This window comes from Sciurus vulgaris (genome assembly GCF_902686455.1).
Source record: "Sciurus vulgaris genome assembly, chromosome: 11".
NCBI lineage: Eukaryota > Metazoa > Chordata > Mammalia > Rodentia > Sciuridae > Sciurus > Sciurus vulgaris.
The window spans coordinates 38787809-39351291 of record NC_136472.1 but is presented as its reverse complement, the minus strand read 5'-3'; the positions used below and the strand labels follow the sequence as shown (position 1 = coordinate 39351291).

Genomic DNA, 563483 nt, shown 5'->3' with positions numbered 1-563483 from the left:
TTTCCATCCTCCGCCCCATAGTGGATCCCCAGGGATACTCTACCACTGAGCTACACATCCAGCTCATTTTCTTGAGACAGGGTCGAGTTAAATTGCCCAGGCTGGCCTTGAATTTCTTACACTCCTGCCCCAGCCTCACAAATTGCTGGGATTACGGGAGTGTGCTGCTGAACCAGCTACACTTGCCTTTTTCACTTAGTATATCATGTAAAATTCGGGATGAAATAATGAAAATCTTTATTTTCATTAATTTTTTGTTTGTTTTGTTTTTTACAGTTGCATACTACTACTATGGTTGTACCATAGGACTACCCAATCCTGGACGGCATAGTAGCGTCCCCCTGTAATCCTAGCAATTTAGGAGGCTGAGGCAGGAGGATCGCGAATTTGAGGCCAACCTGGGCAAGTTAGCAAGCCCTTGGTAACTTAGTGAGTCCCTATCTCAAAAACTAAAAAGGACTGGTGATGTAGCTTGGTAAAGCACCCCTGAGTTCGGTCCCTGGTTCACAAATTAACCAACCCTGTAAATAGAGATATTGTGTTATTTCTGATATTTTGCTGTCGACTGAGAATAAAATTAATGAAAAACAAAGAAAAATCTTACTTATTTGGTGCTAATTAGGATTGCAATTCAGGAAAACACAGACTGTAGCAATCCTGAAAATGTGCTCCAAGGTTTTACAAAATTGGTTAAACTGTTTTGTTATGAAAGGGGATGGATGCCCTCTCAGATTCTGGGTGGTTTGGAGGAAGGAGTATGTTGTGTAGAAGTCAGCAGAGGTTAACAGTGTTGGTTTGGCCAAATCCAAAGATCAGCTCACAACTGGAGAGTGAGAGTACTTGCAGTCCACTTAAAAAGGTCTCAGGACATGTCTGACATCTAACAGTGGCCTCCTGATTCCCTTTTTTTTTTTTTTTTAGGTTGAAAAAAAAAGGGGGGTATATTTAGAATTAGACAGCTGGACTCTGTTTAGATGATCCCAATTTTGTTGGCAACATCCAAAGCATCATAATCAGGAGCCAGTCGAACGTACGCCTTCTTCTCTCCATCAGGCCTAATCAGGGTGTTAACCTTGGCCACATCAATGTCATAGAGCTTCTTTACAGCTTGTTTGATCTGGTGTTTGTTGGCCTTGACATCCACAATGAACACAAGTGTGTTGTTGTCTTCAATCTTCTTCATGGCTGACTCAGTGGTCAGGGGGAACTTAATGATGGCATAGTGGTCAAGCTTGTTTCTCCTGGGGGCGCTCTTCCGAGGATATTTGGGCTGCCTCCGGAGCCGCAACGTCTTGGGTCGCCGGAAGGTTGGTGATGTGCGGATCTTCTTCTTTTTATGGCTGTGGACACCCTTCAGCACTGCCTTCTTGGCCTTCAAAGCTTTTGCTTTTGCTTCAGCTTTGGGAGGGGCAGGAGCTTCCTTCTTAGCTTTCGGCGCCATCTTGTGAAAAGGCCTGATTCCCTTTTAAGTGCCCTAAACCTATACTACTTCACTTCCACAAATAATCTTGTACATGTGTTGTACTATAACTGTGGGTGTGTATCTTCAGGGTGCATTCCTAGAAATAAGATTGCTAGGTCAAAAGGTAAATACATGTAGATTTTATGATATTCTTTTGCATGGAACTTCCAATATGGTGCCATTTTCCCCTCCCAAATCAGTGTAATTATTTTTTTCTGACAGCTTCCTCAATGGTATGTTGTCAAATTTGGATTTTTGCCAATCTGATAGGTAAAGAGAGGAATCCCAGTGTAGCTTAATTCACATTCCTTTTTATTACAAGTGAAACAGACTTTCTTTTTTTTAAACAGTTCCAGGGATTGTACCCAGGGACTTGCTCATGCTGGGCAAGTGCTTTACCACTGATCTATATACCCAGCCCACATCTTTTTACATGTTTAAGAGCCGTTTTCTTTCTTTAATTCTGAACTGTCTGTTCATATTTTTTGCTCATTTTTCTGTTACATTTTGGTCTCTCTTGTTAATGTAAAACAATGACTCTGTTTTAAAGGAAATAAGAAGATAGTTTATGCTGAGCCAAATATAAGTGATCCAGGAACATGGATTCCAGTTACCCTGAATGACATGTTCCACCATGAAAAAGCTTTTATAGTCATAAAACAAAAAGTCATAAATAAATACATTTACCAATTACATTGGTGATAGAGTCAGGTACGTGCACTGTAGCAAAGTGGAGAAATCTCTTCTACAGGTTTCAGATGTTATATACCATTCTTAGCTTTGGGCTTAGCTAGAGGTCTGTTAGGCTTAGCACTATATTCTGAGATGTTTACATAATAGAATATTATGCCAAATACAAAAGCTAAAGTAAATAACTATTAAAGGATCTAAAAGAGCCCACCATAATTTTGGCTCTGGACATACATTTCATCTCTCTACCATTGTGATGTTCTGTCAGCTAAAGTCAAGCAGTGTACAAGATCTTTAATGCAGATGCAACTTCTTCACAGAAGTTCAGTTCACACTATTAAAGGATTAACTTGGAGTGTTATTAAGGTTGCCAATATTTTATCCTTATTTATTGTTTATCATTTAATTATGATAAAGGTTTGGGGGCAGTAGATAGGTTATTTTTGTCATAAAAATAATTTTTTTCAAATATATTTTTTAGTTGTAGGTGGACACAATATCTATTTATTTATGTGGTGCTGTGGATTGAACTCAGTGCCTTGCACGTGCGAGGCAAGTGCTCTACCACTGAGCCACAGCCCCAGCCCCATAAAAATAATTTAAAAAAAATAATTTAAAAAAATTGTGTGACTTTATACATAGCTCAATGGTAAAATCTTGCCTAGTATGTGCAAGTCTCTGGGTTTGATTCCAGCACCACCAAAAAAAATAAGGTTTTTTTGTAGATTGGGCCTTGAATCCAGGGCCTTAGCTAATGTTAGGCAAGTGCTCTACCTCTGACCTACATCCCTAGTCTCCCAGCCCTTTTTATTTTAATTGATACCAGGATCTCACTTAGTTTCTCAGACTGAAGTGGTTGGGATTTCAGGCATGCCCCACATCCAGCTTTAAAAAAAAAAAAAAAAAGTACTAGAATTTATTAACTTGTATTTATTTACTTATTATTTATTGGTACTGGGGATTGAACCAAGGGATGCTTGGCCAGTGAGTTACAACCCCAGCTCTTTTTATTATTTATTTGAGATAGGGTTTGGTTTCACTAAGTTGTTGATGCTGACCTCAAACTTTGGATCCTCCTGCCTTAGCCTCTCAGGTTGCTGGGATTCCAGGCACATGCCACCATGCCCAGTGAATTTATCAAACTTGAATCCAAGATAAAATAAATTTTCCATCCCAGGTCATAAAGAAACTCACCCATGATTTTAGTACTCCTATGGTTTTAATTTTTTCCACTTAGATAGGATTACCATCATTAACAAATAAAAATATAAGATGTCCAATTAAATTTGAATTTCAGATAAACAACAAATGCTTTTTTTTTTTTTTTTTTGTATAAGTATGTCCTAATAGAAAACCCTACATGTGAATCTATAACCCACATAGGTTTTATTCTGATGAATAGTAGAAGGTATTGTCACTGGAGGTCTGAGGAGTTCCCAGAGAGGAGGACCAGGACTCAGGATGAGTGGGGTCCTTGGCATGTGTGACAGAAAGGAATTTCAGCATGTGTCAGAGAAACAGGAAAGTATATTTAGGAAAAAGGCAAAATATTCAAGGGAGCATGTGGTCTGTCTCTAGAGGGCAAACCTTTTGGGGTAAAGCAAAGAATACACATTCAAGGGAGAGTGTGGGTCATCTCCTAAGGGAGAAATAGCAACAAGTCAGTGTGGGTGTCAATATTTACAGAGGAATGGTTCCTAGGGACTGCCCTCGAGGTGAAGTCAGGGCAGAGTTACACAATTTCAGGCCAGTTTTCCCTACACTTGTGCATTGCCCTTTTGTTGCTTTTTGCAGGTAAGTGTATGGGTCAAGGGCAAGGGCTGGGTTGCTCAAGAATTGTAGGGGTTCATGGGTGTTTTCTGCATTTCAATAGTTTGTGGACACTTCTCTTGAGACTCAGTCTATCTTTCCTTTTCAGTATCCCCAAATTCCTGTCTCAGTAGGAGTGTAATTTTATCTTCTTCCAAATATAAATGTCAACTCCAAAAACTTGTTTGTAATGAATGAGTAGTTTAAATTAATGGTTGAGCAAGTAACCTTTGTCCCTAAATGCTGCACTGTGCATTTCCAAAAATATGAACATTTTCCTAGCTAGCCAACACAACACTAGCATCCAGTACAAACTTTTCCAATAATCCTAAAATTTCCTTCACAGCTGGTTCGTTTAAACCAACAACCAACCCAGAACAACACCTTGCATTTGGCTTTTGTGTCCCTTTGTCTTAATCTAGGACAGTTCCTTTTTTCACTGATTTGCTGAAGAGACCAAATAAGGTTTGTTTTGTTTTGTACTTGAATTGACCCTAGAGGCACAGTACCATCCCCATTCTAAAAGACAACTGATTTGAACCAGGAGTTTTGGTGCACGCCTGTCATCCCAGTGACTTGGGAGGCTGAGGTAGGAAGATGGCAAGTTGCAGCCATCCATCTTGGTATTTGTTTCCTATTGATATCATCTGTGAGTGTAACCATGGTCTACTTGATGCTTTGGTTATACCCCTTGATGCTCTACCACTGTGACTTATTTTAAAACAGACCTATTTCTCTTCCTCTCTCTCCTCCTCCTTAATCTTGGGGAAACAGTATTACCTTTCTCATCCTAGGTAGAGTTATTTGTCCCTGAACGCACACCCACCACAGTAACAAAGTAACTCAGACTTCAGGATGACACCAGAAGAGCTCAGAAATGTCTGTCTCCCAAAATAACAAGTGAATTACAACTCCTGACAAGAGAATGTGTAACTAAAATCTCAGTCCTTGTCCTTGATGCCAATCCAATAAGGAAGACAAAGTTTTGAGAAAAAGGAAAAAAGAAGTTTTCTTGCTTTGTTAGCAAAGGGGAAACATGGGGGTCAACTGTCCCAGAGCCTGTGATTCTCCCTGTCAAGGGGAAAAGGGGGTTTTTAAAGGTGGTTCAGAGAAATTAGATGAGGAAGGCGAAGATCAGAGAGGAGATCAGGGAAAGATGGTTGAGGAAAAAGAAAAAAACATGTAAGTTTGAAAGCAACAAGGAATATATTCAAAGCATAAAGTGAACCCCTGTTACATTTCCCCACTGTTAATTTCTAGCTTCCATCTCTATAGAAAGTGGGTGACAACATCCGCAAGTTGCTTCCTGCTGAAAAGGGATGAGGAAGGGGGACTTCAGAATGGAAGCATTTTACTTCTTGTTGTCTCTTCTAGATTTTTGTTGCACAGTTGCAAAGGGTAGAACAGCACAGAGCAGTAAATGGAAAGACACATACACAGGGCAATGATGAACAGGTTAGTCAGAATGAGATAGAGAAGTACTAGTAAAATTGATTTAATATCACTTGCTATCCAAGAGAAGAGGCTAGAGAACCAATCAGTTAGGCGTGTCCTCATCCCATCCAAAAGGGATGTGTAGTGGTCAAGGGTCTGCTGTAGCCAGGTTGCTTGTTGCCTGATCTTTTCAATACTGGTCTCTACGTGTGAGGAGGTGTTAATATAAATGCAGCAAGATGTATTAGCTATAGCACAAATTCCCCCTTGCTCATCTAATGCCATGCACTTATCTAGAACTACCTTGGGCAAGGAGTCCAGGGAAGTCTAAATTTGAGATGGACAAGGCCGTCTCTCTGGCCAAGGTGATCAAAGTTTTTGACACATTTCGGAGGACCCAATGGTGTGCCCCAATTTCCTATGAGGGTAATAAGGTGTAGCCAAAAAAAAGTATTCATTGCCATCAGGAATTCCACCAGGGAGGTCCTGGGCCAGTCAGTAAAAAACTTTAGGGAGCTTGCCCAGTGAGCTGATTCCTTTAAGGGATGAATTGAAAATGGTGTCGCTAAATTCCCTAGAAAACATTGTGAAGTTTCTGCGGCATTCGGTAGTCCAAGGATAGTTATTAATTTTACAGATGAACACATGTCCTGCAGGGACACAGAAAACCATTGTTTCTTTAAAGAAATCCAGTAGGTCCCCAATAAGGAAATAATCCCCAACTTTAAATCCTGTGCATTCCATCCAAGAATGGTCTGGGAAGGAGTAATCAGTTACTGCTGTAATCTTCTCTGCAGGAAATTGGACAATATTTTGTACACACTGTTAGTTTTTCTTGTTTTGGGGGAGTTCTCATTTTGAGATATTCTGGAATCGTATTCCCCTATGGACCAGGTAAGTGGTGTTAGATACAATAAGGGAAAGAGTGAGACGAGGAATGTTGAAGACGATCTCAGCTGGGTAATATATTACTCGAACACAATATGTATTGGTGTAGGCTCTGAGGTCCCATATTGGCCTCCGGTCTCCATCCAGGATCTGAGTAAAGTTTGTAACTGGATGTAAAAAGGGGTCACCATGGTCCATAGAGGGTGGGGCTCTTGGAAGGCAGATCCAGCAGTCAACTGCCTGAGTGGAGGTAGCCAAGGTCTGTGCTATTCTAACCAAACTGTTGTTCTCCCAAACTAGCGAGGGAATGGGAACAAAGTCAGTAAAAGCATTAACCCTCTCATTATGTTTTCTTTTTTTAAAATTTTTTTAGTTGTTGATGAATCTTTATTTTATTTACTTATTTATATATATGGTACTGAGAATCAAACCCGGTGCCTCATACATGCCAGGCAAGTGCTGTACCACTGAGCCACAACCCCAACCCTCATTATGCTTTCTTAAACAAGTATTTTAGATCCCCTAAGAGTTCTGATGTCCACACAGGGGAGGCAACTTCCTGCAAGTCTCTTGGACACTTTTTCACTTTAGTATGATGAACCCAGGGTTTATTCCAGCACGTTTCAGGGATGCGTGGGTCATCAGAAGTACATCATAAGGTTCCATCCACTTTTCTCCCCATCGTTGCTCCTGTGCCTGGTCTTTCTAAGTCTTAAATGGCACCTGGTCTCCAGACTGGAAGAGATGAAGAGGTGATTTCAAACTTGGCAGGGAACTGAAAGAAGCATACTCATGCACAGTGGTTAATATTTGACTGATCTATTATACATAGTGTTTTAGCCTAGTTTCTCCTGCTATCGCTATATCCTCCCCTTTCCCTTGGGGTGCCAGGAAGGGTTTCCCATACAGTACTTCATAGGGACTCAATTTAAGCCTATATCTGAGGGCCTCCCGTAACTGGTGAAGAGCAAATGGCAACACTTTATCCCACTGCAGATGGATTTTTTGGCATAATTTAGCCAATTTTTTTTAAAGGTATGATTCATTTTTTCTGTTTTTCCTGAAGACTGGGGTCTCCAGAATGCCTGTTGCTTCCACTGGATATCCAATGCTTTGCTCACTTGTTGGGTCACTTCAGCAATGAAAGATGGTCCATTGTCACTTTGCATGTAGGAGGAGAGACAGTATCTTGGGATCAACTCCTTCAAGAGAGCTCCAGTTACTTCCAAAGCCTTTTCTGTTCTGGTAGGATATGCCTCCACCCACCCAGAGAAGGTGTCAAATATCTGAAGTTTCCTGTGATATGGGACATTTGGGTAAAATCTGTTTGCCAGTCATCAAAAAGCTGTGTTCCTCTTAAAATAGGATGTGCTTCGGTCTTGGGATTGTTATGGGCACATAACACACAGTTCTGAGTCACCTGCTGAATGGTTTTTAGGAGGTGTGGTCCCCACAAATGGGGCTTAATAAAATTCACCAAGGCATCCCTCCCATAATGTCTACTCCCATCTATGTGTTTCACCAAGGGCCAGACCAGTGTTTCAGGAAGAAGGTTGAGTCATGGGAATTTTGTCTCCACCTGGCAGTACTATCCCAGGAATCACAATCCCACTCCTTGGCCCATTTTTCATCTTCCTCAGCATAAACAGGCTTGTATTGGTCCAGTTCAAGCTGAGGTATCAGAACCCCAATAAGTGGTTTACTCTTTGCAGCCCTTTGGGCTGCCCTATGGCAGCTTGATTTCCCCTGGCTACATGCGTGTCTACCTTCTGGTGACCAGGACAATGCATGATTGCCACCTGTTTGGGTTCAACCACTGCCTATATTAATGCCAATATTTCAAGAACATGTTTAATGTACTTGTTTTCAGCAGTGAGGAGCCCTCTTTCTTTTCAAAAAACCCCATATGCATGTACTATCATGAAAGTGTATTTGGAGTCGGTATTAAAGTTTGCCTTTTTTCTTTTTGACAGGCTGAGAGTTACCTTGTCAGAGCAATTAGCTCTGCTTTCTGGGCCTATGTTCCCAGCAGTAAAGCCTTAACTTCCAGTACCCGTTGTTCTGTGACCACGTGTATCCAGCTACTTGCTGGCCATTGTCCATGCAGCTGCTCCCATCTGTGAAGAGGTCCCAGTCTGGCTCTGTGATAGACGGATCAGACAGGTCCAATCTGCTAGAGTAGACAGCTTCTAAAATTTCTGGACAATTATGTTGTGTGGTCCCATTATCATCAAATGGAAACAGCGTGGACACAACTTTAAGGTGTTTGGGGTTGTCTAGTAGGATGGCCTGATATCTCCCAACCTCCCAGCAGTCAGCCAGTAGCTACCCTTCTGTTCTAGTAGGACCAAGACTTAGTGTGGGACAAACACAGTGATAGGTTGTCCTAGAGTGAAATTTTCAGCCTCTTGTAGCAAATCGCAAGTGGCAGCTACTGCCCGTAGGCAAGGGGGCCATCCTATTGCTGTGTGATCAAGCTGTTTTGATAAATAGGCCACTGGTCGTGGTATATCTCCCAGTGTCTGTAAGAGAACTTCAAGGGCTGAACCTTGTTTCTCATGCACATATAATCTGAGTTCCTTTTGTAAATCAGGAAGTCCCAAGGCAGGGGCTGTCATGAGGCTCTGTTTTAACTTCTCAAAAGCAGCTTGGCATTCTGGGGTCCAAATCAAAGGTTCTATTTCTGTTCCTTTTAATGCCTCATACAAGAGTTTTGCTATTAGTCCAAAGTTAGGGATCCAGATACAGCAGAATCCTGCCATTCCCAGGAACCTACGTAACTGCCTCTGGTTTCTGGGTTCCCTAAGGTTTAAGATTGCCTTTCAGTCTGGCATCAAACTTTGGGTTCCTGGGCTAATCTGAAATCCCAGGTAAGTGACTTGTTGTTTGCAAATTTGGGCCTTTTTAGTGGATACTTTATGTCTGCATAAGGCTAGATGGTTTAGAGCAGCAATAGTATTTGAAAAACAATGTTCACAGTCTGGGCTAGCTATAAATAGGTCATTTATGCATTACAAGAGGATGCCCTGATCCAGTTGTAACCCTCCCAAGTCTTTTGCCAGGCACTCATTAAACAGAGTAGGAGAGTTTTTAAATCCCTGAGGTAGGACAGTCCAGCAATTCTGGGTAGTTACTTTGGTATTTGAGTCTTGCCATTCAAAAACAAATAGTAATAAGGACTTTCTTTCCAGAGGGATGCAAAAGAATGCATTCTTTAAATCCAGCACTGTGAACCAGCCATAGTTACCTGGCATTGTAGTCAACAGGGTATATGGATGAGGTACTGCAGAATGAATGTCCTGAATAATATTATTTATAGCTCATAACTCTTGCACAAGTTGGTACTTATCAGTGTGAGGTTTCTTAATGGTCAGGATGGGTGTATTCTGGGGGGACTGACAAGGCAGAATCAACCCTCGTTTTAAAAACTTAACTAGAAGTGGCTGAATTCCTATTAGTGCCTCTCTTCTAAGGGGGTGCTTTTTTTGAAGCACGTTACTCCCTCCTTAAGCAAGATCTTGACAGGAATGACACTGATGGCCCTCCCTGGCAATCCATGGGCCCATACAGTTTTCTTACTTTTCCAGTGAACTCCAGTGGGATGGGTTTAGTTTCCTTTTCCTGTTAGCAAGAAAAGCTGGAGCCAGAATGCATTTTCAGGAGGTACTTGAAGTTGTTGCTTTGCAGGTGAGAATGTTATCTGTGCACTTAATTTACATAACGAATCTCCTCCCAGGAGAGGGATTGGGCAATCTGGCAGGTACAAAAAACTGTGCTTTAATTTTTTTTCCTCCCAGTGTATACTCAAGGGACTGGAGCAATGGATGATGCTTAGCATGGCCTGTCACTACAACTATTGCCAGCGTATTAGTGCTTAAGGAGGTCAATTTAGAATTTACAACAGAATAACTGGCACCAGTGTCCACCTGTAAGTCAGTCGGTTGGGTGCCCAATGTCAATTATACCTGGGGCTCTTTGGGGGCTATTGGTATATAGGCCTCCAACAAGGCCTAGAGCCCCGGGCCTGTCACTCATAACTGAGCCTTGGTTTCAGGAAACCATTTTTTCCCCCAGGGGAGTGATTTGGACCTGGAGACCTTCATTTCCTTGGACAATGCTTTTTTTTGATGTCCTTCCTCCTTAGAGTAGGCATGCTGGTTTTGCTTTAATGGACAGTGTTCATTCCTGTCCCTTCCTTTGAATTTTCTTATGGCTCCCTTTGCAGAGGTTGCCAATAAAACACGTACTGATTTCTGTTTCTGTTCCTCTCGGGAATTGAATACCTTAAAGGCAATATCAACCAGCTGTACAGAGTTCATACCAATTGCTTCTTCCACCTGCTGAAGTTTCCTCCTTATGTCTTGGGCACTTTGCCCAATGAAAATCATATTGACTATGGGAAGGTTTTCAGGGGCTTCTGGATCTACATCTGTTTATTTCCTATAAACTCGCTCTAAAGATTCTGAGGGGTTCTCACTGATCTTTTACTGTAATTCCTGAATCTTACTTAAACTTTTTTTCCCTGTTGTGCTGGGGATTGAACCCAGGGCCTTAGTGTATGCAAGACAAGCACTCTACCAACTCAGCTATATCCCCAGCCTTTATTTAAACTTTTTTGCTTGGGTACTATCCTCCTGAGTCCCACCGAAAGACATTTCTGATAATGATTAATCATTGCACTGTCTGCCACCACATCCAGGTCCCTATTGGGCTCCCTTTTAGGAATAGCTTCTGCTGATGCAGCAGTGTAATTGGGATCCTTATTTTGGACTCTGAGCTTCTTCCCTTGCCCTATCTACCACTAGTCACCCATCAGCCATGAATAATATATTAAACAGAGTAAGTGGCAAAAATGGTAGTAAATAACTCAGCCATTTTCTGTGAGCTTCTTCAATAGGTTGGGTTCAAATTTTTCCAATTCATCAAGTCAGAGGTTGAGAAGGGACTGTGTAAGCCCAGTAATACCCCACCGGTTGCCCCTATGCATTTATGCCGATGGGTTATTGCCTTAGGGGAAATTGACCTGCCCCAAAAACAGTTGCTTCCTGTGCTGGTGGGTTTTAGTTAGTGAGACTGTCCCTGACCCCAAGTTATAGCCCTGTGATACCAACAGTGGAACTGCCTCTTCCTCCACCTTCTCTTCATGTGAATGGCTCCCTAGCAGGAGCCAAAGGTGATGCCAGACCAGACTGGTCAGGCACCAGGTTAGAATTAGAATTGAAGAGGTTCGTTATATTTAAATTTATGAAATCCTCCTCAACTTTCTCTACCAATTTTCTGCTATCCCCACACGCTAAAGGCTGTGCCTTTTTCTGAACCATCAACTTAGTCCCTGGACCTTCAAGTTCCTCATTGTGCAGCAATATAAAAGCTTGCACATATGGGATTTCTTCCCATTTTCCTGACCTCTGGCAGAACAGTTCCACCTGCAAGATCATATGGTAATTCAGAGTACCAATGTCCACCTTTCTTCCCCATTCAGAACATACATTGGCCATACTTGGTTATAGTAAAACCCCATCTTTTTCTTAGTCATAAGTTTATAGCTATACATGGCCCACTCAGCCAAGTTCTTTCCCAAGAGACCATCATGGAAATTAACCCAGTGTTACCCATGTCTTAAAGGGGCCAGTAATGGCTATAAACAATCAACACAGACAATGGAGGGTTCCCAAACCCAAGGCCAACAAACAGATGAAAACCTAGAGCAGACCAGAAGGGAGTAAAATCCCTAAGTTTTGGAGTCACACTTAGCCAAGAATCGTATACCAACAGCGCCACAGTTATCCCCATGAAGAGGGACCAGATATTCCCACAAAGAGGAACCTGTTTGTGGAATCAAGGGTCTCAGTGTGCACACTGGGGGACTGTCCAGATGGCCATGGGTGTCGCAATTTTATGGTGCTCAGTTTCCTTTTTCTCAAAGTAGAGCAACTTGTACAGTTCAGGAAGAGAAGGTGAGAGTTCCCCAAGCAAAAAGCTTCAGCAGTTGCTGGAATGGGCCCTCAGTCCTTCCTTTTACTCACAGGAACAGCTCCTCTGGTTAGGACTGAGGCAAACTCACACTATCTCCCAATTTCTCCACCGTTTGGCTCTCAACAAACTCACAGCCCCCTTGTATCCTCAGCATAGAAGTGGGTGCTGCTTGGAGTGCCAGACCTGCCCAAGAAAGCTGGAGCAGGAACTCCTCTCAGGTCCCTTCTTGGTCACCAAATTTGCAACCGAAAAACTTGGTCCTTGTCCTTGATACCTATCCAATAACAAAGACAAGGTTTTGAGAAGAAGGAAAAAGAAATTTAATTGCTTTGCTAGCAAAACAGAAAACACAGGGGACTCCTGTCCTAGAGCCTGTGATTCTCCCCATCAAGGGGAGCAGGGGTTTTTAAAGAGTTGATTCAGAGAAATGAGATTAGAGAGGACACATCAGGAAGGAAAATCAAGGAAGAGAAGGTCAGGGAAAAGAAGTTTGGGTGTTAAGCGTTCTCAGAGGCCCAGTGTTGAAGGCTTGTACTGGCCTGGGTTGCTGTTGTAATATTTATTTATTTATTTACTTATATTTGTGATACTGGGGATTGAACCCAGGGCCTTGTGCTTGGGAGGCAAGCACTCTGCCAACTGAGCTATATCCCCAGCCCAAGAAGTTTGGTAAAAAGAAAAAAGCATAAGTTTTAAAGCAATAAGGAATATAGTCAAACATAAAGTGAGCCCCTGTTACAAATGTAGAATGTAGCCTTTGAATCACCTCTTTAAAAGTTCCCTGTTCCCCCTAATGAGCAGAATCATAGGCTTGGGACAGGAATCCTCTGTGTTTGTTTGCAAAACCATAAAACTTCTTCCTTTTCCTCAAAACCATGTCCTGATTATTGGATTGCATGGGGGACAAGGACTGAGCTTTTGGTAACATGAGTTCCTTGTAATGGTGTGGGTAGATTCCAATGAGTAAGATAAGATTTACAACTGGATTAGGGTGGAGACGGTCTGACTCTAACATTTGTACTGCCATATTCTTTTCTCTTACAACCAGGAAATAGTCTATATGGTGTTCTTTGTGTCACAAATACCAGAGTGCCACACAAACATGTGCTGAGAAGTGGCTTGGCAAGGCAAGCTATTTCTGCACCAGGGTGTGCTACGGAACAGAGTCTGGCAAGAAGTCACACTTTAGGTTCAAGAGTACCTAAAAGGCATTCTTTCAGCAAAAACCCCAAGGCAATAAAGCATTACTGTCATTCCTCATGTTGAGTACTAGATCTCTAGACTTGTTCATCCTACTTTTTATTCTTTGACCTACATCTCACCATTCCTCCTCTGCCCAGCTGGATCTCCTGTTTTACATGTTACTGTATCATTCCTGCCAACACACACACAATTTTTGTTAGTACTGGAGATTGAACCCACAGGTTTGTTTTTTTTTTTTTTTTCCTTACGGTGCTGGGAATCGAACCCAGGGCCTTGTGCTTGCAAGGCAAGCGCTCTACCAACTGAGCTATCTCCCCAGCTCGAACCCAGAGGCTTTTTACCACTGAGCTAAAGGGATGCTGTTCCACGGAGCTATATCCCCAGCACCCCCCATTTTTTTTAGGCAGAGACTTACTGAATTGCCCAGACTGGCCTTGAATTTCTGATCCTCCTGCTTCATCCTGCCAAGTGGCTGGGTTACAGGTGTGCACCATGGCCTGGCTTTGTTGGTTTTTCAAACAGGAGAAAAGACAACACAGTTGTATACTTGTTAGGAGCCATCGCTGTTGGCTGTAATCCCAGTGATACAGGAGGCTGAGGCAGGAGGGTGGCAAATTCAAGCCAGCCTCAGCCATTTAGCCAGACCCTCAGCAATTTGGGAGACCCTATCTCAAAATAATATAAAAAGGACTGAGACAGTTGCTTGGTGGTAAAACCACACCTGTATTCAATATCCGGTCCCTAAGTAAATAAGAGGAAGCCAAAGAGAGAAAGGTAAGTCAGAGGTCTAGGCAAAGGATAATTTGTAATGATTGTGCATGGTTGGCTAAGGAGGGAAAATGAGGACACAAAAGGCTGACGAAAAGCAGGATCACATGATTTTGAGGACCTGTGCCACCTAAAGTTTGTTATTACTGCTACCGGGAATCAAACCCCAGGACACTCCCCCACTGAGCTAGCTATATCTCCAGTCCTTTTAAATTTTGTTTTTAAACAGAGTCTTGCCCAGGCTGACCTTGGATTTGCAATCCTCCTGCCTCAGCTTCCTGAGTTGCTGGAATTACAGGCATACATCACGGTGCCCAGCTCACACTATTTTTTCATATGTCCTCTGTTCTAAGTGTGCAGTTTTGAAGAAAGTAAGGCTATTTTAGGAAAGGAAAGATTTTATTATAGTGGAAATGTGTGTATATGCCAAATTCTTGCCCTCCACCTTTTTTTTTTTTTTAATATGGACTGCTTCATGAATTATCATGTCATCCTGGTGCAGGGCCATGCTAATCTTCTCTGTATCATTTCTATTTAGTATATATGCTGCCAAAGTGAACACCCATCTTTTTAAAAAATTATTTAATTAATTAATTTATTTATTCTTATGTGGTGCTGAGGATAGAACTCAGTGCCTCATACGTGTTAGGTGAGCGCTATACCAGTGAGCCACAACCCCAGTCCACCCTCCACCTTTAATCCAGTTTTTTCAGCATCTGATTTACTATGAATATGTATTTGGAAGCCAAACACGGCTCCTTAAACAATACAGCACTATTAACACATGTATTGCAATATTTTTATTACTGTGATTTTACCAGTTGCAATGTTTTCATGAATCCACCAGGTGGCAGACAAACATAATTTCCACATAATGATTCAACAAACTAAGAACATTGCTTCCTTACAGAAAATAAATTAGAAATGTTAACATAAAAGACTGGGTGTATATTTGATATAATGTACATACTGGCTATAAATACATCAAGCATATCTGACCTTCTCATCCCCACAGTAAAAATGTATTTGCTATATGGTTAAAGAAATTTTTACAGTTCACATGAGAATTTTTTTAGAAACAAACTGCCGAAAAATCATTGTAATTAGGCAGTCGGAAAAATATATGCCCCATGCTATCTATTGTCCTAAACACTTAGAAATGTATCTTCTGGCCATGAAAGCTAGCTTGGAATCTGAAAAGCAAAATCGATGATGCATCACTGATAAAACAAAATTCCTGTTACCTGTTACTCAACTGACTGGATTTTTAAAATTCTTTGAAGATCTACAATTATTTCTAAGTTAAAACTCATAGTCAAAACTGGACATAAAATACTGGATGTATATTTGATATAATCTACACACTTACTATAAATACATCAAGCATATCTGACCTTCTCATCCCCACAGTTAATGCTTCTTCTTTTTATATTTTGATTTATTTTACAGAAAAGGTTAACAGGCATATGATTTCAGCTATGTAGAGGGATGGGCAAATATTTTTAAAGATTGTGTAAGAGGGTCACAGATATATCTGGGATTTTATTTTTAAATTATTAGCACTTCCAAGTAATGAATTCTCCACATACATGAAGAAAATGACTGGGATGACTCTTGACTCATCTTGAATGAGAACGTTGATTTTATTTATTTTTTTAATTTTCATCTTTTACCCACTTCCTAAATTTAATCTGCTTCCCTTGCTTGATTTAAAATGATTTGAAATTAAATAACTTGCCTGGTGCAGGCATGGTGGCACATGCCTGTCATGCCAGTAATCAGAGGTTTAGGTAGAAGATCACAAATTTGAGACCAGTTTCCTTGATAGTGAGGCCCTAAGCAATTTAGTGAGACCCTGTCTCAAAATAAAAATAAATAAATAAAAAGGACTAGGGATGTAGCTCAGTGGTATAGTGCCACTAGGTTAAATCCCCAGTACCATTAAAAAATGTTTTAATTAATTAAATAAATAACTTGCCTGGTATAGTGTTGCATGCCTATAATCCCAGCAATTTGGGAGCCCGAGGCAGGAGGATCACAAGTTAGAGGCCAGTTTTAGCAATGTAATGAGACCTCTAACAACTTAGTGAGACTCTCTCTCAAAAATAAGTAAATAAATAAAAGGACTGGAGATGTTGCTCAGTGGTAAAGCACCCCTGGGTTCCATCTCCAGTATCATAAAAAAAAAAAAAATTAGAGATAAACAGTTTTAAAGCACCTGGGCATTATTAAATTATATTTATTATTCTAAATATTTCAAAAACTTAATTATTTTTGGTACCAGAGATTGAACCCAGGGGCACTTTACCAATGAGCTACACTCCCAGCCCTTTTATTTTTTATTTTGAGACAGGGTCTCATTAAATTCTCAAGGCTAGCCTTTAACTTGGGATCCTCCTGTTTCAGCCTCCCAAGTAATTTGAATTACAGGTGAAAGCCACCATGCCTGGCACTAGCCTCTGTCTTTAAAAAAAAAAAGTGCTGGGGGTGTATGTAGCCTGTTGGTATAGTGTCCCTGAGTTCAATTCCCAGAACTATAAACAAACAAACAAAACAAACTAATCATGTTCTTACAGTTCACATACACGTTCTTACAGCCCACCTTATTTTTCCTGAAGACTGAAAAGTCATTAAAAAAAAATACATATATACTCAGTGCCTCACATGTGCTAAGTGAGTGCTCTACCACTGAGCCCCAACCTCAGCCCCCAAAAGTCATTTTTAAAAACAGATTTTACCAGTTTCAGAATAATAATGAGTATTTTAGAATTTTGCTTCTACTAGTTTTACTGTTTGTTATCCTTTGTCATAAGAATTATATAAAGAATTATTCATTTTCTGAGAGAAAAAAATCTATGATCCCCATAAATTTACATTATTTAAAATGCCATGTCTGTTTTCAGTGCATGAATTTAACCTACAAAGGGCTCTCAGTAAAATATGTGTGCCCCATAATCTTGCTGTAATAATACTCGTCACAGTAGCACAATACTATTACTATACTCTGCATGGTGACTTCTATCCAAAGACACTTCTAAATTCCTTGCATGAGGCAAGACGTACTTAGGCCTCTGATGGTCATTTCATTGTTTACTTGTATCAGTACATGGAGGATGGAATGTGCTATCCCTGGCACGAAGAGTTCTTCTGGAAATTTAGAGAGAATAAAATGTCTTCATACTTCAGTGACTAAAGAGAAAACACTTGTGGAAAAGAGAGAAAGCGAGTTCTAAGAAGTATGTATTTATTATCTCTGTGCCAGTTTGTTGGAACTCTTCGTCAGTGAGGTCATACTTTTTGTCCGAATGTGGCTCATTTATCTCTGCTAGCTTCCTTAATCATAGCATGGACCCCTAACCCCAACCAATCACTTGACAGATGTCTTTTCCTGGGCAAAGAGCATTAAAAAGGAATTTAAAAATCTGTTTGAAATCACCACTATAATTGGAAAGCAATTTAAAACTCTTGTTCAATTAAAATGAATTAATAGTTACCATTTTCATTTAGATACTAGTTAATAGTATATTCAAAGGCACTGCCTATAAACAGAGACAAAACAACTAACTAGGTAAACAACTAACTTATCCATCTTAATGGTGATGGTACTTTCCAAATGTATTTCGTGGTGTGTCAATCAATATACAAACAGAACCTTACTTTATTTATTTTTGGCATTGGAACCCAGGTAAACTTTATAACTGAGTTACATTCCCAGTCCTTTTAATTTTTTTTTTTTTTTTTTTTTTAATTTTAAGACAAAGTCTTGCTAAGTAGTGTAGGGCCTCCCTAAGTTGCTGAGGCTGGCTTTGAACTTGCAATCCTCCTACCTCTGCCTCCTGAGTTGCTGGGATTACAGGCATGTGCCATCATGCCTGATGATATAGCTTAACTAAAATACAGAAACTAGCAGGGCACAGTGGCATGTCAGTAATCCCAGGTACTTTGGGAGGCTAAAGGAGGAGGATTGCAAGTTCAAAGCCAGCCTAGGAAATTAAGTAAGACCGTCTCAAAATAGAAATAGGGCAGGCGTGGGGCAGTTGGGGTCATAGCTCAGTAGCAGAGCCCTTACCTAGCATATGTGAGGCACTGGGTTTGATCCTCAGTGCCACATAAAAATAAATAAATAAAATAAAGTTTTGTGTCCATCTATGACTAAAAAGAGAGAGAGAGAGATTAAAAAAAAAGGGCTGGGGATGGTAGGAAGCCACATTTACCCCAGTACTGCTAAATGTGTAAATAAAATTAAAAATAAATAAATAAAAGAAAGGAATCAGGGCTGAGATATAGCTCAGTGACAGAGCATTTGCCTAGCATGCTCAATCCCTGGGTTGAATCCCTAGCATCATTAAAAAAAGAAAAAGAAAAAATCCATTAGTGGCGTGAGGTAACATATTCCTGTAATCCCAGTGACTTGGGAGGCTAAGGCAGGAGGACCACAAGTTCAAAGCCAGCCTCAGCAACTTAGTGATGCCCTAAGCAACTTAGTGAGACCCTGTCTCAAAATAAAAAATAAAAAGGGCTGAGGATTTGGCTCAGTGGTTAAGTGCCCCTGGGGTCCATCCCTGGTACCAAACCAAACAAAACTAAAAGAGTCAAGTAAATCAGTGTATAACTTGCATAAATGACAAACAAACATGGACTATTCTGATAAAAATTCATTTTTGGATCAAGTTTTTGTGTTGGTGAATATCAACATTCAAGAAGTGAGGTACAGGCCTGGAGTTGTTGGGGGCTCAGTGGTAAAGCGCTTGCCTAGCTTGTGTGAGGTACTGGGTTCAATCTTCAGAACCACATAAAAATAAGTAGATAAAATAAGGGTTAACATAAAAGAAGTGAGGTACAAGAAGAAGCGTTACTGTATGAGTCTTGCCTATAAGATGATTTACCGTACCACTCTGGAAATCTAAGCCTTGTGATGGGTGAAAAGTTTTGGGATAGTCTCGACAGTCCCCTTATTCCTTCTTGTACCAGGGACCATTACTGCGGTCTCTTTAGAGAGAAGTTGTTTCTTTTGGCATAGTGGAAATTCCATATGCTTGATCTCTTGTTATGGCTGAAGATATAAATAGAATTATTTAAAAGCTTCATCTTTAAATATTTAACACACAAACCTTAACTGAGGTCCTACTCTGTACTTTGAATCTTCTCTATATGAAAGATAAATGACATACAGTCTCTGACTTCTGGAAACTAATAGATTTTTTAATTGAAAAAAATTTTTGTAGTTGTTGATGGACAGAATGCCTTTATTTTATTTGTTTATTTTTAATGTGATGCTAAGGATTGAACCCAGTGCATCACACAGGCTAGGCAAGTGCACTGCCACTGAGCTATAGCCCCAGCCTATAGAATCTAGTAGATTTAAATGCCTCCAAAGTGCTGGCTAGTTGTAACTCTGTTAGTGACATTATAGTTTTAGTGCTAAATTCCTTTTAAAAATATAAATTCTTGCCAGGCGCCCTGGCACACGCCTGTAATCCCAGGATCTCGGGAGGCTGAGGCAGGAGGATGCAAAGTTCAAAGCCAGCCCCAGCAAAAGTAAGGCACTAAGCAACTCAGTGAGACCTGTCTCTAAATAAAATACAAAATAGGGCTGGGAAGGTTGCTCAGTGGTCAAGTGACCCTGAATTTAATCCCTGGTACCCACCCCCACACACACAAAAAAAATTCTAGACTTACCTTCATACAGGTATTTGAACATTAGGATGCAACTATGAAAATGATAGCAGTAAGCTTGATGACAATATTAGACTTATTAAATATGAAGCTGTCTGTTGTTCACAGATTTGATCCATGTCAAATTAACCTTTCAAAGCAATTACAATCAAAACAACAGCAGGTTTTTTGAGGGTATTGATGATTGATTCTAAAATTTATGTGGGGGAAAAAATGACACAATTGAAGTTCTTGCTTATACTACTTAATTTCAAAACCTAGAAAAGGCTGGAGATACGTCTCAATGATACAGTGTTTACCTGGAATGAGACCCTGGGTTTGATGCCCTAGCACTGCACAAAAAACAAAAACAAAAACAAAGAAACAACCCTAGTAGGACAGTCTGATATTGGCAAAAGCATAGACAGAAAGACAAGTGGGGCCGAATGGAATCTAGAAATAGACTCGCACAAGTACAGCCAAATGACTTTGTTGTTGTTGTTTTTCCAGTACTGGGAATTGAACCCAGGGGTGCTTTAGCACTGACCTACACATTAGCCCTTTTGTATTTTGACACAGCATCTTACTAAGTTGCCTAGATTGCCTTGAACTTGTGATCCTCCTGTTTCAGTCTCTTGAGTAGCTGGACTATAGGCATGCAACACTTAACTGATTTTTTTTTTTTTTAATCTAAGATTAGACAAAGCAGTTTTGGATATGATGCTAAAGATTATATTTAATATCAAAAGGAAAGTACTAATAAATTGGACTTCAACAAATTTTTTTAAAAATTTTGTTCTTTGGAAGATATCATTAATAAATCAAAAGATAGTCAGGCATGGTAGCACACACCTGTAATCCCAGCAGCTCAGCAGGCTGAGGCAGGAGAATCACAAGTTTGAGACCAGCCTCAGCAATTTAGGGAATCCCTAAACAACTTAATGAGAACTTGACTCAAAATTGAAAAAAGAAAAAAAAAAAAAAAAATTAAGAGGAGTGGGGAGTAATTCAGCAGTAAAGCACCAATACCAAAATAAATAAGTAAAAACAAAACAAAACAAAACAAAAAACTGCTGGGGATGTAGTTCAGTGTAAGAGCACATGAAGCATGAGGTCCTAGATTCAATCCCCAGTACCTACTCCCCACACACAGAAAAAAGAAAAAAGAAAAGATAAACCTGAGAAAGGAGTTATATCCAGAATACATAAAGAACTCTCAAATTTTAATAATAGGGACACAAACAACTCAATGTAATGATAGGCTAAAAATTGAAACAGACACTTCATTAGAAAGAAACATCTTGCAAATAAGCACATAAAAAGGTGCTCAATATCATTAATGATCAAGAAAAGGCAAATTAAAAGCAGAATTTGATTACACATCTTTTAGAATGAAACAAAACGAAGATACCTGAGAGTACCAATCGCAAGTGAGGGTGCTCAGTAGCTGGAACTCATATGCGGCTGGTGGAATGCAGAGGCGCACGGACCCCTCGGAAGACAGTTTGGCAGTCTCAAGCAAACTTAAATATGCACACCGTGATGGTCGATTCTAGGGATCAACTCAACTGGGTTAAGGAAAATCTTGAAACATGGAAAAGCATTATTTTTAGAGTGTCTTTGACGGTGTTTCTAGAGGAGGTATGTGTGTCTGAGGGGACTGGAAAGTCCCGCCATGTTGAATGGGCACCATCTGATTGGTTGGGGGCCCAGAAAGAACAAATACAGAAGGCGAATTGGTCTCTCCCCTGCTAAGAGCTGGGGTACTCATCTCCTGCTTTAGACTTCAGAGGTCCAGGCTCTCTGGCCGTCGGACTCCAGGATTCATACCAGCAGTTGACTTCCTGGATTCTCAGACTTTTGGTTTTGAACTGAGAGTTATATCATTGGTTTCCCTGGTTCTGAGGTCTTTGAACTTGGACTGAGTCAACCTTTCTGCATCCCAGGGTCTCCTACCTGCAGATGACTTTTTGGGACTTCTCAGTCACCATAAACGCAGGAGCCAATTCCCTAGTAAATCCCCTCACGTACATTTGCACACATACCCTCTTGACTGTCTGGAGCACTGGAATACATACAACTACTATATGATACTGTGATTCCACTCGTAAGTATTTATCCAGGATAAATATAAATGTATGCTCACATAAAAACCCATATGCATATTCAGGAGGGCAGAGCAGGAGGATCACAAGTGTGAGACCAGACTGGGTAACTTAGCAAGAGCCTGTCTCAAAATAAAATAAAAAGGGCTGGGAACTTACCTCAGTGGTAGAGTGTTTGCCTAAGAATGTACAAGCCTCTGGGTTCAATCTCAAGTACCATCGAAGTGGGGGAAAACACACACACATGTTTATGGCAGCCTTATTAATAATCTTTAAAAACTGAAAAATGAACCAAATGTTCTTCAACTGATGTTGAATAAACAAACTGTGGCACATCTCTATATAATGAAATACCATTCAGCAATGAAAACATTATCCCTCTCTTGGGACCCTCCTTGGGAGCTCTGCTTTCTTTCTATTACTCTAATAAATCCTGTTACTTTGCTCTCAAAAAAAAAAAAAAAAAAAAAAAAAAAAAAAAACAACAACAAAAAAACAACCTGTTACATATGGAATAATGCTGATGAATCTCAAGTGCATTGTATCAGTGAAAGAAATCCCAATCAAAAGACTACATATTTGTTGATTCCATTTATGTGATATTCTGAGCTAGCATGGTGATGCATGCCTGTAATCCCAGTGGCTTGGAAGGCTGAGGTAGGAAGATCACAAGTTTGAGGCCAGCCTTGGCAATTTAGGGAGGGCCTGAGCAACTTAGCAAGACTGGGACTCACCACCACCACCAACATCAACAAAAGATATTCTGGAAAGGGGAAATCTATAGGGCCGTAGACCAAATTAGTAGTTAAAAGTGGAGGGAGAGTTTCCTTACAGAGGGGTAGTGTGAGGAAGGTTTGGGAGGGTATATATATATATATATATATATATATATTTTTTTTTTTTTTTTTTTTTTTTTTTTTTTTTGCAACTGGGGATTGAACCTAGGGGTGCTTTACTACAGAGCCCTTTTTATTTTGAGACTAAGTCACAGAGGCAGTCCTCAAACTTGCAGTCCTCCTGCCTCAGCCTCCAGAGTTTCTAGGATACCAGGCATGCACCACCATGCCTGACTCTAGCTATCTTTATTGTGGTGTTCACACCGTTCTAAGCATTTGTCAAACTCATAGAGCCATGCACCAAAAAAGACTGAACACATAAACTTAAAAATATAAAGGTACAGAATGTCCATTGACAGATGAATGGAAAAAGAAAATGTGTTATATAAATACAATGGAATATTATGCAACCTTTAAAAAAGAAGGAATTTCTGTCACATGCTATAACATGACAGAATATAATAAGTGGAGGACACTTATTATGCTAAGTGTAATAAGCCAATCACAAAAGGACAAAATACTGTATGATTCTAGTCAAATAAAATATCTAAAATAGTAAAAAAAAATCATAAGAACAGAAAATAGAAAGGTTATTGTCTAGGATTGAGGGGAGTAGAGAATTACTATTTAATGAGTATAGTTTCCATTTTGCAAGATGGAAAAGCTCTAAATTTATTGCACAACAATGTGAATGTACTTAACACCATGTAACTGTACACTAAAAATGGTTAAATTGTACTTTTGTGTGGGAGGGTACTAGGATTGAATTCAGAGGTACTTTACCACTAAGAATCCACAGTCCTTTTTATTCCAAGACAGTCACCAAGTGGCTGAGGTTGGCTTGGAGTCTTCAATCTTCCTGCCTCAGCCTCCTGAGTTGCTGAGATTACAGGCATGTGCCACTATGCACAGCTGTTAAGTAATATTTTTAATGTTTTTTTTTTTTTAATTTATTGCAGTAAAAAAAAAGAAGAAAGAGCTTACTGAAAGAAGTTAGAAATGGTTATTAATAGAAGTGTGGGCAGGGGGTGTGTGGGCAGGGGGTAAGAGAACAACATAGTTTGAAGCACACAGGGACTAGTGTCCCCAGCCAGAAGGGTGGTAAGAGGTTGGATCCAACACCAGAATCTGGCATGGTATCCGGGAAGGGACATTCAATAGAAGCTGTTCCCACGGGTAAAAGAATCTAGCCATTGCCCAACCTTTTGATGAGAACCAAGTCAGAGCCCAGGAGCCAGAATAATGCAATCCCTAGAGGTCAGCAAGGCAGAGCAGTGGATCATGTCCCTAGTAAGGCAAACAGAAAATAACCTGCCTAGCCTAACCATCGTATCAATAAGGTTTCTTTACATATTTTTGTCTATTTTCTTCCCAAGACTTGTAAATTTCTTTCCTTTGGGGGGTGGGTACTGGGCATGGAACCTAGGGCCTCATGCATAGACAAGCACTCTACCACTGAATCACATCCCCAGCCCCACCCAGCATCCTTCACCCCACCCCTCCCCCCAGTATTGGAGATAGAACCCAGTACCATTCTTCTCCCCACCCCTCCCCCCAGCATTGGAGATTGAACCCAGTATTGGAGATTGTTCCCCATTTTGTGAAAATGTGAGACAGGGTCTACCTAAATTGCCCAGACTGGCCTTGAAATTGTGATCCTCCTGCTTCAGCCTTCCAGGTAGCTGGGATTACAGGCATGTATCATCACATCAGGCTCAAGTTTTTTTTTTTAATTATAAAAATGTTCAAACACAGACAAGTTGAAAGAATAATGTGATGCCATTCTACCCTCCCCCCAGACTTCACAACTGTAAATATGTTGCCATACTTCCTCTTACTCTCTATAGTGCACATACACAATTCATTTTTGCTAATCTTTTTAACATTGAAGTTGATGAGAATTAGCTATAATTCCATATCATCTCATATGCAATTCATATTCAGATTTCACCTATTGTTCCAATAAGGCGTATTTTATATTTTCTTTGAACAAAAAAATCAACACACTCTTTTTTTTTAACTTCTTGGCATTTCATTTATCAAAAATTCTAGGACGGTTGTCTTTTGAGGTGCCTACGTTCTAGATTTGTTTTATTTCCTCTTGGTGTCATTTAATTTGTACTCCATTCTTATTTCTCTCAAGATGGAACTCTAGAGAGTGGATTATAAACACTTGATAGATGATGTTGTATACTTTGTGTTGCAACCCATCATGAGGCACATAATAAGAGGTCATCCCATGTTCAGGACTGAGTTTGATCACTTGACTGAAGAAATCTGCTCAGAATTTAAGTCCCAGGGAAGTCAGACACTGTCTACAAAGCAACAACCATTATTATATTAAATAAATTAAAGAGAAAGCTAGAATACATATCTGGATAAATTAAACATACAGTCTATAAACTATGAAAGAGGAAATTTGGAGGATAGAATGAGATGTTCTAAAATATATCTAATTGGAATTTTAGAAGGAGATAAAAAATTTGAGATAAATTTCTAAATTTTCCGTTTTTTTTTTTGTTTTTTTTTCTTTTTTTGGTGTGGTCCTAGGGATTAAACCCAGTAGTGCTCTACCATTGAGCTACATCCTCAGCCCTTCTTATTTTTGTTTTTAGGGAGGGTCTCACTAAGTCACCCAGGATGACCTTGAATTTGTGATCCTCCTGCTTCGACCTCCAGAGTAGGTGAGAATATAGGCATGTGCCACTGAACTTAGCTGAGAATTTCTATTTTTAAAAAGTATTTTTTAGTACGTATGCCACTGAAAGCTCATGTGTGAGACAATGCAGGAAGGTTCAGAGGAGAAATGATTGGGTTGTGAGAATCTTAACACAATCAGTGAATTAATCCCCTAATAGGAATTACCTGAGTAGAAACTGAAGTGGTAGGGTGTGGCTGGAGGAGGTAGAACTTGGGGGTCTGGCTGTGGGGTATATATTTTGTATCTAGAGAGTAGAAACTCTCTTTTTGCTTTTTGATCATGATGTGAGCTGCTTCCCTCTGCCATACTCTTCCGCCATGTTGTTCTGCCTCACCTCCAGCCCCAAGGAATGGAACCCTCCTTCTGTGGACTAAGACCTCTGAAACCATGAGCCTTCAAATAAACTTTTCTTCCTTTAAAGTTGTTCTGGTCAGATCTTTTAGTCACAGCAGTGAAATAGCTGACTAAAACACTTTTTTTTTTTTTGTACCAGGGATTGAACCCAGGGGTGCTTAACCACTGAGCCACATCCCCAGTCCTTTTTATATTTTATTTAGAGACAGGGTCTCACTGAGTTGCTTAGGGTCTCATTAAATTGCTGAGGCTAGCTTTGAACTCGCAATCCTCCTGCTTCCACCTCCCAAGCTGCTGTAACTGGCAATATTTTACTTTTGAGCAAAAGTCCAGGACTAAAATATTGGGCACAGTTGCATCACAATTAGCATTGTGGAAATCAGAGTTAATGTATTCCAATTGTGTTCCATTTGTGTACAATGTGTCAAAATGCATTCTGTTGTCATGTATAACTAATTAGGACAAATAAAAATATTAATGTACTCTAAAGTTCTTGTATTGCTTAGGAGAATAAGTATATTGATTAATTCTGGACTTTGTTGAGAAGATAAGTTAAAATAGTTAAGGCCATCACTAAAATAAGAGGTAAAGAAAATATAAACTGGCTGGATGTGGTGGCACAGGCCTATAACTCAGCTACCTTGGTTGGTGGAAGCAGAAGGATTAAAAGTTTCAGGCCAGACTGGGCAACTTAGTGAGACCATGCTCAAAATTAAAAAAAAAAAAATGTGATGGAGGTGCACTAAGGATGTAAGTTAGCGATAGAATGTCCTGGGTTTGATCTCTGGTACTAGAAAAAACATAAAAAAGCAAACAAATAAAAACAAAGAAAAAAAAAAGGAGAAGAAAGTAAAGAAGTGCTGAAAAATTTGTAGGTACACAGGATCCAGCTTGAAGCTTCGACTTGTCAAATGTGGGTCAGTTTGAGATCAAAAAGTAAATAAATAATAACTGGAATGGATATGATCCACTCATTGATTAGCAAAAAGAATCTATGAATACATGTTATCACAAAACAGAAAATCACTTTTTTGTAATCCTCAAAGTAATAGTTGATCTCTATAATAATAATCATTTGATACTAAAACTTAGTTGGCTATGGTGACATACACCTATAAACCCCACTACTCAGGAGGTTGAAGCCTGAGGATCTCGAATTCAAGTCCAGCCTGGGCAATTTAGAGAGACCCTGTCTCAAAATAAAAAATGAAAGGGTTAGCCGGCCCATCGGCCTACACCTCTAATCCCAGAAACTCAGGAGGCTGAGGCAGGAGGATCCCAAGTTTGAGGGGCAGTCTTAGCAATTTAGCGAGATCCTCAGCATCTTAGCAAGATGGCGTCTCAAAATAAAAAATAAAATGGACTGGGGATGTGGTAAAGCACCTCTGGGGTCAATCCCCAGAACTAAGAATAAAATAAAATAGAGTAAAAATGAAATAAAATGACTAAGGATGTAACTCCGTGGCAGAGCACTTGCCAGCATGCCTGAGGCCCTGGATTCAATCTCTAGTACTGTAATTATAATAATAAAATAAATATTAAAATATTATGTGGAAAACTATTAGGAAAGAGGATACTTGTCCAGTCCCAACTTATCCAAATACTTCTGAATTACAAAGGAAAAGGACATCTTTATGTTAGAGGAAGCCAGGAGGAACTTAGCTAAATGAACGAAGTTAAAACCAAAAATGAAGTAAATTGACATGACATAATTCTGTGTTGAGATCACCAAAACTCTCCTTAGGTTTGATGATTCACTAGAAGGATCACTAAGGCTCAATAAAGCTATCACACACACGGCTACCATATATTATGAAGAAAGACCACAGATTAAGATCAGGAATGTGAGATCAGCATGGGTTAGACATGGAAGAAACCAGGTGCCAGCTTCCAGCTGTCCTCTTCCCGTGGAGTCATGTAGACAGTGCTTAATTCTTCTAGCAACTACATGGGACATGTGTGAAGTGCTGTCAGTCAAAGAAGTTGACCCAAGCCTTGGTGTTTTATTGGGAGTGAGTCACATAGGCATGTGTACTCATGTGACTGACCTTAGCTATACAAGCTCTAGTATAGTTAGAACCTCAGGCATATTAAAACAGATGTTGGGCTAGGAACATGGCTTGATGGTAGAGTTCTTGCCTGGCATGTGCAAGACTCTGTGTCCGATCCCCAGCACCCAAAAAAAAAAAAAAAAAAAAAAAAAAATGGTGTTTACTGTAAGTGGAATCATTAGCATACCCTATCTGATCAAACTGATATGGTATGGCCCAATGTCTAAGGCATACAAAAGCATTCTTATCTAGCAGAATATTTCAAGAACTCAGAGGTTATCGCCCAGGAGCAGGTCAAAATCCAATCCTTTCTTTGGACCATGCAGTTTCAATAACCCAAACTCAGTTGAATTAACCCTTTAGAGTACTCCCACTGATTGGAAAAGGGTTCAAATCAACAATATAGTATGCTGCCAAAAAACTACTTCTATAGCTAATCATGAGGAAAACATCAGACACACCTGGACGAATTGGCATTTGGCAAAATAACCACCCTGCCTTTAAAAAACGTCAATATTATGAATGAAAAATAAAAGGGGGGTGGCCAGGGAATATAGTTCAGTGGTAGAGTACTTGCCTAGCATGTGTGAGGCCCTGGGTTCAATCCCCAGCACTGCAACAAAAAAGCAGGGCTAGCCAGGTATGGTGGCACATGCCTGTAATCCCAGAGACTCAGGAGGCTGAGCCAGGAGGCTCACAAATTTGAAGCTAGCCTCAGCAACTTAGGGAGGCCCTAAGAAACCTAGCAAGACCCTGTCTCAAAAAAGAATAAATAAATAAATAAAAAGGGCTGGGGATGTGGCTCAGTGGTAAAGCACTCCTGGGTTCAATCCCTAGTTTAAAAAAAAAAAAAAAAAGCAGGGTTATTTTAGGTTAAAGGATCTCCTTTGTACTTTCTGCTTCTTTGATTTTTTCAGTGCTGGGGATCAACCCCAGGGCCTTGGGACTGCTTAGGCTAGTGCTCCACCTGCATTTTCTATGATTTTGCCTACTTTAGAAACTTCATAAGAGTGGACTTACAAAGTATTTGTCCTTTGGTGAAAGGATTATTTTACTTAGAAAAAGTTTTATCAATGTTTAGTCTGTGATAGGACTTTTCTCCTTTAACCTAGAACATTTCCTCATCTTTTTTTTTTCTTTCATATGTTGGATCATTCATAGGATTCTGCATCATATTCCATTTTACTTATGTATCACATTTTCTTTTTCATCTTTGACTAATATTTGTGTTGCTTTCCTGTCTTGGCTATTGTGAATGATGACAGGATGAACATTAACATGCAAATATATCTCTTCAAGATTCTGTTTTCAGTTATTTTGGATATATACCCAGAATTAGAATGGCTGGATCATATGATAGTTCTATTTTTAATAGAATCTCCATACTATTCCCCATATGGCTGCACAATTTTACATTCAAGTACAGAAGGGTTCCAATTTTTCTGTATCCTTGACAACACTTATTATTTCTTTCATTTTCTTTTTTAACCCAGGGGCATTTGACCACTAAGTTATACCCCCAGCCCTTTTATATTTTTATTTTGATACAGGGTTTCACTAAGTTACTGAGGCTGGCCTCATACTTGCCATCCTCCTGTCTTAGCCTCCCAAGTCAACTGGAATTACAGGCATGTGCCACCACATCCAGCTTCTTCTGCTTTTCATTTTTCTTTTTCTTTCTTTCTTTTTTTTTAATACTGGTCATTCTCATGAATGTGAGATGATACTTGTGGCTTTGATTTTTCATTTTTCTGATGATTAACAATGTTTTTATATGCTTATTGCCCAATTAAAAAAATCTTTGGAGAAATGTCTATTCAAGTCCTTTGCCCATTTCAGAAATAGATTTTTTAAATATTTAATAATTTATTTATTTTGATTCATTGTAAACAAATGGTGTGCAACTTGTTTCTCTGGTTGTACATGAAGTAGAGTCACACCATTTGTGTAATCATACATGTACATAGGGTAATGGTGTTTGTCTCATTCTGTTATTTTTCCTTCCCCCCACCCCTCCCACCCCTCTTTTTCCTCTATACAATTCATCCTTCCTCCATTCTGTTTTTTTTTTTTTTTTTAAATTGTTATTGTTGTTGAGGTGTAAGAGTTCCTTATAAATTCTGGTAATAAACCAATTACCATACATAAAATGTGTGAACATGTTCTTTTTTTATGGGTTGTTTCTTCTCTCTGTTAATTGCATTCTTTAATACATAGAAGTTTTAAATTTTGGCCCGGTGTGGTAGAACACACCTATAATCCTAGCTACTCATGAGGTAGAGGCAGGAGGATTGAAACTTCTAGGTCAGCCTGGGCAGTTTAGCCAGGCCTTGTCTCAAAATTTTAAAAATGGCATGGGGCTGGGAATTCAGATCAGTGGTAGAGCACCCCTGGGTTCAATCCCCAGTACCACACAAAGAAAAAAAAAAATGTTAAGTTTCCTGGAGACCCCTTTGTCTATTTTTTCTTTTGTTGCTCATGTCTTTGGTTTTATATCCAAGAAATTATTGCCAGATCCAATATTCTGAAGATTTTCCCTATGTTTTCATCTAGGAGTTTTATAGTTTCAGATCTTGTGTTTAGGTTGGGATTTTTTTGGCAAGGAGGGGAATGGAACCCAGGGTGTTTAACCACTGAGCCACATCCCCTGCCCTTTTTATTTTTTATTTGGAGACAGTCTTAAAATTCCTCAGTCTGAGCTTGAGCTTATGATCTGTCTGTCTCAGCCTCCAGAGCAACTAGGATTACAGGTGTGCACCACCATGACTGTCTACTATTTTTTTTTTTTTTTTTTTTTGTATTGGGGATTGAACCCAGGGGTGCTTTACTACTCCCTGGCTCTTTTAAAAAAAAAAATTTTTTTTTTCATTTTGTGACAGGGTCTCACTAAATTGCTGAGTCTGGCCTGGAATTTGCAATCCTCTTGCCTCAGCCTCTTGAGTCATTGGGATTATAGGCATCTGTCATTTCACCTGGCTGGCAAACGTCTTTATATAATATATTAATATGTAGGTCATGTGGGGTTTTTTTGCTTGTTTGATTTTCCAATTTAACTTAAAAAATATTTTTATTAGCCGTTAATGAACCTTTATTTATTTGTTTGTATGTGGTGCTGAGAATTGAACCCAGTGCGTCACACATGCTAGACAAGTGCTCTACCACTGAGCCACAACCTCGGTCCTCCCTCCCAATTTAACTTTATAAGAAAAGTTATCTCGTTTCGATTATTTAAAAGTTAATTATGTGTGAATATTCTCTGTAAATATATTTATTATTGGTACTTGGGATTGAGCACAGGGGCACTTAACCACTAAGTCACATGCCCAGCCCTTTTTATACTTTTGAGACTGGATCTCACTGAGTTGCTTAGGGCCTCACTAAATTGCTGAGGCTGGCTTTGAGCTTGCAATCCTTCTGCTTCAGCTTCCCAAACCACTGGGATTACAGGCATGTGCCACCACACCAGCTCTGTAAATATATTTCAGTACTTCAGTGACAAGTACATTCTCATTCACTTAATAAATGTGTAAAAAGCAAGAGAGCCATCCTAGTGGCACACATGTATAATCTCAGCTACTTGGGAGTCTGAGGCAGGAGGATCACAAGTTCAAAGCCAGCATGGGCGACTTAGTGCCCATGAGGCACCGTCTTAAAACATAGAATGGCTGAGGGTATTGTTCAGTGGTGGCATACTTGCCTAACATGTGCAAGGCCTGAGTTCAATTCCCAGTACTGGTGTGGGGGTCAGGGGAAGCAAAAAAGTTTTTTTTCTGAGCAACTCTAATGGGTTAGAGTTCTGTTAATCAGTAAGCACTGACATGTGAATGTCATTTAGAGAAAAAGAGCAATAATAAAAGGAAGACAGTCAGTTATTAGTTAATTTGCTTTCCAAAGCTAAAGTTATTAGAAGAGGGGTCTTAGCCGGGGCACACTTGTAATCCAGTGGCTCTGGAGGCTGAGGCAGGAGGATTGAGAGTTCAAAGCCAGCCTTGGTGACTTAGGGAGACCATCAGCAACTCTTCAGGACCCTCTCTCAAAATAAAATATTAAAAAGAGCTGGGGATGTAGCTCAGTGGTTCAGCACCTCTGGATTCAATACTCAGTACCAAAATAAATAAATAAAAATAATAATATAAAAAAAGAGGGATGTTTCTTGGAAAAGCAACATTGAAGACAACCTCATATGCTACACGTGGTACTAATTATTCCTCCAGAGAAAAATAGAAGAATGTCTTCAGTAATATGATAGTGGAAGACAGAACAAAACAAACAGCACTTGGATTAATTTAATTAGGGTCCAGTTGAATTTAAGAATATAGTGTCCTACACATGTACAAACATAGAACAGTAGCAGATTTAGGGAAGCACTATTAGGCTGCACCTGTTGGAGTCCTCAGTGAATCCAGTCCTTGTTTAAAGCTACCAGTTGGAGCTGGCAGTTGTTGGAGGGATTAAATTATTTAAAGCCTTCAGCTGGCTGGTGTAGGCAAGCAGTAGCTTAGAAAACACTTAATCTATATTTTAAAATCTGTTCCTAAGTTTGCTTTGCTTAGGCTGTAAGACTGCATGCACTACCCACCTGCTACATTCTGGAATCTTTTAAATTTATCCAAGAGGAAAAAAAGTCCCTTAAGGAATAGCTCTCTATACTTTAATATACTTCCTTTTTACCACAATCTATTGTGTGATACATAAATCATAATTCGCTAAGCATCTAAAAAAGTACTGTTTAAATTTATTTCAAAAGAAAATGACCAAGCTACTTGTTTCCACAACCATATTTTAAATTTTGATTTTTAATTATAGTTGGAGGGACTTGGGATAACAAACAATACATGGATCCATTCAAACAGAATCATTTTAAAAAGGCAGTCAGTTCCATTTGTATTAAGTAATTTGGTAGCACACTGCAATATATTTAACTTCTCTTGGGAAAACTAGAACGATTAATAAACTTCACCATGCCTTGAAGTAACCTAACACAGAATTTGGATAAGAGCTTCTGGATAATTCTGACGCAGAGGATTGATTAGGCAAATCTACTTACATGTAATTAACAATTACCCAGAGACCCGGTGTGTTTTTTTTCACTGGTAAAATCTGCAAATAGAGTATCTGTCTCCCCTACTGGAAACTTTCAGCCTGATATTTATGTTAATCATTTCTTATAATTTATTAGTTGCATGAGAGATTGAAGTAATCTATTTGCAAAATAAAGAACTATGTTTTTGACATAAATGTACTGCCTAAAGTTCTTTCTTGGTTGCCTCTAAAAATGATAAAACTTTTTTTCCCCCCCAAGTTGTGACATACAAAAATAACTGTGATGGCCATATATTCTTATTTTCCTAGAATTTACATGTAGAATTTTATTTTATTTTGGTACTAGGGATGGAATTGAGGGGCACTTTACCATTGATACATATGCCCAGCCCTTTATAATTTTTATTAAGGGACAGGATCTTGCTAAGTGGTTTAGAACCTCACTAAGTAGCTAAGAACTTGTGATCCTCCTGTCTCAGCACCCCAAGTCACTGGGATTATAGGCATGGACCATCACACTTGCTCTATATGTAGAATTTTTGAAATAAATAAATAAAACCCTACAAAATAGGTATAAAGTTTTGAAATGTAAAATTCTTAACTTTTTCTAAGTTGCAAGGTATTATATTTATAAGCCTGACAAAATTTATCATCTCTTTTCTTTTCCTAAAATTTCATTGTTTTATTTTTAGAACCTTATTTTTGTCATGAATAAGATGAAGACAGGCCAGGCATGGCAGTACATGCCTATAACCCTAGTGACCAGGAGGCTGGGGTAGGAGAATTGCAAGATCTAGGCCAGTCTGAAGAATATAACAAGACTCTGTCTCAAAATTTAAATGTCTAAACAAATAAAAAGGGCTGAGGATGTGGCTCAGTGGTAGAGTGCCCTGAGTTAAATGCCCAGCTCCAGTAGAAAAATAAATAAATAAATAAATAAATAAATAAATAAATAAATAAGATAAAGACAAACATTTTAGATAAGTAGCAGGAAAAGAAAATAAATTTAGACTGGTCATGTTGGTGCACAGTTGCAATTCCAGTGACTGAGGAGACTGAGGCAGGAGGATCACAAGTTCGAAGCCAGCCTCAACAATTTAGTGAAGCTCTCAAGCATCTTAGGGAGACCTGTCTCAAAATAAAAGGGAAAAAGGCTGGGGGATGTAGTTCAGTGGTGAAGTGCTCCTGGGTTCAACCCCCAGTACCAAAAACAAAAACATCCAGAAAATAAGTTTAGGACAACTGCCTCTTAAATAGAGAAAATAATGGTTGAGCTATTCTAGTGCAATCTCTCATTTGGCTGCAAATATATCCTCAAAGAAAAGTAGAATGTGATTTTACATTAAATGACAGCGGCCTTTGGAGAGTTAATTTGAACGACTCAAACCAAATGACCCAAACTTTCACACCAGCTACATGGATTGTACTTTGTATTGAATTATTTTGTACAATCGGGCAGAATTTCAACTTGATTGCTGTTGAATTGTTTCTATCACCGGGCATCATCTCAGAACCCAATGGGCGAGGCTAAAGAGCACGGGCTCTGTTCCCTCGTCTGGGCCACGTCCCTCAGTCACTTTCTGCTTGGAGCTGGCTCTGGAGGCATCCAGCATTCATTTTTCTGTTCCTCACAGCTGTCGCCACCTGCTCGATTTCCTGGAGTTCCTCCTCCACCTCGTCCTACCCAAGACTGGTTCTGGTGTGATCCAGTTTGCACAACTCCCCCCATCCCTCCCTGCCTGTCACTGAAAATAAGGATGGAGGCTGTTTACACACCGAGGGACCAGAGTATTGAGACCTTCTACACACAGCTGTCTCTGCCATTGTCAGAAACAGATCCTTTGTGGGAGACCCATCCACCCTCATGTGCCTGATTTCCCCTTAGGATCTGTAAAGAATAGAACCGGATGGAGTAGAAAAGGAGGAACGAAGGGGAGGGAGGAGGGGAGGCATAGGGAAAGGCAGTGGGATGAATCGGACCTAATTTTCCTAAGTACGTAGATGAATATATCACAGTGGATCTCACCATCATGTACATCCACAAGACTCTAATTAGAAAAAAAAATATATAAGTAAATAGCAGGAAGATCAATAGAGTATAGGGAAGGGAAGGGAAGAGTATAGCACAGGGAAGGGAAGAGAGGAAGATAAGGGAAAGTACTGAGGACTGAATTAGAAAAATTATATTCCATCCGTTTACATTTATGTCAAAATTAATTCTATTGTCCTGTATAACTAAAAAGAACCAGTAAAGTGCAAAAAAGGAGAATAAAACTGGTATATTCATTTACCTTTTCTCCTAGTATTTGCTCTTCAGCTAGTACCACTTCCCTTAGAGTGATTGCTCACTGCATACACAATGATTGCAGCTTGAAACAGAATAACAATTAAATCCTGGGCTGCTGCAACCAGGGGGGCTGTTGAATTGTGTCAAAATGGAGTATGCACTCTTCACTTGGCAACTCTGAGCTGCTGTATCCTCATTTAAAATCACCAGCCTGGCCTCTGTGATCATCTGAATTATTTTATGTGTGGTACTGGGGATTGAACCCTGGGGAACTCTAGCACTGAGCTGTAATGGCAGGCCTTTTTATTTTGAGATATATTCTCACCAAGTTGCCCAGGCTAGCCTCGAACGTGCAGGGCCCCTGCCTTAGCCTCCCAAGTAGCTAGGGTCACAGGCATGTGCCACCATGCCTGGCTGGCATTTGAGTTTTCTCCTTTTGCCTTAGACATTGCTTGGCTGAATCAAGTCAAGCAAGTTCATGAATTACATGTGCACTATTAAAAGGGCACTACCTAAAGTCAGCAGTAGCCAGTTTGAACCTTGGCTTTCCCATGAATTAGAAGGTCATGTGTGGCACTCTCTCTAAATGAGCTCTTCTAAGTCTTCTCGTCACACCACTCTACAGACTGCTGGTAAGCTTTTGTGGCCAACACATAAACTCTCATGCAGATGAAGATTCCAGATCTGTTTAGTAGACTTTGAATCATCTCACATATTAACTCTCCTCCAGTCCCAAATTTGATTGAATCTGTACCTTAGATTTCTGTTTCCTTATTTGGATGTAATTATCAGGACTCTCATTCTGTTCTCTTCCCCTCCACCCCTCTTGGAACTGATCTGGGGACTCTCTGGAACGCTGTCTCTGGAAATTTCCTTTGAACCAACAGGGAAATTAGATTAAGCTCCTTCAAGGATTGAGGCTATGTTGTATCTCACTTATCCACAGTCACTTTGGTGACGAATTCTGCTTTAGGATAGCAAAACAAAACCAGGAGCAGTGGTGCACTCCTGCAAGAGGTCAGCCTGGGCATTAAGTGACACCCTAACTCAGAATTTAAAAACCTGGGGATATAGCTCAGTGGTAGAGCACTTGCCTAGCCTGTAGGAGGCCCTGAGTTCAATTCCCAGTACTGCAAAAAAGAAAACACACCAAAGGAAAGGAATTAACGGACACCTGTAGAGTATTCATCCCCAAACAGCTGAATTCACTTTCTTCTCAGCCGCTCTTGAAGCGGCACTGATAGAGCTTATCTTTTAGGTCACAAAGCAGCTCTTAGCAAATGCAAAAATAATTTATATAATCCCTTGCATCTTATCAGATCATAATGGAATGAAATTAGAAATAAACATAAAAAATCTACAGAAACTACATAAATACATGGAGATTGAACAATACACTGTTGAACGATGAATGGCTAGTAGAATAAATTAAGGGAGAAATTAAATTCTTTGAATCAAGCAAGAATAGTGCTATAACATACTAGAACCTCTGAAACATTATGAAGATAGTTCTAAGAGGAAAATTTCTTTTTTTCTTTTTTTGGTGGTGCCAGGAATTGAACCCAGGGCCTTGTGTATGCAAAGCAAGCACTCTACCAACTGAGCTATTCCCCAGCCCCCAAAGAGGAAAGTTTATACTTATGAGTGCCTACAGAAGAAAATCAGAAAGATCCCAAATAGATCACTTAATGATGCATCTCAAGGTCCTAGGAAAACAAGAACAAACCAGTTCCAAAACCAGCAGAAGGAAGGAGATAATTAAGATCAGAACCAAAATAAATAGAGAATTAAAAAAGCAATACAAAGTATCCATGAAATGAAGAGTTGATTGTTTAAAAAAGATAAACACATATGGTAAACTCAGCCAAACTAACCAAAAGAAAAATAGAGAAGACCCAAATTAATAAAGTTAGGGATGGAAAAAGAGAAATTGCTACAGATATCATAGAAATCCAGAGGATCATCTATTTTGAAACTTATACTCCAATAAATTGGAAAGCCCAAAAGAAATGAATGCATTTCTAAATGCCTATGACCTGGCCAAATTGAATCAAGAGACTATAGAAAAATCTAAACAGACCAATACCAAGCAATGAAGTAGAAGCAGTAAGAAAAAGACTTCCAACAAAGAAAAACCCAGGATCAGAGGGATCAGCTGAATTCTATCAGACTTTTAAAGAGAACGAATACCAATGTTCCTAAAATTATTCCATAAAATGGAAAGGGGTGGAACACTTTCAAATTCATTCTATGAAGCCAATATCATCCTGATACACAAATCAGATAAGAACAAATCAAGGAAAGAAAAGTACAGACCAATAGCCCTCATGAACTTAGATGAAAAAATCCTTAACAGAATACTAGCAAATCATATTCAACAACACATTAAAAAGATTCTACATAACGACCAACTTGGCTTCATTTCAAAGATGCAAAGATGGCTTAACATACACAAATTGATAAATGTAATTCATCACATAAATAGAACTAAATGACATGGTTGAGCTTGTCTAGTGTGATACCTCATTTGGCTGCAAATGTATCTTCACAGAGAAGTGGAATATGATTTTATGTTAAAAGATGGCAGCCTTTCGAGAGTTAATTTGGAAAAGTCAAACCAAATGACCTAACATTTTCACCAGCTACGTGGATTTTCTGCATAAGCAGAATCAAGGAAAAAAAAAATCATATGATCATCTCAATAGATGCAGAGAAAGCCTTTGGCAAAATCCAGCACTATTCATGCTTAAAAAAACACTGCAGAAACTCAGGTTAGGAGGAACTTACCTCAACATCATAAAGGCTCTGTGTGACAAATCCAAAGTCAATATCATGCTGAGTGGAGAAAAACTAAAAGCGTTTCCTGTAAAATCAGGAACAAGACATGGCCATCTACTCTCACCCCTCCTATTCAATATAGTACTAGAAATTCTAGCCAGAGCAATTAGGCAAGAGAAAGAAACAAAAGGGACAAAAATAGAAAAGGAAGAGGTCAAATTATCACTGTTTGCAGATGATATGGGCCTATACTTAGAAGATCCAAAAAAGCTCTCCACCAGAAGACTGCTAGAGCTAATAAACAAATTCAGCAAAGAGGCAAGATACAAGATCAACATACAAAAATCAACAGTTTCCTATACAACTGCAATGAACCTACTGAGAAAGAAATCACTAAAACAATCCTATTCGCAATAGCCTAAAAACAACAACAGAAAAAACTAGGAATAAATCTAACCAAGAAGGTGAAAAGCCTTTACAATGAGTATTATAAAACACTGGAGAAAGAAATTGAAGAAGACACTAGAAGATGGAAAGACCTCCTATGTTCATGAACAGGCAGAATTAATATTGATAAAAATGATCATATTACCAAACACAATATACAGATTTAATGCAATTCCTATCAAAATACCGATGATATTCTTCACAGTACTAGAAAAAATAGTCTTAAAATTCATTAGAAAGAATACGAATGGATAAAGAAACTGTGGTATACATACACAATGGAATATTATTCAGTCATAAAGAAGAATAAAATTATTGCGTTTGCAGGTAAATGGATGGAGTTGGAGAATATCATGCTAAGTGAGATAAGCCAATCCCAAAAAACCAAAGGCTGAATGATTTCTCTGATAAGTGGATGATGATACATAATTGGGGGGGTGGGGAAGGAGGGAGGGTAAGGGAAGAATGGATTGTGTAGATGGAAATGAAGGGTGAAAGGGGGGGAAGGAAAGATAATAGAATGAGACAAACATCATTATCCTATGTATATGTATGATTACACAAACGGTATGACTCTATTTTGTGTACAACCAGAGAAATGAAAAGTTGTACCCCATGTGTGTACAATGAATCAAAAAATAATTAAAATTTTTTAAATAAAAAAGAATAAAAGACCTAGAATAGCTAAAGCAAATCTAAGCCAAAAAAAGCAATGCTTGAGGTGTCACAGTTCCTGACTTCAAATTATACTGCAGAGCTATCGTAACAAAACTACATGGCGCTGGCACAAAAGCAGACAAAATGGAGTAAATAGAAGACACAAAGACAAACTCACACAGATACAGTCATCTGATCCTTGACAAAGGATCTAAAAACATTCAGTGGAGAGAAGATAGCCTTTTTAACAAATGGTGCTGGGAAAACTGGTTATCTATATGTAGAAGAATGAGACTAGATCCCTACCTCCGACCTTGCACAATTTCAACTTGAAATGATCAAACACCTAAGAATTAGACTAGAAACTTTGCAACTCAAAGAAGAAAATATAGGATCAATACTCCAACACATAGATGCAGGCAACATCTTCCTAAATAGAACTCCTAAAGCTCAAGACTAATAAATGGAATAGCATCAATTTAAAAAGTTTCTGCAGAGCAGAGGGAAAAAATTAAGAATGTGAAGACAGAATCTACAGAATGGGGGGAAAAAAACCTTTGTTAGTCACTCTTTTGATAGAGGATTAATATCCAGAAATCTATAAAGAACTCTAATACATAAAGAGCTCACCGAAAGCAAATAATCCTATTTATACATGGACAGATAAACTAAATACTTCTCAAAAAAAGAAATTCAAATGGCCAACAAATATAAAATATGTTCAATATCTTTAGGGAAATGCAAATCAAAACTACACTGAGATTTCTTCTCACTGCAGTAAGAAAGGCAGCCATCAATAATACAAACAATAATAAGCTGGGCGTGGTGTTGCATACCTGTAATCCCAGTGACTTGAAGTCAGCCTCAGTGAAAGCAAGATACTAAGCAACTCAGTGAGACCCTGTCTCTAAATACAAAAAATAGGGGTCAGGATGTGGCTGAGTGGTTGAGTGCCCCTGAGTTTAATCCCTGGTAACCCCCCCCCCCAAAAAAAAAAGAAAAGAATACAAACAGTAATAAATGCTGGAGAGGATGTGGGGAAAAGGGGACACCTTTACAATGTTGGTGGGATTGTAAATTAATACAACTACTATGGAAATCATTTACAGAGTTTCCTCCAAAGACTAGGAATGGAACCACTATATATCCCAACTCTACCACTCCTTAAATTTATCCTAAAGAATTAAAGTCATCATACTATGACAATATATGCACACACATATTTACAACTGCATAATTTATAACCAAATTATGAAATCAGCCTACATGTCATTAAAGATAAATAGATTAAGAAAATGTGAGATATATATATATATACACATATATATAGTTTTATACAGTCATAACGAAGAATGAAAGTATAACATTTATAGGAAAACGGATGAAACTTGAGAGGATTATGTTAAACAAAATAAGCAAAACTCAGAAAGCCAAGGGTCATGTGTTTTCTCTCATACATGGAAATGAGAGGAAAAAAAAAAAAAAGGGGGGGGGGGGATAAGTGGAGGATCTCATGAAAACTAAAGCGAGATCAGTAGAGAAGAGGAAAGAGACCAGGGGAGAGAAAGGGGAAATGCTGGGGGACAATATGCATCAAATTATATTGTTAAATGAGATACACGTACAAATATGTAACAACAAATTCCAGTATTATGTACAATTATAATGCACCAATGAAAATATGGGGAAAAACAGAAAACATGCCATAGGTCTTCATCCTTACAATGATTCATAGACTATACTCAGTCTACAGGGGACAGCATGGTGTGGTGACTATGATCACAGACTCTGGAACCAGATTTCCTGTGTTCAAGTTTTTGCTCTGTCGCTTTGTAGCTGTGTGACCTTGGCCACACTAACTTCTCCAGGCCTCAGTTTCCTCATCTGCAATTTGGACATAATGGCAGTACTTATTCCGAGGCTGTTATAAGGATACTTAGAACAGGTTCTGACACATAACAAACACCAAAATAATTGTCGAACAGGCAACAAGTGATTTTTTTTTTTTTTTTTTTTCAGAACTAGGAATTGAACCTATGGACACTTTACCATTAGCCTACATTCCCAGCCCTTTTTATTTTTTATTTTGAGACAGGCTCTTGCTAAATTGCTGGAATGGCCTCCAAGTTGCAATTCTCCTGCCTCAGCCCTTTGGGTAGCTGAGATTTATAGGCATGTGCCACCACACCCAGCACATAAAGTGAATTTTAAAATAGCAGATCTATCTCCACCCTCTTTGGTATCAAAAGATTATCATTTGAAACAAGTGAAAAATATTTTCCTGTGGCACAGTCAGAGTTCCTGAATGGATTTAACTTAATTATAATTGCTTTTGTTAAAATTGATAACTGTCAGTTTCAATTTTCCATCACTAATGATAATCATCTAGTGAATAATTAAATGTGATGTGGATTGGTTTGAAATTTAGCAATAAGGGTCCTTTTCTTAAATACAAAATTTCTCTAAAATGAAAATATCTTTTGCATGAAATACTTATAAAATGTGTTAAGTACAGTGGAAGCATTAAAATATTTTATACCTTTTTATACATTAGTGCTTACAGATAGAGACTTAACATCCTAAAAGAGGAGAGTTAAAATAAATCATTGTACATCCTTAAAATGGCCCACTATGCAGCTGTTTAAAAGAATGCAGTAAATTTATATATATCCACATGCAAGAACCACCCAGCTGTAATATCATAAAAAAGGAAAGTCTATGGGGCACAGTGGCGCATGCCTCTAATCCCAGCAATTTGGGAGCTGAGGCAGGAAGATTATAAATTCTAGACCAGTCTCAGCAAGTTAGCAAGGACTTAAGCAACTTAGTGAGACCCTGTCTCAAAATAAAAATAAAAACAGCTGGAGATGTGACTCAGTGGTAAAGTGCCTCTGGGTTCAATCTCCAGGACCTACAAAAAAAAAAAAAAAAAAAAAAAAGGAAAGTATAAAACAGTATAGCTGGTGTTCATATATATGCTTTTGGGACAATTCTATTAAATGGTTAAATGGATCAAACTCAAAATATGGTATAAGTAATGCTGGGTGCAGTGGGACACACCTATAATCCCAACAACTCCAGGGACTAATGCAGGGGTTCAAGACCACTCTGGGCAACAGAGCAAAACCCTAACCAAAAGAAAAAATATGTATGGTATATATGGTTTAAGTAAAACACAACTTCATTTTACTGTCCCTTTAAAACTCCAAGGAGCTGGGCATGGTGGTGCACACCTGTAATCCCAGCAATTTGGGAGACTGAGACAGGAAGTTTCCCAGTTCAAGATTAGCCTCAGAAATTTATCCAGGCCCTAAGAAACTTAGTGAGACCCTGTCGCAAAAAAATTAAAAAAAAAAAAAAGGGCTGGGGACGTGACTACTCAGTGGTAAATTATCCCTGTGTTCAATCTCCAGTACCCACCTCCCCAATTTTTTCTTTTTAAAAACTTCAAAGAATTGTGTAGGTGCCCCATAACTGATCACTTAGGTAATGAAAAGTCCTTGAAACACTTTTGCTACCAATAATAGTTTCATTTCTGTTGTCACATTGGCCAGATGAGTGACATGATTGAAACTCCAAAACCCTGTAGAAGTTAGATTTTACTCTGTTCTTCCAGCTCAGCGTGAGGAAGGGGCAGGCTGGGAGACTGCTGATTTCTCTCTCTTTGGTCTTCTACTGTCTCTCTCCTGCTGCCCTAAGCAAATTTGGCTCTTCCAGGGTTGAAAATAAGAGGGAGAAGTAAAGGAAAGATTTTGCTTGATTGACAATCAGGTAATTCTTCCAGGATTTTTTGTTTGTTTGTTTGTTTTTTGTTTTTTTGTTCGTTTGTTTGTTTTGGTACTGGGGATTGAACCAGGGCATGCTTTACCACTGAGCTACATCCCCAGTCCTTTTAATATTTTATTTTGAGACAGGGTCTTGCTAAGTTGTTTAGGGTCTGGCTAAGTTGCTGGATTTGGCCTCAAACTTGTGATTCTCCTACCTCAGCCTCCCTAGTCACACCCAGGTCTTTGGGGGCATCCTATAAGCTCCAAAATAACTCTTGTTCTTTTTCTCAGATATCCTCCAACTAGGAACTTCCAATTGCAATTCCTGGGATGCTTTTCTCTGGCAGACCACTTACACCCCTAGTCTTCAGAATTTGGGTGTCCACTGGTTTACCACAAAATCATTTTATTGGGGTCTCATGACCCACCAGGCAGCCCAAACTGGAAATGTCCTGTTTGTTCGGTTTCATTTTTCTGTACTGGGGATTGAACCCAGAGGTGCTTTACTACTAAACCACATCCCTAGCCCTTTTTACTTTTATTTTTTTTATTTTGAGACTGAGTCTTTCTAAATTGCTTAGGGCCTTGCTAAGTTGCTGATGCATGAGTGGAAATTGAAATCCTCCTGCCTCAGCCTCCCATGTCGCTTGGATTACCAGCATTGCCACTGTGTCTGGCTCCAACATGTCCTCTTAAAGCTCCTTTCAGGTTGGCTTTTGCTCATGAGTGCAGCTCACTCCCATGAAAACTTGGTCCTTTCCATTCCCTATTTCTTCAGGTCTCAAGTCAGAGCTTATCACCTTAGATTTCACAGTGTCCCTCAAACCTTGGAGGATGTTATTCAGACCAGGTCTAGAGGAAGTGTTTTTGAAGACTTCTTCAGGGTTTGAAGTAGGTAAGGGGAAATAACTTACCTTAAAGGGATAGAGCAAAATACAAAGGAATGATATAATCTTCTCCACAGACAATCCCCCTCTTCTAGCCACTTCAATGTCAAGCTTTTACCCGCAAAAGATGGGTTAAGGTTCTCAAAGCCAGTTTTGGATTCTGGCCACCATAAGTCCTGTGTGAAAAGTAACCACTCTCTGAATGTAAGGGTATGTATTATCTATTGTTTCCCATCAATTTTTTTTTTTCTGTACAAGGATTGAACCCAAAGGCACTCTACCACTGAGTCACATCCTCAGCCCTTTTTACTCTTTTTCCCCTTTTTCCTTTTTATTTTGAGGCTGTGTCTCTCTAAGTTGCTGAAGGTCTTGCTAAATTGCTGAAGCTCGACTCAGACTTGCCATCCTCCGGCCTCAGTCTCCAGAGTCACTGGGATTCCAGGTGTGTGCCACCATAGCTGGCTGTCCTCAACTTTTGAGGCAGCAGAAGAAACTAAGACAGAGTCTTAGATATCCAATTTAACTCATTTCCAGAGAATACCTCTTCAAGGACACCCAAGAAAGGGACACCTTTCACTTAGCAACCTCTTATTCCTTTTAAATTTTGTACCCTGTGCCTTTGTTACCTATTCCCTATATATAATGATCTTGTCCCAAGAAGCTTTCTCTTGTATAGTAAGAGCAAAAACAAATGCAGAAAAATATGTCTGTTTTAAAAACAAATTTTTGAAGAATAATTTTTTTTTAAAAAAAGTAAACTTATAACTCAAGGCCCAAAGTGAAGAATTAATGGAGTTACATATATTTCCAAACCAAGAAGAAGTCACTTTGCCTTTAGTGCCTCACAGATCTTAGTTCTGTTTCTTTTTTTTTTTTTTTTTTTCCCTTAATTACATCAATTATATTGTCTGTATTTTATTCAGACTGCTTAGGTCAGTCTTTGTGGTACCACCAAACTGACCAATTTTGTTTGATTCATCTTTTTGGGGAGGGGTACCTGGGATTGAACTCAGGATACTTGACCCCTGAACCACATCCCCAGCCCTATTTTGTATTTATTTATTAGCATCTCACCGAGTTGCTTAGCACCTCGCTTTTGCTGAGGCTGGTTTTGAACTTGAGATCCTCCTGCCTCAGCCTCCCGAGCCACTGGGATTACAGGTGTGTGCCACCATGCCTGGCTGTTTAAATCACTGTCACGAGCAGTAAGAGAGAAATCAAGTTTGGTTCCAACAAGTGGATTTTATTTATGCAATGCACACTCAGCTTAACATTCCTAATAACAGTAAGTCACAAATACATTGAAGATTCACTCCCTTGTTCACCTAGAGTCCAATCCCCATGGACTTACTCAATGCAACGTCTCTTAGCCAAGAAGTCAGTCAGCAAGACTGAGGGGATTCTTCTCAGCCGTAGCTTCTCTCAGCTCCTCAGATGTCTTTGGATGTCCTCGGGTGTCCGATGAGCTGGAGGCTGGGTGGCAGTTGTCGCTGCAGGAGAGGTGGTCAGTCGTCTGGCCTCAGTGACAACGGTAGATCAGCAATCAGCGATGGTGGACAGCAGCCAGGGCAGCCAAGAAGAGACAGAGCGACATGGCGTCCTCTGGTCACGGTGCTGCTGACAGTTTGCTCCAAAAGTCCAGGGGTTTAAGTAGTGATTTTCAGCCCAGTCATGCTCTGGTCTTCATTGATAAAGACCAGAACACGAGTAGACTAGGGGCCACCACTCAAATCATAGATAAAGGTATGAAATCATATCGGCATTGTTCAGTAGTGTCATCCTGCCACACAGCAAGTTTGTCACCAGGCACCTTTATGATTTTAGTTTTACAAGTCCAGGCAAGTACCAAATACAGCTTATTATACTACATAACACACAGCTGTAGCAATTCCTATTATTTCCTTGTCTCATTACAGTCATCTTTACTTAAACCCTGCTTAATGTGGTTTTGAGTCATGGAAGCACAAAATTGGGAGGACACTGAAAAATCAGTATGTGAGGGACTCTCCCTGAGGTCAAGGATGATGGAGCCAAGGTCCTCAGGAGTCGTCACCAGCAGGCACCCAGGAAGCCTTCGGCAGAGCGGGGCAACCTGCCTTCTGTGTGTGTGTGTTGTTTTCTCTTTTACTTTCAAAGCAAGTGTTGAGGATAAACAAGAGCATCCTGTGTATTACGTAATCCAGTGACAGCCTTTGTTCCTGCCTTGTGCTCTTCTTACGATAGGACTCAGTGCACTTCTTTATTTCTCAAAAGAAAATCTGGTGCTGGGGATATAGCTCAGTTGGTAGAGTGCATGCCTTGTGTGCACACAGCCGTGGGTTCAATCCCCAGCACAGGGGGAAAAAAAATCCATCCTATAAGGCCTCAGAAGAAGATTTTTATAGAGAAGATGGATAGGAGGGTTTCATCATGTAACAAAAGAAAGCAAAATTTAATAAAAATTGCTATTAAACAGTGCTATTCTCCCTCAAGTTCATCCCCAGATACCAGCTACCCCTTCTTCATTTCAACCCTTTGATCAGGCAGCCTTCTGAGACCTGCCTGCTTACAATCTGCCTTCCAGTCCCTAGGATCCATACTCCTAAATCTCTCCTTTTTCTCCTGCAGAACGTTTCAGCTGTCTCCTGGTTTCTTCAAATTTTCCTGGTTTCTTCATACCTGAAATTGTGTTTGCCAAAGTATTTCACTTCCATTATAAGAAAGTAAGTAATGGCCAGGGATGGTGGAGTCTGAGACAAGAGGACTGCAAGCTTGAGGCCAGCCTGGGCAACTTAGCGAGGCCCTAAGCAACTTAGTGAAACCCTGTCTCAAAATAAAAAATAAATAGAGCTGGGTATGTAGTTTAGTGGTAAAGTATCCTTGGGTTCATTCCCCAGAACCCCCCAAAAAAAAAAAAAGTAATAAACAAAACACAAAAAATCTACCTGGGACTAAGGGTATAGCTCAGAGGCACAGCCTATGCTTAGTTAGCATGCAGGAGGCCCTGGGTCCAATTGGCACCAAAACAAACAAACAACAAAACTTCCATATCTCAACATAAATTTTTTTTCTATCACACAACAAGAAAGCAGCTGTAAGTAAGCACAGAATTCAGGTTTACACAGCTGAGGACATTTTGTGTCACAAAACCCCAATATTAGAGCTAGAAAGGCCCTGATTTGACTGGGCATGGTGGTGCACATTGGTAATCCCAGTGGCTTGGGAGGCTGAGGCAAGAGGATTGCACATTCAAAGCCACCCTCAGCAACTTAGGAAGGCCCTACGCAATTTAGTGAGATCCTGTCTCAAAATAAAATATAAAAAGGGCTGGGGATGTGGCTCAGGAGTTAAGCACCCCAGAACCAAATAAATAAATAAATAAATATCCTGATATAATAAATAAGATAAAAGGAAGATTGTTAGTTACCCTCCACAGTCTGTTTCCACTGTGTCCACAGTAATAGATTTATGGTTTGGTGTGGCCTCATCACTAGATTCTCACTAATGGAATGGGATCAGGGGTGATTTGTGCAACTTCCAAATTATGTGCTTCAAAGGAAGTTGCTTGTTGATTTCTTCTCTTTTTCACTTCTCATGAGCAGGAATCAGATTTGATAGCAACACAATTGGACTTTTCAGACAAAAACAATACCATTGCATCTTGCTATTCTAACTATGGTCCTTGGGTCAGTAGCACCAGCATCAATTGCCTCGGGCCTATAAGAAGGGCAGAATCAACGCGGCATGGTGGTGTATTCCTGTTATCCCAGCGACTGGGAGGCCAAGATAAGAGGACTGTAAATATGAGGACAGCCTTGGCAATTTAGTGAGACTGTCTCAAAATAAAACATGCAAGGGGTCAGGAATAAAGCTTCAGTGGTAGAACATCCTTATTCACTCTGTCTTCCTTTTTTTCTTTTCCCTTCCCCATCCTTCCCTCCCTCCCTCTTTCTTTCCTTCCTTCCTTCTTTTTCTTTCTTTCTTCCTTTCTTTCTTTTATTCTTCCTTTTCCTTTCTCTTGCTCTCTCTTTCTTTCTTTCTCATTTTTCTCTCTTCCTTTCTTTTTCTTTCTTTCTCTCTCTTGCTTTCTTTTCCTTCCTTCCTTCCTTCCTTCCTTCCTTCCTTCCTTCCTTCCTTCCTTCCTTCCTTCCTTCCTCCCTCTCTTCTCTTTCTTCTCTCCTCCTCTCTCTCTCTCTCTCTCTCTCTCTCTCTCTCTCTCTCTCTCTCTCTCTGACTCTCCAGTACTAGACATTGAAACCAGGGGCACTCTCCACTAAACTATATCCCCAGCCCTTTTAAATTTTGAGGTAGTGTCTTCCTAAGTTGCTGAGGCTGGCCTCAAACTTTTGATCTTCCTGTCTCAGCCTCCTGAGATTACAGATGCACACTACCATGCCTGGCTTCCAATTTTCCTTTAATTTTGGGAAAATACACATAACATGAATCTTACCATCTTACCTATTTTTTGTGTGTTTGGTGCTAGAAATTGAACCCAGGGCCTTGACAGGCTAAGCACATGCTCTACCACTGAGCTATATCCCCAGCCCCATGCTGACATTTTTAACAAAAGTTCAGTGGTACTAAGTACCTTCCTATGATTGTGAAGATTGTGAAACCGTCACCACCAACCGTCTTCAGAACTCTTCATCTTGTAAAACTGACACTTGAAACCCTACACCACTAAACAACTGCCTGCCCCCAGCCCCCGGCCACTACCATTCCACTTTCTACTTTTGGACTGTTGGGAGACGGAAACAAACCTCTAACTTAAGTAGTGCTCAGATTCTTCTTTAGAACTGAAGCACTCATTTCCTCAGCTGTTGAGAGTGTTGGCAGATGACAGCCCTTGCTGAGTCCCTCTCCAGAAACCACCCTTGGCTGAAGAGTGATACCTCACTCAAGGTCTTTCCAAGGACATCCAGTTCACATCCAGTGGATGCAAGGGTCACCGCTGGGACTGTTCCCCTTGCTGCAACTTGGGGTGACTCTAAAAGACCATTCCAACTACAGAGCTCTGCAGTTATTGTGATTCCTTCGCTCCTCTGTGCTATTGATTTGGTAAATACTCTTTTTAAACAATTTTTGGTACTGTGGACTGAACCCAGGGGTGTGTTACCACGGAGCTACATCCTCAGTCCTTTTCATTTTTTATTCTGAGACACTGTCTCACTAAATTGCTGGGGGCCTCACTAAATTGCGGAGGCTGGCCTCAAACTTGTGATCCTCCCAACTTAGCCTCCTGAGTCACTGGGATTACAGATGTGCATTGCCACACCCAGAAGAATACTCTTCACTAGACCCTTATTTGGTATCCTTGGTATAAAAATGAGAGCAATCATGGTGAGGAAGGTTACACCTCTAAAACTACTCCGTTCCCACCTTCCCCTACTCCCAATCCCAGCTGGCTCAGACAATAAGTCAACAATATACTATATTGTGGGGGTAATGACAAATTAGTGCCATTCTTATGAGACCTAAAGGATTCAATAGTGGTGGCTCCCACAATATCTTCATTTCTAAGAAAAAACTTCCAACATGGCTGTATTGTTTCGCATTCCCTCCAGCAATATTTTTTTGTAATTAAAAAATATTTAGTGATAGATGGACACAAAACCTTTATTTTATTTATTTATGTGGTGCTGAAGATCGAATCTGGTGCCTCAGGCATGCAAGGCAAGCACTCTACCACTGAGCCACAACCCCAGCCCTTCCCAGCAATATTTAAGAGTTCCAGTTTATCAGTTTTTTTTTTTCTTCTCTTTTAGCCATTCTAACGCGTATTGCTGTATCTCATCAAAGTTTTTAGTTGCATTTCCTTAATGGCTAATGATGTTGAACATTTTTTTCATGTGCTTAGTCTTCATTTTAAAGATCTTCTCTGGTAAATGATCTGTTCAATATTTTGGCACATTTAAAAATAAACTTGGATCGTTTTCTTATTGTTAAATTTTAAGAGTTCTTTGTGTATTTTGGATGAATCCTCCTTCAGATATATGTTCTGCAAATATTTGCCCCCAATGTGTGACTTGCCTTTTCATTCTTTAACTGTGTCCATTGCAGAGCACAAGTTTTTATTTTAATAAAATTCAGTTTAACTGCTAGAGTGGTGCACACCTGTAATCCTAGCTACTTGGAAGTCTAAGGCAAGAGGGTCACAAGTTACAGCCCGATCTGGGCAACTTAGAGAGACCCTCTCTCAAAATAAAATGTTGAAATGCTGGGCTGGGGATGTAGCTTAGTTGTAGACTCTTACAATCTTCTATTGATTGTGTTTTTGGTTTGGGGTCTAAAATCTTATCACCATACAAAGTTTACTTAGAAAACATAGTAATATTTTCTTCTAAAAGTTTTCTAGTTTTTCATTTTACATTAGTTTTATGATCCATTTTTTTTTCTCTTGGTATTGAGGATTAAATTCAGGGATGTTTTACCACTGAACTACATGCCCAACATCAAAAGTTGTAAGGGGCGGTGGCACATGCCTATAATTCCAGTTACTCCGGAGGCTGAGGCAGAGGGATGGCAAGTTCAAGGCCAGCCTGGACAACTTAGAGAGACTCTATCTCGAAATAGAAAATAAAAGGGTCTGGGGATGTAGCTCAGTGGTAAAGTGCCCCTGGGTTTGATCCTCAATACCATATAGACAAAAAGAAAATGTTGAGAGTGACCCAGGATGATTCTTTGATGTGGACAGCATCTCCAATCTCTGTCCATTAAATCTCAGTAGCACTTCCAATCATGACATTTACAATGCTCCTAGATACCAAAATGCCTCTGGAGAAGTTCTACCTGATTTGAGAACCACAGCTTGAAAAAGAAATGCTATTATTATGTATGATTTTATTGTATCAGGTCAGGGGCATTCAAAACTTCCCGTAAATGGTTCTTTTAAGTCTCTACAATAAGAGTTTTGCACCATTTATCACCATTTTACAAATGAGGAGACAGGCTCAGGGAGACTAAACCACTAGTCCCAGGTCACCACAGTGAGTGAGCAGCAGTTATGAACAGCTCTGGCTCTAGGTCTTACCCCATTGAGCTCCCTCCCCCCTGCCCCCCTCCCCCCACTGAGACTGCACTGGAAAACTATGACTCTCTGGTTCAGGGCATGGACAGTGAAATTACTGGAACTTCAGCTCCCACCCTCACCTCCATCCCCTGGAAATGCCTGTGTCCTGGCTTTGGAGTTGATGAGCTGCCTTCCTGGTGGTACTTAGGCGCCTCAGTCCCTCCCTGCGCCCCACGCACCCACCCTTCCTGCCTCATTTCCATGCTCGGGGCTGCTTTTCAGGAAAACAAGCTAAACTCTGCTTCCAGTTTCCTGCAGGGCTTCAAAGGGGCAGCAGTTGTTTTATTTGACTTGGTTTTTATTCCAGATTACTATTCCTGGTAGCCAGGCAAGGTGACTCACACCTGTGATCCAAGAGACTGAGGCAGAGGGATGGCAGGTTTGAGACCAGACTCAACAATTTAGCAAGGTCCTAAGCAATTTAGACCCTGTTTCAAAATTTAAAAAATTAAAAAGGTCTGGGCATGTGGCTTGGTGGTTAAGCATTCCTCGGTTTAATCTCTGGTACAAAAACAAAAACAAACAAAAACCCGGATTACTCTCCCTGGAGTCTGAAGCAGGTCCTCAAGGGTGCCTGGAAGTCTATCATCTCTCACTCAACAGCATCTCTCCCTTCCATACCCCAACCCAGCTAGCATGCTCTGCTTCTCTTTTCCGCTCTAAGCATGTCCCTACTTCAGCTGTTGGTCTGTATGGGAATGTAAAAGGGGCACCATTATTCACCAACTCCTTAGGGGATCTCGGGTCTGGTGACCTAGCATTATGGTTCTCAGGCTGGAGTTGGCTGGCCCCTTACCAGTCATATCCCTAGACATATGGGGTGATGTGATGGAGAAGGGACAGAAAAATAGGACATACCTTCTGGGACCCTAAATGTTTCCATATGGTCAGTGAAAATCACTTAAAATGTCTGAATTTCATAACAAATATGGAGGTGTCATTGAATAGAATAGAAAATATTCAAGAATGGTTGGGACAAAGTTGTGACTTAGATTCCTAGCTCTTGAATGATCTGTGTGTGGCCAATTCTTTCTCCTTTCCCTTTGCATCTCATCCCTTCCTCAGACCATCAGAGTTTTACATTCACTTTCTTCTCACTTCTGAATGCAGCTCAGCATTGACCCATGACATCTAAGTGATTATTATTATTTTTTTTAATGAGATTGAACTCAGGGGCACTAGTCCACTGAGTCACACCAGTTCTATTTTTTGTATTTTTTTAAATTTAGAGACAGGATCTTGCTGAGATGCTTAGCGCCTCCTCGCTGTTGCTGAGGCTGGCTTTGAACTTGCAATCCTCCTATCTCAGCCCCCCAAGTCACTGGGATTACAGGCATGCATTATCACGCCTGGTGATGACTATCAGGTTTTTATGGTAACATAAACCTCCTCCAACTCCTCTACCCCCTGCCAACACACACAGCCTCAGCAATTTAGTGAGACTCTGTCTCAAAAAATAAAAAGGGCCAAGGATGTGGCTCAGGGGTTAAGTGCCCCTGGGTTCAATACCTGCCCTTCCAGAATTTAAAAAAAAAAAAGTTACTATATTCCTTATTATACTGAGCTTGTACTTATTTTATATGCTCTTGCTTTACTTTTTCTCCCATGGTTCTTGCCTAGAGTTGTTATAGTAATATAGCATAATGGCTATGAAATATTCCTTCTGGAATATTCCTAGTTCTATAAAATGGCAACAGTGTAGTTAAATTTCTTCATCAGGCACTGAAAAAAAAAAAAAAAAAAAAGAACTCTACCCTCATGGAGCTTGCATTTTATCAGAAGGACAAAGTAATACAAAATAGATTTAATAAATTATATAGTACTTAGAAGATGATTGCTGTGGGAGAAAATTGAGCAAGGAAGATCTGGTGTATTGGGAAGGGTGAAAACATGCTTCAGTATTATAAGGATGGTCAGGGTAGCATTATTCAAAAGGTGACGTGAACAAAGACTTAAAGAAAATGAAAGAGTGAGTCATGTGGACATATGAGGGAGAGGATTGCAGTTGCAGGAACAGCTAGGTCCTAAGGCAAAGGTACTGAAGCAGGAGAATGATTGACAGTTTTATGGGAAAGTAAAGATGCTAATGTTGCAGGGTGAGGTGACAGAAAGGGAAAAGAGTGTACTACAGAGAAGTCAAGGGGGCACAAATGATGTAGAGAATTGTTGGCCACTGTTAGGGATTTGGGTTTCATTCTGAGTACGATGGGAAGTCCTTGGAGAGTTTTGAGCAGGGATCTGACTTACGCTTTTGCTGCTGTTGTTTGGTTGGTGCTGAGCTAGAACCCAGAGTCTTGCTCATGCTAAGCACAACTCTCCCACTGAGCTACACCCCGAGTCCTAACTTAGGTTTTAAAAGGACCCCTCAATGTTTTCCACATGCTGTGAAAAGGCTAGAGGAGGGGTAAAAGTTGAAGCAGGGAAATCATTTAGGTGTCTAATCATCTGAGCAAGGCAAAATGGTTTGGACCAGGATGCTAGCAACAGAGATGATTAAAAAGTGCTCAAACTTTGGATGTATTTTCAAGGAGAATCAGCAGGATGTCCTGATGGGTTTAAGGTACGATTCCCAGGCTTTGGGCTTGAGGAATGGGAAGAATGGAGTTGGCAGTAACTGAGATGGGGGAAACGGTGGGTAGAGCAGGTTTGGGGAGAAAGATCTGAAGTTCTGTTTTTTATGTGTTAAGTTGGAGGTGCCTGTAAGACATTCAAGAAGAGATGCTGATGAAGTAGCTGATTCTAGGGTTTCATACAGCACATAAACTTAGGATATAAATTGGATGAAAAAAACTTTAATTCAAGGCCTGAAAAATGGTAGATGCTCAATAATGTGAACTGCAATGATGAAGATGGAGGTCGGGTGCTTTTTAATCACCCACCTCTGAGGGTACTCTCACTCCCAATTTAACCTGTCCTAGGAGGGAGTGAATCTTCTTAACCTTTTATTATTTATTTATTTATTTATTTTAGGTACTGGGGATTGAACCTAGTGGGACTTTACCACTTAGCTATATTCACAGCCTACTCCACCCTGCCTTTTTAAAAATTGCCAATGCTATCTATATTTCAAGTTGTTATGATGGGATATTGGGAAAAAAATTTCAATGAGCAATAATTACACCTTGGATAAGCTTCATTGGCTATGATACTGCCACTATGATAAGCTGATCCCCAACCCTTTAAAAATTTTGTTTAAAAGAGATTTTCTAAATTGCTTAGGGCCTTGCTAGATTTATAAGGTTGGCCTTGAACTTGGAATGCTTCTGTCCTCAGCCTCCTGAGTGGCCGAGATCACAGACATGCACCAACATGTCTGTCTTTCTTTTTTATTTTTGAGACAGGGTCACACTAAATAGCCAAAGCTGCCCTCGAACTTGTGATCCTCCTGCCTCAGCCTCCTAAGTCACTGGGATTACAGGCACGTGCCACCATACCCAGTCTTATCCCTTTAATTCAGCTAAAATGAAGATGGATTTTCCACTGTTCCACATTGATTTGTATTTATAGTATAAACAGTGATAGTACAACAGTAGAGGGAAATTTAAAAAAGAAAAGCTCCATGACATATCTAGCCATTCTTATTTTTCCATGTGTTCTCCCCTTTGTCTCATCTTAAAAACACAGCTTAAAATAGTTGATTCATGATACATGTATGCCCATGTATCCTGGTTACTTCAAGTAACATTGTCTCATAAGTATTTTCCAAGTTACTACATAGTTTCCATGATTATAATTTTTAGTGGTTGTAAATAATCCATATTTACTTGTCCCTATTACTATTGTTGCTTATTTAGGTTGCTTTTGAACATATCACTATTATAGCTAGGGCTGCAATCTCATGCATTAACAATTTTTTTCCTAGGATACATTGCCAAGGGCAGGCTTACTAGGTCAAAGGGCATGAATGCTTTTCTAATTCTCAATACATAATGCCAAACTGTGGAAAGGTTTGTGTCAACCTTTATGCCAAAGGTTGGATCTTTTTGTAAGAAAAAAAGTAAGATTAAACATGTTAAACTAGAGTCATTTGCAATAGATTCACTAATACCACTTAAATGAAACTACGCTGAGTTGTTTTTTTTTTTTTTGATACCAGGGATTGAACCCAGGGGCGCTTATCCACTGAGCCACAGTCACATCCCCAGCCATTTCCCCCCCACTCCCTGTCCCCAACCTTTTTTATTTTTTATTTTGAGACAGGATCTCACTAAAGTGCTGGGGCTGGCTTTGAACTTGCAATCCTCCTGCCTCAGTCTCCTGAGCTGCTGGGATTGCAGGAGTGTACCACCACACCCAGTTCAGAACTTTTTAAAAATAATCTACGGAGCTCATTTTTGGAACATTTTTGAGCTTTGGGTTAAAATTAGCCTAAGTTAATACTTACGGCTAGGTATGGTGAATGCTCTTATATAATCTTTTGTTGCCTGTACTGTGAGTTGATTTAAAGAACTAATTTTTTAAATACCTGTATTTCCCTTTTTATATCCTTACTCTTTTGTTCAAATATTCTAATTTGGTATCTCCAACCCTTTTATTGTACCAGGTGGGTAATTAATGATTTAATCTGGTCCTACCCCACTTGCTCTGGCCAAGGTTAGCTATTCAAAGACATTTAAAATGTTGAATTAAGGTTTCGGTGATTAACTGAGTGCCTAATCTCCTTCCTCTTTAAGGGTAAAAAGAGGCAGGTCCATGATGGGATGTTGATGTAGAAAGTGACAAATGGGTTCAGACTAGACTCCTTATACCTGAAGGTAACACTGTAAAAGCAGGCACAGTACAGGTGAATACATCTGTTAATTTAGGCCACGATAATATCCCAGTTAACATGACCAAAGGAAAAATAGTTTTCCTTTCCCTTCTTATCCTTTCCTGATCAATTCAATCGTAATGTTATTAGGTGGGACTGAGCAAGGGAGGCATCTTCTGGCTGGGTTCAGGGGAGCTGAGACTGATCAAGGTGGGTGTGAATCCTGAGCAACGGGAAGGCACAGTTGTGCGTATGTCGCGGGTGGCAGGGAAACCGGTTACCTACAGAGACTGAAAATAGTGAAGACTGCAAGGAGAATGAGAAAATGGTTTCTTGCGATTAGAAAAGGGAGGAAAAAAATCTAGAAAGAAAGTAAACTGAAATAAATCCTGTTGTTTTGGAATCAGAAGCACCAATGTGGACTCATGTTTTTTGACATTCAGAAAGTTCCAAGTTACAATGGTTTGACTTAAGTTTTTGACTTCAATTTTTATTTTTTTAAATATTTTTTTTAGTTGTCAATGGATCTTTTTTATTTTATTTATTTATATGTGGTGCTGAGTATCGAATCCAGGGCCTCACACTTGCCAGGCAAGTGCTCTACCACTGAGCAACAACTTCAGCCCCATAACTTCAATTTATAAGTTTAAAGATGGTAGTGTAAGTCAGGCATGGTGGCACAGGCCTGTCATCCCAACTGTTCAAGAGGCTGAGGCAAAAGGATCACAAGTTCAAGACCTACCTGGGCAATTTGGGGAAACTCTCAAAAATAAAATAAAAAGGACTGGGTATGTAGCTCAGTGATAGAGTGCTTGCCTAGCTTGGCCTAAGTACCTGGGTTCAAGTCCCAGTACTCAAAAAAAAAAAAAAAAAAAAAAAAAAAGTGCAAAATCATTATGCATCAAGCAGAAACTATAATTTAAATCTTTAAAATTTTGAATTTTTATCTTTTTCCAGGCTAGTAATATGCTCTACAATACTCTCGTGATGGTAGGCAGAGGCAATGAGCTGCAATTCTCGACCATCATAGGGGTAACTCATAGTCTGTTGATAAAGCAATGGTGATTGGTAGGTTCAATGTATTAAATGCATTTTTGACACATGATGTATTTTTTTTAATTGGGATGAATTCCATAGTAAGTCAAGGAATATCTGTAATATTTATTCTGGAATTAGATCAGATAGTGACAGTGGTAATGCAAAATGAAATGAAAACACTGAAAGCCACTGAGTTATGCATTTTTAAATGGTAAATTTGTCAGGCACAGTGGTGTATGTCTGTAGGTACCAGATACTAGGGATGCTGAGCTGGGGTATCACTGGAGCTTAGGAGTTGGAAGCCAGCCGGGGCAACATATCGAAACTCTGCCTCAAAAATAAATAGGTGAGGGGCTGGGATGTGGCTCAGTGGTAGAGCGCTTGCCTGGTATATGTGAGGCACAGGGTTCGATCCTCAGCACCACATATAAATAAATGAATAAAATAAAGGTCTATCAACATCTAAAAAATATTTAAAAATAAATAAATAGGTGAATTTTATGTTATGTGTATTGTATATCAGTACTCATCATATATATATACAAAGAAAAAATATATATACATATATATACACACACATATATATACACACACATATATATACATAAATACACATACATACAGGCATGCATATATTTCTCAACTCTGTACAAGATGAGACTGTATTAGAAAATAATACTAATTTTATAGAATGCAATAATTCTTATTTTATTAGAAAGTAGGCCAGGTATAGTGGCACATGCCCAAAATCCCAGCAACTCTGGAGGCTATGGCAGGAGGATCACAAGCCTCAGCAATTTAGCAAGACCTTAAGCAACTTAGAGAGACCCTGTCCCAAAATAAAAAAATAAAAAGGGTTGGGGATATGACTAAGGGATTAAGAGCCCCTGGGTTCGATCCCCTGTACCAAATAAATAAATAAATAAATAAATACTCAAAGAACGCTGAGGACGTGTCAGAGGATGCAAAAGCCAGTTCAAAGGCCTTCCATGGCCAAACCTAAAGCAACATCAACATCAAAATTAACAGCAAAAGTAACAGATCACAGCCCTCTGAATACAATAGAAAACCCTAAGTTTACACTGATGTAAATCATGAAATGGAAAGTTTGATGAAGAATGGGATATTCACTAGGTTTCCATGAAACACCTGGCAGATAACACTTTAATCATATGATCAAGTTAACAGCAGTAATGGGACAAATTGAAATCAGGTGCCACTGAGCAAAGTGCATTGGGAAGAAAACAGCATTACTACTGCGATGTTGCTGTAGAGGGAGGAGGGCATCCACATGGAAGATGACCTGGTAAGGAACATCAGAACCCAAGTGTGGTGAAGAAGTCATCCCCACAAGGTGTCAGGATCCAACTGGGCAAGGAGGACATCCACTCATGCAGGTAGCCTGGTCCAGGGCATCAGAGAGCAAAGAAGATGAAAAAAAGCACTCTAAGGTGGAATATTAGAGCCCTCACAGGCTGAGAATGTTGTCCATGTAAGGTGGGCAGCCCCATGCTGAAATCCAAAGACAAAATCTTGAAAGAAGCTGGGAGAGAGGGATCATTTTACCAAAAAACTAGAGTGGACTTTTCATCAGAATTATGTCAGCAAGAAAAATGGAGTGAAGCCAACCAACTTAGAATTCTATATTCATTGAAATTATCCTTTAAAAGTGATAGGGATGGCCAGGCGCAGTGGCACCTGCCTGTAATCCCAGCAACTCTGGAGGCTGAGGCAGGAGGATGCGAAGTTCAAAGCCAGCCTCAGCAAAAATGAGGTGCTAAGCAACTCGGTGAGACCCTGTCTCTAAATAAAATACAAAATAGGGCTGGGGATGTGGCTCAGTGGTTAAGTGCTCCTGGGTTCAATCCCAGGGCCACCCAGCCTAGTGATTTTAAAAGACTTTAAAGAGTCATTTTACATCTTAGCTCCCACTGTAAGATCTGTCCATTTAGAATAAATCAGACATAACTTTCCTATGTTCATATATGAATTCACGACTAGTGTAACTCCACATCATGTACAAACACAAGAATGAGAAGTTATACTCCATGTATGTATAATATGTAAAAATATATTCTTTTGTCATGTATAACTCAAAAGAACAAAACAAAAGAAAAAGCTTAAGCAATGCTGCTATAGATGTTTATGTGTTAAATACTGGCCTAATTACTTAAAGAAAACAAAACACAATGCCAGACCTTTCTGGGGGTTAAAAAAAAAAAAAAAAAAAAAGCTGTCTATTACTTCTGTCTCCAGAGCCAGTTTTGAAAGAGCCCTGCTAGGCTTCTCACAGCTAAGTTTAGTTTCCAATTTGTTTTTCTTTTATTTGTTTACTTTCTCTAAGCTTTCCTCATAGGTGTTTGGAAATTTTTAAGGAATTTATTCAATAGAACTGACTTACTTGCATTGTGTTCATGTAAACAGAGGAGTAAAGCAATGGGTAAATATTTAGCAAAAACCCAAAAATGAACATGTACACCCATGGGAAGGGTTTCTGTTACAAATATGAAGTTTAAATAAAAAACTAAACTTTTTGGGGGGTAGTGCTAGGGATTGAACCTGCCTTGGGCATGCTAGGCAAGTACACTATCACTGATCTACACCTCCAGTCCAAAAGCCTGAACTTTTCTTATAACTTCCTATAAATCTGTAAGAGTTTAAAAATTATTGAGGGAAGTATTTCACACTGAATTTTGCATTAATGCTCAATTCGAATTTTAAGTTGCCCTCAGTTTTCTTGAGTAGAGATTGCCCTCCATTCTAGTGAGAAGTCTAACTTTCTGAACCTTCACAGGACCTGATTTCTGGTCTCATTTATTTTCACTGGTCTATAGTGACTACCACGTAAGACATAACATTCAACATTAATAAATGTAGCAACGCATATATACATTTAGGGAAAAAGAAAATCCCCTACAACATGGGTGGTACCTGTTGAAAAGGGGAACTTGGATTTGGGGAATTTTTTTTTTTTTTTTTTTTAACACACACAAAACTAGGTTTTAGGCTTCTTTTTTTTTTTTTTTTTTTTTTTTATATACTTTTTTTTAGTTGTGGATGGACACATACCTTTATTTTATTTATTTTTATGTGGTGCTAAGGATCAAACCCAGTGCCTCACATGTGCTAGGGGAATGCTCTACCACTGAGCCACAATCCCAACCCAGTTTTAGGCTTCTTTTTGATACCCAAAGTGCCTAGCAGTTTAGTGTTTGGCTCACGAAAGTGTACTTGTTGACTTTAAGAAAACTCAACTCTGATATGTGTCCTTAGAGGCTATATTTCCCGGTCTTGATTCCCTGAGGCTCATATAAAAATAGACCATGACCAAAAAGTGTTACAGAAACAAACTTCTGGAAATATGAAATACTGGGTCATGCTTTTTAACCTTTTCCACCAATAACCACAGTAAAACTATATACATAGAATTGCAATTTCATCTTTTTAAACATTTTCACTAATACTCTGGTAGCAAGGAATCAGTGTGGGCATTTAATTTTATGGAGTTCAAAGATAGTTATTTCTCTCTCACTTTTAGTGCATTCTTTCAAAAAAATTCCAGAGTCCAGGGTTTGATAAATACAAGTGTTTATTATTTTTCTTCTTTTTTTAAAAATTTTTTTGGTATTTTTGAGGACTGGAGATGGAGCCCAGGGGAATTTCACCATTAAACTACATCCCCAGTTGTTTTAGTTTTTATTTTAAAATAGGTCCTGCTAAATCATCTCGGATGCTCAAGTTGTTGATGCTCCTGCCTCAGCCTCCTAAATTGCTGGGATTTCAGGTATGTGTCACTATGCCAGACTGATAAATATAAAGCTTTCAAAAGCCAGGCATAGTGACACATGCCTATAATCCCAGCAACTTGGAAGGCTGAGACAGGAACGTGGAGAGTTCAAAGCCAGACTTAGCAACTTAGTGAGGCCCTAAGCAACTTAGTGATACCCTGTGTCAAAATAAAACATAAAATGGACTGGGGATGGGGCTCAGTGGTTAAGCACCCCTGGGTTCAATCCCCTGGTTTAAAAAAAAAATTTTTTTTTGGATGGGCATGGTGTTTCACATCTATATAATCACAGCTACTTGGAGACTGAGGCAGGAGGATCACAAGTTTGAGGCCACCTGGACAACTTAGCAAGACCCTTTCTCAAAATAATTTTTTTACCAAAAGGGCTGGGAATATAGCTAAGTGACAGAACTCTCCTTGTTCAATCCCAGGTACTGGCAACCCACCCAACACAAGACGTTTGTAGGCATAGCATTCTTTGGAATCAATGGGCACTGATTTAGGGGATATTGCATTTGCATTTGTATTCATTATTCAAAGATGTGATTCTTCAAAGTCTTCCAGTTTGAGTAAATGTAATTTTCATTCAGAATAGAACAAAGCATTATTTATTTGTTTTCTTTCCAATATTTCTATTTCCATGGTATTGTGGCCAAAGACTGGGCTTTGACTTCAGATCACCTTGTTTCAAGCTGTGCCTGTTTGCTCACTTCTAAATAGGAGTTGTTTGGGGGCTGGGAGTGTTGCTCAGCAATAGAGTGACTAGCATGTGCAAAGTGCTGGGTCCCATCCCCAGCACCACAATAAATAAATTAATAAAAAGCAATCCTTAACTCTGTGAAGTGGTAGGGAGGAACTTAATAATTCTTAGCACAGTATCCCTGACACAAAACAGATATTGCTAAAAGGGGCCTAACTTGTATTAAACTTTAGTTGAGGTACAAGGAAAAATGGTTCTAGTTTCCAAATAGTTTATAGGCATGCGCCACCATGCCAGCTACGGATAGCATCTGTATGTTCAGAATGAATTCAGAAGAGGAAGAAATCTTTTAGATTCAAGTCCATGGAAGGAATTTTATGGGGAAATAGACCTTATACTGAACTTTAAAAAATGAGTTATGATGATTTTGTATAATAGAAGCAACTTCGATCAAAACTTTTTTATTTAAAGGTTTCATGGGAGTCTTTCATGTAAAGTTATTTTCATTATTTTTGTATGATATTTATATTTAAGATTCTTAATTTCTTCATAAATGAAAATTTTTAATGAGAAAAATCAATTATATAGAATACTTAACTCAGTTATTTCAGCTCTAACAAACTAATTTACTAGCTATTCATGACTTCTTAGCATGGATAGGCCTTTCTTCATTCATCTTTATGGAAAACTTGTCTATTATACACTTAAGGAAAGTATAATTGATTCTAGTACTAGGCTTTGCAGCAAAATTACAGGTATTCATAATAAATGAAGGTACTGTTAGAAAATTGTTTAGTTTTCAGTAGGTACCAACATACTTCAAAATACATTATAATTTCAAATAATGGCTTGGACACCCAACATTGAAAAAGACTTCTTAACAACCATTTAGGCTGATTTCAGTCTGGGTTTTTTTTTGGGGGGGGGGGGTGGCGGGAGGGAAGGCAGTGGTGGTGGTGGTGGTAGTGGTGGTGGTGGGTTAACCAGGAATTGAACCCAGGTAGCACTTAACTACTGAGCCGCATCCGTAGCCTTTTTTTATATTTCATTTTGAGACAGGATCTCACTAAGTTGCTTAGGGTCTCACTAAGTTGCTGAGGCTGGCTTTGAACCTGTATCCTCCTGCCTCAGCCTCCTGAGCTGCTGGGGATGTGTCTCAATGGTTTAAGTGCCCCTGGGTTCAATCGCCAGTACCAAACAAACAAACAAACAAACAACAACAACAAAAACCCAGCTTTTAAAAAATACTTTCCCCTATTTAAATTTTTCATTGAGGCCAGGCATGGTGGTGCATGGAAATTCTAGCAACTCAGGAGACTGAAGCAGGAGTTACTGCAGGCTTGAGGTCAGTCTCAGCAACTTAGTGGGACCCTAAGCAACTTAGCAAGACTGAGCAACTGTCTCAAAATGGAAAATAAAGGTGACTGGGGATGTGGCTCAGTGGTTGAACACCTCTGGGCTCAATCCCTGGTTCCAAAAATCAAATAACATAAAGTAAATTCTTCATTGAATTTGTACAACACTTCCGCCATTCAGAATGCCCAAGACTTACTACTGTGCTGACAGTACTAACTCTTCTAACTTGTTTCCTCTCTAAGCATGCCTCATACTTCTTGGCTCATCAAAACTCACCTGTCTCTTGTACTATTCCTTTAGGGTCTTGCTAAGCAAATGTTATCTAAGTGAATAGAAAAACTGTAATGGGAAATCAACAACTGCTTCCCTTCAGTATGCTACTGAAAAGACTGTCTATCACTAGGACTATTCAAAACATTGAAAACCAAGAAACGATGTTCTTGGAAAATTCTTTTTCCAAATCTCCACTCTGATAAGCTGTTTTACATCTGGTGAATGATGGGAGTGAAAATCACTTTTATAAAGTATCTATAATGAGATGTGAAAAAGAACAACCTAGGCAAAAATTAGATCTGTTAAAATGTGTTTATGGCTTAGAAATCTATTGTTAATTTGTACAACATGTTCTGATGACAGAACGACTTCCTAAATTTGAACTTGAAGTTCACATAGAGAGAAGCAATCTGACACCTCTGTTGCAACCAGCCTATTTTCAACAGTCAGAAAAACAAACTGAAATAAAACTTATCTCTAAGTTTTTGGTAGGGTACAATCAAAAGGATGATGTCACTTTTCCTTTCTCGTGCTTTTAAAGCTCTATGAGGCCATTTTCCGGGAGATGTGTACGTCAGTTATAACGAACATGACAGGCAGATAGATCTCTTAGGGACAGCTCAATGTCTGAAAATTTTCAGTTTCTGATAAGAGCTGGAAATGTCTATTTTAAGTGGAGACTTGGTAAGCAGCCCTCACAAATGTTTCCCTAATTCAGTTTATTTACTGCTGATTTCTATATTTTGTTTTTTGAATTGACTCTATATTTGATTGAATGTTGAATTAAAAACCAATAAATAAAAAAGCCATCTTTGTAGATTTCTTCCACATTTTAAAAAACAATAATAAATATTTTGAGTTTACAGTAAACACTTATTTCAACAAATTAGCTTGTTGTCTGAAATGGGAATATGCTTTTGCTAATAAGATGTCTTGGATTTATTGCTTTTGTGATGAAAAATGATACAGTGTTTTAGGTGTATTCTGCCAAGGAAAGGACTACCGAGTAATGCTACGATGGAATAGACTGAGAAATGACCTTTCAAATTGCAAATGTTTACAAGTAGTATACTTTTAATAAATTAAGTGGCAAAAGGGGAACAAATATATGACTGTAATTGTATAAGCTCCAAAATTTGCAAGGTCAAGACAAGAAAATAAAAAACAAATGAGTAAGGATTATGTGTTTGAGATCAGTGAATTTAAATGTATTATAAGGATAGTGAATGTTTTGGTACTAGGAATTGAAACCAGGGGCATTCAACCACTGAGCTACAACCCCAGCCCTTTTTATGCTTTATTTTGAAGACGGGGTCTCTCCAAGTTACTCTGGGCCTCCCTAATTTGCTGAACCTGACTTTGAGCTTGTGAACCTCCTACCTTAGCCTCCCAAGCCGCTGGGATTACAGGTATGTGCAACCAGGCCTGGCTTTTGAACTGGTTTTCTATTGATGAACATTTGGGTTATTTCTAACCTTTGTTATTACAAGCAATGGTACAGAGAATATACTTGCATATATTATTTCATGACTGTAAGAGTTTACCTGTAGGAAAATATCTTTGCACATTTTTTAATCAAGGTGGTCTTTTCCTAATGATTTGCAGGAACTCTATATTTATATTTAAAAAGTTAACCTTTTATGTACGAATTTCTAGTTTTTAAAAGTTCATATTAAAAGTTATTTGGGCCGGGTGTGGTGGCACATACCTGTAATCCCAGCAGATGGGGAGGCTGAGGCAGGAGGGTCGCAAGTTCAAAGCTACTCTCACCAAAAGCGAGACACTAAGCAACTCAGTGAGACCCTATCTCTAAATAAAATACAAGATAGGGCTGGGGATGTGGTTCAGTGGAAGAGTGCCCCAAGAGTTCAATCCCTGGTACAAAAAAATAAAATAAAATAAAATAATAGTTTTTTAAGCTGGGTGTGGTGGTTTAGGCCTGTAATCCCAGTGACTTCCAAGCCAAGGTAGGAGAATTGCAAGTTCAAAGCCAGCCTCAGCAATTTAGTGAGGCCCTACCTAAGCAACCTAGGAAGGTCTTGTCTCAAAATAAAATATAAAAAAGGGTTGGGGATGTGGTTCAGTAGTTAAGGGCCTCTGGGTTCAATTCCCAGTACCAAAAAACAAAGTTTTTTGACATTTTTCTATATTGAACCTTCAATTTCTTTAAGAAAAATTTTTTTTTTTTTTTTTAGTTGTCAATGGACTTTATTTATTTATATGTGGTGCTGTAAATCAAACCCAGTGCCTCACACATGCTAGGCAAGTGTTCTACGACTGAGCCACAACCCCAGCCCTCCATTTTTTTTTTCCCCTTAATTTCCATTTCTTATTATGGATGTATACAGTATGAGAGGGAATTGTGTAGTTCTAAGGCGAAGATTATAAATTGAAGTTTATTTGATAATCTTTTTTACAATAGCATGAATCTGTAAGGACATATTAACATTTTTATGATGGTACTATGAAATAAAATAATCATTTTAATATTTGTCCACTACATGAACAAACTGTTCTACTTGATATTTTATTGTTAGTGATATATTTCCCTAGATTGTCAGCCTTTGTTACATCAAGAACTTGAAAACATAGAAACGAAGTGAAACAGAAGCGAATTTGGGCCTTTTGTAACCTAATTCCAAGGAACAGATGCAGAGTTGTAATACAACCAGTATTTCAGGAGCAAATAAAATTATTCTGCATCATTTGATAAGAAGTTAAATCCTACTGACCTATAGATACTTTTGTTGGCATTACAACAGTTGTGATCTGCAAAATCTTAAAGGAAACTTTGTTGTAGCAAACTAAATAATATCCGAGGAGTTTAGCTTTAGTTTTGATCACGTGACTAGGGATTAAAAAAATAAAAAATAAAAACCCTTCTTCGTTCAGTGTTTACAAATTAATTTCCTTTTCTTTTCAGAATATTTTTTCATTTTGAACAGAAAAGAATAGCAAAAATGTCGTGTGCCACCATCCTGTGATGCCAGTTTTGGAAAAACTCTTTAAAGAACATTAACCTTTAGAAAGATATTTATCTACTTGCAAGGAACATAACCCCCAAGAGATTTTCTGGACTGTGTCCTAATTTGTTGGATTTTTATCAAATTTCCTGCCTATGCGCCTGCACTCACACTTTATTAGTCATAATTCTTCTTTAGAAAAGGCTTGTTTTAAAAAGAAGCATAACAACTGTGATATCTTAGAATTTATAAATATCTAGTCTAGGATTTCCTTAAGCTAGTCATCTGTTTCCTCATTTCAAAAGATGAAACAGTGTTGGACTGTGTTTTAGAAATGACGGATTTGTTTTGCAAATGCAGGAAAAGCAAAACTTCCTAATTTGCTTAGATTGGTGCCCACATAATTTGAAATTATATCATCTCTAGATAGGTACTGGTGTGAACAATAGGAATGAGCATGCTTTGAACATGTTTGTTCATCCATGCACGTGGATGCCTCTGTACACAGAAATACAATTATTCACTGTGTACATGTATATTGAAATGTCACACCATCACCCATAAGTACGTGCAATTAATATGTGTCAATCAAAATAAAAATATAGGTAAAAAAGAAAAATATTAACAGGCAGAGATAAAAAATGAGAATGAGCAGGTTGTATGTGTGTGCATACACGTAGGTGCTCATGTGTATAAGTAATGTGATGTAGGTCTTAGCAGGAAATCCATATGAAAGTCAATTCATTTTTTTTTTTTAAACTGGGGATTGAATTATCCAGAGGTGCTTCACCACTGAGCTATATCCCCAATCCTTTTTATTCTTTATTTTGAGATAGTGTCTTACTGAGTTGCTGTGGGTCTTGCTAAGTTACCCAGGCTGCCTTCCAACTTGTGATCTTCCTGCCTCAGCTTCCTGAGTCACTGGGATTATGGGTGTGTGCCACCACGCCCAGCTTAATTCATTCTTTAAATATTTGTGACTGCCCCTGCGTAAGGATGACACGCCAATTTGTGAAGCATTCCATATTTTTTCAGATTAAAAAAAATTTGTGACCAACAGAGGACTGAACTAAAGTGAACATACCTGATTTTGTTAAAATACATATCCTCTTTTGATCATTGATTAACTTACTTTAAGGGAACTTAAAAGGAAAAGGAATATTTCTGTTCTTTAAATCTCAGGGTTAAGAATCATTGAATTAGTATTTTTTTACAGCAGCATAGTGTTTCCTAAATTTTTTTCTTCTTCTATGTGGTACTGGGGCTCAAACTCAGGGCCTCCTGCATACAAGGCAAACATTCTTTCACTGAGCCCCTAAAATGGTATTTTAAGATGGAGTATGCATGACTTTAGTCTTTTAGATACTCAATAGTTGCTTATTATTATTATTTTTTTTTCCAGTACTAGGGATTGAACACAGGAGTGTGTTACCACTGAGTGACATCCCAGCACCACCCGCCTTTTGGGTATTGGAGATTGAACTCAAGGATGCTTTGCCATTGAGCTACCTCCCTAGCCCTTTATTAAAAAAGAAAGAAAGGAGAAAGGAAGGAAAGCGGGAAGGAAGGAAGGAAGAAAGGAAGAAGGAAAAGAAGGTAGTTTTTTTGAGGCAGGATCTCACTAAAGCTGCTGAGGGTCTTGCTAAGTTGCTGAGGCTGACTTTGAACCTGCAATCCTGACTCAGCCTACTGGGTTGCTGGAATTACAGGTATGCATTAGAGTGCCTGGCAATGATCTCTTTTTATGGATGAAGAAACCAAGGTACAGTATTGGTACAGTACACATGGACAGTCATGAGAATATCGTTTGGCTCATCTTAGTCTTTGAATTTTGAAGCCGTGTGCGATGGTGCGCACCTGTAATCTCAGCAGTTTAGGAGGCTGACGCAGGAAGATTGTGAGTTCAAAGTCAGCCTCAGCAACTCAGCAAGAACCTAAGCAACTCAGCAAGTCCCTGTCTCTAAATAAAATATAAAAAAGCGCTGGGGATGTGTCTCAGTGGTAAAATGCCCCTGCATACAATCCCTGATACCAATTTAAAAAAAATTAGTATATAATGATTAAGCAATTAAAATCAATATTTTTTGAATCTAAATGATTTATGTAAATGCTATTGTTCTGTCATATCAATAAAACTACATTAAATATAATTATATCAGCTCATTATATAACTTACATTTTAATGAACTAACCCATGTGTAAACAAGTTAAATTTTCCATTGCATAGCTTTGAGATATTCGGATTTTATGAAAAGAATAAATTGTCTTCCTCATTTTCAATGAAATTCCTTTGTCTGACTGCAGACCAAAAATGACTTTTATACTATAATTTTCAGCCTGCTGATTAAAGAAGGATGCTTGTTTAGGTTTTCATGCACATTTAATTTAATTTTATTGCAACTTAAACTAATTGCATTTTACATAGTAAAACTCATCATTTTTATTTTTTGCTTTCACATTTGATTGCTTTCCCCCATAATCTTGTAGGCCCTTTAATGATTCCTCTCTCTTACATTTTTTTCTTTGTGGAAAATATGTTCTTTTCCTATTAAAAAAGGAAAAAGTATTGTTACATTAATCCCAGTAGCAATGTTAGCAATAAAATAGGAATAATACTTTCTCTTATTTTGAAGCTGTGAGCAGGTATCTGTGCTACAGTAAACACACACACACACACACACACACACACACACACACACACACACAAGATAAAAATTCTGAGCGGCATTTGGTGTTTTAAGAAACAAACCAAGACTGGGTATGTGGCTCAGGGGTCTGGTGCTTGTCTAGCATGTGAGAGGCACTAGGTTCAATCCCCTGCACTGCAAAAACCAAAACAAAATACCATGATGCTGTCCAGTATTAATAACCTGCATACATACTAATATGCATAATCATTGTGCTATATATAATTCAAACATATGCATAGTAAGCAGTTGAACTAGATAGCCAGACTTTTATTTACTGAAGGCAAATTGGGATCAACTGAGGATAGGGAAAGGTGAACTTGGTCTGAGCAGAAATTTCATTTAATATTTGATTATTAACTGAGAGCAACCCAGACAGTTGGGACTTTAAATTTTCTGATTGAGGCATAACCCCAGGATGAACTAGAATTCTGTATTTAGAGTAAGACAATTCTCTTCATTTGGGGAAAACTTCCCCCTTCAAAGTTGAACATAAACTATGGTATAGATACAAAATTGAATGCAGGAAAGGTGAGGAGTGAGGACTGAGCTTGAGAGTGAATAATTCCTACTCTCTGTAAAGAAGAGGAAGAAAGGCAGAAGCCAAAAAGGAAAATCTGAAGGGGTGGCAAGTATTTTGTTTTATAGCTCAGATATTCCCCTTTTCTCTCCCACTTTTGGGGCTGATCTCCAACAGGGCATAGATCAGCGGTGAGACCCTGAATATCTTCTCCTATTAACTTGAAATTAGACATGCGTGCATGTGTGTGTGTGTGTGTGTGTGTGTGTGTGTGTGTGTGTATGTGTGTATTGGGGTACTGGGCCTTTTGCATGGTAGAGAGACAAACACCCTACTACTGAGACTGAGCTATACTACTAGCCCCAAATTAGACTTTATTTAACATTCAGATTCAGTTCACTCTTACATTGAGATTGCCATATCAGGTTTACATGTTATCTCATTTAATCCTCACCTTCATTTGCCAGGTATTATGTCAAATTCAAACATGAGGAAAAACTAGGCTATGGCTATCTCAGTGGTAGAACTTGCCTAGCACATGTGAGGCCCTGGGTTTTATCCCTAGCACTGTAAAACTTACAAGTTAAAAATGAGAAAAAAAATGTCAGGCACAGTGGCACATGTCTGTCATCCCAGCAACTTGGGAGGCTGAGCCAGAAGGATTGCAAGTTGGAGACCAACCTTAGCAACTTAGCAAGGCCCTATGCAACTGAGCAAGACTGTCTCAAAATAGGAAATAAAAAGGGCTGGGGATATGGTTCAGTGTTTACACACCATGGACTCAATCACTGGTATCCCCCCAAAAAGAGAGAGGTAGGGGGAGATGCATCGGAGGTTACGTAATGTGTCCCAAGTCATGCGGTCTCCTGATTCCTGGTTGATCTTGCTCCATTTCCTGAGAGGGACAGAGGAGAAGAAAAGAAGTCTGTTTCAACAGGGCTGCTATGTGGGAGCAGGCACCGTTCACACGGTAGAAACACAGGTCTGTATACTTATTAGGATGCTTTTCTGACAGATGGCAGAAAAGTGTGTTGCCTTCACAAAATTGGCATATTTGGACAATTTTCTGACAGATGGAAGCAAAGCCTAATGAGAAGTGCCTTTTTCTTATTCCAGTGAAGGCTTTGTTTGGGCTATTGGTTTCTTTGGCTATTTTAAAACATAAAATAAAAGTGTGTTTTAAATAGCATGCTTTTTCCTAAGATTAAATTTTAATTTACTTGGAGAATGAGTTATTTTTATCAAAAATTCATTTCAGCCAGGCCCAGTGGTGCATACCTATGATTCCAGCAACTTGGGAGGCTGAGGCAGGACAACTGCAAGGTTGAGGCCGGCCTCTGCAATTTAGTAAGACCCTCGGCAACTTAGTGAGACACTGTCTCAATAAAAAATAAAAAGGGGTTGGGGATGTAGCTCAGTGGTAAAGTGGTAAAACCTCCCGTACCCAAGCAAAGAGTCATTTCAGTATTCAGGATCTCTGCAAACCAGGTAGAAATGAGTGTTGCATGTTGTGTTGGTGGGGGTGGGGATTGCTTCTGGTACCCAGAATATAGTTTGAAGGAGGTGTCTTTGAGCAGAGGGAGAAAACTAGATGTGTCGCGAAAATGTAACATAAGGGGTATCACTAGGAAAAGCACCAGGAAGAAAGAAGAGCACCAATCTAAACCTCACAAATGTGCATAGACCCTTCCTGTTTGTTTGAAAGTCTTAAAGGCACAGCTGTCCCCAAGGTTCATCCACACTAGCTCCATCTACGTAGGCACCCCAGGACAGTGCCCTATCCCGGTGCTCTAGAAAGCTGGATTGATGGATCCACGGGGTAGGTGATGATGTTATGGACAAATTTTCACGCAAAGAATTTCTCCTTAAGTGCCTGACATTTAACTAACCCAGAAGGAACCCAGTTAGCAGGCAGGGATTTTGTTGTAGTTGGTCGTCATTGTTATATGGCTATGCATGACTGAACATGCCACTTCTGTTAGGTGAGAACAGCTTGTTCTGGATGGTCCTGGTACTTCCTCATACATCTTGCTGTGGCACGGGGACTTAGAAAGAAAGAATGGGTGATTTATTACTGGAGATAGGCAGTCAACATTGGATATGGGCAGACCAGGGTTGCTTCCCTAGTAAAGAGAGGGAAGAAGGAATTTGTGAATAAATCAGGCAGCTCCTATTTGGGGTATACAGACAGTTATTTCAGTCATTTTGCTGTTATAAATGGGATGCGTAAAGCAAGAGATTTGGAACTATATGGTCTTGGGTAAAGAGATGTATTTGAGCCTCTGTTCTCACTTAACTGAATCTCTGTTTTCTCATCTGTAAAAGAAGATGGGATCAGATGTACTTGGCCACTCTCAATTCAGTGTTTGTCATATCCATGTTTTGATGCTAAGATTTGTCAGGAACACAGTCCTCAATTTTAACTTTTCCTAAGGGGAATGATAATCTCTTTTATGACTACAAGTTTTATAAAAATATCAAAAATGTATTTAGTGGAAATCTGTAATTTGGGGGTCTGTCTTGATCTGTTTAAGGCCAGACAGCTAATATATATTGTAAATTTGGACAAGATTTTTTTTTTTTTTTTTTTTTAACACCGAGGATTGAACCCAGGGATGCTTAACCAGCCCTTTTTATATTTTTATATATGGGGATGTGAGCCACATCCCCAGCCCTTTTTATTTTTTTTTATTTAGAGACAGGGTCTTGCTGAGTTGCTTAGCACCTCACTGTTGCTGAGGTTGGCTTTGAACTTGTGATCCTCCTGCCTCAGTCTCTGAGATTACAGGCCGGCACCACTACACCTGGCTTGGACAAGGTTCTTAATCTCTCTGTGTTTAACTTCCTCATATACAAAATGAATATAGTGATAATTATCCACGAGTTATTTAATAAAATCACTCAGAGCAGTGCTTGATTTATGGTAGGAACTAAAAAATATTGTGGGGTGAATGAGCACATCACTTAGGAATGGGATTTCCAATCAAAGCTTTTTGGAAGAGTGAACATTTAGCTTTGGGAGATTTTTTTGTTTTTGTTTTTGTTTTTTATTCTTTTTGCAGTACTGGGGATCAAATCCAGGGCCTTGTGCATGCTAGGCAAGCACTCTACCACCGAGTCACATTCCGAGCCTTGAACATTTAACTTTGAAGGATGTATATGATTTCAAGGGATTAGAGGGACACACACACACACTGTGAATTGAACATAGGGCCTCAAGCATGCTAAGCATGCAATTTAGTACTGAGTGATGCATCCATCCCCAAGAGGGCAATATTGATGGCAGAAATGGCCTGGGCACGGACAAATAAAGATTAAAGTTCAGGAGAAAGAAAAGAAAACTTTGGTGGGGTCATAGGGAATATAAGAAAAATGACTAGGGGGGCAAGTATGGAGGAAGGAAGTACTGTATAGAGGGTAAAGAGGGGTGGGAGGGGTGGGGGGAAGGGAAAAAATAACAGAATGAATCAAACAACATTACCCTATGTAAATTTATGATTACACAAATGGTATGCCTTTACGCCATGTACAAACAGAGAAACAACATGTATCCCATTTGTTTACAATAAAAAAAAAATGAAAAAAAAAAAAAAAGAAAAATGACTAAAAGGACTTTGTGGGGTCCAACTGTAATATACCTCAGTAGTCAAGCCAAGAAACACATTTTTAGAATGTGAAAAAATAAAAGACGTGTGAGCAAGGAAATGTCAATATCAAGCCAGGTGCAGTGGCACATTCCTGGAATCCCAGTGACTACTGGGGAGGCTGAGGCAGGAGGATTGTACTTGGAGGCCAACCTCTGCAATTTAGCAAGACTGAGTCACACACACACAAAAAAGGTGTGGGGGGTGTGGGGGTGGGGGGGCTGGGGATATAGCTGAGTGTTAAAGCTCCCCTGGGTTCAATCCCTGGTATCAAGAAAATATATAAATAAATAAAATAAATGAAGTGCTCCAAGAGGTGAACCATGAAAAATTTATGACTACTTACAGTAGCATATAATTAATATACACAAGTTAGTTACTGTACTTATATTTGTGTGTATGTGTGTGTGTGTGGTGCTGGGGATAGAACCCAGGGTCTGGATGCAAGTGCTCTACCACTGGGCTATGTCCCCAGCCAATATATACATGTATATATGTTATTGTATCAGGCTGCTTATCCAAAACAATGTATATAATATAATATGTTATGGGTAATTTAGGTAATTTCCAGGGATGAATTTGACTGTGTAAGATTTTTGCCTTGTGCTGACAGTGGTATCTAACTCACAGATTGAGATTATGAACTTCCATTTAGTATGAGATTATTTTCAGTGGGAACAGTTTTTTGCCTGCTGTGTGTGTGTGGGGGGGAGCTATTCAAACCCAGGGCCTCATGCATGATTGGCAAGTGTCTACCACTGAACTACAAGCCCAGCCCTTTCTTTAATTTTTTTTTTTTCCAGGTCAGGATCTGGCTAATAGCCCAGTCTGTCTCAGCCTCCACGCTGTGCATATTTGCGTGTTTTTGAAAGATGAGAAACAGATCTTTGACTGCAAAGAGTTAACTGAGTGGACTTCTTAGTGATGCAAATGTGGGCAGGAGAAAGGTACTTCTGAAGGTTTTTTGGTTTTGTTTTTTTCCGTCTCCACTGCCCCTCCCTGAGGCCCAGGTGCATAGAGCTGCTCTCCAGGAAGAAGGCAGATTATTTGCATAAGGCAGCCAGGACCTCCCAGTGGGAAGAGACAGAACACAGAGCCCCTGGTGAACTTTCCCCCCTTGATTTGTAATTAGGGAGCTCTTCAGTGGATAGTTACCTCTTACTCCCTCAAGGTCTAATGGCAGGAAAAAAATGCCTAGGGTCTGGTATGCTTCTGTGTACGAGGGGGCACAAACCCCAAACCCAATTTTCTTGAGGAAGGATGAATGTGAGCTAGTGACTCAGGCTCTGACAAAGTTCCAAGGGTTTTCCTGAAACTGCAATGGTTTGGACAGAAGCTTCAGCATCATCAGCTAAGGCTGAGGAGAGTCGTTTCTCTATATGGACACTTTTATGCGATCCAGCAAGCGATGGACACAAGGCAAGTGCAAAGACGTCTGGGCCCCATTGGACAGAGTAATTTGGGGGATGGGAAAGACCTGAGAGAGGCAAAGAGGTCATGGATTTCATGTGTCAGTAATCTCAAATGACTGACTGTTTGCAGTTGAGTTTATGGAGGGCTTCTAACCACCTACGTAGAAAATTAATTCTTTCATCTTATGAGTATTTATTGAGTCCTTATATATCTGACTCTGTTCTGGTATATAAGATCAAACCAATAAAACAGACAAAAATTCATTGACGGGGGGAGGGGAGAAGACAAAATACATATTATAGTATCCCCACCCCACTTTCTTTGGTACGGTGGATTAAACCCAGGGATATTCTACCACTGAGGTACAATCCCCACACCTTTTAATTTTTTTCTTTTGAGACAGTATTTCACTGAGTTACTAAGGTTGGCCTCTATCTTGGCAATCCTCCTGCCTGAGCCTCCGGAGTCACTAGGATTAAAGGCATGAGCCACCATGTCCAGCCTAGGCGAGGGTCTTAAACACCACTTTAGACCACTTTGTGGGTTTTCACTTTTACTCTGAATGACACTGACAGTCCTTGCAAGCAATATTTGAATTAACAGAAAAATAGGAAGAAGAAACACATGGTTTCTTCTATCTTCTGCATCTCATCTCTCTTTGGGGTCATTCCTACACATCCTTTAGATCTGAATTTTCATTCATTCATTACTCACTTGGCTTCTGTAGTTACAGAGGTCTGTGCTTAGAAGGTCCTTGAGCATGGTTTAATGCTCTGCTGTCACAATCTTCTAATCCTCAATAATTTTTGAACAGGGAGCCCTACTTTCTTACTTTGCTTTGGGCCTTGGAGGTGGTAGGTCCTGTTGCTCATCTACTATGTACCACTGCCATGGTGCTGGGGATACAATGGAGTCAAACAAACAAAATGTGCTGTTTTTATAGAACTTTCAGTTTAGTGGAAGAGGTAGATGTTAATCAAATAATCAGACAATAAATGTAAAATTATAAATTAGATGAATGCCATAAGGGAAAGCTATATGGGAATTTGGCTTGGGGATATTGAGATTCTTCTCCAAGGAAGTATTTAGTTGACTCCTGAAGAATAAGAAGTGAACCAGATTTCCTATGGCTTTTTTACCACCCATCTCATTAGATCTTCCTGTTCTATTCTCTCATTGCACCCTGTATGTTCTTATAATATGTTAATACTGTAGTTACTTGTATAATAGCCAACTTTCCTGAGACAGCATAGATCCACAGAGTGTCTCCCTTTTTGCCATTGTATCCTCAAAGCATAACACAGTCCCTGGTACATAGCGAATATTTAATGATTTTTGTTGTTGTTGTTGTTGTTTTTGAGATGGGGTCTCACCATGTTTCCCAGGCTGTTCTTAACTCCCGGGCTCAAGTGATCCTCCTGCCTCAGCCTCTCTAGTAACTGGAACTCTGTAGGTGTGTGTCATTGGGCCCCACATTCAATAATATTTTTAAAGGAAAAGATTATTAATTTAACTTTTTCCTAGTAACCTGCATTTTAAAAGAACTTAGCACTATGAGAAATTTTCCTTTTCTGAAAAACAAACTTCATAAAATGGCTTCATCAGAGTTTTGAATAATTACCTGGATGTTCCTGTTCAGAATGGATTCCAGGAGGAAGAGATTAGAGGTAGAGATTAGGCTAGGACACAATAGGTATACAGTGGAGGAGGGCTTGAATCAATAGTGTTTATTTACTTATGTAGCAACATTTACTAATCAGGCATTGTATTCAGCACTAGTAATTTGATAATTAAAAAAAGATTGCAGAAAGTCCTCCTGGAATTCATCGGATAGTGAGAACTAATATACTGTATAGGGATAAAAAGAAAAAAAAAAATCTTCCCAGTTTCAGCCTCTTCATAAATGTAGCAATGACCACATGTGGAGAATGGAAGCTTTCCATTAGAGGTGGCCTAGAAAAATGTTGGCAAAAATTCTGAAAATTTTAAGTTCTGGTAGAATATTTTCCATGTTTTCAGGATAGATCTCTCTATTATTGTAACTTTCTCCTTTAAGTAACGATTTTATCCTTTCTTTGGTTCTTTTGAGTATTGCTTTAAAAAAAATCAAAAGTAACTAAACACTAAGTGGAAAGAAATGGATCCTCTATTGTTATCATTATGAAAAGTCAATGCCTGGTTTTTCTATTTTGAAAGACTTTTTTCACCTGGTTGAAGAAAACCCATCCCTCATTTGAAAATGTTATTCCCAGTGGCCTTTCTAAGCCTTTTTCTTTTAAAGGCTTTCTCCAAAAACCCTTCTCTCCCCTTTGAAAAGCAGCAGGAAATAAATATGTAGTACTGTATGTGCAGCAAGTTGTCACTCCCTTTGCCCTGCCCCAGATACTGCAATAGAAAATGTCTGGGGATAAACACATCTATGGTAAACTCAATCCACAGGAAGGAAAGAAGCAAAGAAGGACACTTCCATTCCAGAGAGAAAGGTGCTTGGGTTCCCCAAAGGTTAGACATTAATTCAGAACATAAGGAACCAGAAGAAACAGGTGCCAATGAATATTGACTCTGAAGGATAGGTGTTTAGAAGGTCAGGTCTTTCCCAGGGAAAAGTTGGAGACAGGGAGCAGAGACCAGAGGCTTGCTTTATAACCTTGGTCACGTCCCCTAAACTTTGAACCCCTATCTTAGCGTAGGAATTTGGACTTAGGATCGCTACGGTTTTTCATCTCTAAAATTCCATGGTTCTATGATTACGTGGGTTGAAATGGACCATTCTGTTGATTTCCTAGTCTCCAGGAGCGAGGAAACTAGCCTCTGGGGGTGGAACTAACTCGATGGAGAATTATCCACTTAGAGGTGGGCCAACTTGACAGTGTTGGGGTTTTGGACTGCAGAGGTGCTTTTGGAAAATTTCCAAGGGGGCCTTTCCCTCATTCTTCAATCTGGATTGACAGTTCCTTTGACACTTTGGGTTGGGGGAGTGGGAAGGACCTCTGAAAAGATCGGGATTGTTCTTTTGACCAAGCATTTCTCCTTTTCTTATTTTCCAACCCTTAAACAAAACAAAACAAAACCCTGCCAAGAAACAGATCCAAGGGATAGAAAGGGGAATTATGATTACGGAATCTGGAAAGGCCTGTAAAATCCTGCTTCCGCGTTTCAGTCCTCTCTTTGGGTGTTGGGATCTTTTCCGGAACCTGTATTTTTGGCCGAGTGGGCTTTGAGTGAGGTTCAGAACCGCAGAGCGGAGCTGGCGGATGATTGTTTTGCCGGAGGGATGGCGTGAGGGAGCTGAGGACTGGACCGCACCGGCAGCCCGGCGGGCTCCGAGCAACAAGGGCGCGGCTGCGGGCGGACCCCGGGGAGGGGCTTCGCCGAGGCGCCGCGGCCCGAGCCAAGTGGGGCCGCCCGGGCTCGGCGCGCAGCGCGGCCGGGCGGGCGGTGGCGCTGCGGAGGCGGCGGCCGAGATCGGCGGGCGCGGAGGAGGGGCCCGAGATTGGGGCGGCCGGCGGCAGCTGCCTCGGTGACGACTGCCGGCAGCGCGGCGCCCCGAGGAGACCGAGCCGCGGGCCCCGCCGTCGCCGCCTCTCCCGCTGTCTTCCTTTTCCTCCTCTCGCAGCCCCCGGGGCGTCAGGAATGGGCCCCAACCGCCGTGGGCCCCGCATCCCGCGCCACCCGTAGGCCCAGTTGCCGGAGGCCGGCCGGCCGGCTTCTCACTCTCCCTGGCCCCAGTCTAACCGTCCCCACTCCAGATCCCCGGGAAGGAAGATGAGGGAGACGGGCCCGGCGCTCAGCAGCCAGAGCAGCAGCAGCAGCCGCGGTCGGGGGAGGGTGTTTCGCGGTTTCCTCTCAGCCGCCAGGACAAGATGGCAGCGGCCGCGGAGAGGGGCTGAGCCCGGGCTTGGTGGTGCCGCCTGCTGAAGCGCCTGGCTCCTTGTTCCCGGCACGGCCCCGCGACCACCCCGGACATGCTCAGGGCTGCGGCCGCCCGAAGAGGGGAGAGCGCGGGCCTCTAGGAAGGTAAGGGAGTTGTGCGAGGCACCGCGCCTGGGGTGGGGGGATCGGATCTGTTCGGGGGCCTGCGCCTCGGTGGCCAGCGGACCCGCCAGCCGGACCCCGGCGGGCCCAGATCTCCTCGGAGCGGCCCGCCCCCGTCGCGGGTAAGTGTCCCCATCTGCATCCCCAGCGCTCTCGCACTCCGGGTTTCCGCCCCAGCTCCCGCCGTGTGGCCCAGCCCCGGCGGCTCCTCGGAGGCCGGCGCCACGCCAGGCCTGAGGCTGCCGGACGCGGGGGCCGCGCGTGGTTCCTGCACGCGGTGGCGCAGCCTCCGGGAAGCCGCCTTGGCCGGGCCGGGCGGACCCGGCCTCCTCTTGCCAAGGTTGCGCAACGGCTCTTCCCAGCAACCGAAGTTTTGTTTAACCCCACAGGGGGGCCGCTCTCGCCCTGCGCAGCCCTAGGCCGTAACTACGGAGACCTCTTTCCTTTCATTAGGAGAACAAACACAAACACGCGCACGCACGCCACCGAAGTGCCCCAGCCAGTGGCTGTGCCCGGGGCTCTGTGGCCCCGTCACCGGCGTCGCGGAACCGCGGCTTTGGAGGGTGTCAACTCTGGGGACGTGCGTGCGTGTGATTGTTGGGGAGGAGAAATGTGATCCGCGGCTCTGCGTCCCCAGCGGCGGCGGGAGGAAGGCGTGGCGGCCGCGCGGCGGGGCTGTTGCCGGCTTCTCTCGTTACGGTGGCGGCCGCCCGCTTTCCTTCGCCGCACTGGGAGAACTCGCGGAAAGACTTGGGATGAGAATGTCTGTTTTCCTGTCGGGGGGGAGACGGCTGTTTTAAAATGGTACGTGGCTCTCGGGAAAGCCTGTTTCCCGGTCTTATCTGTGCTTGAGGAATTGCGCTAAAGGGTGTGTGCGTGAATTACCTTGGACCTGTTACAGAGTAGTCACAACACGTTCAGTCCTTGAACCGTGTTTTCACAACCCCTTGCTGGCCTGCTAGGGAATTTATTTTTCCACCTGTCAGTTCGCTGCTTATAAGGAGCTTCTATTTGCAACAGCAGAGCTTCCCCCCAGATTTCAGATTATCGTCCGGTTTACAGGCAAAGCTCATGGTTGGTTCTATTGTCAACTTTGTTTTGTTGTCTCTGGCGCAGGGCTGGAAAAGTTAGCCGGTAAACCAGGCTGTGCTTAGGCGTACCTTCGAGTTGTTTGGAGATCGGCCGATTTATTTATTTATTTTTCTATTTTAAGTATTCCTTAGCCGTAGTTTCTAAAGTGGGAGTACTTATATTCCAACCATTTCAGTTAACATCCAGATTTTGATTGCTGGGTGCTTTAACATTTTTTAAGAGGGTCCCTTTCTGATCAGATTTTTGGTGAAAACTTTTCATCAGGATTGAGGGGGGCTTTGTTTATTTCCCAAGAAAAATCTTTTAATCTTCCATTCACATTTAATATTTCAGAAGCTGGGCAAATCTCACCATATGTTTGATAAGTCTAGATTCTGCTTATGTTTGCAAGTGCAGTGCTAATTTTATACAATGAGCAATGATAAGGTTTAGATAGGTCATGATTAAGCTTAGTATTTTAAGAAAACATGACCGATCTTTAAAACTGTTTTTATAGTTTAATTGATTATTTTATGCCTTCATGCCACTTACTAGTAATTGAAATTTGACCCACCAGAGTTTTTTTTAGTTAGCAAGGTATTTCTTGGTATATTCATGGCTGCATTCATAATGTATAGGGAACTTGTATTTATGAAATACAATGCTTAACCTGTGTGAGCTTTGTTTTTCTTAGATTTAAAAATTCTTTATATGTGTGTTAAGGTAAAGATGTGCAGAAATATTTGATTTTTGGGTGTTCCATTGTGTTTTGGATTTATGGAAAAATTTGTTCCTTGGGTCCTTCCTACTTCCTACTCCCCACTTTCTTCTAAGAAAAAAATATTTGTGGAGAACTGTAGATTAAAAAACTGTTTTAAACAGGTAAGGTGAGCTCGAAGTCTAGAACAGAGCTGGCCATTAAAGGTTTCAAATTTATATTTGGACATTGCTGACTACAGTAGCTAAACATACATATTAGGCAAGCAGATCATAACACAGTGAGACAGTCCTAGTTTATTGTCATAATACTTTTTCCATTGAACTAGTCATTATCTTGTTTATAAACCAGTCATTGGCTTCTGGGCATGGGGTTTTAAAGTCACATTAAAGTGGATGGTTTGTATGAGATAATTCTTGTAAACATGCTTGAAAAGAAGCTGTAGATCATATTATTTTAATTTTTTGGATGGTCTGTCATAGGATACCATAAAATAAGGGGGCAAATTACAGAGATAGGTTGCTGTAGCAAGTATGGCATTGACACATAGACTTTACAAATAATGCAAAGTATTGAAAAATTATTGTTATTTTTTGGTATGGGAATTGAACCCATGGGTGCTTTTCCACTGAGGTATATACCCAACCCTTTTTATTTTTATTTTATATTATTTTATTTATTTATTTTTGTACCAGAGATTAAACCCAGGGGCACTTAACAATGAGCCACATCCCCAGATCTTTTTATTTTTTGTTTTGAGACAGGGTCTCCTTAAGTTGCTTAGGGCCTTGCTAAGTTACTGAAGCTGTCCTTGAACTTGTGATCCTCCTACCTCAGCCTCCAGAGCCACTGAGATTACAAGTGTGCACCACCATGCTCAGCCCTTTTTACTTTTTTTGCGACTTTAAGAAGCATCAGCTATTAAATGAAGTTTTTGATTGAACTTTTGTTTGAAATATTTGATTCCTGAACACTGAAGGCATAGGAAGGAGGAAGGGAAAAATGTTAACTCCAGAATGCGGAAATATTGTTACTCAAACATGATTCATATTCATTTAATGGCATACTCGTTTGAATGTTATTTTCCATTTGAATGTTAAAATGATTCTGGTTACTGTTGAAGTTACCTTTGTCAGGTAAGAGGAGTTAGCTTACTAAATACTGTTCTCATTGCAGTAGTTCAGCAAGTATGATAGGTAGACTAGGGTTACACTATTGATGGTTAATTCAAAGGCATAGAAATGTATTTGCCATTGCGACTTCACATGCATTTAGATGTGAAAAGACCTCATGGCAACATTTAGATTTAAGGATGTTCTAAGAACTTGAAAGTCTCTATATTTAAAATATCCTATCGCAAGTTGTAATTCATGCATCCTAGTAGAGGACTAGAATAACTTGATATATGATTTTATTGTTGCTGCCAAAATAAATATTCCTGTTTAAAATTTGTGGGTTGCAGCTGTCCTAGTTGCTTAATGTTCGTAGTTGAGACTTCCAATATGGTATTTAACTTGGAAGTTACTTCTGAAGGCTACTAAAACTTTGTTAAAATGGAAGACTGTATCAACTGTTTATTTGTATTTTAAAGTTACTCTCCTTCCTCCGCACCTTAACTGGGATGTAGTATTATTTCTCTTTGTGGGTATAGAGGAACCTTTTGCTAGAAACTTTGTCATGGCAAATTTTATATGATACAAATGTAATTCAAAAGAATTTTCTTAAATGCCCTTACTGATTCTGGATCCAGCTGTTTAAAAGACATATCTTATTGGGCATGGTGGCGCATGCCTGTAATCCCAAGGGCTCCAGAGGCCGAATCAGGAGTATTGGCAAGTTCGAGGCTAGCCTCAGCAACTTACTAAGGCCCTAAGCAACTTAGACCCTGTCTCAAAACAAAACAAAACAAAAAAAAATAAAAAAATAAAAAGGACTAGGGATGTAGTTCAGTGGTAAAGCACCCTGAGTTAAATCCCCAGTAGCAAAAAGGAGGAAAAAAAAAACATATCTTGCCTAGTCCCTTTAAACACTTAACATAACTTGAATAAGGATATTTTTTTTTTTTGTTTTTTTTTTTTTTTTTTTTTTTTTTTTTTCTTTCTTGGTACCAGGGATTGAACTCCGGGGCACTCAACCACTGAGTCATATCCTCAACCCTATTTTATATTTTATTTAGAGACAGGATCTCACTGAGTTGCTTATTAGCACCTTGCTTTTGCTGAGGCTGGCTTTGAATTAGAAATCCTCCAACCTCAGCCTCCCCAGCCTCTGGGATTATAGGCATGTACCACCAGGCTTGGCCGAATAAGGAAAGTTTTGAATCAGTGGAGATTTAGGGTAGTCAGAGCATGTGTGACCAACTTAAGAAGTATATAGAGTTTACTTCTTTTGGTTGAGTTGGGACAGTTAAGAGTGATTTTGGGGAAAACAGTATTAGTATGCTGCTATTACAGCTTTGTCATAGCTGTCTTTTGGATCTTACTCATTCTGGGACAAAAGTAGAATAGATATTTGGAGAATATATGTTGTAAATTTTATATAAGTGCTTGTCAAATTAGACTTTATTTTAGGGGATCAGGCTGCTCTCAGTTGATACTTGGGCCATATGTCCCTAAACAAAGGCAACATATTGCCTTGATTCTGAGACACCACTGTTACGTTAGGGACCAAGAGCCTCTGCTTTTGCTACTTGTGAGGAAATTAAAAGTGATGAGTATTGACAAGATTGTATTTTTAGGGTGGCTTCTATGATTTGGGGACACTAAGAAGATTTGCCTCTCCCCCTCCTTTCCCCCCCAGAGATTGAACCCAAGGGTACTTTTACTGCTGAGCTACATCCCTGGCCTCCTCCACCACCACTTTTTTTTTTAAATCTTGTGACAGTCTTATTAAATTGCCCAGGCTGGCCTCAAATTTGTAGTCCTCCTGCCTCAGCCTCCCAAGTCACTGGGATTACAGGCATGTGTCACCATGCCTGGCTAACTTTGTCTTATTGGGTGGTTAATGCCAAGTCAGTACTTTAGAAAGCTCTATTTTTCCAATAAAGTTTTTTTTTTTAATCCCCCCCCTTTTTATTTTCCTTCAGTAGTGGGATGAATCTGGGGCCTCATGTGTGCTTGGCAAGTGCATTACCAATGAGCTATGTCTTCAACCTAATTTTTATTTTGAGACAGGGTCTTACTAAGTTGCCTAGGCTGGCCTTGAACTTTTGATCCTCCTGCCTCAGCATCCCAAGTTACTATTGCAGCCACCTGCCACTCCATCTAACAGAAAGTTTTTGAAATGAGATAAACCAAGGACAGTACTTTTGATCTTAAATATATTTTGTTAACTCAAACCACATGATTTCTCTAATTTTCTAAAATGAAAATTTTCACTCCCTTTGGAGACTGAGTGGGAGGGAGGAGGTGAGGCAGGTAAGAAACGGGAAGCTGGGGGGAAAGAGTTAGGTATAATTGGATTTGGGAGACCAAATCTGTTGTGACTTAAGTGTCTGTTGTTGGAGATCAGAGTTCACATAGTTAATAAAGACAGAAAAAATTGTGATAGCTTCAGGGAAAGACCAAGAATAAGCTGGGGATACCTGCTCAATGGTCAATCTTGTGAAGTAGCTTAATTTTTTAAATCCTTTTCCCTTCTCTGCCACCTTCTTTGTCTTTTATTTCTTGAGTCTAAAACACTTTCCCTTAATGTAGAACTTAAAGGTGATAAACTTTCCATATAACTTGAAAAAAATCTTACAGACCTAACCTGAAATCAGAAGCATGCAAAGCATACAATTGAATATTGCAATTAAAAGAGTTTTGCCTTATAGGATTCATTTTTAGTTTTTGAAGATCCTTAAGAGTAAAACTAAACAGCTGGGTGTGGTGGCACTCATCTGTAATCCCAGTGACTCTGGAGACTTGGGCAGAAGGGTTGCAAGTGCCATTCCAGCCTCAGCAATTTAGGGAGGCCTTGTCTCAAAATGAAAAATTAAAAGGACTGGGAATGTTGCTCAGTGGTAAAGCACCTCTGGGTTCAATCCTCAGTACCAGTAACCAAAAATCCATACCCAAACCCAAACCCAAACAAACAAATAAACAAAAAACTAATTTATATTTAATACTACATCAGTCTAGGTTTTTCAAACTATGGATTTAAACTCAGACTTTTGATACCTGTCACACAGTCCATTTTACCTTCTGAGATAAACATCCCCCTGCTTTTTTGTTGTTGTTGTTGTTGGTGGTGGTGGTGGGCATGAAATCAGGGGTTGGCACATACATGCCAAGCATACCCTCTACCCTTCTACCCTCTACCCTCTACACTTCCAGCTCAAACATTTCTTTTTGTTAAATGACTAGATTTCCAGATTCATTTTCACCTTTCATTTTCTTTTCTGTTAGCCCTTAAAAAAATAAAAATAGGATTGCCCTTAGAAGTTAGAGATTTAATTTTGGGAAAAAGAATAAAGGGACGCGTACTATGCTTTAAAAAAATTTTTTTTTTAGTTGTTGATGGACCTTTATTTTGTTTATTTTTCTGTGATGCTAAGGATTGAACCCAGTGTCTCACACATGCTAGGCAAGTGCTCTACCACTGAGCCCTAGCGCCAGCCCAGTATTTGCTCTTTTGAGCTATAACTTTTGTCTTTAGACAAAGATCTAAGTTGTGATAGAGTGATTCTTTAGTGTTACCTTTTGGTCTCGTTGAAAGTAAGGGAATGTCAGAGTTGGTCACATTTAACCTTTCATCCCTCCATAATTGATAACGCTAGAGAACATATTCTAATTGGAAAAAAATTGTTTAGATATGGTAGGCATTAAAATAATCAGATCAATAGAGTTGTGTCACTCCCCTTTTAAACATTTTATAGCTATTTATTATAAATTAGCTTTGATTATATATGGATTGCCAAGAAAATCCTTTTAAAGTCTGATTGAAACTTGGTTGTATTTAAGTAGTCAGATATTCTACCTTAAAAATTAACAGAAGTGCTTGATTTGCTAAAAAACATGTTTATTAACTTCAAATTCTTTAAGTCCCCCCCTACTTTGTTGCAAATTATTAGTAAATTTATTCAAAATATTTTAGATATTTTAAAAACAAAATTATAAATTTTGAAACACAGGAATTAACTTGCTTATAAAAAGTTTCCTGTCCTATGAAGCTGTTATATGAAGGCCCAAACATATCATTTTTGTATGTTTCAATTGTGTTTTGTCTATTTTATCATACAAGGAGATTCTTGTAAGTTTGGTAAACTATATGACTTTAGATATATAATACTACAGTTTTAAATAGTTAATAAGTTAGAGTGATGACATTGAAAATTGAACCTGATTTCCAGGGACAGAGCTTCCAAAATATGATTTATATTAGTAATTCTGAGGGCTTTAAGTATATGATTTATTACAACTTCTATTGAGAAATTATATAGGGTTTGGTGACATAAAATCACAATGAAAATTATAGCCCATGGCTAGATGCTGTGCTTCCCTATATTCTTAAAATGACACAAATCATGTTCTGGGCCAACTGTAATCAGACAATTTTGGTGGAGACAGTATTAGATACTGTTGCAGTGTATCATTGTTATTTTATTTTTTTCCCCTGTAGTATATTAATAGTAGTTTTTTATTTTAATATAAAATTAGATAAAAATAATATTGGGTTAAAATATTAGATTTGAATTCATTTAGTATGCTTTAAATAGTTTTTGTAACTGGATTATAGACTAGCTACAAAAAAGGAAATTTTATTACAGCAGATACAACAATGATAAAATATTAAATTTTTTTTTTTTTTTTTTTTAGTGCATTGTAGTAATACGGAAGACATTTTCTCCATTTTGATTCCCAGTATTTCCTGTTTCCTCTTCTCCTTCTTCCCCTTGATGCCTTTCCTCTAGTGTTGGTTTTCCTTCTATTTATTTATGTTTTAATTGGTGCATTATAGTTATATATACAAGTGGAATTCATTGTGATGTAGTCACGTATGCATATACCTTAATTTGGTCAATTTTATCCCCCCATTTCCTCACTTTTCCCATCCCTCCGCTTCCATCCCCTTCCTTGACTCCACTGCTCGCCCTTCTGTAAACTATTTTTATGAAAACCAATTTTTTGGTACTGAGGATTGAACCCAGGGTGCTTAACCATTGGACCACATCCCCAGCCCTTTTTATTTTTCATTTTGAGATAGGGTCTAAGTTGCTTAAGGCCTTGCTAAGTTGCTAAGGCTGGCCTTGAACTTGTGATCTTCCTGCCTAAGCCTCCTTAGTCACTGGGATTACAGGTGTATGCCTCCGTTCCTGGCTGAAAATTATTTTATCTAGTACATGTTCTGTCCTCAGTAGGCAAAATCAAACAATTAGACTATCAAACTAGTGAGCTTTGAGAAAAAAGTTTATAACAAAAATAAAATTGATAAAGTTTTTGTCTTTTTTTTTTCCTTCCTAGTACTGGGGATCTTACCCAGGGCCTTACACATGCTGGGAAAGCATTCTACCACTGAGCTACATCTTTTTTTATTTATTTATTTTTTTTGTAAACAAATGGGGTACAACTTGTTCCTCTGTTTATACATGAAGTAGAGGCATACCATTTGTGTAATCATACATTTACGCAGGGTAATGGTGTTTGATTCATTTTTTTTTTTTTTTTTTTCCTTCTCCCTCACCCCTCCCACCTACATCTTTTTTATTTTATATTTTGAGACAAGGGCTGGCTCTGGTGCCCAGGCTGGCCTCAAAATCGTGATTCTTCTGGTTTAATCTTGTGAGTTGCTGGAGTTACAGGCCTGTGTCACTGTGCACGGCCAGTAGTCTAATTGTCTTATAGAAATATACTATGTTAATTTAAATCGGGAGATTTTTAGATCTGGTTAATAATCCAGTTTTCTTGTTCTCTCATGTTTTTTCTATTGTTTCTGGACATACCTAGTTCTCATATTGCTTGAGAAAATTGTGTTAGGTTTGCCTTTTCTAACTCTATTTTCTTCCTCCTACATTTGGAATGCAGTGTCCTCTAAATTTTATTTCCATGCCAACCTGGGGAAGGAAGATAAAAAGTAAAACATTTTGGAGATACCTTTAAGATTGTTGAAATTACAAGCTGTAACTTACTTGAAACCAATATAAGAAAGGGATGTTAATATTGCACTTCATTTGTGTAAATTAAAAATAGTCTTTTTGTTTTTTTTGCAGTGCTGGTTATCCACTCCAGGGCCTGCTACATCCTAGGCAAATACTCTACCACTGAGTTATACATCCAGCCTGGTTTATCATGGGGCTCTTAAAAGTGAAAGTATACGCAGGGCATATATTATGTTGTGTTACCTCTACTATAATTGTGTAAAATCTACATAATGAAACTTGACAATTTGGTGATATTTTGATATTTTTATACATATTTTTGTATATATGTATTTAAAATTGCTTTCTGTGTGGAAGCTCACTTAGGATGTTTGGGACTGTAACAATTGTTGCCAATGACTTTGAATAGAAAATTCTTGGAGTGTTTGACTTGCCAGTTGCCCTAAGCCTAGTGTGGCATATCTAAAAGTATGTCTACTGGCTCATTTTTTTCTTTTTTTGAAATAGGATCTAACCATGGTTGTCTGCGCTGGCCTTGAACTCCTGGGCTGAAGGGATCCTCTTGCCTCAGCTTCTTGAGTAGCTGAGACTACAGGCACATACCACCACTCCTGGCTTTCTAGTAGTTATTATTTAACTTGAAAAATCTCTTTAAAGCATTTCATTTCACTGCTGATGGTATATCTAGCCTGAAATTGGTTCCTGTTAATTAGAATAGAAGAAGATGAACTACCTTACTTCATGATCTATTAGAAGTTACAGACCATTATTGGGAAAGCTACATTTAAAAGATTTGGGAAAGTATCTAAATTGTTCCTTCAGATCAGTAACTATGGTCTACAGGTTTTATATCCTCTCAAGTGCATAATAGCTATTGGGGAATCAACTATGTTGTTATAAAAGCAGTGAAATAACTGACATGCCTATTCCACTTACTTACCTTACTCAAAGTATGACGTCTTTATTGCCTAGTTTTACAGGTATCTGACCAAATATTTGTAAATGTGTCATCTACACATTTTATTTCTCAAAGCCATGCTGTTTCCTGTGGAGAGGTCAGTGTGCATGAGCTTCCTCCAGCTTTCCAACTTGCTGTCTCTGAATGTAATGCAAACAGTATACACAAGTGTGCTTTTATTCCTTTCCCAAGAAAAGAAATGGGTCTTTGTCCCTTTACGATGACTCCTTATTCTCTATGTGTGTTCAATCCTAGATCGTGTTTTCCATATTGTTAGTTCGTTTCAGAACATCAAGTACCCCCTTTCTTTGACTCTTTCTCTTTAACCTTGTAACACGCTCAGCTTTCTGGAATCTTAAGCAGCCATTTCCAAGTGGGTCTCCCCAAGTCTGTGTATCTATTTCCTTTTTCTGTTTCTTTCAGATTTCTGCAACATTTGTCCATGTAGTTCTGTTCATGCTGTTCTAGTAAAATTACTCCCATTAAGATGCCCAGTAGTTTTGTGTGTGTGAAGATAAGTTCTTTTTAAAGTTTGTTCTAATTAGTCCGGTAGTGTTGTTTGTTTGTTCTTCTGGGTTTTATTTTGAGGTGCTGGGGATTGAACCCAGGGCCTTGTACATGCAAGGCGAGCACTCCACCAGCTGAGCTATATCCCTAGTCCTAGTCCAGTAGTTTTATTCACTCCTTGAGAAGATTGATTCTATTGTATCTCCTACTCAATTTTGAGTGTCCAACCCATATTTTGAACTGTGGAATGATTGTTTTTTTCCCCACAGTATCTCAAATTGAGTTTTTATTTTATTTCCAAATTTGTTCCTTTTTCCCCACATTTGGCATCCTCATTCTGTTGCAGTTTGATTTTGAAACTTTAAATCTGAAAATATTTGTATCTTGTGGGTGTATTAATAAGAACTGTACAACTGCACTTTGCAAAGCACCATTTGGTAGTAGTTGTCATTATCAAGTCTCCTTTCTGGGAATGCTATACTAAGAAAATTAAAAATGTACAAAAACTGTTTATGTGAAAATGTTCTTTGCAACTCAAATAAATCATGAAAAAGTTGGAAAAACAACAACATAGCAAATGATATGTACATAGTAAAATGGTACACTGTTATATAAAATAGTAATTAAGAGACCCTGTGAAAGAACGAATGGGGATGTCAGGCTATACATGTAATTTTGATTGTTTAATAAAATGTGCATTAAAATGACTGGAAGGAAATAGGGTCTTTTCCCTGAACATTTTAAATTTTATAATCATCAATTTAAAGATGATTGCTCTACTGAAATTCAGCCTCTATCTGGTGTGGATAATTTGTGCTTTTCCTGATTTCATAGTAAAACATTTTTAAAATTCATATTACTGTACCCATTCATTTTAATAGTCAGTGTTAGTCAGGCTTAGTGATAATTTTTAGTTTCCATGGTTCTATGAATAAGTAATATTTTCAATATTACTGTGGTAAACTTTGCTATACAATAACTTCTTGGCATGCATCACACACAATTAATAGGTAATCATTATTTTTGTTTCTAAAATTCTGTGTAAATGCCTGAAAAATGGCCTGAGGTCAATTTTGGCGCATAGGAAACTTAGTTATTCGAGAATCAGTTTCTCATCAGTAAGCTGTGACTACTTTGTAGCCATTTTCAGTCAACTGATAAAATGCATTTTTCTTTATTTTATTCCTTGGTACCCTGAATAGCCTTGTTTTTGGGTTTAAAGTGTGTTAGTTATAAGTTATACATGTAACTTTGAAATGAAATTTTAATATCTCTTTTTTACTTGTTATCGGTATGTATTTAGAAATCTCTTCAGGCAGATAAGTCTGAAGAAGTAAGTTTTATAAGTTCTGACGGTGTAATTTTTAGTACCATATATTGACATGTGACTTTTTACAATTAATTGTAAAAGAAAAATCTTAGTTTTTCTATGAAACATGCAGTGAAAGAAAGATGTTTATGTGACTGTTTCTAAGTCCATATCAGTTTGTAGTTTTAATGTACAACTTATACAAGCAATGCAACAATGTGCCACTTAATGATTAGAGGAAGCCAGAGCCAAACAGAAGCAGATCTAATAGTTTTCTAAGAATTCAGTGTGCATTCTTGGAGGTACTAAGAAGCTGCTTGTTTTCTTTCCTCTTTAAGACTTTGTAAATTATATTGTTCTTCTATAGCTTGTTCTGGCTTTCTTAAGAAGACATATTATAGATCTCTACCCTGTCCTCTTCTTCAAATTTAGTCATGAAAATAAGACAAATAAAGATATTCTCATTTCTGTTCCTCTTGCTGTTTGGCTTGATACCACAGGGACGTCTGAAGCCATTGATGAAAGGCCATCTTCAGTTGACAAGACAACATGTGAAAAACCTGGGTAGTGGTGTACACCTGTAATCCCAGCTATTGGAGTGGGGGTGAGGGGTTGAGGCAGGAAGATCACAAGTTCAAGGCCAGCCTCAGCAATTCATTGAGACACTGTCTCAAAATACAAAATAAAAAGAACTGGGTTGTAGTTCAATGGTAGAGTGCCCTAGTACTGAAGAAGAAGAAGAAAAGATACTTGGGACAGTTAAACTTTGAAACTTAAAAAAGAAGACAAGCCTATAATCCTAGTGACTCAGGAGGCTGAGGCCAGAGGATTGCAAGTTCAAAGTCAGCCTCAGCAATTTATTGAAACCCTAAGCAACTTAGCAAAGCCCCATTTCTAAATGAAAAATAAATAAATAAATAAAAAGGGTTGGGGATGTAGCTCAGTGATAAAACACCCCTGGGTTCAATCCTCAGTACCAAAAGGAAAAAACAAAAACAAAGAGTTTCTACATTAGAAAGGTTTTGGAAGGTACTTCATTGAATTCCTTAAAGAGAGCACTTAAATAAAGTACTATTCTGACAACATAAATCCAGGTAGAAAAAAATACTTTGAATTTAGCAGTGTAAAACACAGTAAGACCATATAGGATATTAATTTGGAAAGTATAAATTAAAATTACAGTTAAAATTTGAAAAGTCCTCAGATATCTTTAGTAAAGCTTTTGAAAAAAACAAGTACCATAATCAAGCTTATGCTGTAAATGTTGGTCTTTTTAGCTCATACAAATGAAAAACTTAGATGTATGTGAGAAAGGGGGATCCCAGCCACTGTGTCACTTCACTGGTTTTATAGAATTTTACTTCTTGTGATGTACATTACTCTGGAATTATAATTCTCTTTCAGATATGAATGTAGAGTGTTATAGTATGGGAAGTACAAAATGGAAATCTATAGAAGGTGGTTTAGGTTAGCCCATAATTTAGGAAAATTTTGTAAAACTTGACCTTGATTCTATAAATGTTCATTCAGAGCTTTGAATCATTCTCTCTTACAAAGTCTTATTGGTCAGCAGAATTTTTTCTTTTACTATTGTGTTAGCTGTGGGCATTTGATCAGATTATTCATGTAGGATTTGACTTCATCTGTTGATTTATTTCAGAGATAGATTAGGTGGGGAGATCTTAGTAAAGATCATTTGGACTTGGCCTTCTTAATCTTTAATGTTTTGTATTTATGTTTGTCTGAAAGTTACATATTTTTTTTTAAAAAAACTTTTTAAAAAAATGTTTTTTAGTTGTCAGTGGATTTTTCTTTTATTTATTTACTTACATGTGGTGCTGAGAATTGAACCCAGGTCCTCATACATGTAAGGCAAACACTCTACCACTGTGCTACAACCCATATATTTAAAAATAAAAGTGTTGTGGTTTTCTTTCGGCAGATTTTCTTATCAAGCAGAAAAACAAGCAGTTGGCTCTCTATTAAGAGAGTTGTTCATAACCCAAACTTATATATAACTGTATACTTTTTTAAACAACCCACTAGTAGATATTAGCCATTGTATGAAGAATTTAAGTAAAAAGTTTTCTTCTGAACATGTTTTATAAACTAAATTGTAATAGTTGCTGTGAAGAAAGAGTTTCAGGTGAGCATTTTATCTTCTTGTCTTTTTGTATTTCCATTTCTGATTTTTTATTTTGTATGGCTTTGAAAAGATCTAGGGAATTATCCATCTTAGTAAGAATAATCCATTTTCTAGACTTGATAAAGTATGGATTTGTCCTGGTAGGGTGATTTCTAGCACCTTTGAAATGTCCAGCAGGTCATTTTCTGTTCCAAAAGTTGGAACGTTTTGCTAAGTCAGATGAAGCTTGTTATTTAACATGCTGATTTGTGTTATAGTCAACACATTCTCTAGATGCTTTGTTCACAATACTGCTGGAAAATACCCAAGACTTTAGTGTTTTTTCAAATAAATGTTTTGTAGGCACCTCGGATAGTAGGCCCAGTTTATGAAGTTTTTATAATTTGTGGTGGTTCATTTATGTGAAATAGTTCAGTGTTATTTCCTGGATAGAATACTGGTGAAAGAATTTGTTAATAATAGATATTTAAAATAGTGACAATTGATCGATGAAGTGTTAAACTCATGTACTCTTTACACCAACAACTTATTTTCTCATATATCCTGCCTTTTATTTCTAAGAAGACATGTTTTGTCTTTCACAAATATGCATTTAAAGCAAATTAATAAATGCAGTTGTACTTTCTATTGTCTAAATATTACTAGTTGTGTAGTTCTACTTTCTAATTTCTATTATTAGAGCCCTGTACAGACTAGTGTTCTGTCTTTTCAAAAATGAAAAGGCTTTTTTATTGTCAAAAATTTATTGGATCACGTAATGAAATTTTACTTTTAGTCTATTGATCGAGGAAATTATAGTCTGATCAAAAGCTTCAAAAACTATTATGAATTAAGTAGTACTTGTAAATAAAAAAAATTGCTGCATATGAACACTCTTTTTTTCTTTTTCAACCAAATCTGGCTAATAATCCCAGGGATTTGTATTCCTGACAATTCTAGATTTTAGGTACTCTGAGCCATGCCTAAGATATTCAACAGTTGTTTCACAAATAAATGACCCTCAAATAGCAACCTCATTCCAAAAGATATTGTTGTCTTATCACTCATATTCTTGACATCTGACAAAGAATTGCTTTCATATAACTCATCATTTGACAAAAATTATGAACTACAGAAAAGTTGCAAGAATAGTAAAGAATTCATGTACATCTTTCAATTAGATTCTTCAAATGTTAACATTTTATCCCTCTTGTCTTTACCTTTTCTCTTGATATGAATCTTTTTTACCTTTTTTTTTTTTTTCTGAACTTTTTGAGTAAACTGCAGCCATACTGTCCCTTTAACCCTAATTATTTCCTAAAAGCAAAGACAGTTTAGTTAGGAATCTTTAGTTTTTTTGTGATCTGAAAAGTTCTTCAGACTTTGTATTGCTTTGATATCTTCATTTGAAGAATTCTGTTAGTTAATCTAGAGTAGACCTCACTTTGGATAGAGTAGTTTTTTTTGTATTTAGGAATACCAGATGAATGTGTTCATTTTTGTGGTCCATACAAGAATAGGCTAGGCTGGTTTGCCCATTGTAATTTTTGGGCCCCTGTTCTGTCTAATAAAAATTTACATAATAGGAGATGCATCAAGTGAATATGTTGTTACTAGTAATTTTAACTTTGATCACTTGGTTAGGGTGTTGTATGTTGAAATTATGCGTCAAGAACTGTAAAGGGTCTTGCCAGTAAAAAGTTAGCCTTGGATGTTGGGAGAAGATAGGAGACTCCTGGGTCAGAGATAAAGGACTTCCTTACTCATGGCTGTAGCAGTAGCCAGTGTGTCAGTCTTTTTGTGTTGGTTTCCTGACTTACTTTCCACAGTGTTATGTGAACAAAACCAGGTGACTCCTGCACAAAATGAGTTGCATTATTGGAGAGGAATCCAAAGCTTAGGAAACTTGCATCTTTTGTCAGGGATCATAAGCTTGCCTGACCTTTGCCAAAGTAGAGGGAGAGGGGTATTATCTTTATCATACCGGATATTAAACAGTATGCCTTTGCTTAGGAGAAAGACACAGTCTTTATGATCTAAGCATTTGCTATACAAATATCCTTAAGAAGAGACTCTAAAAGAAAGGCAAAGTGCGAAAAAACATGAGAGACCCATAGAAATTGTCACCTAACAGCAGTATCCTGTTATTTCTCAAACTTTGACACACTAGGTTTTCTTTTTTTCTTTTTTTTTTTCTTCTATTTTTTGAGACAGGATCTCCCTAAATTACTGAGACTGTCTTCAAACTTATGATGTTCCTACCTTAGCCTCCTCAGTCACTGAGATTATAGGCATGCGCCACCCTGCCTGGTTCACACATCAATTTTTACATTCATTGGTAATACTTGTTTGAATTATGATTGATTGTTGCCAGGTGGTGAATTTTAAAATTTCATTATTCCTTTACATTTTCTTTCTCTTGATTTATTTACCATGTCTCATACCTGCCTCTTCCTAGGATAACTTCCCAAGTGAACTATCTAAATGCAGACCTTTAAAAAAAAAAGACATTTAAGGGAACTCAGGTTAAGTCACAAGGTACCTCAAACTTAGCATTTCTGAAATTGTGGTCAGTTTTTCCTCTCCATTCTCTTTTTCTTTTTGTATTTCCTGTCATCATCATTTGGCTACCAGTTTTTGAAAGCCAGAAACAGTTGTGTCAATTCTTCCCTTTGTTCAGAGTACTTTGGTTTTTTCCTCCTAGTTACCTATTGATAACCAGTACTCTTGATTGCAGTCCCTTAGTTCTGCCTAGGTTCAGGCTCTAACTATTATCTGGACTATTCTAGAAGTCTTTCTACTGTTGTCCCCAGTGTTGTTCCTTTCTGTTTTATCCTTTGCAGTTTGCCTGAGGAATCACTCTAAGACAAAAATGTGAGTATATTGGTTTTCTTTTTGAAACCCTTCAGAGGCACCACATTCCCCGCACTGCCTTAGAATGAAAGACACGGTTCTTCAGCTTTGTCCTCCTTTTAACCTCTTTTTAAGGCTGTCCTTTTCAGTGATTGACTTTTTTCCAGCTGCCCCTTCATTAGCAAATTGTTGTAGCGCAGAGGTTGGCAAACTTTCTTAAAAGGCTAGAGAAAAAATTTTAGGCTTTGCAAACTGTAGGTCCCTGTTTTGTCTCCTCCCCACCCCCAATACTGGGGATCAAACCAGGATCTTGCACATGTTGGGCAAGTGCTTTACCACTGATTTGCATCCCCAGCCCTTTTTATCTTATTTTGAGATGGGTCTCAAAATAGTTGTCCAGGCTAACCTTGAAGTTGTGATCTTCCTCCTTCAGCCTTCTAAGTAGTTTGAATTATAGACATGTGTCACCACTGTACCAGCTACTTTTTTCTTTTAAATGACCCTTTATAGGATTCATTCCCTAGTACTGCAAGCAAACAAACAAACAAACAAACAAACAAACAAACAAACAAAAAAACCAACAAAAAACCCAAACCTTTTACAAATGTAAAAACCTTCTTAGTTTGTGGGCCCTATGAAAATAGGCTGTGCTTGTTTTGACTAATGCAATTTTTGGACCCCTGTTCTAGCCAAAGATGTCATTTTTTCCCCCAAATTTTTTCTGGCCTTGCAGAGACTGTTAATTTTTTACTACATGGAATATCCTGTTACTTCTACATAGAAGGCTTTTCCCATCAGTATTTAAAACTTAGCTCATAGGTTAACTGCTTACTGAGTCCTTTCATGCTCCTTTAGGGTGTATGTCAATCATCCCTTTTTCTTTGCTCTTTGTGCCTTCTGGATCCTAACGTTTGTGCCTTCATTAGTGTTGTAGTTTTGTGTGTACATGTGTTTGCCTCTTGCTGAAAGGAGCTTATTGATGAAAAATTTTTGTTTTTAGAGCTTCTTGTTCCTTTCTTCACTTGATTTGAAAATTTTGAAAAATTGAAAAAAATTGAACAAAATAGGGTATAACTGGATATATTAATAAAATATCTATTATAATTGATTTTGATAACAACAAAATTATCTAAAAAGGTTATTCATATCCTTGTAAGTTCTTTTTCTCTCTTCATTTAAAAATTAATGTAATTTCAGTATGTGAAACTATAGCAATAGAACCAATTCCTACAAAGCTTGCATCCAGTTTGCAAAATGAAAGTGATAATAGTTGAAGTCCCTCACTTTCCCTTTCTTCCTGGCAACTTATTTCTATGCATGTTTCTATACTTCTGCCTGATACTTAATATACCTGGAAACAGTACAGTCAGTCCTCCATATCTGCAAATTTTGCATCTGTGTATTCATCTGCCAGTTTAACCAACGAGGGGTCAAAAATATTTAGAAAAAAATTGCATCTGTACTAAACATGTAGACGCTTTTTCTTGTCATTATACCCTAAACAATATAATATAACCATTATTTACAAAGCATTTATATTGTATTCAGTATTATAAGTAATTTAGAGATAATTTAAAGTAAACAGGAGGATGTGTATAAGTTATATGCAAATAATGTGCCATTTTACATAATTGAGCATCCACTGGATTTTGGGTATTCTTGAGGTATTCTGGAACTGATCCCCCTTGTTTCCTGAGGGATGATTTTGTAATTATGTGTCCTTTTAATAAAAGGTATTTTATGATATACTCTCTTCTGTAACTTGTTTTTTGTTCACTATGTTTTAAAAAATATTTTTATTAGTTGTTGGTGAATATTTATTTATTTGTATGTGGTGCTGAGAATCGAACCCAGTGCCTTACAACATGCTAGGCAAGCACTCTAGCACTGAGCCACAATTCCAGCCCCTATTCCGTATGTTTTGAGATTTAAGAAAATGAAAATGTAAGATCAACATCCATGTCTATACACATAACTTCCATTCATTCTACTGCACTTTATCAGTTCTACCATGCACACCCAATTTTATCATTTTTGAAATTGGCATGCATCTTAAAATCAGTGATGTCTTATTATTATAATTATTATTTTCTTATGGTACATATGATGATTGTGTTATAAGCCACACTTGTATTATATACTTGGTACTATATGAATAAGATACAATATCTAGCTGGGCATGTGGCCTACACCTGTAATCCCAAGTGACTTGGGAGACTGAGACAGGAGGATTGCAAGTTCCAGGCCAGCCTCAGCAATTTATCAAGGCCCTAAGTAACTTAGTGAGTCCCTGCCTCAAAATAAAAAGACCTAAAAATAAAAAAGGACTTGGAATGTAGCCAAGTAAAGTGCCTCTGGGTTAAATTCCCTGTACAAAACAGAAAAAAAAAAAAAAAAAAAAAATACAATATTCAGTCATTTTCTGACAATTTGGTTATTTCAACCTTTTTTTTTTTTTTAAATCACACACTGTGCTGCAGGAACACTATTTTACCTGTTTCCTTATACTTATTTGTGAGTGTTTCTCTAGGCAGGAGATATGCCTGGGAGGATTGCTACATTATAGAATATGCTTGTCTTCAGCCTGGCTCTCTGAAGTGATCATACTTTTCCCCTAGTATTTAAGAGTTGCTGTTGCTGCACTCTTCATCAGCACTGGTTATTGTTGTTTTTGCTAGTCGAATGGCTATAAAAATGGCTTCTTGCTGTGTTTTTATTTAGGATTTCCTCATTCCTAGTGAGACTGGGTATTTTTTATTTTTGTCTTTTGGTTTGTATGTCCTTTGTGAATCACCTGTTCATACATACGTGTTTATTTTTGTGCTGATGGGATTTGGGGCCTCTTGCATGCTAGACAAGTGTTCTGACAGTCCCTCACCTGTTCATATCTTTTATGAATTTTTCTACCACATTTTGCCAAATACAATAACCTTTACATCTTTTGTCAGTTATATGTGTTGCAAATATATTCTTCATGTCTATGGCTTACTTATTTATTATTATTTTTTAATATTTTTATTTATAGATGGACACAATACCTTAATTTTGTTTGTTTATTTATTTATTTTTATGTGGTGCTGAGGATTGAACCCAGTGCCTCACACATGGTAGGCAAGCGCTCTACTGCTGAGCCATAACCCCAGCCCTCTATGACTTATCTTTGTTTCTAATGTAATTTGATGAATGGAGGTTTTAATTTTTTCCACATTTTTTATTGGTGTATTATAGTTGTACATGAAGGTGGGATTTGTTGTCACATATTAATACATGCATACAATATAACAATATAATTTGGCTAATTTGTCTCCCCAGCACTTTCTCCTCTTTTCCCTCTTCCCACTCACTGGTCCCTTTCTCTATTCTACTTATCTCCTTTTGATTTTCATGAACCGCCCCCCCCCCCTCTTCTTTTCCTTTTTCCTCTTTAGCTTCCACATAGAGAGAAAACATATGACCCTTGACCTTCTGAGTTTCGCTTATTTCAGTTAACATACTATTCTCAAGTCCATCCATTTTCCTGCCAATGACATAATATCTTTTTGTGGCTGAATACAACTCCATTGTATATATAAACCACATTTTCTTTATTCATTCATCAGTCAATGAATACCTAGGCTGATAGTTTTAAATTTTAATAAAGTCAAATTTGTCAATTTTTCCCTCTTATAGTTTGTGCCTTTTTTGTCTTATTTGAAGAAAACCTCTTCTTTCAAGGGTTGATGATTAACTTGTTAAAAAATGTGGCATGAATTTTAAACTGAAAGGGATAAGAATATAAATCGTGTAGGTTGATCAGGATGCACGTAATATTGTGAGACATTTAGAGATTCAGATTTTTCTGGTCTTTACTTTTTGGAATGGAAAGGTGGAAATATCTGAAATTGGTATAGAGTTTACCCCCTCTTTTATATTTCCTCTTGAAGGAAATTCTAGCCCTTCAGTTGGAGAATAATTAGAACATGTGGGTGTGAAACTATTGAAATATAACAAGGGACAAATATAACTTTATAAAATTCTCATGATAAATTCACAGGTGGTCATTCTGTAATTATAATTTAGGGCATTATTAACTGGAGGAATCTAGGTTGCTTGCTTTCTTTTTCTCTTCTCTTTTTTTCAGTGAAGTACTTCTCTCTTTTTGGGCAGGGTAGGGTAAAGTGGGTAACCATACTGAAGTTAAATGAATATTTACTAGTTCAGTCCATACAATATATAAAGTAGTTATAACTACTTTTTTTTTCTTCAAATACTGGACATTGAACCTAGGAACACTCTTATCACTGTACTAAATCCCCATCCCTTTACTTCATCTTATTTTATTTGTAACTTAGTGGTAGAGCACTTACATAGCATACATGAGGCCCTGTGTTCAGTCCTTAGTATAGTGAAAAGAAAAAGAGAAAGTCTCAAATGTTGATGAGGATGTAGAGAAGTCTGAACCTTTGTGCATTGCTTGTGGGAATATAAAATGGTAGAGCCTCTGTGGAAAATGGTATAGTGGTAACTCCAAAAAATTAACATAGATGCCAGGCATGGTGATGTATACTTGTAGTCCCAGATGCTCAGTAGGTGAGGCAGGAGTATTACAAGTTTAAGGCCAGCCTGGGCAACTTAAAAGACCGTGTCTCAAAATAAGAAATAGAAAAAGAAATGTGGGAATGTAGCTTAGTGATAGAATATTGGCATAGTATGTGTGAGGTCCTGGCATTAGTATCCCTAGTACTAAAAAAAAATTAAAATAGAATTACCATATGATCCAGCAGTTGTACTTCTGGGTATAAAAGCAAAAGAATTGAAAGAAGTATCTCAAAAGAGATATCTGTATATCCATGTTCATAGTAAATAATCAAAAGATAGAAGCAACCCAAGTGTTGCTTACTGATGGATGAATGAATAAATAAAATGTGCCACATACACACAAGGAGTATTGTTCAGTCATAAAAGGAAGAAAAATTCTGTGACATAAAATTCAGTGACATGGTACAACATGTATGAATCTTTTTTTTTTTTTTTTGGTACCGGGATTGAGCTCAGGGGTACTCTACCACTGAGTCACATCCCCAGCTCTATTTAGTATTTTATTTAGAGACAGGATCTCACTGAGTTGCTTAGTGCCTGGTTTTGCTGAGGCTGACTTTGAACTCTTGATCCTCCTGTCTCAGCCTCCCAAGCTGCTGGGATTACAGGTGTGCACAACTATACTCAGCTGCTACATGAATGAATCTTGAGGACATTAAGCTAAGTCACAAAAAGGTAGATATTATGTGAGTCTGCTTATATGAAGTGTAACTAGAATAGCCATACCACAGAGCAGAAAATAAATGGTGATTGTTGCAGTTTATAGAGAAGGGAGGATAGGAAATTATTAGTATTATTTTTTTGGTACCAGGGATTGAGCCTAGGGGCCTTAACCACTGAGTCACATCCCTAGCCCTTTTTATTTTTTGTCTTGAGACAGGGTCTCATTAAATTGCTTAGGGCCTCACCTTATGTTGCTGAGGCTGGCTTTGAACTTGCAATCCTCCTGTCTCAACCTCTGGAGCTGCTGGGATTACAGGCATGCACCCTAAGCCTGGCTGGGAATTATTTTTTAAATGGATATATAGTTTCAGTATTGAAAGAGGAAAAATGTTTGCATGGTGTTGATGATTGTACAACATTATGAATGTATTTATTGCTACTGAATAGTATAATTAAAAATGGTTAATATGGCAAATTTTATATTTTACTACAATTAAAAAAATTTAAAAAATGGAGTTTTAAATAAGGAGAAGAAAATTGGGTAAGTATAATACAAAGCATTATAGTCTTTTGTTAAATCTATTTTTTATGACAGTGAACACTTAATAGAATTGTGCATAAGTTTGGCAGAAAACAATTTAGAAATTTCCTACTATCAAATAAATTGGATATGTTAGCAAAGTAGTTCCATCTCTGTTCCCTCCCTTCCCTTTCAGAAGGCCTGATAACTATGTGTAATAATAATTAAAAAAGGACAAAAACACATATCAGTATGGTTAGCAGTGATAAGACCCATGACTGTGGGTGTTGATATTGGTTATATTGTATTTGGTAATTGTAAAATAATGAACACTTTTTATAGGGTTTAGATGGGTCTTAAGTTATGAGAGGAATGGAAGAGGAGTGCCTGTCTTTGTTCGTTTAGTTTGCTCTCACAAAATCCCTGGGTAATTTATAATGGTCATAAACTTACTGCTCATAGGTCTGGAGCTGGGAAGTCCCACGGTCAAGGCATCAACAAGTGCAGTGTCTGGTGAGGGTTTGGCTGTCTGCTTTAAAGATGGCTCCTTCTAGCTGCAATTTCACATGGCCAAAGGAGAGATTTTATCTGACTGAAAGGGCAAACAGGCTCCCTCCAATCGTTTTTTGTAAGGGCATGCATCCCATTCATGAGGAGGGATCCCTCATGACCTAATTACCACCAAAGTTCCCACTTAATACCATCATCTTGAGGGCCGAGTTTCAAAATCCAAATTTTGGGGAGGACACAAACATTGGGTACATAGCAGGTTAAAGTACCTGAATGATTAAGTCCGAGGAATGGAAGCTTAATGATTGCTCTAATGGAGTGTTCACTATCCTGTGAGTAATATTTTATAGGCAGTTCTAGCTTACAAAGGGATAGTATTTCAAAACTTAGTCAATTGATAAGAACAGATGACAAAGTCATGAATAATATAGCTGCTCAGGGTAACATAGTATATATTGCAATGAAAAATAATAGGAAATAGTATTGTGCCAAAGCAGTGTTTTGGACTTCACGGGCTGTAGTAACTCCTGGGTATACAGCAGTGTAAAATTCATAAACACTGGGTGTAAGATAGTCTTAATCAGGTCATTAGTTTATCTGATGGAGGGTAGGAGGAGAAGGGAAGAACTTAATACCTGCATGTGGCAGGGTCTTGAAGTCGTCAAGTTAATTAGTAATTTGTAGTTCTTTTCTTGTAGTCTGTCTCCAGCACCACTACCTCCACCTTCTGATATGCTCTCTGTATATTATGTGATATTCCTGCCTGTATTTATTTATTTATTTTCTGCAGTCCTCTTTGAAATAAGTCTCACATAGTACAGTGAATTATTTGGTGAGTGATTATGACTTTTCCTTAGCTTCCTTTTGTTGACCCAGATTGGAGCATTGGGTTGATTGTTTGCCTTCTAACTTCATGTGTTGGGAAAGAAAAGGATTCTGAAATAACAGCACTTTCTCTAATTGCTCTAGGTCAATTACTTGGACCTCACTTGTTCAAGTAACACATTCATTTAACATGGCATCCATTGTCCTAGAGTGGTGTGCATTAATCCTGTTCCCTAGGACTTCATTCTTTTTTTTTTTTTTCAGACCTGAGGACTGTATTGGTGGGACTTCCTTATGCCAAGGGGTTTTGTACAGACTAGGTTCTTGGTTCTCAAATTTTAGTGTGAATCAAATGGCCATGGGAGCTTGAATACTTAAACAGATGCCTGAACCACACCACAGACCTACTGCATTAGAATCTTTCTGGGTAGAGTTTTCATTGTTTAATTGTTTGTTTGTTTATTAATGAAAAAATGTAAACATATTCAAATATAGACGCTATGTTATTATGAACACCTATGTATCCATTGTCAAACTTCTGTAATTAACTATTTGTGGTTAATCTCATTTTATCCATATCCCTGTCCACTTTCTCCTGTATTATTTTGAAGCAAATCTCAGATTATTAATCTTTTTTTCATTATGAAACATATGTATTTTAATAGATTCCTAGATGACTAAAAAACTATAGGGGCAGGTAATATATGTATGTGGTAAAAAATTAAAGGTAGGGACTGGGGATGTAGCTCAGTAGTAGAGTACTTGCCTAGCATGCACGAAGCCCTGGATTCCAGCACTGCACAAAAACCTCCCCCTGCAGAAAAAGGTGTACTGTGAAAAGCAGATCTTTTCATTGCTCTGGTATTCTTGTTATTCTCCTCTAAGGCAAAGAAACTCATAATTTCCTTTATCTACATATATTCAATGCTTATGAAAATATATATATGTATATAATTAAATATGTGGTAATATCTACTGTAAAGTACACATTTGTCTGAATCTTGGTTCTTTTATATAACCCAGGGGCACTCTATCACTGAGCTGTATCTCCAGTCTTTTTTATTTTTTACTTTGAGACAGGGTCTTGCTAAGTTGCCTAGACTGGCCTTGAACTTGCAATCTTCGACTCAGCCTCTGGAGTTGCTGGGATTACTGGGGCATGCCACCACATCTGGCTGGTTTTTTTTTTTTTTTTAAGGCTATAAAGCAACCTATTTATTACACTGGATTCTGTGGGTCATGACTTCAGGCAGGCACTGTGGGCATATCTTGTCATTCCTCTCTGGTGTGGGGAGATGACTCCATGTCTGAGACCAGAACCAGTTGGAGGCTCATTACTTATGCTTTCACATTGACTTGGGGGGACCAAATAAGCTGCCCCAAGAACTTACATGTGGCTTCTCCTAACAGTCTGGGCTTCCTTAGAGCATAGTGGTCTCAGGGTGGTCAGATTTGTTACGTGGAAGCTCAGGGCTACAAACACTCATGTTTTAAGCAACATGGCAGATGTTATTTGCTAATATAGCCTTGGAAATCAGTACTACCTCTCTTGGAGTTGTTAGTCAAACACAAGTCCAGCCAAAATCATGGGAGGTATGGCGATCTGAATTATACAACTGAGTGGCAAAGAATTTGTGGGCAGTTTTTAAATCACCAGAGAAGGAAATCTAGAAATGAACTCACCTTTCCTTTGAGAAATAAAGAAACAGGCCAAGAAAGCATCCAGAATGTTTTTAAGGCACACACAGCACGTGGAGAGGATGATGGAAGGCAGGGCTTTGGGCTCAACATTAGCTGTAGTCCTATGAACTGAACCTTGGTCAGAGAAGCAGGTTGTGCCCACTAGCTAGTGCCATAACTACACGACTAACAAACCTCCCCTAAGTGCCGTCTGCTACAGCAGCCATTGTTGCCACTCATGTCTATGGGCTGTGGGGCAACTGAAGATGGCTGATCTCTGGGCTGTGGCTGGGGCCACTGAGACAGCTGTAAATAAGGGAACGTCAGGGTTTTTTGAAGACAGAGGCAGAGATTGGAGTGATGCCACTACAAGCCAAGGAATACCAAAACTGCCAGCAACCACCACAAGTTTTGGCCCCACATGGTCACAACTTCTTCTCAGGGGATCCTCCTGGCCACATGGGGAACTTTAGAATTCCTACTTCTTTTCCTCCTATTAACAGATTCTCTCTTCCATTGGACCTTGAGAGACACCAGGGTTCTGAATTAGGTGTGCGCTAATGATGCCATCAGGAACCTTGACTCTTTCCATCCTTGGGCTGTTAGGCCTGTGCGCTAGATTAGCTTCTGGTTTCCCACTTCATGGTTCCAAGATGGCTCTCCAGTAATCGTAATTCTGACCACTGCATTCAAGGAAAGAAGAAAAGGACCCCTTTCATACTTTTTGAAGACTGGTTTATCCATGTTTCAAGATTTATTCAGCCAGTGCTTTCTTGGTGGATATTTTGGTTATTTAGAATATTGCATTGTAGTGAATATTATGAATATATGATTTGCTCGAATTTCTAGTTCAGAAGATAAGTCCGTTTGGATTTTTGTTAAATATTGCCTAACTGCATTTTTATCATCTATTGTAGCTCAGTGGTAGAGCACTTGTCGAGTATGTGTGAGGACCTGGGGATTAGGTTTGATCCCTAGCACTGCAAAAAAGAAAAAAAATTAAAATTTATCAATCCATCATCAGAAATGCAGGGTTCTTCTAGACTTCTCATGTTTCTCCTATTTATATTCATACTTTTCTTTAAATTTACAAGTATGAGTGTATGTATTTGTTTTTTCACTAAGAATTGAACCCAGGGCCTCACACATGCTAGGCAAGTGTTGTACCACTAGGCTGTACCCCTTTATAATAGCTATTTTATATGCACATTTATAATAGCTATTTTAAAATTTTTATCTTTAGTCAGGCATGGTGGTACATGCCTGTAATTCCAGCAATGGGGAGGCTGAGACAGGAAGATTGCAAGTTTGAGGTCAGCCTCAGCAACTTAGACCCTATCTTTAAATAAAAAAAATAAATAGGACTGGGGATGTAGCTTAGTAGTAGAGTGCCCTGGGTTCAATCCCAAGTACTGAAGAAAAATAAAATGAAATAAAAATAAAAAAAGTTTTCTCTGTGAGTTTCATCATCTACCTTTCTGCATCTGTAGGCATGGGTTTTATAAGTGGTTTGGAAATTTAGGAGATGCCAGACCCAGTAGTGCATAGCTATAATCACAGCAATTCAGGAGGCTGAGGCAGGAAAATTGAAGTTTCAGGACTACCTCAGCAACTTTGTGCGATTCTGTCTCAAAGTAAAAACTAAAAAAAGTACTAGAGATGTAGCTCAGTGGTAAAGTGCCCTTTGGTTCAGTCTCCAATACCAATAAAAAAATACAAAAAGAAGGGCTGGGACTGTAACTCATTGGTAGAGTGCTTGCCTTGCATGGGTGAGGACTGGGTTTGATCCTCAGCACCACATAAAATTAAAGATATTTTGTCCACATACAACTAAAAAAAAAATTCTAAAAAATGTAAAAAGAAAGAAAAAAATACCAGGGGGGAAACCATAGCAGTTTTCAATGATTGAGGATAAGGTTAGGGAACTTAACTGAAGTGCATTAATGGATGAGTTTGTTCTATTAAGAGTTTTCAGCGTGGTATGGTGATGCATACCTGTAATCCCTGTGATTTGGGAGGCTGAGGCAGGAGGATTGCATGTTGGAGGTCAGCCTCAGCAATGTAGTGAAACCCAGTCTCAAAATTAAGAAAAAAAAAGAAAAGTCTAGAAATGTGCCTCAATAGTTAAGCACCCTTGGGTTCAATCTTTAGTACCAAAAAACAAAAGACAGAATACCCAGAAAACAAATGATTTTCAGCGTGGTTTTGTTTCATTAAAAGAATCATGAATGAGTAGAGTTTTGAAATGGAGTAGATAACGATGTCTTATGAAAATGATGAAATTTGGGAGACTGAGGAAGGAGGATTGCAAGTTGGAGGTTAGCCTGGGCAATTTAGTGAGACTCTGTCTCAAAAATAAAAAATATAAAAAATAAAAATGACTGGGAAATATCTCAGTGGTAGAGCACCCCTGGATTCAGTTCCCAGCACTGCAAAAAGGAGGGGGAAAAAAAAAAAAAAAAAAAAAAAAAGAAAATATATAAAATGGCTTGGAACTTTAGAATTTCGAAGAGTTTTGTTTTTTGGTAGTGGGGAATGAACCAACAGGTACTTTACCACTGAGCTACATCTCCAGAACTTCTTTATTTTTTATTTTGAGACAGGGTCTTTTGCTAAGATGCTGAGGGTTTTGTTAAGTCATTGAGGCTTACCTTAAACTTGTGATCCTTCTGTCTCAGGCTCCTAAGTTGCTGAGATAATAGGTACGTGCTTTGGCTGAACTTAAGGATTTTAATTTGCAATTTTCTCTTAACACAATTAACATCAACTCTTAATTGTAGCCAATTTTTTTTTTTTTTCTTTACCAAGGCCAGGTCAATTTAGGAATATAATAGTGAATAAGAAACTGAGGTGTTGGAACGTGGTTTAAATATATGCTCTTATCTCAATTGTAGTGTTCTTTCTTTTTCCTTTTACCACACCTTGGCTGTGTGATGTTGGGCCAGTAACCCAGTTCCTGTGAGCTTTAGTTTTAACAGAAAATTGGAAAGATATTTCTATGATTAAATAAAAAAATTTAAAAAATTTTAATTAAAAACCTTTATTTTTATTTATTTATATGCGGTGCTGAGAATTGAACCCAGTGCCTGCACATGTTAGGCAAGTGCTCTACCACTGAGCCACAACCCCAGCCCTAAATAAAATATTTTACAAAATTAAATATTAAATTAAATATTATTGAAGTAAAGCATTTATTTAACTGATGCATAGTAAGTGCTCTGTAGGTGATAACTGTTATTTTTAATATTATAGATATTACAAATTAATTTTTTATAGTTTTAAGTTAGCTTTTTTTGTTTATACATGACAGTATAGGTATTACAATATGATGGTAATATGTTGTTTCTGAGTTAAGAGAGTTGATGATTGTGATTTGTTAAAATAATGGAAGACTACACAGTTAACAGTATATATATCTATGTATATACACACATACATATACATATTGTATATATATACACACATACATATACATATTGTGTGTATATATATATATATATATATACACACACACACACACACACACACACACACACACACACACATGTCGAGACAGGGTCTTGATAGTTTAGGGCCTTGCTAAGTTGCCGAAGCTGGCATTGAATTTGTGATCCTCCTGCCTTAGCCTCCTGAGTTGCTGGATTTACAGGCGTGTGCCACTGCACCTGGCTTTGATAACAGATTTTTAAATTGTGGAGAATGAAGGTATTTTGAAGTTAATCGAACCATGCCAAATTTATTGAACATTGACAACATATCCTGGGCACTTTGATTCATACCTAATGTGAAGACAGATGTGTGCATTGACAGTTACAGTGTAATAAAGGCATGAGAAGAATGTGGAGACTTCTATGAGAGCTAAGTGCCCAGCTCTGCCTTGGAGTATGAATAGTGTATGTGTGTGTGTGTCTCAGAACAGACTTTAGCAAGAAGGTGTCACGTTTACTTCAGTCTGAATCTAAAGGAGATTGCTTAGTGTTCAAGGGTAGATTGCAGACAGACATAAATAAAGAGAGCATCATACTAAGTTCCTATATTTGGCTTATGTGCTTATTTTTATAATTGATTATTTGCATAAGGATTTTACCATTGGGAAATTCCAAGATAATTTTTTTCCAAATATGGAGTATTACTTAAAAGTGCTGATTTTATCAAATGTCTTTTTTGACTTATTGTGTGCTAGACCAATTAGTAGATGATGGATTGAATACCTATATAATAATAAGATCTTTTTAGTTTGTGGTTTTGAGGATTTATTATTGAGTGTATGTGTTTTGAGTTCATGTACACAGGCCAGCAGTTCCTGGATTGATTTCATATTATATAAATTCTACTTTGGTAAAATAAAGTCATACAGAAGAAAATCTTGTATGTCACTAAAATGTTTTTAATATATATGTTAAGTTGGAATCAACTATTTGCAAACTCATTATGCACTTCGTAGTTGTGTAGTTAGAATGTTTGGTATTTTATCCTCATTAACTTCACATCCTTTCTGGATGCAGAGATAAAGTGTCGTTTAGTTTCTGGGAACTTTGGAATGGTTTTAAGTAACTTGTTTTTCAAATATAAGTGAACTAATGACTATAATTTGGAGGAAGTTTAAAGGAATATCCATATAATAAAATACAAATTGAGAAAAGAGGCAACATGAAGGTAAATGGGTAGAAAGTCATTAAGTTATCTTTGTAGTATAATGACAACTTAAGATCAAAGGATAATATACTTAGCATATAGGAAATAAGATTACCTATTCAGGAAATGTGCATCTTTTTTTAGTTAAAATCCTTGCCAAGATATGTTTTAAAACCATGCATGGTTTCTTCCTGAGGCAATTCTTGAGCTTTAGGTTTAATGAATATGACTATAAACTATATTAATGTAATGTGTATTTTCTATCCTTGTCTGATTCATGAATTTTAATTGCATTACTTTTGCCATGCGTGTACAGTTTAGCGATCTACACTTTATTGGGGGGAGATGTGGTTGGCATAGCTTCTATGAAATATCTTGGCCATTGTGTCTACTCAGAGCTTCTTGAGTAAATAAGTGCACTTGAGTCTTTGTCTAATAAGCCTTTTTGTGCAATGCCTCAAATAACTGCAGTGCTAATGAACTATAATGGAGATATTAAAGGTCTTTATCTTTTTCAAGGGGAAAAATTCTTATTAGAACTTTATAATGATAATTTTAAAATCAAGTTATGGAGTTGACAATGAAAAGTTTTCTTCCTGATATTTAAATTAAAAAAAAAAAAACAAAACCTTTGTTGTTAATGTTGCTTTTCTTCTTTTGTAGGTATGGCCTCACAAGTCTTGGTCTACCCACCATATGTTTATCAAACTCAGTCAAGTGCCTTTTGTAGTGTGAAGAAACTCAAGGTAGAGCCAAGCAGTTGTGTTTTCCAGGAAAGAAGTTATCCACGGACCTATGTGAATGGTAGAAACTTTGGAAATTCTCATCCTCCCACAAAGGGTAGTGCTTTTCAGACAAAGATACCATTTAATAGACCCCGAGGACAGAACTTTTCGTTGCAGACTAGTGCTGTTGTTTTAAAAAATACTGCAGGTGCTACAAAGGTTATAGCAGCTCAAGCTCAGCAAGCTCGAGTGGAGGCACCTCAGATTGGGGCGTGGCGAAACAGGTTACATTTCCTAGAAGGCCCCCAGCGATGTGGATTGAAGCGCAAGAGTGAGGAATTGGATAGTCATAGCAGCGCAATGCAGATTGTCGATGAATTGACCATACTTCCTGCAATGTTGCAAACCAACATGGGAAATCCAGTGACAGTTGTGACAACGACCACAGGATCAAAACAGAATTGTACCACCGGAGAAGGCGACTATCAGTTAGTACAGCATGAAGTCTTATGCTCCATGAAAAATACGTATGAAGTCCTTGATTTTCTCGGCCGAGGCACTTTTGGCCAGGTAGTTAAATGCTGGAAAAGAGGGACAAATGAAATTGTAGCAATCAAAATTTTGAAGAATCACCCTTCTTATGCACGTCAAGGTCAAATAGAAGTGAGCATATTAGCAAGACTCAGTACTGAAAATGCTGATGAATATAACTTCGTACGAGCTTATGAATGCTTTCAGCACCGTAACCACACTTGCTTAGTCTTTGAGATGCTGGAACAAAACTTGTATGACTTTCTGAAACAAAATAAATTCAGTCCTCTGCCACTAAAAGTGATTCGGCCCATTCTTCAGCAAGTGGCCACTGCACTGAAAAAATTGAAAAGTCTTGGTTTAATCCATGCTGACCTCAAACCAGAGAATATTATGTTGGTGGATCCTGTTCGGCAGCCATACAAGGTTAAAGTAATAGACTTTGGGTCGGCCAGTCATGTTTCAAAGACTGTTTGTTCAACATACCTACAATCTCGGTACTACAGGTAGGTGACAATGTTGAATTTCTGCTAAGTGAAGTTTTTGAGTGTATTTGGTGAAAGGCTCCTTCAGTTAAATAAGGAAATCAAGGCAAGAGCAGTTAAAGTTTGAGGTTTTAAAGATATTTGAAAAATTGAGACATAGAATCTGCTTCAGGAGAATAGAAAAAACTCCACTAGTTCCTTGCTCAAGAGATATGACTGTTTTCACTATAGCCAGAAATGATATGATTAATGATGATCAAACAGAAGTCTTTAATGTTAAAATATTTTTAGTAATTTTTGTATCTATCTTTGGGCATTTCAACACTTGAGAGAAATAGTTTAAAGCTGTAACCACATGTAACTGAATATTTAGAAAAATTAAAAGAATTCAAAAAGTTAGTTATTTTGAGGGCTGGGGTTGTGGCTCAGTGGTAGAGAGTTCACCTAGCACATGTCAGGCCCTGGGTTCAATCCTCAGCAACACATAAAAATAAAGGTATTGTGTCCACCTACATCTAAAAAAAAAAAAATATATATATACACACACACACACACACACACACACACACACACACAAAAGAAGTTTGGTAGAATTCACTGGTGAACTTTGAAAAAATAAAGTTATTCTGTTAATGATTTTAAGATTCAAATACATTTCCATGGCTGTCATGAATATTTTTTCTGCATATATGCTATGAGTAATGCTATTTTTGTGTTGGTGCTATGTGGGGGGTAGAATTTAAAGAAGAAAACAATTTCCATGTAAATATTAATAGAGGCTCCAATGCCATGAATAATGTAACAGTAGCCTGAGGTACAGTAGTCTAAGGGACTAACTAAAGGTTTGCCAGGATTCAAAATACCAAAAATTCCTTCATGAGTGTGAAAATGTTTTTTAATTCATAATTGTATAGTTTTAAGTTATTTTCATTTTGGCCTAAACAAATTTATGGTCTTGGATGGTCTCTAGAGCCCCGTGATCTCCAGTATAAGGGGGCGGATGTAGGAGCAATATTTGTGACAATATCGGTCATTTAAAAGTTACTAAATAGACAAACACACGAAGCTAATTTTGGTCCAACACACAGGGTATTTTCTGGTATTGCATCTGCCTTTATACTCTTTCTGATTACCTTGAGTAACCTTCTTGCAAGTATATGCTGTAGTGTAGAGGGCAGAGTAAAGGAGAAATTAATTAGCTGCTATAAAAGCAAACTCTAAATGTTTGCTCTTCCATTAGTGGTTTTTCAGAAAGAATTCCACATTTAACTTGGTTACAGTTAAGTTTATTAAAATATGTTTTAGGAATTAGCAATATAGCCTGATCTGTAGTTAGTGTATTCTGTATTGTATGGTTTTTAGTATTAGAGTGCTAGACATTATTCTTAAAACTTTTTAGATAGTTTAAAAGGTAATTCACCGTTGTAGCATTGTAGCAGATATTATTTAGTTTTACAATTAGATTTGCTTGATCTGTGATGCTCCTGACAGTCTGTTTTCAACTTAATGAGACGTAAGATTAACTTTTAGTTAATTTTTTTCTGGAAAATTATCATAAATCATATTTAATAGCATGAAAATAGTGCTTTTTTTTCTTTTTCCCCTTTCCTTTGTGTCACTATGGATTGTGTCTTAAGAGCAGTCAACTAGCATGTTATATAAACTCTCAGCCCAGCTGCTTGAGCCCTATATTTAGTTCACTTGTTAGTAAATGATTTCACTTTATTTAGGTCCTGCTTTATTCTGTGTTAGACCTAGTGTCCTTTTCTGTGTTTGAAATCTTTTGGATGAGAGTTAAAAGAAAAAAAAAAAAAATCCTTATTTATTTTTTATACTTGAGAATGTCTGTTGGTTTGTTCAATGTTTCAAGAGAGTAAAGGAAATCCTTTAAAAAGCAATTTAAATGCTAAATATTTTATGATACCAGTTTCTAGCATTAGGCCTTTGCACAAATATTAGCTTCTGTGTTGAGGATGAAAAAAAGCTATGAGTAACTGCCAAGTACAATTAGCCATTTCTAGTTTGTGTTTATATATAAATTTCAGGTAAATTATTTACCAAACTCTGAGAAGCTATACAACAGCTACTTTACACTAACAGGTCCTATGTTTAGAATTTAAAACAAAATGAAGTTTGTATTTGTAAACAAAGACTAGTGCAAACATTTTGGTTTGTTGCCTGGATAAAAAATTGAAAATAAACTTTACTTTAGATCTGAGAGTTAGAAGAGTTAGTATTAGGGTAGATTGGTGAAAATGTGTGGTCTTTAATAGGCACTATTTTGATGTCTGGTATAATTTTGCATGGAAATAGCAAATAACTATTACTTTATTTGTTTGTACCTTTTATTTTTAATCCTGCCATTTCTCTTGTAGCTTATGACTAGATTACTTACAAATATGATTAGATAATAAGCAGAAGTGTCTTATACTTGATTTTTCACTTTTTTCCATTAGACCTTTATGGTTATATATAGTTGCTGAGTTCACTCTTTATTAAAAAGATGTTGTAATTTTAAGTGAAATCAGGAGGAGGAAATGTGTCAAATTAAATATTTTCAAGTTAAGCACATTAGGAACATGATTTCTAAGGTAGATGATTTGTGTTTAAACACACAGGTTCATGATGTGTTATTCTATTTCTTTGAACTCTGCAACACAAACGTAGTAGGGATATCTTAAAATAGACAGGGGACAGTGGCCAGAAATTGTTGACTACTATAGATGGTGAGGCTGTCTAGCTCTTGCAGTGATAGAAGCCAGAAGTACATGCTAAGGGCATTGATTTGCTCAAGGTCAGCATGTTCTAAATTCAGCTGCTTGAGCATGGTTTCTGTCAAGAACACATAGGCTCTTGAATGCATAAAAGGTTTTAGCAGCAGAAGGTGGTGTATTTATGAGGTGTGGTGGCAACATTCAGGTCATGATTTTTTTTTTTTTTTTAAATATAGTTTTAGCTTGTGGTTCTGAGTCATTTTCAGAGCACAGAGGCAGGAAAGTGGGTTGTAAAGTAACCTGTATAGCAGTTATATTCTTTGCTGCATTACAAATTTAGCATTAATTGCTATTGAACGAAAAAGTGTTTCTAGGGGTTGGGTATAAATCAGTGGTAGAGTGCTTGCCTAGCATGGACAAGGCCCTGGGTTTGATTCCCTGCACTTCAGGGAAGAAGGAAAAAAAAAAAACAAAAAAACCCCCAAAAAAACTTCTGTTATGCATGTAATAGTTACAAAAAGGTATGGAATGGTGAAAAATTAATTTACACTTTACCACTTCTTGTTTCGGGCATACCCGTTTCTCATTCTTTCTTAGACCATGAAGTGTCAAAGGCAAAGTTCCTGTAACAAAATTAAGGTACATAGATAGACCCCAAAGGACAATATTTTATGTAGAGTACTTTATAATAGAACACTGTGTATGCATACTTTTTCATTTTTTCAAAGTGCTTTTTCTTAAATTTCTTTTTTTTTTTTTTTTTCTCGTGGTACTAGGGATATGAACCCCGGCCCTTGTGCATGCTAGGCAAGCACTCTACAAAATGAGCCATATCCTCACCTTTCCCTTAAATTTCTTAAGTTTACTTCTAATTTCTCATCTTTATAGGTTAAAAATTTTAAAAAGAAACTTTATCCTTAAAATCATAATTACAGCACATATTAAGTGCACAAATTAATAAGTTTTACTGTGACATTTTCATACATATATTGTTCTTTGGTAAACAGCTTTTTAAAATAAAATACATTTTTTATTTGTTCATATTAGTTGTACATGATCATAGAATGTATTTTGACATATTATACATGTATGAAGTATAATTTCTCATTCTTCTGGTTGTACATGATGTAGAATTACGTTGGTTGTGTAATCATGTATGCATGTAGGATAATGTCCCATTCATTCTACTGTCTTTCCTATTCCTATTCCTATTCCCCCTCCCTTCCCTTCATTCCCCTTTGTCTAATCCAAAGTACTTCTATTCTTTGCCATCCCCACACTGTGAGTTAGCATGTGCATATCAGAGAAGATGTTAGGTCTTTGGTTGGTAAACAGCTTTATTGAGACATAATTAACATGCCTTGAACTTCATTCATTTAAAGTATACAGATCAGTGGCCTTTGATATATTCACAGTTGTGCATCAGTGAATACTATGTTAGAACATTTATATTACCCCCTAAATAAACCTCTGGACCCTTGAGCCATTGTTTACTAATTTTCTCATCCTCCTAGTCCTAGGCAACTACTAATCTGTTCTACATTCTCTGTCTGGGTAGTTTTGCCTGTTCCAGACATGTCATATAAATGTAGCCATATAATATGTAGTCCTTTTTGATAGGCCTTTGCCCACCTAGTGTAATGTTTTCAAAGTTCATCCGTGTTGTAGCATATATCAATAGTCTATTTCTTTTATTGCCAAATAATATTCCATTGTTTAGACATATAACATTTTATATATTCATTCATTGATAATTGGAGATCTCTTAAAATGATGTCAGAGAGCCAAGGCATGGTGGTGCTTGCCTGAAAACCAGTGATTTAGGAGACTGATATCAGAGGATTGTTAAGTACCAGGTCATCCTGTGTAGTTTAGTGAGACCGTGTCTCAGAAAAAGGGGATGGGGCGAACTGTGAACTTGGTTCAGTGGTACTGTGCTTGCATAGTATGTACAATTCCCTAGATTTAATCCACAGTACCAAAAAAAATTTTTTGTTATCAGATAAAAAATACAAAAATGGAAACTGTAAGATGGTCCATGATTAAGTCTTTCAAAATATTTAGTGCCTCTAAAGTGTGAAGAAATATGGTGCTGGGTGGTGCTTTCACATTGAAGAGCACAAAATAGTCCCTGCCTACAATCTAATGGGTAGGTAAGCACTAAAAAGAAGTAAAGTACTCTGAATAGGGAAAGAGATGAACAAAGGGGGCTGAAACTTTTTGTTGATGCTTTTTGTTTTTTTGAAAAAGTATTACTTTGAGTTAATTTTAGACATATAGACTGTCGTAAAAATAGTACAATTCCTATATACCCTTCACCCCGATTCTCCATGGGTTTTAAATCATAACATTTTACCACTCTAGCTTTTCTACTCATTCTTTCTCTGTGCACATACACACATATATTTTCTTACATTGTTTGAAAGTAAGTTTTAGACACAAAGCGCTTTTATCTCCAAATACTTAAATGTGCCTTTCCTAAACTAAGGACATTCTCTTGCATAACCCTAGTACAATTATCAATATCATCATCCGTTTACATCAATATTATTGATTTAATGAACTATTCAAAATACTGTTGATTTGAGGAAATTAAAATCAATTCAATATTGTTAGCTATTTAAGAGACTTCATTCTGATTTTTCCAACTGTCTCATTAATTGCATTTTTCTAGCCCAGAATTCAAACCCGGATCACACATTACATGGTTTTTCATGTCTCTGTAGTGTGTCTTCTGATGTGGAACAGTTCCTTGTCTGTCTTTGCTTTTGTGACTCGGACACTCCTAAAGAGTGCTGGCCATTATTTTGTAGATGGTTCCTCAGTGTGGGTTCTCTGTTTCTCATGATTAGTTTCAGATTTTGGGCAAGATCTCATAGAAGTGATATGTCCTCATGTTTGATTGGCATGTGATATCAACTTTGATCACTTGGTTGAGGCAAGGTTTTTCATTTTTATAAAGTTATTGTTTTTTTTCCTTTGTAATTAATCAGCATTTTGTGGAGGGATAATATTGTTTCTTGTCCTATTTTCACTGGACAGTTTTTGAGATTGTTGGCGAATTTGACCTTAAATAAATATAATTGGGGGTTGCTGAATGATGTTTTTCCTAATTCCATCATTCCCCTATTAGGAATTGTTCTATAAGGAAGAACTTTTTTTTTTTTTTTTTTTTTTTTTAACTTTGTTTATATCAGTTTGGATTCATGGGTTCATATTTTATTGAATGTGTTATAATCTATTTCTTGTTATTCTTTGTTTTGTTGCATGAATTATCCCAGATTGTCTAGTGAGAGACCCTTCATACTTGTTTCTGTGCCCCTGGGTGTGGCTCCACTGTTCCTTAAATGCTTACGTACTTAATTTCTGACACTACAAGATGTTCTGACTTGCCTTGTACTCTTTCTGCCCCAGCCCTAGGATTGACCACTTCTCCAAGCAACTCCCCACTTTTAAAAAAAAAAATTTTTAAAAAATTAATTCTTTGTCATTCAATTTTATTTCCAAACAGAAATCCCTACATAAACAGAGCCAGTCTATGTTAAGTTATTTGATGGGGTTAATTTTTTAAAAAATATGAAATGCTTCATGAATTTTCATGTAATTTTTTCATCCTTGCACAGGGGCCACACTGCTGTTTTCTGTATATGCACTGCTGTTTCTGGTATATGTGCTGCCTAAGGGAGCATGCTCTTCTTCCTTTTATTGGGAATGGTTGTTTAGAAAATAAGAACTGGATGCTAATGCCAAGTGTGCTTATGGTATTAGAGTATGACTGCATTTTCAGCTCGAGGTGTAAAGCTAGAAAATATATGTGTGTTTATTGTTGTATGTTTGTATTTCTTTATTTGTATATTAAAACCGTGAATTCATGCTGATCTGTCCAAATTTGACACCTTAGAGTTCATTCTGTTTTCTTCTTTTTTTAATAATCCCATTTCTGATGCTGAGAAGCAGGCTGTCATTATCCACAATGTTATTTGTTCAATTCTAGAATACATTTAAAGTAGTTTTGGAGTTGTTCACCCTTACCCCTAATTTACTATCCCAAGTATAACATTTACAATTCTTTTATTCTTTGGTGGTAGATTTGGAGTATGAAGTCAAAATACTGTGCCAAAAAAAAAAAAAAAAAAAAAAACAAACTAGAATACACAAAACACTGTGTTCTAAAGTTGCTTACCTTAGCTCCTTTCTAAATGTCCTCTCCCCTACCTTCATTTCCATGTTATTTATTTGAAATACAGTTAAGTTCATTTGTTTCTGGTTGAATACCATTTTGGGTCCCGTTGTGTCCTTGTTGGTTGGTTGATTCAGCAATAACATGGTTCTAAAAATCAGAACTATACAAAAAGTTTGTCTCATACGTGTTACCACTCTCCCCCATCCTTTCCACTTTATTCCCATACAGCTGTTTTTGTAACTGTTACCATTACTTTCTGACTTGTGTTGTGTATGTTTTAGAACAAATCAGCAAATAAATATATTATTTTAAAAAATTCTCTTTCTTCCAAGAAATATAATGTATTATGGATACATGTTTGCACTTGACTATACTTAAACAGTGTTTGCTGGAAGTTACTTCATGTCAGTTGACAGATCATTCTCATTCTATATTTTACTTCTGCATAGTGCTTCTTCGTGTGGATTATATTTTATTCAGCCACTTTCCTAATCATCAACTTAGTTTTTTGCAAACAATGGGCAAGATTAAGTTTGTGTATATATGTATTTTTTTTTTCCTTCTCTCTCTCTCTCTCTTTTGGATAGTAGCTAGCCTGATAGATGTGAGGTGATATGTTATTGTGGTTTTTATTTGCATTTTCCTGATGATAGTGATGTTGAACATCTTTTTTTAAGCTTGTGGGCCACTTGAATATCATCTTTGGAGAAAAGTCAAGTCCTTCGTGCTTTTTAAAATTGGGTTATTTGATTTTTTGTTGTTTTGTTGGAGTTCTGTATGTATTCTGAATATGAACTCCTTATTAGATACAGGATTCACAAATATTTTCTCCTATTCTATAGGTTGCCTTTATATTCTTTTGTTTGTTTCTTTTGCAAACATGACTTTTTAAATTTGATATAGTCCCATTTTTCTATTTCTGCTTTTGTTGTGCTTTTGGTGTCATATGAAAGAAATAATTGCTAAATCTGTTGTCATGAATCTTTCTCTCTTTAGTTATTTTTTATATATGCTGTGAGATAAGGACCCAACTTTATTCTTTCACCTATGAATATGCTATTTTCCAAACACCAGTTATTAAAAAGATTGTCCTTTCTCCCGTGAGTAGTCTTGGCATGTTTGTCAAGGATTATTTATCCATATATGCAACAATTTCTTTCTGGCCTCTTTATCCTATTGTTTTGGTCTATTTGTCTGTCTTTATTATAGTATCATACTGTTCTGATCACTGTAGTTTTGTAATATACTTTGAAATCAAGAAGTTTGAGTTCTCTAAACCTTTCTTTCCTTTTCAAAATTGTTTTGGCTATTTGGGTTCCCTTAATGTTTTCTATTATGTCTTCATCTTGTTCCCCCTTAAAACTTTGATCTCACAGTTAAGAACTTTAATGGTAAAACTATCTTTTAAGATGTGTCAGAATTTTAAGAATGGAGATTGACTAATGAATGTGGTCAATAAGAATTGTGTTTTGTCTATGTTATTATTATTTATCTTCCCTTTTCAGCTTTGTGGTACAGTTTTACCCGGAGCTTCCCTTGTTTAATAATACTTTGAAGCATGCTTTTTGCTGAGGAGCAAGAAGAACCCATCTCTTTCAACCTTCAAGACTTATCTTAGGTATTATCTCCTTGGTGGAATCTTTCCTGACTCCTGTATCACTGTGCTGGGCCATACCTGTACCTAGCACAGTAGTGGATCTGCCTGTGTAATAGGCACGCGCTGAGCCATAATGGAGTGCTTGTCCTCCTTGTGAATGACTGGAACGTGGACTCACAGAATTTTAAAACTGGAAAGAACTTCTGATGTTTTCTAATGTAACTTCTACTCAGGCATGGATTATTTTTATAGAAAGCCAACATTATTTGTCCAGCCTCATCTTGAACTCTTTTTGGTAATTACAAGTGCTTCCTTCTGAAACTTGAGTCCTGCTTATATCCATGGGTATGTAAGGTATGTGGGATAAGTATGATCTTGTTTTGAAATATTTTTAATTGTAGATGAACACAATACCTTTATTTTGTTTATTTAATTTTTTAATGTGGTGCTGAGGATTAAACCCAGTGCCTCACAAATAAGTGCTCTACCACTGAGCCACAATCCCACCCTGGTAGATCTTTTCTGATGTCAATTTTATATGATTTCAATTTTGAAGAAATAAACACTTTTTTTTTGGCGAAACACATATATTATGGAATCAAACATAAAAGTTCATTGGCCCCCTTATATCTCTAGACTTTGCTAGAGAGGTGGGGTTATGAGTTTAGTCTTCAGTTAGACTATATTGGTGGTAAAGCTTATGAATTATATTAAGCAACTCATTTGTTTGTATTGTTTAAAAATTTCCTTTTAGTATCTATAAAATGAACAAATCCCCAGCTTCTTTCACGTAAAATAAACTGGTTTACTTGTAGATTAGATGCATATGTTTTATTTGAGAAAACATAAATGTATCTCATTTGAAAATCTGAAAGTATTAGAACCTTGCTTATAATGTTGTCCTGAGTTCTGTGCCATGAAATATATCTCTTCAAGATCTCTTCAGTACTTAAGGGACTACATGCTTTAGAAAGAGGGATGAAGAGGGCTGAGGTGGCTAGCATGTGTGAGGCACTGGGTTTGAGTCTCAGCACTACTTCTAAATAAAATAAAAGTCCATTGACAACTTAAAAAAAATTTTTTTTAAATTAAAAAAAAGAGGGAGAAAGAATGGGTTAAAGTTGGTACTGTTACTCTCCTCTTCCATTATAGGTGTGATGTTAAGTTATAAGATGGTAAGTAATATATAATGTTCAATAATACTAGTCAGGAATAGGGGAATAGGGCAAAAACATTGTTTATATTTAGCTTTTTTTTGTGTGTGTAGTGTTGGGGATTGAACCCCAGGGTGCATTATGACTGAGCTACATCTCCAGCCCCCCTTTTATTTATTTTTTTAATTTTTGAGACCGAGTCTCCCTAAGTTGCCCAGGCTAGCCTCAAACTTTCCATCCTCCTGCCTCAGCCTTCTAAGTTAGTGGGATTACATGCCTGGCACAAAAACACCCTTTTTTTTTTTTTTTTTTAAATTTGTTTTGGATTGTCAATGGACCTTTATTTTATTTATTTATATGCTGTGCTGAGAATCAAACCCAGTGCCTCACACATGCTAGGCAAGTGTTCTTCTACTGAGCTACAACCCCAGCCCCACAAAAGCACTTTTAAAAAACTTGGTCATAAACATAAAGTGGTATTAATTCTATACATGGTAACTGTAAAATATATAATAATTTTAATGCCATGCAAACTAGGTTGGTCCATCTTTTATATCCAGTTTGAAAGACCATATTCTAAAATTGTAAGTATCTGTTAAATAGTTATTCAGAGGCTTAATGAAGACTTTTTATTGACTTATTTTTATTTTTAAAATTTTTAATTTAGTTTTTAGCTTTTTAAATTTGTTCTAAGTAGTTACACATGACAATAGAATGCATTTTGACTCATCATACATAAATGGAGTACAACTTCTCATTCTTCTGATTGTACTTGATGTAGAGTTACACAGGTCATGTAATCATATATGGACATAGGGTAATAATGTCCAATGCATTCTACTATCATTCCTACCCACACGATCCCTTCCTCTTCCTTCACTCCCCTCTGCCTAATCAAAAGTACCTCTATTCTTCCCTCTACCTCTTTATTGTGAATTAGCACCGCATATCAGAGAAGATATTAGGCCTTTGGTTCTTCGGGTTCTTTGGGACAGGCTTATTTTGCTTAGCATAATATTCTCAGTTCCATCCATTTAGTTTAGCTATTGTGAATTGAGCTGTTATAAACATCGATGTGGCTGTGTCAGTGTAGTATGCTGATGTTAAGTCCTTTGGGTATAAATAAACCTAGGAGTGAGATGACTGGGTCAAATGGTGGTTCCATTCCAAGTTTTCTGAGGATCTCCATTCTGCTTTCCATAGTGGTTGTACCAATATGCAGTTCCACCAGCAAGGTATGAGTGTACCTTTCCCCCACATCCTCTGCAACTTTTATTGTTCTCTGTGTTCTTGAATATTGCCATTCTGACTGGAGTGAGGTGGAATCTCAGTGTGGTTTTGATTTGCATTTCTCTAATTGCTAGAATGTTGAATATTTTTTCATAGATTTGTTGATTGATTTTATATCTTCTCTGAAGTGCTTTTTCAGTCCCTTGCCCATTTATTGATTGGGTTATTTGGTTATTTTTGGTGTTAAGTTTTTTTAGTTCTTTATGTACCCTGGAGATTACTGCTCTGAGGTACGTGTGCTACAGATTTTCTCCCTTTATGTTGGCTCTCTTGAAAACTTTTTGATGACTTTTAATTCTATTGAATAAAAGCCTTTAATTTCAAAGTTTTTCAGTATTTTCCTTGGGCTATACCTAGCCTTGTTTAAAGGTGCATATAGCCTTCTGAATGTACTATGACAATAGAATGTAATGATACCATGAATCAGGTGTCACTCTAGACTTCATACACTTCTAACCATTTGTGCCTGTTCCCTTTCTGAGTCTTCAGCATCTTCCCAGGAATGGAATTCAGCTCCCCAAATGTTAATAACAGTAAGTGTGCTACCATGGAAGAGTGCCAGTTCATTGGCCAGTGAATAATTTAGGTTTCAGCTGGTGTGGAGAGATTGTATTACTTAGGAGAGAGAATCAATAGCACTAAACTTTGACATTAAAAAGAATAAATATTTCCTTTGTGAGGAAACACTGAATTGCAAAAAAATTATATTTCATTTATCTAAATGCCAGTTTAATTAAAAATTATTCAATGTAATATTTTTTAAATTATGAAAGTAATGGAGGCTTGCTGTTAGGGGGAAAAAAAAACCCTATAATAATAGAGAAGGGTATGAAGTAAAACAGGAACAATTTATCTTGTATCATGGCTCCATTTTATAATTAAAAAAAAAATGTTTAACTTTTTTTTTGTTGTTTATTTTTTTACACGGTGCTGAGGATCAAACCCAGTGCCTCACACGTGCTAGGCAAGCGCTCTACCACCGAGCCACATCCCCAGCTCCCACCATTTTGTAATTTTATAAAATGTATTTTGTACTTTATTTAACCAGGCTTCTATGATATAGATTTAGTTTTTCAGTAATGCCACAGAGAACTTTCTTATGTGACTTTGGATAGTTACAGGGATACTCAAGGAGAATCGTTAAGTCAAAGAATGTGTACATTTTGCTGATAGACAATACCTTGCTTCCTTCCAGAAATGTGCTATTCCAGTTTATAATCTCATCAATAGCATGTGAAAATGTCCTTCTCATTCTTGTTATCATAAGAAATTTTCTATTTTTTTCAGATGATTGGGCTTGAATAGGGAAAAAAGAAAATTAATCTTGAATTTTAATTTTTTTTTACCAGTTTTCTCTGCGTTAACATTTTTTAAGGTCTGTATTCTCTGTCATGTCATAGTGGTAGATTTTTTTTTTTTTTTTAATGCAGAGGTTGAGAACATAAAGATAAACAGAATTCATGAAAGAATGGCATTGATTGTGTACTTAGAGTCCCAGCCACTATGCTAGAAAATTTATATAATTATCTTTTACCCTTATAATAACTATATAAGTAGTAATACTGTCTTCATTTTACTGATAGGGAAGTTGAGATTCAGATACATTAAGCAGCTTTTCTAGTGGAGTAAATGTTTTAGTCAACTTTTTCACTGCTGTGACTAAAAGGACCCAACCAGAACAACTGTAGAAAAGGAAAGGTTTTTGGGGGGGACTCAAGGTTTCAGATGTCTTAGTCCATAGAAGGCAGGCTCCATTCCTTGGGGCTTGAGGTGAGGCTGAACGTTATGACAGGAGAATGTGGCCGAGGGAAACAGCTCACATGATGATCAGGAAGCAGAGAGAGACTCACTTGCTGTATACAAATATATACCCAAAGCCACAACCCAATTCCCACCTCCTCTAGCCATACCCTACCACTTCAGTTACCACTCAGTTAATTTCTATCAGGGGATTAATTCACTGATTGGGTCAAGACTCTTACAACCCAATCATTTCTCCTCTGAACTTTCTTGCGTTGTTTCACATGTGAGCTTTTGGGGGACACCTCACATCCTAACTATAACAGTAAGTATTGTCATTTTAGCAATATTAAAGTCCTCTACGCCATGAACGTGAAATGTCTTTCCTTTAATTAGGTCTTTTAAAATTTCTTTCAGTAATGTTTATAGTTTTCAGTCAAAAGCTCTATTACCACCTTGGTTATAGTTAGTCCTAAATATTTTATTATTTTGAAGCTATCTACAAGTGAAATTGCTTTCTTAATTTTCTTCTGGATCATTTATTTTACTAGTATGTAGACATACAAGTGACTTTGGTAAGGTGATTTTGTATCCTGCAACTTCACTGACAACATACAGACCAGTATGTGACTTTATGTCCTCAACTGAGAACTGTCAATTCTTTGCTTCTTCTTTACCTTAAATTCCTAAAATGAATGTACTTTCATCAAATATCACAAACTAATTATGTCTTAGAAACCTAATTGCAGTGCATCAAGATTATGGCATGCCCTTGACGTGCCATTTACAACTGGAAAAGGTAACAAGATTAGCTAAAAAAAGGGATTTCAATACTTTAAACATGTGAAAATAGTCTTTCTGTGCTTAGATAGCATTTGTTAATTTTCAGTACGTTTGACAATAAATTCCTTATAACATGAGTCTTTGTGCTGACATCAGGAGTCTCTGGTTTGTCCACTCTTGCTGTGATAGGAAGTGATTTTATTTTGTAACAAAATACTCTGGCATTGTGAATTGGGGTGTGTGTGTGTGTGTGTGTGTGTGTGTGTGTGTGTGTGTGTGTGTGTGTTTTCCCTCCCTCAAGGCTGAATGAGTCATCAGTAGTTCCTAAAGATAAAACATTTGTATTAAGGCCATCATAATACAGAAGCAAATAATTTTAAAACTGTAAGATACTTTCGAAAATATTTTTCATAGACTTTTAGCCTAATTTACATTATAGAAAATGCAACTGAAACCCACAATACTCAAGTGGAAACTGCTGTATCAACATTTATAAATAACACTTTTACTTAATTTATATCTATACATATGTATGATGCATTTGCTTTTGAGTCATAGTAAAATAAAAATTTCCTTTGAAATATATATAGATGTAGTTTCTGCATAAATGGCAAAGTATTATTTCAGAAATAGGCAATTCATGATTGTAAAAGTCACCTGAAAACAGGATAGCATTTTCAAATAAAATACTTGTGGAAGAAATAAATTCATAGAATTTATGTTTGAATAATATGGTGGTGAAGCTATGTAACATGATAGAAGTATGTGTTTAAATTTTTAAAAAGAGTGTTTGCTCTAAATTGCTTTAAAAAATTTTTTTTTGGTAGTTGTAGATTGACACCATGCCTTTATTGTATTTGTTTATTTTTATGTGGTGTTAAGGATCAAACCCAGTGCCTCACACATGCTAGGCAAGGACTCTGCCACTGACATACAGCCCCAGCTCCTCTAAATTGCTTTTCATTAGTATATAACTCCTTCAAACAGCATGGATTTGAATTTGTAGCCAAGTTCTAACACTATAATAATTTGGATATGACACTATTCATTTTAAGGACTTGTAAGAAAACTTTGTGCTTTGTAGTGATTCATGAGGCATTAAATATTCTGTTTCAAACAGGGATAGAATTTAAGTCATAAAACAAATGAAACAATATACTCAAGTCTGATGGTGCTTAAATAATGACAAGTAACTAATTATGTTGCCATATTTATTCACATGTTCATAATTCTGGTTCTCCCACCTATGGTGTCACCTGAAGTAAGTTGTATAATCATTCTGAGCCTCAATTTACTCATCTGTAAAATGATGGTGATAATAACTACCTCAAAGGTTGTTGTGAAGGTTAAATCCATGTAAAGCATGTAATACAGTCTTGGGGACATTGCGTACGTTTCATAAGTAGAAGCTATAAAAGAAGAGTGGCAGGGTTTAAAAGAATATTATACAGATAGCCAGGTGTGGTGGTGCATGTCTATAATCCCAGCAACTTGGGAGACTGAGGCAGGAGGATTGCTAGTTTGAGACCGGCTTCAGTATAATATTAGCAAGATCCTAAGCAAATGAGTGAGACCCTGTCTCAAAATAAAAATCAAAAGAGCTGAGGATGTAGCTCAGTGGTTAAGTGCCCCTGGTTCAATCCCCAGGGAGCGCCCGCCAACAATGATATGATCATAAGGAGTATCTCATAGTTGTTCCCTGACTGCTTATTTTGGAATATGTCCTGCTGCTATTCTTCTCAGCAGAATATTTGACAGCTTGAGGAACATTGAATTTGTGTGACTAATGATTAATGCACCCATTTTTGGAGTACAAGATAATTAGTTTATAGACACAGGTACTAAGCAGATAGTTTGATAAATTTTCACAATGTGAACATGCTCACCTACTACCCATGCCAAGTTTACTGACTACATTCTATTTTATGAAGTGTTTTCTGCTTGTTTTTCTGTGCTTGGTTGTCTTATTTTTGTTGATATGTGTATTATTTTTAAATAGGAAACCTTTGGGGTAATGTACCCTTTGTGACTTGTTTTTTCACTTTTTAAAAATCTTAGATGAATATATGATCTTAATTTCAATACTGTTAAATGTAGTTTTATTTTTTTTTTTCATTTTATTTTTTTATTTTATTTGTAGTTTTATTTTTGAAAAGTATTCTTTACGATTGCATTTGATGATTTTAAGAAATATTGACCTACTCTAAGATAACTTAGATAGTTTCCTTTGAAAAACTTTATTTACCTTTCAAATTTGGAGCTGCTGTTCATCTGGAATTGATTTTTCTGTGAGGTATGAGGTAGGGATCAAGATGCATTATTCCCATGTGGATATCCCTTAACTGAGCTTCATTTATTATTTATTCTGCTGCTTGGTGGTAACGAATTTGTCTATTCATTTGTCTGTTCTGCCAGTATCAAGTGTTACCATAGTTGATAGTGTAATTCCTCCTGCTTGTTGTTTCTAGATGAATTTTAAGTTCTGTCAATTTCTGCAAAATACACTTCCATTTTCAAGTATATTTTCTCTGAAGTATGTGTTGGGAATTATTTTCTTTCAGCAAGGATGCTATTTTCCTCTGGCTTCCATTATTTTTATGGAAAAAGTTCTTTGATGAAAATGTGTTTTCCCCACCTCTGCGTTTAAGGATTTTTCTTTGTCTTCTGTTTAAGCAATAGACTTTTAATGCGCCTAGATGCGTGTGTGTGTGTGTGTGTGTGTGTATGTGTGTGTGTGAATGATGGGAAGTGGTATTTTCTGCTTGGAGTTTATAGAACCTGTTGAATCTATGACATAATAGTTTTTATATCATTTTTAGAACATTGTCTAAAGACAATTTTTAGGCACTGTCAGGCAGTGTCTCTGCAGGTATTTCTTTGAACCCATTTTCTTTCTCCTTTCCTTCTGAGAGAAGTTCTATATATAGGAGACTTTAAAAATGATTTTCTATGTTTGTGATGACTTCCTCAACCCTTGCCCTTTTTAATATTTTCCTTCTCTATTTCTTTGTTTAATATATTTATTTTCCAATTGACCTTTTATAAAATTCCTTGCTACACCAGTATTTTACTGTGAAACTTAAAAAACAAAAAATTTGAAAGTCACCATGCATATACCTCTTACTGAGATTCAACAGTTAATATTTTGCTACATTTCCCTCTATTTATCAGTCCATCTTTATCTTATAAGGCAATTCAGAATGTCATAGATATCAATATACTGCTCCAATAAATACTTCAGCATGTTTATCATAAAATAGAGTTTTTGTGGTTCATTGTTTATGGTATGAATATGATTTATTCCTTCTGGAACTCATGTTGAAATTCAATCCCCATTATGTGATATTAAGAAGTGGGACCAGGGGCTGGGGAGATAGCTCAGTTGGTAGAGTGCTTGCCTTGCATGCACAAGGCCCTGGGTTCAATCCCCAGCACTGAAAAAAAAAAAAAAAAAAAAAAAAAAGGAAGTGGGATCAGGGATGGTGTGTAGCTCAGTGGCAAAGTACTTGCCTACCATGTGAAAAAGTCCCTGTGTTCTGCCAAAAAGAGAAAGAGAAGAAAAAAGTGGAACCAGGTAGAACCTTTAAGAGTAACTAGGCTCTGTCTTTATGAATGGGTTAGTCCACGCCCTAGGGTGTAGCCCTTTGAGATTTCAGTTGAAGAAGTTGGGATATCTGCCAAGGCCCCTGGTGGCAGGTTATGTACTGTAAACTGGTTTCTCAGACCATTGGGAGCTGCAGGCTGTAGGCCACTGCTTTGTGTTTAGCCCCTATGCCTCACTATGAATTGCAAGTTACCTTAAAGAAATGTAAGACTCACTTTCTCTTTGTACTGGGACTTGATTTCTTCAATTCCTGACTGTCTCATCTCTTCTCTGATGACTTCTTTCACTTAGGCTTTCTTCTTTTTTTGATAGATTTTGTTTTTTACATCAGTTTTAGGTTTATATCAAAATTGAATGGGAGGTATAGAGAATTCCTGAATACCCACTACTATTTCTGCACACTTAAAACAACTTGACGGTACTACACCGCAGGGTACATATGTTAACAAGTGATGAGTCTTTATTGATACATTACCATCACCCAAGTTTATACACACAGCTATTTGTGTGGGTTTATTAGCCAGCTTTTATAGTTGTTTAGTATTCTTCCATTTTCCTTATTCAGCAGGATATAATTCAGTATATTTGAAAGCTTTTCGATGGGTTCTGACAATTTTTTAGGAATGTTACTTGTTGGGATTAGTGGTTCTGGTAGTAAATTATGCACAGTGATGTTGGTTGCAGGGGTTTATTTTCCATGATCCCTTAAATCCCGTGGGTCTAGATTCAGAAGTTGCTTAATGTTGTTGACTCTTTTGTAGTTATCAAATATGTGAGAATTTCATTTAAAATATGTATTAAAATTGAATGTATTTTGGGGGACATTGTGTCTAATGAATATTTTGTGCTTATTGAATACTTCCTAAAGAGTATTTAAGTTTGTAAAATATTCTACCAGGAACTGGATGAAATATAAAAACAGTTGAGAATCCCTGATCTTAGGGGAACTTCTACCTTTCTTAATAGAGGAGATAAAGCACACATGTAAATATTGTCAGAATTGTTTGTAGAAGGCACATTTTATTTCTTGTAAGGTTTTCAATTTAAGCCCACGTTTTTGTCATGGCACTATCATTTATTCACTGTGGGGAAATCACTCAAGCACTCTTAATTTTAGATGCTTTTTGGGTTAAGGAATATTGATTATGTGCCAAGTGCTTTATTTGGTTTTAGTGTCATAGTAATCTCAAAAGGAAGTGTATCCCAGTCTTAATCCATTTGGTTTTGCTATAACAAAATCTTTGAAGCTCTTTATAAGTAAAGAGGTTTATTTGTCTTATAATTCTGATGGTTGAAAATGTCTAGACATCATAGAACCAGCCTTCCTGCAGAAACCCCCTTCAGAAACAAGGTAGAAAGGGAACTAGATTTTGCAGAAGGGGCATATATGGAGCCAGAGACTAGGAGGACTGGGGTTGATCTTTTTATAACAATCTATTCTTGGAGAAAGAATCCACTCCTACACCCAAGCCATTCCTGCAGACCAGCATCAATCCATTCATGAAGGTGGACCTCCTAAGGCTAATATCTACTCCACCAGGCTTCATCTCTTAAATATTCATTCCCCCACCTCAGCCCTGCCACATTGGGGATCAAACTTTCAGTACATGAATCTTTGAATGCAGAGTCTATCCAAACTGTAGTAGTCCTTCATTGATTAGTGAATTGAGGCTGTAATGAAGTACATCATTTGTTTAAGGTCTAGAGATTGTGAGTAACTGCCAGAGTTGGGCTTGGAATTCAGATCTCTATGACTCTAAAGTCAGTATTTATTTGACTGTACCAGCATATAACATTCTTTTCTGAGAAAAATTAAAATGTGCTCTTCAAAATTAATCATAGGCAAGTTTTCTGATATGCACATTTAAAAATTATAGGATGATAGTGTCACTCCTCTGATCTTCCTACTAAAAATAGATAAACTGAATCTTGTTGTGAGGAGGTATTAGAGAAGCACAAATTGAGTCACATTCTATAAAGCAGCTGGTCTGTATCTTCAAAAATGACAGTGTCATGAAAACCAGAGAAATAGCGAGGAGCTATTCCAGACAAGCAGAACTAAAAAGACACGGGGCTGGGATTTATTTATTTATTTAAAAATAAATCTGTTGTTTACTCTAAAGGAAAACATTATTGGGACAATTGGGAAATTTTGAATAATAATATTGTACTAATGTTAATTTCCTGATTTTCACAAATATACTATAGCTATATAAGAGACTCTTTGTGTTTAGGAAGTACAGGCTGATTAAAGCATTTAGATGTACAGTTGTATGTTGTCTGCCACTTAAATCTCAAGTGGTTCAGAAAAATTATATTCGTTGTATGTACATAAAAAAGAGAAGAATGTAAACAGAAAAATGTGTTAACATTTGGGAAACCTGGTTCAGGGTGTTTGAATACTTAGTACTATTTTTGCAGCTTTTGTGTGAGTTTAAAGCTATGTCATCATAAATAATAATGACGGAAAAAATAAAAGGAAAATACAGATATATTAGTTTTGCTGTTAAGTAAAATTTGCTTTTAAGAAACTGTATGTGGTGGTACACACCTATGATCCCAGATGCTTGGGAGGCTGAGGCCAGTCTGAGCAAGCAATTTAGTGAGACCCTTTCTGAAAATAAAAAATAAAAGGGGTGAATTCAAGAGAGAAAGAGAGAGAGAAAGAAATATGGTATGCTATATGAAATTATATTAAGAAATCACCCAATGAATCAGTGTCTAATCTTCCATGTGCTCATCAAGGAATAGGCATGTGTTCTTATGATTAAATAATGTACTTTATGATAATACATTTGATAGTTTATAAAATAAAAATTATTTCTGTACATTATTGTGAAAGTCTTGATTCATTTGCTAATAAGCCCCAATACTTACCAGCAGACCTTTAAAAGTTAATTTCATGCTTTAGTTTCCTCATCTCTAAAGAGGGATAATACAGTGTTTACCTCAGAGGTTTTTTGTTAGGATTGAATGAAGTAATCGGCATAAAACTTAATTTTTTTAGTGTTGGAGATTGAACCCAGGGTTTTACACATGCTAACCAAGTGTTCTACAAGTGAACTACTACAACTTTTAGTTTCTTTATAAAACATTTAACAAAGAATCAGACCCCTCATAACTTATCAATTCACATTTTTTTGGTCAATAATGATCATAAAGTTAGAAAATCAATCATTTGTTATGGTTAAATATGTTTTCTTCCTTTTAGAATAGATATTTAGATGATGAGGTTTTGTTGGTGTTTTTGATGATATTTTATAATTTAAAATATCTCAGTGAAATAAATTTAAGAAAGTGTGTTGTTCTTTATTTCCCGCCTAATCATATATAAAATAAGGATAATTACATTTTTCTTATTCTCTCATAGAGCAAAATATAAGGGTTGTAAAATACAAATGCATGTATTAATACAATGCACGTATTAATTAATTAATGCATGTTTGAGTTGTGATAGACATTAATTTTTCTACATTCAATAGAATATAAACCAGGATGAAAAGAACAGACACTTTTGGCCTCTAGCTGGGTATGTTTTTCTTTTATTTTCCAGATACTTTTCATATTATCTTTTGAAAATAGCCCTTTAGCTTTACTCTCTGGATGTTTAATATTCTCTTGCAGCTGTTACTAGTAGATAAAATGAAGCTAATAGTGCTGTCTATAAATGAAATGCATTTCTGACTAAGAGTTTTATAAAACATTAACTACTAATCTGTCATAGATGGGTACTTTATCTTATTTGATATTAGGTTCTAAACTATGTATTTGGTATATTGGTCATGGATACTAAATCTTTGCTATCATTTGTTCTTTTCAATACCCCCCACCTTGCCCCAGAACTGGTGATTGAACCCCTGGGAACTTTATCACTGAGCTAGGCCCCCAAACCCTTTTTTTGCTTGTTTGTTTATTTGTTACTGGGAATTATACCTGGGGACATTTTTATCACTGAGCTACATTCCCAGACCCTTTTTATAAAATTTTTTTATTTCCAGCAGGGTCACATCAGGTTGCTTAGTGCCTTGCTAAGTTGCTGAGGCTGATCTCAAAATTGCATCCTCCTGTCTCAGCCTCTTGAGTCACTGAGATTATAGTCATCTTATTATTTTTTATTTTGAGACAAAGTCTGTTTCCCAGACTGGCCTTTAATTGGCTATCTTCCTGTTGTAACCTCTCAAGTCACTGGGATTACAGGCGTGCACCACTGCACCTGGCTTCAGGTTTTAAATTTAATGGGCTTTGAAAATATTTATTATTGCTGTTCTCTGTACTTGGTGCTTTGATCTGGATCATTGTCCTGCATAGTTATAACATTAAGTGGCCTTGCACTAAGGATATTTTTAATTGTGATATTTTTAACCTGCGATACAAACTACATTTGAATGAGGATCTAAGAGCCTGTACTTTGATTATATTTCAAAATGTTATTGGATAGTTGCAGCTACAATCATAAAAGCAATTTCATGACTGTCTGGTATCTGTATTGATATTATTTCCTATGGCAACAATTTTCTCATTATATCAAAAACATTCCTAACCTGAAAACATTGTAGAAGTGGTTAATCATCTATTTTGACATCTATTTGCTTTTTTAAGAATGTTGAGAATTTTGTTGGTTGTTTTTAAAAAAAAGCACCATTCTGAGGGATATTCAAAAGAGTGCCAGAAATAAACTCACTAGTGGTATTTTAGCGATCATTCTACTGTAGAAGTTCCAGCTATAGAAAATGTTTTTTCATAAATTTCAGTTGTGTTATGATTTGGACAGGCTCTCTGAGGTCCTCTAGCGTAGGTTCTCCTGATGTATTTGGAGTCTAAGTCTCTTTTGTGGTGTGCCCTACCAGGGGTAGAGCCTGTATGGGACTCTTCCAGTATGCCTTCTCTCCTAAGGCAACACATTCCCCCTTTATTGCCTCTTGTCTTTTTATTAGAAAATTGTTCCTTGTAATAAATGGAAATAAAAAGGATTCACTTATATCTAATTTGATGATAATGATAATAGGAAAAATGTGAAATTTGTACAAAATCCAAACATGGATTCACTTAACATCTAATTTGATAATAGGAAAGCTGTGAAATTTGTACAATATCTAGGTTACCGACAATTTTAAGCTTGAGCTTTTATTATGTAGTAGGAGATGCTTGTTTAGGAACAAATATTGTGGAAATGTATACCTTTTGATCCTCCTTGCCAGGTTGATTTCACATTGGTAGTAGCTGAAAAAACTTGAATTTCTATTCCACCCTCTATTTTTCTGTGTTTGTAAAATCCACATTTTTCTGTTCCTGTACTTATAAGCATATTAGGTCTTTTCTGTCTTTTGCCATGTACAGGACTTTAATTTGCAAGGATTTATTGAAGTTGAATTGGTATTTATGAGTAATCACCCCTATTACTAGTAGATAGTCACATCCACTGTTGAGCCCATTTCTCTGTAAAAGGATGTTACAGTTCTCTTTAGGAACACAGTGTTTCCCACAGTCAGAGCCTTTTTTTTTTTTAACTGAAAGGTGTCCAAAAGATGTCTATATTTTTAATGTGAAAGGTACTTTTTATGGTTGAGCTGAGTAACTGCTTCAAGATCATGAAGAGGGATCAGTAAAATGTCAGCTAGAGTTCTCTTAATATATTTATTGCTTTTCCACTAGTTTTAGTTTAGTTTTTGCTTTGCTGTGCCGCACTGGAGATCAAACTCAGGACCTCATTAGAAGATGCTTTTCTTCTAAGCTACATCTGTAGGTCCTTTTGGTTAGTTTTAGAATCTGTTTTAAAAGAAGACATTAATGATAAACATAGCATTGGAATGGGAGAACTTTCAGTAAGATTAAAGTCCAATAGTTTTAGTAATCCTAGAAGTTATTTATTTCAGTGTATACTAGTGAAAAGCATTAAAAGCATGGATTCCGAAGGCATAAAAATCAGATTCGAGTCCCAAGTGCTCTTCCTACTGTGTGACTTTAGGAAAGTTGCTTACTCCTGTGTCTATTAAAAAGAATTATATGAATATCAAATGAACTAATTTATAAAACCCTTAGAACATTACCTGCTTCATAGTGTTATGTTTCATGTAATTACTGGTGTATATTTTTAGAAGGGTTTATGACACCAAAAGTTCTCTCTTTGTGTCCTACTTCCCTTTCCTCCTCCCATCTTCTTTCTCTTTCTTTTTATACTTCTTTGTCTTTTGATTGTCCAAGCAAGCTAAGCTAAGGACCAGTTAATCATACAAGGCCTATTACAGATGGTTTCTCATGTTGTGGAACTGTTAGAAACAGAGATCAGTATTTTCCTGTTCTGTAAAAAATAAAATGAGAGCATAATTTCATTGAACAGCTAAAAATGACTTCTGGGTCATTTTCTAGGTTTTCTGTTTGACTTCCTGTGTTTTTCTGAGTCAAATGTTTTTATAATTGGAGGTGGTATGATATAAAGAGGATTAGGAAACAGTTTTTTAAATCTTAGTCCCTTTACTGTCTGGGAAACTTTGGGCAGTGCATATGTTATCTATTGCTGTGTGACAAACTTCAAATCTTAGTTGCTTTAAAAACTATTTGTTATTTCTCATGATTCTGTGGATTGGCTATACTCAACCCAGGGATTCTTCTGTTTTATGTCCAACATTTTACTTACCTTGATTTTATCTTGAGGCAGAAGAACAATACAATATGTTGTTTTTAGAACATTTTCTTTAAACAAGATAATGCATTAAATGTTATTTCCACAGTGGTGGGCCTGTTGTTAAAGCTCAGTGAATGGTATTTGTTTTTATTATGTAGTCATAAAATACTTCAGTTGTCTTTAAACGTGAAGTGGCTAGCATATAACAGTCCCTTGGTTTGATACCTGTTGAGTGCATACATTTGATTGAACAAAAATCATATTATCTTTCCTGAATGAATGAATGAATGTATGCTAGCAGCTTTTGTAAGCAAATAATGAATAAGGGCTTATGATGTGTCAGGCAGTGTTCTAGGTGCTGGGGTTAGAGCATTGAAAAAATTACAAAAGTTCTTGCTCCTATGGAATTGATACTATAGTAGGGCCTGAGGATAAGAGATAGTAAGCAAGTGTGTTTATCAGTTGATAAAAAGTTATGAAGAACAGTAAAGCGGGGATAAAGGTGAAGTGCAAGTGCCATGCCTTGGTGAGGGCTTTTTCTTCTATTTAAGGTTATCTGGGAAGGCCTTTGTCATACAATGACCTTTAAGTCGAAAAACAAACGCAAGTGGAGGGATCAAGTCTTGCCGCCTACCTGGAACTGTCTTCCCCACGTATCTTTAAGTATAATGGTTTTAAGAACCGAGGTGTGAAAGAGGAATAAGGTCAGCATAGCTGGATTAGAGAAAGCAGGTGGGAGAATAAGAGACATCAGATATACTTAAGGACTGGACGGTATAGCTAAAGACTGGACCTCGTGCCTTTGTGGGGAATTAGACTTTTACCAAGACACAAGCTACTGGGGATTTTGAGAAGAGGAGTGATATGGTTGATTTGTGTATAAAATGAACCACTCATACTGCTAGATGGAGAATAGATGATAGAGAACACAGACAAACAAAACTCATAGGAAGTTCTAGCATTAATCCAAATAAGATAATGATGGCTTGGATTAGGGTAGTAGTGGTAACGGGGGAGCAAAGTAGTCAAATCTGGATCTATTTTGAAGATGGTCAAGGTGATTTGCTGGTGGATATGGGGAGTAAAGAGAAGAGGCATACTTCTCCCAGGTTTGGGTCTGAAATACTAAAAGAGTAGATTTATTTATTTATTACTGAGATGGGGAAGGCTGGGGGCAGGTGGATTTGGGGGGACTCAGTTCTTTTTGAATACATTCAGTTTGAGATGCCTAAGGAGATATTCAAGAGGTATTGAATAGACAGTTTGATACACAAGTCCAGGAGAGGCCTCAGTTGGAGGTGCACATTCAGGAGTCTTTAGAATAAAGGTGTCATTTAAAACTCTGATTGGTTGAGACCACTTAGGGAAGGTGAGAGAAGAAAGATTTTCAAAGTCTGAGCCTTGGTACCCAGAATTTAAAAGTTGGGAAAATGAGGACTGGCTTGTAGCTTAGTGGTAGAGTGCTTGCCTAGCATGGTTGAAACCCTGGATTTGATTCCCAGCATTGGAGGGAAGAAAAAAGTGGGAAATGATATGGCACTAGTGAAGGAATCTGAAAAGGGAATGCTAGTGAGGTAAGAAGAACAAAGAGTTCTCCTGGTGTCCTGGGAGCCAAGTGCAGGTAGTTTTTAAAGGAGAGCATAGGCAGCTGTATTCAATAGTGCAAGTCTAGTAAATGGAAGACGTAGGTGTCAGTGCAGTAATTGATGGTGCCCTGAAGAGGAACAGTACTTTGGTGAAATGAACAAGTTCAAGATGAGTCCAATTGGAGACAGCTTTCAAGAAGGATTACAGTAAAGGGAAATAGAAAGGGGTGGAACCTCAAGGAAGATATGTAATCAAGAGAATTTCTTTTTTCTTTCAAGATGGGAGCTATAAAATTGTCATGTAGAGAGGGAGATAATGGTGGTGAGAGAGAGTGGAAATTGGTGGAGTGATGTACTTCAATAAGTGAGCCTGGGGGCCTTATCTTGCCAGCAGCAGCCCACTGACAGATGCAGGTGGGTCAGTGGATGTGGTGAGAATGTAGAAACTGTCTTTCAGATTACATCTATTTATTTCAATGAAGTAGGATGCAAGGACAATAGTCAGAAGTGAGGATGGAAGGAAGGTGGAGGTTTGAGAAGAAAGGAGCATGACTTAGGACAGTGGAAGTATGAATAATAGGTTAAGGAAATGCACATACTACTTTTTTTTGTATATTTTAGTTGTTGATGGACCTTTATTTTATTTAGGTACCAAGAATTGAATGCTAGGCAAACACTCTACAGCTGAGCCACAACCCCAGCCCACTACATTTTATACACATTCTTTTATTTTGTTCTTTAGATAATCTTTTGAATATGTAAGTTTAGTAAAATTCCATTTTAAAAATGAAAATCCTAAGGCTCAGGTAAATTACATGCTACTGGGGGGACAGCTGTGTACTTACTCAGGAGTGTTATAAATCTAGCTCTATGTGGATGATTTTCATTATGTGAAATCAGTGCTTCCTTACAGGCTCCAATATTTATCTTGCCAGAGCTTTTCTAAAATATATTTCCAAATTTTAATACCACCATAGCCTAAAGATCTTATGAAAGTCAAAGGAATGTACCCATGACCTATGTTCTTTTGTATTGGATTGCTAGAATATGATGGCCACAAGGTTCTCTGTGTTTTCTTCTAGTGATTTAGATGTTTGAAGAACAAATAGCACAAGATTAGCTCAATTGTAAAGCCTGTTTTATTGAACAAAACAGAAAAATCTATAGTTCCTTTAAAGACTAGTAGCTGCTCTCCACTTTTGGATATATATTCATAAAGGGCATTTTCTTCCTCTGTTGGCCAGTTCCGAGACAGTAGTTGTTCTTGGCATAAACTCTTCTTTGACCTTCTTCAGTCTGAGGGTATATCGTTGTTGTTCAGTAGCCTTTCTTGGTTAACTTTTTATTTTTGAAAGTAGCTAAAAAGTGGAAACAGACAAATGTTTATCACCTGATCAGTAGATAAATAAAATGTATGGACAATGGTTATTGTTAGGCAATAAAAACAAATGTGTGGTAATGATACATGCGACAACATTGCTGAACATTGAAAACATTATGCCAAGTGAAAGAAGCCAGTCACAAAAGACCATTAATAGTAAATGTCCAGAATAGGCAAATTCAGAGAGAAGGTATAGTTGTGGTGACTTAGAGAGAGGGTAGTTTGGGAAAACTGGAGAGTGACTACTAATGGATATAGGTCTTTTTGCTGGGATGGGGGTGAATTCTAATGGATATAGGGGTTTTTTTGGAGGGAGGTCATGAAAATGTTCTAAAATTGGGTGATGATTGTACAGTTCTGTGAATACATAAAAGACCATTGGAGAGTGCCATTTTTAAATGGGTGAATTGGGTAATATGAATTATCTTAATAAGTCTGTTATTTTAAATATTTCTTCCAGACCTACCTCTAGAGAAGACTTCTGATTTTAGTAGTTTTACTTATTGAGTTTATCTTTTACAAGTTGATGCAGCATTTCTCTTTCATCTTTTTTGGTGGGGTTCTGGGGGCAGTACTGGGGATTAAACCTAAGGCCTTGAGCATGCTAGGCAAGTGCTGTACCATTGAGCTACATCCCCAGCCCTTTTTATTTTTTATTTTGAGACCTGGTCTGGCTGTGTTGCTTAGGGCCTTGATAAGCTGCTGAGGCTATCTTCAAACTTGTGATTCTCCTGCCTCAGTCCTGAGCCTCTAAGATTACACCCACTATTTTCTTTTTTTTTATATATATATATATTTTTTTTTTTTATTGTAAACAAATGGGATACATGTTGTTTCTCTGTTTGTACATGGCGTAAAGGCATACCGTTTGTGTAATCATAAATTTACATAGAGTAATGTTGTTTGATTCATTCTGTTATTTTTTCCCTTCCCCCCACCCCTCCCACCCCTCTTTTCCTCTATACAGTCCTTCCTTCCTTCATACTTGGCCCCCTCCCTAACCCTAACTCTAACCCTAACACTAACCCTTCCCTCCCCCCATTATGTGTCGTCATCCACTTATTAGCGATATCATTCGTCCTTTGGCTTTTTGAGATTGGCTTATCTCACTTAGCATGATATTCTCCAATTTCATCCATTTGCCTGCAAATGCCATAATTTTATCATTCTTTATGGCTGAGTAATATTCCATTGTATATCCACTATTTTCTTAATGAGAATGAACAGCACACAAGTTCTTTAGTTGAGTGGCATTTGAAATGATAGATAACTTAAGGAATCTCTATTATAAGAAATATAGTTATTCTTAGAAATATGTTGAGATCCTCAGCCTAGACATCCCTATTTCTAACAGGGTTGGGTTTCTTCTGCCAGTTACTGGAAACATAAGTAAACAAGTATTCCAAAAATGGAATAAACAAATGAAGTGTTCCTTGATGATCTTTTCTCTGTGCCTCTTATTTCACTGTTTTTATTGAAGCATCTACTGTAAACGTTTTCTCCTAATAGTCTAGCACAAGTCTCACAAACCATCCAGAGGCCTGCTTACCCATTTACAAGGTTTTTATTTCAAGTTAGCAAATTTAAGTCTTAACCTGTGTTATATATCGGTGTTTTAGGACTTTAGAGAAGCAGCCAAAATGTGCTCATAATGAATACTGTTAAATTTGGATAAAAATATAAAACAAGAAAGTGAAACATAGCATTTAGACATATAGAGCCTTTGTGCCTTTGATTTATAAACCACGTGGGTTTGTGGGTTTCACACTTGCCTTCTAATTGTGTTGTTATTTATAGAGTGAGAGACATCAGGCTTAGTTGTATTCCCCATGAATAGGCATGTTTATTGTGTACCTCGTCTATTTCCAGAACACAAATGATGTCCATTCCCTGCCATATCTTCAGCACTGCCCATTATAGATGCTCAGAAGGGAGTTAAGGTAGATGATACAACAGTGGAAGATCTTCCTGTAGGATTAGAAAAGAAGATCTATTTTAAGAGTGCCCCACTACTCAGGATCTCTTCTGTGGTCACTTTTATACAAAAGTATATTTAGCCCAGAGGAAAAATCTGAGAGCCAGTAAGAATGGAACCAACAAACTAAGCTTTATTTACTACTGATGAATGTGTTATTAAACTACGCATAGTTTAATTTTTAAAGTTTATTGTCTGTTAAACTATCTTGTAGAACTCTCAAATCTCTGGAAGTTATCCAGAATGTAAGTGCTTTCAGTTATTGTTTCTGAACTTTTAACCTATGATATATGTAGAAAATATATGGCATGCTATGATTAAAGAATTGCATCACATTTGTGTGGAACTTGGCAAAGAAATTTATTGTTTTGTTTATGATATGCATTATAAAACAAAATACAAATGTTTTTGGGAAACTAGATGTGGCAGCCATGGAATGTGCTACTCAGATCCCTCATCCTGAGAACCTCCTGCCTAGGGCAGCTGACCAGGCTTTGGTGCTCAGGTGAAGAGCCACACTTCCTTGGCCTTCTCAGCCAAAGACCCACATGGTCAGAGTGCTACAACTGGACTATTCTTGCTAGCTAGGGGCTCTTCCAACAGATTATTTTTGCTTAGGGACTCCCCATTGGCCCGACCTTTCTTGTCACTGCACTGCTGTTGAAGGTTCTCTCTCTCTCGCTCTCTTTTTTTTTTTAATATATATTTTTTTAGTTGTAGATGGACACAATACCTTTACTTTATTTTTATATGGTGCTGAGGATTGAACCCAGTACCTCACACATGCTAGGCGAGTGCTCTACCACTGAACCACAATCCCAGCCCCTGCAGGTTCTCTTTACTCATTTCTTTGCTTGTCTTCTTCTGTAGGTCTGAGGGCTCTGATTACCTATTCTTAATTCCTCTCCCCACATCTGTTGCAGGCATCTCCTCAACAGATTTTTGGCACATCTAATTTGCTTCTCAGAGGAGCTTAACTGATGCAGTAATAGAGAATGAGTTTGTATAACAGTTCCAGTTAAAATTCACACATATTTTAAAATAAGAAACTTCTCAGAGTGTAACTTTTATTTCTCAGATTTTATAGTCGAAGTGACTATATGCAAATCCTGCTTAAGATTTTATAATGATATCTCTATACTCTTGTCACTGTCAGAAACTTGGCTCATTCATTAGATGGTAGTAAATGACATAAGGAATTCACTGGTTTTGGTCTGATTGACAGCAACTCGTTTCTTAGTCTTAATTAGAACTCAAATAATTTCTTTCTAAGTTGCATATCATTCTCTTACTTTTCTTTCATTGCCAAATACCATATTGAAAATTTCTATGTTAACAAATTTCAAATTTGATGGAGAAATTTTCATGTTACATGTTTCAAAGTAACCATAAAGCTTTTATATGCATTGGGGTAGTACGTCTTAATAATTCTTGAGGATTTAGATTAGTACCTGATTACAAATCAGCAGTAAATTCTTAACGCCATTCTTTTGGAACTGCCCTTTTGTTTTGTATCTTTTTAAATCTAAGTTGGTATGTGTTCTTTATGAGTGCTTATATCCAGTTCTTTTTCTTTCTGCCTAGACTTGTGTTTTCAAGACTTACTTCAAACCTGATGTCACTCTGATGCTTCCACTGTGTAACTCAGACTGTGTTGGAGTGATTATTTGAGAAACATTTGCTGAGTGCATTTTCTGTGTTAGATTCTGAGTATTGAAATAGCAAAAAAAAAAAAGTGGGGGAGGGATAAGACTTCTCTCTTCTCTAGCTTCTTTTATACAATATTGCAAATATATAGGCTTGATAGCTTAGTATGTCTTTTTTTTTTCTCCTATAATATGTTTCAGCACACTCAGTTACATCTGAGCATAATTCATGTGTATACATCCACACAGTACTTATTTTGTTGAAAGAATGAAAGCCTCTTAAAAACAATTATATTTTGAAGATCTTTTATAGCAATGCCCCATGGCTCTTGTTTTCAGTAGATAATTGTGGATTAATTAAAGGTCTACTGAATCTTAACTATTAAGTATAGCCAGAGAGCCAGGAGTACAAGATTTACTGTGCAGATCCCAAATCTGTGATAGAAAATGATGTGTTCCTTTATTCTGTTATATTATAGGGAAGAAATGGGGTGATCTTCCCCTTGGTCTAATTTATTGAGTTCATGGTATTGATTTTTAACTTTAGTTGCTGTATGTTGAAACCACCCTGTGACTCCAAGATGTCTGACTTAATTGGTGTAGGGTGTAACCAGGACCAAATGATTATAATGTGCAGCTAAGCTTGAGAACCATTGTCTTAAGAGCTCTGCATGGTGGCGGATACCTGTGATCCAGAGTCCAGAGGCCAAGGCAAGAAGAAAAGTTTGAGACCAGCCTCAGCAATGTAGTGAGACCCAGTCTCAAAATAAAACATATAAAAGGGACTTAATTCAGTGGTAAAGTGCCCCTGTATTCAATCCCTGGTACAAAACATTAAAAAACAAAACAAAACAAAACAAAACAAAAAAAACAAAACAAAACCGTAAACAACAACAACAAAACCTGTTACCTTAGAAGATAATGACAACCAGAAGTCTCAGTTAAGAAATCAACAACGTTTATTCTTCTTAACTAATATATATATGTATGTACTGAGGGCTCCTGGGAATCATCTTAATAGTAATGAAAATCCATAGCTCTCTGATCACCATTTGAGCATACCAATCTCCTTTAAAAGAAACTCCAGGTATCCTCAGAGAAATGGTGGCTTCTAGGACCTTAACAGGGGAAGAACAACATGAACCTAGACTATCTTATTGTGCCAGAAAGCAAGGAAATAATCAGAGAATGTGGGAACATGTCAAAAGCATATAAAACTTTAAAGGAGTTTCAAGCAGTTAAACCTGGGAATAATTATTAATGGATTTATAACCTACTGAATGAAACAGGAGTCTGTTAATCTGTACTCATAAAGGTAAATAAATGAATAAAAAGTTTAATAAGGAGTGGATTAATTTCAAACTGAAACCCCACAAATAGTTAATTACAAAGAGAAAAGGAAGAACTCAGTAGTGAATAAAACTAGCAGATACCATGTTAATTAAGTGATCACAGTGAAAATTATTAGTGATGGAATGTATTTGTTACCTTTTCATCTCTGTGATAAAATACCTGAGAAAAACTGAAAGAAGGAAAGATTTATTTTGGCTCATAGTTTCAGAGGTTCAGTTTCACAGTTGGCCGACTCCACTGCTGTGGGTCTATGGTAAGGCAGAACATCATGATGAAGAGGGCAGAGTGGAGCAGAACTGTTCACTTTATAGTAGCTCAGAAACAGAGGGAGATAGGGGAGAGGAGAAGAGGGATAGAAGAAGGGGCAGGGGAAAAGGTAGAGTCTCCAAGGGTATGATCTCAAGGACTCATATCCTTTAACTAGTAGGTTCTACCTATTACAGTTTCCATCACCTCCCAGTAGTCCATTCAGCCACCACTACATCAATGACTACGTCAATGATGTTCCCCAAAGCCCTGCCTTTGAACATTGCTGCACCAGGAATCAAGCCTTCAACACATAAGACTAAGGAGGACATTCCAGATGATGGAACATATTAAAATTGTGTGCCAAATGATAAAGTATAATGAGAAAATAAATTTCTGTGATGTTTCTTTCACAGATTTATAGCCTGAATCTAATTATGAGGATACATTAAGTAAAACCACATTCAAGGACATTTCTCTAAGTAACAGGCCTGTAATATTTTTTGTCAAGGTCATGGAATCAAGGAAAGACTGAGGAAACATTCCATATTGAAAAAAATCTCAAAGGGATATGACAGTTAAATGTTAGTGCATGATTGATGCTGAGTTGGATCCTTTTGCTAAAAAGGACATTATTAGTATAATCAGTCAAGTTTGAATGGAGTCTGAGGCTTAGATGGTTAGAGATATATCAATTTTCATTTCCTGATGTTTGTGATTATGTATCAGATATGTAGGGGGATATTTATATATGTAGGAAAGACAAAGCAACCAGTAATGTGACCAACTATTTTCAGGTGGTTTTGAGGGAAATATTTGTTTACCATTCTTGCAACTTCTTTATAATGTCAAGGTTGTTTTAAACTTAATTGCACACACTTGCAGACATACATACGAACAAATCCAGAATAACTGTGATGTTTATGACTTCCTTTGCAATTATACAGCTGTACATGAGACTTCTCCTGGTAAAGCCATATGAAGTAATGACATAATTTATCTGGGAATGATATTTCATGGAGTACATTATCCAACTAATCAAAGTTCTTTAAGTAATACAATGCTTTTAATGTTTTTGTCTTATACTTTTCTACTTTTCAGAAGAGAATACATTGAACATGGTTTTGTGGATGATCAGTGACCCCAATCATTTGAATATTTATTACTGTTGTGTTCTGAAGTAGTATTTAGGTCTAGATTCATTTTTAGCCTTTGGGCTTTTTGTTTTGTATCCTTTGTTCTTATCTCTCACTGTCAGGTGTTTGGTCATGTTAATGTCACAGTGCAAGTATTTAATAGTTTGCCAGTTTTCTTTCTTGTGTGTTATTTCTATTATTCTGTAGTCTGAAAAACAAGATCTATATTTTTCCCTTACTTTTAAAGTGTTATGATAACGAAGCTCTCTATATGTGTAAAGGATTCGTGAAGAACTTTCATCATAGTGATTGATATACTCGCGGTACCCTTTTCAGCTTAATTCAGGATTAAGTTTAGGCTTCCAGGAGTTCCAAAAGAGCAAAGTTACCGTAAGTGGAAGGTGATTCTTCTGCCATTTGATAACATTTCTTAGAATATCAGGTGAAATCAAATAATCTTAAATGAAAACTACCCTGATTGATTTTTTTTTTTTTTTCCCTAGAGCTCCAGAGATAATATTGGGGTTGCCATTTTGTGAAGCCATAGACATGTGGTCATTGGGATGTGTGATTGCAGAATTATTCCTTGGATGGCCGCTCTATCCAGGAGCCTTGGAATATGATCAGGTAACAGAACTATCATAGCATCCTAGTAGAACTGTTGAAAGAATAATAATAGACAGAGGAGTGTGTGGACACAAGTATACAAATCATGTGAAAATTTTTGTCAATTGGCAAAACCTGTGATATTATAGAATTTAAGTTCAAGGTCTTAACATTGGTTCTTGATTTTTTGTAATGTTGAAGTAATATTTCTTAAAGAAGTTACAATCCACAGGTCCAAAACCAGTGTTTTAAAATTCTTTTGAGAATCTTTTATATCTCATTTTATACTGTAGTTGTATAAAGAGCCAGATTGTGCCCATTTAAATAATTGTGCTTTACTTTCATGACAAACTTTCGTTATACTTTTTATGTCTTCTTTATTGGGGAGAAAGTCAATTCTTATTTTAATGAGAAACGTGAGTCAAAATGAACAGTCATAATTTTTTGGGTAATATTATGTTGGATAATTGTAATTTTTATTTAGATGATATGGTATTTAACTTTTAAGCAAGAAAAATAGAATATAGAACATTTTTAAAGCACATATGATATAATCATATAATATGTTGTTCCTTAATTCTGATTTCTAAGGCTTGGTTTTCTATATTAAATGGAATATGAGAGGTAATTAATTTGAGTGACTTAAATGTTCCTGAGATGACTTTAAAAATCATTTCCCCCCCTTAGTTTGTGTGTGTGGGGGTGCTGGGGATTGAACCCAGGGCCTTGTGCATGCTAGGCAAGCACTCTACCAACTGAGGTATATCCCTAGCCCTTAAATATCACTTACTCTTGATTAGTGTATTTGAATTAGATATGAGCATTGACTTTTATCATCTTCCAGTGACTTTCAACCTATGAATTTTCTCTTTAGGTCAGATTTTCTATAGTCTCTGCCTTCGATCCCTCCTCTATGTGTAGAAGACCTCTTAAAAGAATGTTTCTGTAAAATAATTTCCATATAGTCTCTCTTCTTTTAGCTTTTTACCCAGCTTCTAACTTTGATGCAGACGTTAGACTATTGCTAGTTCTGAAAGAGCTGGTAGTCTAATCAGAAAGTCCCATCATCCCTTGGAAGTGCTGAGGAACCAGTCAACTGCTACTTTTGGCTTTGTGGATTATTGTTCCTGGCATGCTTTGTACTCTGGAATGGGACACCATCTAGTGGCAATTTCAAGTTGATTTGCTGTTATACTCTGGTTTTGGACTTCACACATCTATTCTTGGACAACTGATATTAGTACTTAAAAGGACCCCAGAGATAAAGGAGAAAAAACTGAGGTCCCACAAAGTGAATTGACTCGTCAAGTCACAACGCTAGTTTTAAAGACAAAGTCATGACCAGAACCCAAGTTTTCTAAATTTTATTATTGATGGTTAAACAAAAGAAAGGAAAAGAAAACAACAATAACAATTCCCCCAAAACACAAAACAAAACAAAAAAAACCTGGAACAGGTGTTATCTGATGTAGATTAACAATATTTTCAGAATGTATGTTTCTTGCTTCTGAAGAGTTTGAAAAAAGTAATTTAGCATCATTAGTTTCATTGTTTTCAATTCAGTGTTTCAAAAAAAGTTATTTTCTTTTAAAATATTAAATGTACATGAATAGTAGTGTAGGTTTAGGCTACTTGCTTTGGGTAGTCAGTCTTAGATTTCGTTTTTTTTTTAAACATTTTATGGTGCTGGGGATTGAACCCAAGGCCTTGTGCTTGACAAGCAAGCACTCTACCAACTGAGCTATCTCCCCCTGCCCCTCAGTCTTAGATTTTAATACTTCTTTTCAAGTATGATGTTTGCTCAGTAGGCCTTACTAAATGTTTACATTCAAGATAAGATAACTTTCCTCTCCTCTTAATTTATTTTTTTTAAATTAAAGAACAACTTAAAAAATCCTAAATTAGTTTGGGATTCTCATGCTCTCTTGCATCCATGAAAATGTTTGTAGGGGCAGGGAGTATAGCTCTGTGGTAGAATGCCTGCTTAGTATGTGCAGGACACTAGGTTCAATTCCCAGTCAAAATTTTTTTTTCACATTTATATTTCTTTTTTGGTGGGGTGCTTGGGTTTGAACACAGGGCTTTGTGCATGCTAGTCAGGCCTTTACCACTGAGCTACACCCCCAACTCTTACATAAGTTTTTTGAACTATTTAATGTATTTGATTTTCATAGACTTTCCCTGTTTCCTTAGATTTTGATTACCTAATTTAGGATGTATAGGAGCACCAGTGGTGTATACCTTTCTGCTATCTGTTCCCTATTCTAGTAATCAGTTTCCTTGATATAAACTGGACCCTCAAAATAGAATATTGGTACTTTTAAAAAATTATGCTTATTATTTTTGCCATACGTGGCAGTGCAGTGGGCAATAGTAATATTACTGATGATTACTGATGGAACTCTTTTATGTACCAGGAATTATTGTTAACACTTTACATGAATTTTTTTAATTTTAAAAAATTTGTTCTTTTTAAATATACATAACAGTAGAGTGTATTTTGACATATTATACATATGTGGAGTGTAACTTATTCTAAAATTAGGATCCCATTCTCATGATTGAATAAGATGTGGAGTTTCACGGGTGGTGTATTCATATATGAACATAGGAAAGTTATGTCTGATTCATTCTGCTGTCTTTCCTATTCTCATCCCCCCTGCATGAACTCATTTAATGCTCATAACAACTTTATGAGGTACATGCTATTACCTCTTTTACAGATGAGGAAATTAGGTTATGGGAAAGTTAAACAACTTGCCCAAGAATTGAACATAGACAGTGTGAATCCAGAAGCTAGTACAGTGGATCACCTCCGTACTACCTCATGACTCCCAAAGCAATATGGGGGAAGGATTAACAGTAAAAGCGTCTAACCAAACCCTGCTCTATTCTATCCCCCTTCTGTGGTCCTGGTCCTCTGGAATTTAGTCCCACCCCACAGATACCAGTTTAGGACTTGAGGGTTTCACAGGCTTTGTGTTAGTTTCTCAAATCCCTCAGCCTCCCTTTGTGTTCTATTCCCAGGTTTTCTTGGCAAGGAACTGGTAGCCCATGGCTTTTTTTTTTTTTTTTTTTTTAAGTTACTGGGATTGATTGAACCCAGGGATACTCTACCACTGAACTATATCCCGAGTCCTGTTTAAATTTTTATTTTGAGACACAGTCACAATAAGTGTTCAGGCTGTCCTCAAACTTGTGATCCTCTTGCTTCAGCCTACTGAGTAGCTGGGATTCTAGGTGTGCACCACCCTTCTTGACATCTCTCCCCTTTTAAACCTCTCTTTATTCTATAGTCCCAGTTGTGAGTGAAAGAACCAATATCAGAGGGCCTGTTGTGTACCAGGCACTGTTATGGGTGTTGGGGATATGTATGTAAATGAAATCCCTCCCTGCTTTGGAACTTAGTTTCTAATGGAGAATGGGGTCAAAAAGTAGAAAGTAAATGTATGGCACAGCAGATGGTGAAAAGCATAGTGGGGACAAATATATCCAGGAGCATGGGGCTACTGAGAAGGGCAGCTTGCTTTTGTTTATTGGCTTGGAGGGCATTGTGAATAAGGTGACATTTGAGCACATTGCTGAAGGAAGTGAGAAAACCATATGGACACCTGGGAGAAGTATTCCAAACAGAACAATCAGGCTCTGAGGCTGAAGGTTTTTAGTGTACTCCCTGGGAGAGCTTGTCTATAACTGCTCCTTTTCCCCTACAGACACAACTATGCATAGGCCAGGCACTCCAGACTCCCTTAGTAGTAATCCATCTGGTCTCTCAGACTAAATCCCTCTGGAATGTACTTCTTATTCTCTCTCCCCATCCAGTCTGTCATTTCAGATCCCTTTATGTCTCCTACAGCCTTATCTCCTTACTTAGACATTACTTTAAAAACCTAAGTTGTGACTTGGGAGTCTGAGGCAAAAGTATCATAAATTTGAGGCCAGCCTGGGAAACTTACTGAGAGTCTGTCTCAAAATTAAAAAAAAAAAAAAATTTTTTTTTAAAAGGGCTGGGGATGTAGTTCAGTGGTAGAGACCCTAGTTTCAGTCCCCAAGTACTTAGCAGAGGGGAGGGGTGGCACAGGACAGTTGTCAGTTTCTTGCTTGACTTTCTCCAGTGATTTTCCATTATCACCTCCTGGAACAAAATTGAAACTTCTTAACTTGTTGATAAGACTTTTGCCTGCTAATTCACTTTTATCTCTTAACAATTTTTCCCTTAATGAACCTCTGTACTTCCAGGCTTTGAATGTTTATTCTCTCTCGATTTTCCATATTTATGTGTATTATAATTTTAGCATAGGATTTTGTGAAGGATCTTTGACTATAGTTATTTTAGGTATGCCTTCTCTGTCTTTGCATAAAGCATACACTTATTATGGTACTTTAAACACTGTACTATAATTGTTTCCTTGTATATTTCCCACTAGACTATGAATTTATTGAGGGCAAGATAATACCTTTTCATTCCTGACCCAACATCTAGCATAGTGACCGAGGTAAGTGTTCAAATAATGTCTATTGCATGAAAGAATAAACTGTGGTTTTGTTTTAAATTATTTTTCAGATTCGATATATTTCTCAGACTCAAGGTTTACCAGGAGAACAGTTGTTAAATGTGGGTACGAAATCCACAAGATTTTTTTGCAGAGAAACAGATATGTCTCATTCTGGTTGGAGATTAAAGGTAATTTGAAAAAAATAATATTTAGAAAAACAGTTTTCTAAATTGCCTCATTATGCACAAATAATCTCTTCTATGCCTATTTTAATTTTATTGCAGTCTATCCTTTTAAATTTTGCTTTTTTAAAAAATCCTTCTCTAAGAAGGAAGTTCTTTCAGAATAATATAGCTCATTCTCTAGTCTGACAATATAATTAACTCATCTTCAATTTTTTTTTGTATGTATGTATGTATGTAGGTATGTATTTATTTATTTTTGGTGTGGTATGGGGGAATTGAACTTTTCTACTGATCTATGTCCCCAGCCCATTTTATTTATTTATTTTTTATTTATTTATTTTTTGAGACACAGTCTCACTAAGTTGCACAGGCTGGCCTTGAACCTTGCTGTCTTTCTGCCTCAGCCTCCTGAGTTGCTGGGATTATAGGTGTGTGCTGCTGTGCCTGGCTTTAATGATTTTTTTTTTTAACAATTATATGCATAATTACATTTGTGTTGTGTGCTTATCTTTTCTACTCAGTTCTATATTATTAAACTTTATAGGACAGGAATTGAATCTTACCACTTAGTGCTTATCCAAGTTTGCTAGTCTGGGGGGTCATTAAATCCTCAATGATTAACTTTATAGTTAGCTTTTTTAAAGGAGTTGTTATACGTGGAATATTTTTCTTTGCCTAAACCAAGGCATTCTTCTTTATTTACCTTTTTGTACTTTTAAAAAATATGTTTTTGGTTTTACTCTCTTGAAACTGCCACTTGCCTTAGGATACTTGATGTATTAGACTAAAAGTGCCAGGATTAAATAAATAGAAATTCGCAAATGGTGGGTAATAATACTTTATTTTTCTCTTTGCTGTATGTAATAAGACACTGGAAGAACATGAGGCTGAGACAGGAATGAAGTCTAAAGAAGCCAGAAAGTACATATTCAACAGTCTGGATGATATAGCGCACGTGAGTATCACAGTCACATTTGTTAATCTTATAAACTTAAAATGGGAGTCTTGAATGCCAAGGGTGCCAAAATATGTTACTCTCTTTCTTTCTTTTTTTGGTACTGGGGAATTGTGCTTAGCTACTGAGCCACATTCCCAGCCCTTTTTATTTTTTTATTTTATTTGTTTTGAGACAGAGTCTTGTTAAGTTGCTTAGGGCCTTGCTAAATTGCCAAGGCTGGCCTTGAACTTGCAATCGTCCCAGTGATTCTCCTGTTTCAGCTTCCTGAGCCCCTGGGATTACAGGAGTACACCATTGTCTCCAGCTTGTTACTTGTTTTCTAAATAACTATAGAGTACTTACTGTATTTGTTTTTCAAATGAAATTGATTCTAAAAATTTTCAAACTTTCAGAGCTAAATTGCATTTGTCTTTATCAGTTTTTATATTTACTTATCTTGTTACTTAGTAGAAAGTATTTTCTTTAAAAGGAAAAATCCTAGAAAGCAGACTTGTTTTTCCTACATTAGATATGGTTATTTGTTTATCCCCTGCTTTGAATCTTGTTTGGTACCTTGAAATATTTTAAAATTTGTTAATTTCAGTTGTTCTTATTTGTTTCAAAATCATTGTAGTTTCCTATTTTTCTGTATTTTTTTTAAAAGCTATGATGTTTTAACATCCCCTATCTTCTATGACTTGTGTTTATTTGATGGCTTGAAATTTTGATTTCTTAGGTGAACACAGTGATGGATTTGGAAGGAAGTGATCTTTTGGCTGAGAAAGCGGATAGAAGAGAATTTGTTAGTCTGTTGAAGAAAATGTTGCTGATTGATGCAGACTTAAGAATTACTCCAGTTGAGACGCTGAACCATCCTTTTGTTAATATGAAACATCTTTTAGATTTCCCTCATAGCAACCAGTATGTCTGCTTATAATGTTTTATATTGGTTCTTAAAAAATAATATAGGTCTATAGAAAATCAATGTGTTAGAAAAATGATTTTCCTTCATTACATATATGTAAACTAAGTCAAAAAGAGCTAACTTAGCCAAGTTCACATATGCTAGTTAGTGGCAGAGTAGAGATAGAATAAATTTGAATTGCAGTCCTATGTTTTTTTCTCCCAAAGTACCATACTGAAAATAAGAGCAAGTGGTTTTGGTTTTACATGACATGTTTACCTTAGCAACCTGTGATATGTGAAAGGAAATATTAATAGTTTCCTCTACCAAGACACATTTCAGTTTTTACAGATCTTAGATCCTGTGTTCTTTCGAGTCGTACAAACTCCATTTTCCATTCCCTTCACACCTTTTGCTCCGCTGCATTCTAGAAGAAAAGTTTTTTGATAGATTTGTAGAGAATAATATATGTTCAAAACCTGAAGGTCTTATCAGAGTTTCTGTAGTCAAATCTTACAAATTTTTTTGAGTCCTGGACTTCCTTTTTGTGGGAGGGGAATAAAGTAAATAACTTAAAACAGTTCATTTACTATTTTAAAATGACTTAACAAAGAAGGCATAGGAATAAACCACTATTCATTATTGTGAGTTGTCCTTAAAACCAGTTTTTTTTTTTTTTTTTTTTGCGGTGCTGGGGATTGAACCCAGGTCCTTGTGCATGCGAGGCAAACACTCTACCAACTGAGCTAATCCCCAGCCCCTGATATTCTTATGAAGCCCTATTACAGTACCCCCAAATACTTCCGCATGTAACCACATACTTGGTAACACTAATTTATTAGTGTGGAGAAACAGAAATTTTAGGAAAAACTATTTAGGATAAAGGTCAAAAAATGTTATATGCTAGCCATAGAATACACACCATTGCTTTACTGTCTTAAAATGTTGCAGGTAATAATAATACTTTTCCTTGATTTCAAATTCATTTTTTTTCTTGTAGGATTTCCTCTTAAAATGAATATTGGAAATAGGTAGATTAAGTGCAAATCATAGAATTTTATTCTTTTCTAAATATTTTTTATTTTGTTAATAATTTAAACTACTATAAGTACTTAATATATCTTTAATATTTTCTTTTGCAGTGTGAAGTCCTGTTTTCATATTATGGATATTTGTAAGTCCCACCCACATTCATGTGACCCAAATAATCACAACAAAACTCCACTTTTAAGACCAGTTGCTTCAAGTAGTACTGCTACTCTGACAGCAAATTTTACTAAAATTGGAACATTAAGAAGTCAGGTAAGAATTTACAGTAATTAATAATGTATACTCTTTTTTTAAATATATTTTTTAAGATGTTTATAGACCTTTATTGTATTCATTTATTTATTTGTGGTGCTGAGACTCAAACCCAGTGCCTCACACATGCTAGGCAAGTGCTCTATTACTGAGCCACAACACCAGCCCAATAATGTATTCTCTTTAAGAAGTGTTTTTTTGCTTTTGAGGTAGACAAAAGTTTCATGTTGACATGTAAAGTTACAGTGCTGGGAGGACTTGGTATGGCTTTTCTATTTAATCCAAAATTTCAGGCTAACAATTGGAATGAATCTATTCAAACTCATTTTTTTTACTTTCCTCATTCATTCTCTCCATATCTTTCACTTGCTCTTCAATGTCAAAAGTAGAGTTCAAAAAATCGGTTTTTAAACTTAATTCAGTTGGGTCAATTTGTTTTTGTTTTCATGTTCTGGATCCATTTTTATTGTAGAATTGTGATTTTTAAGAAATGTGTGTGGATTCTCTCTGTATAGCATGTGTAGCAGTTGAAACACTGCCCTGTGTGATGTGCCATACATTGTTGTTTCAGGCATTAACCACGTCTGCTCACTCTGTTGTGCACCATGGAATACCCCTGCAGGCGGGAACTGCACAGTTTGGTTGTGGTGATGCTTTTCAGCAGACGTTGATTATTTGTCCTCCAGCTATTCAAGGTATTCTTTCATTTAAATTGTACTTGCTAGGCATGGTAGTACATGCATTTAACCCCAGCAACTCAGTAAGCTGAGGAAGGAGGATTACAAGTTCAAGGCCAGCCTCAACACCTTAGTAAGACCCTATCTCAGAGTAAAAAAATAAAATAAAAAAGACTGGAGATGTAGCTCAGTGGTAGTACATCCCTGGGGTCAATCCTTAGTTACCAACCCCTCACAACAAAGTATTTTGAATTTAGGCATGCATTATTTTGTAAAAAGTTTAGTATCTGTTCATTAAATATATTAACTATTTTAGTGCTACCTTTTAATTTAATTTAAGCTGTTTAATAGCTTTTAGACCAGTGACACTTATTTCATGATTGAAGCTCCTCTGCAGTCATTAGCAAAATGAATCACATGACAGATGTATTTCCTGTAGTGTTAACCATGATAAAATACCTTAATAGAAATAAATAAGCTTGGAAAGCTATGGATTTTCCTATACTGGATATCACTGCTTTAGATGTTATCTCTCTTCATTAATGAACATTAAAGTGACTGAGAGCTCAGTCTGTTAATATTTTAGTTAAAGGAGTTCTGTCCCAAAATGTTACATTCTTATTCTTTACCCATAGTTTAGGTAAAAGATAAATTATGATTAAATTGGATTATGTTCCCTTTAAAACCCTGTAAAGATAGCAAACTACATGTTTAAGCTGGATGGGTGGCAAAATACCTTTGTAGAGATCATCAGTTCTCAAATTGGGAAATCTCTTAGTGTTTCTTATAGGGCAGTAGCAGCAAACCTTTCAACTGGAATAATCAGGATAAAATCTTACTTCCTAGATTCTTTCTTGCAATTTTGTTTTTGGTAGATTTTAATGTATATTTATATCTTAAAGCAAAAGATTGATTACAAAGGGACCCGATATGACTATGTACAACTTGGTGTTAATGCTGTGTAATGTAAATGAAAATGGTTGGTACTAAGTCAGAACACTATGTATATAATTCTTTTTCTGCTATTTATTGTTTTATTGTAGACAAGTATGTTTGCTTATTTCAGTCTTAGTAAAAGGAAACAGACTGAATAGATAATGTCTTGATTTCTATCTCCGAAATTTTTGACTTTGAAGGTTATTTGAATTTTTAAATTTCATTTAAGCATTTGAGCACTTCTGAGAAATTTTGGTGTCTCTCATATGACCTAACAAAGCACCAAGAACGTGTTTGTTGACTCGATTGTGTTAACATGTAAAAACAGGTCAAATCTTTAGCTACTGTTCTGCTTGGTAGCTTTCCTCTCAGCTTTTTAATTTGCATGCACACCTTGCTTAACAACAGAAATACACTCTGAGAAATGTGTTATTAGGTGATGATAGAGTGTCCTTAACACAAACTAAGATGGCTACCATGTCACTAGGCAATATAATCTTAAGGGAACACATTGCATATGTGGTCTTTCATTGACCTACATGTTAATTTGAGTTGTGTGATCATATGAGCTTTTCATGTAAGGTCTCAGTTAGGAGGTTGTAGCACTGAAAGCATTTTTTAAAATGACAAGTGGTTAATTCTCAAGATGAAATTGGGATCTAGTGGTGGCCTTGAGTATCTGTGGCAGTGACCAAAGGCTCATCTCTGGTAATAAAAATGCCTACATTATCAAGTCATTAGCACTCTGAAAAGATGCTGTTGTGTTTTTCTCCAGCCATTTACCATAAGAATTTCAAATATATAGAAAATGAAAAAAATAATGTCTTATATTTTAGATTCAACAAGCATTAATATTTTACTATATTCACATAATCTATATATGTACATATATCATTTGAAAGTGAGTGTAGTGGACATTATGGTTTTTCACTTAGGTAAGTTTATAATCTATGTTAGCAAGTAGGTTCTTTGGTTCTGGTAACCTGTCCCATGTACCAGAGTCAGTTTGAGGGTCACCCACCCACACAGTGGTATATTCCGTGAAGATTTGGAATAGCAGTTTTTTTTTTTTCTTCAGAGCTTATCTTTTATGTATAGCAAAAAGAGACTTATCAAATACATTTCTAAACAGGATTGAGCAACAGTCTTAAAACATTTCAATGAGATTAGACCATTCCTTCATCTCTTTATATGGCTTGTAATTGATAAAGAAGTTAGTAACTCTTCTGTACTTGTGGTCGCAAGTGTGTGAGTGGTTTATAATGTATTTGCCTTAAAAGCGAACAGTTTCCCTTAAATCAGTCTCAGCATCACTGTAGAAAATCTCAGTATTGGATTTCATATCCCTCCTTCTTGATGATGTGTCAGTCCATCTGTAAGAAACATTTTGAAGTAATTACTGTGCAGTTGTAGGGCAGTAATTTTGATACTATCCTAGTTTGTGCTTTAAAGTAAGTTTTATGCCTATCTCTTTCACTTAAATTTTTTAATTTTACATTAGGGTCATGGTGTATAGGTAATTTATTTATACTATAAATATAATATGTAGATACTTGTACATAGATTCTGTAAGACTGTGCTTATTTAAAAAAATACTTTAGTATATAAGACGTACCCAAACCTTTATTTAAAAAATCTGAGTATAAGCTATATGTTTTAAACAAGCATTTAAAATTATTTAGTAACCTAAAAAGTTAGCCATTCCTCCTTTCTGGATGAAACCTACCATTTTAGAGTGAAATTCATTTCAGCAAAATCTCCTCTTGTACTAAAACAATCTTCGTAAGCTTTTAATGCCCCACTTTAATCATTAAAGCAAATCTACCAAAGATTAAGTTTAAGCTAATTTAATAACTGTCTAAAAAGTTGAGATTGTAACCCATTGCTATTGAATTTGACCAAAAATTAAATCTCATGAAGAGAGACGGTATAAGGGAATTCTTTTCACTTATAGCATTGTTAATAGAGAGTACCTAAGGGCAATTTGATTTTTGTTTGAGTTTGAGAGTTTTGTTCTTGTCAAAGTAAATTCTGCTGTTTTATTTTTTCCCTTGAAATTATCTATTACCCTGATATAATTTCACTGCTTATGTGTGCTTATATTCCATTTCTTAGAGAATTTGCTTATCACAACATACTTTTTGGAAGGGGCAAGATCAGTTAGGGAAAAAAAATTCTCTTTTGTAAAACTTAATTCATACCTAGCTGGTTAGGAGCACAGAAAGTAAAATACGTTGGCAGTAAGATTAAAGTCACTGTGAAGAAAATCAACAGAACAGTATTAACATTCTCCTTAGGATTAGCACTCATATTTGTGCAATAAAAATTTTAAGTTTGTTTTTCAGTAGGAAAAGAAAACAATTGTATTCTTTCTTTTATGACTGGAGAGATGCGGAAAGACACCCAACATCCCTTTATCCAAAAACTGACAATATTTTACAGCCATGCACTATATACTTCAGTCATTGAAGGGCTGCATATTTGACAGTGGTTCCTTAAGGTCATGTTGTCTGGGGCTGGGGAATGTAGCTCAGTGGTAGAGTGCTTACCAAGCCAGCATGAGGCCCTGGGTTCAGTCCCCAGTACTGGGGTGGTGAGTGGGGGTTGAGGAGGAGATTGCATTGCCAGAGGATTTGATAGTCATCTTCCTTTGTATTTGTATAACTATGCTGTTCACATAATTGAGTAAGATTGCCTAACGACACATTTCTTGCAAGGTATCCCATATTGGAAGTGACTGCTACAATAGTCTGGAATTATTATATAGTGAATTTATTCTAGTTAATTGTTTTCTGACCCTGGTTGATATCCCTAGAGTCGTTAGTTAAAGCTCTACGTTGGGGTATCATACTTCTACTTTCTTGTCTCAAAGTAAGTTTTATAAGACAATATTTAGAAGGCACTTTGCAATACATTGAACAGAAATACTACCATTAATGGGATTAACATTGCCGGCAAGCCTACTTTTAATTTTTCAAGTGGATAATTAGGTAAATGTATTTTTTTAATGTAAACATATTTGTTCTCGAGTTCCAGCAAAACTCTGCTGGAGCGCTTGTCCTTTAAGCCATATTGGGCAAAGTTTTGTTATGTCATCAAATTAGGCAGAATAGGTTATTTTCTGCTTTTCCTTCATGTATATGCCGTTCAGAAATTAGGAAATCCCTGAATTCCATCCCCTTCGCAAACCATTGTGTCAATTGAAGTGTGAAATGCACTGTATCACCCTTTTGGTGTCAAGTGTGTCAGATCCTGCCATAGCTGCATAGTTAAAAGTTTGTATGAAAAGAACATTTACCTACCAAGGTTGTCAGGATGTTAAGTACCTTCACCTTTCCTGGGCCTTTATTACAGTGGGAGAACTGTCTGGAAAAAAAAAAAAAAAAAAAAAGTACAATAGCAAACTTCAAAAGGAAATGGAAATTTCAAGAAAAATAAATTACTCAGCTTTGTGTAGCATTTGCAAAACAAAGAGTAGCTTTATAACAGTTTTTGGACTGATGTGCCACAAAGTATATAGAAAGTACGTTTCTTTGCTAGAGTGATGAACGTTTTACATAGGAAATGGTTTTAAAGTCCCAGACTTACTTCTTTACATTTAGAATAATTTTATAAATTAAATCAGAGGAGACATTTTTTCTCTTACTGAATTCTGTGTCACAGGTATTCCTGCAGCACATGGTAAACCCACCAGTTATTCAATAAGGGTGGACAATACAGTTCCACTTGTAACTCAGGCCCCAGCTGTGCAGCCACTACAGATCCGACCAGGAGTTCTCTCTCAGGTTGGTCATAATTCATTGTATTTTTGCATGTGAGCTATCCTTCTTACACATAAATAGATACTGATCTATTTGTTTTATTATTGGCCTATGCTGTTGGGTCACTTTCAATCCTTTTTGTAGGTTATTGCCTTTAACTTTTATAAATGTTATGTGTGACTTTAATACATTTTGAGTTTGAGGTGTATGATCTGTAACTCAGTGGCTTTTGTTTGATGGTTCTGTTTTGACACAGCAGACGTGGTCTGGTAGAACACAGCAGATGCTGGTACCTGCCTGGCAGCAGGTAACACCCATGGCTCCTGCTACCGCTACACTAACTTCTGAGGGTGTGGCTGCTTCACAAAGGCTTGGAGACTGGGGGTAAGTTCAAAATAAAAGTACTCCATTGTGAATAGTCTGCAAAATAGATTTCTGTAAACCGGTTCAATTTTTTCGAACTTTCTCTCTAGGAAAATGATTTCACACAGCAATCATTACAACTCAGTGATGCCGCAGCCTCTTTTAACCAATCAGATAACTTTATCAGCCCCTCAGCCAATTAGTGTGGGCATTGCACACGTTGTCTGGCCTCAGCCTGCCACTACCAAGAAAAACAAATTGTGTCAGAACAGGTTGGTATTTGTACTTCAATTTTCCTCTGCATTTTGAGATTTAGTCTTTAAAATGAATTTTGCATGTACACTAAAGGGTCACTCTGTTATATTCAAAATGACCTCTTTGATAGCCTTGTTACAAACACTAAGCGAGCTCCCTTCTCAATTTCTCAGAGGTATTTTGGTAAAACTAATGGAATGGGAGCCAGGAAGAGAGGAAATAAATGCTTTCTGTTGGTAAGATTGTCTTTATTGCCCTTTTGATTTATTATCTACCTATAATGTAGTAATTGTAGACATTCAAATATAACATTTACCCAATATGGCCACTAAATGTATGTAAATGCAATCTGTACACTAATATTTTTAGAGATATTTTATATTTCACAAAAACTCGTGATATCTTAGTGTGTTATATACACAAACTTGAATAAATGAAGGTTTGCATTGTTCAGTTTAACAGGATATCTTAGAGAAATGTCATTTCCTATTTTGACTTTGGAGATTACAAATTATTCCTTTGGTTGCAGGAGTAATTCATTGCAGAATACCAGTATCCCACATTCAGCATTTATTTCTCCAAAGATAATAAATGGAAAAGATGTTGAGGAAGTAAGTTGTGTAGAAACACAGGACAATCATAACTCAGAAGTAGAGGCAAGAGATTGCTGTGAAGCGTCTGTCAGACAGGACTCTGATTCATCAGTTTCAGAAAAGCAGCGGCAAACCATCATCATTGCTGACTCCCCGAGTCCTGCAGTGAGTGTGATCACTATCAGCAGTGACACTGATGAGGAAGAGACTTCGCCAAGACATTCACTCAGAGAGTAAGTGCCCAGCGCAGCATCCTTAAAGAGTGGTGGTGGCGCCCCCTGGAGTGCCGAAAACCTCTGTGATTTAGTCCTTGTTAAGTGTCCTTTGGAATAAAACCTTCAAAGAGATAATCAGGTTCTAGACCCGGGAATGTGCTACATCATATTTGGCATGATTACTATGGTATTTCTGAGCTTTGAAGTTTGGTTCATATAGTTCATTCTTAAGTTTTCCCATCCTTACATTAAAAATGTAAATTTTGGAAACTTTGAGAGTATCTTCTCCTTTTTTACCCCTATTTCCCCCTTTCCTCTTTCACTAGATGTAAAGGTAATCTAGATTGTGAAGCTTGCCAGAGCACTTTGAATATTGATCGGATGTGTTCATTAAGTAGTCCTGATAGTACTCTGAGCACCAGCTCCTCAGGGCAGTCCAGCCCATCCCCTTGCAAGAGACCGAACAGGTAAAAGAATTCCAATAATAGTATGTAATAAATATTAAATCTACTAAAAAGTTGATAATTTCTTTTGTTGTTATGTAAGTTAAAAGCATCCATCAATTTACCATAGTGAATTTTCTCTTGAACATGCTTTTTTAACTAGATCATTTTTTTGTGGATTTGGGTTTTTAGTAGTCATTTTTTCATCATTATCAAACAACTCCAAATGAAAAATCGAATTCCTATGAAATGATTTTTAATAGTATGCTAATTTTCAGTCCTTTGAGTATAAACCAAGGAGTGGGATAACTGGGTCAAAAGGTGAGTATGAAAAATGGTGGAATGAAACAGATATCATTACCCTATGTACATGTATGATTACACAAATGGAATGAATCTACATCATGTACAACCATAGAAATGAAATGATGTACCCCGTTTGTGTACAATGAATCAAAATACAGTCTATAAAAAATAAATAATTTTAAAAAATCATCTGTTTTTGAAAGGATTAAAAAAATAAGGGCCACCTTCTCAACTTGAGCTCCACAGATTACTGTTGTGATAAATTCCAAATAAAACTTCTAACAAAATGAAAAAGGACATTTTTGCATAATGGATTACTGACTGGCTGCTATAGAGCTGCTCTGTGATTTTTTTTTTTCCTATCATTGATGATGTGTTTGCATGGTTTTGTCCGTATTTCCTTTCTTAGCCTTCCTGTTCTCTGGGGACACATACTGCCACTAAGACAGTAAACTTCTCATAACCAGCATGATCTACTAGCATCTTAAGAGATAAGCCACAAGAACTTTGATGAAATACATTTGATTTTAGCTTGTAGAAATTTTTTTTATTGACAATACTTTAAAAAGTTTTAAGAGTTCATTTTGTACATTTTGTCTTCTCTTTTTGCTTAGTCAGGAAACATGGCTTTAAATACTTATAGACAAAGCTCCGTGGAAGTTGCAAAGTCTTTTTAATACTCTCCTTGTAAATTACTTAAAGTGGATTGGAAGTTGGTTTGTTCATGCTTATACATTAATATACACACATAAAATGTGCATAAATCTATAAATATGCATATAAGATGAAAAATAAAATATACATATAAAAACAGATGCTTGAGATTGTTAAGTATGAATGAGTGATTAAAATAGACACTAATGTAGAAATTCCAAACAGTGAGATCTTGTCAGGGCCTGACAACAATCAGCAGGAGAGGAGAAATTTGAGACTCTGGCTAGGCCTGCAGAGAGATCAGGAAGACTTTCAGAAAGGCACATTTCTGGGGCTGGGGATATAGCTCAGTTGATAGAGTGCTGGCCTTGCAAGCATGAGGCCCTGGGTTCAATCCCCAGCACCAAAAAAAAAAAAAAAAAAAAAAAGGCACAATTCTGAAATATCCAAGTCACATGCTTGTGCATTTGTACATTTCATTTAAATTACCCAGAACAATACTTTTGTCTAGATGAAATTATGTAGATCTTATAAAGGAGAATTTTATGAAGTACTACTAAGGATCAAGTAGGAAGAAAAAAGAGAAAAATACCAAAAGGACATTCCTGAAGCAGGATGGAATTAGGTTTAGTAATTGAATAAAGAATGAATTTGAGGGTCTAAAATTCTGTGAAAACATGATGTGTTGGTAAAGGAGAAATGAGTAATTATATAAAATAACTGAGTAAGTTCACTGGAGCCTGGATATTACTCAGTATCAGATTTAATGTTAAAAATGTTACTCATAAAACTGCTTTCTTGTAGTATGTCAGATGAAGAACAAGAAAGTGGTTGCGATACTGTTGATGGCTCTCCAACGTCAGACTCTTCGGGGCATGACAGTCCATTTGCAGAGAGCAGTTTTGTGGAGGACACTCATCAAAACACAGATCTGGTAACTTCTGCTGACACAGAAAACAAGCCAGCTGTCTGTACTGTTGTGGTGCCACCAATGGCAATAGAAAATGGATTAAATGCCGATGAGCATATGGCAAATACAGGTAAACTGAGTCCTCCTGTCTCTCTTATCATCCTTTAAAAGCTCTTAATTTGTTAGGATCATCAGAAAATAAGATTGCCAAAAGTCATCTCTGTATTTCTACCTTGCCCTTGCCCTGTGTATTGTACAGAAGAAGTCTCTTCTGATATTGGCCAATGCTCAGAAACCATAAGCTCCCTTATTTAAATACATACATACATACATATATATATTTATTTATTTATTTATTTTTTATACTGGGGATTAAACTCAAGGGTGCTGTACTACGTTCCCAGCCCTTTTTATTTTTTGATATAGGATCGCACTATTTGCTGAGGCTGGCTTTGAATTTGTTTCCTGCCTGCCTCAGCCTCCTGAGTTGCCGAGATTATAGTCATGCGCCGCCACATCCCAGCTCTCTTTTCTTTTTATTTAATTTTAAGATTCTTCAGGCACTATTGTGTTAAATACATAAAGACTTTTCTAATTTTTATTAGGGGAGGAAAATCACCAACTCTAATACTTTGTTTGTTGCCAGATTCTACCTGCCAGCCATTAATAAAAGGACGATCTGCCCCTGGAAGATTAAACCAGCCTTCCACAGTGGGTAATCGTCAGCAAAAATTGACATCAGCATTCCAGCAGCAGCATTTGAACTTCAGCCAAGTAAGTTTATATGTTAATTCGTAAAGGTGTTTACAGCCCCCACTGCTTAGAGGAACAAGAGCTCAGAAACTGTAAGCAGTCTTAATACATTTCCCCCTTTTCATTATCCAAGTGACTAAAGTGTAGCCTGCCTACCAGGATAATTAACAGATTTATCCATAGAATTTATATTCCTCTTTTAATAGGGTAAGTTGTCAGACAATTTGGGGAGGTAGGTGGGGAATGCTGGGAATTGAACATACTAGACAAGCTTTCTACCACTGAACTATATCTGTAGCCCTCTTAGACAAATTTTTAGTATTTGTTGTCTCAGATCCTTTAAATCAGAACATATGCACATAGATTCATGGCTGTATTTCTTACATGTTAGTAGAGATGATCATCTGACCTTTGGGGATATTCCCATCTCTTGGACACTGTGCTCAGCATTGTGTTTCAGTTGGGAAGAGAAAAACAATCAGATATTGGGAGTCAGCCTGGATTCAAATATTAGTTTTGCCACATACTATGTATATATTACCTTGTCCAGGTTTCTTGAGCAAGTCTGGACCACAGTTAACAGGAATTAATATTTATATCATGGGATTGTCCTGGAACTTAATAAAATGTTAGCTTTATATATAGTAAGTACTCCAGTGATAGCTGTTAGTAGTGCTAGGAACAGTAACTAGCAGCTTAGGGGTGAGGTTAATGCTGTAATAATATATGGTAATAAATATTACGGTGCATGTGTGTGTATCTCAATTGGTTTTTTTCTTTTGTCTGCTCATCTTAATGCAAGCTAACGTTCTGAGAGATCTACTATGAGTTATTTTAGTCACAGTTCCTTCTTTCTTTCCTTTGATCTTATAAAATGTTTTTTGAAGCTTTTGGTTTTCTTTTTAATATTTCCTTTTTTTAGTCGTAGATGGACACGATACCTTTATTTTGTTTATTTTTATGTGATGCTGAAGATTGAACCAAGTGCCTCATATGTGCTTAGGCAAGTTCTCTACCACTTAGCCACAACCCCAGACCCTAAAATGTTATTAATAATTTTTTTTTCTTTGCGGTTAGGTTCAGCACTTTGGATCTGGGCATCAAGAGTGGAATGGAAATTTTGGGCATCGAAGACAGCAAGCTTATATCCCTACTAGTGTTACCAGTAATCCATTCACTCTTTCTCACGGAAGTCCTAACCATACAGCAGTACATGCCCACCTGGCTGGAAATACGCACCTTGGAGGACAGCCTACTCTGCTTCCATACCCATCATCAGCTACCCTCAGTAGTGCTGCACCAGTGGCCCACCTCTTAGCCTCTCCATGTACCTCAAGACCTATGTTACAGCATCCAACTTACAATATCTCCCATCCCAGTGGCATAGTTCACCAAGTCCCAATGGGCATAAATCCCCGTCTGTTACCATCCCCAACCATTCATCAGACTCAATACAAACCAATCTTCCCACCACATTCTTACATTGCAGCATCACCTGCATATACTGGATTTCCATTGAGTCCAACAAAACTCAGCCAGTATCCATATATGTGAAAAAAACAAAAACAGTATATTGAGGAAGCTCAATGATACAAACATATGATTAAAAATAAAAACATGGTATTTAATAAAAATTAGCCATGGCACAAGAAAATTATTTTTGAATCATGTAGACTTGGGTGCAATTTAAACAACTTTGAGCTTTAAAAATCTCACTTTTAATGTGTTTTGCACATTTGGTATAACTTGTCTTTGGTCATGTTATCTTCTTATGTAGTAACTCTAGACAGGTGACTTATGGGAGCAGAAGTCCAGTTTTGCTCCTGCTATTTTTTATAAAATTGCCTTCTAACTAGTGCAAGACACGTCCACATTTGGGAAGCCATTCTGTGTACAGACTTAGAGCAACAGATGCACATATGTCAGAATTACAGCATACAAGTGAATTGTATTATCTGTGTCTTAGTGTATAAATGTTGGGTCACTTAACCTGAGAAATTGAGCTATTGTTCTTTACATTTGCATGTGTCTTTTGCATGGGCAAAATGTTGCCTAGACTTTGCTCTTAATGTTGTTCTAATAATCTCAGCTGCATTGTAAACCGTTCCCACACATAGTGCCTTAAATATTTGAGGTTGTTAATGTTATTACATATCTATAAATGTTGAGGACTGCAGCACTTAAAATTCAGACCTGCTCTTTAGTTTTCTTTCAATAGAGTAATGTTCATTTTTGGTTTTGTGTGGTATGATTTCAGATAGTAGCTGTTTTTTTCCTTATTAAGAGGGCAGCATGTTTGCTATAGCTGAATTCTGCTGTCTGATTTTTCAGAATGATCTAGCTTCAAGAAAAGCAAGCAGTTAGTAGTGCTTAAGAAAAATTGATACAGTACCTAATGGATAGTTGATAACTGTCACAGCACAGCATTTTATATACTGTTAAGTGAAACTGCAATACAATCTAAGTTTATTTTGGAAGTGTTTGCTGTATAATTGGACTTAATAAAATGTTTAGAGGTGCAGTAGGCATGACATTGAGTAGATAATGAAAGAAAATGCAAAATGCTCATTGATTCATGACGTGGTTTCATCTTAGCTTGGGCAAACCATGCAGTATTTAATAAATAGTAGCAGAATATTTACTATTGAAGCTTGAAAAGATGTGAGTTCTTTGTGTGCAATTTTTCATTTATGCATGTGAGAGGGTTTTTGTTTTTTTGGTTATTTTTTATAGTATTTTTACATTGTAGTACTTGTTTTGCTTGTTGGTGGTGTTGCTTATTTAATACATTCCGTCAGGGACAGAAATTACATGCTTTTTTTCCTAGGAAGTGTGTCTTGGGTTCCCTCCCCCCTTTTTTCCCCTTGGTGGTGATGGTGGTGATGTTTAAATGAAGTTGCTTTTACAGCACCAAAGACTTAATCATCCATTTCCTATATAAAAGGTAGCTACTTTTTGCATAGACCTCAAGTATATTGTAGTGTAGAGGTGGAATTTAAGGAAAGGTATTAAACTGAGGCTGTGTTTTAGCTTACAGACAAGTAATAAATTGTATCATTTATCTTGAATGTATCATAGATAAGCTGCTATATAACGATTGCCACTTCAGATAGCTGTGAAATTAGGTGATTAACTAGTTGTTATTTAGCCTTCTAATTTCTGTATAAGTCTAATTACATGAAATAGAAGTTGGGGTTTTGATTTTTTACTTTGCTTTTCTGTTTGAAGTGTCATTGTAACTACTGTATTGTAAATGATGGAAAATAATTGCATATGTTATTTTGGGGTGTGTTATTTGCATCAGTATTTTATCTCTATTAATGTTTGTGCTCATCACTGCATATAAAAAACTTGGATGTATCAATGTAACTTAATTTTTTATTTTCATACTGGCATTGTAGACACTTGAGAAAGCTGTATCTTGCAGGCTTGACTTAACTTTTTTTCCTTAAAAATCTGGAACATAATCTTAAAGCATTTACTGGAATAAACAGTACGAAGCATTTGAGTATAAAACTCCAAATGTTTTGGATTTACAGCGTTTCTTTAATAAATGAATTGCATACCACTAGTACAGCTTTAGGACAGCGTTGGTGATAAGCTAATAATGGATCAACTTTTCTTTACTCCATTAATACAAGCAGTGTTTTATTTAATAATCATCAATGAAATAAATGTGCCTGAAATTGATTTTAAAAATTACAGTATTAGATCATAAAATAAAAACCAGCAGTACATTTTTAGTCACACTGAAAATGAAGGACTTAATTTTCCCCACAAGTTTCAGTGTTTTTAGTAATCAATTCTATGCATTTTATATAAATAGAAATATATATATATATAATACACTTAAAAAGGAGTAGACTAAGATTAATTTAAAAGATTATTTACAGATGACACGTTTATGGAGTCACTATTTAAGTAAATTTGCTGCCCTCCACAGCCTTCTAATTTTATTTATATGGTCCAGCAGATTACTGGTATCTGCTCACTTCTTGGAAAAGAATCAATGCTGGCAACGGATGTTTCAGAAACACCAAGTGCAAAAGATTGATTATATCACAAAAGGTACAAAACCAGTGCAGTTTTCTTTTTGTGCAGGACTGTGTTTACTACGCTGAAATGGTGTATCTTCTGTTATTTAAGTTCCAAGACTCAGGTAGTCTTGTTAACAATTGACTGTAAATGGTAAAGACCGACATTTTCATACTGCAAGAATAATATTGTTAAAGGCATATCGCAGTTAAGTTACGCTGCTCTTAATTGCAATCATGGGCTTTTTTAAAAGTGTTTAAACATTTCAAAATCCTGCTAAAGTCTAAATTTAGCATACTGACAAAGAATCTGGATTTATACCCTATTTAAAACCATTTTTAACAGTTTTCTTTGGTTTAATGCTTTCTTAAATAAAACACTGCATGATTTCCAGGTTGCATATTTGCATACTATTTTAATTTGCAAATTATTTTTTAACAAATATCCTGATATATAATGTTTTTTTCTTTCAGGATGTTTAATTAAACATTACTATGTTAGCAAAACTTTTTCATTTTTTAAATCTTTACTACTAATTTTAAACTTGGTTTGTGTTAAGTGAAAGTTAAATCATACACTGCAAGGTGTAGGAAGATTTGTTTTAATGAACCCAATGATATAGATTTGATTACTAAGTTTGAACTGTTAACTGTTTAACAATTTTAGACTTGTGGCTTTCTTTCTTTGATTTGTTTGTTTTTGCTTTTAATTCTATGCTACACTAGTTTGCCATGTAGCAATTGCACTGTGCAATATTACAATAAGGACTGGGAAAATTTTTATGGATGTAATGTCTATTACAGTTTGCGATAGTATTTCTCTCTAGTTCTCAGTGATTTAAATGTGACCAAGCCTTCTGTACTTTGTCACAAAAAGCGGGTTTTCCAGGTGACTATTTTGGTGAGTGTCAAAATAAGAATTTATGGTGTATTACTGTTGATTCACTTTGAATTAAAATATATATATTGCAGCAAACAGTTTGTTGACTTTTTTTCCACTCTAATACTGCTTTACAGGGTAGAGAAGTGAGAGGTTAGCAGTACTAAGTACCTAATTTACTTCATCTCATTTAACTCAAAGCCACCTTGTGAGATAGTATTCATATATTTGTTATATGAGGGCACAAGCACAAAATGTTTTGGTCCCATCCCCAAAGTCACACTTTGAGTATGAATGTCAGATGAACCAGGCATTCTAACCAGAACTAATCTACTTCTCACTGTTTTTTTGAAACTGAAGTCTGAGTTGATGTGCCAGAAGTACCTAGAACCACAGGTTGGCCATGGCTTGAAATTTAGGTTTTCTCAAGTACTTTTTTATTTTTTTTATTTGTTCTATTTAGTTATACATGGCAGCAGAATGCATTTCGATCCCTTGTACATAAATGGAGTACAACTTTTCATTTCTCTGTTTGTACACAGTGTAGAGTCACACCATTCGTGCGATCATCCATGTATATAGGGCAGTGATGTCCACCATCTTTCCCATGCCCTGCCCCTCCCGTCCCCTCATTCCCCTTTGCCAAATCCAAAGTTCCCCTATTCCCGCCCTCTCCCCTCCCCCCCAACCCCCCCACCCCGTTATGTGTCAGCATCCACTTATAGAGAAAACATTTGGCCTTTGGTTTTTTGGAATTGGCTTATCTTGCTTAGCATGATAGTCTCAGGTTCTATCCATTTACCTGCAAATGCCATAATTTTATTCTTTTTTAAAGGCTGAATAATATTCTATTGTGTATATATACCACAGTTTCTTTATCCATTCATCTATTGAAGGGCACCTAGGTTAGTTCCACAGTTTAGTTACTGTTGATTGAGTTACTATAAACATTGATGTGGCTGCGTCACTGTAGTATGCTGATTTTAAGTCCTTTGGGTATAAACTGAGGAGTGGGATAGCTGGGTCAAAAATGGTGGTCCCATTCCAAGTTTTCTAAGAAATCTCCATACTGCTTTCCAGAGTGGTTGCACCAATTTGCAATCCCACCAGCAATGTATGAGTGTACCTTTTCCCCCATATCCTCACCAATTGTTTTAGTTGGAGTGAGAAGAAATCTTAGGTTGTTTTGTTTTGTTTTGTTTTGTTTGTTTGTTTGTTTTTTTCAGCGCTGGGAATTAAACCCAGGGCCTTGTGCATTTCTCTAATTATTAGAGATGTTGAACATTTTTTTCATATATTTGTTAATCAATTGCCTATCTTCTGTGAAGTGCCTGCTCCATTTCTTAGTCCATTTATTGATTTGTGTTTTTTGTGTTTTTGGTGTTAAGTTTTCTGAATTCTTTATAAATTCTGGAGATTAGTGTTCTATCTGAAGTGTATGTGTAAAGATTTTCTCCCACTCTGTAGGCTTTCTCTTCATGTTATTGTTTCCTTTGCTGAGAAAAAGCTTTTTAGTTTGAATCCATCCCATTTATTGATTCTTGATTTTATTTCTTGCACATTGGGAGTCTTGTTAAGGACGTCTGGTCCTAAACTGACATGATGAAGATTTGGGCCTACTTTTTCATCTATTTGGTGCAGGGTCTCTGGTCTAATTCCAAGGTCCTTGATTTCTCCAAGTATTTTTGAGGGAAATATTTCTCTTTATTATGCATAACCAAAGAAAAGGAAATTCTCACAAAAATTAAAAATATGAAATATTAGACTTCAAAAGAATATAGTTGTAGTAGACAAGTTTATATCCTAAATACCACCTCGCTTTCGCTTTTTTCCCCTCTAACTTTAGGGAATCACCAACAGGAAAGGTTTTGGGAAAGCGTTCCACCAGAAGTCACCAGTGATTAAGAGTTTTTGTTTTTTGATGCTGGGGATAGAACTGAGGGTCTTATGCATGCTAAATCAAAACACAACAGTGAGAATACATGTTTTTTCTCTCTTGGTAAGCTTTTAGTTGAAATATAACATTTACGAACTTCTTTCAGCACTTTATTTGTAAGATGCTTCCATCTTGTGTGTAGTTTTTTCACATTTATACTCATTGCTGTGCAGTTGTGCAACTGTGTGCATGTACCACAATTTATCTGTGTTTTGTTGATGGTCATTTGAATAGTTGCCACTTTTTAAATCTATTATGGATAGTGTGGCTATGAATGTTGTCCATATCTTTGCATGAACATACATATGTATGCATTTCCTTTGTATATATGTAGGTATGGCATTGTTAGATCATAAGGTACATGTGTTTCACTTTCACTTCGTTCGATTCTGCCAAATAATACTCCAAAGTGCTTGAAATAATTTACACTGAGCAGTGTCTGAGCATTCTATTTGCCACATAGCCTCACACACACATATATTTTTTACTTCTTTTAGTCATTGTGAATGTGAATTCTTCAAGATGCTAATGAACATTTTCATTTAGACCAATGCACTGATCGTACACCTAGATGAAAACTTAATTTTTCAACTTACTTACTCGAAAGTAAATTGGCCAATTGGAAATGCAAAGGCGTATCCAGCTATTGATTGATTGGTTGTGACTGAACTCAGGGGTGCTTTACCATAGAACTACATCCCCAGCCCTTTTCTATTTTGAGATGGTCTTGCTAAGTTGCTGAGGCTGGCCTCAAACTTTCGATCTTGCCTCAGCCTCCAAGATTGCTGGGATTGCAGGCATGCACCACCACACCTGGTAGTATCCAGTTAATTAAATAGACCAAAAATATAAAACATTATTTCTAAAGGTGATAATAGGATGAAAAAAAAAAAAAAAAAAAAAAAAACTCTTTGAACGACACATTTAAACCAGCCGGTAAATAAAATTTTGCTCATTCAAACACCATGTTAGGAAAATGAAAGGCCAAGTCACAGGCTGGAAGAAAATGTTCATAATATAAACCTCTTAACAAAGACTGGCATTCATCCTCTCAAGTGGACCAGTTTAACAACAGCCTGTCTGATCTTCCAGCTTTCGCTCACTCTGCAACATTCTCCCTGTGGGATAGCCAGACTGATCTTAAAACATACAGATTAAGTCATGATCTTTGCTCACTTAGTATCTTCCCACAGCGTCTCAAAATATATGGAATTATGTCTACACTCCTTTCTTTGACAAAAGGCTACACAGTCACCTTATAGTTGCATTTTCTAACTCCTGTCCCCATGCACACACTGCTCTGAAAATATTGGCCAGCTTCCTGTTTTGCTGATATTAAAAACTCTTCCTTGAGTTTAAGTCTTTGTACTTGCTGCTTTTTCCGCTGCAGGGTAGATTAGCATTCTTAAGTGAACCTTTCTGAGGTATTCTCTGACATGGCCTCTCCTGTCACTTTATCACTCTACTCTTGTTTTCTTCACCTGCCCTACCTGAACTTAATTTAGCTGTTTAATCATTCTCTCCTCCCATAAGATCCGTAAGAGCAAAAGGATCTTCTGTTTTGTCCACTGATAAATGTCCAGCATATAGAGCTCAAGACACAGACACTTCATAAATATTTCAAGTACTCCATGACTTACCTCTGATGCGCCGGGCACTGTCCTAGTGCCTGTATTTTAAAATCAGTGGCTATCCCATGGAAAGTAGTTGCAGGGTGGATGGAAGCTGGAAGACCAAATAGGCCTTCGTTAAAGTGGCCCACACGCGAGATGAATGAATACCAGTCTTTGTTTAAGAGGCTTGTTTGTATTATGAACATTTTCTTTCAGTCTGTGACTTGTCCTTTCATTTTCCTAACATGGTTGTTTGAATGAGCAAAATTTTGAATTTGAGTGAAGTTCATCTTATCAATATTTCTTTTTATGGTTTGTGCTTTGTGTGTGTGTGTGTGTGTGTGTGTCCTAAGACATTTTGCCTATTGCAAAGTTGCAAAGTCATTCTGTAGTTTAGTGTTTACTATTTTTGCTTTTATTAGGTCTGTGGTCCATTCCGTCAGCTTTTGTGCCAATCTTTTATTGTTTCATCTTATTGAGAATCTACACAAATCTAATTAGAATTATGGTTATTTGGAATAGAAAAATAAGGTGTTAATGTTTCACAATATGCCATCATAAAAATAATAGATTATTATAACATGCTTGGAAAATTCGGAAAAACTTTTTCAAAAAGTCAGAAAAGTTTTCAGATAGTTAAAATAATATACAGGTAGGCAAATGTAGATTCTGATATTTTATACTTTATAACAAGCAGTTTGCATGTTTTATAAATTTCAGAAATATTTGAATGACAAAGTGCTCAATTTAAAAGTGATCTTTATTCCCATTGCTCGTTTCTTCAGTGATGATAAAAAATTCCAAGAACTCACTTTTTTATCCTATGTAGATTTTCTATACCTTCAGCAATTTTTCTTCCTTCCTTCCTTCCTTCTTCCTTCCTTCCTTCCTTCCTTCCTTCCTTCCTTCCTCTCTTTTTGCAGTGCTGAGGATTGGAACAAGGGCCTTTTACGTGCCAGTCAAGTGCTGTATCACTAAGCTACACCCCAAACCGTAGGTAATTTTTCATTAAATAAAATACTACATCAAACACACATGGGACCACCTAGATTCATCAGCTTACATGCTTCATTTACTTTATACATTTGTATGTACTTTTCTAATGCAACCATATATGGATAATCATGCTTCTCCCTCAAACACTTCAGCATGCATCTGAAGAATAATGACATTCTTCATCTAACCATGAAACCTTATAACATTTAGCAAAATTAACAATACTGTAACATTTGTCTTAATTTTCAGTCTGTACTCGAATTTCCCATGTTGTTCTGAGAATATCATTTATACTCTTTCCCCTACTCCAGGAGCCAGTCAAGATTCACTGACTGCATTTGGTCAGGTGTGTCTCTTGACTACTTTTATTTCAGAACAGTCCCCCATCTTTTTTCTTAATGACATTTTTGAAGGAGTCAAGCTAGAATATTGTGCATTCTGGATTTGTCTGGTATTTTCTTCATGCAAACAAGCTCTGTATTTTCTGTAAAGCTGAGCTGGGTCTCCTGCCTTGATGAGACTGAACATTCATTTACAAGGACAGGAGTTGAGTCCTTATTGCATCAAGTTGGGAAGCACATGATGTCAAGTTGTACACTCTCAGGGATGACACTTGGTTACTGGTGAATCTCAGTGACATCGGCGGGCCAATTTAGATAGCATCGATAACATTTTACTCAGTGTTTTTAGCATCCATTGAGGTCTGAATTGATTGTTACATTGGAGGTTGCCAAGTGGTGATCTTCAATTGTATCATTGTACATTCATGACCTTGTGTCATCTTAACAACAGGCTTCTGGCTTTCTTCCTGTGCGGGAGTTCTCTCTCCTTTTGCTCTCTTTCTGTTATTACTATAGAGTCCTGAATTTTGTTTTATTTAATAAGTTAAAGTTACTAATTATTTTCACAACTTGAAGTTTTTGTTTTTCTTTTTTCTGGTATTTGGGTTGAACCCAAGGGCACTTTACCCCTGAGCTACATCCCCAGTCCTTTAATTTTTTAAATTTTGAGACAGAGTATCACTAAGTTGCCCAGGCTGGACTGGAACTTGGAATCCTCCTGCCTCAGCCTCCCACGTTGCTGGGATTACAGGTGCGTGTGGTCATTCTCAGCACAACTTGAATTCTTTTCACACCACCTACTTAGTCTGAATGTTTCCTTGTTTCTGGCCCAATAAGGTGTCTGAGGCTCCTCTTACGCATTTCTTTCCTCAATTCTGGAATTAACCATTTCTCCAAAGAACCCAGGTCAAAGGATGTAGTTTGAGTCATTTTTATGAGTTACATACAAAGGTAATTCTTTGCTCTTGTATTAGTGTCCAGTTATGGTGTCCTGGGTATTGCTGACTGAGATTTGGTATAGTTTTGTTGTTGTTGTTTTTTATTAAAAAAAATTTAACATTTAGGTGTAGATGGACATAATACCTTTTTAAAATTTATTTATTTTTGTGAGGTGCTGAGGATCAAACCCAGTGCCTCACAAATGGCTAAGCAAGTGCTCCACTGCTGAGCTACGACCCCAACCCTAGTTTTTTTATTTTTTATTTTTTGTAGTTGTCAATGGACAGCATGCCTTTATTTTGTTTATTTTTTTTTATGTGGTGCTGAGGATCGAACCCAGTGCCTCACAAGTGCTAGGCAAGTGCTCTGCCTCTGAGCTGCAGCCCCAGCCCCCTCTTGGTTTAGTTTTAATCCCATATTGCCATTGCCTAAGCTCATATGATTCCCATATCTGTGGGAAGATGTTGCTTGCCCAGCCACTTACCGTGCACTCCTGTGAATATTACTGATCTAGACCTCCTCTTGACTCCAGAGGGTAATTACAAAGCCAGCATGAATGGGGGAGGGGTGAATGGCAGTTTTAGAGGGCATGCATGGAGGAAGTAATCTAATAAATGTATTGTTTAGTACCGTGCACTTGTTTCCAATGAATGCCAAATAAACGTGTACCCCAGGGTTTGAGGACGTTACTTTCTAAAATTTTTTTTTTTCCTTCGGTACTGGAGATTGTACCTAGGGGCACTCTACCACTGAGCTACATCCCAGGCCCTTACTTTTATTTTAAGAGAGGTTCTTGCTAAGTTGCCCAGGCTGACTTGAAACTTGCAATCCTCCTGCCTCAGGAGTCCCTGGGATTACAGGCATGCACCACTGCACCTGCCTATTTGGTAAACCTTGGTGATATTTGCAAGGATGATGAACTTGAACCAGTTGATGAGCGTGGAAACTGAGCTGCATCACCACAATAACTCCCTTATCCCTTTTTGATCATTTTCACCATGTTTCTTAGGATTTCCTACCTGCTCTTCTATTTCTCTTGTGTAGATTGTCTTTTTGACATTTTGCTCTGTCTGATCACAGGACGTACTAAAGCACTTGTTAAAAAATGAATAAAATCAGGCTTCATATGTTGAATGGAATTTAGGAGGACCAAATTATATCATCTGCCTTGCTATTAGTGTGATTTTTTTAAAGCTTTTAGTATTATATGATTTTTAATGTGCTGGGGATTGAACCCAGGGCCTTGTGCATGTGAGTCAAGCACTCTACCAACTAAGCTGTATCCCCAGCCCAGGTAGTATGATTTTTGAGCAAGTTTGGGCTTCATTTGACTCATTGGTAAATCAGAGAGCTTGAGGTTGCAAACTCAGCCATAACAGCGAGGCAGACCAGGCTACAACATAACAAAGTGGAGCTGACCCAGTGGGGACACTGGCAGAGTGGAGAGAGAGCCCCCTGCAAGGGAATCGGGAAGTGCACATAGAATGGCAGATTCAATATGCATCAACTTCTAGGTTTAAAAAAAAAATAGTGGCTATTAATTCAAAGTTTTAAAAATTAAAATATTTAAATACAGTGTATACCAAACAAGTGTCTTAATAGACCTGAGCTGGTCTGTGAATGTCTCATTTGCTAGATCCTGAGTTCCCTTTATGTTTTGACATTTGTTAATTCTGTTCAGTACCCTTCTGCTCTCTTGTATTCTGGCCAGCAGGGGGAGAGAGAGTCCTCTAATACTTTTTCTTACAAGTTTGGTTACCTAGAAACTTTGAGGAAAATAACAAAGCAGAAACATGGACAGTGGGCTGGGATTGTTGCTCAGTGGCAGAGCACTTGCCTAGCATGTGCGAGTCACTGGGTTTGATCCTCAGCAACGCATATAAGTAAATAAATAAAATAGGGGCATTCTGTCCATCTATGACCACAAAAGAAAACTTAAGGAAAAAAAAAAAAAAAAAAAAGAAAAAGAAAGAAAGAAAGAAAGAAAGAAAGAAAGAAAGAAAGAAAAATAATATGGGCAGTGTAAGTTATATTCTATGGAGTTTGATAATATAATGAGAAGTTTCTAGTTTTTATATTTTGAAAAGCAAAAGTTTTCCAAGCCTCAGAAATTGCAGAAAATTCTTTTGGGTACCAGGGATTGAACTCAGGGGCACTCGGCCACTGAACCACATTCACAGCCCTAGTTTGTATTTTATTTAGAATCAGGGTCTCTCTGAGTTGCTTAGTGCCTGGTTTTGCTGGGGCTGGCTTTGAACTTGTGATCCTTCTGCCTCAGCTCCTGAGCCGCTGGGATTATAGGTGTGCTCCACAGTGCCCAGTCAGAAAAGTCTTAAATTACTACATAGACTGATTGATTTATGATGGAATCAAAGGAAGACATCCATTCATCTAACCATTCCTCTACTGCCAGGTAGTTAAAATGTGTAGATCATTTTTTATCTCCAGTAAGAAAAATAAAACATAGGATTTGACAACTTTGGGAAGGGAGGCGTAAGGTAAGAGGAAAAGAGTAACAGTTATTCAACACCTTGATTGTACCAGACAGAGCCTTTGATTTACCTTATACCCTTCCTGTGCCAAAATCTCTCTCTCTCTCTCTCTCTCTCTCTCTCTCTCTCTCTCTCTTTCTCTTGGTAGTTTTAAAAAACTTTACACAAGAAGGAAAAGGCTTAGAGATACTCAGTAGTTGATTTATGGAATACACAGGACAAAAAAAAAGTAATGTTGAAATTTTGGCCCTGTGAATGTTCAACCTTATTATAGTCTCTGAATCCAGTGCTGGTCTAGGGGCTATCCCAACAGGGATGGGGAGGGAGGGCTGTATGCATATGTACTCACATGTTTGTTATAAATTATATTCATATAGAGAATAAGGTAGCATATTACTTAGAAATGAAAGTAGAGTATTTGATGTTTTATTTCAAATTCCATATTCTCATAGAATGTCAAAGGAAATTGAGCTTTACCAAACTCTTGTATCTATAAGCAACCTAAAGTTATAATTCAACAACAATTTGACAAAATCAGGTAAATGTTTGATTACTACCCCATTTAACAAAGTTGCTCATGTTGCTGATGAACAGGTATAGTCCTGAGATAAATCTTCACTGTCATTGCCCTTTACATTTATGACCAAAGTGAAGCAACAGAGACTTATTGAAAGTTCACTTGTTCATCAATGACATGAATGAATTCTTTGCTCAATCTGATGATAGTGTTCAAATATTGGAAGCACATGCTTTCCTTCAATTTTTCCTGTTTGTAATATATAGCTACTGATAAACACTTTTAAATTTAATTTGCAGTAACATTTTTCTTCATCATTTTAAGTCTAGACAATCAATAAAACCCTAAATCAAGCCCTGATTTGTAGTGTTTGCCAGTTTCCAGGGTGTAAAAACTCCCATGATGTACAATTTCAGGCTATCTGGGTGTTGTCAGTGAACGTAGAGTTGGAAAAAGAGGTGCACCATCATACAAAATACATCAGACATAAATAACTGCTAGAGCAAACGGATAGCAGTAAAATGAGTGTGCTAACTAGAAAGTGATTAGTTTGAGCACAAGCAGGTCTCACTTTGGACAGTAGTGTGAAATCATAAAGTGACTGCCAGCCGAAGCCCTTCAAAGTTATTATAATCAATAGAAAAAAATTACAATTGTTCTATGATCTCTAACATTTTCATTAAGCAATGGCTCTTATTGTTGGTCATAAGTGTAGAGGGAAATGAAAAAAATAGTAAAGTTGATTTTATATGTTATGCTTATTTAAAACATTAGAAATATTGAGAATTATTATTTTTTAAAAAAACTTATAGTTTAAACATCATATTCTTCTCATCATAACACTTGAGATGCATATAACTTGAGCATCCTTTTTTATACTTTGGCAAAGTATACTTTGTCATACTTTTTTCTAAGTTTGGATCATCTCCTTTGTGCTTTGAATGTCATGAAACAGCTCTGGGAATTCTTCTAATGGGAATTTGTTTTTTCAGGATCACTTCCTCTCTGGGGTATCTCTATCCTTTTTGTCAGAACCACTTTGCTCATTTACATTGACAGGCAGGCCTCCCCTGAGCTCCTCTGCCTGCATCTGTGCAGTCTCCTCAACAGCACGCATGTCCACTTTCCCACCATCAGCTATTACTTCTATAAATCCATTCACGCTTGGGTCCAATTTCACTGCCAGCTTTATCACTTTTCATGTCTTTCTTGCACTTTCACCTTGGTTGACCACTTCTCTCTCTTTGTTATCTGTTTTTGTAAAATGTTATGTGAGCTTGTCACTGGAAGATAAGAAAGTAACACAGCCACACGCTTTGCTGTCGGCGTGAACTGAATGACATATAAGTGATGATCAGTCTTTAAAAGACTGTTCATGAAGCATGTCTATTATTAGTGATGTGTGGCCTGCAGGCTAGTAGTCAAGTTTGTGCTTTGTGCAATCATTCATAGTTACTATGCTGTGGTAACTAAAATTTGAGTTGTAGGCAGACTGATATTATTTCACCAAATTGGTTCGTATTGGAACCATGTAAAGTGAGGGCTGCCCGTATTAACTATTGTTTCAAATATAATTTAATGGTAGCTTTATGCAGTTTGATTTAAAAATAATGACTCTGTTTAACAACTGGTTCAAAAACATTCCTGAAAATGTAGTAATTGGCTCTCCCAAGCTGGTGCAAGCCAGATCTAGCCCATTATTGCAAAACCCCATCAAGCACTTAGTACTTCCCAATTATGTTAATGGAGGCTACGACTTAAGTTCACAGAGATACTGGCATCCTCCCAAGGATGATGTTCTTTAAACACTTCTGAAAACCTAGTCAAATAATCTAAAGGATTACAATAAGTCTACAACCTCATTGTTCAGCTTCTTATTATACATGAAGAGGATATTTGAAAATTCAATAACTATTTTGGCAGGGGGCACCAGGGATTGGACCCAGGGGTGCTTAACCACTGAGCCATATCCCCAAACCCTTTTTATGTTTTATTTTGAGATAGGGCCATTCTAAGTTGCTGAGGCTGGCTTTGAATTTGCAATCCTCCTGCCTCAGCCTCCCTAGTTCCTGAGATTACAAGTGTGCACCATCATACTTGGCTCAAAAATTCAATAACTTGTAATTAATTAATTAATTAGTTTTTTGCAGTACTGGGAATTGAACCCAGGGCCTTGAGATTGCAAGGCAAGCACTCTACAAACTGAGCTATATCCCCTGCCCCAGTAACTTTTATTTTAAAATACAACATTTATCTTTACTATGTGTGCCCTAGTTTTATTTCTTTTCATTAATAGCTGATAGAATCTATTAGTCAGCTTTTTCCTAGGTTATGTTACCAAGACAAATACCCACCAAAGTCTGAGTTGCTAAAACCAACATGGGCTTATCTATTGCTCTTATATGTTAGTCCCAAATTAGTGGCAGCTCTGTTCCTGGTGACGGGTCATTTATACTCCATGGGGCTTATTCATTTTAGGATTCTGATTGAGGAATCATAACTATTGGACATGCCTTCCTAATGGAAGAGGGAAAAGAGGCAGATTTGGACCTTGCAGTGGTTCTTAAGGCTTGTGAATGGAACTAGCCCACTGTCACTTCTGTCACATACCATAAGCCCAAAATACCAAGCCTAACATCAGTGGGAGGAAGAATGATCAGGGCAGGATACACGGGGTAGCAGTGGAGAAATATAATCATCTTACATGCAAGTGAAGAGTAGAAGAAAAGTGCTTTTCGTTCTTGTAAGGATATAGGAATAGCTTCTCAAAAACTTCTAACTCAAGAATTTTTTAAAAAATTCTTTTACTGAGATAAGGTGCATGTCCTCTATTTACTCAAAGTGTGGTCTGTTGATCAACATGAACATCACTTGGGAGTTTGTTAGAAATGCAGTCCCTGGGTGACCCCAGATCTCCTGAATCAGAATCTTCATTTTCAACAACACACTCATGTAATCTGGGTGCATGTGAACTTGGCCTGGTGGACATTGCCTCTAGCTATTTAGCTCTTGTTTTCTTTCCCTTAAAGCTACTTCTCCTGTATTCCCAGATACATAGTCCCCGTCCTCTCTCCTATGCTCTCTTCCGCCTCCTTGGCCTCATTAGTTACCCCGCCAGAGCCAATGTTGTTCCTGCCTCCTCGCCATCCTCATCAGTTCAAACCCAGGAACTTGTCTAAACTTAACTCACCTCCTTGCTTCTAGTCCACTTGCCAGGTGATCTTTATGGAAGTCAATTCTGATCAAGATCATAGCAATGGAGGCGACAGAAGCTTTGGGCCATGCAGTGGGTACAAGTAAATATACCATCTAAGCAAAAGCAGAGGTCTGCACACCACACCAGCTTCAACAAAAGTCCTTAACCGTTTTCTCCAAAGCTCAGAAATCTTGACTGTCATGGTGGTGTACACATGTAATCCCAGTGACCAGGAAAGCTGAGGCAGAAGAATGACCAGTTTGAGGCCAACCTGGGAAATTTAGTGAGACCCTCCTCAAACTAAAAAGGAGGGTGTTGGGGGTATAGCTCAGTGATAGAGTACCCAGTACCAGGGGGGGAAAAAAAAAGACCCACAACTACAACAAAACACCCAAAACTCAACCAACTATCACTTTCAGGTCAATGTCCAAATCTCTTAGGAGCATACCAACTTCTTTATGATGTCCCTCAGCTGCTTCTTACTATACAGCTGTGTTAGCAACTTGGTCTCACTTAAAGATACCTGTGGACTTATCATTCTGCATGTTTGCATGACTGAAATGACCTTTTTCTTGCCCTCATGGTGTCTGCTTGTCATGTCCCAGGTCAAGTGTCACCTCCTCTGCAAGCCTTCTCTAACCCAGGAAGAGATTTACTATCTCCTTCCTTATGCCATTTTTATCTGCGGCATAAATTCTTAATAATTTTATGTCCCCCAGGCTTTATCCTGAGACCCTTGAGGAAATGCAGTTTGTCTAATTCATCTTCATAACCCCATGAGCAGAGAGTTGAACATATGAAGGAATGAATGGAAGAAGATTGAAATAATGGCTCAAGTCAGGCATTGTGAAGAAATATGATAGATGTGTTTGGGTTAATACACAAAAAGTATCTGCTGTCCAGCACATAACAGGTGCTGGAGAATGGAAGATGTTTTAGTGTCTATGTTGCCTCTAGAGAGGAATGATTTCATCTAGTCTGAAGGGGCATCCATTGGCCCACCTAATTAAATAGAAGTGTTTTTGCGAATGAAAAGGGGCCTTGGTAGTTCAAGGGAATGACATTTATTGCTAGTGTGCCAATATGTGTTGTTTATAATATACATCTTACAGACCTTTAAAAATGATAGACCTTTAAAGCAAAAATTTAATTATAAATTTTTTTTCCTTTTATGTGCTTAAGATTTTATATGACAATAATATCTAAGATTTATTGAGTACCTTGTGCCAGGTTCAATTTTTGATTTTAGAACAGTTTTCTTAAGACATGATTTATATAATATAGAATTCACTAACTTTAAGTATACCATTGGATGAATTGTAGTATATTTACAGAGTTGTATAATCATCACTACAATTTAATTTTAGACCATTTCTATCACCCTCAAAAGAAACATTTTGCCCATTTAGTCACTCCCCATTTTTTATTTTACTTCCAAAAATATACATATATTTTAATTCAGGTATAATTTATATGTTCACTCCTCATTTTTGCCCCAGACAACCACTGATAATCTATTTTTGGTCTCTTTGGGTTTGCCTTTTTTTTTTTTTCCTGGACATTTCATATAAATGTAATTATATAATATGTAGCTTTATGTGATTGGATTCTTTTACTTGGCATAATATTTTCAAGATATATCAGTGTTGTAGCATGTATCAGTACCTTGTTCCTTTTAATTGAGGAATAATATTCAGTTGTACCAAATTTATTTACCTTTTTACCAGTTGAGGGATATTTGCATTATTTCCACTTTTGGCTGTTCTGAATAATGCCTCTACAAATACTTGTGTAGAAATGTTTGTGAGAACATAATATTGTTTGTTTTTTTTTTTTTTTTAATCTTGGGTAAATTTGACATCTTGGTTAGATATCTCTGGATTTCTGGAAGGGATACTGAGATACAGAGTTTGAAACTTTTTTTAAGGTTATCAATTATTAAGTGATGGAGTTAGGGCTTGAACTCAGATTGGAAATCACTAGGATTTTCAATAACCAGTCCTGGTGCCCAGCCTACAGAGCCTGACTGAAAGACTAAATGCAGTGAAGTAGGAACAGGAGGGTGAAGAGATATGGTAAAAATGAGGTAGCCTCATAGTACCGAAGGCTGGACTATACCCCTGCTCTGAATGAGCCCCAGAAGCAGCAGGAACATTAACCAGAGATATTGGCCCTTGATCATTTAAAAAACGACAACAAAACCAAAACCAAAAACTCTCTCCTCCTACTGGAGGATTTAGAGGATTTAGAGGATAATTAACTAGAACCTGGGGGAGTTGAAATGTCATCAACGGAAGTCAAGTTCAAGTCAACAAATGCTGAGTTGCTAGGTGGCGGTGGGCTCCTCCAAGAAGACTGAGATGAGCCTTACCCACTTGGAGACTGGCAGCTGGTCCAAGTGGGTGCTGTCGCCGTTTTGCTGGACCTTTTGGCCTGAGCCTGGAGCAAACGTGGGAAACTATTTTTAGAGAAACAGGTTGACATATAAGGGAAACCAGGAAGCTGAAGGTTAGAGATGTGGCTCAGTGTAGGGTGCTGGCCTGGGTAGCTCCCTCTCCCATGGGAAGTCAGAATGACCTACATGTCCACAATAACCTTCACTGACTCACCCTTCTGTAGCCCAATCTACTTGGGGGCCAGAGCGATTTTCCTGAAACATGCATTCACAATTCCTCTACTCAGAACTTTCCCATAGCTCTCTACTGCCCTCTGACATTAACTCAACTGGGTCTTTTAGCTAGGGTGGTTCTGGTCTTCAGGGTACCCACATGGCTAGGTTAAACACTTTTCTCAGGTCCTGGATAGTGAGACGCTGGAAGGGCCCCATAAATGCTCCATCCCAGTTATATCTGGTGTTTTCTTTGAGGCACTGGAAACAAGGAAAACCATATTTAAATTTCATTTAAAAGTTCTTCTACTTTTTAAAATAAGGACTCTATAAGATGCCTGAAATATAGCCCATGATGCTTTAGACCACCATGTGTTTTAAAGACACATTTTACTTCCTCAGCATGGCATATGTCTCTTGCTTGCCTCTCCAGCCCCCTCTTAGCACTGTCCTCTACATGAGCCCACAGCATCCTGTGGGCAGATGAGCAACTATGTGTTTACTCCTCTTTTCCATTTGACTGTTAGAATCGAGCTCAGTGAGTGCAGGGGCAAGGTCTCCCTCACTATAGGAACCCTAGAGCTCAGGACAGACCCAGTAACATGCAAGCAGGAGTTCATTATAGAGCTTCAAGGAGTCAGTATGAGATTAGGACTAGAAGAGAAAGATGTGCTCATTGCAAAAAGAATGATAGTAGAGGCCCAGAAATCTCCCCCTCTACGGTAATGGCAGAAATTTCAAGGGCTGGCCTGAAACCCCTGTCCAGAGATTGACCTATTCCCTTCTCCCTGACAAAGAAATGCTTTGCACCAGATACTGACTTTTTAAAAAGCTATGTAACAAGGAACTTGCACACAGGGAAATTCCCCAAGTCCTAGTTAAGCAGACTAAAATGAACAAAGGATTTATGATTTAAGAGAGTTGCAACTGTCATATAATATATAAGACTGAGTGATTACTGTATGTCAAGTACACTTCTAAGTGATTGACATGTATGAATTCAATCCTTAAAACAACCCAATGAGGGAGTTGCTCCAATCATTCCACTTTTATAGATGGGCTTTACAGAGATTATGTGATTTGCCCAATGTTATATGGCTAGTAGACAGTAGAGCCTAAATTTAAATCTACATAGTTTTTATTGTGTACATTCACTCACTCTTCTCTCAAGGACTCCTCTCTCGAGGATCTCATTGAGCTTCTTGCTCCAGCAGAAAACCCTTCAGAATTGTTCCTAACTGGATGAGGATAAGCAACAACCTCCAGACAGCATCTCTGGTTCTTTGTATCTGCCTACAGCTTAGCTCTCCTGCCTCAAACCAGGATATTCCCAAGGCCCCTCTTCCTACTCTCACTAGATACTTCCCTTCCCTTCAAAAGGCTGCAAACTGTCATGTCTGTACCTGGTTATTTGCTGTGTCTGGAAAGCTTCAACTTTTAATGTTTTCTTCTTTACCTTGCCTCCTCTTCTAGGCAGAAATAGCCCTTCTCTACAGACCCACAGTGATGAACGACCTGCCCAGATCTCTAGTGCACACTTACCATGTTGCTCTACAGTTACTGATGTGTGTGCCTGTTCCATTTTACTGGTCTGTGGGCTTTTTGAGGAAAAGGATGGTGTCTGGTCTTGGGGCCAGCCGATCAGGGGGACAAATTTCCCCGATCAGAAATTTCCAACATTCAGAAACTGAAAAGCAATTTATATCTTGTCTAAGTCTGGCAAAAAAAAAAAAAAAAAAAAAAAAGGAATGTCACATTTCCAAACCAGATAAAAACTTTATGAGATATATGCTTGTTATCTCTCAGCCCCATGACTATTGCCCCCCAAACTTCTCTCCTCTCTGCATCTCATGGAGAACCTGGCTGTGATTGAATCTGGTCTTTCTTGCTTCACCCACAGACTTCTCTTCCAGATCTTTTCTAACTCTTAGGCCATCAACTATGTTCCTTTCACGTGAACCAGGTCAGCTGGTGTTGCTGGTTACGGCTGTGGCTGTTAGAGGGTTCATGTTCTCCCTTCGTTATCTCCACTTTTGTGTCCTCAGCCCTTAAATGAGAGCCTGCTATAGAATTGGTGTTCCTGAGGGTCCCTTCTCCATTTCCCTCCCTTTGAGGAAAAGCCCATATATGTCCCAGTTCTCCCATAAATTGGCTTCAATGTCTTTCCTCTTTCTGCCTTCTATTTTCCCTCTAATGTGAGTTGTGGGCTTCAAACAAGCAGCCCCACTCCAAGTGTGTGTGTGTGTTACTTTTTGTACCAGGAATTGAATCCAGGGATGCTTAACCATTGAGCCACACCCCCGGTTCTTTCTTTCTTTTTTATTTTTATTTTTTATTTTGAGACAGGTTCTTGCTAGGTTGCTTAGGGCCTCAGTAAGTTGCTGAGGCTGACTTCGAACTTGTAGTCCTCTACAGTAGCTGGGTGACAGGTGTGCCTCAAGCCCTCAATGCCTGGCAAGCCTGTGTTTTTCTCCCTTACTTCCCACCTCTGCTCAGCGTGCTTCTTCTCTCCGTGGTCCTGGGTGCTTACAATGTCCAAACCCTGTGTCTGTCCTTCTGACTTTGGACTGCTTGCCACCATTACCCCCATCTCCTTCTATCTGGGATCACTACTTGATATTCCTTTTTTCCGAATCACTGCCATGAACTGACTTTCTCAATAGTTTCTCAGACCAATTTTGTGGCTTGCTTTATTGCCTCAACTAGACTGCAAGTTTCTTACAACAAACCCAAACAGTAGAACTAATTTCATCAGAGGGTGTGATTAAGTAATAACCTCAACAAGGCAGGTTGAGGATCCCTTTTCCAAAATGCTTGGTACCCAAAGTGTTTCAGAGTTTTTTGTTTTTTAAGTATTTGTGAAAACTTTACTGGTTAAAGTATCTCTAAACTGAAATTTTGAAATCTTAAGTGTTCCCAAATCTGAAATTTTTGAGCACTGACATGACACTACAAGAAGTTACTTCAACAAATCTGAGACCCATCATAGAACACATCTGATTTCTGAAAAGATAACATAAAAATGTCTTAGATGAAATGTTATTTCTATCTTATCAATGCATAATAAATGAGATTAAACACTTTTCCAGACCTACTGGCCCACTTGCTGAGCCTTGAACACACCAGGTCAGCTCTGCCTCAGGTTTTTTGCCCTCACTGGTTTCTTTATCTGGAATGCTCTTCTGGCATGGCTTGTCCACTCACCACCTTCAGGTCTTTCCTCAAATGTCACCTTCTCAGCACCGATTTCACCTTATTTAACATTGCAACATCCTCCCTGATTTTTATTTTTTTTACACTGATTTTCCTCTGTAGTATTTATCCCTGTTTGATATTCTATTACTTAAAGGGCTTTTGTTCATGGCTGTTGGCCCGGTGTCTGGAACAGGGCCTGGCAAATAACAGGCATTACTGTTGGATGAATAAATATTGTTGGGTGAACAGAGCTTGAACTTCACCAGGTTGCGGGTGGTGGTGGGGCATGTTTTTCCTTATTGCTTTTATTCCTTGTGCCTAACATAGCAGCTGGCAAACAGTGGGTGCTCAATAAATATTTATTGCCTGAAGGATGTATGAGGTGCCTGTGAATTAGGTAACTTGTGGTAAGAGCAGGAGAGCAATTAAACTCACTCTGACAGTGTGTCCCACAGGGTAGTGACTGCCCCAACTCTCTTGTTTTGGGGAGGGACTTCTTGGAAGACTTCTCCCTGGTTTTCCTAATGCCCCATTGCACTGCTTTGCACGTTGTACAGTTGCACCAAATATGTCTAATCTGTAGGCCACAGCCGCTTCAGCTCCTCCGGGGTAAAACCGGCATGCAGGTGTTCACCCGTCCCTCAGAGAAGTAGTGAACCAACAGCACAAAGCGTTCCTGCCCTTCTACAAAGAGCCGTTCCAAAATTCAAGCTGAAGAGCTTTCTGGCCGCTTCAGCATGTTGACCATGGCCATATATACCCCCATTCCCGGGTCAGACGACCTCTCCTGCCGACCTTCCTTCTGTATGGGTGACTGAAAGAGAAACGAGACGGAGTAAACCCCCAATGCGGACCTCCACGGTGCGGGAAGCGCCGGAAGGGGTCCGGTTCTGGACCTGGGGCTCGGCAGGGCGCGCGGGAGCGGGGCGCGCGCGGTGGTTCCGCGCGGGGATGCGCGCGCGCGCCTGCCTCGCCTCTCTCGCCCGCTCCGGTGCTACGTGCTTTCTTTGTCAATGAGGCGCAGCTCTGAGCTGCAGTAGCACTCGCGGCCCGAGAGCTGGAGCCGGAGCTGGTCCCCGAACCCAGCGAACCAGCGAGAGAGGAGAGAGCGGGGCGGAGAGGCGGCCACCGGCGGCGGGAGGGAGGGACCGGAGCGCACCCCGCGGCCGCCAGCCCGGGATCCTCACAGCCTCGCCCCGTCGGTCTGTCGGAGTCGGCCCGGGGGAGGGGGCCCCGGGCGGCGCCCGTCCCACCCTCGCTGCCCGGGGCGCGCCGGCGTGCGGCGACAGGCACCGTGGGAATCCCGGCCCGCGCCAGCCGCTGCTCCATGCGGCCCCGACCCCTGCGCGGGTGAAGCCGCGGCTCCGCGGAGCCCGCCACGGTAGAGGCAGGACGAGTGAGCAAGTCTCGGCGCCCGGCGCCCCCTCCCTCCCGCGCCCGGGCAATGGCCGGAGATGCCCGGTGAAGACCAGGGCGCCGAGGGCTGGGCTCCCCGGCGTGGTGTGGAGCGAGGCAGCGGCCTGGATGTGTGAAGGGTCCTCATGGCTCTGCAGGAGGCGAAGCCCCGGGGTCCGAGGGAAACCGGGCCGGCGGCGCAGGGGCCCAGGGGCCGGCCCCGGGCGCATGGGCTCGGCCAGGCCGGCTGGGCAGCCGCGCGCTGCCCGGGCGTGAGGAGCCCCGGAGTCGGTGGGTCCCAGGATGCGCCGCCGCCGCCGCTGCCGCCGCTGCTACTGGGACTCCTGCTGCTGGCGGCCCTTCCAGAGCATTGCCGGGCGGACCCGGGTAAGCACTTGGCCGAGGAGCTGGGCTGCCCGTCGGGGCCAGCACCTGACCGGGTGGCGGTGGATGGAGAGGTCTTTGCGGCACCGGTGCTGGGATTTTCTCCGCCCTTTGCTGCTGCAACAGCGGCGGAACAGTCAGAAATCTGTCTCCCGGGAAGGCACCGTTGGGCGGGGAGGGAAAAAAGAGGCGCATTCCTATCTTCTTTCTGGACAAGTTGCATATCCTGCCTAGTGGTCCCGCAGGCACGCTTCAGTTAGAATAAAGACATGGTGTGTTTAGGACACCTTCAAAGGGATGTGTTTTAGTAGGACACGTTTCGCGAGTGGGGACGGTCACTATATTTTGGATTTACTGTTGAGAGTGTCCACTTTGTCTTCACTGCATGGAATGGCTAGAGAGTTTTGAGCAATTCTCATGTCGGTTTCCCCCAAATCATTCTCCCCTCTGTGTGGATAGTGGATCCTTTTTCTTTTGGGAAGCAGGTACCTATCATAATTGATTGCAGCTGGCAAAGGAATTCAGTCATTGTTCAAGTATATAACCCACTATTTGCAGGAGGCTAGTTAAAAACAATCATGCGTGGCTTTTTAGGCTTCCTTTAGATAATCACTAAGAAATAGATTTCTGTAATTTCTTGGACATTTTTGTGAAATCTGTTGTAACTGGGTGGAATTATTCTGCAAAAGTGCTTCAAAACTTATACTGTGTAGTCAACAATTGTCTTTGAGATAAGAATGATTACTGTGGCACTTGTAAAGGGCAGGCTATTGTGTTTGTGAAAGAATTCTGGGCTCTTGGTACATTCAATTAATCAAGGAATATAGCTCCCACGTCAGGGAATTCATTCCTGTAGTTTCGTAGATTATAGCAAGGGCTAATGAGGACCTCTTTTTTCTATGTGTGCCCCTCCCCCAAACTAGATTAGGATTCCTAATGAAGAAGGAGCTCACACACACCGGTTTAGATAAGAGGGTTTCAGGTTAAAAATATTACTGGTCTTCAGCAGCTTATTTAAAAGCCCACTTTCCTTGAATCACTTAAAGGGTCACTGCCGCGAGGTGGTTAAGGAATTTTCTATTGTGATTATAGTGGTTACAAAGTTCAGTTGTCAATCTGCTGAAGAATTTTAGCCCTCCCTGTTTACTGCCTGTAGCTGTTTTCAGTGTGTGTGTTTGACACAATAGTTGAAGAACAAGTCCTGAGTAAGGCACATATAAATGCCTTGGTATCCATTGGCTCAGAAATAGGCAGTTTTTGCTTCAAATGTATCAGATCCTTGTTAGTTTTGTAAATTGTGTATCAGATATTCTCTTTTGCATGTTGTTCATTTGAGTGTAGATACCAAAAACTGTTCAGCCATCTGTAATATGTGAAATTTGGCTTTCATGTATTGTTCCTATTCAGTGTGGTATCAGACGATTTCCTCTGATGGCTTTTTCATTTCTGATCTCCCTTCCAACCTTTGTACTTAGACCCTTCTGAACCTCTGTGACTTTGCTTGGCTCTTCTTTCAGACAGCCAGAGTCTGACTTAGGGGACTTCTGATCTATATCTTTTGGTTTTAGCCCTGGTGTCCTTTTTCTTTTCTCTTTTAGGGCAGTGGTCATGGGGACACAGGGCTAAGAAAGACACTTTGATCATAATGATGGTTAAAACTCATTAAAGGGATGTTGTTCTCTCAAGTCCTTCATCTTTTCCCTTCCCATTGGAGTGATTTGTTGCTTCCTCTGTACTTTTTGGGTGCCCTTTTTGCTGTGGTCCTTGATGCTCAGTCTTCTGTGGTACAGCCCACCTGTGGATTCACTGCTGCCTCTGAGTTCCATTGTTTCCTGTGCGTTTGCTGCTAATTTCATGACTGGTTTCTCAGTGGAAGAGTTAAACCCTGGGTTCCCTGTCCAACCTCCTCCCTCTTTCATTTGTTCTCCTGTTTTCCACTTGCAGCAGCTTCACCCCAGGGTGACTGAGTCCTGGGCCTCACACAGGCATCCCCAGGGGTTTTGGGAAGGAGACAATATTAGGAGGAAGGCAAAACAGTTGACACTTGCCTGGGACCTTTGACTATCAATAAAGATCCTAGTCTGGAACTTTTTCTGATGGATAGCTGTGGTTCAGAACTGTCCTTTACTGCAGAATGTCTGATGCTGAGTTGTATGAGAAGCCAAAGCTGTGACAATTAAGGTCCTACCTAAAGAGCTAGCTCGATATGGGCATGTCATTTGCAGTGTCCTCATCATTTGCATCATTGTTCCTCCCTCCCTCCCTCCTTTCTTCCTTCCTTCCTTCCTTCCTTCCTTCCTTCCTTCCTTCCTTCCTTCCTTCCTTCCTTCCTTCCTTCCTCTTTTGGTGATACCAGGAATTGGACCCAGGGGTGCTCTATCCAGCTAGATTCCCAACCTTTTTGATTTTGTATTTCCAGACCATCTTGCTAAGTTGCCCAGGCTGGCCTGGAACTTGCATTCCTCTTGCCTCAGCTTCCCAAGTGGCTGGAATTACAAGTGTGTGTCACTGTGCCTGGCTTGTTCCTTGTTTTCTAAGCAAGGCTAAGCCAGACACTTGTCTTGGTTGAAAAGTGGGCAAAAAATAGATTTGTTTACGGAAAATAATGTTGCAGTTGTTTAGCACCTTTGTGTCCTGGGGCCCCTACAGTGTGTTCCCTGCTTCCACCCACACCCCCACCTACAGCCTCTTTGACCTTAATATCACAAGGAAGTAGAGGTCCTTCTCTTTCCCACACAAAGAATAAGCTGCTGTCATGTTCAGTGTCCTCCTTTAGACTGCCTCTCCTAACTCCCATCTCTGTGGAACCCTTGCTTGCAGGCCGTAGCTTCTATTTTGGATGGAGGAGAAGTTTCTTTTTGGCAGGGAATGCTGACGCCCTCTATTCTCTCCTGCCATCCGGGCCTCAGGCAAAATGGTAAAGTTCAAATTTCACTTTCCAATCTTCTTAACTACTAACCAATTTGCTACATCCTGATTCCTCCTTGTTTCCCTATTGCACTTGTTAAATTTTACAGCTTTCTTGTATCATGGCCCCTAACTGCTTCTGTTAGATTTTAGAATATTATTTCATTTAAATAATTCACAATAAGTTGTGAATGTCTGCTTGATTTGAGGAATGTATTTGCATTTTGAAAGAAAGTTTTTTTTTTTTTTTTTTAAGAAGAGTTTGTTGATACTAGGAAATCTCTTAATTTATACAATATGTGGGGAAAGCAACATTTGCTCTGTGATGTCTTTGTCTTTCTTGCCCTCCTTGTACACATCATCAGCTGGGCTTCCCATTCCACAGATGCTGCACTTGTTCGTTCATTCATTAGTTCAATATGTTTTGAATACATCAATCTTCAGAGGAACAGAAAAGAAAATCTCCCATTCTTCTGACAATCAGAAACTGCCCTGAGCTTTCAAAACTCTACTGTGCATACAGATCACTGAAGATTCTGTAAAAATTCAGGCTTTGATTCTATAAGTCTGGGGTGATTCTGCATTTCTCACAAGTAACTGAGTGATGCTGGTTGATGGGTCCTTTTTCAGTAGAATTGAAAATAAGTAAGTGTACGTCTGGAAGTGGTAAGTTCTCCGAAGAAGAACAAATCTGGGGGCGGGCACCCTCATCCGTGCACCTGTTTATATAGGGTAGTGAGGGGAGGCTTCAATGATGAGATGACATTTGGGTGGAGATCAAACTGGTTATCTTGGGAACAAATATTGCAGGCTGAGGGATAAGTACATGCAAAGGCTTGAGGCGGTTGAGGGACAGCAGGAGGACAGTGTAGAACTGAACGAAGAAGGAGAGAGTGTCAGGAAATGATACTGAAGAGGAGCAAGGGCTGAGTCATGCGGGACGTAGTGTCTGTGGAGAAGACTTTGGTATTTCATTCCGAATGAGGTAGTAAACCATAGGAACATCTAAGCAAGAGGAGACATAATCTGATTTTAGTTTTAAAGAATCACCTTGGCTATGGTGGGAGAGAGACTGTAAGGCCAAGCAGGATGCAGGGAGACCAGGTCGGAGGCTAGTGTTGAAATCCAGTCTGCAGGTGAAGATGACTGAGACAGGTTGTAGCAGGAGAGGTGGTAGAAGTGGTTAGATTTTGGAAATCTTTTGAAGATAGAGGAGATAGTGTTATCTGTTTGAGTAAAAGAGTGGGAGAGGAAGAGAGGAACCAATATGGTTCCCAGGGTTTTTGGCTCAAGAAACTAGAAAGAAGTTATCATCAATTGAGATGGCAGGGTTGCAGTTGGCTCAGTTTTGGGGTAGGAAATACAGAGTTCATTTGGGGCATGTAAAACTTGAAATGTTTATCTAAGCAAAGATGTCAGGTAACCAGTTGAACAAAGCAGTCTGGATTTGCAAGGAGGTATCATGTATAGAGAGATAAATGTGGGAGCCATCCTCAGGGAGCTGGGTAAGGAGACTGGAAAAAAAGTTTAGAGAAGAGGGGAGATCTGGAGTAAGCCCCCAAGCACTGCAGCATTTGTGGGTTCAGGGAGAGGCAGGACCAGCAAAAGAGCAGAGAAAAGACCAGAGAGAGGTAGGAAGAGAAGAAAGTGTATTCAGTGCAGTGAAGAAAGCATTTGAAGAGCAGAGAGCAATCAGCTTCCCAGATGCTGCTAAGACTGGGGCTAGTTAGGGACTAGCAAGGCACATTGGTTCTGCAGACGTGAAGGTGTTTGGTGTCCCTAAGAGAGATGCAGACACAAGTCTCATTGCAGTGAGTTCAAGAGAGAAAGGAAAAAGAGAAGTCCAGAGAACAAGGGTTGGGGATATAGCTCAGTTGGTAGAGTGCTTGCCTTGCAATCACAAGGCCCTGGGTTCAATCCCTAGCACCACAAAAAAGGGGGAAAAAAAAAAAAAAAAAAAAAAAAAGTCCAGAGAACAAATAGGACAGCCCTATTAGGGTTTTTTTCTACTGAGAAAAATAGAGTAATAGGGAAAATGGATCTGCAGAGTGTTTTTTTTCTTTAAGTATTTTTTTTAGTTGTAGTCGGACATACTACCTTTATTTTATTCATTTTTATGTGGTGTTGAGGATTGAACCCAGTGCCTCACTCATGCCAGGCAAGCACTTCTACCACTGAGCCACAACCCTAGCCTCCATGAGGGTTTAAGATGGGGGGAAATGATTATATATATTCATACTTTTTAATTATTTTTTTAACATTAATAACATATAGCAAGAATGTTTGCGTAGTATTTTTTCCCTGAAGATACTTGCAAAATTTCCCAAATCTTTCCCATCCCTACTCCCCACCCTGTATAAAGTAAAGATGATTTGGGAACACTGTGCTTTCCATATTGATGTAAAATAGAAGTTAGGTATCCCTCCCTGCTGCACATCCACATTGCTTTGGAAACTCTGAGAGCCTGAAATTGGGATGCTGAGCAGAGAGCCTCTCAGAAGCCCACTTATCACAAGTCTTAAATTACTAGAATATGATCTGAGAACATGCCAGAAGAATGTGCACGCTTCCTTTTTCATTTTCATTAACCTTCAAGCTCATATTGTGGTTTTCTTTCTTTCCTTTTTTTTTAAACAAACAAGAACTCTACTCTTCTCTAGACAAAAATGAATAGTTGGAATGACCCTAAAACATTTCGTTGCTTGACAACATATTAGAGGGGATTTTGAAACACACAGAGGGACACATTATTCTAGGTTATGGGATGGCTGCCACGAATGGTGACTCTTTGAGGACTTCAGGACCCAAGGAGCGGTCAGCAATCTGGGTGTCGTAGATCTCAGTTGTCGTAGCTGGTGGGAAGGTGGCGAATGAGTCACGTTAATTTGGCAGATTTGCTATGCACCTGGCATCTGCCAGGCTCTTTGCTAGATGCCAGGCATTTATGGAGGACAAGCCCAGCCTGGCCGCTGCCCTCAAGCAGTCAGTAACCCAGGACTAGAAACCCTTGCCCAGGTGGGTGGAGTGGCAGGGGGGTGCAGTACCTCCATGAAGCAGGCTGGGTAGGGAACTGCGGCAAGACAGGAAGTGCCCACACTTTCTAAAAAGGTGGCTTCTGGTTGGCTGCAGCCTGGAAGGAATTGGAGCTCAGCGTTATAGTTCTGAATTCTCAAGAAAACTTGCATCTTTATTTAGAATCTCCTTGTTTTCAGAGCTCCTGGGTTAATTTTGGCGTTGGAAATGTCATGTTATACAAAGAAAACACACCCGTGAGCCATCAAGTTTTTAAAAATCAGATTTATTGAGGTATAACTCACATACATTAAGACCTGCCTTTTTCAGGTGTGCTGTAGGATGAGTTTTGACAGAAGTATACCTCATGGATCCCTCACCTGTATCCAGATGTAGAACATTTCTACCACCCTGACAGTTACCTCCTGCCCCTCTGTAGTCAGTCTCCCCACCCAGTATCAAGTCTTTGGCAACCACTATTCTATTTTCTATGCCTGAAGGTTTGCCTTTTCCAGAAGGTTGTATTAATGCCATTGTTCAGTAGGTAACTTTTGTGTCCAGCTTCTTTCACTTGGCATCATGCTCTTGAGCATCATCCATGTTGTTGCCTAGATCTCCAGATCTATCCTTTTAATGGCCAAGTAATATTTCTTTGCACCACAGTTGGCTTATCCATTCACCATATGGAATGTTTCCAGTTTGAGGTATAAATATCTTTGCATGGGCAGTTTGTTTGTTTGTTTGAGTAAATACCTAGGAGTGGGATTGCTGGATCCTATTTTAGGTTCATGTTTAACCTTATAAGAATTTGCCAAACTCTTCCAAATTGGCTGTAGAGTTTTTTCCTTTGATTTTAAAATCTGTTCTAATTAGTTATACATGACAGCAGAATGCTTTTTGACACATTGTACGCAAATGGAGCACAACTTCCCTTTCCTTAGGCTGTACAATGTGCAGTCTCACCGTAGTGTAATCATACGTGCATATAGGGTAATAATGTCCATCTCATTCCACTGCCCTTCCCATCTCCACACCCCTGCCCCTCTCCTCACTCCCCTCTGCACAATCCAAAGTTATGGCAATAGAATTTTGCATCCCTAGTATCAATGTACAAGAGTTTTAGTTGCTTTCTGATCTTCACTGGTGCTTGGTAGTGTCGGCATTTTTTTTTTTTTTTTCCGATCCTTTTATCTCAAATTTCAGCATTCTAATAGTTTTTTAGCTGTATCTCATTATGATTTTATATTTCTCTTATTACTAATGATGTCATTTTGGCATATATTTTCACATTCTTCCTTGCCATCTAAACTTTGAAGTATAGTAGTTAAGTATACTTTGAAGTCTGTTAAAATCTTTTGCCCATTTAAAAAATTGGATCTTTTTTTGGTTGTTATTTTGAATTTTCTTTATATCTTCTGGATACAAGTTCTTTTTCAGAAATGTGTTTTGCAAATATTTTCTCCTAGCCTGTGGATTTTATTAGTAGTATTTTTCAAAGAATAGAAGCTTTCTGTTTTGATTAGCTTTACTTTATCAACTTTTTAATTTAAGTATCATTTTTTTTTTCTCTTTTGGTATCCTAGCATAGAAATTTTTGCCTAACCCAATGTCACAAACATCTGTGATTTCTTCTGGAAGTTTTATATTTTATTTTTTATGTAAAGGTCTATCATCCATTTCATATAATATATTGTTCAAGGTAAGAGTCAAGGTTAATTTTTTTCATGTGATGTTTAATTGCTCTAGTATCATTTATTGAAAAGACTATCCTTGCTCCATTGACTTACCTTGGCACCATATATGCGTGGGTTTATTTCTGGCTCTAGTTTGTTCCATTGATCTATACTTTTCCTGTTAAGTAGTATGACCCTGTCTTGATTTTTCTAACTCAGACTTCTGAACTTCAACATCATTGACATTTTGGACTTCAAAATTCCTTGTTGTGTGGGCTATACTGTGCATTGTAGGACATTTCTTGCCTCTACCTAATAAATACCAATAGCTCCCCACTTCCCCACTGTGACAATCAAAAAATGTCTCCAGACATTGATAAATGTTTCCTGGAGAGTAAAATTACTGCTCAACTGAGTTCCACTATTCTAACTTTGTAGCAAGTCTTGAAGTCAGGTAGTGTAAGTACTCTTTGTCCACTCTTCTTTTTCAAAAAATTTTGTTGGCTCTTCTAGGTCTTATGCTTTTCCATATAGATTTCAGTATTTTCTTATTCACCTCTATTAAAAAGTCATGCTGGATTTTCTTTTGTTGTTCTTGGAATTTCATTGGATCTAGACCAATTGGGGAGGACTGATATCTTAATAATACTAAATTTTTGGATCTGTGAACATCTCTTTCCATGTATTTAGATATTCTTTTCTTCCATTAATGTTTTATGGAATTCAGCATATAAATTTGTACATGTGTATTTCACGTGTTTCAAAACTTTGGTAAATAGTACTTTAAATTTTTATATTGTATAAAATATGATTTTAAAAAACATTTACCTTATATCACATGACTCTTCCTAATTCACTTTAGTTCTAGCAGCTTTTTGTAAAATTGGGATTTTTCTAAGTAGAACACCATGTTATCTGTGATTAAAGACAGTTTTGTTTGTTTCTTTCAAATCTATACTCCTTTCATTTCCTTTTCTTGCTTTATTGCATTGGCTAAAACTTCCACTACATTGTTGAATATAAATGGGGAAGGTGGACATCCTTGTCTTGATCCCAGTCTTGGGGGAAACATTCAGTTTTTCACTATTAGTAAGATGTCAGCTATAATTTTGTTTTTGTTTTTGTTTTGTGGAGGTCTTTTATCAGATTGAGAAAGTTCCCTTCTACATCTAGTGTACTGTGAATTTTTGCCATGCATGGGAATTGCATTTTGTCAAATGTTTTCTCAGTATCTTGAGACAATCACAAGATTTCTTTTCTTTAGTCTGTAAAAAGACAACTTAACCTATTTTAGAATGTTAAACCAAGCTATATTCTTGGGATAAACTCCAGCTTAGTCATGATGAATATTTCAGCTGAACTTGACTTTCTAATATTTTCTGGTAGGAATTTTTAAAGTCTATGTTCATGTAAGATATTGGCCTAAACTCTATTTTGTTGGGAAGTTTGTTACAGTTTTATATGAGGGTAATGCAGGACTATAAACAGTAGGGAAGAATTTGTGTGGAATTGGTATTACTTCTCCTTTAAGGTCTGTGGTCTCTCAGGGTTTCTGTAGTTAAAATTAAAAATATTAGGTACCTCTAGTACTTTTCTTTATTCTCAGGGCTACAAGGTGCCACAGAGGTTTGGTTCAAGGTCTAGAAAGAACAGTTGGGATGAGAAGAAATTGCTTGGGACATGTTCAGGAGGCTGAGGTCACTGTTGGCTGATTGTTATTTATCAATTCACTTCACTTTTCAGGGCTTCAGTTTTCTCCCCTGTGAATAAGAGCCTCAAGATTCTCCCATTTCCCCCTGCCCTTTGCTGTGTGATCGTGAGCTATGAGCGGATACTTTGGTGGGATTGCCCACTGTGTGTCTTACCTCTTCCTACATCCACGCCATACACATGTAAAATGTTTAACATGCACTAAGCATGCACTTTATTGAATTTGAACGATATTCAAGTGAAACGCAGAAGACCCTGTTGGCCTCATTGCTGTTCCCTAGAGTTGTACTGTCAAGTAAGTGTGCTGGGTCCTTCCAGACCTCTTTTCTTACAAATATTTATACCCATATCTATAGCCTCACTTATTTTTTCTAATATATATAGGGTGTAATATTTAATACCTTACATTTTTCACTTGACAGTGTATGGTGGCTCTCTTTCCAGGATAGCTAAATCTTGTCATAAGAGAATTTGAACTTCTGGAAACATGGAAAAACCTTTTGCTACAAAGAGATTAGCTTTAAACTCACAGCTCAGATTCAAACCTAGAATTAAAACATCTCCTAGACTGACTATTCCTTCCATTTTCACTACTCTCTGACTTCTTTCCCTAGAAGAAGCTCCTGCAGATGTTTATGGGAATTCATGGATCTTTTTAAACACCACATAGAGGGGGGTAAGCACCATGTTTGAACCAGCTAATGTAGATGTAAATAAGGCCAAGTGCTGCCTCTGGCATAGCCCAAGGTCACTGCTGCACCTGCCTCTGTCCAGTCAGGCGAGGCCTTGTCTAATGTGTCCTAACCACGAGAGGGGAATTTGATTTATATATGTTCAGTCTATTCTTAGCTTGAGAAAACAGCTTCCTGATGCCAGAAACACAAAATGGCTTTGGTATTTATGCAGTATCAGTAGACAGGAAGGTCTAGAATATTTCTGACTTTACTCTTTCCATGTGGAATGTGGAATTAAGGGCCTCAAATGAAATTAGGGCTCCCACACCTCTGTTCTGGGTAATGAATGCTGCGACTCTGGCACGTGTCTTTTTATTTACCAGATGTCAATAGCAAACTCAGGAAGACTGAAGAAAAAAATGAGAATTCTGAGAAGAAAATGTGTTGAAATTAATAGTGCAGCTTATAAGTCCTTGTCCAAAAGAGCTGAGCAAAAATATCTCCAGACCTACCTACTTCATTATCAGGTAATGAGTCTTTGTTTTGAAAGGAATAGGAGGATCTGGATCAGGAGCATTATTTTGAATATAATTAAACTGGATGAAAGTATATTAAAAAATCAGCACCACAGAGCTGTCTTCGGAAGTTTCCTGTTATTAACTTATTAATATTGGAGATGAACACATGAAGCAAGCTGGCGATCTTACAGATCCTGAACCTTTTTTTTTTCAATGGAATGGGGAAAATGTCTTGTGTCTTATTCAGCAATAAAAGTATCTTAAGCATTTTTCCATTTTTTGTGGCTAATGAAATATATTTACTTTTCCTTACAGGCATGTAAGGAAATATCCCCAGTGTTTGGTGTAACACTTCACAGTTGTTGAAGCTTCCAGTCTCTCTCTTCTCATTTGAGTCTCATGCCACTTCTAAGAGAGGGCTGAGGAAGTGATTTGCTAAAGGTTGCATGGTGGTCCTGGAATTTTTTTCCTCATTATTCTCTTATTCAGGGACAGATGGTTACCTATACAAACTAGCTCAAGTATAGGCCTCCAGGCCACAGGGGAATCTCTTGTGATATATTCAGAATAGGAATGAAATATAACTGGGCCATGTGGATACTATAATTAATTGACAGAGATAATAGCTAACACTTTCGAGTATTTACTGTCTGTATTAGCTCATTTAATTCTCACAGTGACCCTATGAAGTGAGTTCAGTTTTTTATCCCCCTGCTTGAGATGAAGAGATAGAGGCACAGTCTGACTTAATAGTAACTCACCCAGTGTCACACAGTGTCATGGCTTAGATGTGAGGTGTCCCCACAAGCTCATGTGTGAAACATTGCAAGAAAGTTCAGAGGTGAAATGATTTGATTATGATATCATAACCTAGTCAGTGAATTAATCCACTGATATAGATGAACTAGGTGGTAACTACAGGAAGGTAGGGTGGAATTGGAGGAGGTAGGTCCCTGGGGGTATGCCTTTAGGATTTGTATTTTGTCCCTGATGAACAGAGCTCTCTCTCTCTGCTTCCTGCTTGCCAAGTCCTGAGCTGCTTTCCTCCTCCATACCCTTCTACCATGATGTTATGCCACACCTCAGACCCAGAGCAGTGGAATTAATTGTCTATAGAATGAGACCTCGGAAACTTTTCCTCTTCTAAGATTGTTTTGGTCAGGTCTTTGGTCATAGCAATGAAAAAGTTGACTAAAACACGCAGATAAGTATTGGAGACAGAATTTAAAACTAGGTCATTCGATTCACGTTCCTCATTCTGCTTCATTGTACTCTGTGTCTCATGGGTCCTGTCCATCTTCCTAAAGCTGGGTCCATATTTCTGCCTCTTTCTGTGGACTGGCTTTCTCTAATGACCCACATAACAGGTTCCCCATAACTAAATCTTGCGTGGGACCTTTGCTCACTGCAGCCAGAGTTGGCAGGACTTTTCAGTTTGAGTGCCCACCATCCAGCGTCTGTTCTGGTTCCACATTCCTACAGGAGAATCAGGCCAATGGAGATAGAGATCTCCCCCCTTATCTGATCAGCAGAGGCCAGAGAAGAAGGAGCACATGGTACAAAAAAGACCATCTTAGCTCAACTCCTCCTTCAACCTTCAAGAGGTTAGTTTTAAATAAGATAGTATGAATGGGACAAACTTCCCAAACTTTGTCCCCTCCCTCATAGCAATAAAAAATAGGCTCATGTGTTGGTTTCTTTTGTTGCCTTTAAGGAAAACAACAGCAAGTGGCCAGATTTGTAGGGTCAGCTAATTTCATGGTATAAATATTCCCATGATGCCTGATTTCAAGCTACCAGTGCAGCAGTGGCGCTGGGAAGCAGGGTGTCCAATTGGCTCAGCAGTGATGTGGTCAGGCCCTAGCCCAGTGATGCTTCTATCACAGATGGGCTGGATGCAGGGCAGCTTGCACAGGAAGTGCACCATGACACCAAGGAGTTAACAGGCCCATCAACCAGGTGGGTTTATAATGATATCAGAGGGAACAAGGTCTCCAGGTAGGGGGGGTGGAGGCAGCCCAAAATAGCTTGAGGTGTATAGTTCTAAGTGTGTAATCCTATAGTCCCACAGAAACGCTTTCTAAAAAATTGCAATTTCCTTTGACTGGAATGTCTCCCTTGTGACGTATAATTAACCCTTTCACTGACTCTCAGATGCCAGACCTCATTTTCTTAGACTGGCATTGGTAGTTTTTTCTGGCTCTGGAAGGTGTAATTTTTCCTTGCGCGCAGACGTAAGCACCTCCTCCTCACTTGGTGTCTTCAGGAGCAGGCTCCTTTCTCCTACCTTTCAAACCAGAGATATGAAAGCCACAGGCTGGCCTATTAGACACCTTTCAGTTGAATACACACTGTTGGCCTCAATTGCAGGCTTTTATTTATGATCATGAGGCCATCTCTCAGTTCACATAATTGTGCTGAAAGCCAAGACAGTCTCATGGCTACCACCTCTGACAACGCGTCAGACGCCGTCAGAGCTCAGGGCCTGCGTGGCTGGCTCTTATCCTCTTGCACAGCTGGCAAGGAGACTGCAAGTCTTGGCTTCCAAGGCCAGTTACCATTCCATCGATGTTCAACATCTTTCCTTCTGATGTGGTGGCCGCTGACCCTGGCCAGGTCTCACAAACAGTGGTGTTGGCCACTGGGAGACAGAGTGGGAACGTGTCAGCCGTGTGGCTCTGTCTCTCCTTAGATGGGGAACTCCACATGTCCTACTGATGGAAGGTCAGAGTCTTTACCTATAAAAATAGCACAATTAATTTAGCCTTTTAATTTCCCTTGAGATAGACCAAGAGAAAAATGTTACAAGATTCTTCTTTTATGTTTTAGTGAAGATTTTGTCCTAGTTTGTGGATATGTTGACTTCTGAATAAAAGATCTAACATTTGTGAAATGATACTAATATGTTGGTCACTGGATGGAGGATTTTGTCTTGTTTAATCCCCATGAAAACACTGTTAGATGGCTCTTGCCCGTTTTGCATGGAAGAAGCTCAGACTGAGGATTTTGGAGAATCTGACTTGCCTGAGGGCACCTTGCTGTTAAGTGGCACAGCTTGGATTTGAAAGTCGATCTGACCAGTGTAAGTATGTTTGCCATTGTCCACAAAGTTCTCACCCTCAGTTCATCTTAATTTTTGATGTATTCAAAAAGAGTTGCAGACCTCAATACCCTTTACCCCTCAATTCTTAGCATGTGTGCCATTCATTAGGGTTTGACATTTATGTTTTTAATTTCATTCATTTATTTTGATATTGGAGATTGAACCCTGAGGCTTTTTACCACGGAACTATATCACTAGACCTTTATTATTATTACTATTATTATTATTATTATTATTTAATTTTGAAGTTGGGTTTTCCTGAGTTACTGAGGCTGGCCTTGAACTTGTGATCCTCCTGCCTCAGCCTCCCTAGTTGCTGGGATTACAGGCATGTGCCATCACACCTGGCTCAATCTTTATTTATGGTTTCTTTTTGAGATAAATTTCAAATACTGAAAGACAAAAATCTTATAAAAACGTGTATATACATGTGTGTGTGTGTGTGTGTGTGTGTGTGTATATATATGTTTTATTTTAATTTTGGTACCAGGGATTGAACTCAGCAGTGCTTAACCACTGAGTCACATTGGTAGCCCATTTTTTAACTTTTGATTGAGATAGGGTCTCGCTAAGTTGCTAAGACAGGGTCTCACTAAACTGCTGAGACTGACTGAACTTGGAATCCTCCTGTCTTGGCTTCCTGAGCTGCTGGGATTACAGGCCTTGCTTAAAGACATATTTCTGAGTGTACCCATATATAACCTAATTCCCTGTTGAGATACAGCACATGACCATGATCCCAGGAAGTAAGTTCCCTTTTGCCCCTCTACAGACATCCCACTCCTTACTCCCAGCCTTACAAACCCCCAGCCCTGAGTTTTTTAACCATGGGTTAGTTTTTATAGTCTTTGTTTTTTTGTTTTTGTATCTTATAAATTGCTGGTTTTCTTTGTTTAATGAATATCCATTCCACATTCACAGTGGAGATGTATCACTCCCAGGTAATAATTTCCCCATAGGCATGATATGCCACGCAGTCTTAAATACTGAAGTCTGTTGTTTCCAAATTGATTTTCCTCACATGTATGAATTCAGAGTGTTTACTGAGCACCTGGTATGTGACAGGTATTGGGTTCTCACTTCTCTTGTAATCATACTCACAACGTTAGCCAGCTGCTCATAGGGATGAGTGCATGATTGCCAATGATGGGTATGGGGGAAGCCCAGGCTGCTGGAGGAAGCTGGAGGAGGGGACTGTCACTGGTCAGTAAGGAGGAAGAGGGTAGGGAAGACTCCCCAGCAAGTGGCATTTGAGCCAATGTCAGAACGATGACTAGGAGATAACCAGGCAGGGATCAGGGACAAAGGGAGAAGTGGGTACTGTCCTCTCTAGAGGGAAGGAGTGTGGTTCATTCCTGAACCAGAGAGAAAGCCAGCATCCATCAAAGTAGCCTCAACCTCTAGCCAGAAGTTTTCCTAAAATGTATCCCCAAAATCTTCAGTACACCGCCCTCTTTCACAACTTAGTTCCATTGCTAGCAATATGGGTCCTTCATGAACCAACCTCTCCCAACTCATTCCTGCCTCTGTAGCTAAATCTGCAGCTCTCCCAAAGCCCTTTCATGCCCCTTACATTTTATCCTTTCTATCGGGAAGTCCTTGCCAGCCCTGTCTGTGTGGTTAGCATCTGCTCTTCCTTCAAGATTCAATTCTAGTACCGCCTCCTTTGGGCACCCTTCCCTAACGCCCACTCTGCCCTCACCATTGGCATTAGATGCCATCCTCGATGGTCTAGTGGGCTCCCCTCCTCCATTAGCCTGAGAACAGAGGTTCTCAAAGTTTGACCCGGGTACACAGGCACAGGCAACCCTTTCACAGCTGTGATCAATGTGGAAAAGCTATCGTCATTACAGCTGAGGATGTATTCTGTTAGAGCCATGCCTATCAGAAGAAACAGTCAGCTACGTGGTTAGTGAGGCAGCTTGCTGAGAGCAAGAGGGATGCATACAGTCAAGCCAGCCCAAGGAAGAACAGAGACCGTGCTTGGGAGGAAGGGCAGGAAGCAGTGCTGCTTGAACCATCTAAAGGTGGGGTAACTGGAGTCAAGATTAAGTCCTAGGATCTAAAGGTGTGTAGACAACCTCAAAAGCTCAAGAGCCACTCTCTGGAAGGCTGAGATTGTGTCCTATTTGTCTTACCACAAGGTCTTCCACATACACAATAGACACAGGATAACTGTAGTGTATGTAAAGAATGAAAGTAAACATTTTGGTATGTTCTCCCTCTATCTATAAAAACCTGAACTTAAACTCCTCCCCATTTTTATTAGCACCTTATACATAATGGTGGAATTTGTCATCATATATTCATACATGCACACAATATAAATATACAATGTGGCCTATATCATTCCCCAGTATTTCACCTTTTCCCTCTCCTCTTCTCTCGCCTGATCCTTTTCCTCTGTTCTACTGATCTCCCTTTGCTTTTCATGACTTCCTTGTAGGGGTATTTCCTGCCACATCCAGTGTGGATGAGGGAAAGGATTTCAGTAGGAGGATGGTGCTGGCTATTGATTCATCACTAAGAAACTTATTTAATCATGTAAACACAAGAGCCAATAATCTTCTCAAATGGGAAGGGGTGTGACAGATTGGGTGATGCCAAGATCTGGCCTCAATACAAGATGGAAGGGCCCACCTTCCCTTTATTTATAACCATGCAGGTAAAGAGGGAGTGGGAGGAGCTTCTTCTATGAGGAACAGGATAGGGTGGAGTTAGGAAAAACATTTGCTTAGAGAATTAGTATTTCTTCAGGCAATGAGCTAACTCTGTACCGGACCACTCTGTACCCCTCTGAAACAGTCTCTCATGACTGCCATTTCCTGCGAGTCAGACCTGTGTCCCATGGCCCCGCCAAGCCTGAGTCTGCTAAACATGGATGGCTTCCCACAGTTCCCCCACCTTTCTTTTCCTTTTCCCTAACTTCCATGTACAGCAACCTTGACCTGAGTTTGACTTATTTCGTTGAACATGATGGTCTCAAGTTCCATCCATTTTCCTGCAAATGATATAATTTCATTTTTCTTCATAACTGAATAAAACTCCATTGTGTATATATTCAACATCTTCTTTATTCATTCATCCATTGATGGACACTTAGACTGGTTCCATAGTTGTCTAGTGTGAATTGTGCTGCTATAAACATGGGTGTGCGTGTCTCACTGTAGTATGATGACTTTAATTCTTTATGATACACACCAAGGAGTGATAGAGCTGGTCATACGGTGAGTCCATGTCTAGTCTTTTGATGAACCTCCATGCTGTTTTTCATATTGGTTGTATTAATTTACAATCCCATCAACAGTGTAAAATTGTTCCTTTTTCCTCCACTTCCTCTCCAGCATTTATTATTGTTTGTATTCTTGATGAACACCATTCTGACTGGAGTAAGATGAAATCTTAGTGTAGTTTAGATTTTCATTTCCCTAATTGCTAATGATGTTGGACATATTTTCCTCTATTTGTTGACCATTGGTATTTCTTCTTTTGAGAAGTATATATTTAATCATTTTGCCCATTCTTGATTGGATTATTTCTGGTTTTTAAAATGTTTTTTGAGTTCTTTCTATATTCTAGATATTAATCCTCTGACAGAAAAGCAGCTAGCAAAGACCTTCTCCCATTCTGTAGGTTCTCTCTTTACAATCTAATTTTTTCCTTTGTTGCACAAGAGCTGTTTAATTTGATGCCCTCCAATTTATTAACTCTTAGCATTATTTCCTGAGGTTGGACTTAAAACCTCTCTTGACCATTCCGACAACAACTGTGTATGAATCAATTAGTACTAGTGGTGGGATGGAGTGTAGGGATCATAAATTCAGACTTGAGTCTATAGACTTTATTTTTTCCCAGAAATTAAACACTTTTCAAATGAAATAGAAAAAAAAAAAAAAAAAAAAAAAACCTCTGTGTGTGTGTGTGTGTAGGGGGCAAGTGTGTGCATGCATAGGCACACTGGGATTCAAACCCAGGACCTTGCCCACACAGGGCAAGTGCTCTACCCCTGATCCTAGAGGTAAAAATCATATAAAAATCAAAAGCTTTTCCATAAAACATCAGGAATTCCAGGTTCTGTTGAAATGATCAGAAATGTAGCCACACTGGGAATAGCAGCACTTGAAGCTGAATTGTAGTGCTTCCTTTAGACAGGAGTCTGTCCCTCTGGCTAAGATGGGCTAGCTGTCTTAACAAACCAACCCCAAATCCATACTAGCTCTAAGTTGTAGAGTTTTATTTCTTACTCACATAAAGACCAAGTGAGAGTCCCTGATTGGCAGAGAGCTCTCTTCTAAGCCCCAATTCTGGGACCCAGGATCCTTCCATTCTGTGACATAAGTCTTCATTCTTGGGCTTCCGAAGCTGATGTGCTTGTCTTCATCCAGCAGATGGAAGGCAGAAGAGAAGGGGGAAAGGGTCTGAAAGTGATGTTCATTGTCTACTCTATTCCATGGATTAAGACCTACCTTATTCCTCCACAAACAAATCTGCCACTTGGCCACATCTACCTTCAGAGTGAGACAGAAAATGTGATCTGAGAGTGGGCCCAGAAAGAAAAGGAAACAGGTTTGATGAACAGCCAACTGGTATCTGACTCAAGTTATGAATTTGATCTGCTTGGCCCTAGGGCACTGAGTTTGTAGTTTCTAGTTTAACGGCGACAGACTTTTGGAGAAAAAGAAATCTGGGTTCGAATCACTATAATGCCAGCTCCAGCAGGGCAGGGACTTAATCTTTCTTTTGTTCAATACACAGAGCCAGAGCAGTGCTTGGCACACAGTAGGTGCTCAGTAAGTCTCTTGATTATATGAAGGATTCTTCCTGTTACCTTGGGCAATAATGATAGTTAATATTTACTTGGTGTTTAGGAAGTGCTTAACTGTTAGTAAGCTGGATGCTATCTTAGGAAAAAGATGCTAAGATTTGGACAGTGTTGGGGGCCATAGGATTAGAAAGAATATAAATGTGAAGATTATTTTCATTTTTTCTTTTCTTGCATGTTTAGTATTTTTCTGGCATTCCCTTCCATCAATATAATTGATGGAAGAAATGTAACACATTTGCTTCTTGGTCAACTGCTAGGGTGAAAAACAGCTGTTTCCATTCTCTTGGTAGACAAATGGTTTCTACTTCAAGGTAAGATTTTTCTTCCTGTAGGTAACAGATTCTGATTATATTGAACTCAGTAGTACTGCAGATGGAACATGAACCGCTGTCTTCTGTTTGTCAAAAAAGTTAACGTTACTTTTCAAAGTCACCTTGACATCTATCAGTGGTGCACAGCATGGAGGGCAGAAGGCCGTAGTTTTCCTGCAATTTGAGTTCCTGCTTGTGGAACACTTGACGTGAAGTTTTGTTGTTATTGCTGTGACTCTCTGATTTATTCCGGAGCAGGTTTGAGACTTGAGTGGAAGGAATTGATTCCATTTTTCTCCTTTCCCCATAGATATACAAACAAAATCCTCCACTTCTTCTTATGCCTGGTACTGCCTCTTTGCTAGTTATTGTAGCACTGAACAGCTTGAAGACCTCAGCCAGAGCAGTTGGGGGTGACAGCGCCCATGTTTGGGCTGCAAGAATTGTGATTACTTTTGCAAGAAGTGTCTCTTATCCCATGACCATAGGCCCATTTATTGAAGTGGGCTGCTGGTGTCGCATTGCTTCTCCCAGACTCACTTCAGTTTCTCTTGCCAGAAAAATATCCTTGAGAAGATGGGAAAATACCATGAAGTAGAGATGTACAAATAAGGCGAAGAAATAGATTATTAAGATATTTCCAGAAGTGTTGTGAGAGGAAAGGGTTAATGTGGGTTGTGCTGGTAGAATTTCTGATGAGTTGGATCAGAAGGAGGACTTTGAGGGTTAACTAGAGAGGATTGACCTGAGTGGATTGTTCCGGCACCCTGGGTAACTTGAAGCCTGACCAGGTGAATGAGAGTGAGTGAGACATACTCATTTTGTTCCCTTTAACTTCCTTAGAGCACTAACTTCCCTTTTTATCTCCTTCAGATAGCTCTAAATAATGAACTATTATTTGCTTTAGTGTTTACTCCCTGTTCAAAATTTCATCATTTCTCTACAAGTGAAAAAAAAATTCTATTTTTAGAAAGTATTTCAAGATAACCTTTTAATAATATATATACTATTTTATAAATATATATCCCCTTTTTGGTATTGAGGATTGAACTCAGGGGTGCTCTACCTCTGAGCCATATCCCCAAATCTTTTTAAAAAACATTTATTTACTTTTTTTTTTTTTTTTTTTTTTTTTTTTGTGGTGCTGGGGATCGAACCCAGGGCCTTGTGCTTGCAAGACAAGCACTCTACCTACTGAGCTATCTCCCCAGGACCTATTTATTTTTATTGTTTCTTTTTTTTAAGTTAGAGCATTATAATTATACATAGTATTTGGATTCATTTTGACAAAATCGTTCATGCAAGGAATTTGGCTTCAATCCCCACAGTGTCTTGCTAAGTTGCTGAGGCTAGCTTTGAATTTGCAATCTTTTTACCTCAGCTTCCTAAGTAGCTGGGATTACAGGTGTGCCTAGTTAATAATAAAGTTTTGGAAAGAGGGAAATCACTTACAGATTGCTTATTTTGATGCGTCAGTCCTACAAATTTTTATCTAGTTTGAAACTAAAATTTCCAAATCAGTGGTCAGCTGTTTAATAGTGATATGAGGGCCAGAGGGTGGAGCTCAGTGGCAGAGTGCCTGCTGATCATGCACAAGGCCCTGGGTTTGATTCCCAGCACCACCAACACACAGACAAGAGAAGGTAACATTAGATCCACATCCACTCTACAGTTGCTTGTCTATATTGCTTATTACCAACCTTTGGTGAATCAAGTATTTAGAAACATTTATAGTAACTGCTATAGAATTTTTGAGATATTTGGGTGTGTGATGAGTGGGCTTCTCCCGTAGAGCAGGAGTTAGACTAGCTTGGGTGTGATTGAACTCACATGGTTCATGGCAGGTGGGATGAGCTATGGAATCACAAAGGGGTAGGCGATGGGTTAGAGGTTAAAAACAAAGCACACACTGGTCCTTCCCTGTGGACACACTCTACACTGCTGGCTACTCCACGGGCACTCACTCCTCCATTCACAGACTAGTTAGAAAAAGAAGAAAAATTTCCCATAATCCCAACATCCTATAGGCCCTGAGAGGACAGGTGTCTTTCCTCTCACCCTCTTGTCTTTTCTTTATTTGTGTTCATGCGTTTTGCAATGACATTTGTAACCCAGTTCATCAAGGTTTCCAACTCCTTAGATACATGTTTCTAGTTGACACGTTATGGGTAATTTTTGTGTTTTATATGTAGTCTAAATTAAATATTTAACCATTGATTATGTCTCCTGTCTCTCTTCAGCTCCAGTTAGTATCTATAATGCTTTATTTTGTTTTTGGGGGGAAGGAAGGGAAAGACCTTTCTTCTCTGTTCTAAAATTTGCAGGTTTATTGTCATGCAACTGAAGAAGAACTTTGAGAAAATAATTCAAACCTACCTCTACCTCTACCTTTTTTAGGATTCTATTTTTATTAATCTCAAGGGTTACAGTAAATACAGTTTTATCCTCTGTTAGTTTTCTCTGTTCCAGGAAGATAAAATTCTTACAAGGCACCAAGTTTACCTGGTGGTTGAGACCCCAGGAGGCGAGCTGGCCATCTGGTGAAATGGACATCACCTCCTACAAATAGGCATCTCCCATGGTGGAATGCCATCCAGAGGGCCGTACTTCTGAATCCCCCTGGTTCTGCCCGCTGCCCACTGGCCATCTGTTCCCCTCGCCCCCCAGGCTTTATCTTGGCTTTGCATATTGTCTGCTGAGATCTCTTCTGAGTCACCTGAGCCCACCTTTGTTTTTTTGACTTTGCAAAGAATCCTGTCCCACACCTTGGAAATGGTTCCAGATTATACTCACTCAGTGTTGTGAATTCAGAATGACAAAGCTGTAGAAAGAAGGAGGATGTGGCCATATTTTGATCACATTCTTGTAGCACTCTAACTTCATCTACACATGGGCTCAACTTTTTGGCTAAGTGTGGTAAAGCCAGCCCTTGCTGGAAAGAAGCTAAGCCTACTCATGCTGATAGGAAACCAACCTTTGATTCCTTATCAGTTAGTTAATTATCTGAACCCATAGTTAAGATATTTAATCATGTGTTCTGAATATAGTGTTAATTAATAGAAAAATAATTTCTAGGAAAGTCTTGTTAGCTTCTGACCTTTTAGGCACAGCACATCTTAAAGGGTCAAGAATACCTGCACGAGTGTAGAAATGAGTCAATCAAATATTTACTCAGTGTATACATAGTGCTAGATGAGGTTTCCAAAGTGGTACCAATAGCACTTTTAAGGGGCATATGCAAAGATATGATTGCCTGAAGATAGCAAATTGACTGTGGAAGGTAAAGTATCAAGGCACAAAATAAGTGGTGCAGAGAATGAATGTTAAAGGAATTCATCTCATTTTATTCCTTATGGATGGGGGCATCAAATTTAGCATGATCTTTACTTTGGATTACAATGGAAATGACTGCTGGGGTCCCTAATGCTAAGGACTTGCCTGAAAGAGCAAAAAATGCTGTGTTTCTATGATTTAGGGCTAGGGGCCCTCAGGATTTCTGAGTAGTTCATTTTTACAGAGCAGGCCTTAGGGAACTGTTCACCAGCCACAGAATCTTTAAAAAAAAGTTGGAGCTGGACACAGATGTACATGCCTATAATCCTAGCTACTCAGGAGATAAGGTAGGAATATGGCAAGTTGGAGGCCAGCCTCAGCAATGTAGAAAGAACTTGTCTCAAAAGATGAGAAGGTCTGGGGATAAAGCTCAATGGTAGAACACCCCTGGGTTCAACCTCCAATGCAAAAAAAAAAAAAAAAAAAAGTTGGCACTTTGCTTCAAAATATTGGAAATTGTGGAATAAAAGTACCTTTAAAATGTTCTTACTCAAATCACCTTAGAATTGTGGAATATCTTTACCAAACAATTCCGTTATATCTACATCTAAGTTATGGTAGTAGTTACGGTTTCCACTTACTCTGTCAGCACTTGATGGTGTTTCTTACACTGCGCTGGGTGCGGGGCATACTTATTGTGGGATTCAGTCTTCACAATTGCTTTATGAAGCAGGAACTGTAATTATTCACATTTTACAGGTGGGGAAGCTGAGACTTAGAGGGGTGATCAAAGTCCCACCCATACAGCCCGATGTTGGATCTGTCCCTCTGAGCCAAGGCCCATTCATGGCTGTGTTGGGTGTTCTACATGACTGTCTGTTCCTTTTCTGCCTGGTGAACTGCACCCCAGCCCGAGGGAAAAAATAAAGCAATTTTCCCTGATCGGCACATGTCATGGTCTGCATTACTGAGGCCTTTCATGTCTGCCATCTTTGTAGTACCCTCTGGCTGTGGCCATGAGGATATTCACATCTCTGTCTCCTGCTTTTAGATTTCAAACACCCACTAAATGGTATTATTTCTAATCTGCTGTTATTGGGGATAATGAGAACTGACTAGATTGTTCTGCCCCTCTTCCTTCTCCTCATGGTGCTTGAGATTCAAATACACTGGTAAGAATGCTAAAGAATTTTTATGAACTCCTTCAAAGCTCACATATAGATGGAATCAATTGTGCTTTGATCTTGTTTCAGACTTTAAAAACACACAGGCCTGAGTCACACTGTGGCCACATCTAAATAAAATTTAGATGCTGTGGGATATGGTCCTGAACTTGCCCTTTGAGCTTGGTGAATTATGAATTTGTCCTAGGGACCTGTCATTTTCTCTGCCCTTGGTGGCTGCTACATTTCTCATGCTGGCAATATTGAAAATAATGTTTTGGTTTCTAGCTATCTTTTATGGAATTCTTATCAATTTATGCCAGAGAACTAGATCTGAGATGGATATTACAATTTCTGCACTAATGTGCTCAGTTTTAAAATTTCCAAAAAATTTGTTACACTGTGCATCTCTTCAGTGGTAATTATTGAGTGCCTACTGTGTGCTGGGGCTGTGCTCCCCTTGACTTAAAGCTGCACCACTCATTTTGTCCAACCCATTTCTCAGGGTGGCCACTAACTACATCTGAGAGATCTGCAGTACTCACCCGTCCTTCCAACAATTACCAGATGCCAGTTATCTGTAGGGATTGTTAGTTGTTAGGGTGTAATCATAAATATCATTAAGATGTTAGGCTGAAACTTGGTCTGGGAGAATCTTGGTCCAAGAAGTGCCATGGGACATTAGAATACAGAAGAAATCTCTTAGAGGCAAATCAACCAGCCAACCAGCCAAATAAGTAAATGCTGGTTGAACAGGTAACAATCACTTCATCCATCTCCCTATTTTACAGATAAGATTCTAGGATCAAAGAAGAACCATGTGGTCACATTAAGTAACCAGTAATATTGAGGTTTTCAATTTAGGATTTGACAATTTTGTTAAGTACCACCAAAAAAAGGGAGGACTAAAATTGCCCTGTAAAGCATTTTCTTGCTTTCATTCTCATATTTTCCTAAAAAACCAACCTTGGGTATTATCAGTCCCATTTTCTAGAAGAACAACATCACACACACACATATTGGATGACATGCTCATGGTTGTTCGAGTCAGATGGAACCAGAGTGTCCTGTCTCCTGTCCCTATGCCCTCTGGAGTAGAGTTCTTGTGTGTCATTGGGAGGCCCATGGCAGAGGACAAGGAGAAGAAGGGAGAGAACAGATGGTAAGTAGAAGCAGAGGTGCACACAGGGTGAACAGCATGGTATTTTGGGACTTGATATATGTATTTCGAGTTCTGTGATGAGGTTGCTTGTTCTGGCACTAACTGGAATGTGCGGGTGGGAAGCTGTATTGAAATCTTCCTGGTTCTCTCTGCTACCTCTGTTCTTTCAACTTCATTCAAAGCCTCCTCTTCTGCTGGGATTCTTACCTTCTCCCTCCTTGTTGCTGTCACCTCCTGACTTTCCAGGCATCTGCTTCATTTATTGAAGATTTGACACCATTCAAAATCTTTCTCTCCATGCCAACCAAGTCCTGCTCTCTGTCCAACCAACATCCGGATCCATGTTTTATAATCCATCTCCCTCCTCTAGCTTTAAAATGCTTCTTAACTTCTTAACACAAATCATCTTTGTTTCCATTTCAGTTCCGCCAAGCTTTCTTAGTGACCATTCTCTGGCCCATCTGAGGGTACCTTAGCATCCTGTGCTCATTCCCTTGCTCTGCCTACGTCCTGGCCTCCCTGAGGTTTCCACTCCTTCCACCTCTGACTTTGTCTTAGCCCACCTCTCCCACTCAGCTTCCTTTTTCTTCCCCCTCCAGCCTCACTGGCGTGCATGTCTCTGCCCCCTTGTCTTTCTGTCCCCAGCCTACATACCCTCAGCCATGGGCTAGTCCAGCCATTCACTGTTTCTGCCTTAGCCCACAAGCTGCTGAATACATAACATGTAGTTTTGTGACCTTATGGTGCTTGTTTCCAGTATTCCTTGAGTCAACTGGTCCAACACTGCTCACCTCAGCAGGCTGATCAGTGCCACTTTCAATCCATCCATGAATTCTGTATCAATACCATTGCGCATTTCCCCAGGTGGTTCCTTCAAATGACTCTCTTTGAGCCATTTGGTGGCTTGCAACCACCTAAGTTATCTTCTCAATAGGTGACTTTTGCAGCACTTTCTTCATCTGGTCACCCCTTCAATGATGAGTAGGTATGCCTAAGGTTCTCTCAAGCCTCCTTGTCCTCTAGCTTCAACAGCAGCTAGTTATTGATGACTCAATGATTCATCTCCAGTGTAGTATCTTCTGCACTCCAGCCCTCTTCTCCTCTCCTATGGGCTGTGGGCCCTTCCAGTATAAGTTCTCTGGTCACCTCACACTCAGCTGTTTCCAGGCCTGCTCCCCTGACCTGGTCCACTGGCTGCTTTCCCAGTCTTTGTGAATGAAGGCTGTATCTGCTTGGCCACCCAAGCCAGAAACCACACAGCCATCATGGACTTTTCCCTCTCTTTCATCCTGCACATCTAATTGGTCCTGTCAGTTCTGACTCCTTAATATTTCCTGTGTGCACCCCCTCCTCCTGCTGCCTTTACTCACGGATGCGATCTCTTACCTGGATGATTTTTGTAGCCTCTTCGTTGGCAGTTCTCTTCCTAGTCTCCCTCCTCGTTCCGAAATATCCCTCCTTCATGGATATTTTGAAATTATAAAACAAATCATTATCTTCTTCCTCAGACTGAGGTTGAAAATTATCCAGCCCATAGATGTTTAACTTGACTTATAGTGCTTGTCTGTACCATGTTTAAAGACAATTTTCTTTTGGCTGTATTTGCCTATATTAAAGAGTAGAGAATTTCACACAAAGATCCAGATCAGTGACTTATCTTTGAAAACCAGAAGTCCCACACCCTGGCTCCTACATTCTTCTGCTGACTGGGGCAGAGGGACAGCTGTGCCCCTTAGATGGGACGTACTCTTTCCAGGTAACCACACATTCTGCCCTCTCAGGTGTGCTTCTCTCACCTGTGCCACCCACCTGGCTCCTGAAGCAGTTGAGTTTGATTCGGGTGTGAAGTGAGGCCACCTTCAACTGTGAGGGTCCCACTATGGTCCTTACACCCTGCTCCAGTAAAGCTGAATTTCTTGGAGTTCTGTTTCACACTTCCATCTCGGCACAAGTTCCTCTTCTGGCTGCAGCTCACATGAGAAGCAATATTTGTTTCTGAGGATCTGAGCAGCCAAGTAAGTGACAGTTTCATCCTTAATCGTTTGCACCAGGGGCATGTGAAACTGTAGGTGTCTTTTCTAAATTATTTTGATGATGGTACACAAGAACTGTATTTTAAATTTTGGTCAGCACACACACACACACACACACACACACACACACACGCACATCTGAAAAAAAAAGAAGGGTCAGGAAATAACACCTATCTTACCTCTCTTCCCCCTTTATTTTGCCCTTCTTTCCCTTTCAAGCTGGGCATGACCTGCTAAATCAATTTTGTGATCCACTAATGGATTACAATCTATACTTGGAAAAACACTGTGTATGTAGGTGTCTATAAATTCTTGAAATTATATGTTTAAATTTAGTGTATACCATACCTGTGTTTTTCTGTGAGAGAAGGACTTTCTCTACTTTCCAAGGAGCCTGTGATGAAAACGGATTTCATAAACACCAATTTAGATATTTTATTTTCAATGGGATTTAAGAGCTCCAGGTTCAGGCATCCAATGCATGGAAATTAGTGATAATTATTTTGAATGTGGGTCCTTTGTGTCAGATCTCTCTGATGTGTCCTATCTTGTTTGTTCTTAAATGCAGCTAATATTTGCAGAATCTCAGGGAGAGGGGAATGGATCCTCTCAATCTCTTGTACATTTGAGGAGGTGAAAAGCTGGGTGAGGCACATAAAAAGGAATTACTTGGTGAAGGAGTTTTAGTAAAACCTTCATTTAAAGTCAGATAAGGCCAGACAATTCACAGGGAAAATAAATGAATAAATAAAAAGGACATGAGGGTCATGAACATATAATACCTCAGAATTCAGGTTTAAAAACTGTACAGTATTATAATTACAAGACTCATGGAAAAAAATAGAAATTCTTTCAAAAGAGAAAAAATAAAGTCAGATAAAATAACCCAGAAAAAATTTTTTTCTTGTTTTTTTTTTTTGAGGGTGGTGTTGAATTTGTTTTATATCAAATCATTTATTCAGCAACTGTCCTTGGTAATTGGAATGAAGTAAATAGTGGCAAACAGAATAAACTGTATTGTCTTCCTAGATCTTTCAATGTGCAAAAGAAGAGTGAGAAATAGAAATAGAGTATCATGAAAGCAATGATGTAAATAGAATAAATATCATAAATATATCAATGCCAAAATATATAACAGATAAGCTATTTGTGGGAATGGGTATGCATGGAGGTAATGGAAAAGATGTTATAAGGTGACCAGTACTATTTTGAGCTGCAAAATTGTTAAACAGTAGTTTTGAAGAATAGAGGATTTAAATGAAACTTCTGTAATAAATTAAGAAAATGAGCTCAAGAATAAACATCTTTTCTGTTGCACCTCCCTACAGGTGCATCGGGTATATAGTATTTCATTTGCATTCTAGGAATCATTAGCACCATTCTTAGGAGAGGAAGCCTGTTCAACAGGTGGGTCCTGGTCTGCTACAGGAGGGTTAATGGTTTTTCCAAGTAGAGCTATTTATTATCACCGGGATGCACCCCTCCTTTGACTGATTCTAGCATTTGGAGCAAAGCGGATTCATTACAGCAACAGTCAAAGAATGAAAAACGGCCACTGTGCTGAATCTACCTTTTTCATTTTAATAACGTGATTAACATTTTATTATTATTTTTGTTGTTGTGAGTAGGACAAGACCCAAAAACAGGCATGCAGAGAAGAGGTGAAAATATCCAGAATCCCATGGCCCCAGCACACCCGTTGTTCCCCTTTCTGGTAGGAGCCCAGTGTTGCTTTCGTTTGCTTGGCTGGCTTGCAGGATGGCTGGGAGAGGAGGGGGCTCCTGCGGGCTCCAACCTGTGCTCCCCACGTGCACAGGCCATATGGCAACACGAATGTGCACATGTAGAGGAGGGGTGGCGGCCTTGACCCCTGGGCTTTCCATTTGGTGCGTCTGTTTTCCAGGGATCTTTGGTCTGAATCATATGACCTCATATCTTTTAAGAGCCAGGTGAATGCAAGTTGGGGAGAGGGAACGCACTTAACCCTCTTTGCCACCACTGGGATGCCTGGTTGTAATTCAGGGAAGCAAAGCTGCTCAGAGTCGCAGTGTGTGCCATTCAGGGCAGGCCAACATTTGGTATCTGCCCTGAACAACTTTTTCTTTACGACCTCCAGCCTCAGGCTGCCCCAAAGGGATTAGTTCCCACTTCTGTCTTTCTTCCCCAATGGAATTGAAAAGAACCCAGCACCTCCCAGGAAGCAGTTACTTTGCTACTGATTCTTCATATTTTTCATTTTTATTTTTTGGAACTCTTGTTAACCGTTGCTTTCATGCACCCAGTGTCAGATGAGGTCTTCTTGCTGGGCAAGCCCTATTTAGAGAAATAAGGCTCCAAGGCCTCTGCACATTCCCTAAGGCCTAGCTCTTAGGCTCACCTCTGCCTTTGAGCTGCTGCTTCCATTGAATTAGCTCTGTTTGGGGTGCTCCGTCCCTGTTCTCCCTATATCCATCTAGAAAAATGAGGAGTTCTGTCCTTTTCCTTCAAACTGTTCTCCTTAACAACATTTACAGGTACTGCAAGGATTCCAATGGGAGAGAAACCCAAAGAATCAGGTCTGGAAAATTCTGAACACCCTAAAACCCCCAGCATTCTGCTCTGGTCTCTCCATTTTCTCTCTTCCCTTTCATCACTAACCCTTAAGTTCCTCATGAGTTTTCATTCAGAGATATTGAATTCTTTGGTCAATGTATGAGCCATTTCTGCAGGATCACCTTCTAAACCTAAGAGCTCATCAAACCCCCATCTCCAGGGCTGGGGGTGTGCTCAGCGATAGAGTGTAGCATGTGCACAGCCCCATCCCCCATGAGCAAGATAGTTCCATCCTTAAAGTATGTGAGATAATAGCAATTTTATCCTGTTGTTGAATTATATGCTTCTGGGGCGGGGGGGGACTTCAATCAATTCTCTTCTTCTAAATAAGGAACAAATATTTATTATCTACAAAACAAAGATTGGAAGGTGTCTTTCACAACACGTTCTTTTCTAGCAAGAAATTAATTCTAATGCATTCTGGAACTGGAAGGGAAGCTATTTTAACCACTTGGGGAGCCAGAGAATGAAATTCTAAACTAGAGGTGTAGTTCAGGGGATTTTGCCTTTGGCAGCCGTAAGACCTAGGCTTTGGGCCAGTCACTTGCCTGTGGTCCCCACTGGCAAAATTGGATTCAATGATTTCCAATGTTCTACAACTCTAATTTTAATTTTAAATATATTTAAATTTTAGAGCTTCCCAAACCTTCAGAAACGTTTTCAACACACAGATGTTATGTGATCAAGTTTCTCGGGCTTTCTATGCCCCAGCACCACCTGCCTAAGGTGATTCAGATTAATTCTCCCTTAGAGAGGGCTCTCTCTTTTCCTTACCCTGTGAGATAGGCATCCCGCCCTTCATATGAAATTGGAAAAAGGCCCAAGCTTGTGTAGGAGGAATTTTATTTAAAAGAGTCCATCAGTCAGAGGTTAGGTAAAGCGAATGCTGGGAGCGGGCCCATGGTCTGGCATTTGTGTTTGTTCATTTTTTACTTTTTCTGGAAGGGATCGTGAACCTTGAAAAGAGTCTCAAAACTGTGCCTCCATCACTAAAACCAAAGAGTGTCAACAGGGACACTGCTGACTTTTCCAGGTCCTAGGGTACAAAAGGATTGGTCTGATGGCTTTGCAGAATCCTTCATCAGATGTTGTAAAGGTGATGGTTTATAATTTATTATTCTCTGAAGGGCCTTTGGTAGGAAAGGAGATGGATGACATTTGCCATTGTGAAAGCTCCTGAATCCTTGTTTTTCTTGTTGGTTTTCCTAGTGATTAAAGGAGGTAGCGTGTCTCCCAGGATAGTTCCCTCCTCCGTGGTGCTTCATGGACATTTCTGTGAATTCACTAATTTGCTTTAGGGTAGGCTCTGCTGTCACACACTTTGAATTGCAGCTTTCCCCATAAACAAGCAAGAAGGTGAAAGAAAATCAATCAAGATCAGTTGTTAAATCGAGGTCATACTGCATGCTTTCTCTTGTCTCATTTATCCTTTTTCTTTGGAAAACACCCTTTTTGGGTGACTTTGTGTAATCATTATCATCATCCCCTTTCTCAATTTAAAATGGAAACTCCAAAACTTGCTTTTCTGGTGTGTTCTCACCCTTTCCCCCATCCCTCTTCTTCTCCTTTTATTTCCATGGTAGTTTTTTCTAAGTCCTCAGGGCATTTTGAGATGAGATTTGGAAAGAAAATTCAATGCAATCTAAAGTTACCTTACACCTATCTCAGAGTAGGAAGAATACTTAAAACAGAGAAACAAACAAACAAACAAAAAAAACCCCAAGGGAGTCTGGGATGGGGGGCCACAAAGAACATTTTGTCTGTTTGGAGACACTTCTCTGTCCAATCTCACTGCCTTCCTTTGTGCCTTGTTTTTCTTTGTTCATGGACCACTGCTATGTCTTTCCTTCTGCCTCCTTCTCCTTTTTCATAGATCTGGGGAATGTTAGATTTGGAGGCTGGACCCTGGGAATCACTACAGCCAACTCCGTTATGTTTTAGAAAAGGAAGCTAAGTGGGTGGGAGAAGTTGCTGTTACAGGAAGCAGTGGATTGTCACTGAGAGATTTCTCACAGGCTTTGGGATTTGCCAAAGGGCAGATGCAAATCCTGGGTTAGCCACTTACTAGCTGGGTGTTCCTTGGCAACTCTCAACTGCATTGCTGTTGAATGCTGTATTTGTAACTGGGGACAGCCATATGTTCCTCGTGGAGTTTTTAGGAGGGTTAAATGAGATATCAATGCCATGTTCTTAGGCAAGTACCCAGGAAATCACTCAAAATCCCTAGCTGTTACCACAAGCTCTTTAGAGATAGTGCCTAGATTAATTCTTATAACAGGTTTCTTACTGTAATCGGTACTATTAACCATCTTGATTCTGAAACACCTTCCTCAGTCCATCTTGTACTGTTTTCCAGGGTTTTTGGTTTTTATCACTTTTGACCTTGAGGTTGCCTTTTCAGTTTATGGCCTCATCTCACCCCTTGGAATTAATATTGCCCCTTACATTCTACTAGTTTTGCAGTGAGCCCATGCATGGAACACAGATGGGTGCCAAGAGTGGGTAGAGCTTGATCTTGATCTTGAAGTAGAGGTAGGATTTGGGTCTGTGGAGAAGGCAGGAGGGAGCTCCGGGAAAGGGAACAGCATGAGTAAAACCCAAAGCAGGGACTTGGAGGATGTGTCTAGAGAATCGTTTGTGGGAACTAAGCCATTTGGTGGTTGGAAGAAGACTTTCGAGAAGGTAAATTGCACACCCTGTGAAATGCTGCAAAGAAGTTCAGGTGAGAGATGAAGAAACATGATTGGATTTGGCTACGTAAGATTCATTCATGGACTACTTTAGGGTTAAGAGGGCACAAATCAGGTTCTAAGGGCTTTCAAAAAGAGTAATGGGTAGTAGAGTCTGCTGGTGTAGACCAGATGCCCCCAAATGCTGGCCAACAGGCTCTTTATACTAGTTCGTTAGAGGTGAAACAAGAAATGCAAACTTAATATAGTGTGTTTTTTATAAGCCTGATTTCATTTACTTAAATTTTTTTTTGTAATTGTAGATGGACAGAATGCCTTTATTTTATTTGTTTAGTTGTATGCGATGCTAAGGATTGAACCCAGTGCCTCACATGTGCTAGGCAAGTGCTCTGCCACTGAGTTACAGCCCTAGCCCCTCATTTACATTTAATGGCCAGCTTGTAATCTGAAATTATAGCCTTATTTTATTGGTTTTAAAATGCTTTTTCTTTTAGAACCTGATGATGGTTCTCAATTCTGGCTGCACATTAGAACCACTTGGAGAGTGTTCAGAAATAATCAGAAAACTGAATAACAGAATAATCAGAAAACTGAATCAGAATTCTGCTTCTGGTCGGGGGGGGCCCAAGCTGCTCAGGTGACCCTCTCGAGTAGCTAGATGGTACACCTCTCTGCTAGTGCATGAGAGGGTTTTTGAGAGTTGTCGTTGTTTGGATTTAATGTATTTAGTGATCTTACTTGGCAAAATTAGAAGGTGGAAACTCTTGATCCATTGCCCAACTTTGTTTTGTTCTATTTTTTGTTTTTGTGTTTATTTTTTGCCTTACTGATTGGTGAAGTTCAAGTGGCAGGGACCCAGGTGCAGGTTCCTTTTTAGATGACAGAGGAGAGTTTGTTATGGTGTTGCTTTGAAAGAGTCAGCTCTCCTCTTGCTTTCTGGCTGTCTTTGGGTGCGTGCACATCTTAAGGACCTGTGCTTGCATGAAGGAATGCTGCCCTGTGTTCTCAGATCAAGTATCCCTGAGGGTTATTGAGAAACCAAGTCAGAGGTTGGTTTGATGGAAGTAAAGCACATCCTCCATTTGGGTCCCTCTCGCCCTCCTTGTGGCGGGGCCAGGTTCTTGTGTTTCAGCAGGGTCTTCCATCCTTGCTGCTCACAGGATATCTTGCACTTTCTGACCCTGAAGGTGAAACATCTTCTTACTGACAGCTGCTAGCATCGGATCAGTGAAACATTCTCATTTCTGCTTTATGGTGCTTCTAGTTGCTTTAGTGTTTAAAGGTCAAAGTAGGAAACATCTTAAATGCAAAGCATTTAATTTCCATTAGAGTTAAAGTTTTCTAAGCCTGTGTTGTAGCCAATTAAGTGGTGACGTTGAAATCAACTAATGTTCTCTTTCTTACATGAATATTTTATGTTAAGTATACAGGAAGAAAAATCTATATGTTTATCCAACAGTGTGTCCAGTGGCTATTGGAAACTTGTCTTCTTGGGTTATTAAATGAATAACTTCTGTTATGTGTATCCAAATTGTGAAAAGAATTATGCATATTGTTCTTTGGGCTTATTTTGCAGACCAAGTGTGCTGGCTAAATCTTGCTAATATAGGCATTCCCTGAATTACTAACACCCTTAGAGACTTGCTATAAATAAGATTGTGTGGGTTGGACTATGCTGAGGTTACCAGGAGGCAAGAAATGGTGTTTATGGCACTGCTATAGAATAGTCCTGAAGTATGTAGAGATATAGGCGAGTCTCTTAATTAACATACTTCTGCTTAACCAGCTGGTCGCATTAATTGGTGTTGGTCATTTTCTCCATGGCTGATCGCCCATGGTTAGAAGGCTGATAACTTCTCCCACAGGTGAGGATGAGTTCTGTTTGTACCTAAATGTATTGCTATCTATTCAACTTGTTTTTGTGTTTCTTAATTTGTTGAAATATCATGTAAACTGATTAAATGCTAGTGCATTACACAGCAGCAGTCCATTCTGAAGCAGGTGCTACTCTCCTTTTTATAAACAAAATAGCTGAGATTCAGAGAGGCTCAATGTCTTGCCCAAGCCAATAAGGGTCAGTGACAGGGTTTGAACCCATATCTCTAATTCCAGCCTTAGCCCTGACCAGTATACTCCACTGCCAGGGTGAAACATGATCCTGGTGTATTTCATGGCTTTCCAAGAGGAAATATGAATAAGAATTTCTGGAGCCAATTCTGGGGAACATGAATCCCATGGAGTCCCCATTTAAAAGCATCTCCTTTTCAGATGGCTGAGGGAAGTGCTGCAGCAGATACCTCATGCTGAAGATTAACAATTCACCCTCACTTTCTAAAGCATGAGAAGCTTGGCAGCAAAGAAACCAGACTTCCCTCATTTACCCAGAATTTCCCATTTATGGAACATGGAATCCTTCTGTTAAGAATACCTTTGAACTCTGCAGAATAGTCTATGGGACATGAATTTTGTCAGAGGTAGAATAATTTTAGGAGAAGATGTTTCCCCTTAAGAATCCTAAATTAGTAATGTTACACTTTCACTTAGCAAATAAGTAAATATTTAAAACTTCTGAAACTTTGTTCTTTTTATTTTTTAATAATGGCACAATCTATGAAATTGCTTATTGTTTAAGTCAGCTTTTTTGCTGCTGTGACCAAAAAAACCCTGATAAGAACAGTTTTAAAGAAATACTTTTAGTTGTAGATGGATGCAATACATTTATTTATTTATTTATGTGATGCTGAAAATTTGAACCCAGTGTCTCACATGTGCTAGGCAAGTGCTCTACCACTGAGCCACACCTGCAGCCCCGATAAGAACAATTTTAGAGGAGGAAAAGTTTATTCGGTGCTTATAGTTTTAGAAGTCTCAGTTCATAGTTGGCTGAATCCAATGCTCTGGGCCTGAGGTGAGGCAGAACATCATGGCACAAGGGTGTGGCAGCAGGAAGCAGAGAGAACTCTGCTCATGAGGAACAAAATAAAACCCCCAAAGTCATGCCCCCACTGACCCACCTTTTCCAGCCACGCTTCACCTTCCTACAATTACCCACTTAACCATCTATTCAGTGGATTAATCCACTAATTAGGTTATACCTCTCACAATCTAATCATTTAACCTCTGAACATTCTTGCATTGTTTCAAATGTGAGCTTTTTGGGGACAATGTGTATACAAAACTTAACAATTATCTTATTTATAGAATAAATTATTTGTCCTTATTAACAAGTCAGGTGCTGTTTTAGGTACAGGAGAAATAAAGAAAGTGATGCTTATAATGAAAATCCAGTGCGGCTGGGGTCGTGGCTCAGTGGCAGAGCGCTCACCTAGCATGTGTGAAGCACTGGGTTCGAGTCTCAGCATCGCATATAAATAAATGAATAAAATAAAGGTCTATCAACAACTAAAAAAAAATTAAAAAAAAAATCTAACATCTTGGAGGTCTTCATGAACAGTTGGCCTGGACTTCTGCTCTGCACTGCCCTGAGGCTTGGTGTCACATCCATCTTTGGATATTCATCCTTTCAGACTGTCTTATTGCAGAGGGTGAGAGTGTGGGCATGTCTAGTGTCTCTGGTTGGGGTGTTCATATTTACTAAAATAAAAATTTTCAGAATCTGGAGATTTTGGAAACAGAATATTTTAAATTCCCTGAAAATGCCCTGGAAAACTGAGATAGTGATTGGCAAAGGATCTGTGACATTATAATTTCTGAATTCAGTAAATCTGCCACCTAGTATTTTTGTGAACTGCCCCTTTTTAATCAGCACACAAGCACAGAAGTCTATTAAAATCAATAATTCATAGGTATGAAGATCATTTTTATGGACAAGTTCTGCACCATCCCCAAGTATCTTCAGAATCATATAAAAAGATATGTGCAGTATAGATCTAGCAAAAAGTATTATTCTATAATATGGTAATTTTCTAAATGAGTATTATATGGATGACTAGATAATCTCATAAAAGGACTTTTAAAAAATGATGCATAGTATCTATCATAGGCTTGTAATATAGTTCCTTTACTCTTCCTTCTACTGATGGATTTATAGATGACTTCTCTTTACCCCTACTGTAAACATGTGATGAAACCTTTCAGAGAAATCCTTGGCTACATCTCTGATTATTTCTTCAGGATAAATTCCTGGAATAGAGTTACTAGATCAAAGGTGCACATTTTTAAGGCTCCTGGCGCAGGCTCTCCATTTGTCTTCTGCGTGAAGACACAGAAGTGTGAGCAAGGCAGGAGGGAGGCTATTCCTCTACACCTGGCATTGTTGGGTATTGTCATTAAAAAGCCAAACAACAACAAAAGACCTTTACCGATTTATAGTTGAAATTGATATCAGATTGTTTCATGTGCTCTTTGAATACCAGTGGACAGCTTGAACTTTGTCTCATCATATGTTTATTACCTATTTGTGAGGACTCTGTGTGTGTGTGTGTGTGTGTGTGTGTGTGTTCTTTGCCCATTTTTCTATTAATGCACCTTACCTTTTTTGATTTTTTAGACATCTGTACAGAGTCACGATATTAAATCTTTATCATATGTGTAGGCATTTTTCCCAATTGACAGGCAACTTTTCACTTGCCTTTTAATTTTTATGTTGTTTTGTTTTGCAAGGAAGATAATGACTTTTTAAAAGTGAAATTTTTATTGAAGTATAACACAATACAGATATGTAAATAATTCATGAAAGTGCGGCATTGAATTTTCAAATTTTCAGAAGCGAACGTACTCATGGATCCAGCACCCTGATGAAGAAATCATACGTTTCTGTCTCCCCAGAAGTCCTTCCTGTGGCCTCTCTTCATCACTACTCCTACCAAGGTGACTACTGTCTCGACTTCTGACTCCATGGACTAGCTTTGCCACTCTTTAAACTTTATACAAATGGAATCATAAGCATGCATTCTTTTTCAGCTGTGTTTGATTCTGATATCCTTCACATTATTGCACATAATGACGATTTGTTTATGTTTTCCAATGTCTACCATCAATGAATGTCTTCTTTTATGATCTCTCTCCTCTGTGCAGAGGAAGCTGGTGAAATATTGGGCAAGACAAGCCTACCTTACCCTGTGTCTTGTTGCATTTCAAAAAGAGAAAAGACGTGTAGCCCTATTGGGTTCGTACAGGGTGTGTTGTACATTTCATATGCAATCATTCATTTATTTCTTCAAAAATATTGAGTGCTCACCATGTCCCGAGCACTGCAGAAGACACTGGGTTGCACATTATGCAGCTAGGTTGTATGAATATGGTGGCCATGCATCATGGATTTTCACAAACAGTTCCAAATATTCTACCTCATTGTTAGTTTTAGGCATCAGCCTACCTGTTTTGAATCTGGCGTTTGAACGTATGGATGTGCTGTCCTTGGGTTGCATGCTCAGTGGGGTTCCTTCTCTGCCTGCCTCTACCTGCACCTAGAAGGCAAATATACCATCCAGGTCTGCAGCTGGAAGGGACCAAGCTCCTGCTGCAGAGGAAGGTATGAACTTGAACATTGCTCTTTCTGATCAAGAGATAGCAGCTTCTGTTTGGGGTACTTGAGTGGAATAGCCACATCCCCATCTCTCCTCTCTCCTCGGCTTATACTGCTAATGCTGGCCTAATCATTTTGTCCTTGTAATGTAAATGACAAGTCCAAGTCCAAGATAGGATCCTCACATCCATGGGCTTCTTTCTTTTTCCTTGTTGAGTGAGCCAAAATGAAGAAGCCAGCATTTGCTAATGACTCTTTTGCATTGAAAAGACCCTTTTCAAGCAGCAGCCAGCCCCAGACCCCACAGGCTGAGGACCCTTCATGAGGGAAGGTGGTCACCGCTGAGGTAGTGCCACGGTAACCCACCTTCCCTCTGGTGGGTCGTTGCCTTCTTGGACTGCAGGATTTCTGATGATGTCACTGATAATCCTTAGAGGCCAATGTGGCAGTATTACACCTTCATTAGATTTGGCTTTAGCCTTTGCTCAAGACTTGGAAATGAATTTTTAAATATCATGCTATGGTTGGCTGCCCCCATCCTGATGTGCTGTTCTTTGGGATTCCATGAATTTTGTATTTTTTTCTTTTCTCTTAGTAAGTACTTCTCACTCGGGATCAACAATGTGTGATTATTTATTAATCGTTACTTTAGGGAGCATACATTGAGGCCGACTCTTACCAGCCTGTGTGTATGGCTGATGGATGGTAGGCTAGTTTTCAGTGTGTTTTGGTTTCATCTGCAGCTGGATGCCAGCTGGGTTGTGAGACAATATAAATTCAGAACCTTCTATTCAGAAAATCCATTCATCTGCTAAATGTGGACACACTTGTAATTCTGTCAGGGTACATGAGAGAGGTCACAAACTCCGAGAGAGAATGCTATGGAACTTTGCTCTTCAAGAGAGCTTTCAGTGTTCTGATGGAACTGTTTTAGAGTCACTCTGTCCAGTACATAGCCACTGGCCACATGGGGTTATTGAATACTTGAAATGTGGCTTGCACAACTAAGGCACCAAAATTTAAAGTTTGTTTAGTTTTAATAATCACGTGGTGTTGTATTGGACAGTGCAGATCTCTAAAGTACTGCATTCTTGTTTTTCAAACTTTCTGATTGCAACACACTGCAAGAAGCACAGTTTATATGGCACCACAGCATGAATGCACATTTGTGTGCATACCCTCCATACACACATCGTCAGTGTTTCCCCAAATGATACTCAGTTTTAGTGTAGGAAGTGCACGTTAGTCTTGTCTGTCTGCCTTCCTTCCCCCTGTCTCCCTCCCCACCTCCCTTCTCCACCCCTCTCCACGCCCCAGCCACCTTCTAGATGGTGTTCTTACTGAGTTTCCCAGGCCGGTCTTGAACTTGGAATCCTCTTGCCTCAGCCTCCTGAGTAGCTGGGATTACAGGTGTGCACTACCAGTATTATTTTCTATTTTATTTTTTTGGTACCAAGTATTTAACTCAGCGCCTCACATGTGCTAGGCAAGCACTCTGCACAGAGCTACATTCACAGCACCTACAGATTTTGCTATCTGTGGGAAGTCCTGGAACCAATCTTCCATGAACACCAAGGAATGACTGCCTAGGGAATTTGCTTCTTATCTGCCTTCCCAGCTAGAAAATCAGCCCCATGAGGGCAGGGACTTTGTTTTATTGATGGTATGTCCCAGTGTCCTGAATATATATTCAATATATATATTTGTTGCATAAATGAACAGACACACCCTAATGATGACCTGATTCAAATCAGACATTATGGCTTCGTATGCTGAGATACTTTTGGAATCTTTCATCTGTTCCTTTGGAGACATGGAGTTCATACCAGAGGCCTGGTGCATGTTCTGGGTTCTGGGAATAGATATGCTAGAGGAGAAGATGGACAAGTCCTTGTCCTCTGGGAACATTTAATTGATTTTTGTGTCTCTGCTGTGTCTGGGTCCAGGAATGTTGCCCTGGGGTTGTCTCTGTGCAGCAGGTTCACCACGCACTGCCTCCCAACTTGTCTGAGTCCACTGAGACAGGACACCCATGCATGCAAGAAGTGACATGAAGGAACAACAGAAGTCTAGGATTCATTGTAAGTCAGTCCTCCAAGGCTCAGGAAAGACACCTGGGGTGGATGGAGTCTCTTCTGTGCATGCCTCACTGGTACTGCATCTGGGGGCCCAGAAAGCAACCTGTCCCAGGTTTTATGTCTAGGGGCAGGTGTGGCTCACTGAGCTGAAGCACTGAAGGCTATCCTATTCCTGGGGGGACTGGAAAAGAGCCTGGGCTGTTCTTGCCAGTCCTTTCCTATTTCAAGATGTTTCATTCCCAGCGTGTGCTCCAGCTATTCTTGAAAACAACAAGTAAGAAAAGGGGAGAGCTGGATTGGTCCGAGGCCACCTGGAGAACTGTCCTGTAGCCTGGATATACATGAGGCAACTGAGCAGTCGTGTGGAGATTTTGTATTTTTCAAAAGTACAAGCAGCCCTCTGGTAGCTGTTTGCAAGTCCAGGAAAACAGCTTCAAACAGAATTTTACATGGAATTGCTGGTGTGTTAGTAATGGACCTCATCTTAGCTTATTTTATAAACACTAGGAGAGTTGGAGACTGGAGTTCAGGTGTCTCATCTCCATGGCAGAAGTTCTCCCTGCATCTCTTTGTGTTTTCCCTTATGTTTTCTTCTCAATATAGAAACTAAAATGACCAGCTGGAAAATAATCATAGCTTCATTTTCAGGACCAAAGTTGAGTGGCAAGTCTATGAGAATTGAGTAATGGGCTTGGGGGATAGCTATGTAATTATCAACATACCTTGAAATTTTTATTAGTCAGTCTTTATACTTGATGGTTTCTGCTTATGCTACAGATTTCTTGGTGGTTCTTAAATCCATTTTGAAGACACAAAGTGTTTCTATTCTCAGTCTATTTTCTTTCATCTTTTCCTTATAGAAAAATTTATTACTCCTTGAGCTTTCTCTGGTCCTTCATTAAAGAGTTATCAGAATGGTGCTATCTTTTTTCTCCTTTGTTGAGTATACACATAAAATATAATATGGTGAGAAAGGCTTTATTTTTTTCAACAGGAAGAACTATTATAATATTAGCCTTCCATGAATTAAACAGTTGTGCTAAGCTAAGAAGTTCAGAGTATCAGAGCAATCTCTTTATATTGTATACTCAAGCTTTTAGCTGCATAAATTTTACAGTACATCATCTGACACTGTTTGTGATAAGTATTCCCTAGTGATTAAATCATCATTTTATGATCTTGTGCACAGAGAGAGCATTTGCACAACTACTCCCTGCACACTGAGCTCAAACATTCAGGATCCAGATTTGTGTCTCAGAAATCTTTTTATTAATTTTAGTCGAGCTGTTCTAAAGAGGGCATGTGGATCTCCATCAAACAGCTTTATGTAATAACTACCTTGATAGGGAAGGATGAAGAGAGTGGGGACTGAATCACCCTGCAGGGAAAAACCAGAAAATGGACCCCGAAGGCAAAGAGAAGACTGAGTCTTGATGGCCATGGTTAGTAAATATTTACAGCCGAGTCTCTAGCTGCAGCTCGGCAGGTTTGTTAGCATAAACGTTTCATAACCACAGAATATTCAATGAGCTTGTGAAATGGGTGACAAGTACATTGTACAGCGGATTGAAACCACTTTCTCCACTTGTTAGGGATGTACAGGCATCACATTTTTTTCCCACTGCGTTAATGCAGTGGTCCCAGCTGGGATTTTGTCTGTTCTTGTCTGATGGAGCTCATGGGAGGGTGACAGGTGTCCCTCTCACCCTGGGGAATGCCTATTGATTTGCAGTCTCAGATGAAGCTAAAGCTAATAGATTGTTTTAGATAATGGATAGTTAGCTGTGCAAACAAATGAGCTGCATCTTCCCGTCTGGCAAAGTCCCTTTGGCTTGAGGAAGTGCATTAATTCCCTCTGCTGGCATTATGGGCATAGAATACCCTGCTGCTCCCTCTTCTCGCTCAGGGGATGGAGGAAGAGATGCACCGATGGGAGTACTGACTCAGTGGCCAAGAGAAAGAGGAGTGGGGGGTGGGCACGATGAGCAGAGGGGCTGTTACAACAGACTGTGGGGCTGTGGGGACCAGATCTGAGAGGAAAGCCTAGCCGCTGGAGAGATGATGTCCCTCAACAGGGACTTAGACTTCCAGAGTCATGCAGTTTCTTGCTATTCACAGTGTGGACCATAGACCAGCAGCACAGGGTTATCACCTGGGAACTTGATAGAAATGCAGAATTCTAGGCCCAACTTCAGACTTAAATGGATCTGCATTTTAGCAAGATCTGCAGGTAATTTGTACGCACATTAGAATTTGAGAAGTACTGACTTAACACTTTCATTTTAATACATTACACATTCTTGGACAAGCATTATTTATTAGTGATTTATAAAGCAGATGAGCAACTCATTTCAATGTATACTTGTTTGCAATCAGTACTCTCTGTTGTGGGGAAGAGGCTGAATAAACTGCAATGTCAATGATAATGTGAATTCAGCTGGGAATGGAATTGGTGGGAATTTTGACACAATTTGGCTTTCACCTAACACCACCAGTATGAACCAGTGGTGCTTCTCAAACTTGAATAAGGATCAGAACTACTGGAGGACTTGGTGAATCACAGATTACTGGATCCCACCCAGAGTTTTTAATTCAGTGGATTTTAGAATTTGCCTTTTAACAAGTTTCCAGGTGATACTGCTACTTTCTGGTCTGGGGACCACACTTTGAGACCACACTCTTCCAAGTATAATGTAGAGGAGGAAAAGTTTATCCGACGCTCATGGTTTTGGAGGTCTCAGTCCACAGATAGCTGAATCCATTGCTCTGGGCCTGAGATGAAGCAGCACATCATGGCAGAAGCATGTGGAGGAGGAAAACAGCTCAGGACATGACAGTCAGGAAGCAGAGAGAGAAAGCGCCACTCACCAGGGACAAAATATATACCCCAAAGTCATACCTCGCAGGACCCACCTCCTCCAAGGCACACCTTACCTGCCTATGGTTACCACCCAGTTAATCCCTGTCAGCAGATTAATGTACTGATTAGATTAATACTCTCATAACCCAGTGATTTCACCTCTCAACTTTCTTGCATTGTCTCACACATGAGCTCTTGGGAGATATCTAATATCTAAATCGTAGTACCTGCTATGGGTACTGATGAGAAGGGCAAACAGAAGAGAATCAACCAGGAGGATGAGGACCTTTGTTCAAGCTTGAAATATACAGTGTGACTCCCCTCAAAAGCCATCACAGAACCATCCTGCTTTTATAGAATCCTGGATTCTGTGAACTCGAGATGAAGAGTGGGCAGGGAATGGGGTTGGGAGAAGTGTTGCCTTTCTGAACTCTGTGAGGAGAGCATGGGAGAAGCCTAAATTCCTCCAGTTCAGAGACCGGGTCTCCAATATTTCTGTACCCCCTAAACATAGACTAGAAAAAGCAGGAGGTAGGGCAGAGCCAATGCTTGTCAAATGAAAGAATGAATGAAACCTTGACTTTGAATTCCAGTCCAGTCTCAAATCTACCTCCTTATGTCTCCTTTGCTTCATTTGTAGGGCGGGGATATTAATATGTGATCTAATTCTATCTCAAGGAGCTTGTGAGAGACTAAGATGAGTTTATTGATCTGAAGGTGTGCTTATGGCTAAAGCAGAAGCGAACTTTCCCTGTGTTTCTTAAAGCTCTTCTTCTTGGTCCTGAAGGCCTGTTGAAGAATTTTATTGATCAGGAGGTTCTTGGTTCTCCTGCTTGGCTCAGTCTCTGCTGAAGTGCTCTCTGTATTTGCAGCAAATGGAGTGTGGGTGTGGAAAGTGTCCCTGGGTCACCATCATGCATCAGGACCTTCCTGCTAGTGTCTGTTTCTCTGACAACTGTGTTTTTACTTTGCATTAAAATGTCATTGGAGAAACTCTGGGCTTATATGGAAAGTAAGCTTTGGAATGAGATAAATATATAAGGGACATCCAGGGGCTGTCATGAGAGTGGGAAGAAGATGGTATTTGAGCTGGGAGCACCTAAGCCCAAGTCCCAACTCTGCACCTCTTTGGCTACATGTGGATAATAGCATGCACTGATACATAGATGATGACATCTACTCGTTTTAATTACTATTAGGAAGGACTGGAATTCTGCTTCACTTTGCATCAGATATGCTCTAGGTGGAGAAATCCAGAAACACCACCTTAACCAAATTAGCGAAGGTTATATTACCAATAATGAGATGTGACATGTAGGGCAAAACATCATGTCTGGGGGATTTTTGTTAAGAATGCACATGCTCAGTCTAACCATGAGAAAACATCAGACAGACTCAAATCAAAATATCTGACCAATCAGTCCTCTTCACTAGATGTCAAGGTCATGAAAGACGGAGACTGAGGAAATGTTACAGATTGGCAGAGGCTAAGGAGGGTTGATTACTAACCGCCTTGTGGGACCCTGGATTGGATCCTCCAGAAAAAGTACATTAGAGGCAATGCTGGCAACATGGAAATAAGGTCTGTGGAGCATCTCATCGTAATTTACCAGTGTCATTTTCTTGGTTTTGGCAATTGTGTCATCATTATGTAAGATGTTAACATTAGAGGAAGCTGAGTGGAGGGTATTGAAATTTCAATGCTGCTTTTATAATTTTTCTGCAAGTCTAAAATTATTTCAAAAGTTAAAAACATGAAACTGTGCTGCGTGGAAGCTTTTTGTGAAATGCCCTGTTTTACAAGCAGTTGAGGGGGCTTCCTTTGAGATGCGCATGAACTCAGGAGCTAGAAACACAAATTTATTCTTGAGCTGAAGTAGTCAAGTTGTATTTTGACTGATCAAGTCCCTGGTGGTACATTGAGAGCAAAGAGTGTTACCTCTGAGATGCCCAGGCTGGCATGCAGGGAGTGGGTGCCTGGATGTCAGGGCGCTTTGGGCCTATCACCTTTCACTTGGTCCGACTGGCAGAGCGGACTGGCTAGTAATGACGAGTCCTCCTCAGATTGAATTCTCACAGCATACTAGAAACCGAGTGGTAAGTGCTTATCATCATTAATCCTCAATGCATCCTCAAAGGGCAGGCAATATTCCTCTACTTTTGATACAACTCAGATTCGTTTGTCAAAGCTCACTCAGCAAAAGTGCAGATCTGATACTCTGACAGCTGTGCCAATATGGTTTCCTTTCTCTCTATATCAATCAGTCTATCTATATAGCTATATGTATATCTATATCTATATCTCTCTTTGAACTCGTGGGATCAAATAGTCCTTCTGACTTAGTTTCCCCAAGTAACTGGGACTATAGGCATGTGCCACTGTAGTCTGATGGGCATTTTGTTTTGTAAGGAACTGCCAAACTGTTTGGCAGCTCGAATCAAGTGGCCACACCATTTTCTTTCATTGCCAGCAATGTGTAAGGAATCTGACTTCCTTAAATTCTTACCAGTGTCTACTATTCGTTATTATCATTATTTTTCTTTTTAGTTTTAGAGGAGGAAGTTTCTTCTGGCTCATGGTTCCAGAAGTTCAGTCCGTGGTTGGCTGACTGCACTGCTCTGGACTTGAGGGAGGCAAAACATCATGGAGGAAGGGTGTGGGGGAGGAGCGCTGCTCAGCTCCACACAGCCAGGAAGGAGAGGAGGGAGGGAGCGAGAGAGCGGGGGTCTTCCTATTTTTTTTTTTTTAATTTTTTTTTTTATTCTGGCCACCCTTGTAAATGTGAAGTGGCATCTCATTGCGGTTTAAACTTGCATGTCACTAAAGACTAACTGGCCACTTCTGTATCTTTGGAGCAATGTCAATCCAATTCTTTTGCTCATTTAAAAATGGGTTGGTTTGTCTTGTAATTCTCGAGTGTCCCATTCTTTCTTGAGCTCTCTCTAATTCAGCTTTCCTCCTTACCACCCTACAGAGTTGCTGTCCTCCAGGTCCCCAGACCTCCTGCTTGGTCAACGCACCAGCCCACTGGCAGTCCTCAGGCTACCGTCCTCCTAGCAGCATTGAAGGGTGGATCACCCGCCTCTCTAGAGGTGCTTTATCCACTTGCCTGCAGACACTGTTGTCCCTTAGCTCTTCACAGGCTTCTCTGTGGGCTCCTCCTCATCTTCACGGCCCCTACCCACAAACATCCTCAGGACTCAGCCTTCGGACCTCTTCTCCTTGTACCTCTGCCTCCTGGGTGACTCCACCCTTCCCATTGTTCAGAACCTTGCCCTCTCTTTTTCTCCTCCTCCCCCTGGCTCCACCCTCCTAATATGTGCAGACATCCATGACTGCTCCCAACCTCCACTGCAGCCACTTAGCAGCTGGAATTTTGAAATAGCCTGCTAACTGCTCCCCCTGCCTCTTCCCTTTCCCTCCACCATCTATTCCACATAGAGATTCTGTTAAAACAGGAGTCAGATCTTGGGACAGCTCTGCTCAAAGCCTTCAGTTGTGTCTCATTTTAGAGCCAGATTCTCTATTGAATTGGGCTGTGGCTTCCTTTTCAAGCTTATCTCCTATCACCCTCCCCTTGCTATATCACTTCAGCCATGCTAACCTTGTTGTGTCTCAAACCTGCCAAACACACTCCTACCTCAGGGCCTTTGCATATACTTTTTCATCTATTTTTCCTCCAGAAAGCTGCATGACTGTTCCCCTTTCCTGTCTTGGCTCAAAGGTCATTTTGAAAATAGCAATGTCCTCCCCCGACTCCTATCTCCCTTATTTTGCTTTTTTTCTCCCCAGCACTCATTTATTGATTGATTTCTCACATTAGAATGTCAATGAATGCCTTGAAAGCAAGGACTCCGGTTTACTTGTTCATTGCTTTAGCTCTAATACTTGTAGTTTTGCCTGGTGCAAACATTGATCCTTGGGCTTTTCCTGTTCATGAGTGTGCCGTTCTTCATTATGAATCGTGAGGGAGAGGATATTTTTATAATATTCCCCTCCACATTCTTTCCTTCCTTCCCCCTTTTTGCTCCCCCACTTCCTCCCCTTCCCTCTCCTCCCTCCTGAATAGGCTATTTTTCATGAAATAGTTTTGGAAAATGCTGAAATAGACTCTTATCTGCAGTAAGTCCTGTTTGGGGTGATGTAGGTGTGGTGAATGTTATGTAACCTGAATCTTTTCTCCTGAACTAATAAAACATTACAGAAGGTAGGAAGACTACATCCGGAAGGCCTGAGCTTAACCTGAGGCTGTTCTTTGATAACTTACTAGGTAAGATATGGCCAATTATTTCTTCTTCGATTTTGAAAAGTGATTTTGCATTAGAGTATTTTTGTATAGTTTCATCTTCATAAGCAAGGCATAGTGAAAATTTGAAGTTCTTCCTTCTAGAACTGTTGAAACAGTTCTAGTCTGCTCTGTCTCTGCTTTTGTTTCTATGTCCCAGGAACGGCAGAGTCCCATAGGCCACTGTCATGTTCTAGGACCAGACTTATCTTGACCCTGTCAGAAGCAGCTCTGGAAGAGCAGGGAGTATTTCTGTTTTGTTGGCCACAGTAGATCCAAACACCTAGCACCATGCTGTTCACATAATAGGTGGCCAATTAATGAACCTTTGACATGACATCTGGGAAATCTCATTTCACTTGACCCTGCCTCATGATGACTTCTAATTAGGATACAGCTTTGGAAAATTTTATCTGAAAATGTGTTTGGGAATGCAGTCCCAAATATGTTTTATAAATGAGAAATTTTACCTAATTCTTTCTGGGCACAGTGATAATTTTGTCCTCTATAAAGCTGCAGAGATTCTGAATGAAAATTAATCTTTTCCTCCTGTTTCTATTACCTAAGCCCCAAACAGTAACATGGGCATTCTTAGAAAGATTTTTTAAGGTAATTCAAACAGTTTGTGATCGATAGGTTTTAAAAAATGATTCCATTTGAGCATCTAGTTGCAAAGCGGCTGGAAGAGATATAGAGCCACTTATATCATCGGTGTTCTTAGAAGAAAGTCACTCTGGTGAACTGTTCGTGTATTATTCTGAATTTAGAAAGATAGAAGGAATGATGTCAGCTCAGAATATAAAACTGTAGTTTGATATTTCATTTCCCAGAAATAGTCAAAAGAAAAACCATGCTGTTTCTGGAAGTTGGAAAAATAAAACATCATTTGGAAAAACCCAAGATTTTGGTATTTCACCCTGTTTTCTTAAGCACAGAATGATGTACCCTTTCCCTGTAGCTTCTCCAAGGGTGTTTCTCTGGTTTGCACAGCAAACTACAGTACATGTGGCTAATTAACTCTGAGTCCTAATGCCTGATTATTAGCGCCTTCACTTAATCTAATTAAGTTCAGCAAATTCAAGGGCCATCTGAATAGGGATGAGATGGGCCTTTGCTTTACAGAGAGGTGGTAAAACCCAAGGTGAGGAAGCAAATGGGGCTGTAATTTAGACCCTGGCATCAGTTCTTCTTTGGTAGTTTTTCTTAGCTATCACCATAGTTACAGTCTCTGTAAATCACACATAGATTATAGTAGGGAAAATGAAGAAGCTCATGATTGCAAGTGAAGTAACCTAAATTTTTATAATTCTGTATGTAGCCTTTAAAAAATGTTTTTCTTCTTCATATTTTTATGCTTCTGTTTATTTTCTGATTTTTTGCTTTATAATATTACTCTTTAAGAATTTAATTATCATATAGTACAGTTACTCTATGATATTTATGAGATATGTTTTTCTTTTTGTAAAGGTTCGTTGGACTGGGATGTTACATGTTTAGTGGCCCAATGTATTTATTAAGGTCTTAAAATGTGTTGGGCTCTTGCTTAACAATATTTCTAGTTTAATTCCAAAGTAACCTTGAGAGAGTGGATTAGTCTGGGTTCTCTAGAGAAAAAAACCCAATAGAATGGAGAATTGGTGTTAAAAATTACATATACTATACAGATAATCCTCTACTTATGATGGTTATGTCTTGATAAAACCATTATAGGTTGAAATATTGTAAATTGAAAATAATTTAATACACTTGACCTACCAAACATTATAGCTTAGCCTGACCTACCTTAAACTTGCTCAGAATTCTTACATTAGCCTAAAATTGGGCAAAAGCATCTAATAAAAAGCCTGTTCTGTAAGAAATGTTGAATATTTCGTGTAAGTCATTGAATACTCTAGTGAAAGTTAAAAAAAAAAAGACAAAAAAAACCCAGAACGTCCATATGGGAATGCTTTGTGCCATCCTGAAGTCAAAAAATCACAAGTTGAAACATTGTAAGTTGAAGGTTGTCTGTATGTATTATATATAACCAGTAGAATATGAATTTTATCTTATGTATAATATGCATTATGTCATTATACATGTTATATTAACATGCATTGTATAGTATATATATAATATGCATGTATAATATATAATATATGTTATACATATTTTAATACATAACATATATTAACATATGCACTCTATAATATATTAAGAGCCATTGTAAAATATATATTGTATATGCATTGTATGTAATATATATGTTTATATATAACATGTATAACATATATTACATACAATGCCTATGTAAGGTATAACATATTTTATACAATACACATAGAGTCTAATATATTATATATAATACATATGTAGTAGATCAATATATAAGGTACTGGCTTACGCAGTTATGGATATGAGAAGTCCAGGATCTACAGTACGTGAGCTGAGATCCAGGAGAACTGATGGTGTGACTTCCAGTCTGAGTTTGAGCCTGAAGACAGAAGAAGAAGAATGTCCCAGATTGAAAACTGTCAGTCAGAGAGAGAAAATTCTCCCTTCCTTAGCCTCGTAGTCTACTCCATTCTGCAGTGGACTGGATGAGGCCTGCCCACACTGGGGAGGACAGTCAGCTTTACTTAGTCAGAGGCTAATCTCATCCAGAAACAATCTCACAGATGCACCTAGAAGAAACGTCAAGTATCTGGGCACCTGTGGGGCAGACCACAGATTCAGGCAGTCTGACTGGGGAGACTGAGATGGGGAAGGGAGGCCAGGAAAGCGGGAAAGTGAGGGAGTCCTTTACTGTGCTAAGGGCATCAACTAATTAGAAGCAGACTTGTGATTTGAACCTATGTCTCTCCTGATTCCTGGCCCAGCCCCCATGGGTGCTTTAAATCCCACATGGGGTACCCTCTGTATAATATGAAAGGAGAAGGAGGAACTTTCCATGATACACCTGAAGAACGACAGCTCGCTGTGCAGTTCCTGCTGCCTCACATTATCATATTGTAACTTGTGTCTGTAATATTCCAGTCCTAAAATGCTCTCCATTGAGTTGGCCTGCTTGGAGAAGTACAGTAATATTTTAATATTCTACCATCCATTTCTAAAGCCTTCAAACTTTTTAGAGCACTCTCATATATGCACGTTATTTTAAAATGGATTAGTTTGACAAAGTGGATTTACTTTGGGGTTGTGGCCTTTCATAGATGTGAATGGAAAAAAAAAAATAAAGGCTTTTACCTCCTCTTAGCCAAGATTAGAAAAGAGAAAATGAGTTATGAGAAGATGCTGGAAGAGGAAAGAGTGGTTATTCAAGAAAACTGAACTCCAGGAGGCATCTCTGATGGAAACTGAAGAGTTCTGGACCAGGAGGTGTAGTCCTAGAAATCAGGCCTGGAAGCCTGGCTGTTCTGGTTTGAGTCTTGGCTTTGTCCTCTAGCAAAGAGACGTGTGTCACTTCTCTGTACCTTTCCCCACTGATAAAGTGGGCTCATACTGTGTACCTTATGGGATGGTTATAGGAATGAGAAGCAGTTGTCCAGTGTAAGACCTAATAGTACCTATTACAAATCCCCCTCCTCCTGGCAGGACCTGCTGTTACAGCCTGGAGCTGAATGTTCTAAAGACCTTCAGACTGCTCACTCTTTCCCACCCAGCTCCTGCACTGATGGTGACCAGACCTATTGCTTATTAGGATTCTTTTCCCCTCCAGTAAGCCAGCTGGGAAGTCGTCCTATGGTTACAGGTCAGGTGTGGATGGAGAAGCAAGTGTGTGCCCCGAGTGGATAAAGGGACCTCCTCTCTGGTTCCTCCTTGGCATTCTGGGTTCCTCTGGACATGGTCTGCCTGGTTGGCCCATTGCCACATGCCCACCCTTCCCTATTCCTGATCAGACCATTTTCCCCTGAGTTGCCTCCATCCCATCTCTCCCAACTCTAGATAGCAAAATGAACACATTTAAAAATATTTTTAAAATTTTCTTTCGGACAAGGAATTATTTTGCATGGATCATTTTAGAAGAAGCTATATGCTTAAAGGGAGAATTAATGGCATCAAATTACTGGTCATTTCTGGAGGAGAATCACTTAAGCTTGTGGTTTACTGGCTCTGTTGGCTGGTGGCTTTTTACTAGTCTGAATGGCCTGTCTAAATGGAGACAGATGAGCTGGTAGCCAGTGCAGACACAGACTTACGTCCCACTCGTTTCTCCTTATTTCAAGCCTGGAGTATGAAGGCAGAATTCCTTTGAACCCAGGTCTTGTCTTTATTTTTGATGGACCTGGCAGTTTCAGCAGATGGAAGCCAAGACTCAGCTGTGATGGTGGGTGACAGGTGGAGGGCTGCTCTTCCGGCAGGTGCCCCAAGTGCTAGGCTAGTGCTAGTGCTGGTCAACAGGCCCAGGCCAAGAAACACAGAGATGCAGGCAGTGCTTGGGCCTTCCATGCCAACAAAGAGGCAGCACATTAAAGCAGAACTTGTGACACCAGTTATCTGACTCCATGTTACTTTTTAGAATTGCTGTCATTTGAACTTTTTGAGTGAATGGGATTCTGGGGATCTGGGTATACGAGTCTCTGCTTTTCACCGAAAGCACTCATTGCTTGGCTGTACCTCCTGAAAGTACTTTTCATGGAATGAAAAGTGTTCTTCCTCCATTAACTTTCCCCCTTCCTACTCTTCTGCGATCAAAGTGCAGGGAATTGCAGGTCTTTTAAGATGCAGTCTCAGGACTCTCAGAAGCCATGATTCTTGCTTGGTATACAAGCCCATCTGATCCATCATGTGCATTGATCTATGAGAGAAAAAAGTCTTAGATAGAAGGTGGAAATTATTTAACATGCTATTATAAAAGAGTCCTGATAATAATCTCTCACAACAGATTCAGTGATATTACCATTCCCTTGAAAATTTTAAGTTTTGGTGTTTACCTTGAAGAGTTATATTTCATTTGCATGTAGAATTATATACGTTATACTGTGAGTTGCCACATTAAATTGTAACAATTACAGTTTGCATGAAAATCAAAAAATAAGTTATGTCTAACATTTCTTTATTGAACGATTCATGGTTATCCAAGTCTAGTTATTCCTTTTGGGAGTAGTAGGTCCCCAGCTAGCTTCTTTCTGACTAGCATAGTTTGGAGATAACTAATTCAACCAGAGAAGGCAGACTTGTCCAACTGTGATCCCAAGCCAGCATTCTGAGGAAGGGCACTTGGCCACAGACAAACCCTCTTATGAAGGGACACAATTCTGTGGTCAGAGTTTGGTCTTCATGGTCACATAACACCTGGCTGTACCATCAACTGTGATGTCAACAACCTCCTAGCATCTCTGAGCCTTTCTTTCTCCATGTATAAAATGCATATAGTAAGTATCTATTTCATATGGTTATGCCCGTCACATAGCTTGACTCGTCCTAGCTATTTTCATTGTTTTTCCTAAGAATATCTAAATAGTTTTTGAGTAGTCCAGGCTTTTGCTTACTGCCGTTAGTGTTTTTAGTTTTTTTTTTTTTCTTTTGTGGTGCTGAGAATCAAACGCAGGACCCAGTGGATGCTAGGCAAGCACTCCACTAGTGACTCCCCCACCCCCAACCCTGTCAATGTCTTCAAAGAGTAGGAAATTGTATTATTTGACTATCATGGACATAGAAATCATGTCTACTGATTCAGCAATAACAATACTGAATCTCCTAAGCTCATAATGAACCTATATATCTATAATTTTTTGAAATGTCATACAAGAGTGTGTGCATTTGCATTTTTATTTATAGTTGTATAGAATAGTAATTAAATTAATACATGTGCCATGTGGCTTAACGATAGAACCATTCTGGTGCCTTTGTAGCCATCTTTTTTTTCTAGTTGTTGATGGACCTTTATTTCATTTATTTATATGTGGTGCTGAGGATTGAATCCGGTGCCTCAAACATGCTAGGCAAATGCTCTACCCTGAGCTGAGCCACAACCCGGCCCCTTTTAGCCTTCTAGATCCCATGCCTCTTTTTCACCCCCAGACAAAAGCATGAATCTGAATTTTCTTAAAGATATTTTTTAGTTGTAGATGAACAGGATACCTTTATTTTTATTTATTTATTTTATGTGCTGCTGAGGATGGAACCCAGTGCCTCACACATGCTAGGCAAGCGCTCTGCCACTGAGCCACAGCCCCAGCCCGTGAATCTGAATTTTGTGTTATTTTTTCCTTTGCTTTCTCTTTTTATCATTTGATTGCCTATATAGTTATCTCTTAAATACTATGTTAGTTTTAAATTTTATATGAATGGAATTACACTGTATGAATTCTTCTGTCACTTGCTCAGCATTCTATTTTTAAGTTTAAAATCATGTTTATGTGTGTAGCTATCATTAATTTTCACTCATTGGCAGTGTTTCATTTTATGAATACGATGTAGCTTTCTTATCTATTCTATTGTTGGTAGAGATTTGAATTTCCAGTCTTACGTTCACGGTCACGGACACTGCTGCAGGTTCGTGTGCACTGGTGTACATGTACATGTATTTCTTGGTACCTCCCTCGGTGTTGAATTTCTGGATCGTTGAGTACACTGTGTTCAACCTGGTAATGTAAACTGTTTCAAGGTAGTTGCTTCTGTTTACAGTCCTGCCAGGGTATATGTCATCCCCCATCTTTCCTATCACTTGGCATTGTCATTCTGCTTTTTGCTTATGGATGTGAAAGTGGTACCTCTTTGTGACTTCAATTCATCTTGCTCCAGTTACGGAGGAAGTTGAGCGTCTGTTCACATGTGCATAGGCCACTTGTTTTTCCACTTCTGTGAAATACCTGTTCATGTCTTTTGCCCATTTTCCCCTTTTACTTATTAGTTCTTAGACAGTCTTTGTGTCATCTGGGTGTTTATTTCTTTTGATGTATAAACTATAAATATTTTCTCTCAATTTATGAATTACCTTTCCCTTGGTTTCTTGGTATTTTTTGAACAGAAATTCGTAGTTTTAATGTAGCTGAATAAATCTTTTGTATTTTTTTTAAAAGAAAATTCTTCTCTATGGCGAGTTCATAAAAGTTTCTATGATTTCTTAAAAGTTTCAAAGTTTTTTTCTTTTTGTCACATTTACATTCTTCATTCATCAGGTGTCGATTTGTATGTTTTACTTCTTTAGATAAGAACTTGTTTTAGGGGCTGGGATTGTGGTTCAGTGGTAGAGCGCTAGCCTGGCATGTATGAGGCCCTGGGTTCCAGTTTCAGCACCACATATAAGTAAATGAAATAAAAGATCCATTGACAACTTAAAAAAATATCAAATATATATATATATCAAATATATATATATGAAGAACTAGTTTTACTCTCCTACCCCTGACCCCCATAAAGCCAATGGAATGGTTCATTCTGGTCCTCAGTACTGTCATACATGAGGTATCTGCGAAGGCTTGATCTGTTTCTAGACTTTTAATTTTCTTCCATTTGTCTGTTTATCCCTGTCTACTACCATTGTGTCTTAAATAATGAGCTTCTTATTCATGATATATGGTAGACTCCTCTCCTTTTTCAGAGTGCTTTGGCTAAATACATTTAAAAATGCACTAAATCTGTAGAAAACAGCTTGTACATTCATTCCTTTGAATTTTTCCTATCTCTGTCTTTTAGGTGTTATAAAAGACAACACTTTATAAGTTATATTTTCTAATTGATGCAATATAGGAATGCAGCAAATTAATGTCTGCATTAATGTCTGCAGGAATGTCTGCAAATTAATCTTGAAGACATGCCATATTCTCTTAATGATTCTACTAATCTGTAGATTCTTTTGAATGTCTAGAATAAATAATATCATCCACTGATCTGAGAGTTTTATTTCTTTATTTTCAATTCTTTTAGTTATATGATTCTTATATTTTTGTTCTGACTAAATATAGAATCATCCTTGTCATCTTGATTATAAAGAAAATAGTTCCAATTTTCAAATATTACAAATACTTATTTTGCTTTTTTTTGTGTATACATACTCTTCATTAGATTAAGGAAGTTCATTTCTATTTCCAGTTTGCTAAAAATTATGAAAGGGTGCTGAATTTTATTTGAATGTCTTTTGCCTCAGTTGAGATGATTACATGGTTTTTCTTCTTCAGTCAGTTAACAAGTGAACTGCATGGATAATTTTCTGTGTTGACCAGGTTTGCATTTCTGAAATCAGCCTTGTCTTGGTCATGACATATATTATCAATTTCATACATTGCTAGATTTAGTTTTCTTTATTTGCTGACTTTGTCAGGTTTTGATAAAGTTTAACTTTATATTAGGAGGTTGTCTTTCCTTCAGTAGCTGTGAAAGAACCTATATACAACTGAAATTATTTGTTTCTTGAATGTCTGATAGAACTCTGCTATAAAATCATGGGCCTGGAGTTTCCTTTATAGAAACATTTTAAGTTTAATATCTTTAATTTAATTTCTTTATTTTCTATAAGATCTTTGAAGATTTCCATTTCTTCTAGAGTTAATTTTGGTAAGTTTTACTTTTCTAGGAATGTTTTTATTTCATAAATTCCAAATGTTAGTATACACTTGTCAATAATGTTATTATCTTTAATCTGCTGCATCTGTTAAGTTCTGATTTTCTATTCCTAATTCATTTTTGTCTTCTTAATTTTTCTGGATAAATTTTGTGAGAGGTGTGTCAATTTTAGTTTTTCAAATTTAGCTTGATTCACTGCTGTTATTACCTTTTGTTTTGACTTGTTTTTATAGTGCTGGGAATTGAACTCAAGGCTTCATGAATACTAAGCATGAGCTCTACCGCTGAGTTATACCCTCAGTCTGTTTTGACTTTTTATTATGGAAATTTTAGGCATATGAAAAAAGGAAAGGGAGGAATATAAGCCCCCATGTACCCAACACCCAGATTCTATATTCTTCAACTTATAGCTAGTCTTAGTACATCTGAACCATTCCTTCTACTTCTAAGTTCTTTGGAAATAAATCCCAAGAATCATAATTTCATTTGTAGCTCTGACAAATATGGACACCATAAAGACCCATAACCACAATATTATTATCACCTAAAACAATGAACACTATTCTCAAATATTTAGTCAGTTCGTATTTCTTCTATCAACTTAAATCTTTTTTGTTACAGTATTTCTGTTTGAATTGGGTCTAAATGAGATCCACATATATGATTGTTGATTTCTCTCTTAAATATCCAGAATTATAGCTTCCCTAGTTTTATTTTGTCTGTATGTTTCAATGTTTAATTAATTTCTGCTTTTATTCTTTTTTTTTAAAGTTTTTCTTTAACTTTTGTTGGGTTTATTTTGCCACATTTTTCCTACCTTTCTTTCTTTTTTCTCCCTTCTTCCCTTCCTCCCAACCTTCTTTCTTTCTTTTTTTTTTTTTTTTTTGTTACTGGGGATTGAACCTAGGGGTGCTTTACCACTGAGCTACATTTCCAGTCCTTTTTAGTTTTTATTTTAAGATGGGAGGGGGTCTCACTGAGTTGCTGCGGTTGGCCTCAAACTTGGGATTCTCCTGCCTCAGCCTCCTAAGTCACTAAGATTATAGGTTATTATAGATTATACCATGATTGGCTCCCCTAACTTTCATGTTGGTTGCTAGTTCATTAATTTTCAGCCTTTCTTTTTAAATCTTTGACATTTAGAATTATTCATGTTCTTCTTAAATACTACTTTACAGGTAGCTCATTAATTTTGACAAACAGTTTTTTTGTTATTATTTACTTCTAAGTATTATCAAAATTTTCATTTTGACTTTTTTAGTTCCCTTCTGTTTAAGCATATCTCAAGACATGTGAACTTTGATTTTATAAGTTATTTCTTTGTTAGTGATTTCTAATTTAATTGTAATAATAATTCTGATAATGTGTTTGTATAATATTGAGTCTTTGAAATATGTTGAGAGTTTCTTTGTAGTGTCAAGCATATCAAAATTTGTCATAAACTTTTATGCTTGAAAAGAATCTGCATTCTTCAGTTCTTCAATGAAATGTTCTGTATGTAAATATTAGATAGGACTTGCTACCTATGTTGTTATCATTTCTAAACTATTTACTTTTTTTTTTTCAGTTATTGAGAGGTGTGGTAAAATCTTCCTATGATGGTGGATTAACCAAATATTTCTTATTCTATAAGTTTTTGCTTTATGTATTTTGAACCAATATTATTATGTTCATGAAAGTTTAAAATCTTTGTTGACCTAATAATTGATTTTTTAAAATATGAAATGATCTTCTTTATTTATAATTTTGTAACTCAATTTATTTTATCTGATATCAAATTAGCCACACTAGCTTTGTTATTATTGCCTTGATATATTTTTTGTACCCTTCTCCTTTCAACCATCTTACTTTTACTGTCTTATTTTATGTGATGTCTCTTTGCCTTACTTTTTCTATTTCTTTTTGTCCTGTTTCTCTTCATGTTTTTTGATTATTTTCTCATTTATTTTTGTTTCTTTATTAGTTTAAACGCTATTTCTATTCATTTAGTAATTAGCCTAGAAGTTTTAGCTTGTGTATTAACAAGTTGATTAATTAATGAAAGTTAATTGAGTATCTTTACCTTCTTTTCAAGCAAGATATGAACAGGCCTTAGAACCTGGTTATCCTCATCCTGACTTAACATGATATCAAGGTTTGGATGTGGTTTGTCCCCAAGGGGTTCATGTGTTGAAAACTTCTTAGGATGGCAGCGTTGGAGGTGGTGACACCTTTAAGAGGTGGCACATAGTGGGAGGTTTAAGACCAGCCCCTCCCCTTGCTGTGAATTCCTGTCTTACCATGCCCTTTCTCCTTCTTTTGCATGCTCCTGACATTGTGGTGCCATCTGTCATGAGGTGATACATGAGCTGGCGTTATGCTCTTTAGATTTTTATCCTCTTAAACTGTGGGCTAAAACAAACCTCTTTTCTTCATAAATACCCAGCTTCAGATATTTTGCTATTGTAATAGAAAATGGACTAATATACATGGCATTGTTATTCATGATTTCTTTCTACAGTGTTTTTTAAGTCACTTCAGTATTTTCAAGAATAAAAATTAATGTGTGCAGAGATAAGAATGAGTTACTGATGAACATGATATATTTATACATTTTGGTACATTTCCTTCAGATAGTACATTTTCTGGAACCTTCTAAATAAATTATTTTGCATCAAGTTCTTCATATTTATTGTATTTATAGGACTGCACTATGTGAGGAATTTTCATAGGACTTTGAAGCTGTCACAACTGATACCTCTCTTGTATTTTTCACATCCATACTTTTTTCTTCTTTCTTTCCTTCTTGTTTTTTTTTTTTTTTTTTTTTTTGTACAAGACATTGAGCCAGGGGATGCTTTACCACTGAGCTACATCAGCAGTCCTTTTTATTTTTTATTTTGAGACAGGGTCTCACTAGATTGCAGATGCTGGCCTTGAACTTATGATCATCATGCCTTAGCCTCCTGAGTACCTGGGATTATAGGTGTGCACCACCATGCCTGGTTTCTAGTGATTTTTGATTGTAAACTCATGTTCCTTGAAACTTCATCTCTGGGAATTGTTAGAGTCCTGTGATTAATTTGACTTTCTTTAAAGAGAATGGATTTGCACTTGTTCCAGCCATGGGACAATGCTAATCCAAGCCTGCTTTAAACACACTTTCAGCTCAGGTTGTTGTTATTATTCTTCCAAACTACACTGGCAGAGTAAATTCTGGACCTAAACTTGTATGAATGGGGCTATTGGTTAGAGATTCTCAGGGGACACTTTTTCAAGGTAGTTTATTTTTCTTGATGTCCCAAACAGACTCACTAACAGACAGAGAATTTTAACTCACTAGTAGTGTGAGAATTTTACCCCTTTTGGCAACCAAGAGACCCCTGGGCAGTCTAGCAAAACTCTTGGTTCTCTCTTTGAATGATAGTTTTAGTACTTAAAACAAAGAATTCATGGACTTATAAAGGAAACCAACTTTATAAAGTACAACTTTATTCACAGGGGTATCCATGTTATTAAACTATGATGTGTTTAAATTATATCTCTACTTGTGATAGAAAAAGTAGTATATGATAATGACTGATATTCTCAATTTTTTAAAATAAGAAATGGAGCTGGCACCAGCTATATGGGGCACTTTATTTCCATAGTCTTTGCACATATATTTGAGTAAAGTGTTTCTGCTGTGTTAACAACATGGTACCCTAGAAAGGAACATCCTGAGTTCTTATTTTTGTACCCAGAGGGTTTCCAGTATAAAACTGGACAAGAGCAGTTCTACCTAGAGTTATTAACCTGATGTGTAGACAATGGTCTCAGAAAGCAAGAAAAAGAAGGGAAAAATGCATGAAATCAGTTCATCTGGGAAAGCTGTGATTTATTTATTTATTAACTGTCCCAATGAAATCTTGTTTTTTCATTGTTCTTTTTAGGAGCTTAGAAAACATCAAACTGCTTTAAATAATTGGAAACAATCTAATTGAATATCCTTAGAAGATTGGTTCATTATGTTATATCCATGTAATCAAATCCTCTGAAGCTATTAAAAGGAACAGATATGCTCTTAGAGATTGAACTCAGTGTCATTAAGTGGAAAAGGAAAGGTGTAGCGTGATACACAGTGTGTCCTCATTTGTAAAAGTTCACCCATTCATTAAGCATGTGATATGTCTGGAAAAAGACACAACTGGTTGCAGTGATTGCTTCTGGGAAGAAAACTTGAGGTCTGGGAGGAGATGGGAGAGACTTGATTTTCATTGCATATCTATTTGTATTGTTTAACCCTTTTGCCACATGTATTAGTGTTCTAATTTATTCATTAAAAAATGAACTGCCTTGCTTTTAGCAGCTATCGATACTGAAAAGAAGTGAGATCATATAAATAATGTGTACTAAGTAAGCCTGACAAATAGCATATTTCACTAAAACAATTACTCTGCACACCACAAAGAAATTCTCAACAGCTATGCCTGTCCTAAATACCACCAACTGAGGCTCAGGGGTGTAGATGGGGAGGCCAATAGTACAGAGCGCTCCCTGTGCCTTCTGAGTGTCTTTGGAGGCCCACACTCTTGTTATGCTACATAAGCACTGCTTTAGAGCTGGCTGTACTCTCTTCTCCCTTCCTTGGTCTGTGACTCCTGGGGGCACGTGTCTCACACAGTGCCTGGCACAGAGATGACCTATAATAAATGGTGGAAGAACTAGTCACTCCTACTTCTACTGGGAGTTAAGTCTAGGAGTTCAGAGATACACAGAAGGCCTGGAGTCTTCCAATAGTGGAGCAGGCAGCATAACCAGACCCCATGTCCTGGAAGTTCTCCGCTGGATGCGAGGCAGAGGGAAGGGCCATGGGGTTGGAGAACACCCAAGATACACAGAGTCTGATGAGGCACATTCCTTGATATCCTAATTTTACCCCCAAACCTCTGTTGTGGGGGTGGTTGCTGGTGGGGAAGACAAATCTAACAGAACAGTGGGAGCAGTAGGTGGGAGAGAATCAGAAGTTGGATGGTAGCAGTTGTTCAGTGAAATTTCACGGTGCCTTTCAAGAATGAAATTCAATTTATATTTAGAATTTGATTTTAATCCAGAAGAAACAGATGAGCTGGTTAATATCAAGACTGCAAGAAATAATTTGTCAGTTATTGAGAGGGTTTGTCATCAAGTGTGAAAGGGATGTCTGGTCATGCTCATTCATTTGTTCATTCATTCATTTACTCCACGTTTGTTGTCCCATTAGGGAGGCAGAGAAGAGGTAGATAGGTTCTCTGTCATTAGGTAGCTTATCACCAAGAAGTAATTTCACACAGTGGTTAAGTGTGATACGTTCGGGTTCAGATTCCTGGGTTCAAAGCCCAATCCCCTCGCTTTCCCCTTGTGCAACCTTGAGCACATTATTTAGTGTATTCGTTGCTAATGTGGGGATAGTAGTCTGTCTTACAGGATTAAAGTGCTTGCAACAATTCCTGGCACAACCAGAACTCAGTATACGTCAGGATTTTAAAAAAATATTTCATTGATTCGTCAAACGTTTTTGGACCCTTGCTCTTGCTCCTTGCCAGGATTGCTGTAGGTATTGGTGGGAACTGCTGAAGAAATGAAGGGCATAATTCCTGTCTCCCTGGAATTCAGCTGTTAGTTAACGTATTAGTTATTTCTTTCTTTATTACAGATTATTCAACACTTGGTAGCTTGAACCATGATAGCTCTTCCTAAAGGCTCACAGTTTCTGTGAGTCAGGGATTCAGCATCTTCTTGGCCAGGAGGCTCTGCTCAGCATCTCTCATGAGTTTACAACCAGAGTGTTGGCCAGGACTTCCGTCGTCTGAAGGCTTGTCTGGGCTGGAGGATGCATTTTCTAGGTGGCTCATTCATATGACTGGGAAGTTGTTTCTTTCTTCACATGGGTGTCCCCATGGGGCTGCTTGAGTCCTCATATTATGGCGGCTGGCTTTCTTTAGAGTGAGTTTTCTCAGGTTCCAAGCCAGGAGCCGCAGTACCTTGTATGACCTAGCCTCAGATGCCAGCCACCGTCATTTTTGTTTTATTTATCGTTTTCACAGCTCAGCTCTGATTCAGTTTGGAAGGTAACTGACTGAAGGAGATGAGAACTGTTATGCACTATTTTGGAGGCTTGGAAGGGAGAACACATAAGAAGAAAGCTGTAATAGAAATCTTCCACAAGGATCTTCTTGTGGCAACACAGTCAGGAAGGAGGAGGTGAAACTTGAGGTCAGTCTTAGAGGAAGAGGTTTGGCCTTGTGCGAGAGGAAAGGAAGTATCCAGGACAGAAGGAACTGCCGGTGGAGCTTGAAATATACCTGTTGGCCTGGAGCAAAGGATCTGGTGGGACAGGGCCAAGAAGATAAATAAGGTGTCAGTACCTGTATAAGAACAACTTGGTGACAATTAAGACAGGTCGGGACAACTGCACTTGCGCTCATAAATGAATGGAATGATTTAACATTCTTTAAGGACTTACTCTCTAAAATACACGTGTGGTATTTAGGATAACTGTTATTGTATGTATCTTAAATGTCTCAAATCTTGTGTTAAAAGATTTTATCACCAGCCTATGGTGCTACTGGGAGGTGTTGCATTTTTAGGAGCTGGAGCCTCGTACAAGGAAGTCAGGACACTGAGGATATTGGTTGTATAGCTCCTCCCCTATTCCTCTCTCTCACTGTATCACTCATTTGCTTCCTGGCTGTCATGAGCTGAGCAGCCTCCCACTTGCTCCCACCACCATGATTACTTTGCTGCCACAAAAAACCTTTCTTCCTTTTAAGATGATTATCCCAGGTATTTTGTCACAGTGATGAAAACTGACTAACAGATGCCTATGCTTTCATCCATCTAATCCACTCATCCGACTCATCAATATTTATCAATTGTATGTATACATGTGTGTGCATGCACACATAACTTTAACATCCTCTGCATTACTTTTCCTTCACAGCACTAAGCCCTCCTTATTTTATGTTTATTGTTTGAGTCTGTCTCTAGATATAAATTCTAGGATGTCAAGGATTTTGCATTTACACCATCACACCCCTAGTGCAGAATAATGTTTGGCACATATTATGGACTTTATAGGCTCCTCTAATCAACACAAGAGTGAAATGAGGTGGTAGATTATACAGAAGATGCTGTGGAACCTTGAGGGGAAGAAATCTGCAGGTCTTCCTGGGATGGGGGAGGAGGTGATTAGCAAAGGCTTTGCAGAGTATTTGCTGTATGAATCAAGCTTGCCAGGTGGAGGGTGCATTGAGGATGGGCATTCAAGACAGGATATCCATGTGAAAGGACTGGAGACCTGTAGGGGCATGGTTGCCATTCTAGACAGTGCTTGTCTCTCTCCGTGCAGTGTGTGAAACCAACTCTATAAACATGAGATGCAAGGAACATATTCTAGCAGTTGCTTTTATATAATGATTTATATTTTGAAATGACACATGAGGAAGCTTCTTTGGAATTATTTGGAACTTCTTTGGAGCTCTGCTGGTTGGGTTGGGTATAGCTCAGTGGTAGAGTGTTTGGCTCCTATCCAGGAGGCCCTGGGTGAAATTCCCAGCACTAAACCAAAACAAACAAAAACAACAATAAAAGCCTCTACTTGCTAATAGATGTTCTCTGTGCTGCAGCTATCACAGCATATGCAGAAACATGAATTCCAGAGTTGCATGCCCTTCCCATTATGGAGCCACGTCCTCAATACTGTCTGTGTTTTATCTTTTAAAATATATTTCCTTGCTTCGCTGGCGAGACATTTAGTTTTCTCTCTAGAGTCGACATGAGATGTGGTTTTTGGCACCTCTGTTGACTTGAAGATATTTTTATGTCAGATTAGTACTAAATAGAGCCACAGTTTGGGATATTTTGCAGTAAGGAGGATAGGTTGAATTGGAGGTTGTTTATGCTGCTGCACTCTAGGGCCAGCTTGAGATCTTCTGCGGTTATTGGTTCTTCCTCGGAGCAGGAATGTTGGAACACATGAAAGTGCTTTCTTGTAGCTCCCTGCTTGTGTCTTGTCTGTGAATTTCAGGAAACAGCTGCTTAGAGGAAAGATAAAAACCTTCATAGATTTCCAAGTTCTGCATTTATGAAGTTCTTCCATGTTCAGGTATTCTGAAAGTATTAACACAACCTTTGAAAATCATTTCAGAGGAAGCAACTTGGCCACAGGAATTTTCATGGGTCTCCATTTTTCCCCCTCAGTAACTCATATGGTTTTTTTTTTTTTTCCCTTGTTATCCAGCTCTGTTCACATTTATCAATGCAAATGCTCAGAATAAACCTTCATATTTTACAGAGGCGATTGATTTTTGGTTCTACTAGGAAAAAAAAGGAACTCAAATTTGATCTTAAGTTAGAAGAAAAAGTTAAGAGTAAATTGTCTTTGAGTGGTGGGACTCTGGGTATTTTTTTCTTCTTTCAACTTTTCATCCCCCACACCCCTAAAATGTCAGTAACAAGTGCATGTTGTCCTTTTGTAACAGAAATTTTAAACCAAGGAACTTTTCAGAAATTTGCTTTTCAACATTTGGACTGTATGTGATCTCTGGAGATTGTTTTTGCAAACTGGATCATGAATACTCTTTTTCCTCTTTGGAGTTCACTTTGTAGTGCAAGAAATGGTGGTTTGAGTGACAGCTTAAATCATAGAGGATGAATCTCACTTCTTTTGTGTGTGCACGGCCCTGAGGTCAAACCCAGGACCTGGGGCCTTCCAGACCACTGAGCTGCACCCCCAGGTTTTAACTTATTACCTAAAACTTGCCTTGAGAAGGTTAGCAGGGCAAAGGCAGTCAGGTAAATAAATCAAACCACTTTCATTTATGTCAGATTAATACTAAATAGAGCCACAGTTTGAAACCACTTGAATAAATCCATTCAAGGATGGATCAGACTTCCAAAGAGGGATATTTATTCCCTACCTCATGCCTCTTATTTCCTATCAAGGAAGTCTAGAAATGACCATTTTCCCCCCTATATCTCTGTTATTGGCAATCATGAGGCTACCAAACCCAGTTTCGCCCTGGTGTGTTTCTGCGAATCTGCTAATGTTCCTTTTGGCTGGTGCTTTGGACGTATCATCTTCTGAACATCCCCTCTGACCTTATGGTCACATCTTCTTCCCACAAAAAACACAAACATCAGGTGGTTTGTGGGGATGCTGTCTATGCCTGGCCCAAGGTAGCCAGATGCCAATGAACATGTGTTGAAATCCTTGATACAGAAGAAAAAGAAGACAGCAGCTTTGAGCAAACATAAAACAAGGTTGAAGATAAATCCTCATGTTGATCAGTTCACCAATTTTCAAAACCCCCAGGCTCTGATGTTTGCAGAAAGCGTACAGAGGTGACAAAGTAGATGGAATCAGCTTTCCAGCCGGTCCACCAGCCATCTATCACTGTTCGTCTTGAGCAAATAAATATTTGCAAAGCTGCATCAGTGGCTTCATGGTGGTGTGGCCTAATGTCTGCTTGTAGATTTTCCCTAGATGAAGGTCATACCATGAGTCTGATAATACTGACATAACTGAACACATCATTAAATTATAACTTCACACATTTCTTACCTTGAAGATGAGGACAAAAATAAATCCCTTGATACATAGCCACTTGGGATGAAAATGTGCAAGTATAACATGTTTAATCCAGGTGCAATTAACAAACTATCCTTAGGAAACGTTCTGGAGAGCACTCTGCACTTCTTTGAAGTCACAACATGTGCTTTAGCATTGCAAAAATCTCCAACCCTGCAATGACTGAGAGGCATATCAGGTCCCTGCTTGCTGTTTTGCAGAAGTGTTATGGACAGACCATAACAACTTCAAACTCTCCATGGAGAAGTTCCTAAGCTTCATGAATACAGAACTGGCTGCTTCCCAAAGAAACAGAAAGATCCCAGTGTCTTTGACTACAGAATGAAGAAACTGAACCTCAGCTGTGATGGACTGTTAGATTTCCAAGAATTCTGTAACCTGACTGGGGACAGAGCTGTGGCTTTCCATGACTCCATCCTGGCTGGTCAGTCTGCAAGCAAATCTGAGGAGTGCGTGGGCATGCCTTCCAGACCCACCCAGCCTCCAAACCTTTTTCTCTTCACAGCCCACACATAGCCTATGCCCAGCTCACCCACCACCCTATGAAGGCCACTTCATCTGATGGTAATAAAACAATATTGCAAAATACACACACACGTATGCATATGCTCAGGTTTTAGATAATCCATTAGGTTTCCTTGCCTCCATTCTTTTATTAGTTTTCTTTATAAGGACCTACTACGTGCACCTCACTGAGGATTCAAAAAAGAAGATATGAATTCTCCCTCAAGGAATACTTAGCCCTTGCAGGGCAGATGGGACCCACTTACAAGTAGATTTTATGAAATTGAAAATGGATGTTGCCTCAGGGAAGGTGTAAAATGTTATGGGCCTGAATTTCAACTATTTACAAGAGGACAACATAAACAACCAACGTGGATATATTTATAAGCATCCGTGCACACATAAAGAAACTTGTTTATTTTCCTGAAATTTCTCTAACATATGGCCATTTCCCCCTACATTATTTCTATTTATTGCACATACTGTGGCAAATTGATCATTGTGCATAAATGTCATTAAATTCTGCTCACTCTCCACTTTGAGTTAATTTGTTTTCTTTGTAGCTGAAGGGTTGTTCTGATCTTGTCTGGAAGACAGAAAACAGAAGTGTCTCATTGTGGCAACTCCTCACCCTCCTCTCTCTCTGTCAGCCTTAGTTCAGCAGAAGCAGACTGAATTTCTCTCCAGAACATGTTCTGTCTTAAGGAATGGAATCAGACAATTTGAAAAAAACCCAAAACCAAAGCCCTTCCTCCCACTTGGACAAATCTCCAAATAGCCAGTTTCTCTTTCTTTTCATTCTTTTTAGACCTCTCTGGACTTCCTCTAGAGTTCAGAGTAATCTAGAACAATTAGCTACCATTTATTGAGTGCTAACTGTTTTCTAGGCATTTATGTATATTTACCTCAAATTTTCTCACAATCTCTGATGAAGAAGTTGAGGCCAAGAAGTCAAATATTTGGACAAGAGCACTTAAGCTAGAATTTGGACCTCAGTCAGCCTGACTTCAAAAGTGATGTTTTTCCAATTGTGCTGTGCTATTTCTAAATCAAAGATCCCAATAAGAGAGAAGATACCCTTTCATTCAAACAAAAGGAAAGAAAATTCCTCCAAGCTTCATAGGTTTTTTAAAAAAAATAGGCTGCATTCACCCAGTTTTCTCACATGATGGTTCTTTGGTTCTCCTGCCCTTCTCCTGTCCAGGAGGTAGGAGAATGCTGGGCAGAAATAGCAGAAAAGGGAGACACCCACCATGGCTGTCCCATGTGAAATGGAGGGTTGTTCTTTTCCTACACAAGAAGCCAGTGGTGACTGGCTGTTGGTGAGCTGGTTTTGCTTCTTGCTCCACAGTTTAGCTGTTAGGCATTTCTCTGAGGGCCCTTCACTCCTCACTGTGTGTCCCACCCCTAGCCCTTTCTGCAAGGACCTGGAGGCTGGGGTCAGTGGGGTACGGTTGGGGCCAGTGCCCTCAGCTAACCTCTTTATGTAGTAGGAATTTTCCTTCCTACTGCCCATTCTGGTGACTCACTCCTGGCCTGAATATACTCATGCTTAAGCTTAAGAAGGACTCTTTCCAGCCAGACTCCCACTTGTGAGTCCTTTGATGAATCTGATTATTTCCTGGGAACCACCTGCACTGTGTGCAGCCTCATAGGTTAGAACTGCTCTTTCAGGTCGAAGCCGAGTCCTTGCCAATGTCAAGGTGGATGAAGCCCATGAGATACTGAGCGTATGTGAATGACAGACATGTCACAATTTGAGATTTCATGGAATCAGAGTTTCTGGAAGGAACAGCTGTAATGATGGGTGGGGGGTAACTCTACATTTTTTTGAGAGGGTTTTAGTTTTAGCTTTTTCCAAATTTTAGAATGACCAGCAAGGATAGGAAATAGAGGGTGAATAATTATTAAAGTAAGACTTGAGGGCAAGGCATTTAGTTGATTATAAGTTTAAATGTGAGTCAGCAGTATGATGGGGCTGCCTAAAAGAGCTGATTCACTCCTTGGCTGCATTAATAGAAATATCTAGAACCAGAGATTTTCCCTTATAGTTGGTGATGCAGGAAGACTCTGCTAGAGTATTGGGTTCATTTCTGTTATTTCACTAGTTCAGTTCTGTTTTGGTTAGATAATTTTAGACTCTTTCTGGGTCACTTTTCTGGACTTAAAAGACAAGAATTGTTGGGGGTGACAGGCATCTGATTATATTACAAATATAATTAAATATGGCTAAGAGAATTAAGTTTCAGTTTGAATTTCTAATGAATGAGATGGAAATGGTTAAGAAATATCCAGACTTAATCTTTGTTGAGCATCTACAGTTTCAGTTGAATAATGTTGAACTTTGAAAACCATTTTTATTATGCATAAGCTTTATGAAAGTAAAGTCAGAAGTCAAAAGCATCATTAATTCATCCAACATCCATCCAGTTGATTTTTTTTCCAGGTGAGTAATGCTAGGCAAAATATTGTAGGGAGTAAAAATAAGAATAATATATTCTTACTGCTGCTATTCCCCTAGGTTTTTATTCTTGTTACAAAAATGTTTACATTCTATTTGAGGAAACAGTAATACTGAGTAAAGAGTTAAATAACAATTAAGAACAAGAATAGCATTCCTCCCAGCAGAAAACCAAGACCTAATCTACCTGCAAGGAGCTATTATGCAAGTTCTCTGCCTGAAACCAAGAATTAAGCAGAGGAGGCTCTGAGCCGAAAAAATAGTCATTAAGTGGTCCTGGAATTAAAATGGAAGTTTTCTGATAACTCTTCATACACTTGTTTATACCCTCACTATTCTTACTTTACAGGTCCTTTTAACTCCAGGTCTAGCATCTCAACCTTAGCAAATCAAAGACAACAAATGAAAGGGGGGAAAGAGGCTACTATTGACACAGCAACCATCTTTTTGAAACAAGGTAGGCAATAAATAAATATAGGCAGACATCCTGACAGTAATAGAGCTTGACATTAATAGCTAGGCAACAGATGCGACAGAAAGCTATAAAAATCTGTGCCTGGAGTAGGTCTAAATAGTCCCATGGAGCTCAGTGACCCTGAAGCCTTCATTGCATTAAGGTGCATTATAGTAATTGATGTATTTCTTCTGAGTCTGATAGCCTGTGTTCATAACAGTGACCCGAGGCCTGGAGGAAAGATTAAATTATGCTCAGTAGATGCTGTTTAAGAAGGTCCATAGGTGTATTGTATTTTTTTCTTAAACCATTTTGGAAAGATATCTGTCCTAATATCTACAAGTGGCATGGTCATAGAAGAAATAACTTTTGAAAGGAAAAAAGAAATACCATGAAAAGGAATTGCTGCTTAGAAAAACTTTGAAAACCGTTTGTCAAAACAAAGGTTTAGTGATTGTTCTTTAGTTTTCCGGAAAACTTGATTAGCTACACAACCTCATTCTTCAAGGGAATTCTCTCCATCACCAACAATGACAAATGCCGTCAAACTGTACTATCCAAAATGGTTATGGATGATGACTATTTGAACTGAAATAAAACGAAGATTGCACGACTTCTGTTGCGCTAGTCATATTTCATGTGCTCACTCTCCACTTGTGGCTAATGGCTACCATACTGGACAGAGTAGCTGTAAAGTATTTCCATTACTACAGAAACATCTTCTGGATGTTATTGCCTTAGAAAGTCAGGAGGAGGCAAGATTCCTGAGGGCAGGAATAGATCAACAAGATTTCATGTGAGGATTAAAGCACTTATACATATATAATTGCTTTTGCATACACACACACACATATCTTTCAGCATTGGTTTTTTATCTGGCTTGTGTCATTTCAATATTTTAGTGTGGTTCTGTTTGTATTATAGAAAAATGCCATCCCTGGATGATTTCCGGGGTGTAATGTTTCTGCATAGTTTGGGGATAGCCAGAAAAATTATTTAAAATGTGAGGCTTCTAAATGCATGGAAGTTTCTGGAAATATCACAGAGGTCACAAGGCTCTTGGTTAATTCCATGCTAAGTAATTGGTATGCTTCTCTACATTTTTTTAGGGCTCATCCTGCTAGATGTATGTTGGAAGGAGTTGGGAAAATTTTCAACCAGGTCTTCCAAACAAACATTTTCAGCTCAAATACTATCAAGTTTTAACTTATTTGAGGAGGAAATGTTCTCCAGTTCACCAATGGTCTGATCTGTGAGTGATGCTCATGATAAAGAAGTTGCCTATTAGGAAAGGTGAAAGAGCAGTGAATTATGGGAGAGATAAAGGTATTCAATTACTGACCAAGGGGACTCTTCTTTAGTTGGCTGATAGTCTTCATGATGTATGTGGATTGAAAATAAAAAGAGGAGGAACTAAAATCAGTTTAATGGGTAACTTATAATTTGAGCAGGGAACAAAGTGACTTTCTCTGTCTTACAAAACTCAAATTGATGACCTAATTAATTTTTCCCTCAAGGACAGCTGGTGCTATGTTGGAGGTGGGGTCATGAGAATCTCACAATGGTCCATGTGTGTCTTTAGCTGTCTGGGTATTTTATACACGTGAGTTAATGAAAGTGTGAAAGTATAGTTGACTTATTGAACATGCTGAACTTGGTAGGGCATGTGTAGGAGGCCACTTTGCTCTTTTTTATGGCTTGCCCTTTTTGTCCCTTAGGTTTCCTAGCTACTCTCAAATAAGTCTCTTTCCTCAGGTATTAAAAATAGCAATCCAATATAAATATCAAAATCCAATTTAATGCACTCATCTAATCTACAACTTCTTTCCATCTCCAATTCCAGGTTCTTTTAGTCTGGGAATGGGTACTGAGGTGGGGAGAGACATGGAGTGGGCTTCGTTTCTACTTTGTGTTCCCCTATCCTTCCCTTAGCTGCTGTAGTGAGGGCAGGGGGAGATGTGGGAGAGGAAGGTCGAGGATCAAGGATGAGGTATGATCTTCCAGGACGTTGTAGTTTGGTATTGAGACCTTCTACATTGGTAGATGTACAGTTACCAACTTGTTCCAGAACACTTTTGAGAGTTCTGTGGGACCCCTATTGCTGAGGCTTCTTAATTTTCAAAGTGAGGGAAACACTTCAGTTCCCTCGTCCAGGGGAGATGGATGAGGGTGTATTGAAATATGAAGCACATTGGTATTTTCTTCTTAGTGATATCTTCAACTTCCCAATGATTTCCCCCACCCCTTACAGAGCTTGAAAGTGGGAGCTTGGAAGAACTGGCAACTTGGTTTCCTAGTGAGGCCTGGAAATGTGGTGCAAGATATGAGAGCTTTGGCGCCTTTTGAATGACTTTGCCCTGTGACACCTCAATAACTCTGAGATCACAGAAGTGTCCTTTAACATCCTGCTTCTAAATCTCTGGGTCTGTCAGCCAGGGGAGGTCAAATTCAACAGACTTCTCAGTTGTGAATTCACTTTGTATGTGTTTGATGAGGAACCAGGAGTTCATGGCATTTCAGCTCAACATGGCTACTGCCTACAAGGTCTAAGTCTCTGTTGGGAGAAAAGACTAAGAAACACAAGTTCAGTCTATAGTACAAGTCATCTATGCTCACTGGGGTGTTTCTACCATATTCATTGCATAAGCATTCATTAAGCCTATTGGATTGAGTGAGGGGGTGGTCAGGGAAGATGTCATAGGGATGGGGATATCTTCTGAGGTAGGTTTTGAAAGCAGCACAGGAAATGCCCACAGAGGTGTGTGGTTTCCTCCTTAGACTTGGGCAACACATGCCCTACTTTGGCCCTCCTTGGTCTGTATATCAGGGGATATGCAGAATCAATGGCCAGCTCTCCCTAGGAGCCCATGTCCAATCTTCTAGAATCTAGAACCTATAAATTATGTTTTGGGTCTGCAGGACTCTGGAATTCCTTGTCCATGTCTGCTTTCACAGCCTGTGTGGGCTCATTCCCTCCTAAGAGCCACGGCCCCAATGTATACACTCTTATAACCAAGGAATGACAAAGAAAAAGCTGTCTGAGGAGACTGGGATAAAAGTTTAAAGCTCGACTCCAGGTCATGATGAAGGAATCAGTATCAAGATAGGCTAGAACATACTTTATTTAATAATTTGTCTTGATTTATAACTTTTAAATGTTTACATTTATGGCAGCTGGGCTGCCATTTGTACTTTTGCCCCCAGATCTGAAAATGTTCAGAGTGGAACTGAAGGTAAACACATTAATTTGGATGATTGGATGGCTTCAGGTCTCAGGGCATAGAAGATAGCTCTAGATCAATTAGGAAAGAATCCTAATTAGAAAGGAATCCAAGAATCAGATGAACTTTAGGTAAAATCTGTGGTTGTAGGAAGGCTGGGTTTGGTGAGGTGGGACTGGCTGCAAGTGGGGAGATGCTGGTCTCCTCCGGGAGCTGTGTCAAACCTGGCCTATCTTGGATGCTTGCACAGAACAGCACTTAAGAGTAACTGTTGGTTGGTAGCTTGATGGAGCTCTCTGGTTGTAGGACCAAAGGCATGCAGAGTACAGGCAATGGAAGAAGAAGAAGGAAGGAGGAGCAGGTGGTACCTACGCAGGTGCGTTTTCCACTAATGACTGCACCGATCCAGCAACAGGTGCCACTGTGCTGGTCAGAATGAGAGCTTCAGGGGCTGGGGTTGTGGCTCAGTGGCAGAGCGCTTGCCTAGCACCTGTGAGGCACTGGGTTTGATTCTCAGCACCGCATATAAATAAATCGCCAACTTAAAATTAAAAAAAAGAATGAGAGCTTCAGATGACCATTGGGCTGGTATTTTTCTCCCCCAACAGGAAACTCTATGTAGATTGAAGGAAAGCAGAGAATGAATAGTGTTAAACTTGAGAACCCAAGATTGAGAATTTGGGAAACTGGTATTTGAAAGCGACAGCTGGGATGGTAGGAGTGGCAAGATGAGAAGTTTCAAGCTTCTTCAACATCACATTTATTACTTGCACTGCTTTTTATAATCCTGAATCTCCCAGGTTTTATTGCAGTTGCCAGCTGCTGTCAGATGGACTTTTTTAATGGACCGTATTTATGAATTTGGGTATTTGAATGTCAATGCAGAACTTTATTCAACTTTACAACCATTCAAATTGATAATAGTGGAAAAAAATGCTGGGCTTTACCCAGGTAACCCAGATGCTGCTGTTTTGACCTTCTTATGTGTGTGTGTGTGTGTGTGTGGGGGGGTCCCATCCATTTTTATCTGGATCTGTACTCTTAGCCCACCCCTTTAGAGGGTCATTTCCCCCTCTTCATGTGTGTGCTTTGGGAGAGGAGGTGGGCATGGTAGGTCCTTCTGATGGGTGGTTTGTGTCAACTACTTGGAATTGATTACACATCTGAAGTCGTTATTTGACAGATCTGCCACCTAATGTCACATTGCCTTTGGCTACTTCTTTGTGCACTGCCTTGCTAAGTCCTGTCTCATGATGCTCATGCCAAAGAGGTTTGCTCAGTGCAACAACATCCTATTAGCAGAATAACATACTACTTCTTATTTGCCATTATAAAAGGAGGGAGGAGTTGAATAAACAGTGTCTGGGAGGATATGGAAAATGATTCATGGCCTCCATCTGCACCATCTATCAGCCTTTTTCTCTTGTTTGACTTGTAGAAATAGTCTTCATCCCACCTGCTCCTTTTATCTTTATTTCTTCTCTCCCTTAGAAGCCCACAGCATACCTTTTATGCTCTTCACCATGCTCACTACTCTTCATGAGAGCAGTTCCTTTCAAAGAAAGTGATTAAAATGTATGAGCACTTGCTGACCATGGCTGCCTTTGGCAGGGTTACCTGTATTGCTCAAATATAGCAAATAACTATCAGTCCCACATGCTCGCTGGCCTCAGGAAGGGGCCTTGCACCACTGGAGTGGAAATGGAAAATTGGCTTTTCAGCAGGACCTCTCGGTGGGAGATTGAGGTGAGGTGGGGGACGGCAGCGGGGGTGGGTGACTCATGAATGTACCCTGACGAACTCGAGAACTGTTCACTACACAACAGTGAAACCCAAGTGTGTTGCCTGGCATTGTGAGGATGGCCATGCGGGAAGGGAAAAAAATTCATTTGTCAGGATTCACATGGGTGTATGTGTTTATGAGGGGCAAGTTAACGGGTTCTCGGCATATCAGAGCCATCTACTGGTTACGAACATGGAGTGGTATAATCAGTGTGGAGGGTACTCAAAAGACTATACCACTCCTCTATATTTATTCTAAAGAATTAAGTCAGCATACTATAGTGATACTTGCATACCCATGTTTATAGCAACACAATTCATAATAGCCAAGTTATGGGAAGAGCTTAGATGTCCATCAACAGATGAATGGATGAAGAAATGTGGTGTATATTCACAATAGCATTTTATTCAACCATAAAAAAGAATGAAATTATGTCACAGGACAATGGATGTAATTGGAGAATATCATGTTAAGTGAAACAAGCTGAACAGAAAGTCAAGGGTCATATGTACTCTCTCACATATGGAAGCTAGAGAGAAACATGGAAAAAAAAAAGGATCTCCTGAAAATAGAAGGGAGACTAGTAGGAGAGAGGAAGGGTATAAGAGTAGGGAAAAAGGGAGGGGAAGGGAAGGTATTAGGGAATGCAGTTGACCAAATTATGTTATGTGTGTGCATGAATCTGTCATAATGCATCCTGCTAATATGCATAATTATTGTGCTCCAATAAAAAACACATTTAAAAAGAAAAACAAAAACAAACAAAAATATTGAATAGTACATGTGTGCTGACATGTTCAACCATGTCTTTAGCTGACTTGAGTACTTATACGTCTGCTGAATTTGTCCTGTTTTAGCATCTATTTGTGAATATGTGTGTATTTATCTTCCTGATACCTGTTACACAATGTTGGCGACAGGGAGAGTTACTCATGTCGGAGAGGCTGTCAGCCTTGGGAGACTATGTTTAATTAAAAATAATTCCCTTACCCATGTGCTTTTGCTAAATAAATATGTGAACAAAAATCTGTCTTAAGCATTTACATTTTGTTCCTTGCAAAGGTTGGTGCCAGTGAGGGAAATGGGGTTCCTGGTGTTTGCTCTGTGGGATTATTATAAATGAGTGTGGGGACCGAGGTCGTGGCTCATGGGTAGAGCACTTGCTTAGCATGTGTGAGGCACTGAGTTCGATTCTCAGCACCATATATAAACAAATGAATAAAATAAAAGTCCATCAACAACTAAAAAAAATTAAAAAATGAGTGTGCATGTATATGTGTGTGTGTAGAGAAAAATATTCTGGGAGTCTAGACACTAAATTTCTCTGTGTGGTTATCTAGGCATGGTGGGGTTGTGACAAACTTTTCCCTCTTATTTATCAGTATTTCCTCTTTTTTTCTGCAGTGAAATTGCTTTGCTGAGGTATTTAAAAGTAGATAAAAATAGCTTGAAAGTTGAATTAAGGGGTTGATGTATATATATCATTCTGTCACTGAAAAATAATGAGTTCTACTTCCTGCTTTTACAAGCAATGGTCTTTTTGGTGAAAAAGAAAACATTCTTGTAGACCACCATGTCAGTAAAGAAGAGAATCAATATTTGAATACAATCTGGTAGGCTGGCATAATAATCATATGTATTAAATAATGAGTGTGTATGGTGTGCCCAGCACTTCACACGTGTCCCTCCAGGTCCAGTAGCACTGCATGCTGGATGGTATCGTCCTTATTTTCTAAACAGGGTGCGAAGAGGTTAACCAGCCTGTCCAAAGCTGCATAGCAGGTGAATGCTGAGCTGGGATTTCAGCAAATGCCTGATTCTAAACTTTGGTTCTTTCCACAGACCAGGCTGCCTCCCTTAGCATGCAGGCATCCAGGATCACTAGACTGGGGTCTTGTAGGTATGTGCTGTACCTTGTGATTGCTGTTTGTCCCCAGGCATCTCACTCTGCCTTATGCCTGAATAGCAAAATGGCTCACACCTGTGCAATATTTTCTCCCAAAGGGCCTGAGTGTTACTCTTGCTAAATTAATTATCTGGTTTAAAAAAAAAAATCTACCCCAATAATAAAATCAGCCGACATTTATAGAGTGCTCACAATGCACCAGACGTACCAAGTCTTTTATGTGAATCGTCTCATAACATTTTCATAGCAGCCCTGGGAGGTAGATATTATGCTTCTCACTTTGCAGACATAGATATGGAGGCACCAAGAGATTTTGTCTTGTCTGGGATCACCCAGCTAGCAAGGATTTGAGCTGGTTTTAAGATATAGGTATCAACTCCAGAACTTGATACCTCATCCGGACAAACTGCTGAAGAAAGTCTGTTTCCTTCTTACTGTTCAGTGTTGCTGAGCCTAAACTGTCAAGATTCTTTCTGGAAGACAGCATGGTATGTGCTGAATGCCAAAGAGTGCCTGACTCATTTGGTGTCTAGTAAATTCCTAATTCATAAATGGAATGCTATGTGGATGAAGTTTATCAGTCAACAGAGTTTTTTGCTATTTTGAACTTTTGAATAAATCAGTTTCTAGTATAAGCCAGATGAAAACCAGTGATATTCAGGGAAGATAATTGAAGAAGCAGTCTTTATTTCTCTAGATGTATTTAGTTTTATCCATAGATCACAGCAGACTGTGAGAGGTGACATTCTTAGACTACATGGTCTTAGTCATGGAAAATTATCTTCATCAGGCCGTGTTTATATATTAACCTAATTGTTTTTGTAGATCTCAATAAAATCATCTGCAATAGGCTCCTTATGGAATATCTGTAAGAAACTTCCCTCTTGAGTCTTGAATTAGGGAAATCTTTGGCTTCCCCAAGAAGTTGGTTTGTTTGTTTCCCAAATCATGAGAATTCAGCCTGTGTCTATTTGTACCATCAGCCCATGTCCATCTTTTTCAAGGTGGTAGGAAACTCAACACTAGGGAGAAGTGTATTCAGTGATCAGGGGCCTGAGTTCTTGGTTTCAAGATCCAGTTCTTGGTCCACTGACCAGTAGCCTCCAGCAAGGTTCTTAACTTCTTTGCTTTTAAGTTTCTTGACTGTAAAGTGAAAATGATCATACCATGTTTCCTTGATTCTCAGCTATATCTTCTCTGATGTTTTAACAGCTCCAAACTTAAAGTATTTTTTTCATGGTTTAATTAGCAGTATTTTTCTTTATTTTTTTAATGATGCCTTGCATTCTTTTAAATGTGGCATCTCCCTCATTGGGTTATTTATTATAAGAACGACATGGAGTACCATATAGATGTACCACTTGGCATGTGGATGTCATGAAATGTCATTACCTTCTTTTCTTCTCACTCAGGCTTGGGAAATAGTCATCCTTGTTGACTCATCTGCTCTCTTCCTCTTAATCATTCTCCCTCTTTTATTTCAATATTACTTGTTTTGTTAGTCCTTTTTGAAAGCTAGTGCAAATGAATTTAAAAAAAAAAAAGATAACTGGTGCTGCGGGATGCATTAATTACAACTGTCACTTAGTTGAAACCACTGGGAATAATAAGTAACGCCGAACACCAACTTCTTGTGCAGGAGACTAACCCATCCATACCCACATGCTCTTGTATCACAGGGAAAGAAATGACAACTATCTGTTCTCAGGATAATCCCAAAGATACCATTGAAAACTTGGCTTTTGAAATTAATAATTCTTTTTTTTTGTTGTTGGTAATTATAGGTCACAGATAGTCTGAACCTTTTCCTCCTCAGCTGAGCATAATTAGGGAGGATGTTTCTATGCCATTTTGTATTACTCTCCATGCCACCCTGCCTAGATGCTTTAACTTCTTTGCTTGCAACAGCTCTTAAAAATTCCTGCTGTGTGGTGCCTCAGTAGCTGGTGGAATAAAGATTGGCCAATTCTATTATCAACAAGGAATTTTTCAAGTCTTCTTTCACAGTACCTCAGGTGCGGTCTAAGAATCTCTACTTTAGGATTTCTCTCTCCCTGGGCTGTAGTTCTGGAGCCTTGTACTGGTGCCATGTGGGAGGAGGCCAAAGTGGAAAGGGGCAGAGATATGTGTGTTTAGTGCCACCCTTTGCCCCACCCTCGCTTGGGACACTGTTATTTGATCCTTTTGGTAATTCTATTGACAGATGTTGTTATCTTTTTTTATAAAGGAGGCAGTTTACAAGTGGTTAAGTCACTTATTCAGCATCACTGTTAATAAACTCTGGATCCATGATTTAAATGAAGACCTACCTGGTTCCGTAGCCCATCTTCCACCCATTAATACTTCCCGAAGGTCTTGTTCTTTGTCATTTGTTCCTTCATCTTTCTGTCCATTCATTCAGGCACTCAAGCAAACAGCAAGCATTTGTTAATTGTCAGACACGGGGCAAGGCCCAGAAGACACACAGAGTAAGACTCCATCTCCCCTCTTACATCCTGATAGAGGGTGCAGACAAGCCAACGGTAATTCATCATAGCATGAATGCTGCAGAGCTGTGTGTGTGTGTGTGTGTGTGTGTGTGTGTGTGTGTCTGTGAGTGACTGTACTTTTTTCTGAGACATACCTGGTCACATAAGTCAACATTCCCATCTCCCTGTCCCTATCATTTTTTTGTAAATTCACTATCTTGTAGCCAGAATGATTTTCCAGATACACATCTACTTGATCACTTTCCACTCTCCAGTGATTCTTGATGGCCTCAGGATGAAATCTACACCTTGTAGCAAGGCCTGCTAACTCCTCTTAATTGCCCTGTATCTCCCCACACCCTTGAACTGCTCCATTCTGCTATGTGGAATTGCGGTGGTGCTCTTAGGATTCAGCCTGAGTCCTTAGTGCCTCTTCCTCCACCCCCAAGTCTTTGATCCAGTTCCAGTGCATGTCTTACAAATCTAGGAAGTCTAAGAGCCTGCCATATGTCTCTGAGCCAGAGATGTTCTGCCTGCCTAAAAAACATCCTTCCTCTATCACCCACCCCAAGCCCCCAATACCAACTTGACCTTGTCCTCCTTCACTGTCACTTCCTGTAGGAATGTGGTAGGGACACTACTGACACAAATAAATGCTGCTTCCTGGTGACTGCCCTGGTGCCTTGTCTCTGTGTGCAAGAATCCCACAACAGGAAGAATTCCCTGACTCCAGAGCCTGGATCAGGGCCCCCTGCAGCATGCTCCCATCCCTGCGTGTGACCCAGTTGAAGCACTTATCACAAGGTTTCACGACCTGCTGGACATCTCCTTCCTCTATTGGCAGGGAGGGGCTTGACCTCATTCTCCATTGAGTCCTCAGCAGCTGGCACCCTGACTGCACATACAGGAACTTGCTAAACATTATTGAGTGAGCAGGTCAGACATTCATATTCCAAAAGAAAGCAAGCAGGAACTGTTTATACTTTTGTAAAAATACGCATTAAAAATAGTTAACTTTCCTCTAATATTTTTTTGGGGGTGCTGAGGATTGAACTCGGGGAACTGAGCCACATCCTCAGCCCTATTTTGTATTTATTTAGAGACAGGGTCTCATTGAGTTGCTTAGTGCCTCGCTTTTGCTGACACTGGCTTTGAACTCGAGGTCCTCCTGCCTCAGCCTCTGGAGCTGCTGGGGTTACAGGCATGTGCCACCTCACCTGGCCTCTTTTTTTTTTTTTTTTTTAATGGCTTACACCTAACAAAACAAGATAATTTTGAGAATTATAAGGAGTCAGAGGAAGAGGCTAAGGATTGGGAAAGGCAGTCAAGAATTGAGTTGAGGATGTCAGTGTCTTGTTTTACAATGAAGCGTGTTATGTTGAACGAGTAGGAAACAATATGGGCACACTCACGCCAGTGGAGCAATGGAAACATAGCCAGAGAGAAGCGCATGTTAAGAGCGACTGTGGAGCGAGGCACAGGTTCACCCTGCAGTGTGGAGAAGGACGTAAGGGTGGTTTGTGCTGCATTGGATCAATAGCAGGGGCAGAGTAGGTGAGTAGACTTGCTTGGTAAGTATAGAAGTTCTACGTGGGAGAAGGAGAGGTTAGTGAGGCCCTGGGTGAAGAATCTCAGCTGCCAGTTGAGTAGTTTGCCCTGGGAATTTGGTCGCCCACCGGAGTCCCCAACTTCAGGTCCCTCTTGTGGTTTGTACTTTCTAGCCAGGCAATGTAGCAGACCCCACTTTTTGTTTCTAGATTAGCTTTAATGAAAGTCTACCGTGGGTGATAGAGGATGACTTTATTTTGAGAATACAGAGAAAAAAAAAATAATGGCAGCACTCTGCAGCGACACAGGGAAAAACCCCAGAAGCCTGGCTGGCTCGTCTCGGATCCTCCTGGAGTTCTGGCGAATAAGAACGTGGAAAGCTTTGTGGTTAAAGCAAAACAAAACAAGATCCAAACAATAAGCTCGTCTTTTGAACTCCTTAGAGTAGGGACGTTGTTTACAGCCACCCTTTCATTAATTCCCTGCGTGTATCTACAGCCTTTTCCAGACGGTCACATTTTTCCACTGACAAAACATTTAATTCTCAGTGACATTTCTCCATCATTATAAATAGCAGGGAGTTTTTAATCATTTTTTAAGTGCCAAAGCTTTTTTTTGCCCAGTGGGGGCTACAGCAGTTTGAGCAGAACCATTTGGATTCTAAAACAGATCAATTGGCATGTATCACGCTCTTGCACTCCAAAGAGAACTGCTGATTTTAGCACATTTGGAAGTTTTACAAGGGTATACATTTTCATATTTTTTCTCCTGTCAGTAGTTTCCATGGCACCACAGATTTTTGTGGAACAGTTGATGCTCCAGGGTAGCTCCAGTGATCTCTAAGGGTGTCACAAGGTTTAGAAAAAATTATCAAAAAGAAATTCAATTCACAGTACTTATGGGGAAATACTAAGCACAGGCGAGGATTATGATAGTCACCTGTCAAGCGCTTGGTGTGGCACCTGCCAGGACACCCCTGTGACATCCCAGACCTGGGACACACCTGTGGACTCAGGTCTGTCACTGTCACAGTGTCTGGAATGGTACTCATCTTCTTCCAGTGTTCTGATTCCCTATCTCTTCCTGTCCGATTGTCCTCTTTTTTTTTGTCCTGGTGAGTGATGCTGGTTATTTATAAGACTTGAGTAGAAAAGATCATGTATGCAGTGAGAAGATTAAAATTTGTGAGTGTTGATTAGCATTCTCAGCACTGCTTTAAAAATATATATTGTAATGAACCTTTCCCGGCTAAAATATGGCTTTCCATAATCATAATTCTGGCTTCTGTGTCATTGTGTTTTGTGTAAGTGTGCTTTATTGCTCTCAAGCCCTGAGTTGGAATGAAGATAGTGAGCATACTTAAAAAAAAAAATGTTGCAGGAACATCAACAAATAGTTTTTAAAATGTCCCCAGGAAGGTAGAAAAGTATGTGTCAGAAGACAGGTCAGTAAGCTGCATGGGCTTTGTGGGCTCTGGGCAGAAGTGGCCCCGGTGGAGGGTTTTATTCATTTGTTTAATTTTGTTTCTTACATAATAGCTCATTGAGATATAATTTGCATATTAAATTCACCTGCTTAAAGCGTACAGTACACTGGTTTTTAATATATTCATAGAGTTGCACAATAACCACCACTATCTCATTTTAGAATATCTGCATTTGTCCCAAATTAATCTACCCATAAACCAAACTTTTTTTTTGGCAGGGGGACTGGAATTGAACTTAGTGGCACTCAACCACTGAGCCACATCCCCAGCTCTCTTTTGTTTCTTATTTAGAGACAGGGTCTCCCTGAGTTGCTTAGCGCCTCACTTTTGCTGAGGCTGGCTTTGAACTCGTGATCCTCCAGTCTCAGCCTCCTGAGCTGCTGGGATTACAGGCAAGCACCACTGCACCCAGCAAAGAAGAAGGTGGCTTCTTGCCTGTGGGTTTGCCTATTCTGGACGCTACATACATAGTGAATCATACAATACGGGGTCTTTTGCGCATAGCTTCTCTTACTTAATGTGATGTTTTCAACTCTACTTGGTATTTTAGCATATATCTGTACTTCTTTTTCTTGCTGAATGCTATTCTGTTGTATAGACACAACATATCATGTTCATCTGTTTGTTGAATGGTGGATGCTTGTCTCTGCACCCCACCCCGCTTTTGGCTGTTGTGAATAATGCTGCTCTAACATCCAGGTCCAGGTGGGGTCCACACAACACATAGAGAGATGTGCTTTCCCTTCTCCTAAGTATATACCTAGAAGTGGAACTGCTTGGGCATATGGTAACTATAATTAACCATTTGAGGAAACCATACTGTTTTCCAAGTGGGTACAACATTATAGAATCTCACCAGCAATGTATGGGATTTCTCTTTTCCACATCCTCCTCAGCACTTGTTATTGTCGATCGTTTTGATTTTAGCCCTTTTGGTAAATGTGAATTGGTGTCTCACTCTGGGTTTGATCTGCATTTCCTTAATGGCTATTGATAGAGAGCATCTGTTCATGTGCTTATTGACTATCTTTACATCTTCTCTGGAGAAATATTTTCTCAAACCCTTTGGCCACTTTGTTATTCTTCAATGCTGGAAATTGAACCCAGGGCCTCACATGGGCCAAGCATGTGCTCTGCCAGTCCTCTGTGAACATTTTAAAATGGAGATTATTGCTGGGCACGGTGGTGCATGCCTGTAATCCCAGCAGCTCAGGAGGCTGAGACCGGAGGATCACGAGTTCAAAGCCAGCCTCAGCAAAAGTGAGGCGCTAAGCCACTCAGGGAGACCCTGTCTCTAAATAAGATACAAAGTAGGGATGGGGATGTGGCCCAGAGGTTGAGTGCCCCTGAGTTCAATCTCTGGTACCCCCCACCAAAAAATAAAAAAAGAGATTATTTGTTTTCTTCATTGCTTAGTTGGAAGACTTCTTTATATATTCTGGATATGAGTCCCTTATCAGGTGTAGAGTTTGCATATATTTTCTCCAAGTCTGTGGGTTCCACTTTCTTGATGGTGTCCTTTGAAGAAAAATTTTAGAATTTTGATGAAGTTCAGTTTGTCTATTTTCTTTTCTTGCTTGTGATTTTATTATCATACCTAAAAAACCATTGCCCAATCCAAAGTCATGAAGATTTACTTCTATTTTTTTCTTCTAAGAGTTTTATAGTTTTACTTCTTCCATTAGGGTCTGTGACACGTTTACAGTTCATTTTTTTTTCTTGGGTGTGAAGTAGTGGCCCATCTTCATTATTATACCCAGTTATTCTACCACCATTTATTGAAAAGATGGTTATTTTCCCATAGAATAGTCTTGGTGTCCTTATTGAAGAGCAATTGGTCATAAATGTAAGGTTTTAGTTTTTGGAGTATTTAATTCTTCAAACATTTGTTGAGCATCTATTAGGTGACAAGAAATCAAGACTTTGAGAAACTTAAGGATGAATAACTGTGGTCTCTACCTTCCAGAAGCTTCCATCTGGTGGGAAAGGCAGGAAGCAAACAGAAAATTTGGATATTAAATTTTTTGGTAGGATCAAAATCAGATGCTGAGCAAGCACATCGGAGGGGCCCCTAACTCTATCCTGGCACAACAGGGACTACTTCTTGGAGGAGGTGATGACCAAGGCACGTGGTAAAGGTTGTGCAGGAGTCAGCCCAGCATGGAAGGGAGGAAGCAAGATGGCAGGACTGGTGGGCGGGAGGAACTATCAGCAGCTTAAAGTGCCCTGACTTAGTTATCTTCTCAAAACCCGTTTTATCATCCCAGTCTTGAGCCCAGCAGTCTTTTGTGATCCCCTCTGCCTAAAGGCGTGGTCCCCATCTCTCTACTCATTTGGGACCCTAGTCCTTTTGGGTCATTCATCATTCTCTGAACTTATTCCTCATTCTTCATCCAGCTTGTTCACCTAGAACCACCTGTCCTATGTTCTCCACTGGTCAATTCTGACTTTCTATTGGGAAATCCTAAGATGTCCCTCTGCTTGTGAAGCCTTAAATTCACCCTGAATTAGACTTTGCTCATCTCTGTGATTCCAGGACGCATGTCTTTCATTATACAGCATTGATCACACTCAGTCTTATAATTTAATCCTACACCCGTTTTCTTTGCCATTGCTCTGTGAGCAACTTGAGAGTGAGGAGGCAAGGCTGATTCATCTTGATGTCTCCCACAGTGTCAGTCACATATGAGATTCTCAGAGATCCACCTGAGAACATCACCCTCTTAGGACCCAAGTCTGGGTTGGACTCTGTCTGGCATAAGCAGTGTGCCTGGGGGAGGGCCTTTAACAGGCACCCTATAAAAGGGAGATCATGATAGTAGTCACTTTGGAGATGGGTTGGACAGTGGAATGAAACTGCACAAGTAAAGTGTATTGCATAGAAACTGGCACACAGTAGGTGTTCAATAAACACCTGCCAAATTAAATGCTTGCCACCTAATTGCTGCTCAGTTTCTTTTGGTTCTGCTTCTTCTAGGGCAGGGCCTGTCATCTTTATAAACACTGAAGAGTGGGGAGAGAAATAGAAATCCTAATTATTTAGTGCTGTAGACTTTTTTGTTAATTAAGGAGGGCCGTACTATTTTAAACTTTCAGAGGACTCTCCAAGGGAATTGGAAGCCTTACAGAATATGTATTTTCCGAGAACGTGACGTGAAAACCCCTGCTTGTGTGGGTTCACTGGTGGCCGCTGTGGAACTGGGAACATTCAGAGCTGTGAGAATAAAGAGGATGCTCCTCATTCTCCGGCAGTGATCTGCTGAGCAGGGAGAGTCAGGGCTGAGTACTGACACCTAATTCCTCTCCTCCTCTTCTTCAGTAGCCTTGATACATTTAAGTAGGAGATAGTTTTGCCTCTTTGGGTACTATGTCTGCTAGTGTGTGGATACATGTTTGTTTTTTACTTCGTCTTGTTCAAAAAAAGAATTTGCTGGGATGAGCTTCCAAATATAGTCTTTTCTCCCCAGTTTCAGCGGTCCTTAAGCAGAGGTATGCATTGGAATTGGCTGGTATTCTTTTTTTTTTTTGGTACTGGAGATTGAACTCAGGGGCGCTTGACCACTGAGCCACATCCCCAGCCCAATTTTATATTTTATTTAGAGACAGGGGCTCACTGAGTTGCTTAGCGCCTCATTTTTGCTGAGGTGGGTTTTGAACTCGCGATCCTCCTGCCTCAGCCTCCCAAGTCACTGGGATTACAGGTATGCACCACTACGCCCAGCCAGCTGGAATGCTTTTAAAAAGATTTCCCTGCCCCCACCCTATTGTGGTTCATTAAACCTGGGGTGGGTCAGGAACATCTGCATCCTTCAAAATCTCCCTAGATGTGCCCAATCCTTTGTGAGAAGCTTTGCTTTAGATCCCCCATATGGTCTTTTCAAACCTGGAAACCCTATACAACTGGTTCCTGGTGCAGTCCATGGGAAGGATGCACTTGGGACTCTATTACTGTGCTGAAATTGGCAAGATGCCAATTTGGCCACTGTAAAGGGAATGAGAATCTGCAGTTTTGTCAAAGGAGAAGTTTACTCTGCAATCAGGGAAGTGGCTAATGAGCAGGAAGTTCATGTTGACTATGGCACAAGGCCGTGAGATGACTGAATGGTGGGTATGCTCCTGTGCATAGGTGGGAGGCTGGAGCAAGACATGGACTAGACAGAACCTCAAGTTTACAAGCCAGAGGTCAAGTCCAGAGAGGTTATCCCAGAAAGGGAGGAAGAGGTAGGTGCTCTCAGGCCAGAATTCAGAGTCCTTTTGATGCAGTCTCTTTTAAAAACCTAAGTCAGATCATATCACCCCTTTGCTTCAAACTCTCCAATGGGATCCAGACTCCCTACTGGCATCCACCCCTCCTGCCCGCTCTGACCTTTCCTTGAAGCTCACTCCCCTCTAGTTGCCACCCTTGGATTTTATTAAACTCATGACTTTCATAGTTCGGTCTTTTAGGTTCATTAGCGCCCGCCACTCCACACACACCTGGCTCCTGTTTATCATTCAGGTCTCTGCTCAGATGTCCCCTTAGCCGGGCCTTTGGTAAGCATCCTCTTAAAAATAAAGTTATTGACTTCACAAAGAAGCACATTACCCTGTTTTATCTCTGATTTTTCATAGAACCGATCACTCCATGGGCATCTACCATTTATGTGCTTACTTGGTTATTGCTTGTCCAGTGTCTGCCTCTTCCATGGGAATGCGGGGTCCAGGAGAACACGCCTGTAGGTCTTGTTGGCTGCTCTGTCCCTGGTCCTGGAATGGTACTAGGTATTGAAGGAGCACTCAGCAAGTGATGGCATGAATGAATGAGTGCAGATTGCAAATCTGAAGCCAGTTAATGACAGCCCGAGACCTGGGGCCCAGACTGAAGTGCTCATGAAGGAGATTGTCATGTAGTTACGGCAGAACTGCCGCAGCAGGGAGAGAGCTAAGTCGCCCTCTTCTCTCGAGGAGTCTCCCCACGGCCAGTCTCCTTGGTAGGACCTGAGCCCAGGCGGGAGGACGCGTGTCCATCGGAGGAGACGGCCCCCTCCACTTTTGGTGCACTGGGGAGGAGAGGCAGGCAGTCTGACCCTCCAGAGAGAGTGAGCATACCCTTAACAAGATGTGGAAATCCAGCGAGGCATGACTCACAGGAATGTTCTTTCTGACCTTCTGCCCACTGGGATGGAACACAATAAATTTCAAGAGGTGAGATGTTTAATGTGAAGTTTTTAGAAAGGCATGGTGATGAATACTGGGTGGTGGAGTGTGCCGGCGTGGAGTGCCAGGTGTGCGCGTGTGCGCACACGGGCACACATGCACACACACGTGCACACATGCACACACACATGCACGCCTTGGCACACACTCCTCTTTGGCTAACTTCTCACTTTTTTGAACCTCTTGAAGATGTCAGTTGCTTTGGGAACCACAGGATCCTGGCTCAGGTGCACTTATAGGGTGCTTGCTTCAGATGGCTGTGTCTGAGCACATCCTGCCCTCCTGGGATTGTCACTTACAAGCTCCTTCCCTCACCCCCCTCAACTATGAGCTCCTGTTATTTTTATATTCATGTTGCCCAGAACAGTATCTGACCCACAGTAGGTGCTTAATAAACGTTTGCTGAACATACAAATGCATGCACGACACATCACTGCAGAAACCTCTTTAAGTTCACAGAATCAGGGAACAGCCCCCGGGGCTCAGTGTACCTTCTCTACCAAAATCCTGTGTGCTGTGGAGACCTGGGAACTCCAGGGAAGATGGGTGGACATTGGGACAGAAGGTCCTGGCCCACCAGTGGATGTTGGCTTGTCACATTAAAAGGGCAAGGTTTGAGTTTTTCTGAGAATTACTTATAGGAAAAAGGCATGGGGTCAGGACACCGGAAACATTGAAATCTTTGACTTCTGTGGCCCGCAGATGCTCTGACCTTGAACTCACTGACGACGTGGTGTCGATCGCACACCACCTGCCATTCTGCAGCGGCAGCTGCCAGCAGACACTGTGCTGACGGGCTCTGAGAGGTGCATGTCCTCTCAGCCTGACAGGCATGGCTGGCTTTGCAGCCTTCAGATGGGCAAAGGGTTCAGCAGATCTGTGTTTTGCAGGGATTACAGTTTTGTTTTGGGAAAAAACCCAGATTGGCCTGGACCAGTTGAGGGGAGGAACACAGAGAAAGAGGTTTTTTCCAGGCTTTGCGAAGCTGTCAAAGCCACATGGAACAGATTTTCAGAGCTAAGGCTTCGCCTGCAGAAGGCCGCCTAGTAACAAGGGAGGAGTTCTCCATTTGTGTCCTTTTAAAGAGCTAGCCACGTCTGATTTTGGTGTCGTCCCTCATGTAAAGAGTCTTTTGTGATTCTGCTTGATGCAAACTGATAGAATGACTGCAGTCCCCAGCCTCCCCCTTGCACTATCTCATTTAATTCTCAAGCTATCCCTGTGAGCAATTACTGTCATCAGTCACACCTTCACAAACGAGGACGCTGGGGTTGCATGCCGCCTTAAAGTCAAGTGACAGAGTCAGTGTTTGAACTCAAGGCATAAAGACCTGCATGGGATATCTGCAAATCTGCATATCTGCAGTTACTCTGCTGTCTTTGCCCTCTGCGACTTTGTTTGGGCGAAGAGGCAGAACCAGGGTCGGAAGTAGAAGCCTGTGCATTTGCCAACTGAAGCCAGCCGGCCTGGGGGCTCCTGGGCTAGGAGCTTTCAGCTGCCCTTGTGGTGACTGGGGAGGCTCTGAGGAGAGGCCAGAGGGCATTTGAGTGGCCCACAGACCACCTGGGAACCACCACCTGGCCTCTCCTCATCTGTGATGGGCCAGCTTTAGGAAGAGAAGCCAGAGAATGGAGTTTACAAATGGCTTATGGAGGGAGGGGCTGGGGACATCCAGGGTGAGAGAGGTTGGCAAGGGATGAGACGAATCTTCCACCAGAAAGTCGGTTAGCAGTGGGCAGGAGGTCTGGGCTGCACAGATGACAAGCTGGCCCTCGATGTGGCTGAGCCAAAGAGAGAGGGTAGGCAGTGCCAGGCCTGGAACATCAGTGGGAAATTTGAAAGTTGAATTCGAAAATCTGAACTGCAAGCAGCCACGGCAGATGAGAGAGGCTTTGTGTTGTGCAGGCGCAGAAGAGCGGAGCACGGGGCCCTCCAGCCGCCTCTCCCATTGAGGAGAGGTGACCTCAGGTCTGGAAGCTGAACTGAGGGGTGCGTTCTTCACAGGAGAACTCTTGGGAGGGGAAATAGGAGCCAGTGTGGCTCACGTTTTGATAGAGAATGAAATTGATGTTCAAGGGGAGAAAAAGGAGAAGAAAAGGCAGGATGGACGGGACCAAGCAAAGGTGGAAGAGCAGGGGCTCAGAACACCCCCTGGGCCTCCGCTTGAAATTGAAGTATGTTTAACAGGTGGGAACTTGTTCCAAAAGGCTGGGCTGCAAGGAACAGCCTGTTAGCCTAGTTTCCTAAATCAAGTTAAATTTGGCTTCAAGGCACGTAAGAGGGTTGGAAAGAGGTTCATATTAATGGTGTATATTTGTTTAGATAGTTTTTTTTTTGAGATATAACTCACATACAATGCAGTTCACCCATTTAAAGCATATAATTCAGTGACTTTTAGTACATTCATAGAGTTATGCAACCATCACCACAGTCAATTTTAGGACATTTTTATTGCTGTGAAAATAAACTGTACCCATTAGCAGTCACTCTCCATTTCTTCCCAGTTCTCTCAGCCATTTTCCTCTGCCAATCTCTTTCCTGTCTCTATGGATTTGCCTGTTTCATTGGTTTCTTTCACTTAGCATATTGTTTATAAAGTTCATCCATGTTGTAGCTTATTGCAGAACTTCATTCTTTTTCATGGCTGAGTAATATTCCATTATGTGGATATGCTCTGTTTAATTTACCCATGCCTCAGTTGGTGCCCATTTGGGTTGTTTCCACCATTTGTCTATTATGAATAATGCTGCCGTGAACATTTGTGGGCCAGTTTTTATGTGAATATATGTTTTTGCTTCTCTTTGGTGTAGACCTAGAAGTGTAATTCCTGAGTCAGATGGCAACTCTGTGCTTCGGATGTTGTTTGTTTTCTCCAGGTGGTAACAGAGTTATACAAGGTCATTAGAGATTTGGGGGAAGGATCTCTTGTCTTCAGTCCTATGATGCTCATTGCCAGTTTCATGTGGACCATTGAAAGTTAGTGGTTATACTACTCCTGTGTCTTCTTAGTCCCCTGTGCTGGGCTCTGCATTAAGACTGCCATTGTTTGCCAAAGCTGAAATCTTATGACTCTGTTTGCTAGTAGCATGCCCCCATCAAATGTCTGGCTCCCCCTTAGGATATCACTGGAAGTAGGGATTGGCCTTTGCTGCTACTTAATAGAGTGGCACCATCTCTGCCCTCCGCTTAATCTACCATCAGCAACTTACCTGTTTTTCCTCACAACAGTGTCAGCACCGAGTTTTATTATTTTACTTCAATGGGTCAGTAATATATTAAAGCTGTTTTTGTTTGTTTTTCTTTAGTACATGTCTCTTTATTTATTTATTTATCCTGTTTAGACTTCCTTTGGGTTCAGAGTACTATTCTTCTGTGGCCTACCTAATGAGTAAAATGTGGCTTTTTGTATACATTTATATCAATTCTTTAGATATGAGAATCTGAATGGTAAAATTTTATCAGTTATATTTGCCATATTTCCACATTACTTCTTACTTATTTCTCAAATCCATTGATCTTTCCTCTTCTACTTCTTCAGTAGTAAGAACATTATCTCATCTTTACTTTTGATTTTAGTACAATTCAGGTAGCTTGAATACCCATAATTCATTGCCCTGTTTGAAATTTGTTACTTTGCATCACCAAGACCCAAAATACAATCAATCATTTTTATTCTCGTTGGCATTTAACAATAGTTCTTGTCTTTGTCTGGTTTGGAGTTGAGGCCTTTGCTTCACAAGCTCACCTAGCTAATAATACCATTATTCTGTTTTAGGAGACCCGTGATAGAGCAAGGAGCTTGGAGAAGTTCTCCTGGGGGGCGACTGGTAACAAAGGCCTTGTTCAAGGGGGTGGACAAGGCGAGCAAGGGCAGCCTACCCTGTCGGTGCCCTGTGGGAAGGTCGGTGTACCAGCCTCCAGCAGAATGACTTCAGGCGGAATATGGGCGGGAAGACTGTTCAGGGGTTGAGGCAGTAGTGACCATGACACTTATAGATGGTGAAAGAGACACTGTGGAGGTGGAACGGCTCCCACTCCTAGCTGGGCACAACAGGAAGGAGGCAGGACAGACGGATGCTCCGTGCTCTTGATCATCTTACCAACTGAGGAGTTTGCTTGGTCATTGGTCTTGGTCTTTCGAGTCTGGAAAATATTCTTGATCAGATCCTGTCCAGGCTTTGATTGCCTCACATGGCTTCATTTTGGGTAGGCTCTTTCCAGACCCTTTTCTTTCCCCAAGTGTGAAAGCTGCAGTCCTATTCTTTTTACTGTTTCCAAAATTGTTTTCTATTATTTCTATTGTTATTATTTCAACTTTAAATTTTGGGGGCAGTTTGTGAATCTGTTCCTTGAATTTCAAGTTAAGAAACATGGTAAGTGCAGATCTCTAGACCTTGCTTTGACCTTGGTTCTGAGGCTAACTCTGCAACCCTGCTCACTGATATCTGCCTGTCTTTCAGTTGTGGGTGTTGGCTCCAGTCACGGCCCCTTACAGTCTCAGTATTGCTGCATTTGTTTTCCTTCTTTCTCCTGTGGCGCTCGCAATGACGACTCTTACACGATCTTCCTCAAGCAGTTTTATTACCCCAGGTTCTTACAGAGTTCTCGTAGATCTTCTTCCTCCCCCTACCCCAGAAACCATTCCCTTATAGAGCCCATCAGCCAATCAGCAGCCTGTCCACGTGCACATCACATGGACTCAGCCAGTCCATTGGCAGTTGCCCCGTGGCATGCGGTGTTCCCGTGCATCTCATGCTCCCGCTGTCAGACTTCCTGAAAGTTGTTTACCACCTAAGTGCTCCGAGGAACTTCCGCTCAGCGCCAACTTAGCTCTCAGACTTAATGGCTGATGGGCGGGGCCCGTCACACTCCTGCCCCTTGTCACATGGTGTGGGTCTTCATTCTGGCCCCAGTTATGGCTGTGTCTTCTGTGTGGAGGACAGTCTGGTAATGAGGAAGGAATCTGCAGCCAGACTAGGCGGGTCCTAAAGCCAGCTCCACCATTTACAGCCAGGGCGACCTTGACCCTTGCACTGAACTCCCATGTAACTTGCCTTTTCCAACTCCGTGATGGGATCTGTGACTGCTGTCATCACAGAGTCTTGTGAGAATGAAGCGAGATCATTCACTCAGAGGGCTTCGTACAGTGCCTCGTGGCGGTGAGGTGAACGCGTTCTCCTCTGGACCATTGCTGTATTGACTTCCCTTTTCTCCAGTCCCCTTCTAGACTCTGTGAGTTCACTCTGGTTTCTTTACTTCACTAATAGTGCTTCGATAATTTATTCCTTCCTGCATTTTTAAAATAAGTGGACGTGCATCATAACCCTCCTGGCCTTCAAAAAGTCCCAAGCTAGTACTCTAGTCAAAACCGTTGTTTGGGACCAGCTTCTCATCTATTCCATTCTAGAACACTTGGGTTTCTTTTCCAACCCTTTAGGTCAGAAGGCTTTCTTCATCCCTTGATTTTGATACCTGTCATTAGCCAGGTGCAAATATGGCCACTTTCTTTGCGACTCATGACCCAGCATCTTAAACCCTAGGACCCCTGCTGGGGCTCAGTTGTCTACAGGAGAATTGCAACTTTCCATCCTCTTAGGTCAGGACGCCCTGTCCCAGCCCAGCCTACCCACTGGAAAAGTTGGACCAAGGGGTAGAGCATTTGGTCATCTTGTCAATTCGTCCTGTGGCGTCACACAATTTTGAGAGTCTGTGACTTTTAAACTTGGCTTTGGATCATATTTGATCCAATTGCTTTGTTCTATTGTCATTTCTCTTGGTTTAAGACAATTTATACATTTTTTTATTTTGGCAAACTTGATTCCGAGGAAATCCCTTGGGGGATTTACTACTTATGCATATATTTTATGTGTGAAACTGTACTATTCATAGTTAATTTAATTAAGTCTTTGTAAGAAGTGATATTATACTCAGCACAATATTTCATTAAAGGCTAATTAATGATTTTTGATAGAAGAGACACCATAAGAGGCTTTTATTTGTTATCTCACGAAGGACAAATCATTCTTTGAATGGTTGCCTACATCAAACAATTCCTTTAACATTTTTCAAATGTCAAGGTCTTTTCAGATTTAAAGAAAAATATCTGTGAATAACTCCACCAAGGAGCTTCCCGTGGAACTCAGTTTCTGATGGTGTTTAGGTATGTCACGGACACCTGATTACTGCTGATGGAGCAGGTGTTCTAGGCTGTTTAGCCAAGACTTCCTTTAACCCATCAGTTCTTAACAGTTTCACTTATGGGAACTACTACATTACCATCAAACACTTTATGGACCCATGAAAGCAAGTGACTTTCAGCATTTTCAGCAGAGACTGTACATGATGAATATCAAGAAATATTACATGGATCACCACAGTCAATGATTATTCACTCACTCATAAATCAATTGCTTTTTTTCACTTTGCCTTGACCTTTAGAAGGCCCACTGATGAGAAAAAGATTATATCTCATAATGGAAAGACTGGTTGTTTTGTTAGCTGTCAAATGTTAGAGTCAGCCTTCAGCAAGGACAATCTCATTTGATAAGGTTATTAATTGTTGCTTTATCTAAGCATCACCTGTAGACCATCCGCAAGACTCTCGTGGATCACAGAGACTGCTTGGCATGGCTGGGCTATGTAGTGGGGAGGTGGTTTGTACTGAAGTCCACCAGTTGAAGGTTAGCTAGCTGCTGAGCTAGCTAACCATGGAGTCAGGAACCATGCTTTAGTACCCTTAGCATCTTGCATACAGAACATCTTGAATGTTTACAGAATGACTGAGTGGATGACATGGAGCTTTGTGGGTTGGGATATTCTAGCAAACTTCTAACATTTTAGTTTTGGTAGCTATTCTTTTCCCTCTTGCTCTCAAAAGTCCGTAAGTCAAAGCATTGATTTGTAACCATGAATGAATTTTAGAATCACTTGGTAACTTTCCAAAAAGTTATTCTTGGGCTTCATCTTCATGCATTCTAATTTACTTAGTCTGTCCCCAGCATCACTGTATTTCAGAAGTCTTCTCATGTGATGCCAATCTATAGAAAGGAGTAGGGTATGAAGCTGAAAGACCAAGACAAGGGTGTTAGGATTCATAGTTGCTCAGGATGGACTGGGGAGACTCCTGGTGAGGAAGAAATCCATCTTATATGTGGTTGAAGTCTTGAAAGTTGAATGCCCTAGAATCATCTTTCAAAGCTTTTTCATTTCTTTTTAATGTCCTTTGCTTTCCATTTTCAATTTGCTGTCCCTTTGAGAGAGAATAGTAGAGTAATTGAGGAACTGGGCATTGAGAGACTTGGGTTCTGATCCATTCTTTTGTGGACATGATCTTATTATCAGTCATCTTGGTCAAATCACCTAACATGTCAAGATCTTAGCTTTCTCATTATAAAATAAAGACTTTGAATTTTAGAATTTCTCTGGTTCTAAATATGGTTTGATAAGTATGGACATTGGTGCTGATCTACTTCTGCAGCTGTGAGTTCATGGTGTTTATGTTGCTCACACTCAGTGTGCTAAGAACATGGATCACACTAGCCAGGAGCAGTGGTGCACGCCTGTGATCCCAGTGGCTCATGAGGCTGAGGCAGGAGGATCGTGAGTTCAAAGCCAGCCTCAGCAACTTAGTGAGGCCTAGTGAGGCCCTAAGCAACTCCATGAGACCCTGTCTCTAAATAAAATACAAAAAAATGGGCTGGGGATGTAGCTCAGTGGTTAAGTGCCCTTGGGTTCAATCCCCAGTATCAAAGAGAGAGAGAGAGAGAGAGAGAGAGAGAGAGAGAGAGAGAGAAAATGGATTACACTGTGTTATATTTGTTTACCTTCCTCTGGCCCACCCTATGGATCATTCCTGAATGTGAGACATCCCATCTATAGGTATGTTCTCCTCAGTTTTCTTGAAGAACAAATATTAAAAGATGGCAAAAAGACTAAGTCTAACATTTTAGTTGTCAAAAATATTTATACAGTCATCAAATACCATATGTTTTACTGGGAAGAGAGAATGAAACGGGCAAAGTAGGGATTTGGGGTAATTGATACTTATAATTCTTATGTCCTATTTAATACTAATAGTAAACAATATTTATTAATTGCTTGTAATGTCCCAGATGCTGTTTTAGGAGCCCTATATTTATCAACTTGTTTAATATTCATAAGAACCATATGAGGTAGATTCTATCATTATCCCAACTTTATGAATATGGAAATTGAGACACATAAAGGCTAATTAACTTGCCTAAGGTTCCTAACCAGGAAGTAGCAGATCTGAGGTTTGACCTCAGGAAGACTGGTTCCTAACCACCAAGTCATCTCACTTTTAGAACAATCGCTTTTACTTCTAGATGCAGTCATCTGCATGAGTGCATCTTACCTGTCTTAGAGCACTGGATTACTATATATACATATACATATATATATGTATGTATGTATATACATATATATATACATATATATATGTATATACATACATATATGTTGGGGGCTATGCCATGCGGGCAAGATGGCAGCCAGCCAGAAGTTGTTTTGATCACATCGGCGGTGAGGAGGTCGGTTAACATAAACATCAGGTGCTTTATCATTGGCCGTGTTCAGGTGGGTCCACCCACACAATGCATGCATGGGTGTTCCCGAGTGCTCCTGCTCGGGCCTGCTCGTCTTGACCTTGCTGTGATTGGGTGGCTGGCTCTTCGCCTGATCTTCGCTTAACTGGCGTGGCCCTGCCCTCCGCCTCCTGGAGGGAATATAAGTGGGCAGTAGGCGGAAGGCAAAAGGAAGCAGCAGCAAGCAGAAAGCAGCAGCAGTAAGCAGCAAGCAGGAGGCAGCAGGCAGAAGGCAGATGGCAGATTGTTGGGTGGAGAACTGAGAACACACCTCTAGGTTGCAGATCACAGATCGCAGTACACGGGACGCATCACTAAGAAGCACCTCAGATAGACAGCACTTTTAGCTTGCACCTTTAGTTCACAGGATGTAGGACGCACCTCTAAGAAGAAGCAGCAGAACTCTAAGAAGGAACAGATCTCTGATAAGTGTAGAAGCCTGTCTTTCTCTAAAACTTCCTCTATAAACAAAGCCTATCTTCCTCTCAAAGCCTCTCTTCCTCTAAAATCAAGTAAGCCTCTTTTCCTCTATAAGCTAGAGAACAAGCAAACAAGCAAGGAAGCAGCACAGGAATAGAAGTAGTTTATTTCCAGTCCACCTCCGATAAATACCCGTGCAATTGTTGCTGCGGGCGGCGACATATATATATAAACACACACACACACACATTTAGTTTTAGATGGACACAGAACATTTATTTATTTATTTATTTTTATGTGGTGCTAAGGATCAAACCCAGTGCCCCACACATGCTAGGCAAGCGCTCTACCACTGAGCCACAACCCCAGCCCCTGTGTTACTCTTATTGCTATTTTCTAGATCTGTTCAGAGTGTGAATATTTTATAAGGTCACCTAGTTTTCATGCAACAGTGCTGGGTTTGAACTTGGTCATGACTCCTAAATCTGATATTCTTTTCCATCTCTACATATTCACACAACTCTTCACAGTTTACTATATTTTTTCCAGTTTGTTATGCTGTGAAATCCTCCCAACAATCTTGTGAGGTAAACTGTGTGAATTTGAATGTTGTACTGGCCAGCTGTAGTTATGTGACAATAGTCACTGTAGGAGACATATCCTGAAATTTCTGACTTAACATTTCTTTGTCAGTTTGGGTTTCTGTAACAAAATACCATAGCATGACTGGCTTTAGCAGCAGGGATTTATTTCTCAGTTCTGGAGACTGAAAGTCCTCGGTCAGAATGCCAGTATGGTTAGTTTTTGGGCTCTCGCCGTGACTTGTAGATAGTAGCATTCTTGCTGTGTGCTTACATGGCCTTTCCTTAGTGCATATGTGGAGTTTTTAACTCTTTTCCATCTTGGGGTTCCCCAGCTTCCTGACCTACTCTAACCTTAAGTACTTCCCCAAAGTCCCATCTCTTAACCCCACCCCATTGGGGACTAGGACTTCGACACATGAATTTTGTCTGGGTACAAAGCTCATAGCAACACAATAGTTTATGTCTCACTCACATGTAGTTAGGTCGGTAATGAAGGCAATATAGTTTTGCTCCATGTAGTCACTCAAGGATCCAGACTAATGGAGGTGCTGCTCTCCATATCCCGTGATTCTCCAAATCACCCTGGACATTGACATCTGGTGGCAAATGGGAGAAAAGAGTGGAGTCTCACACAGGAGATTTCATGAGCCAGGCCTGGAAGTTACATTTGTCTCTTCCAACTGTGTTCCACTGGCCAGGACATTCCTTGACTACTCCAAATAGAATAGAAGTCTGGAAAATAGAGCCTAGCTGTGTGATTAGAAAAAACAGGTTTGGTAAAGAACTGGCCAGAGTCTGCTGAAGCAGCTAATAATAATGAGAAGACATCATTGATTGTTGTTATATCATGAGCACTCAGCAATCTAGACAACTTACAAACTATGATCTCAGTAAATTCTCATAGAAGTCTTTGAGATAGGCATTACTTCTTACAGAAGCAGAACTTGAGAGGCAGTAAGAGAAATTAAATGACTTGTCCAAGGTCTTTAAGATAGATGGTCACTCTGGAGTCAGTATTCATAACCACTCAATAAGTTTCATATCTTCCCCAGGCAAGTTAGAAGAGCAGGGTTTCTCTCTCATTTTTTTCGTTAATAGTATACCATAAGATTTAGGTGATTAGGCAGCAAAGAATGTTGGGGAGGACTGATGATCTCTCTGTACCCCAGGCTCAGGCCACGAAGGTTCTGTGCTGGTGTGGAAATTGATAGAACTACTTCATCACTTCCAAGCTGCCAGATTTTCCTAAATGCCACATCCACAGACATTCACACAGATGTAAAATGCACCCCCCCCCCCAATCATTCCTGGCACCTCCTGGTTGCAGCTGCAGTTAGGACTGTTAGGGGAACCAGGTGCCTGCCGTTTCATTGACATGTAACACCCGCTTTTCCAGCTCTAATATGCCAGTGAATCAGTTGCCCGTGGTCTTATTAAAATGCAGATTGCACTTCAGCAGATCTGGGATGGGACCCGAGAGTCTGCATTTCTAACGAGTCTGCAGGTAATACCCACGAGTCCATCAAGCACGCTTGGAACAGCATAGCAAATAAAATCAGCCTCTTCCCTCCTCCATTTTTGTGGCACTTTGTTCCTGTCATTTCACTTACTGTGCTTTTCTGGAGCTAATGATCTAAGTGCCCTTTTCCACACCTAGAATCTGAGTTTTTTTGAGGGCCAAAACCATTTATAATTGAAACTTTTGCGTCTGGCTTAGAGCCTGATTCATGGTAGTTGCCAAATCCACATGTCCTGAACAGATGACTAATGACAGAACATACAGGTGTGACAAGAAGCTTCGGGGACCCTGGCCTTGAGGTGTTCACTGACAAGGGTATAGCACTATAGGGTGCCGTATGAAAACTGTTGACTGACCGTTGGTGGTGACATGGGGCTTTGATCTTTTCAGGTCCTCCACTGTTCATGTGGCACTGTGGTGTGATGGACCACCAAAGAGTAAGGGATACATAGGAAAATGTAGTGCTGAAGTTGATTTGGGGAGTGTGGGAAGAAGAATCTGGTCTATATGATCCATAACTTTCCAACCAATCAAGAACTGCAGTTCCTATTTGACTGTTTTCCTATAGGTACCGGGGCTTTGAGTCTGGGAGTACTTTTACAATCCCAACTAAAACAACCCAATAATGTAAACACAATACTTTTGTCATTTTAATTTTTCTACAGAGAAAGCTGTCCAAGAAATCTGAATTTCTGAGGGTCATAGTGGTCTGAAAGTACAGTGGTGTCAGTCCACTTCATGAAGACGCCTACCCCGACCCCCACCAGCCTTGGGCCTGAGGCCAATTGTCTCTCCAGTTCTGACAAGTGACAAACCACTGCCACAGATAAAGAGGATGTGACTGCCAATTGCTAGAATAGAGAGCTGGCTCCTGTCACAAGCTTGAATGACTTGAGACACTGCCTGTGTGTAGAGGGTGAGGTCTAGGGAACTGGTCAGCATAGGGGAGGAGAACGTGGAGTTTCCGTGGAACAGTGGGGTTAAGCATTTTTGTGGGTCATTGACTCTTTCAAAAATCTGATGGACTGATGCACCTCCGCCCAGGGAGACACACTTGCAACATTTTGCAAATGCTTTCAGTGAGTCCAGTGTGTCCTTGAGCTCCAGATTAAGGACCCTTGGAATGAAGGGGCGTGAGGAATAGGGTCTGGGTAAGATGTGAGAGGACTTAGGTCCTTTCCCTTTCTGTCTCCCCCTCATCTGATCCCACATGGAGTTTACACGGGTGGTCAGTCTCCTTTTTGTTATTTAGGTTACTCAGGAAGCATCTTGACTTCTTTTCAAACATTGAACTGATCTCAGGGACACTTGGTGATGTCAACAGTTGTGATCATCATGTGGCATAGGTCACTATGTTAGTTTGACTCTTTTAGTGAGATTAGATTTATTATTGTTCCAGGCCTGGGTACAATGTTTCCTATCAAAAACTGTCCCACACACTCTATTCATTATTCAATCTGCCTGCAATACTGTCACCAGTTGAATACCAAATCATGCTGGTGGATGGTTCCCAGCACTGATCAGAGTAACTTCTTTCCTTCTTTGTTAACACTGGTATTTGCAGAATAACATGGAGAAAAGGGAGACATCAGACAGCTTGTCTTCATCATCAAAAAAGCACAGTGCTTTCTCTTAGTGTGAGGCCGTGTGGTTGTTACAGTGTCTAATGCAAAGGTGGAAAACACAGGATTTCTCATTGTCTGACCTGCATCTCCAGGTTCTGAAAGTGCAGATGGACAGTTTGGGGGCTTCCCTGGGGCTTGGCTCAGTGCAGCAAGGGGAATTCTGCATTCCAGCTGCAACTGGGACTGTGCATCTCACATCTGTTGACCTAAGTTCTTGCTCTGTTGAAAGGATGGTTCTGGTAAAGCACAAAATACCAGAATCATGAGGCCTGTTTCTCATAATAGAGCATACATTTTTGTATCAATTACATTATTGCTGTTCTATCTAGAATAATGATGGCGAATTGGCATTTTGGCTGCCTAACATCTATCTTCCCTCTTAAGAGTATCTCAAGTCTCCTTTTGAAGACTTTCCTTTTCTTCAGTACTGTAATCTGGTGGATCTGGAGACCAGGTGCCTTGTCGTCCTCTAGCCCAGGGGCAGGCTTGTGAATCAAACTTAACCAATTTAGTCTTAAACAACATGAGTCAGGACTGAAGATGATTAGATGTAGTCATTGCTATTAGCAGAGACCAGCCACATCCCAGGCTAGTGGAACCAGGATCTCAGAGGATGGGGTCAAGATATCAGTTTGCTCCAAAAGCTTTAAAATATCCCCTGATAATTGCATTGTGTGTACTGCCAATGTGGCTGCTTCCAGAGCCTCTAGAACTGCAGCAGCTTCCGTGCCTAATTCACTTTTTGTCTTGTTGATCTTGAGTTCCTAAAAGTCTTCCTTGAAATCTTAAGATTATTTAGGTTAACCAGAGTTGATTTTGTTTCTTGTAGCAGATGACCTCAACTTTAAACCAAAAAGCAATTGTATGGACATGTTTTACTTTGTGTGAGTGTGTGTGTGTGTGTGTGCTCACTAGGGATGGAACCTAGGGCCTCACACATGCTAAGCAATTGCTCCACCACTGAGCTCTATCCCCAGCCCTTGGATATGATTTACTATGAACCTAATGCATTGAACCACCTTCCCAAGCAAACCAAGATGAACTGATTTGATAGCTTAGAGCCAACAAATACTCTTCCTCTCCTACTGGAAAGGCCAGATTCACTCATGGAGGATAAGCTTATTATTCTACCAATACAAAGACTAGGGATTTGCATGGTATTAGGAAAAATTTTAAAGAATTCCTGGAAGACTTAAGCAAAAGGATGCTCCAAATACCCACATGTTCCCTTTCCCTTCTGCAGACCTGTTAGAGATAAGTTAATGTGTAGCCAAATATTTACTTACTGGCAGCAAGTGGTGAAAATCAGGCACTTTTCAGACACTCAAAGAAGGCTGGCTACAAGGATTTTCTGGACCTTCCAAGAGTTTCTAAGTGCCTTAGGTTTTCCAGTTGGCATCAAAGGAGGGAAAACAGGGTTTTGGAAATTGAGGGGGATAAGTGGCCAGTGAAAATGAAAAATTTCCCAAAAGCTAGATTTCATTTTGATCATGTGGCCAATCTGGAAAAAAAGCCTTGTAGGCTGGATGCTTCTCCCCTGAGTGAGTGGCTGAATTTCAGGAGCTGAGCAGAGAGGTGCGGAGACATCTCTCACAGCTTTTGTATGAGAAGAAAGAATTTGTAATTTGGTAGGCCATGCTGTGAATAATTTATTTGCATTTAGAGTCTCATCACTTTTAATCATGGTCAAATGTGAAGCTGAGTGAGGTTGATAGGAAAGAAATGCATTCCTTGTTAAGTGCTAAGAGAGGAGAGCTGTACCTTGTTGTAAAGATGATCCACACTCATCTCTTGGGAATTCTTGCCAAGTGTATCAACCTCCTTCTCAGGCCACTTTCAGAGATCAGAAGTTAGAATGGCAATTGCTACTTAAAAACTGTCAGATCTCTTTCTTCATAGACAAACCAACCTCAAAGGTGCTAGACATCTTCTACCTGTGAGGTAGGGGCTTAGGATTGCTGGGTCTCTGTGTTGGAAGGTACCAGAGTGGCCATCAGTGGCAGCCATTTATAAAGTTTGGAATTGCTTCTGCAAATGTGCTTTCTTGTCTAAACACATCTCAGATTATCATGGGTAAAGCACAGCTCTTGGGTTCTACCCTGACACGTGTTCTTTCTATCTTAGTGTGGATGACTTCCAAACCCCTCCCCTCATCAACAGGGCCATGCCATTCCTCACTTTCAACCCCTGTACACCTTTCCAGACCACTGTCATAACTTCCTAACAGCTTGCGTTGATTCCACCTTTGACCTTGTCCCCCCATCCCCACAACACCACACTTCCTTCTCCCTAGTACATTCTGGGTGGTCTTCTAAGTATGCAACTTTGTCAAATCACTACCACCTTTTCAAGCTTTGATTAAGTTTCCATCTTGATAAATCAAAACCCCAAATGCTATGGTGACTGTAGGTTCTATGATCTAAGTCTTTCCTGTGTTCCAATCCTACTTTGTCTCAGTTTTTCTTTTCCCATTGCAAATCAGGTTCTGGTCACAGTAACTTCTTTTGGTCCCTTCAACACACCAGGTCTACTCCTTGCAATGGGTGTTCTTTCTACCTAGACTATCTAGACTAGACTATCTCAAACCTGCCCCTGGCTACTCCTTATTGCTCAGATCTCAGCTTCAGTGTCATCTCTTCTGAGTGGTTTTCCTGGACTACCTAGCTTAAGGTATCCCGGCACTGCTCAGCATATCATCCTGCTTCCTCTTCTTCAGAGACTCATCACTTTTTTTGTCCTGTTCAACTCTTTTTCCCCATGAGAATTCCAACAAGAGAAGGAACTTTGTAAAAGATTCCCATGTCTCCTATATTCCTTTCTAAGACATTCCCATGTTTCCAATGTTTAGGATGCTTCCTAGGTAAAGTGGGTGGCAGCAGATCCTTGTAAAGGGTAAAGTAAAGCCCCAGAGTTCCTCAGATAACTTAGTTTGCCACACCCAATGCATAACCATATTAGAAGCCAATGACATTCTTTTTGAGAAAGCTAAAAAGTCATTATTACAGGTAGTTTAAAGCCCAGTTGTCTTAGAGCCAAATTTAGATATGACATCACTTTCAAAGAAACATCACTCTATATTCCCAAATAATAAAAAAGGAAATAGAACCTTTACTGCAGTTTGTAGTAAAAGCCCCAAAGTACTGTAAACCTTCTTGAACATCCTCTTTATTCCTTTTGTTCTTTCTTATAATCTCTAAGGGTGGAGGATTGCAACCTACTTATTGATACTTTCCTTTCCCTCCATGTACATTACAAAAATATATTTTGAAAATTAAAATATTAACCCCCCCCACACACCCTAACAAGGCAATATTCCATCAGTATAAACACATTTTATATTTATTTAACCTTTTTGCAAAAGCACCAGTGAAATTTGTGTTGAATAAATATGTTCACAGAAAATGAAAGTCCGTTAGAACTTAAATATGCAATTAAGATAACAGCTGTTACATGACAGTTGCCAGATCTTGAGGTTGATTTGAGCTACAGGCCGGGATGTCTTGGATTCGAATCCCAGTTCTGCCATTTGTCGTAGTGTGATCTTGAATAAGTCATGAACATGCATGCTTTCTGAACCTTGTCTCCTCAGCTATGACAGAGATACTAATAGAAGTGACCTTATGGTATCCTTTGTGAGAATTAAATGAGATCCAGGATATAAAGGATTCAGCATAGTTCTGGGCTTCTGATAAATCCTCAATAACAGTTAATTTTAATGCAATAAATTTCTCTTGTCAATGGGACTTAGGAATATTGTGAAAGCATGCTAGTCTAATCCAGGGACTCCTCAGGAAGCTTCCCTACACTTTCTGCCTCCGCCACCACCCACAGAGCTTGACCCAGATTCAGTCTGCCCTCCTTCCCTTTTCTAACCTTTTCTTAGTCTCAACCTGATGACTACACCAACAGGAGAATTTTCAGTGGTGGCTCCTGCTCTGATTGGAAAATGATGCATGGTTTGACTTACTCAAGCTGGCTGGGCCCTTCATACCCTTCTGATGTGTGCCATTCCTCAGGGCCCAGTGGAGATGGCTAGTATATGCTTCAAGATACCCAGGGTGACTTAAACAGTAGAGGACCAGCATGGATAGCTCAACTGGAGTCATATAACCACATTTCTCCATTCCTCTCCACCTGATCTCTCCTCATTGTAACTTAGGCTTCCTCACAGCATGGAGGTAGTTGGACTTCTTACATGGCAACTTACTTCCTTCCAATCAGGAAAGCAGAAGTTGCCAGGACTTTGAAACCCTGGGCTTAGAAGTACTGGGATATTTCTTCCATCACATTTTATTAGTCTAAGCAATTACAAGCCCAGTTCAGATTCAAGGGGGAGGGAAAGAGATTCTACCTCTTGATGGAGCAGGTACACATAAAGAAGGGAGAAACTGTGGGGAGCCATCTTTGGAGGTGATCTACAATAGTGTGAAAATGCCCCCTGCCTTTCTGTAAAGGGCTGAGGAGAGGGAATAATGCTTCACACGTGGTGGACTTCCTGCAAGACACCACGGGTAGCCCCTAGTTTTCTAACTTTAACCACAGAGGCTGGTGGTGGTGGTGGGGCTGGGTCTTCTTCCTCTCGACTTCCAAAGAGCCCTGTACAGAGTCCAGCAGACAGCTTACCTTTTAACTTAAATATGAATATATAGAGTTTTTTCTGCTCATTGTTTTCTGGGCCACTGCACACAGCAATTAAAAGACAAAATCCTGCTTGACATCCCATTGCATAGAAAAGGTCTTCTCCTTCTTTTGGTTGTTTTCTTCATCTGGTTTATTTCATCAAGTAAGCTGCTCTATCATCCAGACTCACATCTGGATGTTTGCTGGTTTAAATAGTGAGGGCTGCTTATAGTTTACTTATTTGAGTGGCTTTGAGGGAGTGGATTATGTATTCCTACACTGGGATGTAAACTTTATTGAAGACAGGGTCTGTGTTTGTCCTACTTCTATGGCTTAGAACAGTACTGGCACACAATAAGCTCTCAATGAATAGTTGTTGATTGAGTGATAAGAATGACATTTGCAGGGGCATACTCTTCCTTGAAACCAGGGTAAACACCTACATCTCCCCATCTTAGTTTTGTGCAGTGAGTTTTTAGATCAAACTGTAGGACCTTGATTTTTCTCACTCCCACTTTACATATAGCTCATCGTTGCAGAGGCAATCTTTTTGGATGGCACCTAGGTCATTAGCTGCTTTCTAAATTTCATCAAAGTCATTCATTTGATAAATGTGCATTTATCAAGTACTCACTATGGGGCAGCCCTATGGTAGTTACTATTGGGCTGGGAGTAAGAAGAAAATATGGTCCTCGTCATTAGGGAAGTTTTTCAAAGCTTTGGGATATTTGAATTTTTTGGTTTGGCTTTCACAGTCCTTTGGGATTTGACTCATGCCCTTCCCCAGCCTCATATTCAACCCCCTAGCCCTCTTCTCTCACTGGCATCAGGATAGTCTTCTCATTTTCTTTTAAATTTGACACATTCCTTCTTTAGTGCTAGGCTGCTTTCTATCTCCCACTTGACCTACAGTAAGCAGTTGTTACCCGATTTTACATATAAGAATATGGAGACGTCTCATGAAGAGGAGTTTTAAGTCTGGGTTTTCAAGGCTAAAATAAGAAAGAATATCTCCATTTCATTTTTAAAAGAGGCTTATGGAGGTGAGGTTACTTTCCAAAGGTGAAGTTAATATTTGAATCTAGGGTTTTCTGACTCTAAATCCAGTGCCATTAATTTCAGTATTGAGAGTTAAATGAGTGTATATATATATATTTTTTTTTTCCCCAACACACATATGAATTATTCTCCTTTAAAATTCAGTGCAGTGCTTAGCAAAGTAATTTGTATAGGGTCTTCCTTCACTCGAACAAGTTCATTCCTCATATTCTGAACCATACAATGAAGTGTTCAAAAGGTTCTGGACCACGTGGTGCTGTCCGTGGTGCTGAAACATCAGTAACTCCGAGGGATTATGCTCTAAATGTCAGGATGAGTGGTAGCAAAGAAGAGAGGGGGTGGGGACACAGAACAAAATGGACAGAAACTGCTGAAAGGGACCATTTTCTTGCAGAAATTTCCAAGGAGAAAAATAGAGACCTTTGTTTTTCATTCTCTTCAAATACAGACATCCTTTGTTATTCAAAAGCAGAAATCAAACAGCTACAAATGTATTTTCAGATAAACTCCTTGCTCTCCGAACTCCGGCTGCTGGTTCTATCAGAAAATCAAGAACTAAACAAATTTGGATAACATATATCTTTCACTGTCCAAACTTGCTATTCAATCTCAGAAATTTAAATAATTTGGACAATGAAGGATAGTTGTAATTGCAGTTCATTTATTCTGGTAATGTTTATTGAGCCTTCTATATTCCAGGAACTGTACTTGAAAATCATACATAGAGTAGTGAACAAGAAATATAAGGTCACTGTTGTCATGGAGATAACATTTTTATAGGAGAAGACTGAAATTTAAAAAATATAAATACTTAAGATACTAGTAAGTACTATGGATACAATAATCAGCAATTATCAAGAAAGAGTTTATCCTTTTACTTTGGATTTTATGTATGGGAAATATTATATATAATGAATAATAATAGCAACTACTAAAATCAACTTAGTGCTATATGCCAGGAATTATTCTGAATAACTTACCTGCATTTACTCATTTAATAATTAACAACTCTATGAAGTGACTACTATTATTATCCCCATTTTATAGGAGGATAACTGAGACATAGAAAGGTTGAAGGCCATCCAAGGTCATTTTGTAAGTTAGTGGTGGACCTGAGATTTGAGCCCAATCGTCTGGTCTCAGAACCCAGCTCAGAATCTGAGATACCCAGAAGCCAGTGTGAGGGAGAGAGGAAGATGGTATGGGAAGAAAGCATCAGGGAAGCAAACTCTCCAAGCACACTGGCAGAGAAGGATTTCAGAAACTTGAGAAAAGGAGGATTTTCATAGAAGTTCAAATAGAACTTTGTATCTTGCTTTTGCAGAGGTTAGCCTTCTAGTCTTCATGAATCAATCTTCATTTTCCCACTTGTTACACCAGTGATTCTATTGCTGGGGCATGATTCCTAACGAGATTCTGCTCCACTAGCTTCTGAATAGAGCTACATCCCATCACTCATGAGAAGTCAGTTTTAATTGGGAATTTTTATGTTAGTACTTTCAGGCTTGGAGAGGAACTTGAGAGAAAGGGAAAGCGTCTGAGTAGCAGTTTGGTTTATGAACATTTTTCATTGAAAGTTTTTAACTCTTCTCTTGCTTGGTGATACTTGAACTGGATTCTCCCTAATTTGTTCTCAAGCATACTCACTTTGCAAAACTCTTCAGTTTTTCAAGTTGACCTTGGAGCTTATTTCATTGGGTGCCATTTGTCAAGGAGTTCTAGTATTTTTTGGAAAATGTCCAACAATAAATGACAATGAATGAGAATATTAGTATCTGGACCCACAGGGATCCAGACCCCCAGATCCCACATATGAGCTATGCAACTTTGAGAAAAGAGCATAATCTTAGAGCCTTGGTCCTCCTGCATCTTAAAATTGGGGAATAACACTTAACCTCATACAATTATCTGTAAAGGTCAAATGAGATTGTGCGGGTAACTTTCCTAGTACAATGTCTACCAATCTCTTCTCTTTGAAATCAAACTATTATATGTGAAGTATAACATACACAGTAGAAAAACACACATACTCTAAGTATTCAACTAGATGAATACTAAAAAATAAATACCCTGAACGTGACCAGGCCACCTGAACCCCGCAATTCCATCTGCTGATCACTACCTCACCCTACCATAGCTAACTTTCTAATATTTTGAAGTTTATATAAATGGAATTATGGAATCTGTTCCCTTTTGTGTCTGACTTTTTTGTTCAACTTTATGTTTGTGGAATTTATCTATGTTGGTGTTTCTAGTTAGGAATCGGTCATCCTCATTATATAATATTCCATTGTATCATAACTTATTAACCCATTCTATTGGCATTGGGCATTTGGGTACTTTCCTTTTTAACTATTAATGAATTTTCCTGCTAATCATCATTCTAGAACATGTCCTTGGTGAACATGTAGAGTTGTTTCAATTGCATATGTATGTATTTTTATTGGACATATTTTTAGGAATGAATTGCTGGGTCATAAGATGTGCCTAGATTCAGCTTTAGTAGACACTGTCAAACAGTGTTGCAAAGTGGCTCCACTACTCTCCTTGTCCTTTTATAAAGGAATTTACCCCAAAATTCTTTTCATTAAGTGACTTAGTACATTTACCATGCAAATCTATTTACCAAAATTTTATTGACAACCCATACCTTTGGTAGTACTTCCATTGTGTAAAGTGGAGAATGTCTGGTTGTGTTTGTTACCTTACTTCTGAGAGTTTTTCTAGGAATTACTTCCTCTTGGTCAACAAAATATCATTTGACAACTTTGACATGGAAGAACTTAAGCTGATTGCTTTTCAAAAATGGTTTCAGAGTTTATTTCAAGCTTTTCTTACTACTCTGTTCTATGAATGTAACCCTTCAATTATTTCCTTGTTCTCACTGAGTCTTAGCTTCCTGCTGTGATAAGCAGCCAGCCGGAACGGTCCGCAGGGAATACCCATTTTCATTATTCAGCCCCAATGACATTCACAGTTTCTCCTTCTACATTGCCTAAAACATTGTTACTTTAGAATCTCAGTATTCCCCTTCTGATTCACAAGCTTTATACTACCTTTCATCTTTACAATCACCATTGCTTCCTGTCTACCTATTCTGGACTGAGCACAGAATGAATCACTTTACATATGTTATTTCATTTAGTTTTCATAGCAAGCCCATTGCAAAGATATCATTTCAACTTTTCAAAGCAAGACACAAAAGGTTAAGTAAGTTGCCCCAAATCACACCGCTTGTAAGTGCGGGTGGTGGAGATCAAGGTGCTCACCACAGGGCTCTGCTTAAGTACTCAACTTACAAAGAGCAAAACATCCCAAACTCAAACTCTCCAAAGTGAATCTTAACATTTGAACATTATGTTCACTCAAGTTTATTAGTTGGTTGTGAGGAGAATCTCCAGTGCATGCTTCTTACCTGTGCCTTTAAGCAATGAAGGTCAAAACTCTGCAACTGTAAACTCTTTGTCTCTCCTCTCTCCTTGCTAACCACTCAATATTCTGCTACTAAGACAGCCTTTCTCTCCTATCCCTGTTACATGATACCCACACGCTGATTTACAGTGGATTCCAAATTGATTGTAAATTGGTGTATGTGCATGTGTGTGTGTGTATGTGTGTGTGAGACAAAGAGAGAGAGAGAGGAAGGGGGGGGAGAGGGAGAGAGAGAGAGAGAGAGAGAGAGAGAGAGAGAGATTGATTGATTGATCCAGGTTATTCTCTGCTCCTGTCCTGCCCCCTCTCCATTTCCCTCTGATTGCCTCTTATTCCCACTGTCACCAAATTGAGTCTTCACTTCTTTGTCTGCTCCTTCTCCTGTTATTACTTCCGTCTGAGCAAAGCAATGGGAAAGGTTCCTTTCTTTCACCATCTGTACTCTCTGGGAGGTTAATGTACTAATATTTGTAACACTTAGTGAGAAGGAGTCTTCTTTTCTGTACTTTCCACCTGTAGCTACAGTTCTGCGTTTGTTTTTATGGCCAGATTTTTGGCATCTGGGATCTTGATTTCAGGACTACAAACTGCTTCGGTAGCAAAGCCAAAGATTCTAATGTTGTGCCTCCACAATAATAATAGCTTATAGTTGTTGGGTACTTATCATGTGCTGGGTGCTATTCAGAGTCAATTATGTAAATCATATGACATATTTTATCAACACAACAATCCTATAAGTTCTGTTATTTTCCACATTTTATAGTTGAAGAAATTGAGATCAGAGAAATTTACCCACGGTTATCAGCTTAAAAGTAGCAAAGCCAGGAGTTGAGTCTAGGCTACCTGTACCTGCTTCCTCGTTTTGCTGCCCTACCCTGATGCATTGAGTTCTGAAAGAGCTCTGTATCTGAGTTAGGAAATTGGGATGAGCCCTTGCCCCACCCTTTATTAGTTGACCACTTAAGAGGGAGCAGTGCTCAGTTGTCTTATTTGTAAAATGGGGACAAGTTGACTTGATGTGATATTGAATGAAGGCATTGCATGTTAAAGGGTTTTGTGAGCTATAAAGCAAAGGGGAGATAGAGTATTGTGAGCATTGTCTCATCACAATAGTCTCCTATACTTATGGTTGCAGCTTAGATTGGATTAAAAACACATGATGGAGTTGCAAAGCACTGGCATTAGAAAACCATCTGGTACTCTGCTGAACGGATGGGCTGCTTCAACACCCTACCTTCAAATTCCAGCAACACCCAGATTAAAGTCCACTGAAAAGCCACAAAAATGTTCGAAGGGTTTCTGAAATTACCTCCATTTGATATTGGAGTTGTGTTTCATAAATCTACATTAAAGTAGACAATAAAGTAGTTAATGTTCCATTGGTTGCAGGAACTTCAATTCCCCCACATCCAAAATCAGGGCCAGAAATGCAGGTGGAACATGGAGGCCCAGGTGCTGGGAAGGAGCCTCCTAAGGCCTGGGGGCCCTTAGAGGAAATAGGGACCAGCTCTTTCAAGTTTTCTATACCAAGCAACTGAGCTGTTCAATCCAGGGAAACACGAATTGCTGGTGCCTTCAGTGAGAAAGAGCAAGATAGAGTGGGAAGGTCACAGGGAGATCTGACCCTAGCTGAACCATGACTCCCCATGCTGCTGAGATGAGGCTGGGTTTCTTTCTTACTTCACTCAGGTGAGCCCTGCCTTGATGGAGTCTTAGTGTCTCAGAGGGTAGAGAGTTGACTTGGGCTAATGTAGAGGTTTTGAGGATGTCTTGATTAGGATTGGGTGATGAGCTTGATATAACAGTTTAAGATTAATGGACACAGCAAGGCAAGAGTTTTGAAAGTCTTGGTTTGATGCTGTATATTGAAAAATGGAGCAGTTTTGGGGACACCCCTGAAGTGAATAATAAAGTTACAGTCACATGTCACTCTACAGTGGGGGTACATTCTGAGAAATGCATTGTTAGCATTTTTATCATAGTGTAAACATTATGGAGTGTACTTACACAGAGAAGCCCACATCACTAGGCAATCTGATCATATTGGATCACCATCACATATATGGTCCATTGTTGGCTGAAACATTGATGTAAGATGCATGGCTGTATTTACCACTTTCATTTTCCTGGCCAAGAGTTTCCTGGAAAAGCAAAGTCATGTTGATGAAGGCAGTGGAATTAGAAATTCCTGTCCATGAAGTCGGCTAGAAAGTTATGTTGACGTAGACAGTAAGCTGCGTGGGTGTAGATTATTTCTGGTTCACTGTCTGAACCCTGGCAGTATCTACCATTGGTGTAACTCAAGTCTTTATCATCCCTATCTTTCAAGGTACTTTTGAGCCTTGAGTCATATGATACATATAAGATACCTTGAACAGAGTACTTAACTGTTAGTTCCTTTTCTTCATATGTTATCCTAAACCAGGGCTCATTACAAGCAAAATTTTATTGTATTAATGTAAGACTCTGTTAGGGCTTTCAGACAGTTGAATCCATGGTGGCTAGTTTATGCAGGAATGGGACATATTGTAAATGTTAATACTGCGCGTGCTTGCTGAATCAGTGGGAGGGCTGAAGAACAGATTCTAAGCTGAGCTTTTTAGGAATAACTTTCAAAACCATTTTGAGGAACTAGGCTATCAAGGTGGCTGCCCCTTTGTGAACTCACGAAGCTGCTACCATAGTGAATGTCTCGGGGATCATTCTGCTGCCGCCCCACCCCACAGTAGCAGGGTGGATGTGCTATGCCCGGCCTTGCTGTGCATGTGGATTAACTCTGATCAAAATCTTGAGTCATATCTCTGCTTGATGGAACTCAATTCACACACAAAACCTCAGTTGCCAGTGCATCTGGTTAATAAAGTTCTTAGTTTTCCCTGCTAGAAGGGGGTTGAACTGGGTGTTAAGCAAGCCCATTCTTGTAATTCACTACGAGATGGGATTAGAGTTTCCCCATCCAGGAGTGGCGTTTCATGGAGGAGGAGCTGCAGGTGCTGGCTTCTGCTCTTTCCCCTTATCATTTTACTGCCCATTAGACTCCTAACCTCAAAGGGAGCAGAGACAGGGAGAGGAGGAGAAATAAATTGCCCTACTTTGCTCTTTGCAGATCAAAGATGAAAGGTGAAGATTAATGGCTGTTGGTATAATGTACAGAGTGCCAGAGTCAAGAAATTACACTTGAGTGCCTACTCAGGTTCATTGTCCTCTTTCTGCCCACCCCAGGCTTTGCACAAAGTGCTTCTCCCCCTCGTCCAGACACAGGGCGCACCCTGCCCTCCCTCCCACCCCCACCACGTCATGTGCTTAACCTGCTCTTCTTGAGTCATTCCTTCATTACACCACATCACATGGCTGCAGAGACAGGTACATCTCTAGTGCATCCAGGATGTTTCCTGCCACCTTGCTGAAGATTCCTCGGGGACCCGCTCTGTCAATGAAGAGAGAAAGCATGATGTTAGAAGAGAGAGGAAACCCACACGCTGTCTTAAAGCAGCAGCCCATTTCCTTGCTCTGTGATCTTAGGCAAGTCATTTAACCTCTGGCTTAAATTTATTTTTGTCTAAAATGAGAGGATGGGGGCAAATGGTCCCTGTGACTTCCTTTCAGCTCTATTGCTCCTTTGGGGGAGGTCAACTCCAAAATGACTATCGGGGGTGACTTGTTTTTTGAAGTGAGACCAGTGGGCTTTGCCCGGCTTTCTGTGACCTTGACTCCACATTATATAGCTCCGACCTACCTATTTGATCACTCCCCAGCACTCTCTGTCCACACTGCATTGTATTTATAATGTCTTATTGGTACTTCTCTGTTCCCAACAGTCTTTAAAAGTAGGACCCCTTTCTTACCTTCTTAGTTTTAGGTCTTAGAGGAAATTCCAAATCTCATCTCCATGATTTGCAAGCAGAAAACACCAAAGCCATCTTCCGGACCCCCCTTTGGTTTCTATTTGTGCACTTTACCTCCCTAGAGCCTTGAACCTGCTCCACACTTACACCGCTCCTCACTCGCTTACCAAAAAAGACAGTTTATTTTATTCCCAGTGATAATGGGACCACATCAGATAACACTTGAGATGCTGGAGAAGCACCAGGTCCAGCCAGCTCCCCTGTTATTACAAAGATGAAGAGTTGCCTTTGCGAGGCAGCAGAAAGAGGCCTCCGTGGAAGTGAAGGTCAACGTTCAGCTTCACAGTGAAGTATTAAAAGGTCGGAAGGAACCGGACATGTTCACAGTGTTGATGCTGCCTCTTCTTGCTTGGCCTGCTCTCTCCATCTAAGGCAGGAGGTTTATGATTTAGAACCTTAGCTGATCTGCATAACCCATTAAAATGTCACTATTTTAATTGCAGAAGTCATTCCTCTGAAGCGCACACCTGCTGCTGCTGGAATTTATAGCCAGGACACAGTGTGATGTGTGTTTGGAATGAATGTAGCTACCTCTGCCATCCTGGGCTGCCCTCAATAATGTCGTTCTGATCATTCTCAGAAACTGGAGGCGAGTAGAAATGACTCCCTGCCAGGCTGTTCTGTATTCTTTTCCTAGCACCTTTGGGGGCTCATTTCTCTGCTTCAGTAATTGCTCTGCTGGTGCCTTGTTGATACAGGGGAGAATTCTATATGTAGCATCAGATGAGCGTGGATTTGGAGGGAGGCTTTGGAAATGGGCTGCTTACAGCACATTGGTGATCACAGTGGGCCAGGAAAATGCCAAAAGAGCCTTCATTTGTTTGTGTCATGGGGACTCACAGGGACGGTATAGAGCAGGACTGCTTTTGCTACTAGAATCCTAGGACTGTTTGTCTTCAAAGCATTTGGATCTGGGGGACACGGATATTGTACAAAGTCTCCTGGGATACTCACTGAAGCCTGAGGTCTCCCAGAACTGGGGCAGGTATCCCAAAAAGCAAGTGCAATGATGCTGGCCAGGAGGTGGATACAGCAAGAGGCCAGGTAGGCCAAGACACTTAGGAAAATCACCTGACATTTGGGGACACAAGACTTTGAGCTCATGGGATAGAAGAAACAAGATAAATCCAGTGCAGGGGGCCCCCACCAGCCATTTCTCAAGTGTGGACAGCCCTCAAATGGACAGTTGGACTCAGTAGGTCTGGGTGCAGATGTGAAGTCAGCTTTGAGAACTGCCAAGACTGGGAAAGTGAGTGGGAGCAGCCTGCTCAGGGGTCATGGAGACGGCACACCATGGTTAGGGGCCATCAACAGAAGCTCTGTTTTCTCTGCCCTCTTTTCAAGTGGGCTTTCCTAGGCCTCAGAAGCTGGAAAGCTCATGTTGCATTTCCACTGCCTCAGTCCAGCAAGGGTTCTCTTGATGTGCACCGAGGGGCCAATCTGATGTGCGTCCATGACACCCCGGAGCAGAGGCCTTTCCTCCATACCTACCACTCCTCTAGCTAGTGCGGCATGGCTGAGCGGCTTCTTGGGACGTTGGGTGCATTCCTGGAAGCTTTGTCTCTGGAGGCTATTTCTTCAGCCTCCCAACAAATTCCTTAAAGCCATTTATTATCCATAGTAAGCCCTTTCCTGCTTATTCTGGCTTCTCTGCATCGGAAGGAGATATATGGGGACAGTAATATCTCACTCAAGGTGCTACTGGAAGGATTAATGAGATAACACATGTCTAATATCTGTAAGTACTAGGTGATCAGTAAAATTAATTTCCTTTCAGAGAGGAACTAATTTTCCAACTAAGAGATGCTAAGGGAGACCATTGAAGAATCCCCTGTTAATCCGTGAACTAGTCATGCAATGTTACTGAACGCCTGAGTGCAGTTCTGTCAGACCTTGAAACTCAGGGTTGCCCGGGTGAATCTGAACTGTCTGGTCATCTGTACCACAAAATGCAAAACCTGGGCACCCAGGATGCATACCTATAAAGTCTGAGACCCAAATATACTCATGGGCAGAATCCCCTTGAACTGATGGCAGATGTCAAGGGCCTGGGCTCTGGGGGCTGAATGCACAATCTCAGATGCCAAGTGTCACCCTCTTTAGCTTAGGTTAGTAGCATCACAACTCTGAACTCTCATCTGTAATACAGGGCATGTTGAGGGCCCCTACCTAGCAGCATTGCCATGAGGTTTGAATGACATAAGGCTAGACCCACCCTGGCACATGGTGAGGGTGTATACAGCAGGTGTTCACTGTGATTAGCTTGAGACTAATCATTTATTTTGATCTTCTTTTGAGAAAGAATTTTCCCCAAACTTCTAGCCGTCAAGGTGTTTATTTTATCTATTAGATCCTGTGTCAGATTTTTCATTAGAAGATGATCAAATTTGTAGCTTTAAAAATGGGCAAATCAAGGCTGAGGTTGTGGCTCAGTGGTAGAACACTTTGTGCATGAGGCTCTGGGTTCAATTCTCCGTACTGCATATAAATAAATGAATAACATAAAGGTCTATCGACATCTAAAAAAAATGGGCAAGTCAATAATTATAGAGTTTCTGAGTTTTCCTCCATTACTGGGGATTAAATTCAGAGGTGCTTTAGCCCTGAGTCACTTCCCAAGCCCTTTTTATTTTTCATTTTGAGCCAGGGTATCACTGAGTGGCTTAGGGCCTTGCTAAGTTGCAATGGCTGACCTTGAACTTTTGATCCTCCTGCCTTAGCCTCCAGAGCTGCTGGGATTACAAGCATGCGCCACTGCACCCAATGAGTGGGTGGATGTTTAAAATCCTGATGGACCTAGCAATTATTCTATAGTAAGTTCATTATTTTTTATAAGCACAATTAAACTTTTGAATTTGACTGACCTTTTCTTGAAATTTCTACCTTTTGATGTGCCATAGTGGTATTAATGGTTAATGAACACAATAGTCAATTTTAAAAAGTGCTTACTAGGAGGTATTCTAAACCCTTTAATCATCAGGTCCCTAACTTTTGCATTAGCTGGGGAGGGTAGATCATAGGTGAGAACACTAGGGCACAGAGAGAGGTAGAGTAACTTGCCCAAGGTCACACAGCGAGTAAGGAAAGAACAGGGATTTTAATCTTTGTCAAATTCTGAGGCTCATGTTCATACTCACTGAGAGCAAAGACAGAAAAGAAAGCCAAGAGAAAACTGCACAGTGTTGAGAAATCTGAGAGCCTGTAACCTTTGTCCGTGTCACCCTGGCTCCAGTCCCCTCCTGTCAGCGCTCCCTGGCTTATGTGGTGTAATTGACCTCAGGACATGAGGACATCTCTGTCAGCAGGGCCTTCTCCCAGGCTCTTCCCACACTCTGGTCAGAAGAGGGGGCTGGGAAACTTTCCTTTCAGTCTGTAGATTTTTAATAAAACCACATCTGGCATCTTCAAGAGAAGCATAAGTTTTAATGTTATGAGGTGTTTGGGACTGTACAGAACTGTTCACAAACATACTGCAAAGTGGGGTGATACGGAAATAAAACAAATACATTTCAACTAAATAGAAAATCCTATGGGAGAGAAGGGAAACTTTTAAAAAAAATTTATTGTTTCTTTTTAGTGATACATGATAGAATCCATTTTGATATAATTATACAAGCATGGAATATATCTTATTCTAGTTGGGATGCCATTCTTATGGACGTACATGATGGTGGAATTCACTGTTGGTTTCAAATATGTACATGGGAAATTATGTCAGACTCATTCTACTGTCTTTCCCTTTCCACTATTCTCCATTGTCTAATTTACTGAATTTCTATTCTTCCTCTCACCCCACCCGCTTATTGTGGGATAGCTTCCACTTAACAGAGAAAACATTCAGCCTTTGGTTTTTTGGGATTGGCTTATTTCACTTAGCGTGATACTCTCAAGATCCATCCATTTGCTGGCAAATGCCATAAAGTCATTCTTTATGGCTGAGTAATATTCCATTGTGTATATGTACCACATTTTATTTATCCATTCATCTGTTGAAGGGCATCTAGGTTGGTTCCATAACTTGGCTATTGTGAATTGAGCTGCTGTAAACATTGATGTGGCTGTGTCCTTGTAGTATGCTGGTGTTAAGTCCTTCCAGTACATAATGAGGAGTGGAATAATAGGGTCAAATGGTGGTTCCATTCCAGGTTTTCTTAGGAATCTCCATACTGCTTTCCAGAGTGGTTGCACCAATTTGCAGTCCCACCAGCAATGTATAAGTGTACCTTTTCCCCCCACATTCTCACCAACATTTATTGTTACTGGTATCCTTGGTAATTACCATTCTGAGTGGAGTGAGATGGAATCTCAGCATAGTTTTAACTTGCATTTCTCTAATTGCTGGAGATGTTGAGCATTTTTTCATATATTTGTTGACTGATCATATTTCTTCTTCTGTGAAGTGTCTGTTCAGTTCCTTTGCCCATTTATTGATTTTTTTTTTTTGGCGTTAAGTTTTTTGAGTTCTTTATATATCCTGAAGATCAATGGTCTATCTGAGGTGTGTGTGGTAAAGATTTTCTCCCATTATATAGGCTTTCTCTTCACATTTTTGTTTCCTTTGCTGTGAAGAAGCTTTTTAGTTTGATACTGTCCCATTTATTGATTATTAATTTTACTTCTTTGGCTTTATTTTTTAGGTGCTGGGGCTTGAACTCAGGGCCTTGTGCTTGCAAGGCAAGCACTCTACCAACTGAGCTATCTCCCCAGCCCTACTTCTTTGGCTTTAGAAGTCTTACTAAGGAAGTCAGGTCCTAAGCTGACATGATGAAGATTTGGGCTTACTTTTTCTTCTATTAGGCATAGGGTCTCTGTTCTAGTGCCTAAGTCTTTGGTCCACTTTGAGTTGATTTTTTTGCAGGCTGAGAGATAGAGGTTTAATTTCATTTTGTTACATATGGATTTCCAGTTTTCCCAGCACCATTTGTTGAAGAGGCTATCTTTTCTCCATTGTATGTTTTTGGCACCTTTGAGAAGGGAGTATTATCACAGAGGAGTGAACATCTTTCCTCACAGAAGTGAGGTATGGTGGTGATGGTTTACAAAATTGTATATGAGGCTTGGATGACTGTTGTTGCTTGGAGGCAGTCTTTGGTAGCTAGTAACTTTCATAGTAGATGAATCAGGATGAAATTGTATTGGAAGACTGCATGGGTATAGCAGGGAATTCCAGAAGAAAGAGTGCAGCTGGATCCAGTGAGAGAAGAACCATCATATCCAGGCTTAGTACTGTGGTTTAAATATAGTTTGTATGTGTCCCTCTTCATGTTTTGAAGGCTGGGTCCTCAGGCAAGTGGAAAGTAGCATTGGGGATTTGGTATAGATCTTTAAGAGGTTGAGACCTAGAGATAATCTGATTTCTGTGAGATCAGAAGCAATTGCCTTCCCTTGGGGAAACTGGTTATTCTTGGACCAGTGACAGGGAATGATAGTGACCTTCATGTTTGCAGGGTGGGGGCATTTGCTGAAGAAGGAGATACATGCTAGAGAGAAGCTCCAAGTAGTGTCTTTTATAGACACAATTGGATACCAGAGGACAAAATGAAAGCCACTTATTGGTCATCTGTCTTGTACGAGACCCTCTACTGTCTGAAAATTAAAAGCAAGACTGGATTGACTATTCCCAGATTATTTTACTTCATATTCCGATCTACAGCATCTTTAGGGTCTGCTGTTAAAGGAAGTAAATGACAAAAGAAGATAATGCTACAGCCCTCTGGGCCAGTTCCAAGGATACTTAGCTTGGGAAGGTTGAGTCTCCTTGCAACATGAGCTACACAGCTCCTCCTCACCACGCCAGTTATCTTTTTTGAGATGTCTGGTCTCCTTAAAAACTGACAACCTGGAAAAGCACTAGAGGCTTATCTCTTTGGAGATCAAGCATTAAATGTGGTTTTGGAGCAAATAAAAGGAGTAATAAACAATAGAGCCAGAGTAGCATTTTATGCAAAAGCACTGAAAAAAAATGTAAAACGATGAAAAATTTCTTCTGGAGATAATTTGTTCTCCAGAATTTGTGGTGGACGCTAACGCTTTGCAAGCCACATTCTTTTCACATGTCTGCACTGGCCACATCTCCACAGGGTTTCCCCTCTGTGTTCTCCTTTTTGCAGCCAGATTAGGAAGAAACAATTGAAAATCCGGCCCTTACAGAATCTCTTCATCTCTTAAAAGAGTTTGTGTCTCCTGACTTCATTGTGCTTTCATAGAAGAAGGCAGTCCTTAAATGGCTTTGCCTGGTGTCTTTACTTAATCACAGTTTTATGAACTCTACGTATGCCAACCAGCCAATTTTGCAGCCTCAGAATCATGCTCAGGAGACAGACACTGATTTTTTTTTCTGCAGTTGTTTTTACAGGCTTTACCATCTGGGACTTTTAGTAACTTCTGAAGATCAAGTGGATGCCACATTTTCAGGATTTTGCAGCCCAAACTCTGGGTTCAGTGTTTATGAAGTGCATGATAGCAATATAAACTTTGGATAATGAGGCTAATCATTAAGATAGATTTTTTTTTATTGCCGATATCTTACTTAGTTTGATTTATTGCCATAATGCTTACTTAGCACATAAAAAGCAGCATTTTATTGAAAATTAATTTGGATTTCCTGAAAACATGAAGTCCCTAATAGGCCACCATTTCTCATCTCCCCCTTCCCCACGGCAGTGTCACTGTGTCTATAGAAAATGAAAACCAATGAGGATTCAGTTGATTTAGCCAGGGGTCTGGGGCCTACAAGGAACAGAACCCACCTGAGGCAATTGAAGCATAAAAGCTTAGATTCTGGGAAGCCCACAGGAAACGTGGAAGTTTGGAGTATAGCTAGGTCCCCCCAAAATATGGAAGCAGGGTAGCTAATCTAACTTTCTCTTCTTAAGGTCACATGTTCTTAAGGTCCCTTGTTGCTCTTACCATCAGTTGCATTCTTCCCTCTCTCTTCAAACGCGCATTCTCTGTTACAGGCCAAAGATGGCTTTCCGTTTTAGATCACTTCCTTATTCAGGCACACAATATCAAATGATAGCTGTCTCCAGGTCCCAGTTTCAAATTCCCAAGGAAAAGTCCAACTAGCCCAGTGTGGACCCAAGTATTTATCCATTCCTGGTCCAATCATCTGTGGCCAGGAAGCCACAGTTACATGACAGCAGTCAGTCTGTCCAGCTGAGGCTGGGAGAGCAGATCTCAAGGATGGAGGTGGGGATCCAGGTAGGTCCTCTAGGTGCACAGACAGGAGGAAGTTGTCAGTAGGGAACTTGTCAGTGTCTCTGATTCCCTAAATGTGGAAACAGATAATTTTTGCATAGCAACTGTAGCCTGAAATGCAAGTCGGTTTCCTGGCCCATCTCTAACAATTCTGCTGATTTTTTTCTCTTTTTCATTTAGTCCCTCAATTATTTTTTAACCTCTCCCCTTTGCTTCTCCTCACGTCATTTATCTCCTCTGTTTCTCAACATTTTAGAAAAGTAACATGATTCATCTGTTATAGCAGTGGAAAGAACATTGCCACAGGAAATCAAGACCAGCCTCGAGTTCTGGCCCTAGACCTCAGGCAAGTCACAGAACCACCATTGGCCCCAGTTTCATCTTCTGAAGATGAATGGAGCTGGACTAGATGCTAGAAGAAACTTTAGTGATCTCCTTTTCCTTTTAGGGATTCTAAATATTTGTCTATTCATGCTGCCATTTTGCAAATGCAGCACCCTTGGCAGACATTTCTAATGGATCCTTACACCTTCCCTGCTGATGTGGAACTGCACTTAGGATCCTTCACAACAGCCCAGGCAAGCCACTACCAATGAGTAGGAGGAGGCCCTTGGATGGGATGAATTAGCTATTTCTGAGCAAGAAATGGAGGCCCACATGTCTACCAACCATTTTACCTCTTTCCTTCCTTATAGATAGAGACTCTGTGAAGCCTTTGTCCTGGTTCCCTGAAATTGTGAAGAGAAACAAATATTCTCCTCTCCCCTTTTTTCTTGATTATTTCCAAAAAAAAAAATTCTTCCTAAAAAAAATTATTTTTAAAACCCTGTTTACTTTTAACTTCCATCCAGCCCAGGCTTTAATTTCTCCTATGACTTAAGAATTGACAATGTATTTTTCTTAACCAAGGTGTGAAATCAGCCCTGTTTGCCTGAACTCCTCAGAAGTAAACTGGCTTGATTTGCAACTGTGTGGTGGCAGGCAACAGGGAGAGTTATTTTACTTTTTGAAAATATGTTTTCTGTAGTTATATTTAGCTTGAAGAAAGATCCTTACATTCTCAGCTCAATTATCTTCAATGTGCCTAATTGCTGTTACTCTCAAATATGATATGGAGTGAGGTCGCATCTTCAACTCACGTTTCTCATGTATATTTACAAATGTCACAGCTTTGGAACATCTGCTCTGCCTATGGAACACTCATTTTTGCAGATGATGCAGCTGTAATGGCTAGTAGCAGAATCATTTCCTTGACAATGCTAGGGAACATCTCTCCCTTTTTGCTTTTCCTGCTAAATGCCGTTTGTAAAATTGCTTTCTGGAGTTCGTTTCCCTAGGAGAGATAGGTTTATACTTTATAGGCAGCATATCTCTATCATTTATGCCACCTCATGACACACCTACCTGTAGGTCTAGGAAGAAAGGGGATGAATGCCAATAGAACAAAGGGAAACTTGCAAAGACCAGACTGGGATAAAATCCATATTCCAATGCCTAAAGTCCAAAGCTGGCTTCCCAGTACAAAGAATCCTTGGCATTGGTGGAGAATTGTCTATTACACCTCACCACCCCTTGGAAAAAGGTCACGCCTTAGGCAAATGAGGAGAAGTGGGGACGTGGTTCATACCATCTGAATTTAAGTGCTTGCTGTTATTATTTGCTCTTACTTACAAATATTGTAAGTTAATGCAAATGAGGATTTAAATGCATTCAGTTCTGGAAACAACTTTCAATGCATCCATTTCTGGAACCTACTTTCTATTTCCAGGAAATAGAGGACAGAAAGACATTGAATTGCATGATGAATATGCACCCGCATAGTCCAGACTGTGGGAGACTTTCCAGGTTCAAGGCCCACGTTCTTCATTGTAAGAGGACAAAGGAATGGAAGGGGTGAATGGGGAGATTAACAGACTTAAGACATAGCAAATAAAAATTTTTGTTGAGCAAGATTAATCCATATCCCATGATGAAACTACTTTAAAAATGATTTCTTGGGGCTGGAGGAACATGCTTGGCATGGGCAGGGCTCTGGGTCAGATCCCCAGCATAACCCCCAACAACAACAACGACAAAAGATTCCTTGGTTTAAATCACGCTAAGGTCAGCAGGCTCTTGTAGACAACTCAGTTTCATCTTTCATGAAATAGAGGAGGATCTCGAGGTTCTGTGAGGCAAAGTGACTTAGAAGGAAACAGTGGGGAGAACCACAGTTACGATCTCAGTCCTCTGGCCCGTGTATGGTGTGTTCACTGTTCCCTCCAGGTGTGATCCTGTGCCATACGTTAACTTTACCTTTGGGTTCACTGAGGTACAGAAGATCACTGCAGAGTTGACTACATATTGGGGACTCTTTTGTGTTCATCCGTTAATTGATTTTCCAGCAAGATTGACTCTGGCTTTGTCCTGTGTATAGTGGCTGTAAGTCTAGGATCTGTGACTTTTTCTGAATTTTGGAGTCATAGAAATAAAGTTATTCTCTTACTTTCTATTTACTTTGAAATTATAAAGTCAGATTCATTTTTCAGTGCTATGAAGATGCTCTAAAGTTGCAATTAAAGGTATAGAATCACCTTTGCCTTTGTAATTAAATTTCATTTTTCCCAATAGTTCTATGAACTGTTATGAAGATTATGAATATTATTATTATGGAATATTATGAATAGTTCTTATGGCCTATTACTTGTTTTCACTTAGGTAGCACATTATCTTGGGAAATCCATTCTAATAGATTGGATGTTTTAAAAATGGGAACTCTGATGTTGGCTGACATGACAGATAACCAGTTAAAATTTCAAAATTCCAAATAAAGACATCTGTATCAACTATCATGCAAGCAATTCAGCCAACAGATTCATCCTACTGAAATAAATTCAGTTATATAATACTTCACTTTTTGAGAGAAAGTAAAATTTGAAGATGGCTCTATAAGAAATGTTGATTTCTATATGCTACAGTGGCATATGCTTGACATTAATTATTTTTATTTTTGAAAAGAGCTAGGATCTCAGGCTCAATTACATGTAATTAGCAACCCAACCAGTGTGCCACAAGAAACATTCAATTTCTCTTGGTATTTGTAAGAACTCAACAAAACATGCCACTACTTCACCGGTAAATGGTTCTAACAATTATTTACTCTGAAAATAATAGTTAGCAATTACTTCAGGGTAGGAGATGGAATTGTAGGTTATTTATCTTGAGGGTAATAGACTGTGTTTTCAGCTTGAAGAAGCTGTGCATGTATAAAGATACTGGAGCAAAAGGTGTGGAAAATTACAAGCTGCTAAAACCCTCAGGAGAGCTCTTCTTTATTCAGGGGCCATCAGAGGAGGAGAGAGAGCATGACTTCCCCTAAAAGGTCTTCATGTAGGCTGTTTGTCCTTGGTCATCCACTGGTCATCTCAGTGGGACTTAGCTACAAAGAAAATGTCATGTCATCATACTTTTTTAAAACCAATTTCTGGAGGGATGGTTGACATTCAAAATGCCGAACAGATTGAAAACATGCACAACTTCATGTTTTGAAGATAAGCACATACCCATGAACCATCAAGCCATCCTCCCTATCAGTGCCCTCAATGTATCCATCCATCATTTCCAAAAGTGTCTGTCCACTCCCTTCCTTCCCTTTTGTGGTAATAGCACTTAACCTAAGATCAACCCTCTTAGCCAAGTTTTAAACACACAGAACCATGGTGCCTATGGTTAATCGCAGGCACTGTGTCCTATAGCCGATCTCCAGGTCTTACCTATTTTGTGTAAGTGAAACTTGGCGTCCTTCAATCAGCGCCTCCCCTTCTTTCTCCCTCCGGTGCCCCTGGCCGCCATCATTCTGCTCTCTGCTGCTGTGTGTTTAGATTCCACCCATAGGCGGGATCATGCAGTATTTGTCTTTCTGTTGTAGCTAATCTCACTTAGCATAATGTCTTTTAAAGGTTAATCATTGATTTTCAGACTCAGAAAGCTCACAGAACAGTAATACTAGAAAAATTGGACACCCAGCTTAGATTTGCTCACTTGTAATTTTATTAAGTAAGGGCATAGACAAGACAATAGCTGCACGTGATGCTATTTTTTAGAAGAGATTTTGACACGAAGAATAGAGGGTTTCCATTACCCCTCTCTACCCTACATTGTAGTTATTTTTCTTGTTTTTTCTTGATTGGGTGAAAACTTTGCATCAAGGATTTGAATTTGGACTGGTATTTGGAAACCTTATGTTAAGTGATTTGTTTTCAAAAATCAACATGTCTAAAAGGTGGAGCCTTTTCAAATTCCTTAAGGAATGTCAAACACTTTGAGGTAGAGATCTCATGTTATTTGCTTTTCTGCAGTGAGGCAGAATACAGTCGTGGTTAAGAATATGGACTCTTGGGTCAGCCTACCCTACCCTGGGTTAATATCACAGATCCACAGTATGACTTTGGGTAAGATTTTTGACCTTGTTTTGTATCTTCCTCTGCAACTGAAACATGAGTATTAGTGCCTTCCTGAGCGCATTGTCTTGAGGTGTAAATGTGTTCATGGTGGTAAACAGAAATGTTGGCCATAGGAATTGTTCAGTAAGTGTTCCAGTGGTAGGCAGGTTTACTGAATGCATGTAGAAAGGCAGAAGGCTTTACCTATGGACTCCTGTTTTTCAAGTATGAAGAAGTTAGGCAGACAAACACAGGATCTCCTCTCAGATTCCACCAAAAGGTATAATTTGTTCTAGGCTTTTCCTCAAGAAGAATGATATCTGTGTTAGCTTTTCATTGTTGTGACCAAAATACCTGATAAGAACAAGTTAGTGGAGGAAAAAATTATTTTGGCTCATGATTACAGAAGTTCAGTTCATGGTGGGCCAATTCCATTGCTCTGGGCCAAATGGAAGGCAGAAAGAACATCATGGTGGAAGGGTGTGGTGGAGGATTGCTTCTCTGTTCATGGCGGCAAGGACACAGAGAGAGAAGTGGGGGAAAGGGGCCATGGGGAAAATGAACCTTTCCAGGGCACTCTGACGGTGACCCACCTCCTCCAGCCACACCCCACCTGCCTACGGTTACCATCCAATCAGTCTATTCAAACTACTAGGATGGACTAATTAGGTTACAACTCTTATAATCTAATCATTTCACCTCAGAACATTCCTGCATTAACAGGAGCTTTTGGGGGACAATTCGTATTCAGACCATGACAGTAACTGGTTAATCCACGTAGTGAAAGCAACAGCATTCTGCTTTCTTCTCTGTAGACACCCTACTTCCAGCCAGACAGCTCAAGACTCGGTGGCTAATCACAGATTGGCCTGAAGGAGACTGGAAGATGAGGGAAAAGCCATTGCCAATATGGGTTGGATCGTCTAATCCAATCGTGTCTCTGGTATTGGTCATTACTTTGTAAGCTGAAGCATTGAGAGATAGAAATAGAACTTTTTTGATGGGATAAATTTTAGTTTAATATATTAGTTTATACTAAATGAGAGAAAAATGTAACTTCAGCTAGTGGAGTGTCTAAATTATAGAATTTTAAAAGTAAATGCTTTTTTGAGATGACCACATATGTAAACCACCTGGGGCAAATAAGCCGTAAATGAAAATTATTTGCGCATATTGAATATCTTTTTTTGAGTTTGGATGCTTTTAAATGTTTTAAAATTATTTACTTAAAAGAAATATATATTTTTTATCTTAGAGGCAATCAATTTAATCATTATTCAGTCTTAATAAAGTTGCATTTTAATTTCTTTTTATAAAAAGAATCTGAATTAACACATCCTGAAATAGTGTTATTCATATTAATGGAATTAGGCTTCTTTTTTTTTTTTTTTTTTGGAATTAGGCTTCTGTAGTAAAATTTATACCTAATCATCACGAATGAATATGGAAGTAAGAATTAAGAATATTTGTTGTTAATGTTAGCAACACATTTTGCTTCTTTGGCCCCAAAATGGATACTTTCAGCCTTAGTGTAAGAAGAACATCAACATCCATGAAGCATCCCTTAGCCTTCTTTAGTGGATCATTTTTCTTGTGTGTCTCCAGTCAGAGGGGAAAACAATCTGGTATTGATATTATCATCTTACCTAAATGAACTTAGTGCCACAAGAAATGTAGACCCAATCAGTATACTAATGCTGGTCCTTAATGCTCGTTATAATATATTACAGATTTCTTTGTGTTCATCTGTATGCTGACTCAATGCATTAATAATGCACGACCAAGAAGACACTGTGAAATAAGCAAATAGAAGACTCTGTCAGCTGTAGAATGACAAAGAACACGTGTTTTAATTCCATAATGGATCCGGTCCACCCATCAATTCTTTGCTTTTCCTCCCTTGATGTCTGATATTGCTCTCGGGCAACAACTTTGACTCTGAGATGATCTAAGCTGGATTCTCTTCAGGTGTTTTCAGAGCAGTGGTTCCTTGGGATGTTAACTGGTATCACATACACAAAGAAAAAAGAACAAAGAGTTCTGCAGTCAACTCCTTTGGGGATTTTCTGGGTTCAACAGAACTTCTGTTTACTACAAGACTCTGCAGAGTCTTTATTGTGCTTGCGTGCATTGTAAGTCTCCTGTAAGAGATTTCCTAAATGATTTTGAATACAGAACCCCATTTTCCCCCCTTAAATGGATTTAATAGAACACAATGTCTGGACAGAGTTATCTTTGCTCATTGTCAGCTTTGGAGAATGTCAGGGTGTCTGGATGTCCCTAATAGAAAAGGCTTGTTTTCTTTGAAAACAACAAAATACTCTGAAATACAGAATGAATAAAGTTCTCTGCCTATCCTGTAACCGTGTAAATGATACAAAACTGGAGTTACACATGATAGCCTTTAGAAAACATTAAGAGCCCAGAGTTGGTCTTGGAACACACTATTTGGTCCCTTAAGTATGTGACACATCTTACATTACCCTTGTGAGTGTGTTTGTGTGTATGTCCATGTATGTGTTTGTGTTGGCTGTTATGACTGTGACATTGTTATTATGCATTATTAAATAATTTACTATTATTTATATGCACAATCTTTATATACTTACAGGAATGTGATCTTAGAGTGTAGTAGGTTTCTATTTTTTATTGAAATCTTTTGCACTACTGACCAATCTTCTTTTTTTTTCTTTGTTCTTTTTAGTTATACATAACATTAGAATTCATTTTGACATAATTTTAAAAGCATGGAATATAATGTGTTATAATTCAGTCCCCAGTGCTTCCCCTTTCCTTCCCCTTGTTCCCTTCCCTGTACTCTACTGATCTTTCTGCCATTTACTTATAGTTTTTTTAAATTAGTGTCTTGTGGATATACATGATGGTGAGATTCACTCTATATTTATTTATGTACATAGGAAAGCTAGATCAGATTCATTCCACTGTCTTTTCCTATGCTATCCCTACTCCCTTCCCTTATTCTCCTTTGTCTACTCCACTAATCATCTACTTTTTAACCCACCCCCCACCACGTTAGTTTGGATTAGCTTCCACATATCGGAGAAAACATTTCACCTTTGACTTTTGGGGAATGGTTTATTTCACTTAGCATGATAGTCTCCAGTTCCATCCATTTTCTGGCAAATGCCATAAAATCATTCTTCTTTATGTCTGAGTATTACTCCATTATATTATATACCACATTTTCTGTATTCATTCTTCTATTGAAGGGCCCCTAGGTTGGCTGCATAGCTTGGCTATTGTGAATTGTGCTGCTGTAAACATTGATGTGGCTGCATTGCTGTAGTATGCTGATTCTTAAAACTTTTGGATACATACCAAGGAGTGTGATAACTGGGTCATATGGTGGTTCTATTCCTAGTTTTTGGGGCATCTCCATACTGCTTTCCAGAGGGGTTGCACTAATTTGGAGTCCCACCAGCAAGGTATGAATGTACCTTTCCCCCTGTAACCTTGCCAACGTTTATGTGTTCTTGTTAATTGCCATTCTGACTGGAGTGAGATGAAATCTCAGTGGAGTTTTAATTTACATTTCCCTTATTACTAGAGATGTTGAACATTTTTTCATATATTTGTTGACCATTTGTATTTTATCTTTTGAGAAGTGTCTATTTAATTCTTTTGCCCATTTATTGATTGGGTTATTTGGTTTTTGAGTGTTAAGTTTTTGTGTTCTTTGTATGTCCTGGAGATTAATGCTCTGTCTGAGGAGCAGGTGGCAAAGATTTCTTCCCATTCCGTAGGCTCTCTCTTCACACTTTTAATTGTTTCTTTTACTGTGAAGAAGCTTTTTAATTTGATACCATCTTACTTCTTGATTTCTAATTTTACTTCTTATACTTTAGGAGTCTTGTTAGGGAAGTCAGTTTTGAGCCAATATGTTCATATGTTGGGCCTATATTTCCTTCTAGAAGTTGCAGGGTTTCTGGTCTAATGCCTCAGTCCTTGATCCACTTGGAGTTGAGGTGTGTGCAAGATGGGAGATAGGGGCTAAATTTCATTCTACTATATATGGGTTTGCAGTTTTCCTAGCACCATTTGTTCAAAGGCTATCTTTTCTCCTATGTATGTTTATGGCGCCTTTGTCTAGTATGAGATAACTGTATTTATGTGGGTTTGTCTCTGTGTCTTCTGTTCTATTCCATTGGTCTTCATGCCTGCTTCAGGGCCAGTACCATGCTGTTTTTGTTACTTTAATTCTATAGTATAATTTGAGGTCTGGTATTGTGATACCTCCTGCTTCACTTTTTCACTCAGGATTGCTTTAGCTATTCTGGGTCTCTTATTTTTCCCAGTGAATTTCATAACTGCTTTTTCTAGTTTGGTGAAGAACATCATTGGAATTTTGAAGGGAATTGCATTGAATCTGTATAGCACTTTAGGTAGTATGATCATTTTGACAATATTAATTCTACCTATCCAAGAACATGGGAGGTCTTTCCATCTTCTAAGGTCCTCTTTGATTTCTTTCTTTAGCATTCTGTAGTTTTCATTGTAGAGGTCCTTCATCTTTTTGTTAATTGACTCTGAAGTTTTTTTTTTTTTGAGGTTATTGTGGATCAGATAATTTTTCTAATATCTTTTCTTAGCAGACTTGTTATAGGAGTATAGGAATGCAATTGATTTATGAGTGTTGATCTTGTATCCTTATGCTTTACTGAATTAAGTTATGAGCTCTAGAAGTCTTCTGGTGGAGTTTTTTGGGTCTTCCAAATGTAGGATTATGTCATCAGCAAACATAGATAATTTGAGCTCTTCTTTTCCTATTTGTATCCCTTTAATTTCCTTCTCTTGCCCAGTTGTTTTGGCTAGAGTTTCAAGGACCATTTGAATAGGAATGGTGAAAGTGGGCATCCTTGTCCTGTTCCTATTTTCAAAGGAAATGCCTTCAGTTATTCTCCATTCAGTATAAGGTTGACCTTGGGTTTGTTGTATATATCTTTACAATGTTGAGGTAAGTTCCTTCTATCCCTAGTTTTTGTAATGTTTTAAACATGAATGGATACTCTACTTTGTCAAATGCTTTTTCTGCATCTACTGAGACCATCATGTGATTCTTGACCTTCCATCAATTTATGTGGTGAATGACATTTATTGATTTCCATATGTTGACACAACCTTGCATCCCTGGGATGAAACCCACTTAATCATGGTTCACTATCTTTTTAATGTGTTTTTGTGTGTACTTTGCTAATATTTTATTAAGAATTTTTGCGTCTATGTTCATCAAGGATATTGGTCTAAAGTTTTCTTTCCTTGACGTGTCTTTGTCTGGTTTTGGTATCAGGGTGATACTGGCTTCACAGAATGAGTTTGGCAGTGTTCCCTACTTTTCTCTTTCATGGAATAGTTTGAGACAGATTGGTATTAGTCCTTCTTTAAAGGTTAGAATTCAGTTAAGTATCCATCCGGTTCTGGGCTTTTCTTTGTTGGAATGATTTTGATAGCTGCTGCAATTTCATTACTTGATATTGATCTACTTAAGTTTTATTCTATCCTCTTTGTTCAATTCTGTCAGGTCATATGTCTCTAGGAATTTGTCAATATCTTCAAAATTTTCTAGCTTATTGGGGTATAAATTTTCAAAATAGTTGCTGATGATCCTCTAGATTTCAGTAATGTCTGTGGTGATGTTTCCTTTTTCATCTTGGATTTTGGTAATTTGAGTTTTTTCCCTCTTACTTTTGATTAGTTAGACTAAGGGTTTATAAATTTTGTTTATACTTTCAATAAATCAACTCTTTGTTTCATTGATCTTTTGTATTTTTTTATTCTCAATTTTATTTATTTCAGCTCTGATTTAATGATTTCTTGTCTTATAGTAATTTTGGTATTGATTTGTTCTTCTTTTTCTTGGGTCTTGAGGTGTAATGTTAGATTATTTATTTGATATCTTTTTATTCTTTTAATGTATGAGCTCAATGCTATGGACTTTCCTTTTAGAACTGCCTTGATAGTATCCCAGAGATTTTTATATTTTTTTCACTATTCTCATTTACTTCTAAGAATTTTTAAAATTTCTCCCGATTTCTCCTGTTATCAAGTCATCATTCAAAAATGAATTATTTAATCTCCAGGTTTTAGAGTGATTTCTGTTTTTTATCTTTTCATTGAGTCATAATTTTATTACATTACGATCTCATAGAATGCAAGGTATTATTTTTTTTTATATTTGCTAAGATTTGTTTTGTGACCTAAAATATGATCTATTTTAAAAAAGGCTGCATGTGCTGCTGAGAGTGAATTCAGTCATTGATGGGTAAAGTATTCTATAGATGTTTGTTAGGTTCATATTATTAATTGTATTTTTTAGATCTGTAGAATTTTTATTTAGTTTATGTTTGGATGATGGATCCAGTGGTGAAAGAGGCATGGTAAAGTCACCCAATGTTATTGTATTGTGGTTTATTTTATTCTTAATATTTAGAAGGGCTTGTTTGATGTACATAGATGCTTCATTGTTTGGGGCATAAATATTGATGATCATTATATCTTATTGTGTATGATTCCTATATGCAGTATGAAGTGACCTTCTTTGCCTCTTCTGATTAATCTTGGTGTGAAGTCTATTTTATCTGATATGAGAACAGCTACCCTTGCTTGTTTACATGACCCATGTGAATGATACTTTTTTCCCATCCTTTTACTCAGTCTGTGGATGTCTTTGCCTGCAAAGTGAATCTCTTGCAGACAGCATGTTGTTGTGTCTTGTTTTATAATCCAATCTGCCAAACTATGTCTTTTGATTGAAGAGTTTACATTTAATGTTATTGAGAGGGGTTTTTAAAATTTCCTGCCATTTTGATTCATTTATAATGCTTAAATCAGACTTGATTCTCCTTTAATTGACTATTCTTCTAGTGTAATTTCTCCCTATGCTGATTTTCATTTCTTCTTCACGAAATATTTTATTGAGTATGTTTTGTAGTGCAGACTTTCTAGGTATGAATTCTTTTAGCTTCTGTTTATCATGGAAGGTTTTTATTTCATCTTCAAGCTTAATTTTGCTGGCTATAGTACTCTTGGTTGGCATCATTCATTTTCAGAGCTTGGTATATATTATTCCAAGTCTTCCTGGCTTTTAGGGCCTGGGTTGAGAAATCAGTTGAAATCTGGATTGATTTACCTCTCAATATGACTAGTTGTTTTGTTTTTCTCTTGAAGCTTTTAAAATTCTATTCTTATTGTGTATGTTAGACATTTTCATTATAATGCATCTTGGAGTGGATCTATTGCAATTTTGTGTATTTGGATTCCTATATGCTTCTTATATTTGAATTTCCATCTCATTCTTAAAGTTTGGAAATTTTTCTGCTGTTACTTCATTAAAAGGATTGTGCATTCCTTTAGCTTATATTTCAGAGCCTACCTCTATCCCAATGAATCTTAAATTTGGCCTTTTAATGTTATCCCATATTTCTTGAATATCTGTTCATGGTCTCTTCACATCTTTTCTCTATGGTCATCTTTATTTTCAAGATATATACTTTGTCTTTGGTGCCTGAAAAATCTATCTTTGAAGTGGTCTAATCTACTGGCAATTCTTTCCATTGAATATTTAATTAGGTTTATTGAGACTTTCATTTCCAAGATTTCCATTTGGTTCTTTTTCAGAATCTCTATCTCTATACTGAAGTGATCTTTCACTCCCTATATTTGCTCTCTGATGTCACTCCTTACATCTTCTTTTAGCTCATAGAATATTTTAATGACATGCTTTCTAAATTCTTTCTCTGTCATTTCCTTTACTGTGGTGTCACTTAAGTCAGTTCTTGAAGCATTATGGACTATTTGGGATGGTTCCCTTGGTTTTTCAAATTGTTTGTATGTCTACCCATTGGTATTGTTCTAACTTCTTCTTTTAAGTGAAGGACTGCTTTGTGAGCTTCTTAAGAGCCCTCTCAATTCTGCTTTTCCTTTGCTGCCTCCTTTTTGTGTTGTGAGATTGGAACTCACTGCCTAGCTCACTTCTGCCATCTTTCATAAATGACCCAACCACTCATTTTTGCATGGCTGCCTTGTATTCATTTATACATTTTTAAATTTCTTTAAAAATATTTCTATTGAATTTTAATATAAAAATTTAGCTGGACACCATGGTGCATGCCTGTAATCCCAGTGACCTGGGAGGCTGTGGCAGGAGGATTGCAAAATTAAGGCCAGCCTCTGCAACTTAGTGAAGCCTGTGTCAAAATAAAAAAATAAGAAAGGCTTGGGATGTGGCTCAGTGATAAACTGCTCCTGTACAAAAAAAAAAAAAAAAAAAAAAAAAAAAAAAAAAAAAAAAAAAGGTACTAGTTTTATAAAATGAAGTGGAGGCATTTCCATGCACTTCAAGGTCCTGAATTATTTTGATAACATTGAAATTACCTGTTTTAAATGTCATGTGGAACTCAACTGAATATACCTGACCTGGTGCCACCTTCAATAGTGGCTTCTTTTTCCTAGTTGGTTATCTGTTTAGATTTTCCATTTCTGGATTAATTTTGGTCATCAACAATATTATTAATTTCCTCTAAATGTTCAAACATTTTGCTATGGACTTGTATGTGGATTTCTCTTACAATTATTTTCATGTTTTCCTTACTGATGATTTTCTCCTTTCTCTTTCCTAAAATCTTATACTTATCTCTAGTTTTTTTCTTTAAAATTTTTTTTCTTTTAGTTGTAGATAGACACAATGCCTTTATTTTATCTATTTATTTTTATGCGGTGCTGAGGATCAAACCCAGTGCCTCACACATGCTAGGCAAGTCCTCTACCACTGAGCTACAATCCCAGCCCCTCTCGTTTTTTCCCTTAATTTGGCTTATGAATGATTTACTGTCTTACTCTTTATTTTTCCCCCAAACACTGAAAGACAGCTTTTGAATTTATTTATCCTTTTGATTGTTCTTTGTGTTATAATGTGTTGTTGCATCTTTTAAAAAAATATTTGTTTTAGTTGTCAATGGCTCTTCATTTTATGTATTTATATGTGGTGCTGAGAATCGACCCCAGTGCCTTGCAAGTGCTAGGCAAGCGCTCTACCACTGAACCACAACCCCAGCCCCTACATCTTTTATTTTTTATTAATTCCTTTTTTTTTTTTTTTGAGGAGAGAGACACATTTCCCCCTCTTTAAATATGAAAAATAGCTTCCTTTAAGAAAAATCTATTCTAAGAGGAGAACATTCCAGGCTGTCAATTGTCCTCTAGCTATAGTAACTGTTTCAACTGAATGCTGGGGAAATGTTAAGAATTCTTTGAATTAAGAAAATGTAAGGGACTTGTAGAGTACATGTATGCGTATGCATATTTTTCCACCTCTCCTTTCACCTGTTGGCATTGCAGTTAAAGCTGTAGTTAGAGTTGGGAGGAATCTTCATGGGAAACTGTTCTGTTTGTAACCTTGCTGTGTAAATCATCCCCAAAACCACATGCTTGCTTGTGGAAATAAGCAGGCTATAGGGAGAAATCTAATGCAGAAGCACAGTGAGCCTTGCGATGCTTAGAAAGCCAGATGGACTGCGCAGGCGCTCACTGGAGGGTTGCTGTTGGAGAAGAGGAATCCATTGTTAGAAATAGGAGCGATTCCACAGAAGACAGAAAAAAATTGGCCACAAACGGTTATCATCATTTAGAGAGAAGATACAACTCCAAAACCTCTTCCTGAGACATTGTGCTTCTTGATGAGAATCATAATAACTAACAGCTGACCATATACCTGGAGATGTTCCAGACACTCTGCATGAATTAAAGTCTTCAAGTTTCAAAGCAGTCTTGGGAGAGCAGTATCATTCTTATCTTGGAAAGGAGTGAACAGGCACAGAGAGGTCATGTAACTTGCCTTGTTTATCCAGCTGAAGCAAGGCAGTTGGGCGAAGAACTGAGCTGCTCTGACTCCAGACCCCACACCCTACACTGTGACACTTGACCTTCATGGAGAGGTTTATGTTTCAACATTTTTGTGATGAAGTGTTAGAGAAAGTGTTCAATAAGTAGTTGTGGAATAAGTGACCAAGACCAGGGACATTATTGGCTGTAATATTAAGCAGAAAGGGAAGGTACTCCAGAAGAGCTAAAAATAAGGAGTCATAGGAACAGTGACATCTTAATTATGGGATTAATTCTTGGAAGAGATTTACATTCAAACCTCTACCAAATGTGTGAGGACTGGTCATGCCTTTCTTCTTCTTACCAACTCTCCAAATCCCTCTTACTGCTCTTCTTTAGGTACAGAGTTTCCTGTATCCCTAAAGTCTTTCTTGCCTAATGAACTTAAATGAACTCAAGTACCTTTTGGGCCATTAACATAAAGTAGCGAAATTAATATGAAACTTTGGGAAGGTTTGCTGATAAGATTGTTCCAGTTTTAAAGATTGGTTATTGGTGGTTAATTGTATTTCTTATGATTGACTTTAAGCTTATTAATGACCCCATCAGAAAGAAGCCAGTACAGGAAGAAAGAGGAAACCTCCCAAGTACCATTGTGTTACTTTTCTTGATACAGTTAATAGTCTCCCCTAGGAGTGACCTTCCGAGTGTGTGTTGCCTCATCCAGAAGAGAAAGTCACTGTGGCTACCCTACCTGCTGAATAGGGATTGCAACGCCAAAATTAAAAGGAGATCATTATTTATCATACTGAACATTTGTAAGCAACCGGTGTCGTAACAGTTGGAGGATATTCAGCCAAATTGTAATGGCCACGTCTTAGTAGAAGTAATATGCAACCTTATCCAATATGAAAAGATGATTTTAATATAGTCTTAAAAGTTAAAAAAAAAAAAGATATGAAGTTGGATGGTACAGTGTGATCACAAGTCTATAAATTTAACAAACAAGGGCTTTCAAAGCCTGTAAGTGACATTCCCTACTGTATAAATCATGATTTTCTGGATCTGCCAGAACATGCCTATCAGGGGGACAAAGGAGGAAGAATGGGACTCCTCTTTTCCTCCTGCTTTTCTGTCTTTTCTAAATTTTCTGCGATGATCATATAAATCCAGGTTTACAGAGTTGAAAGTGAAATTGTATTACTAATGGGACAATACTAATTGTATTGTCTAATGGGAAGGTGGGATCATCTTTATTTCTAAACCTGTTTCACAAAAAGGATTTGAAAGCAACAAACTTTTCATAAAGGAAGATAGCTGCGAAAGAGCTTTGAAAGTTAAAATGCTTCTTCTGTCCGTGCCATGCACAGAACCCTCTTTGCTGGCATAGCTTCAAGGAATGGCAATTGGATTCTATTAACTGGTGCATTTTGTTTTAAAGAGCCCCAAGAGGAATCATCTTCAGCAAGAGCATCTCAGGCGCCTAACTTCAGAACTTGCCAGGGTTTGATGCATAAGTGGGTGTTGGGTGTGGGATGGAAACTTCAGCATAGCGATGGCTTTTAATCCATCTCTTTTGACCTTCTGGGAATCCAAGCCTGACAGGTCCCTGTGCTTTAGAGCTGTGCTCAGTAATGTTTGCCTAAGAGAGACACATCATCCAACTCAGAAGGAAGAGGCAGCCACGTGTGGGATCCATCTGTGGAGGTCACTTTGGGGGCGTGATGCAACCCCCAGACCTGCACACGGAGGAAAACTTGCTTCTTGCCATGTGTTGCAGAGAGCCTTGGAGCTGGAGTCAAGGGGCCCGAGTCTTGCTTGGCTGTAGTGTGACTATCAAGCCTGCACTTGATCTCTCTGAGCCCCAGTTTCCTCACCTGTAAAATGGGGATGATACTCTTTATGCTCTGTTTCACAGGTACTGTGAAGGACCAGATGATGGATATGAAACTATTCTGCAAACTTTAATTCTGTACAGATGTGAGGGATTCTGAAAATGCAAGATTTGCAGGCATTTCTGAGTTGTGACTAGCATCCAGGTCCTCCAAGGAAGCCTGAGTACATTCATGCCTATCCTGGGCTGAACAAATAAGGATAATAATACCAATAATAGCTAACATTTTTTTGAGCACTGTGTTCCAGATACTGTTTTCAGGACAAATATCCTCTCATTTTAAACCTTTAAAAGACTTCATGAGGTAGGTACTTTTATCATTCCCATTTTATAGATAAGGAAACTAAGGCACAGAGGGGTTAAGTAACTTATCTAAGATCACACTGATTTAGCAATTTGAGGAGAAGATTTGGATTCAGGCAGCCCGACTCTAGGGCCCAGTGGGCACATACAGATTTTTTTCCCCCCTCTGACACATAAGAAAGAGAGGTTTGGCATAGATGCTACCATTCATTACTTGATTGCCTTAGTTTCCTATGTGAAAGAACTGTAGTGACTAGATGTGGTTTCTTAGTGTCGTGCTATGGAAACCTGTTGGCAGGCTGTGGACCATCTCATGACTGGTTGGAAACAGCCCTGCTTGCACCTGGGCTGGCCTGGCAAGACTCCCTTTCCCTTAATGTCTCCAGCAGTCAAAGGAAGGAACAGCGCTGATTGGGAAAGGACTGTGATCGTGGTTGAATGGTTCTGAGCCAACCAGCAAGCCGTCCAGGACAGCACCGAACCTGAACAAAGCTCCTGAAGTAGCAGACTCGGGGGGGCTTTGGAAAGTGGGTGGGTCTGGGATTAAAAACAGCCACAAGCTGGGCACTGATATAGCACAGGGGCTGAGGAAGAGAGGCTGGAGCGGAGGGAACAGCAACAGAGGAGCCCGATGGACTTGGTGCCTTTTTAAGGTTCAAGTTCTGCTTACCACATACTCGCCGAGAAAATTCGAGCATGGCAACATCATAGCCAGGGTCCGTGACTTGTGTCCAAGTACAGAGGACGATGAAGTAGCAGCGCCAGGATGCTGGGGAAGACAGGCACCGGAAGCATCTGTCCCTCTGCGTCTGGGTGGTACCATGCTGGGCTCTGGGGTCTGGGAGCCTAGGGAGGTAGTTTGCCTGGTTTTTGACACCAGTCAATGACAGGCTCTGTGTGTCCAAACCTGGCCCAGCACATTCTCAACTCTTCCGTCACGTTTCTCCTTGGTAATGAACGACTTCCTGACGGTTCTAGTTCAAGGCCAAGTTCAGCGTTCTTGGGACTCTTTGCAAACTTGCTCAACTCACAGAAACGTTGGGCACTGAACCTGCGCCTGCTTGCTTCTGCCCACTGACCCCGTTTTGTGCAAGTTATTTTTAAATCTGATGTTCTTATGTGAGTGACTGTCACTTCCTAGAAGATTTGAGAAGGACGATTTTATTTAAACCTGGTTTGAACAAGCTTCTTTTAAAATGCACGTGTATAAATCGTCAAATCGGGTTTTATAGCACCACCTGCTCTTGTTCCCTTGAGATGGGAAAAGACGGCTCATTTTAACTTTTCAGCGTTCTGAGGGTCTTCATCTTGCTTGCTTCTGTTCTTATTTCTAACATAAATCCATCTCTCCTCTTCATCTTTCCTAATCCACATCACTCTAAGAAGAAAAAAGCCATGGTTTTGCGGGGAGGGATGAGAGGAGATTAGGGAGTCCGTGGGAGTTTGTTGGGGAAAAAAAAAAAACAAAAAAACAACAAGAATTTGGTATTTGAGCTAGAATAGCTTGATTTTTTTTTTTCCCCTTAAAAATTGGGATTTTTGACTTAAGAGTTTTCAGCCTGTTTTCAAAGCTCTATCCTAACGTGGTTTGCTGCTGTGGCCTTATTTCTGCTCTTGCAGAGTCCTGTGTTCTATTCAGATAACTTCTCTGTGAGTCCCAGGCACTGTATTAAACTTCTCATTTCACAGCCCATTCCCTGAGACACTCCACACAAACTTGGGCTTCTTTTTGACTGTCTGGATGGCAACCTCTCGCCATCCTTCTTGCTGCTTTTCAAGCCGGTATTTTGTCCTCTCTCTCTTCTTCCTACACTCCTGCTTCACCATACAACCTTCCATAGCTCCCTGCTTCCTACCTGTGTTAGTTTTCTATTGCTTTGTAATATTTTACCACAAACTTTTGAGACTTAACCTTTCTTGATTATCTCATATCTTTCCATGGGTCAGGAGATTGGGGCCTCTTTTCCTGAGTCCTCTGCACAGGGTCTCAGGCTATAGGCATGGAGCCACTTTGTCATGTAGAGGCATAGCTGGGGAAAATCCACTTTCAGGCAGATCGTTGGCAGAATTTATTTGCTGTGGCTGCCATGCGGAAGGGCCAGCTTCTGTCTCTCAGCTCCACAGGGCTGTGCCTGGTTCCTGGAGACTGCCGTGGCTCCTCCAGGCCACCCACAGTTCTTTTCCATGTGGACCTTTGCAATATGGCCTCTTTCTTCATCAAGTCGTCAAGGAGGGCGAGTCTGCTAGCAAGTCCAGAGGACAGAATCCCGAGTCGCATCCCAGCACCCTCACCACATTCTACGGGTTAAAAGCAAACCACAGGTTCTGCTCACACTCAAGTAGAAGGATCACCAAAGCTGTGACCATCAGGGGTCCCGGGGGCCACTGAGGGTGCCTGACACACCCCGCATGCCCGACTCCCATTGGCCTCTCCCGCTGTCCTGTGATAAGCTCTCTGTAGCTGGTCTTTGCCCAGCACTCCAAATTTATTTTCCCCTTCTTCAGCAACACCCCCTAGCTTTCATTTTCCCCTTGAAATGTTTCTGTTCTTATACTCTTCATGATCCAACTTTAATACATACAGATAGATAATTCACTTAATTATCATAGATATGAGTGTAAAATCTTATGTGTAAGAATTATTTTCCATTGAAATTAAGGGTCCTGTATCTTTTGACTTCTGATTCCTTTTGAGACTGATTGAAGGTATAGCGTGTCCCTAACGTGTCAAAAGTGAGGGGCGACATGACCCCCTGTGCATTAACTTCACTTACTGTATTTCTGTACCACAACCCCCTGCCCTTGGTGTTGAAAACCAACCATCTTGTTATGCTCGTGGTTTGGGGACTTCAGACAGGGCAATGGGGACAGCTTGTCTTTGCTTCATGATGTCTGGGTCTTCAGGTGGGAAGACTTGAACAGCAGGCATGATTGAGACAGCTGGGAGTAGAATGATCGAGAAGCTCCATTCTCCAGCCAGTGTCTGGGCTGGGGTGCCAGGGAGGCATGACTCAGCTGGACTGTGGTCGACGTGGTTTGAATGGCCTCTGCTGGGGCGTGGGCTGTGCGCGGAGTGGCATCCAGGTTCCAGGAGTGAGCACAAGGCAGTGGTCCAGGCCCCCAGCTACAGCTGCATGGCCCTTTGTGACGTCAGGTGGCATCATGCCTGCCACGTTCTGGCTGAACAAACTCAAGCCCACTCAAATTCAAGGAGCGGGGACAAAGTCTCCCCCTCTGAGTGGGAGGAATAAAGGAGAATCTGAGCTATTTAAAAAAAAAAAGTCATCACATGTATAAATACAAACATAAGGAATACTAGAATCCTTAATTCTGAGGATCAAAAGGGACCATAATGGATTGTCTATTTTCATCTCCTACCCAGGGCTCAACCCTTCTTTACAACCTTCCTGTCATCTCATGCCTGGGACATTGCAGGTGACTTGTGACTCCTGTCATCCACCCTTGCCCCTAGCCAGTCAGCTTTTCACTCCACAGACAAAATGATTCATCCAACATACAATTTTGCTCCTGAACATCATCTTCCCTCACCCTCTTCATCAAACTAAAATCTGCAGTGCTTCAGTGGTCTGGCCAACACCTACCTCTGCAACCTTATCTTATGCCCACCTTGCTCTGCCCAATCTAGCTGTGGCTACCTTCTTTTAGTTCCTCGTCCTTGTGCTTTTACCTGCCACAGGGCCTTTGCATTTGCTTATTCCTCTACATGGAATTCTTTCCTCTATCCTCTTTGCTTAATTAGCCTCTAATCATTCTTTGGATCTTGATAGTCACTTCCTCAGTGATGTGCTTCCTCACTTCCTTGATCAAGTTCCATTGCTTGCTCTTAAGGACAATGCATCTTTCATCTATTGTTTTTACATTTGTGAGAATGTGTGCTTTACATCCATATCTCCCTGAGAGCTGTGAGTTCTATGAAGCCAGAGACTATGTATGTTTTTTTCTTTAAACCATTACTTAACTCGGTGTCTGTCATATGGCAGACATTTACAGATGGACAGAAGAGGAGGGCAGGAAGGAAGGAAGGTGGAAATGAGTCAATCTAAAACATGTACCTTTGGGTGCTTCTAGTGGTGAGAACTCACTTACTTGCAGCCAGCTAATTCCATTTTCCATAGTTTTAATAATTGGAGAAATCTTTTATTATTGGGCATAATCTCTCCTTGTGCCTTCTTCCCCCTGACCCTAATTCAGTTCCTGGAGTGCTAGCTTACACACTCAACCCCTTTCTGCATGGTGTAGACAGATTTGGATCCTCTTCAATCAACCTTATTAAGGATCTTTACTGTCAGAATATTCTCACTGTGCAGAAGGGTAAACAGACTCTCCAGGGTCAGTGTCAGGTACACACATTTGTCAATGTGTCTTTGAAGGCCCTGGTTTTCCCTTTAAAAAGTCATGTGACTGTTCTCTCCTACTCAAGATAATATTTCTCTTCATAAATAAGATTTTCCAATAAATAGATATTCCAATAAAATGAATACTTCAGCACATTGTGCATTGCCAGTCGAGAAGCCTTGTGTACCTTAGGAATCTTACTCCTGTCTGAGAATCCAGACCCCTCTTTAAAAATTGGCTCCTCTTTATGATGTAAAACATCTTCCAAAGGACTTAAAATCAGCATACTACAGTGATACAGCCACGTGAATGTTTATAGCAGCTCAATTCACAATAGCTAAACTATGGAACTAACCTAGGTGCCCTTCAACAGATGACTGGATAAAGAAAATGTGGTTTATATACACAATGGAATATTACTCAGCCTTAAAGGAGAATGAAATTATGGCATCTGCTGGTAAATGGATGGAACTGGAGAACACCGTGCTAAGTGAAATAAGCCAGTCCCCCCAACCCAAAGGCCGAATGTTCTCTCTGTGCTAACCCACAACGAAAGAGGGAAGGGAAGGGAAGAATAGAAGTTCATTGAATTAGACAAAGGGAAATGAAGGGAAGGGAAGGGGGGATGGGACTAGGAAAGACAGTGGAATGAATCAGATATCACTTTCCTGTGCTCATAGATGGCTACATGACCAGTGTAACTCCACATCATGTACAACCACAATAATGGGATCAAAGTTGTTATGGGTTGTACTCTGTGTATCTATAATATGTCAAAACATACCCTTGTATATTGAAAAACAGCCAAAAGGGCAGTGGGGGGATGGAAAGGGGGGGTACTAGTGGGTACAAGTGTCTTAATGTCTTAAATGCCATACTCAGAGCAGCGCCAGGCATACTGTGAACAGTACAGAGAACCATCGACTTGATCCTCTGGTAAATCGACTAATTTTTTAAAATGCAGCCTCTGACAGTGGCTGTCTCTGGAGTGGAGAAAGAGGGAAGGCACCAGAGGGAGGCCAGGATGAGGGTTCTAGAAACACTGGCTTTATTTTTAAACTGGGTAATGGGTAAATGAGTATTCCTTTCATTATTTATTGTTTATTCCTATAAGTATTATAGATATAGATATTATTTTCCAAGTATATTTTTCTAGTTTGAGTGAAAAAATTTTTAATGCAGACTAAAATTTTGTCATTGCCTTTCTAGGCTGTTCCTCTTCTAGTTCATATGAACTCTGGTCAGCTCTCCTACAGGGAACATAGCTACTCTTAAAAGGAAAGACCTGTTCTTGTCTAGGGAATTTTTAAAAATCAAGACAAGCCTTCATGTTTAATCCTAATCCATGTCTTCCATTACCAGTGATTTTAGTCAGATGATATGTCTTTGAAGCAAGTTTCTCTGAAATTCTTGATGCCAATTTTTCTTCTGAATTTGGTGTCATTTGCTAATTCAACAAACAGTCTTCCCCTTGGCTTTATGTACATCTTTTAAAAGTCTGTACACTCTGAAGTCAAATGTGTTTGAGAAATACCTTAAATATATATCAGGAGTCAAATATGTTTGAGAAATATTGGCTAAATAGATTTTAATTTAACAAATATCTATTGATGTTTTACTATACATCAGGCACTCTGAGTGATTTAGCTATGGAACTTTTCTTAGTCTTTATTTAAATGTTGATGTACATAGGAATATACATACATAAAGTTCCATATCCACTCTGGAACCAGTTCCTAAATAGGCTAATGTAAATTAGGTTGTGCTTCAATAATAAAAAATACTCCACTTACGATGACAGCAAAAGCTAATTTCTTGTTCGTGTTGCCTGCTCGTCCTTTGTCAGAGAGGGCCTTTGCTTATCATAGTCCCCAAGGGACCCAGTCTGGCAGATCAGCAATCATGTTTAACACTTCTAGTTTCTTCCTCTTCCTCCATTTTTAAAAATTCAGCAACAACGTGTAGAAGTATAATATTTCTAGGCTTTTATAGTTTTTTTTCTTTTCTACAGAAAAAGTGAGGATCTTCCTCCAGCATTTAAATGCCCTAGCCCAGAAGTGATGCTTGCCATTTCCTCCCACACCTCATTGGCCAGAACCAATCACATGGCCTCATCCAACCCCAACGGTAGCTGCGAAGTTTAGTCATGAAACTTCACAACTTCACATGCTCAGAAGGGGAAGACAGAAATAGATAGTGAACAGCATCCGTGATTCTCACAGGGGAGGGTAGCATACGACTTCTCAAAATTTCCTGTAGAAACTTTTCCTCACAGGGCATTTGAAAGAGAGTTTCCATGAGAGCTATCTTGGGGAATACTGGATTCTGATTGGGACAACAGCAGAATCTACTAGAAGCAAATCCACTAGAGACCATTTTTCTTCACTTTGCTTATAGGATTTTTTATCAGCCTTCTTTGGTTGTGGTCACTCAGTTAGATACAAATCACTCTCATATGGCAACACACATTCTTCCATCCTGTTGGCAAGATTTTTGTGAGTGATTTTGTGAGCCCTCCTACTGAAAGCAAAAGCTACTTGGCTTACAGCATACTTTTTGAGTTACAAGACTATTTATTTGAAACAAGATAAATTCATTTTGACTCTTGAGTCCATGAATCGAACCCATGGTTGAATCTATTTCAATGAAAGTACAAAAGAAGAAATCATGTATATATTGGAACCGACATTCAAATAATAAAAAGGGACTAAAAAGCGTAAGTGGAAAATGTAGAACAACCTTATAGGGATTCTATATTCACCCGTGTATCCAGATTGCATGCAAAGTGTGAAGCTGAAGCTACCTAGGAAATACGTAACACGAACTGGAAGGATGGAAGTGTGAAAGCTGTATCCACCTTCAGTGTGACATTGCAACTCACTGCGGGTAAATGGCTCCTTGGTCTGCATGTGGTAACGTAGAAGCACATCCACTGCAAACTATGAAGCAGTTCCCAAGGTTTGAAGCATCTGAAGGCAATACTGTGTAGACTTTGGTGTCCTGAAGCTACATACATCTCGCCATTGATTTTGTTTAAGGCGAGGTTTGCCTAGCCGAGGCCAGAGGGAGCTTTGTACTCTGAAGGTAGGAGTCCTGATGATTCTGATCTGGTCATAAGGAGCCAGTCAGACTGAGTGGGGCTTATGAGATGGCTTGCCCAGAGGGCTTGGTATTGCTTATAGACAGGATCATCAAATCCATTAAAGATGGTTGTAGTATTGGCTTACACCCCAGCATGTTCTAAAAATGACTTGAGGACCATTTCTTGGCATCTGTAAAGTCCAAGCATGGGAGATTTTAAAAACAAGAAAACAAAGAATCAGGAAAAATTTTTTCATGTGTTCACTAATTCAGAGTGAAAGATACCCCTTCCTTTCCCAAGCCTTACAAAAGGCAACAGAAAAGACCATTTCAAGGAACTGTTACTACTTAGCTTTTGTGACTGCAGAAAATGTTGCTTATTCTACAGACTCCAATAGAATAAGACTTGAGCTTTAGTTGTTTGCTGTTCTGGTTGGCAGAATGCCATGGGGTGAGTGGAGAATAGGAACCAGCCTGAGAAAAGCGGTGTGCAGAGGAAGCCCCGCGCAGGAGGGAGGAGCTGCTGCATCCAGACCTGCTTTTGTCCGTGATCAGTTATGTGGCTTCTGGCAAAGGGTGTCCCTTGTCTGGACCACAGTGTCCTCTTTCATTGAACACACAAACATAGGGCGCACAGCCTGTGACAACAGCTTATTTGTACTGTGCTTCTCTGTTTGGAAAGTCTATCCTTCCACCCCTATGATCATTTCATCTGCTGCTCACCACAGCTCAGTGGGTAGTTAGGATGTGCTCCCCTGGCCCCATGTGACGATCGCGCAGACGCTCACGTGCAGCTCCAGGGGGCTGAGGATATGAGCAGACCCAGAGTTTCTGACTTCACCTCTTGGCGTAATTGTTTCTATCAAATAGCCCATGTAGAAAGTTCTGGAAGAATCTTTTCTAAATATTTAATTAAGGTCATTTAGCTACTCTGCACCACCGCTCTGAGGAACTGTGGAAAGAGGCATCAGACAGGATGGGTGAAGTTCTCAGCTTCCTGACGATTTCATCTCCTCCCCTCCTGGGGAGCTCCCCCTCCTCTGCCCATGGTTTCGCACGTGAGTTCTGACAGCTCTGGTCCCTGCAGGTGCTCGTAGTGACACCCGGCCTTGTGAGAGGTATCTCCCATCCTAGGTTGGATGTGAGTCATTTTTCTTTCTGAAACAGCCTAATCTGAAAGAAATCTCCTTTGCTACTTGACACGGCATGAATGATAGCATCAGGAATCCTTTTAAACCCAAGAAGAGAAATACACTTCACTGGATGAGCCTTCGTTTCTAACAGGCCACCTCAGATATTTCAGCTGGGATTCCTTAGGGACCTAAAAGAAGATTCATGCTCGGATGCACGGTCCTTCTTTAGGAGGCTTACTCTTGGTGTCATTGGGCATGGCAGACAGCTACTTTTTTATTTGATTTCCTTAGTTGTGAGTTTTACAGTTCAAACCTCATAGGTGGTACAAGGTATTTTTTTTAAAATGTTTTTATTATTCTTCAATAATATCTTCTTGCTTTCTTTGTTCAGGGAGAGACATTGCTTTGAGAGTTATCCCAAGTTGTCCTTACTGGCTGCACGTAATAAAACTTTCCTCACTCTTTAAAAAAATGTTTTTATTGGTGCATTATAGCTACACCTAATAGCAGGGTTCCTCTTGACATAATCACACATGCATGGAATCTTATTTTTTCCCAGTACCTCCTTCCTCCTTCCTCTTTCTTGTGTCCTGTTACCCCTCATCTAGATGGCTTTTCCCCCATCTATTTATTGTTTGGTACTTTCAAGGTATAAATAAAGGTAGAACTTTTAAAAATACATGAGTATCTTCCACATTTTTGCCTAAATATCCCTTCATCAAAGAGTGCTAAATCTTAGGTAGTACATACATCAAGTAAAAAAAAAAAAAAAAAAAAAAAAAAAAAAGAGTGCTTCTCACCAGCCCCTCCCTATGGATATCTGTAATGATTTAACTGGTTGCTGGAATTGTTTCAAGCATCTTCTATGATGGGCTCAAGCTCTGTGACCGGAAAGGGCCTGACTTGCCCGCTCCAGCACCTTCCTGATTCCAATGCCTTACTGTGAATACTTTGTTTCCCAGGAACAGATAATCTGCAGATCCACGTCACCCCAACCCCGGAGTCATTTTCTCATGGGAAGTTGTTACCAATTTCACCAACATGGCCTTTCTCAGAAGTCAAGTCTTCCTTGGCAGTGGACAGAATCAAGAATGTGCTGGAACAGTCCCCTGACAACACGAGCTTGCTACAGTTAGCCCAGACACCTCCACCCAGGGCACACCGCAGGACCAGGGCTCACGTGGACTTCTCTTCTTCCCTTTACCAAGGAAGCGGACAGAGCGCCTCCCTAGAGCCTTCTAAGGATTCCAGCGAGTCCCTGGTCCAACCGAGGCCTCCAGGGGGAAGAGAAGCAGCGGACGTGTCAGGTTTGCCTCACGCCCGCATGCTTCCCCCGTGGTCCACAGTCCCATCAGCGACCTTGAGTGCCGTCTCCCCATCTCAGCCGCGGGTAGGGACTCCTTCCCTTCCAGAGCATCCCCTGAGATCAGGTGTGCTCCCACTTCTTCCTCCACCTTCATCCTCTCCATTGACCCCTGACTCACCTCATTCCATCACCCCCTCTAAGCCAGCAGAACAGTCCACCCATGTGCCTTCGTTCACCTCAATAGCTCCACCTGACTCCTCAGCTCGGATGGTAGCTGATGCCCTAAACCCAGTTTTTGACAAAATGAGCCACACTCCATCCCAAAATGACCAGGGTTTCATAGGTGTCCCTCATCTAGGTGTTTCTGGATCCTCAGCAGAGCAGTACTCTGAGCTGTCCCCAACAGAGGGTCCCTGGTCTACAGGCTCGCCCACACCTGGGGGTTTGAGCTCCATGGCAGAATTGGCCCATCTGCCTCCTACTTCCCTAGCACCTAGAGGTCTTCCTCAGCTTCCAGGTGAGACCCCCTCATGGTCCATGTTGGAAGTGGCTTCAAGTCCTGCATCCACCCACCCAGTCCACACTGCGGGGGTTAAAAGAGCACACAATGGGGTGTCTTTGCCAACTTTTAAGAGCACGGCAGCAGCGACTCAGGAGGCTGAGCTTTCATTTGTTCGGACTACAGAATCAGTGACCGTAGAAATGACCAGCAGAAAGCTAGCCCCTGCTACTACTGCAAATGACTCTGCTAACCCACCGCATTTGTCAGCAGATCCAGAGAATTCCAGAAGGCCTGCCCTTTCAACTGAACACACATCTTTGGTGTCTGCTCTGCTGCCTTTTACTACACTGGGTCAAGGGCAAGCCATCTTTTCTGGGGCAGTTCCTGCATCACCATCAAATGGGAAAGGCCACCTTCCCTCCACGGTGACTGTCCTTCAGCCTGCAGAGGAGCACACCTCTCCGTCCCTTGTACCGGAAATGCCCACACCTCGAGAAGACAGCAGTGATGGATCCGCAGCCACAGACTTCCTCCTCTCAAGCAAACTTCCTAATCTTCTCTCCACAACTTGGACATTTCCCTGGCAGAAAGAGGTCAGCGTGACAGCCTTTTTAGGGAAAAAAGAAAGGACAAATGTGATGGTTCCTTTCCAGGCTCTTCCAAGTAAAGAAGTTTTGAATCTTCACACTGTAAATGGATTCAGCTCTGACTTTAGTACTGCTCCTATTTCATCTCCTGTCATTACAACATCAGGAACAAACCTCCTTCCTTCAGGATCACCTCCAGCTTCCATGCCCACCATTCAAACCACCCATGTGGTTTTCCCATCTCCTGGCTTTTCCAGCACCAAGCTGGAGACTGACACAGCTGCCGTGGGCCATTCTGAATTGCCAGTTTCTGCTTCCAAACAGGTGATAGCATCTCCCTCCTCCACTGATGTCGATGATTTCTCAACAATGGGAGACATGAAAAAGCCAACAACCACAGATGTTTTCTGGAGTTCTTTTTCAGCAGAAACAGGAACCCTTTCCAGAGAATCAACAATATCTGGCTTGCAACAGCAAACAAGTTACGATCCAAATGGCCACACAATTAACTCTGCAAGTTGGGAAATTCATTCAGCTTCCACTTCTCTTCCCAGTGGTTTAACTTCAGCTGCCAATGCAGTAAAATCTCAGAACATCAAAGGTACTGCTGAGCATTCAGTGGCTTCAGAGGGCTCTCATATCCAGGATCTGGTCCTTGGGACAGACACCAACCAGCCTGTGCAGCAGTCAGATGTAACCTTGGCTGGAAATCATACTGACCTCTGGCCCACAAGCCATAACAACCACCCCAGAGACTTCCAAACAGCCAAGGTTGAATATTATCCATCCACAAGTCAACATTCTGCCCAGTCAAGCCATCCTTTTTGGCTGACCTGGCCACGTCGATCTTCTTCAACTAGCTTGCAGGACATGCTTTCAGATGGAACGGATACAGGGTCCCAAATTCCCAGTGACATCTATCCATCACCAAGAATAAATGCTTCCACATCATTCCAGAGCAATCTTGGCTATCACTCAGCTGCTGAATCTCCTTCTGTATCAACCAGTGCCTTTCCCAGGACCCCCTCCAAAGTGCTACAAGCTTCTCAGCACCCCAAGAAATGGACAGGTGCAACCACTAATGCAGGTAGTTTGTTTCCTGATACCCAAAAACCAGGTATGACTGCTTTCAGGGCCAAAGCATCTTCAAGCTCAACACAGATACCCAGCTTTGCTCTGAAGGCGCATACCCTCCCCTTCAGTAGTGAGAATTAGCAGCCCAAGTAGGCATGTAGTTGATCTCATTTTTTGAGAGTGTTCAGAATCTGTGCCCTTATTATCAACCATGGCTTGGCTGTAAATGGCATTCTCATTATGGTTAATTACCTTAATGAACCTAAGTTGTTTTGCCTGCCAGCCCAGAGACCTGACTCTTCTCACCCCAGCTAATCCATAGGTTACATCCATTCATCATCAGAACAAGTGACATGTCTGTTCTGGGCCAGTGACAAGCCTTGCCTCTTCTCTCTTTACAGTGGACTCCTCGGTGTCATCCAAGGTAGGACCAACAGCAGCGGCGGCAGCGGCAGCCACGTTGTTTCTGAGGAAATCAAGTCCACCGGCGCTGTCTGCAGCTCTGGTTGCTAAGGGCACTGGCAGCAGTGGCTTAGCCAAGAGCAGTTCAACCACTGCTCTAGCTAAAAATGTCACCAACAAGGCAGCATCTGGCTCAAAGGCAACAGCAGGGGCAGTCCATACGGCCTTCCCGTTCACGCCAACCTACATGTTTGCCAGAACAGCACACACCATGAGCACACACACAGCCATGCCAGGGAACACGGGCGCTGCCTCTGGCCTATTGTCCACAACACACCTCCCCAGGAAACCACAAGCCATGCACACCGGCCTCCCAAACCCCACCAAGCCAGAGACGCCAAGAGCATCCACCCCTCGCCCGCTGACGGTCACCGCAGCGTTGACATCCATGACCGCCTCAGTAAAGGCCACCCGGTTGCCACCTTTGCAAGCAGAAAACACGGATGCTTCTCTTCCTGCTTCATCGACTGCAGTGGTCACAACTGGCAAAATGGTGTCCAACCTGGAATGTCAGATGTCTGATAAACTCCTGGTGAAGACAGGTGAGAGGCCCCTGTCCTTCCAGTTGGACTTGAAAGCCACAGCCTGGTGTCAGAGATGTAGCAGAATGATTCCTCTTTGAGATCAGTGTTTCTCATTCAGGGGTGACCTTGCCCTCCCTCCCATAGGAGACATTTGGCCATGTCTGGAGACGTTTTCAGTTGTCACACTTTGGGGAGGGGGTGCTACTGGGATCTAGTGGGATAAGGACCTGGGATACTGCTAAATATCCCACAATGCATTGGATAGCCTCTGACAACAAAGAATAGTCCAGCCTCAAATATCAGTATGCTGAGTTGAGAAACCTTGACCTTCAACAAGTGTCAAAGGAGGGGAGGAGCATGAGGTGACATGGATTCTAGTCCTAGGATCAGTCCTGTCATTAGAGGCCCCTGGGAAATGACAGTACTTCCCGTGGGCCTGACAATGCCAACATGCATCGTGTTTTGCCTGCAGAGCAAACCGGCGATGTCTTGCATGAATAAATAATGTGATTTGTTTAATAAAAGTGCTGCAGAATTCAGAAACTCTTTTTATCATGTTTCCTTAATCAGCAGATACAAAAAGCACAGCTACGGTTCACAAGGTGGGAGCCCGGAATTTATTTTTCGTGTTCAAGGGTTTCGTTTCAAGAGTTTCTTGAAAAAGCTGTGCAGGCAGCACTAGAACTGTGAGCAAACCCGGATGCCGTCTTTTTAGCCCCACTTCCCGGTGGCAGCAGAGCAGGCCTAGAATGCATAGGGTGCTTTTAATAGTGCAGTAGTGTCTGCTATAAAAAGCATTAGACAAATTATTTGAGAGAGCATGCCAATGTTGAATGCTCGCATCCCGCCTTCCTCCTCACCCCACAAAGAATTAAATGAAATTATATCTTGAGACTTAGCCTTTTCTAAAATGGGAATTGTGATACTAGGCAGAGCAGAAAGTACAGTATCTTCTTAAGAAATGATCCCATCTGGTTTTCCGCTCCCCCTCCCCACTCTCTGCAGACCCACGCCTTCTCCTCTGAGGGGCAGCCCCCCCCATGCAGAAACATCCTCTCCTCTCTCTTCTTCCCCTCCCCGCCACCCCAGCGACATCTAATCCGCCACCAGCTCCTTTCAGTTCTCCCTCCTGAAAACCCCGTCTCTCATCCTGGTTCACACCACCACTTCCTCAGTTCACACTGTCACCCTCGCTCACCTAAATTTCTGCAACACCAACCACATTTATCTCTCTGCCTACAGAACCCCACCCTCCAATCTGCTTTGGAGTTTGCAGTCGAGGGAACCTTCTAAAATGTGTTCCTTTGCTTAAAACTCCTCATTTCCTGTTGCCTCAGGACCAAGCCTAAACTTACACGCTGAAGTATTTCACTTCTGTCCCCTGCACCTTTACACTTGGCATTTCCTCTGCTGGCAGTGGGTGGCGGCAGTCCCTTCCCTTACCTAGCACACTCCTATGACCCTTTGGGACTCAGCAGAAGCGTCAATTCCCCTGGAAACCTCCCCTGATCCCAGCCTCTTGTTCAACTTAGGGCTGGATGCTCCTCTCAGAAGCTCTGACAGCATCCTGGGCTTCCCTTCCTATAGCTCATGTCACAAGCAATCACACATGCCTCTTCCCCATCCTGTGTCCCTGTCCTGCCTCTGTCCTGCTTGTGAGGTGGGGCTCACCTCCCAGTTTCAGGGTTGCTTGGGGCTGCAGCATGCAGCTCAGGGCCTGCACCAGGTAGGCTGTGAGTGGATGCTGTTGCAGGAATTTCATTGCATGCAGCCCCCCTGGGGTAGGCCCTGGAGAGCCTGGCTTTCAAGGTCAGAGGCAAAACATGTCAGAAATGAAGTGCAACTAGTATAATCTTTGTCCATCAGGACCACACAAAGGGCTAAGACCTTCTTTCCTTAGAACTTTAGCAGGACCAACGAAGCCTCTGTCCCAGCCAGTCCCCTCATTGGTGGGCTTTTGTTTATCAGCTTTGCTCAGTATTTGTAGGAGAGGGTGCCCAGAGGAAGGGAGGGCATGTTCATTATGAGGTTTGGACCTCACTCTCATTACCTGCTTGTTTTACCCCACAGTTCTCTTTCTAACCCAGAGGAGAGGGCAGAGCATTGAGTCCTTGAAGCTCAATGTAGCCAGAGGGCTCACGCAGGCATTGCGGAAGGCTTTCCACCAGAACGACGTCTCTGCTCACGTAAGCGCCTTGCTTTGCACCCAGCTAACCTGTTCCCTTCTCCCTCGGGGGTCCAGGTGATGTTTAGATTGTCTTCATCATTCCTAGGTACCACATCCACATTTGCCAAAAGTGGAATCTTTCTCCACTTTAGTAAATAGCTAATATGCTGGAGAAAAAGGTCACATTTTGAGATGGAAAACTGAGACTAATTGCCTATGTTGATTTTTTTTTTTTTTTATAAAACCTGGATATACTGTTTTAAACTGTTCTGTTTTCTCATCGTGTAGGGAGAGCATTTAATATTGTCTGTAATTTTCTAGAAACCATTCCTTGTTTGTTCTTTTATCTTTCACACCATTTTAAATAGTGATTTATTTCTGGACATTTAAAAATTATTTGGACTTGTAAATCAAGTCCAACTTTGCTTAAATTGCCAGCAGCACACTGGGAAGTAAACATTTTTTTTTTTTTTCCCCTCTGAACACTTTAATGCCAAGTACTGTTTAACAACTGCTGGCTGATTTTGGTGGCATGTCCAAGTGATGGAAGCTTTGTTTTACACTCTTTTGGTTTGATTCCAAGTGTTAGAGCAATAAATGTGATTGGCAGTCAGTGGACTCCCTTTTACACCACTTAGAAATATTGTTCTGGCTTCTTCCTTTGATGTTCTGTTCGACAGCTGTGTTCAGCTCAGTGGTCCCCTCCCCACCCATCACACCAAGGACTAGTAATGGATTTGGCACATAGTTTATGGGTCATTGTCAATCTCTCTTCTATAATTCTAAAGAAGAAAGAAAGAATGAAAGACAGACAAACAGGCGGGCATGGAGAGAGGGGGAAAAAAATGAAAGAAACAACAAAAACGTACTCCCTGGGATGCTTGTGTGGTTTCTACCCCAGAAATTTTACTTGACCATTGAAATGTGAATGTTCCCATTTAGTTGCCTCATAAAGTTTTCCACAAACTTTAGCTATTTTCCAACTACTTATATAGCTTTGGTCTTTTCTGCACCTTACTCCAGACCACTGGAACAATCAGCATTCATTTTTTTTTTTATTAAAAACTAGCTCACTTTAAATTTTTAGAAAGTTTTTTAAGTTGCAGATGGATACAATACCTTCTTGTTTTATTTATTTGTTTTTATGTGGTGCTGAGGACTGAACCCAGTGCCTCACATGTGCTAGGCAAGCGCTCTACCATGGAACAAGAACCCCAGCCCTCACTTTGAACATTTTAAATGCATTTCTTTTGAAAGGACATTTGTTATTACCACCACACATGGAAATCAGGATCATTTGCCACAAATAAAAGATAGTGGTAAAAGTGAGAAGAATGGAAACCAAACAGCTCGTTAAAGCCAAAGCTGAGCCTGGTGTCCTTTGTTTAAGGACAACTAACAAGGGTTAGAGAGGTGTCGAAAGCAAATAGTCCCTGACCTGGCTTGGCTTGTTCTTTGAGCTAATTAGAAGGGTTGAAAGGGGAGCAGCTCTCTCACTGGGTGAGCTGGCTGTTGTTTCAACCTGTTTATGGTTTGTTCTGAAGCTTCTCTGGTTCCACCTACAGTCATCTTTTACACCATCTTTAGGAAAAAAAACAATGAGAATGCACCGCAGAGGGACCAAAGCACTCCCATCCTGTTGCGAAATTAATGACCTTGGTTTCTTTGGAAAATACACATGGCACTTTTTATCTTTTTCTTTTTGCAGTCCTGGAGCTTGAACCCTGGACCTCATGCATGCCAGGCAAGCTCTCTGCCACTGAGCCATATCCCCAGTCCCACATGACTCTCCTATGTATATGCAAGAATGGGGGCGGGGAAGCAGGTCTTGAAAACACTCTGACCTAAGAGGTTCTGTTTTACAAGATGAAAAGAGTTCTGGAGGTGGGTGGTGCTGCTGATTGTACCTGTTACATATGTTTTTAATACCATTGAACTGTACAGTTAAAGATGGTTAATCAGGTAGATGGTGTGAGATGTGTACTTTGCCACAATAAAAGAAAAAAAAAATTTGGGACACACTGCAAGAACCCACTAAGGAAAGGCCACATGAGCACACAGTGAGAAGGCAGCTGCCTGCAGGTGGGAAGAAGAGCCCTTCCCAGAACCTGACCATGCTGGTCAATCCTGATTTCAGACTTCCAGCCCCAAGAACTATGAGACAATAAAATTCTTTTTTTTTTTTTAAGCAAAAAACGACCAATCAAATCAACAACAACAACAACAAAACCACTGGGAGTACAGTTCAGCAGTAGAGCACTTGCCTACCATGCACAAGGCCTTGGGTTCCATCGCCAGCACCACCCAATAAATAAATAAATAATAAATAAAAGGGGGAAAAGGAGGTTATGAAGCAATATCTATAGTGCATGCACGTATGTGTATGTATGCATTTATATATGTATATGTATGGAAGTGAAATATACATGGATCCCTTGGAAAAAAATTGAAAGGAAATAAACCTAGACGTTATTGTATAATTATATTACAGTGGTAGCAGTAATATTAGAGGGAATTATTACTCCAGAAATGCTGATTCTATAACAAACATTACACTCAGAACTTAGTATATAATACCAAAAAAAAGGAAAACAAAATAAGAAGAAATTCTACAGCCTTAAAATCTTCCTGTTGAGAGAGAAAGAGCTCAGGTCATCGGGGTCCCTTGACTTATCTCTGAGACAAACTTTCTGTGACTTATCTGTACCTTAGCCTTGAACCAGTGTCCAAGCCAAAGATAGAGCCAAATCTGAACAAGTCTTCTCTCTGCTTCTAGATTAAGGAATTCACTTTGTTGACTTCTTGACCCATCTCTGGAAGGTGCCCCACTTAATTTATCATTTCTGCCTTTTAATTCTAATAAATGATGAGAAATATAATAAAACTGTTTTCCCCAGCATACCATTTGCTGGAAATTTCTTCTGTCCACTATCTCCTCTCTTCCTTTTAGGTAATAATGAGTGCTCACAGGATTATACTGAGGCACTTCAAGAATCTAAACTACAGATTTAATTTTATCCCATGTAGATTTGATGTAAATTTTATTTTGTTGTATTGTCATACTTCTGCTTTAATCCACGTATGCTGTGCAGGGTTGTTAGAATATTTGTGGAAGAAGAGAATCCTATTCCCCCTGCCTTGCTAAGAAACAGTTGTGGTTCTCAGAAATGCTAAGAACTTAAAGTACTGTGGAAATAAACAGTGAGTTCTGGGGGTCCATTTGTTTTGTAGGTGGACATTCTGGAACATTCTCATAACATCACAGTTGGTTATTATGCCACCAAAGGAAGGTTGGTATACTTGCCTGCCGTTGTGATAGAAATGCTGGGTATTTATGGAGTCAGCAACGTCACTGCAGATCTGAAGCAACATACCCCAAACTTACAGTCTGTGGCCGTCCTTGCCTCCCCATGGAAGCCCCAGCCTGCAGGCTACTTCCAGCTGAAAACAGGCAAGTAACTCAGAAGGAAAGTCCTGTGCAGTCTGAGATCACGGGTAGTACTGAGTAGATACCTGTCTAAAAACTCCACTGCTGGCTGCTCTGCCATCTTTTAAAGTCCTGTGCACCTTCTGTGCACTTTAAAGTATCCTGCTAATCAAAGGTCCAAGTCCCCTGCTCATCATCCTAAACTTTTCTAACCCTGAGTTTGTTAGAAATGTCCATATTAGGAGTTTTTATTCCAACTTATGATTAGAACATATGATCACTGAGTACCTTATTGCTTTTTTTCCTGTATTACCAGTGGACACTAATAAGAGTTGAGCCTCCATAAAATCTGTAGTTTGGAGCATCAGGGTTCCAGATATCACTGAATCAGGATCTCTGAGCTTAGGCCTTGGATTCTTTCTTTCTCTCAAGCTCCCTGGTGATTTCTGATTTGCAAAGTTTGTAAACCACAAAAGTGGAGGAACCTTTGAGATGGGAACACTCAATCAACTGAGTAATGGAGGTCAATTGATTTTTTTTTCTCCCTTCAAAGAAATAGAAGTCATGATCTCTCTTAGGTTATTATTTGTTGGTCTTTCAGCAGATGTGTGTATTTTCCAATCAAGTAAAATCACATTGGAGGGAATCTCAGGTTAGATCATGCTTTAAATTTGTTCTTTGTTACAAATCATTTTAAGAGCCACTTTCAAAACTATAATCAAACCTTGACTGTCCTAACTGTTTATTTGCCTAATTTCTCTAACCTGAAATTTCTTATGCTGTTTTGTATGATGGTTGCTATTAAGTCCAAGGAACTGAGATGGAAAGCTTTGGTGAGTGCTGATTTATTATTTTCATTCCAGTGCTGCAGTTTGTGAGCCAGTCAGATAACATACATTCCTGCAAGTTTGCTCAGACCATGGAGCAGAGGCTGCAGAAGGCATTCCAGGATGCGGAGAAGAAGGTCCTGAATACCAAAAGCAACCTGATGGTTCAGGTAGGGAGGAGGGGTTTTAGGCTACTTAATTGACAATCAGAACACAAACGTTGGTAAGAAATGAGTTGGGTCCCCCATTTCAAAGCTGTCTTATGTAAGTGTAACTTTCTACTTGAACAGATGATGTAGACCAATATGGCATTGGTGAGGATGTCTGAGGTCTGGCCATGACAGGAGGGATGCTGTGTCACTGTGCACCTGCTATGGTTTAGGGTTTTATATTTTCTCATGTGTTGCTTCTTTGGGTCTTTCTCATATACTTATTATTTTGAAAAAATGAACTAGTGCAGTTGGAGAATATCATGCTAAGTGAGATAAGCCAATCCCCAAAAACCAAAGGCCAAATGATCTCTCTGGTAAGTGGATGATGATACATAATGGGGGCGGGTGGGAGGGAGGCAAGAATGGAAGAAGGATGGATTGTATAGAGGAAAAAGAGGGGTGGGGATAGGGTGAGGGATGGAAAAATAACAGAATGAGACAAACATCATTACCCTATGTACATGTATGATTACACAAATGGTGCAACTCTAATTCATGAACAACCAGAGAAACAACAGTTGTACCCCACTTGTGTACAATGAATCAAAATAAATAAATTTTTAAAATCTCAAAAAAAATTGAACTAGAATCTACCATGTAAAACATATCAAATGTCTCATATGAAAAGAATAAATGAATCCATTTTAAATAGCTAACTCATCAAGATTTGCCTGTTCTATAATTTGCATCTGGTTGTATTTCTGATATCCGCATGAACGGTCCTCTTTCTCTCTCTTTCTCACACACACACACACACACACACACACACACACACACACACATTTTATATTGAGAGCTTACTGTATGCTGAGAGCCATGGTACGTTTTACAAATATTTTGCTACAAAATACTCAAGACATTTTTCTGTGATATTCTTACCCCCATTCTACACAAAAGGGAACTGAGAGAGAGGTTATGAAACTTCCAGAAGGTCACACCTTCTGGAAAAGAATGGAACAAAGACTTAAGCCAAAAAAGTTCATCCTCTTATCCACCAAGCTCTACTAGCATCTCTGCGACATGCAATGAAGGCCTCCATGAAACTTTTTGCAGACTCATGAATTCTTTCCCAGGGAAATCCCACTCCTGATACACCATGTATTTTGGCTTCCTGTATAACAGTGCACAAACCACTAACATCCTTTCTAAGACCCAGTTTTTGCAATTACATAGATATCATCCCACTAAGGACAGACGCTTCTCAATGATATTCATCCGCCCCCCAAATTCCTCTAATTAACTCTACTGTTCAATGTCTCTGTTTTGACTACTGAACTAAAGCCTTTGCAATTAGACCCAGTGCTTTTGAAATTGACATTTAGCATAAGTGAATTATCAGCAAAGCCAATATGATGTAGAAAGCATACAATTTGATTTGAATGAGCAGCTTTCCTTTTCTAGATTCATCCAAAGTGTATAGGGAAGTATCTCATTATGATTTGGTTCATATTAGACAAGGATCTAAAAATATGTCAGAGACTTAAGATTTATGTAAGGAGTGTGACTCAGCTGTCTTAAGGGAACTCTTTTTCTTTCTGATTGGATTTGTGATTCTCACAGGTGCATAAGCCTAGTTGGCTCTTGGCAGCAGAACATACTTTAATTGTATTCAGGAAGCACAGATTTATTGAATTCTTGCTATTTATCAGTCATTTGGAGGGACACCAAGATAAATAAGCTGCCCTTGGCCTTAAGAATACTCTCTTGTGTTGTTGGGTGCTAGTTATACACCATCAGATGACATTTTATCAACCAACTAACAAAGCTTCCTTGAAAAAGACTACAACAGGTGATTTGAATATTGTATCTAAACAGATTTTTAGATGTTCTTGAACATTTTGGGAGGTTTTAAAATTAATGGATAATCAGATCCATCATTTTATTAACTCTATTTTGCTTTTTGCCTTGGCTGACAGGAAGCCCAGAACCAAATCTGTTGTGTAACTTCAGCAACTCTCCTGGACCCTATGTCAGGCACAGACAACTACATGCTAACCACATCCCTGTCTTTTATTTGTTTTTCTAGGATGTGGTTATATAGTGAATTACTTTTCATTTTATTGTATTAAATAAAATGTGCAAGGTACCTTGAATCTTTTATGGAATATGATCATGTAAATATTTAATTAATATATTATGAGAGTCACTGAACATGACTTTAAAAACTTGTCTAGCTTTGGTATTATGGACGAGATTGTAGCTGATTAAATTAGTACTGCTTTGGTTGTCAGGGACTCCAGGCTAATAAGGCTTAAGCAAAAAGAGGAAGCAGTTGGCTCACACAGCTGAAAAGCTCACAGTTTATTTACTTCAGGCACAACTGGATCCAGGTGCCACAGTGATTTCTTCATGAAATCCTCCCTTCATCTTTTGGCTTGCTTTGCTGTGGTTCTGCTGGTGTCCTCGGGCACCTCATACTTACTGCTTATAATCTTGTGGAATCAAAGTACCATTTTTGTTGACATTTCAGTCAAAATTCTGGGGCTGGTTCTCCTTGGACCCACTGTGCCCATTCCAGAATCAGTGACTGTGGCCAGGGAGATGAACCAGGCGTGGCTCAGATGCCTACTCCTGGAACCTGGGTGGGGCAGCCCCCTCCAAGGCACATGGAGAGGGAGGTGCAGAGAGGTGGTTCCCCCGAAATATTGTGGTGCTGTCATAGAAGAAGGCAGAATGGGTGCTGGGTAGCCAGAAAAACAGCTTTTGGCTCCATCAGCCTGAAGGGCTAAGTAACTAAATGAACTGTGGCATGAATGAGCGAGAAGTTAGAGACCAGGTCAGGAGTTACAGGCATCCAAGAGTAAAACTGTGATGGGAAAGTGTTCCCTGAAGGGGCTGATTCTTCTGGAGAACAGGGCATGACTCTCAGGGACCACTGCTGTGGCCTTTGTCTCAGGCCTAAGGAACCTCTTATTTTTGGAGATGGTGTAGTCACCAGGAATGTTCACAGTTTTCTTGGTTATAAAAAGTGAGTGTACGCAGGCTTTTTCCACGGGGCGATCCAAGATGGCGGACTAGAGGGTGACTGCATCTCCAGTTGCTCCAGAACCCAGGATTAAAGAAGGGGAGGCATTGAGAGACTTGGACTAAAATAGAACCACGGGGTGAGTCTCCCCCACCTGGTGAAGCTCAGCCCGGGTGGCAGGCCTGGATTCAGGTGGCTTATTAGAGTAGGGCAGGGCAGATAGAGTCTTCTCCAGGCAGCCCTGGGCACTCCAGCGGTGGGCTCCTCCCACACGGTCAGCTTCTCGGAGCAGGCCCCCCAGTGAGAGTCTTTCCACACAGAGCCAGCTCCAAGCCCTGGAACCAGTAGCGGGCTAGGGGCAGCTTTCTTCGGAAGCACTGCATTATCAAGTTACTCCAAGACTTCAGGCTACTGAAGGCTGGGAGGTGATACACTGGAAATCTACAGGAACACTATAAACAAATAGAGGAAATCTGCAATATCACAGAGTCCCACTGACATCTGACCAATATGAGAAAACAAGGGAAGAAAATGTCCCAAACAAACCTAGATACTATATCAATAAAACCCAATGACAGCACAGCAGAAGAAATGTCAGAAAGGGAGTTCAGAATGTACATAATTAAAACAATCAGGGAAGCAAACGAGGAGATGAAAGAGCAAATGCAGGCATTGAAGGAGAGATGAAAGAGCAAATGCAGGCATTGAATGATCGCACCAATCAACAGTTAAAAGAGCAAATACGGGAAGCAAGAGATCATTTCAATAAAGAGTTAGAGATACTGAAAAAAAACAAACAAACAGAAATCCTTGAAATGAAGGAAACAATAAACCAAATTAAAAACGCCATAGAAAGCATAACCAATAGGATAGAACACCTGGAAGACAGAACCTCAGATATTGAAGACAAAATATTTAATCTTGAAAACAAAGTTGACCAAACAGAAAAGATGGTAAGAGATCATGAACAGAATCTATAAGAATTATGGGATATCATGAAGAGGCCAAATTTAAGAATTATTGGGATTGAGGAAGGCTTAGAGAAACAAACCAAAGGAATGAACAATCTATTCAATGAAATAATATCAGAAAATTTCCCAAATCTGAAGAATGAAATGGAAAACCAAGTACAAGAGGCTTATAGGACTCCAAATATACAAAATTACAACAGACCCACACCAAGGCACATTATTATGAAAATACCTAACATACAAAATAAAGACAGAATTTTAAAAGCCGCGAGAGAAAAGAATCAAATTACATTCAGGGGGAAACCAATAAGAATATCAGCAGATTTTTCAATCCAGACCCTAAAAGCTAAAAGGGCCTGGAACAACATTTACCAAGCCCTGAAAGAAAATGGATGCCAACCAAGAATCTTATACCCAGCAAAACTTACTTTCAGATTTGACGATGAAATAAGATCCTTCCATGATAAACAAAAGCTAAAGGAATTTACAAAAAGAAAGCCGGCATTACAGAACATTCTCAGCAAAATATTCCATGAGGAAGAGATGAAAAATGACGATGCAAGTCACCAATGGGAGGAACTAGCCTAAAGGAATAGCCAAATAAAGGAGAAACCAAATCATGTCAAAAAAACAAAAATGAGTCAAATGACTGGGACTACAAATCATATCACAATAATAACCCTGAATGTTAATGGCCTGAACTCATCAATCAAAAGACATAGACTAGCAGATTGGATTAAAAAGAAAAATCCAACAATATGCTGCCTGCAAGAGACTCATCTCATAGAAAGAGATACCCATAGACTAAAGGTGAAAGGATGGGAAAAAACATACCATGCACACGGACATAGCAAAAAAGCTGGAGTATCCATCCTCATTTCAGATAATGTGGACTTTAAGCCAAAACTAGTCAGAAGGGATAAAGAAGGACATTACATACTGCTTAAGGGAAGCATAAATCAGCAAGACATAACAATCATAAATATCTGTGCCCCAAACATTGGCTCATCCATGAACGTCAAACAAATCCTTCTCAATTCCAGAAATCAAATAGACCACAACACAATAATACTAGGCGATCTTAACACACCTCTCTCACCGCTGGATAGATCGTCCAAACAAAAATTGAATAAAGAAACCATAGATCTCAATGACACAATCAGCGATTTGGACTTAACCGACTTATATAGAATATACCATCCAACAAAGAATGAATACACTTTCTTCTCAGTAGCACATGGATCCTTCTCTAAAATAGACCATGTTTTATGCCACAAAGCTACTGTTAGCAAATACAAGAAGATAGAGATACTACCTTGTACTCTATCAGGTCATAATGGATTGAAATTAGAAATAAATGACAAAATAAAAAACAGAAACTTCTCCAATACTTGGAGATTAAATAATACACTATTATATGATAAATGGATAACAGAAGACATCAGGAGGGAAATTAAAAAATTCTTAGAAGTAAACGAGAACAAAGACACATCATATCAAAACTTCTGGAACACTATGACAGCAGTACTTAGAGGACGATTTACTTCATGGGGCGCATTCAACAAAAGAAGTAGAAATCAAATAAATGACTTAACACTACAGCTCAAAGCCCTAGAAAAAGAAGAGCAGACCAACACCAAAAGTAGTAGAAGACAGGAAATAGTTAAAATCAGAGCCGAAATCAACGAAATTGAAACAAAAGAAACAATTGGAAAAATTAACAAAATAAATAGTTGGTTCTTTGAAAAAATAAACAAAATTGATAAACCCTTAGCCACACTACCAAAGAGAAAGAGGGAGAAAACTCAAATTACTAAAATTTGGAATGAACAAGGAAATATCACAACAGACACGAGTGAAATACAAAACATAATTAGAAGCTATTTTGAAAATCTATACTCCAACAAAACAGAAAACCTCGAAGACATCAACAAGTTTCTAGAGACATATGAATTACCTAAACTGAACGAGGAGGATATACACAACTTAAATAAATCAATTTCAAGCAATGAAATAGAAGAGGTCATCAAGAGCCTACCAACAAAGAAAAGTCCAGGACCAGATGGGTTCTCAGCTGAGTTCTACAAAACCTTTAAAGAAGAGCTCATTCCAATACTTCTCAAAGTATTCCATAAAATAGAAGAGGAGGGAACCCTCCCAAACTCATTCTATGAAGCCAATATCACCCTGATACCTAAACCAGACAGAGACACATCGAGGAAAGAAAATTTCAGACCAATATCCTGAATGAACATTGACGCAAAAATTCTCAACAAAATTTTAGCAAATCACATACAAAAATATATTAAAAAGATAGTGCACCATGATCAAGTGGGTTTTATCCCAGGGATGCAAGGTTGGTTCAACATCAGGAAATCAATAAATGTCATTCACCATATCAACAGACTAAAAGTTAAGAATCACATGATTATTTCAATAGATGCAGAAAAAGCATTTGATAAAATACAGCATCCCTTCATGCTCAAAACACTAGAAAAAATCGGGGTAATGGGAACATTCCTTAACATTATAAAGGCCATCTACACTAAGCCCATGGCCAATATCATTCTAAATGGTGAAAAACTGAAAGCATTCCCCCTAAAAACTGGAACAAGGTAGGGATACCCTCTTTAACCACTTCTATTCAACATTGTTCTTGAGACTCTAGCCAGAGCAATTAGACAAACCAAAGAAATTAAAGGGATACGAATTGGAAAAGAAGAACTCAAACTATCCCTGTTCGCTGATGACATGATTTTATATTTAGAGGAACCTGGAAATTCCACCAGAAAACTCTTAGAACTCATAAGTGAATTCAGTAAAGTAGCAGGTTACAAGATCAATGCTCATAAATCCAATGCATTTTTATACATAAGTGATGAATCTTTGGAAAGAATAATTAGGAAAACTACCCCATTCACAATAGCATAAAAAAAAATAAAATACTTGGGAATCAATCTCACAAAAGAGGTGAAAGACCTCTACAATGAGAACTACAGAACACTAAAGAAAGAAATTAAAGAACACCTTAGAAGATGGAAAGATCTCCCATGTTCTTGGATAGGCAGAATTAATATTGTCAAAATGGCCATACTACCAAAAGTGCTATACAGATTCAATGCAATTCCAATTAAAATCCCAATGATGTACCTTACAGAAATAGAGCAAGCAATTATGAAATTCATCTGGAAGAATAAGAAACCCAGAATAGCTGAAGCAATCCTCAGTAGAAAGAGCGAAGCAGGGGGTATCGCAATACCAGATCTTCAACTCTATTACAAAGCAATAGTAACAAAAACAGCATGGTATTGGTACCAAAATAGACAGGTAGATCAATGGTACAGAATAGAGGACATGGGTACAAACCCAAATAAATACAATTTTCTCATACTAGACAAAGGTGCCAAAAATATGCAATGGAGAAAAGATAGCCTCTTCAACAAATGGTGCTGGGAAAACTGGAAAACCATACGCAACAGAATGAAATTAAACCCCTCTCACCCTGCACAAAACTCAACTCAAAATGGATCAAGGACCTCGGAATCAGACCAGAGACCCTGCATCTTATAGAAGAAAAAGTAGGTCCAAACCTTCAACTTGTTGGCTTAGGATCAGACTTCCTTAACAGGACTCCCATAGCACAAGAAATAAAAGCAAGAATCAACAACTGGGATAGATTCAAACTAAAAAGCTTTCTCTCAGCAAAGGAAACTATCAGTAATGTGAAGAGAGAGCCTACAGAGTGGGAGAATATCTTTGCCACTCATACTTCAGATAGAGCGCTAATTTCCAGAATATATAAAGAACTCAAAAAACTCTACACCAAGAATACAAATAATCCAATCAACAAATGGGCTAAGGAAATGAACAGACACTTCACAGAAGATGTACAAGCAATCAACAGATATATGAAAAAATGTTCAACATCTCTAGTAATAAGAGAAATGCAAATCAAAACTACTCTAAGATTTCATCTCACCCCAATTAGAATGGCGATTATCAAGAACACAAACAATAATAGGTGTTGGCGAGGATGTGGGGAGAAAGGTACACTCATACATTGCTGGTGGGGTTGCAAATTAGTGCAGCCACTCTGGAAAGCAGTATGGAGATTCCTCAGAAAGCTTGGAATGGAACCACCATTTGACCCAGCTATCCCATTCCTTGGCCTATACCCAAAGGACTTAAAATCAGCATACTACAGAGATACAGTCACATCAATGTTCACAGCTGCTCAATTCACCATAGCCAGATTGTGGAACCAACCTAGATGCCCTTCAGTTGATGAATGGATAAAGAAACTGTGGCATATATATACAATGGAATATTATTCTGCCATGAAGAATGATAAAATTATGGCATTTGCAGGCAAATGGATGAAATTGGAGGATATCATGCTAAGTGAGATAAGCCAATCTCAAAAAACTAAAGGACGAATGATCTCGCTGATAAGCGGATGAGGACATATAATGGGGGGTAGGAGGGGTTAGTGTTAGGGTTAGGGTTAGGTTTAGGGTTAGGGATAAGGAGGGTGGTAAGAATGGAGGAAGGAAGGACTGTATAGAGGGAAAAGAGGGGTGGGAGGGGTGGGAGGGGTGGGGGGAAAGGAAAAGATAACAGAATGAATCAAACAATATTGCCCTATGTAAATTTATGATTTTTAATAAAAAAATAAAATAAAAAATAAATAAAAAGTGAGTGTATTCAAGAAGATACAAATAAATGGAAAGGCATCCTATGTTCATGGATTGGGAAACTAAAAATTGATGCTGGTATTACCCAGGTAGGGATCTACAGATTTAATGTAATCCCTATCAAAATCCCAGTGATCTTTTTTTTTTTTTTCTTGTGGAAATAGAGAAACTTACCCTAAAATTCAAATGGAATCTCAAGAGACCTTGAATAGCCAAAGGAATCTTGAAATAGGACAAAGTTTGGAGGTTTCAAAATTTCTGATTTCAAAACAGAAATCAAAAGCTATGATAATTCAAACAACATGGTGCCAGCACAGAGACAGACAGGGACCAACAGAATAAAAAAGAACTCAGAAATAAGCCCTCTTGTGTATTGGTTGAATGATCATTGACAAGCGTGCCAGGGCTATTCAGTGGGAGAAAGGCTAGATCTTCCAACAAGTTGGAAAACTGGATTCCCAAATACAAAAGTATGAAGCTGGATCCTAACCTGTCGTCTACTATAATTGATTCAAAGTGAATCAAAACCTCACTAGAAAAACTAAAATTATAGGACTCAGAGGAAGAACTTCATGACACTGTATTTGGCAACTTGTTAGACATGTCGTCAAAAGCACAGGCAACAAGAGAAACAATAAATAAATCAGACTTCACCAATTAAAACCTTTGGTCCAGGGGCTGAGGTTGTAGCTCAGTGGTGGAGCACTTGCCTGGCAGGTGTGAGGCACTGGGTTCTAGTCTCACCACTGCATATAAGTAAATAAAATAAAGGTCCTTTGACAAAAAAAAAAAAACCTTTGGTCCATCAAAAGACACTACTTACAGAGTGAAAAGAAACCCACAATAAATAAAATGTTTGTAAATCATATATCTGATAAGTGGTTAATATCCAGAACATGTAAGCATATAAAGAGTTCCTACAACCCAATGGTTAAAAAAAAAAAACCAAAGAATTCAATTAGAAGTGGACACATGACTTCAATAGACATTTCTCCAAAACAGATTTACACAGCAAGTAAGCACACGAGAAGATGGCCCACCTCACTAATCATTAAAGAAATCAGCACACTACAGAAACACAGCCACATCAATGTTTATAGCAGCTCAATTCACAATAACTAGATTTTGGAGCCAACACCCTTCAACAGATGAATGGGTAAAGAAACTGTGGTATATATGCACAATGGAATATTATTCAGCCATAAAGAATAATAATATTAAGGCATTTGCAGATAAATGAATGGAATTGGAGAATATCATGCTAATGGGGGTGTGGGGTGGGGGGGTAAGAGAAGAATGGAGGAACTTTAGATTACATAGAGGGAAATGTGAGGGAGGAGGGGGCAGGGATATGAAAAATGGTGGAATGAAACAGACATCATTACCTTATGTACATGTATGATTCCACGAATGGTATGAATCTACATCATGTACAACCATAGAAATGAAAAGTTGTACCCCATTTATGTACAGTGAATCTCAATGCAGTCTGTAAAAATAAATAAGTAAATTTAAAAAAATGATATGTAAAGCAAAACCATGAGGTTCTCGTCACATTGATTAGGACGACCATTCTAAAACAAACAAAAAGCATAAAATACTATGTGCTGGTGAGGATGTGGAGAAACTGGACCTCTTGTGCGCTGCTAGTGAAACTATCCATAGGTGCAACCACTGTGGAAAACTGTATGGTGAGTCCTTAAAAAATTAGACATAGTGTTGCCATATGATCCAGCAATCCCATTGCCGCATATATGTGTCAGAACGAATTGACAGCAGGGAATCAGATAGCTATTTGTACACCTGTATTCACAGCAACATCATTCACAACAACCAAAAGGTGGAGGTAACATAGGAGTCCATCAAGGGCTAAATGGATCTGTGCCTTTCCTTTTGGTACCTTGGACAGAGGTCTGAATACCTGGGGCTATATATCTTTTCTGGAGAGAAGAGTAAGAGTTGAGCAAAAACATTGAGTTGGTTTATCATTCATCATGGGACTATGGCTCTGGGTTAGAGAATTGAAAGAGAACGTCACACGTGAGAAAAAGTGGGAGGTAACGTGGAGAAGCTCTTCTCGCAGTCTTTTTCAGGGTCAGGTCTGAGGAGGTAGTCTTAGCATAAAGGTCTGACAAAGTCCAGGTGTCAGTCGGCCTGCTGGCAGGGGAGACTCAGGTGAGGTGGTCCGAGGCGAGTTGGGTAGTAGACATCCTTTCGTGGATGTGAGGGTAAGGATGTCATAGGATCTGGCTGTCACCGGTGGGCCCTGAGGGCCCGAGGAGAGGCAGCAGTCACAGCTGATTGACAGGCACCCTGATCTCCCTCACTGCCCTCTCTGGCATATCTGCCCAAGCCCCCATTAGCTGAAGCCAGCAGACATAGAAGCCCATGCAGTGGTCCACACGGTCTGCTTGCAGGACATGAGCAGGACGGAAGGGGTGGGTGGCAAGTGTATCTGGAGGGGGGGACTGCACAGAACCCAGCAAAAATGTCCCACCTAGTCCAATGACTTCCCCCTGCATGTGGTTTTTCAAATCTCATCTGAGGATATTTTTGTCCATACATTGACCCAGAAAGCTTCATTTTCCAGTAACTAAAAAACTGAATTAGACAAAATATGCAAAGAAAATCATTCCATCTCAGGATTTAAAAAATATGTTTGATATTGAATTAGTAGATCACAAGAAAATGTAATTTGCTCTCAAAGAACATTCTTTATTTCTGAATAAAGTATGTTCTGCCATGATAAGGTTGGTGACAGCTCTGGAACACTATACATTCCTGGTTCTTTCAACCTTAAAACTCTGCAAATTTGACTCAGACCTTCTCTGTCTGAGCAGTTGTCCTCCTTAAATTTAACATTCTTACTATCTGCTTTCTATTTCCAAAATCATAAAAGTCGGTTTCTCATAAATGAGATAAATTAGCCCCCAGAAAACATACCACATTGGTTAAAGAGCCTGAAGTCAGACTTCCTGGGTTTGAATCTTGACTGTCACTTTCGAGCTGTGTGACCTTGGGCAAATCCCTTGACCATTCTGGGTCTCGGTTTTGTCATCTGTAAGGGAGGGTCCTGACCCAACAGACCACCCAGGGTTGTGGCAAGGATGAAGTGAGCCCATGCTCCCTCAGCACAGTGCCTGGCGTGTGGCCAGCCATCAGCGTTGATGACGGTTGTCATTCTTGTCTCTCCCTTGCTGTTTTCCCACTGCCCTTTCTGTTCCTACCCTGACCTTCTGCTTAAACTTGCCCTCATGGCCTCCTTGAAACAGACCCTCATCTGCACGTCTCCCTCCCCTTTCCTCCTATGTCACTGCAGATTGTGAGCACGTCTAACGCCTCCCAGGCCGTCACCTTGGTGTACGTCGTGGGCAATCAGAGCACATTCCTCAATGGCACGGTGGCCAGCAGCCTCCTGAGCCAGCTCTCAGCCGAGCTGGTGGGCTTCTACCTCACCTACCCGCCACTCACCATTGCTGAACGTGAGTACATCCAGGCCACCTCCAGCGCCCTGTTGCTTCCCTGGGGCCTTTCTCTATTTCACAAGCCTCTCTTGTGCTAGGCCACATGCTATTGTCAAAAAAGAACCACCAAAACACAATAAATGGAGGTTGAATTGATGCAAAGTATGTTGCACAAGTCTCTTGTCTCATTGAATTCTCACGACCATCCCATAAGGTTGGTGCAAAATCAGAAGAAGAAACTGAACTTCCAAGAGGTTATAAGATGGCCGCTCTCCCACAGCAAGTGAGAGCTGTGAATCCTGGCAGTTTGCCTTCTGAGTTCACAGTACTGCCTGCAAGGGCAGCTGTCCTTGGGCAAACTAGGTTTCTAGGCTTTTCTCCCACCTCTGCTATTTACAAATGTTCCCTGACCTTCAGGCCCTGTCCTGGCTGTAGATATCATAATGCGACCTATTTGTAGTCAACGCTGTGACTTCACCTAATGAAGTCCCCATAGTCGGTGGCCTCACCTCCCTCTAATTCTTCAGTTATATAATCCTCATTACCATGCAGCAGGCATTCAACGACAATGCAGCTGACATTTTGTACCCCAAACACTTACTTGGTAGCCAAAGGAAATAAAGATTTGTATTCCTTAATTTAAATCATTCTTAATGTTTCACAGGGTTATGGGCAAGTTTTTTTATAAACACGTATTAACAAAATCGTTTCATAAGTTCCTTCTACTGTTGTTTCTGATACTCTAAATAAGTGAGATAATGTGTAGGTGATGTGCTTAGCACATAGTAGCCACTGAGAATAGTTTTGAATATGCACATACAGTTTGGAATATATATTTGGCAAGCTTCCAGGTAGGAGGAAAGATGCCTTTTATGGAAAAGAGGATGAAAAGGTGACACCTGTCACATGGAAGCCTGTGCAGAGTTTGCTTTCTCTCACCCTCTTGATGTTCTCATAGAACCACAGCTAAGATTTATTGAGCACTAACTATATACCAGACACTCTACTGACTCCTTTCTATGTGTTAACTCTGATAGTCACCATACTGGTGAAGTAGCATGAGAACTTTTGTTACAAGCATTTGGCTACTCAAGGTAAGCCCTTAGCATTGGAAAAAAAAAAAAAAAATCGTTCAAGATGTAACAGTTGCTAATGACTTTGATGGTGGCTGGATGGTTTTTGAAGAGTAAGCTCCAGCTAACACAGGTGGCAGGTGTGGCTCTTGATGAGGACTTTCCATTTAAGGTTTGGATGGAAAACCTCAAAGGGCACAAACCCACAAACCCTAAACACTTTTTCTAGGGAAGTTCACCTTTTACTAAGACTTCAGTTTTCTAGACCGCAATTCAGTTGTCTATGTTTCCCTTAACCATTTATATATAAAACCTATAAAAGTAATTCAATGTGTTTCTTGTTTGTTTTAGCACTGGAATATCCCAACCTTGATATATCAGAAACAACTAGAGACTATTGGGTAATTACAGGTAATTTCTTGTTCTGTTATTTCCCCTTCTTCATGCTGTCGTGTGGGTTCGTTTAAAACTCTATGCCATTCAGTGAAAGGATTGGCACATTTTTTGTTCTGTCTTATATGTCAAGGAGTTATTTCTTACAGGACCAGAAGTGCATGCAAGCAAGCCAAGGAGAGCCCTCACTGATGGTGGTTATTAAACATTTTTAAATTGTACCTTGAAAACACCCCTTCCCCTCAGTGCCTCCTCTTTGCAAAAACTGGACTTATCAGAAGCTATACTTGTGGATGTCAAGGGCATGTCCTTGTGAATGGCTGTGTTTATAGATGGTTGGCCCTTCGGCAATGCCTCATAAAACCCAAATGAAAGTCAGGAGGGTCGGTCACTCCTGCCCGGCTGGAGTCCTGCCCCGCACCAGACCTGGCATGCCCCGACAGTGGGGGCTGGTGGAGTACCAGGGTGTTTGGGTGGTGTGTCCTTTTTTTTTTACCTTGTCATTTTGCAGCCGAACTTCATGAAATAGCAAAAATGTTCCATTTATGTTTTTCAAAAGCCCAGACTGTCTCTGAAAATGAGGGAATAAGAAATGAGAGCAAAGGGAGAGCAGATGTTAGTAGGAGGTAAAGTGACCAGCCCAGTCATCCAGGGGAGAAGCAGGGAGAGAATATGGGTTTGCTGGGACATCGCTGCAAAGCACCACAGACGGGGAGCTTAGACAGCAGGTGTTTGCCATCTCACACTTCTGCAGGCTCCAAGTCTGAGATCAGTGTCGGCAGGAATGGTTTCTTCTGAGACCTCTCTCCCTGCCAGTGGATGACTGTCATCTCCCCGGGTCTTCACATGATTTTCCCTCTGCCTGTGTCCCAATTTCCTCTTCTTATAAGGACACCAGACATGTTGGATTAGGGCCCACCCTCATGACCTCATTTTAACTTCATTACCTCTTTAAAGACTTTATCTCCAAATACAGTTGCATTCTGAGGTACCTGGGGTTAGGACTTCAACATATAAATTTAGGGAACCCAGTTCAGCCCATTCCTAGGAGGGAGGAATCTCCTACAAGGCTCGGAGTCTGGGGGAGGAGGCTGGTCTCAAACTCGCCCTGCACACCATTGTCCCATACAAGCTGCAGTTGGGCTGTGCCTAAAATACCAGCTAAGGGGCACCCGCCTCTGCTGGGTGCAGCCTGCTCAAGACCTCTTAGAAGCAGAAAATTCTCCTCCCCCCACACTCAGAGCCTTCGAGACACAGATTATTTTACCTGCTAAAAGAGAAGGCAAGCTAAAGAAACATGTTTTAAAAGGAAATTTGAAACAAATCCATCAGGTTTTATGCCCAGGAGAGAGAGGGCTAACCCAGAGACACATTTTTGGAAGCAGTAGGTTATGTAACATTTACAAAATCGGGTTTCCTCCTCAAGGAATGGTGCCTTTTCATCTGCAGCTCTTTTCCCCTCCTGTGAATTTGAAGGTTTGCATTCAGTGATAAAGCAGCCACTCTTGAACCCAGGCTGTCCTTGATGGCCACCTGCATCACCCTTTTCTCCATCTGAGTGACATGACATTAAGAGAAAGCCCCTCACCCTCCATCCTGCTTTTTCTCCTGGGTCTTTCCCCCTGCCCACTCACTATGCAACCCTTGTTCCTTTTTGCTGTTTTTGCCATTTTGCAGGAACAGAGTGGCCACCAACACTGTGTTTGGGGCTGGTTGAATCAGTTGATTCGTGCTTAGGAGGGGCTGGAGCCTGGTTTCAGGCTGGCCCTTCTGCCTTCCCTTCCACCCAGGACCACTTTCGGAACCCCTGGGTAGCCACCTCCAACCTGCCCATCACCAACAGAAGGGGTAGGAGGCAGGGAGCTGAGAGATGAGGGAACTTTTTCAACCTTTCCTCCTGGTCGTCACAGGCACTGTGTCTTCTGCTGATGCTAACAGCTGCAACTCTCCTCTCTGTAGTTTATATTTTAAAACCCTGACATGTTTTCCAACTAAACTTAGTTGAATGTGTTTTTGCAAACTGTACACTTCTCTCCTAGAGGGTAAACCCCTTCTTAATTGGAAAATCTTTGGCTTAAGATGATCCCAGAAGTTCCCTTCCCAAGAACCTAGGGGCTACCCTGCCTCCAGGGACCCTGAAGTTGGGTTTGTATATATGAGGCAAGTTAGAAAAATCCAGCTCGATAGAGCTGCCTAGCAGAGGTAAGAGGCCATCTCAGGCTGATTCATCTCTTCGCTTCACTCACCAAAGGCAAAATGCCCCAGACCCAGGATGGATCTCTTCCATTTCTGGTTCTGCTCTGGGCTACCCTACTGTGTCCTTGAGCAAGTCACTCAGGCCCTCTCTGCTTCACACTCTTACCTTTAGGATGAGGGAGAAGTCTCAGTTGAGTACAAAGAATCTTTTTTCAACCACAAATAAAACCATTCAACTTGAGTATAGGAGGCTGAACCAGGTCTGGTTGTGTGAATCCTAAAGCCTGGTGTGATTGCAAATAAAGGAGTGAGAGAACGGTGATGCAAAAGTCATGGAATCTTCTGGATAGAGCTCCTTTGAATATAGCCAGGGACCTGTGTGCTTCCCCCAGGCTGAGTCTGAGGTGGGTTGCCAGGGTCCTGGTAGATGTGCTGAGGGGTCTGAGCTTCTGTGTCATGGTGAGGAATGTGCACTGCCCACCTGGTAGACAGACAAGCCCAGAGGACCCAGGTCTGCCATACTCCTTAGGGGAAGAGAGAGGAGCCACATCTTGGGGCATAGTTCGTCTTCTGACCCTACTTCTTCCTGTAGTAACTAGGTGTCTAGCAAAGAAGGGTCCCACTGACAAAGGTAATAGCTACTGTTTATTCACATCCAGGCAAGTGCCTTATAGCACTGTGCTAGATGAATTATCTGTTCTTCACAGAGACACAATCATAAGTAAACGGTGTTCAGGTGAGGAGCTAAGGCCCAGAGAAACCGAGTGACTTACCCAGGAACACTCAGGAAGGGGGAGCCAGGGCTCAAACTCAAGCCCCTGCCTGCAACCCCAGCTCTCCCCAGTGGCCCCCCAAGAAGAACTCATTCTCTCTGCAGGGGAGCTGGAATACATTGTATGGGAATTGTCCAGGTGTTGATTCCTGAACCTCTGTGGGTGACTACCACACCTCTGTGGGTGACTCCCACAGCCTCTTGCACTTCCTGGAGGCATTTTCAATTTTTTTTTATTGTAAAACACTCATAACATAAAATGTACCATTTTAACATCTTTAAGGGTATAATTCAATGGTATAAGAAATATTCAGTGTTGTACAAACATCACAGTCTCCATTTCCAGGACTTTGTCATCACCTGGGGGCTTTTGACTATTGCCTTTATTTAATGTCAGTCTTTGAATCTTGGCTGAAAGTTCCATAAAATAATCCACAAGGGTGTCCCTGTCCTGTCCTGGGTCCCCTCTCTTCCTCTTGTCCACTGGTCAAGAGAGGCCAACTTAGGAGTAATACTCTGGCAGTTTGGTCTGTAATTTTACTAGATGATCTATCTTTGAACCAACAAGTTCCCATCCCCCAGGTAGGAAGTCCTCGAGAAATTCCGAGAGTCCTCTTGGGGACCTGAATCACACAGGGCCGCAGTTTCATCTGTGCAGGAATTCAGCTGACAGGTGAGCTGGAGTCTCTCACAAGGGATCTAGAAAGAGAGCTGCCGTGCACCTTCCAGGGGGATTATTTGGCACTTATGGCTTCAAAGAAATAATTCTGGAGACCCAGCTGTGGGTTTATTTCTCTCTTGATCTCTTGCAGCGTCTTGCCCTACGTCTTGTTATTGTGTGTCTTGCTGTGGTTGGCTGCTTGGTCTGGCCCTGGGTAGGATGTGATCCTTAGGGTTGCCCCTGGCAGCCTTCTGTCCTGGGTGCCTTAATGACCACACCCTCTTCACATACAAGTTACTTCCGTACTTGGTGGATGGGTGGTGTTAACCATCCTTGGCTGCACTGTGGTAGAATGAACTCTGTTAAATGAGGCTCTTATATTACTTTCCCAGTCCTTGTAAGTTTTGGTTTTTTTAAGAAAGTGATCATATTTTTAGCACTTAAAATTTTTGGTATGACTGTTTGAAGGATGTATTTGTGCATTTGGGGTGAAATGTGCTTTCAAAGGGACACGGAGCAAAGACTAGTCTTGGGGGTAGTGGCCTCAGCAGTCCTAGAATGACCTCAGTGCTCATTAACCTCCCCTCCATGACCTGGAATGCCATCGTCAATGCCTACATGTTCCATTTTTACAGGAAAGACTTGGACTCAGAGATGGCCAGTGGCTTGCCAAGTCCCACACAACTGGCAAAAGCCAGAAAGGAAAGAGAGAGAGTTTATTCTTCCTTATTTTGTCTTACTCTTCAGTGAGAGAGGACCTGAGAAACCCTAGGCAGCTTTAGGGGTGGTCACCAAAAAGACTCCATGGGAGAGAGAGAGATGAGGACACTGAACAGGTGGTTTGCCCAGATGTAAGGGGCTGAGTTGCAGGATGGAGCTGACATCCCTCAGTAAAGCTGTTGAGAAAAAAAAACCATCAAGGTAACCCTGTGCCAGGGCTTCTGAGCAGGAACCAACCTGCAACCCAAGTCACTGACCTGCAGATCTCATGTGTTCCCATATGGACTCTTAGCAACACGTATCATCTTAAATGAAATCTGGGTTTAATAGAGCCATGTTAGAGATGTCACAGCTCATGGATGAAAGAAGCCAGGCCAGGAGTCATGTAGGCTTCAGTTTGAACCCCAGCTCTGCCAGAGACTGGCTGTGTGGACTTAGACAAATCAGTTAAACTTTTCAACATCCATAAGAGGTGGATAATAATTCCTAACTCTTGGGATGCGGTGAGAGCAAAGTGAGGTGAGGATGAGGTAGGGCACAGTGAGCCTCAAGGCTGTCTAGGGCAGACGGTGGTTGTGGTTACTGAGTCAGCGGGAAGTCTGTCCTCTGAGCATCCCCTCTGCCTTCTGTACCCACAGTGCTGCAGGGCGTGGACAATTCGCTGGTGGGCCTGTACAACCAGAGTTTTGCCCGGGTCATGGAGCAGCGCCTGGCCCAGCTCTTCATGATGTCCCAGCAACAAGGTCGACGGTTTAAACGGGCTACCACTCTGGGAAGTTACACTGTGCAGGTAGGTGCGTGTGATGTCGCGGGGGTTTCCTAATAATTCTGAGGGAATGTGCTTCCTGGGACTAGACAAATATATGTGTACAGAGGACATCCACACTGTCAACTGGCTGAGCCAGCTACTCAACACTGCTCTGAGGTTTGGGGGGTTGAGGTTCATTAATATCTTCCTACATTGTCAAATAACTAAGTTATTAGGGAAAGGATCTCAGAACAAATGCCGTATACATGTAGATATTTATGAAATGAAGTTTCATGGTCCATATTAATCAATTATAGAACCCACCAAACTTACAGTGAAGACGTGACCACAAAGTGATTTAGGCAAGAGCAGGAGCAGCTCTATTGTCACTCTTGCTGTACCCTCTTCGCATCAGTAAGCATGCCAGCTGGAACTTCAACAGCCAGCCACTGATCTTTACAGCAGGGATGCACTTGGGATGCTGGATGCCATGATGGCTGGAAGTGCCTGGGACTTAGCCAGTGGAGGGAGTACAAATACCCCAGCTCCCTTGCCTCTTAGCTAGGGGAATTTTGACATGTATCTTTAAAATCATTTCCAGAGTTCTCCCATGGAAGTAAGCTCTAGTCACCCACCGTAGTAATGGACTCTTTCCCCCGCCTGTGTGTCATATCTTCACCCTCCTGTCAGTTCCTTGCATCTCTCAGATGAACTACAAGCAGTCAGCTCTTCTCGAGCGTCCACTCAAGGGAACAGCCTTGCCCAACGGTGATGATTCCAGGCCTCCCTAGACACTGAGTTCCTACAGGAGTGGAGTGTCTCTAGCATATTCTAACCAATCCACATATCTTAGATACTACTAACTTCGCCATTGAGAACCCATTTCTAACATTTGTTATGCTAATTAAGAAACTCTGCTGAGCATGATACCAAATTACAGAGGTGCCTCTAAGTGTGGGCCTCCTAATTGGAATCTAGCAGACTGCCCCTGGCATGTGACCTTCTGATTGATAATTGGCTGCATCTAGCCCACATGCCTAGTGTCGCACTGTGAGGAAAGTCTTAAAGGAATTGCAGACACCGTCACAGTCTGCCGGCAGATCACATCCCTGTGCAATCAGGAAAGGTAAGCAGCCCCTCTTCTCTCCCTGCATGAGTCAGCATCATGCCCTGACACCAGTCCAGGTCCCCTTATTCACAGTTGTGAATCTGGACCCTTGCCTTATGGGTTGCTGCTTTGGTTCTGAAAATCTTTGTGGTCTGTGACGACCTCATCACAAGGTAAAGGGATAGCTAATTTCACATGCTGGGTTTGTGAGTTCCCCTCTGTGTGTTCCATGTAAGCCCCATAATCCACACTTCTCCAAATGACAGAAAGGAAGTCGGATGTCTGTGCAGTGGGATTTGTATTGGCCAAAGGGGGAGAAAAGGACCACACAGCAGTCCTGGTGTTGTTTGTAAGTCTAAGAAACCTAACATTCTGCATATCTAAAAGGGCCCCAGAGGTGTTTGCTCTCACTTTTTCTGAGTGCCCATTGCCTGTGGTCCTACAGCTGCCTATGAAGTCAGTGTGAGGCAAGTGGGGCTTGTTTCTGCAGATCCAGCTATACAGAGGCTGTGGATTGCCCTCTGACATCACCCTGGGAGAAATCTTGGGTAGAAGAATTTGCTATTAACTTGAAATTGAGTGATGTTGGTAGATATCTGAATGATCCTTCACCTCTGCCTGGCTGCACTAACTCCCCCACCTGCCCAGGTCTCCCTCCCAACATTTACTCTACAATCATCCACTCAGAGACCTTTCTTCTGTGCACAGAGAATTTTAAAAGACGAACTTCCTCCATGAATGTGAAGATTTAGATATCTAGAATTTAAAGGTATTTCTCTAGTTCATATATTGGGAAATTGGGTCCTAAGAAGAAATCATATAACCTGTAAACACTTTTAAATGTTTGATTCAAAGTCATGCAGGACTTAACTATGAAAGATTAGTAAAATGTCCTATCCAGCGTGGGTGAGGACCCAGTGACAAGAGCACTTCTACACAGTAACTGGTATGAGCTTCCTGGGGAAGTGCGTCACAGACTTCTAGATGGTCTTTAACTGACTCAGAATTTCATCTCAAGAAGATAGAGCTGAACACAAAGACAAAAAAGTGAGGACCATGTTTTCTAGTGAGTATCCAGCAAATGGTTCGATGAGGTACCTGAAGGCAGAGGGGCTTGTTGGCCATGCTGGTTTGGGCAAGACTGCAAGATTGCACCTTATAACTCTTTCTTAGAGATTCCCAAAGTATATTTGCATTCCCAAACTCAAAAAAAAAAAAAAAAAAAAAAAAGGAATCTCCTTAATTTTGTTCAGCATACTGATTTCCAAATTTAAAGTGTCAGTAAAACCCTTGTTTTTCCTATTTGTTACACCATTTTATTATGAACATCTTCAGACTCACAGCAAAAGTTGAAAAAATTATACAAGGAGCACTCCAATACTCATTATAGAGGTTCTACAATTAATCTTATACTACCTTTCCATTTCATATTTGATAACATATATCATTTTCATTTACTTACCACATACCTTCTACAATACACACATATCCATAAATCCAAATCACAGATTGATTTTCAAGTTCTTAGATTGCATATATATGGAATTGTATAGTGTATTACTTTTTTATTTATTTATTTATTTTTAGTACAGGGGATTGAACACAGAAGTGCTTAACCACTGAGCCATATCCCCAGCCCTTTGTAAAAAATGTTTTTTTTTAATTTAGAGAAAGAGTCTCCCTGAGTTGCTTAGGGCTTTGCTATGTTGCTGAGGCTGAATTTGAACTCAAAATCCTCTTGCCTCAGCCTCCCAAGCCACTGGGATTACAAGCATGTGTCACTGTGCCCCGCTGTATATTACTCTTGTATAATTTTTTTTTTTACTATTATATAGTGTTTTTGAGATTCACCCATGTTGTTGCATTATTTTAGTAATAATTTTTATTGCTGAATAATATTCCCTTCTGTAAATAATACCATCTGCTTATCTATCCTTTTATTGATGGGTAACTGGTCTTTTTCTACTTTGTAGCTGCTAAATGAGGCTACTGCCAATGTCCTTCTTCACATGCTGTTGTGGTCACATACTTTCACTTCACTTGGGGTAATAGGAGTGGAATTCCTGGTTCACAAGGTTTAGTATACGTTAGTTCTATAAGAAACTGCCAGACCTTTTTCCAAAGCAGTGTTACCATTTTACATTCCTGCCAACCAGGCATGAAGTTCCAGTTGCTTCATATACTCATCAACACTTGGTATTGTCAGTCCTTATTTTAGCCATCCTGGTGGCTAAAAGAGAGTAGTGTTTCATAATTTTAATTTTAATTTCCCCATTGAGCACTTTTATGTCGTTATTGGGTATTTAGATATCTTCCTTTGAGAAGTGTCAGATCAGGTCTTTTGTCCATTTTTATTGGATTGTATTAATGTCTATTTTTTAATTGTTATATAAGGCATATATTCAAAAGAACATAAAAAATATCAGAGTTTAAAGTATACTAATGAAAAGAAGTCATTACCCAATGGGTGAGATCATTACCCTTCCTTACTCTAGAAGGATTTTATGTGTCTTTGATTATATTGTCTTCCCAATGGAGTCAAGCATGATTTTGAATTCCACATTAAGTCATTCCTGTATTTCTTACGTAGATTTTACCATCCACGTGTGTATCCTTAAATAGTGTATCATGTGGTTTGCTTGTCTTGAATTTTCTGTGATTTCTCTGTCACTCAATATCAGGCTTCTACATTCATCTACATTGATGCCAACAGTCATAGTTCATTCATTATCACTGATCTATAGTATTTCGTTACGTTGCTATACCATAACTCATTTATCCAGTGTGCTAGGGACTTTTGAATTTTCAGGGTGTTCGCTATTATGGCTAAAGCTGCTCTGAGCATTTTGTAATATCATTTAATACTTTACAAAATTCAAGATATATAGTATATACTTTGGAAAACACTATGCTTCAGTTTAATATTTATCAGTTGTTAGTTATAAGAGCAAAAAGTTAACCTAAATGTTCACTAATAAATGGTTAGTTAAGTTTACTAGGCATGCATATAGTAGAACATTATATAGGTATTAAAATTCATGTTTCTGTACTTATGATTATCCATTGCTAATTACATGAATGCAAAAGTAGCAACTATCTAAATGCATAACTAAATGTTTGATAATAAAGGATTTGTTAAATAAGTTTATGGGTCAGGCATTTGGGATCCCATACAGAAATAAACATTTAAGTTTTTGAAATATTTCATGTTACTTAATGATGGAAGTAAAAACTACTGAGACATGATATCACATAGGGAATATGATAAATAATTTTATAAAACAATACAGAAAAGTTCTATGTGGAAATAAAGACTAGAAGCAAATATTCCGAAACGATCATAGTAATTAGTTGGTAGTGGAGGGACTATAGATCATTTTGTTACACTTGTTGATACTTTTGCCATATTTTCAAAATTTCCTGTACTAAGTATGCATCCTTTTATAGTAAAGAAAAGCAAAAAATATTATTTTAGAAAAGGAATTTAGAATTTTCAAGCATTGCTTTTACCAAAGATCATTTGGATTGCAGATGTATAGGCTATTTTTTCCCGTTTGTGGCAATTACAGATATTTGAAATTAAAAATATTGTTTGAGAATAACCTCGCATGCCCTGAATTACCATGGAGGCCTACTTTCAAATGAGGCCAGTGCTCTGGGGGGGCTGGGAAACATCACTACTGCACGTTTTGTCTCCAGCTTCAAACTGTTCTTTCCAGATGTTCACATCTTCCTTCTCCTCCCAGTCTCCCGCTCCTGCCTTAGCAGGCTTCCTGAGGCGCTGGGTATAGGGAGTTAACAAAGGTTGCTGTCTAACATGTGCAGTGTGGGGCCACTCAGCCTGCTGACCGCCTGGGGGCCTGCGGGATCCCTGCGAGATGCCCTGTCAACACATGGCCTCTCTTTTTCTGAAAGATGGTAAAGATGCAGCGTGTGCCAGGACCAAAGGACCCAGCAGAGCTGACTTACTACACCCTGTACAACGGGAAGCCACTGCTGGGGACCGCAGCTGCCAAGATCCTGAGCACCATTGACTCCCAAAGGATGGCCTTGACCCTGCATCACGTTGTCCTTCTGCAAGCTGACCGTAAGGAGACTGTCCTCTCATTCAGTGTTTTTAATGCCTTTCAATGTTTCCTGTGAGTCAAAGTGATTCTCAAAACTCATTTTAATGGTGTCAGAGCTAAATATATTTCTGTTCTGGAAGGTTCTTGTGTGCATGCATATGGTGTGTGTGTGTGTGTGTGTGTGTGTGTGTGTGTGTGTGTGTGTGTGTGAGAAGAGGGTGCTAGGGATCCATCCCAGGGCCTTGCACATGCTAGTGCTACCACTGAGCCACACCCCCATCCCTGTTCTGAAAGGTTCTTAAATTAATCAGCTATATTTACCCTGTTGTTTGAAGCAATAGGTTTTGGGTAAGGGATATGTTTTGTAATATCCAAATGATGATAATGTTATCACTCTGCCCCCAAGTGCTACTTACTCTTCCTCCTCAATATAATATAGTGAACAGCCATGAAAAATCACTACCACTGAGATTACATGTGTGTGCTGGAGGAATTAAAGATTATTTAATAAACCTTTATAGAGTCCTGCATGAACTGAGCTTAGTACTGGAGGACATAGAGAAATGGGCAAGACCTGGTTCCTACCTTTAAGGAGCTGGGGAATTAATGCAGGTGCAGAGATGTCTAATGCAGGACAGGGCCCAGACAAGGCAGTGTGACAGGGGGGTCAACAGAGGGAGGGTCAACTTTGAAGGGGCATCTGAAATTAAGCAACGGAAAAAAGAATGAAACAATAGCCACCTCTTTGAGCACCCTCCCTGTGGCAGCTACCCTGCTAGTTACCTAGATTTTTTTGCCTTCTACGGTCATTGGGGCAGTGGTTATTCAGCTGCAAAGCAGAGGCAACTGAGACTCAGAAAAGCAAAATAACCTGCTCAGCATCACAGAACCAGGACTTAGGTAGCCAAAATAGGGATCTGGATCTGTCTGACTTCAACCCTGTGTTGGCACTCTAAGAGCTCAGCAGAGGGAGAGGAGGGGCTATGTATTCCAAAAGGAAAATAACAGGAGCAAAGAATACAGAGGAGCTGTACTTGAAACACAAGGAATTCAGATGGCCTGGGCTAAAGAAACTGGTGGAAGAATTGATGTATTGATTGGAAAACTCAGGCCTTGAATGGCAGAGGAAGGAGATGGTACATAATATCTTGGGCTGTGTGGAGTTATTGAAGATTTCTGGGCAGGGGAGTAATATCTTTGGAACGAACCTTTACTTAGGAAGGTTAATTGGTCAGCAGTGTCTGGGATGGGAGAACAGAAGGTGGCAGCAGGTGGCAGGACCAGTGAGAAGGTTCTCTGGTGTCTCAGGCACTGGGGACTCAAACCAGTGCTGTAAAGAAATGGGGCAGTAGGAAGGTGAGAGATTGCATGTGGCAGAAACCTTAGTGTTTGGCAACACCAAGCATGGAAGGACATGGAAGGTCATCTCCCACGGTTTCCTAGTTGATGTCCATGCTCCTCAAGAACCAGGCATCTGGCTTATCATTTTCCTGTCCTCCTCATCTTCACCTACATCAGGAATGACTTTAGCTTCCAGGGAGATGGTGCTGCCCAGGGTTGTCATGCTTGGCCAGAATATCCTCAGGGCACACCTTTTCCTAGGAATAAGGATGGCTGCATTGCAGTCTGATCTTTGAAATGACATTTTAAACCAAGATTCTCTTCCTTTGCATTTGTCCACCTTCATCCTCGGGGGATCCATCTTCATCTCTGGTCAACTACCTGCTTCCTCTATTTAGCTGCATACCCTAGGTGGCTTCCTAGGCTCTGTTCACAGCTCTTTCTCTCTCTAGGTGGAGAATAATCCATAACAGGTGCAAAAACATTTCAGGTGCCAGGAGAGAGGTGAAGGTACTAGAAGTGGAGAATTTAGGAGGTGGTGGGGGCAGAGCTGGTGGGGCAGGGTAGTGGATTCTCTGTGTGGCAGCAGGAGGAGGTGGGGATCCGAAGACTTCAGGGTGACTCCTAGGTGTTGTGAGACTGTTTGGCAAGATACAGAAGGTGTGGGGCAAAGAGGCTTAGCAGGACTGGAGTGTGAATGGGAGAGATGGACTAAGAATTTAGTTTTAGACATGTTAAATTTGAGATGTCTGCTAGACATCCACATGGAGCTCAGGAGAGGTAAACATGGGAGTCATCAACATACATTTGGACATTTGGAGCTAAGGGAGTAGGTGAGGATAACCAAAAGAGTCTAGCTAGAGAGAAAAGGATGCAACTCTATCCTGGGGAGTCCACATGTGCAACAAGAGCCAGCAGAGTGGCCAGGAGACTGGGAGGACACCCAGGAAAGAGGGGTTCAGAATGCAAGTCAAGAAAATGAATCTTGCAGAAATGGGGTGGGATATCACGTCCATTTTTATCCTTGAGGGGCAAGGCACAATGAAGAGCTTTGGTGATTTTGGCAGAAGTGGTGTCCAGGATGAAGCTGGCCCAGGAGGACTGTGATGGGAAAGTAGTGACCACCAAGGGGGAATGAATGGGCAGTTGTTGGAGGGACACCTGGGAAATGCTGGCGTGAGTTTGGATATTCGGGGGCGGGGGTGCTGTCATAGGGAGGTTTTGACAAAGCAGAAGAGAGAGAAGAGGATTGAACTAGCAAAGTCCTTGAGTGGACGAGGGGCTGGGATCTAACGCACAGGCAGAGGGTCCACAGGGGCAGCTCGTCCTTTTGTAACAAGAGGGATAGCAGAGTACAAGGGTATATTTGGTGGTGGACGCCTGGGACACATTCTCTGATCCTTTCTGCTCTTGGGGCATACTGAATGGAGGTGGTGGCCAAGGTGGAGCTTGTGTGGGGCACTCGAGCAGGGTGGCAGAGCAAGCTGACCACATAATGCTCTAGGTTTCCAGGGCACCCCTCCTGTCCTTCCTGCCATGTCCAGATCACTTTTCTCTTCTTTCAAAATCCAGACCTTTTGAAGCTCTCCTTCCTCACTATGGTCATCCCTAGACCCCCCACCCAGGGGCCCATCACTCACTGGACGTGTCCCACCTGGCCCATTGTCTCTTCCTCTCCATCACTTCTGTCCCAGTCCATCTGCTTCTTTAGTCTGTGGGTTCTGAGACCTCCTCATGCCTGTTCTGGGCTTCTAGTACATGGAAGAGATGGGGGGCAAGATGGAGGTGAATATGTGTCCAGGAAGAGGCTGAGGCTCAGGGGCTCTGCTGATGACAGTTGATGGGGACAGTGGAAGGAGCTAAGAGCAGGGGTCAGAGAGGGAGGACATATCAGTTTACATGCATGGAGCCTTTTGGAAGTGACTCTGGGTGGCAAAGGATGACACAGAGACTTGACAGGGCTCAGAGAGCCAGGATTTAGACCCAGGCCTACCCAGCTCCAGTCTGCGTCCCTTTTACTGCTGCTCCTCTGTCCCCTTCAGTCCTCTCAGCAACCTTCTCCAATAACTTGTGAGTCCACCTCCTTTTCCCCATTTCCTCATTCTTTCTTGCTCAGCCTGTGGCAGCAGCTTTCTGAGTGACAGCCTGTTACTCTCCCGTACCTTCCGCTCCACCATTATAGTTGTGGTAAGACATGGATTCTGATCTCATATCTCCTCCATTCACAAAACAGTGGCTTTCCATCCTTCTCAGAATGGAACCCAAGCTCTTTCAGAAGGGTCTCCATAGCAGGTACTCAATAGCTCAAGTCTCCTTCCAACCCACTCTCAGGCTCCTCATCCAGCTGTATGTCTCCCTTCTCCATATCTAATGCTTCAGCCGTGCGGGAATATCTCTCGTCACATTCCCTGCCCCATGAAGCCTCCCTGACCCTCTCCCTCAGTCCCAGGGGCTGCCACTGCCCTTATCACTCAAGGAAGTTGTTTTCTACCTGATCCCTCTTGAGCTCTTTAAAAGCAGTTCCACAACACATCCACCTTGGCCTGTCCAGTTGGGTTACTGCCTTGCTTTGTTCTTGGGAAGGTAAAGGCACCGACTGTCACTGAACCCTCTGCAGGGTCCTGAGACAGACCCGTGGTTACAAGACTAACAGAGGTGGAACGCAGAGCCTCTGAGGTCAGGCTGTGCTGTGTATAGAGATAGGAATTAGGATTAGAATCCCCAGAATGTAGGTGCTTAGGGAAGGAATACAGCTAAAGCATGGAAGAGGACAGATTCTGGGAAATGCCTCCATTGCCAGGAGCAGATGAGGCAGCAAATAAGTCCAATAAAGAAGAGGAACAGACATTTTTAAAAATCCTGCCTTCTCATGGTTTTGAAATTGGCCTCCAATGTTAACCTGAGGTCAGGACTTTGAATGGAGTGTTGGATGCTCTGTCCCACGGAGGGGAGGGTGAGCATCCTGTGTTCCGGGGTGCTCTGCGTTGCTGGTCCTAGGGTCAAGGCTGGAGCCTGTGATGCTTGAACCTCGCGCCTCTGGGGCTGGGGGGCATTTGACCGCTAAGGAAGCAGTCGATTTCCCAGGACGGGCTGACATCAGCTCCATTTGCAGGATCTGGAGTGAGGGTTTCTTCAAAGTGGTTATGCAGCTGAGGCACTGGGCAACATTCTCCCCACGAGATGCAGAAGTGGTTTAACTTAGGTTTGAGACATTCTTCTCAAAAATGCCACTTAAAGGACACAAGAGTGGTGCTTTGAGGACTCACTTTTATTCATTTCTTCAATGAATATTTAAGCACCTACTATGTGGCAGGCACTGGACAGACAGCAGTGAAGGAAACAGACCAAAAAAAAAAAAAAAAGAAAATTTCTGCACTGGTGGCTCTGACATTCCTGAGTGGGCAGATTAAATGCACAAAACCAGGGAAATGTTAGATGCTAGTGACACAGAGAAAAAGCAGGCAGGGAAGGGATAGGGAATGTGGGGGTGTGGATACTGGTTGCAATTTTAAATTGTCGGGGGGTCAAGAGCAAGATCAGGGAGGAAGTAACCTTTTAGAGACCACCTGAAGGGATGGAGGGAGGACGGGAGCAGTGCTGAGGATACCTGGGGACCAAGTTCCAAGCAGAGGAGGAGGTTCGAGGTGGGACCCAGAGCAGGATGAGATGCCACGGGAGGCCCTGGGCAGGAGAACCACATGGGCTGAGCACTGGTCCTGGGGCAGAGTCTCACCGGCATCCACCCACCCAGCTGTGGACTCTAATGGCCACAGAAACGAATTTTGAGTGGATTCCTCCTCCTTCAACAGTTGTCCATGTAAGACTAGTGCTCAGATTATTTAGACCCTTTGAATTCATTCCTTCTGACAAATGCTGTGTGTGTGTGCGCGCACGTGTGTGTGCACATGCATGCACATGTTCACGCTTCTGTTCATGTGTGTTAACTCAGAACCAACTTAAACCATTTGTTTTAGAGAAATGACTTCACATCAAAGTATCCAACCTCCCTGGGCTCAGTTTCCTCACCTGCAAACTGGAATAAGAAGAACACACAGGCAAAGGACTGTCCCTGTGCCTGGCACAGAGTAGGTGCTCGGAACAGTGTCTCCTTTTCCTTTCTGACCTCCCCTGAAATTCTTGCAGTTGAAATAACCACTGTTCCTTTTCACCTCAGTGCATGTCTTTGTACTTTTAGATCATGTGCCAATGAATATATTGGGTTTGGATGACTTCAGTTGACCTAACTTTAATACCATTTTGACCGCTAAATGAATTTATTAATGTACTTAAGATAAATCTGTTCTCTCCCCCACTGAAATAAAGGTGAAGGGATTTTACATATTGTACCAAGAAAAAAGCATCCACCAAGACAATAAAACTGAGTAAGATCAGAGCATGCAAATATTTATTTCTTGCAAATGGAAAAAACATATATGTATACATATTCCATTCCATATATATATATGCTTGTTTATTTAGGGTATATGCTATACATTTTTCTCCATCAGGATAGAATAGCCTAGCCAAAAGAAGCATATTGATATTTTTCAGAGAAGCTCTAAGCTTTAAAAAAATGTTAATGGCACAAAACTCACATATAAATACTGAATTGCTAAAAGCAGTAGCAATTAAGTGTGTAATGTCAACAGAAGCACATTACCTAATGAGCTGTTTTCAGAAGTTAATAATGTGATTAATCACTGATTGATAAAAACTGTAGAAGAAGAAGAATTTCATTGGTACTAATAGTATTTGAAGCCCAAGGGCAGCCAGATAACAGGGAGAACTTGGTTAACAAGGAACCCTCTGAAATCTGGAGGTGTTTGAGTTCAGAGAGGAAGGCTGGCAGGTTCCTCAGACAGGCCTTCTCTATGTGGTACTTATGGGGCGGGGGGCTTTATATTCCATGGTTTAGGTCCTGAGTTTTAAGGGTCTTGTAACCTTCAGGAGGATAAGGAGGACCAACGTATGCTAACCAGCATGTACAAGAAATAAAAACACAAACTAGAGTTCAAATGCAGGTTAGAACTACACAGAGACGAGACTTCTCCTTCTAACTTGCTGATACACTGTCTAATTAGAAAACCTGTTGGGTGGTTTTCAGGGACAGCATCGTCAAGCTGAATCAGCCCATGGCAGCCATCTTGCCACGAGGATAGAACTGCCATTGACCAGCTCACCCAGATCTACCCTGGGACACATTCCCACGGTGGACAAGTCCTTACCTGCCCTTCAGTTCTTTCTCTGAATTCCTGCAGACCCCACTCCCTTCCATTAACTCTCCCTGCAGACTGTTACTTTCTGTTAAAGTAGCTGCTAAAGTTACTGCTTTCTTTACTCCAGTTCTGAAAACATATTAGTCCTTTAGATTGGACTGACGTGTTTTCCAAGAATCCCCATCCGTGATCCTGGGGGAGGCTCATTCATCTCCTTTTTCTTTCATTTTCCTAACCCAACTTACCAAAAAATTGGAAGAATTATCAGTGAATGCCCATGTACTTACCACTTGGAGTCCACAATTAGCATTTTACTGTATTTTTATCATGGACTGGGTTTTCTATTCCTCCATTCATCCATCTACATATTTGGGGGATGCATTTCAAAGTGAGTTCCAAACATGAGTGGACTTAATCCACTTCAGTATGCATATCGTTGATTAGAGATCACTGTTCATTTATGCCTTGTTTTAAGGAAAAATTCACATACAGTGAGATGTATGCATCTCTTTTTTAAATTTTTAAATTTGTTCGGATTAGTTATACATGACAGTAGAAGGCATTTATGCATTTTGATAAATCATACATAAATCTTAAAGTGATGAGTTTGGACAAACATGCACAGCTGTGTGACCCAAATCGCTCTCATGTTTCAGAAAACCATCACCCTGTGGCCCTTTCCAGGTTGATTCATTCCACCTCACCCCCACAAGGACACCTGCTGCTTCGGCACGTTAGCCCTGCTGACAAGCTCTTGGCTTACTCTATTCCTCGCTCTAGTTCTGAGGACAAGCCTGATCCTCTCCATCCGACTAAGTTTCCCAGGCAGCCATTCATGGGAAATTCATCTGCTCATGTTATATTTTATTCATTGCTCATTCACGGGGTGATTTCACTTCAATATTTAGAGTCATCTCTTGGTGGCTTTTGCCTTCTGACTCCAACCCACACATCTAATCCTCAGGTTTCTTTTTTCTTCTTCCTTTTTGATCCTTGGACATGACCACTGAGGAAAACTGATACTGATCCATTTGCTTTTTTTCTCCTCTTTTTTAATAATAGTAGAAGCAAGGCTTTATTGAGCACCTACTAGGGAACATAAGAAAGCATCAAACTAACCCATTTACAGATGAGGAAACTGAGACTCAGAAGGTCACACAGCTGCAGCTGCAGAAGCAGAGGCTTCCTGACCTTGGACCCTCTTAACGCCTGCCTCCTCCCATCTCATGACTTGGGGCTGGGAGGATTTATGTCTGGGCTCCCTCCTCCCAGTGCTCCTGGTCACCTGCTTCCCGCTGGCTCTCTCCCACAGCTGTGGTGAAGAACCCACCTAACAACCTGTGGATCATTGCAGCTGTGCTGGCGCCCATCGCCGTGGTCACGGTCATCATCTTCATCATCACGGCTGTGCTCTGCAGGAAGAACAAGAACGACTTCAAGCCGGACACTATGATAAACCTGCCTCAGAGAGCAAAGGTATGTGGAGGCAGCGAGGAAAGGGCAGGAGCCCGGGCCACAGAGGCTTGCCTGCCTTTCCCTCTTGGCTTTTGTGGCCACTGCAAGTGTCTTAAGAACCATTGTTATAGTCCTTATTTAAAAAAAAAAAATTAAGTTTTCTTTGGTACTGGGGATTGAACCCAGGGGCACTTTACCACTGAGCTACATCCCCAGACCTTTCTTATTTTTTATGTTGAGATAGGGTCTCACTAAGTTGCTTAGGGCCTTGCTAAGTTACTAGGGCTGGCTTTGAACTTGTGATCTTCATCTCAGCCTCCCAAGTTGCTGGAATTACAGAAGTGTACCACTGGGCCTGGCTATGGTCCTTATTTTGAAGGAGGCCCTTTATTTCATAATCGGGAGAGGATAACTAGTGTTTATCTGACGCTCACTCTGTCACGGATGCATCCAATTGGTTTACATATAGCAGTTCTCTAATCCTCACAGCAGCCCTGGGAGGAAGGACCATTATTTTACAGATGAGGAAAGTGAGGCACAGAGAACTCAGAACTAGAGAGACCTGAAAGGACTTTAGAGGGAATTTAATCAGATTACCTTCTTTTACTGTGGGTTCTTTGGTAGTAGAACCAACAGTGGAATCAGGTGTGCGGTGGTCTGAATATCTGTTTCCCATATTCATATGATGAAATCCAGCCTCCAATGTCATGGTGCCAGTAGGTGGACCGCTGGGAGGTGATTAGGTCATGAGGGTGGAGCCCTAGGAATTAGATTAGCACCCTTGTTAAAAGAAGACCTCGAGCTCTTCCCTGCCTTTTCCATCATGTGAGGACATAAGAAGTGGACTTCTAGAGTCTGCTAGAGAGCCCTTGCCAGAGTCCAGCCATGCTAGCCCCTTATCCTGGACTTCCAGCCCCTAGAACTGTGAGAAAGAAATGCCTGTTATGTGTGAGCTCACTCCTTGGGGCATGTCAACCCTCAAATTGCTCCTTGTTCTGTCGTCTGGAGTGACTTCTCTTCAGGCTGCCTTGATGGACAAGCAACATGGCCAGTGCTGGGTGCCCATCAAACACCAGTTCTAATGATTCCCTAAAGCCTGGCCTGGATTGCCATCCCCTCTCTGTCACCTACCCGGTCCCCATCTGTGACTGGGAGGGGAGTGGACTGGGGAAGTTCTGAAGGCTGATTTTCCAGTCACGTCGCTGCCTCCATGATATTCTCTGAGGGAAATAGCCTAACTGTAACACCCGGTGCTTAAATAATGTCTTACAATTTGCTGGCTCTTCTAGGTCTCTCACCCCATTTGTTCATCACAGCAGCCCTGTGAGGTAGGTCATAGTCAGGGCAGGTTTTATTATCCTCGTTTAACTGCCAAGAAACCCAAGGGAAAGAAGGACGTTGGGATTGGGCCAAAGTCGTACAGCTAAGAGCAGAGGGGCCAATGGCCCTCATCTGAGTCTGAGCTCTTTCTACATTGCATACCTACTCCAACCCTGATATTGGGAGGGAGGATCAGCTGCCTGCTCTGAACCTCTGAGTGTGGTCTGTGTGGAAATGGCAAATTACCCCTCATGCTTCATACTCTTGGAGTGGAAGTCAGCCATGGTGACTGTCCTTGCTGGGGGTCACATGTGCCCTTGCTTTTTCTTCCTGGTCCCACCTCACTTTAGCAAAGCAATGGTTTTTTATTGTCTCCTAAGCCCACACACCTGTTGTGAAGCTGCAGTTTGATTAGACACTTTTCCACTGAAAAGCTGAACCCCAAAGAATATTGTTCTGCTTCTGTTGATGCAAAGGCACCTGCTTGCCAGATGCCGCAGGATGTTGGTAAGGAGGCTACCAACTGTTCCAGGAAGAAGGATTTCACTCCATCTTAGCCGGGTTACAATGTGAGCCTTTCATGCATAACAGTAATTACCAGAATCTAATCGCAGCTGGGTCCAGGAATGTAAAACATGCCATGTTGGGGTTGGATGTGGCATCTTTGTGTTGCAGATTAAACCCAAATCTTATTTACCTGCCAAGATGAGTTGGGCAACACATGACTGCAGCATACCTACTAGCTTGAAAGCTCGCTGGAGCTGGGACAGATGACTGTGGCTTTCCACGGTACCTTTGGTGTGCGTGTCCCAGGCACCGTGCTTCCTAAGATACTTGACTGATGTCAAAAACCGAGCCAATTTGCGTCCCCGGAGCTGATTGCTTTCTCTCGTGTTTGGTGCTGCTGAATGTCTTTCCCCTCCTTGAGACTGGGCAAAGCACTTAAGGTTTCCAAAGCCCCTTTATCATGAGAAAGCAGCAGAGTGGAACTGCTTCTGTCTTACTGCAGTGCTGCTGTTGCAAGCCAGGGACACTGCGGTATTTGAGAGAGCAGAGAGTGGCTGCTTCGCTTCTCACACTGCACTTGAGTGTGTGAGCAGAATTCAGTGATGCCAAGGGACAAGGCAGAATGAAAAAGTTAGCCTTTGCCACCAATACATAGACTGGGTGGATGGCCCCAGGGACATCGTTGCGACTTTAGCATGCAGTATGCCGTACCAGAGAAGTTCTGGGGACCCTTCCTGAGACTCAGTAATAAACTTAGCATGCTAAGCAGAGGAGGTGAGTATGGCTTTCCTGGGAGCTGAGGCCAGTGCATGGATCCTGCACCCTCTTCAAAGACAAGGTACTTAGACATCCCCTATCATTGTGCTACCAACTGGGCTTCTGCAGGCAGAATGTTGAGAAAATGGTAAATGTAAGCAGGCCAAGGTGTCAGGATGTTTGCTACCTCCCTTCCTCTCAGTTCTCTGCATTCTTTGTCATTGGATTTACAGCCTCCCTCCGCCCCTGCCAACATATAATTAAAGAGAACATTGCTCCCTGGAATAGTCATCCTTAGGAGAAAGTAGGTAGGGCCACCTCTAGATATGGGATGGAGCTTGGAGGGCCTTCAGTAGTTGACATGAATTTCTGCTTGGGACAGAACATTCACTTCCTGATAAAAGCCAACTGTTTCCTCTTTTTTACATACTACCTGTATGAACTCAAGAAAGTTACTTAAACTCTTTGTGCCTTGATTTTCCAACCTGTAAAATGGGGGTGGTAACAATATTCATGAATAGGTTGTTGTAAGGAGTAAGTGAGTTAAGATACATAAATTGCTTTGAGCTGCACCTGGTACATAATAAATATTTCATGCCAGTTGGCTTTCATTGTGGCACATGCTTTTTTCTTAAAAGGTCTGGGTAATATGTCTGCTTTTGAAATCATTGAAGATTATTTTTATTGGTTAATTTTATAAAACTCATTGCATTAACTACATAGATCCTTCATGATGTTGTATTATGAGGTTGGGAGTCGCTAGGGTATGCCCAACGAGCAATTAAGTAATCTTAGGTAATGTTCAAATTGAAGGTTGGAAGATCATTTACTCTGGGAGTCAGAAACGTGAGGAAATCGTCTTCACTTTTTCACCACTTGTCTGTGTGATCTTGGGAAAATGACTGAATCTCTCTGAGCTTTTGCATTCTTGTTGGGAAAATTAAGACCAGGATATTTGTCCTGCTTGCCTCAGTTTATTGTGAGGACAAAAAGAGGTATCAGCGTTTCGTGCGCTCTAAGTACTAAACGTAGGTATGATTAACCTAATAACAATAGCTGCCCTTTAAGCTGTTGTTCCCTACTGTCCCTCTTTCCACACACCTATAATTGACCTAGTCACCTGAAGTATCCAGTAAATAACTTCCACCCAGTGTGAAGGGTAAGGGGCCAAATCCAGAGGGAGTTGGGAGAGTGGGGAAATAGGACCACAGCCAACTACCTCCATCACTAGATTCTTGGAAGGTCTTAGCTGTTGGAGGCTCCCAGTGCCCCCAGACCAGCCAGGAGTCTCAGCACAGGGCCAAGCCAGGTACAGCAGAAGCGGCACAACCAAGATGGCACCTGCAGAAGGGAAGGAGGGGCTCTGGGATGAATCGTCAAGCAGTGGCTAGATGTCCTGACACTGGGTCACATAGGTCCAAATGCTGGCTCCATCACAGACCAGCTGTGTGAGCCCAGGTAAGTTGCTTAAGCCCTCCAAACCTCAGTTTCCTCATCTATAAAATGGAGGCTCAATAATACTTACCTTTTTAAATTATATTGAGAATGCAATGACGTAATTTATGTGATGTGTCCACTCCTGCACCAATAATATTAAATGAGGCTGAAACCACGAGCTTCTTGAGGGTGAGGAACGAGTTATTATTCATCTTTATGTCTCCACCCAAGCAGAGTCTGAGGTACAAATCAGTGCTGTTGAAACAAAAGTAAATAGGTTAATGGGGGGAGGGGTGGCAGAAAAGGGACCAACAGAAGAGAGACTGGGCAGGTGCATTTGGCCAAAATGTGAAGGGCCTTGAATGCCTTGCCAAAGAGCTTGGGGGCCACGAAACATTTTTACTGGACGAGTGACGTGAGCAAATGTGGTTTTGTTTTGTTTTGTTTTGTTTTGTTTTTAATTTTTATTGTACACAAATGGGATACATACTGTTTCTTTGTACATGAAGTAAAGGCATACCATTTGTGTAGTCATAGTTTTACATAGGGTAATAGTGCTTGATTCATTCTGTTATTTTTTCCTTCCCCCCATCCCTCCCACCTCTCTTTTCCCTCTATACAGTCCCTCCTTCCTCCATTCTTGCCTCCCTCCCACCTCCCATTATGTGTCATCATCTGCTTATCAGTGAGATCATTCGTCCTTTGGATTTTTGAGATTGGCTTATCTCACTTAGCATGGTATTCTCCAATTTTATCCATTTGCTTGCAAATGCCATAATTTTATCATTCTTCATGGATGAGTAATATTCCATTGTGTGTATATGTACCACAGTTTCTTTATCCATTCATCAATTGAGGGGCATCTAGGTTGGTTCCACAATCTGGCTATAGTGAATTGAGCAGCTGTGAACATTGATGTGGCTGTATCCCTGTAGTATGCTGATTTTAAGTCCTTTGGGTATAGGCCAAGGAGTGGGATAGCTGGGTCAAATGGTGGTTCCATTCCAAGCTTTCTGAGGAATCTCCACACTGCTTTCCAGAGTGGCCGTACTAATTTGCAGCCCCACCAGCAATGTATGAGTGAGATGTGATTTTAAGGTAGCCTTGGAGGCTTGCCAAGGGTGAGCCTCAATAGGAGTCAAATGGAAGCCAAAGGTTGAGGCCAGAGACGTGAAACAGCCTCCAGAAACATTCAGAAGTTGAATCCAGCAGTTGTGGGAGGAGCAGGTGGCCTGGTACTCTAGGGATTTCATGGAGGCATCTGAAGGTCCCGTTCTGTTTCCTGTAGCACCGAGGAGGGGGTGAGAGGGGGAGGGAGGGGGAGGGCACAGTCTCCCCTTAGCAAATACTGTTTCAGGAACTCAATCCCTGGTCCTGGCATTCAGGTGCCACTGGTCACACAGGGGTCAGAGAGTGTCTCAGAGATAGGGAGGTGACCACATGTCCCAGAGCGAGTTCCCCAGGGAATTGGGGGGGGACTGTCCGTGGCAAAGCCATAGCAGCCTTCTGTCTTATCTCTAGAGATTCTGTACCTGAGAAGAATTAAAATGGATTCTGATTTTGCAAGATAGAAGTAGTGATGGGGATTTGAATTAATTCTTGTTCATCAGAAAGCTAAGTTGGGGGCTGGGATTGTGGCTCAGTGGTAGAGTGCTTGCCTAGCATGTGTGAGGCTCGGGGTTGGATTCTCAGCACTGTATATAAATAAATAAAATAAAGGTCCATTGACAACTATAAAATTATAAAAAGGAAGCTAAGTGGGGCCCCATCACATGCATGTGGCTGCCTGTCTTCTCTTAATCTTTGCTGGATGCAGCAAGAAAACTCCATCCTGTGGTTCGACAGGTTGGGTCACAGTTCTAGACTGTGGATTGTTCAATCTGGTGTGATTCTTAGCCAACTTAGCTGCCAAAGGAGGAGCTTCCGGTCAGATCAAATTCTGATAGACTCTAAATGGCAGGGGTTGACTTTCATCTCCAAATTTTCTGGTGGAGAATGACTGAAGTCCACTTCATCTGGGCTGTGGTTTAGTAGGAGGGTAGATAGTCATAACTAACACTGATGATTGAGCACATACTATGTGCCAGGCCCTTTGCTAAATGCTGAACTTGAATTGCTCAACCTCATGGCATGGGAATTATTATCTCCTATTATCATCTCCATGTTATAGGTGAAGAAACTGATATCAGAAGGCATCAGTCACTTACCTGAGGTTGCACAACTAATGAGTGGTTGAGTCAGGATCTGAACCCAGGCAGCCTCTTTCCGACCCGCTGCTCAACATCGACTGTCCCACCTCGAATCTGTACTGTACTCCACTGGGGTAAAAAGCGGAATAGATACTTCCAGGAATTGTTTAAACATGTCTCTTGATTTTTCTCCACCCCACTAATAGCTGCCTGTTGGATTTTGCCCACAATTGTTTTATTCACTTGGGATTTCAGATACTGTGCCATAAAGGCCCTGCTAATCTCCCAGGAATGAATTATAGGACAGCCAGTCTGCTTAAGGGAAGAGTCTGTGATCCCCTCAGTTCCATGTCATTATTAATGACCACTATTTCACATGTGCTAGCATATTTCCCTGTTTTCAGATGTGTTCCACTTTGATATGCAAGGCTGTTGGAAGCAAAGCAGACAAGATTGTCTTCATTTCTCACATGAGAAAATGGAGGTTCAGAATTCAAATGACTTGGCAAAGTCACACACTTGCTATCACATATAAAGTTGCATTGAAGTAGAGTTCAAGGTAGCCAAATATTTTGAGGCAGGAGATGATGTAGGACCTGGAATATCTTAATGTATCAATTAACAACTGTTTCTAATTAGCAGTATCTGTTGAGTTAAATTGAATGGTCTGATCTCAGCAACTTGGGAGGCTGAGGAAGGAGGATCACAAGTTCAAGGCCAGCCTCAGCAACTTAGCGAGGCCCTAAGCAACTTAGTAAGACCCCCCCCTGCCTCAAAATAAAAAATAAAAAGGGTGGAGATGTAACTCAGTGGTAAAGTGTCCTTAAGTTCAACCCAATTAAAAAAAAAAAAAAAGTGGTCTCAAGTCCTGGAAGAAGTTTATTCTTATTCTCACACTCCTGTTTGCATCTTGTTCACATTCTTCCCTTTTCTGAGCAAGTCTTATCTGTAGAGATTCTGTACCTGGGAAGAATTAAAACAGATTCTGATTTTGTAAAACAGAAGTAACGAAGGCAATTTGAGTTAACTCTTGTTCATCAGAAAGATAAGTTAGGGCTGGGCACGGTGGTGCACACCTTAATCCCAGTGGCTTAGGAGGCTGAGGCAGGAGGCTGGAGAGTTCAAAGCCAGCCTCAGCGATGAAGAGAAACTAAGCAACTCAATGAGACCCTGTCTCTAAATAAAATATAAAATAGGGCTGGGGATGTGGCTCAGTGGTCAATTGCCCCTGAGTTCAATCCCTGCCCTGGTACCCACTGAAAAAAAAGCTAAGTTGGGCGTCATCACATGCATGTGATTGCCTGTCTTAAAGTCATCACTAGAGAACTTTCTCTAGAAATATGTCCACCCATCTTTGTCCTCTTTGCAGCCTGTGCAAGGCTTTGACTATGCCAAGCAGCACCTGGGCCAGCAAGGGGCCGATGAGGAGGTCATCCCTGTGACTCAGGAAACGGTGGTCCTCCCCCTGCCTGTTAGAGATGCTCCTCAGGAAAGAGACATTGTTCAGGATGGGAGCACCATCAAGACGGCCAAGTCCACTGAAACCAGAAAAAGGTAGGCACGGGCCCAGGTTCTGCCTCGTGGTGTCAGCAAGAGAAATAATGGATGGAGAGAGTAGCTACGGTCCTCAAGTGAATTCTGCTGTTCTCTTTAAAAATTCCCCTTCGTGCTCATTTTGAATATCGAAAAGGAGACTAAGGGAGATAACGGCATCACAATACCTGCTCCACGCCAGACCCCTTTGTGAGGTTTTATATTGTGGCTCAACCACAACAGTGGAGTTTTAGCGCCTCTGTTTGCTCTAACAAATTTGGCTTTAATATCACACTTGTGTTTTTAACATCGCTTAAAAAGCAGTGCCTTTGATTCAGGATTGTTGTATCTTATCTGATTTCAGTAAAAACCATTTATGAAGTTTTTACTATGGCTTTGAGCACTTTGACAGGCATTAGGAGACCAATTAAAACGTGTAAGATTGACTCCCGACCCCAAGGATCCGTGATGGAGGAGACAGAGACCAAGAGCGTGCGATGTGTGGGTGCCGCGGTGGGGTCTGATAAAGAGCTGCGACATACACAGGAGGGAGGACCTCACGCAGTCCAGGGAGACATGGTGGAACAGGTCGTTTTGGCTCCGCCCTGAGGGCAGGAAGGATCAGCGTATGTGGGAGGAGATAAAGGCCTCCATCTGAGAGAGCTGGGAGGGAAGGACAGGCATGACCTCTGAATGGTGAGTGTCCCTGGAGCTTAGAGGGCACAGGTGTTGGAATGTAGCAGAGGATAAAACCAGAAGATGGATTCAAATTGTGTATGGTCTTGACTGCCAGGCTAAGGAGGCTGACCCTTGTTCACCAGGCAATGGAAGCCACTGACAGTTCTCCGGGGAGACAGTCATGTCCAGCCGGTATTTTCAGAGGACGACTTTGATTGCAATATAGATAGATGGGAGAGGTTAGGTTAGAGACCCAAAGCCTCATTATAAGGACTTTGCCTTATAAAGAGGTAATGAACCCCTAACAGGCCCTGTTGGCTGGCAAAACCAACAATCATTGCCAACTCCTTCTCCCTTGCCTGAGATCACTATCAAGGTTGGAAAATCCACATCTTCCCTGCATCCATCCTGCTCTGTCTCCCTTTATCTAACTGTTGCTTGTTTGTTATTTGTCAGGCACTAGGGACACTTCACCAAATAGAGTTCCTATTTTCATGGAGTTTAAAACCTGGTGTGGAGAAACAGACAATAACAAATAGAGAAATAGATAAGGCCTATTTCCAGGTCTGGTGGATAATAAGTACAAAGAAGAAAACTATGTTAGCAAGATTTTTGTTGTTGTGACCAAAATATCTGAAAAGAATAACTTACAAGAAAGATTTATTTTGTCTTATAGAAGGACTCGGTCTACAGTTGGCTGGTTCCATGGTAGAACTTCATGGCAAAAGGGTGTGGCAGATAAAAGCTTTATTTCCACAGCTCATGGTAGCCAGGAAGCAGATAGAGTGCAACAGGAAGGGCCAGGGATAGATATAGTCCCCAAGGCCAAGCCCCCAGTGACCGACTTCCTCTAGCTTTGTCCTCCCTGCCTGTACTTTTCACCACCCCCCTGTAGTCCATTCAAATTATTAATCCAGGCTCGGGTTGTGGCTCAGTGGTAGAGCACTTGCCTGGTGTGTGTGAGGCACTGGGTTCCATCCTCAGAGCCACATAAAAACACATAAATAAAATACAGGTCTGTTGACAACTAAAATAATATTTTAAAAAATTATTAATCCATCAAATGAATGAATCCCCTGGTGAGGTCAGAGCCCTCATGAACCAGTCTTTTTGTCTCTGAACATTGCTGCATCACCCAACACATGAGCTCTGCAGGGACATTCCTGATCCAAACCATAGCAAAAACCAAAATGCAGCAAGGGGACAAAGGGGTGGAGGAGGTGGGGCATAATACTGTTCCAGGTAGGCAGCTAGGGAAGCCCTCTCTGATAAATGACATTTAAGAAAGACTCCACTCATTGAAATGAAGTGTCAGCCAGGAGGCTGTTTGTGGGAAGAATGTTCTAAGTAGACAGAGCAGTATGTGCAGAGCCCAGAGGAGGGAACTTCTTGACGTGCGTAAAGAAGAGCAAGAAGGCCAAGGAGGCTGGTGTGAACTACGAAGGAGGTAGAGGTATGAGTCAGAGAACTTGCCTGTGGCTGATCATGTCAGGCTTTATAGACCAAAGTCAGGACTTGGAATTTTATTGAATAAAGATCAGAAATCACTGGAGGGGTTTGAGAAAAGCATCAATACAATGTGACTTAAAGGCTCACTCTGGCTTAAGGTGGAAAAGAAACCACAGGGCTGCAGAGTAGAGGCAGAGAGACCTGAAGGAGGTGATTGCTGTGGTTCAGGTGAGAGATGACAGCGTGGACCATGGGGCCACTGTGGACCATGGAGCCATTGTGTGAGAAGTGGTTGGATTCTGGAAACATTTTAAAGGAAGAATGGACAGGATTTGATGATAGACTGTTGTGGGATATGGAAATTGAGAAGAATGAATTATCCATTTATTCTGTTGGAGAAGACTGAAGAAGAATGAAGAAGAATTCTGTAGGGGATGATCAAGAGTTTAGATATGGGCATGGAGACTTTGAGATGCCTGTAGATACGCACATATGTAAGTCAAGCAGTAACCTTGTATTTTCTTCCAGAAATTCTTGATACCTCAAAAAGAGAGTTGGACTTCAGCTTGTGCAGGAAAGAAGGTTGAAGGAATGTGCCTTAGTTATCCATTGTTCCATAACAAGCCATACCAAAGCTTAATTGCTTAAAACAACCACCATTTATTTGGCTTATGATTTTAGTGGGCCGGTAGTTTGGGCTGAGCTTCATTGGCTGGTTCTTAGTCTCAGTTGGGCTTGCGCCTGCATCTCCACTCGGGTGATAGAGATCAACTCAGCTAAGCTGACTTATTGCTGATAGCTTTGTCTGGGGTGGCCCAGATAAATGGGGCCTCTCTCCAACCAGTCCTTGTCCTCTAGCAGGCTAACCCTGGATTTCCAGGGTTCCCAGGGCAGCAAGAAAATCATACCTCCAAATATAAGCATTTCTGAAGTCTCTGCTCCAGCCACGTTTGATACTGTCCTGTTGGTCAAAGCAAGTCACATGGTCAGTCAAGTTCAGAGACAGTGTGGGAGAAGACTCCCTAAAATTTGGTTATAGAGAAGTATGAACAAATTGGGACCATTACTGCAATGGATTAAGCAGGTGGGAGACCTTCAGCAGAGCAGAGTTTAAATGTACAGAGAAGCAAGAGATGATTTATCTGAACTGACTTGAAAGTCATATTACCTAAAGCAATTATCCTCATTATGATCTTTGCCAAGAGCAATAAAGACCTATTGACAACTTATTTGTTCAGAAGATATTGAAAAGAAAAGAAAGAATTAGTATTACTAAAATTAGGATATTAACACACTTCCAGGAAGAGGTCTTATTGGAGTTGAGTAAATTATTGAAAAATTAATTTTAAAAAACTTTTAGAACAAGCATTTCTTTTGGGATTAATAAGGAGTCACCCCTTGCTAATTGAGTTCAACTACTACCAAATTCTTATTAAGAAATATTATCACATGAGATAAATATGAATAAATAAAACAATGCCTATACTGCTACATAGGTTATTAGCTTCATTAATTTAGTATAAAAATATAATTTTACTAAGGGTTGACTATATCACTGCCTGGGCTTTGGAAGAAGCCTCATTTCTGGTCATGGAAGCCTGAGATCATTCAGAAAGATTTAAAATACCAAATCCAGGTGCAGACCTATCATGAATCATGCTTCTAGTTTCCCTTTTTTTTTTTTTTGTGGTGCTGGGGATTGAACCCAGGACCTTGTGCTCGCAAGGCAAGCACTCAACCAACTGAGCTATCTCCCCAGCCCTGGTTTCCCCATGTTGCTACATCAGTTTCCTCATTCCAGCTGGATTAAGTACTGCAGGACCTCACAGGATGGTGTGTTAGATGACCGAAAGAAATTTTGCAGAGTAAAAGTGGGGGAAACCAATGAATTGGTAACTATTAATATGTTTCAGTTTTTAAAAACTATTTAAAAAAAGAAACCTGAGGATTCAGTCACTTCTAAACAGCCTGATATGTGGCAAAAGGGTCTTTTTCTTTCAGTCTAGGGTCTTGGTGATGCTATTTTGTTGGTCTCTCTGGCTGGAATTGATGGGCCAGAATGGAGAATCAACCTCATAGGAATATTCAGCCATTTGCAAAGGGCGCTTAAATTAGTGACTGGCCTTAATGTTCATCAATTGATTAGTTCTCACCCCAAAGCCTTCTCCCAGTCTCCATGTCTACCCATGTCCTCAGAATGGGAACTATTGAGTTCAATAGTGTAAAACTACAGTCTCGAGGTGTCAAATTTTTGCTTTCAAAACCACATATATTACTCTTATGTGAGTGCATGTGTGCATGGGCATTTTGACCAGGAGTTTTGAGTCGATGACTCCATGTAAACAGACTTCTACAAACTGATACCAAGAATAAAGCAGATAGCTTTTTGTTACAGAAATTTGCTCATTGACATATTTCCTTGGAATGAGGAGTCAGAAAATTGATTCAGGACCAAGGGATGGAAAGGGTATGAAAATACCACAAAAAATCATTAAGTAATTTGCAAATGTAAAATAGATTACAGAGAGATTTTTCCTTCCTGTCTAGACTTAAATGAAAACTTTTTTCTTCCAATAAAACCATCAGGGAAAGTAGGTACCTTTAACCATGATATTCTGAAAATAATCCAGGGGCATATATGTCTTCTCTGTGTATGTGAATTTTGACATCCAGCATTCAGTGATCAAATAGCTATTGGATAAATAATAATACATATTCAACAAACTTAATGCCTGAGCCATGTTTTCCTAGAGTATACCCTTTGTATTACTATTTTTATAGAATATTAAAAGGTTTCATGGTGAGAGACTTGTGGCCAAATAAATTGTGAAATGCTTTATTAAATGGAACTAGATGAACCTATTTTTGACAGAACTAATCAACGTCTTTTAAATGCTAATATACATTAAGAATCCCCAAAGAAAAAATAGAGTGAACATTTCCCAAACTCAGACAGATGTGTGGAACGTAGGCTCTGGTGTTCTAATAGAACACTCTCAACAGATGCTGTCTTATCCTGTAAGTATCCCAGCATTCACTGTTGGTGGCTTTTAGGGTGCTAATGTGTTTAGAACTGAGAACTCTAAACTCCAAGAGGAGCAGAAGGAGGAGGAAAATGAGTGTCTGCAGGGGCACACAGCTTCCACCTGAGAAGGACAAGAGAAGGACAAGGTCAAGGATATTTTTTCTAGTCAATTTTCCATTATAGGATCTGGATGCCAGTATTTTCTGGCATCAGTTGGACAACTGACAGTAGAAGACCACGAGGCCTCTAGGTAGCTGCCTGCTGACCATCTTCCACAGGGAGGAGTAGGTTGGTCCTTGTGCTCGGTCCACCCACAGCAGCATGATCTGAGGGCTCAGGGAGTGCCAACCTATGGGAGACTTTTGAGAGCCCACTTTCCCAGAGTTCCAGAAGGCCAGAGTCCAGCCCTAAGGGAAGTAAAGAAGGTCATAGCTTGCCCTCATCTAGGGTTGCTGCTGGAGACAGTGAAGGAGGGTGTTCTGGGCGTGGGTGTAGGGGGAGCCCTGGCTTCTGGACTGATTCACCACTGACCAGCAGCTCTCTTCAGGGTAAATGAGCTTCACGTTCCTGTCTTCTGAACATGACTGGCCATCACCAAATCAGAGGATCATGATGACTTGTGACCAGTTCTGGAAGCACTTGTCAAGTCCTTGGCACAGAGAAGGTGCTCCTGATAGGAGTGCTCAGTATGGATTGGCATTACTGTTTACCTATTTACCTGGCATGATGCTTGACATAAAGAAGGGGCACAATAAATATTTCCTGAAGGAACAAATAGCTCAAGTTGATAGTTTCAAAATATAAGTGGTTACTGTACTAGCTTCTATAGTCCAAAGGTGTGTGTGTGTGTGTGTGTGTGTGTGTGTGTGTGTGTATGTATGTATGTGTGTGACTTGACAGAGTGAAGACCCCATGGGGGGGTGATTTAAATCTTTAGTTGCTAAGGTCTATACCATGAAGAAAATATAGCCAAAGAGAACTGTGCTCTATATATGTCTGAAGATGCCCAGGGGATTCAAACAGTCAGCATTCAAAGCGCTCTGTGTTGGCAGGAGGGCATGCTACACAAACACGGTGGCCATTGTTTCCATAGTCACCGGGGGTTCGGGAAACCGCGGTGGGACTGAGGGCGGAGCTCCCCCAACTTGTCTGCAGAGCCGGCCATGGGCAAATGCGCTTCAGAACTCCCAGCCTCCCCCAGGCTGAGCGTGAGTGGATTCTGTTTTCTTCTTTTCGAGTATCATTTCTTCTTTGCCGGTAAAACTGGAACGAAAGGCTACAGACATAAACTGTGCAAATAACCTTGAGAGGCGGCTGTTCTAGTCGAAACTTACCGTCTCCCCTGTTGCTATGGTTACCTCCAGCAGGTCGCCCAGTGAGACTGGCTCTGTCATCAGCAACGAATCAGGGAAGCCCAGCTCAGGGAGACGCTCACCCCAGAACGTAATGGCACAGCAGAAAGTGACAAAGGAGGAGGCAAGGAAGAGAAATGGTGAGAAGCCTTCCCGCCAAGCACCACCCAGCCCCTCCCACGGTGCTCGAGCACACGTCTGCGCATGTGTGAACGCTCTGGCTGGTCCCCTGTTCTGCACGACTAGGACCGGGAGTCGGCTGTGAACCTCTTGGGTGGTCACCGTAGCCCCTTCTCTGAATCATCCCGTCCCACCCTCTCTGCAGTGTTCTTAAGGAATTGTGCAGTTCCTTAAAAAAACCCTCTGCCAGACAATTTGATGTTTGCTTAGAGATTTTTCAGCTTCTTAGGTGAATCCACATCTGAGACATGCTACCTTAATGTACCAGAAGCTAGAAATGTTGCCCTTCTTGGAGGTTTCCTTCAGTTTCTCACCCTGATCCCTCTGATGAGTTTCAGGGTTCAGTCAGTACCAGTGAGAAATTGCAAATACACTTGAGCAGAGGGCAATGAACAGATCTGTGATTTAAAAAAAATAGCTTTATGCTTAATTCTTCTGGGAAACTTAAATGTTTAGTTTCTGACTTGCACAGATCATTTTCTTCCCCACAAAGGATGGTCTTTGGGGTCTATTTCTGGGTTGTCTGAGTTCCCTTATTGTGCTATAGATGGCCTCTGTTGGACGTCAGTATGCAGCCCCTCTCTCCTGATCCCACCTTTGTTCTGACCCTCACCCCACCCCACCCCACGTGGTCCTTCTGCATGTGAGGCTGGCTTACTGGAGAGCAGAATGCAAGGGCCCGGTGCTGCTGATTTCTGGTCAGGGAAAATTCCTTTTGGATTTTGAAGGGTTAGAGGTGAAGCTCTACAGAAATGCCAGGTGAAAAGCTAAGCAATCTGGCGCTCTGCTTAGCTGTGTTTCTCTTTTACAGGGATTTGATGAAGTGGAGTTCAGGAACTCTCTCTGGAAACTAGTGCCAGACTATTATTTTGTTTTCAAATGTCACTTATTTCTTTTATTAGGAGAGAGAGAGAGAGAGAGAGAGAGAGAGAGAGAGAGAGAGAGAGAGAGAGAAACAAATTAAAAAAAAAGAAAAGAGAGAGACAGAGTGGATTTGCATTCCACAGAGACAACATCGTCCCCATTCTCGTTTCCAGTTATTACATAAAGCACCTGTCTAAACTGTCATGTCACCTGGAGATGATCTGAAGTACATGGAAAGACATTCTATGCCATTTTATGTGGAGACTTGAGCATCCACAAATTTTGTTATCTGTAGGTGTTCTGGAACCAACCCCCTGAGGTACTGAGGGATACAGGTACTGCAGAGGTCACTGCCCCCTAGTCCAGATGATGTCCATCTACCTTCCCTCCCCCCTCACTACCCCAGGCCTCATGTAATCCTGAATAACTCAGTGAATCTCTTTTCCGACCTTTTTACTATGCATACAACAACATGCTCATTTATTTGTGTTTTGTCATTACTTTGTTTTCTTTTATGAAATGGAATCAATGTGCATATTGTCCTTTGCCCTTTTTCTTGCTGAAAAATGTGCAAAGTACAGACTCCTCTGACAGTGAGTAGACATTCACAACAAGATGCCCTTTGCCCTCCCTGTATTTAATCCATAGAGGAAGAGGGAGCAGCCAGTTCCTGACTGAGTCACTCCCCACCTCTCTGGTAACACTCTGAACCGCTCTAAGTGTCCCTGCTGACCTTTGCTGTTCCTATTTGTTCACCTGCTCTGCCTGCCTCCTTATTCTGTTTAGGTCACTTTGATTATTTAAATAGCCAGTCCATCTTATATGAATACCTCATAGTGAATCCCACCATCATGTACATCCATAAGAATGGGGTCCTAACTAGATAAGATATATTCCATGCTTGTACATTTATATCAAAATGAATTCTACCATCAGATATAACTAAAAGGAACCGAAAATAGATAAATAAACAGCAGGTCCAGAAATAGCAATAGACAGGTGCGTGAATAAAATGCAGGTACTCTGCCAGGTTGAAGTTTTTTTTTTTTTTTTTTTTTTTTTTTTTTTTTTAAGAAACCATCCTTCCCAGGTTTAGAGTGCTTGCTTGGTCCCATTTTACTTTTGCCAAGTAAACATGGTGAATTTTCAGGGTTGATCATTTCTGTTTTACTCTGTTTCCATTTGGTGGGGTTAAAGATTAAAATTTTCAACTAGAAATGAAAGAACCAACTCATTTTATATAAAACTCAACTGATGCAGAACCACATCAGCATTCTAGAATCAATCTTTGGTGCAACCCTCATTTGCCTTCTTTTGAATCAAAGAGCTCCTTTTTATTGCAATACTAGGTAAGAGTTAACCAATAAAGATCAATTATGTATTTGGATTAGAAGATGGATAGAAGGAAGGGAAGGAGGGAGGGGGATTAAAAAAAAAACAAAACACTGAATGAGATTGTGGAGAAAAGAGGAAGGCTTGCTTTCGTCACTGTGCTAGCCTGCAAAAAGTATTGAGCTCTTTTCGTGTGACTGGCCTCTGAGAACCAATTATTCTGTTGGTGTGGAATATTCAAGCACTTTTGTCCTATGGCTGGGTGTGTGTTCTAGAAGCTGGGGTTACTGAGGTTAATGTGCTGGGCTGCCATTCTAAAGCTGTTCTTATTTCCACCACATTTGTTGCCTATGCAGCTTCTAATATTCTTCTTTTGTGAAAATAAGAGCTTTAAAAGGAAGGGACACTATCCTGCTAGCAGCATAGCTGCCACAGCTCCTTGTTCTCGATGGCCTCTTCATGACCATAGCTGCAATGCAGTTTTAGGGTCCTTTTCGTAAAGATGTTTAAATATAAAAGGGAAAATTAAATGTGACAGCAAAAACAATCTGATGCTTTCCTTAACCAAATGTAAATATTTGAGCTTAAACCTAGTGTCGCCTTTGAAAAGGTGTTTTCCAAAAAGGAGTTAAGTTCAAATAAAATATGCATTTTTTTTCTTCAGCCATTTAGGAGGAAACAGCCTCCTTAAATCCTGCGTCATTCAGATTTCACTGTCAGGCTCAGAATCTAATAACCATGAGCAGGTGAAGACAGAGGAGAAAGCATTAGAGAGTCTCAGGAGTCAATTGCCACTTTCTTGGCAGGTGTTTTAAGGAAGGGTCAGGAATTAGGACATAAAGGAAGATTTATCAGAGACAGTGGCTCAAAAACACAGTTTCAGTCCTCATTCATTCTTTGTTCTCCTAGTAAAGTGGAGGCTTGCTTTTACTTTTTCATTGGCAGATAATAATTGTAGATATTCATAGGGTACCATGTGATTTTCAGTACTTGGCTATGTGTGGAATGATCACACCATGGTCATCAGCATGTCACATCACACCAGAGGGCAGTGGTAGATTATTTGCCTTTGAGTTTTAATGAACATTTCAGAAAGAGCATGCTTTAGTGGCATTTCTGACCTCAATGGGAAAGTTATCCCCATGCCAATTGAAACATGAAGAATGAAATCTTTTTCCAGCTTGATTTACTGAAATAAACACCAACAATGCAAATAAATTACAACAAGATAGGAAATGGGGGCAGGGTGGCATCTACAATATTGATAGTGTCCTAAGACACTTCCTCAGCTTAACTGTGGCCCTTGCCCTTAGCATCCTTCCATGATTTTTACTTTAGGGACTAATTATGCTTTAAAATCCCCATGAACCTGCTGTACTCACACAGCATTTAATGTATTAATATTTAACATAATGTGTTTGAATGTATTTTTCCATAAAGTCTTTTTGGAAGAAGGATAACTAATTAATCTTAAAAACCTAGAGGAATTATTGTACAAATCTGAACATGACTGTTTTTTAAATTGAGGTAGAAATAGAACTGTAGCTTATACAATTTCTAGGATGTCATTTTCCTGTCCTGTTATAGTTATGCTGTCCACGTGATTCTTTCCACAGCATGAGGGGTGAAGGTGTCAAACCCAAAAGCAATAAAAATGCTAAATGCCATCTCTTCACCCTCAGAATGGTTTAGCGATAGCATGGCTTTAACTTCTACATTGGTACCTGTTCTACTGGCCCTAACGTCTCCTTTCCCAAGTAAAGAAAATTGAGCCATTCATTCATTTATTCACTTTCTATTCAACAAATCCTTATTGAAGGCCAGCTCCATGCAAAACACCATTGAAAGACAAGAAGCCTTAGCCTTTGAAAAGATGGGCAGGAGTAGAGCTTATATGCTAGTGGTAGGGGCAAGCGCAGATTGTCAGTACAACAAATCAGTAATGATAAGTGCTATGAAGAAAATATAACAAGGTGATGAGGGGATGGTCATAGGCTAGTGGTTAGGGAAAATAGTTTTCAAGCTGCAACTTCAAAAGTAAGAAGGAACTGGGCATGTAAAGGTCTGCAGAAATTGCAGTCTGAGCAGAGGGGATAACTGAAGCAAAACACAGAGCATGTGTGTTCCAGAAGGTCAGTGTGATAGAGCAGAGTGGATAAGAAGTGGGTAGAGATGCGCTCTGCAAAGTGACCAGCACCAGCTCCTCCAGGTCCCTGTAGGGGAGAGATGAAGCCTGCAGAGGGTTCTGACCAGAGACATAATGTGATCTCATTCCCTTTCACAAAGCTCATCCATCCTGGCTGCTGGGGGTGTACGTATTTAGGGGTAAAGGGACAAGAGTGGAAATGCCAAGGTGGGAGATTGCTTAGAAGGTGTACAAATTATTCATTGCTATGTAACAAAATTACCCCTATACCTGGAGACCTAAAATGACAGTCTACATTTATTGTTTTTCATAATGTCTATGGGTCAGGAATTTAGCAGTGGCTTAGCTGGGCGATACTGGTTTAGGGTCTCTCATGAGGTCATGGTCCAAGATATTGGCCTTGATTATAGTCAACTAAAGTCTTGACTGGGTCTAAAGATGGCTCACTCATGTGGCTGTTGGCAGGAGGCCTGTGTTCCTTGCCAGATGGACCTTTCCATAGGACTGCTTTAGTGTCCTCATAACATGGCAGCTGGTTTTCCCCAGAGAGCAAGGTAGAAGCATCATGGTATTATTATTATTATTATTATTATTATTATTATTATTATTATTAACCACCAAGACTTGGAAGTAACACACTGTCATTTTTACAATTTCCTCTTGGTTACCTGGATCAGTTCTATTCATTGTGTGAGAATCAGGAGATGAGAATTAGTAGGAGCCAACCTAGAGGTTGCTTATCTCATATGGTTTGTTTATGGTTGTTGTCCAGGTGGGAAATAATGATGGTGACCAGACATGAGGTGCCCAGCAAAGCTACCCTCTAAAATATATACACAACTATCAACATGTCTGAATAGAGACTTTCCTCTCTCACTGGGGGGCTCTTTGCAAATCAGTCCACAGAACTCTGAAAACAATCTAATTATAACCCGTCATTAGACTCTGAGGGGTTTTATCCATACTGTAACAATTTACTTGGCTTTAATTTGACAGATCTTCTGTGATTATGATAAGTGACAGAATGATACATACTATGTGTTTCTCAATAATTTAAATAACATCCCAGTCTCTTGAGAAGGCAGGAGAAAAGATGAATACACTTCCATTACGTTCATATTTTATATAACACCTATTTTGCTTCTAAATTGTCTACTGGTGTAGTTGTTTGAACAGGCTTAATTTATCTCTTGCCGAGCCACGCGCGATAAGCTGTCATTCCTATAGTTACTTCCTGGGAATATGCTTTAAGAACAAGTAAATCAGCAAGATACCACTGGCCCTGGAACTTCTGTCAGCTTAGTTATAGAAACACAAAGCCAACTGGTGTCTTTCAGCCATCACAGCAGAATGATCCGTCAGATGGGGAATTAATTTAACCGAGCGTAGGTGGTAATCAGTCTATTTAATTAGGACAGTTGTCTGTAGCTTTAAATTTGTTTCTCTGGTGGTTATTTTATAGCTTTCTTTTGTTTGAAACGAATGAAAGAAACCAAAACCCAAATTCTTGGAGAAGCAGCCTTCAGAAAGGAAAAGAAAAAAAACAAGAAACAAAAACCAAATAAACCATGTATCTGCAGGAATGAGAATGGCCAGCTGACCAAGAGAGAATTGTCACCCCGGTACTGTGCAAAAATTGGTCGCTTTGGTGGCAGAGACTACACTGTACACTTGTACCCTGGTGATGGTAGAAGTTAAGTATAGTTGCAGGGTTTGGCCAAATTTGCTTCTCCCATTTCCAATTCAGAGGACAAATTTACTTGTTATTTTTTTCAAATGTGTTCTGTCACAGTTTTGGAAGAATGGTGTTTGCTGTTTAAATTTGAACCTTTAAAATTCTTTCTTACCCACAGATAATGCAACAGGGTTGGATAAATCGTACAGATCTGAAATTTAAAAGAAAACCTCCAGCAGCCATGAGCCCTTGGCATAAATCCAGATGCTGTTGTCTTTGGGGTCATTTTGAGTCAAGTAGTGTCCTCAGGTGCCCATTCTCCCTGGCTGCGCCAGTCTCCTACATCATAATAAAATCGATGTGTTTATGTTGTGCTTTAGTGCCAGCGAGTGATGAAGAGGAGGGACCCGTCCTCTTTGACAGCTCTGGCAAGGTGGCTGCTGATCCCTTCGACACATCCTCTGGGTCTGTGCAGCTCATTGCAATCAAACCCGCGGCCCTCCCCGTGGTGCACCCCACCTCGGACCGGAGCCAGGAGACCTCAGCCGTCCTCAACGGGGAGGTGAGCACCCAGCGACCCTGTGTGGAGTCTGGCCAGACCTCAGGGATTCAGAGTAAGGGGTATTGAGGTGACCTGAGCCTCTAAGCAGACATTTTTGCCTCTGCCTGCCCCAGGCCTCCATGGCCAATGCGTTCAGAGCATTTTCTGCCTTCATTGAAAGCCCAGAAGGAGCTTTTTAAACAGTGTGGTTATGAAGAGGAACATCAGAAATTCTGCTTCCCCTGCCCCTCATGTGTACAGTCTTCTGCCTCACAACCCCTAAACTCCCATTAAGGATGTCATTGTGATGCTGACGGGAGCAGGGTGAATTGAGAGGGAAGCGAAGACTCTTGTCAGGTGGACAGGGATGTTGCCCATTGTAGGCCCATTCAAGCAAGCTCAGAACAACACATTGGCTGCTTTGAGAATATCAATGGGTAATATGATATTAATCAACTTTCCTTAGAGTCTGAAAAAATATGTAACATGTTGGGGATTGATGATTTACTGAATAAAATTAGATAGAGAGATAATAGATGAGGACAGATGATAAATAGGTGATAGGTAATTGAAAGATAATTGATGACTGATAGTTGATGGGTGGGGGAGAGAGAGACCCATGCTATCTCTAAGGGAGAACAAGAAATGAGTTAAAAAATATCTGCCATCCTCTGTCTTCTTCAGCAGAATGGTCAGTGGGCTAAAAATGTTTGTGAACATTTAGGAAGGTGTATATGGAACCTCCTTGTGGACATTTGCATTACACATGTGTGCATGCACACACACACTCATGCTTTTCTCTGATGTCAAGCCGTTGGGTTGATCATGCCTTTCATTTGCTTGTGTCCTGATATTGTTATCTCCAACAGGTGGGAGATTTCTGAGGTTTTAAAGTCTTTTTCCTACCATACCTCAAGAAAGCGTCACGGTCCTGTACAACTGGGTGTTGTAAATGTATATCAGGGATTGTCCTCATTCCACTATCCAGGACGCTTACACGTGCATTTTACAAACCTGATTCAGGAAGTGCGTCTTGTTCTCTTGTTTTCTGGAAGAAAGACTGAGCTGGTCTAAAGTTGTGATAGGTTGAGGTTCCAGACTTTTAAAAATAACCAGTTATAGAGACGTATGGAGCGTATATTCCACCTTTCTAATTTTTTAGATGAAGAAACTGAGTCCAAGGGATCAAATGGCTTGCTCAGAGTCACCCTGAAGGTTATTGTGGTAGCCATGATGTTCAGGTGCCCAAGCTCCCTGTCCAGTGTTCCTTCCTTCTCTTTAACTCTTATTTCAGCCCATTGGTGAAAAATAGCATTGACCTCTCGAGCTGTACCACAACAGTTTGAATCCCAGCTCTTTCAATTACCATCTATGCGACCTTTGGCAGGTTAGTGAAATCTGTGCCTCAGCATCTCCATCCATTAAATAGGGCTGCTCTGAGGATCAATTTTGTCACTATAGGTAAAGCACATAGAATAACGCCTAACACACAATAAGCACTTTATTATTATTATTAATCAATGAGGATGACTTAGTTGGTCATGTACTTTGTGCCCCTTGGCTCTATAATTTGACAGCCGCTGAACCTCCTTGGGTGCAATTCTGCCATCAGACCTGCAGGGCTCTGAAGCCAACATGAATGTGCTGGTAGCTGCTCTTAATTAGGACCTGCTACCTAGTTGTAGACAGAATGGCCACCATGCCTGGGGCTCTCTTTCCCATCTTAATCACAAGAGCATCATCGAGACAGACTACAAATCTGGGATAGATTTGACTTACCACTCCCTTTTCCTCCCAGGTCCATCACCCTGTCACAGAAGGAGAACAGATGAGCATTTTCCTTGTCCAGAAATGAATTCTTGCTACATGTGGGTAGTTAAGGGAATGGACCTTGCTGGCATTTGGATTGGAAGAGAGCCCTGAACTGTTCTCTGTAATTTGCTGCCTTGTGGAGCTTGACACAGACTGCTTTATAATTTTCTTTCTTCTTTTCTCATGGGTGACTGGTTTAAATGGAAAAAAAAAAACCCATAACCCTAAAGCCATAAATTTTCCTTTTATGAATTACAGGAAATTCTTTTAAAGACTAGTTTAAAGAAAACATAATAACAACAAAGAAAGCTCAGAAATGTGGGTGTAAACTCCTTAACGTTTGTTATTTATTAATCATGGTCATCTGCCTGTGTCTTTCACAGGTCAGAGGGACATTAGCCACATTCCTTTCTGAAAAACCAGACTAGCTTCACCCCATCCAGTAGGACCTGGTTGGCATTAGTGGCCCGACAAAGCTTCAAAATTATCTCTGTTTCAGAAAAGACATAGATTTACTGAAATATTCGTCCTTGTGCCAGTCAGTAGTGTGGAAAGGCCTCAGGAGTAGGACATTTGTCCTACCTTCCCACTCCAGCCATTGCGGACTCACCAGTCTCAGAGACTAGTTGTCTCATCAGCTGGGCCTCAGATAAATGGCCAAAGGAGGCCACGGGGTTTCTCAGGGCTGGAACTAGACTCAGAGCGGAAGAACTAGCTGGGGGGCCAGGTCAGAGGTCCCTACACCAAGGAACTGAAAGGATGAAGAAAGAATTAGGGCCAGTGCCACAAAATGAAGAGTGGGGAGTAAGATGTAGGCCTGAGCAGCATCCAGGAGACTGGGAAGAAGTCCTCATGGAAGGTCTCAGGTGACCCATGAGTGCCATGCTGTTTGTGGGCTGGTGTGGGAGGGGGACCAGAGTCTGACTGGCTCAGAGGACCAGCGGTGAAGCCGAGTCTGGCTTTCCCAGAAGTCGTGACCTTCTGGTGGAAGCCTCCCACCTGTGGACCATGCGGGGTCAGGTGTGACCTGAGACTGTCTCTCTCTCCAGGTGAACAAGGCCCTGAAACAGAAGTCAGACATCGAGCACTATCGGAACAAACTGCGCCTCAAAGCCAAAAGGAAGGGGTACTACGACTTCCCCCCAGTGGAGGCAAATAAGGGTCTGACAGAAAGAAAAAAGATGTATGAAAAAGCCCCAAAGGAAATGGAGCATGTTTTGGATCCAGACCCGGAACTGTGTGCTCCATTCACAGAGTCTAAAAACAGGTGCGGCTCTAGAGAATCTGCATTAGGTTGCCATATCATAGGTGGGATGAGGGCTGAGGATGCACTGGGCAGTACAGACCCGGTCCCTTGATCTGGTGCTTAGGACCGTGATCACTGCAGGCCACTGATCTGGGCCCTGACAGGCTGTGGAAGCAGGTACTCCACAGTGAGTCAGGAAGAGTGTAAAATTGAAGCCTTAAAAAAAAAAAAAAAAAGACAAACAGCTCTAATTGTCCTTTACCTTAATGATATTTTCAAACCAGTAGCCATTTCAGAGATGGGAGATGATATAATTATCACCTACCTCGATAATGCAACTTCTAGATCAAGGGACATTGTATTTTTCAATTATGTTAGTAGCTATTACATAAGAAAAGCAAATTTCATGCTTCACCTTTTCATTTGGCCTTAGTAAGTACTTAGCACATTGCTGCTCAGTGTTCCATGCTGGTTCATCTTGTGCACTCATAGATTTGTTCAATTATTCAACATTTATTGTCACCTACTATGCGTTAGGCACCAGTCAGGATGCCGCATACTTTCATGGCCATGTGCGCTCTTTCTCATTCATTCCTTCAATTCCTTCAACATTTTATGGTGGACCAGACAGGCTGATTGCTGCTCCTATGAAATTAAGGTCTAATTGGAGAGAAAGATAATCACCCAAAAAATACTAATCATAAGTCTGATGGGTGTTTGAAGTGTGGGCTGCTCTAGCAATCTAAAGAGGGACCTTGCCTAGGAAGGTAGGGCTAGGACAGGTGGTTTGAATCTGTAACGGTCTCAGTTTGGTCTGTGATGCTATAACAGAACAACTGAGACTGGATAGTTTATAATGAACAGAAATTCATTTTCTCACAGTGTTGGAGACTAGGAAGTCCAAGATCAAGGTGCCAGTATCTGGCAGGAACATTCTTGCTTCATTATCACATGGTGGAAGGTAAAAGGACAAAGCAGGCAAGAAGAGGCCAAACTCACCCTTCTATAATGACATTAACCCATTTTGTCCCATTGTCCTAGAAGTGGAACACCCATGCAAATTTAAATATAGTACATAATATATAACCTAATTATATAAGAAGAAAAATATCATTGTTTTATAATATCATAATGTTAGTGCTAATATATGTAAGCTCTAGATTATGATTTTCAGCCTAAGACATGGATCAATTTCATCGAAAGAATTGAAAACTTGGGGCTTCATGGGTTAATGATGTCCACGTGGGCAGAGCCTTTGTGGCCCTATCACCTCTGAAACATCCCGCCTCCTAACATTGCCAAAGCAGCAACCAAATTTCAACATGAGTTTAGAGGAGGAAGAGCATTCAACCTATAGCAGCCGCCTCCCAAGCTTGTTGCTAACTCAGCAGAGTGACCTCACACATCAGGTGACGAGGTACAGGTTCAGGGAGCCACGCACACCCACCTTTCTTCCTTTCCGCCTCCCTGAGCCATTTTCACAGTTCAGGACCGCTTCCTTCCTACACCCATTCTCCTCAGTGAATTCCCTCCCCCAGCTTGGAGCAGGCTGCCACTGTCACCTGCCACAGAACTACCGAAGATCCATTCTCACATCTGGGGAGCACTAGGGCAGTTCCTGACCTGAATAGGGTCTTTATTAAAAGCAAAAGTGATAGGCTTGGATGGAAGCCACAAAACCAAGTTGAGAGGGGGAGTGAAATTTTATGAATAGAATCAGCCTAACTTATTTTCTACAAAGAAAAAGAGGAAATTCTCAACCAGAGCTTAATTTACCATGCTTCTAATTAGGCTTGGTTGATATGAAAGCTATAGGTATAAAGTCATACCGTGACCGGGGTTCATGGTGCATGTGCTACCATGTTAACTGTAGGAAAGAAGAGAAGATATGGATTTTGTCTGGAGGCTGGAGGCCACTTTAGCTTTTATTTTGCATTTTGCATTTACTCCAGTGGTGTCTTATAGTCTGGCCTGGGACCTCCTTTTCCTCAGTTTCCTGCTGACACTCAGGGAAAATGAATCCATTATGTAGAAAGAAGAGGAACTTGGCTTGACACGTACTTGAGCAATAACAATTGCAATAGCTTTTTATGAAAAGAGAATGAACAAAGAATGAGTGGATCTGTCTTCTGCACTGCCTCACATAGGTTCAGGCCAGACGCTGTAGGCCCTTGATGACCTGCTACTGCTGGGCATGTGTCACTAATTCTCAGTAAATGTTCACTGAAGAAGTGATCCAATGACTCTGAAGCACCAAAAACTAATTTATTTAAACATTTTGACCAGGTTAGGGGGAAAAAATGAATAACCACAAACTGGGTGACCTGGGAATAGGAATGGAGATAGGATCCTTAAGTGATAGGGAGGGGGAGAAAGACCATTAGAAAAGGAGACAGACTCTCTGTAAGCTCCAAGGTGTCATTCTTGACACATTCTGCCCTTGACTCCAGAGGCTGCCTGCTGTTTATCTGTTTTCACAGGTTCGAGTTACCTGTTAATTGCTATTCGATATACAACTCTCCAGAGACCCAGCCACAGCAAGCACAGTGCAAGAGACATTCTCTAGTCCAAAAGTAGCATCAGTAATCTGAATTTTACCTTCAGACTGAAGCTCAATCAAATAAAAGACAAAGTTTAGATTCCAAATGTTGAATCCTCATTAAATCTTTTAAAAGAATTTTCATGGCTCTTTTTTCCCTAGAATCAAAGAAATTCTCCATTTTGTACTATAGATTTTTACCAAGACCAAGTGCACAACGTGCCTGAGGTGGGTGCTCCCATCTATCCACCCAGTCCTCAGTGCACCTGTTCTTGCCAGCAGCAGCCTGCATTCTATAAACCTATGTGACTCCCACGTAACAGCTTTGTCTCAGCAGCCACCACCCAGAAGTGTGAGTGGTTAATGTGTCATGCAGCATCCTCAGTTGACGACACATGGAAATTGGTGGGTAAATACCCCTAGTAGGGGCACTCTGAGGTGTCTGCTGTGCTGTTGTCATAACTACATTTTCTAGTTTCTGTATTTGATGCTAAGACATAGGAGTCTTTGCTGACTCCAGAAAAACCACCCCTCCCAGGGCTACCCAACTCCTCATGATTGAAAAGGACATACCCACAGATGCACTTGTCATATGCAAACCAACCCATCCAGAACCCACACTTCAGTCACCGCCTTTAGGCGATCTCACAGGCTTCCACTCTAGGCCATTATCCACCTGCTGAAATCACCCCAGGGCCAGGTACCAGATAACTGAGTCCCCCTGCCTCAGGATTCTGCCCAAATTATTCAGACTAACCTACCATAAGCCTACTTACCCTTCCCTGCCCATTACTTCTGACAGAAACCACAGAAAAAGTCTTTCACTCATGTTTTCTCTCACTCCTTTGGCCTCCTGATTGACCTACTGCTTCTCCAGATGGCCTCTCTGGGGTGTGACCTGTCCTCACTCTAGCTGTGAGTGTAACAAGATACCTTTTCATCCTCTCCTGATCTTTCAGCCTTGCCAGATGGAAATAATAATTAAACCTACATTTTAAAACAACTATCTCCCACACTTCTCCAGTAAGTTTGAGCCCCAGTTACCAAAAACACTAATCTCCTCCACATGGATGATTTCCTTCCTATTCCTCCACATTCCTCAGCTGGTGCTTTCTTGAACTCCCTCCCAAATTAACCAGTTGCTCTCAAATCATCATAGATTGTACATCTGGGGACCCACCTTAAGGCAATAACATATAAAGACAGTGTTGCTCTGATGGAAGCTTTAGGCCATCTCTACAGAACCCCAGGGTTCCATAGAACACAAGTTGTAAACTACTTTCTTAACAACCCTGGGATTAAAAAATTGTTGAAGAGCCAAGCAAAACTCATCATTATCCACACAGTGATATTTTCAGAGGTAAAAAAACAAAAAAACAAAAAAACAAAAAAACTTGCTTTTTAAGTTTGCATGTTCCAAAATTTATTAACTTTTTAAAAATATAGCAAAATACCAACAAGAAATGAATCTACCTAATGGAATTTCATTTGATTAAAATAGGCAATTTCTCTACCTGAGAGCCTAATTTGAAGTAGACATTCATATATCAGACCCATATTGGGGGTCTGGACAGTGGAGATCTGTGTTGGACATCAGGCTGTAGCTGTGCACTGTAATGGAACATCTTCTCTAAGGGAAGATTAGACTCTAGTGTCTAAGTTCTTTCCCACATTCATGGTTCTTGAAATGGCTTATACCATTTCCCTATTGTATTTCTAATACTTACAAAACTAATACTTACATAACCTGCTGAAATGTCAATTGTCAATCCTTATGTCAAGGCCACCATCCTTATTAGTAAATTTTTTTCTAAATGAGCTAATTTGCAATCTCAGGACAGTTGTGAAGCCTACTTTTTCAATTTGTAATTCATTTGTAATTAGGTCAAGGATGAGAATTCTTAAGGGTCTAAAGTGTGAGTCACTCAGAACAGATTCTGTCTCACAAGCCCACTGAGGTCAGGTGCCTTTCCTAAAGGAAATCTCTAATTGGGAATCACTAGAGGGCACAATTCATAATATCAGGTTTTAGCTCTTGTGTCAGTCAATATTCTTCTGGTTGCAAACGATAGAAGTCCAGCACAAACTAGTTTAATAAAAAGGAAATGTATTATTTAGCATTGTTGAAAGGTCAGGGCTTCAGCACAGCTGGATCAAGGAGGTCACACAATGTTTTCTGCATTTGCTCTTGCTCTCTGTTTACTCCTTGACAGCCTGGTGTGAAAGCAGGCTCCAGCCTCATGGTGGCAAACTGGCTGCCAGTAATTCCAGGCTTGTGTCCCTATCTTCTTAGAAACCTCAATGCCAAGAGAGTATCCCTTTCCTAGTTGTCCTAGCAAAAGTCCAGGAACTGTCTCACTGGACCAATTCAGGTCATGTGCCCACCCCTTGACCAATCACATAGCCATGGGGATGCAATGCTGTGATTGATCTAGCCTGTCAGTTGCTTACCCCTAAAGGAAAGGTATCCCCCAAAGAACATCATTCTGCTCTTACCAAAAGAGGGTTATCACAGGTACCAGGCAGGTGAAGATAGCACATACTCTCAAAATAGGTACAAGCTTTTCATGGTGAAAGAGTAGATCTGACAGTGGCTAATTATAAGGCTAATACCTTAGCTTGTAGTTCTAATGTCTGCCCTAGACTGTGTGTGACTATACTGTTGTAACTAACTTACTGTGTATTTAAAAAAAAAGTGTATATGCCTGCCAGGATTTGGTTTTCAACATAGTCACCAGGAACAAATAATGCAGCCTCTTTCCTTTTGGCCCAGGAATGGCTAGAATCTTAGAACTGAGACATAAAGTAGGTGGTATTTGGGGAATTCTCTGAGGATAGATGGTCTAGAAATGCAAATTATTTGCAGAAAGACTCACCATTGGATCCTATGAAAGTCATTTGTCCCTCCTGGGTCTCACTCCTGTTCAAAAAAGTTGCCTCTTATAGAAGAAAAGCATAGACACCACCCTCTTTATGTGGACATTTCTCTTCCTTTTTTGACATAGATTCCTCTAATGACAAGTGAAGACAAGACAGTGGTGATAAATGTATGAATTTTCTAGAAGTAGCTATGTAGAACCTCTGAATGTGCTACTCCCTCCACCTGAAATACTCTGGGCCCACATCAGCATGGGGCTGACTCCATTTAGGACTTGGCTGAAATATTACCTCCTGGAGAGGCCTTCCCTGACCTCTAGCTAAAGTCATCTCCCATCCCAGTCAGCCTTTATTGTAGTCCCTGTTTTTCTCTATCGCACTTATCATTCTGAAATTATCATGTTAACTGTCTGTCTCCTCATGGGGATATAAATTCTGAGAGAATTGGGGCCATGGATGCTCATCATTTTCCAGGTGCCTGCCACATAGTAGGCACTCATTAAAGAATGGATGGATGGTCCTGTGGTAGCTTTCTGCCAGTGTGACAAAATACCTGAGATGGACATCACGGAGGAGGGTACATGGTTGCACAAAGCCACTCACACCATGGCAACCTAGAAGCAGAGAGAAGAGCAGGAGAAGAAGGGGCTGGGATAAGATAGAGCATTCAAGAGCATGCTCACAAGGACCCTTTCCTTCAACTGAGCCCCACCTCCCCATTTTCCACCACCTACCAATAGCCTATTAAATTATGAACCCAACAATGGATTAATCCATTGTGAGGGCAGAACCCTCATGTTCCAATCACCTTCCAATGGCTGCACCTCTGAACTCTGCTGATTTGGGGACCAAGCCTTCAACATATGAGCCTTTGGCAGACACTTAAGATCTCAACCATAGCAGGCCCCAAATTATCTCTAGATTATGGCTTCTTAGCCCAGGAGGGAATCTTTTCTACTGGGGTAATTGTAGAAAAGAAATCTATCAATAATCACGATACTAAGCAGCCCATTGGCTATAGGGTTTATTAACACGTCATAGAATCCTGCACTTGAAATCAGAATGAGTAAAAGGAGGCTGCTGAGTCAACAAAGTCAGCAAAGGCAAGTTTGTTCTGCCAGCGTTAAGCTGTCCTGGAGGGTCAAGGGAGAACCCCTGGCCTTGCCATCAGCAGAATTTTAGATGAGGTTGCACAGTTGCAATCAATTGTAGTTTCCTAGTTTCCATACAAGAGAACATTTATAATTCAACCATATAGTTTTAATTTGCAGTGGGGGGAATCTTTATTCTACTCTTTCTACAGCCCCTTATGGCCAGGGAACAAACACCATCAATTCTGAGATTTGTGAAGCAAATCCAAACCCTTCATTGGTTGCCTGTAGTTTTGGATCAGTGGAGAATTCCATCTGTCAGGGCATTTGCTGCATCATAACAGTTGTTGAATTTTCTTCAGGCAACAGATGAAGAACTCTGTCTACCGAAGCCGGCAGTCTCTGAACAGCCCAAGTCCAGGAGAAACAGAGATGGACCTTCTGGTCACTCGAGAGCGACCCCGGCGCGGCATCCGTAACAGTGGATACGATGTAAGTCTCCGGTGGGTTGGGGTGAGTGCGGGCTTTGCTTTCCCCCAGAAGCAAGGGGGTAGAACATCCCATAATGTTTCATTTACTACACGTTTGTAGAATTTTAAAATGCATTCAAATGTTTTCTACATTTTATTATCTCTTTTGCAAAGTAAGACTGTTAGAAAATGTCAGAGGAACAAATTATTGCAGAAAGGATTGTGATTGCTATAATGTCCCATTTTACAAACAGTACATTATTGGCCTTAAACTCAGTGGAGATTCTAAACGGCCTTAATTTTTCCCCCCTCTGTCCCTAGAAACTCAGTAAGACCCATGAAAAAGAGTGAGAATTCATTTGAATGTTGGGCTTCTTTTAATCCATAGCGGTAATGAAAATTTGGATTTGTTCCTGATTTCATAACTCCTCATATGCCATGGAAACAATGAGATGTCCAACAGAGCGAGTAGATGATTTCATATGACAAAGCACATGCTTATGTGAAGTGAGACATCCAAACTGCTGAAATTCTGCTGATCCCTTCAGACTTCCCCAGATGAGGAGCTGCCATGGGGGGCCTTCTACCAAGTATACATCCTGGACATGGAGTTGCACCACAAGCTCATGTGAACAGTTCTTTGCCTAGATGTTCAAAAATGCTTCTCCCTCTCCCAGAATTTGAAAGGGGCTTGATAGACTCTGAGGTTTTGTGGAAAATATTTCTTGCCGGGCATGGAAGTGCTCTCCTATAATTCCAGCAATTTGGGAGGCCGAGGCAGGAAGGTCACAAGTTCAAGATCAGCCTCAGCAACTTAGTGAAGGGCCCTAAGCCACTTAGCAAGACCCTGTCTCCAAAAAAAAAAAAAAAAAAAAAATAGTAAAGCACTCCTGGGTTCAATCCCCAGTACCAAAGAACAAAATTCTCTCTCATTTCCCTAAAATGTTTCTCTAATTATAAATTGAAAAGTTTCTCTAACAAGAGTTATGATTCAAATATGTCTAGATAAACTTGTTATAATTTGAGAAGCTATGTTTTGAAAATCATACTCAATATCTTAAATATACTAATTTGAAAGTAGAATATCTTTTCCCCTTGGGATCAGTCACTGCTTGCCACAAAAGCCTAAAATGGGATGTTTTTAGTGGTCTAATTCAATAATAGGGATATTCTACCTAATTTCATTTTCTGGTGATCTTTTTTACATTTAAACTTGATGTTTGTGTTGGTGGGGAGACTCCTCTCTTTTGTTTATTGTTTTCCTTTTTCCTAAAATTGTTTGATAGTTTAGTTTTTATAAAATTCTAGAAACTGAGCACATCTTTTTTTTTTTGTTAGGTTAAACTATCCTAGTAGATTTTTTTTTTTGCCAAATTCATCCATTGATTTGGTCATCAATATGCAATTAAAAATCAGCATAAGTTTCATGTTTTCAGTCAACCTCCAGGAGTGAACATTCTTCCTGGAATGCTTGCTTAGTTTGAGGAACTTTTCTTTCTGCTCAAGTACCTGTGATAAAAGGTTTTTAGTTTATCTCAAAAAAAATATTATGATGGGGCTGGGGATATAGCTTAGTTGGTAGAGTGCTTGCCTCACAAGTACAAGGCCCTGGGTTCAATCCCCAGCACTGCCAAAAATAAATATATAAATAAATAATAAAAATAAAAATGACGTCATTTACCTATACATCCTCTTGTGTTTTGTATACTAAACATTTAAAAAGTAGCTATCATTTACTAACCACATGCTATAGACCAAGCCCTATTCTCATCTTTTAATGTGTATTATCAAATTGAATTTGCACGATTTCCACTCTTATATTGTCATTGTATTAAAAAGGAACCGAGGCTCAGAGAAATTATGATTTGTCCACTCAGATCCAGGGCCCAATCTCTTAACCATCTTGCAATATGGCTTCTGTGTATACCTCTCCTTACTTCCTGTCTATTCTTCCGTCCCGTAATATATGTCCTATATTTCCGAACCTCTAGAAGTGACCAGACATCAGATCTCAGGAGTCCTACCTGGATAAGTCACACAAACAAAAAATAGACCAGCAAATAAAGTAGAAAAAGAAGCAAGTCATAGTTTTAAACAATGCATTCATTTTCTGAGCTCAATCATTTTCTAAAAATGCCAAGGTACTCTTTCCTGGCAAAAGAATCCATTAGCCCAGCAGTGAACCTGTCATTCAGTTGGAATGTGTCATTCTTCCTACTGGGTCTGGGGATCTCAAAAGCAGGTCAAAATACCCCGTCATTTCTGCCAGGTTAGGAAAGATTGACACTGTGGAAACAAAAGCACCCGAAGATTTATTTACTTTTGAATTTCTCTAAAGTTGACAACTTCAGAGTCCCAAAGGAAAAGTCCGCATGTAAAAATAAATGAATAAATACATAAATAAGCAAACAGATGCAGCTACATAGGCAAATCCTAGCACCAGGATGGATGGCAGCCTGGATCTTTTGCAACATTTCCAATAGAGCGAGAGGTGTTCAGACCTGCAGAAGAGAGATTGAGCTCCAAGGGGTTTGGGATCATTATGTTTTACAGCAATAATTCTCAGCCTCTTGGTCACTCCATCCACCAGTGTACTCTCACTGGTAACTGTGGCCCAGGTGGTAGTAATTTTCTAAGAGTCAACACTCCTGCTAAGAGAAAGCAATAATTTTTTTACACACTCCCTTTATTTTATTTATTATTATTATTATTTTTTATTATTATTTTTTTAATGTGGTGCTGAGAATCAAACCCAGTGCCTCACACATGCTAGGCAAGTGCTCTATCATGGAGCTACAACCCCAGCCCAAGAATGCAATGTTTAAAAAAAAAAAAAGTCCCAAACTGATTAATCTTAAAAGGCCAGACTGTATCATCAAACTAACTCAAGCATTGAAATGAACTCCTCCAATACATGAGGCAGGTGGAAAAGAAAATGTCATTCTATATGTAAAAGCAAAAATATCTCAAAAGTGTTTTCGGAATGTCGTATTCTGAATGAAAGTCATGTAGAAAATAACAAAGCAGCGAATAAAGCCCCCCATTGCAATCCAGGATCCCCAGAATGTCCTGAACACCTGTTGGGGAAGGGAAGGAGGTGGGATTGGGTGGAGTTAAAAGCTGGACAATGGTGCAGATACTACAGGGTCTCAGCCAACCCCATGGGGAGCTCTGGAACCCAGGTGACCCTGCAGAATTGTCCCAAGTTTGGGCGAAACAGCTGGACTTATGTACAGTAGTATGGATCGGTCATTGGGTGTCCTTGGGTGAGGCACTCTCTTTAGCCAAGGACAGTATCTAGCAAATGCTGGCATCTGAGGTCTGGGAGCTGGCAGTGTGCCCAGCCGCTGGGGGGACCAGTCCTCCAATCGTGAGCAGCATGACCAGGACTACTAGTACCTTCCTCTCTTATGTGCTCCTTGGCCCGCTGGAGGCCTCCAAACCTCTGTGGAAGCCAGAGGCCCATGGACAGCATAAGAAGTGGGAGTTGCTACTCCTTTCACTGCCTCTAGCAAAGATTTATTGGGCTTGGTGGAGCCATTACAGCATGTGTGCATTTTACATATTCAAATTCAACAGTAGGGGCCCTGACAGAAAAATAAATGACAATTAAATCCATGCTAAAAATCAGCTTTTTTATGCATGCTCTTTGTATTATACATTGCGCATTTCTTTTTCTCTATTACTCCTTAAGATATACCACAAAAGACAATTGAAGGGATTTTCAAGGGTAGCACTCTACGGGATTTTGACCTTCTCCACTGACACTAGCATCTAAGCGCCCCAAGTAATTCCACAGTATCCACCTAAGTGAGGCTCTGGGGAAGGAAAAGATATACAAACTCTATGCCTGCCCCCGCGGGTCACAGATGAATCGGGGAGAAAGGTAGAGGCACACCCAACCTGCTGCGACCATGCACGTGGATGGAAGGAAGGACTCCTCCTGCAGATCTCTCCCTCCCTGCCTGTCCTGCGGCGGCTGCCTGGTCTAGTCCCCATTACTCACCACTGCTAAAGCTCCAAAGCACTGCTGGGGGAATCCTGGAACACACCCATGGTTGCAAATCCTCAGGTAACTCCCGTAGCTTTGAGCCTGAGACTCAAAATCTAAGTACCTGACTTGGGACTTACCTGCTGTGGAGCCCTGACATGCCCAGCGAGCTGATGCTTCTCATTCCTTAACCCAGCGGTGGCTCCAGGCCAAACACCCTTCCCCACATTTGACACTGGGCTTCGAATCTCCTGTCAGTGCACATGTTGGTAACTCACAGCCTCCCTTCTCAGCTGCTTCATCCTCCGCCAGACTTCTCAGCCCTCTCGCTGCTGACACTCACGGCTGTGGAGCTCTTGGTATGGAGGACTCTGTGCACCTCTGGCCTCTACCCCGTAGCTTCCAGTAGCCCCCCCCCCAGTTGTGACACCCAAAATATCTCAAGACATTACCCTATGTCCCCTGGGAGGCAAACACATGTACCTAGGTGATGCTTTCAGAACTTGGTTTGCAGATCATCATCCCCAGAATCTTTCCCTGGTCCCAAACCCATGAGACTGGCTTAGTTGCCAGTGTTTGGCTGTAGCAGGTAGTTCTCACCCCAGTCAGTTCTTAACCCTCAGCTTCCCTTTGTTGGTTTATTTGTATAATTTCCCCATTTGACTCCTCAAGGGCAGGAGTCATATTTTATTCATCTTGGAAACCTCAGCACTCAGAATAGGAACAGTCATAGAGAGGAGGTATAGTCTCTATGTGTTGAGCAAATGAGTGTGTCAACCAGAAGAGGTGACACCTAAGCTGAGACCTGAGAAAACGGGGTACATTTATAGCTCTGAGCCACATAAACATTTCATTTCATTGACTCTCAAAGCTGTAGGCTGATGTACGTTACTGTTGGGATTCCGTCTAAATGGTAGTTATCAGTTAGGATGCTTTCATTAAAAGTAACAAAAAACCCAACCTGACTCAAACTGTCTTAAAACAGAAAGGGAATGTGTCGGTTACATTAAATCCAGACAGGGTTTGCCTGAGGCTCCAGGCCATTCCTCTGCATTATAATAGCACTATACTTACTCCCTTTTGCCTGGGCTTCATCCACAAGTTGGCTCACTCAGGCAAGAAATGGTTACAGTATTCCCAGCTCTCCCATCTGCATCCTGCATTGACCAACACAAGAGAGAGTTCTCTTTTCCCAATCATAAAACAATAGCGTATGGGTTTTATTCTGACCAAGCCACCATAAGTCAAATGCATGTCCAACCCTGTATCAATCACTGTAGCAGCAGGGGGCTACCCTGATTGATTTACCTGAGTCAGGCCTTACTCATGGACCTGAGGCAGGCTTAGACCCACCTAAAACTCCTGGCTGAGACACAGGGAAACTCGAGGATAGATGCTGAGGCCATCACTTGAGGAACTCTTGTGGTTGACTTTCTAAGGAGCAAACCCAGCATTCCCCTCCATGTCACCCTGACCTCCTATGTCAGCTTCTTGTCTTTGGGTGACCTCTAAGGTCACACTTTTCCCAAAACAGCATGGGCCAGGGCTTCTAATTCAAAGCAAAAGAGATCTTGTGACCTGCTCGGTACTTGAATTCCCACTGCTCCTTGGAGGACAGGCAGGTTCCAGGGGCAGGAAGAGAGGAGCTGGAGTCAGGCCCTGAGACTCCTGCTACAGGCTGGGGCTGGTTTACTCTGGGAGCAGTGAGTAATCCTGAGAACAGTGAGTGCCTTATCCCTGACTGTCCTGTCTGCACATTCTCGGTTACCGATCATTCTTTGGAAGGTGTAGAGCAAAAACAGAGGATGTCCCTCTTTACTTTGAAGTGTGCAAGAGACCCTATCACGTCCTTTCTGAAACACAGAAACAGCTGCTTCTTCATATTTGTATGCCTTCACATGATCGAGGGTCATCATTGGAAGACAAGCAGAATGCAACTGGATATTCTCCTGAGATTTTAAAAAATTTCCATTTGCACACTTTTGCAGAAGAGAAATCATCAAACCGTTATTTTGAGCCCCCACCTGTTCTGAGGGGAGCCAATCTCCCTTTACTGGTAGAGAAACTTTCAAGACGTGGGCTCAGTATGAAGCTGCTCCTGTATCATGATCGTCTTCTTCAGCCCACAAGGCAAAGAGAGAACTTCCTGAAATTTGGTTTTCAGAAGCAACTTTCTAAATATGTCTCTGCCTCCTCAGTGGCTGACAGCATGTGCAATGGACCCTTTATAGCCAGGACAGGCATTAAGCAGAGGAGCAGCATGGGTTTGTGTGGCTCGGCAGACCCTAATTGGTGGGTAGAGAAATGGACATGGAGCCAGATTAATTTCATCATGACCAGATGGCCCAGAAATGTATCTTGCTGAAACCCCCACCTGGTCTTAGGGTCCTTGCCAGGAAGTTGCAGATTTTGTTCAAAATCTGTTCTCCTTGCAGGATGGAGCTATGATTAGTACTGAACTAAAAATCAGGGCTTTGGGGCAAACTTCAGAGAAGGACTTCAGAGTCTTGTACTCTGGAAATGAAGTGCCCAGATGATGCCAAGTGATGTTGTGTGTCCTGAGACGTGTGGCATTGTAAGACATCTGCCCACTTTGGGGTTTGTAACTTAAGAACTTCCAGAATAAGTGGTCTTAAGGGCTCTTCATCTCTCCTCTTCAACTCCATTCCAGATACGATGGTCTCGTTCATTCCAGACACATGGAAATGTCATTCACTGCTGAAGACCTTTGAGCAGGAATTCCTCTAACTTTTAAGACTAATTTCCACTTGTTCATCCAGCAAGTATTTACTAGTGTCCCCCTAGGTGCCATTCCCGTATGCAGCAGGAGTTTTCAGTCCAGCAAGGGAACAGATGAAAGCACCTTTGCACACGATAGAGAGGTGCCAGCACTGTGCCAGAAACACCGGAGAGGGACAGGGCACAGCATGGAGAATTAGAGGGGTATTCTAATGCTTTGACCCACGAAGTCTCTCTAGGGAGGTTACTTCTGAGCAGAGACCTAACATGAGGGAGCCAGACATGCTGGTCCCAGGGGAAGATCATTCTGGGCAGAAGGAACAGCTAGTGGAAGGGCCCGGAGGAAGATGCATCCTGGAGGAGCTGAGAGCATTGAGAAGACCCATCATAGCACGGTCCCCCCTCCTTGTAAAAGGCTCTCAGCTTCAACTCCTTCCTTTCCTTCACCTGCCACATCTACTCCCTCAGCAAATTTTGTCAGTTCTCTTCCAAAATATATCTTGAATTCACCCACATTGTCTCTGTCCAAAACCACCCTAATCCAAGCCTTTGTATGGATTACTGCAAAAGCCTACTAAATGATTTTCCATAAATAATCATATTTCTCTCCTGCTTAAAATTCTTCACTTCTTTCCTATTGTCTGTTAAAAAGAGTCCAGTCCTCATGCCCCTAAGATCCTGTGCAGTCTGTCCCATCTCCTGTTACCTGGGACTTCAGCATAAGATCCATGTATTTGTTTGCTAAGGCACAGACTAGGCGGTTTAAACAATAAAAATTTATTTTCTCACAATCCTGGAGACTACAAGGCCCAGATGAAGGTGTTGGCAGGGTTGGTTCCTCCTGGGGGCCACAAGAGAAGGTTCTGTTTCAGCCTCTCTCCTGGGTTTAAGATGGCTCTCTTCCCCGGAGTCCCCACAACATCTTCCCTCTGTATATGTCCGTGTCCAGATGGCCTCTTCTTAGAAGGACATCAGTCATACTGGCTCAGGGCCTACTCTAATGACCTCATTTTAACCTAATTAACTCTATGAAGACCTTATCTCCAAATACAGTCACATTTTGAGACACTGGAGATGAGGTCATAACTAAATGAATTTGGGGGAGATGCAGCCCATTTCATAACAGATCTTTCTCCAATACTAAAAGCTCTTTCCCACTAAATACTAAAACTTTTTCATAAGCTTTCCTATGATTGTTACATGGCCAGCCCCCTTGTCTTTCAGGTCTCCAAAATAACTGCCTCCTTGACAGGCCTTCCTTGACCATCCCCATCCAACTAGCTATGTTGTTTCAGCTCATCCTAGTTGGTTGGTTTGTTTTTAATTATGGCAAAACTAATAAATGGGAAATGTTCAAAAAACATTTTTGGCAGTACTAAGGATGGAACCCAGGACCTGATGTACTCTAGGCAAGCACTCTACCACTGAGCCACATCCCTAGCTCTGTTCAAATCTATAGTGTATAATTTGATGAACTTCAACAAATTTCTATACCCTGTGACCACCAATCCAATCAAAATATAGAGCATTTTTATCATCAGTCCTCTACTCCCAAAATTTCCCCACTCTTACTTTCAGTCCATCTTTATTGTCCCACGGGAATGTCTACCATTACAGTTTGGCCTATTCTTCAACTTCAGAGAAGTGGAATTATTCAGTATGTACTGTTTTGTGTCTGACTTTTTTTTACTCAAGATTCATCCGTATTGTTGCCTATATCCATCAATATCTTATTCTTTATTTTTAACTGAACACCGTTTCATTGTATACATCTGAAAACCCTTAACTTATTTGTCATCATATTGTTGGACATTTGGATTCTTTCCAACTTGGAGCTATTATGGAAATAAAGAACTATAAACATTTCATTTATTTTGTGAACATATGTTTTCATTTATCTTGAATAAATGTGTAGGAGTGGAATTTCTGAGTTGCAGAGTAGGTATATTTTCAACTTTCTAATAAACTGCAGTCAGATATGCAAAGTATTTGTACTATTTTCCTTCCCTCTAACAGTTTGAAGGTTCTATTTCTATTCCACAACTTCATCAACACTTGCTGCCATTAGTCTCTTTAATTTTAGCCATTCAACTGAATGTGGAATGATACAGTTTTCCTAATTTCTAACGATGTTGTGTACCAATTCATGTGTTTATTGGACACTGATGTATCTTATTTTATTGAGGTGTCTTTTTAAACCTTTTGCCCCATTTTTAACTTGGGTTGTCTTGTTATTTGTAGAAATCATTATATGTATCCTGGATATGAATCCTAATAGTTCTTCTTAGTTAATAGCTTGTTTTCTCACTGGTTGTCTGATCAAAAACTAGTTTTGGGTTTTGATAAATATTGAGGGCTACAAAATGTACCCTAGGACTAGACAATAAGACTCTTTTCCAGAAAGCAGACACTGTAGGGTTCTCAGCAGGATTGTCGTGTCCTTCAGCTCTGTTCCTATGGTGTTACAAAGAGAAGCTGACATCACGTGGATACATAGGCATCCTGGGCCATCCTGCATGTGTAGTACTAGTTTGCTCCTTTGAAAACAACATGGAGAGAATTTCAGGTGCTTGTTCTACCTAGTGGGCACGTAAAGCACAAGATAGTATGGACCCCAGGTGTACAGGTGTGGAGAAGGCATGGTCTTAATTTCTGCTAAACTCCGTGGTCCTTACCACCGAATTACAATGTGCCACAACTACCCCAAACCTTACATATACTCACATCCTCTGCATGAGTAATTCTACTCGTAGAAACTTAGCCTAAGGATGAATTCATGATTATATGCAAAGTTTGAATCAAAAGAAAACCTCCTCCAGCTTTGTTTACATAGTAAGATATTGGAAAACCACCTAAACAGTGGACTGTTAATTAAAGTCTGAAAACTCCATCTATTGGTACGCTGTGAAATCACTTGAAGTTGTTCCCTATGAATACATGTATTTATTGACAGACACATTGGCTTACAATATTGTTGGATAAAAATGTTTCAAAATGTTACTTATGAAATAACCTGCTTTTTAAAAAATGTACATATGTATGTGCATGCATCCATACAGATGTGTGTGTTCTATTTAGAAAATTACGAACCAGCCAGGTGTGGTGGTGACGCACACCTATAATCCCAGTGACTCAGGAGGCTGAGGCAGGAGGATCACCGGTTCAAAGCCAGCCTCAGCAACTCAGTGAGGCCCTAAGCAAGTCAGCAAGACCCTGTCTCAAAGCAAAACAAAACAACAACAAAAAAAAGGGCTAGGAATGTGGCTCAGGGATTGAGTGCCCCTGGATTCAATCCCTGGTACCAAAAAAGAAAAAAAAAGGAAATCATGACCCAAAGAACTATGACTATGCTAACAAAAGCAATTTTAAAAATATCTCTATTCCTTTACTCATGTTTTTCATATATGTGAATGCAAATATATCATGCCTGGTAATACATTTAATTTCCTTATTTTCTCTCACTGCTTCTGAATCTCTCCGGAAAATTCCCCTAAAAATCCTGCATCCCACACCCCTTCTGTCTCAAGTTTCCCACCCCCACTTCCTATTCTCCATCACAAAGACCAGAGAATCTGCATTGCAAAGCATGACCCTCTCAGAAGGAGAGAGGCTGACAGAGCCAGATGTCACTCTCTGTTGTGGCCTGGCCTGGGAGCTACAAGAGGGGCAGGGAAGTGGGAGTGGGCAATGCACAGCACTCGTGACCTTCATCCTGTGTCACAGGCATAGGAAGGAGGGACATGCTGGAAGGTCAAAATATTAACAACAGTTATTTCTGGAGGTTGGATTAGAGTGAGTTTTAATTTTCTTCATTTTGCTTATCTGTGTTTTCTCATTTTTTTTACCATACACAGACATTCCCTTGATTAATTTTTTAGAATTTTTATTGAAGTGTATCTTGATCAATATATAAACTAGCTTTAAAAATAATCCCCTAGCACTTCTCAAGGGTATGAGGTTGGAGAAGCAAGTTAGTATCTTCCAAGGTAAAGAGGTTTAGAAGTATATTCTGTCTCCTCTATGGCCCCAGACATTGCACCCAAGCCAACCATCAGCCAACGCTGGGAGGTTTTGCTCTTGTTTCCCCCAAGCAAAAGGCATTTTCAGAAATGGGCAAGTGGGGAAAGGGGCTCAGGGCAAGTTAATAAATCTGTAGGCATGGTTTTCCTTATCTGAAAACAGGCTCATCTGCTAAATGGCCCTGAGTGAGAGGACACACATGGAAACCTGCTCCCCACCCACATGGCGGCTGGCACATCACAGGTCCTCAAATAGATATGAGCACCTGCTACATGAATTTCTTTCATGGTCCAGCCAGTGATGACTGACTTTCACTCTGGCCAGGCCCTGGACGTCAGATCTATGAATACAATAATTAACAATACACTGGCCCAACCCTAAAGGAGCTCCTAGTCTATGCAAAGAGGCAAATAACAACAATCGCAGCCAACGTTTAATAAAAGCTATGTGCCAGATTTGCATCTATATTTGACATATAGCTTTGATTCATATTTGTATATTTGTGCTTTTCATCCTTACAGTCATCTCTGAGGTAAACTATCTCAATAATTATTTTATCTTCTGTCCTCCTGGTCACAGAAGTCTGTCTGTCCTTCATCCAGAGTCCACATGTGTTACAGTAATGGATCTATTTTTATTTGTACAGCAGGTAAGAGCTTGGGTGCTGGAATCAAACTTTTTGCCAGCTCTGCCAATGATGGGCAACATATTTGGTCTTTCAGTGCCTCAGTTTCTTCATCTATAAGGTGGGAATGATCATGCTTGTTAATACTACCTCATAGGTTATTGTAAGGATGGATGAATCAAACTCTTAGAATAGTGTCTAGTATATAACTATTGAGAAAGGTTAACTGATATTAGTATTGTTGTATTTATCTCCTCCTTCAGGGGGCTCCTTCAAAGTGGGTCATGACCTTCTTTACTTATAGCATTTACAATCCCAACTCAGGTCCTAGCATAGGGCTGAAACCACCAGTTGTCTATTAAGTAAGAGTAAACATACCACTCATATGTTGCAGGCAGAGAGGGTGAAGGGGTTTTCTTTTCTCACTTAGACATCAGGTTATTTCAAGCATGTCAATAAGAGTAGTATGGCACCTTCTAGAGCAGATAGAGTCCAAGAGGGAGTAAATATCAGATCATAGTTCAGCCTTCCCATTACACAGATGAGGAGTCTGAGGCTTAGGGCGTTCATTAACTTGCTTAGGGTCATGCAATTCATTGGCATTCAACAAATGTGTTAGGGGAAGTGGACTTTTTATCTTAACTTCAAACTCACCCCCTGGGAAATTGGACAGAATTTTTTATTTCAGGTCAAGTTCACAAAGCTTTGTTGAATGCCAAGTGCCTTCTGCTAGGCTCCCGAGAAACAGGTGCAGGGAGTGTCTGCTTTGGCACAAGACAGACGCTGAACAAATCTAAGCATGATGAAGACTAGTGAGAGCTAGTCTTGTTTCCGTCTATAGATACCGAGAGACTGAAAATTTGACTGAAAACTGCAGGAGAGTAGGAGTTCTTTAGAATGTGGCTTGAGCAAACCTACTGAGATGGTACTTGGGTTGTGACTCTGGACCTTCCAGTTAAAGGGACCCCTGCCCATGCAGAATGGAAACCCCGTGGGGAGAAAAGGGGTTAATTTCTGTGAGGGTATCATGGGGTAGATACCCCCGCAGAACCTGGAAAATAGTCTCCACCTCCCCAGCAAAGGCAGGGCCACTCCCCACCCACCTTACTCAGACAACCCCTCCCTCTCCCGCTGGACCACCTCCTAAAGTCTGTTCTATGCATTAGGAAGAAACTTTCTTTCAGAAGTTACATTCTTTATCCTAGAAGGTATCACCAGGCAAAACCTCAACAGACAGATTTGCTGAACTTCAGAGACCACACTTCTCAGACAGTGATTACAGACCTTTCCCTGCAGATCTCCTAATAACAGAAGAGCTCAGTGTGTCCCCCAGCCCAGGGCCTGGGGACATGCCCCCAGCATGACATGTCTTTGAGTTCTTGTTTGTTACTGCAAGGGTAATTGTATATTTGACTCCCTAATCTAATATAAAAGCAGTACCTTAAATTTCTTACTGTAGATGTTTGTTAATAAATCTAGAAGGTTCATAGAGAACCTTACTTTTGATCTTGAGCTATAGCCAAGTCCTAACGCTGAGTGATAAGATTACAGGAAATGTCAAATTTCTTTTATGTATTTTCTGTATTTTCAATGTCCTCTCTGAGTATGTATTAATTGAATGCTACATTTTAAAAAAATAGTATATTTCACAGTTTGACCTTAATGTGTAATATTTAGGAAGAGAAGAACTTCCCTCTATGAATGTTTCCTAATGACATTTTCTTGCTGTGCTCATTTTATACAGCCAAGTCCTGTATACATAGTAATTGCATAAGAATATGTGCATTTGAATGAGTGAAAGTAATAATGATGGTGATGATGACAGTAACTGCCATTATGCTGTTTTTACCCTGTGCTACTGTTAGAAATCTTAACATGTACATTTATTTAATCTTCATAAGACCCTTCGAGGCAGGATTATCCTCATTTTATCAATAAATAAACAAACACCGCACTGGGGATGTGGCTCTGTGGTAGAGCATTTGCCTAGCATGAGCGAAGCCCTGGGTTCAATTCCCAGTAGTGCCAAAAAAAAAAAAAAAAAAAAAGACAAAAACAAAACTGGAACACCAAAAAGCTAAAGCCACTTTCCGGGCTGGGTCATCTTTAAGGCCGGGTCTTTTGGCTTCTGGGTGCACCTCTTAGATCTGATTCCTACTGTGACACAGCAGACCACTCCCTTCTCTCTGGCTGTTTGCATTCTTGCATTCCGAGGTTTGCACATGGTCAATCTGCCCACAGCATCCCAGCTAAGAGTGACAGGGAATCTCAGAACAAAGAGCAGATGCTTACTAGACCAGCATTCATCAGCAGGCAAGCAGAAGTCGCCAGTCCACAGAGCATGCCCTGGAACTTGATGAAGTACCAGCTCTTTGCCCACCTCAGCACTGCAACCGCTCCCTGAATGAAAGGACCAGTGGGGGAAGGCGGGAGAACATTCTTGATCACTGAATCTCAAACTTGAGCAACATCAGAATCCCCTGGTATGGGGATCCCACCCCAGAGTTTCTGATTTATCACTCACCGCACTTTGAGACCAGCAATCTTGAAGTAGTATTTTTTTATTCTCTGTGCATCGGGCACCCAGAAATTTCCTAACCAATTGGATAGACACAAGACCATTTAAAGAATTAGTCTAAAGTACTATCCCTCAGGGTGTAGATGACAGGATGCTCCAGATTCTTATACCCAAAGGCATAAGATTTTAGACAGTGCTATTAATTTCATCAATGAAAGCCACTTCCCGTGATTATGCTAATCAGCCAAGTCTGTGGCACTGGTCTACATGGTGCATGACTGCCATGTACCATGACAGCTGGAGTGTGGCCCTTCTCAAATAATGTGTGCTGACAACCCCTGTCACGTGAATTCCTGGATAGAGCACCTAGGGGAGAACTTAAATTAGCACCGATTCGTAATATTGCCAATCTGATGACTATTTTAGAATAAATTACAGGCCACCTTTATGGGAGGGAACTTCACCAAGGAATTAATGGGTTTTGTTTGGTCCCACAGACTGAACCTGAAATCATAGAGGAAACCAACGTTGACAGAGTTCATGAGCCCCGGGCCTATGCCAGGTCGCGGCAGGTGAAAGGCCACTCAGAGACCTCCACGCTGAGCTCCCAGCCCTCCATCGATGAGGTCCGGCAACAGATGCACATGCTCCTGGAGGAGGCCTTCAGCCTGGCGTCCGCAGGCCACGCAGGCCAGAGCCGGCACCAGGAGGCCTATGGCTCTGCCCAGCACCTGCCCTACTCGGAGGTGGTGACCAGCGCACCAGGGACCATGACGCGGCCCAGGGCCGGGGTGCAGTGGGTGCCCACCTACCGCCCAGAAATGTACCAGTACAGTCTGCCCCGACCGGTAAGTCAGACACCTGCCAGCCTGACATCATCTGGTCAGCCTGCCCAGTGGGTTCCAAGGACATCCAGTGATAAACTACCTTGGGATTCAGAGACAAAGATTTTTCTCAATCTCATTCCATCCTTCACCCATGATCCAAAGCCAAGCCTTTTATTCCTGTCTGCAAAGCCCTTGAGAATCCCTTGTGTCCAACCATAATACATTGAAGAATGGATCTTCTTTTCCACTATCCCTCCTGTGAGGGGCTGACCTCATTCTTCGTTTACTGGAGTCTTCCTACACTTTCAACTGTGAAGCCCAATTTAAATGTCAAAAGCATCACAGAGCTGCCTGTGAAGGGCTTGTGCAGGCTGGTGGCCCAGAGCCTGGGCCTGAGCCAGGTAGCTTGACTTTGAATCCCAGCTCTACCCACCTGCTGGCCAAGAGGCTTGGGAAGCTACTTAAATTCTCACTGGTGGGGAAAAAAAAAACAAATATGAAACATAACCTACTTCCTAGAGTTCTCACGAAAGATAAATGTGTTGATATTTGTGAGGTACTAGAAGAAGGCTCAGTTCACAGTAAACCCTATAGAAGTAGAAAATTATTTCATTTAGCAGTACTTGCTACCATGATTTAAGATAACAATCTTAATTAGTTTGTATTTCATTCATCACTGTAGTATCTACATATATCTTTTTAAGGCACTATAGTTGTATAAACCAGAGACTAGACAATGCTTTGTGCATATACAGATTCCATGCCCTATCCTGGGTTGCTCCTAAATAGAGCTTTGTAAATTGTTATCGTGACATGTACACGCATACTAAGAGTAACATTATTGTTTTGATGATGCTGAGTTCTGATCTCCTTACCTGTTACTCATTGGGTCCTTACAACAAGCCTCTGAGGCAGGTACTAGTTTTATGCCAGTTTACAGATGAGGAATCTGAGGATACACAGTTTGTTCAAGGCACAGAGCCAGGAGGGGACGAAGCTGGGACCCAGGGCAGGCAGTGTGGCACCAGAACTCGTCTTCTTAACTGGCACATTACATCACTTCTCCACCCACATTATTTATTTCGTTCGCAGTAGACTACTTAGGGCACCCGTGGGCTTGGCCAGCCTCGATGTCCGCACTGCACTGGCACCTAATAAATTGCTGTCCTCATAGCCTGCCCCCGGGCGCGTTTCCTTACTGTTCTCCTTTGCTCCAGGTTCCTGCTTCAAGGCCTCTGAGATGTCTCCCTCCCGTGGACACTGCTTTTGTCCCTCAGTCTCTCTTTGCTGACATTTTAAGTCATGCCTCCTGCTTGGCCCCCCTCTCTGTCACCTAACCTTCCTCCCCCACACCTTTCCCAGTATAAGCTTTAGCAGGAGAGCCCAAAGTTTGGTTCCAAATTAGACCCCGTGAGGAGAGGTGGCAATGCTTGTGGTCATGATCAGTGCAAGACTTTGTCCTTAAGTTGCAGGTTGAGAATTTCTGTCTTGTCCCCTCACTCCAGGGGGCTGATCCCAGGAGTTCCATCTGTGCTGATTAAGTTCACAGCTGCTTCATTCATTGAGTACCAGGTAATGGGGTGGCCCAGGCCACTTAGGCTCACTGGTCTACATGCTTCTTCCCGAAGTAAACCCCAGCCTGGGGAAACAAGACATGCTCAGAAGGAGAACTAGTTGTCCTTAAAGTCATCTTCCTAGTTCATGAAATGCAAATCCAGAATATAAACAATAAAGGAAATAAGGTAAACACAAGACATCTCTTTTATATTCATTCTCTGAGATATGGGTAGAACATAGAAAAAATTTCTTAATATAATTAATATATATAATTGTACATAAATATAATTATAATATACAAATATATTTTTATTTTTATCGTGGTAAAGTGTATGTAACACAACATTTATCATTTTAACCACTCTTGAGGGTACAGTCAGTAGTGTTAATTGCATTCCCATTGCTGGGCCACCAATCTCCAAAACTCTCTTCATCTTGTAAAACTGATATTCCATATTCTTTAAAAAAAACTACTCCCCTCTCCCCCTTCCCCACAACTCTGGCAACCACTATTCTACTTTCTGTTGCTATGAATTCAAATACTCTAAATACTTCCTATAAGTGGAATCATTTAGTATTTATATTTCCTATAAGTAGACTCATGTATTTTTATGACTGGTATGTTTCACTTAGCATAACGTCCTATAGTTTCAATGTTGTATGCACCAGAATTTGCTTCCTTTTTAAGCCTGTATGTATACATGACATTTTGTTTATCCATTCATCTGTCAACGAGCACTTGGGTTGCTTCCAGCTTTTGGCCTTTGTGAATTATGCTGCTGTGAACCTAATGTACAGGTATCTCATGTCCTTTCTTCCTGTTCTTTTGGGTATATACCCAGGAGTAGAATTGCTGGGTCATACGAAATCTGTCTTCAATTTTTTGAGGGACTGCCATATTGTTTTCCACAGTGACTGTACCATTTTACATTTCTACCAACAGTGCACAAGAATTCCAATTTCTGTACATCCCCACCAACAGTTGTTATTTACTGGTCTTGTTATAGTTGCCATTCTAATGAGCTTGAGGTGGTATCTCCTTATAGATTTGGTTTGCGTTTCCCTAATGGTTAATGATTTTGAGCATTGCTGTTGGCCATTTGTGCATCTTCTTTACGTAATTTTTAGGATAAAATAGACTTTGGAGCAATGCCCAGATCTCAGTAACACAAGTGTAACTACCGTCAGGGAACTTTGGTGGGTACTTTCAAGAAGCACCACGTTCCAGCAACTCTGAGGCCACTGCTGGCCATATTCCCATCATTCTGGATCTATGTACTTTTTTTTCTCAGAAAGACTTAGAAAAATTCTCACTCAGCTTTACAAATCTGTCATCTCAAAATACTTTCCATGATAGTCATTTTCAGTTCCAAGATTACAGTATTCTATTAATTGCACATTAAATTGGTACTGCCTTTTTGAAGGGAGAGGGAATTTCCTCACTGAGGCTTAGAAAACACTCTCATTTGTTTTTTACCATGTTTATATGTACCTCTTAGGTGGCTGTCCTCTGAAAAAGGTCACCCATATCCATTCTATGTGGATTATCATCAACTTCAATCCCATTGGCTCATCCTTCCTGGTCTTCATATAATGATCATGTCCCTGAACTTAATCTTTCTCCAGCTCAAAGTAGGATGATTCTTACCAACTGATAGATCTTAATGACTGCATCTCAAAGCCTCAGACTACTCTGAGGATGAAATGCTAATTCCCATAAAAAGCTTAGCATGGTTTTGGTGCCTCATGAGCACCCAATATTTATTCGGTGGTATTAATCACAGTGCCTGGTATTGTGTACAGCTCATCAATTTCTCAACCAATGCTAGTATTATTATCAAACTATTCCTTCCCTTTCATTGGGCCCACTAGTTGTATGCATCTCCCACTGATAGTTCTGAAACCACATCTCCTTATTCCTGTTCATTTTTTTCATGCACTTGATGCCCCAACTCAGAGTCCCAGAGAAACTTTCTGTTTGAAGATAATTCTCAAGAATAACTGGGCTCCTCTGGATGGATGAGGATCTGGGGATCCAGAATGAGATCTGGGTGTCAGAGAGAAAAGCTTAGACGAGCAAGACAAGTCTTCCAACCAGTGACAAGTGAGAAAATGCCATGCCCCATAACCATTACACCTCGACTTAATAAAACCATCTAAAAATTTTTCTAGTTGGACATATGAAAAATCAGATGATTCTGCTTGCTATAATTGGGGGTTGGCAATTGTGCCAAGAAGGGCAGAAACATCAGCATTATATACTTTCAAAATGAAGCTACCTCAAATGGAAAAGGACTGAGACGTAACACAGCAGAGAGATGAACCATTAAATGCAAACAATATTAAAGGCTGTTCTTTCATTATTAAGGTTTCCTTCTTTGCCAACAACCCTTGAAACCTCCGTTTCCATGAAAGGAGAAAACAGCTAACAATACACAGTAAAAATGATTCTTAATCCAACCTCTCAAGCAGCCCCCTTGTGCTATGATAATGTGGAAATCAATAAAAAGGTGGCAATTTAAAATGATAACTGTGATTACTTTTCAACTTCCAAAAAGGAAGCACTTTGAGCTCTGCCAGGGGATAATTGGAAGCTGGTGGTTTAAATGCGCTGGGCCAGTGGATGGCATTTATAACATGGAAGAAGTTGCTGCTGGCAGCTTGGGACTTCTGTACTGTAGTTCAGGACGCTTTGATCATATTTTACCCCTTGTTATGGGTAAAGAAATTGGACTCGACACCTAACGACCAATCCAGTTCTGCTAGCAGCCATAATAACTCTGTGCAAAGTGGAATGAGAACATCCCACTATAACATTCCTGTTGGCAACACAGTAAGGGAGTTCAGAAAAGGCATCAGGGGAAAACATCCTCCGGACTAGACTCTTTACAGATGGAATTAACAGTAATAATAATGATAACAACAATAACAACAACAACAGTTGCCCTCTGTTGAGCTCCCATTGTTTAGTGTGAAGTCCTGGATAGACATTATCTCTTCTAATCCGACAACCATCCTGTGAGGTCAGTGCCCCTTCAGCCTCTGGCCCCTGCAGTGCTTCCCTGGAGGCTGATGTTTACAGATCCCTCCTCCTGGGTGAAGGCACATACACAAGGAGAATATGGTGGGTCTCGTCTGGGCTCCCTCTCCACGGAGATCACTAGAGAAAATGGTTCTGATCCACTCCTCCCACCTCCTACTCCAGCAGTCAGGACTGGTTCTGGTCACCTGCCTTCCTTCTAGGTTACAATTAAATTTCTGAGCCCAGAGATTGCCCCCATTCACAATGACTGCCTTCCAATCTGAGTCTGGTCTTTTTCCTGGTCGGACGTAGGAACCCCAAAAGGTGATGTCCTTGAGCACCAGGTTAGGCACCTCACAGTCACTGTTCTGGAACTGGGAACTTGGAACCTGGCAACAGTTTTGAGTAATGACTTCCAGTGGGGTCCCAGTCCCAAAGCAGCCAACACAAGCCAGATTCCAAGTACACGAGAAAAGAAGTCTGAGTGCAGAGGCAAAAGGACTTGAACCCCAGGGACCCTGCTCAGGGAAGGTAGGAAAACATAGTAAAGAGGATCCCTCGGCCTGTGCGCACATGGCATGGGCTGCATCTCTGCTTTTTATGTTCCCCACCCCCCATCCGGCTGCTCCAAGGACCCAAGGATACAGTCTCAAGGTGGCAGTCTGATGTCCTATGCAGTCCTGCTTTATACCTGCAAAAATCTCCCTAAGAGAGCAGTCCCTTGGTGCTTGTCAGAGGTTCAGAACTTTCCATCAGACCCCTCAGTGAACTACTATGGGACAGACAGGCAGAGGAAGCTTTTTCTTGGCTGGGAAATCATGTTGACTGCAGAATAAACCTCCCAAGAACCAGGAATAAAAATAGATTGTCTGCCTCCTTTGCTGAACAGCATGCAAGACCAGAAGAGAGGAGAGAGGATGGAAACCCCTTTCTCTATTTTGGGAAAGGAACACTTCACTTGTCAGTTTATTGATAATTACAGAACATAGAGCTTGAAGGGAATCCAGAACAATGACTTTGAAACTGTGTAACTTTAGGGTTCAGGGAGGCCCCCTGGGGGCACCATGAAAGTAAGTGAAGGGTCATGTTCACCAGGGAACTTCCTCCAAACAGCAGCCACAAAAGCTCTGCTTTCATTCTGTATCAGACTCTTTCAGGATGGTTTTGTGACTGAAGATATGTTTGGAAGACCATGAGCTAGGACAATACCTATTTCATAAGGAAAACAAAATGAAACAACAGAAAGACAAGGTATAGAGAGAAAGTAACCTTTGCTTAGACAGCAAATGGCTAAATCAAGATGAGAACCAGGATCTTACTCCTGGTTCACTCAGCAGCATTCAGAAAACAGTGATTTAGCACTGCTAGGTGTAAGACACTTTGGTAATGAAGGCATACCCTGATGAGACAGACAGTCTGTCTAGTGGAGATGCAAGATCCAGTTCCCCAGATATTGCTGTTGCATATGTAGCTTACTGATGCTCAAAAAGAGGGAAATGCAGCTCAGTAATGTAGCTCTCCATATTGATTCAGTCAGTGCTTCCGGATCTGGGAAGATTTTTTTTTTTCCCATTCTTCTACCGAGAAGTTGGTATTGCTGATCTACTTCAAGGTTAACAACTATTTTCTCTGAGCTCTTTGCCTTTCATATCTCCTGAGTGCAACTGAGAAGGCATTGGTCAGCCTCATCACCACCCCTTTGTGGGTGAGATGCCTTTTCTCTGTCTGCTTTTAAGATCTTCTTTTGGCCGTTGGTATTCTACCACTTCCCCGCAATGTAGTCAGCTGTGTGTTCTGCTTTATTTTGTTTATTCTACTTGAGATACCTTGTGCTTCCTGAAAGTATTAACTTATTTATTTGATCAGTTCTGGAAAATTCCGAGCCATTGCTTCTTCAAATATTGCCTGTCTTTCATTCTCCCACATTTGTCCTTCACAACTTCGACTCATTGCATATTAAATCTGTTCATTCCGTTCTCTGTATCTTTGATGTTTTTTTTCTCCTTGTCTCTTTGTGCTTAATTTTTAGTAATTTCCTAAATTGTTTTCAGATTTGTTAATTCTCTCTTCAGCCATGTTAATCTATTCTCTTAATTTAATATTTTATCCCAGCAATCACTTCTGAAATGTTTGTTTTTGTTTTTGTACCAGGATTGAACCCAGGATCTTTAACCACTGAGCAACACCCCCAGCCCCTTTTTTATATTTTATTTAGAGTCAGGGTCTTGCTGAGTTGCTTGGGGGCTCACTAAGTTGCTGAGGCTGGCTTTGAACTTGTGATTCTCCTGCCTCAGCTTCCAGAGCCAATGGGTTTACGGGTGTTCGCCACCATGTTGGACTGAAAGTTGTTTTTTTCCTGGTAGCATCTCTCTGGTCAATTATTTGTTTAAAAATATTTCTTACACTTTTATTTTTTGTTTTGTATCTGGAACCTTCAAACTCTGTACATCTGGTTATTTTTTCCCTACTGTCTTCATTTCTCTCTCCTGATTGGTCTTATGGTCTTGAATTTGAGCTCCTCTTTGCTTCATCTTAATCTGGGCTGATCCTGAGAACCTACTTTAGGGACACTCCAAAAAGGACCTAGAGTTGCTTCCACCTGGCTGGGAGTCTCACCACCCTCCCTCCTTAGTACCAAGGCTGAACCTGAGTGTCTCCAGTTGATCTGCCTTGACTTTGCCCTGTTCCAAGACTTGATTTCTTAATTGATTGTCAGAGTGGCACTTGTCTTCTGGGTAATCCCACCTTCTATATTTGCTTACTATTTTCTATTTCCCCCTCTGGTTTCAGCGCATGGTTTTGTTTTAGTTTGCTGAGGCGTTCTGGGAAGAAGGTAGCCGGGGTATTGTCGAGGATTTTCCTCACAGCTTGCGATTTTCACATTGCATTAAAAAGTACATTTTGCCCAGGGCCTCGTTGCTTTTGCCTGGCTTGGCCCTTCCACGTGGGTAGCCTGCCATAATGCTGGGAGGGGGAGGACCTCACTGAGTTTAAAGAATCCCGCTGTGGATTCCCAGTGCTGCTGCTTTTGATACTGATGCTTTCAGGTTTAAAGTCCTGTCATCCTGTTCTTTGAGAGATCTGGTAGGCAAGATGCCTGAAGAAAGACATGGATGAGAAGCACTAGTTAAGCTTTGTCTTCCCAGAGAGATTTTCTAGTTTTTCTCTTGCTAAAGGAAGCTGTGGCCTGGCTCTGTCTGATTCTGTCCATCTCTACCCATCTTTCTTTTATCCCCTCACATTTGGACAAAAGTCATTACTTGGTAATGATTTCAATTCCTTATCTTTGAACAGCACTTTATAGAATGCAAGATCCTTGCACATACACTCACTTGCCTATGTTCTTAGTAACCCTCTAAGTAGAGCATCAGAGTCCCCACTTCCAAAGAGGATACCGGAATCCAGAGAAGTCACCTGACTTGCCTGTGGATGGATCTGAATAAAATCTCTTCATCAGAACCTCCACACATCCCTCCTGAGCCCAAACCCATTGCTTTCCCCTGTTAAACCTACTTCCATACGAAAGTAAATCATATTCCTTCATCCAACACTTACTGAATGCTGTATATCAGACACTGTTCCAGGCACAAGGATGTCACAACAAAGGTCTTTCCTTTATGACCCTTAGGTTAAGTCTAGCTGGTGGCAGATAATAAATACCCAAGCAACAGCACAGTGCCAGAGAGCAGTCTTTCCCAAGATGAAAGACCTTCTCCTAAGGAAGGACTGGGAGAAAAGCATCCCAGGTAGAAGGAACAGCATGGAGCAAAGCCCAAGGCAGGACAGCACTTGGCATGTTCTGAGAACACTGACGCGCTCGTGACCACAGTGTCCCGAGCAAGGGGAGGGTGGTGAGAGATGAGACAGGAGAGGCAGGGGAAGACGCCAGGAAGGAAGGAAGTGGGGCCCTTGGAACTTGGTTTCCTCCTCACATCAGCAGACGCTCTGTGCTGACCGAGGCGGGATTTTAACAGTTCTCCCTCCATTTGTGTCTTCCACAGGCCTACAGGTTTTCCCAGCTTCCTGAGATGGTCATGGGCTCTCCCCCTCCTCCCGTACCTCCCCGGACGGGCCCCGTGGCTGTTGCTTCTCTCAGGCGGTAACACATTCCTTTCTTTGCTTTGTTTTGGAGTATTTGGGGAAGGTCGGTGCTGTGGACAGCAGCTCCAGGGACTTTCCTTCACCTTCTGCCCCATTCAAGGCTCTCCACCCGTCCAGACGCCTGTGTATCTATGGCACCCTGAGTGTCATGAAGCGAGTGGGGCTCATGGGGGGTCAGAGGATCAACTCTCAGGACTTCCTAAATAGAAAGTCCTTGAAAATCTGTCATCAAAAACAAACGAGGGGCTGGGGATATAGCTCAGTTGGTAGAGTGCTTGCCTTGCAAGCACAAGGCCCTGGGTTCAATCCCCAGCACCAAAAAACAAAACAAAAACAAAAAGAAAACCAAGGTCAACTGCCCCATCCCTTGCAAGCCCAGCCCTGACCTTGAATGTCTAAAAACAACTCCAGCACGGGCTGCCACAGTGGCTGCTACAAGCCCAGGGGCCTCCTGCTGCCATGTTTGATGCTCAGCAGCCCCACCTTTGCTACTTAAGGGAGGCGCCTGAGAGGCCAGGGAGGAGTGCCTCTGGGCAGCCACCCCGATTCCTGATGTCTAAGAGGGTGGGCTGAAAATATATGAATTCAGATATCTCAGAATGAGGCATGTGTCAAACATTTTCTTTGCTCCATAATGAAATAAGAAGCACACATTTTTAATAAATATGGACAAGAACTAAAAAAGCCATGCGTACTGGGAAAGTTGGGATGATCCTGCGGTCCAGAGTTGTACCCCGGGGTACCTATGGGTCACTTCCCTGGCCCTCCCTCCACAGCCTTCCCCCCAATACACTAGTGACACTCATCTGTGGACCACAGGCCTGGACTCCGAAAATACTGAAGAAAAATAGGAACCACCCCCAGAAAAGATCCCTAATCTACCAGGGATCTGCTGTGTATCTCCAGGCAAGTTGCCTTGCCTCTCCGGCCCCTGAAATAGCCTCCATGATTTCAAAAGATCTAGAATTCTCAGAAGGGTGTCTCCGAAGAGTGTATGGAGCAGAACCCAGGAATTATCCTAGGATGGGGCTTTGGAAATAGTAGCAGAAGTCTGGAACAGCATATGGGTGTCCAGGGCTGGAAGAGGGAAGAGGGAGAGAGAGAGAGGAAGGAGGTCTGAGCCACCACCCCCCACCCTGCTGGATATCGGATCATTGCAACCCCCACATCTAACCCTCCTGGGAAGGGGAGGGGGCCTCTCTGTCACTCCAAGAGCTCTGGATTGCAGGGCCTTCACATCAGCCATCTGTGGCAGGTTTGCTGATGGCCAGCATCTATTTCTTCGTTCTTCTTTCCACCACCGTCTCCTCCCTTGCCCTTTTGCACCATCTGCCATCCTTACCAGACATCAGGAGGTCACTTTTCTCCATTGAAACCCAGAGAATTAGACCAGGAAGGAAGATTTGAAGCGAAGTTTTCCACCCCTTTCTTTTTACAAATGGGGAAACGGGCTTAGAGAGGAGGTGGCGAACCCAGAAGCTGCCTCCCTGGTGGTGGCTCTTCTCTGCTCTTACTGTGACAGCCACTCCTCTGTCTGCCTGGGTGGCCCATGGGCTGGCAGCCTGCCACCAGCTGCAGCGCCTCTCCCTCCCTCTTGTTTTAACTTTAGGGGAGTCAGAAGTCTCTGTGTGACCTGCTGCCTCAGGCACAGGGTGCTGCCTGGGAGAGAAGTCATACTGCGGGAAGCACCTCAGTAGATGGAGAGGTGTCTGTGTCCACCCCTCCGGGCTGCCTGATTCTCTGGTTGCCTGTGAGACCAAAAAAGCGAGGAGAGGTCCTTTTCTTCATAATGTTCACAAAGTGCCGTGTCCCTGCTCCTGAGAGCAGCCTGAGGTCCCAGGGTCTTGGGCTTCCCACTTCCTGCCAGTAGTAGCAAATGTGGCTCTGCAGTCACTGACCTGGGTCACCTGTGCTAGTGGCTCCACAAATGGAGCCTTCTCATTGTCTGTCAATGACGTCATCACCTCCTAAGTTGACCATCTCCAACTAACACCCAGTGCTAATTGCTTTGCTTCTTTTCCCTGGAAATTAAATGTTCTCCTGCCCAGCAGTGCAAGAAGCCACCCTTAGGGGAGAACTGACCTTGAACATCTTAATGGTACTCTGGCTCAGGTTACTGTGTGGCTCCTACAAGTCTGAGCTTCTCCTGCGAATCTTGTCCCCAGGATTCCACCCCTGTGGGACTTGGAGGCCATAGCCCACTCCCAAAGGTATTAGGGATGCTGTACCCTGCCACCTGAGGGCTGGGGCCCATGCTCACACAGCCCCTCTGCCCTACCCAGGTCCACCTCAGACATCGGCAGCAAGACCCGAATGGCCGAGTCTACGGGGCCTGAGCCAGCCCAGCTGCACGACAGCGCCTCCTTTGCCCAGGTGTCCAGAGGCCCCGTGTCTGTGGCACAGTTGGATCAATCGGCTTTAAATTACTCAGGTGAGTGGGAGGAGGAAAGCCTGAGGTTCCTACTGCAGAACCCCTCCCCATCCTGTCCCCCAAATCCACTCTGCCTTCCACCTGCCACCCTCAGGAGCCAGAGCTTCCACATTTCTGGATCCCCTCATGACTTCACATCCCTGGCTAGAAGAGCTACTGATTTTACTTCTTAAAAGATCTGAAATTGGGCAAAATACTGAGTTTTGCTAAAATCAGGGTGTATGTTGACATGTTTCCAGTTTTGTGGGGGATTTTCTTTAAAGCATTACAGCTGGGCATAGTAATGCACACCTGTAATCCATGTTACTTGGGGAGGCTGAGGCAGGAGGATCACAAGTTGGAGGCCAACATCAGCAATTTAACAAAATCCTGTCACAAAAACTAAAAAGTGTTGTGGATGTAGCTCAGTGGTAGGACATGCCTAGGTTCAATCCTCAGTATGGAAGGAAGAAAGGGAGAAAAGAATGAGGGAAGGAAATAAGTAAATCAGCATTATACATACAGCTGTCCACACCCTTTTCAATTCCCCTTTCCCCAAGATAATCACAGTCCATGAATAGTGGGTTTTAATCTTTTGCTAAATGCACATGTCTATATAATAGTATGTATTCACGTCATGCATTTTAAAATTTACATCACTGATATGCTATACATTTTCTTTTGCACTTTGTTTTCTTGATTCAACATTATTTGCAAGATGTCTCCAGATTCCTACCTACACATCAACTAGTTCATTCATTTAAACTGCCATATGCTGTTCTGTATATTATATGTCACAATCTGGTCTTGCCCTCTTGATGGACATGAAGTGTTGTTTCCAGTTTTTCACTATGACAAACAAGGTCCAAATGGAACATCAAGGTCTGTATGTGACCTCGTTGATGTTCTAGTTTATTGGAACCGTACTCTGTATACTAAAATCTCAAACATCCACTTCCCAGCACTTATTAAAGCATTCACGGTACTCAGGAGCTCCACCAGCGAAGTCCATTTCTTTCCATTCTTTTTCTAGAACCTTTAAAAACATGCAGCCTCCCAGCGGCTTGGGAGGCTGAGGCAGGAGGATCATGAGTTCAAACTCAGCCTCAGCAAGACCCTAAGCAACTCAGCAAGATCCTTTCTCTAAATAAAATATTTTTTAAAAGGGCTAGGGATGTGGCTCAGTGGTTAAGATGCCCTGGGTTCAATCTCTTAAACCAAACAAATGACAACAAAACACACATCCTCCTGGGAGGAAGTCACCCGGACACTGGGGTGTCATTTCCTCTTGCTAGCAGGTCAGGGATGTTGGGATGGGAATGCGGGAGTTGTAAGGGCTCAGTGGGGAGAATTTGGCCATCAAAGCTTAGAAAGTCTGTGAGTGGCAGCAGAGGATGCCCTCCCATACTGTAGGTGGCAGGGGCTGGGCTTGCAGGAGGCGATCTCCTGCTCTCTCTGAGCCCCCTCCCCAGAACGTTTTCCTCTCATTCTCTAGCGAGGGCCAATGCCAGAGTCCTCCCTGGATTCCCCAGCTTCCTCCAGTTTGAGCAGACGCAGGCCCATGGGTGCCAGCTGGGCCCACCACTACCTCTGCAAGGGATGGGAAGGTGGGATAAGTCCAGAGCCCTTGCGCATTGGCTGAAATCACAAAGTCTCTCCTTCCCCCAGGCAAGTGCAGATGCCAGCCTGGCGAAAGGGCATGGGCTGGATTTTAGCCCCTATTTGGCGTCTAGGCCAGGTACTGTGAACATTGCCTCACCTGTTCCTCTGCACAGTGACCCTTGAAGAGTCCTACAGAGAAGGAAGGCCTGGTTCCCTCTGCTCTGACCCACATTCTTCCCTGCTGCTCCATTCCCCAGAGCCTTGGCCATCACAGCTGGGGACATCTCAGCCAGGGACCTTAGATAGAGCTGCACCAGTGTTACAACCCATAGCAAGTGCCACTCAATTCAGATCTGATCTAACAAGACCTCAAACCCAGCAGACCACCAGGCCTCTTTTATTTGGTTTGGGGAACTGGATCCCAGAATCCAGCCTCTCCTGATCTGTTCTTCTCCTGTCTCTTCCACACCAGGTAACACAGTGCCAGCAGTGTTCGCCATCCCCGCTGCCAACAGACCTGGCTTCACTGGCTACTTCATCCCGACACCTCCCTCATCCTACAGGAGCCAAGCCTGGATGTCCTATGCGGGAGAGAATGAGCTCCCAAGCCAGTGGGCCGATTCGGTGAGCCTCTTGCTGATACCCTCCTAAAACTTCACCTGCTGGCACGCTTTCAGGAGACACAGGACTGAAAGGCTGAGCCCCAGAGCTTGGTTATCTCAGCCCCCTCCCACTAACCAGAGAGCCACGCCAGTCGTTTTAAAGGAGACAGTGAGGAAAGACAGGGTATCCTTTGACAGAGGAACTTGACACCTGTCTTCTACCACAAGTTCTACCTCTTCCTAGCAGGGAGACCTTAATCAAGTGAATTTTTATAAGAATAGCTACCATCAGTTGAGTATTTTCTATGGGCCAGATACCATGTTAGATGTCAGGTGTATAGTATCTTATTTAATCTTCAAAAAAATTGGGTAGGTATTATTATTCCCATGATTACTCCCATTTTTCAGATGAGGAAACTAAGACCAAGTCAGATGATGTGACAACACAGCAAGGAAGGTGCCAAGGTTAGAATTTATACCTGTACCTGTATGACTCCAAAGCACTCATTAAATTTGTTTCTTTTAGCTGTCAAATTTGACAAAATTTTAGATCCAAGGCCATCAAATGAAGCATCAGAAACCCAAGACTGGAATTACCTTGTATATAAATCCTAAGACTTCCTGCCTGACTTCCGGCAAAAGACTGGCATGTTCTGATCCTCTGGTTTCTTCCTTCATTACAATAGGAGTATATGGCACAGTCTGTAGCTCTGTGAGTGTTCAAGCCCAAACCTGCCTTCTGAGTCACCTGCAAGGGGCTTCTGTGTGACCCTGGGTGACACCACCTACCATGGTTGAGATAGGCAGGCTGAGCCTGGTGGTTCCCTGGTGCTCTGGGTCATTTTAGGTATTAGTCTCAACGTTTGGAATTCATCCTCGAGTTAGGAAACACCTCGACACCAGGGTCTGGCTCGTCTTCTCCCTGGGGTTTATACTCTTCACCTGTGGCTTCAACTCAGCATTGGTGTCTGTTCTGCCTGTAGTGACATGACATTTTAAGGACAGCACCTACATGCATTCACTTTCCTGTTGACCAAAGGTAACTCCTTTGATTTCCAAAACACTTAAAAATGTATGCCATCTTGCATATTTCTGAAATGAATACTGTTCTTCCACCTTCTTTAAAAGTGGTTCATTTGTCCTGTATGAACCAATGTTAGCCCCACTGCACCAAGATAACATTTGCAGGATGAGTTCTAATGGTTGGTAGGATTATTGCCCCCATGTCAAGTATCTCCAAACTACCCTAATTTGGGGAGTTATTACTGTGGCTCAATATGGTTTTTTCTTTGCCTGATCTTGCTCCCAGCTGGCACTTTATATTGGTGTCAATGTCTCCACTTGCAGTAATACAGATTCTTGAATGTGTTTTTCCTAATGTGCTATTTTCTGCAAATGAACCATGTCTGAGCTCATTAGAATTGTTTATAAAGTTGGAGTAAGTAAGCTCTAAGAGAGGAACTAGAGGGAATTCCTGCTGCTAAGTCTGTGAATCTTACTGTGGGACTTTATGGCATCTGTTTTGGTTGTTGGGGGCCTTTTTACTCTCTCGCACTCTCTCTCTCTCCTCTCTTCTTTTTTCCATCCTCTACTTTTCTGACATCACTGGCTAAGATTTGATTGATTCAGAGCTTATTTGACTCCATCAAATAGTCTTAAAGTCTACAAAATAATGTCTATATCTTCAGATGGTGTTTAAGTTATACAAGCCAGCAGTAATCCTGCAACTTTGACGCTCACTCGCCCATGTGCAGTGTTAATACTGGGTGCTCTGTGGGAATTGGTGGAAGTATTTTCCAAATCCTTGACCTTGCTCTCAAGACACTTATAAATGAGAACTTAGCTAGGCTTGTGGCAATATCCAGATGCTGTTGGGCTCCTTAGAGATGAAGAAAACTTAGCTAGGCTCGTAGCTACATCCAGATGTTATGGGTTCCTTAGAGATGAAGGAAACAGACTAGTAAATGGAAACCTAACTTTCCTGATAGGATTACTGGATCATTTTGGGCTCATCCCACTCAGTGTGAAAGAGAACGAGTTTCCTACCGATTGCTTATAAAGAAGAGAAGATGATTGCTGCCCCCTAAATGGTCTTTCTTGGAACCCTTACTACCTACAAAGCAGGGAGGTGTGCCCAGGCCTTGAGCAAGCTGGGCAGGACTGGGGATTTAGAGCACCTGAGAAATCATGCAGGAAGCTCAGAGGGACCAGTTGTCAGCTTAGGAAAGATTCCGCTTTAGGGGAGGGATAACCACACCCTCCTCCTTCATTTGGAAGTCTGACCTTCCTCATCCCAAAAGCCAGCTTTAATAAAGTCACCTGGATGTGGGTAGACAAATAGGTTTCATTCTTGATGCTAGATGAAAAAGGATTGGGTGGAGGCTTCCAGATTCCGTAGGAGGCTGCTGTGATCAATTGGTGAGGTCTGCCATGCGCCCTGGCGGGAAAAGTCTTATTTGCCAGCTCTGAATTTCATCCTGCAAAGTGCCATGGTGCCAGGCCATATCTTCTATCATCTTGCCTACTTCTGCCCTACTGCTGGATATTACTGAGACCACTCCAGTGGGCTCAGATTCCCTTGCCTATCCCAGCCACCAGCACCAGGTCCTGATGCCTGGCACGAGGGGTCTCAGGAATCAGACATTGACTCTCCACTCCAGCTTGTGCAGGTAGCTGAATCTGAAATGAGGGCCGGGGAATGTGGCTGTTTCAGCCTGAAACGTTTGACACCTGCTGACCAGCAGGTGTCCTTCAGTGACTTCCACACTGTGCTCCTCAGAGCCCAGGCTCCAAGAGACCCACTGCTGTGTGCTGTGCGTAGTTCTGACCACTAGTGTGCAGTAGGAAGCACTCGAGGCCACGTCCTGCCTTCACAAAGTCCATGGCCTGTGACAGGTGATAGCATCAGGAGGCATGACTGTCACAGTAGAGAAACTGCAGGAAATACCTAACAGGGGTTCCTGGGCTAACATCAGGCTGGGAAAGTTTCCCAAGAGCAAGAAAATTTGAGCTGAGGTCCAAAATGTGCCTCCCTCCTGGCCTTGGTACCTGGTTAACTACCATCCCTGTGCATTCCCAGCTCCTGTGGCCCAAGGACTCTGACAGTCCAACTCTGGTTTTCCTCTAGGAGGCAGAAAAATCTACAAGTGCTACATAAAGAGACCTGCCATCAACACCTATTTACTCCTTTGTCTTTCTTTGTTAGGTCTTTGGGGAAATTAAAACCCCAAACTCAGACTTCAGACATTGATCCAATGACTTCTTCCCTTGCTTGCATCCAGAACTCATCACCTCCAGTGGGTCCTTCCTAAAGCACAGTCTCTCCCTCTGTCTGACACCCAGCAGGGGTTCCCAGGCCAGGATCAGCCATGCATCTTAGGAGCTGGCCTGCTCAGGAGGGGTCTTCAGAACATCTGCCCGGAAGGAGGGGGCTGCTTTCCTACCATATATTTCCTTATCCAAAATTTCTGAATTATTACCGAACCCCATTGCTATGGTCTGAATGTCTGTGTCCCTTTCTTCAAATTCAAAAGTTGAATCCTATCACCCTAAGGTGATGGTATTAAGAGGTGAGACAGAAGGTGATTGGCTCATAAAGGTGAAGCCCGTATAAAGGGAATTATAAGAGAGATTCCCTCACCCTCTGCCAAGTAATAGGGAAGAGATAGTTGTCTATGACCCAGGAAGCAGCCCTCACCAGAAGGGGAATCTGCCAGGGCCTAGTTCTTAGACTTTCCAGCCTTCAGAACCATGAGAAATAATCTCGGTTGTTTATAATCACTTCTGTTTGTGAGATTTTGTTATAACAACCCAAACAGACTAAGGCAGCCATCGGCCCCATCTTTACCCAGTGCCCACACGAGCGTGTCTGTTATGGGGGAATGGACTGTGTTCCTCAGAAGAGTGATGCAGAAACTAGGTAGAAGCACCAGGAAGCTTGTGCTCATGGCCTGGCATTCAGTGGCTTTTGGACCTGCGCCTCCCTGGGTTCACTGACCTCCCAGGACCCCTCCCCACCCCATGCCTTTGAACTTGCTTTTCCCTCTCCCATCTCATCTTCCGGAAGTGGACCAACCTCTGCAGCCTCTCCCAGAGAGCTGCCACACATGCTCCCTCCCCACAGCACCCCATGCCGTGGCAGCCTTGTCACTCATTCTGCAGTGATCCAGCCAACATCGTGGGACATGAGGCCTTTGTGGACTATCCTGGAACAACATCTCCAACTGTGGCACTGGTTCTGTGGGAGAGTCACTTCTGAATTTCACATCCAAGCCTTGTCCTTATTCCTGGAAGTTTCCATGTATTTGAGTAGAGAAAAATGTGTCTTTCATTTTTATTGAAAAGAGAACATTTTTTTTTTTTTTTAAAAGAAACTAGATCCTATCCTGGATCCAAGACATTGTAGCGCAGGGTTTAATTCCCAGCCCTTGGAGCCAGACACACCTGTGCCAAGCACGTCTCGGTGGCTTGCCGGCTTGTGTCACCTTCGATGGGGAACACTTTTGGTTCAGCGTTCTCACCTGTTAAATTAGGATAACAGGGCCTACCTCCTGGGCTGCTTCTGAGAATTAAATGAGATAATGTGTGGAGAGCCATTGGCACAGACTCCGTAGGTGGTAGCTATTATTAAGAAGAAACCCGTGTACTCCCTCCCATACAATAGTTCTGGTGATGGATTGTATTTAAATTAATAAGGAAGCCAGGAGGTTCAGATGTAGACTCAGATATATTGCTGATGTTTTCAGCAAGTTTTAAAACACCTATTCAATTCATCCAACCAACATATTCAGTGAGTCCAAATCACCTGTTTTCTAAACATTCTAGATCTTGTATCCGCACAGTGGTACATGGCTCCCATTTTCTGTTCTCTTTTAAACCCCTTCCTCATCCTCAGTCCACTCCTGCTTCTAGTATCAAGTGTGTCCTGTGACGTGAGCTGCCTCCTAATCCCATGCCCTTCTCTTCTCTCCCATGCTCCCCAGGTCCCCCTCCCCGGGTACATCGAGGCCTACCCCCGGTCACGGTATCAACAGAGCTCACCCTCCAGGCTCCCTCGCCAGTACAGCCAGCCGGCCAACCTGCACCCCAGCCTGGAGCAGGCCCCAGTGCCCTCTGCAGCGGCCTCACAGCAGAGCCTGGCAGAGAACGACCCATCTGACGCCCCCCTGACCAACATCTCCACCGCAGCCCTTGTGAAGGCCATCCGGGAGGAGGTGGCCAAGCTGGCCAAGAAGCAGACAGACATGTTTGAGTTCCAGGTCTAATGCCTTAGCCCCGTGGGACTCTGCACTTCTAGACTTCACGGAAGCAGGCTTTGGGTCACTCACGCCCAATGTGTGGGGCCTGGAGACGTAGACAACGGGTGAATCTCACCCTCAGTTTCAGAAAAGGTGAACAGGAGGGCTTCTGAAAAACAGGGGATGCTCTTGAATGGCTGGATTCTTGGTTTGTGCAGCTGATGGCGGTCAAGATGTCCCTGCTTGGGACCATACGTGTGATACTGTGTTGCACCAAATGTTTGAAGCGTGGGTGTATTTCCCTAAGGAGCCTTAGTCACTGGCTAATGTACAGATTCCTGTCCAATGCTACATTTTAACAAATCACCAGAAGGGGGAGAACATAGCTCTATCTTCGGTGACCTCTGCATGTTAACTCTTTCTGTGTTAAAGGCAATGTAGGAGTGTGAATTAAGCACCAGCCTGTACTGTCTCATTCAGCCATGACCATGATCACTAACATCATCTCTAGTCTGTAAGGGAGACACTGACTCCAGCAAGAAACTTGAGCTCCTTTGCTTTTAAAGGCTCATATTCAAAGTCAAATGAATTGGATGAAAATCAGTACCAGTGGCTATGCCTATAAATAGTCCTGACTCTTTCTTCCCCCCTGCAAATTAAAGGTGGAGAAAGAGAGAAGATGGGCAGGAATGGTGGATTTGTGTTGACAGAGTTTTTAAAAGGTGTTGTCATTTTGGAAATAGAGTACCCTATAAGTTGGGATCTAATGGAAAGAGAATCAGTGCCAAGAGCTTTTAGGGTCCTACAAAAGGAAACATTTGTGGTGGTTTTGCTTTGCCTGCATTGAAGGTGGCACAAGAACAGAGCTTCTCTCTTTGGGGTGATAATAGGTGCGTTGATTTTCACAAGAAAATCTGTCTCTTCAACAGTGATGACCAGCATGTGCTGCGGAATGTACAAAAGGAAGTAGTCATTGATTCTAGTTAGAAACTCGAGTTGTAACTTTGCAGTCTGTTTATAGAAGCTTCCAAATATAGAAAATCCGTTGACACAGTTTCACTATAAATAACCTTTTACTAAGTGTATGGAGTTTACCAGTTCTCCATAGTTGATGGATGCAGGAGGACACTTGCTAAAATGACAGGGATCCTACCTTTTGTGACCAGGATGTTCTGTGTCACCCTCCCTGGCATGGAGAGTTGGCCTCTAGACCTCTGGGTGGAAGACTTTGCCCACAGCACTGGAATGCCAGCCTCTGATTACCCATCATGCAAACAAGACAGCTACTGACTGTGGGTTACAGAGGAACTGGGGGCACTTGGCTCCCTGCCTGACTTTGGGAGCCATGTGTGGTGTTGGGGGCTTGTTTGGTGTCTGTTGGAGAACGAGGTCCTGTCCTGCCTTCACCCATGATCCATCAGCTTCAGCTTCCCCATTCTCTTCCGAGTCTACCTTCCCATTTTCTTCATGAGTTTCTTTGGTCTTTACTGAAAGAAGCAGGTTGAAATAGGAAAGTTGAGGGAAGAGTAGGAACACAACTGATTCCAATGGGAGGTTCAAGCTGTCAAAGCACAGGTTTTTCCAAGAAGCTGTTTTTATTTCCCAATGGCAAATAGCCCTTTCTGGAATGTTTAGAGATGATGCGTCATGGAATCCCCAAACAAGACTCTTATTCGGATGATATTAGGTAGCGTCCTTTCAGTATGCTGGTTGATCTTTCATAGTGTTAGTTTTTTGTTACTTAAAAAGAAATCAGCTATAAATAAAATGTATTTTTGTAATTTCCACGTGTATATATGGTATATTTCTACCAATGGCCAGTTGTTGTAGTCCAAAACCTAAGTCAGCTTGCAGAACACTATGGACAGTGCGAGATTTTATTGACAGATTCACACGATGCCTAAGGCTATCCAAAAAGGCATCTGATACACTTGAATGAACAAAGAGCCAAAGAAACTCAGCCTTTTCATGCAAATGGTATGAGTCTGATAAAATCAGCTACATTGTCCTGCTTTATCAATATCAATGTTTCATCAGTGCAATGATATTAATCCAGTACTTTGTCTGCTTGGTAAATGCCTGGAAATACTGTATGCAAAAATGAAATTTCAAGACCTCAGTATCATTGAAATATATGTACATGTTTCAAAAGACAGTGTCTGAGCTTTGGATGTTCCACTGACATACAGACCATGAATCTATAGTTTGCAATGGTGTGGCTCCAGATGGCTAAGCGGATGGAGCTACAGATCATCGCAGCCTTTGCAGAAGTAGGTGGTCCCCATAGGAAATGTTTGAGAAAATTAAAATATAGTATACTGAACCAAACACTTTCTTAGATCAGACACCATGGGTTCAAGACAAGTATTTGAGAGGAAAAACTTACGTTGAAAAGAAATCTGTTCGTGTTCCCCCACCAATGGGGAAGCAGAGTCATTGTGTTGGTTTTCTGGGACTAAGATGTGGTCCCTTCTCTGAAGAGTCTCCTAACCTTATGGAGATGACAGATGCCTGGACAGGTGACTCTGAGAAAAGACAGATTGGTCAAAAGTGCCTCATGGAGGGAAAAATAGGATTCCATGACAGCCTAGAGGAGGCAACAATGACATGTGTTCATTGGGATCCTCCAGGCAGACTCGGAAGCCATAGTGGACCTTGTGACTTGGAGGAGGAAGCAGAAGTGGAGTGACTGGCCTGAGGATCCAACCCACGCTAATGGATTCACCATCTGACCTTCTTCCATCTTCCACGCTAACGTCAGCGACACATTCCTTTGTGCCTGGAAGTTTGAAAACTAGACAAGGGTCATATGAGGGACTCCATAATGTTCTTGCCAAGGAAACAGATGGTCGAGTATGTAAGGAACTTTGGATATAGTGTACAGAGGACAATACCCTTGGGGCTTAATAAACATTTTCTCAGCACTGGTTTTGATGCAAGTTGTTCTGCATTCATGAAACAGAGATGCATTTTGGCCTTCCCCAGAGAGTACTGTCCAGGAAACGGTGTCCTCAGCTGTTGTTCAGAACTGAACAGGGGTGAATCTTCCCTTGGTACCGTGGATCCACACAGGCAGGAGTGCACTGACAGCTTGTCATTGTGAGGTAGCAGATGCTGTGTTCCGCATCTGGGGAGACGATCCACTGGTACAGAAACACAGAGGTCTATTGTGTGGCCTGGCACCTGTGATATGAGGCATGTGCAATAACAAGATGGCAGCTGTTACCTGTGAGGAAGAAGCTGCCTCTTCAAGGGTGGATTATGTAAGAATTAATTCTCTAGTCTTGGGAGAAGTTATCTTGCGCATTTGTTATTTTAAGAATCCAGCAAAAAGGCATGTAGTTTCTGAATAATCTAGACGGAAGAAATGAAATCATTAGATATTAGACATATGATTTAAAAAAAAAAAAAACCTGAGAGAGAGCGTGTAGAATAGAAGGGGCAAGGAATTTAAATCCCTCTGAAAGAAATGCTTTTATAACTTTGAGGCAGAAATTGGAGAAATGGAACAAAATTTTGAATACTGATTACATATAAATGAACTTCAATTGTTTTCTGCGTAGCACAGAGGTGCTCAAAGTTCAATGAATGCAATTTTTAAAGTTTGAGAACAGGACTTGAACCGAACGCTAATTCCTCCTACCACACACAAAGTACAACCAAACACTTTGAAGAAGGACAATAATTTAGCGTGGAGTAGTGACTGAGTGGGTCTAAGTGTTGGAACTTAACTTCTGCCCTTTAGTCCGACCTCAAAGGTATTCTGGTCAAGGAACATGCAAGGACGAGAAACCCGTTTACACTTGCTCAAATGATGAGGTTGACTGAGAGAATTCAGGGATATTCCATAGGAACAAACGCAGCTCCTGGTGGCAAGGGATGGAGGCAGCTGTCCTGGCTCTTGCACTCACACTCTCTCATGGTCTCACTCACCTGTTTCTCTCTTCACATCTGCTGGGATCTCGTGCTTCCCGTGGCTCACTCAGTAGTGCATAGGTAGCTGACAAACCCACCCCAGGACCCCCTCCACTCAACCTTTCCTTCCTTCCCAGTGCCACCACTCTGACTAGCATCTCTGTGCCCCCTCACGTGAATTCTGAACAATCTGATGGGTCCAGTTCTTCTGGCTCTGGATGAGCCTCCCTGGGGTCAGGTGCCTGCCTATCCAATCAGCCATGACCTGGGAGGCAGGGTCATGTCATACAAGCATGGCTCCCTGGGTTGACCCTTTTGAGGGGAAATTTGGTGTGTGGGGGGATTAGTACCCAGAGGAAGGAGTATGACTGGGCAGGACCTTCTAAGGGAACCTACTGCACACTGGAAATGACCAGTTCTGCTAGCGTGCTACACAGAAGCCAGTATTCAGAGGGCAATGCCTATGGATACTGCCAAAGAGAGGGAGCATTCCTCACTTGCATATCAGGTGAGAACACATCCACTTGAGACCCTAGGAGACTGGAACTGCCCTGGCACCGCTGACCCCAACACCAGTTACTGAATACTGCTGCTGGGCCTAAGAAGGGACTTCTGACCAAGGCCCAGTTAGCACAAGGTCTTGCTCAGCAGACAATAAATACTTGTAAATTGAATTGCATGATCTTAGCTCAGGTGCTATTAACGTGGCTCATGCCACACACTTGCATGGATGAGAAAACCAATGAGCCTCTCTATAGTCTTTTGAAACAAAATTGGTTTCAAGTGAAATTGATATTACAGTGACTCTGACCTTCTTGATGTAATAAGTTAGTGTCCTGAGAATTGAAAGGTCTCTTGATTTCTTAGGTGAACTCTTACCGAATGCTAGCCAGAATTAATACTAAAATATAGGTTGTTTCTGAGAAGGAATATTTAGGAAATATAATTATGCCAGAAACAAATTCTCTTAGAAGATATTGAGTTGCTTTGGTTCTGCAGGTTTTAAAGATGAAGAAATTTTTAATACGGGGGAATTTGTCTCCAAAGGTCAGACCTATACTTTAGTGAGAGCCGTTATACAATGAAATCTAGAAATTGATTATTTTCATTCTCTGACTTTGGTCACAGACTTTTGTAAATCATGAAGGGAGGCCATCAGTATATTTTACATACATTAACTTTGGCCTCACTTTTCCTCAACTCTTCCTTGTGTCTAAACTCACCTCCAAACCCTACACAATTTGAGTGAAGAAGACATTTGTACCCAACCGAATCAATGGACTGGAAATTTTAAAGAGGTGTAAATATTCTAGACTTTGAGTGACTCACTTTGAATTTGTCTTTAATTCCTCATCCGTCAAATGGGCATAACAACATCTCTATGTCCTACCTCCCTTGCTGGTTGTGAGGAACACATAGCATAATGTAACTGAAAATGGTTTGAGAAGTATATTTGAAAGAATTCCCTGTAAAGTATTAGCTTCACAATTCAGTTTTATCCAGCAAAATAGTTTAGCTCCTCCAACCACTGAATTGATTTGTATTGTCATGTGCTCCATGACAAAACTTCTTGGCAAGGAAAAATAAAAGAAATTTCCAAGTTTGGGATTGCCCACAAAAGCCAGCCCCACATGGAGTTGCTGTTGTCGTTGTCGTCTGTGATTTTGAGGGTGAGTAAGTACTTGTACGTGTGCTTTCACTCTGGGTGAAAAGCCCAGACCAGTGATTCTTTCAAATCACGTTAGACACGTTGGGCAAAGTACTGAGCAGAAGCTTTGAATGTAGCTGTTGTTATTTTAATGCTTTGCTTTCTAATTAACTTTGTACGTCCTTTGCCTCTGCCGGGAACAGAGTGTTCATATGCTGTTAGAATTTTTTATTGTAAAATAAAATGACAAAGGCTTTCATACCCCAAACCTGCCTGCTTCTCCTTCTACCTCCTCCAGATGGTGAGATGGCATCCCTTTCACACCCCAGCCCCACAAGAGTGTCTGCTGGGGGTGCCAAAGAGCAGTGGCAGGCCTGGAAGGCCCTGTGTGGTCCCAGAAGCCATCCGGCCTTGGGGCATGTGCTCATGGGCCAAAAACAGAAGTGTGCCCTTGGCAATTCACAGACTCCAGGGAGAAAGAAGCCAATGTCCGCTCAGGTGTCCTTCTCAGAACATAAGTCAGGCCCACTGAAGTCGGTGGCTTCCAAGGAGACCAGGGAGAGCAAGGGTGTAGGACCCAGACCCCCAAGACCACCTTCTCCGGCCCTGTGCTAGTCCCAGCACTCCTGAAACCTGCCCCAGGCTCAGCCTCACCCAGAGGCCATGGTCCAGGCTGCCTGCTCTGGCCTCTGACTTACACTGGTAGACAGCAGATTCTCTCTTTAGGAAATACCGAGAAATGGAATCTGATAGCAGCACATGTCAAAACTGAATGGTTGAGATTCAGAGAAGAGGTAAGAAAGTATGTCTCTTTTAACGAAAACAGACAAGCAGGCCAATTCTGGAAGCTTCTGAGGAGTCTCTTGCCTAATGTTGAGTCACAGCCCCGGGGCTTTGGTGTATCCAGGAGACTTGGGCAGCAGCACAGTGCTGCTTCTCATGGGTCCCCAGTTTGCTGAAGTTCTCTAAGTCCTTAAAAAGTACCTAGAGATCACAGGAGTGATATTGGACTCCTCTCTTTACTCCTGTGGAAAGAGGAATCAAATATGCACAGAAGGTGACCCCAAAGCCACTGCCTTGCTGCCCTGCTGAGGACAAAGTTTGGAGACCTACAGAATGCTTTTGGTGAGGCTCACAATAGGTTGGACACCATTGCAGACTAGTAGGGGTGACCCAGGGACTCAGGGGCACTTGGTTATCAGGACAAATGAAAAGATCAAATGAAAGCAAGGGACAATGCCTACTTTAGTCCCAGGAATGAGAGGGAGACACAGACGCAGGGAACTGGAAAAAGCTCACCGAAGCCTCCCTCATCCCTGCTGGGTCCCCACCAGAGACAGGACAGCAAACTTATTCCAACCAGCAGTCTCTGACCTCTGTAAATAAATGTGATGCCTCTGACTCCTGAGCTCCATCGACCACTGGAACCAGAGAGGATATGCCATGGAACCAAGAGCGAAAGCAGTGAAGAGTGACTTCTGGTAAAAGGTACACGGAGGGTGAGCAGGTGCTAGGGACTGAGTGCTGTGTGTCCCTTCCCCCAGTTCACCTGTTGACACCTAACCTCTGCTACGAGGGTATCTGGAGGTAGGGAACTAAGGAGGCGATTAGGGCATGAAACCTCACAAGTGAAATAATAAAAGAGACCCTGAGAGATCCCGAGCCCTCCTTCCTCCACCTATGAATCAGAAAGCAGAACCTTGCCAGACGCTAAATCTGCAGCTGCCTTGATCTTGGACTTCTATTGTTTATGTGGTTTTATGGTATTTGTTGTAGCAGCCCAAACAGACCAAGACAGCTGGAGACAATTGCTCTGAGCCTCTCTGTGACCTCTTGGGGTACAGTTAGGACTTGGGGTAGAGTTGGCTTGCCCAGTTGAGCAACTTGCTTTCTCAGCCTCTCAGTGTTCAAGTTTGCAGGTGTACAAATCCTCATTTGGATAGAGATCATCTGGCTTGTTGGAATGGAAATGTTTTGTCGATGGCAATAGTTTCACTCCCAACTTGATCTCCAAGGCTCTGGATCCTGAAGGGCCTTCATTAAGGTATAACAGAATTTGCTTTTCCCATGATGCCTACTCTATTACCAGCTTCTCGATCCTGGAGGCTGAGGCCTTTGGGGCACCATGGAGCCTGTAGGAATCACACCTCTTGAAACTCTAGCCTTACAATGGCAACATGATCTTAAAAAGGCTCATGGTTAAGGCTGCCACCCGATGACTTGCCTGTGGCACATCTGGAAACAGCTGGACTGGGAGCACAGGGTCTGCCAGTAAGGTGAATGTTGAGCTGGACTTTTTTATGCTTCATCTCCCTCTGCTGGAATTCATGAGATAAAGTGAGAGGCTGGTTAGCTCCTGAGAAAGTCCATTTCCTAGGTCAAGTTTCAGCACCATCAGTGGAAGGGCCTGGATAGGTTTAAGGCTGTGGAAAATGAGAGCTGTCAAATTGCCAAAGTTGCTTTGTGTATTAATGTTCAGGATCTTTAGAGACTAAAAGTTCGCTTCTCTTTTAGCTTGAGCCTTTTTTGTGAGCAATTCTTTTAGAAAGGACTCTGGTAAGGCCTGAGACCAGAATCCAGACACCATAACTGAGCAGACATAGCTGCAGGCTTGTCCTTCTGCCAGGACTGTCTTTCTCCCAGGGACATGCATGCTCATCCCATTGATCATCAATCTTTCATTTAACTGGAAATTTCCAGGAATCTCTGATAGAACCTTCCAGGGAGCCACCTCTTTAGTCCTTCATTGGTTGAGTGAACATTTCCAGAGCAGCTGTTATACCTTGGACCCCGCGCTAAGTGACAGAGATTCAACAGTGAGTAGGATGCAGCTCCTGCCTCTCATAGAGCTCATGGTCAAGGAAGATGAGTCCTTGTTACACAAAGCCCAACACATTAAGGGCTCATCATTCATTCAGTGCCTTTTCCACCCACAAAAGCCAGCCAAAGAAAAACCCAAATCCACTTCTTCCCGGAAGCACTTGGATTTAGAAAAGGACATACTCTGAGATTGCATTTTCTGATTTCCTTCTCAATTATCTTTAACCAATTAGTAAGATGCCCACAGTATCCTCCCCTGGGGAAAGAAGCAAATTTCCAACCTCCAAGAATCAGCAAACATTAGTTACAACCTCAAATTTCTGAGCCGTAACCACCGAATGAAATCAGGAGCCCCAGTGTAAGGCAAGGAATGAGCACGTGGGAACTAGTCCATGCAATCCAAGTGAGAACAGTAGGAACTTTATATTTTATGGTGAAATCACTGCCCCCCAAACCCCCTCATTTCGAATTGCTCCTATAGATAATGTACCATTCAAAATGTATCAGATTGATATTTAGCCTCTGAAATATTGTGCTTTATGGAGGAAATGCAAACAGGCAAACGGGGTAGAGCTTTTCACTGATTCCTTTCTTTGCTGCATGAGTCCATTTAGCTTAATGGTGTTTATTTCTTGGCAAATTTACATGTGAAATAAAGCACATTGTCTTACTGGTGATCTTACTTTCAAAGTGTCAGCAGATATTTGTGCTTAAGTTTGTCTTTTCTCATAATATTTCTTTCTCCCATTCCCCATAAGGAAAATATTTTAACAAGCACTTACAGTATTCTCAGAGCATCAGATGTGGTCATGGGATGAACCAATGTATCTTGCTGCCTTTGAGATGATAGGGTCCCAGGCTCCTTGAGTTGGAGGGGATTTAGTGGGATTTTATCCAACTTTGGGGTTGGATTTAAAGCCATCAACAGGATAAATCTTGTAACCTATATACGTGATATTACTCACCTGGTCAGAGATTAAGCAGAATTAGGACTTCAGAAAGGCAGGCATTCAAAATAAGAGGGGAGTAGAAAACTAAAAGATGGGGAAGTTTTGAATATAATTTGATATAAAAAAGTAGCATAGTGGTGGTAGCAGATTTAACTTTATTGAACTTCCTTATCCTTATTTCAGGGTTTAGGATTGTTTTTATTTTCAATTACATGGAGGGTGAAAGGGCAGCAAAATCTTTGCACTTTGGGACCTGAAATGATTTTACACTGACTCTGAATCTATGTCATGAGCACAGGGATCACACTTGAGAGGAATCCCTGCTGTGTTACTCAGCTTTCCATCACTGTGACAAAATACCTGAGATAATCAACTTAAAAATAGGAAAGGTTTATTTTGACTCATGGTTTCCAAGGCTTCAGTCTTTGATCAGTTGGACCTGTTGCCTCTGGGCTCTGGTGAGTCAAGCACATCATGGTGGAGCACCCAATGGAAAAAAGCTGCTTACCTCCTCACCAGAAGTGAAAGAAGAAAAGAGACCAATATCACACCTCTTTGCAGGCACATCTCCAGTGAACCAAAATTTTCAACTAGGCTACACCCCTTAAAGTTTCTCCCACATGGCTGCAAATTAGTGCAGCCACTCTGGAAAGCAGTGTGGAGATTCCTTAGAAAACTTGGAATGGACCCTCCATTTGACCCAGCTATCCCACTCCTTGGCCTATACCCAAAGGACTTAAAATCAGCATACTACAGAGATACAGCCACATCAATGTTCATAGCTGCTCAATTCACAATAGCCAGAGTGTGGAACCAACCTAGATGTCCTTCAATTGATGAATGGATAAAGAAACTGTGGTATATATATATACAATGGAATATTACTCTGCCATAAAGAACGATAAAATTATGGCATTTACAGGCAAATGGATGAAATTGGAGACCATCATGCTAAGTGAGATAAGCCAATCTCAAAAAATTACAGGACGAATGATCTCACTGATAAGTGGATGATGACACATAAGGGGGAGGGTGGGGGGAGTTAGTGTTAGGGTTAGGGTTAGGGTTAGAGTTAGGGAGGGGGACAAGAATGGAGGAAGAAAGGACTGTTTAGAGGGAAAAGAAGGGTGGGGGGGGAAGGGAAAAAATAATAGAATGAATCAAACAACATTATCATATGTACAAACAGACAAACAACATGTATCCCATTTGTTTACAATAAATAAAAAAAGAAAAAAAAAGTTTCTCCCACATGCTGAGCTAGGGACTCTGCCTTTAACATGTGAGGTCTCAGCTCTAACTCAGCCTTTGGGGGCTATCCAGATCCAAACTAGAACACCCACCTTAGGATTGGGGGCCTTCCAGACCTAGGTTTGAAGTTTACCTTGACTGTATGACTTCAGGGAACTCAGGTCTCCTCTCTGAGCCTTATCTGTGGAATGAAGAGAAGATCCAGTGAACAAGACACTGTAGAGGGGGAAGAAGAGTGTGCATAGGGTACGATTGCACAGCATTGTTCACAATCAGCACAACAGAGTGCTGATATTTCTGTAGCCTCTTCTTGAATCCCTCTAGCCATGGGGAACTCACTATCTTCCAGAGCTGCTGCCTCACCATGGATCACCTGGTACTCAGCCTCATCTGACCCACCCCCATGGGTCACCTCCTTTTTCAACAGCCCAGGATACCTCTAGACCACAGGTGCAGAGGGCAGACTCACCTGTGCAGAGGTGAATGGTACTGTGAATGGAAAGCTCTTCACCATCTGACTGAGATGGCACAAAAGGGACCCTGCCAGCTTCCACCTACCCTTTTGGGTTTGGTGATAACTCCTGCCCACCCTGGGAGTCTTCTTCTGGGCAATCAACTCCCCAGGACGTAAGGCCCTGGTCCCAGCATCCCTGTAAGATGCTCCTGTGCACAGTGCATTTAAAGGTGTGGCAGCAAGCTCAGAACAGCAAAGCGCTCCTTCCCAGAGTCCTACAGAGTCCCTTAGGGGAAATTCCATACGACTGCCCTCGCGCCTGCTGGGGCAGTGTCCTGAAGGTGGAGATGGCCCCGCCATGATCTGAGAACACTTGCTCGTTCTCACCGTGGAGTCCAGACTCAGTGATCGTTTGACCAAGCAGATGCCTTTCATTTCAGCTCGCTAAGATGGGCAGAAGAAAACAGGGAGAAAATATTGGTTTGAAGACAGTCACGAAAAAAATGAGCTGAAGGTTTAAGATCTCGGGCTTTGGAGGGGCTCAGTCATATCCCAGCTGTGTGCCTCTTGGTGCCTCAATAGAATGGGATTGAGAACAACTTCCTTGTGAATGAGATGCTGTGCGTGGAGTGCTGAGCACAGGGACGGGCACAGGGCGACCCTTCACTAACTGGTGTCGAGAGTCGGCATTGGTGGTCGTGGTGTTATAGCAGAGCTTGGGAGAAACTCCAAGAATCTCTCCACCCGCACGGGTGCCTCTTGTGCTCAGACCCCAAGACACCTCCAGTGCCCACTGGCCCTGTCGGAATGGTTGCATTAAGCACCTTTGCTCTGGTCCTCAAAAACCATACAATGACTTTAGTCCTTGAAATGCACCCAAAGTAGACTGTTATTTGGAGTCTGGTGAGCGTAGTTCAGATTCTCACATCACCCCCGTTCCTGCGTAGCAGGCTGCATGACCTCTGCGAAAGGCCTGCTAATGCACACACATGCACATGCATGCTCACACACACACGGCACACGACGAACAAGTGAGTCTGTCTTGATCATCAAATGACTCCTGCCAAGTCACCTTCAGGAGGGAGAAGAAGGGAACCTGCGTTCCTGGAGGCTTACATGATAGAAGGAATTGCCGCCTGGAGCCTTAGAGATGCAGGGAGGCCACGCCATGGACCCTCTGTGTCACCTTAGGCAGTGGCTTCACTTCTCTGAGCCTTAGTGCCTTTTTTTTTTTTTTTTTTGCCCATCCCAACAGTGAACCCTGGAAACCAATCCTTCATGAAACCCCCAAATTTCCCTCTTTCCAAATAGCACAATCTAGTCAATTATATAAAGGAGAAAATGTACCTCAGCTGTCCACAATGGTAGTTACTAACCCCACGAGGCTATTTGATCTTAATTTTAAACAATTAAAAGGAAATAAAATTTAAAATCCAGTTCTCTGTTGCAAAGACCACCTGTCAAATCTCAATAGCTACATGGCTAATGGCTACCATATTAAACAGCACAGATAAAGAATATTTCTATTGTTACAGAAAGTTCTATTGGACAGCGCTCATTTAGACCATGCAACCATTATGGATAATAAAAGTAACAGATAATAGTCATTAGTCCTAGTATAGATAATTAGATGTAAGCCTGCATAATAGGAACTAGGTAGCTAAATAGCAGAAGAGGGCACAGTTACTAGGTGTACACTTCAGATAATGCTATGAATGACCCTCCCCCCTACCAATTCACATACTGAAACCCTAACCCTCCCCCACGCGATGGGATTAGGAGGTGGAAATTTAGGAGTTAATTGTGTTTAGATGAGGTCATGGGGGGGTGGAACCCCCCCTAAGGGATCAGTGCCCCTATAAAAACAGGAAGGGACACCAGAGCTCTTTCCCTGCATCACATAAGGACACTGTAAGATGTGGCCATCTACAGGTCAGGAAGAGAGGCCTCACCAAGAATCAAGTCAGTTGACACCTTAATTTTGGACTTCCGACCTCCAGAAATAGGAGCCAATGAGTTCGGTCTGGTCTTTAATTCATATGAACTGGGTTCTTCACCTTGAATCCAGTTTTAAAAAGAGCATGTTTTCCTGGGTGAATACCCCATGCTCCCTGTGGCTCTCGGCAGGCAGCCAACCGCAGCCTCTGGGAAAGGCCAGGGTGGCCCCTGTGTTTATTTTTGCAATGAATACCTTCAGTGGCTGCAGGTCTCCACCTCCTCAAAGGTTTCCAAATTGGATTTTCTTCTAGGTAATAAGGAACAGGCAGACAAATGTCAGCCCTAGATGTGAGATTGGGGCGGGAGAGGTGGGTATTTCAGTGGACTTCTAAATCTTTACTGCCACCTGGCGGCTCCCACCTCCAGAAAACTATGGGGAGTTTGCTTTAAAAGACTGGAAATCTTGATGCAAATTGCTCAGCACACCCAAAGAGGCAAAGAAGGGGGTGTGCACTTGGGCTGCGCACATATCCCGAGCCAAGCAATGAGCATGCGTTACCTCAGTTAACTGGCAACATCCCCAGGCAGGGGGGACAGCCCTGCACAATTTTCAAATGAGACAAAGGGCTCAGCAAAGCTAAAAACCTATTTTATTCGAAGAACATTTGCATGAATAAAAAAATAAACAAGTGAGTTAAGAATGTGGGCTTAACTTACATGCATTGTTTTCAGTACCTGTAGGTGGTTTGTACTGGATTTAGTTAAACTCCAAGATGAGAATGAGAATCCTGGGTGATGATTTATGATTATTATTATCCTATTTGTGAAATAGATAGATGGGCAACTTTTATTGAGTACATGCTTTAGACTGGCCATTACTGTAAGCTTCCTACACTTTCACTTATTTAAACTTCATTCCGACCTGTGAAGCTGGGCAACCCCCTCACTTTACAGAGGCGGGAATGAAGGCACAGAAAGGTTAAATAGTTTTCCTAAAGTAACACAGCTAGTACACGGTGGGATTTCAACCCAGTCTGGCCCCAGAGCCAATGATCTTAATCGCTATATTACACACCATCTCCCAGACAAGAAGGGAAATCTAAGGCCTGTCAGTCAAGAACTCAAGGCTCCTTGAACCTCCATGTTGTCATAAACAGCACACGTCAGACTGTAAGACCAGGAACCCTGTGTCCCTCTCCTGTCCTCAGCAGCCATCCACGTACTCCACAAGCACAGGGGTGCTGTGCAAAACCCCACACTCAGGATGACGGTGATGACAGCAGCCCTTGCCCCAGGGAGCTGGTGGTAAGTGCAGGAAGCAGGAGGCTCGGAGTGCTGAGGGAGCTCAGAGCAGGGACACAGAGCCCAGGTTGGGAGAAGAATCTGGGAAGACTTCCTGGAAGAGGTGATATCAGCCATCAGGAGGGGCGTACTTCTCAGTTTCTGCTTCCCTCCAAGGGCAGGTTCCACCTTGGCCTCTCTCTGTCTCTTCTTTCCCTCAATGCCCAGAGTTGGGGAGAGGGACTTATGTGATTAGTAATCTGGGGACACATAAACCAGGTACACATGACTGCACGCTGCCTGTCATCTTTAGGGAGAACTGCCTACTCACAGCCATGTCCACCTGGAACCCAGCGTCACTCCTATGAGCTACCCAGGAGCAAAGCTGTGGGGAAGCCGACCGCAAGAGGCAGGAGGGGGCGGCAGAACGAGATGGGTTCCTGGTGGCTTCCAGACAGGTGCCAATCCATGTGAGGTCCATGAAGGGGACATGCAGTGGCATCGTCTGCCAGGCTCCTTGTTTTTGGAAGCAAGTGCTTCCCTGCTCCAAGTGGTCAGGGCGTGCTGCAACCGCAGAACCCTTATCACCTCCCCAACATGGACAGACAGAGATGGCAGCATGATCCAGGCTGGACCAAACGCATTTGCTGTCCAAGAAATGGCAGCTGGAGCCGAGGTCAACAGCAGCGGCCCTTGCTTCTGTTCCTCCTAAAGTTTGCACAACTCTGTTAAGTTTCCCCTTCGTTAGTTTCTATGGCTTATAACCAAAGAGCCCTACTGTCAGTCACGTTGGTTACTTAAGGAAGCTAGCTGGGGTTGCCCTCTGTCCCCGCTTCCCCCTGCACATCCAAAAGAGCCCCTGGACTAGGAGATTCTCCTGCTTTATGTCATAGATTTTCTGGATTCCTATCTAGTCATGTTCCCGCCAGGTGCTACAAGGGTATCTCCATGGATGTGCTGAAGCCCTGGGGTGGACAGAATGAAAGGACCAGATAACGGCTATCGTCCCTCCCTTCTGGCACCACCTGTGGTCGAGCCTTTTGGTCTTGTCTTTTGGGTGTGGGATGCTGTCTGAGGAATGGGCTCTGTCCCAGCCTGCCTCCCTCCCAGGCACACTTACCCCTCACCATGGGGCGAGGCCTGAGCTCCAGGGCCATGAAAATCAATGCTTCTCCCTGCCTGCTGGCCTGGCCTCCCTCTGGCTCCTGCCCTGTGGCCCCCACCGCTCCTTCACCCACGCGGCTCAACAGTAAGAACTGTGACAGGAAAATACTAAGAATAATGGCCCCCAATATGGGGGAGTTTTCATCTGTCAGCCTATTTGTTGTCCACCCCCTACACACAAACATCCTGTGACAATGGTCTCCATTTTACAGATGAGGAAAGAGATCAGAGAGGTTAGGTAACTCCCAAGGTCACATACCTGGTGAGTGACAATCAGGATACCATTGAAGGGAAAAGGCCAGTGTGTCCTGAGGCACCCTCACTTCCGGTGGGATAGAAAGCTATAAAGCAGCCACTGGATCTCTCTTCCTCCCGTTCCCAGAAAACAGGCCTCACAGGCGCCCAGGCCTGATTCCTTTGTCACATGGCATGGGGCACAGACGACATGGATAAAGTAGCAGGAAGTTTTCCCAGCATGCTGGAATCTATATTGCTCTCTCAGGACTAAGAGCCAGGAGGGAAAAAAGCAAAGATATAAATAGCCGGTTGCATGTTCTATCAGATTTCACGTTCCATCCTGCTGGAAACTGTTGCTGCTGGAGGGGAAAGGGCTTCAGTCCTCCTGTACAGGCTGTTCCTCCGCTTACCTTGGTTTCCTGGATGTAGAAATTACTAATCTGATTGGTCAGGATCTAGAACATTCCTTCGCCCCATTTTCATCAGTAGACAGGTTTGCCACATCCTAAAAGTCAGTACCTGTGCGTTTTCCATCCTCTCCTTGAGTCTGTATAACAGGCAGGCCCAGGCCAGCCTGTGGTCATGGCGGGCAGGACCAGCTTCTTCTTTCCTGTCTGTCCACATCTGTTATTGAGCGGGCAACCCAAACTGGAAGCAGCTGCCCGTGAGCTTCACTTATATCTTCAGCTCAACTTTGAACGTTCTGAAGCAAGAGTCTCTCTACTCAGCCACAAATTCAGTGGTGCTTTTGTCCCCCACTCCAACTCTTGTTCTGATCTGCCAGTTCCATAATTTAACAATTTCCATAGTGTAAATACTCTCCCTGTAGCCAGCTGCAAGGGGCCACCATGACATCATGAGGAAGACACTCACATTGGCACACCACCCCATAGTATTTCCACCCTACAGATGCAATAGACGTAAATAGCCTCCTCCTCCTCCTCCAGATAATAGTAAAATATAGGGAAAAAATTAGGAAATGATGAACTGTCAATATTTTTATCTTAGTTTTAAGTATAGTTTAATTGTAAGTTGATTTAATTTTTAGTAACAGTTGTGTTTAGCAGTCAGTTCACAAAATTTCCAGAAATTGGACAATCTGCTCTCTTGAGCCACACACCCTGGCTCCCCCAGGCCACCATGCTTATCTAGTGTACCTGGCAAGAGGTGTTCCTGCTGTCACACTCCTTAGTGCTTTCACTAGCCAGGCATCCTTTCCTTTGGGGGAACAGCCTCTTCCATCCCATGTTGTTCTGGATAGGCTGACAAGCACATGATCCCTGTCCTACTGACCCGCTGATGACAGGAGCAATAATGGAAGCTGTGGGGTGAGAGGGGAGATGGCAGGACTGGGTCCGTGCCTTCCTAGGAACTCACCCCATCCTTGCTTGGTAAATTGTGGGTAGCAACCCAACCACATGCCTGCTAGTATTCACGCTTATTAAAATATCCTGGACCCACTCTCCTCCCCCTGATCTCTTGTGGGTGGTGCTCCTTCCCGGCAGGGTCACTGGGACTGGCTGTGACTTTATGCAAGGGCCAGACCTCCTGCTCTGCTGTGTACAACACAGTGCTCTCTGTGCCTGCTCCCTCCCCTCACACCTGCAGCCTTGGCCTTGCAACATCTCTGCTGGTGGTTTCCTGCCCTGCATTCATTGTCAGCAACCTGTCTTTGATGGTGACCCTTATGTTGGATAGCTTCTAAACAATAGAAGTTTATTTCTCACAATTCTGGGATCTAAATCCAAGATCAAGGTGCTGGCAGATTCTGTCTGATGAGGGTCAAGTTCCTAGATGGTGCCTTCTAGCTGTGTCCTATGGTGGAAGGGCAAAAGGAGGGGCCTTTTGGATGAGATAAGTTCCCTTATAAAAGAGTCTCAGAGACTGTTTCACCTGGAGACCTAATCAACTTTCTAAGTCCCTGCCTCTTAACACCATCACATCAAGCATAGGTCTGAACATTTAAGGGGTGCATTCAGTCTATAGCACAGTCCCTTTATTTTATTTATTTGGGGAGGGGTACTGGGAATTGAACCCTGTTAGCACAAAAAGACCGGACTGGACACAAGCTTCACAAGTCATCCTAAAGTCATTATTCAGCAATGCAGTCATGCCTCTGAGGGACCCACTTTCCTGGTAGAAAATGAGTCACTGGACAAAGGAGGGGACTGGGCTTATATAGGTTACATTGAGAGGTTTGGGTATTCAAGAATTTGGGGTCTGTTTTACTGGGCAAAATGAGAGGGAGTCTGGGGTCAGCGATTATCTGGGTCTTATCTTACTGGACCAGATGGAGGACTGGGTCTGTGGTCAGGATCTGGGATTTATCTTTTATTGGGCCAGATGGAGGACCTGGGGTCTGGGGTTGGTACCCGGGAAAGGATCTATTTAGGGAACGATCAATGCTTTGGCCTCTTCCCAGACCTTGTCATTTCAGACTTGATGGATAACTCCTCCCCGGGGCCTGTCTTGTCACTGGGAAAGCATGGTTTGGGAAAGGCTCAATGTATTGCCTTCTCCCTCATTTCCTCTCCCAGGCCACACTATTTGGGGGTTTGTCATCTCCCATGTCCAACAAACCCAAAAGTGCCTTACCATTGAGCTATATCCCCAGCGCCACCCCCTTATATCTTGAGACAGGGTTTTGCTAAATTGCCAAAGCTGGCCTTAGACTTCATTTCCATCCTCCTGCTTCAGCCTTCTGAGTAGCTGAGGTCACGGGCATGTGCCACTGCACCTGGCCTAGCACAGTTCCTTTACTAAGTTCTTCTGGGTTATCCAGTTCATGTGTGTCACTGTTTTCTGCCCAAACCCAACTTACCTTCACCCACACTTCCCTCTCTGCTCTGTTCAGGGTGTTCGCAGGGGACTCTGGCCCAGCAGGTAAGAATGCATGCTCTGGAATTGGCTCCTGTCTGATTTGTATTTACTCACTGTAATATCGCAGCCACGTTACTTTATTTCTTGGTCCCTCAATTTTGGTCACTTTTAAAATGACAGTAGCAGTCTCTACCCTACAGGGTTATTATGGGGACTAAGTGAAATGATCCATGTAAAAAGCTTAATATTGTGTGTGATGCCTAGAAACTGCAAGTAGAGATTATGTTGTTTTAAAGTATATGACATGAGTATAACTATAGTCACCATGCTCTGCAGTATATATGCAGAACCTGTACATCCTTTCTGAAATTTTATATTGATTATATGGTCCCCCTGTGAACTCTCCTTTGGTCTTTTCCAGACCTTTTTTTTTTTTCCCCCTCTGTAACTGGAGACCCAGAATTTAAGCCTGGGTTGAAAGGACAAATGCCACATGGATGGTACATAGGCCACCACTGCCCCACGCATACCCCTGGCTCCCACTGAGCCCACGCAAGGCCTCCACAAGAGTTCTCAAGTGCTGATGGGAGTTAGGACTTTGAGACGGGAACTTTCTTCTCCAGCTCTGGTTGGCAGGAAATGGGCTGGTGTGAGTTGAAGGGAATGAGGTCTAATGGCAGCTGGCTGCTCAGCTGTGCTGTCACAGGGGATCCTGAGGGGGAGACCCTGTTGCAAGTGGCCTTGTGTGTGTGGGCACTGGGTCATCAGGAATGAGAAGATGCTGGGTTCACTGTCCTTGATGTCCTGCCCTGTCACCTGTTATTCCCAAGGCACCAAGAGGATGCTTGAGACATGCAAAGGGATCAGAACTCCTTGGAGGAAATGCCAGATGCTTCTATTTTACAGCTCCCCTGGGGCTTCCGCATCTGTACTTCACAGAGGAAGGATGCTTGAGCAGACTTACAGACCTGAGTTCCACCCTGGCTCTGCCATGTCCTGGCTCTGTGCCTGTGGGTTAGTCCCTCCACCTCTGAGAGCCCCTGCTTCCTCACTTTTCAAATATGCCAAGAGTAGGACCTGTGTGTCACAAGATGGTGGTGAGAATCAAATGGCATCAACTCGTGTCAACTGCCTTCCTTGTGACTAGCACACATGGGTGCTTTATGAGTATGTCCTGGGTGGGGCTGTCTGGACTCTGGAAGAAAGAATGGGAAATGAGGCCCCGTGGGCATGTGTGTCTCCATATCATCTCCGTACTGGGTTTTTCCGATGCCACGTTTATTCTTATTTGTTCCCGTTAAGATTCTCCAGCCCCTTCCCATCGCTGGTCTGGTGAGCCTGAAATTTTCTAGGAAAGCAAGAGAGCCTCTCTAGTAGCAATCAGCCTGGGCTTGAACCTGGTATCTTCCAAGAAGGAGAGATAGGGCCCAAAATCCACACACATCCTAGGAGGACTCCTGTGGGTAGATTTATTTTGCCAACTTTAGGGGTCTTTACAGTCTTATGTGGCCTACATATCTGCATAGTGTTTTGGAAACATCTGAGGTTATTGCTAAGATTGAGAAACAAGGAGCCCTTACTTGACCCTGGACCCACATTTCTGTTTTGGCAATACTGGCTGGAGCTGAGTATCTGTTCCCCATCGTCTCCCTTGGCTCCCTGCAGTCGGTGGAAGGGTTTCCAACCTTGCAGGCATGCGTGTTGGCATCCTTAAGCTGGAGGTTGCTCCACATGCTTTTGTGCACGTGTATACAACTCCCAGGGTTCCCACCACCCAACTTACTCACCTGTGTCTACCGTGCCCCAGCCTGATACCAGAGGTGCAGCTTCCTATTGCTACAGAGGGATCATCTGTATCTCCTCTAAAGCCAGTCTTTCTCCCTTGCTATGGTCTGCTATGGGGCCTTTCTAACACATAACCTGAAGGTAATTTTACACAATATTTTAAGTAATTTTGTCTATAAAATAGTTTCATGATGCAAATTTTCCACATGTGGTCAAAAAGTTTTTGGTTTTGGAGCATCTTGGATTTGGGATTAGGGATACTTTATCTGTAATTGTCTCTCTTCCTACACTCACCCCCTTGCTGGTCTCACATGATCTCACCTTTAAATACACTTACATGTCAGCATCTCCCTAATTTAGAGCCCCAGTCCAGGTATTCCTCTAAACTCCAGGCTCAAAAAATCCCCGACTACACAGCATCTCCACTAGGATGTCTGACAGCTGAACCTCACTTATCTCAAACTAAACTGCTGTTCTTCTCCCCCAAACCTTTCCCACCAGTGTTCTCCTCATCTCAGACCACAGTAACCCTCTACTCCAATCCCCCGATTGCTATCAGCATCATTTTTTTAGGGCCACTAATCATTGCAACCTCCTAAATGCTCTTCCTGTTCACCGGCTTGCAGCCCTATGGTCTATTCACAGCGCACAGAACCTTTAGCCTGCAAGTCAGATCATGACACACCGTGGCTGAAAGCCTCTAACCACTGCCACTCGAAGTAAAGCCTGTGTCCTCATCAGGGCTATAAGATCCTGGGGCCTCCTCTGGGCTCGCCCCACCACTCTTTCTTCTCGCCTCCTACTCCAGTCCTCTGGGCTGCTGGCTGCCTTTCAACAGTGCTGGCATGCTCCCACTGGAGGCCCATCTGCCTGGAACGTTCCTCCAGGGTTCTACGCGGCTATGATCCTCAACCTCTTCCAAACCTTGTTAAAAAGTACCTCTCAAGAAACCCTATTTGAAATTCCACTTTGCCTTCCTCTAACCCTCTCCTTACCCTACTTTGTTTTCTCCTCCTTAGCATGTTATCGTCTTCATACTATATTGTGGTTTATTTATTTAAAATATTTCTTTGCGGGGGTACTGGGGATTGAACTCAGGGACACTTGACTACTGAACCACATCCCCAGCCCTATTTTGTGTTTTATTTAGACACAGGATCTCACTGAGTTGCTTAGCGCCTTGCTTTTGCTGAGGCTGGCTTTGAACTTGAGATCCTCCTGCCTCAGCCTCCCAAGATGCTAGGGTTACAGATGTGCGCCACTGTGCCCAGCCTAAAATACTTCTTGTCTGTCTCTCCCTTAACCCCTTCTAAGGAGGGGGCCTAGACATATAATAAGCACTTGTTGACGTATGAATTTCTAGGAAGGATCATGGCTTTGATAAGATTAGCAGAAAGTTTTGTGTATCCCAAAATTATTTTTTAAAACCAAAAATGCAACACCAAACACTCCCATGAACTAAAAGATGCTTTTAGGGGAAAAACATCTGGTTTCAGTTCTTTCTGGTCCTCAATCTTTCTGAGCAGAGACAGCAGCAGAACCAAATATCTATTGCCCTTGGTTTCTTCCAATTCCCTCCTACACAGCAATCATTCTGGTTTGTGTGAATGTGGTGGTACTGGGGGATCCCCTCCTCTGGTGTCAGGAAACCCAGAATGCTGGCCTAGCAGTAGCTTCAAGACCTGATGAGGGACCCCCACCCCACCCCGGGAGCGGCACAGAGGAGAGAGACCATGAGATTTACCACACAAGTGGGTATTGTATGTGAAGAATGTGCTGGGAGCAACAAGAACAGCAGTAACTACAGAACAGAAAATAACCATCTTTGAAATGACAACAAATGGGAGACATTATCTAAGCACTAACACCTATGGAGGCGGCTGCCCAGCTCTGGAGGGCAGCTCCTCAGGACAGAGAGGCCGACTTCTTTCCAGGTTGCCTGGTCTTCAGTCCTTGTAACTTCTCATCTTTCAGCGCCTTCAGGAATTTATCTGCAGGAGAGCAAAACAAACAGCTGTAGTAGAGAGAATGGCTTTTCCTAACTTTTCCTAAGCAAGCTTCTAGGAAGTAACTGTGATCCCTACATGAGCCCCAAACCTGCTTGGGATCCAATGGGGTTTGTGGGGGGACCTAATAACCAAAATACACCTAATGGAGGAATACATTGTCCAGGAGCTAGAAAAGTCTGTTTTCTAGGGATTGTTTTCCTTCCATGGCTGTAAGAAAGGGTATGTTATAGGGTGTCTCATGGTTGAATAGACCTAAGCACTTAGGTTATTTCATAATTCCCTTCCTTGTGTGGCAAGGGCACCAGTTTAGCCTGTGGTATACAACAGTTGGAATGGCCTTAGACAGACCAGGGATGGGAAAGGACAGCTTATGGCTACTGTGCAACAGGCCCTTCTGGAAGTAACTAGATTAACCACTTTACCCTCCAACATAAAGGAATTGACTCCCACATCAGCACACCTGGTCTGGCCTGGTCCATATCACTAGGACTTTGGATCTAAAACCAGATGGCAAAGTCCAGGACCTTGGGGAGTGAGTAAAGGGCCACAGGGAGGTGACTCTCCAGCACTAAAAAGTGGATCATACCTGAGCCCCTCCGTGAATGTCTCTGGGGTTCCCCCTACAGACACTACAACTGACACTCACCTACTTCCACCTCCCACTAGAAGACTCCAGTTTAAGAGTGAGCATTAAAGGTTAACTTCTCTAGAGATAAGGCTGTCTGTGGTAGGTCAAGTTCCATACTACAGGGATGAGGTGTTACTGTGTAGGATTAAAGTTCAGGTTGGGGATGGTGGTAGGTGAAGTTTCAGGTGTGAGGCTCAGAATACAGATTACCAGAATGTAGTTTGGTACAGGATGTAGTTTGAGACTAAAGGGTCCATAAAGTTCAGATGTGTGGTTGAGGGAGAGTCGGTTGAAATCCAGGATGGGGTTCTGGGGGACAGAGTTTGGATCAGGGACTCCTGGGGACTGGAGTCTGAGCCTAGGGCCATATTGTGGGTCTAAGCATGGAGCCAAGGAGGGAGCCGTGGCAAGTAGGATGGGCTCAGGTGGCCCCTGAGCGGGGGTCACGCACAGCGCTGGGAGTCGAAGCCGTCCCCAGTGATGGTGAGCAGCTCCAGCTCCTTAATTCGGATCTCCAGCTCGCACAACTCCTCCGGGTGGGAGGCACAGGCAAGCCGGGGGGTGGTGGGGCCGGGGGCCAGGGGTGAGGTAGCCCCCTCGGGGCCCGGCGGCGGCGAGTAGAAGAAGCGGAGAGGCTCGTAGGGGATGGAGGCCAGGCCGGAGGGCCAGGGCGGAGGGCAGGGGCGCTCGCTGGGGGGACCAAGGCCAGGCGGCGGCGGAGGGGCCGGGGCCGAAGGTCCCTGAGGCAGGGGAAGGACCCCAGCCACCCCACCGGCCGGCGCCCCGCCCGCTTTCAGCGGCACGAAGAGCTTCTTCCAGATGTTAAAGTCGCTGAGCGGGGACGAGGAGATGCCGCGGTCGTAGAGGGAAGGGAAATAGAGGGGCGGGGTCGGCCGCTGGCTCATCGTGGGGCTCTGACTGCCGCGCCGCCCCTTCGGCATCTTTTGAATGGGAGGCTGCGTGGGAGGAACCCCGCGCCCAGAGACTCGCGCCCGGGCCCCGCGTCGCCGGGGTTCTCGGGTTCCACAGGCCACGCCCCGACGGAGCGGGCCCCACCCTTTCTCTGCAGCCCCGCCCTGAACAGGCGGTGATCCGAGGTCCCGAGGCCACGCCCCAGAACGTGGCCTGCCCATTGACGTCAGGCCTCGCCTCTGTAGTGGAAAAGCCACGCCCCAAGGCCTAACCCCTAGGTTTCCGCCGCGCCCCCATTCCGGCCCCGCCCTCAGCTGCTCCCCCTGCTCTTCAATTCCTCGAGCCTGTAGCTATCTACCCTTATCCAAAAGCAGGAAGCAGGGAGTTGGCCAAGGCTGCCAGAGAAAACCTCTTCCAGCCTTCCTCTCTTTTATCAGAGAAAGACCCCCGCGTCCCAGCACACTTTGTAACCACTCCTCGCCGCAGAACAGCCTGAGAAAACTGCTTACTATTCATTCTCTGCAGAGGCAAAGCAAAGGAGAAGAGGATTGGTTGGGAATAGCTATTAGAACCAGTCAATATTTCTGTGCCAGATTTAGCAGTGTTGTGGAAGATTGTGGAAAGGAGGACTCTGGTCTGGATTTGTAATGGTCCTGAAGGAAAAATGAAGTTTAGGTCTCTACCAAACATATATTATCAGGGGCTGACAGGTAACACATAACCACGAAAAGGAAATCCTGTTGGACCCACCTCAATTAGTTCACTGGACAGTCTGTCCCAGGGACATGCCCGAGTATTCATATATTTATATGAATAGCCTGTGAGAGTAGTCATAGACTGGGGGGGGGGGGGGGGGGGAATACATTTCCTTGAGAACCTCAGCCTCAAGGAAATGTTCATTGGTATAAATGCATAAGGAGGGTGGGGTCAGTCAAGGTCAGAGTCAGTACCAGCTCCACAAGTGAATACTATATATAGACATGCAATGTGTGTGTGCAGTGCATGTGTGTGTGCATGCATATGCACGTGCTTGTGTAGCTGCAAAGTAGGCAGATATCCTAGCTGGATAACTTTGGGCAAGTTGCTTGGCTTCTAAGCAAGTTTTCTAGCAAATAGAATTAAGGGAACCAGACTGCCTCATTGAGTTGTGATCATCAAGCTGAAGAACAATGTGCATGAAGCACTTGAAGCTTGGAAACTGCCCAAATGCAAGGGGAAGCTATCCCCACAGAGGCTAATCTGCAACTAAGAGGCTCCCCACTGCCCGCAACCCACACACTTAGCTGTGAGCTCCTTGAGAGCAAGAATCCAGCCCAAGGATCCTCTAATGCTAAGCATATAATAGGACTTGATAACTGGGCATGGTGGCTCAGGCCTGTAATCCCAGCAATCTGGAGGCTGAGGCAGGAGGCCAGCCTCAGCTGCTTAGTGAGATCCTGCCTCCTAATAAAAAATAAGAAGGGTGGGGATGTAACTCAGGGTACAGCACCCTGCTTCAACCCCCAGTACTGCAAAAACAAAATAAACAAAAACCGCATAGGGATCTGATAAATATTTGAAACTTTTTAAACAGTGTTATATGTAGTGGGAACTAAAGGAGATCAGAATATACCACCCTAAAACATGCCACTTTGGTATAAAAATTGGTTTGAGGCAAAAGCAATTGAGAAACAGCAGTCATGAGAGAAACTCTCCATCTGCTCCTTTTTGCCTAAAAGCAGAACATAGATTTCCCATCATGAAGATGGCCCCTTCTTCCTGTCCATGCCAAGAAAAAGAGAACTCATTACTGGAGAAGGTACTGACTTGAATCTGCATAACAAACCTCATAACAAACCTTGCTTTCCAACAGTTTCTCCTATTTATTTACCGTCCCATATTTGATTGCCCCTAGAAACCCAAACATTTTCCCCCTTTATCTGGTTACTTCTCCACAATGCCTTGCCCTTTGGTAAGTGGTATAGAAGTTCCCAAGCCTAACCACTTCTTTGGGCTATCACTTCCTTTCTGTGAGACCCCCATGTGCATGTTGGTAATAATTCTTTTCTTCTGTTATTCTTTTGGCAGTTTAATCCACATCCCTAGGTACAGGTACAGGAACTAAGAAGGTAGAAGAAAAGTGTTTTTCCATCCATATAGAACCATAGTAGTGGTAAGAGCCATGAATTAGTACTTAGACCTGGGACTGAGTCCTGGATTGACATGTACTTGGTTGTGTGAATGAATCTTTTTGGACCTTACTTTTTTAAATCTATATAATGAAAATAGTAATGGCACCTACTCACTTGGATTGGTAAGATTACATGAGATATTCTAAATATCTAAATACCTAACCATGATATTTTGCTCAGTAAACATTAGCTTTTGTTACTATGTATTGAAAGTCCTTAGAAGGGAAAGGGATTTTTCCATTTTGTTTTTTAAATGATGGAATAGAATCACATTTTCAGTTGTATACTGCCGCATCTATTTCCTACCACTCCGACACTTGACACAGTTCTATTGGAGCAGAGGATTCAACACTTGACACCCTTCTATTGAAAAATCATCCTGCCTCTTGGGGGCCATAGGCGTGGCATGTCTCCATGTGCAGTTACTTTTAATACTAATAATCAATATATCCTTAGATTCAGATTATTGAGAATACTGGGGAAATTTCATGGTGCTGGGATACAAAATAACATGCAATAAAGTTTAATATTAATACTTAGATGAAATCATAAATAAGCAATTATGATTTGCTCAAATTTGTAAGGAGCCTGTGATTTCTTTTAGTATACAAAATTCTCTAGAAGTTATATATGAGAGTGTATTCCTCTGAGGTTTGATGTGGTGTTTGGTCTTCATTGCTTTCTTAGTGTTTATGATTAAGTTTAAGGATATTTTTCCCACTTAATAAATAAATAGGTTAATCGTAGGTACAATTTGTATTCTTCCTATGTCTAGTTAGAGTTTTACTCCATCATTGAGTACAGGAAATAGAATAAGTATTAACTATAAGCTGATTCCTCTATTCTCTGTTAGTAATAACAAAAACATTCCACTGTTAATAACTAACATTAGAGTTCTTGGAAGGGGTAACTTCTACAGAAACTTAATGTTGTTTTCTTTCAGGGAAATTAAAACTAAACATAGCATGGTTCCCTCTACCTTGCTGGGAACTGTTTTTCTTTTTAAGCTATTATACAGTAAAAACATGTTTATTAAATAAGATAATTAATTATACTCTTGAAGATTTTTTACTTGACATTTCCTTGAAATGATACAATCAATACCAAAGAAAAAACATACAAAAAGACTCTGTGATTCAGACTCAGCCTCAAACACTTGGTGTCTCTGTATGCTGTTTCTCCACCGCGCTGTCGCCTCTCATCCACCTCGGACCCCCGACTGCTGCTAGGGCTGGACCCCGGCAGTATATATCCTTTTGAAGAGGAAGAATTTAACAAATTTCCCACCCTTAACTCCAAGATAATCTGAAGAGATTTTATACTGGATAGCTTGATTATATCCATGCATAGCTGGTGGGTTCAGTAAGAAACTGATGATAAAAATGTTTTCTCTAACAATTACACAATAAAACTCAAGTGCCTCAATCAACAAACATTGAGAAAACCCCGAATCCAGAGATGCAGTCCATAGGGGTAATAAGAAATCACGGTGGATAAGGCAGCATTCTAAAGGTTGTTTCTGCAAACAAGTGTCCTGGAAATTCAGGTTGGTGACACAGAGCAAGAGCAGGACTGAATCCAACTTAAAACCTTTCCCTTCCTGAATTCCAAAGCTCTGCGTCACCTGCCTCAAACTCAAAGTCCCCATGAAGCACCATCCTGCTGGAGTTGGATCCAATTCCAAACACTTCCTGTGGAACCAACAGAGACACACACAAGGCCTTTGTGAGAAAGGTCAGCTGGAGGCTGTAGTTCTATATCTGGAAGACCATGGGCTTGCTAATACTGCATCTCTGAACAGAGCCCAGTCACCCAGTGCAGGGCCTGGTTAGAAAAGCCACAGACTGGGCTGCAGCCTTTACTGTCAGAGCAAAAAGCAGGCCAAGGTCAGACAGGCTGGTTCCTTCTCCGAACTCGCCAACAGACTGGGGCATGGAAGTTCCTCTCCAACACTCTGACTTCCACTCTCTGATAACTCAGGCTGAATCACTGCTGCTGCGGCTGGTGTTTGGAATTTTCTTTGCCAGAGCCCTCTCCAGCCAGGAGGGACTGGAGCAGCTGGCCGTGGTTATTACACAGTTATAGATGGATTTCATTAAGCACTGATGAACTGATGAGGACAGTGAGCAGAGCGCCACGCCTAGAAAACCAAACCCACTCCAGATAATTTGGCAAGGCCCTACCTGAGAAACTGAGTATCTGCTGGACAATGATAACAGACATATAAAGAAAGGCCACAATGTCTCAGGCACTTAACTTATTTACTTTTTCTAACCCAAAGCTATAGGTGCCACTTTTCCCATTTTAAAGAAAAGGAAACTGAGGCACATGAGGCTTGGCAGGCCACTCGCCCAAGGTCCTATGAATGGTTAGCATCAGACTTGTCATTCCACTCAGGCAGGCTGGCTTCAGTGGCACCTCTTCACCCTCCGCGGCTGCCCCACTGTGCCCAGCACTCAGGGTAAGGCTGTCTTCACGACCTCTGGAGTGCCACCTCTCTTCTTAGCAAGGGGCAGACTCTCATTGAAAGTTGTTTGTGCCACAATTTAAGGGTCAAGCTATTCTAAGAAGCCCAGAACAGTCTTTCTTTATTATTTATTTGAATGATCCATTGTGTTGGTCTGAACTCAGGCATGCCCACATCCCTTCATAATGGCCACTGCAAGCAAGTTTCTTAAAAATGCAGTCCAGCCCTTATTCCTGTTTACTTGGTAGATGTGTTCCTGCACAGCTGCAGAGTAAGAAAAAAAATTCCTTTTTAAAAATAAACTGAACCCTGAAAGGTATTTTAGTGAAATTGAGTGTGCAGAAACCTTGAAGGTAAACAAACTGGGTTTAAGCTTCCACAACCAGCTTCAACTAGCTGTGCTGCTTTGAGCTAACCGTGTAGCTAACACTTATGGACTGTGTGCTATTGCAAGTTCTCATGTTGCTGACTGAAAGAGTAAATCTGTCAGAATGTTCTGTTCGTAAGCCACAGATTTGACACAGAGATTTTTATCAGAGGGCTATGACTCATGAAATCAAATGCTCAAGAACTAGGTTTAGATGGTGCAGAGACCAGGGCAACCTCAGGAATTCAGAACAGGAAGGAATGGAGAGTCCTTAAGTATGGCCACTGGGGTGCTCAATGCGGTTGGCAGGCTATTCTCAATGACTCAGTGACCCTTGCTGCCTTCACCCACTAAGGCTGGAATAAGTAAATACCAGCTCTGCCCAGCCCTCTTTCAGCTAGAGGTGACCAGAAGACACAGCTGCAGTCAGAGGATATGATCAGAAGACAGTTGGGAGTTTTCTGAGAATTATTTTACTTTCCTAATAAGAGAGACAAAAACAACTCAAGTTTTCCCTTCATGTTCTCTTCCTGCCAGGAACTTGAATGCAACGCAAGAACTTGTGCAGTTATTTTTGTAAAACAAGAATACCACAAATATTCCAGCATAGAAATTGTTGAGCAGTTGAGCCAATGCTATCAGTTGCTTGTCTCTGGATTGTTTATGCAAGAAAATCAGACTCTGTCAGATTATACTAATCTAAGTTGGGCTGTGTGTTGTTTGCTGCTAAATACCTTTCTGAGAGACTCATAGTCCAACCAAAAAAATAAATTTCTTTTTCAGTCCTTTCATAACTCCCACGCAAGTCAAATGGGAGAAATTTTGGCAAGAGAAGAGTAGGTAACTTGTATTAACTGTACCTCCATAAAAGGATAGATGTAATTCCCCCAAATTTCTGTCTTGGACAGAAATTTTTGGTTGCCAGAAATAAACTTTCTCCAACTAGTTTAGGAACAGAAAAGGGAGAAGGTGCTAGAATAAGGTTAGATCTTACTGAATCCAAGGGCAGAGCTGTCTAGGCTTCTGAGCTCCAGTCAGTAAAATGTCATCTCTAATCTGCAAACACTCTTAAGGGTTTGGGTATAGACAATACAACTCATAATAAAAAGTTAGAAAACTAAGTGCTTAAAGTAGTGCCTGGCCCATAATAAATTCTTAAGTTATGACCACTATATTCCCTGGTCCCACTAGGTCCACTAGTGGAGATTATGAATTATAATTCAAAATTCTAGTTTTGGACACAATGCCACACTGAATATGACAGCTACTTACACCAGTAAGGGCCACGGCCATCCTATTGGTGTAAACATTTTAGGTAGTCTGATTGACCTATCTGTAAGCCCATAACCAGGGGGGATGGGGATCAGTGGAGACAGAGTAAGCAATGGTTATATATAGGCTCAACATACCAGGGCTGTAACTAAGAACAGCAAAGGCAGGATCAATGACACTCTGGGGAAGCTGATTACAGAAAGGAGTGCCCCACTCCACAGCCAAGGAAGTTAGAGTTTCCCAGTTTGTCTCCTGCAGGGTGCATGCTCTTCCTCTTCTCTCTGAGAGACTCAGGATCTACATAGTAGCTGGGGAAAAGAGAACATCCTTACCTCCAGTGGGCCATTACAGGCCCCCATTTAGAAATTAAGGCACTTAGCTGGGCATGGTGACACATGCCTGGAATCCCAGCAGCTTGCAAGTCTGAAGCAGGAGGATTGCAAGTTCAAGACTAGCCTTGGCCACTTAGCAAGACCCATCTTTAAATTAAAAAATAAAATAAAAAAGGTTGGGGATATAGCTCAGTAGTAAAGCACCTTTGGGTACAAAAAAAAAAAAAAAAAAAAGAAAAGAAAGAAAAGAAAAGAAAAGAAATGAAGGCACTCAGTGTGGTCATTTATCTTTATCTTACCTCTAAATAATATGTGTATGAACCTCTAAATAATATGAATGGATAAGATTATCCATTATAAAATTTTAAGCTGAGTAACAAAAGTAATTTGAAAAGGAGGACACTGGTCAGTTTCCACTTATGCAGTGAGTGAGATAAATGCCCTGTGATTCATTGTAGGTCTAAGACCTCCTCCAGTCAGCTTTCCATTGCTATAACAAAATACCTGAGATAAACAACTTATAAGGAAGAAAAGTTTATTTTGGCTCATAGTTTCAGAGGTTTCTGTCCATGGTCAGCTGGCTCCACTGCTTTTGGGCCTGTGGCAAGGCAGAACATCGTGGCAGTGAGCTATGGCAGAGCAAAGCCACTCACCTCATGATGGCCAGGAAGCAAAGAGAAAGAGGAAGGGGCCAGAGTCCCAGGATCCCCTTCAAGGGCATGCCCCAATGATCTAACTTCCTTCTACCAGACCTCACCTCCTGAAGGTTCCACCACCTCCTTGTAGCACCACCAGCTGGGGACCAAGTCTTCTACCCAGGAAACAGGAGAGACATTGAAGATCCAAACCATAACATTCATATATCAAGCATCTTTATGATTGCCAGACCCTTTACAAGTGCATTATTTCAAGCCTTATAATTCTTGAGGTAGGTGCAGAAGGCCAATGCTCAAAAATGTTTAAAAAAAAAAACTTTAATCAGAGATCCAGCAAATTAGTGGATGATACAGAACCAATTTCTCAACTACTAAACCCACACACTTTGCTGCCTTCCTCAAATGAGAAACCTTTGAGAAGCAGTAGGCATTTAGAAATAGTGGCAGACAGTGTTTTGAAGTGATCTTCTGTTTCCAGAAAAGTCTCTAATGAGGTCCTGGAAAGCTCACACTGCTAGGGAATTTTTCAGTAATAAACGACTGCACTTAATGGTTGCTTTCCTAAGAAAAGACAGCAAATGCTTTTTTCAAAGCACAAAAGCACCAAGGGTCTATTCTAGGCTTTCTTCCAAAGTTAGCCTGGAGTATATTAATTAAAGAGAGTGTGCCAATGGGTAGGGTAGTAAAGTGGCTTACCTGGGAAGCAAACTGTGAAATTCGTCCCACTATTGCGTTGGTGGCCTTGAGCAATCCAGCTAACTTCTCCAAATGTAGTTTAATTTTATGCAAGGTGAGGTGATAGTATAGATAAAAAATGTATGTAAAACACTGAGCTCAGCCAGGGACAGTGGCACACACCTGTAATCCCAAGGGCTTGGGAGGTTGAGGTGGGAGGATAGCAAGTTCAAAGAAAGCCTCAGAAACTTAGTGAGGCCCTAAGCAACTTAGCAAAACCCTGTCTCTAAATAAAATATATAAAAAGGGCTAGGGATGTGGCTCAGTGGTTAAGCACCCCTGGGTTCCATCCCTGGCACATAAAAAAAAAAAAAAAAAAAAGAAAAAGAAAAAAAGACACAGAGTTCAGAGTCCCCCAAAGCTGCAATCATTACAATGAATGTCAAGTGGCTATGACCTCTAGGCCGCTCTGCCTTCTCAGCACAAGAATCCTTTACTGAGAAGAACTGTTAGCATTAATTCAGATCTGTTTGCAAGTAACAGAAAACCATGTGCACCAGTAGGTACAAACACTGATGAAGATAAATCATCTGGCCCCCCTGAGGACTAAGATGTATACAGCGGATTCATTCTCAGGGGGCCCGAGTCTAAAACACGTGAATAGGGCAGGTTCATATCAGGACACACACCCAGTGATGAGTACACAGGAGGAGTACGCCCAGTACTTCCAAGATGAAGCTGGACAATGATCAGGACACACCACAAGTTCCACTTACCTCCCATGGGATGTACCTTGTACCCACAGCTCCTTCCCCAAAGAAGACCCAATGGAGTTGTCACTATCCAATATTGACACCAAGACAGTTTCTGTGAAGCCTTGCAAAGATGACTAGATCTAAGATCTAAATCACACTCAGCTCCTCAGGTCAGCCTCTCTAGCCTTTTCAGTGTTGCCTTTGGGCTCAGGACTTGACCTTGGCCTATGGCATTATCACAACTTTCTGCAGAAAGACTCCTCAAGGATTAAGTCCACTTATATGGTGCTTGCCGAGTTTAACAAATCAGCAGGCCTCTCCCCATCTAGCAACACTCTGATTCTACTTTAAAGAACTACCTTTTCCCTAATGCACTCTGGCCAAGAAGTGCATACCTATCCCAAGAGCAGGCAGACAGTCTCATATTGGAGTCGGAATCTTGAGAGAGACTTGTGGGGACTGCTGGTTTTTTGGAGTCTGGATGCATTTCCCTATAAAATTCCAAAAACTTCATTGTCTGTGTAAGTGAGTCAAAAATCAGTTCTTATTTCTTAGAACTCATGTAAGATGAGCGACTTTGCTCAGTCAGTGGCTGTGGGCACCATCAGTACTTCCTCAGTCAGAAAAAGGCCTAACAAGTGTGGCAGGTGAAACCCGGGGCCCAGGGATACACCATGTGCATCTAAAGATGGTGACTGGCAGAGAGCAAACGGCATCCTGATTATGCCTGGAGAGAGGCAGGAAGCGTTTACAATTGGCTGTATGATAATCAGTTCAGCCGCCTAGCACGTGGACAGATATATTTTACATGTATGCTTGAGCGAGTGATCCCTTGACCTTTAACAGGATTGGATGGACATATCTGGTTACAATTGCTTATGCATGAGACTGTTTATATATTGAAGGTGTGTTATATGAATAAAGTGGAAGCTGCTTCATGAACTTCTGAAGAGTACGTGTCTTTTGTCCCGCTGGTCCCGCGGAAAGAGCAATAAGCAGCGCGAGCCGCTTGACGAAAGAGCAAGAAGCGGCGCGAGCCGCTTGAAGCAACCCAGGCTAAGAAGCGGCGGTTTTCCGTAAACAAGGAGTCATAACTAGTCATTTGTCTTGAATAGATGATGTGAGGAAAAACAGTATGACCATGGCACTCAAGGCTGAGCTGAGGAAGTCTCTGTTTTACAACATTGAGGTAAGGAAAACTGATACTGCCCAAGTTTCCTTCTTCAAGTTGTCACCACAGAGTATACTGCATCTGGACCAATAACCACGCACATCCGTTTGATTAGATTTTATTTTCAGAAAAGTAACATTTTCGCACTAATCTTTTGTCTAAAAGATTATACAGTGCATTTGACTTGTGTCACAGATATAAAATCAAGAATTTTTGAATTAATCAAGAAATTCCTCTTTCATCTGCATAAACCATGTGATGCTGTTAAATATAACCAAGAACATAAGAATATACAGGTTGTTAAGCCTACAGGATCTTAAGAATTGTTCATCAGTAACCCTGAAAGGGATACACCATTTTTTTTTTTTTTTTTTTTAGGAAACAAGCAGAGCTTCCAAAAGCATCAACATTTGTGACTATGATAATAACCTATATGAACGTATTTTATATCATCAGTGCTGAGTCAGTTAGGCAAGCTGAATGCAGACAGGCAGGTAAAATATGCTTTCAGATCTGTTGCGTTAGTGATGGCTTTGGGAAATCTCACATGACAGACCCAAAGGCTGTTCCCACCGCATGTATTCCATATACACATGAGTGCACACACACGTGCACACACACACACAGGTCTTCCTCACAGTAACATTTAAAATAAGCACACTTAGTTCTCCCAGCCATCTATGGCATAGAACATTTACTCTTAAATTACGTGTGGCAAAGTCAAGATATCCTAATTTTCCAAGAGGGGGAATACAGCTTTAACACTAATTAATTAAAGCAATTAAATTCTTGTAGTGGAAGACAACAATGTCTACATAAAACTTAGAGACATGGGAAAACTCAAATTCCCAAATCCTCTCTGAAGGAGAGAGGATTTGCTGTACCTGTAAACCCGCCATGTAGGAATCTTACTGGGTCCTTGCCATATGTCTCCTAGTCGAGAACAGAGCGGTGATCCTGATCTTTCTGCACTAAGAACCTCATAGCTCTGGCAGGGGGTGTAGCTCAGTGGTAGAGCACTTGCCTAACATGTGAGAGGCCCCTGGTTTAGTCCCTAACAGAAAAAAAATAAAGAAAGAAAAAAAAAGTCTGTGGTGGGGGAAGGAAAAAAATAACAGAATGAATCAAACACCATCACCCTATGTAAATGTATGATCACACAAATGGTATGCCTTTTCTTCATGTACACCCAGAGAAACAACATGTATCCCATTTGTTTACAATAAAAAAAAAAAGTCTCATTGTTTCTTACTGATAGTCCACATCTAGAATATTCTGCACGTCTACAAGGCAACACAGGAGCCGGGAGTTTTACAAATGCATTTCATGGGATGGAGACTCTTCAAAAGAATCTCCCTGTCCCCCGCAAAATACTGCTCATACTATTTAACTCTATCCAAGGAACCAGAGGGAAATACCTAAGGGTTGCTAAGAACCCACTTCAGCCATCCTGTTTCAAAGCTGTTTCTCCCAAGAGCAGAGGGAGAAGCCTGTCACCTACTGAAGTCACACATGCTTCACCCAGACTTCTCTCTCAAGTGTACCTTCCCTGAGCACAAGACTGGTCTTCCAAGTCTCTTGGAGTCCTCTTTTTCATCCAAAGTGTTCCAGATAATTTTATTCTTTCCCAGAAGAATCCAGGTGACAAAGAGTAAAGGCTTTAGAGTGTAGCAGCCAGGAAATGGGAAAGATATAGAAGGGGACAGCTTGGAGAATTGCTTCCTGGTGTTGAATCAGGGAAAACTGTTCCAGGATGTGACCAGAACCAGCATCACTGGCAACAGAGTTTTCCCTGATAAGGTGACCGTCCCACCTTTTTCCTTCTCTTTTTCTGTTGCTTTGAGTTCGTGGTTACACAGGTCCGACTGGCAGCATCTGTATTCTAGCTCCTTCTCTTCTAATTTTTTCGAAAAGAATTCAAAATTGCAATCCGTATACTTCCAGCAAAGGTGATAGATTCGTGGCCCTGTGGGGAGACACACACAGGGTAAGAAATCAAGTGTGTCGAGTTCTGAATCTGCCCTTGAACCCTCCAGTCTACTATTTGGAACTTATTCTGTGGAATTAGATCTAGTCAAAAAAGGGTCATCACACCTGGGGCGTAAAGGGGAACAATTGAGAACTTTTCCATAAAACCAGTCTCATCAGAGCCAGTGTAGACATGTTGGGTGGAGGATGGGGGCTGTGCGAGAGGCGGGTGAGGGAGGGCAGGCATTTATACATTTAAAAGAAATTTGGTATTATCTACCAAGATTTTAAACACAAATTCCCTTTGATCCAGCAATTTCACTTTAGAATTTACCCTGTGAAGTAAAAAAGGTAAACATATATGCTCAGGAAATGGTCACTGCATTACTATCCATATAGCAAGAAGCGGAAAAGCAGAGAGTCTGCTAATTAAAAGTCTTTGAAGAAATTAGGAAAGAATTTCATACAATGGCATTCCGCGTAAATAAGGAAGCACGTAGGCCTCTTGTGGCACAGCAAGAGCCTGTGGGTTTAAAACAAAACACAAAAGACCTACTTCCCTCCTCCCTGAGCTCCAGATTTCTCCAAAGCTGGCATCGCCAACATCTCCTTCCGGTCACTACCCGGAACTCATCAGGCACCATGACATACCCTCTGGCATTTACAAGATCTAGGGGATTGTGGGCAGGCTGTGCTTGGAGGTGGAGGGTGAGATGGCCAGAGGGACAGAGGGTGGCACTCATGAGTCCCTCTTTAGCCCAAAGAATTCTACTGAAGGCCCTGAGGGTGAAGGTACCTGCACATTGTAATCTCTGGGGTTGATGTGCTCATGAACCATCGCTTGCAGGACACCAGCCTCACAAGAGAGGTGCAGGAGAAGCACATCAGAGATCACACACAATCCATCAAAGGCAAAATTTGAAGAACAGAGACCAGAAAGAGTTAAAAAAAAAACAAAAAAAAAACTTTTTATAACAGGAAATGCAGAACAAATCCAGCCTCTCCCTGCTCATTTCAAAAACGACCCCAATCTTTATGGGTAAAAACATGAATCTAGATGCTATGGTTGCCTTCCGAGCTACAGTGAGGAGGGTGTAACCCCATGAGTGATTTTCTTTAAGGATGTTTTAGAAATGGGAAATGTTAACAAACTTGACTTCAACCAAACTGGTTATCCACCCAACACCAGGAATTAAGGTAAATGGGGCTGATGTCATCTCCAGCTCTTTCTTTTTCTGACAGTGATTTGTTGGGAGTGGAGGCATTGTATTTTAAGGTAGGGGAAAAACCCATGTCATGTAGGTTGTCTAAAAATAAAGCACATTTAGCTGGGAGCAGTGGTGCATGCCCATAATCCCAGAGGCTGGGGAGGCTGAGGCAGGAAAACCGCAAGTTCAAAGCCAGCCTCAGCAAAAACAAGGCACTAAGCAACTCAGTGAGACCCTGTCTCTAAATAAAAATACAAAAAAGGGCTGGGGATGTGACTCAGTGGTTGAGAGCCCCTGAGTTCAATCTCCAGTACCAAAGAAATACAAAATAAAAATAAAGCACATTTAAAAGGATTCAAAGCACATTTTAAAAATAATTCAGAAAGATAAATGCACCAGATTATGTCAAAGTTTAAAACTTCTGTGCTTCAAAGGACATTATTGAAAAAAATACAGACAACATGCAGAAAGGAGGAGAAATGTTCGTAAATTAGATGGTAAGTATTTAGTAGCCAGAATATATAAAACCTCTAGCTTTTAGCAGGAGCCCAGAGTTGGGGGAGTAGGAAAGTGGTTTTGTGAGAGTGTGTGTGTGTGTGTGTGTGTGTGTGTGTGTGTGTGTGTGTTTTGCTTTTAACTCAGGCTCTTTCCATACCAAACTTACAGGCCTGTGTCATTCCGTATCTGCATGGAATTCCACAGTATGAGATTCTTCCATAATTTTTTCAAACGCCTTAAAACTTCAAAATAAAAAAGCATGTCCACAGAACTATGGGCAAAGAATAGACATTTCTTCAAAGAAGGTATACAAATGGGCAACAAGAACATGAAAAGATGCTCAGCGTCATGAGTCATTAAGAAAATCAAAATCAAAGTCAACTCTCAATCAGATACACTTCAGGCCTGCCAGGAGAGCTAAAGAAACTGTGGTATATATCCACAATGAAATATTATTCAGCCATAAAGAAGAGTAATATTACGGCATTTGCAGATAAAAGGATGGAATTGGATAATATCATGCTAAGTGAAATAAGCCAATCCCAAAAAACCAAAGGCCAAATGTTTTCCCTGATAAGTAGATGATGATATATAATGGGGGAGGTGGGGTGGGGCTGAGAGAAGAATGGAGGAACTTTAGATTACGTAGAGGGAAATGAGGGGGAGGAGGGGGCAGGGGTATGAAAGATGGTGGAATGAGACAAACATCATTACCCTATGTACATGTGTGATTACATGAATGATATGAATCTCTATCGTGCACAATCATAGAAATGAAAATCTGTACCCCATTTGTGTGCAATGAATCAAAATGCAGTCTGTAAAAATAAAAAAGTAATTTAAAAAAGTAATAAAAAAGAAAGGGAAAGACAGCGAGTGTTGGCGAGAAAGTGAAGAAACTGAAACCCTCAAACGTGGCAGGAGGGAATATAACATGGGGCAGAGACCTTGGGAAAGTTTGGCTGTTCCTCAAAACATTAACAACAGTGCATTATCACGTGATCGAGTTGTTCTACTCCTGGGTATACATAACCAGGAGAATGGAAAACTATACTCACACAGAAGCTTGTGCACAAATATTCATCCCAGCATTATTCAAAACAGCTGAACAGTAGAAACAACCCAAATTTCCATTAAATAGTAAGTCAGTAAACAAAATATTTATACCATGGATTATTATTTAGCCATATCAGGGAATGAAGTACTGATAGCTGCTCTAACATTGAACCCTGAAAATATTAAGCTTTGAAAGAAACCAGTGACAAAGGACAATATTCTATGATTCCATTTACACAAGGGCCCCCAAACAGACAAATCTATAAAGACAAAAAGTAAATGAGTGGCTGCCAGGGATGTGGGAGGGGAGAATGGAGAGTGACTGCTAACAGGTAAGGGTGACAAAAGTATCCTGGAATTAAATAGTGGTGATAGATGCACAACCTTGTAAATATACTAGAAGCTACTGAATTGTACACCTTAATGCAAATTTCATGACATATAAATAATATCTCAAAAAAAAAAAAAAAAAAAAAAAAAAAAGAACTGGGGTCCAGCCCTAACAGTGGTTGGGGGTCCTAGGTGGATGGGAGGTGTTAGCACAGTGGAGAAACAATAGACAGAGACACCAAGTGTTCTGAGGCTGAATCTCTATCTTTTTTCTGCCAGCCTTTTTATACATTTTTTTCTTTAGTAATGATTATATCGTTTTATGGTTAGTTTAAAATAAGAAAAACCTTCAAAAGTACAATCTATGCTTCTTCTCAAAGTACACATTCTCTCCGTATGACAGCCCAGGCCAAAACAACCTTATTTCCCAGCCAGATTAAAACAACCTTGTCTCCCAGCTAAACTGAGGGCACCATGATCTGCCAGCCTTTAACCTCCAGAACAAACACGTCACTACATTTTCTGAGAAACCACCCCCATCATGAACTCCAGTGTTTAACAGGGTAAAGCTTTTACTATTATTAACAAAGGGCAAAGAAATCAGCTTATAATTAATATTTAGTCTATTCTATTTCATTTAATGGCAGCCTACAATCTTATCTTGATTCTCAAAGAATTAGACTAAGCATAGGAAAACACAAATTATATTTATGACTAACTTAAATATTTTTATTATGAAAAGTATCTCTAGAATCAACTATTAAAACTAGGAAAGCAACAAAGGCTAAACACCACATCCAAGCTCAGAGAAATGCCTCTTTATCCATCTATATTTAGAAATTATTATACTTAAGCAAGCACAGGCTCCTTTTAACTCAAGCATAGCTATAATTGTTTATTTCTATATATTTTATCTATGTATTACTACTAAATTTTTATTGTGTACTATTTTGTGTCCCAATACAGTAAAAGCTTCCCAATGTTTTCCCAATAAGTTTCTAATGATATATTGATTATTAATATTAAAAAGCAACTACACATGGAGACATGCCACACCTATGGCCCCCAAGAGGAAAGATGATCTTTCAACAGAGTCGTGTCGAGTGTTGAGTCCTCTACACCAACAGAACTGTGTCAAGTGTCGGAGTGGTAGGAAATAGATGCGGCACTAGATGTGGAAGAGTACAAAGAACGTGATCCATTTGCATAAATAAAGTGTGCGTGGGGTAAATGCAAAATTTTTTATCTGGAATGATTCCATGTTAACTTCATGGGAGAGTAGTCTTCATTTATATTTCTACATGGGACAAAATTTTTTTAAAAATTATCATGGGAATGAATGTCTTATTTAAAAAAATTTTAAACTTCACTTAAAATCATTAGGCTATTTAGTAATCTAGGAAAAATTTCCACAAGAATATGCCACAATGGTCCCATTTTTAGAAAAATATTCATGGGCATGTGTTGGAGGCCGCTGCCCTGTAGGGCCTGCAGTGGTGGCTGGCCTTGCCCTAAGATGGAGTCGAGAAGCCCAGCTGCAAGTGCTTTCTATTGGCTGACTGATCTCCTCCGCGTCCGTGCTTAGCTCGTGATCAGTACATGTCCTCATTGCCCACCATTAAGTCTCCACGAGCCAAACGCCTGACCCATTAAGGTGATTGGCTGTTATATCCCATAAAGCTGCGTACTTTGCGCGGCGGGGAGAGCAAGCAAGGCAGAGCAAGCAAGGCAAGGAGGGCAGGCAGCAGCTGCGGGACGAGAGAAGAGGAGAGGCGGCCGCCGCGCGACAAGAGAGGAAGAAGAGAGAAGTGGCAGCTGCACGAGAGAAAAGAAAGAGAGAGAAAGCTGCGCGACAAGAGAAGAAGGAGAGAGAGAGAGCTGCGCGACAAGAGAAGAAGAAGAAGAAGACGGCGGCGGTGGAGGAGGAGGAAGAACCAGGCACTCGGCTCAGAAGCTCTCCCATAAAAATAAAGACCTTAAAACTTCATTTGAGAGCCGAGTCTTCATTGTACTCGCTGGACGAGACAGGTATGTAGGAAAATGAGGGCAGAAATACATATGACAAGGATTTTATAGTGCTTTTTAAATATTCATAAAAAGCATGTTGAATGAAAAAAAATGTGTTAGTTGAGAGAGAGGTGTTATGGCTGATTTTCCTCTCCCAATACAACAGTGTCCATGTGCCAGATTGTGAGCCAGATACTGGGGATTTGTACATGTAATAAGGTATAACTCTTGCCCCAGAATCATTTTCTTATCCTCTGTGATAGAAAAGAAAAAAGTAATGATGCCTATATCTTATTTAAGACTTGTAACTATTTTATCCAATTTCATTCATAGCTTGGTGTTTAACAAAACTCCAATTTATAACTGCAGGTATAAAAACTGTCCTTCCCTCTTCCTCAGGGAGGATGGGTACTGGGATTGGATTGTAATGATCTTTTAGTCAATTATTAGAGGCTAGTGTTGCCAAAATGGCTCTATTTGCTGGAGTCATCCCTATTTAAGTATTATATTATATTATAATATTATAGGAGAGGCTGCTGTTCAATAGGACAAGTTACTGTTTATGTAATAGTAATTAAGTATTGGAACTTCAAAAGCATTGAAGTTGCCATGATTTTAATTAGGGAAGCCTAACAGCTTGAGGAGAACAGAGAGCAATTTCTTAATAATTGCTACCAATTAATCACTTATTATGCATCCTGCAGCATGCCAAGCACTTGAATTATCACATTTGAACCATAACCACATCAGAACTACCCAAAGTCAAGTGGGTTCTACCAGAGTCTTGCAGCATTAGAGTCTCTCTGTTTGCACAACCTCCCCACTCTTTTTAAAGACTTGATAAAATCTACAGAAAGCACTGGTTTCTCCCTAGGCACCTCTAGGCGTGGCCCTTATATAGAACATTGTCATAGCAACAGCTGCTGGGCACTGTCATCAGAGGTTCCTCTAGGACTCTTACATTTAACAGGGTTACTATTGCCAGGAAACCACTGGGTAGTGGCTGAGTTAGCACCCAACTTCTGTCTGTCTTCTAGACTTTGCCCAGTATTGTCATATCCATTCTCTCTTCTAAGCGCTCCAGTAACCCTGGAGGTAAGCATTCCCATTCTATAGCTGGGAGAAAAAAACTGAGGTTCCAGGACCCCTTGAAGATCCTAAAATCTGAGAATGTGCAAGTTCCTTATATAAAATGGGGTAATATCTGCATTTAACACATGCACATCCTCCTATATAATTTAAAAAGTCTCTAGATCACTTGTGATCCCTAATATGATGCAAATGTTATGTGAATAGTGTTATACTGTATTGTTTAGGGAATAACGACAGGAAAAAAGTATGTATATGTTTAGTATGGATGAGATTGTTTTTTGAATAGTTCTGATCTGTGGTTGGTTGGCTCCCCAGAGAAGTCCACAGATATGGAGGGATAATTGTGTTTCAAGAAACTTCTGGTCATGACATGTCTGGCTAAAGTTTTGGGACTTATGTTCATGAGAAGTCCACAGATATGGAGGGATAATTGTGTTTCAAGAAACTTCTGGTCATGACATGTCTGGCTAAAGTTTTGGGACTTATGTTCATGAGAAGAAAAATGTTTGAGGTTTACATCACCCTTGAAAAAATATAAATTGTATTATTCCTCTGATCAGTTTTAAGTTCACAGCAAAACTGAGCAGAAAATAGAGAGAACTCTGTGACCCAAACACAACTCCTCACTATCAACAACCCAACTGGTATGACAGCACTTGTTATGAATGATGAACATTCATGGACTCATCATTGTTGCCCAAAGCCCACAGTTTACATTAGGATTTATTCCTGGTGTTGCATATATATTTTTTTTGTTTTTGTTTTTTTGTTTTTCATTACTATAATGAAACGCCTGACATAGGCTAACTTTATAAAGGAGTTTATTTAGCTTATAACTCAAGAGATTCAAAGTCCAAGATTGGGTCTTCCCATTGGTCGGGCCTCTGGTGAGGGCCTAAACAAGGGTGGCATCACATCGTGGTGGAGGCATGTGTGGGAGAAAGAATCTTATCTCAACATAGTAGGCGAGGGAGCTAGGTGGGGCCAGGCCCAGGCTAATTCATAGCAACCCTCTCACACGAACACACTGAGGGATCACATAAGAGCTACTTTAATTCCTTTTGAAAGCTCAAACCCAACTTCCCAAGGGACTCTGCACTAGGCCCCACCCCTTAAAGGTCCCACTTCCCAAACTGTCACACTGAAGGCTCAGCTTCCAACACATGGACCTTGTCAGTGGGGCACAAACAACATCAACTGCATAAATTCCGTGGGTTTTGACAAATGTATAAATGACATGTATCCACAATTATACAGAGTAGTCACGGCCCCGAAAATTCTCTGTGCTTCCCCTATTCATCCCTCCTTTTGCCATAACCCCTGGCAGCCACTGACCTTCTTACTATTTGCAGTTTTATCTTTCCTAGAATGGGTCATGTAGTTGGAATCATATAGTATGTGGTCTTTTCAGATTGGCTTCCTTCACTTAGTAATATACGTTTAAGATTCCTCCTTGCCTTTCTATGACTTGATAACTCATCTCTTTTCAACGTTGAATAAAATTCCAATATCTGAATGTACCACAGTTTATCCATTCATCTATCGTAAGACATCTTGGCTGCTTCAAGTTTCGGCTATGATCAATTAAGCTGCTATAAACCCACATGCATATTTTTATGTGGATATAAGTTTTCAACCCATTTGGGTAAAGAATGAGATTGCCGAATCACCTGGTATTTAAAGTATTTGTGGTTTTATAAGAAACTGCCAAGCTGTAATCCATGGTTGGATCATTCTGCATTCACACTAGCAATGAATGAGAGTTCCTGTTGTTCCCCATCCTCACCACATCTGATATTGTCAGTGTTTTGTATTTGGCAACCCTAAGAGGAAGTGTCTCATTGTTTATATTAACCATTTTTAAAAGTTTAACAATTTAGATAAACACAGGATTTGAAGCTGGTAAAACATCTTAGTTCTGGTCTATTTCCCTCTCCATCCCACCTTGACTATCCAATTCATTTATTTCATGGATAAAAAGCAGGTGGAGAAAACCAACTGGGGGTAGGACAGAGGTCAGAGCTCCTAAAATTGCTGCTGATACTCATCCAACACGTTTGCTTTCTCATTTGAAAACTATACTCTTTAGGAGTCCAAGAGACACAGATGAGCAAAGTAAAGAACTGCGTACAGAACTGGTGACCACATATTTGTGGAGGGAATGACTGTGTTCTCCTCACCAGGGCCCTTGCTACACTTTCAACAAGAACAGTGAAGGTGGAGGAAATGTTTCCCTCAAGAATCAAGGACTCTGCATGTAGGGTTTGGTATTTTAGCCATATTCTAGGAATTTAGGTAGAAATCATCAGATACTCCTGGATTGGTTTTTTGTTTGTTTGTTTTTTGCTTTATATAGACATATAACAGGATAACTCTAATTGGTCCTTATTCATTGAAGAATCTCTTCTTTCCAGAGAAAATAATCTTCCTTGCTCCTGTGTGCTTCCCAAGCCTTCCACGAGTCCGCCTGCCACATTTACCATTTCTTGAAAATGACATGGGGAACAGTCTGTGGTAGGAGATGTGAAACTGAAAACAACCTTGGAAGAGTGGTGGTCTTATTTTATCTCTTAGAAATGTAAGCCTGGGGGTTTTATCTTGCTCACCAAGACAACCCTGAAACTGCCATCCCTCACCAGTGTCATAAATGACACATATCTACTTACTCCAGAGCTATACCAGTTGAGTCAAAGAGTATGTCTGCTAGTTTCCTTTCCCTATCCACCACTTTATAAATTCTATCTGAATAGGATTTATGGAGGTAAAGATCCCACAGTTGAGCCAATTCGGAAAAGGCAGATCGGACAGGACTTGTGCATGTGAGTGTTTCCCACCCCACGCTCCTGAGCACCCTGCTCTCTATGGCTCCTGCACTTGGGTATCTGCTGTTGACTGTTCCTCTCTCCTCTGACTTCTTACCTCCTGTTTATCCTCTGAGCTCAGCTTGAATGCCCTCAGGCTCTGTATGGAGTGGATACCCCATGGAATGAGACAGAGGTGTAAATAAAGTCATGTGACACAGCCGTAGGGACCTCAGTCAAAATTTTCACAGGTGTCCTTCCTTCACTGTTAAAGCCCTATCCCTTAGCTCAGGGCCTGGAACACAGACGCAGGCAGCACAGCGTCACAGTTGAAAAGCCCAAATTTAGGAATCAGATGAATTTCCATGTTCGAATCCTGAGTTGGTTACTTGACCTTAGTCCATTACTTAATCTGAACCTCAGTTTCCTCATGGATCAAATGAGAAAAAAATATCACCCTGAGGTAGATGAGAAGCATTAAATAAAAAATGTATGGCAAATGCTTAAAAGTCTTATCTATAGCTGGTGCCAATCAGCGATAACTTTACATGTTGAGTAAAAGCCCAATGAGAAGAAGAGAGGCACAAGCTTCCCAGGCTCTTATCGCCCTAACCTCTGTCCTACCACCAGGGTCAGGGATGGGGACGCTCTTACCGGCAACAACAATGGCACAGGTATCAAAGAGCAGTGAACAGGTGGTGGTTGAATTGCAGTAGGAAACCGGGTCAAGACACCTGTAACACTGCAGGCCAGAACCTAGAATCAGAAAGAAGACCTGTCAGGACCTGTTACACCATGACTGACTTCATCCCCTAGAAGAAAAGCAGAGGTTACCACCTCCACAAGTAGAGTAAGGGCAGTGCTTTTCCTCCCTGCCTGCCTGAGATCAGCCACCATCATGACCGCACGGTAACTATCCAGACCAGAATTTCATGACCAATGAACTACTTTGGAGAAACAAATGGTCACTGATGCCTTTTACCCCTGGGAAGGCAACAGAACCTCAGACAGAAATTTGGGATGAACTAAGCAAATTATTCAAGATGACACTAGATATATCACCTTTCTTTTTACTTTTTATTTTTCTGTTCTAATTAGTTGTACATGACAGTAGAATGCATGTATACATTTTGATAGACCATACATAAATAAATGGAGTGTCATCGCATTTTTCTGATGATACAAATTGTAGGATCACATCGGTCATGCAGTCATATATGTACATGAGGTAATGACTGTTTCACCCTACTGTCCTCCCTACCCCCACACCCCTTCCCCTCCCTTCACTCCCCTCTACCTAATATAAAGTCACTTTATTTTAGATGTCACCTTTCTATTTAGATTTAGAATCCATTTTGGTGGTGGCAAGACAACTGGCTTTGACGTGACATATGATTTGTTGGATCAGGCAGAGGAAAATGGGCCCAAACTAAGACATGCAAGACATGGTCTGTAGAAGAAAGACCTCAAGGACAGAGTGAAAGGAATCCAAGAACGGAATGAAGAAAGTCAGGGGGGCTGCCGAGCCCATGTTGCTGCTGGCAAAGGCAGAAGGAATAAAGATTCTGCAGTGACTTTATCTCTGGCAATTGTGTGAAATTTTCACCAGAGGATTTATAAACTGTAAAGACATTTTTTTAAAATGGGTGAAGTTAATGTCTCAGGCAGCAGTTCCATGTTCACACCATGGAGGTGGTTATATCTTTCCAAGTTCAAACTAGAGGTCCAGCAGCATATTTTGGACCCTTGTCCAAGTTTGAAGGGAATATCCTTATTTCAACAGTAGTACAGAGTAGTACAACTAACTGTACTACTCTGAAGCTTCCTCCTAACCTTCAACTGACAAGTGCCTGATCTGCAATGTAATGACATAGTAAACAGAAAATACCAAGAGAACAGGGTTCCGTCAGAGCCTTCCAAGCAAAAATATGCTCAATTAAAGCACATTTCTCAGGGACTGATAATGGGCAGTATTTACTGGTATAAAAGACATTTCAAAGAAAAAATATATAAACCCTCTTTACAGATCATTACTCACAGATGAACGTTTGCAAATAATTGGATGAGAGGGAACACTTTTAATTCTGTACTCAAATTAAGCAAAGTCTGATCCTCCCTACAAAGATTCTATTCCTCTCATTAGCACACATAGAGTATATATTTGCAGTCAATTATTACACTGTGAATTTTGTATATCAATTTTTTGGGAGGTAAAATTTGTTTCCTTTCTTGTTATTTATATAAGAGCCCACATAATATCCTTGATTTTCTCTCTTGCCCTAAAATATTTACTGTCTAGTCCTTTACAGAAAGTGTGACAACCAGTAGGATAGGGTATTATCACTGACCTGTTCCCTTCTGAGGGACTGACCCAAAGCCAGAAGTCCACACTATCATGGGCAAGACAACAGCTGCACACTAACCCTTGTGGGTGGGACAGCAGGTCACAGCAGACACTCTGGAAACGGGGTTCAGCTTGCATGAAAAGTCCGGCTGCCTAATTCAAAAACCAACTATTGTTCCAGCTCTGGTTCTTAGGACGCATCTTTGCTAGTTAAACCATGGATTTTTCTGGATTATTTTTCCTTCTCTATTTTTATCACAATAGTGACCAAAAAAAAGAGTTACAGTCAACATTTCTGATGGGGAGAAGCTAAGGAAGCAAGAGTCAAAAGGAAAACTTCCCGATTCATGTGGGTATGCCCCTTTCTAGCATCAGAGAGAATGACTTCCCTACCACCACGTGGCTTCTGCCATGGCATCAGTATTGGCAGTGCCTACATGTAAAAAGACATTTTCAAAGATGAAACGTGTAAAATCTCACAGAAGAATGTTATGATTAAACCATGGGTGGGTTTTGGGGCCTGAGAGCTGATCTCTAGATCAAAGGTCATCTCCAAGGGATGTGGAGATTTTTCCAGAAGTCCAGTGGAAAATGGGTCCTCACTTCCTGAGCACAGTGAGAAGTCGAGCTCTCTATAGCATCTTCAATGGTCAAATCTGCCTTTACAGGTGTGAAATCCCACCCACGGGAGACCCTGTGATTTGGGAAAGTTCCAAATAAACCCCTTGAAATATCAGTCCCAAAAGTTCCTCCCTCTTGGTTTGCAGATGACTAGGGAGGGGAAGTGGCTCACCCAAGGAAGAGGACACTTAGCTACAGAGCAGCAGAGCTGGAGCTGGCCCCCAAGCCTGAGGGCAGAACTCCAGACTGCTCTGTTCACACTTCCCATGAGCACTGGTCACCCCTAGGCGAGTGGGAAGGTATAACAGCAGGCATAAAGGTGCCATTGCCCATAGTCTCTTCCTGTGTCAAATGTGTGTACATATACATGAGAAGAAAGAATGGAAGAGCTGGAAGAGGAGAGTGTGGTATTAACCTGGCTGTTTTAGGACTGTGTTAAAAGATCACCCATAGGAGTCAGTCTTCTACTGGCTGGAACCGCTCATTTGGCTTCTTGACAAACCTTGAGATGGAGGAGGTCAAGGCCCATATTTGGATTTCCATGGGGCAGAAATATTCGTATCTAACACATTCTTCTAATGTTCAAGTGTCTGTGTACTTAACACATTAAGCTCTTCATAGAATTGTGATAAGACAGGTTCAAGGAACTTCGACTATGTTGCAAGAGAAAACTAACACTAAGATGTTAACTAGCCTGTCCAAAGTCACCCCGCTGCTGGGTAATAGAACAAAGACTCAAACTCAGGCTACCAGTTCTAATACCCAAGAATGGTTTAACCAAGACATTCTTCAAACTGTCCTGAGTGGGCCAAGAAGGAAAGGGTACAGACTGGGGGAAAATCGGAGTCAAAAACAAGTAGTCAGTCAGTGGATGATTTGATATTCTAGCTCCTAACCAAGGGTAGTGGGGACTGGACCCTCAGGGCCACTAGTTCCTGGGATGCTTTTCTCCTGACTCCTAAAGGAAGTTACTTGTGTCTCAACCTCTGTAACAGCAGGCCCATTTGTGCTACTTGATTTGCTTCACTGTAAGGATCAAATGTCATTTTTTGCCTGTGAGATGTTTCTGCCTATGACGTACTTGCCTGTATCATTAAAGTTCCCCCAAGGTTCCTCAGTGTCTTGGACAATAGCAAAGGATCTCTCTCTCTCTCTCTCTCTCTCTATCTATCTATCTCTCTCTCTCTCTCTCGCTCTCTTTCTCATGAGTGCATGTGTGTGAACATTTCACATTCCAATTCTTTGAGGAAGGACTTACGTACACTCCAGACCTGTCACAGAGAAGCTGATGGACCCAAACCCAAGCTTGCTCCACAGACAAATGCAGACTGCTGGAAACAGGACACGATGGACTATTGTAATTACAGGAAGTACATTGGGTAGAACTGAGGAAAGAACGCAGTGTTGTGACACAGGTCACACACAACCACATTACAACCTCCTTACCAGAGGCAGGAGAGGAAGGTGGGCAAGGAGGGAATTCTAACTTCTCTTTTTTTCTCAGAAAGGGAAAGAGTGTGTCCTCAGGCAAGTTACTTCTCTGCTTCAGTCTCCACTGTCTAGTTAGCACAATAGCACGAACCCCTCTTGGAGGGCTGAGATGATGTAGGCTTTGCCCTGGTTCCTAGTATATAGTAAGCCATCAACATGTCCAACACCACAGAAACCTTTACTTATTTTTTTTTATTATTCATTGTATTACTACTTCTTTTTCCTTCCTTCCACCCCAACTCCAAAAGGAAAAACATCAGTAGTAGCCAGGATGCTGTACCAATAGGACACAGGCAGGCAGGATGTTTGATCCTTATGATGAAGCAAAACCAAGTAGCAGGGGTGTTCCATTACAGAAGACTCAGGCCGACTTTCTCCAGGAACCAGGGGAAGGGTGGTCCAGAAAGGGGCAGCCCAGGAGAACAGGGGCCCCAGAAGAGGGGCCTGGAGTAGGCATGAAGACAGGAACCCAGACAGGGTTCACATTCTGGTGAAACACTTCTGGGTATTATTTGGCAAGTTATTTATTCTCCTTCAGTGTCAATCTTGTCATTTGTGAAACAGGGATAAAATAGTACTTACTTAACTGGTTGACATGCAGGATAACAGGGAAAATGATTGGCATAGTGATTGGCACAGAAGTGTTATAAGCTTTAGTTACTGCTATCACCATGATCATCTTCACTGTTGATAAGGAGAAGCCACAGGGCAGAAGGACTGAGCTCAAAAGACTCTCAGGGCAGTGGGTAGGACCCAAAGGGACTTGCCCAGCACTATAAGGAAGGTATCCACTGCAATCCTCAGGCTGCTTGTGGTGAGAAACCACAGGCTTAGGTGAAACCTAAGATCTCAGTTCCTCTGCCCAGAAAAGAGCAACCCTGTAACTCAGGATGGGCTATAACTCAAGAAGGTGTCCCACTAAGAGCAAGGTCACAATTTAGGAAGAAGTTGTCATATAACCCCAGGCCTGTAACATTGGAAGCGAAAGAACTAAAGCCAGGCCTTGAAGAGGGACTGGGGTGGAAACTGAGGCCAGTAGCATCAGTTTCATCTCCCAGAGGCCTAAGAGAAAGAAAGCTCATGACCAAAGCAGGCAGGATGGTTCATATCTATGTCCAAAGACTCTAGACCTCTCACCCGTGTTGCAGAGGACAACCAGGACGAACAGGATTCTGAGCAGGATGAGTCCTTCTTTACTTCTCATGGTGACGGTCCACAGGCTCTGGAAGGAGGAGATAAGAAGAGTTGTCACGGAACAACAAGTGACTGCTGGTTATCTCAGAAACCAAGAGCTGTAGGTCAAAGGGGCTTCCGAAAACATGGGGAAGGCAATAACAGACCAAGAACAGGAAATGGCCAGGCTAGGGTGCCATGAACCAAAGGGTGCTCTTGGGTAGAGCAACATTGGACCTCTTCTCCCTCCCCAAGACCTCAGCTTACTGGAGAAATGCTGCCCAGCTTGGTAAGAGGGGCAGCTATGGGGGAATCCAAGCTCACCAGGCCTAGTCAGGAACAGCTGGGCCCCAGCCCAGCTCTGACCTAAGGTAGCATGTACCCTTGAGTAAACCTATCCCTACAAGCCCAGTGTTCATTACCATGCAGTGGGATACTGCTATGCCCATAAGGTTGCTCAGTCCAATGAAAATACCAGGAAGTTAACAGATCCAGCACTGCTGTTTCTGCTTTGCTGGCACCACCCCAATCTGCTGGCTGAGCTGGAGAACCAGTTTTCCAGACCAGGCCACCAAGTAAAGAGGACCAAAAGAATGTCCCTGTAAGGCAGCAGCATGTGTTCAGCAGCAGGACAGGTGGCAAAGGCCTAGCATGCATGGAAGCCCTGGCTGCCCATTCTAACAGATGCCATGGGGACACCTCCTTAATCCCCTTGGGGATGAAAAGGGAGGTTCTGGTGACTAGTCCTCATTACATAAGTGACTACATGCATAGCAGTAAGGGTCAGCTGGGAAGGGAAGGCTGGAGTGCCTTAAGCCCTCTTTTCAGTCAATGCAAATGCTTTTGAAGCCGGCCTAAGTGCAAAGCTTTGGTAGTAGATTTAAGAAGCCTTCCAACACCACCTCTCCATCCCTGGGTCTGTCCTGAAATAAGGAGGTGATAGATGCTAGAAGCAAGGGTGATCTACCTTCTACTCCCCCTGAGCCCAACAGGCCTGGCAGACAGTTGGGGACTTGGTGGAGAGAGTCACCTGTCCTCCTCCAGGTCAGGAATGCAGCTTTCCCTAAGGCTTTTGGATCATTATCTCTCACATCTTTGAAAGGCACGTGCTGTATAGGAATTGGTTGATGAAGGCCAGTGGAGGCTTGAGAAGTTGAAAAGGGCAGGGTCTGACGATGTCCACGGAAGAAAACACTGAGTCATGCTGGGGAGTGAGGGTGTCAAGGACAACCAGGGCATGGCCTTTCCTTACAAGTGGAGCTCCCTCCAGTTCCCCTGGCACACTGCCAGCTTCCTGCTTGGTTCTCCATGCTCTGGGGTTTCCGGGTAGAAAGGAGATTTATAGGCTCAGGTTAGTCAAGGCTCCCAAGAGAGGGGGGTATGTATCTGAGGTCCCCAAAGAGCAAAAGGCACTTTAAGTACACTCAAAAAGTTCAGAATAAGCGCTATGTCAGGATTCCCATCAGAGTAGGAGGGAAGGAGCCTTCTTACTTGGGTTAGGCACTGGAAAGGTGGCAGGTGGCAGGAGCAGCTAGCTCCAGGTCTTTGGTCTGCAGAATAAGATGGGGAACCTATTAGAAAATACCATTCTGGGGTTGCAGATCACACTTTAAGCCAGTCTAAGGTAGTAAAGACACATTTTTCTGGGTACTTGACTCAAAAGTAAATTCCTTAATGGGAGCTCCAAATAGGTTTTTCATCCCAGGAGTATGGAAATAGTCAAAATTAAACAAACATTTAAAAGAACAAAAGTCCAACCATATGGAGATGAATACACAGTTATGAAGAATTCTAGGAATGGAAGGTGCTCACAAGGTACTAAGAAAAACCCAGCTTTGAAATAGCTATAATTTTATTACTTTTTCTTTTAAACATATCCAGATCTATCTACACATACATACACACACCTGCGTAAAAAAAAAGATCTGGACTACTGTATCAATTCTTCTGAACAGTTTAGGAGATGTGTTTAACAGAGTGGTAGAATTAGAAGCAGTTTGTTCATGCTTAACTTTTCTCTTTTCTAACACCAAAATATTTTTATACAAAAATATCTCAACCCAATAGAATTATTTAAATGTACTAATGCATCACTTCATTTCTGGTTTCTTAACTTTATTTTTCTACGACCCTACCTGATTAGGTATAAAAAAAAAAATACACCCTCTCAAAATTGTCTACTTTAAGATTCAAAAAATGTTTTGTATGTGTGTGTGTGTGTGTTTTACAATTTGTCTGAAAATGGTAACACCCCATATTTATAAAAAATGAGGACCTAGGTGATTTTCTAGTATTTCCTGGAAGTGACACCTATATTCTAATGTTGCTTTGCCTCCAACCTTGAAAATGGTCAAATCCTTTCCCTCAGTTCCTAATTTGTAAAGTGGTTCATAAAAATTTTATATAAGGATAGAAAACAAAAATAAGACTTGAAGGTTTTAAAACTCAGCACAACTAGAATGTCCTATGTGAGTTTCAGAGACAAAGTAGATGAATACACACACAACCTTGGAGTCCCTCTGTCCTGGCTCAGACTTGACCTGGAAATAATATTTTAGTTAAGATGCCACACTTCTGAATTTCTTCCAGTTTTTCAGGATAGCAAAACAGACAAAAGCCTGGCGAAATGGCTGAAGGAACGAGGACTGTGTTCTATTTGAGAAAGTATATCAGAGAGATTACTGACTCCAAACCCCTGAGAGGGAAGGTTATTCCATGTAATTTCTTTTCTTTTAAGGGGGGGAGGGGCAGGTATCAGGGATTGAACTCAGGGGCACTCCACCACTAAGCCACATCCCCAGCCCTATTTTGTATTTTATTTAGAGACAGGGTCTCACTGAACAGCACCTTGCTTTTGCTGAGGCTGGCTTTGAACTCATGCTTCTCCTGCCTCAGCCTCCCAAACCGCTGGGGTTACAAGCATGTATCACTGCACTCCGCTCCATGTTATTTCCAAAGGCAGAATTAGGATCAACACGGTAGGCATTTTGGATTTCTTGATCATTGGTTCTTTGCCCCATCTGCCCTGCTACATGCTGGGTGGGCACTGGGTTAATTGTCAGCACATGTGGAAAGCAATTCCCTTTGATGAAATGTAAAAAGCTCCCCGCCAGTTGGAAATATTCAGACAGTAGAGGTTGCAGATCAAAGAGGCTGCAGAAAAGATTCCTGCAGAAGACAGGAAGAGGCAAAAACCAGATTGCTGAAGTACTGAAGACTCTCATTCTATAATAAAAACTATTTGACCAGTATTTCTTCATTTCCACACATCTAAGATGAACAGGGAAGTTAAAAAGTGGCAAGATGATTTACGCACACAGGAATACCTTACTGAAAATGTTTCGAGTAGCAAACGTTTGGGGTATTTGGGTAGAAAATGTAGTGTGAGCATATAGCCACTGTTTTAAATGGGAAACCAAAAATGTGGCACTATCCACCCAAAAGCCTGAGTCCCCTAAAAATCCTAAATATATAATATCTAAACATATCTGAACCTATAATTAAAACTATATATGTTTACATACCTATGTACACACATAAGCAATCCAGAGATGCTTGAGCAGAAAGCACTTAACACATTAAATAATGTGAAGGCATTAAACACATTAAATAATGAAGGCATCCACTGGTGGGTATATACACTACGATGAAGTAGGTTCAGGCTTGACCCCTGCCTCCTGGTAATTTGTGAGCCCACTGTGTGCAGGTGCATGGACACAGTGACTGCTGATCCAGGCAAGAGCCTTATAACTCGTGGGGGTGGGCACCAATGAGTGCCAAAAGGAAGAAAATATAAAAGGGTTACAACACTTGTTGTCAATTTCACTAAACATTCAAATCAGAGATGGTGGACCCCAGCCCTGCAGCTAGAATTCAGTAGGTCTAGTGTGGAGCCCAGTAATGTGCACTTCTAGCCAGTTCCCAGGTGCTGGGCCAGAGCCCACACTAAAAACCATGAAGCTACAGTGACCAGGTGCAAGGGTGAGGCTACTTTATATAGGGTCTCCCAGCAGGGCTGTAAAAGGAGCTGCTGGTACTGATTAAATAATCAGCAGTTTCTTCTCTTCAAGAGGCACATGATTACACCACTGAATGCAATGTTACCAAATGGACACTATTAGGCAAGTCCTCGTTTCTGTGTTAAGTTCTATGTAGTGAGCAAATATTATAGGTCAGTTGCTATGCAGGGGGCTCTTACCGTAGTTAAGTAGATAATCTTCACAACAGTACTATAAATTAAATATAATCTGTTCTAGTTATAGGAAACTGAGGAGGGAAGAGAACCAGTTGATGCAACTGTGGTATTCCGATTAATGCCTCTTGCCTATAATCCCAGCAGCTCAGGAGGCTGGGGCAGGAGGAGCATGAGTTCAAAGCCAGCCTCAGCAAAAGTGAGGCACTAAGCAACTCAGTGAGACCCTGTCTCCAAATAAAATACAAAATAGGGCTGGGGATGTGGCTCAGTGTCTGAGTGCCCCTGAGCTCAATCCCTGGTACTTCCTCCCTCAGGAAAAAAAAAAGATTACAGAAATTATTCTGGATTATCCAGGGGGCCCAATGTAATTATAGGGTCATTAAAAGTCAGACAGGACAGAAGCAGAGTCCATCAGAAAGATGTGACGACAGAAAAAGAGGCAAGAGACCCGAAGAGAGATGAACTCAACTTCCGATTGCTAACTTAAGACAGGAAAGCTTCCATGTGCCAAGGTATACGGGCATCCTTTAGAAGCTATGACAGGTCCTTCACTTACACCCAGAAAGGAAACCAGACCTGTCCCCCACTCACAAGGATTATATTTGCCAACAACCTGAGTGAGCAAGCATGCACTTCGGAAACTGAACTCAGGAGTCCCCCTACCACAGCGTTATGATTCAGAAAGGTGTGCAGCCTGTCACCTCCACTTCAGCCCCAGCACCACCTGGTCAGACTCCAGATGGACGAGAGAACAGTAAGGCTAATAAATTTGGGTGGTTTTGAGCTGCCAAACTTATGATTTGTTTCTGAAAACCAACATAAATCAGGCAAGGCGGCACACTCCTGTAGTCCCAGCTACTTGGGAGGCGGAGGTGGGAGGGTGGACAGAGTTCCAGACCAGCCTGGGCTGTGCAGCATGAACCCATCTCACAAAACCAAACCAAACCAAACCCCCAAAATGGAAAAAAGCAAAAACCAACCAACCAAACAAACAAAAAAACCCTAGTATGGCAACCTCATTACTGGAAAGTGGTGGAACAGTATTTAAACCGAGGTCTGAGCTCTGAATCCTAATGCTGTGGTGGGAGACTGACAGACTTTTTCTTTCTCTCCCTCTCTCCCCACTCCCTTCCCAACACCCCCCCCCCCCCGTTTTTGTTGCAGTGCGGGGGGGGGGACAGAACCCAAGGCTTGCACAAACACTCTACCACTGAGCTACATCCCCAGCTCAAGGAGAGATTTTAACATTCACAATTTCTGTAGATTCACAGACACCCACAAGTATAGTCACTGCTCCTGGGAGACTGGGGCTGACGATCTTCAAGATTAGACAGGTCCTAAAAATTAAAACCCCTCATTTTATAGGAAATTAATGGAGGCCCAAGCGAGGGGGATGAAATTAGTGTCCCAAGGGGACAGGATAGTTGCAAAGCCACATTGGATTCATCTTGCCTACTCATCAGGGGTTGATAACTCACAAGTGGCTTAGTAGAACCTGGTGTTAGCAGTATCAGGGATCTGGAACATCTGTGTTCTTAAAACCTTGGACATGCTATACTCAAACATATGAGGCACCCCAAGATCAGTTACTCAGTGCAAAACAGTAATGACATCAGCAGGTAGAGAAAGAAGAGCACCATCATAATGGAAAAGCCCCTCCCAACCACCCAAGGTGCCAGAATCACTCATCCCAGATCTGAAGGCACACAGATCTGCAGTTTCTCGGACAAGGGTGTCTCTATAATTTTTTCCAGGACCTCAAATTTCTGGTCTCTCATCCAGGTCCTCCCACCCTAAAATCCATCTTTTATCTTCCAAACCTCTCAGCAGAAGGAAATGTTTCCCTTACAGCAAAGTTTTTACTTTTCAATGTCAAAGTACAAGCCACAAATTTCAGGAAAGTTGGGTTTGTAATGAGGAAATTCCTCCTTTATAAATTTTTCCATTTCAAATCACAGGCGCGCTGTAAATAGCCATATTTGGGCAAATGTTGCCACCTGCCTGACAGACAATTGGAGGTTTGTGTACCTTCTTCCAGGGAGTAAATTCCCTCCAGTGGGGGAATCTGAAAAACTGCTGAGAGATCACAGAGATATCTGAAAAAATGCCACACTACCAGATGCCAGGCTGGGCCCTTTCTGCGATCTCATTTATGAAGCAAGGCCCACCGTTTTACTGATGAGAAAATAAGGTTTAAATAGCTTGCTGCAATTACCTTTGGAGCGCCGGTGCTTCCTGAACGACACTACCTAACGTTTTGTTAAAAAGTCGACCCTCTGGCTCTAAAGAGGGTGCAGCTGAGCAGATCTGGGAAGACAAAGACTTCAGCTCTGTCATTCCACATTTTAACCTTCAAGGGAAGAGAAGGCCCGAGACCACATCGAGGTTGGAGTTGACCCTTTATCCTGCGAGGGGATTCCTCTCCACGTAGCCAGCTCTTCCCTGGAGGTAAAGACAGGCGCAGGAGCTCAGGATCCCAAGGGGATAGAGCGGGCCGGTGTTTGGGGCAGAGGCCCCCTGCTCCGCCCCACCCTGCCCTTTCTTGGGGGTAAACCGAGGCCACCCCTCCCCACGCGTCCTGACCCACTGCCTAACTGAAAGCGGGGGCGCAGGAGAGCAGGCACGCCCGCTGCCGCTGGGCCTCGGCCTTACCTGAAGGCGCCCCGGGAGCTGCAGCCAGCCGGCCTCTGCGCTCAGCCGCGCAGCTCCGCGGGCCCGGCTCAGCAGCGCTGCCCCCTCCGGCCGGGGAAATGTCTGCCCACCACGCCCAGTTCCCTGCAGGGACGTAGCCCAGCACCACCCACAGCTCGGGTGTCAGCCTCCTAGCCCAGACAAGCTCTGCAGCCAGGACTAGACTAACCTTCAAAGCTCTGGAGAACCGAATCTCTTGGCGTGGGCTTCTGCTTTGTAACTGAAAATAAGCACAGGATACTGCGCAAAACTTCTGATCCCCGCTCCACGCACACTTAAAAAAAATTGTTAAATATATTAATGTTTTCCAGAACGTCTTTGTGATCAAATTGCTCCAGCCCCTTCCCACGTGGCCTGCTATCCAACCCCTGAACGGCTGAGACTTGCTCCTGCTGTCAGACTTGGACGTTCTCCAAATATCCTCAACCGCAGCCCCATCTGTGCCTTGTCTTTTGCTTAGAACCTAGACAAAATTCTGCTCTGGGTTTAGAAACTTCTGTGGGCTAGTCTCGGACCAGAACTTTAACAGTGGTCCACTTTACCTTTGAATATAGCCCTTGCTGCTTATTTTAAAAGAAACATATTCTTTTCCACTCCTCCCTTTGGTCTTCCCTGGTCTGGGGGCAGGGAACCAGATTACCTTGAGTTATCTGTTGTCCACCGGAAGGAGCTGTCACCAGAAGAACTAGGACATGACTATCTCCCAAATTAACAATTGAGTTTCAACACACTATCAGGGTGCACTTGGAATATAGCCTTTGAATAGCTTCTTTAAAAATCCTCTGTTAGACCCTGCATCTTACAGAAGAAAAAGTAGGTCCAAATCTTCACCTTGTTGGCTTAGGATCAGACTTCCTTAACAGGACTCCCATAGCACAAGAAATAAAAGCAAGAATCAATAACTGGGATAGATTCAAACTAAATAGCTTTCTCTCAGCAAAGGAAACTATCAGCAATTCGAAGAGAGAGCCTACAGAGTGGCAGAAAATCTTTGCCACTCATACTTCAGATAGAGTACTAATTTCCAGAATATATAAAGAACTCAAAAAACTCTACACCAAGAATACAAATAACCCAATCGACAAATGGGCTAAGGAAATGAACAGACACTTCACAGAAGAAGAGCTACAAGCAATCAACAAACATATGAAAAAACGGTCACCATCTTTAGTAATAAGAGAAATGCAAATCAAAACTACACTAAGATTCCATCTCACCCCAAATTAGAATGGCGATTATCAAAAATACAAGCAACAACAGGTGTTGGCGAGGATGTGGGGAGAAAGGTACACTCATACATTGCTGGTGGGGATGCAAATTAGTGCAGCCACTCTGGAAAGCAGTGTGGAGATTCCTTAGAAAACTTGGAATGGACCTACCATTTGACCCAGCTATCCCCCTCCTTGGCCTATACCCAAAGGACTTAAAATCAGCATACTACAGAGATACAGCCACATCAATGTTCATAGCGGCTCAATTCACAATAGCCAGACTATGGAACCAACCTAGATGCCCTTCGATTGATGAATGGATAAAGAAACTGTGGTATATATATATACAATGGAATATTACTCAGCTATAAAGAATAATAAAATTATGGCATTTGCAGGCAAATGGATGAAATTGGAGAATATCTTGTTAAGTGAGATAAGCCAATCTCAAAAATCCAAAAGACGAATGATCTCACTGATAAGCAGATGATGACACGTAATGGGGGGTGGGAGGGAGGCAAGAATGGAGGAAGGAGGGACTGTATAGAGGGAAAAGAGAGGTGGGAGGGGTGGGGGGAAGAAAAAAATAACGAAATGAATCAAACATCATTACTCTATGTAAATGTATGAATATGCAAATGATATGCTGTTACTCCAGGTACAAACAGAAACAACATGTATCCCATTTGTTAACAATAAAAATAAATTAAAAAAAAAAAAAACAGGGGGGAAAAAGAAAGTCCTCTGTTTTCTCTGAGGAGCAGAACCAGAACCTCTGGGACTGGGGTCCCCTGTGTTTCTCCCTTGCCTGCTTCTTTTTCCTTTTTCTCAAAACCGTATCCTCATTATTGGATTGGCACTGGGAACAAGCTTTTGGTAACATTTATTTTTATGTGAAGATGTAATTGAAGGGTTATGGAAAATAATATTCCTGCAAAATAACCCGGGAAGTGGCTTGGGGGAGGGGGGGACAAGCCAAGGAAACTAGTCAAGGAACAATGGGCCCTGGAGGAAAGGGGCTGATACTGAGTGCTGGGCCCTAAACCTTGACCTTCCCCTTTAGCTAATTAATCCTAAATGGAAGCACAGGAAATACCAATGGACAAGATTTGAGTACTCATCCTGTGGGGTCTGGACTCTCATCTCCCCAGACAACGAGTTTTGACCTGTTTACAACCACCCTCCTAAATTAAAGTTTTAACCTGTTCAACTAGCCCCTGATGGCTAAAGCTGCGCATACACAACTCCCAATGATTACATCACTGTACCCTATAAAACCAAAATCCCCTCTGTAACTGGCAGCCATTTTCCCACCGGGAAAATGGACCCCCAATGGTACCTGAGTCCACCAAGGAATAAAGGTTTCTCTGAATCCGTTGAGGTCTGCTTCCTGTCCTTTTGCACTTACATTTAGGTTCCCTGACGGGGAAACCAGTGTATGACAACATGTGCCCTTCCCTGTCTCCTGGAAACCTGTTCCCTTTCCCCTGCAGGTCCTGGTGTTGTGCCCAGATCACAAATCCCCAAAGACCACAAGGGAGCCGTCTCCAATGCAAAAGCTTGAGCTCAGACTCACAGCAGCAGTACCTGACGCAGCAGGTTTCAGCGGGATTTTTATGAGCTCCACAGTAGAGTGGGAAATTTGAACAAAGCAAAGTACACGATTGGCTGATCTTTCAGCATGGGTGGTTTGGCACGTTTCCATTGGCTTAGGGTACCCAGGTCTTAACATATTGACATATATGGTTTGGAATGTTAGGCACTGGCTTGTTAGCTCCTGATAGAAACCTAGGCCTGAAGTCTTTCATGCCCTAAACGCAGCCTGTCATGGCCGCAATTCAGCTCCCTTTTCACTGGGAAGTGACCATTGATGTGTCTGGCACCCCCAAAGATCTCTGAGGTTGGGGGAGCCCCTAGCCATGGCTCATGCACCTATGGCTGAATCCCCAGACTGTTCCCACCACCTTCCTCCCCACCCTCCGAGTCCACTTTGGCTGAAGGGCTGCCAATACACAACCGGTAACTGACCCCAACCCTGGGCTAGGTTTTCACAGTCTATGCCACCTGGACAATGCAAGGATTTGTATCAGTCCTTTATTGGTGCTGGAGGCATCCTTTTTCTGACCCCCTCCCATAACCCTTGGTACCTTCTCCCCACTCCCTCCTTCCTGATATCCTATAGACCTCTGGATCAAAGACCCTTTTGCCATTTTGTTCCTGTATCCAACACTGGCCTTTAAATTGTCCAGAGAGGTAAACCATCTGTCTGATTGTCCATCCAGTCTGTAGCAGATAGGCACTCTGCCCCAAAACCCCGCCTTTTGGCCCATGGGACCCTGGGGGTCCCTCCACCATTGAAATTGGGGTGAAGATGGTCTCCCATTTCTGGTGGCACTGTCCAGTTTAGTGTTGAAAAGAATCCAGGGGACACTTTGGTTTCAATCTGACACCCTGTTCACCCCTCACCAAGATGGGAATCAATAGTCAGTTCCATGGGACTCCCATTTGGGTTGTCTCATTAGCAATTTTAAGACCCTTTACTCCCAAATTGACCTCAAAAAAACATACCTCATTAAGCTCAGCACTCAAATTTGGCCACAATACAAATTAGATAATCTACATCAATGGCCCAAATATGGAAACTTTGATCAAGAAATTCTCCAAAAATTAAAAAGTTATTTATTGCAAAAATGGCAGATGGAGTGAGGTCCCAGCCCAAGTTCATGTAAAAGGCCTTATTTCAAGCCCCTACCCTCAACTTACCTATGAAGCAAACATTTAACCTGTTTGTCACTGAGAGAGAGAAAAATAACCCTAACCAGCCCAACAGACAGTGGCATGTCTCAGTAAGGAGTACGATATAACAGCCCCGTTCTTCAAAAGTAGTGGGAGATAATGTTTCATAATTTTCTGCATTCAAACCTGACCTGATTACCAACCAGGGAAAAAAGGGTAAAAAAGCCCTAAGCAGCAATTTCCCTTGCCTACCCTTGCTGAAACCTGCATTAGAATGTAAATTGCAAAAAGTCAGCAGGCTCAGCAAGGAATCCACCTGAGACTGAAGGAAAAGTGTCCATTTTAAACTTCTCCTGGGCTGCAACACAGAAAAATGGTTTTAAGACTTCTCTCTCTCTCACTCTCTCTCCCTCTGTCTCTCATACTGCTTTACAGAAAATAATTATCAAAACTGGCATATAGATAATGAGCGCTCATGAATTGAATTTTTTTAAAAAATGAATCCAAGCACTGTTAATTCACATGGTTTAAAAGGTGCAGTTTACTCTGGGTACACAGATGACAATGTAAAGCTATAAACATTATTTCTAGGATTTTTCTTCAACAAGGAAGAGGTGAATGTTGTCCAATACACTTGTCCAATTCCTTGATTCTTTTTTTTTGTGGTGCTGGGGATTGAACTCAGGGCCTTGTGCTTGCGAGGCAACCACTCTACCGGCTGAGCTATCTCCCCAGTCCAATACCTTGATTCTTATAGTTAATAAATAAATTAGATTTGACATATGTGGGATTAATCTTCATAAATGTGTTTGTTAGAAACATCTGATTAATTTACAAAGTTAAAATGCTAACAAATATAACAAAGTACTCTTAACTTTTTGAATTCCTTAGTGTGATATACTTGAACATTGTGTTTTCATAAATTGGTAAATGACAGATGTGATTCTATGTACTAGGGGTCCAAAAGTTTCAACTGTTTCAATTAGAGTACTGTAAATAACATAAAGTATTTCTTCTTATTAAAATGGAGTAATTTATTTAAATTCAGAAATTTCATAAGGGTTGTTTCAAATGTGAACAAAGAAAGGGGTCAACAGATAAGAAAGAGAAAATAAAAGGTTCTAGGTATGGATATATATTTAGTAGAAGGAAAAAAAATGTTTCTGGGTAAGAAAGTCTTTGCATGATGAAATACATGGTCTAAATAAGTACTAAGAACATCTATGTGTAAGTAAAGGGTATCTTTCAACACGTTTGTGTGTAACAAATTTGGCTATGTGTATGTGAGACAATCAGTTAAAGCTATTTAAAATTTTTCCCTAAGGTCAAATACTAATGTACTGATAAAAAAACAAGGCTTAAGCCATATGTTAAACTGACAAGGATTTCTTAAAACATTAGTTTACTCTGACCATTGTGTCTACTAAGTTTTATTCTTTAAAGCGACTAATTTTGAAGAAATTGGGATCTGTGCAACACTGGTAGCACAGCAACAGATATTTTCAAATATTATGCTACATTACAGAGTCTGAATTTTCCTTTAAAAGCCAATCTTGGTTAATATAAAAACATCAGTATGGCATACTAAATGTGTTCATATCTTCCTGGTATACAAGTCTTTAAAACAGAACATTTAAAAGAATATTTTTATCAAGCTACTATTGTCCAAACTAAACTTGTTTGTAATGATAATTTTAAACTTATAAGAATAGTAAATTTTATTGGGGATCTATTTACATCATTTAATGTTCTGTAACTGGACCTGAACCTTATGTTACCTTCTACACTGTGATAAAAATGTAAATGCATTTCTAAAAGATAATGAAAACCTGGTCTGTTTAAAGGTTAATATCATGAAACATGAAAGCATTTTACCACTTTTCCACACAAAAGGAAGTTTAAAAGATTTCTGAGCCTTTCTCTGATTCATGTTTTAGATATAATGTTAATTTGTGTTATCTAATGTTCATATAGACTCAGGAAACAATATATGTAAACTTTGTAAAATGACATTTAAGAAAGAGGCAACAATCAGCTTCAGAATTAGAACACTTGACCTAAGATTTGTGAAGAGCCTGCCTTACCTGAGATAAGGCTCTGCCTCCCACCTCACGGCATGTTAAAATGATTCCAAAGTAGGCAGACTCCAGCTCATTTAAAGTTGTATTCAAAAGATTTATTTTTGTTGTAATCTCAAATAGGGGATATAATGCATAACTCAGTCAAAATTCAAGATAGCTATTGTGCAAGCTGAATATATTTTTACTCTTGCTAATTTCATTTTGTAGAACTGTTACCTGTTAATGTTTTGCAGAGGTACTGCTTCAAGAACACACAACCTATGTTAACTTGAGACAATAAGCCATCACCTACAGAACAGATAGTTTATAATGTTAACTTCCAGTACTAATATAGACCCCAGTTAAATAAAAGGGCAAATGACTGTAAGGTTATAGACATTAAATTTAAAACCCAGTACTCTTACTTTAAGACTGGTGATACTGCCTTGCTGGATGTTTAAGATCAAGATTAACACAAAAGGGTCAAGAAAACAAGTATTTGGCTCTTGCCCTCTGAGTCAGCCTGAACCCAGGGAATGGGAGAGTTTCTCTAAGGAGCTTTGCAACTCTGGACCACATGACCTCTCGATCAGGGAGGTTATGAGACCACTGGAGAACAGAAAGCCAATCAGTGCACCTGCTTCAAAGAGGAAGGTTATTGGAAAAGGGAGACATCACTAATGCTTCCAAGGGAAGCCACATCATCAAGAAAACCCTACCTAGAAGATGGCTCCAAAAGAGCTAAGAAGCTGCTCTCAAGTTTCCCAAGAGTGGCCCCTGTGGAAACTCAGTTGACTCTTAACAGCAGACAGAAACAAGGTCAATTTCACCAGCTTGGTCTTGAACACCTAGCAAAAACAGTTATAACCAAAATACAGCCATAACTGGGTTTAAAAAGAAAGACAATAGTTTCTTTAATGAAACTTAACATCACACACTAGCTATAGGAGCCCCCCAAATTATTCTCTTTTTTATAGGGCTAAAAACATTTACCAGGGATTGACACAGGTACAGCAAGATTAGGAACCTCTATTCACTATAAAAATAGTCAGTACAGGTTATTGCAGATATCCAACAGGTTACTAATTTGATACTGACTTTACAAACTCAACTGTACTCCCTGACATCTGTTGTCCTACAACAAATCAGGGAAGAATGCTGTTTCTATGTAAACCTATCAGGAGTGGTAAGAGACAAGATTAAACAGCTCCAGGAACACCTGGGATATGAAACACAGGTCTGACTCAGGAGCCTTTCCAAATCTCAAACAGTGATTTCATTTCTTTCTTTCTTTCTTTTTCTTTCTGGTGCTAGGGATTGAACCCAAGGCCTTGTGCATGCAAGGCAAGCACTCTACCAATTGAACTACATCCCCAGCCCAAGAACAGTGATTTTCAACATAATAAGTTTAAAATGTTACCCATCTTAATATTTCCTTTCTTAAGGAATCCTATCTCATAGCAGTGTATTAAACCCCTATGTTTTATTGTCTGGATTTACTCAACTACAATATAATGCCTCACAAAATATATGTTATGTTGGGCTAGTGGTGTGGCTCAGTGGTGGAGTGCTTGTCTGGCATGTGGGAGGCCCTGGGTTTGATCCCCAGCATCACGTATGATTAAATTAAAAAAAAAAATATATATATATATATATATACATTATATTAAAACTGAAAACTGTATGTTACAACAATGTGCCAATCAGACTATATGATCGAGTTCAGAACAAATTGTTATGTTTCCAAAAAGGCCAGCAGCCACCTGGCTCCCTGTAAAAGCTCTAGATGTTTTATCTGAGGGCTAATAGCTGACATCCTTAATGTGGCTGGGATAATCACCTCTGCATCTACTGCAGTGCTGGCATTGCACCAGCAGGCACCAGCAATTCATTTCCTTCAACAATTTCAAAAATTTCACTGAGACCTGATAAACTTGAGTACATATTGATCAGGGGCTTGATTCTTTCCATAATGCCTCTTTGGATGTGTTAAAATCACAATCTCAGGTTCTGGTCCTGGCCAATACAAAAACAACTACTTTTAATAATGAAGAAGTGTGAGACAGTTTACCTAAAGGGATTTCTTCTAATTTTATTTTAAATACTTTTCTACACACGTAGCTACTGACTATAACTGTACTGACAATTTTGTCTCTGTTCTTTTACATAGTTTGTCAAGTAGGATGGAGATGGTTAAAACATCAGGAAATTATGGTTCCAAAGTTAATTATGCTTGCTATGCTTCAGAGGACCCACACTCCTGAAATCATGGAGAGTTCACCCTAAATTTAAATAGGGCACAATGGCCTTGATTAAGGAAAACAGGGTCCCAACTGTTTTACCTGCTACATACTTGAGGTGTATGATTCCTGGCATTTAAGAAAAACATGTACTGTTTTGACACTGGAAAATTGTTTTCCTAGCACTAGCAAATTAATGCTCACCTTTCTTATAATAACCTTTCTTTTCCCTATTTTTAATTTAGCAGAGAAGCAGTTTATTTTTTCTTTCTTCTTCTTCTTTTGCAGTGCTGGGGATTGAACCCACGGCCTTGTGTTTGCAAGGTAAGCACTCTACCAACTGAGCTGTATCCCCAGAAGCAGTTTCTTAATGAGGTAACCTGCCCAGCTCAAACTGCCCCGGAAAACACACTTCTCCCACAGTCACAGCCTGACTTTCTGAAACCATAAAAGGAGGACTTCGCCTAAGGGGACCTCGAGGCTCCTCCCTGACACACCCCTCCCCACCGGAGTCTCTATGTTCTATTCCATAACTCTGAAACCCCTCTCAGCTTGAAGCAACCAGATCTGAGCTGTCGTCCCAATTCTTCCTCCCCTTCAGAGTCTGGAATGAAGGGCTATAGAAAGTAATATTCCTGCAAGATAATCTCCGAAGAAAAATGGAGAGGGGTGCGGCTCTGGAGGAGGGAGGGGAAACAAGCCAAGAAACAATGGGCCCTGGGGGAAAGGGGCGGATACTGTATGCTGGGCCCTAAACCCTGACCTTCCCCCATGGTTAGTTAGTCCTAAATGGAAGCACAGCAAATACCAATGGGCAAGATTTGAGTACTCATCCTGTGGGGCCTGGACTCTTATCTCCCCAGACAACGAGTTTCAACTTTTTTACAGCTACCCTCCTATATCAAAGTTTAACCTGTTCAACTAACCCCTGACTGTCAAAACTGCACACACATGGTTTCCAATGATTACATCATTGTACCTTATAAATCCAAAATCCCCTCTGTAACTGACGGCCATTTTCCCAACGGGAAAGTGGACCCCAGAGGCACCTGAATCCGCGACAGAATAAAGGTTTCTCTGAATCTGTTGAGGTCTGCTTCCCATCCTTTTGCACTTCTTACAGTAATATTGTTACCATATACCACTTGGAAAGTGTCATGCTAACTGCACAACCAGTTACCAATCTACTTCCAAGAGTGTGACCTAAGATTTGGGTCACAAATCTTAGAATTGTTTGTGCTGAATTGGAATGGGGAGAATACAGGAGATAAAATTGTAGCAGTGGAAATCTTAATAACTGTCTTGATATCGCTAGGGGACAGACTGATGAGGATGGTGGGAACACAGGTTAAGAAAATAATTCTATAAAATGGGCCCACTGTGCTGACCCCCACATGCTTTCTTTGCCAAAAAGCAATTTACCTGCAGCCCTGCCTGGCCTAAGTGGACAGGATATGTCATATTTCTCAGTGAACTACCTGTTATCTATAAGGAAATGCAGGCAGGAAATGTTGGTAAGAGCAACCCAAGTTATTTAGACCCTCTTCACAGACAAGATGCCAGAGGATAATTCCTCCTACCATAAAACCTGTAAAATGATTAAGAATCCAATTAGAACCACTCAGCATGGGTCAAGGGAACCTAGAATTGTCATGGCAATGGGTAGTTGAAAATTTGATGTCACCCTGCTGTCAATCAAAAGTCAAGGTGGACCTGGGTGGGACTCTCTGGAAACTTCTCTGGGATCCCCAATAAAACCAGAATGCAGGAAAGGCACATTGTTTCTCTCCTCTCTGAGAGGACCCATTCTCTCCCTTGAAATTGTCTCTTCCCTTTTCATATTTCTTCAATAAACTCATTCATTACTCTGGGTTTGAAGAAGTGGTCTTCATGCTGTCTGTTTCTCGGAAGGCCCCAGCTCTGTAACATGTGCCTTCTACATGATCCTTGAATGGGTTTCCAGATGTCAGAGAATGAGTTTCACTTGTGGTGCCCAGTTTTTCTCTATACAAATGGTGGTTCCTTAAATCAGGAGGACTTTCTTTTATCATAGGGCACAGGCCTATTAAGTGTCCCTTGGTTCAATACCCAATTAAAAAAAAAAAAAAAAGAAAAAGCCTCAGAGATCGTCCCCTTCCACCGTCTAAGGGTGCAATAAGAAGGCTCCATCTCTGAAGCAGACTATACAGGTGCTCACCAGACCCCTTGGTGTCTTAATTTTCAGCCTGCAGAACAGTGAGCAACACATTTCTATTGCTTAACTGTGACACAGTCTAAGGTATTTTGTTGTTATGAAAGCCTAAATGGAAAATAAGAGTTGATTTTAAAAAATTTAAAAAGGATAGACATAGATCAGGTGCGTAAACCAGCTGGAGTGGCAGAGGCAGCAGCAGGACTGCAGTGGCGACAGTAGCAGGGACCAGGAGGGAGCTCAGGAGGAGGCTGGCTAAGGGAACCCAGTGGCAGCATGAGAGGTACTCAGTTTTGACGAGTTTGCATCATGCGTGAATATAAACCTGTTGTTCTTGGCTCAGGAGGGGTTGGAAAGTCTGATCTGACTGTACAATTTGTTCAAGGAATTTTTGTTGAAAAATGTGATCCTATGATAGAAGATTCTTACAGGAAGCAAGTTGAAGTAGATGCACAACAATGTATGCTTGAAACCTTGGACAGTGCAGGAATGGAACAATTTACAGCAATGAGGGATTTGTACACGAAAAATGGACAAGGCTTTGCGTTCATTTATTCTATCACAGCCCATCCACCTTTAATGATTTAGAAGATCAGAGAGAACAAATTCTTTGAGTTAAAGACACTGATGATGTTCCCAAGATTCTTGGAAGATGGAAGAATTGTAGGAAAAGAACAAGGTTAAAATCTAGCAAGTCAGTGAAATAACTGTGCACATAGAATCTCCTGCAAAATAAAAATAAATGTTAATGAGGTCTTTTATGACCTAGTGCAGCAAATTAACAAAAACTCCGATGCCTGGGAAGGCCTACAGAAAGTCATCATGTCACCGCTTTAATATACTAAATACATCGTAGCTCTGAGCCAGAACTGAAGAACCGAATGCCAGCATTTCAACTTTGTTAAACCTACCAACATCTTACATGGACTTTCCTGTGGTGATACCCTTTAAGAGGCAGATGAAAGCTACTTTAAGTTTGCACAGTCTAATCACTTTTCAGCAGCACAAGAGAGATTTTTACTTATATAATAAAGTATGCAGCTGGTGAAACCAGAGGCTACATCCAGTATTACTGCTAAGAGACATTCCTCATCCACCAACATTGTACACGTATGAAAATGATGTACTGTATACTTTAACACACCCCATACTTTGGAGAGTACATAATGTAAATCCTGAAAGCACCACTATTTAAGCATAATAAAAGAAAGTTCAAAGAGCTCCTACATAGATTACTCCAGATAACTTTGCTTCTTTGATACTTGTAACTTATTGTCATTTCTTAAAATCCAATGTCATTATTATATTGTACAAAATAAGCACATTAACACAGCTATGTAATTTTTAAAAAATTTTCAAAAACTTGTGGAGGCAGTGATCTTGTCTTTAAAATACAGTCCTTTTAGAACAATGTTTGTAGTCAGTGTACAGTTGGGGTCTACAAGAAGTGTGTGTTTTCAAACAATTTTTTAATGATTTAACAACTTTTGTAAATGATTTTCAGGCTTCTGCAGCTATAGTCTCACCATGAATCCTTTGCTTGCTTCTGCGTAAGTGTATTTGCAATACCAAATATATAGGTTTAGTACTTTTGCCTGTTGGAGATTGTTTCACATGTGTAACGTTTTGGTTGAGATGTTAGATGGTGGATGAAAGCTGTGGATGTGAATGTGGGAAGTGAGTTTAGTCATGTGTAAATTGGTCATAAGGTCTAATTTGCAGTAAATATTGCTGTTTTATTTAATAATGCCTTGTTGTTTTGTATACGTTAACGTCTGGGTGTAAAGATTGTGTGTCTATCCAACAGGGAGCCACACTATTTAAATTGACCAACCTAATGTTACAACTACTTTCAGATGGCCAAAGGTAAATTAAAAACCTTAAAGTAGTGTGATTTTGTATAACCTAGCATCAGTAGTTCAATAAATTTGGATTGCCATGCAAGGGCTTGCATTATAATTACTTGCCACTTGAATGTGTTTTGGGTAATGTTTTAAGAGTGCTAGTAAATAAATACGGGTTACCTTCTTAAAAAGAGACATAAGAGAAGGACGTGGTAGCCTGATCGTACAGTCACGTCAGTAATGGGGATGTTTTGAGGAATGTGTCATTAGGTGATTGTATTGTCAGATGATCTCACTTGGCAACCATCACAGGAAAAAAATAGTATTTATACTAATCTAGAGGGAAATGAGGATTTGCCCTAGCAAGTAATTTCTCTCCACAGTTAGCTTCTCTAGTTTCTAAAAGTTTTTCAGGTAACTTCACATCATACTCACAGGCCCACCACCTTCACATTATGTAATCAATAACAATCCTTCAACCACTTAAACCACCCAGCACCAGCAACAAATTCAACATTCTGGTTAGGTTGAGCCTTTTCTTTCAACACTGCAAACAAACTTTTTTTTTTTGGTTGTGATCATCATAATGATGAACTTGTCCCTGGTCTTCAATCCAGGTCATTAGAAGTTTCTCTATACCTAATATAGACCTGTCTTGAATTTTTGCTAGTCCGGTTGGTTTCAGTGAAGCAGATCAATCCTCTAACAGCTTCCAGCACTTTGTTCTTGTTTTCCAAGATGGTCACTATGGTGGGATGGCTGGCTGGTGAGCAACAACCGGCCCTCATGTCCCACCTCCACAGTCCTTAATGACTTTCCATCTGCAGGTCGATCACTTGCCATAGCCTCTAACTGGCAATGTCAGCGATGGATTTTGTTTGCTTAGAGGCCATGATGAACAAAAAATAACATGAGATTAAATCAAGCACATGAGAATGCTGCATTCGTCATGTGGTAAACACAAGATGTACGAGGCTGCGGCTTCCACCACTGTATATGTGATCTGGTGACCGAAACATCATCGTGCAGTATGACTATAATGCGAAAAATAAGCAGACAAACAGCTGGCTCTATCTCACAACCTTTTGCCAGGAGTCAATAGGACAGGGGAAGTTTATCTTCATGGCCCCTGATTACAGCTGCCTGGCCCTGCACACTACTCCCTCTTCCTACTATTTTCTCTACAAAAGACCCCTTCTTGGGGAAGATGGAAGGTGGAGCACAAAACAGTGTACAGTCAAAACCAGGAGGCGACTCTGAAATGGGCTTGCAGGCCAATGAGTATCAATGCCACATTCCATCTTAAGAGCAAAGGCTTATTAACATTAGTTTATGGGAAATAGGCAATTACACAAATACAGGATTGCAACCAAACTTTGTTTTTAAAAGATGAGTTTTTGACACTTAAGGATTTCATTCCAAACTCTCCATTATATAATTACAAAAAAATCCATGTTTCAGGAAAACATCCTTAATCCTAACAAAAAATTCATGTCACTTATCACAAAGTTAGACGATCAAGTGTATAAAGGAGAAACTAAACAGAAGCAGTATTTACAAATTTAGACAACATGAGACATTGTGAAGAAACTTTTGGTAAGAACACACTACATACTTTCACACACTACATTTCCAAGTGATACCTCTGTAAATAATAAGATAAAGGTCATAGTGTAAGGAATTTAACTTAAATTCAAAGTCATCATGTTGAGGACTTTAAATTAAATTCAAGGTTATAATTATGAAAGCTTTAAATTCAAGGTCTTAGTGATAAAGACTTTAAATTCAAGGATAGATTGTCTCAGAAAGGACAAACCATTAGCATTCAAGTTATCGAGTCAATTAGTTCCCCATAAGTACAAAATATTAGGAATCACTAAATGGATTAGTCTAATTACAAATTTTTTTCATTTCTAAATATTTCACAACTGTTAGAAGTCTTTTCACAGAATCATTCAGTCACATAGTTTCTCTCTAACCTTGAGAAGGTATTTCTGCTACATTTTAAATCCTTATTTCAAAACAATTCCCTCTCCATTTCTATATTTTTGTAAGTAGAAAATATTTTAAAACAGAACTATCTGTTCCTTAGCTAGAAACAGAAACTGCCTGTTCCTTCACCGACTCCTGGAAAAGAAAATTCCCAACTCCTCTTCTACCTCAAAATCACAAAGCAAACCAAAACAAGCCAGTTCCTAAGGTAGGGTCACCCAGAGCCCAGGGCCTGGAACAATATTTCATGCTAGTTTCCTGCTATATGCCAAGCACAATTTAGTTATTTTACATTATTGAGAAATCTATTTAACAGACTAGAGTCATCCAGTGCTTCCGCCAGCAGAAGGCGGGCTAAAAAAGGCGGGAGCAGCGGCGCCTGCGAATGGGAACGTCAAAGACTCTCCTCCTCCTCTCCTCCTCTTCGTCTTCATCTGATTCATCCATGTCAGCTGAATCATCATCGTCTTCTTCTTCCTCCTCTTCTTCCTCCTCTTCCATCTCTTCATATTCATCTGGACCCATTTCCTTGAAAGAGAAAACAATCTTTTGATAAGAACAACATCCATTAGTTTTTTTTTATTGTAATTTAATGTAAATTCTCATTTACCTAGAATCCAAACATGCCAAAATGAGTTTGGACAGACTGTAACAGTGTAGTTTTCATAATGCACATGCTGATGTAAGACTCTAAAATATGTATTGTACCACATGTTAAGTAATGCTCAATATGGTTTTGATGGTAAACATATTTCACTAAGACAATACTTACTCCCATACAGTAGTTGGTAATTCATACAAGGTAGCAAATAGACTATTAACAATCCAAGATAAAGTTTTAGTGAACTTCTCATACTAATGTACTACATAACAATTCTTGGTTAGTCTATATACTTACAGAACAGAGGATGTGAAAATATCAGGTATGACCTCTACTGGTAACTTTAATGCACTGCCAGAAAGAGGTCTCAGATTTTTATTGAGTTCCTACTATGCAGACACATCATTTTAAGTCAAACATCAGTAGCCTCTAACTTTAAAAAAGTTCTTTATTTTTTTAGTGACTTCAAACAACAACAGTCATTTATTATCTCTCCTGGTTTCTGTGGGTTGGGTATCTGGGAAGTACTCAATGGGGTGGTTCTGGCTTGAGTGCTTGTGATGTCACAATCAGATAGTGGCTGGAAGTGGTGTCACCTGAAGGGCTTCTTCACTCACAAGTCTGGTACTGGGCTGGGGTAATCCAATTCTCCAGACTGAAACAGCTGGGGCTCCATGCGCCTCCTTCTGTCTCTATGTGGTATCTCTACATGGTCTCTCCGGCATGGCGGCTTCATGGAAACTAGACTTCTTACACGGTGGTGGCGCAGGGCAGCAAAGGCACGTGTTCCAGGAGGGAGAAAACTAGGCTGAAGGCATACTGCCCTTTTCTAACTTAGCTTCAGAAGTCAGTGTCACTTGCCAATTCACTAGAAGTATATCACTAAGATGGATCCACACTGTGGGGCAAGGACAGCCTCTACTTGTATATTCTCTTGTTGGAGGCTCTACCACAGGACAGGAGTGATGATGAACATGCAATATCTACACATCTCTTGGAAGCTTCAATTTTGCTCACGCAATGTCTCTAATCAAGCCTTGACTTACGTGACTGCCAATTTTCTCTCTCACACATCTAAGACTCAATGGGAAGAGTTGCTATATCAGACAGAATTCTAGTCGGTAATCTGAGAAGAACTGGAAACTTCAGGCATGATGTCAGCCAAAGTCCTTCCACCAAGGCTTTTATGGCATTATACGATCCGGCACCCCACGGTCCCTCTGACCTCATCTCCACCCGCTCTGCTCGCCTCCTGTTCACCGCACTCCAGCTGCACTGGCCGCGCTGGTTCACACACGGGCACACAACTGCGTCAGAACCTCCACACCTGCTGCTCCTTGGCTGAACACTCTTTTTCCATATATCCACCCGGCACCCTCTGCCCCTTTCATGTCTCAGCTTACGTGTCACCAAGGCCTTTCCTGACACATCTTTACATTACAACCCAACAGGACACTCCTTATCCCGATTTTTCTCCATGGCACTTGTTACTACCCGAGACAAGTACAGGGTGTTTGTTATCAGTTTTTCTTCCAATTAGATTGTGAATTTCAAGGCAAGGATTTTGATTGTATTGTTTACTACAGTACTCAAATATTTGTTGAATGAGAAATGAATTAATGTAGGAGAAAGAATTTGGATCACTTGGAATTTATTTTCATACTAACAATAACAATCAGAAAAGATACACAAATGCGACGTATAAGATATACCATTATTTGTTCCTGATTTTATTTTTTTTTTAACTCTAAGGAATGAAGACTTTAAAACTCAGTAGGAGGTCCAAAAGGCAAGAGGGGGAAGACTCTGGAAATACTAAAACATGAGCTGCAGGCAGTATGATCATTAACTATGATAATGAAGAAAACAGAAGAACTGAAGGGATCCATGTGGCTAAAGAGGGACATGCTCAGATTAAAGTGCTCGTGCATCAACAGACACAAGGAGAAACACAGCAACCGAAATCAGTGAGCAGCAGGAGCCTCCACAATACCCTGCAACAAGCACAATAAAGGAACAACCTGCCTGCAAGAAAAGGGAAGACTGACTCAGAGCGTTTTTAATTGGCAGAGAATAACGAAAAAGGAAATATCAAGCCTTCTAATGAATCAGGCTGGTAGAGGACAAAAGAAAGGAGCAACACAAACTTACATGTCAAGAAAACTAACACAGAAACAAAAGGCTGACAAACACAACCCCCACTGTCTTTTTAATGTTGATTAGAAATAGATTCACAATTCTCATTTCTCTTTACTAAGAGGACACATTTTCCATAAGGCAGGTCAAGATTTTATGTTTATTTGTGCTTAAGAAGAGACTAAAATTCAAAGTAAATAAATACATAGTTAAGAGAAGGTTAAGCATGGAATGGATGTTTATTTATTGTAATTTTAAAAGGAATTGCTAAGTAAATTTTGTCAAACTTCTCAGTTTTAGCTTCTAAGATAATTATCAATGTAACCCATGTTAAGCAAGAGTTCTTTGGAGCCCCCTTACTGAGTTTAAGCATCTAAGGGGATCATGAAACTGAAATGTTGGAAAAACACTGTCCTTAAGTAGAGCACTTCACACTCACCCCAGCCAATATTGAAAATAAGCCTCAAGGATCAAGCTGACCCAACCATAGCCAAACGAGCTTCAGTGCTCTTTAAACCCCAGGACAAGGTGTATTACCGGAGATGAAGAGGGAGATTTCATAATGAAAAAAGAATCACTTCATTAAAAAGACACCAATTCTAAGCACATTTGCACACAATTATAAAGTTTCAAAATACATGAGGCAAATCTGACAGAATGGAAAAGAGAAATAGACAAAACTGTAATTTTAGTTGGAAATTTCAACAATCATCTCTTCAATAGTTGACAGAACAAAGGTCCCCCCCAAAGCAATAAATACACAGATATTTGAAAAACACTGTCGACCAATCAGTTTGACCTGTATTTATAGAATAATATTCCCCCAAATGGCAGAATATACATTCTTTTCAAATACACAAGGATCATTTACCAACATATGTAAATTCTTCACATAAGATTGGGCCATAAAACATTTACAAGTATTGAAAATACAGAGGAAGCTTTCTAACCACAATGAAATTAGAAAACAATAACCAAAAGATAATGGAAAAATCCCCAAATGTTTAGAAATCAACACATTGGTAGAAAAAGTCACAGATCAAAATTAAGTTACAAGGGAAATTTGGGACTACTTTGAACTAATATTAACAAAAACACATCAAAATTTGTGAAATACAGCTAAAACAGTGCTTAGAGTTTAAGATCAATAAACTTCTACTTTAAAAAGCTAGAAGAAAAGCAAATTAAACCCAAAGTAGAAAAGACAACTACAGAAATCCATGAAATAGAAAATGAATAAGAGAAATCAGTGAAACCAAAAGTTATTCCTTTAATCAATAAAAGTGATAAAAATCATGTGATGAACAAAAGAGAAGATATAAAAACACCAATATTAAAAACAAAAGAGGACATATGACTACAATTCCTGTAGCCATTAAAAGGATATCAAGGGAATATTGTGAATAACTTTACGCCAATAAATTCAACATTTAGATGAAATGGACAAATTCCTTGAAAGGCACAAATTACCAAAACTGAAACAAGAAGAAATAGAAAATATGAATATTAAAGAAATTAAACTCATATTTTAAATTTTTCCCACACAAAAATCTCCAGTCCCATATAGCTTCACAGATGAATATTAACCATTTAAGAATAAGATATACCTATCTCATACAGATACTGGGCTAATAAACAAATGGAAGCTGTTACAGGAAGTGGCAAACTTCCAGTACTGGAAATAAATTTCTAGCATTCCTCTATTGGGGAGAAAATTAAAATTTCACTTTCCAAATCCAGACTGTAGTTTCTTTTCACCATAAAACAAGTATCATGGCCTAAAGACTCATCATCATCCTTTTCTTTCCAAACAAGAGTTGAGACTGTCGTCTCAGGGTCAGGTTAATATCACATCCATCTCCCCAGACTCATTTCAGACCCACCCATCAGAACCATCCCAGGAGCTAGAAGGCATTATCTGAACATTCAATGCCTACAACTCAGTTGCATTCTGCATATACAATTCATATATCATACATTCCTTCATAATTTCCTTAATCATTTTATAGTTCATAAAATTGCCTGTCATTAAGTAACCATAAACATGAAGGGTTAAAAATATACCTGGCTGACTTGAGAAATGGTCCCAGAAAGAAATGGTTAAAAGTACAAATCTACCCATTCACCCTCTTTATCATGATCTCTACAGAATATTTGTTTATTTCACTATATAGGAAATTTTAGCAAAAATTGATTTCCCAGTCTTAATAAAATAAAGTCAATTCTAACTAGTCTAGCATGGTACTTCTCATATTCTAACATATCTAGACCACAGAACTGGTTTTGTAAATAGTGGAAAAGAAATTGACTCTTTAGAACAGATGAACAGTAGTTTCTCTCGTCGAAGGGCAGTGAGCTTAGTTTATCTGCTGTTCATCTCCCCCAACATATTCACATGCCCCTCAAGATACTTCCATACTTCCTCAGAATGTCCAGGGTTCTGTGGAAACTCACTTACAAATTGCTTGTCTGCCTAAACAAAAATCCTCTGTAGAGTTAATTTTACAAAGTTAGGTAAATCAACACTAGAGGAAAATTTAACTTACCAATCGGGCTATAGACACCCTGAATGTCGGACATGCCATATGGAATCGGGGAATGGCAACATTAAAGATCTTGTCTTTAAAGTAAAGAAAATGGAAGGTATAATATCCTTCCATATATCCTGATGTTGTAGAGAATGTGGTACAGCTGGTGTACTCATATACCCGCCCTGGGCTGATGATAGGAAATTCACCTGCAGCAAGAACAGAAAAAATAAACAACGTATAAAACTTAGCTTCTCATTACAGTAAATAAGGTACGTTCGCTAAGATGCTATGTAAATTATGCAAAAGTAAATGCACAGTTGGGGGAAAAATAACCTAAAAGGACACAACAAAATGTTAACAATGATGGAATTATAAGCAAGTATTTCATTCCTCTTGTTTTTTCTGTATTCCCCAAATTCTCTACAAAGTTGCAGATGGGGAATACAGAGTAAAACAAAACAAAACAAAACAAAACAAAACCAAAAAAAGGCACATTTTTTTCAAAGTGTTTTTAGGTATCAAAGGTGCAATATTTAAGACATGAGTAATAAGCCAGGTATGGCGGTCAACCTTTAAGAGTAAGATATACCAATCTCACACAGATACTGGGCTAATAAAAAAATGGAAGTCTGTTACAGGAAGTGACAAACTTCCTGTAAAGTTTGTTATAATCCCAGCAACTCAGGAGCCTGAGATAGGAGGGATCCAAGTTCACAGCCAGTCTCTGAACTTAGTGAGTCCCTGTCTCAAAGTAAAGAATAAAAAGAACAGGAGATGTAGCTCAGTGGAAAAGTATCCCTGGATTAAATTCTCAGTACTAAAAAAGATGAGTAATAAAAAATTGTCATAGATAGTAGCTCAAAGAGGGATAAGGGTAATCTGTTTAACAGTAGCAAGAGAATAAAACATAAGGTTGGGAAGATTCATCCTCAGTCAAAATGTCAGTCACAAGCAAGAGTCCTTAAACCAACAGACCAAATTAAAAAAAGAAAAAAAAAAAGAATTAAGGCTTCAATAAACTTCCTTAGTACTAGATTCAGTCTAAGACAAATTCATTAAATAAATATGTAGAGCTGGTGCAGTGGCAGATGCCTGTAATCCCAGCAATTCAGGAAGCTGAGGCAGAAGGATCATAAGTTTGAAGCCAGCCTTGCCAACTTATGAAGACTCTGTCTCAAAAAAAAAAAAAAAAAAAAAAAAAAACTGAAAGGGGTGGGGATGTAACAGTGGTAGAGTGCCCCTGGATTCAATCCCCAGTATCACAAAAAATAAACACAGAATATTTACTCATGGCAATGAATTAGAAAACTTTAAACTGAATTCTGTGTAAGTGCAGGACTGATAACAAAAGTACACAGCTTAGATGTTATTTTCCTAAAGCACATATTTAAACCTGAATATTCTGATTGTTCAGAAACTTAAAATAATCATAATTTTTTTTGTGTGTGTGGTACTAGGGATTAAACCCAAGGTCTTGCACATGGTAGGCAAGCACTCTACAACTGAGCTACATCCTTAGCCCCACATCATAATTTTTTAAAAAGTTAAATGTCAATGGTAATCAGAACTAAAGTGAAAGAAATCCAAACAATAAAAAAATTCATGCTATTAATTTCAACATCTCCCTCCAAACTTCCAAAAGATTACCAACATGAAATTTATTTTCTCTTTCTGTTCTATGTCATCTTAACTCACAAACTATAATAACAAATAGCCAGTTTTTTAAAATAATAAAGTACACAAGAATATCAACCCCAAATGATCCAGAGGAAGGGAAATCAATGCCTGAACAACTGAGTTTGCTATAATTTTAGAGCAGTTAATTGTGTGTGAGTGTGTCTATGTGTGTGTGTTGCTGGGGATTGAACCCAGGATCTCACGCGTGCTGGGCAAACACTACACCACTGAACTACACCCCTAGCCCTAGAAAAGTTAACTGATAGGATAACGACCTCTATAGATCACATTTATGGATGCAAAGTCTAAAATTTCTTTGAAGAAACTAATGTGTAAACTTAAATCTTCAGTTACATACCAACTACTCCAGGTCCTTGAACTTCTTCTACATCACCCTTAGCATTTGTTATTCTCCAGTAGCGACTGTCCAATTGACAAGCTTTCTCAGGAAGTGCATCCTTTGACATTTCAATCCTGGAGAAAGATGATAAAAGATACAAATCTAGAATCTGTGTGTTTTGTTTTGTTTAAGAGCTACAGTGTTAAGAGTTAGTACTATGAAAGAAATTTCCAAAGGAAATTAAGAAACACATCCCAAAGTCAATGTTAGCCATTTATTTTTCTAAGTTCTCAGAGATATTGACTTAGATAGCTTAATTCTGCCACAGAAATGCTTTCACTCAACTTATGCACTTAACTTTCAATGAGGCTCAACCATAGAAAGGGCAACATAAATATACAGAAACCCAATGGTAACAAGAATCTCTTGCTGTTCAAATAAAGACCTATTTGGCAAATGCCTTCTAGAATATATTGCCATAAAAAACATCTAAAGAACTGATGGGCTTTTACTCACAACAAAGCTATACAACCCAGTTTTGTTTTGTTTTGTTTTTTCCATCAGTTTTTAAAAAGCTCAAAGCAAAATGTTGGCAGTTACCAGGATTATACTTCAATTCTGTTACCCCATACTATCATTTTCTCCTTTCTCTAGAAATCTGCTCTTATTTTCACCGTATAAGTAACGTGGATGGTTTTGTTTTAAGCATTTTTTAATCCTACACAGGATCTCAATTAAATAAATCAACAAACACTTACACCTATACTTGGATGTTTTAAAGGATACATGTAATACCAAAATCCCAGGATGCTTCCTAGTGGGTATATATTATTAAAATACCGGTAGTATGTATGCATGCTTTTTTTAGGAGGGGCCGTGGGGTGGTGTACCGGGGACTGGACTCAGGGGTGCTTAACTATTTAGCCACAACCCCAGCCCTTTTTTTAATTTTGAGAAAGGTGTCTCACTGAGTTGCTTAGGACCTCAATAAATTGCTGAGGCTCGCTCTGAACACATGATCCTCCTGCCTCAGCCTCTGGAGTCACTGTGATTATAGGCATGCACTACCATGCTCAGCTTACACGCATTGTATATAACAAAATATATAAAAATACATTTTAATATTTTATATAACTTTTTATATTGTATGATAGTTTTTTCTATAGATATGTTAAAATTACATATTTTCTACATAAAATATGTATCTTATATTACAATATAAATATCCATACTTTTTATGCAAATATTTTCAATTTTACACATATAAAATAGATTTAAAAAAATTTTTTTAGTTGTTCAAGGACCTTTATTATATTCATTTATTTATATGTGGTGCTGAGATTCAAACCCAGTGCCTCACACATGCTAGGTAAGTGCTCTACCACTGAGTCACAACCCCGGTCCTAAAATATACATTTTATGTATAAAATATTATAAAATACATAAAAAATATATTTTAAAATAAAGTATCCTTAATCCTTTGGAGATTCTGTCGTAGCACAGAATACTTTTAACAAAGGTGAGTTTTAAATATTTGTTTTTAATCAACTCCACAATACCATGTATGATGTACATGAAGCACTCAGTAAATATTTATTATATTTTTAATTGAATACAGATAAGAGAAATGAAACTTAAAATGCAAGGTTTTATGTTTGGCAATTGACAGCTTCTAGAATGCATTATAACTCTAATATGGTCAAGAAATAATTTAAATAACTTAACGGTTAATATAAAGTCAAAGTCCTTTACAAAAACTATATGTATACACCTTCTTCCAAATTTCAGCAAGAAATTATCTTTCAAAATGCATTTTAGGGCTGGGATATAGCTCAGTAATAGAGAGCTTGTCTAGCATGTACCAGGCCCTAGGTACAGAGAAGGGAAAAAAAAAAAAAAAGGCATTTTATATATCATATCAAATGGGGCAAGAGCAACCCACTCATTGGATTTATGCCGACATGAACTGAAAGGCAGCCCCATTTAAAATTCTCACCTGATTCGGTATGTGAAGAAATAGTGGGGTGGGTGTACGGAGCTTAGTTCTGGCAGAAATGATGTGGAAACTGACACTGTAATATCCCCAGTTGTTGCCACACACTCTGGATCGTGAACATATCTAGCAAATTTTAAAAATTAAACATTTTAAAAACACCTAATTTCAATTCCACAAAAGGTTTAAAAAGATACAGTGTACAACTGCTTATACTTTAGGATGCAAATTTAAATTGAAATCATTAAATTTAAAAGAAAATTAGAAACATACTATATATACTCTGGCTCAGTAATGATAGCAATCAAGGATCAATGACTAGTTCAAATAATGGATTGGATTGGTAATTAGTTTGGAAACTAAACAAAAATTTTCAGAGCTAAGAAAATTTTGTAAATATCTGAAATCCAGCTACACCTGCTAAAAGGTGGCTCTGACAAGAAAAATGTGTAAAAATATGTAAGTATGTATTTTGAGCCTCTATTGTTTCTGTCACAAAGGCTACTATGAACCAATATCACCTGTAATACTAACAATAACACTTAAATGTTCCATTTAGAGGTAATAAAGAATATTTGCCAAGAGTTGATGTCTTGCTATTCATAATAAATCTATTCATCGGTAAAGAGTCTTTTTTTTTTTTTTTTTTTTTCCCAGAGAAACTACATACCTACTATGGAGCCACAGCTTCTAAAGTAAAATCAGTTTTCTGTCTGCATTCTCCAAGATAAGAAAAGTACTAGCTGGTTAAGTATTTGAATGTTTGGACTTTGAAGTGAGAATAAAATAGTAAGATTCAAGATAATGAGAGGTTCTGTTATTAACCTTCTTGGGAAACTTCATCTCATGATCTGTGATGGATGGCTTTTTCTGAGTTTTAATCATTTCGATCCAAAAAGCCCCAAATGAAATACCTGAAAATTTGGTCTCTGATGATAGGGAAGCCACCTGATACAACATTGTTGACGTAAGAGGTAAACCAGTCAGTAAAAGTAGCACCTATAAACCAGGAAGGGGAAAAAATGAGAGAAAAAGACAAATAACTTTTGTAAAATCTACACACATAATTATAATTTCTTATGCTTACAGTGTGATACTAAAACTGGAAGTATTTAGAGATATCTATTCTCAATTCTATCTACCTTATTTCCTTAGAATTCTCTCCCTTTCCTCCTACCAATTCTTGTTTGGGAATCCCACAGCTATCTCCAAACTATTTTTTAAATGTATTTCATAACATTTTCTGGTACAATAATGAAAAACCTGCCTATAATTCTAAAACATAAAAGACGAAGGAGATATAGCCATGTCTAGAAAGAACCCATAAGAAAAACATCAGCACCTATTTGCAGATGACCAAGATACATACTGGTTCAGTTACATCCTGATTCATGTTCAAAATTGTGGCAGAAGCCAGGCTTACTCTGGTCACCTACCAAGGACATGGCATTGTAGAGTTCTGGGCATCAGGCCAAACCCAAAGTGGTCTAGTTGCATACTACTACAAATTCAATTGCACAGTGGCCTTTATATTCTCAGTGACCAGCTCAAAGCAGAAAAGAATTATGGGAACAGTCTAGTCCAGACCCAGGATGTAGTGAGGGGATCAATGACAAGTGTTTAGATGAATTATATTTATACCTTCTAGGTAATACAACATAGCTCCATCAGACATTGTTATTTATTGTTAATTTAGCTCAATGCCTAACATATCCCTTAATTAATGTTGTTTAATAAATTTCTTTGTAATCGGTTTCAATTAACTCAGTTCTGCATTCCACCAAACTGAATGTCAGATGTTAAATTTACAGTACTTATTAATTATTTTATTTAGGGTATGATAGAAGATTCAATTTAGCTTAAATCTGAGAATACAAAGCTTTCAAATTTTAAAGGTACTGACTAAGAGAAAGTAAACTGTAAGAGTTGGCACTTTCTCAATGTCTTCTAATGGCCTGTCTGACCTGATCCATTATTTATTAAATGCTACTTTGTTCAAAGATCACTGATCATTCATTCATTTTGAATAAGATATTAAGGAGGTGTATGAATAATATCATTAAAATTCACAAAAGGCTCTGGGTTCAATCCCTAGGTACTGCAAAGGAAGAAAAAGTCATAGAAGGTATAAGTTTACATTTTATTTTATTTTTTGTTTCTTGAATGTAACTCTTTTCATTTCCTACTTGATTTCTTTCTTTACATATTTTATTTTAATATATTTCAATTCAAGTTTACATTTTTAGAACTAGTAGTTTCACTGAAGTTTTAAAAATCATTTTGTATACTTCATGAAATGTCACATAAGAAGTAAGTTTTTTATGGTTACTTAAGAAGGAAATTGGCATGATATACTTAAGTGTACTTAAATTTATTACAAACCAAACCAAAGTATGTTCTTTAAGAACACAGTAGGCTGCATTCACTATTAAACTCACCTGAGCAGACTAATTTTCTTAAGTATCTATTAATAGAGCACTGACTGTCTAGAGATATCATCCCATGAAACTGAAACCTAATTAAGATGCAATTTATATGTTCTCAAGTAGTTTAGCTTCTACACTAAGCCTCATGTTTGAGTTTCTTTGGAAGTAGTGGGTTTTACCAAGATAATAAAAGGAAGCTGCTTTCTTGTCTTCCCCTAGCCTTGACTTCCCACCTCATCTCTCTTCAGTGATCTCACAACTCTTTCTTTTTCTCCCATTCTAGAAGAATCCCAGCTTCTACAACAGCATTATTAGACTATTATTAGTACTCTGTTGTAATGGTGGTTTCTTCTACACTCTGTCAGATGAGCACCAAACTAAGGATAAGAAACTCACAGAGCCTACCAGCAGCTTATTGCCCCAGCAGCCTGTAGCTCATGAACTGAGTAGCACCACTGGGCTAGAGCTGCGATGGTCACCTCTGAAGGTGCGTTATGCAATGATGTCAGTGGAGGCAACTAGCATGGGCACGACCTCCAGAGGGTGCTTAACTTAAAACCAGAGGCCACACGAGTCAGAGAGTTGAAAGCTAGGGCCTAAATTTAAAAGCTTTTACAACTTACTTGATATTACAAACAAACCTGGGTGTTGTCACAGAATGGAACAAGAGGACACTATAATTTTCTGCATGAGAGTTCAATTAGAAGATATAATTAAATATTAAATACAGGCACCTTAACCAGCAAGGTCTTTTTTAATTTTTCCTGTTGCTGGTGATTGAACCCAGGTCCTTGCATATGCTAAACACATGCTCTAAACCACTGGGTTACCCTCCTGGGACCCCTCTTTACTATTAATATGTTGGGATGTTTAATGTGCCTGCAATGCCTTTAAAAAACAGGACAGTCAGGAAGCTTCTGTTAGATGGACAGAATCTGAACATGATAAGAATGAATGAAGAGTAACAGGGTGAGCTGCACTTGCATCTCAACTGAATCAAAAACCTGTAAGAACTGGGCATGGTGGCACACACCTATAATCCCAGCTACTGAGGAGCCTAAGGCAGGAGGATGGCAAGTTCAAGGCTATACTGGACAACCTAGCAAGATCCTGTCTCACAATAAAAAATTAAAAAGGGCTGGAGATGTAGCTCAGTGGTAAGGTGCCATTGGGTTCAATCCCCAGTACCAAAGGGGTAAGGGGAACTGTAAGAAACACCCTTTCATGGCCAAGGAAAACTACTCCTGCCAAGGAGTTTTATCTGAAGCACATAATTTATACTGGTCTTGAAGACTGTTGCTTCTGGGGTCTCTACTGTGATGTATTTTTATCTTATTACAGCAATAGCACCAAAAGAGAAAAATCATAAAGTCACTTTATATAACTGTATCTCCAATTAATATGACCAATGGAAGATGCACGTATGTGTTAAGAAAACTATACACACAGCAATGCTATGTATCTGACTGACCTATAAGAGCATTAAGAGCACAAGATTATATAGGGCACAATTTTTTTTCCAAACAAACCAAATTCAAAGAAAGTATAAGAGCTGTTCCAATGAAAGCTGACATGTAGTACTTTTAAAACAGAAAGCCCTAAGAAATCCAAGTATAAAACTGCTAGCTGGTCATAACAGAAAAGGCTTTACCAATTCATTTTTTTTCAAACTGGAGGAAAGAAGGAAAAAGAATGTCTTTTTTCTTCTCCTACCTATGATAAACATGTCAATAGCAGCTGGATTCCGAGCCATTTGATCCTAGATGAGAAAAAGAATGTAATTGATATAAATACATTTCAGTACCTGGATCTTTTCCCGGAACAAGGCAAAACAGATAAAAATAAAAGTAAGTGTTCCAACCAACACTCAGATATTCCTCACACTCTTAGTTCCTGTTCTTATAATTTTTAGGCTCTTTCTATAAAGTCCTTGGAAGAATGCAAGACACTTCTCAATAAGATAAACACTTAGCTAGGGCTATTAATGTTACAATGAACTTAGGAAATTATCCTTCAAGAACATATTTGGGAAGCTCAGGTTATAAGATATAGGCTTATCCTGAAAGAAAGGGCTTTTGGATTCAGAGTCAAGAGAGTTGAACAATTCTAGGATGTTCTAAAGCAAAAGTTTTTAAATGTCAGAAGCATACGTTACAATTAATTACTTCAACAAAAGTTCCTCATTAGTTTCACTTAAATTTAAAAAGGCTTAACACAAACCACAGCTTTCCCTCTCCATGTACAATAGTGTGCCATGTTTGTCCAACGGTAAAATTTTCTTTTGGCATTCCCATACCATTAGGTCAGAATATTACCTCTCTAATTCAAATGCACAATGCTCTGTACCTATTCTACAACCCTGAAAATACCTAACACACACTTTTCTATGTTTATTAGAATGCATCCAAAGTCACATTTAAACACACTTCCTACTTACTGGACATTGGTAGAAAACTTCATTTTTGTTTCGGCCCTCCGCAGCTTCCACTGCTATGTACTGACTCAAACCAGTATGTATGCAAAAAGTTAAAGGGAGGCAGTATTTCAGTCCCTGTCTCTGCTGGAATCCTCCGGCAGCTGTATCGACGTCTAACAAATCTTCGGAACGATAGTGATTAGACAGAGCCATACTTCCCAACAACCTGAGGAGAATACAGACTCAAAAATGTAAAAACTTACAGTGCCAAACAGCTGTGCTTCATCTTTTTGATGAGTAATTTCATATTGATGACTTTATAAATACTGATTAGCATAATTCTAAATCAGGAAGACCAAAAACACTATAGTTGTACATATTAAATTCAAAACTCTTTTTTGATCAAACAGAAGACTGATTTCAATGTCTAAATTATCTAAATTTCAGGGTTTTTTTTTTATTCATTTTTATTATAAACAAATGGGATACATATTGTTTCTCTGTTTGTACATGAAGTAAAGGCATACCGTTTTTGTAAACATACATTTACCCAGGGTAATAGTTTTTGATTCATTCTGTTATTTTTCACCCCTCCACCCATCCCACCCCTCTTATCCCTCTATACATGTCAATTTTTAAAAAAAGAAATGTAATTTTATTTCTTCCAAGAATCCCTCTTGCCATGATTTATTACTTGCTAGTGTTTTGCTATACATATAATTTAATTTAATTTTTAAAGGGATAAATTCTGATAACTTTATCTTGATACAACCCATGCAAGCAGAAGGTATAAGTCAGGCTAAACATTGTAAATCAGATAAATTGGCCTAAACTATGTCCTAATTTTCACAAACTTGAAATATGTGGGGTAAAAAATCAATCTTGCTACATATGTGTGACAATAATACAGGTAAAGGGCTATTTGATGGTCCCTGATGAGATTCTTAGTTCATCGTTTTAGAAATTTTAAATTACAGGTTGTACTTGAAATAAGATAAAACTCTCTTTTCTTTTTCAAAATTTTCTGGTGCTGGGAATTGAAACCAAGGTCACACATGCTAGGCAAGCATTCTACCACTAAACTACATCCTCAGCCCCAAATTATCACTTTTTACATGTAGATCAGATAGAATTTGCATCAAACTCCCCAGTTTACCTGACCTATAACAGGATGAACATATCAAGATTTCTGAACAGTTCAATTACAATATATTCACAATTATATTTATGTTCCTTCCCCTATTACCCACTTCCCCCTTCCTGCACCAGACTTCACTTTTATAAGGATGTACTGGTAGAAATGATGTCTTTATGAGATGTATTTATTTTGATAAAATTGAATTCAAGTTATAGATTTTGTCTTATGACTGTTGTAGAGAGGAAGAAGAAATACCTATATATGCTTTAACCTGTTAAGGTTAACTAGAAATACAATTTATTTACTTTCATTCTAGAAAATAACTTACATCATTAAAATAACCATAACATTTGGACATCCTTACCCAGGAACCACTAACTTCTGCCCATTGTGGATACGGTATGAGCACCGATAGTCATCAGGAAGCTTGCAACCAATCTGCGCTTCCACAGCATCTAGGTCTTCCTCGCGAGCACCCTCTGCAAATACACACCAAAGACAGTATTATGAATACACAAAGCAATCTAAAAAAAAAAAGACTCTATCTGCTAACCACTGAAACCATCTTTTAGTGAGAGAATTCTGTCTGAATTGTACTACTGAAATAAAGGGAAAGGAATTGAAAATTTATTTGAAGCATGGAAAAAACAAATTCTTTATAGTTTCCTCTCAACAGTACTCAGTAAAATGTGGAAAGGGAGCATCCATGAGATGCACAATAATTGCATTACAATGCAAAACGATCCTTAGGGTAGTTCTCATTTTTCTAAATCTGATCTATTTATACTGCTGTTTATTTAAAATTTAAAAAAAAAACCTCCAGAAATTTTCTAAACTGATATGATATTGCTCTAGAGTTTTAACACAGTCTTTTTATGTGAAATATGGGAACACACAGGTATAGGTTCATGCTGTGAGAAGGCCATTAATTGAATTCTATTTTGTATATTTAAAAGCTTGTATTTTAGTTTTTATTTAAAGGTAGGAAGGAACAGCAAACACCAAGAGAAGGAGATATCCACTTTCACAATGGCCCAAGCTGAACAACTCTTTAGGTAGCGCTACAGCGCTATTCAAAGGTTAAAAAGAAAAAAAGAAAGAAAGAATTTTTAAAAAGGAGGAGGGGAGCTCAGAGTGAAAGGGAGGGGAATGTCCAGTAAACAATAAAAAAAAAAAACTGGGTCTACATTAAAGCCAAGGTCCGACCTGAGGGGGGGGGGGGGTGATATATGATTTATAAAAAAACGCCAGTTTTTTTTTGGCAAGGACTCAGAAGGTTCATATCCTTGGGATAAGGGTGAACAGAAAATAGACCAGTCCTCACAAAGAATAAAGCCAGGATTCCAACGTCTGATTGGAATGAGGCAATCTATCCAAGGACTAGCTGCCAGCCCAAAGCACAAGTAAATGTCTAGAAGAAAACAATATTATCCTCCAAACTCAAGTAATGTCTAGCAAACAATCAAAATATCCAGGTCTACATAAAACCAAGATCTTGAGAAAAAAAATATATATAACCAAAGAAAAATTTTTCTTGAGAAAAAATATATATATAACCAAATCTGTAATATATTCAGTTACTGAAGTCAATAATCATGAACAATTATATACTCAATGAATTAAATGACAGTACTTTCAGCAGAGTACTATAAATTTAAAAATAATTGAATGGAAACCTTAGAGCTAAGGATTAAAATAACTAAAATTAGTAATACACTGAAAGGGTTTAACAGTAAATTATAAGTTTAAAGATGAAAAAGGAAAAGTAAACTGGAAACTGGATCAGAAAACAATAGGAGGTGGGAAAATACAAAAAGAATGTAAGACACATGTAGGAGGACACAATGGAAAGATCTGAGATACATGCACTGGAATCCTAGGAAGAGAAGAAAACCAGGAGCAGGCAGCATTATTTGAAGAGGTATTTGGAAAATATCCCAAACTGATGAAAATATCAAACCACCATACAAAAAGCACCCTAGGGAGAATAATTGTATTGAGACAAATCACTGGTGCAACTGCTGAAAATCAAAGACAAAGAGACATCCTAAAAGCAGGTAGAGGAGGGGAAAGGGCATATAATAACTTTCCCGAGGACTACAGTAAGAGTGACAGCTGAGTTCTCAATAGAAACAATAGGAGTCAGAAGAAGGATGTCTTCAGAGTGGTGAAAAAAAATCAGTGCTGGCTAGAAGTCTATATTCAATGAAGATATTCTCTAACAGTGAAGAGGAAATAAATACATTTTTAGACTGAGAAAATAGGAAAACATTTAGAAGCAGCAGTCCCCCATTAAAAGAAATACTAAAAGGAGCTGAGCAACGTGGCTCATGCCTGTAATCCCAGTGACTGGGAAGGCTGAGGCAGGAGGATTATAAGTTTGAGTCTAGCTTCAGCAATTTGGCAAGGCTCTTTCTCAAAAAATACAAAAAGCTAGGGATATAACACCATGGATTTAACGCAATTTCTAGTACTACCAAAAAAAAATTTAGGGAAAAGGAAAACAATCCCAGATGGAAGCATGAAGATATAAGAAGGAATAAAGAATAATTCGAAAAGGCAAATATGAAGGTAAAACTAAAATAATATTGAACATATATAAAATGTTTTGATGGATATTAAAAGTACTGAAAATTAAAATCACAAAATTATAATTCAAAGGGGTTTGGGGTTGAGCAAGGCCCTGAGTTTGATTCCCAGCTCTCCCCTCCCCAAAAAGCTATCATACAAAGGCAGCAGGGAGGTGATTGGAATGAAAGTACTCTTAAGGTTCTTTAATTGCCCAGGAAGTGGTAAGAATACTGATTTACATTAGACTTTAGTAAGTCAAAGATGCACATTTTAATCTCTGTGATAAGCACTAAAAACTAAATATAAAAGAAGGGGAGGGAATGAGAACAGTAAACATGATAAATTCAAATACATTAGTAAAACACTAAATACAAAGAGGCTAAATAACTTAATGAAAAGAAACTGACAGATCAGATTAAAATACTTAGCATTCATGAGGCCCTAGGTTAATTCCTAGCACCAAAAACAAACAAAACCCCCAAAACAAAAAGACCACCACATAATTAGATACAAGAGATACAACCTTACATAGATATTGAAGAAAAAAAATGCTGAAATAGCTCTCCTAAAATCACACAAAATAGACTTTAAGGCAAACAGTTTTATTAGAGCTAATAGAGGACTTTTCATAATGACAAAAAGGTTAAATTCACTACACAGATCATAAAGTTTTAATTTTATGAAACCTAATAACACAGTTTTGAAATATAATTTTTAAAACAAACCTAAAATGGAAAAAAAAGACATATCTACAAGCATACTGAGTGTATTTTTTTTTTTAAGTGCTGTTATAGTAGCAGCTTAAAATCACTCATTTATTTATTTATTTGCTTTTCAAGTAAATGTGAGGCTAGGACAGCCCAGGTAAGGCTTCTTTCTTTAAACACCTCTCCCATGCCGGAAGACACCTGGCCTCTTTGCTTTAGGCTCGGTTGAGGGGAAGTGGAGTAGCCTGAGCCCACCCCCCAGGAAACCAGGCCAGGATACTCATTTATGATTTCAATTTCTATAGGTCAGAAGATTAGCCATGACTCAACTGATCTGTTCAGGTCCCACAAGGCTGAAATCATCAAGATGCCAACTGGGGCTGCCAAATCATTTTACACATCTTTTGCTTGGGATCCTCTTCCAATTTCACTGATTATTGGCAAAATTTTGCTCTTTGAAGTTGTAGGACTGAGGTCTACACACAGGGGCTTCACACTTTGAATCTCTCTGGCTTCAGGAAGGCCCAGTCCCTTTTAAGGGCTCACTTGATTAAGTGAGTCCCTTTCAAGGCAATTTCCCTTTGATAAGGTTGAACTCAAATTCAACTAATTTGGGACTACTTCTGCAAAATTCTTCACCAGTTTCATATAATATGGCCTAATAACAGAAGTGAAATCAATTATATTCACAGTACTGCCTACAATCAAGGAGAGATGATGGGCTGGAGTTGTGGCTCAGTGGCAGAGCACTTGCCTTGCACATGTGAGGTTTGATTCTCAGCACTGCATATAAATAAATAAATAAAAATAAATAAAGGTCCATCAACAACTAAAAAAAATATTTTTTAAAAAAAGGAGAAATGACTATACCAGACTTATACACCAGTGGGTGGGAATGCTGGAACTCCCTCAAAACTGCCTACAACAGTGAAAGACTTTAACATACTACTCTCTGTAACTAATAGAAATAAGCAGCAAAAACCAACGAAACAAAAAATAACAAAAAAGTTAAGTGTGCAGATTAACAGATTTTACCTGATTTTATATGCTGTACTAAACCCAATAATGCAGAATATACATTCTTTTCAAGTGTACAAGAAATAGTTACCAAAATACATCACACACTAAACCGCAGAACAAGTCATAACAAATTTCAAATGATAGAACTCACATAGTATTCTGTGTGAGTATTCTGTATTCTCTCTGAATACAGTAGAATTACAATGTAAATTATATTTTAAAAGATTACTTTAAAAAAGCTCCAAATGTTTGGAAAGTAAGCAACACATTTCTATATAACCCATGGGTTAAAGAAGAAATTTTTAAAAAGCAGAAAATACTTTGAACTTCATGGTAATGAAAAGACAACATATCAAAGCCTGTGGAATAAGCTAATATACCTACAGAGAAATTTACAGCCCTATAGGAATTAGAAAAAAGCAAGCAAGCAAGCAAGCCAGTCAGCCTGAAAATCTATGAACTAAGCAATCATTTCAAGTTAGCAGGGGGATAAAAAACAAAAACAAAAACAAAAAACGGTAAACTCCAACAGAAGATATCAAAGAAATTAATGAAATATAAAACAAACATATAATAAAAGAACTGACCCAAAATCAATTCTTTGAAAGGATTAATTAAATTGATTGGCTCATACCTCACATGACTAATCAAGAAAAACAATATACAAAGAACTAATAACAGAAACGGAAAGGGTAATATCTCCATACATTCAATGAGCATTAAAAAGATCACAGGACATTATTTAAAATAGATAATGAAATTTGAAAATGTAGATGAAGTGGGCAATTTCCTAGACCAACACAATTTATCAAAATTAACATAAGAAGAAACAGAAAGCCTGAATGGTCCTATTCTAATAAAGAAATTGAATCCTTCACTAAAAACCATCCACAACAAAAATCCCAGGGTTGAATGGCTTACTGGCACATTCTACTAATCATTTAAGCAAGAAATAAGACCAAGCTTACATAACTGCTTCCAGGGAACAGAAAAAGAGGCAACACTTCCAGACTTGTTTTACAAGGCCAGCATCATCTTGATACCAAAACCTGATAAGAACATTGCAAGAAAGGAAAATTATAGGCCAAACTCCCTCATGAATATCAATGTAAAAACCACAATAAAATACTAGCAAATTAAATTCAATATATTTAAAAGGACAATATATTAAAACCAAAATAAGTTCATTCCAGGAATGCAAAGTTAATTTCATATTCAGAAAAATCAATGAATGTAATTTGCCACATAAACAGAATAAAGGAGAAAAACCATATGAATAAGGCAGACAAGGCATTTGATAAAAAATCTTATTCATTTGAAACATAAAAACAAAAAGTTATCTTCCCAAACTAGAATCAGAAAGAACTTCTTCAATCTGACAAAAATGTCCATAAAAACCCTAAGGCAAACATCATATTGAAAGGTGAAATGTTTAAAGCCTTCCCTCTATAATATGAAAGGTAAAGATGCCCACTAGCATCATTTCTACCCAACACTGTACTGACAACTCTAGCCAGAGCAATAAAGCAAGAAAAAAGAAATAAGTGATATATAAAGATTGGAAAGCTAGAAATACAGCCAACATTACCCTACATCCTCAGGGAAATGCAAATTAAAAACCACTACTACATACCTACCAAAAAGACAACATCAAAAACAAAACAAAACAAAACAAAACAAAATGATAATATTAAAGTACTGCTAGGAATATAAATTTGCAGAATTACTTTGGAAAATTAACAGCACATTTTGAAATGTAATGTAAGCATAAGCTTAACCCAGAAAACCCAATCCTAGCTATTTACCTAGATAGAAATACATGAAAATGTACATCAAAAATCTACAGCATCAATAGAAGTTCACTGGATTAGACAAAGGGGAATTACAGGGAAGGGAAGAGGGATGGGAAAAGGAAAAATGGTATAATAAATCAGACATAACTCCTATGTTCATATATGAATACACAACCAGTGTAACTCCATATCATGTACAACCACAAGAATGGGAAGCTATATTCCATGTATGTATAATATGTCAAAATGCATTCTGTCATGTATATCTAAAAAGAATTTTAAAGAATTTACAGCATCAACTGTAATAGCCAAAACAGAAAATAATTCAAATATTCCTCAACAGTATAATGAATGTATACATTGTACTCTACTTAAATAATGGAGTACTACTTTGCAACAAAAATGAAAAACTATGCCTTATGGTTTGGACTGGGAAATGTCCCCCACCAAATCCATTGGGAAACGTCCCCAATGTGTTGACGACTTGGTCCCCAGTGCAACAAAGTCTAGAGGTAGGACTCTTAGATCACAGGGCTCTAACTTCATCTTCGATGTAGACAGTTGGGACATGTTTGGAGGAAGCAGATCACTGGAGACACATCCTATGGGACTATATCTTGTCTCTGGCTCCTTCCTCCACGCCCTCTTCTTTCTCTCTCTGCTTTGGGCTGCCACAGGCTAAGAAGCTTTCCTCTGTTGCTCCCTTCCACTATGATGTTTCTGCCTTGGAACGAACCAATCGGACTGAAGCCTCTGAAACTATGAACCAAAATAAGTCCTTCCAGGTATTTGTTGGAGAAATGAAAAACCTAATACCACATAGTTTAATCTTGCAACCAAAACAGAAACAATTCATATAAAACACACACACAACCATGCAATTTACATAAAGTTCAAACAGAAAAAAAAAAAACAATGGCATTAGCAATTGGGACATTTGGTTGCCTCTATGAAAGAGGCAAGAGTTATGAGGAAGTTTCTAGGTAGAGATGATACTCTTATTTCTTGATCTGGAGAAGTTTACAAGGAACAGGTTCACTTTGTGATAATTCAGTGAGTTGAGTCCCTATGATCTGTGCACATTTCTGTACGTGCACAATAACAACATTATTGTACTGATGTATGATATGTGATGGGAGAGGTAGTTCAATTTTGCAGGAATCTTTCTGAACATTCATAATTCCAGTCTAACACAGAGTAAAGTATCAGCCAAAATCAATTTGAGGAATTTTCTACAAAATACCTGATGTCTATTTCTCAAAATTGTCAAAGTCATAAAAAGACAAGGAATAACCGAGTGAGAAACTACCACAGACAATTATAGAAACATGACAACTGAATGCAATGTGAAATTCTAAACCAGATCTTGGAACAGCTAAAGGTAAATCCAAATGAAGTCTAGAGCTTGGTAGTAGTAGCAACTTATTAATGAAAACTTTTTAGTTTTGATAAATGTCCCATATGGTGGGACACATTAGGGGTAACTGAAACTGAGTGAGGGATATATAGAACTCTCTGAACTATATTTGCAAGGTTTCTATAAGCCTAAAACTACTCTAAAACAAAAAGTTTATAAAGCACCAACCTGAATAATGGCCTGAACTAGGTAAACTAATATATGTATGTTATGTGCTATACATTTAGGTGTTTAACATATAGAATCTAAGAATTTCTTGGAGATGGAAAAAAGTAAAAACAAAAACAATTCACAAAAAGAGAATGTAAAGAAATTTACAATATGGTAAAATCAAGATTGAAAGAGGCATACATACTACCAGGACAGAATTTGGAAGCCAGACAGTGTTCTTATCTTGGCTCTACTACTTACTGACTGTGTGATCTCTGGAAAGTTATTTCACCTCTTTAAGCTTGTTTTTTCATCTGCAAATGGGCATGATACCACTTACCCAAGAAAATTATAGTGAGGGTTAATAAGACTTGAATGTGCTTACTCAATGAAGTGTTTTACTGGTCTTAACAAATATTCATTCACTTCCCTTCCACCTTCACCTACTCAAATGAGGAAGCAGTGAAAGGCTACTAGAAGGCAAGAAACCCAGATTGGAGTTCTACCTCTGTTACTTACTAATAAGTTACAGGGCCTTACACAAGGGTATGTGTTTTCACCTGTGAAATGAGAGTACTAGTATAAATCAGGGACTGGCAAATTACAGCTCATAGGCTAAAAATCCTGGCCTGGTGCTTATTTCTATAAATAAAGTTTTACTGGAACCTAGTCATACCAATTTGCTTATGAATCATCTATGGCTGCTTTCCTGAAACAATAGTAAGGTTGAATAGCTACAACAGAAACCATTTGTCTCACAAAGCCTAAAATATTTACTATCTGGCTCTTTAAAGAAGTTTGCCAACCTCCGGTCTAAATGATCACTAAACACTCTTTTAACTCTAAAATTCTAAGCCAATACTTAAGATAAATATTAAATTTGAAGGTACATGATAAAAACATCAATATGCCATAATCTCAAAATGCTTCATAAAAACTGTCCCAAACCAGTATTACACCTGTTTACTCACCAATTTTCCTTGTGATCTGCCACTTCATAACTCTGAAATTGTATCAGGCAGGGAATGTGGCATCTGAAGTGAGCAGCTAGACTCATGCCTTAGTTGTAAAATTCATAAGCCCAGAGTTTACACTGTAGATACCAAGGGTTTTTATCCTATTCCACTCAAGACAGCCCTTGAGAACTGGCACCTAGCAGTAAAACAGGAGCTGTCAAGTTCTCTGACAACCTCACCTCCAACTGCTAGATACAAAACAGCAGAGCCTAGGAATACCAAATTTAATGCAAAAAGAGAAAGAAAAGAGAAGAAGCTGTGCTTAAAAAAGAACCATATCTACATTCTCAAATTCCAAATGTCCTAATATTAGACTAGACCTTAAAAAAACTTCAGACATTCTAAATAAAATAGTATAGATCCTCTTTCCTTTCAACCAATGTTAATAATTGGTTGAGTCAGACCTATATTCAATTCCTGGCTTTACCTTTTGTTTCGTAATGGGAAACAATGCCATTTTTTTATGCCTTAGGTAGTTCCCCTATAAAATGAAAATACAGTTGGGCATGGTGGCTGAAGCGGGAGGATTCTAGGCAGCCCAAATTCTAGGCTGGCCTTGGCAACTGAGCAAGACACTGTTTCAAAACAAAAAATGTTTTTGGGATGTAGTTCAGCGGTTCAATCGCTAGCACTGGGGTTTGGGGTTGTGGGGCAGACAGAATAGTAATTACCTATCTCATAGGATTTTTGCAAATTAAATGAATACCCACAAAATACTCTGTTTAGTGCCTAGCTTCGTGCTTAATAAATAATTGCTACTGCAAGCTATTACCTATTTTATTGGTTATCACTAAATACCTATTTTTCAGAATTATTGTCCTCTTGAAATATTTCACAACACATACCAGCTAAGTAATATTATTCTTTTCTTCTTGGCAAACATGCTATTAAAAACACTAACCAAGGTTCTTTCCTTCAAAGCTCTCTCTACTACCTCTACTGAGATCATTTTCTTCTACTGTCTAGCAATTCAGTTTAAGCATAGTGCATATGAAAGTGATATTTGCCTAGGAAATTATAATGGAAATATGGAAGATAAAAGGAATGCTATTTCAAAAGAGATCTTGATTCTAAAGAAAGGAAAACATTTGAGAATGGATTCCAATTTTAGCTTAATAAAACCAAAAGGTGTACAATTTCTTTCATTAAGGAAATTTGAAAAATGTTAGAAGGTAAAGCAGATAAATGGCAATAAATCTATGCATTTCCATGGGTGTTAATTAGCCAATAAAATTATGATAACATGTTAGTATTTCTCACTGAAATTAGACAATAATAGTACAGTAGAAAGTACACAAAATTCTGGGATCAAATAAACCTCAGCTGAAATCTTAGTTTCACCATTTTGCAAATATAAAAATAAGAACAAAAGTTTTCTTTATTATACTGCTCTTATGCTCTTAAAGACCTAGGATCTTTCTAAATATTAGACTAACACTTACTTACGCTGAATATAAAAAGAATGCTGAGACTGTATGCAAAGTTTTCAAATAAAAAATGATCTTCTGGATTTGGGGTATAGTTCACTATTTGCCTAGTATGGGTGAAATCTCAGTTGGATCCCTAGCACAACACACACACACACACACACACACAACCTTCAAAAAGAAATGATAAGCTGGGCATAGTGGGGCATGCCTGTAATCCCAGTAACACTGAGGCAGAAGGACTACAAGTTAGAGATCAGCCTAAGAAACTTAGTAAGACCCTGTATCAAAATAAATAAAAAATAAGAAGGGCTATGGATGCTGCTTAGTGATAAAGTGTTTGCCTAGCATGTACAAGGCCTTGGATTCAATCCACAGCACACACAAAAAAAGACATCATGATAGTTAAACAATCTTAGCATTACTAGTTTCTTTACATAAAACAAATAAAAGGATGAAAGGAGTTGTTCAGTTTTCTCGTCTGGTAAATAACCATGTGGGTCCCAAGACTAAATGAAAAAAGCTACGGCACAGGTGCTTAATTAACAATGTTGGTTTGTGCTTTCTTGGCCAAGTGTGATTGGTGAGCTACAGACAAGGTTAGATGAGCACAGTGGCACAGATGATAGATTCAAAGTTACTTAAAATAATCTATTTATACTAATAGTAAATAAATGGGGGAGGGGACCCTGTATTCCCAGTACCTTTCAGAGATAAGACCATCCGAGGACACCTGGGCTCCAAATATTTCTTGAGATCATCCCAGGCCTTTTTAATAGCAGCATAATGATCAATGTATCTTCCTACATCAGAGTAAGTATCTATGAAGAGAGATTTCCAACACTGATTCTTCCGTGTTTTCTCTTCCCTAAACAGATTTAAAAAATGAGATTAAAACTCTTTTGAAATGATACTAGAATATATTTTCAAAACTTACCAACACACTTTATTGGAAGTTTGTGGTTTACTTTCCTTTTTCACAATAATATTTTACCCACAATGGGAGACTAGATAGCAAAAAAGTGATACATACCTCAAAAATTTTAACAAGAGTTATTGCTGACATGATGGGATTGAGTCACTATTTTCTTACTTTCTACTTAAATTCTTCTAAGATTTATAATACTTAATAAAATGTAATGTGAATTTGTAGGTACAAATTCAACATACCCCTAAAAACACACCAATTATAAAATTTAAAAGGGTATGCTCTATTTTAAAGAACACTTAGAATCTAATGATATAATAACATTAATTTAGCACATCCTCCTTGAATTAGCCAGAGAATCACAAAGCATTAAGATAACTATATATTTCAACATTTCAATTCGGTATAATTCTGCAAACATTTAGTGACTAAAGGCATAAAAAATAAAGATAGTGTTTTTGGGAGAAAGAATAAAGTACAAGTGGTAGAGGACAGAGCAGCCACAGAGGGCCTGAAGGTCACATACTAATGAGCTTGGGTTTTCTTCTGAACAAAATGGAGAGTCACATAAAGGGGTTCAGTGAGAAGAGTAAAAGAACAGAATTGTGGTTGTAGGTTGGTATGGGTAGATTTGAGGGATATAAACTAGAGGCATAAAGAGGAGTTAGGAAGGTTTTACAGTCCTGCTAAGAGAAGATGAAATGAATTAAGCTGCACAGTGAGGTGGAATAAATAGGAAGACTTGAGAAATATACAGACACTAACCTTGGTAATTAAATGAATATAAGAGAGGAGATCAAAGATGATTCCTAATTCTGGCTTGGATGTCAGAAGACTAGGAACACAAAAGGATAGGTTTAGGACTGGGAAAAGAACAAATTAGGGTGGCTTTTTTTTTTTATGGGGGTTGAGGAGAAAAGGGAGGCATCTTTTTATTAATATAAATTATATATACATATTAAAAACTAAAAAGTACCTAATAACTGGGTTGATAGCTCGGTGGTGAAGCACTCACCTAACATGTGTGAGGCCCTGGATTCCATTCCCACAGCCACAAAGAATAAAATAAAAATAATTTGAAAGTACCAAAGGACTTGTGGTAAAAAAAAAACTAGTCTCCAATTCTAAGCCCAACCCTCAAAGGAAATACAAGTTATTTATGGAAGTCACATCTCTAATTCTAAATGTTTATACCTCTGGCTCTTGATTTACCAATTTTACGTTTATCTGCCAATATCTTAAAGGGAAAGATAAGGACACAGCAATACTTCAAATACCCTCTCCCCCATTCCTCCTCCCTACATTTGACAGCTCTGTTATTAATGTTTAGTTTGGTAGAACTTAAAGCTTGCAGCTTTAAATAACAAACCTCTACTTCTTCCCCATCTTTTGGCACTCTCTGACTCTCCTCAATCTAAGAAATTTGTGTTCCTACATTTCCTTTCACCTCTCCCAGCTCCCACTCTCCATCATCAACACTTTTATTCTGTCAAATGTGTTAACCTGTGTGGAACAGTCAAGGGAAAGATCGAGCAGACAGTTGTGCCAACAAGCCGAGCCCAGTGGGGATGTAGGTCTGGGAGTTAGGAGCACTCTCAGGTAGTCACTAGGAACTGCAGCAACACGTGCAGAGTTCACAGAAGGAGAGAGTGGTGGGCCAAGAACTGAGCCCTGGAGAATACCAACATTACTGGCAGGCACGAGAACAGCCATCAGAGGAGATAAAAGATTCAGCCTAGAAAGACTCAGGGCAGAACAGTGTTATAAGGATCAGCTGCTAGGAAGAAGAGAGGAGAAGGGAATCAGATGCAAGCTAAATGACAGGTACTGAGATACAGTTAAAGAAGGAAAAAGTTTGAGTATTCTACAGCACAGTAGGGTGATTACAGTTTGCAACAATTCATTGTTTTATAATATTTTATAACAAATTTTATAAACAACAAAAAGAAGTTTCCCAATACAAAGAAATGGTAAATGCTTAAGGAGAAGAAAATGTTAATTAGCCTGATTTGATCTTAACATATTTTACCCATGTATTGAATTATTACACTGTAGCCCATAAATGTACAATTATTACATATCGATTAAAACATAAGTTAATTTATTCTAAAAAATTTAACCCCCCCCCCCAACATAAACACACAAAAGAATACATATTCCCTGAATACTTACTCGGATATCAGCCAGTATTTTTTGCAATGTCTTCTCCACAGTGGGTCATGACTTGATAGCTGGCTAAGTCTCCGACTGACATAGCAACAACTGGCAGTAACCAGATTCACAATTAGTACAAAAGAAAAATTTAAAAACATCTTAAAGATTAAAATAGTCACTGTTAAATTGTTTTATTCCTTTTACTTTTCTTATTTTCCACTTACTGTGCTTATACTTATAAAACAATATTTTCTAAAATTTGTTTAATGTGTTCGTTAGTATAACCCCTTGTAAGAAGTAAAATCTTAACTATTTTGATTCACAAATAAATCTTGAAACCACTATAATTGCAATCTCCTTGAGTCTATTAAAAATAAATACATATAAAGTTAGAGTTAACCTCAAATTGAGAAGCTTTTCTATATTTACCATCAGAATAGTAATTATCTCTGCATATTGGAAGAAACATTATTCAGGTTTAAACAAATTGGTTTCAGGTATTTTTCAAGATCTGTAAGATGTATGTTACAAAATGTATAAGCCCTTTGCTTTGTTCTAATTTTTTATCAAAGGAAAAAAAATACTGTTGCTAAAAATATTGTTTCATTAAAGCAAATAATGGATAGTCCACCTAAAGAGTATTCTACATCATTGTAGTCCAGATTTGGCATTTATGGCTATGCAAGTTATCAGCTGCCCCCAAACATGAACTACTAGAAACACATGATTTTCCTACTATATTGAGATTTCAAACATAATAATGCTCTAATTCCATAATGCTACCCTACATAATTAATGTGTAAAATGAAATGAACCTAAGATTAGGAAAGTGAATTTATATCCTTTAGAAATCACAACTCACGGAAAGTAGATGTACAAACATCTCACTTGGGCAATAACTAATCAATTTGTGGAATCTTACATCACACGGAATTTGTCAAGGCCAAAAGCAGGCATGTTAAAAACTGATCTACCTATGATAAACAGATCAGCCTTTGATCTTTAAATTTCATAGAAACAGCATCCTTTTCCTTTTCTGCCAAGTTCAGGGAACATCCAAACTAATTGTTGTAAACATAAGAATGCCTCCAGTTTTACAAATTCAGGTTCCATTTTCTCTCTTGTTGATTCCTTTCCCTCTACTTGTCCCATCAGTTAAACAATAAAAAGAATTGGAGGGGCTGGGGAGATAGCTCAGTCGGTAGAGTGCTTGCATTGCAAGCACAAGTCCCTGAGTTCGATCCCCAGCACCGCACCAAAAAAAAAAAAAAAAAAGAATTGGAAATGAGAACGAAAGGTGACTTTGATGCACTTTAAGGTTGAAAACTACTGCTCTAGGGATTGATTCAGTTGGCTTAAGAGTGAGAGCTGTAGCCTAGGCATTGGTATGTTTAAAAAGTGCCACTGAATGTGGAATGAATCTGACAAAAATTATGCAATATGCATGTATAAATAGATCACAGTGAATTCCACCATTATTCACATCTGTAAAGTACCAAACAAAAATAAATGAGTGAAATTTTTGGAAGACTAGTAAAGGGGAAGAAGAGGGAAGGGATAAGCGGGGTACTGGGTACTGAAAAGGAGTAAATCAAATTCCATACACACATGATTTTGTCAAAATAAAACCCAACTATTATGTATAACTACAATGCACTAATAAAATTAAAAAATTTAATTAAAAAAATTTGCCACTGGTTATTGTGACACACAATGAAGGTGGAGAATGGTATGTGATAAATCAATCTGAAATGGAGAAACAATGCAACTAATACTATACTAAGATCCCAGGGAATTAATCCAATCTAACCCAATACAGTTGAGCAAATAAGTCCTAAACCTGTCAGTGCTCAAAAAAGGACTGGACACTTGTTAAGCTGGTTATATGATACAAGAAGGAAGCTTAAGTACCCTGGACACATCTGTGGTATTCAACTCAATTGATTTCCATAGGCAATTATGAAGGGGTCAGGTCACTTCTGTTTAAAATTTTGATTACTACCTAAAGCATTTAGAATAAAATCTCCTCCCTTTGGCTCACAAGATCTTATATGATCTCACCAGTCTCAAGTCAGTCTGCTTGTGAGTCACTGCCTACCTCCAGCAACACCAGCCTTCTAGCTCCTTCAGCAGGCCATGCTGTTGAACAGTCACATCAGCCTCTGAAAACACTGTTCCCTGTACTATGCCACACTTCATGTATGGCAGCCCCTTCTGCTGTAAATCAGTTGTCTCTTCTTCCCAATCTTTTAACAGAGCAATCAATGTCCTTCCAAGCACTAAGCACCTCTTATGCACTTATCTGTCTTTCCATCTTGCCCATTACTGTGTAAGCTCCATGAGAGACCCTATCTGCCTGGTTCACTATTGTATCCCTAACATTTAATAGGCTGGCACACCACAGGTACTCCAAGAAACAAAAATCTGTTGAATAAGTGATGAATATAAAGATAAACAAGACAGTCTTTACATTTGAGAATATTTCTGGTATGACAAATAAATTCTGTGGAGGAAGGAAGAAGGTAAAGGAAGGTCTTGGAGGAATTTCACCCTGCCAGGAGGGGAGCAAGATATTTCCGGCAAGGTCAAGAGCTTAAGCCACAAAATGAAAAAGTGCATGTGTGTAGTATGTTGGCAGAGGCCTGATTTGGCTAGAGAGGAGTGTGCAAATGTGATAGTGGAGGAGAAATAAGGCCTGAAAGGCCTTTGATAATAAGCCAGATGATAAAAGCCTTATGTGTTCCACAAGTTTAGGTTACAATCTGTAAACGGGGTAATGCCGGTTTTTAAGGGGAATGACAGTCAGATGTGTCTTGGGATGATTACTCTAGCAGTAATAAAAAGGGGGTGGGGTGTCTAGACAGCAAGAGGTCATTGCAACAGAATATATCGGATGAAAGCTGGAACAGCCTTTCCTGAAGAAAAACTATTTTTCTGCTTTAATACAGCCTGAGTTGAGAAAAAAAGTTTATTTTCTAGAAAAATAAAAGCATTAGCAGGTACTAGTAGAAGTGCCAGCAAGAAACTAGAGATATCCCTGACACCACTTAGCTAGGCCAACCAACAGCTATCTGTTAACTCCAAGCAATATATATTTCTATAAGGACCTTTAATAGCACAATCCACAGTCATCAACAGCTAAAACCAACGGTTATCCAAAAAAGCAAAACGGATCCTGCCTACCGGTACTGAGAGCGACTTTGTCTCCTCCGCCAACATGCATGGCAGGTAGCACAAGAAACTCAAAGCTAAGCTGTCAAGGATGTAAACAATCCTGACACCCGGGGGGTGGGGAAGGGGGACGGGCAGCGCCTTTTCTTCCACCATCCTGGACTGCCCCAATTTCTTAAAGAATTTAACCACCTTTACCAGCAACCGGTGTTTATTTTTGGATCAGATGGTCTAGAGTGGGAAACGGCAAGAACGACAGTCACCTGTATCGCATCACCGGAAGTCAGAACCAAATACAAAATCCAGCATCCAACCGTAAGGAGGACGGTGGAGAACAAAACAATTCTCAAACACACAAGTCCGAAGTAAGCTCTGCCAGCGACCACGGTGACGGGTGCGGCGCCTGGGGGGTCAGGGGTCGCCTGCCCCCTCTCGCGCGCTCTACCTGCCCACGTTGGCGAAGGATTCTGCAGGCGAGGCGGCCACAGAGACAAGCGACCGCGAAGACAGGGGCTATCCACAGCGTCCAGGGCTGGGCCAGACCCCGAGGGGCCCCTGCGGAACCAGCGGTGGTCCACCGGTCACAACCGGGCGGCACCCGAGCGCTACCTCCCTCCCAGCAACTGGGCCTCGGCGAGGCCTAGGAGAGAGAGTTCTCGTCCCCCGGGGCCTGAGGCCTGGACCGAAGGAAGACCCCAGGGCCGAGCCCTCTCCGCCCCGGTCTCACCCAGCCCAGCTGGCTCTTCAGGATAAGGGCGGCCCTGGCGTCACCTTCTGGTGCCGCCGGGGTCCGGTCCTGTTGGCGGCTCCAGCCTCCTTCCCTCCAGCCTCACCGCCTTCTCTCCCACCCCGGCTATGCGCACCGCCCCATTACTTGATTAGGTCCCGGTAATCCAAGAAGGATAAGATGAGGAGCAGTGGATCGGTGGGCAGCGACTCCAGGGTCATAGGCACCGTCTCGGCCTCCATGGCCGCCATCTTGCCTGGCCCGGTGCAGGCCTGGCCCCGCCCCTGCCCCGCCCCTGCCCCGCCCCCGCCGCCGCCCGAGCCGCTCCCCATCCGCTCTCACAGGTTTGTTATGTAACCGCCCGCTAGCCCCGCCCTCAGGGCGGCCTCCAGGGCGGCTCCCGGGGATGCCCCGCCCACGCCGCAGGCTGCTGGCGGGCGCGAGGTTCTTCGCCGCAGGCTGGGCTCCTGCTAGTTCCACCTCCCGAGATCTCTCGTCCCGTTCCGGCTCCTAAACCTGCCCACATCTCTTGTTAGTCTTTGTTCCCTAGTCCTCTGCTGCAGCTCCCCAGTCCCTCATGGGCAAATTTGCACCCGGACTCCTCAAAACCTGTCCCCAAATCGCACGCTAACTACTCCCTGCCCTTGGCACTAAAACCCATTGCTTCTCTTCCTTTTCCCAGCTAGAAACCCCTCGTTTCCCACTTAAGCCTCCCTGGTTGAACATGTCCCTTCCACACAGCAGGGCTACTCCGAGGCTTGTCCACTCGGTAGGGGCAAGGCTAGGAATCAGCCAGGGGCGCTGAGGAAGGCTCCTCTCCCCAGCTGTCAGATGATCGTCGAGGGCATAATTTTACCACCCTCCTCCTCAAGCAAAATGTGTACTTAGACTAACTCACCGTCGGCGCTGTCGCTTAATTTGGTTGTCATGGCTATTTTTCAGCTCATTGGGGTAATGCAAAGTGCATAGTAAATGTATTTTTATTCATTTATTTGTCTAAGACATAGATTTCAGAGGATTAGAAAGGGATGAACTGAAACCCCTGGAAGGCAAAATAATGACTGAGGCACAAGATGGCTATTCCTTCAGCTTTGTCAATATGGTATTAAAATAGGAGTGGAAGAAGTAAATGTTGAGGATCCTGAACCAAAGAATACATCCCTTGTCGCATTTCTTTTCCGTTGCTTTTCTAGGAGCAGTATAGTGTAGGGATAGGTGAGAGCTTGGGCAGTCCATACAGGCTTGGACTTCGTTTATTTGACTGATAGTGACAATTTAACCATATCTAAATTCTATGAGTCTGCTTCTCATCTCTGAAAACCACCCCTCCTAATGTGGATTAAAGATGATAATAACCCTTTGTTTTCATCAAGCGCCTGGCTAGATACCCAATTAATATTAATTTCCTAAGCTTATACATACAGCAGTCACTAAATTTGCCAAAGTCATCCACATCCTGGAAACGGTTTCACCCATGTTTGGAAAAGTGCAAATGAACTCCCTCACTTCCTCAAAAAGTCTATTTTCTCAATTCACTAAACCATTAATGCCTTTATTAATGATTTTGTTTAATAGTTATAACCCCTACTCTGGCCCAGCAAAATGAAATAACCTCTGGCCCACATCTCTGAACTTCCAAACTATTTATGCATATATGTTATTTACTGAATTGGATTTAGGTTAGTTGTTCCTTATTTCTCTCTCCAAACTGTAAACTCAGACTTATTCATCTTTGCAAACTCAGGATATAATATGGCATTTGAAAGTTTAAATCCAGGTTGCTTAAAGACAGAGAAGTCTTTTCTGTTTACAAGAGAATTGTGCCTATTTATGTAGGTGAATGCTTATAAAGCCATTCGATCCTAATTTATGCTTGCCTCTATTTCTCTCTCAGATGGGCTACTTGTTTTAAATCCAAAAGCTGGTGGGGTTTTCGAGTGCACTGCATTTGCTTCTGCTATTCCATTGCTCTGCAACTTGCTCTAAGCTGTGACCTAATCCAAAAGACCAAATAAAGAAGTTATACTACTGACTTGACAGGACTAAGGTGAGGTGAGAGAGGCACTTGTCTGGGGAACAAAATGTAAGAAGGGTGCAAAACAAACAAACAAACAAAAAACCCTCAGTAATCCAGAGAAATAATATTTTAATGCAATATCTTTAAAAATTGAACTAGCCAGGCATGGTGGCACATGCCTTTAATCCCAGTGACTTGGGAGACTGAGGCAAGAGGATTGCAAGTTCAAAGCCAGCCTCAGCAACTTAGAAGAGGCCCTAAGCAACTCAGCAAGACCTTGTTTCTAACAAAATATTTTTAAAAGAGGATGGGGGATGTGACTCAGTTGTTAAGCACCCCTGGGTTCAATCCCTGTTACCAATAAACAAACAAACTTGATGCAAAAAAAAATTCCATGATAAACAAAACACCAAAATCTTAAAAAGAAACAGAATCAAACAGGCCATCCAAGCCATAGGAAAGCCTAAAACATAGTAAAGGGAAAAAAATGTATATCTCTGAACACGTGTTTTTATTTATTTTTTAAAATTGTTAATTCTCAGCTAGACATCGTGGCTCGTGCCTGTAATCCCAATGACTTATGAGCCTGAGGCAGAAGGATCACAAGTTCAAGGCTAGCCTCAGCAATTTAACAGGCCCTGAGGAACTTAGTGAGACCCTGTCTCAAAATACAAAATTATAAGAAGGGATTGGGGATGTAACTTAGTGGAAGGGCCCTGGGTTGAATCCCTAGTGCCAAAAAAAAAAAAAAAAAAAAAAAAAAAAAAAAAAAAAAAATTAATTCCCACCATCAACACCACCAAAAAGCAGTGCTTCAGGTGAATGACTGGGTTCAGAGTTCCTGCTATGCCTCTTTAGTCTTTCTTTTCTATATTGCCAGCCTCTGCCACTTCCCACTTTGGAAGATGCCATTGGATTGCCAGCCCTTTCTGCTAGAGACCAGGCCTTCCTGAGGAGGTGCCCTCAACCCAGGCTTCATTTTCTCTCCAATGTGGTATGAAGGAGTTTGGGGGAGCAATGCAGGTGGGTGGGACCCAGGATGGCCCTTCCTTTTTTGGGCTGTGGTTTCCTGTTGACACCACTCTGCCCTCCAATAATGGCTGGACAAAGGGATAAGAAGGAAGAGCCCAGGACTTGGTTATTCAGGGGAAGGGCTCCAGAGCCTGTGGACCTGGGTGGGAAAAACTATCCCTCCAACTCTGCCAATTGTTTAGGAACTGGTTTCTACATAGCCCAGACGAATGTCACTAAAATTTTATCTGCTTACCCTTATAATATGTAGGTCAGAAAGCATGAGCTTCTGAAAGAAATGTTCGTATGTGGAATTTACTTTTAAAGTTTCTTCTTTTTTCTGGAATAGAATGAAAATGCTTGAGAAATAAATATACTTACATGTTCCCTTCAGGACCCTAGTGTTACCTTGTCTATGACTAACAGTCCTTACCAGACAATACCCTACTTCTTGGTAATCACATTGTAGCTTTGGCTTTGAAGTTCCCAAGGGCCATCAGATAAATTCTTCAGACACTAATTCACATGTTATTATGTGTTAGCATTTGAGCTGAGGAACTGAGAAGAACATTGTACTGGGACTCCTCTTTAGAGGGTGAAAAGTAAATGCCCTGTTATTGGCCAGGCTATATGGGCAATGACTAAACAGACTCCATTTCACCCTGAGACTCCATGTCATGTAGGAAATGCTTCTCCCAGGGGAACACCCCACCGCTGCACCCATCAACATAGCATAGCATGTTTGGCAACACAAAATGACAATTCTTATATAATATAAAATTATCCTTTTCTTAGTTCCTATTTTTCTTGGACAATGTACCCTTTCAGAGAATGATTGTCTAGATGTTAGTAACCATTCTTTAACTTGTACCCAACTAAGGTCATTTTGACCCACTTCCCCTTCTGCTTATGATTTTAGATCTCATGATACAATCCAACAATTGGGGCTGTCCTCCCAAAAGCCATTTTGGACGTTGTGTGAGACAGTCAGCTAATAAAGACTCTCAAATGTGGACTTCTCAGTGGTGATCAGTCTGTTCTTAAGTTGCACCTCACAACACTCCCTAAAAGTTTGGTTGGGGACAGACAAATCTAAATGGCCCTGGAGATTCATTTTCTCCCTCATTTTCATGGTTTAGTAACTGTCTGCCTCAGCAGAGTTGAGATAGCTTAAGGGCAAGACAGGAAGTCAGGAGATGCTGAGCGCTAGAGAGTTTTTCTAAATGATAGCCTAGATGTACCCCTTCTCCATGTGTAAAACACCATAGCTCAGGAGCCAGTTCTACTGGCTGCTTTTTGCCTAACCTGGGGGGCCTGCCAGTGGACAAGAAAGCTGCGAGCTGGGATAGGCGGTAGGATCATCTAAATTCCCCTCCTTCTCTCATTTGTCTTGCCCCAACCTCCAATTCACAATTATAGCACATGGCATTGGATTGTGTGCCCTCAGTCCCTGAACTGAGCTACATGAAGGTTATTATGTCCCATGCTCCACTCTGACACAGGGCTAGCTCAGTGTTTTTGGAGACATCCTAGTTGTGATGAGGCAGCTTGTAATCTGGGAGCCCTAGAGATGAAGGTAAGGGAGGACCACACAGAGATACTAATTCCCCAAATGAGTGCACCCCCTGAAAAAAAAAAAAAAATACCCTGAGCTGAAAGGCTGCTGGTGATTGGTTAGAAGAAGACCTACCTCTTCCGAGTCCAGGAAAATTTAGGAGTGTGCTCATGTTTTGTGGCTGAAATCAGGGAGAAGGATAAAAGTACTGGGATGATGAAGATTAGGGGCTGCCATTGCTGCTGAAAAAGGCAGCCAGGTTGATGGGGGAATGCAAAAATCTGGAATGGATTTAGCTGCTCCTGTGGACCAAAACCACAGCCAATTTCATGGCCAATGAGAATCATGAAAGGGATGTAAGAGATTTATAGGCACGGTGCTAGCAACTATTCAAACTGAGTTCTGGGACTTGGTTACCTGCTCCCTTCTTAGGCAGAGACTTTATTCCTGAATTCACAAAATGTGACTTCTTTTTTGTTTTCTTGTGTGCCTATAAATCTCTTACATCCCTTTCATGATTCTTTCAGCCCATGAACCTTCTGAAACTGTCATTTGGATATATTTTAAGTGTTCCCTATTGGGGGCTTCTAATATGGTGAGGCTGAGGGTGTACACAGTCAAGAATGGCCTATAATCCCAAGTCTGCCAAGATTGCGTCATTGAAACAAAATCTTCCGCCAGGCAAAGAGAAAATGCACCATTCTCATGCAAGATGTAATACTGGCTAGGGTACTGAACACACCATCCACCAGTTCAATAGGGCTACAGGGTTGGAGAAGCCATTAGTGTCTAGAGTCTTCCTGTTTCCTGCTGAGACTTAAACAGGTACGTGGCCACGTTGATCTTTCGCTGACACTTGTATGCAGGCTTGCGTGGTCTGCAGGAATAGGAGAAAAATTAGGCTCTATCCCTTCTCTGTGCCCTAGGAGAGTGATCTCTACGAACTCCTTCACCTGAGCTCCCTTATCATCTGACCTGGTTGTGCTCAGTCAATGGTAAGCATTGGTGGGATATTGGGGAAGGGAAGAGAAAAGAGAAATCAATGCATTTCCTGTCTATCTGCGGAGGTTTGGGGTTGTGACTGTGTTCCTCTGTGCACACTCCTTTGAATGCCTGGTGCCCAGTGCCCTCTTTCCTATCCTCAGATCACCTGACCCAGATAACACTGCTCCCTCCCATTGCTCTTTCAGGGATAGTAACAACTCCCCTCTGGTGCTAACCCCTGGGCACCTCACTGTCATTTATTGGTTCCTTAGTCCAGCTCAGATCTCAGTTAGTAATATCTTCATTGAACTCTGTTATGTTGCTTTGAATGCTTTGTCTATTTCTTGAGAAGACTGACTGATATCATTTGCCTTCATCTACCAAGGCAAGTGGTGCTGTGACAAATTCCCTAGTACACCTTATCAGTGAGCTGAACAAATGCCAATACAGTGAGAACTGCAGGTGTGGGCCAAAGCTTCCACTCTGTTGATGACACCTTGACCAACTGTACTGTGTGCATTCCACAGCATCTGATCTTAGAAAAATTTGCCAAAGATGGGTTTCCAAGGAAGACGAAATCGTCTTGCCTTCCATGTGAACTTCTCAGGGACTGTCTGTGCCATAGCCCAGAGAGACATTCTACCCCTATTAAAGACAAAGTTTTACTCCTTGGCTGACCATAAGGGTGGAAGCCCAACCTCTCACTGACCTGTTTTGGAAACAGCACACTTCATATCTAGGAATTTTACTATAGGATTTGCATAAAAGATAAGTAACTACATTCTGGGAGGGGACACCTATGGCAGAAACCTTGAGAGTAATCCAGTCATTGGTGAAGCAAACCATGTCCTGGAACCTCCTATCTCCTTCAGACCCACGAGAGTCACAGTTTATAATGATCAACCTCACAGTGGATTGAGCCTCTGGAATTGAGATTCCATTTCTTCTTCTTTTTTTTTTTTTAATAAAGTTTTATATTAGTAAAGTCAATTATTTAACAAATCTAAAGTTACTTTTTTTTTTTTTTTCCTCGCAGTGCTGGTGATTGAACCCAGGGCCTTATGCTTGCAAGGCAAGCACTCTACCGACTGAGCTATCTCCCCAGCCCTGAGATTCCATTTCTTGCCAGCCAAGACCATAAAGGCTTCCTTCCGTTGCCAAGGCTGAAACTAGCCCCCTCTGGAAAAAGAGAATATCACTGGAAAGGAAGTATGAAGATTCTGATACCTCACCTCTTCACCTCATGTTGAGTCCTGTCTGAATGGAAATATTCAGAAAGTTCTATAGCAACATGGAAACAGGACCTGTGACCAGAGCTTAAACCTGGTCCCTGATACCTTAACCAACTTCAGGAACAGGTGTTGATCTACCCTTCAGACACAGGAAGATCCACCCATGGGAAACCTAGCCTATTGGCTCACCAGGGCCTCTGGTAGACTTGCATCTGACAAGCTTGGCTCTCTGATGGAATGACTTGCCTCTAAGATGGGCAAATTCCACAGAACGCCACTGCCACAAATTGTTGAGGCCCACACACTTGATATGCTGAGACGTGAGCTAAATGCCAGGTGCTATTTTTGGCTATAGAATAGACAACTCGAAGATTGATGGAAAGAAACCTTCACATTGTATTTCAGTTAGGATCTTCCAAGAACCAAATGCCAAGACAGGATCAAGTTCATGAGAGATGCACTGATGTAGTAGTGGAAAGGCTTGTGAGGGACACGAGGGAGTGAGCAGGAGTAGCCTTCAGACCACAGCACGGGCCTAACTCTTGTTTTTTGTTTTTGCTTGTTTATTTGTTTTTGGTGCCAGGAATTGAACCCAGGGGCGCTTAACCACTGTGCCACATCCCCAGCCCTTTTTATTTTTTTATTTTGGTACAGGGTTTCTCTAAGTTACTGAGGCTGGCCTGGAACTTGTGTTCCTCCTGCCTCAGCCTCCCTAGCTCCTAGGATTACAGGCATAGGCCACTTATGAAGAGACAAAAGAAGGTGATTGGGCAGAACATCTCAGAGTGGAACATAGTTCTGAGAACGTCTCAGCTAAAATGAGGACGAGTCCTTAACCCAAATTTCCCTTTGAAGAAGGATGGAGACCTCCAGATTGGCCAGCACTAAGACCCTCTCATTGGCTAGGAGCAACCCAGGGAAAAAATGGCTTTGATTCTTGTCATTCAACATCTGACGGGCAGCAGGAGATTGGAGCAGCATTCTTCCATGGCCATCACACACAGGAACATCACTAGCAGCCTAGCTGTTTGGTCAGGACCTGGAGCCACCCAAAGACTGAATTAGTGAAGGCATACCCATATGGGACACCCCCATGGAAAAGATTATGAGACCAAAGCTAAAGAGCCTGGTCAAGTATGCACAGTCTTCAAGTTTATCTACAGGCTCATTCAATCTATGCTGTGATCCACCAAAATAATGAGACCATCAGAAGGACTGGGGTACCCAACCAGAAATTCATGCAACACATAGAAGCTGAGTTACTGGGTAAGTCTGTACTCTTGGCCAACTCCACCAGTCTGTCCATCAGCGGTGAACTTGTGACGTCTACAAGCCTCGCAGGCTCAGACTAGGTAACTCACAGCACATGTCAGAGCCCTGATGTTAGGGTTCCCAGATTTAATGTGCCCACACACCACCAGCAGCACCACCAGCAGTAAAAAAAAAAAAAAAAAAAAAAAAAAAAAAAAAAAAATAAACTAGAACCAAACAATAAATACCAAGAAACCCAATTAGATTTGAATTATTCATACTCGCCTATACATATGCACATTAAAATAGAAATACCACATAGGACATACACTAAAAAAAGTATTTGTTCTTTATCTGAAGTAACAAGCACATAAACTCCCTACCCAGTTTTTAAAATTATGCTTTCTGATGATTCGGCTCTCCTTAATATTTCCTTGTTTTGCAGAATCTGCCTATAAAATTTCTTGCATTTGCAGTCCATATATATTGTATTGGTTTATACAGAGGTCACATGCAACTCATTTTATTCTTTTGTCCACTGAACACTCATTAATGAGGAAAAGTCTTCAATAATAAGATCATGGACTGGTGTGCGGAATACTGGTTACCACTGATTGGCAGCTTTTCAGAAACCTGGGGCGATCAGTGAGTGACCGAGCTTCAAAGGTGTGGTTATTACCATGGGGTTTCATGGACTGCTTGGTTTTCAGAGCAGGTTATCGGAATGAGTGGTGGTTACTTGTTTGTGACTTGGACCTTGGACCCCATGAACGATTTTTTTCCTTTCTTGAATATGAAAAATTGGGACTAGAAATGCACATTTCTCCTTTTTGATCTAGCCTCATCCAAATCGTGCAAAACACCATATGGTATTGTCCGTAACTTTATGTGGAGATACAATCTTCAGCTATTTTGCATTTAAGTAAGTTAAGCTTTAAATGTTATGATAGAAAAATAACTCTAACTGCCAATATTTTATAATTTATTCAAAGAACAAGCTGAATTTAGGGCACCTTGGCAAAGTTAATACAAGACACAAGACACACACATTAAATACAGGACTTCTCCTGAATATAGAGGACCCCTGATAAGCACCCTCAAGGTGGGTGTCTGCTGGTTGGTACTTGAACCTTTGACAAGGACAACCTCATAGTGGGTGCTTTGGATCCTGAAAGGACACCATCAGACTGAAATTCAGAGCACTTAAGAGCTCTGAAGGTAGATGGATAGAACTTGGAAACAAGAGAATTTCCCTATCCTCCAGCCTTGCAGTCTCCCACCAGTACCCCCCACTGACAGTATGCAACAGAAGTGGGAAATGTAGTTCTCAGCCCTGCAGGGCTCAGCACCCAACCCAAGACATAAAGGTGGGCCCAGCCAAGAGACAGGTAATTAATGCAAAGAGCAACACTACCCTCCCCTTTTCCTTGCTGTGTCTTAGTGAATGGATGGAGTGTTCTCATAATTCAGATCAGGGACAGACTGACTTTGCTTCAGAGGATTCCCAGGGTACCTATTCCTTGTATTATTCAAGTTTTTACAGCAGGCTTTGTGAAAAAGCAAAAGTCATCATGAACTAATCTGCACATTGTGTATTTTACAAGGGCTCAAGTCTTCCATAGGACCTTGAATCCTTCTATTTCTTCCCATTTCTCATATTTCCTTTCATCCAGGCTGTCAGAATAGCTTCCCAATTGCTTTCCTTCAAGTGCATGATTATATTTATCCACTTAAATATATATATATATATAAAAAAATATATATATATACCACATAAGTCTTCCCAAAGCAATGATTTTATTCTATTCTTTGCGTTAAAAAAAAAAAATCTACAGCCAGATGAGGTGGCACATGCTTGTAATCTCAGTGACTTGGGAGGCTGAGGCAGGAGGATCACAAGTTTGAGGACAGCCTCATCAACCAAGCAAGACCCTGTCTGAAAATAAAACAATAAATAAAAAAGGTTGGGGTGTACCCAGTACCAAAATCAATCGATCAATCAATTGATCAATCTGCTACAGTGTTTTGTTATAACACAGAATATTATCAACCCTCTTTAATTTAGCTTATGAGGCCTTCTGCAAACTTCTTTTTATTCAACAAACAGTTCTTTTTATTACACAAGTAATTTATGGCATTACATAAGGGAAAAAAAAGTGCTTTCCTGAATCTCATTACATCTTTAGTTGTGTATTTTCCTCATACAGACTCATAAGAAATGTTACAGTTTTTTTTTTTTAAAGGGGTTTATGCTTACATTGTTGTGGAAACTTTTAAAATAAGTCGTGAATACCTTTTCTTCTTAGGAAATATTAATCTGCATTATTAAACGCCTGACGAATATTGCTCAATATGAAGGCATCATACTGTATTTAATCAGTCTCCTATTGAGATAGTTAGAAATTGTCCAATTTTATTGCAATAAACAACACTGTGATAAATATCCATATACATTTATCTTTTGAATTGTTTCAGTTGTGTATATTGCACACATTTTAGATGTGGAATTACTGGGTTAAAATTTGCAAACTTTTTTCATTTGTCACCTATTTCTAAGTGACTCCCCAAAATACCTAGAGACAAAACCTGGAGTTCCAGATGTGGAAGTAGTGCAGACCACATTCTCTGACCCAAATACAGTAAAATCAGGAATGCATAATAAGTACATGATCCAAAAAGTCCAGCTGACCTCAAAAAAGCAAATAAAAACATCCTCTTAATTCTTTGGTCAAAGAAATAAAACAAATATTATAAAACTATGTGACAGTAAGACAGCCAGAATGGCTTATAATTTCTATTTTTCTGCCAAAACTGTACCTAAAGCAAATTTAAAACCTTATTTCATTTTGAACAAGAAAGAAAAATGAAACATATTAAGCATTCTGCTCAAATTAGAAAAGGACACCAGGCATAGTGGTGCACACCTGTAATCCCAGTGGCTTGGGAGGCTGAGGCCAGAGATCATGAGTTCAAAGCCAGCCTCAGGATCACAACACCAGACCTGTAGAGATATAGTGACAAAAATGGCATGGTACTGGCACCAGAACAGACACCATAGGCCTATGGTACAGAATAGAAGACACAGAGACAAACCCACATAAATACAGTTATCTCGTACTAGACAAAGGAGCCAACAACATTCATTGGAGAAAAGATAGCCTGTTCAACAAATGGTGCTGGGAAAACTGGAAATCCATATGTAACAAAATGAAATTAGACCCCTATCACTCACTGTGCACAAAACTCGAAGTGGATCAAGGACTTAGGCATTTGACCAGAGACCCTGTGCCTACTAGAAGAAAAAGTAGGCCCAAATCTCCATCATGTCAGCTTAGAAACCAAATTCCTCAACAAGACTCTGAAAATGCAAGAAGTAAAATCAAGAATCAATAAATGGGATGAAGTCAGACTAAACAGCTTCTTCACAGCAAAGGAAACAATAACATGAGGAGAGAACCTACAGAATGGGAGAAAATCTTCACAACATGCACCTCAGAGCATTCATATCAAGGATATATAAAGAACTCAAAAAACCCAACACCAGAAAGACAAAAAACCCAATCAATAAATGGGCTAAGGAACTTAGCAGAGACTTCACAGAAGAAGAAATATAAATGGTCAACAAATATATGAAAAAAGGTTAAACATCACTAGCAATCAGAGAAATGTAAATTAAAACTACAACAAGAGGCTGATCACAAGTTCAAAGCCAATCTCAGCAACTTAGTGAAGCACTTAGCTACTCAGTGAGATCCTGTCTCTAATAAAATATTTTTAAAATGGATGTGGCTCAGTGGTTAAGCACCCGTAGGTTCTATCCCCAGTACCAAAAACAAAACAAAACAAAACAAAAAAACTATACTGAGATCCCATCTCACCCCAGTCAGAATGGCAGTTATCAAGGATACAAGTAACAATAAATGTTGGCAAGGATGGGGGAAAAAGGTACACTCATAATCACTCATAATTGCTGGTGGGTCTGCAAATTGGTACAACTGGAAAGCAGTATGGAGATTCAGAAAACTTGGAATGGAATCACCATTTGACCCAGTTATCCCACTCCTCAGAATATACCCAAAGAACTTAAAATAAGCATACTATAGTGATGCAACCACATCAATGTTCATAACAGCTCAATTTATAATAATTAAGCTATGGAAACAACCTAGGTGCCCTTCAACAGATGAATGGATAAAGAAAAATGTGGTACATATACACAATGGAATATTACTCAGCCATAAAGAAGAATGAAATTATGGTATTTGCAGGTAAATGGATGGAACTGGAGAACATCATGCTAGGTGAAATAAACCAATTCCCATGTTTTCTCTGATATGCAGATGCCGCTGGACTCACAAAAGGGGAGTGAGAAGCGGAGGGGGATGGGGCAAGGGAGGGGGATGAGAATGGGAAAGATAGTAGAATGAATCAGACATCGCTTTCCTATGTTCACATATGAATACCTGACCTATGTAGCTCCATATCATGTACAACCACAAGATTGGGAAGTTATACTCCATGTATGTATGAGATGTCAAAACACAGTCAACGGTCATGTATAACTAAAAAAATAGATTAAAAAAAATTAAATCTTTTTTTAAATGTTAAAAAAAAAACAGCCAGCTTCAGCAACTTAGCCAGGCCCTAAGCAATTCAATGAGATCCTGTCTCTAAATAATATATAAAAATGGGCTGGGGATGTGACTCAGTGGTTCAGCGTCCCTGGGTTCAGTTCCCATTTCCAAAAAAAAAAAAAAAAAAAAGAACAAAAACACCTAAGGGAAGCAGATACAGATAAATCAAGGTGAAATGAGAATGGAAGGATTGGGGACAGGAAATAGCGAGATTGCAAGTTCCACACAGGCTTGGTTGGAATCATCCCACATTTTGCTGACAGTTCAGCAGACAAAAGAAACCTGGGCAAGAGTGACGTTCATGGTGGGCTAGACTAGGAAAAAATTGTTACCAACAGAAGCGCTCAGGTGGAAGTGATTAATTTAGTGGGCACATCAGTGAAGGGAAGCTTTGCACAGAACATGACAGCTGGGTTATCTTGCTAAAGGTCGGATTTGCCAAGTAAATCAATTGCAGAGACAGAGGTGTGGTGGTAACCACAGGAGATTGGTTTTCAAGGTCTAGAATTTTTTTCCACGCCTCATCCGTTCTAGACTGATTAAGTGTACAATCTTATCAATTTTAATAATATGCTTTCTTTTAGAGCTGGAATCCTTTGGATTCAGATGTTCTATTTTTAAAGTCTGTTTTATATTATTAGTAATTATTACTAAAATAACTTCCTAGAAATTAAATATGCCATTTTATTCCTTATCTGTAATTAACTGAAGATGTTAGCATGCAAAGATGTAGTCAGTTCCAGCTTTACTATATGCAAGATTTAAGTGTGGTTGAGGAATGGAAAGTCCATAAAATCCCAATGGAAATACTTTAATTTTAAATATTTAGGCATTTATCTGTAGGGTGTCCCATGCCTACATTATAGTATTTTATATAAGTATGTAATAAGAATGAGGTACAGAGAACTTCTTTCCCAAGAAGTTACCTCAATCTCACGATTATTGCAGATTTTTTTTTTTTTTTTTTTTTTGTACCTAGGATTGAACTCAGAGGCACTTGACCACTGAGCCACATCCCCAGCCCTGTTTTGTATTTTATTTATAGACAGGGTCTAACTGAGTTCCTTAGCGCCTCACTTTTGCTGAGGCTGGCTTTGAACTCACGATCCTTCTGCCTCAGCCTCCGCCCTGCTGGGATTACAGGCATGCGCCACTGTGTCCGGCTGCAGATTCATTTTTATGATCCCCTACAACTCTAATGAAATATCATTCACATAGCTAGTATTAAAAAGCACAAGAAGTACACAGGATGCAAAGAAAGAGAAGACCATGCCCACAGGATGCTTCTAGTGTGATTGGGCAGAAAATGTGCATCGCTCAAGCTGAACTATAAATGCCATTGCAAAATAGAGCAAAGGCTTTCTCCAAAAGTGCTGTCGAAATAAACCATGACATCATGCGGTAACTTCTTGAAGAACAGCCTGCCCTGATGGCACCAGAGTGCAAGAAGGGAGCAACACTGTCCTTGATGGATGGATGAAGGAATCACCTGCAAAGCCATTGGAGAAAAGGGACTGGGAAAAGGAGTGTGACTTGATACCCGGTTTAACATCAGTATTAGAAATGAACGACAGAGTACTGGGCTCCTCCCAGCCCTAGACCCAAGGGAAAGAAATGTAACCAAAACCGCCGAGCAGAGTGCCCAGCCCCCTTAGAAAAAAAAAATTTTTTTTTTTTTTTTTTAGAATAGCTTTCCCACACTCATGATATGCTATAGTTAGTAAAGTTGAGCCTCAGAGAAGCCAAGAGACACAAAGACACATAGTTATTGGTGCTGTGGCTAGGAATAAAACATGGGCCCCCCCTGCGAAGCACCGCCTAATATTCCACCATGCTGCCTCTCTCAGAAGCAAAGGAGGAGGAGCTGAGTCCTTGGAGAGACCCCGCCCCTTGCCGCAGCAGGGAAAAGCAACATTGCATTGCACTATGTGAAACATAAATATATATCACATATAGAAGCTGGCCAAATGAGTTTAAAATTTAGTCAGAAAGGCAAAGGACCTAGAATAGACAAGACGATCTTCAAAAAGAAACATTTTTGAGGGTCTCAACTTCAAGACTTACTGAAAGCTATGGTTATCAAGATAGTGTGTCATCCGTGGAAGAAAGACAGATCAGTGGACAGAATGAAGAGGCCTGAGAGAGAGACACACATGTACAGGGAGGATTTGTCATGGTGTTTCAATCAACCGTGTTGACTTGGGGACACTTTTTCTTCTTTAAAATTCATTCTATTTAGGTGCAATTCACATAAAACATTTTAAAGCGTAGAGTTCAGGGGCATGTTGGTCATTTGTAATGTTGTGACGTCATATGTGAACATAGGAAAGTTATGTCTGATTTGTTCTACTGACTTTCCTATTCCTATCTCCCCTTCCTTCCCTTCATTCCCCTTTGTCTAATCCAATGAAATTCTCTTCTCCCCCACCTCCTTTATTGTGGATCAGCATCCACATATCAGGAGAACATTCAGTCTTCCATTTTTGGAGGATTGACTTATTCCACTTAGCATGATATTCTCCAGTTCCATCCACTTACTGGCAAATACCATAATTTTGTTATTCTTCATGGCTGAGTAATATTCCATTGTGTATATGTACCACATTTTTTTTTTTTATCCATTCATCTGTTGAAGAGCACCTACATTGGTTCCATAGCTTGGTTATTGTGAATTGAGCTGCTATAAACATTGATGTGGCTGCATCAATGTAGTGTGCTGACTTTAAGTCCTTTGGGTATATATCAAGGAGTGGAATAGTTGGGTCAACTGGTGTTTCCATTCCAAGTTTTCTGAGAAATCTCCATACTGCTTTCCAAAGTGGTTGCACCAAATTGCAGTCCCACCAGCAATGTATGAGTGTACCTTTCCCCCCACATCCTTGCCAGCATTTATTGTTACTTATATTCTTGATAATTGCCATTCTGACTGGAGTGAGATGGGATCTCAGTGTAGTTTTAATTTGCATTTATCTAACTGCTAGAGATGTTGAACATTTTTTCATGTTTGTTGACTGGTCGACTTATGGACACTATTGTCCTTCAGTTCAATGAGTTTTAATAAGTGTATAAATCTGTGTAACCATTGTCACATGTTCTCCATCTTCATCAACCTCAAAGAGTCCCTCGCCTTGGCTGTCGCCCCTCCTCCACCTCCAGCCCCAAGCACCAGATCTACTTTGTCTCTGCAGGTAAGTTATACCTCTTCTAGAATTTACTGTACATGGACTCATCGTCTTCTGCATCTGGTGTATTCAGGGGTGAAATGTTGAAAACTTTCCCTTTGAGACTGAGGATGACACATGACTGTCCACTGTCACTGCTTCGATTCAACACTGCACTGAGGGATTTAGTTAGTGAAGGAAAGCAAGAAAATAAAATATATGGTTAAAAAAAAAATTCTGGAAACAAGCTAGCCATGGTGGTGCACACCTGTAATCCCAGCTACTCAGGATGCAGAGGCAGGAGGATTTTGAATTTGAGGCCAGCCTCAGCAACTTAGCAAGGTTAAAAATTAAAAACAACTGGGGATGTATCTCAGTGGTAGAGAGCTCCCCAATACCAAGAAGAAAAAAGCTGTCATGATATGTAGGTAATCCAATTACATCTTTGGAAAATTAAAAAAAAAAAAAAAAAACCTATGGAAAAATTTCAGAATATGAACGTGTCTTGAATTTTCTCAGTATAAAACCAACATAGAAAATTACATTTCTACACATGAATAAAATTAGAAAACTGAAATCTACAGATTACATTTACTAGAGCAATTGTTGTGGGGCACAACTTAAGAACAGACTGATCACCACTGAGAAGTCCAAATTTGAGAATCTTTATTAGCCAGCTGGCTGCCTGTCTCACACAACGCCCCAGATGGCTATTAGGAGAACAGACCCAAGCGAAGGGTTGCAGGGGTTTTTATACCATCAATCAGTACATCAATCATAAGTGTCTGTTGCTATGATTCAAAGCTACAAACTAATATCAGGAGATCTAAAATCATAAGCAGAAGGGGAAGTGGGTCAAAATGACCTTAGTTGGGTATAAGTTAAAGAATGGTTACTAACATCTAGACAATTGTTGTTGACAGATACATTGTCTAAGACAAATAGGAACCAAAAAGAGGACAATTTTACATTATATAAGAATTGCCATTTTGTGTTGCCAAACCTGCTATGCTAAATAACTGTGAGTGGGTACAGAGGTGGGGTGTTCCCACGGAAGAAGCATTTCCTACATGACATGGAGTCTCAGGGTAAAATGGAGTCTGTTTGGACATTGCCCATATAGTCTGACCCATAACATTTCCATGGAGTCAAATACATCAACCTGTCACAGCAATGAAACTAGAAAGCACCTGGAAGTAAAAGCAACAGATAAATCTAAGATTATTTAGAAAACTATGTAAAGACAGTAAAGAACACTGAATAAAAGGAGAGCTTTCAATTTTTTATTACAAATAGATTTGAAGAATTGGTGTCACCAAAGTATAAACAATCAAAAATTAATCTGAGTATTCAAAAAGGAAAATACAAGTCCCAACAGATATCTTAGTAAAACTTGGCAAGCTTATTTGAATATTCATATGGAAGGGCAAAAGTCAAAATATCCTTGCTAAAGAAGGGTAAGGCATAGGGAATTGTCCTACCAGATATAAATCTATAGCAACTAGTTCAGTGTGATATTTTCACACGGACAGAAAACAAACCAAAGTAATGCAATTTTATTGCAATTTAATGCAGCTCATTAGAGCATTATGTGTAATGTAATGTAAATATTTTTCTTATGCTGCTATAACAGGTCAGTGGAGGAAAGGTTGGATTTTTTTAGTAAAAGGTTCTGGGATCACATGGATAAAATGAAATACACTAGAGGAACAGTAAAAATATGCAAGATACTTATAAAGTAAATGGCAAAATGACAGAGCTGAATCCTGCCAGATCACTAATTGCATAAGTATACGTGGATTAAACATTTCAGTTAAAAGGTACATATTAGCAGAGCAAACTAAAAATCCCAAATAAAAAACTCAAAAAGCAAACACAATCCAAATTCATGCTGACTGAAGTGAATACCTCAGTTTCAAAGAAACATTAGGTTGAAAGCACTAGCATGGAAAAAATAATCAGGAGAAGCCCAGAGTAGCTATACTAATAAAGACAAAATAGACTTGAAGAATTGTTACTATAAATACTTAACAGTGAGCCGGGCATAGTGGTGCACACTGTAATTCCAGCAGTTCAGGAGGCTGAGGTAGGAGGGTCCCAAGTTCAAAGCCAGCCTCAGCAACTTAGCGAGACCCTAAGCAACTCAGGGAGACCCTGTCTCTGACCAAAATATAAAAAAGGGCTGGGGGGCTGGGGAGATAGCTCAGTTGGTAGAGTGCTTGCCTTGCATGCATAAGGCCTTGGGTTCAATCTCCAGCATCGCAAAAAAAAAAAAAAAAAATGGCTGGGGATGTGGCTCAGTGGTTAAGTGCCCCTGGCTTCAATCCCCAGTACCAAAAATAAATAAATAAATAAAAAGACAAAAGACATAACAGTGAAAGATCAACTCACCAAAAGGATGAAACTATTCTATGTAGAGACCACCAAAGCATGTGAAGAAAAACTGAGGACAATAGTTGCAGACTTCAATACCCAACTCTCATTACCAGACAGAACACAGAAACTGAAGATTTGAGTGAAACTGTAAACTGACCAGACCCAACAAACATCTGTAGAGGACTGCTCCCCCAAATGTCAGAACACGTTCTCAAGTACACACGAAACATTCTCCACGACAGACCAGAAAACAAATGTCAATACATTTCAGAAGACCCCGTATGTTCTTGGACCACAAGGAAATGGGGTTAGAAATCAACACAGTTTATTTCTCTGGGTTTCTGGAGGACGGGAAGTCTCAGGTCAGATGTCCAGCTGTTCTTACAGGACAGAAGAGTGGAAACATGGAACAGACCAAGGTCCCTCTCTCAAGCCCTTTCACGCTGATACCCATCCCCCCATGACCTCGCTGCCTTCCTGACTCATCGCTTGCCAGAGGCCCAAGATTTCAATGTGGTTACAGTGGGGATTCATTTTCCATAAGTTTGGGGAGGGACACAAACCATTGAACCGTAGCACACTTTGACTTCAGAGAAGCTCCAGCCTTGTGTCCCAGGCCAGTTCCCAAAGCACAGGGACACTCGATGGCCTCAGCCTGCTAATGAGGGTGGATGAGCTCATGCACCCACATCCTGGATGCCAGCCAGTGTTCATTTTGGTCCAGCAGCCTGGTCACCAACCCAGGTCACCTTGCCTACTGCTCAAAAAGGCATCTGCAGCACCGGGATCTCAAACCTCCCCTGCAGCAGCTGCCCACAGTGTGAGGACAATGTGGGGCATGCCAGCAGGAAGTGCAGCTGTGTTGTAGAAATCGTGGGGAGCAGGTAAGTGTGACTTTGGTGGGGAAGCCAGGTCTGCGTAGGGGGAAGGAGGGCTCTCGGGCCCAACATCCCTGTTTGCAGGACAGGCTGTGTCCCTTCAGTACTCCAACGGGGCTCTGCTTCTAACTTAGGAAAACAAGAAAATATTTAGCTTTTGAAAATGACTTTCCAATTATGATTTTTCTTTTTTTGGTGCTGGGGATTGAACCCAGGGCTTTGTGCTTGCGAGGCAAGCTGTCTACCAACTGAGCTATATCCCCAGCCCGTTTCAACTATGATTTTTTTTAAAGTTAAAAAATTAAAACTCACAGGCTTCCTTGGTTCCGAATAATAATTACATATGTTCATAATGCGGGAGGGGGATCCAAGATTCTTAAGTTTCTTGCTTTAGATGAAATAAGTTAAACCTCTATGATTTGGAATGCTGTGCTGGTGGAAACAAGGGGCTGATTAAACATGCCACACTGATGAATTGAGAAGTGGTTTACTCCTGTACAATAGCCTCAAGAGTCAAGCAATCATCTTCTCTGCTGTACTCCAGCTGTCCCTGGTGACTCCTCAAAAGCCCTCCCCTTTAATCCCTGTACGAGTGAAGCTCCACTTTCAAGTGCTTTACCAGTGCAGTTTCTGGGTAGGATTTTCTTGCCCAGATGGTATCAATGGCTAAAGAAAACTTTAGAAGTCACTGAACTAGTCCAAACCCTTCCTGCAACTGTTTCCATAGGTAACAAAACCATCTTCCAGAATTCGAAGCTTGCTTAAAAACACTGTCATACGTGCACAGAGCATCCTTCCTTTTGAAAAATGAGAACCAAGCCAGAAATCAGAGGAAACAGCAAAAATGAACTTCTGCAGAATAAAGATGGCTGGCCAATGGGATTTATGGCATCATTGGAACACATTGGATCTAAATGCCCTGAAGAGCTCCCCAGGGTATCTGGAGGTACAGAGCAGGAAGAACCTCGGAACTCAGTACCCAGAATTTAACTCAGGATCTCTATTTTGTTTTCTTTTTTGTTACACTTTTTTAATTGGTACATTGTAGTTGTACATAATGATTTGCTGTTACATATTCATACATGTACACAATCTAACAATTTAATTTGGTCAATATCACTCCCTAGCGCTACCCCCACGCCCCCCGACCTCCCACACCTTCATGGCCCCTTCCTCTATTGGTCTCCCTGTAGTTTTCATGGGTCTGATCCCACCTCTTTTCCTTTTTCTACTCTAGCTTTTGTATATGAGAGAAAACATAGGGCACTTGACCTTCTGAGTATGACTTATTTTTGCTTAACATAATAGTCTCTAGTTCCATTTTCCTTCAAATGACATAATTTCATTTTCCTTTATGGCTGAATAAAATTCCATGTGTATATATGCCACATTTTCTTTATCCATTCATCTGTTGATGGATACTGTTTTAGGGAGCTTTTTTGCTGCTCCAACTAAAAGACCCGATCAGAACAAATGTAGAGGAGGAAAAGTTTATTTGAGGTTGACAGTTTCAGAGGTCTCAGTCCACGGACAGCAGGCTCCATTCCTCAGGGCTGGAGATGAGGCTGAACATCATGGCAGAAGAGTGTGGCAAAGGGAAGTGACTCACATGATGATCAGGAGGCAGAGAGAGAGAGAGAGAGAGAGAGAGAGAGAGAGAGAGAGAGAGAGAGAGAGAGAGAGCCATCTCCACTTGCCAAATACGAAAATTATACCCCGAAGCCACACCCCCCAATGACCCACCTCCTACCCCACCTGCCTCTAGGTACCACTCAGCTAATCCCATCAGATACCTAGGCTGGTTCCATAGTTTGGCTATAGTGAATTGTGCTGCTATAAACATGGGTGTGCATGTATCACTGTAGTAAGATGACTTTAATTCTTCAGGATAAATACCAAATATAACTGGGTTATATGGAAGTTCCTTGCCTAGTCTTTTGAGAACTCCATACTGATTTCCATAGCAGTTGTACTAATTTATAATCCAACCAACAATGTAAAACTATTCCTTTTCTCTGCATTCTCTGCAGCATTTATTATTGTTTGTATTCCTGTTGACTGTCATTCTGACTGGTGTGAGATGAAATCTCAAGTGTAGTTTTGATTTCCACCTTCCTAATGAATGGCTAATGATGTTGAGCATTTTTTCCTATATTTTTTGGCCATTTCTATTTCTTTTGAGAAGTGTCTGTTTAATTCATTTGCCCACTCATTTACTGGGTTATTTGATTTTGGGGTGTAAAGTTTTTTGAGTTCTTTATGTATTCTAGATATTAATCCTCTGTCAGAAGAACAGCTAGCAAAGATTTTCTTCTCATTCTGTAGGTTCTCTCTTCACATTCCTAATTGTTTCCTTTGCTGTGCAGATGCTTTTTAATTTGATGCCATCCCATTTATTATCTCTTGGCCTCATTTCCTGAGCTTTAGGGAGCTTATTGAGAAAGTTGTTGCCTGACCCTATGTTTTCTTCTAGGAGTGCATAGTTTCTGGTTTAATTCCTAGGTCTTTGATCCATTTTGAGTTGATTTTTGTGCAGGGTGAGAGATAAGGATCTAGTCTTATTCTTCTACATGTGGATAACCAGTTTTCCCAGCACCATTTAATAAAAGGCTGTCTTTTCTCCAATGTATGTTTTTGGAACCTTTGTCCAGGATCAGATGACTGTAGATGTGTGGGTTTGTCTGTGTCTTCTTCTATACCACTGGCCAAGTTTGACCAAGGACCTCTAATGGCAGCTGCAGAGCCATTAGCAGAACTTCTCCAACTGTAGTTTGGGGGCAGGGAGGCCAAGAACTCCTGTCTCCTGAAAATACATAACCCTAGCTGTAAATCCCTGGTTACCCAGAAGACAGGCAATGGAAGAAGACAAATGTCCACAACCATTATTTGCACATTTTGAAAAATGGGGCAAATGTAATGATTCCTTTAAAGAATGCAGTGAAAACATGCTTTCACCTGAAAAAGCACAGAAGAAAACCACTCCCACCCCAAGCAACACAACAAAATAACCAAATGAACCCTAGTATGTTTTAAAAAGTCTCCTGTGAGGGGCAATGCACGGTGAAGAACTAATGCAAATCCACCTGGTATTAAGTTAAAAAAAAAAAAAAAAATACCCTCCTATCACTGGAAGGGAGGAAGCTGGTCTTCTTGTAGCGAGAGGTCTAGGAGTCCTGCAGTTTGTCTCATCACTGTGCAAACACCTGGGAGAACTGGCTGACCCTGTGACACACTCCAAGCACCAGAGAGATGGGATCAATACCAAGCTGTTGGGCAATGAGCCATGGTGACGATACTTAAGGATTAGGAAGTCTTAGAAAATGACTTGTCCGAAAATAATAATTCAAGGACACGTAAGCATTATCAGATAGCAGATTTTCCTTTACTTCACTCATAATTTGTGGTCTTATTTAAACAAATTAAACAAACATGTCCAAAATGTTAATCATCCCACACATGATGCTGATATAGGGATAGCATGTATACTCCCCTCTCCAAATCTCCAAATCATTTCACCAATTAACAAGAGTCAATGAGACCCATTATTCCTTCTTCCTGCCCAAAGTAAATGGTCTGGGATGAAGGTCAAGTGCTGCAGTGTTTGGCCTGGTGATTTCAGCCAGTGGGTGAATCTCAAGGGGACTCTCTGAAGATGTGGTTGAACTTCTCTGATGAGATGAAGAGATCTCTGGGTGGTGTGCTGGAAGAGAATCCCACTCCTCTCTAAGTGCTTGAAGCTTCTGCATCCAAAGATGAGAAGGGAGAAAACTTCAGGTGCCCTGCGGGAACAGTGGCCGAGGAATTCAGACCATTGGCCCATCGCATCTGAAAAGCATCCTGAGGCAGCACAGAATTTTGACATAACCAATTGGGGAATTCACGCACTTTTACTTTATGGAATAAAAAGCTGAAATAGCTGGATGCAATGGAGCACTCCGGTAATCCCAGTGACTGGGAGGCTGAGGCAGGAGGATTGCAAGTTCAAAGCCAGTCTCAGTAACTTAGCGAGACCCTGTCTCAAAATAAAAAAATAAAATGGGCTGGCGGTGCTACTCAGTGGCTAAGTGCCCCTGGGTTCGATCCTGGTACCAAAAGAAAAACCGAAATAGAATTCCAAACGAATACCTCTTCCTGACTTACTAAGGATTCTGAAAAGGAATACAATTTTGTTAACTGTGATAGCAATACAAAAGTTTTGAATTGGTTTGAGCTTGAGTATAAAAATGTGCTAATAAGGCTAATCACACACACTCAAAACAAGAACTGAAAAACAAAAGGAAAGAATTTTGCAGTTTTCTAGAATGCGATCAGAAAAAAAAAAAAAAAAATCCCTCTATCCTTTTTGGGC

General features: G+C 40.5%; 6 protein-coding genes, 1 long non-coding RNA gene and 1 pseudogene across 24 annotated transcripts; 3 read left to right on the top strand and 5 right to left on the bottom strand.

Annotated features, from left to right (window-relative positions):
• Window positions 1-922: 922 nt before the first annotated feature.
• On the bottom strand, window positions 923-1441 carry LOC306639374 (large ribosomal subunit protein uL23; the record flags this gene model as incomplete). Its single annotated transcript, XM_079102856.1, has 1 exon — window positions 923-1441. The coding sequence occupies one exon, from the start codon at window positions 1439-1441 to the stop codon at window positions 971-973; it is 471 nt and encodes a 156-aa protein (XP_078958982.1). The 3' UTR covers window positions 923-970.
• Window positions 1442-73624: 72183 nt separating this feature from the next.
• HIPK3 (homeodomain interacting protein kinase 3) lies at window positions 73625-166099 on the top strand. Of its 7 annotated transcripts, none has more exons than XM_079103064.1 (17): window positions 73625-73983; window positions 108706-109804; window positions 143297-143420; window positions 147964-148083; window positions 148949-149035; window positions 149754-149938; window positions 151064-151223; window positions 151795-151918; window positions 156500-156621; window positions 156854-156981; window positions 157071-157232; window positions 157389-157451; window positions 157745-158041; window positions 158350-158490; window positions 160231-160466; window positions 160983-161110; window positions 162167-166099. In XM_079103064.1, exons 1-17 carry the CDS (start codon window positions 73944-73946, stop codon window positions 162641-162643), a joined length of 3693 nt encoding a protein of 1230 aa, XP_078959190.1. In that variant the 5' UTR covers window positions 73625-73943; the 3' UTR covers window positions 162644-166099. The 7 variants fall into 7 exon arrangements, with proteins under 7 accessions (XP_078959190.1, XP_078959195.1, XP_078959191.1 ...); XM_079103065.1 differs by having other exon boundaries at window positions 73626-73983; window positions 156857-156981; XM_079103066.1 differs by lacking the exon at window positions 73625-73983 and adding an exon at window positions 77492-77994.
• Window positions 166100-184841: 18742 nt separating this feature from the next.
• KIAA1549L (KIAA1549 like) lies at window positions 184842-438055 on the top strand. 9 transcript variants are annotated; one of them, XM_079104424.1, is made up of 22 exons: window positions 184842-185618; window positions 330031-330375; window positions 331147-332580; window positions 332939-333541; window positions 335594-335709; window positions 338922-339141; window positions 339981-340114; window positions 352106-352268; window positions 353675-353734; window positions 358704-358855; window positions 363837-364008; window positions 371858-372021; window positions 379579-379763; window positions 386259-386386; window positions 392824-393005; window positions 395846-396063; window positions 402912-403041; window positions 417410-417760; window positions 426320-426417; window positions 428702-428850; window positions 430904-431055; window positions 436016-438055. In XM_079104424.1, the coding sequence occupies exons 1-22, from the start codon at window positions 185378-185380 to the stop codon at window positions 436295-436297; spliced, it is 5679 nt and encodes a 1892-aa protein (XP_078960550.1). In that variant the 5' UTR covers window positions 184842-185377; the 3' UTR covers window positions 436298-438055. The 9 variants fall into 9 exon arrangements, with proteins under 9 accessions (XP_078960550.1, XP_078960554.1, XP_078960553.1 ...); XM_079104428.1 differs by lacking the exon at window positions 331147-332580 and having other exon boundaries at window positions 386262-386386; XM_079104427.1 differs by lacking the exon at window positions 331147-332580.
• On the bottom strand, window positions 269807-297197 carry LOC306640274. Its single transcript, XR_013757787.1, has 4 exons — window positions 296784-297197; window positions 296247-296365; window positions 281156-281279; window positions 269807-270626 (listed from the first exon to the last, which is right to left on the bottom strand). It is a non-coding gene; the product is annotated as an uncharacterized lncRNA (long non-coding RNA).
• A 19795-nt stretch (window positions 438056-457850) lies between the features above and the next one.
• LOC306639925 (uncharacterized protein C11orf91 homolog) lies at window positions 457851-460176 on the bottom strand. Its single transcript, XM_079103603.1, has 2 exons — window positions 459622-460176; window positions 457851-458524 (listed from the first exon to the last, which is right to left on the bottom strand). Exons 1-2 carry the CDS (start codon window positions 460109-460111, stop codon window positions 458439-458441), a joined length of 576 nt encoding a protein of 191 aa, XP_078959729.1. The 5' UTR covers window positions 460112-460176; the 3' UTR covers window positions 457851-458438.
• A 9874-nt stretch (window positions 460177-470050) lies between these two features.
• Window positions 470051-493725, bottom strand: CD59 (CD59 molecule (CD59 blood group)). 2 transcript variants are annotated; one of them, XM_079103059.1, is made up of 5 exons: window positions 493593-493725; window positions 492948-493174; window positions 486502-486586; window positions 481563-481664; window positions 470051-471914 (listed from the first exon to the last, which is right to left on the bottom strand). In XM_079103059.1, the coding sequence occupies exons 3-5, from the start codon at window positions 486566-486568 to the stop codon at window positions 471682-471684; spliced, it is 402 nt and encodes a 133-aa protein (XP_078959185.1). In that variant the 5' UTR covers window positions 486569-486586; window positions 492948-493174; window positions 493593-493725; the 3' UTR covers window positions 470051-471681. The 2 variants fall into 2 exon arrangements, with proteins under 2 accessions (XP_078959185.1, XP_078959184.1); XM_079103058.1 differs by lacking the exon at window positions 493593-493725 and adding an exon at window positions 493385-493519.
• A 10092-nt stretch (window positions 493726-503817) lies between these two features.
• Window positions 503818-508045, top strand: LOC306639981 (ras-related protein Rap-1b-like; annotated as a pseudogene). Its single transcript, XR_013766805.1, has 2 exons — window positions 503818-506027; window positions 506331-508045. The product of XR_013766805.1 is annotated as a ras-related protein Rap-1b-like (transcript).
• FBXO3 (F-box protein 3) lies at window positions 507064-540313 on the bottom strand. 2 transcript variants are annotated; one of them, XM_079103680.1, is made up of 11 exons: window positions 540184-540313; window positions 536157-536246; window positions 533761-533924; window positions 523320-523434; window positions 521839-522043; window positions 521115-521160; window positions 517890-517974; window positions 516979-517101; window positions 515001-515116; window positions 512981-513171; window positions 507064-508225 (listed from the first exon to the last, which is right to left on the bottom strand). In XM_079103680.1, exons 1-11 carry the CDS (start codon window positions 540285-540287, stop codon window positions 508052-508054), a joined length of 1413 nt encoding a protein of 470 aa, XP_078959806.1. In that variant the 5' UTR covers window positions 540288-540313; the 3' UTR covers window positions 507064-508051. The 2 variants fall into 2 exon arrangements, with proteins under 2 accessions (XP_078959806.1, XP_078959807.1); XM_079103681.1 differs by lacking the exon at window positions 507064-508225 and adding an exon at window positions 510061-511909.
• Between the last annotated feature and the right edge of the window lie 23170 nt (window positions 540314-563483).

Bases quoted from the DNA above. Each gene is read 5' to 3' on its own strand.
- LOC306639925 (XM_079103603.1), bottom strand. From the start codon at position 460,111: ATGCCGAAGGGGCGGCGCGGCAGTCAGAGCCCCACGATGAGCCAGCGG. The intron at 458,525-459,621 runs GTGCGTGACCCC...GCTCTCCTGCAG, and splicing joins CGGCTTCGACTCCCAGCGCT to ATAAATTCCTGAAGGCGCTG.
- KIAA1549L (XM_079104420.1), top strand. From the start codon at position 185,378: ATGGCTCTGCAGGAGGCGAAGCCCCGGGGTCCGAGGGAAACCGGGCCG. The intron at 335,710-338,921 runs GTAAGCGCCTTG...TTTGTTTTGTAG, and splicing joins AGAACGACGTCTCTGCTCAC to GTGGACATTCTGGAACATTC. The intron at 431,056-436,015 runs GTGAGCCTCTTG...CATGCTCCCCAG, and splicing joins CAAGCCAGTGGGCCGATTCG to GTCCCCCTCCCCGGGTACAT.
- HIPK3 (XM_079103064.1), top strand. From the start codon at position 73,944: ATGGACACTTTTATGCGATCCAGCAAGCGATGGACACAAG. The intron at 151,224-151,794 runs GTAAGAATTTAC...TTGTTGTTTCAG, and splicing joins TTGGAACATTAAGAAGTCAG to GCATTAACCACGTCTGCTCA. The intron at 157,233-157,388 runs GTTGGTATTTGT...TCAATTTCTCAG, and splicing joins AACAAATTGTGTCAGAACAG to AGGTATTTTGGTAAAACTAA.
- FBXO3 (XM_079103680.1), bottom strand. From the start codon at position 540,287: ATGGCGGCCATGGAGGCCGAGACGGTGCCTATGACCCTGGAGTCGCTG. The intron at 536,247-540,183 runs GTAATGGGGCGG...GGTTACTGCCAG, and splicing joins GATTACCGGGACCTAATCAA to TTGTTGCTATGTCAGTCGGA. The intron at 517,102-517,889 runs GTATTTCATTTG...AAAATTTGCTAG, and splicing joins ATCAGAGACCAAATTTTCAG to ATATGTTCACGATCCAGAGT.
- CD59 (XM_079103059.1), bottom strand. From the start codon at position 486,568: ATGAGAAGTAAAGAAGGACTCATCCTGCTCAGAATCCTGTTCGTCCTG. The intron at 481,665-486,501 runs GTGAGAGGTCTA...TTCTGATTCTAG, and splicing joins GGTTGTCCTCTGCAACACGG to GTTCTGGCCTGCAGTGTTAC. The intron at 471,915-481,562 runs GTAAGAGCGTCC...GTCTCCCCACAG, and splicing joins CTGTGCCATTGTTGTTGCCG to GGCCACGAATCTATCACCTT.